At 38.8% G+C, this 576,716-nt stretch overlaps 5 protein-coding genes, 5 long non-coding RNA genes and 1 pseudogene across 42 annotated transcripts; 6 read left to right on the plus strand and 5 right to left on the minus strand.

Annotated features, from left to right (window-relative positions):
- Positions 1–368: 368 nt before the first annotated feature.
- Positions 369–30,274, minus strand: PCF11 (PCF11 cleavage and polyadenylation factor subunit). Its single transcript, XM_072610705.1, has 16 exons — positions 30,083–30,274; positions 26,051–26,176; positions 23,784–23,972; positions 22,896–23,090; positions 17,179–18,305; positions 16,360–16,552; positions 15,765–16,248; positions 13,981–15,554; positions 9,431–9,530; positions 7,460–7,579; positions 6,919–7,027; positions 5,435–5,618; positions 3,617–3,772; positions 3,191–3,283; positions 2,797–2,832; positions 369–976 (listed from the first exon to the last, which is right to left on the minus strand). Exons 1-16 carry the CDS (start codon positions 30,272–30,274, stop codon positions 761–763), a joined length of 5,094 nt encoding a protein of 1,697 aa, XP_072466806.1. The 3' UTR covers positions 369–760.
- A 22,275-nt stretch (positions 30,275–52,549) lies between these two features.
- Positions 52,550–62,143, plus strand: LOC140505087 (uncharacterized). Its single transcript, XR_011967347.1, has 3 exons — positions 52,550–57,321; positions 57,669–57,907; positions 59,405–62,143. It is a non-coding gene; the product is annotated as an uncharacterized lncRNA (long non-coding RNA).
- A 26,553-nt stretch (positions 62,144–88,696) lies between these two features.
- LOC140505090 (uncharacterized) lies at positions 88,697–112,739 on the minus strand. 24 transcript variants are annotated; one of them, XR_011967371.1, is made up of 4 exons: positions 104,214–112,003; positions 102,646–102,726; positions 89,617–101,772; positions 88,697–88,928 (listed from the first exon to the last, which is right to left on the minus strand). It is a non-coding gene; the product is annotated as an uncharacterized lncRNA (long non-coding RNA). The 24 variants fall into 24 exon arrangements; XR_011967368.1 differs by having other exon boundaries at positions 89,617–101,549; positions 101,665–101,763; positions 102,646–112,003; XR_011967364.1 differs by having other exon boundaries at positions 89,617–101,549; positions 101,665–101,772; positions 102,646–112,003.
- A 32-nt stretch (positions 112,740–112,771) lies between these two features.
- On the plus strand, positions 112,772–229,513 carry RAB30 (RAB30, member RAS oncogene family). Of its 2 annotated transcripts, XM_072610711.1 has the most exons (5): positions 112,772–113,076; positions 208,192–208,292; positions 215,086–215,169; positions 224,843–225,026; positions 227,528–229,513. In XM_072610711.1, exons 2-5 carry the CDS (start codon positions 208,200–208,202, stop codon positions 227,776–227,778), a joined length of 612 nt encoding a protein of 203 aa, XP_072466812.1. In that variant the 5' UTR covers positions 112,772–113,076; positions 208,192–208,199; the 3' UTR covers positions 227,779–229,513. The 2 variants fall into 2 exon arrangements, with proteins under 2 accessions (XP_072466812.1, XP_072466811.1); XM_072610710.1 differs by lacking the exon at positions 112,772–113,076 and having other exon boundaries at positions 206,985–208,292.
- On the plus strand, positions 215,176–224,836 carry LOC140505088 (fructose-bisphosphate aldolase A pseudogene; annotated as a pseudogene).
- Positions 229,514–247,394: 17,881 nt separating the features above from the next.
- Positions 247,395–277,554, minus strand: DDIAS (DNA damage induced apoptosis suppressor). 3 transcript variants are annotated; one of them, XM_072610713.1, is made up of 6 exons: positions 277,079–277,478; positions 262,299–262,396; positions 262,083–262,209; positions 254,796–254,957; positions 252,407–252,524; positions 247,395–250,370 (listed from the first exon to the last, which is right to left on the minus strand). In XM_072610713.1, exons 3-6 carry the CDS (start codon positions 262,193–262,195, stop codon positions 247,701–247,703), a joined length of 3,063 nt encoding a protein of 1,020 aa, XP_072466814.1. In that variant the 5' UTR covers positions 262,196–262,209; positions 262,299–262,396; positions 277,079–277,478; the 3' UTR covers positions 247,395–247,700. The 3 variants fall into 3 exon arrangements, with proteins under 3 accessions (XP_072466814.1, XP_072466815.1, XP_072466813.1); XM_072610714.1 differs by lacking the exon at positions 262,299–262,396 and having other exon boundaries at positions 252,446–252,524; positions 277,079–277,554; XM_072610712.1 differs by lacking the exon at positions 262,299–262,396 and having other exon boundaries at positions 277,079–277,491.
- Positions 277,555–285,898: 8,344 nt separating this feature from the next.
- PRCP (prolylcarboxypeptidase) lies at positions 285,899–360,398 on the plus strand. Of its 2 annotated transcripts, none has more exons than XM_072610716.1 (9): positions 285,899–286,215; positions 321,853–321,993; positions 325,784–325,885; positions 329,457–329,638; positions 329,897–330,054; positions 335,744–335,916; positions 343,767–343,931; positions 344,151–344,338; positions 359,570–360,398. In XM_072610716.1, the coding sequence occupies exons 1-9, from the start codon at positions 286,018–286,020 to the stop codon at positions 359,772–359,774; spliced, it is 1,512 nt and encodes a 503-aa protein (XP_072466817.1). In that variant the 5' UTR covers positions 285,899–286,017; the 3' UTR covers positions 359,775–360,398. The 2 variants fall into 2 exon arrangements, with proteins under 2 accessions (XP_072466817.1, XP_072466816.1); XM_072610715.1 differs by lacking the exon at positions 285,899–286,215 and adding an exon at positions 293,827–294,005.
- A 77,874-nt stretch (positions 360,399–438,272) lies between these two features.
- FAM181B (family with sequence similarity 181 member B) lies at positions 438,273–443,041 on the plus strand. The gene has a single exon (XM_072610717.1). It carries the CDS (start codon positions 438,582–438,584, stop codon positions 439,878–439,880), a length of 1,299 nt encoding a protein of 432 aa, XP_072466818.1. The 5' UTR covers positions 438,273–438,581; the 3' UTR covers positions 439,881–443,041.
- A 33,158-nt stretch (positions 443,042–476,199) lies between these two features.
- LOC140508886 (uncharacterized) lies at positions 476,200–482,338 on the minus strand. The gene is made up of 3 exons (XR_011968515.1): positions 482,264–482,338; positions 482,052–482,163; positions 476,200–478,670 (listed from the first exon to the last, which is right to left on the minus strand). It is a non-coding gene; the product is annotated as an uncharacterized lncRNA (long non-coding RNA).
- A 17,146-nt stretch (positions 482,339–499,484) lies between these two features.
- LOC140505095 (uncharacterized) lies at positions 499,485–517,848 on the plus strand. The gene is made up of 4 exons (XR_011967378.1): positions 499,485–499,920; positions 502,103–502,222; positions 503,923–504,088; positions 517,510–517,848. It is a non-coding gene; the product is annotated as an uncharacterized lncRNA (long non-coding RNA).
- Positions 517,849–521,247: 3,399 nt separating this feature from the next.
- Positions 521,248–546,035, minus strand: LOC140505094 (uncharacterized). 6 transcript variants are annotated; one of them, XR_011967377.1, is made up of 5 exons: positions 545,739–546,035; positions 534,279–534,324; positions 527,052–527,080; positions 525,903–526,024; positions 521,248–525,789 (listed from the first exon to the last, which is right to left on the minus strand). It is a non-coding gene; the product is annotated as an uncharacterized lncRNA (long non-coding RNA). The 6 variants fall into 6 exon arrangements; XR_011967373.1 differs by having other exon boundaries at positions 521,248–525,794; XR_011967374.1 differs by having other exon boundaries at positions 521,248–525,794; positions 525,895–526,024.
- Between the last annotated feature and the right edge of the window lie 30,681 nt (positions 546,036–576,716).

Below are 576,716 nucleotides of genomic sequence, written 5' to 3' on the forward strand. Positions count from 1 at the left end.
GACAGTTTGAAAAATGTCATTAAAAATCACCTTCAGCTACTAAATATAACTTGTTTCTTAATCAAATGTTTGATGGCACTGGTGTCCGCTTTTAAGAATAAAAGTTGCTTCATTTGTTTCTGTCAAACTGACATTTAGTTTTGTTTTAAAATAATCTGGATATGTATGCAAGTTTGTCCTGTTGAGTTTAAAACTTTTTTTTTTAAATCTAGACTTTAGTATTTGAGAAGGGTCCTGCAATGCTGATATCCCCTTTTGAAGGATGAAAATTAACTTCAGGTTCGTTTGGTTTTTGTTCTTTTTAATCATGGGAGGCTACTCATAAAAGGTCTATTTTGAGGTCGCTGTTTAATTCCACCCAATGAAAAGTACAGAAACACTGTCTTTATTTGATGGTGTGCATAAACATTACACTCCATGGATAGCAAAAATATTTTTATTTATAATTTACAGTTCCACAAGTGAAAATTGTACATATTTTACACATACAATTTCATTTTGTTAAATTTGCACGCATCTACAGAACTTTCACACAACGAGCACCTGAAACTGTGCAGGCAGTAGGAAATGCAAATACTAAAATGTATTTATTAACCAAATGATAGCTAAGGACCCTGCCTCAGCTAATTTATATATATATATACTTACATATACATATATGTATATATATATACACATATATAAAAATTCTTCACCTAGATTCAACTAACACAGCAGCTCCTTTTTTTTTTTTTAAAGAAAAACATACCTCTCATTTTATTTAAACTGACTCAACTGTATCAGGTTCTGTTTTAATTTCAGTAGATGTAGTTATGCTCTCATCTGTAGAAGCTGATGGGACATCAACTGGTTCTTCTTTAACTTTGGAACTGTCACAAGGTTCCTGCAATTCTTTTTTGACAATGTTCAACATAACATTCAAAGGATTTTCAACAGGTGTCTTGCTGGGAGATGGTGTACAATCAAATGAAGATGTCTACAAAAGTAAGAGTATAACCCAACTATTAATAAAGTTTATAAACTATACAATGCTATCAAATCTTCTACATATCTAATTTATAGTGATAGAAAAAAAGTAACAGAATGTTACAAAAATAAAATGTAGCAAGGAATGCCTTGCCCAGGTCCTCACAAAAGTGTGATCAATAAGTACAGTAAGAACTACAGCAGGGTAGCTAGGTAGCACAGAGGATACAGCCTGAAGCCAGGAAGAGCCATCTTTCTGAGTTCAAATCTGGCCTCAGACATTACACAGCTAATAAAAGCTGTGAAACCCTGGGCAAGTCACTTAATCCTGTTTGTCCCAGTTTCCTCATCTTTGAAAAATGAGTAAGCTGAAGCTGGAAGTAAACTGGAACCATTCCAATATCTCTATCAGGAAAACCCCAAATGGAATCATTAAGAATCAGACAGAACTGAATAACAAGAATTACAGCAAGGGTTACAGAGTGAACAACAACAGCAAAAAAAAACACAAAACAACAAAAAACCCAAGCTGGTTAAGAATATCCTCAAGATTTTCATTTACTAGGGAAGATAAATATTCCTTAACCTAGACATACTCATTTTAAGCTTTGTGGATAAAGTTGCATTTGAGTTGGACCTAGGAAAAAGGGGTAAAATTTCATCAAATTTCAGTGTACAAGAGTACATTCCAAACACCAGAAAGCTGGGACATAGGATATTAGGGCAGGGGAAGTAAAGACTGAAAATGCAGATTTATTACCAGACTTAAGGAAACTGAGGCCTAAAAAAGTAAAGTGACAGGCTCCAGGTTCACAGAAGTGGCAGAGGCAGGATTTGAACCCAAGTCACAGGCCTCTCCAAAGCCAATATTCTTTCCATCACTTCCTGTGACCTGAAGTGCTAAAGGGAGTTGAGACTTAGGGTGATGGGGAACATCTACCAATAGTAATGTGTAGGATGGAGGGAAAGAGAAACAGACTAGAGAGTAGAAGGATCAGTTAAAAAGCTATCATAAGTCTCAAACTTTTAAGAACTGGAAAAGACTCTACATTTTAAATATGAGGAAACCAAAACCCAGATACGTTCTAAGTTGGCTCCAAATCACACAAAAATAAGAATGAAAAACCAAGATCTCCTGAAACCTCAACCTATTATTCTTGATCTACACTAGCTCTTTAATTACCATTAAAGTGACAGAAGGTAAGAAGAGAAATCAATAGAATTTAAGGACTTAATGGGTGTAGAGAATGAGAAAAATGACTCAGGTTTCAAACTTAATGACTAAGAAAAAATGCCATCAGAAACAGGAAGAGATGGGGAAAGAAAAATGGTGACCTTCAGTAGAAATAATTAGCTACGGGATGCTTCATTTATGTTTGTCTCTTCAACACCTTTTTTTAAAACCACATATGGCAAATTAGGACTTTCACTCTCAAGTGAAAGTGATCAATCTCATGTTTCATACTCTACATGATTATTTGAACAAAATCGAAAAATTAAAAAAAGAAAACTCTAAATAACAACCTGTTCCCTATCAATCTCTCAACTCCACCCTTGTTTCTCTCTTCTTTCATAATATGGCATCAGCATTTAAGTCAACAAAATGCTAAAGATAAAGACTAGGGGGAGAAAATCTTTACTAGTATCCAAATCTCCAAATCTAATTTACCACTGAACTTTCTTATCCAGTTCTACCAATCATTCTCATAAATAGTCTTGGGGGAAAATATCATTAGGGAAAAAACTCTTTAAGAGAAAAATTTTAACATGCATCTGACTTATGATAAGTTAATATATAAGCACAACCAAATCAAATACAAAAAAACTTACATTTTGATAATCTTCATAACATGATGGATGGTAAATCTGAAGCAAGAAAAAAGACAAGTTAATCTACAATGTTTATTTTCTTCACAAGAACATTTATTTCAGTTGAAAACAATCTGGGCCAGAAATTATGCCTACAATTTTTTTTTAAGTCTTTCAATTACCAAGTAACTAAAAAACTGAATTATTTTTCTTCTCATTCATAATATAAACTCTTACAGTTACCAGCACTTTAAACCTAAGATGAGTTACATGATAATGAAATCTAAAAATTGAAGCTGATTTTTGCCAGTCTGATTTTTAAAATATTAATTACAAGCCTTACATTTCCAAAAACCAAAAAATAACAACTCCAAACATTTTCGGTGTATGTAATATGAAAAGAATCCAAAATTACCTTTCCATCTACTCGGATAGCATTTTTAAGATGCCATTCCTCTTCCTCTTCATCCCAGTATTGTTCAAATTGTTCCTGACATATTTCACAACTCTGGAAAACAGGACAAATCAAATAAAGATAATATGCTAGTTGCTAAATATCACTGTCAAAATTTCACTAAGTGTAAGAAGGAAGGAATTTAACAGTTCTATAAATATCATTAAGAAAATTTATATTTTAAATTTTAATTTTTACAAAACTATTGTTTCTTTTTTTCACAAAAATATACCAGATAAGAATCTTCTTTGAAGTTAAAAAAAATTCCTAATAATTACAAAGTAAAAGTAGATTTGCATTAGAATTAATCAGAGATTACATTACTCCTACTTTTACTAAATGCAATGTAAATTCAAAAGTAAAAATTTTCATATACACTTCCCTTACCTCTACTAACCCTGCTGGTCCAGCAGGGACACTCTGGAACTCCTTTTCTTTAGCTGCTTCTTGGGTTTTCAATACAACCTCTTCATGTACCTTTTCAAAGAACTGGCTCTTCGCACGTTCCTCCAAATCAGCTATTTCCTCAAATTCTATCCAGTCCTTAAAAGAAGAATATTACCATAAACTCTTCATTACAATATTTTTTTTTCCATTTAGTGCTAAACATTTTATGTATGTTTTGTCTGCACCCTTTAAAAAATAGAATATTAGCCAAAAAGAAGTTCAAAAGGAAGAATGGGGGTAGGGGAGGATGTGTATGAAACTCAAGTAGTAGAAGCATATCTAAGGGGAAGAAGAATTTAGTCTTGATGTCTTACAGAAGAACCAGAGTAAAATGTAACTGGGAAACATTTAACAAAATGAATAAAGAAACATAGATATTTTAAACCTATGTCACTATATGGCCTGCAGGGATCCATAGGTACAGGTTAGTGTTTCTATTCAAGTTTGACACAACTGCCTTACAGCATCAGATCAAGGTAATAAGCCAGGGTTCCTAAAGCTTTCCTCTAGGAGGTTCAAACCAGTGGGATAAGCTTTGGGAACATGTCTAGCAAAATTCAAAGAGTTTCATCTCCTGAAGGTTGTCCACATTTGCTGAGAAATCTTTGACCCTAGCACAAAAAAATTTTTGACCAAAAGAGAACAATTGTTTTTTTCACCAAGTATATAAACTTAGCTAGTAAAACTATTCTAAAATCATGTCAATCCTTGAGCTCTCAAAATGGCTGCATACCAGAAAGGCTGAACAAAAAATTCTTTGAATATCAGTAATTTTATTCTAGTTCTAGAAAAATACCCATTTAATGTAAAAAAAAAATGTCATGTTATATTATGCAGTTTTGAAAGTATAGAATCACAGTATAGTTCACAGAACAGAACTGAGACCATCTCATTTACAGTCTCCTTAAAGATGATGAAACTCAGGCCTAGATAGATTATGTACCTAGCCAGGTGGCAATAGAACTAAAACCAGAACCCAAGTCTCTTGGCTCCAATCCGACACTGTTGTTTTCACTATGCCATGCTTCTTTCTTCAGCCCAGTGTCCAAAGGAGAGGATAAAAAGATTCAGAATTCCAGTCTCAGCTCTGCCACTAACTCAACCTATTAGTTTTGGGCAAGTTGTTGCATTTCTCTAAATTATATTTTCCTATCTGGGACATAAGGGAGTTATAAATTAGGGGTTCTTAACCCAGTCTTGAACTTTTCAAAGTAATCTGACAGAGGTATTTCAATATGATTGGTTTCCTTTGTAATTTTATGTGTTTCAGGATACCAGTTTAGTGTTTCTATTAGTTATACTTATAAAACTTCACCAGATTTCCAAAGGGTTGCTTGACACAAAAAAAGTTAAAAAACTCTTGGCCTATATGATCTCACAGTTACCTTTTCAGCTCCAATTTTTAAAAAATCTATTTCAAAATACAAGAATTAAGGTCTGTTTGTCTAAATGTTTATACATAGGATCATAAATCCTATTCAGAATATTAACAAATGATATATAGGTAACTTCAAAAAACAATAGTATGCACTTTAATAAACTCTGATTAAGCAACTCTGTGCTAAGTAAGCAATAGAATCATAAAGACAAAAATCAAAAATATTTCCCATTCCCACCTTTAAGGAGCTTACTTATTCATCTTTTTATATATATATATAGCCACATTCATTCCCAAAGAAGAAAACAAAAAATAAAGCCATTCATTTGAATGCTACAGCAAAAATAAAAAATATACTATAGCATATATAGATTACTTACTGTCAGACTGTAGTACCACCTCCTATGAGTAACTTTTCTGCTAACATCCTTTTCAGTTCTATTTTGTCGGTAGTGCCAGTCCAAATGGTCTGCATAGACATCAGTCTGTGATGTTGTAAACCTCATTCCACAAGAATAACACTGGATACCAGTATACAGTCGATTTATAACACTATCATAACGCCTATTGAAAAAAAGGTACTTTATAGTTTTTGTAAGGTGCTTAAATAATTACAATAATTTGATTTTCATATTTAAAATGTAATAAATTATAAAATAGTCAGCTTCTTCAACATTATAATAATGATGGCAACAGAAAGATGAATGGTGAGAAAAGGCCACCACATATTGCCAGTGATGACTTATGTAAGAAATGGCAACAGAAGTCCAAAAGAGGTTAACCAGTCATAGATTAGTGGAGAGAAATGAAAAGCCCTGATGTGTACCCTGCATTGGTACACACAAAATGTTAAGCTTCAGAGGAAGGCCTCCAGTAGGATGAGTGGATTTCTAGAATGGCATGGATGGCTTTCATTCTGGAATAGTCCACATAAATAACTCAAATTCATACAATGCTTTAAAATTTGCTAACCCTGTGCAGTAGGGAATTTTATAGATGAGGAAGCTCCTCTGGGAAATGCTAGAAAGTATCTGAGAATGATTTGAACCCAAGTTGACTGAATTAAATCTGCCATCTCTACTATGGGACCCTCAGAGCATGTTTCCCAAATAGTCTCTATATAGTCTCACTATAGTCTCCTGATAGTTTTAATACATCACTCTGACAGTACATGTTGGATTAAAAACAAACTTAGGCAAATGTTCTACTGTAGGGTCTCCTCTCCTTTGGCTGTGAGCCTGTTCTAAAACTCCAGATTAAAAATAGTTCACCACCTGCCAGCTAATAAGACAACAGTTAGGCTATTCTTAGACTGAGAGCAAAGTCAAGCCAACAGACAACAGAGTGGGTCCCAATGGCTATGACTTAATTACAGGGAACTTCTGAAGATTTCAGTAATCAAGCTACAACCTGAAAGAGGTCTACTATAATGAAAATATCCTGATTTCAAGTCAGTGGTGCTGATAGGATTCATACTTACATAGGTTTGAGGACTGCTGATACTACTACCTAACATTTATCATTAATACCAGCAGTCCCCAACCCATTTATAAGCATGAATCCTATCAGCACCACTGACTTGAAACCAGGAAGGGACAAAATAGCAATACAAAGGGGAAACCTTGGTCTAAAAGCCAGTACATATAAACAGTACATATAATCCTATCATGCCATCTATAGTAGGGAACATTATCAACTGAATTTTCAAACAGGGTAACAATAATCATTAATAAAAAAGAGAATAGATTTAAGATGACTTAAAAATGCAATTGTTTCTGGAATACAATAAAAGTGGTGCCTTTGACATAACTTTTTTCAAGCCAAGAGTTCAAACTAATATGGGCTGTATCATTAGCATACATACTGTTTCAATTCTTCAACTGTGAAATTAGTGAGGTCAGGAACATCTTGATCTTCACTTTGATCTTCTTCTTCTTCCTCAGGGGGAGGCTGTGTAGCGACTTCATTTACTTCTTTAATTTAAAAATAACATAACACATTTCTTAATGCATTCTGAAAACATTTCAATGGATTCCTTACAGGGAGAACTCAAATGTCAAAGGTATAAAGAAGACCACTACAAGCCTACAACTTTGTATATCATCAGTATGCAAATGTTAATAAAAGTATGAACTGGTATGTCATAATTTAAAGTGCTATTTTTTTCTAATGATAACAATGGTCAACAAATCAAGTTTTGAAAAAAATCTAGTTTGAAAAATACTCAAACGAATTGCATTAATTTTTGAAAATCATAATAAATTCATATAGCATGAAAAATTACATATAAAGTTTAATATCCTCTGCTCCTAAACGCTAAGATTTTATCTAAGAACTAAGAGACATAAATCTTAATTCGCAATTCAAGGAAGCTTTGTGTTATCAGAATACCAAAGTGTACTTACGAGTTGTTGCTGAATCAGGCTGGGATAATTTAAGTATTCCTGTTTTTAGCAGTTTAGAGAAGAGTTCATTCACATCGACCTGGCTGAGATGATTATCAGGATATGCTCTTGGAAGAGCACCTTTAAAATTGAAAAAAAAAAAAGTGCACTTTAAAGTAACTTCCAAAGGTAAAATCTATTAAATTCTTATTAAAATGCTTTCTTTTTGTTTGATAAAACATCCAAGGAGGAGCAGAGTAGATAGACCACCTCTCCTTGGGGGTATGTTATGGTTACTACTATCAATCAGCCTTTCCACTCCCGTTCCAAACAATTAATAACAATGAGGTGAGAAGTTAATGAATCCGTGAGACATACTATTCAACAGTCCACAAGAAGAGATCTACATTTACTTCTCCCTCCAAAAGAAACATGCTTCCAACTACTAACTTAAATACTAAAAACAATGAAGTCAGATTTACTATCTATCCTTCTATAAAAACGCTTGATTGCATTACTTTGCCAGAAATGAACAGGAGATAGAGAAAGCCTTAAAAATGAAAAAGCTAACTATGATTGGTTGAGAACCCCTGTCCTATGTTTTTAGATAGTAGGTACAGCCTCTATTGCCATATCTCACCACCATTAATCCTTTCCAAGGAAATTCATTAGTAACACAATTCTCTTCATTCCTAAAACTTCAAGAGGAAAGAATCGACATGGACAACTATTCTCCTTGTTTATACTGTATCTGATCAAATGTTTAGAACTCATTTCTATATATTATAAACATAGGACTAAAAGTCAGAAGACTTGTGATATTTGTACTGTGTAACCTTGGGCAAGTCATTTAACCTCTGTGAACTCCAATTTCCTGAACATAATTCCCCAGAGTATCGCACCAAGTTGTTGTGAGATAATTTGTGAGAATGGCAAAATGCTTTTGAACTTTATGTAATTCCAATGACTGCTTCAGAGAGTACATTTAATGAACCAGAAACACAAAATAGAGTTTGGTTAAAATTGCTCAAAGTCACTTCAGAGACTTCAGACGTTCCCACAATATGTAATTAATTCAAATATCTTACTACAGTGTGATGTACTTCTGACGATGTTCTTTTATGGATAATTCAGAACCAAAACAACTGCTTTGTTAACTAACTGGCTATGTTGGCCAATTCTTAGTTCTGGAAATTTTTATTTGCTCCCTTTTGTTACATACCAAAATTTTAAATTATAGGAATCCTCCTCATTCAATTCTAAAACAAGTTATGGATCTTTCTGATCAGTCCATACTAGGATAAATGTATTATTAGATCAACTAGACAGGGATACCAATTATATAGTCTATTTAGTACCTACCACAAAAGGCACTCATATTATGAATTTTATTTTATCGCTGTTAAAAATTATATATCTCCTACAAGCTATAGTATAACATACAAATACAACCAATATATCTGTTACAAACTATACATAAAACCTATAGCTTCTTTGTACATTATTTGTTTGCTTGTTGTTGTCCCCATTAGATTGTGAACTCATGAGGGCAGGGATTATCTTTTGCCTCTTTTTGTATCCCCAGTACTTAGCAAAGTGCCTGGAACATAGTAAATGCTTAACAAATGTTTACTGATTGACTATTAGAGATTATAATGTGATTTATTATTTATGTAATTCTACCTCAAATATACTCACTCTTCTCAACATCCCTCCCCTCTTCTTGGAGCATACCACAGAAGAGAATTAATTACTAATCATCTCTGTCTATAAAGTATAAATGAATGGCCATGAATAAGGCAAGCTGAGTGTTCAAACAAAAAAGCAAATGTTTATATATGACTTGGATATGTATTAGATAAGAATTCCCTAAAACAAAATATGCTCCATTAAAAACACCATCATTTTCAGAAATCTAAAAAAATTCACTAATCAACAAGGCAAATACTACAATTTGAAAAATACCAGGACTCAATTTTTCGAAGTACATACCTGCTGGATTCTGAACAAAAGTACCAGGATTTTGTGGATGAACTGGTAAAAATTGTTGTCCTTGTCCAAAAGCTACAGGTTGATTAACACCAGAGAGAACCTTTAAAAGAATATATTTTGTAAACATGTGTACCAATTCTACATGTAAAAATTTCAATATTTAATTCACATAAATTTTTAAAATATGCTTGCTCCATGACAATTTCATCTCAACACATCTCAACTTACTTGGGGGCAAATGACAGCATATAACCATGAAATAAATGCAAATGAGAAAAGAAACAGCATTATAGATATAACAGAACAGTTTTGATGGAAATCAAGAAAATATATTTTTCAAATTTAATTAACGTTTTCAAATACGATTAAAATTAAGTTGCAATAACAACATTTAATTCTTTTTCTACTCTTATGCAGAAATCTAATTACAAAGTAACTCACAAAAGAAAACAATTCAGTATTAGAACAATCCATTTTGGAGACCATCTAAGGAAAGTTTTAAGACTGAAAGTAACCAAAGATCTCCTAGTAAGACTGCCACTAAACCAGTCTTTATAGGTCTGACCTCTGGACATAAATAAATATAGTTGGTTCTTAAGTATATGAATAAAATTAACACTGAACTACATTAAACTTAATCATATATACATACATACATACACATACCATCATTCAAAGTTAAAGCAAGTGAAAAGTATAAAGAAACATGTAAGAAAATTTTAGATAACATCTCATCTAAACAATACCTGTCAAGTGGCATGGACATCACTTCTGAGAATTAAAACAACTTATTAAAATGAAAAGATCTTTCTCTTTTATAAGGAATCAGAAATAGCAAAACAGTCTTCAAAATTATTTTAAAATAATTTAAATATGGCTTAGCTGTCAAGACAACTTCACTTCTTTCAAGTGGTCAACAAAAATTATTAAGTATCTTCTATGAGCCAGGCACTTTGGTAAGGGTTGGGGAGAAAAGAAAAACTAAAACTTGCCCCTACTTTCAAGTGCATATGCTACAAGAGGAAGAGAACATGGAAACAACTATGTTTAAGTAGAAAATATACACGAAAACTTGTAAATAATCAAAAAATGGAAGACACTAGTCTTGGGAAAGACTTCTTGTAGAAGGTGGAATTTTAGATGGGACATGAAGCCAGGAAATGGACATGAGGAAGGCAGGCATTCCAGGCATGGGAACAAGCCAGTGAAATCTGGGAAGGTAGAGTGTCTTGCAGCAGTAGCAGCATAGAGACCAGTATCACTAGATCACAGGGTATGTTCAAGGGAATGAGGAATAGAAATGAGGAAAGGTAGGAAGAGGTATTTGATCACAGAGATAATAGGGAGCAACTGGAATTTACTGAATGGGGGAAGGGGTAGAGAGAGAGAGAAGCTGATACTCAAGTCCAACGTAAGTCTGATGTGAACTTTATGAAGATAAACTGAACAGCTGAATGAAGAATGCACTGGAGTAAGAAGATCTGAGGGAGAGAGATGAAACAGAAAACTACTATGATCACAAGGGATTAGGTAAAAAAAGCATCAGTCTACACCAAGGTGGTAGCAGGGTTAAGAGAGACAGGGGACATGTAACAGAGGTTATGAATGTAGAAACTATAGGACTTAGCAAGTGATTAAATATGGAGATGAGAGACAGAGTACTTAGTAACACCTAGGTTTTAAGCCTGGGTGATTGGAAGAATACTGGTACCCAGGAGAGAAACAGGGAAAGTTTGGAGTGAAAGACAAATTCAGATTTGTCAGCATGTTTAGTTTAAGATATCTACAGGATATCCAACTTGAGGTGTCTACTAGGAGATATTAATCTTGAGGTCAGGGTGGATAAATTTGTCTGAGAATCACTTTCACAAAGATATGTGAATCCATAGTAGCAGGAGATTAAGTAACAAGAGCACCCAGGTAAGAGCCTTGGGAGACACTAAATTACCAGACATGACCCTGATAAAGATGAAGGTTTATTAACAATTTCTTCCCATTACAGCATGCTTTTTGAGCATACAGAGGAGAGGGTGATCATAAAATTCTCTTCAATGTCAAAGGAAGGAAATGTGTCTTTTCAACTTACCCTCCCCACCAGTGACTAAGCATAGGAACAGACAAAGAAGAATTTCTGAATGTACCTTAAAATGGGTCCTTACAAAGAAGTCTACAAGAATTAAATCTTGAGATTATTGATAAAATCCTAATTTAACTAATTCACTGAAATGTCCAAATCCTGTTGTTTACATTTTGTTAATGAGTAAACAACAAAAAGAAATCACATCCCTATTTTGAATGGTCCAGAGAAAGGAAATAAGATTAACCAACTTCTCTATGGTGAGTTAGGAATAAAAATAAAAAATTAAGGGAAAGTAAGAGCTGACATGATCGATATTGGCAAATGATTTGGGATTTAGATTTAGGTAGAATTTTTGTGAGCTTGAATTGGAAGACTTCTGTTTTCAAGAAAGCTGAACAATTAAAAAAAAAAATCAGCTCAGTTTTTCCTATTGTAAAACTTGAGGTATCACTTTCAACTGGTTCATTTCCTATAGGGAATTCATTAAAATTAGACTAACAAAATAAACTGCTTTGTTGTACGGAGGACATTCATGAATATTTTTAAAAAAATTTTCTTGTACTGGAATTAAATGCTACCTGTTTTAACAGTTCCCTAAGAAAAAATTATCTTAGAAATGGTTAGGACATAGGCATAGACACCATCATTTCAATTAAAATTATACAATAATTAATTATTGCCATGCTGTAATGAGAAACAGGAGTTCAACCAGATTAAACGTTCTCTAAAAAATGAAATATACTGCAAATAATTAAAATACCATCCAGATCAATTGCACATGGAGAGAGAGAGATCAGCAACCACGGAATAAATAGCACTGAAATATTAACATGAAGTCTGAGAGAACCAGAGTAGTTCCCCCCCTCCATTTTATACGATCATTGGACTAAGAGCTAGAAAAACTTTAGAGATTATCTATACCAACTACCTCCATTTACAGATGAGGCCAGGAAGAATGAAATGCTCAAAGTTATGCAGGTGATGAGAACCAGAATTCATACCTAGGTCCTTTTGTCTCCACATGCAGTGCTTTCCATCATGCTACCCTACCTTACTTATTATGTCTTCTTTCTAGAAACTAAAACATGAGGTTCTCTCTCCATTTAAATCTATAGACAGGTAGGAAAATTATGGGACTGAGAATAAAAATAAAATTGAAAGGAAGGCACTTAATTAAACAAAATGCTAACAAAAAAGGAAGCAGGGCAATTCAGAAAAATACCTGATTGCTCTTATGTCAAATATGAATATATACAAACTATGTATGGATGCATCAAGCCTATGATTATGTTCTTATTCAGCATATTAAAAAAACCCTCAAGATTTTCAGATTAAAGCAGAATAAAACAGCTCAATTTCAAATTCTAGCATTTTCACAAAGAACTGTTAAGTTGTATTTTAAAGAACTTGTAAGAGCAAACAAAATTCCTTCATTCAAATCACAAATAGCAAATTAGGGTTTTTAATGAACAGAAAAGACTGCTTTGTACTTTAATATGTATTTGTATTATGCAAATAAAAGCTATGTCTAAAGTATTTGAAAACTCTTGATTATTTTAAATATTTTTCCATAATAACAGGCCTCTATCCTCTGATGAAAGGGTTTTTAGAAATTATTAACCAGAGCATAGCAGAATAATCACTCTGATTAACAATAGGCCCCTTAGTAAGTTCTTATTATTTAGAGAATTTTGAGAATATGACAAATTCTACTGAGTTTAAAAGAAATTACTTCAACTAATTAGACTGAAATCCCTAAGTACATATGCTGGAGTATCTATGATGTAGGAGATAATAGAAAACTGGGGATGATTAAAAACAGGGCTGTCTTTGGTAGGTAGACACAAAATTTGATGGGTTAACTTTATCTAGAGTGGATTGTTAGGATTAACAAGAACAAAAATAAGAGTACTGAAAATTATTACTGTCCTAATTTTTAAAAATTAACAAGCTAATGAGTTCCTTGGAAGATAAAGATTCTAAAAATCATACAAGGATTATTTGTTTGTCAGAACTTTACTGTATATTAGGAGGTTTATTTGAAGTTCCCACAAAATAGTAAGGAATTTTATCTGAACACCCAACAAAATAGGAGTACCAACTTCCTAGCTTCTGGTAGTGTAAAAGCAATACCTTGTCTTCAGGTCAGGGTAAAAGTTATCAGCCTCAGAAAACATTATTCCCACTTCACTACCACAGAAACCATCCCTTCCCAAAATATAGGCAACTAGGGAAATTCAAAGTCAAAATGAAATAGCCCAGCCACAATGACTCTCCTGAAAGTTTCCTCAAACCTTAGCCTTAATTTGGGATCCATAAATTCAAGACAACACCAAAGTTTTAGATTATTTTTTTTTTTTACTTTGGTCTCTTCCTTCATCTTCCCTAGTATTTTGTGAGAGGAAGTATAAATCTTTTTAACTCATTTGTATGCCATATAACTGAAAAACAATTAAAATTAAATACTTACCTGTTGAGATGGCTGAATATTTCCTACTGCAATGGGTGTTGGCAGATTACTAAAGTTTCCAAACTGAGGACCCTGAAGATTCTTTTCATCAAAATAATGTCCAGATGCTCTATTAAGTGGATTCGAGAAACCTTGAGCTCCAGGGCCATGTGGTCCATTAAAATTTGGTCCCTGAGGTGTATCAAACATTTGCTCATGTCTTTGGAACTGTATTCCTTGCGATGGTGCATTAAATGCACTGTTAGGAGGGTCATTATATGGGCCAGTCTGACTAAAAGAGACTGCATCAAGCCTCTGTGAGGGATGATTGTCAAACCTTGCACCCTGAAGACCAAGAGGAATATCAAATCTCGATGCTTGCTGGTGCTGCGGACCATCAAATCTTTGAGGCCCTGTATCAAATCTTGGTTGTACCTGTTGACCAGGTGGCCCATCAAACCTTTGTGGGCCTTGTTGACCAGGAGTTCTTTCAAATCTAGGGCCAGGCTGACCATGCAAGCCATCAAATCTTGGCAAGAGAGATGGCTGCCCTGGTTGACCATCAAATCTTGAAGCATGACACCCCTCAAATCTTGGACCACCTTGGCCTAGAGGTCCTTCAAATCTCATACTACCTCCTTGTACAGAAGGACCCTCAAATCTCATTCCACTTCCCTGTTGGACTAAAGGTCCTTCAAATCTGACCCCAACCCCTGGCTGACCATGTGGTCCTTCAAATCGAAGGCTTCCACCAAGCTGATTATGTTGTCCTTCAAATCTCAGACCTGCCACTGACTGGCCATGTGGACCCTCAAATCTCATACCACCACCCTGCTGGAGCAAAGGGCCCTCAAATCTGATTCCACCACCTGGCTGACCATGGGGTCCCTCAAATCTAATTCCACTTCCTGATGCACCATGGCTCCCTTCAAATCTGAGTCCACCCACAGGCTGACCACGGGGATTCTCAAACCTTAGAGCACCTACAGGCTGACCATGAGGTCCTTCAAACCTAAGACCACCCACAGGTTGACCACGGGGACCTTCATACCTAAGACCACCCACTGACTGGCCACCTGGGCCCTCAAACCTTAAACTACCTGTGGGACCTTCAAACCTCAAACCAGTAGCTCCTTCAAACCTTAAGCCGCCTCCTCCTGCCTGTCCAAGTGGCCCTTCAAACCTCAAAGGAGTCCCTCCTGGTCCTTGGGGGCCTTCAAATCTCAAAGGACACCCACCTCCTAGCTGACCTTGTGGTCCTTCAAACCTCATGGGTCCCCCTCCCCCTATTTGTCCTGGTGACCCTTCAAAACGAAGAGAAGCTGGTGTTGGAGGTCCATCAATTCTAGGGTTTGGCTTATTAGGTCCTTCAAAAATCATTTTAGTTGGACCATCTCCCCTTGCCACAGATGGCCTAGACGGTCCATCAAATAATGGTCTGTCTTCAGCTAATGCTGTAAGTCTCTGATTTGTTGTATCGAGGCTTGAATATCTCGATGCTGGGCTGTCTGCAAATGTTTTATCTGAATCTTCATATCTAGGCCTCTTAAGTGCAAAACGCTCACTGAATGGAGACCTTTGCTCCTCTCGGACACCTGCAGAGAGAAAAGAAAATTTACATTTCCTCAAATCTGCCTACACATCGAATCACCTGAGAAACCCCTTTATTGTTGACACTAAAATTAAGTAAATATTTATCAACAATAAACGTCTCAATTTATTAATGCGCAAACTATTATTTCTTCACTAAAATTCATCACCATCTAAGCAATTTCAAGAGTCATAATTTATTTTACACTTTGTACCTTTAGCAGAGACTTGCTCTTCATGCCTTCTTCGGCCATCATGGGGGGAAAGATTCTCCGCATAAGTACGGCTTCCAGATATGGGAGAAAGACGCCTTGATCTTTCGCTAAATTGTTCTTTTCTGTCAAACTGTGCTCCACTACTCCTCCCTGTATGTTTACTTTTGGATGGTTCACACTCTATTCCAGACAACAAAGCATCAGTCAAATGGTAATCAAAAATATCAGGATCTAAGAGATCAAGTCTCGGAAACGAATGCTGAACCTGTGTCCTTTTGAGTTTAGCTTTATGCTCATAATATGTTAATTCAGCATCAGATAAGAGAGGTTTCTTTTTTAATCCACCTTTATTTTCTTCTGTAGGACTATCCCACACACTGCATCTATGTTTTCCTTCTTGATACTGAAAGAGCTGACGAATCTGATGAACAACAACAAGGAATTCATCCTGTGTAATTTCACCAGATGTTAAACTATCATTTGCCTGCAGAAAAATTTAAAAAAAGGAAAATGAAGTAGTTTCAATGAAAAAGATTTACAAAATTCAAAACAAAAGATCAAAAATAATAACTATGGAATGAATCATCATAGCTACCTTTTTAAGTAATTCTCTTTTGCTTGCAGAAGTTAATTCTTTAGGAATCTGAAGATTGGCGTCTACACTTAATCGATGTTGCTGTTTGGGGGTCCGGGATGATAAAATTCCTTTAGCACTTCCCCAACTCTCTCTACTATGCCTTAGATGAGGTGATTTACCAAGTCCTTGATGCTCTTCACCCTGTTGTAAGCTGAAACAAATATAGCATGTTAACACTAAAATTTAAATAAATAAAATCCTACGTTTAGGGATCCTTTGATCTAGGTATAAAAATAAGCTCATCTGTTTGACATTTAAAAGCCCTTCATAACCTTGCCCCATCCTACCTGCCCAATCTTATTGAACATTAGACATACACTGAGCCAAACAGTTTTCCTTGCTCTTGTTCTTCATACACGATACTCTCCACACCTCCATTTTCCATGCCTTTGCTCTAGCTGTCCTCTATTCCCAGAATGCATAAGTCTCCTCTTCAACTCTTCCCTCCTACATTTTACTGGCTTCCTTCAAGACTCAGCTCAAGTATCTTCTGGAAGTGAGGTCTTTCTCACACCTTATCCCCTCCCTGCAATGTCTTACTGCCAAAATTATCTTAAAACTATTTTATATATGCCTATATATGTCCATGATGTTTCCAACCTCCTCAAAGACAGGGACTACTTGACTTTCATCTTTGCATCCCCAACATATAGTACAGTGCCTATAACACATTAAGGAATGCCTTCTGATTGTGTAAAAGTATATAAAAGTAAAAACATCACTCTAGAAACATATACATTATGTACATTTCTTTCTAATCAAAGCATAACAACTTACCTTTTATTTTCCTCCCAACCAGATTTCCATCTTTTTGTAGACTTAGAGCTTTGCCAATTTTCTACATTCTCCTTTGGTTCAGATCCTGATTTTGTAGAATGCTGATTTATAGTTTCTTGTGGTCTCTCCTCTTGAGTCTTTTTTACTCTCCTAGGATCTCTTGTGTCCTGCTTAGCACTTCTTTTATTAGAATTTCTTTCATCACGAGAAGCTTGTGTAAATTCTTCTCCATGTGACTGCTTAGCTCCGGATTGGCGTAGCTTTCCAGTTTTAGGTGTAGAAGTAGAAGGAGAAATGCTCCTCTGCCTTCGTTTGGGTGAGCGCCGATCTCTCCTTTTTGGAGAATGAGTGATTGGTGACCGAGACTTAGGAGATCGTGATCGAGATCGTTTTCTAGTACTTGATCTTCCTGTTTTTGTCCCTTGTTTTTCTGATTCTTCAGTACCAGCATCCTGTTTTTGTACAATGCCATTTATAATTTTGTTTCGACCTCCAGTAAGCCTATGTTCAGATGACTTCACATGCTCTTCTTTATCTTTCTTTTCTGAAGATTTTCTCTTGTCTTTTGAGTCATCGTCTTTGCCATCAGGCTTATCCTGGAGGTGTTTTTTTAGTCGGGGATCTCTTTTGCTCATGTCAGGGACTCCTCGACTACTTTCAGATTCCTGATTTTTTATATCTTTTGTATGAGAAAATTTGTTTTTCAAAGGTGAAGGAGATTTAGATTTGGATTTAGTATCTAACTGGTCAAGTTCTTTCTTTGCGATTTTTTCACTTGATTTACTTTTTTCTTGCTTTGATGAGTTTTGTTTATCAGCAGGTATAGATTTATTTGCCTTGATATCAGATTGATTCACTGTATTTACTAGAAAGTCTTTCCTATGACTTTGCTCTTTACTATGAGAAGAATGTTGGCTAATCCGATTAAGACGAGGATCTCTGTTTGTTACTTTCATATCCTGGAGCTGTGAGGATGAGGAGGAAGAGGGACGACTCTTTTCAGGTTGTACAGAAACCTGATGAGAAGCTTTAACTGCCATAGGCGGAATTTGTGAAACAAGTAATTTGGAAGGTGCCGATCCAGGAACTATGTTAGATACCCCTTGCTGAACACTAAGAGAAACTGCCTGAAAAAAAATAAATTTTACCATATAAACATTGCAAAAACTGCAAATTAACTGTCAAAAATTCTTAAGCTAGAAAAAACAAATATTCAATAATAAGCTCATTCCAAGTATTCATCCACTCAACAATCACTGAATACTAATGCCATGCTATATGCAACATTATGTTAAGTGAGGACGCAAAGAAAGTACTGTTTTACAACCTATTTTTTGAGCTATCCTGATTTCCTCAATCTAGAGTGCCCCCTGTGAATTAGTTGTCACTGAATATACTACAGACAACCTGAACAGAAAGAGAAAAAAGATAAGAATTTTGGGAAACATCACAAGCCTTGCAAAGGCATCTTGTAGATTTTCCAAACATCTGCTGCTGAGCTCTCTGATAAAAACAGAGTAGATATTAACTTCTTGATTTACCTACATGATAATCAAATCCTTCAAAAGATGGGAAGAGGAACCAACAAGGAGAAATTCTATTCTAGATCTGATTCTCACAAATAGGAAAGAAATGTTTTCCAGGGTGGAAGTTATGGGGACAATGGAAGGAAGAAAGTATTCCCCTCCAGAATTTGTGACAGAGAAAGAGGTAAAATCATTGTGATAGAGGATGGAGTGAAATCAACGTGGCATGTACCCTACAATTTGGAAAAGCAGATTTCAAAGGGTTCGGAGGGAAAATAGGTAGGATCCCATGTGGACAAATGATTTGAGTGGAAGTCAGCCCAGGAAGGATAGGAGATACTTAATAATCTCTCCATCTTCTCCACAAAACCAATGAGATATTTTATCAAAAACTTCGCCAAAATCTAGGTAAACTATATCCACAACATTCCCTTCAAGTCAACAAACATTTATTAAGCATCTACAATACCAGGTATTGTGCTAAGTGCTGGGGATACAAAGGAAGGCAAAAAAAATTGTCCTTGCTCTTAAGAAGCTCACAGTCTAATGAGGGAAACAACACGTAAACAAGATAAATACATAATAAATTGGCAAAAATCTCAGAAGAAAGGTACTAACATTAAGAAGGACAATAAAAGGGTTCTTGCAAGAGGTGTAACTTTAAGCTGAGACTTCAGGAAGCCATGTGACAGAAATAAAAAAGAAAAAGTTCCAGGAATGGAGTGAAAACACTCAAGACCAATGAGATGAGAGTGTCATGTATAGAGAGCTAAGGACAGCATGCTGGACTGCAGAGTATGTGGAGGAGAATAAAGTATAAGAAGACTGGAAAGACAGGAAGAAACCAAGTTATAAAGTTCTTGAAAAATGAAACAGGATTTTAACTTTTGATCCTGGAGGTATAATAAAGAGCCACTTAGAATTTATTATTTTGGAAGAATAGGGGTTTGATATGATCAGACCTTCACTACTTGTTTTGTAATTCTGGCCCCCCCCAAAAAAAAATTCTCAAGATAATACAGGTGAACAATTCCAGTAAGGAAAAAAAAAATGTGATTTGTCTGAAGAAACCAATGTGAACAAACAAGGAATTTACCAACCTAGATTTCAATAAAAGTGTGCAGAAAATAGAAGACAAGTTAGTAAGAGATGAATATGAGAGTGGCATCATCTCATAAAAATATTATCAGGAATGCTGTTCAGAGTAAACAAAAGCTAGTGAGAGAAGCAAAGGACAACAATAAAGGATTTTTTTTTGGTGTTGTTTCAAGCTTTAGTGGAAGAAAATGGAGGATCAAAGGGACAGAACCTTTGCTTAGAGTGCCTAACATATAATTAAATGACAACAGAGAACGCAGAGATTCTCATTTTTGGAAAGACAAATGTCCTCATCTTAACAAAAAAAAAAAAGGAAAAGAGAATGGTCTATAAACCAGAGACCAATACGCTTTACTTCCATTAGTAGGAAAACTCTGAGATTAGATAAAAAAATAGTTGGGAAAGGAAAGCTGTGACAAAAAGCCAACATGTCTTCATCAAGAAGATGTTATGCTAATCTCATTTCCTTTTTTCTTTTTTTAACAGGATTACAATACTATAGATGAAGAAAATGTATTAGCTACATAGTTTACCTAAATCTTAGCAAAACTTTTGATAAAGACTCATATTATTTTTGTGGACAAATTCAAGAGATGTGGAGTAGATAATAATAGTCAAAAACTGGTTGACTGACTGGATTCAAAGAACAGTTATTAAAGGCTCAATAACAATGTGGTACTTAAACAGAAGTATCCCCTGGGACTTCTGGTCTATTTAGCATTTTAACCAACAGCTTGGATAAAGGTACAGAAACAGGCTCATCAAATGTAAATGATATAAAGCTGGGAAGAATAGCTAACACACTGCACGACAGGATCCAACAAGATCCAGATAGGCAGAACACTAGGCTAAATTTCATAAAAGGAAATTCAAGAGGAATATGTGGAAACTCTTGAAATTAGATTCAAAAAAATAATCAACTTCCCAAGAATAAGAAAGACATGGAATGAGTACAGTTACTCTGAAAAAGATGGGGGTTTTAGTAAGCTGCAAACTCAATATGAGGCAGATGATGTGACAGCCAAAAAGGTGAATTATAATCATGGGCAGCACAGAGGCATGTATACCTTGTAAGGATAGGAAGATCCCACTATACTCTTCCATCCTTAGATTTCGTCTGGAGTATTACTTTCAGTTGTGGGCATCATGATTTAATGAGACTACTGATAAGGTAGAGAATAGCAATAAGGGTGATAAAGAGCCTTTAGGTACTTGCCTTTTAAGAAATGTATGAAGGAACCCCAATCCTACATAACTCAGGGACATGATGGCTATCTTCAAGTATTTGAAGGGCTATCACACAGAGGAAGGATTATACTTGTTCTATGTGGCCCTGGATGTGTGGAACTAGGAATAATGGGTACAAGTCGCAAAAAAAGACAATTTAGGTTTGATGTCTGGAAAAACTTCCTAATGATTAAAGAGGTCCAAAAGATGAAGGCTGATTAGAATTGGTAAAGTGGTAGATTTCCCCTCCTTGGAGGTCTTCGAGCAGAAGCTGGATAACCCTTGTCTAATATTATAGCAAAGGTTCATTTCCTGTATGGGACTAGATATGTTTCCTTCCAATTGTCAGTTTCTAGGATTCTGTGAAACACCCTCCATCACTAAAAGTCAACAATTGTTTTGCAATTTTTAGTCTTAGAAATTTGCTTGAGGCAGTATGAAATTAGGAAACTTGCTCAGGGTTACACAGTCAAATGTGTCAGAAAGAGAACTTGAATCAAGATTATCCTGATTCCAAGATCAACTCCAAATACTATGCTAGGATACAGCTACCATTATTGTGTCCAGTTCTCCCTTTTGGTCCCATTGCCTCACCAAGTAATCCGACACAGAAAATGTTTCCTCTATTACTCTTAACATTTTTTAACCTGATTATACCAAGAATGTTTTCTGTGACTAGTGTCTAGGTTCTAAAATTCAGTGCTCAAACAAGTCAACACTAAATAAGGCATATAAATAATTACCCACATATATGCATAGCCCCATACTGCTGGCCCTATCCTTAAGTCTTCATCCCTGAAAATATCATGTAGCAGTAAAGAACTATTTCTCTCATAGGTGAGTAAAAAGATACTCACAGAATCATAGATCTAGCACCAGAAAGGCCCATAGAGGTCCTATAGAGGTCCAACCCTCACATTTTTACTGATGAAGTAAAAGGTCAAGAGATATTAAGTAACTTGTCTGAGGTCCTCTCCTTGTTCCTCTAAACTTAAGAGCTTCCTTTGTAAAGGGTTTCTAAGAATTAATTTCTTAAAAAACAGAATTAGGCTTATAAGACAACACTGACAAAATGCCAACATTTTCCACAACATGCAAGGAAATTGTGATTTACATGTCTTTCTAGAGTATCAAAATTTAACCTATTTAAAGGTCAACCAAAGCAATCATTTTAAAGATCACTCTCAAATATTTTGTGAATTAAAGGAGACAGCTAGGTGGCAGAGTGAATGGAGCCAGAGTCGAGCCTGGAGTCAGGAAGACCTGTGTTCAATTCTAGCCTCAGACACTAGCTGTATGACTGTGGGCAAGTCACGTAACCTATTTAATGCCTTTGTAACTGTAAAATGGGGATGGTAACAGCATCTCCCAGCGATGTGAAGATCAGATGAGACATTTGTAGAGAGCACAGTGTCTGGTACAAAGTTAGTGCTATAAGCAGGAATCTTCTCAACAAGATATTAGAATAAGTCAACATTTGAGCTCACTTTCGACTTTTAGCTTAACAATGGCAAGAATACTAAGAGTATAATAGAAGTCACTTTGGAAGCAGATATTCTGTAAATATAATTATTAAGCATAATCAGGTATGCCCTTACCGGAATTAAGTTTAACTATCTCTGGGGGGAAGAAAACAAAATGATGTAAACTAAAACTAGCTTTTAGATGACACTTATAAATAGCAGAATTCAATTTGCAAACCATTATGTAAGACAAGAAAACATTCTGAAATCACATGCAAATAATTAGGGTATATTGATTAAAAACCACCATCACCACCACACATAAAAGGGATTCCCCTTTGAGGAAGTATTAGGCTGAGAATAAGATACTTTGGGGCACATAGGTGACATCTGTCCCACTTACCAGTTGTGCCTTAGTTTGTTCCAGTTCCAGTTCCAATTTTTTCTGCTGAAGTTCTAACAACTGTTTTTGCTTTGCCAGCAGCTGTTGCCTTATCAGTTGCTCTTGAGTCAAATTCTTTTGGATATCAGGGACAATTGGAGGAGTGGAGATACCAGGGGAACTGACCACCGTGCTAGGCGTAGGAGGTTCTTCGGGCTATAAAAGAATAGTGTGAAAAGAAAAAATGCATATTATAGCTACCCTAGAATTTAAAAGGTGGCTCAAAAATATGCTAAATCATTAAAATTCTTATTTAACACCTTTTGAATTGAATGGCCAGCTTTCAGCTTTAAAATGAAATCTACTTAATTTAACATCTACAACATTTTCAAGGATATTATAAACATCTAACCATATTAAACTGATATTGTCAAAACTGCAAAAGGTAAAAAGTCTTATAATTTATACATTGGTGATATTGTAAAGAGAAACAAGGTTGAAAGACTTAGGAACTCTAATCATTAATTACCAACCACAATTCCAAAGGACTTAATATGAAACATGCTCCCTTCTCCTGATGAGAGGTGACAGACTCAGGTGATCAAGACAGTTTTTGTAAATAGCCAATGTGGGAATTTGTTTTGCTTGACTACATATAAGTTTTGCTTTTCTTGTTTTCTCAATAGGTGGTGACAGGAAGAGAAGGAAGGTGGAAGGGAAAAATCTTAGTGAAAATAAAATTTAAAAAAATAAAAATATTATGCCAACTTAAAAACAAACTGTGAAGTGATTCCCTTTTCAATTGAACAGAGTACCACATTCTGGTTTTTATTTCAGTAATTTTACAGCAGAAAAATGAAACTAGTGACAAGAATATGTTAACTATGTAGCATTCATATGAAAACTTACCGATTTATTTAAAAATTTAGGATTCACATGGATGCTAGAAGTATTCACATTGGGGGGTAGAGGCTTAATTGGCCAAGCAGGATCTAATGAATTAACTCTGACATCCAAAGCATAGAGTTTCTTCAAAGGGAAAATGTCATCCCATGTGGAGCGTAATTTAAATAAACTTTTCCTAGTATTTTCATCCACCTAGAACAACAGAACAATTCTATTGCGTGTTAAGTTACTATAAAAAGTTTTATACATAAAAAGCAGTTAATCCTTTTGAATTGCTTCTCCATCTTATGTATGGAGCTATGCCTTTTTTCTATAAATATACAGAATTATCATTAGTATTTAATTTACTGTGAGTTTCAAAAAAATAGTTTTTTCTCTTCCAAGAAAAGTAAACTGGCAAAGCTGTAGCTGTTACTACTACTGGCTCTCACTCTAGAAAATCAACTTGTTTTCATAACTCTGCAATACAAAATGGCAACTATAAACAGGTTTCTTATTCATAGTACAATGAAGTTTCCCATATATTGAATGTCATACTCTGAAAGCAGTTTACTATGGTCCTAAAATGACATTCATTCGGAGAAATCCAAAATCACAAAAGAAAGTTTTATTAGAATGAGGTATATCAAAATGCAAACGTCAGGATATGGTTAGAATTAAGCCTATTTCAGCCCCTAGTCCAGGGTACCTTCTACATCAATTTTAATTTTTCTTTCAGAGAGAACAGTCCCTATTACAAAGTTTCTTAGAAAAGGATGGTGAAATAAAAATTAAGACAATAATTATCTCAACCAACTCTCCATTACTTGTATAAAAAGGTTAGCATAATGGATAGAGAAAATCCATAATATAAATCTAAAACCTTTCAAGTCAATTTCTCAAATTGTGCTAACAGCCAAATTAGTTAGCTTTTAATTTAATTAATTTATTTTCACATTTTATTTTACTTGCCTCTCCTTGGAAATGCTAGTAAGTAGTTAAAAGTCAAAATTATCTAGTAGCTAGAAGAGGCATCATAGGTCCAGGCATTTCCACAACTCAGACTATCAGCCTCTGAATAGTCAAAAAGTCAGTGGTAATTTGAGTCTTCTGACATCAAATATTTATGAGTATTTATTTAAATGTATTTGACAACCTACTTACTGGAATCAACTATGAACAACACATGGGAATTTAGCCTAAGATCTAAATGAATTTAAACTGACAGTTGATGTCACATGAAAATGGAGATAAAAAACCTTATCTAAAAAGTAATATGGAATCTCCAAAGCTGTCTCTCTTCCCTTCATCAGAACCTCCTAGAAATGAGCCCCTTGGACAAGGGTCTGAGCTAGAAACTACTACTAATGATCAGAAATGCCATTTCGTACATACTACAGTTGGGTACTTCTTTCCTCTAAGTCTCTAAGATGTATTTTCTATTAACACCTAAGTGTTAACTTCTAATATGCATGTAAAATCTAACAAGACTCTTTAAAAAAACTATTTCATTCTACAACCCAATCCCAAATTGGTATTTCTCCAGATAAAAACCACTCCTATAAAAACATAAAAAGCAACCATTGTTCCTTTTGCAAGAAACAGAACACAAAGTATGTCCAAAAGTCAAATATTCCCACAATTGTGATATAGACTTAAATTCAAACATTTACTCATTCCTCAATATTTTAAATACTGTATAAATTATACCTGATACAAAATACTATTTCAGATGACTTCATATTCACAGGGCACAAGAACACCCCCAAAAACTTTATCTCTAATAGTAAGAGTAAAGGACTCTATAGTATAGTAGGGTAAACTAACATTTCAAACTCAAGCATAACTCAGCTGGGATACCTTTACTTGCAGACAGTAACAGAGACAAGTCATTTCTGGCTACCAAAAAAAACCCTCAGAAAAACTCTGGATCTACACTTACAATGGACAGGGGTATTCAACAAACTACCACCACCACTAACAAATATGATTTAACTTATTTTTGTCTCTTTCAAATCATTCCTGTGAATACTCTAAGTGGCAAAACAGATTTCAAATTAATGATCAATATAAAACAAGGACTTGAAAATAACTGTGAAAGCAAACTGTCTTTACTGTTAACTCCTAGACATTAACTAATAGAACCACTTCCTCTTAAATAGTAAATGATACATGAAAAATTTTTAAAGAAACATTTATCCACCCAAGAAAACCCAACACAAAAACAAGTATTTATTTAATCTGGAACACTTTTTTATGAAAACTCAGAATGTTTCTAAATGCATATATACCTTTTCAAACACACAAATAAATGTTGCAACTAGGTTTTTAGTAAATGCAGTAAGATACTCTCTTCCAACGTTCTTCACAATGGAATCCATAAGATACATAACAGGGAGCTTCTCTGTAGAAGGAGCCTGAAGTAATAAAAAGAAACTGAGAAGTTTAGTGTAAGGAAATCTCATTATAAAATTGTTTGCAAATGAATTTCCAAACCCACAAATACAGACCTATTTTTTGGTTGCGACTAAATACCACTGGGTTGACATTAATCTATACGAAGCTCAAATGTTCAATTAATTTCTCTTACATTGACACTTGTAGAGCAAGCAAAACAAGCTCAACTACTGGGAAGGGGAAAAAAGTGCAATACTGGACACAATGTTGTTTCAGGTTCATGTGGTAGCAAATTGTGTTTTAAAAGTGGAAGAAAATGAGGTTGAGGGTAGCAAAAAAAATATTTCTCCTCTGCTGGAACCCAAGTGTTGTTTCATGACCCACACAAACTCAAAACAGTGTGCCTAGGCTTCATGAAATAACAGAGTTCAGATTTCTGGCAGAAAGCCCAAGGTAATTTCAGTAGGCATTTGTTATATGTTGAATCCTATGTAGCCTTTGTTTTCTATTAAGTCACGCTGGGAAAGGTCTAAGATTATTTTACAGTTCTAACGAACAAGAAGACTCAGGAAGGTTTCACAGCTGAGGCTAATGACAAACCACTTTTTAAACTGCATGTGAAACGTGCAGCAAGTTGGGGGTTTGTTACTGATACAAGAAAAACTGGATCAAGCAGCAGGTTGAGTCATGTAAGTCAGGTTGAACGTGACACTGGCAACCACGATTTGATTTGCACCGAAGATGCTCTTCATGGGATGGACATTCCGTCGAGCTGCTTTTTTTCTTTGACATGCACAAACCACTGAATCTAAATTTGTGCAGTCAGTGTGGTGATGTTGATACTGTTAGGGCTTCCAATGCAAAAGAATTGCTGTTGCCCAAGTTCAATGCAATGCCTATCCATTCATTCACTGGCTTTCTTAGTAGCAGAAGGCACAGCAAACTTCCAGAAAGCATCAGCAGGTACACAGACTTGTTGAGGAGCATTAGAGGAAGGCAAACCATACAAATTGTGTGTTGATTATACTCCTCACTTCCATAGGATTCCCCCATGGTTAAAAACCTTAAGTCATTCCCATTCACCACCATCTTACCCCACCTCCAAAGTGTCCAAGTTTTCTCAAACCCCCAGCAACCTTTCCCCTAGCTAAGCATAGCTAGGGTAGGGGTCACAACTCTTGAACACAATGCCACTTTATTTCACAAAACCAACTGCCCATACAAGTGTGTGGAAGTGCTCTTGCTTTTTTTTTTTTTATATATATTTATATATAATAAATATATTTAATGCCCGTACAACTAAATTTGGCTAAAGAAACTGAACAATCTTGCATGGAATGTTTCCTTACAGTCCTAAGTGGATACTTTATTAAGGTCCACAAGGCCACTTTTGGTAAACCACAGCTAAGTATCAAATATGTCAAATACTTTATGGAGGTTTTTACCCTTAAAAGGTATTGCTATACCACTTTAATCCATTTTCATAAGGTGGTGGAGAGGCACTGAGATCATTTTTTTAAAACCAAAATCTGCCTAGAATGCTACTACTATTATTGTGTATGTAAGTTGTATATAAAGTAGGTGGAGTCTTTATGTAACAAACACAGTCAGTCATTTGTAGTTAAGGCTGTCTCATGGTAGGGGTCAAAGTATATGTGAAAACTGAATTTCAAAGTTTAGTAGTTCTGTGATTCTACAAAATAAGGACACAAAACTCCCTGAAGGCAAAACCAAGCCACTTTTGATTTCAAAATGGAACATCACCCATCCCCACTCCCCTCACCCTCAACAGTTCCAACCCTCGCTAAGACGGGTTCCAAAATTGTGGCAGAATGAAGACCTTACATCTTTTCCTCAAACTGACTTTAATTGGGAAAAGTGTAGCAAACTCAGAGCTCTCAATATCAGCACAGAGCCCCAGGAGCTCTCTGTTCATCTATTTTACTATCACTGTGTATTTGTCCACAAACTAGATGTTTTTAATGTGGTTACTAATTGGGGGATTAATTTTCCAGTTCTTGAAGGTCTTCCGGATCCATCGAAACTGTTCGTTAAGTGTCAATTTGAGCTACAAAATCAGGCTATTTGGAAGTAAAATTGACAGATCACTTGGAAAAAAAAACACAAAGCAAGCTAAGGTTTCAGTAATTAAAAAGAGCATTCAAATTCGAATTACGAGCTAAGCCTTCAACAAGGCTAAAATATTTTAGTTTTCAAGTCCCACGGTGTCTGTGATATAAAGAAAGGAATTCCATTAACTCTAAGGAAATTTTAACCTATCTGCAATGTTTTTTGTAATTTCAAACCTTCCTGTTTTAATTTTGTGCTTTAAAAAGGTCAAAGAAAAACAAACAGTTGTTGCTCAAAGGCTATCCACATGAAAACAAAATTTCTGAACCTGTCAAATTGTTAGCATGTTGGGCCTTCGTTTAAAAAAAAATGCTCACTGCTTTCTTGTCCCCACTAAATTAAGGGCTGAAAAGGACCATCTGAAAAAGTGTAGCACCAAACACTTAGTTGCTGTAAAGATTGGAACCTAAAGGAAGAACGAACCCCAAGTCATGGAATTTAAAGAACTTTGTTTTAAACACACAACCACACATTTAAAAATAAGTCTTGAAAACAGATTCTACACCTTACAATGGTAAATAAAAAAGACAAATACATATTTTATATGTTTTATTCACAAATTTTATAATACCAGTCACACATTTCAAAACCATTTATTTAAAAAAAGTCAGACCACTCATTTTACACTAGACAGAAACCGTCTCTAGACAATATTTTGGTGGTGGTTGTTGTTAAAGTGGCCTTTTAAAGGATTTCTCTCTACTGAGAGGAGAGCTCATCCTGTATAACGGTACTCGCTAACATTAACTAGGAAAAACTAAACCATAAATACAGGGTTGAAAATTACTTTTTAAAACTCACACTGGGAGGCTATGTTATCGCTCACTTTCGCAATATCTAAACTTAACAGTAACTACTTAAATGACATCACTCAGACTTCCCACTCCCAATAAGGTCCACAGAATAGGAAGACTATAGCCAAATGAAGTGGCACAAAGGATCACCTCAGGAGACAGGTGAATAAAATGTAAACCTTCGATTAAGGAGGAAAAAGAACCAGGAACTACACTTTTTAGGAACACTATATAACAAGGCATCTATTAAGTTCTGTTCTTTCCCCTCCCCCCTACAATTAGGATCCCAAAAACTTGGGGAAGGACTGTTTTCCCATTTCTCATCCTCTGTGGACATCCTGAACTCTCCAACAGGAGAGAGGAGTGCCAAAGGTACACTCCAGCCACCCCCACCCCTATCTGGGGTTGACGGGTGTGAGCAGCTGCCTGGCTGGCAGGGAGTGGATCCTCCTCTCTTCCCCTTCGCATCATGTGCCTTTCAGGCGCCATGTTGGGCTCTTCCAAGCGGCTGCTCCACTCGGGGGCCAATTGCCCTAAGACCCCCCTCCCCCCACCAGCTCACTCCCAAGTCCCTTTTCACCTCCTCCCAGGTCCCAAAACACCATTACCAGAAAGGGGGGATCGTGTGGCGGGACGGGACATGAACCCACTCCCGCTGCATAAGGCTAAATGTGGCATTTTAGCTCTTAGCTTCCCAGAGTGAAGTGGAATTTGCCCACCCCCACCCCACCCCGACCAAGGTCCATCCGAGAGATAGATGTATAGAATAGGAGAGGTCTGAATGGGGTGCTGGTAAGCGGAAGTGGGGCTCCACCCTCCCCCGCCCGCCGCCCCCCTCCCTTCCCCGGGGACAGGCCCCGCCATGCTGCGTGTATGAGCCTGAGCGGAGGTGGGGGGGAGGGGGAAGAGACTGTCCCCCTTGGATCAGAGTGGGACCTGGGATGAGGCAGACACTAGTATTAGGGTATTAGAAGAATAGGAGGCTGCGGGGTGTATAAAAACCTTGGCGGTTTGGGCCTCGATGAGGGAGACGATCTCCTTGGCGAAAGGCAGGTTCTCCTCGGCCAGAATGGTCAGCATATTGATGTGCGGTTTACTGTTGAAGGTCAGGTCTTCCAGGGACGACTGATAATCCCGACAGGCATCCTCCCGGGCCCCCACGGTACCGGCCTCGGCCGGCGCCGGCTCCGACATCGCGCCGCGGCCCCCCTCCGAGATCCGCCGCAGCTGTCGCCGCCGCCGCCGCCGCCCGCTACCCCGCCTCCCTCGCGACTCCTCTTCCTCCTCTCGACGGGTCACTCGCGGCTCCGGCTTTACCACATGCTGACCACGGAGGGGGGGGTTGGGGACGACACCGGGAGGGAGCCTCGGGTGGGAACCGCCGCCGTCGCACGGGGTGGGGGAGGGGGTTTCCGCCTAGTTCACTCGCCGCCGCTGCTCCTTCTTTCTCCAGACACAAAATGGCGGCGGCTGTGGCGGCTCCAGCTCCGAAAATGTCTCTGCTTCCAACCGCTGCGTCGTGCGAAATGAGCGAGGGGGAGGGGAGACGCTCAGAAAGGGGGCGGACTCCAGCTCGATGCCTACTTCTGATTGGCTCTTCCACGAGAACGACAGAAAGTACCCCTCCCCCCCACCAGACGTCGTCGCCCCGCCTTCTTCCTCGGCCGGGCCAGCCTCTAGCACGGGCTTTCGCAACTCCGACCATCGAGGTGGAGTGTAAAAGAAGCCTCTTCTTATTGGTCCGTTTGTACGAGACTGTGCGGTCATTTGTTACCATAACAACCCATTCAGAGAGGCCCATCCGCCCCTCGAGGCGCCAGCCCAGCAGCCTCACCTAACCAGTCGGAGGAGCTGCGTGGCCTACTCCCGGCCTGCTTTCCCTCCTCTTCCCCTGGACTGCTCCGGCACCAACCGCGACTCCTCCACCAGCCCACCCCTTCAGCTCGGAGAGAGCCGTAGCTTGTTGCGGGGCGAGGGGAGGAGGAGGGCGTCTTCTCGGCCCGGGCAGCTGGCTCCGGCCACGCTCCTCGCGTCTCAGGTGCGCCGAGATCGCGGGTCCAAGTTGCAGTGACGGCTGCAGCGCTGTCGCCCCCGCGCCCTCCCGGGAGTACTCCCTTGTTGGAGGACGTTCTCACTCCCCTGTAGCCTCCACCGAAGAGGAAAAAGAAAAAGCAAAGAACCCGCCTAGCGTGGCCTGCGCGGCTGCGGCCAGGAGGCCGGTCGGCGGCGGAGGAGCACCCCTTAATCCGAGTGGGCTTCTGTCCAGCTCTAAGGGCAGCCTCGTGGTTGGCATGCAGCCCCCGGGGCCAGCGGCCTTGTCACAGCTTACCCCGCACCGAGGGAAGCAGTCCCAAGGGCTCTATCTGCGTAGAGCGAAAATGCGGGGGAGGAGGAGGAGGGCATGCTGTGCACCTTGGGGGCTCCTAGGCCGGGCCTCCACCTCTCTACGATTCCTTAATTACTGGGTGTCGGCTACAAAAGATAAAACAGAGCCCTCCAAACTCGCAGGCCCCTGGAATGCTGCCTAACAGGGGACCAGGAAGTATTTTTTTCCCTCCAAGACTGCTGTTACCCTGAGTTCGGTCCGGGAATCCCACTCCCCCGGTTCCTTCCCTCTCCAGGGTTCATTGCCTGCAGCGCGCTTCATTGTTTCCCTTCTTAAACTACAATTCTGGGTGGTAAAAGCTATTTTGTTGCTCCCCAGAGGGAACTGCTCGAGCAGGGAGAATGAAGTGTTTGATGACAGTCTCCTGTGCGTTTCCTATATTTTTATTTCCCCCTTCCTTGTCATAGCTCGGGAATGAGAAACTGAAACTAAAGGATGAGAAGGGCGGGGGGAGGCGACTTGTCACTCATGGAAGGTAAAAATACGATTGTGTAGTGAGGGAAGCTCTGATCCCTGGTGCACCATCTAGGTCACCATCGTTGGGAGATCAGACTGCACGACAGGAGTCAACAAGTCTACCGAAATTCCAGGTTTCCACTAAGTTCCTTACATTCATCTCCTTATTCTTTAAGGTGAATGTATTTTCTTAGTTTTGACATCTGTGGTTATCTTTTGTGGTCCTTAAAAGGAAAACAGCTTTCCAAGGCCTACGAGTATCATCTCTAGAAAGTTGGCCACCCAGCAAGAGATGGGCTGGTTTGTATTGTTTTATTTTGTTTTGTTTGGGCTACAGAAACTCTAGAGGATCTGCTATGGACCAGAAGGGCTTCCACCTGTAAGCAGCACAGTACCCCTTCCCCCCAAGTAAATGTAAGTAGAATGTAAACTCCTTAAGGGTAAGGACTACTAATATACGGGAGTTGCTTTGTCTTTGTATCTCCAGCACCTAGCAAAAGTACTTCACATTTAGGTGTGTAAAGCTGTATTAAAATCCTTAAATTTTTAAATGCAACTGAGATTGTATTCGCTCTTACTTCCTTTATTGTTGGAATGAGTAGCCCGTTCCTGCTTGGGGGAGAGGGGAATGAAAATCATTTTTATTAAGATTCAACCTACATGTATGTGAATCGTTGCATTTCAACAAGGAAATCACAAATTCACTTCATATAATTTATTTTAGTCTATTTAACTAAGGTAATTTCATATAGTTACATATATTCAACTCATTAAATAATATGGATTACTTATTTTCAGATTGTGAAAAGAGCTTTGATAAAAGTAAAATTTTTTTCAGCATAGCTATCTTTTTGTTTTCCCTCCACATTGCTGGCCTTTATTCACTTCCCTTCAACTCACTTTAACTCACTGACACAGTAATAGGCTTTTCTCCTAAATCACTTCCTAGTACAGGGCTGTATTAAAGTTAAATTGGCTGTTTAAGGAAGCTCAGGAAAAAAAGACATCGCTGTAAAGACTAGAGAAAAGTCAGATACATTATGTTGATTCCCAAAAGTTCTAACCATCCAGAAAATCTGGAAAATGGGTTCTGTGTAAGCGGATCCAAACATCCTGGTATTTACAAAGCAAGCTTTTAGCTTAGAGATCCCTGTGTCAAAACAACTTGCTATTTTGGTGGGTAGCTATGTTTTCCCCCAATGAAATTTATACCCTATCCCTAGAGGCAATTCAGTAACAATGTTTCTTTGATATGTTTAATGTATCTTAAAAAATCTTTTATGTAAATATTTGTTTTTGAAAATGTTTTTCTATGTCTTCCAGACAATGTTGTTTGTGAATTCACTTGGTAACTGTATCATAACATGTCATCTGCAAAAGTGATCTTATCCCTCCCAAACTCTTCATTTTATAGAGAAGTTCATTGTCTAGCCTAGAATTACACAGGCTATGATCCATCCAATGAACTCAACAAGCATTCACTTACTAAGCATTAGAGATACAAAAAAACAAAAACAAAACCCACAGTCGCTGCTTTTGGGGAGCTCATCAGTTCTAAGCAGTAGAATCGCCATAGGAGCCCCAGGTCCACAACTTCAAATACAAAGTCTTTCTGACTCCACATCCAGAGCCTCTACCCACTGCACCACCTCAATTCCTAGAAAAGTACTAGACTCAGGAAAAACCTTAGTCCATTTCTTAACCCCTCCCCAAATACTTACTGTTAGCTATATGAAATTAAGTCACTTAACCCCCTCTCCTCTGAGCTTTGCTTTTTCCATCTGTAATTTGGTAATAATAACATCTACCATACAGGGATGTTGTAACATTTCAAAAATGGGTTAAATGTAAAACTCTCAAGTACTATTATAAAGGATTACTACTATTATAAAGGAACTATTACTCTTAGGAGGAGAAACAAGTTGGAGAGGAGATGGTAATGTCAGTTTTAGACATGTTGAATTTTGAGTGGCTAGTATGACATCCAAGTGGATATATCCAAAGAAGAAGCTGGAACGTAGAACTAAAGCTCTGAGTAGAAATATATGGGGACACAGATTTGGAAGTCATCTTCATAATGGCGATAACAGATGGCATCCTTGTCATTAAAATCACTACCAAGTGTTAGGGAACAGAGAAATAAAGGAAAAGGACCTAGGACAAAACTTAATAGCAAAATTTAATGGGGCAAAGGGAGGTTAAGGACCCAGCATTAGAGAGAGGAATCAGGAGAGATATAAGAAGAGAATCATGAAGTTTCAACATCATGGAAACCAAAGGAAGAAAGAATATAAAAGATGTATATGTTTCACAGCGTTAATCATAATTATGATCTTCCCTTCCCAGTCTGATTTTTGTTTTTATTAAAGGAACCATTCTTGAATAACTACTTAAAGGGGCTATTCATTGAAAGGGCATATCTCACTCAAAGTAAGAATCTGAAAAGACCTTAGCCTAAAATGGCCAGGGTTTCTCATTGCATCCTGGGCCATCTCCAGACAGCTCTGGAGGAGAAAGTAAGGCTGGTGACCTTGCACAGCCCTTCCTCACTCAAATCAAAATCAGCTGCAAGTCATGTCATCATCTCCCTGATGTCATTCATGGTCCTCTTCAAGAATGAAGGACAAACGCAACAACAACACACACACAATTATGGTCATAGATATAAATCACAAAAGGACCTCAATAACCATCTAGTCTAATCTCACTTTGTATTCAAGAAATGCTTATTTTGACATGTTTAAGTCATATGCCCAATAAGCTCTTGGTTATAGGAGTCCCCATTAAAAAAAAAATTCTTAAATCCATCTACTTGTTCCATGCAAATGAGTACATAGGGATAAAGTACCAAATCAATCTTTGCCCGTTGGGTCAGGTTCATTTTCTTTGTTAGCCTTTTTATATGCAAAAAACTGCTCAAAATGTAGTTCACGTTTACAAGATGAGATGAATTTACTCAAAGTTTTGCATCCTTTTCCAAATTACAAAATGATCACCTCAAAAATAAATGGTACTCCTTTACCCACAGGTGTAAGTGTGATCTAAATGAGACACACATCTCATTGTCCCTGTTCCCTACCTATCAAATCCTGAAATTTTGCTAGAGTTTGAAAGGGTCACATTTTTACACTGTCATTCACTTTCTGTATCAAAATACATTGATTTCTAGCTATTTTATTAAATTCTTCCTAGTATTATCTCTAATTGTTTAAGTATACACTTGCCTCAGAAGTATGACTATAAGCTCCCAGAAGGCAGAGATTGAATTGTGGAGCTAAATTTGGAAGTAAGTGTTTAATAAAAGAGTTACTGCATTGAGGTAAGAGGTGGTATGTGTATGTGTGTATATACACACACATATGTATATGTATATAGGTATATGTGTGTATATATCCATCTTTGCAATGGTAACACTATTCTTTTTGTCCTTTTGCCAAAGGAGCCAACATATATAAATCATCATAAAACAACTCTCAGTTGAAATATTTATTTGCACCCACACTGGGCCTTCTTTGAAAAGAACCTAACCTATTTTTCTGAGGATCTGGCCAGACAGGGGGAAAAAAAAGAATGTATTGATACCACCTGTGCTTGACTTATAAATCTGTGAATTTTACTTCCATAAAGATTGATTATTTTTTATTTAATAAGACTACATAATGGCCCATACAAATTTTAAGAGACTCACTTAACAAGTAAAAAAAAAATCAAATCAGTTGATATTGCACTAATACTCAGTAGCTCTTAAATACTCATTTAAACTAAAATACTCATTTAAAATTTGTCAGTAGTATATTTAATATCAATCAATCAATAAACATTTATAAAGTGCCTATCATGTGCCAGACATGGTGCTAAATGTATATACAAAGTGCTATACAGAGGCAAAAGACAGTCCCTGCCTTCAAGGAGTTTACAATCTAAGGAGAGATTACATGCAAATGTTTGCAAAGCAAGCCAAATACGGGATAAGTAGGAAATAATTAATAGAGGGAAGGCACTGGGAGTAAAAGGGGTTGGGCAAGACTTTCAGTAAAAGGTAGGATTTTGGTTGGGATTTAGAAGTCAAGAAGGTTGGTAGAGTGGAGGAGGGAGAGCACTCCAGGTTTGGGAGACTGAGACAATGCTCCAAACTGAGAGACAGCCAGGAGGCCATGGTCACAATATCAAAGAGTACGTGTTGGGAAGTCAAGTATAAAAAAGCTAGAAAGGTGGGAGGGGGCTAGATTAGAAAGGGCTTTGAGAAGACACCGTAGTTTACTGGAGAGGGAGATAGGATCAGATCTACACTTTAGAAAAATCATGTTAGTGGCTGAATGGAGGATAGATTAAAGTAGGAAGAGACTAAGGCAGGTAGACCCATCTGTAGGCTCATAATACACTCCAGCTGTATTATGCCAAAAGAAAAACTGCCATACCTACCTTTAGTCTGCATTTTTAACTTGTTAATTCAATTTCAGAGTTGTATATGTTATATTATTTTAAGTAGTAATCTAGAAACATGTAGAATTGGAAGATAATCTTAATCCAACCCACTCTTCCTTTAATTGTGAGGAAACTAAGGCCCAGAGAAGGTAAACAGCTTGCCTTTGGTCATACAAGTAGTAACCAGCAGAGTCTAAAATCTAAATTAGATCATCTGACTCCAGATACAAATACAGGGGCTTTTCCCTTGCACAATACTGACTAGTGGAAAATTTGGTAATTATAGCAGTAGAGGGAAAGGGAGTAGATAGGCAGAATGTGTGACATTAGAATTAGCAAAACTTTGCCTTCTTCACTATTCATAGCCTTAGTGCCTGAGCTCCTGTTCTGGCCCTTTTTCAATTTTACAAGACAATGTATAGTATTTCCTTTGGACTACTCTCCAATTCCCATGCACAGGTTTGCATGTTGGGTTGTGGTTAAACTTTGGCTTACAAGCCCCACCAGTATGCTTCCCTTTGATAATCAATCACGGGACACAACTAGCTCTTAGTAAAGGCATTTATTAATGTAATATACAGTAAGAAAAATTGCTATAAAACATTCCTTCCATAAATTTGGGAATCACTCTCCCACAAATATGTACAATGTCCAAACTTAGAAACCAATGGTAGAAGCTGTGTGTATAAAGTAAATGAGTATGGTAAAGGCAACTCAACTTCTGGTTATTCAAGCCCTAGAAATCCTTTCTTCTTTCATGGAATCTTCATGCAATTACTGTTGTGTGCAATATCTCTACTGGGCAAGTTGCTCAGTTAGAGTCCCAACTCTTCTCCATAGCTGAACTCTCAACTTCTAGGGCTGGTAATCTGTTGCCACAGGTCATTTTCCTTGCAGCTGCTTTCTCAAGTGACTGGCTCTGAGTATCCATGTTCTTCTAGAGTATGTGTCTTTGCTCCAGGCTGATGACAGTGTCTCTTATTGATCCAGTAGCTCACCTTTCATAAATGTATACATACATACACACATACACATATACATATACATACACATATATTCATATGTGTGTATATGTACATATGTGGAAGGGGTGGGAATTCATGCAGTATTTAGTTATTTAAAACATTCAGTAGTATGGCTAATTTGTTTACTCAACTAATTTAATTATAATTCCCTTTTTGACTCTGAGAGGTGTTAGCACCTCACAAAGGGGATCACAGGATGTTCTACTTGTTAATATAGTAAAAGCTCATGATTTATATAAACTATGTAACTGAAGGAGGATGGACTCATATCTTCCTACATTATAGTTAAAACAAGTCCTTTAAAATTAGTACATATGAAGCATTCCTCACATTTTAAGGAAAAATTTGTATAATACCTAAATAATTTAGGCAAGTAATATTTTCCAATCCAATCTAACAAGCATTTATTAGATAATGCAAGGCAGTTTCAAAGGCTGTAGATAAAAAGACAAAATGAAAAATATCTCCTATCAAGGAACTTATATTCTACTGTATTTCTGTTTTCACTTTTGTATTCTTAATGCTTTTTCTATAACTAGAATTTGAAAATTAAAAGAGAACATCCACCAACAAGTGGTGGACTTCATCCTGAGTTACCATACATGTCTCTCAGTACGTATGTCTCCCAAAAATAAGACAGCACATCTCCAGCTCTAATAGAGAAGACCCATTCCAGCATATCACATCTTTCCCGTGACAGTGCATGGATCATAGGATCATAGATTTAGAGCTGAAAAAGATATTACAGACCTGATGATCTAATTCTCTCATTTTACAGATGAGAATACTAAGGGACAGAGTATAGGATTTGATAGTTTCAAACTGTCCTAAATGCAAGTCTAGTGCCCTATCCATTATGCCATGTCATCTCCAGTGGAATTGGAGGCATCATGGCATAATGGAAGTAATATGCTATGCCTTGGGATGCTGTTGCAGCTCCTAGCTGGTCACTGTTGTGTTTATATTGAATTTGTTGGGTGGTTATTTCCATAAAGTCCTGTTCCTCTGCTTCTTGTTGGCATAGATGTGACTCTGGGTTCTCAAAGCCTCTGCCAGTGAAATGCATATACACTCTACCAAGCTGGAAAGGCTTTTGAATACAGTCTTGACAACAGACTCTATCTACTTGGCAAAGACAAGCCTAGCTAAATTCAGAAACATTAATTACCAGCTCACTGACTACTTAATAATTAATCCCTTAGCCATGACAACATGTGAAACAAAGAAAAAATGCAAAATGTTCATCAAAAGTATTTGCAGCCCATCTGCTTCTATAGTACTGCTGGCATAGTGATGGAAAAAGTGGCAGAGGATTCTAAGAATGTCACAGTTTTTAAACCAGCTTTTAAAAAAATTTCCTTTGTTTTTACAAAACATTTAGTATCCCCATAGTGCCTAATAGAACACTAGAAATGGAGGAAAAAAGGAAACCTTCATAAAAAATATCCATAGTCCAGCAAAGCATATTTCCACATTTACCTTGTCCAAAGATTTAAGTCTTATTCTGTATCTCACTCCATCACCTTTCTGGCATGGGGTGGGTAGTATGTTTTATGTTGAGTCCTCTGATTCATGGCTTATCATGCACTGATCAAATTCTAAAGTCTTTGAAAGTTGTTTTTCTCTATGCTGTCATTGCATTTGAACCTCACCTCTGAAATGATCAAAGCAGGGAAAAATACACACACACACACATACACACACACACGGAGGTATAGATATATGGGGAGGGAGGTACAGAAATACTTTTCATTTCAGGAAATAAGAGGGAAAGAGGAGAAGCAAAGCGAAGGGGTGGAGGAGGGAGAGAAATAAAAGAGATGATAGATTAAGTGAGGGAGTAATAGTAACCAAAACTCTGATTAAGAATGTACAAAAAATATTTTAGCAGCATTTTTTGTGGTGTCAAAGATTAGAAAGTGAGGTGTTCAACAATTAGGGATTTGCTGAACAAGACATGGTATATGTTCCCCAATTGATAAATGGTCAAAGGATATGAACAGGCAATTTTCAGAGGAAGAAATTAAAGATATCTATAATCATATGAAAAAATGCTCTAAATCACTATTGATTAGAGAGATGCAAATCAAAACAACTCTGAGGTACCACATCACACCTATAAGATTGGCAAACATGACAGAACAAGAAAATGATAAATGCTGGAGAGGATGTGGGAGAGTTGGAACACTAATTCATTGTTGGTGGAGCTGCGAGCGCATCCAACCATTCTGGAGAGCAATTTGGAACTATGCCCAAAGGGCTACAAAAATGTGCATACCCTTTGACCCAGCAATATTGCTACTAGGACTATATCCCCAAGAGATCATAAAAATGGGAAAGGGTCCCACATGTACAAAAATATTTATAGCAGCACTCTATGTAGTTGCCAAAAACTGGAAGTCAAGGGGATGTCCATCAATTGGGGAATGGCTGAATAAATTATGGTATATGAATGTAATGGAGTACTATTGTGCCATAAGAAATGATGAACAAGAAGACTTCAGAGAGGCCTGGAAGGACTTATATGACCTGATGCTGAGTGAAAGGAGCAGAACCAGGAGAACTTTGTGCACAGCAACGACCACAGTGTGCGAGAGTTTTTTCTGGTAGACTTGGAATTTTGTAATAACGCAAAAACTTCTTATAAAAAAAAAAAATCCCAAAGGTGGTTCTCAAGGCAAAATGCCTTCCACACTCAGAGAAAGAAATATGGAAGTCATTCACAAAATGTAGCAGATCATATTTGTGTATGTGTATGTGTTTGTGTATCATGTTTTGATTTGTTATACGATTTCTTTCATTTATTTTAGTCTGACTACATAGCATGACTATAGTGAAAATATACTCAATAGGAAAGTATATGTAGAACCTATACAGAATTGTATGAAGTCGTGGGGAGGGAGGGGGGTAGTTAGGGGTAGGTATGGGGGGGATAAAATCTCAATTGTATGGCAGTGATCGTTAAACATTAAAAAATAATAAAAAAAAAGACATGGTATATGAATGTGATGGAATAATATTGTAAAAAATGATGAAGGGGATGGTTTAGAGAACTGGAATGCAGATTGAAGTGGGTAGAATCAAAAGAACAAGTTATACAATAACAGCTATATTGCAAAGACAAAAAAAACTTTAAAAGACTTAAGAACTCTGAACAGCAAAATGACCAACCACAATTCCTGAGGACTTGTGATAAAACTTTCTCCCACTCCTGAGAGGAGAATATAGATTAAGATTATTTTTATTTGAGGGGGAGGGGATGAGAAATATGACCACTGTAAGAATTTGTTTTGCTTGACTACGCATATTTGTAGCATGGGGTTTATTTTTCTTTCTCCTTTGGGACGAGGGTGAGGTAGGGAAAGAAGGCAGATTTGGATTGATTAAAAAAATTATTTTTAAAAAAGCTTTGGTCTGGTCATCCAAAAAAGAAAAAATATAATTATATAAATTATTTTCCTAATTTTGCTAACTTCATTCTGTATCAGTTCATTGAGGTCTTCCCAGTTTCTTCTGAAACAATCATCTTCATCTTATGACACAATACTATTCCTTTACATTCATAAACTATAATTTGTTTTGTCATTCTCCCATAGGAGGGTACTCCTTAGTTTCTAGTTTTGTGCTGCTATGATAAAGCTACTTTGATCTCTTTGGATAGCAGCATAATTAATAATGTTATCACTGGGTCAAAGGTCAAGTGCAGTGTTTAATTATTTTGGGGGGCAAAGTTCCAAACTGCTTTGCAGAATGACTGGACCAATTCATGGCTCCACCAAACAGTGCACCAGTGTTTTAAATAGTGCCTATTTCCTATAGGTCCTCCAACATTTTAGACCAGCTTTAAAAAGAAGGGGGAAATGTTTCCTTGAGAAATAGTTAATATTTCAGCCTCTTAAATTTTAATGTCATAATATCAAGAATGAAATGATTATTTCAGTAAATAACATTTGATGCTATATAATCTTTTCTCCCAGCATAGCTAACACAAGGTTAGATCCCAAGTCCTGCCTCTATGTAACTATACAATAGCTGAGATCAGCAAATGAGGGTATGACAGACTGGATAATTTTACTTCTTTATATGTTTCGTTGGTAATGACCAAACATGGCTTTTTATATTTATGAAAAAGGCTAGGCTGTCATTTACACTGAAAAAAAGGAAACCAGAGTATGCTACTTTACTCAATAGTAAGGGATCAGCTACTTCCCCCTACAGATGTACCATCCAATTAGGTACTGCTGAGAATAAGCTTAAGCTGTTCAGAAGAACACAATACCCTAAAGCCACTGGTCTTGCTTGTTTCCACATATAGCATTAAAGGCGAGATTGTAGGTGAAAGCATTTCACAAACTACAAAATATTCTTTAAATACTAGGTATTTTTATCACTATTAATACCGCTCTCCTAGTCTTCTAATTTACTGGCAGGCTAAACATAGACACCTCCTATGCCTCTGATATAGTTACTTAGTTTTTTACCCCAGAGTCTTTGCTTTCATGTATACTGTGGGACATAAATTTTTTTGGTCTTTTCATTTTGAAAGTGAGTGCTTGATCAACTGAGAAATATGGAAGTGTAGAAGTTGGAAATTAGGAAATTAATGGAAGATTTTCTGTTGTAATAGTTTTGAAAAGAGGTAAAAAATCATCAATGCAACAAGCATTTATTAAGTACATTCACTGAAAACCCAGGCACTACATTCAAAGTCACTAGGATGTTTTGGAGTTTATTGTGTAGACTCCAAAACCCTTGGACCCAGAACCAATGTCCTGTTTAACTTGAGTAAGGTCAGGTTATTCATAGACACTGCAACCTGTCCCTTTCATGAATTCATGTCAGAAAGCAAACTGCATAGCCCTCCTACAGAGGGATTCTCCTCACTGGAAATCTTCAAGCATAGGCTAGGTGACCACTTGTGTAGAGAACCTTGAGGGGTTTGAAACAGCCCCTTATCAAGAGTTCCCCTCCTCCAAGGGAGAGTAGCAGACTTGAGAAGTTAAGTGATATATTATTCTCAGGTGCATGTCCTTGAATTCGGGTGTTAAAGTTCCAGGAATCAGGGCTCCTGCTATACAGGATAACATTCCGATAAAGAGGCCTTGAGGCCTCCCTTTCTACTTACCACAATCTGTTCTGTTTCATGCCTCAATTGCTACCCCTATGGTTTTTTACTGTTTAAGCACCCCGATCCCCTAATTTATTGGCTCAGTATGTCCAGAATAAACTCAGCTTGTTCAGACTGCTGTGTCCTGCCTTTCTTTTCATCCTCGCTCTGTGAGCCTGTAACCTCCCCAGACCTGCTGGATGGTGCTGGCCGCAGCACACTTGTCAGGTCTGTTGCAGAGAAGAGTCTTTAGTGATCTCTGTTTGCTTTGTCAAATATTTGAAGAACTGTCATAAGGAAAAGGGATTCAACTTGTTCTACATGGCCAGGGAGTGTGAAATCAAGAACAATGACAGGAAATTGCAAAGTTAGAAATTTAGATTTAATGTCTAGAGTTGTCCAAAAAGTGCTATAGGCTGTCTGCAACATCTTGGGAAATATAGGCATGCACAAACCATGGGTAGAATGTGTCTATATACTCTTGGGCAAGCATTATCATTGATCCTTGAACTGAGGGGATGTCATTAGCATGAAAGAAAGGGGAAAAGCCAGTTGTCTAGCTTTCCCCAGAGTATGCCCAGGTATCCTGGCATACCTGTGAATGTGCATGCTCACGGAAGTGTTCTATCTTACCTCATTAGAACTCTTCAAGCAGAGGCCAGATGACCACTTTTCAAGGATACTAATAATTCCTTTGAATTCTGAGTTTCTGTAATCTGGGAGCAGGCAAGAGGCAGTGGTCACTAACAATGGAGAGCTGCCATTTCAGCCCATCTCAGGCAAGGTCATGAGAGTCACCCAAAGAAATCAACTTTGTATTGCTTTGACCAGCATCAAGTGTTCTCTGAGTTCAGACAAGTTCTGATCCTGCAGTCCTGCTATGAATCAAACTTGTCTCATTATTGTTGTTATCCCTCACTGTCAGGGTTACACCTCATTGTGCAACCATTGGTATAAGTATTGTACCTTGCTAAAACACTTATCACATTCTAAGAGTAAGTCTTAGAATAATGTAAAGATTATTGGACCTGAAGTCAGGAATAATCCGTATTTGAATCCCAACTCTGAGACTAGCTTTGTCGCTCCAAATAAGTCACTAAACGTGTTTTCTTATCTCTGAAATAGGGTGAATAATATTCTACTGCCTCACCTGGTTGCTGTAAGGAAAGCACTTATGCTCTTAAAATGTGAGTTTTTAATCATAATTTATGCGTGCATTTTCAACTGATTGAAGGTAAAGCATGAGCAGTACAATGGCAGTACATTGCTGGCTTGATGATTGGCTGTCTGAATTGATAGGCTACTATAAAAAGCCATAATCACTTTTACCGTAGAAGCACCAACAGCAGAATAAGAAATCCTTGACAGGGCACAAGATTCCCTAGGAGCAACATGGGTATCTGAATGTTGGAATGGTAAACATGACTTCAGCATTGCTAGACTAACTGCATTCCTAGATTTAATAACCCAGTCTTTGCATTTGATGTTAACTATGACCCCTAGGTGAAACTGACCAAAAAGAAAAGAACCTTGAGTGCTGAAGGCAGCCACTGGGAAGGTAGCTTTTTTAAGACTGTCCTTTATGTTAAAGTTCTATCTTTATGCTGCACCAGGTCTGTTTGAAGTACTTCATCAGCTAGCAACCTTGAAAACTTAACCCTCCTACAGAACCATGAAAGGAACTGAGATTTTATTTTAGTCTGAAAGAGAAAGCTTAGGTGAGGCTTAATGTTCTTCAAGTGGAAAAAATGCAAGGGGGGGGGGCAGCAAAGTTTATAGCTAAGGATGGGAGGGAATAGAGTTTAAAGTCCAGACTTAATATCACATCAAATTCTCTCTACTTGGAAATCTTCAGTGGTTCCCTTCTACTCATGAAGTAAAGTTTAAATTCCATTATCTGAAATTCAGTCTTTCAAAATAGAACAATGAGTAGATTGCAGGACTTGGAGTTGAAAAGAGCTCAAAGTCTGCCTCAGATTTATACTAGTTATATGACCTTGAGCCAAGTCACTTAACCTCTCTCAGCCTTGCCTCAGTTTCCTCATCTTAAAATCAGAGGATTGGTGTCGGTATCCTTTAAAGTCTCTTCCAAGTGTAAATCTATTATGCTATAACTGAAAATCTGGTACTGCTCAGCTTTTTAGCTTTGTCATACAACTTCCCTTCATATAATTATGCCAGTCAAACTGGAACATCCCATGTCCCTTGAAATTTCCCTGCATTTTCCTACCTCCCTAGCTTTCCTCACATTGTCTCCTGGGCTGGGACTCTTCTTCCTCTTCTTCTTTATGAGAAGTAGGTACAGGGACAAAGAAACACAATAGACATCATGAACCACAGACGTATGAAAGGTTCTACCCATATCTGGTAAAGGAAAGAAGTAAAAATTGAGCTTACACTGCCCATAATGCTGGTGTAACCGTGTCAGACCACCTACTTTTTTTTAGCAAGTCACATTTTTTTGGATGGATAAGGGGGGAAAGGAGGAATAAATTGAAAAAATAAATCGAGGAAATGAAAAACAGAACCTTTAATGGCTCAGATGTGATGGTACAGCTTTTTCCTGCCTATCTCTTTCAATTTTATTGTATATGGCCCTGTCTTCAGTACCAATTAAGAAGACAGTCAAGATCCCATGTGTATGTCTGCGTTCCCCCAGGCCTTTGAGGGATGTGCTGGAGCCAACTTATATATGTGGCAGAGCCTAATTGTTAAATTTTCAATGTAAGCATTTACACCTCAGAAATTGGCAAATGCTATAAATCAGGGTTTGATTTATTGTTTTGATTGTCTAAATAGGGAAGAAGCATTTATATAGCACCTACTGTGTTCCAGGAATTGTCCTAAGTACTTTTTATTAATATACAGCAACTGTGGGAGATAAATACTGTTATTATCCCCATTTTACAGATGAGGAAACTGAGGCAAAAGCTGAGTCACTTTCTAGGGTCACTTAGCTAATAAGTGTCTGAGGCCAGATTTGATCTCAAGTCTTTATGATTCTAGAGTCAGTTCTCTATTCACTTAAGTTTAGACTCTACACTTAAGAAAGTGATGGAGAAAATGGTAATAATGGAAATTAAACTTAGAAGTATATCATGTTTTTCAGATAGCTGGTTGTTAAACATTTACCAATGTCAAGATATTAGGAGGCACCCTGTTCTCCAGAACTAAGAACCAGCAATCAAGCTGTGCCCTGGGCTTGGCATAGCAATAGTCCTTTGCACTCATGCTTTGAATGATCTCACCCTCTGCCAAAATCACATAATTATTGTATTGCTTTGGCCAACATCATATATTCTCTGACCTCAGAGAAGCACCAGACAAACTTGGACAAGTTCCAGTCATGAAGTTCTGCTATGAATCAAACTTGTCTCATTTTTGCTGTTACCCCTCATTGTCAGGGCTACAGTTCACCGCACAACCATTGGTGTAAGTATTAAGAACTCCTCACACTGCCTTGGGTCCCTCCACTAGGGACAGGGCCCCAGTACTTGTGTCTAAATCCCTTCCTTGAAAGCCATTTCCCTCACTTTGAAATGAAACTTCTGTTTGATTCCTGACACTATTCAGCTCTGACCATCCATGGGTTAGATGTCAGTTCAGTCCAGTTGACACTAGCATACCTCTGCTTGTATAATCTCTGCTAAATATAAAGTATTTAACATTCTGCCCTCTCATTTTTCAGGTGAGAAAATAAGCCCCAAAGGTTTTAATGATGTGCCCTGGATCGCACAGATAGTGACAGCTAGGAATTCCTACATAGTACCACACTGCCTTCTTTCTTACACCATATTGCCTTTTCATTTAAGAAAGGATCTGAGTGATTACTGATTATGACTTAATTTGCCTACTTAGCCATTCCCAACTGAAGAATATACTTTTTGCTTTCTAGTTTTTTGCTGCTATGAAAATAGCTGATATATTTTTGTACCTATGGGTCTTTTATCACTTTGATTTCTTTGGGATCTCATAGAGAGTTAGAGCTAGAAAGGACCTAAAATTATCTAGTACAAAACCCTGATTTTCCAGATGATAAAACTGAGGCCCAGACTGGTGAAGCAAGTGAGTAAAAAGAGCCAGGGACTCCAACCAGGATGTCTTACTCCAAGGCTAATTCTCTTTCTGCTATACTCTAAGACAAGTAAGATTGGGTACTATGCTTAGCTTGTGTGTCTTATTCCCTTTACAAATTACAAAGCTACAAGAGGAACAGTACTATGACCTTATGTATCCTTCCCAGTATATATCATTGTACTTGGCACACTCTAGATACTTCATAAAGGTTTGTTGAAAGAAAAGAGGAAAAAAGAAAATCTCAGTAGAGATTTAGTGGGTACTAAGATTTAGAGGGAAAATGAAAGGAAATTCAAGAATGTGATTCTTGAAACAATCCTAATGTATGTAGATCCTCTGATAGTCCTAAATTTAGGGGATAATAGAATCTTCCTCTCTTGTCTCTTTTTTTCCTCTCTTCATGACATTTCTATTGGGACTCCCATTTTACCCCTCTCAATACGTCTACCTACCAGTTTTTCAGGTTCAGCAAGGCCAAGTGTCAAGCTTCTCCAATCTATCTGTGTCATCACCCAGTACAGAATGAAGGCAACATTTCCAGAGTTCTCCTCTCTCTAGTTGCCATCCTATTGGAAGGTTGGCCTTTCCTTTTCTTCCTCCATTCCTACCACTTAGCAGCCCCATCATTTTCTATACATGTCTTCATATAGTTGTTTATTTTTCCAAAAGATGGAAACAAGGGGGGGTGGGAATCTTAGTACCCCCTAAATCTCTACTGAGCTTCTCTGTATTCTCTACTGTTATCCAAACTGGACTACCTGCTTTGACCCCTCATCTCCTCACACTTCATCCAAAGTTATAAATGATCTCTTAGGAGCCAAATCCAATGGACTTTTCTCAATCCTCATTCTCCTAGACCTCTATGCAGTTTTTGACACTGTTGATCTTTCTCTCCTCCTTGATACTATCTTCTTTATAGGTTTTTGGGTCACCACTCTCTCCTGGTTCTCCTTCAGCCTATCTGATCACTTCTTTTCTCTCAGTTTTACTGCATCCTTTTCCAGATCAGGCCCTCTAATCATAGGTGTACCTCAAGTTTCTATCCAGAGCCCTATTCTCCCTCTATACTACAATTATCACCTCTGTACTGATGATTGCCTATCCTACCCCAATGTCTCTGATGATCTCCAATCTCACATCTCCTACTGCCTTTCACACATCTCAGACTGGATATCCAGTAGACTTTTTTTTTTCACATTTTAACCATTTATTTAAGTCAATTCATCTTTCAAAATTTTCTTCTAAACTCCTAAAAGTTTGGTGAAATGACAGATTAAAAGTAAAAACAAAGTTTATTAAAGATTCGCTAAACTGGGTTGCCTCTTAAGGAGCCTAAGCATTTGTAACGCTTGTATTCACAAGCGGGCCAGACACAATCCCAGCTAGACAGAGTCTGAGCTGGATTGAATCTGAGCGCCTTCATGGAGGCAAGATGGAACTTAAATACAGAAAAGAGTATAGGAGGGATCTGGGCGGGGTGGTCTGGTAGTCCAGGGTGATGGGAGGAGGGGTTTAGGAAGGGTCTTGAGGAGAAGTCCAAGGAGGGAATCCAAGGAGGGTCAAAGGCTGGAAACAGCTGGAGGCTATCAGGAGATATCAGACAATGGAGGGTTTTGGGTGGGAAGCGGGTGGGGCAATCAAGAGATAACAGACAATGGTCACAGATTTGAGTATGAAAAGCCAGGTTCTGTGAGGAGATATAAGGAGAGCTCAATTTGAGTATGAAAAGCCAGGTTAAGTGAGGAGACTCCAAGGGAGGTCTAGGAAGTTCCCAGAGTCTTGAACCCCATCAGGAGGAGGGTGTAAGGAGGATCTTGATGGGACTCGCGTAACCAGTTGTGTAATCCAGGGTGAGAAACAGCTGGAAGCATTTGGGAGGTATCAGACAATGCAGGGCTTCGGTGGGAAGTAGGTAGGGCAATCAAGCAACTGATTTGAGTATGAAAGGCCAGATTAAGTGGGAAGATTAAAGGGGAGTTCAAGGAGGTTCCCAGAGTCTGAACCCCATCAGTTAGAGTCAGAGGACCTGAGTTAAATGTGGCTTCTGACATTTTCTGTGTGACCCTGGGCTAGTCAGTTGACCCTATTTGTTTCAGTTTCCTCATCTGTAAAATGAGCTGGAGAAGGAAATGGCCAACCACTCCAGTGTCTCTGCTCAGGAAACCCCACATGAAGTCATGAAGAGTCAGACCAGATTGAACAAGAAGAAGTATCCCCAGCACTAAGCATAGTACCTGGCATGGAGTAGACAATAAAGATTGATTGAACATTCACTTTGCCTAGAGTATTCTTTCCTCAAGTCTTCCTGGTGAAATCCTTCCTTTTCTTCAAGACTCACCTAAATGCCTCCTATTCCATGAAGGTTTCCCTGATCCTCCTCAGATGGAAGTGATCTCTATATGTTGAACTCTCATGGTACTTTATTTCACTTTAATGGTATTTAAAACATTCTCTTTGGTATTTTAGATGTTTGTATACATATACCAGTTATTCTGCCAGACTTGGGGTATCTAGATAATACAGTGATGAGAGTGTGGAATTTGGATTCAAGAAGACCTGAGATTGAATCCTGCCTCAAACACTTAATTAGCTGTGTGATACTAAGCAAATCACTTAACCTGTCTTACCAGTTTCTTCATCTGTAAAACAGAGATATAATAATAGCACCTGCCTCAGAGTTACTGTGAGTATAAAGGAGGATAAGAAATGTGAAATGCTTTGCAAAATCTGAAAGTCTTCCATAAAGGCTAGTTATTTTTTATTATTATTGTAGTAAATTCCTTGAGGGAATGGACCATATTGAATACCTTTCAACTCCCCAAGTGCCTGGTATATTGTCTTGTTTGTGATATGTGTGCTCAATGAGACTGAATAAAACCATAGTGCTTTGACTTTAGTTAAGTATGAGGAAGAGGTGTCCAATGTTTGGAGTTATCAAATGCTAGAATGACTTAGTAAGGAAGGGAAGTTGTAGAATATTCTTCTCTGGAGGTATTCTAACATCTAAGAGCCTCATCTAAACTTAAGAATCGTCTTGCTGAGACAGGAGAATGAATGAGATGACCTTGACAGTTATTTTTCACGCTGGGCTTTTTATCTCCCTTTTTCAGCTTATCAAAGGAACTTGGTAAAGAGACATCGTGGTATAGAAAGGTATATTTAATCTATGGGTGTTAGTAGGGACCAGCTGATTTACAGCTAGAAGAGACCTTAGAAATCATCTGGTATAGCACCCTAACTTTATAGGTGAAAAAAACGAGACCCAGAGAAATGACATGACTCACCTAAGGAGAAACAGATAAAGTGGCAAGGAAGGATTTGAGCCAAGATTCTCTGACTCTATGTACTAGACAGCATTGTGTCATACTGAGAGCACTGGCTGAAAGTTCTGAAAGCTAATACTAGCTATACACATCCTAGATAAGTTAGTTTCCTCATATCTAGATAAGACTGCAAAGAATTTTTATGAGAGTAGATTGTAAAACTTAGAGCGCATGTGACTTGCTCAAAGTCACACTAGTAAGTGGAAGAAACAGAAATCTATCCCAGGTCCTGGAGTCAGAGGATCTGGATCCCAATAATGGCAAGTTACCTCATTTCTCCTAAGATGAGGGGTTTGAACTTGATGTTCTGTAAGGTCCTTCCTAATGCTAAATCTCTGATCTTACTACTCCAATTCCAGGGCTCTCACCACTTCACCAAAGGATAATTTTTGTCTTTTGTGCTGTGGTTATATTTTTGGACAGGCAGTTAATATGCAACTGAAACCAGTATTTTGCCAGGTTCATCAAACACTGCCTAATGATGACCACTGATAATATTTAATATAAAATTTTGGAATAATCTCTTTGTTCTCTCTGAAGCAAACTCAGAGAATGCCTCTTCCTATGTCAGCAAAAGCCAGCCAAAGCTGACTCTGCACTCCTTGGGAGACCTTTAACCTATGACATATCTTGAATAATGGGACTTTCCTTTGTATCTTATTATCTATAGACACATACTATGTTATGACATATCTTGAATAATGGACACATACTATGTTATGGGATATTAATGGTAAAGAAAAAATAGGCATCCTGGGTTTCTATTGAACATTGTTTGCCCTTTCCTGTGTCAGTTACCTGTTTGGGGCAGGAAGCCTGCCACTTACTAGTGGTGGGATTTCCTTACCACCTGGGACATATGTTTACCCAGCTTGGAATCTCAAGACTTGACTGACATTGCTTTGTTAATTGTCCTGTCTTACTGAATTTATGATTTGCTTAATTAGGAGAGTTTCTTTCTCACGGCAAAATGTACTTAAGACAGATAATTTCTGTACTAGGTAGTCAGAGTCACCTCTGACTCCATAGCGCTATGTGACTGTTTTCTTTATGGGGAATTGATCAATTAATTAATTAAATCATAAAATGTATGCATTTAGCCACTTTTCTTAACAAAGTTTTCAGGTCAACACCACTTATCAGGCCAGTAAACAAACACTGGGAACAAAATAATAGTCCACAAAGACACATTTAATTTTTCCTTCCTGATCCTTTGTGAAGATTAGTGAGTTGTGGGGAAGCTATACTTTCTAGAAAAAAATGGAGCAGCTAAGCAAAGACTGGATACCTAGGTCCAGATTAATGTGACTAATGAATCCCCAGAAGTGATCACATGTATTCAAATTCTCACTATTTGAAGTCATAATTATGTAAAATGTGTTCATTGGTTCCAGCCCAATGTAACTACACAATGCAAATTCAAATAATTCCAACAGTTTAGGGGATTCATTATTCAAACTAATCAGGACCTAGGTGTTTTTCAGTCCTTAACCTCAACTGTCAGTGTTCAAGGATGAAAAAGTTAGCTGTATACATCTAACAATCAATTAACAAATATTAAGCATTTACTCTGCCTGAGGTACAAGGCTAGTCATTGGAGCTATAAAGACAAAAATGAGCCCACTTTGGCCCTCAAAAACCATATACATTTTATTGGGCGAAACTATATATTCGTACAAGGTGTTCCAAAGGCTTGTGCAATTTTAAGCTTCTTTAACAGCTTAAAACTGTGCCAAGATTATTGGGACACCCTGTATAAAAGTATATAAAATAAAAGGATAGGGAATGAACCTATGATTTCAGTGGTATAGGGAACTGCTCTCTACAGATGCAGGTTGGCCCCTTCAATTTATCATCTTTTAAAGTTTTTTAGAATACTGAGAATTTGAATGATTTGCTCAGCGGTCACATAACCAATATGTGTCAATCAGAATTTGAACACAGGTCTTTTCTGACTTCAAAACAAATGAGGGGAATTTGGGGGTTAGAGAAGGGGAGAATCAAGAAAAGCCTCTTAAAGAAGGTGGTAATTAAACTGAGACATAAAGGAAACCAGGGATTTTAAGGTTGCACTATAGGAAAGAAATGATTTCTAAATTTAAGGAACAGTTTTATGCGAAAGCATAGAGATAGGCCTTGGAACCTCATATGTGAGGAACTGCAAGAAAGTGAGTTTGGATAGATGATTATGTTCTGCGGTTTCTGACTCATCAAGACGCCGTTTGGGATTTTCTTGGCAAGATACTGGAATGATTTGCCATTTCCTTCTCCAGCTCATTTTATAGATAAAAAACTGAGGCAAACAGGTTAAGAATCCAGGGTCACACAGCTAGTATTTGAGATCAGATTTGGACTCCGGTCTACCTGACTCCAGGCCTAACGTTCTATCCACTGTACCACCTAGCTACACCTAGACTATAGAGTACATAAAGGGGAGTAATATACAAGTGTATATTACTACATGTGTAATAATATAGTAATATGTAATATAATATGTGTAATAGTATCACTATATGTATAATAATATTATAATGTGTAATAAGATCAGAGAGGTAGTCTGGGGCCAGGTTATAAAAGGCTATCAATTCCAAACAGAGGCATTTACATTATATATTACAAATACAAACAGAGCATTTGTATTTGATCCTAAATGTAATAGGAACCATTGGGGTTTATTGAGAAGTTCATCTTTTATTCTGAAGTTGACTCATTGCCTAGATGGGTTTCCTGGTATAAATTCTCTCTCAGTTCTAGGAAGTTATGACAAAAGACTATATGTCTCTCCATCTTTTAATTCTGAGCCCTAAGACAAAGGCAGTGTTCTGTTTATCTCCCCATCTTCTTTGGGATGTTTCCCCTTTCCATTTCCTACTCTCTGCTTCAATCCCAAACTAGAAAATGTCTATGATAAAATGTTTAAAACAAAGAGTAAACGTTTAAAACAAAAAATGGTAAATAGACTTTCCCTCTACCCAGAAGAAAAGACTCAAGCCTCCATGAGGGCATCTAATAGGGGTTAGGGGAGTTCAACATTACGTCTATTGGAACATTCCTTCTGCTTATGTTCAAGCCTATACAATTCTGCTCCTGGAATCCTGGCCACTATTTAACCTACCTGATGTTTTTACCTTCCTTCTCCCATAGTTTTCTCAGGTTCTCTCCTTATCCAGTTCTGCATGACATCTAAGCACCTGAAGGGTATCTCTTGAAATCTGGCTTCTGTCTATATTCATTCAACTGACCTTTGAACCATTTCAATGTTTTTTAAGGGTCACCTGGGGCTGTGGTATATCATTGTTTGGCTAATAGTTGTTCACTTTCTAATTTACTCCAGGAACTTGTTGCACCTCTCTAAACAACCAAGGTGGACTACATTTTTACAGTTAAGTTTAACAATTCTTTATCCACTTTTTGTTGGTTAGGTCCTGCTCTTTCAAAGTCCAATTTCTCTATAATTTTAGACTGAAGGTTTTTCTGTTTAAAAGTGAAAGAAGCAGAGAAAGGGCTCCAGTATGTTAGGTATATCACCTGCAGAAAATGTATAGCTGAGGGGACTTTTGTAGCCTCTGAACTGTCCCCACGCTGAGGATATGGGGGATCCACCAAAGACCTCAGGTAATAAGCATTTCTATCTTCCTCCTTGAACTAGAGGGATATTTTTACCAAAAAGAAAAGAGGTCTTTTTTCTTCATTTATATGAGAGTGGTTAGAATGCAGGCCTTCAAGTCAGGAAGATCTGAGTTCCTTTCCTGCCTCTGACAGTAGGTGTGAGATTCTGGGCAAGGCACTTAACTTTCCTGGGTTTCAGGCAATCCTCTAAGACTATAAAAATTACAGAACAACTGTCAATCTTCCTTAATTGAGGAAGTTTCCTCATCTAGAGTTTCCTATAATTCCATCCCTGCTTCCATCAAACCCCCCAAATGTTTTCAATACAGTGTGATATTCTCCTTTCAAACTCCCTTCTCAGAACATAAGGGAAAACTGACCTACAGGCTTTCTAGAGTTTTTTCCTATCATGCTTCTGTGTCCAAATTCTTCTTAGTTAAGTTTGAAAACCAGGAGTTTCAACTCTATGTCATCTTAAGGCACTCACTTCAAAGTCTCCTAGCAGATTACAGTGTTAACAGTAAAGAATGATGATCCCATAATAACCAGGACTTTTTATAATTAGCCTTTACATAGCACTTTGGATCTTAAAGGTATTTTGTTATCAATATTTAGATGGATGGAGCTTCAGACAAACAGCTCTGCTCTCCTCTACTCTTTATCATGCTTCACATCAGAGATACTGCCTTCTTTGGGTACTGGAAGCTTCATCTAAATGTTCTTTTAGGAGGAGATGTTTGTTCCTGAATCACCCTTCCAGCATTGATTGGAGAACAGGCAGTACTTCCAAATATGATTCAAGAAGAGTTCATCCTCTGTAAAGTACACTCAGGTTCACAATAACAGCCTTTGCTCTGATAACATGTAAGATAGCTCTGCTAAACAATGCTAAAGAGAAGAAGTTAAAGATAGTTGCGACTACCACAGTTTCACAAATACATTTCTATTAAAATAACAAGATGAAGAGGGTGCAGGAGGGAAGAGGGGGATTTATTTATTCATATAACAAAGTACTTGTTACATACAATGCAAAATGTTACATACTATGCAAAATGCTGGGCAGACACAAGAACCAACAAAACATAGTTTCTATCCTCAAGAAATTTCTAGTCCAAGAGAAGAGAGGAGAGGAGACGGAAGGGGAAGGGAGGGGAGGGGAGAGGAGAAGAAAAGATGTGGACAAAAAAACAAAAGCCCCCAATATACATTAGACTGTGGTAAGTCTATAAGAATATGAAGTATTATGAGATTGGATAAAGGAACATTTTATTTCAAGGGAGATCAGGGAAAGCTCAACATTTCAGCTCAGCCTTAAATAATGGATAAATAGAAGTTAGTATGTGAAAAAGGCATTTTAGAGACAGGAAACAAATGTGAACAAAAGTGAGAGGTAGGAAAGCATGGGATGTGTAATGGGGACAGCACGTAGTTGAACCGATAGCATAAGAATATGGGAATGAAGTGAGACTGACCTGAAAAGGTAAGTTGAGGCCAGACTGGATTTTTTTTTTTTAACATTAAGTACAGGACTTTATCTTGATCCCTGTTAATTGAGTTGTATAGTAAAGTGAAAAGAGTGCAAACCCTGGAATTAAGAAGGATATAGGTTTGAATCCTGTCTCTTAGACTTATTAGTAGCTGTGTTTCCACGGGCAAGTCATTTAAGCTCTCTGAAAAAGAAATGTATAGTGGAAAGACGACAATCTAGAATTACAGGCTCACCTTGTGACTGTCATGCACTATGTGACTTTGGGCAAGTAACAACCTCTGTGGAAAAGTTTCCTCATGTCTAAAATGAAAGGGTTGCAAGAACTCTAGGGTTTTTTCCAGCTTGCATTTATAACCCTATGAACCTTTCTACCTCAGGCTTCTTATTTGTAAAATAGAGATAATAGCTGTGCTAGGACTCAAGAAGGTTGTTGAGAGGATTAAGTGAGAATGTATATAAAATGCTTTACAAACCATAAAGCGCTATGCAAATGTCAGCAGTTATTATTCATTGGATATCTGTAGATTGATTTTAATGTGTCCATTGTGAATTTAATTTACATGGCAGCTAGGCTGCATAGAGGATAGAGTGCTAGAAGACTTAAGTTCGAATCCTTGTCTCACATGCTTCCTAGCTACATGACCCTGGGCAAGCCACTCATCCTTTCAGCCTTCATTTTCCTCATCTGTAAAATGGGACCATAATAGCAACTGCCTCTTAGGGTTGTTAAGAGGATCAAATGAAATATTTGTACATATTATAAATCTTAAAGGCCTGTTTAAGTGTTGACTGCTATTATGTGTACTATTATGGGTCTCTAGACAGGCCTGAAGGTGACCAATGATGGATATATCACTCCCAGACTCCTCTTCAAAATTCACCTCCAGGAATCTTCTGGTTGACTCTAGGCGGTTCTTCTCAGCTAGGTATATTTCTTCTGAAACAACTGAATCATAATTTTTTTTATTGAATGAATGAATGTGAATGGAAGTGTGGGTGGCAGAATGATCATACATCAAGGATTAAATATCATTAATGTCTTGCCTCCAAATTTCCATCAAGCCTCTAGCATATGTTTAAGCTGATGCATTAAAAAAAAATACTATTAATATTAAGAGATAACCTTACAAAGCTTTCAAAAACAAACCCAAATTTATGCTCAATAAGTAGAAATAGATGTAAGTTTCATTTATTTTATTAGCATTTGCTCTTTTCTTTGACAAACATTTATTAAGGACCTACTGTATACAGAACTCTGTACCAGGTAAATGGGGAGACAGGAGTTTAGGTGAGACACTATTCCTATCTTCATGAAGCTTACATCCTAGCAGGTGATAAAATGCACCAATACGGATACCCATTATATCCAGAACTTTATAATAAGTGCATTAAAGACATACAAAATGCTATTTGAGGTCTAAGGGGAAGGTCATATCTGACTGGGAAAGGATGGGAGAGATCTGAGAAGGTTTTGAGGATTGGGTGATATATTTCACTTGTATTTCAAAGGACTGAGTAGAAATTCAATACACCAAAGGTCAAGCGAAGGCAGCCAAGGCATAAAGAACAGCTTGAGCAAAAGCAGGGAAGTAGAAACTTTCTCGTGGTGTATTTATGCTATTTATGTATGCATATGTATGTGGTGTAGATATACTATATATACTATAATACTTATAGTATATATATGTGTGTGTGGTATATATGTAGCATATAGATGTGGTATATATACCATATATCATATATACCATATATTTAGACATTTATACACACTGTATACGTGTGTGTGTCTGTACAGGCATAACTTGTCTTACTGCTCCTCACTTTATTGTGACCAGGTCTATCCAGTGTCATTTTTCTAATAGCATGTGTGCTCATATCATGTCTCTGTGTCACATTAATTCTCACAATATTTTGAACTTATTCATTTTTACTCTATCTGTTATGGTGATCTGTGATCATGATTTTTGATGTTAGTATTGTAATTGCTTTAGGGTTCCACAAATCATGCCCATATAAGACAGCAAACTTAATCAATAAATGTCATGTATGTTGTGATTATTCTACCAACTAGCCATTCACCGCCCCCCCTCCCCCATTCTCTCTCTCTCCTTGGGCTTCCCTATTTCCTGAAACACAACAATATTGAAATTAGGCCAATTAATAACCCTATAATCGCCTCTGTGTTCAGGTGAAAAGAAGAATCAATCAGTATGGTAAACTTCTGTTGACTTATTTTAAGGAATTTCCATAGCCACTCCAATCTTCGGCAACCACCACCCTGATCAGTCAGCAGTCAAGGCAAGACCCTCCATCAGCATACAACTTGCTGAAGGCTCAGAGGATGGTTAGTACTTTAAGCAATAAGCTATTTTTAAATTCAGGTACATTGGTTTTTTTTTAGATACATTGCTATGGCGACCTTCATAGTATAAACATAATTTTTGTGCACGATGGGAAATCAAAAAATTCATGACTCTCTTTATTCCAATATTCAGTTTATTGCAGTGGTCTGGAACTGGAACAGAGATATTTCCAATATCTCTGAGATTTCCTGTATATATACCCACAATATATGTAGCATGTTTTATATATCTGTATGTGCATAGGTATATTTGTTACATATCATATACATATATCCAATGAGAGAAGACTGAGGGCCATTCTGCTGACTAATACATTTTTTAACCTTAGTCACAAGGCTAATGACTCCTAAAGATGCAGGAAGCACCATGTGAAACCTAGAATTAGATGGTACCTGCTCCTAGGAGTAGAAGAAGATGCCAGACAAACCAGAAGAAATATACCTGGGCAAACAGAATCAGCTGGAGCCAATCAGAGTGTTCCTGGAGGTGGATTTTGAAGTTGAATACGTCCAGAAATTATGTCCTTCATTGATCACCTTCAGGCCCCATCTACTTCCAATCCTTCAGGTAAGGATGATAAAATAACTGACTTGAGGAGGTGAAATTTAGACAACATTTTCCCAGAGGAAGCATTTGAAATTGCTACAGGCAAATAGCATATTTTGAAATATAGAAAGACAAGGTGTGCTGGGATGAAATAAATGGGAGGAACATGACCACAATGGGTTGGGGTCAGGTGGAGAAGGACTCTAAGAGAACTTTTAAAGACAAGAGTAATGCAGTCAACACGATGCTCACACAGTAATGAAGCAGCAGTTCCAAGTAGCTAGTGTGAACTTATTATCTCCAGGATAAAATATAAAATACTCACTGTGCCAGATATTGAAAGTCCAATATAACATGGCTCCTACCTCCTTTCCTGTCCCATATCTCTTTCCACATACCCTCCCTTCATTTACTCTGCATTCCAATCTGGCTGGCTATTCCTCCACACACAAAGCTCTCCCTTCTAGGTTCATTCCTTGAACAAGCTGTTCCCTCTGAGGGGAACAGACTCCCACCTTTGCTCCTCCTCACAGAAGCCCTGACATCTCCTGAAGTGCAGATTCAGAGCCACCTTCTACATGAGACCTTTCCTCATTCCTTTCATTAGTAGCACTCTCCCTCTGGACAATGCTTCATATTATTTTGTATCGACTTATTTGCATACCTGTTATATTTTCCCATCCCTTAAGTAAAAATACAAGACCCTTGAGGATAGTCACTATTTAGTTTGTGTCTTGGTATCCTCTCAGACAGATCTCTGAACTTAGAGTCAGAATATCAAAGTTCAAATCCAGTCTCAGAAACTTATCAACTTTGTGTCTATAGGCAAGTCACTCTGCCTTAGTTTCCTCATCTGTAAAATGGGGATAGTAATAGCAGCTGCTTTCCAGGAGTGTTGTGAGGATTAAATGAGCTAATATTTATTTGTAAAATTTTTTCAAAGCATAAAGTGTTATATAATGCTAGCTCTTATTATTTTTAACATAGTAGGTACTTAATAAATATTAATTGAATAGAATTGAATAGAGGCACTATGGTAGAAAGGGCCTGATCAGAATTGTGCTTGGACCTGTGAGTGCTGGTGTATTTTCAGCCTAGATGAGATAAGGAGATGGAAGGAAGGAAGGAAGGAAGGAAGGAAGGAAGGAAGGAAGGAAGGAAGGAAGGAAGGAAGGAAGGAAGGAAGGAAGGAAGGAAAAGGTGAGGAGAGAAAAGAAGGGAAAAGAAGAGCTTCCAAGAATAAAGATGGTTAAAGAAATATAAATGTTGTGTAAAAAAATATTTATAGCCGCTCTTTTGGTGGTAGCCAAGAATTGGAAATTGAGGGGATGCCCATCAATTGGGGAATTACTGAACAAGTTGTATTATATGAATGTAATGGAATACTATTGTTCCACAAGAAATGTTGAGCAGGCAAATTTCAGAAAAACCTGGAAAGATTTAACATGAACTGATGCTGAGTGAAGTGAGCAGAACCAGAACATTGTACACAGTAACAGTAACATTGTGTGATTACAGATTTTGTTAGACAGCTCTTCTGAGCAACGCAATGATCTAAGACAATTCTAAAAGACTCATGATAAAAAATGCTGTCCACATCCAGAGAAAGATCTAGAGTCTGAATGCAGATCGAAGGACACCATTTTCTCCTTCTTTTGTTGCCTTTTGTTTTTTGTTTCACATTGTTTTTTCCTTTTGTTCTGATTCTTCATTCATAACATGACTAATTTGGAAATATGTTTAATATTAATATGTTTAATAGTCTATATCAGATTGTATGATATCTTGGGGAGAGGAAAGTGAAGGAGGGGAGGGAAATTTAGAACTCCAAATCTTATAAAAGCAAATATTGAAAGCTAAAATAAAATTTTTTTAAAAGAAACATGAATGTTGGAGGGATTGTGGAAAGGCAGACACATTAACACTATTGGTGCAACTATGAATTGATTCAACCCTTCTAGTGAAAAATTAGAAATTATTTGAGAAAAATCCCTAAATTATTCATATCCTGGAATCTCATTACTGGACATATATCCTTAGGAGGTCAAATACAGAAACTTTCCAAAATGTTTATAGCACCACTTTTTGTTGTAGTGAAAAAGAAAAAAGAAAGAAGGAAAGAATGAATGTATCTACGAATTAGAGTTTGGCTTAATAAATCACAATATATGAATTTTCGTAGAGTATTGCAGAGTTGTAAGAAGCTATAGAAATGAAGCATTCAGAAAAATATCAAAAAAATATGAACTAAAGTGAAGAAAATAAACACAATATAACAATATACACGATTACTACAGACATGAAAATGCCATTCAATAATAGCCAAACTCAGATGTAATGTAAGGACCCATCTAGTTCCCCAAGGAGAGATGATGAAATATTTTCACTACCAAGAGAAGAATTAGGGAATGGAATGTCACACATGCTGTCAGGCTGGTTGTTTTGTCATTTATGTTAACTGCTTTTCTTTGTTGCAGGGGAAGGTTCAGTCAGGGCAGAGTTATATTAGGAAATCACTATGGTGTAAAATAGAAACAACAAGAGACATCGATAAGACCTGGGTTTTTTTTAAAGACAGGAAGCTATCACAATAATAGCACAGACACATGAGGATGAAACCTTAGATAGGAGTTGATGTAGAGGAGGGAAGGAAGGTACAGATTGATGACTAATTAGGTATTGTGGGGATCCAAAGAAGAAAGGCCTCATGCCCCCACTCACCACTTAATTGTTAGACTTCTGAAATCAGTAAACAATTATTAAGTACTTGCTATGTGCTAGATACCCTACTAAATGCTAGGGGCTCAAAAGGAGGCAATGATGAGGTTGAGGGGTGCTGGGGGAGACAATCTCAGTTCTCAAGGATCTTACAGTCTAAAGGGGGAGATGACATGCAAACAAATATATACAAACAAAATTTATACAGGACAAGCAGGAGATAATTAACAGAGGGAAGACACTGGAATTAAGAATAGTTGAGTAAGGCTTCCAGTAAAAGATGGGAGTTTAGTTGGGCCTTAAAGGAAGCCAAGGAGGTCACTAGGTGGAGCAGAGGGAGAGTTCTCTAGGCATGAGGGACAGTCAGAGAAAATACAAGAAAAGAAATAAGGAAATGACTTTCTGCTTGTGGGAGTAGTGAGCTATGGTGGTAGCGCCAACTGACAACAAGGCAATTATGAAGGGTTGTCTGTTTCCCCAGGAATGTAGAGATGATGAGCTCATTATTTGATAAGGCAATTTTCAGTTTTTCTTATAAGCAAATGGAGATGTCAGCAACTAGATTACTGGACTAGAGGCAAGAAATTTTTTTCTGTTAAGGAGAAGGAACAGCAGAGTTTTTTAAGAACTACACTGGGAGTTAGGAGACCTGGATTTGAGGCCTGGTCAAGTTGCTCACCTCTGAACTAGTTTCCTCATTTGTAAAGGAGTTGGAATAACTAGATGATTTACTTCTAAAGTCACTTCTAGATACCTAACACTCCGTAGGTGTGTAAGAAAAACTGGTGGGGAAGCTCACAGAACCAAGCACCCTGGTCTCATTCCTAAATATGAACAAGTGCTATTATACTTACTAATGAGAGTGATTTAGCTTGCTGCCCCCTAGTAGAGTGGTGATATTTAACTAATTACTATTTGTAGGACACTTTAAAATGACAAAGAGTTATGTAAACATATGTAGATGTTCTTCCTTTGAGGTGGCTTTCCTTGAGGCCCTTTAAAGTGGAGCTTCCAGGAATGTGTCAGTGGAGAAGGATCAGATAGAAACTGAAGGTCAGCTCAGGGGGAAAAAAAATTCAAAGGATCATAAGACTTAGAGCTAAAAAGGATCCTAGAGAATATTTAGTCTAACCCTGTCATTTAACAGAGGAGGAAAGTAAAGCTCAGCATGAAATAAAGTGAAGGAATTCTTTTTTGGAGGGTGGGGAGGATCGTTTTGTGGAATTGAAAATAGAGCTGCAGATGCAGAGGAGAATGAGCCAGAAAGTTCTTTTTTTCTTTCCTGTACTTTATAAAGGAAGGCATTGGGAGGAGTTTGGTACTCCGCCCTCCTATTAGAAGGGAGAGGAGGCTGAAGGAAGTGGTGTCCATCCAGGTTTGAGTTAGCAGCTTGAGTTAGATTTGACGTGATAAATTTAACTTGGAAAGTTTGTCTTGTTCCATGGAACTAACACCAGGCAAAGCAGTAGCTTGAGGGTCTTTCATTCTAATGCTTGTACTCCTTCCACTAGACTATGCTTTCTCAGTTGTTAGCTCTCTCTCCATCTCTCTCTCTCTCTCTCTCTCTCTCTCTCTCTCTCTCTCTCTCTCTCTCCCTCCCTATCTCCATCTCTCTCTCTCTCTCTCTCCATCTCTCTCTCTCTCTCTCCATCTCTCTCTCTCTCTCTCTCCCTCCCTCTCTCCATCTCTCTCTCCCTCCCTCTCTCCATCTCTCTCTCTCTCCCTCCCTCCCTCTCTCTCTCTCTCCCTCCCTCCCTCTCTCTCTCTCTCCCTCCCTCTCTCCATCTCTCCCTCCCTCTCTCTCTCTCTCTCTCTCTCTCTCTCATTTTGTCTATGCTTTGTATTTATATCAGTGTACATTTTCTATTCTCTCCTTGGAAAGGAATTTCCTTGAGGGCAAGGACTATTTTGTTTATTTTGTGCTTGCATCTCGAGGGCTTAAGGCAATGCCTGGAACTAGTCAGTTTTTAACCTTATTTTTTCCCTCTTTAATTCTTACTAAAGCATGTAGAAAATTTGGGAAACCTTCAAAAAGAGAAAAATATAAAGGATTTGGGCATGTTCTATGTGAACCTCCAGGTGGCAAAGGCAATATGATGGCTCAGTGGATAGAGTGCATAGAGTGCTGGGCCTGGAGTTAGGAAGTCTTATCTTCCTGAGTTCAAATCTGGCCTCAGACATTTACTAGCTGTGTGATCCTGGGCAAGTCACTTAATCCTATTTATCTCAAGTTTCCTCATCTGTAAAATGAGCTGGAGAAGGAAATGGCAATCCACTTGCCAGTAACTTTGCTTAAAAAAACAAAAAACCCAAAGAGTTTGGTCATGACTGAAAAAGAACAAATACAGTATATGTCGTATTGAACTTGTATGTGTAAAGCAAGGAAGAAGGAACAGTGATAGTTGCAATAACTGTATTAATATCAATTATATTTCATTGGGCACTGAGTGTTATGGAAGACAAAAAAGGGTCAAATAAGACAAGATCTCTACTGTGAGGGGCTAAAGAGCAAGCCTAGAGGGCTTGATCTTAGTCTCTGCATTTACCTGAGAGCTGGAGTGCTCATCTAGTTCCAGTAAGTCTGGAGTTTCCCCATCACTCTAGTTACAAATATGTACTCTGTATCTGCATGCAAATCCTTCTCTCCTTCTTCATCATGACTTGGAGGTGAAACTGGCTTAGAAACTGTCACAAAGCCCAACCATCCCTAGGTCCTATAGAACTAGGAAAGCTTCAGATACATATCTGGCAAAGGTATTCATAGACTCAGTTAAATAGATGATCAAGTACTATCCAAGAGACAGACTATGAAATAACCGGAAGGCATATTTATTCATGTATCCAGCAAAAATTAATCAGAGATGACTCTGTTAGGTGCTGGAAGAGCTTCCAAGGTTTTGTTGTTTCTGTGTGTTGACAGGTACAGAAGATACTAATTACCACTGCCTTCTGAAGGCAAGGACTGTGTCTTCCATTCAGACAATCAGCTCATATAAATGCCTTCAGAATGCAGGGATCTGTGTCAGAAGCTGGGGGAGATACCAAGATAATTAAGAGGGGGTTCATACCCTATGAGTTTATAACCTAATTCAGCAGGGCCACAAACGAACAAAAAGTATTTCTAAAACACTTACAGTGTGCAAAGCACAGTGCCAAGTGCTAGGAATAGAAACAGAGAGGGAAACAAGTCTTGCTCTTAAGAAGCACATGTTTAAATAAGGGGAGAGAACATATTAAGAGGTTTAAGCTAAAAGATCGAAAGGACCAATGATACTTAGGGCATACCAGCAAAAGAAATAGTAAGGTATCTTCTTTAATACTGGCTTCATTAATAAAGTCATTTTGACTTCTAATATTGACCCATTTGACAGTGCCAAGAACTTTAGCAGCAGTCACTTCAATAGCCAAAACTGCAGTTGGGGGGGGCGGAGTGGCAGGAGGGCAGGGTGGTACTTACTGTAACACCTCTGGATGCTACAAATGTTGCTGGGACACACCACAATTATCACTCCTCTGTTTGATGCTTATGGAGCTAGGCTGGTAGCAGAGTTGACAGTAGAGGAAGAATTGTTGTTCCTGGGACTCTTAGGCTTACCTGACTATTAGTGGCAGTTGGTGAGCAGTTGGTGTTGATGGTGATGGGATCCTTTTCCACCAGAGTTTCTATCCTCAGTGATAGCTGTGAGGTCCTGACTAGAAATGGGACAAGTCGTCTGGCAGCAGGGCTCTTTAGTTCCCAGGGTTCCTTGACTCTGGGGCCTAAGCTGATTCTCCAGGAATCCTAGGGATGTTGTAGTTAAAGCAGTTAAACCCAGCCCATGCTTCCTCTGATAGCTCCCTCTGAGCTCCTTCAGTTGAGCTGGCTTGCTTTGCTTTGATGGTGCCTATCACCACAGTGTGAGATGTGAAGAAATTTTTTCCATTAGGGGATACTTGGGCTCCAAATAGAACTGTACTTCCCTACACATATGTACTCCAGTAAATCAAATTATTTTGTTCCCTATAACTGCATTTTTATTAGAGTACCCCCAAAATTCCTTTAAAAATATTTGTCTTCCACATTCCCAGGCCAAAAACCCCAGAATTTTCTCTCCCCATTCATATTTTTCTCTAGCTGAAACTTTCTTTTTATTAATTCCAGTGGGATGCAGAACAGATAGTGGCAATGACAAAGAAAAATCAGGGTAAATTAGAGACCCCACAGTGTTAAGAGACTTCTTTGCGACACAGGAAAAATCACTTAAACTTCAGTGTCAATTGCTTATGTCTCATTTTGAGGAAAGTCAGAAACTTTATCAGAAAATTTTTATCACTTTAATGGATCTGTGATCTCATCTCTGCAAATACTCCTCTTAACCCGGATTGAAACATAAGCTTATCTTCTCATCTGTGCAACTGCAGCCCTCATTCCTCCACAAATATTTAAAAGATACTCCACCCAGCTTCCTGGGGGATTTTCCCTTAAATCAGGGTTTCTTACCCTTTGTCATATCATGGACTTCTTTAACAATCTAGTGAAAGCATATGGGCTCCTCAGAAAAATATTTTAGCATGCATTAAACAAAATACATAGTATTACGATGGAAACATAAGACTAGTAAAATAAAGATATATATTTTTTTCTCATCCAAAATCATGGATCCCCAAAAGCTAATCTCCTCCTGCTCTAGATTTCTTGGTATTACATTGAATTGCTATCAATGGAGCTGAATGTCTTTGTGTTGTACCTCATTTTTGTAACATGATGGACCTAACTCCTCTTCCAGGAATATATCTCCTGGATAGTCATCACTGGTAATATGTTGTTGAGCAGTGGTGTCAAACTCAACTAGAGACTGATCTCTGTGGGACAAAATTGACTCTGAAAACCTCAAATTCATATCATCTGTGTTCTATTTATTTTTATTTATTTTGTTAAGCATTTCTCTATTACATTTTAATCTGGTTCCTTTGCACTTGGAGTTTTGTGGTTTTGCTGGCCACAAACAGGCTCCAAATTAGACACCTCTGTTGTAGACTGTTCCATGTACCCCCTCAGTTTCTCCACTAGCCTTTGGATGATTTGTAATGTTGACTCCTTAGTGATATGGTTTTCTATGATTTGCGGTCATATGGCATCACTGGAAGAACATGGATATCAAAAGTCAGAGACTTATAGTTTAAGAAGGAAAAAACCTCTCCTTCTAGGTCAAATCACACGGTGATCCATGTCACTTGAATTTTCACTGATGCTGCTTTTTTATGTGAGTTTATGATGAAAGTCCTTCTGAAATAAGAATGTGGTGACAAATAATTCTTCTGAGCAGTTCAGATCCTGCTGTGAATGTTGGAGGTAGCTATTAAAATGTTCCACAAGAAAGATCACTGTGTCATACTAGTCTCTTTCCCTGTCGACCATATTGAAAGCACACGTTCTGATATAACATTTTGAACTGTCAGCTTCTCTAGGGTACAATACTCAGCATGGCAAAAACCAAGAAGCCACCTGGGAAATGATGTGCTCTTTTGTTCTCAACTGCTGCTCTTACATTCCTATTTCATCTTCTTTTCTTTCTGTGTTGCTGAGCCCAATGAAAAAGATTCCCTTAAATAACATGAGGGTAGTCAAGCAAAACAAATTCCTATCATGTGTTCAAAAAAGCATTTTTCATCCTATGTATTAATCCATCATCACTTTGTTATGAGGTAAACAGTATTCTTTTTTACTCTGGAATCATAGTTGATCATTTAGTTGATCAGAATTCTTAAGTCTTTCAAAATTGTTCATTTTTATAATATTATTTGATTTCAACTGGATCCTTTCTGCTCCACATCAGTTCTTTTATGTTCTTGTGATTGCACCCCCCCATATATATATATATATATATATATATATATATATATATATATATATACACACATATATATATACATGCACACACCCCACATAGCACCTGTTACAAATTTCTCCCCTTAAACTACCTCCACCCCACCCCTCTGTAGGAGAAACTTGCCTCATATTTTACTGAGAAAATCGAGAACAACCATCATTAGCTCTGTCACTTACGACTTGTGTGGGCTTCAGTTTCCTCATCTATAAAGTAAGGTTATTGAGCCAGGTGACCTCTAAGGTACCTTCTGTCTCTCAAATGTATGATTCTATGATCCTCTCTGCATGTCTGTACCTCAAATCCCATCATCATTAATCCCCAAATTCTTCTTGTTTGAGCTATTCTCATCCCTGAGGAAGAAGTTGCTCTCTTCCTCACCAAGACCAGTGGCTTAGTCATGCCCTGGATTCTAATCCTACCTTTTCTCCTCTGAGAGTCTGTCCCTTCAATCATTCCTTCAATCTTTAATCTCATTGATTTTCTTCACTCATAGAACGGTTCCAGCCAATCTGGTATACTTGCTGTTCCCTATCTCCCATTTCTGTGCCTTTATACAGATTGTATTGCATGCCTGAAAATTACTCCATCTTCACCTCTATAACTCCCTTTAAGGCTCTGCTGAAGTGTCACCACCTGCTGCAGACCTTTCCAGTTCTTACTTCTTAGTTCTTACTTCCCACTGCCAAGTCATTTTAATGTGTACATGTTTGATATCTTTTATATGCATATATGGTTTCCCTAGTAGTTTGCCAGGTTCTTGAGGGCAGAAGCCATTTCGTTTTCATTTTTTTATCCCTTTTGTCTATCATGATACCTGTCACATGGTAAATATATCTTAATAAGTACATGTGGGAATGAATTGAGTTTGTCCATTGCTCCTTCCTTACTTTACATATACACATAGATCTTAACTGTCCTTTAAAAAAAAAAACAGCTTTCGTTTGACCTTGCCATGACTTCAAGCTAACATGCTATAGTACTCTTTTTTTTTTCAAAATCAGACTCCTAGAAAAGCTGTCTGCATGGTATTACAAACTTTAAAGCATTATGTAAATATTACCTATTTTATTACCATTATTTTTTATACTCATTGCCTTTACTTTCTCACTTCCCACTCCCTTCTCAGCCTCTTGCAATATGGCTTCCTTCCATGGGACTGAGACTACTCTTGAAAAGGTTATCAACCATCTTTTCATCACTAAAGCCAGTGATGATTTTTCAGTCCTCAAGCTTCTTGACCTCTCTGCAGCATATGAAATTGTTGATCGTTGTTTCATCTTGCATACTCTCTCTCATCCCTAGGTCTTTGTGACTTAGCTATCTCCCGATTTTCATCCTACCTGTCTGACCACTCCTTCTCAGTGTGCTTTGCTATATCAGCATCAAAGTCTTGCCTTCTTTGTCTTGCCATACCCAAGAGCTCTGTCCTGGGTCCTCTTCTTTTCTCTGTAATTGCTCTCTCTCTCTTTGCGAACTCTATTAGATCCCTTGAGTTCAACTATCATTTTCATGCATGTGATTCTTGTACCTACCTCTCTACCTCCCTCTCTCTTGAGTTCCAGTTCCATATCACCTGCTACACATCTCCATCTGGAGGTACCATAGTTACCTCAAACGCAACATGGCTGAAGCAGAAATGATTACTTTTCCTCCTGAAGCCTTTACTCTTCCTAACTTTCCTGTTTTTATCAAGGGACCACCATGCACCTAAGCTTACAATCTCAAAGACTTTCATATCCCATCAACTATTAATTCAACCACCACAGTATCTCTCCTATCCACTCCCTTCTTTCCATTCTTACGACCATTAGTCTAACTTGTGACCTCACCACCTCTTACTAGCACAATTATAGCAGCCTCCTAACCAATCTCCCTCCCTCCAGTCTTTCCTCTCTATAGCCCATCCTCCATGTATCTTCCAAATCCATATTCGTAAGGCAGAAGTATAATATGTCAATCAAAGCTTTGTTCAATATGTTTGCATCATTTCCTCTTGCCTAAAGGACAACATATAGACTCTTTGATTTGGCATTTAAAGTCCTTCATGACCTGCCTCCATCTCTCTTTTTAGACTTTTTTTACATTATTTTCCCTTATGTGCCTATATTCCAACCAAATTGGCATACTTGATATTTCATAAGTTAAAATTAAATTGCTACCATCAAAAATAATGATACACTATAATATGCCTTGCTGTTATATGATATATTGATATTCCATGGACCAAACCCCTTAAAACATGTGGTATAAATAAGTTAGCCTATCAGGCAATTATATTTTTCCAAAGTCCCAGCACTTTGGACAAGAATTTTGCTGTAAAGTTTTGTATATGTATAATTCCTATCAGGAAATACTCTTTGAGCTATCATATCTTCACCTTAGCTTATTTATTTTTTCTTTTTTTGGAGACAATTGGAATTAAGTGACTTGCCCAGGGCCACACAGCTATTAAGCATCTGATGGCAGATTTGAACTCAGGTCTTCTTTACTCCAGGCTTGGTATTCTATCCACTTCACCACCTAGCTGCCCCTCCTCATCTTAGCTTAAATGTAGCAATTCATTAAACAACTTAAAGGCTTCACAGTTTGTCTTCTGGAGCTTGAAGGAAATCTGAATTACTAGATTGTATCCACTTGTGGAGCTATCTAGTGACTGAATGGGCATCTATTGTGATGAGAGGCAGAAGGAGTGCATAGTATTGCATGTTGATTTTTGTTTATTTCATGAAGTACATATTTGACAGATATTACCTTTGCCAACAAAGAGGAGAGCAAAGTCCTCTGGCAAGCAGGAAAGAGTGACCAACATGGTAAGAGGACTGGGATGCAATAGAAAGTTCATTAGCTCTAGGGTTGGAGGACCAGGATTCAAAACCTCCTTACTATTTGTAGAATCTTGGGCAGATGATTTAAACTTTCTGGACCTTAGTTTTTTCATCTATAAAATGAAGGAGCTAGATGAAGTGACCTCTGAGGTACCTTCCAGCCCCTGATCTAAGGTCTTAGATTTTATTGGAGGAATTGGGAATATCTTCATAAGCTGCTCAGGGAAGCAGGATATTTTATTTCTCCTGGCTTTTCCATGAGGGTAACATAGGAATAATGGGTGCAAGTTGGGGACAGCTATCTTTATTTTGGTTTTTGTATTCTAATGCCTTCCTTATAGGAAGTACTTGATAAATGCTTTTTTATGAAGAAATATTCACTTCAAAGGTATGATAACAAATGAATATATATATTAAAAGTATGTACTCCTCTAACATGCAGGGCTTAATCCTCCCCCCCTCCCCCCCATATCACCTCAGTCTTTGGGAAGGGGAAGGGGAACAGTTTGGTTTGGTTTGGTTCCCCTTAGTTTGGAGCTCATTCCTAAATGCCAAGTCCTCAGACTAGATTTCAGAACCCCTGTTTTCTCCAGAGTGACTGACTGCAATATCCCTCCTGGAATTCTGGCCCCCATGGTCACCATGGCTCCAACTCATGGGTCCCGTGGGGATAGCCACCAGCACATGAAACAGACAGGGACAAATGACTTAGACTGAAACAAACACCCCAGTTCTCAGGGGAGATTGGGTAAAAGAGAGGGAGACAAAGATATCCCCCTTCTAGGTTCAATTTGTGGCACCTGAATTTCCTTCTTTCAAAGGAAAGAGAGACTGTCCAGTCTGGCCAGTTTGAAAGACAATGCCTGTTCCAGCTAGTAGATGATCAAAGGAAGCTCCTCCTACCTGCTAGGTAGGGAAACATAGAAGGCAGGGTGTGTCCATGTTTCCATTACTTGTTCTTGGGCTTGTTTTCCTCTTCTCAAGGCTGTAATTGTCCTCCCCTTTTTTAAAGATCACTATTTTAATAATAACTGCTCACATTTATTCACATTCTTTATAGTAGTTTGAATACTATTGCCCTTGTTTTATAGATGAGGAAACTGAATTTCAGAGCAATGGAAACTTGTCCAAGATCACATGGCTGGCAAAAGGCAGAGCCAAGACTCAACAAATGAAAGCATTAAACACTTATTATTAACAAAATGCAGTGCTAAATTCTGGGGGATATAGATGCAAAAGTAAGGCAATTCCTGCCCTCAAGGAGGTTACATTCTAATAGGGGAAGAAGACAGCACATATAAGGGAGTAGTAGACAGGCAAGGAAGGTCCTAGAGCTGCTGAGTGGGGGTATAGGGGAGTTAATTGGCATGCCCTTTTTAGAAACAATGAAAGGATTGATTTGATTGTTGTGCCTAGAACAAGAAGTACAAAGAGGGAGAGACTGTGCATGGCAAGACATATGGCAAAGAGATGACCAGGGTGAATATTTGGATGAGATGTGAAGCAAACTCTGGGTCTACAGTCAACTAGATATAGTGGGCCATGTACCTTTCAATCAGAACAGCAAGGTGGATGTTCCAAAACTGAGTGAATTAAATAGAGGTGGCTTCTCTATGAGAAAATTTCCTTTTTTTTCCCATTACCCTCATGCTACCTCTTTGTCTTTTTGTGAAGCACCAAAGCATAGTGGATAGAAATCAAGCTTCAACTAGGCAGACCTGGGCTGAGGCCCTGCCTCTGACTCAAAATCTTGTCTGTGTGACCCTGGGCCAAGTGCTCTAGGCAAGCTCACTCAGACAACCAGTGGTAAAGAAGGTGCCTACCAGAATTGGTAGAGGGAGTTTCTGCAACTGGGAGATTTCTCTAGTATTGAAATCACAGGTCCCTTCCCTCTGCACAAACCTTTGAAAACCCTAAATGAGGACAATTAAATAAACTGATCATTATTAGGGTGAGAATAAACAAATCAACAAACTCTGCTGACTTACTAATTGTTCATGCTTTATGCATGGTACACACGCGCGCACACACACACACACACACACACACACACACACACACACACACACACACACACATATATATCCCAATATGAGGTAATGAATACCAGCTCACCAGGAGATGTGATGAAGTCATGCTCAATAAATAAGCTGGGCACAAGCTTTGTCAGCCTACCCTTGTTAATCTGCTGCTTTCAGGACCACAAACTTAATGGGCCAGGGCTATGACTCTGAGTATTTAGAACAAGGTTAAAGGATGTGCTCAGATCCACCAAGAATAGTATCATCACCATCAAGGGCAAATGACATCATGCCAAAGTCAGCAATGAGCCAATCACACTGAGTGCCTTAGATAGCTCACAGACAATAACGTAGCATCCGGGATCAGTTGACTCACACTCAGAGTCTTTCTGACAAACTTCTCAATGATGTACGCATTGCTGGGGAGGTCTCCTCAGGAGTGGCCTTTCTCCTCTTGCTAAAAAATTAGACCAAGTTTAATTGTGTGTTGTGTGGCTCAGATTCAATGTGAAGATCATTTGTACTTTAAGGCAATCAGGGCCATCCCTAGGGGTCTGTGGAGTCTGGAGCCAATTACATTGTGCCTGGACACTCTGCCAAGTTCCATCCCTCAGCCTCCAGCCTTACTGACCCTCTCTCAGTTTTCCAAAGCACCACCTCTTTCTAGTGTCATGGAGCTATAGAGCTGGAAAGGCCACTTCTGTTCAAAGACATCTGTCTATCTCTGTAGCCCAGATCTCTTCTGGGGGAATCTGGCTGTACCTCCACATTACAGCTTCTTCTTTGAAGACTTCAGTCATAGCTGGTTCTTAGGGTATCAAAACTGGACGTCCCTTACTCATGGATGTCCAAAAGTTGATACTCTACATTTTCTGAGATATATCTTTTAGCCCATTAATGTGAAGAGTCCAATCTTCTTGCATTTTAGACTCAAAGACAATACTTCCCTTAGACATTTCAAACTCACCTATAGGCTATGGTATTTCATCTTCCATATGTTCAATCATACTCTTCCTTTTCCTGGGAATACCCTCCTCACTCCCTATCTCTCTGCCTTTTGATATCCTACTGACTTTTAAAGGTCCAGTTCGATTGTCACCTCTTTTATGAAATCTTTCCTGATTCTTCCTTATTAGAAATGATCTCTGCTTCCTCTGAATCACCATAGTACTTTATTTGTACCAATCTTGACTTAGTTATCATATTCTGTCTTGTGGCTACTTTTATGCTTACCTATCCCCTACTGGATTGTAAATTCCTTAGGGGCCAGAAGTATCTGGGATAGTGCCTTAAAATGTTAAATAAATTTAACGTAAGGGTCAGCAAATGGAATGGTACAGTGGGTAAAGTGCTGGCCTCAGAGCCAGGAACACCCAGGTTCTTTCCTCTGACATAAACTGACCACAGATGAATAATCCCTGTCATAGACTCACAGAGAAACAGTGTGATAATAGTAGTAGATGGAAAGCTGACCTTGAAGCCAGGAGTAACTGGGCTCAAGTTCTGCCTCTGACATATACTGGCTGTCTCTTGACTGCTCCATGTTCTAGATGATCAGTTGCAGGAAAAGTGCCAACCTGCATTTGTAGGAGCTCTTCTCCAGGAGCTCCCCACTCCAAAGAAGTTATGGGGTCCAGTCCCTATCCTTAATGGAAAACAGTTGAAGGACCTCCAAAAGGTCAGATCAAGTGGCAATAATGTTAGTTTATGATAGTACTCATTGGTTTAAAATGCACTGAGATGCCTGAACGTAGGAGAATTTGATGGTCCCCTGGTCAGCCACATTGCTTTAAACGTGAGTATAAAGGCACTGGAATTCAACTAACCCAATTTTTCATACAAAGAGAAAGAAATGTGATGGTGAAACAGAGAGACAAGTGAGTTTTCTTCATTATGTGTATGAAAAAGTCACAAACCTACTGTGGGCAAAGATCACTGAAATATAAAATATATAGGAGTATCTTTGAAATCAGAAGTTAAAGTCATGCAGTGACCAGATATTATCATAGACTCGTCATTTAAAATTGTAAGGGACCTCAAAGGACATTGAATCCAACCCCTTCATTTGACATATAAGAAAACTAAGGTCCAATGATATTTTTCCTTGGAAATCGGGTTTCCCCATCTCACCCAAGAAGGAAGTACAGCAGCCATGTCTCTATGACACTGCTGATTGGCCCAGAAGCCTCAACCTGCTCTACCTCTGACCTGGGCTGATTTACCCCTGTCTAGGTGCTCCCTACTGCCATCCTACAGAACTACCACATTAATGTCAAATTCAGTTTGGACACTCAATCGCTTTCACCCACTGAAGTTTAGCATTCCTGAGCTCAATAAAATCACCAGTCTCAGATTCCCCAGGAGCAGGGATTATTGGCATATACTACCATGCCCAGAGGAAAAGTATTAAGTGACTTGCCCAAATTCACACAGCCAGGATTCAAACCCTGTTCCTCTGACTCCAAATCTTGTTTTTGTTTGTTTGTTTTTTGAGGGATGGGGGGTTAGTTGTTTTTTTTATTTTCCCTATTATCCACTCTGTAAGTACTAAGAATTCAATTAATTTGAAACTTGGTTGGGTCTATGATCTCATTGATGTGGCTACTTCTCTCTCCATCAGTACAGAACTCAACTCCTCTACGTCCTCTCTTCGCTTGTGAACCCTTCTCCATGTCCTTCTATCAGTCCTCCATAGAATACCACTGGAAGTTTTCCTCTGTTTTTGGTTGGGTTTTTTTTGTTCTGTAATAATATCTCAGGGGTCTCCATGTAGCACTCACATTGGGCATCTGTTATCTTTCATTCTTATTATATTACTGGCTGACTTCCTTTTCTGGTTATAAAAGTCCTCAGTGATGTCTTTTTTAACCACTTCTTATGTGTAAATTTAGTTTTGGTAAGAATTTATATTTGGAAAGTAGGGTCGGGTCACCTGGATCTGTGATTTTTATCAGTAGGAAGAAATCCCAGTAATATAAATACAGCACTTTAAAGTAATGTTGTAACAAGTATGTTACTTGTTATTGTTCTCAATAAAAAACTCCCTCCACTGATGGGATTGGCAAATTCTTTGTTAATTTATAGTGTTAGAGAATTACCAGGGATTAAGTGACTTGTCTAAAGTCACCCCATTGGTATGTGACAGGAGCAGGACTTGAGCCCAGAGGTCTGTGTGGCTCCAGGCTCTCTCCACTTTATCAGGCTGCTCCTTTAATGATTTAATTACATAGTTTAAAATATCACTCAGACCAGATACTGCAAAGTCCTGCCCATAAAACTTTTTATCATGCAGAAGGAAACATTTCAGTCAAGAATTCTTCATATTAGGGCTAATCCAATTAAAATATGTCAAGTAAAAATTCTAAAAATTCAACAATTAAATATTAACAAGAAATAGTCTCCCCTAAAATGGAATAAGAATGAATAAGGGACCAAAGAGAACATAGTTCATTTTTCTAGAGGGCTTTGTAGTTTTCAATGCACATAAAAAAACTACTGATGCCTTTTGCAGCACAGTTGTTTCTGGATATCATGAGCCTTCCTGTGACAAAGAAAAACTCAGTTAAGCAAAAGCAATAGTTACGTTAACTGTCCTAAAATTCCAGACCCATAGCCTGGGTTTCTTTCTCCAAAGAAATAGAGGAGGTACACAATGCATTTTCTTAACTACAATTAAAGAGAAACTCTTTGAGGGTGAAGACTGTTCCATATTTTCCTTTATATCCCTAGGGCCTAGTATAGTGCCTGGCACATGGCAGGCTCTTATGTGATGAATGAATGGATGGGTGGATGGATGATATTCTATGAGGTAGTTAGCATAAGCCTTTATAGTCTCATTTGATGGATGCATAAGAAAATTGAAGCTCAGGGAAATTAAGTGATTTAGTCAAGGTTTACAGGCTAATGTCAGAGACAGTACTTAATCCTTGTTGTCTTCCAGTCCTTAGTCCTAGGTTCTTGTCCCTACTTTCATACTATCTCATTCACATCAGTCAATCCTTTTCTATAAATCACAAAACAATTTGTTGAATTGAAAATGTTGTTCCACTGGATGAATAGGGGCTGCGGACAATTTCAGAAAAACAAAATCGAAAGCCATCTAACTAGAAATTTTAGTGGAACTGAAGCACAAGAATCCAACAGTGAAAGATGGTGGGCAGCCAAAAGAGCTAAAGGGAACTTTGGCTCCAGTAAGAGAAGCAAGTCCTCTGAAGGTCACAGCCCTGCAGTGCTACCTGCTAGCCAGAGTGCATCTGCATTCAGGTCAGTGGTGTGTTCAGTTTGGTTGCCAATGTTCAGAAGGGACATCGATAAGCTTGAGAGCATTTGGAGAAGGGTAACCAGAATGGGAAAAGACCTCAAGATGAGTTCAAAGAAATTGGAGATATTTAGCCTGATGAAGAGATTCTGTGACGCTGAGGAAGTATTTCAGCTCACACTTCTCAGCCAAGATCCAATTCCATTCTTTCTGACCCTCAGACCTTGGGAGGGGAAGGAGATGGATAAAACAGCCTAAAGTTGTCTGTGATCTTTGTTGCAGTGGTGGATGTTGTTTTTAATAGATTTAATTACTGCCTACAGAAGCACTCCTTAGGTTGTCCTAAAGCAGTTTCCCTTTGATTTGCCAATACGATAGTTTAAAAAATAAAATGAAACAGAAACAAACACGACATCTCATCCTGTTCATAATATTCCTGACTCCCTTCTAGACAGCTAACTCACTATAATCTAATCTCAGTTTGAGACTTTCTTAAAAAAGTAAGTAATATGACTGAATTCTTCACCCATTGCAGAGATGATGTCCTTTCAGGCCAAGGCTATGAGTTATTGGCTTAGTGTTCTTTCTTAAAATATATTTAGGTTTTCATATTCATATCCATTTCAGTTGCCTCTCCCTGAAAAGGATAACCTTCATAGGATTTAGAGTTTGAAAAGACCTTAGAGGTCATCTGGTCCAATTCCCTCATTTTAGAAAGAGGAAAACTGGAGGGCAGAGCCAAGATGGCTGAGTAGAAAGATGTATATACCCTAATGCTTCCCCCACAGCCCACAAAATACCTGTAAAAAATGACTCTCAACTAATTCTATAGCAGCAGAAACCACAGAACAACAGAGTGAAAGAGATTTCCAGCCAAAGGTAACCTAGAAGGCCAACAGGAAAGGTCTATCCCATGGGACTTGAGCAGAGCAGAGCCCAGCCCTGGCCACATGGCATGGGGAGGAACAGGACCAGAACAGGCCTCCGGGGCAGAATCCCTAGCAGGGAGGGTCCCAGATCTCTCAACCCACAAGCAATAAAGAAAGCTTCAAATGTCAGTGTCCCAGCTGGGTGAGAGGGGAGTGGGGTCCCCTCAGCACTGGTCTCAGGCAGTGGCAGAGGCAGTGGCAGCAGCAGCAGCTGCTGCAGGCAGCTATGGTGGCTGTAGAAGCAGCCTGGGTCCATTCTCCCAGCCAGCTTAAAGCCTCTGGGGGAACTGAGCAGTGGATCAGTGGTGGCCCCACCCCCACCTAAAGCCCTGGGGGAATTGAGCAACTGATCTGAACCTCAGCCCTGAGCAGGGTCCTGGGGGGAGGACGAACACTAGGACCCTCCTCTTGACAAAGGATTCAGAAATCAAGTAACTGACTGGGAAAATGCCCAAAAAAAGGGGAAAAAAAAATAAGACCATAGAAGATTACTTTCTTGGTGAACAGGTATCTCCTTCCATCCTTTCTGATGAGGAAGAACAATGCATACTGTCAGAGGAAGTCAAGGCTTCTGCCTCTAGTACCTCCAAAATGAATAGGAAATGGGGTCAGCAGCTTGCTAAAGGACAACCAAAAAAATGCTGAGGAAAATAACACCTTTAAAAATAGACTAACTCTATTGGAAAAAAAGGTTCGAAAAGCCAATGAGGAGAAGAAATCTTTAAAAAGCAGAATTAGCCAAATGAAAAAGGACGTTCAAAAGCTCACTGAACAAAATAGTTCTTTAAAAATGAGAGTGGAGTTCAGGGAAGCTAATGACTATACGACAAACCAAGAAGTTACAAAACAAAACCAAAAGATTGAAAAAATAGAAGATAATGTGAAACATCTCATTGGAAAAACATCTGACCTGGAAAATAGATCCAGAAGAGACAATTTAAAAATTATGGGAGTACCTGAAAGCCATGATCAAAAAAAGAGCCTTGACATTATCTTTCATGAAATTATCAAGGAAAACTGCCCTGATATTCTAGAACCAGAGGGCAAAATAAATATTGAAAGAATTCATTCATCACCTCCTGAAAGAGACCCAAAAAGAGAAACTCCTAGGAATATTGTGGCCAAATTTCAGAGTACCCAGGTCAAGGAGAAAATATTATAAGCAGCTAGAAAGAAACAATTTGAGTATTGTGGAAATACAATCAGGATAACACAGAATCTGGCAGCTTCTACATTAAGGGATTGAAGGGCTTGGAATAGGATATTCCAGAAGTCAAAGGAACTGGGATTAAAACCAAGAACCACCTACCCAGCAAAAGTGAGTATAACACTTCAAAGGAAAAAATGGTAATTCAATGATATAGAGGACTTTCAAGCATTCATGGTGAAAACACTAGAACTTGTGTTTCAAACACAAGAATCAAAAAGAATCATGAAAAGGTAAACAGGAAAGAGAAATCATAAAGGACTTTCTAAAGCTCAACTGTTTACATTCCTACATGGAAAGATAATATTTATAACTCTTGAGACTTTTCTCAGTATTTGGGTAGGTAGAGAGATTATCCATACACACACACACACACACACACACACACACACACACACACAAACACATAGACAGAGAGTATAGGTTGAGTTGAATCAGAAGAGATGATATCCATAAAAAAATAAAATAAAATTAAGGGGTGAGAGAGGAAAATATTGGGAGGAGAAAGGGAGAAATGGAATGGGGCAATCACTCATAAAAGAGATAAGAAAAATGTTTTTCAATAGAGGAGAAAAAGGAGGAGGTGAGAGCAAAAAAAAGAAGCTTATTTTCTTCACATATGGCTTAAGGAGGGAATAACATGTTCACTAAATTTGGTATGAAAATCTATCTTATGCTACAGGAAAGTAGGGGAGAAGGAGACAAGCAGGGTGAGGGGGATGATAGAAGGGAGGGCAAATGGGATAAGAGAGCAACTAGAAGTAAACACTTTTGGGAAGGGACAAGGTCAAATAAGAGAATAGGAACAAAAAGGGGAGGACAGGGTAGGATGTAGAACAATATAGTTAGTCTTACACAACATGACTATTATGGAATCTTTTACAAAATAACACATACATAGTCTGTATTGAATAGCTTGCCTTGTCACTGGGGATGGGTGGGGAGGGAGGGAGGGAGAGAAGTTGGAATTCAAATGATTAGAAATGAATGTTGAGAATCATTATTGCATGTAACTGGGAAATAAGAAATACAGGTAATTGGGTATAGAAATTTATCTTGCCCTACAACAAAAGAGAGAAGATGAGGATAAAGGAAGGGTGGAATGTGATAGAAGGAAGGGCACATTGAGGGAAGGGGTAATCAGAATGCAAGGTATTATGGGGTGGGGGAAGTGGAGAGATGGGGAGAAAAATTGGAACTCAAAATTTTGTGGAAATGAATGTTGAAATCTAAAATAAATAAAACTATAAAAAAAAAAAAAAGAAAGAAGAAAACTGAAGCCCAAGGAAGGGAAGTGAGTTGCTCAAGGTGACATAGATATTAAGCAGCAGAGCCAGAATTTGAAACCCAGGTCCTATGTCTGTCTGAGTGTATATGTATATGAAACATAAGTGTGTAAATACACATATACATATATATGTATATGTGTGTATTTGTATGCTTAAGTGCATATATATGTACATATAGGTCTGTCTGTATGTGTGGCTATGCACTTTTATGTATGTATTAGTCTCTTGTCACTATAATATAACCACCTCAATTCCATTCAATTCAACATATAATTAATAAGTCCTTACTACATGTAGGACACAGGGCTAGCTATGGGAATACAAAGCTGAAAAAGTCTTGGTCTCTGCCCTCAAGGAGAATCTAATCAAATATAAACCATACTTCCTATATAGAGAGTTTCCTCCCAACCACAGAGGACCTAAGCATTCCCCCAGGCTTTGTAGTCCAGTCCAGTACACTGTTGTTCAGCCATGTCTGACTCTTGATGACCCCATGTACGATGCTATCCATGGAGTTTCCCTAGCAAAGATACTGGGATGGTTTGCCATTTTCTTCTTCAGTGGATTAAGGCAAACAGAGGTTAAGTTATTTGCCCAGGGTCACACAACTAGTAAGTGTTTGAGGCCAGATTTGAACTCAGATCTTCCTGACTCCAGGCTCTATCCATTGAGCCATCAAGCTATCTCTGCCGCCTAGTTTTCTAGAAATATTCTAACTTCTAGAGAAAGGAGCTCCACATAGAATATGCCCAAATTCTTTACATTTTGTTCTTTTTCTGAAGGTTCCCCAATTCTTCCACATGCTTTAGTAAGAATTAAAGGGGGAAAAGATAAGGTTTTTACTGATAGAAAACTCATGTTCAGGTAAAGAAACTGGCTTGCCCTAGACTGCACAGATAACTCAGACCTTTTCCTGGAACTTGCTGAGCCCATGGTGTTTGTTACTGTGACATTTTAGAGTTGTGTTAAAAATAAAAAAGAAAGAAAACAAGACAAAACAAAACCAGCATTCTTTTGCCAGGCACAGCCCCTTTTCTCTCTGAGAATTTGCTATATACATGCTTCCTCCCCATTGAGACTGAAAGTCTCATTTACTATAGAGATTCACGAGATTTTCTTGAGCATCTTGTCATTGATGGGAAATAGCTTATTTGTATAGGCAGCATGAGACATATAAATAATTACATTTATTTAAATATTTGATTTTTAACTCCTTGACAGCAAAGTATATGTCCTTTACCATCTCTATCAATTCCAGAAGGACAGGAACTCTATCTTGGTCACTTTTCAAACAATTAGCACAGGAATGGACATAAGAGTAAGATAGAATGTGAGCTTCCTGAAGGCAGGGAATGTTTCCTTTTTGTCTTTATATACCCAGTGCCTAGAACAATGCCCAGCACATACCAGGGGCTTGGAAATTGCTTGTTGATAGGTACATTAATAGTCAATGAGGGGTAAAAACAAGATAAAAATTGAGTTCTAAGGACTAGATATGTTCTTGTGGAGAAATAACACTGGAGTTTCCCAATGTAGTCTCTTTTGAATGAAATGTTACAAGGAAAACTGAATCCTGGTGGGATCTATAATATCTTAAGCTTGCTCTCTGTTATGGTGAAAGTAACACTCTGATAAATAGAGCATTGTCATGTATACTATACATATACAAGAGATGTAGGAGTTGATCAGGGAAGTTCCTTGATAAACTTGATGAGTTTGTAGGGTGGGGTAAACCTTTGGGACTTCATATCTTTCTATGGAGCATGTATAGAAATCCATTGAGAACACTGGGGGATGTTTACTGGGGCATGCTTATTAAGGCATCTAGAGTTTTTTTAAAATATATTTTTATTTAATATCTCTTGTGATATTTTATGTGACCTACATTTCCTCTTCTACCTCTTCTCCTCCTTTCCCTCTCAGAGAATTATCCCATATAGCAATCAATGCTTTTAAGAAAAAACAAAAGGAGAAAATTATAAGCAAAAGCAATCAACACTTGGGGAAAAAAAATCTGACAACATATGACATATTTACTTCTGTGGGATCCCCTACCTATGCAAAGGAGAGAGGGGAGGTGTCTTTCTCCTCTTTTCTGTGGTGTCATGCTTGTTCTTTGTAATTCTGTAACATTCATTTTGGGTTGGTTTGGTGGTTATTCTTTCCATTTACATTGTTATGGTCTTTGTATATGTTGTTTTCTTGGTTCCTCGTGTCATTTTGCATCAGTTCTATGTGTCTTTTCATGCTTCTCTGTATTTGTCATATTTATCATTTCTTATAGCACAGCCATGTTCCATTACATTCATGTACCACAATTTGTTTAATCATTCTTCAGGTGATGAGCATCTATTTTAGAGGATGAGGACATCTTAAGCTTTATATTTGGGGGTTGAATCAAGTGGCTCTAGGTACTTTGAGAATGAGCTGCTCCTTCATGCTGGGCCCATAAAAAGTAGGGGCAGTTGCAGAGTTGACACTTTTCCCTATTTGGAGCAAATCAGAGGGAACTGAGCACAGGTCAGACATCAGAAATATGAGGAGGAACTGGTCCCTAGGAAGTATCTGAGTTTTGGATTACCCTTAGCATCTAAGATAGAAGCCTGGAAGAATTCCTGGACCCAGCCATAGAGAAACAATTGCAAAAGTATGTTGATCCAGAGGTAGGAAGGAAGGGAGGGAGGGAGGGAGAGAGAGAGAGAGAGAGAGAGAGAGAGAGAGAGAGAGAGAGAGAGAGAGAGAGAGAGAGAGAGAGAGGAAGGAAGGAAGGAAGAAAGAAAAAAAGAAAGAATGAATGAAAGAAAAGAAAGAAAGAAAAATGTATTGCCCACTTGGAAGTTTGGTCCCTAGCGGGAAGCTCCTTCTCTACTCATAGAGGTTGCTCTTTGTCCTTTGTTCTCAAAGAGGACCATCACATCAGGGAGGTGATGCTATAACAAGCAAGTGAATTGGATTTAAGTGAGGGCTATGCAAAGTCACCAGGCTCACTTTCTCCTCTAGAGCCATCTGGATCCAGTGGCCACATATGTGGCAGGACAACTGGAGATGGGTTTTTTCTCTTAAAGACCAGTCTTAACCCCAAATCACTCTGATCCCAGACCAAGCCCTACTTGATCACTGTTTGGGTCCTGATTGGCTCAGAATGAATGTAAATAACAATTGTTTATGTTTTGGCCAGAAACTCTGAACATTTTTCCCTTCCCAGATCTATTTTTTTTTTTAAAGAGGCCATTCTTTGCCTCATTTTTTATTAAGCCTTAATCACTGAATGGGCACTGCCTCAGTCACACTGAAACCTGTTAAAGACTTTAGCTGGAAAAGGCAGGGTCCCCCACTGCCTCCATCTCCCATCACTTTAAGACCTAGACTTCTAGAGAGAAAGGGAGGAGTTCCTGGGCAGCATTAGCCTCTTAGGAAGGAGTAGTAGCAAGGGACTGATGCATGATACAAAGGTATGAAAGACCTGAACTTTGTCCTGTGCTACAAACCATAAGTTATATGTACAATGCAAGTCCGAGGGGAAGGAGCCATTCACTCTCGTAAACCCAAAATTATTTTCCTTCTGAGGGAGACCAAGAGTTTAGTATAGTATCTTAGTATAGTTCTGGAGACTAGTATAGATTCCTGGGTTGAAAATGACATTAGAATGTTAAACAAAAATTCACCTATTTACAATTTCCACTCATTACTCCTAGTTCTCCCTCTGTGATCAATTAAAACAAAGCTGATCTCTTTTCCATAGTACAATCCCTCAATTACTTGAAGACAGTTATCATATACTCTTAAATCTTCTCTGTTCCAGGCTAAATATCTCCAGTTCCTTCAACCTAGTTGTCATTTGGCACATTCTTTACTAGCATGATTACCCTCCTCTGAATCACATCTTATACAACTCACACAATTGGTTTTTTTTTATGACATTGATTATTGATTATGACATTTTTATGACATTGATTAATGAATATTTTTTGACTGACTGACTGAAAGCAATTTGCACAGCTTGTGTTCTGAATATAGGAGCTATTATTACTATTGGATATCTTTCTTTGCTTCTCTACCCCTAGCAGTACTTAACACAGTGAATGGGCAATGCTGTCTGTTGATTTGAATTAAAATTCAAATTATTTCTTTAAAATCCAGAAAACTTTTTTTTAATGGTATAACGATTAGTCACTGTCCATCTGAGTTATTTTTACTTTGGGGAATACAGCACACATTCCTGATTGGGAAAAGCCCAGGGGACAGGAGTGTGCATCAAGCAAGGAACAATCAAGCTTCTCTGAGACACGTCTTTCCTCCTGGGGCCAACTAAATTTAGTCATTTCCTCAGCATAGAAAACATGGCCTTTCTTAAATGGAGATATAGGCATAAGCCCTCCTAATGGAGGAAAAAAATCTTAATCTTCAGAATAATGAAACCTTCCACTTCACAAAGGAGGACATTTGGAAATAGAGAAGGAAAATAATAACTAATAACTTATTTTTAAATAAAAAATTTTTAAAATAACACCTTTTGTTTATACATCACCTACATTTTCCAATGTATTCCTCCTCCTTCCCCTTCCTAGAGAGAACCACACCTTATAATAGGGAGTAAAGAAGGGGAAAAAGGTCTGCAAAACTAATCAGCGTACTTTGTGATCCTACTGAAGAATTCCATCACCAAATCAGGGATGTAAGACAATCTAGGCTGTATGTGAAGCAGATAACCCCTCCTTAAATAATTAGTGTTATGGAGGAATAGGCCAATTCTTAGTCCTAGAAGGCAATCTTATTCTTTGCAGCTGTAACAACCCTACTGGCTAGTCACCCTAAAATAAGGGGAATATAGAGCGAGAGGGCCTGATTCTTCTGAGTGAAACCTGAGAATCCCCAAGAAAAAACAACTACCAATAACTCTTCCAATCCCTCTCCCTCAAGGGCCAAACAGCTATTAGAGTTTTTCCTAAAATTCAGTCACTTAATTTATTACTTTGATTTAAGGCTTGAGGTCCTGTACTTGTAAATAATTTGGATAACAGCATAGGTGATGTTATTTGTTAATCTAGGAGGGATACAGTAAGAGACAGAATTAAGATAAAAAGAGGACCTCAATTTCCTTATCTATAAAGGAGGACTTTCAAGCCTCAATGCTTCAGTTTCCTCATCTGTAAATGGAGGATATTAGACAAATTGATCTCTATGGCTTCTACTGTAAGTCTAAATCTTAAGATCCTAGTTTTCCAAAGTTCTAGTGCTCGACTTTTTCCATTATGGGATATAGCCTCCAGAAATCTCAGGGTCTCTGTTGCATTGCTAGACTTGGGATCAGGAAGAACTGGGCTTGAATCCTACCTCAGGTCCTGTGTGACCTTGGGCAGATTGCAAGAACTCTCTGGGCTTGTTTTTTTAATCTATAAAAAGAATGTACTGGTTGAATTCAGAGACCTCTGAGTTCCTCCCAACTCTAAAACTACTGTGATTATTGGAGTGAAAAAGAAGCTGGAGCCCTTGAAGGTTTGCAAAGTACTTTTCTCAGAAAACTCAGTGAGGTGGGGAGTGCAAATGTCATTATTCCCTTTGAAGTATGAGGTTTAGCGGGTTAAGTGAACTGTCCACAATTGGCCAGAGAAGGGAGCGGTGTTGTAGATAAACTCTGATACTTTCTAGCTGTGTGATTCTGGGCAAATCCCTGATCCTACTTCTCAGAGACTGTTTACTCAACTGTGAAATGAGGGGATTTAGACTGAATGATCTTAAACCTATCTCCCATCTCTAACAGCCTGGGATCCTGGGAAGGTACTAGAAATACATCACAGAAGACATGCAAGACTAGCACGTGGGGTATCTGTGGAGACTCTGCTGTTTTATTTTCTTCTTGTGAGAATTGTGGGTGGGTTTTGTCCTTTTGACCTTAGTGTATGTTCCTTTAGTGGTCAGTTGTGTCTCCTCCTACTGCTTTACAGCAAGAGTTCAATCTACGGGGTAAGGCCAAGGAAGACAACTGTGCCTCAGTGGCCCATACTCCTATCTAGAGGCTTCATGCCCTGAAGGAAGAGATCACCTTCCCAGGTCAAGAGAAACTCGGGCCAAGCCTTTCCCCCACACTAGCCTTGAAGGTCCCGATGCAGGGACCTTTTCGATGTTAAGTCTGCCGAAGCGGGGTCTCTTTAATTATCCCATTCCTTTTCTTGCTCAAGGCCACTGCTCCCATGAATGCCTTGCTTACCAACAGGTAATAATAAACCATTTACAATATTCTTCTAACAGACTTCCCTACCTCCAGTGTCTCCTTATTTCGCGTGTGTGTATATATATCGTGTGTATATGTACATATATCATATGTATATATACATATATATATATATACGCATTATACTTGCACACTTTATACATGTGCATGTATGTGTTTGTATTTTTGTTGTTGTTTAGTTATTTCAGTTGTAGCCTACTCTTTGCAACCCTCTTGGCAAAGATACTGGAGTGGTTTGCTATTTCTTTCTCTAGCTCATTTTACAGATGAGGAAACTGAAGCAAATAGAGTTAAGTTCCTTGCCCAGGGTCATATAGCTAGTTAGCATCTGAGGCTGTATTTGAACTTAGGTCCTCCTGACTACAGGACTGGTACTTTTTCCACTGTACCACCTCGCTGCCAGCTGCGTGTGTGTGTGTGCGTGTATGGTTGGTTGGTTATTGTCTTGTTCTCATACAGGACCAAAGTAATTTGACCCCTATATTGGGGTCAAGGTACAGTGTGTCTAACCATGACTGATCAGACCAATATGAATTCAGAAGGTTCTGTCACAGATTGGGCACAAACAGTCCATATGAACATTTGGAGTGAAAATGTCTCTAAATTTGTACATCTCACATTTCTTTTGAGCTACTGCAATTCTTCTTTACTCATAAAGCACAGTGCCTTCTTTGATGTGAGCAGGTCATGTTGGATGATCCCAAGCCAGTGTTTCCCATGTGTCACAAATGATTCCAAAGTTTTTCAGAGGGACCTTCAGACAGTCCTTGAATTGCTTCTTCTGACCTCTGTGTGAGCTCCTGCCTTGTGTGAGTTCTCTGTAAAATAGTTTTTTAGTCAAATGTACATTTGGCATTCAAACAGCATGTCTAACCCATTGGAGTTGCACTCTCTACCATAAAATTTGAATGCTTGGCAGTTTAGCTCAAGACAGGACCTCAGTGTCTAGGACCTTATCTTGCCAGGGGATCTTCAGAATCTTCCTAAGACAGTTCAAATGGAAGTGATTCAGCTTCCTGGCTTGGAGCTAGTACACTGTCCAGATCTCACAGCCATACAACAATGAGGTCAGCACAAGGACCCTGTAGACCTTTGGTTTGGCAGGCAGTCTAATATCTCTTCTCTCTCACACTTTGCTTTGGAGCTTACCAAACACTGAGATAGCTCTGGCAATGCATGCATCAACCTCATCATCTATGTGTACATCCCTGAAAAGTACACTACCACAGCATTCAAAATCTCTCCATTTGCTGTAATCGACGGTTCCATGTATGGATGATGAGATACTGTCTGGTAGAGAATCTTTGTTGTCTTGGTGTTAATTATCAGGTTCAAATTAGCACAAGTGGCAGAGAATTGATCTGTACTTTATTACATCTCAGCCTGAGAGACTGCTTTGAGTGCTAACAAAAAGTCATGCCCTCTACTTTGGTCTTAGTTTGGAGCCTTTTCAAGTTAAACTATTTACCATCAGTATGGTAGCTGACCTTGATGCCATTTTCATCCTCATTGAAGGTGTCCAACATCATGCGAAAAATCATGGGAGAAAGCATATAGCCCTGCTTTACTCCATTGGTGATTGGGAAAGCATGAGAGCATCATTCATTATCCAGAATCTGTGCAAGCATGCTGTCAAGAAACTGATGTGCAATACTGATGAACTTCCCTAGGCAACAAATTTTTCCATGATCTTTCACAAGTCCTCACAACTGATAGTATCAAAGGCCTTGGTCAGATCAGCCTTGTATACAGAACTCTGTTCTGCTCCTGGCATTTCTCTTGGAGTTCTTGGGCAGCAAACACCATATTGACTGTTCCTCAGCCCTTTCTGAAGTCACCCTGGCTCTCAGGTAGATGACTATCTGTAAACATATGCTAAGCAGGATTTTTTTTCTTTTTTTTCTGGAGTTCAGTTTCCAGGCTCAAGTTAAATTGTGAACATCTGAAGGATTGATCTCTTTTGAACTCTGATAATTCACAGCTGTGCTGAGTCACATAGGTTTTGTGTCTACTGGTTCTGAGCTAATCAGGGGCTGTCTTTGTTCTATATTCTGGGAGGTTGGCATTTTGCTTTGGGGGCTCACTCATGAGAAGGACTTTTTGATTTCCTGGATGGGACTCTGAGTAGCCATTTGTTAAGAACCCCCCCAACTACTCAGAAATTGGTGCTCTCCCAGTCTAGTACATAGGTGGTTGTATTACTTTGTTCAGACTGTTGGAGCCCTGTCTGTTGAATCTCTGTGCTAATTTCTCTGCTTGTATTTTCTATACTCACTTCTTTCTACTTATCTGTAATTAAAGTAAGATTGTTGACCCCTTTAAAGTTGTCTTTCCTTTAGAAAAGCAGATTAAAGAACCTATGCTAGTAGCCTGCCCTGTGTGCCCATGTGGTTGCTACTACACCATCTTCCAGGTGAAGGATCGGCCTATTAAGGAGGACTCTGGAAAGAATCTTGCCAACAATGATTAAGAGAGAAACCCCCACCACCACTACCACTATATGATTGTCACAGGACAACCTATTTCTTTTCCCTTTATAGAAATGGGCTATAGAGGCATCCTTGAATTCCTGAGAACAACTTCCTCTTGCCATATAACCTGAAAATTTTTAATCACCTTTTGAATATGCAGTGGACTCCCTTGCCTTGTAAATCTCAGCTGGAATAGAATCCGTACCAAGCACCTTGCCACATGACAGGAGCCTAATGGCATTCAAAACCTCTTCTTCAGGTGGAAATTCAGTTAAAGAGGAATTGACTTCAAACTGAGGTATAACAGTCAATGGCTTCAGCATTGATTGATGACAGTCTATTGAGAACACTATGGAAGTGTTTGGTCCATCTCTCCAGGATCATATCCTTATCAATGTGACTCCAATAGCACTGAGTAGTTGAGATGCACCAAAGGTCTTTGGCCCATAAATAGCCTTCGGGGCATCATAAAAGCACTTTGGATTGTTATTACTATCATAAAATTGAATTTCATCTGAACTTCTTGACATCCCCCACCAGAGGTACTGGTCTTCCCTGACAACCATATACCCTGCATTTATATATAGTAGCCAGATTCACCATAATGGAAAGAGAAAAGGGAGACACTAGAGCAGAGGTTCCCAAACTTAATTTGACCTACTGTCTCCCTTTTAAAATATTACTCCACATCCCCCTGGAAATCTACTTTCTTTAACCCTTTAAAAAAACTTGCATCATTTCAAAAGTACATGAAATATTTTCTAATGATGCATTTTAAAATAATTTATTATAAATTTGTGGGTTTTTTCCTGCATTGAAATTTCAATGATGCAATAGTATATCATATTATTGTATTTTATATTGTAAACAAGTCATTACATGCACATATTACCGTCAATGCATTCTAGACTTCCCAACAATGCACAACATACTTGCCTGCCAACATTTGCTTGTTAAGACCTGTCAGTGAACTTGACCACTGATCAGTAATAACTTGCATTTTGTGTGTTTATTTAGAAAGCACTATAATCACTATGACTTTAACTGTCATACAACAGATGAATCATATACAAACAATTTTTCAAAATTTTCACATCTCTTCTTTCCAGATGTTTCCACAGCCACTTTATTTTTATTCAATGCCTGCCAGTTGCACCCAAGGCTAGTACCACCACCTCCATGTTCCAGTACCCCCAGGGGCAGTATCACCCACTTTGGTAATCTATGTGAGGAGAAAGAGAGAAAGAGAGAGAGAGAGAGAGAGAGAATTTATGTAGTATAGTAATTTGATCAGGCCTCAAGATCAAGCAGGTTAATCTAGCTACTATATATTCATCTATCTGTATATGCATGGATAGATAGATAGAGATATCTCTCTATACTCAAAATCCTCCAGTAGTTTTCCTTCGCCTACATGAACTTGTAAGCAGTTTGAATATAATATAAACTCTACAGTAATATACAAGACTTTTAGAATTGGCCTCAGCTTGTTTTTCCAGACTTAGTCTATTCTACCCTTTCTCAGGTCCTCTGAAATCCAGTCAAGCCAATCTCTGGCATTTCTGGAACAAACCTGGGATTTTCTTGCCTCCTTGTCCTTTCAAAGTTCATAGAATCCCCAGTCTAAATGCTGTCTCCTTCATGTAGCTTTCTTCAGTTCCCAGAGCCAGAAGCGATTCTATTAACACTCATAAATCTTTGAATTTTTGGTTTCCTTTTTTTTTGAACTTCTCATGCCCATTCCTACACTACTTTGCTTTGCACATATTGGGTAAATGTTGTATTATTTTCTATTAGATTGCAAACTATTTCCAGCAAGGATCTACCTCCCTGGAGTGAAGCAGAGCAAGCCAAATCCTTCTTTTTTAGGTCAGTTTTTCATATGCTTTAAGACAGTTGGTAATGTATACCCTAAATCTTCTTTTCTCCATGTTGAACATCTTTCAGCTGATCCTCACAGGACAAGGTCTCCCCAGTCTCACTGTCGAAGTGTCTTCATTTACACAAAGATGTTCATAGCTCTAGTGTGAAGGAGGTCAGCAGGCCAGGTTCCTCTGAGGCCTAGGGAAGAGATCAGGACCTGGTAGAGCACTCTGTGAACTGGGGAGAGTAGTACAGCAAAAAAATGCACTAGTGCTTTGAAGTCAAACTTAATTGTCTTCACAATTTTGCTCAGGGCTGGCCCTGTGGCTGCTATTACAGAGAAGAACAGACTGTACATTTTCTTGGTTTGGAGCCAGAAGCTGCTGAGTATGTTTTATGCAAATACTTAATCCTGACTCTTCCTGGTCTTTACCTCTTGAGAATATCTCTGCATGTCAAAAAGAAAAGCTAACTTTGAAATAATAACAGGGACACCTGTTCTATTGGTGGAGTCACCCCTAGGGTGGGTTGAAAGGAAGAGGAGGGGTAAATGCCCAAGTGCAGGAATGGGTGGGATGGAAAGGGTACAGCTGGTACTAGGCAGCGATTTAGGGAAATAGCTCTCAAGAAAGAAGGTGGCTCTAGAACAGGTGGGATCAATAGCTTGATGCAATGGGAAAAGCTCTGGGCTTGTAGCAAAAGACCTGGGCTGGAGCTCCAACTTTACTGCTCACTATTGACTAGAATGGAGGTGAAAGAGCCCAAAACTTGGACTCAGGAAAGACCTGAGTTTGTATTTCAATAAAGGATTTCTGGAGAAAGTGATGCCTTAATTTCAAGAAAAAAAAAGTCTTGAAAAAAGAATACACAGGAGAGTACCAAGAAGTGAGAAGAGGATGGATACTGGGACTAGGCAACCAGAGATCTGTGTCACCTTGAACAAATTACTTCATCTCGACTGGCTTTTTTCCCCTCATCTATAGCATGAGGAGATTAGACCAGTTTAATAAGAGCCCAAATTCATCTAGCATTTAACAATTTAAAAATTCTGTGGTGTATTTTGGGGCGCTTTGTACTACCCCTATTTACAGAAGAGGAACCAGGCTCAGGAAGGTCAAGTAATCTGCCAATGATCCAACAGCTGGAAAATAGCAGGTAGAAGGCAGATCTTATGACCTCCAGCCCAACACTCTTGCCACTACCTATACTGTGGCATTGAAGTCTCTTTAATTGTCGATAGGGAAGGGAGGAAGCAAGCATTTGTTAAGTGCCTGCTATGTGCCATTCAGCAATGTGTGAACCAAGAATTACCAGAAGACCAAGCTAGTTTTCTAAGAGACAGAGGAACTAGAGACCAAAATTGCCAACATTCACTGTGTTATGGAGAAAGCAATGGAGTTCCAGAAAAACATCTACTTTTGCTATTAACCACACTAGAAGAGCCTTTGACTGTGGATCACAACAAAAAGTGACAAATCCTCAAAGAGATGGAAATACCAGATCATCTTATTTGTTTTCTGAGGAATCTGTATGGGGGCCAAGAAGCAATAGTTAGAACTGAACATGGAACAACTGATTAGTTTAAGATTAGAAAAAGAAATACAAAAATTATTATTTTATTTATATACAGACATATATATATATATATATATATATATATATATATATATATATATATATATTTATATATATTTCATGTGAAATGCCAGGCTGAATGAATCAAATGCTGGGAGAAATATCAACAGTCTCAGAGATGAGGAATTAAGAAGTCCCTTGATAAGGGTGAAAGAAGAGAGTGTAAAAATTGTCTTGAAACAACCTCAAAAGACCCCAAGATCTTGGCAACTGGTCCCATCACTTCCTGGCAAATGGAGAAGAAATGGAAGCAGTGTCAGATTTATATTCTTGGGCTCCCAGATCACTGTAAATAGTGACTGTAGCCATGAAATTAGAAGATACTTGTTTCTTGGAAGGAAAGCTATGGCAAATCTGGACAGCATACTAAAAAGCAGAGACATCACCCTACTGACAAAGGTCTGTATAGTTAAAGCTATGGTTTTTTCCAGTAGAAATGTATTACTGTGAGAGTTGAACTATAAGGAAAGCTAAGCACCACTTTCGAATTGTGATGCTGGAGAAGACTTCTGAGAGTCCCTTGGACAGTAAGGAGGTCAAATCAGACGATACTCAAATGAATTAATTCACACTGTTCACTGGAAGGTCAAACACTGAAGCCTAAGTACTCTGACCACAATATGAGAAGATAGAACTTTTTGGAAAAGACCTTGATGCTGAGAAAGATTGAAGGCAAAAGGAAAAAGGGATGGCAGAGGACAAGATGGAGAAATTGTATCATGGAAACAATGAACATGAACTTGAATAGACTTTAGGATATAGTGGAGGATAGAAGGCCTGGTATGCTATGACCCAGGGGGTCAGGAAGGGTTGGCCCTTACTCAACAACAACAGGCCAGGCTCTGTGGTAAGCACTTTATAAATATTCTCTTACTTGATCCTTACAACAACCCTTGGAGGTAGATGCTATTTCTATCCTCATTTTATAGTTGACTCTGTCTACCTATACTTGATCCTTCCTAAGAACTTTGAAGTTTGGGGTCCAGGCTCTAGATTGGAAGTTTAATGCAGGAGCTATTAAAGATTGATAATGTAGCCAGTAGGCAGTTGCTGAGGAGTGGGGGAAGCCAGAAATCCTTCAGTGCTTTCAAAGCATCTGAAAATGTATGTATGTGTGTGTGTGCATGTGTATGTGCATGCATGTGTATGTGTTATGTGTGTTTACACAATCTTCAGGCCAGGCAAATAGATCTTCTAGCTATTCTTCACACACAATTTCCATCTTGCATCTCCACACTTTTACACAGACTGTCCTCACATCTGGAACGCACTCCCTTCCCACCTCTGCCTCTTAGAAACCTTAGTTTCCTTCAGGGCTCTGCTCAAATAACACCTCCAATGTGAGGCCTATCTCATTCCTTCCAATTTCTAAAGCTTCCACCATACTTATATTTGCATAGTGCCCCCTCCTATGAAATGTAAGCTCCCTGAAAGCAGGAGATAATTTATTTTTGTCTTTTTGTCCACAGAACCTAGTGCACTGGTGAATATATGGTAGATACCTCATAAATGCTTGCTGATTATTTTTTTTTTAAATCACGACTATACATTATTGGCATGTAATACATATTTTCATGAAGACCAACTCAAGCCACAAAGAAGTTTTTTAAAAGAAACATTTAAAATGTGTATATTGTGGTGGCCTAAAATACGATACTTATAAAAATCCCAAAGCAAATTCTTCTGAATTTTGTGTGAATTCCAATGAATCTATATTTAAATTATTATGATATTATAATATGTAGCATGGCATAATAAAAAGTAGTCTTTAATGCCACAAAGCCCTGAATTCAAGTCCTATTTCTGCCTTTGCCATATACAGACCTGGGCAAATTATGTAACTTCTCAGGACTTTAGGCAGCTTTTCAAGGCTATCATTTAGAGAAGGTGCTGTCCTATACTACTAGAGGGCATTTATTTTGCCAGTGAAATCATAAGTCTAGTCCCTATCCTCTCTTAGACAATCACGTTACTCTTCACAAAGTCCCACTCCGGTGCCTCATCAGGGGCTAGGGTGTGGAGGTGATCCTGGGCATTCAAAAGCTGACAGCAGAGCACAAACGCTGACAGGTCCTCCTGTGTAGAAAGGCTTCATGTAGGGACCCACTGTTTTCCAAGGATTAACCTACCTAAGTATAGAACCTCCTATTACCAGTATTCTTGGGGATACATTCTTTGGGCATAGCAACCCATGAAACAAAAAGAAATGCAAAATGAACCTTCATCTTTCACAGTGGTAAAAAAAGAGAAAAGAGCATGCTAAAGATAACTTCAGACTGTCTATATACTTAACTTAGCTATTGCTTTCTAAATGTGAGTTCAACAAGTGAACTTACTACTGGAGGAACTAAATCATCTCACTCTTGACATTCTTGCCATAAACTATGCAGAAAAAAGAAGCAAGTGGCAGCTAAATGGAAAGATAACTCACTAGTTCTCCTTGGAAAGGCAAATGAAGGAACTGATGGGAGTTGTTTTTATCATGCCTTCAAAGGCAACAAGAAACCTTTCACAAATTAGGTGGGCATACATTCCAGTGCTCATGATAGGTGTTTGTAAAGAGAACACAATGAAAATGATTATAGTTTATCCATGAATATCTAGTTCAATAGATAAAGATGCAGACAAGGTCTACGAAGACCTCAAGAGGACTCTCTAGTACGATGATGCTCAGTGACATCAATGCAAAGTTGGACCTATTGGAGGGCTGCAAAAATATGTTGGAAAAGAATGGAGTAGGAATGAGGAATGAAAGAAGTCAAAGATCTGTAGACACCTTGTATGTCACATTATTAATATTTTCTTCAAGAAAAGAATTAGTAGGCACTATATATGGTGAGTGCTGAACATTATCACCAAAAAACTCCAGCCTTATCTATGGGCAGCTAGGTAGTGCAATGGATGTAGTGCTAGACCTGGAGTCTGGAAGACTCATCTTCATGAATTCAAATATGACCTCAGACACTTAGGGCAAGCCATTTAACCATGTTTGCCTCAGTTTCCTTATCTGTAAAATGAGTGGAGAAGGAAATGGCAAATCATTCCAGTATGTTTGCCAAGAAAACCCCAAATAGGGTCACAAAGAATGGGACACAATCAAAAAGACTAAACATCTCATCTATGAAACAAGTTTTTGATGACAAAAATGAGAAATGACAATTTCATATAGAAGCTAAATCAATGTAAATCAATTGCCATGAGAATAAAAAACTTAAACACACCTTACTAACTACTTGACTTACTTGTCAAGCAGAGAAATATGGCAGCCATTTTGTAATATTAATTTATTTGTAAAATCTTATGGAAAAGGATAAAGTGAACAAAAAGCATTTATTAAATACCTACTTTGTGCCAGGCATTGTGCTTTGTCTTAGGGATACAAATATAAGACAGTACCTGCCCACAAGAAATCATAGATTAAGATTAAAAGAGACATTTGAGATCCCCTAGTCCAACCCCTCATTTTATGGCTAAGGAAACTGAGACCCAGACAGATTGAGTGACTTGGTTAAGAATTTAAACTGACTTCCTTTGACTCCAAATGTTATGTTCTTTCTATTGGAGTCTATTCTATTAGATGGTAGACAATAAGTAGCATTAACATTGTATGGTGAAGAGAACTGTGAATTACTTAGCTATTCACAGCAATGCAGGGATTCAAAACAATCCCAAAGGACTCATGATGAAACATGCTGCCCACCTCCAGAGAGTGAACTGATGCTGTCTAAACGCAAACTGAAGCACACCATCTTTCCTCCTTTCTTTTCTCTCTTTCTTTTCTTCGAGTCTTCTTGTACAAAATGACTAATATGGAAATGTTTTACATGATCGCACATGTATAATCTATATCAACTTGCTTATTGTCTCAGGGAGAGGGGAGAGATGGGAGAATTTGGAACTCAGAACTTTAAAATAAAATGTAAAAAATAGTTTAAAAATGTAATTGGGGAAAAATAAAATATTATTAAAATAACAAGTAGCATTGACTTATAAAACCTAGAGAAAGCAGTGGATGATTATAGTTTATAGAAAGTCTGAGGAAAGGAAGTCAAAGACTGAAAGTAAGGTCACCTATACAACAAAATATTTGTAGCAGCAGTAGCAAATAATTGGAAATAAAATAGACATTCATTGATTGAGGAATGGCTAACCAAAATATGTTACATGAATATAATGGGATATTACTGTATTATAAAAAACCAATGAATTTACAGAATAGTTAGGATTCACATAGAGATTTAAAGTGTTCAAAGCATTTTACAAATATTAACTCATTATCTGATCCTTACAACAACCCTGGGAAGTAGGTACTACTATTATCCCAATTTTACTGATGAGGAAACTGAGGCAGGGAGCAGTTAAATTGACTTGTACAGGGTCACACAGAGAGCCTTGATACCTAGTCCCAAACAGATTAGGGCAAGGATTAAAGCCTATTACAAAACTAGGGGCTTTAATGAGATACAAGAATACTAATATTGAGTTAACAATAGCTCGGTTTCTATTTCTATCACTAGGCTTGCTAAAACCTGAAGAAAATGCCATCACTTGGGCATGATATAGGCAGGAGTTAAAAAAAAACTCATCCTGATTCCTACCCGATCACAAACTTCCCTCCTCCTACCTCACCTCCCACCCAAATTTCAAATATCCTTCTTCATTATTCTTATATGCCTTTCTTGATTTATCTATCACACAGCAAATTCCCTGGCAACCAAGAGGTTCCAACTGTGCCGGTAACCTCCTTAAAAATGGTGCCAACTTTCAGGAGCAATGAGTCCAGGGTGGGCCATTGTTAAAGAAAGGAGAGACAAATTTTATCTCCATCTCTATCTCCATGGGGCAAAGGAGTTAGAAGTAGATGATGCAGCTTGGTAGATCATTGCACAAATCTGCACGTATACGTATGTACATGTTTACGCATATACACACCATCTCCCCCTTTTGGCTGTGACTCTACAATGCTGAGTATCAAAACGAATAGGGCTGAATTCAGCCAATCACCCTGACACTTCCAAATATCCAGATGTTTGGCATTGAAATAGATAAAACATCCAGATAATTAGCTTAATTTTTCACTTTTTGTCAGGGCATTTTGGCATTCTGTTGACAAAGCCCGTATTCCTCACTCAAATCATACTAAATTTCAGGTTTTTCATGAAAAAGATGAAGTCTGAGGTCAGTTTAAATTCAGGTCTCCAGGTCTAGTGCTCTACTCATGGCATGACTTTGCCTTCTGGAAAACATGGGAAGACTTAGATAAACTTACATGGAGCTAAGTAAACAGAAATGGGAAAATAATGTATACAGTTGGAATACAACAATATAAATAGAACCCAAAAATGAAAGAATATATATGATGATCAAGATTGGCTTTGGAAAAGATATGAAAAAATGCATCTTCCTGCCTTCTGTGAAGAGGTGGGGACAAGGATATGAATCACCATATGTTCTGGACTGCCAGACTCAGTTGATTTATTGGTTAGTTTTGCTGAACCGATATTTTCCTCCCTTCACACAGTGTCTATCACGTAATGGCTGCTTAATTAATGCTTGTACCCTTCTTTGTTTTTTTAATCTTGGGCATAAGGGATAATTCTCTGGGAAGGAGAAGACATATTGCAAAATGAAGGTAATGCAAGAGAAAAAAATATCAATAACAATTAAAGAAAACAATTTTAAAGAAATTTTGTGAAAGACCCAGCTAAGCAAAATCATCTGAGAGCATTTAAGGATGAAGTACGGAGATCAACAAACAAATAAAAGACAGAAAAGATCTAATTTACAAAATATTTGCAAATAAACCAAAACCTCTTTACATCCTCAAGGAAAGTAGAGGCATTGTACTTAGAGACTTTAACTTCACAGTTCCAGATATGGTTAGAGAGAAGGCAGACAAAGATCACAAGGATACAAGGACAGGAAAAAGTAGTTGATAAGAACAGGTATCTACAGAGGAGATCCATCCTGAGAAACAATCATAATCATGAGGGCATTGAAGGCTCAATTCATAACTATGAATTCAAAAACAGGGAAAATATTTCAGACCTTATTAATACCCATTAATTAATGATAATTAATATCATTAATTACCAAATTATATACTTATCCTCCTACCTATACAAAAGTTTAATAAGAATAATATATAGCCCAACTGGAAGTATCTGATGAGGGTATTTGTAGGGAACAAGGAGGCTTTTGCAAATCATACTGCACAGTAGACCACATATTTTCATCACTCAATTGACTGAAAAATGTAGAAATATAAGATAACCATGGTGCTTATTGTTTGTTGACCATAAGGCCAAATGAGAACTAGGAATAAATTAAATCATAGGCATATAGACCTATGGTTAGAAGAGACTTCAGAGGCCATCTAATCTATTCCATCATTTGATCCATAAAACTGAAGCCTAGGGAGGCTGTGAACACAACATCACATAGGTAGTAAAGATCAGAGGCAAAATTTGAAGCCGGGTCCTCTGGTTCCAGAGCCAGTGTTCTTGACATTGTATTATACTTCCTTCCCTGGAAAACAAACAAAATTTTATTTGGCAGAGCAAAATGACTTTAAGGGGTCTCCTGGGCATATATATCAAAACAGTCAATTTCTCAAAAGGTACAGCAACGGAGACTACCTCGAATTAGGATGCTCTGTTAAATGAACAACCTATGGAGTTCATCCATCAATACATCAAATAAAATGCTTTATGTCACATGATATTGTTAAGGTATTGGTATTATTATTTCAGAGAGAAGCTTATGACCTTTAATGGAGATCTGTCATTTCCCATAAGCAATCTAGTCAATTCTCCTCTTCCTAATTTGGGGCCCAACTTACCATCAATTAGCACTATCTGCATCTTGGACATGAAAAACTACAATTTCTAAAAATTTTAAGTTGTGCACCACTCAAAGGGCAACGGAGAGGCATGTGGCATGTATGAAAAGGCCATAATATATAACATATGAGGAGCAACAGAACTGGAGTAGAAAGATGTAACTGAGAGGAGTTGCTCATGTGTCAAGGATCAGGGATAACTGTTGGGTTGCCTGTGGGCCCCATTGTCATCCTTGCGATCTCAAGAGGAAATCAAAGGCTCCCAGCATGATGGGTAAACTCTTAGGGAAGGACAGAATTGTTGCATAGTATTCCCCAAGTATGGAGTATTGCAATCTGTATCACTAGATAGCAATAGCCACATCAATGAGGTCACATCTAATTGAGTATTTGATAGCAACATTATGAAAATTGCTGTGGTATGATGGAGAGAACACTCAATTCCAAGTAAGATGTTGTTTAGCCATTCAGTCATGTCTGACTCCTCATGACCTGTGGACCATTGTCCATGGGATTTTCTTGGCAAAAATACTGGAGTGTTTTGCCTTCTCCTTCTGCCATGGATTAAGGTAAGCAGAGGTTGAGTGACCTACCCTGTGTGACATAGCAAGTCAGTGTCTGAGGCTGGATTTGAACTCAGGTCTTCCTGACTCCAGGCCTAGCACTCTATCCACTAAGCTAGAACTTGTTCCATATTCCAGTTCCAGTAAAATACTGTGACCAAGGGCAAACATTTGATTTCAGGGCCTATTTCTTCTACACTATCTACCTCATAGGAATGATAGGACAATGCTTTATAAATCTTAAAAGAAATCTTCCTATCCATTGAAAATAGATGATATATGTGAGCTATTACTTTGATAAATTTTTTAACTAGATATTTTTCCTTAATATAAATGAATTTTGAAATGGGGAGACTTGGGTTGCAAACTACTCAGCTAAGTATTAGGAGAAATACAATTACTGCATATTGAAGATTCCCACCCAAAAGTCTTTCCTTAAGGGCTATGTCAGAAACACATTTAAATGGTTTCCATGGAAGACAAAGCATCAAACAAGGTTTGAAATACGTAGCCAATTAAAATGTTCATGGTTTGTGCTGAGGGAAAACAGCCAACAGAGCAACTTTTTTTTTTTGAGAAATTCAGGAGGGGAATGATTCCAACTGACTGTACCCTACTTAGTAAATTCTTGAAGTGTTTATAGTGAGTATCATGCCTCTAGACACTAGTGTGACTGTTCTACTCACATTTTTTTATCCGCCCTTATAAGAAACATTTTAAAAATTGTACTCCAAGGGTGGGGATGCCGTTGGACGAAGGATTCCTCTTGACTGTTTTCCCAACATAGTTTCAACCACTTTTCAGGGATACTGTAAAGAGATGCCTGCATTTGGTAGGCAGTTGAACCAGTGTGTTATCAGGTCATATGACTGGGAGCTAGAAGTCTTAGAGATTTTCTATTCTAGCCCTGCCTACCCCACCCCCATTTCCCAGAAGAGGAAACCAAAAACCCAGATCAACTTGCCTGAAGTCACCCGGATAGTAAATAGTGAGGCTGGATTCAAATCCAAGTCCTCTGACTCCAAATCTAATGCCCCTTCTACTGCACTGCCTTTTTTAGTTCTAAAATTCTGTAATTCAGAGATGAAAGCAAGTCCCTCTAGGATGAGGCTACATTGAGCATATTTCGTTGTTCTGTCACTTTTCAGCTGTGTCTACCTTCACTTAACATCTTGGGGCCTGTTTTCTCATTTGTAAAATGATTGGGGGGCAGGTGAAGGAGATAACTAGAAATCTATGGTCCCTTCCGGCTCTAAATTCTATGTGTAACCCTAGTTGCCTCCCTAAACTGGTTCCTCTGATTTGTCTATTTTGTGTTAGCAGCAGCATCTTCCCAGGCCAATAAAACGGGAATCATGTTTGATTGTTCCTGTCACTTAAGTCTACAAACAACCGCCAAGTTCTGCCTCTGCCAGCTCTCTTCCATCTGGAGCCTAATCTACATTCCAAGTATGCTCACCCATGTTTGGCACTTCTCTCTCCCTACGTAACCTCTTCACTGATTATCTTCCTGCCTACCTATCCTCTATATTGCTGTGCAAATTATCTTCCTCATATAACGTTGTAATCATGTCATTCTTCTATTGAAAAACCTTCAGTAGCACTGTACCTCCTGCCCTGCCGTTGCCCACCAAATAAGGTTTAAACCCGATTTTGAAAGGCCTTTATAATCTGGCTCCAAGCAGTATGTCAAGACTTACTATAAAACTCCTCTTCACATTATGCTCATTCTGAGTTACCCTCTGTTCCCATTCTTGTTCTACTCATTTATGTTTATTAAAGTTTCTCTTTTTCCTCAAGTTCCATCTCAGCCACCTCCTCATCTATGAAGCCCTCCTTGAGTCTCCCAGATAAAAACCTCTCAATTCTCAAATTTTTCAGGGTGCTTAGTCTGAATGTTTTCTTTGCATTTACCTCACATATTTACATACTTGTTCTCCCTGACTCCCATTAGCTTATACCCTTTTGGGGCAAGTCTTTGTATCCCTAGTGTATCCCATAACCATACTAGTTGCCTGATGTGTCATGAATTAAATTGAAGAGTAAAATCGGTAAACTAGGAGTGAATCTAGAGGATAACCAACCAGGATAGAGAAGTTAAAAATAATAAAACACATGTAATATAAAGAATAATTTAAGGAATTTAGGATGTTTGGATTGGAGAAGATGGAGGTGACAGGATTAACTCTCTTAACAAAAGCAACCATGCTGTATTGGCAAGATCCCTAGATTTGGAATCAATATACTTAGCTTCAGATCCTTCCCCTCTAATTTAGTAGCTGTGTGACTTTGGGCAAGTTACTTTACCTCTTCAGTCCTCAAGTTTCTTCACCTGCAAAAGGATTAAATACAGCTCCGTTTGTGGGGTTTTTTTTTACCTGTTTATATGAGAGACTCCTCTTATTCCAGGGGTGAGCTAGGACTGATGTAAGTTCTAAAAAGAATGATTAAGTTCATAATAATTTTTTTAAAAAGTTACAAAGCAGATTTTGCCTTAATGTGAGAATCTTCCAATAATTAGAGCTAAGAATGAAAATGATTACTTCATGAGTTATTGATCCCTTTCAGCACTATAGAGACCATTTTCCTCAGGATGCAGAGATAAGTTGAATTTTACTCTTTGAACTAATCTTTTATAATTATACAGGGTGTTCCAAAAGCCTTAGTGCAGTTTTAATCTTCTAAAACTTAAAACTGCACTGAGACTTTTGTGACATCTCATAATTAATTCTTACCCATAAATGCATTATTTATGGTGAAATTTTCATTCTGGGATGATTGTTCTTCAGCTTCTAGGGCATATATTCCCATCCAGTTGTCAAATAATCCAAAAACAGGCTAAATTCAAATCTTAGTAAATCATCTAAAGTCAAGCCACAAGGCATTCCAGGTATAATGACCTTTAAATTGAAGTTATTAGCAGGTAGTTGGCGAGCCCCTCCTGAAATGTACAGAGGTGTTATATCAAATTAATATGGCTAATCCCAAGTGAATGGACTATTTTGAAGCAGTAAGTTATCCTTCATGAGGTCTTAAATCAAGCAAAGGTTGATTACCCATAAGAGTTCTTGTAGAAGGGATTCCTATTCTGGTGAATGTTGGACTAGACCTTTGAGGTTCCTTTTGTTGAGATTCTGTGATCTGGAGCAAATGATCTGTAAGCACTTAAAAGGATAGTGATGGTCACTATAAATCAACATGGGTTTACTTTGAACAAGTCATGCCAAACTAAGCTAATTTCCTTTTATAATAAATCAATTAACATTAAGCACCTACTATGTGGCAGATATTTAAAATGCTGGGGATACAAAAAGAGGCAAAATCCCAGGAGATGAGATGGAATATCTTGTTTGTGGAACAGCCAGGAGGTCAGTGTCACTATATGCCTGGAAGTAAGGTGTTAAGACTGAAAAAGTAGGAGTGGGTCTTTGTTATGAAGGGTTTTGATCTGATCCTGGAGGTGACAGGAAGATACAGGAGTTTGAGTAGGGGTGTGACATGATCAGATCTGGGCTTAGGAAAATCACTTTAATGGGTAAATAGAGGAAGAGACTTGCAGGCAGATCCACCAGCAAGCCATTACAATAATTCAGGCATGAGGTAATAAAGGCTACAACCAGAGTGGTGATGTCAGAAAGAAGAGGAAGTATTTAAGAGATATCATAAAAGTGAAATTGGCAGGCCTTGGCAACAGAGTAGATATGAGTGAAGGATAAGGTACAGTGAGCCTGAAGGACTGGATGTGTTGCCCTCTTACAGTAGGGAAAGTAGAGGGGCAACAATTTAGTGGGAAAAAGTAATGAGTTCTGCTTTGGACATGTTGAGTTCAAGATGTCATTGGACCTCTAGTTCAAGGTATCTGAAGGGCGTTTGGAGATGCAAGACTGGAGGTTAACAGAGACTTTGAGGCAGGGTAGGTAGATCTGACAATCATCAGCCTAAAGATAATTAAAATCCACAGGACTTGGTAAGGTCACCAAGTGCAACACTGCAGAGAGAGGAGGACCTAGGATCAAACCCCAAGCATCTCCTGTCACCTGTGATTAGATGGTGTGATTTAATGTGGATCCAGCATAGGAAACAGTAGGAGAACCACGAGAGATTGGCATCCCCAAAACCTAGAGAAAAGAGATGAAGAAGAGGGTGATCAATATTGTCAAAAACTGCAGAGGGGTCAGGGAGAATGAAGACTGAAAAAAGGCCATTGGATTTGGCAACTGAAAGATTATTATTAACTTTGCAGGGCAGCTAGATGGTAGAGTGGATAGAGTACTAGACCTGGAGTCAGATTCATCTTCCTGGCTTCAAATCTATCCTCAGTCACTTACTAGCTGTGTGGCTCTGAGCAAGTCACTTAACCCTGCTTGCCTCAGTTTCCTCATATGTGAAACAAGCTAGAGAAGGTACCTTTGCTTAGAAAACCCCAAATGGGGTCATGAAGTCAGACATGACTGACTTTGGAAAGAGCAGTTTCAATTATAGTCCAAAGCCAGATTGTAAAGGTTCATGAGGAGAGAAATCAGAGGCACCTATTGTAGATGGGTCTTGTCAAGTTTGGTCACAAAGGGAACAAGACATTTAGGACAATAAGTAGCAGAGATAAAAGGACCAAGGGAAGGCTTTTTCAGGATGGGGATGAGAGACTTAGGCATGTTTGTAGGCAGAAGGAAATCAGTCAGCAGAGTTCCATCATGTCAGATGAAAATACAGTAGACATGGATTTCAATGGAACACCTGTAAGGCTCATGGACAAAATGAGCCAAATTACAGTTATTAGGTAGATTTGAAACTAGTTAATAATATTCATGTATCAGTATCTAACTGAAGGTCCTATTAGGCATTTATCATTACTTCAAGTCACCAAAGGCAAAAGTTTGAAATTTATGGATGAAAGAAAGCTAGGAGGGATGCTGGATGACTGAAACAGAATTGTAGATATAAATTGACCTGAATAACAGGCTGAAACGTATACTCAAAATTCATAGCAATAAATGAAAAATACTTAAGAGGTAGCTAGGTAGTACAGTTGATGAGAGCTAGGCCTGGAGTCAGAATGCAAATATGGCCTCACTGTACAGCCCTGGACAATTCATTAATCTCAGCTTCTTCAACTGTAAAATGGGGATAATACATACCTCACAGGGTTATTTTGTTAATCAAGGCTTGTATCTTTTCTTAGTGAACATTCACTGTGACATAGGTATCATCCTGGCTAATACAAACTAACCAGTTAATAGCATATTGTGTCCAGAAAAAAAAGGAAATAATTCTCATATTCTGCTCTAGTCACATCACACCTACAAGTATATTCGATTCTAAGCATCATACTCTGGGAAGAATTGGAGGCGGGGGAAATAGAGTGGTCTTGAAACTGTGTCACAAAGGATAACTGGTTACTAAGAAAAAATATTTTGCCTGGAACCAACAATGAAAGGTACAGAGGCATATTTCAACTGAAACTTAAAAGCTGTTTCTAAATAGAATGGTCTCACTATGGAGTGCGTAAATAAATTGGCGGGCGGGGGAGGGAGTGGGGTATATCAGAGAGGAGTGGACCAGTCTTGACCTAGCTCTAAGGATTTATACGACAGCTCCATTTCCTCACCTCAGGTGCTGTTCTATTTAGTTGAACTCTGATTTGCCACCTTGTACTTTCTTCCACTGATTTAAGCAAATCCATTAAAAAAAAATTCACCCAATATTTTTCTCCACTACTATGCTTTTGACAGGCCATCATCTGCTTCTTTAAAACATACTGATAAAGACAACAATGATTTCCAAGTGAATTCAAAGTTTAAAGAATACATATCAAAGCATTGCAAACTGAATTACGGAGTTATACTGATGCGGTCCTCTTTATAGCTGGGTCTTTTCCCGTTTTCAGGTCATGGCATTATGGCACATACAGTAATTCCCAATATGTATTTTCATACTTTATATTGAGCTTTACTGTTGGGTGTATTCAGTAAATGGATTAGGATAAATATGTATTTTTAAGTGTGTACTTCTAAAAAATTTCTCTAAGATAATGTCACATACCTGGTGGAATTTTTTGTTAACTAAAACATTTTATAAAATAAAAAAGGACTTTTGACAGATATGCTCATCATCTAAAATCATCAGAATTTAAAAGAACATGTAAACAAAACTGAATAATTATATTAGAAGACAATGATGTTTTCAATGCTCAAATATAACAATTCTCTCATGTTGTAGCAAATAATTTTCAGTTCCACCTATAAATTGGCAAAAATCATATAGCTAATTTTTTAGGGCTTTATCAAGAAATGATGTGGTATATGAGATTTCAGCAAGATAGATCTGAGTTTAAATCTTTAATACGAGTTATAACCAGAGAACTCTAAGTCTGTTTCCTCACATGTAAAATGTGGATAATACCTCTAGTACTTACCTTGGAGTTGTGAAATTCAGATGATAAACATATGGGCTTTCCAAACTTTAAAAGAGATCTGTATATGACTTCATCTTAATTTAGGCCCAAAGACATTAGGGAATAATCAAAATGAGTAGCATGTATTCATTCAGGGTTTATGTAATTTATGTAATGGTGTGTACAATTTATCTAGATCTCCCTAAGAGAAATTCACTTGTTTAACAATTAACCCCTTAAATTTAGTACTACCAAGAACTCCGTTGGTATTAGTTTATCCAATTTCTTCCCTCAAAACTTGGGCCTCAGTGCCCTCTACAGCTGACAACACACTACTGACAGCAAGCAATCATTAAAGTGAACTTCTCAGGTTTCAAGAACTGGTTTGTATCCAGAGGTAACCTGTCCCAAAGCAAAAAACAAACAAAAAAACCTTTGGCAATCAGGGTACGTCACCCATTCAATAAACCAACCAGTGTAGCTAGTTTGAGATTAGTCTAAGTAAGGCTATCAGGCCGTGCGAGCAAACTTTCCTTCAGTCACAAAAATCAGGGGATAGTAGACGTTTAAAAGACTGTCCGAGGTCACTACAGAATCAAACGAACATGGAAATCCTAGAACCTATAACAATTCCCCTCAACATTCCTTTAAAAAATTATCACTTCCTTTCTCCCAATATACATACAGAAACCAATATATCCAAAGTAGCTAACATGGAGGCAAAGGGGACTTCAGCTAAAAGAAAAATGCCATTGCTTTGATGTTAGTGCGACATTTTGCTGCACTTGAACATCCTCTTCCCCAGCCCCACCCCTTCAATCCCCATTATGGATCAAAGGAACTTCTGGATAGACTCAGATGTCTCTCAAATCTCACCAAAAAATCCAACTCTGCCTCTACTTATATAAAGACCAGAGGTCTCCATTAAAATAGAAATTCCTTGAAGGCAGGAACTATTTGTGCCTTTCTTTACAGGGTTAATTATCTTTTCTAAGAATTACATTAGTTTTAGGTTTTGGGCTAGAGACAAAGCAGTAACTTATATAGCCCTACATGAAATTGAGGTTATAGATTTTTGAGGTGGGACTTCAGTAAACAAACTGGCATAAGTTGGGAAGTTTGTAACTTAGGCTAACATAAGGTATACTTAAAGTAAATGGAACCAAGATTTGAACCTATGTGCTTCTCCACTTCCAGCTTGAGACACACCCAACTTTTTTTTAATTAAGGAGCTAGTGAGGGTGAGTAGCTAGGCATGACTTGGAATATTTGGAAAGGGTGGAAAGGACTACCCTCATTTACTAACACTGCAATCTCAGTACTCTCCAAGTAGACATTGGAATAATTTTAGGACTAATGACCTTTTTGGAGGTTATAAAAACTTCAATTCTTAAGGATTTAAAAATTAAAAAGGAAAACTTCTTGAAGAACTGTTTAAGAAAGTGAAGAAAGGGAAGCAAGAACAAATGGACTTTTTTAAAAAATGGACTGAGGGAAAAATAATTTTGAAAAGCTCAGGTAGCCAGACACCATTATAAAAAATTGGCCATCATACTCTTCTCGACCAGAAACAGAAAATTACCAGATGCAGTATAAAAAAAGGCGAGATGTGAAGGAAAAAAAATCAGATCTAAGTCACTCAGGGAATTGTATGAATAGAAAAATGCTTATAAGCATCTCAATATAATCTTACAGAGGAATAAACGTTAGTAGGAACATACAGTGACTAGATAAGTCACTAAAACAGCATAGTGAAAGCAGAATACATGCATAGTTTAGAGGTCAAGCTGATTCATAAGGTGCCAAAGCTAGGCAGCAAAACAGGCTTTAAATAACTGGGTGAAAGCACAGCAGCAGTTCAACAAAACAGAACTTCGATTGTGCTGCTACAACACTGTCAAGATATTTTATAAATTTCGTGTTACACACAACTAACTTCTTTGGAAAGATGCTGTGTCTATTTTCTCTCAAACTAATTGTAAATGTGTAATGTAATCCTATAAAGTTATTTTGCAATGAGTAACGGGTTCCAAACACAATCTTTTCTCTTTAGTGTCTATTTTTCAGACATCTATCTGTATCATTCATATATCATCATTTGTTTTTGATTAAAATTTTTAGAAAGGTATTATCCTAAAGATTATGTTGATGCTGAGGTAAATCTTATTCATCAGATCAGGCCTGTAGTCCATTTAATGTCACTATAAGAAATCCTATTTGAGTTAGAACTGTAAATGTGTAAACTAAGGTCGAAAACATTTATGTAATTTGCAAAATCACATTATAGCAAAGCTGGAATTCAGGTAAACCCTAAATTCAGTTCTTTTCTCCCACACCATCTACCTTTGAGCAAGTGGGCAAATGAATGAGAAATGTATAAAACAAAACCCTAATTTAAAAATTCCAAATCCAATTGAAGCTAACTCAAGGAGAACTGTACCAGGTCCACCCTCAAATGTGCTAGTCAGAGACTGAAATTTATATGCATCTCTGCAATCTGGTTAGGTGTCAATATTATTGTAGTTTCCTTTAAAACTCCCATTTCCCTCAATAACTTTATTCAGAAAGATAATTTCGGTTGTCCATGTCACTCTTGCCTAGTAATATGTCAGCACCAGCACCTGTTAAAAAAAAAAAAAGTTTTGAAGACCAAGCATTAATTACTTGTTTCATTCTATTACAACTTTGTTGGTATTTGCTAAAGCCATTAGCATGCCTTAACCCAATGGAGATTTTCCAAAGTTAACCAGCACTATCCCTGAATTGAAAATATAGCACAAAAATCTTAAGGCTTTACCTTTTTTCTCTTAAACCCAACACCAAGTAAATACCATGGAAATATTTTTCATTTTCGTAAAAAAGTAGGACAATTATTGAACACTTAGCAAACTACTACCTAGAAGGAATAACTTTCATACCATTTCCTTATTAGATTCTAAATTTTGCTAACTTTTAAGGGGATATGTGGATTATTATAAGGTTGTTGTCAACTCTTCACTTCTCCACTCAGGAAGTTTGGTTTGAACATTGGAGCTGCTTTGTAAGGGTGACAACCCAAAGAGGGCTATCTGGACATAACTGATGTTTAAGAAATTTAACATTCATAATTGAACTCTTGAAAATCAATACTTGTTTGCCTCCCCCCCTTTAATACATGCTTTAATGAATTTATTAGACCCTCTGCTTGACATTAGCTAAGCATGAATTCATACTTTTCTTAAGACACTTTGAGTAGGCTAGCTATTCCAATTGAATGTATGTTTAAATTAGCATTCTGCACAAATTTCCATCACTTTGATTTTAATTTCAATCACTTTGATATTGACTTTTTAAAAATCCTAGTAAGCCATAGGATTCTGCACTAAAAGCTACCTTGGTGGGATTTAGTTCCAACCCCTTATTTTACAGAAAAGGTAATAGATTAGGTAACCTACCAAAGCTGATATAGGACTTGAAATCTGGCTCTTTGCTTTACACCATTAGGCATAGAAGCCATACAAAATAATTTGTTTTACAATTTGGGGCATAGGTGTGTGGGGTTATCCCTAGGGAAAATAGTCTAGTATGTGGGGTAGATCCAAAACTTTCCACATCCAATATTTAATTCAAAATGTTCAATATTCAAGATCACTGGATCAAACTAAAAATCAGCACACATTTAATTATTGACATTTTTAAAATTTTGGATTTTTCATTAGGGTCACAGTTCTGATGTATCTAACCAAGAGTAAGCAATACCACTTTTTGGAAATCAGGGCAGCTATAAAGTTAGCCAAACTACTTATAACTTTATATTCCTGTCATTTTGACAGACTATCTAATAACAACTTCATTTTGAAGTGGAAATTGAGGCCCAAAAAGGTTATTAAGTGAGTTCTCTGAGGTCACACAAATATAATTAAGAGAGCCAGGATTTGAATCCCCAAATTGAAATCCCGTGATTTCTGCTAATAAGTCACACACAGACTTAGATGATGAAGTGAAATTCTATAAATCTTAACATTTTCTCAAAAGGATATACAATCTAAAACAAAAACCTTTTTCATATATACAATTTTTAAAATACTTTTCTCATTTTAACTTTTGAAATAAAAATTCTATTAGGCTTGAACTCATTATACCTGAAAAACAAAACATTTCCATTGCCCATTAGATTTGCACAGTACTATCACTGAGAGATGGGTCTAACAGACCTAATACTGAGGTAGTAACTGAAAAGCTCTGTTCTATCTTAAAAGATTCTAATTTTAAAAAAGTCACTTACCTTAATATATAAAACGGTCATGATACACAGATGCTATGGGATACCTGTCAATGGGAACTACAAAAAGTTTTGCTTTGTACACAAAGAGGAATAATAGAAATGTCTCTGAACAGAGGACAAAATATTCAAGTTCTCAGAAAACTTCGAAATGATGCATTTTCTTCTTCCCTGACATTTCACTATTCAAGTGTATAAGATAAAGCATGACAGTATGGTACTTTCCATTTATCAAGGGTAATTTTTTTGTTGTGGCTATTAAGTGGAATCCAACCACCAGATGCCAAGAGGCCTGGCAACTGAGATTCCATATTCCCTTCATCCTACCCGGGCAACGACTAATTGTTCTGGCACCTTACATTCCCAAATGTATCATTCAGTCCAACCCATGCCTGAAACACAAATCTTCCTCCATAATACATATAGCCCCTGTTTGTAGAGCAATAACTTGGAATATACTGACAAGTTTCCTTTTAACGCCTTTGATTTTTAAAGAATCAAGAGTTCCTGAATTAAAGAATGTGTAGTATGGGCAACTGACTCGCTGAAATTACATGAGTTCCTGCTATATTTATCAGTAAGAAAACGTGTGATATCAAGATGGAACATGGTATACTTGGTCCTAACCTACTTTGTTTCTTGTTAGTAAATTTTCCCAGTGTAACAGGTGACGTTCTAAATTGTTATGGGTAAGGGACTTTTTGAATGTTACCAGTACTGTGATCCAATAAAATCTTAACTTCACACATGTACCAGCCTTCCTGAAACTTTTTCATCCAATGCAATTTGCGTAAAAATGCCAGGGAACAGAAGCTGTTTAGTGAATTTTGATTTTCTCTTCTATACAGTTTTCCTAATCAGTTACGCTAGGGCTTATAAGTAGCAAAGTTCTATTTCAACAACATGCCTTAAAACATCAAATCCATTCCATATAATGGAATGACATGGTGAAAACAATAGCAGTCCAGTCGACAAATTTCTTGCAAAATTTCACTGAAGCATTATGAATACAAAAATCAAAGAGTCTGAAGTTAACTTTTACAAAAAGCTGCAATTTCATCTAGGATGTTCCATGAGGCTCAAGGAGAAACGAGCTCCTAAAACGAGGAAAGATCAGGTATTCTCAACTACAGTCAATATACCCTAAATAAATTAGTAGGAAAAAACACAGTTTTGAAGCATTAACTCACACAGAACATAGCCACAAAATGAAGTTTTGCCAAGAAAACAGACCTTACCAGGGTTTTTCCCAGAAAGGCAGTCTCATGTCTCCTCAAATGCAACTAATATTAAACTACCAGAAGTATACCATAGTACACATTTTTCAATGGCAAACAACACTAGATCAAACAATCCATCATGGTTCTTTAACTGTGATATCAACAAAACACACGTGACTATAAAGAAATAAGACTGTTTCTACAAATACCATAAAAAAAAACAACCAGTTTCATTATTTTATAGTCACACCCCATATGTTCAGTAGTGAAGGCTGGAAAAATTTCAAAATGCTGTAAGTAAAATATATCAGATTATGTAATAGTTGAACTATATTCTCCTTTTTCCCACACACCAATGTGACAAACTTGTTTAATCCAGCTGGTGACACTCCTTTTCTTTCCACCAAATAGGACTTCCAAAGCAACTCAAATAGAAGTGAAGGTCTTTTCTGTAAAGGAATAAATCTTTTCTATTCAAGGAGAAGTTCCAGGTAAATCAAACCTGTTTGCATAAGGAAGAGTCATACCGATGTGCATAAACCAACTTAAAAAAAATACTTACTTTGAAGTAATTTTCAAATCTTTCCCATAACAAATAAACATGGAAAAAATAGGCAGAATTATTACTTCTCTGTAACTAAGGTGTGCAATCAAAGAGTCTTAGATGCAAGAGATATATAGTATTTTTTCTTGTACTTACCATTTTTACTTACAAGAATCATGTTAGAATGAAAATGTTTCCAGATGTATAGTGCAAATTTATTCCCATATGCCTTTTCTGTCATTGTATTCATTACCAATGACGCCAAGAGATCATCCCAACCTTAAACCAGAGAGAGCCCACTCATTTTGTTAAGCTGTTCCCAAAATCATGACATTTTTAAAGACAACCTGTTTTTATCACTTGAACACATCTGAAAGAAAGCTTTTAATTAGTTTTCAAATGTTTTCTTCTAGTTTTCCCTTTTTGTCCAAGGATGCCTTCATCTTTTATTTATTCGACTATTACCAAGACCGAAAATACATCCTTTTACTGATCCAAAGTGACTTTGTCCAGGAAGATAAAAACGGTAGAACACAGATCAGAGGGGTCTTCAGAAACCCTTAAGAGGAAAACAAATTTCATTCCACTTCCACTGGGTTGCCAGACTCTGAAAAAGAATAAAAACAGGATGGTTGTCATTGTGCTACAATATTTCACTTCAGATTCCATTATAAAGCAAAGTCAGGGTCCTCCAAGAGTCACCAAATCTGGGAGTCCCACAGTTTAACCCACAACAGCCTCCTAAAGAGGAAAATGAAACACTCCATCACTAACTACCCGCTGTCAAGCTTGCTCTCCAGCTCCAGGAAAAGCCTCTGCCCCAACAGTCGGTCGTCCTACCAAGGTCATTCCTGACACACTAAAAAAAACACCTTACCCAGTCTGCTCCCATCTGCTGAGGAGCGGGCCCGCGGGTGCTCGGTCACTCCCCTCCCCCCCGGCCCGTGGCTGGACCTTCCACCATCGGGCTGGCCCCCGTCCGAACCTGACCAAGCGGTTTAAAGCCCGCACGGAGTGTCTCTCCGTCTTCTTGGTTTCTTTTCCTTTTTTTTTTTTTTTGAGAAGACTGAGCACTGGAGGGATCCCAGATAAGGAAAAGAATCCAGGGAGAGGCCCAGAAGCCTCCCAAGGGGGAGGGAGGAGCAGGAGCCGCGGAGGTAAACATCTCACAAAGAGCCAAGGCCCAGAGGAGGCCGCAGGCGCGGCACGCCGGAGCGGAGGCGGCCCGAGGGCGGAAGGGGGACCTTGAGGGCCCCGCTTCTCTGCGGCTGGGGGAGGAGGCCTCCAGCCCCACAGCCGGCGCGAGCCCCGGAAGCAGCCAGGTCGCTCCGGACCCTCGGAGTGAAACGAGGCCTACCCAGACCGTGGATCCCCGGCCTCGAGTGAGAAGCTCATCTCACCGCGTCCCGGACCGGGCCCGATCGACAGGGCCGGACCTCCATCCCGCCCCAAGCCCGGGCCCTGAGGAGCTAGACCTCAGCGACGGGAAGCCCTAGGCAAGCCGTCTGGGCCTTCCCCTCAGTCCTCCATCTGCCCACGGTCTCTTCCCCCGACCCCCTGCGTCCCCTCGCTAGCTCACAAGGCCCCCTGGTCCTCCGGGTTCCGCGGCTGCCTCCGTGTGTGTGTCTATCTAACATGGCCGCCAAGGCCACCCGCTCCCTCAGTCAACTCAGGGTGCGCCCGGCTGCAGCGCATGCCGGATGTGGTAGTTCCACAGTCTGTCCCGGAGCTCTCTTGGGCTAGGACTGCGGAACTACCTTTCCCAGAATGCTTCGGTCCGGAGCATGGCTATTGGGGACTTTTGGCCAGAGGGATGATGTCATTGAAAAAAACCCCACTGCATTCATTGTGCTAAGGTCTATCCCCCTTCTGCTAGCTGCTGCTCCTGTATTGCTGCTTGCTCTTGCTGAGCTTAGAGCCCTGGCGGGGACTGACTCCAACTCTAGGACATAGGAGCTGGGGCATCGCAGCACCATCCCATGTGTGGGTGATTGGTTCATTCACACGTTGTTTCTGTTTATGCCTGGGGTGGGGGGACAAATCCCAAACCAGGTGAGTTGAAATGATTTCTTGAAATGGTTCCTACCAACTTGTGCCTTCTTCTGATCTCTCTCTTTGGGGGTAGGTGGAGTGAAGGGGTTGGGGAGTCACTGATGAGAAAAATAAAAGGCACTCTGCGAGGTGGTCATTGCGAACCACAACTCCAGTAACCCTCCTGGAGAGGACGGGGTTCTGCGCCTTCCCCAGGGTACCCCACTTCCCATCCCTCTTTGGGGATGGGGGAGGGGAATTGGGGAGGATGGAGAGAAGTGCTTTTGGAAAAGGAGGCGAAGCCCGAGTTAAGCTGCGCCTGCACCATCTTCAGCAGGCAGCGCTGGCCCCTGCATGCACAGTTATCCAAGTGGGAAGGGGATGATGCGAGGCAAGGAACCAAGAGCATTGATCAGGAGGACGGGGACTGCTTTAGCACGCTTTGGTTTCGAGGTTGAAAACGGCCAGCTGCTTTTCACAGATGCGATGACCTCCTGGGCGTGTGAAGTTTGGTGCGGCTTCTGTGCCTGTGTGCCAAGCGGCTCTGTCTCTCCCTCTCCGCACATTTGAGGTGACCGTGTCCTTAGAGGCGAACCCTGTGCCAGTCAGAAGGAGTTCACGTGTCTGTGGCACTGGTCCTTTACAGATGGTAGAAGCGGCATTTGTGTTCAGTATTTTCAGATCCTCCCGACTCTGCGATGTTCCAGAGGGTTTGGGAGACTAGCCCACAGACCTGAGTGTGCGTCTGTTAAATCACATTGTAATGGGTTTCACGCCACTGGCGAGAAGACGGGGATAACCAGCAGTTTCCAGGCAGTCACAAGTAACGGGTTTGGCGTGCGGATCGATGAGGGAAGCCCTGGCTCCGCTTAGCATGGTCGGGATCGGAATAGCTGCAAATGCTATTAACCTTAATTGGCCGTTACTTACTGGTGTCTAGGGACAGAGATGAGACAGTGAGCACAGTTTAGGTAAAAGGAGGAATGGGCCGAGTTGGGTCTTTTTTCCCGAGTTGACCCGTTTAACAGGGCAAAAGATCAGTTAAGTTCTGTGATATTGGCTTTTGTCTTGTAAGAATTATTATGGTGACTTATCTAATAAATATGTTACTTTAAAATAAACAGCTGGCTGATTCCAGAACAGATGTGGATGATCTCTCATAAATTGTAAACCCTAGGAGATGACTTTGAGTTGGTCCACCACACCCCTTTTTGGAATGTCAAGAGGACAAGAAATTTGTATATTTTAGAGTAGAATTAACTCTTAAAATTCCCCACAGTCTTAGAAAGGGATCAGTCTGGGGGGGAAAGTCAAGCATTGCTTTTCATTTTCTCCCAGCCGCTTTGGATTCATTTCACCAGATACCTCCAGGGCTGGAAGAGTTAGTTATATAATATTTGTGGCTCTGATGCAACAAATGGAAAATCTATTCAGATTTATGGATGTGTGTGTGTGTGTGTGTGTGTGTGTGTGTGTGTGTGTGTGTGTGTGTGTGTGTAGGGGTTATGATGGGCAGGAGTCAGTATCTTTTTAAATTTGGGGAAGTTTTACTATTTCTAGAGTGGTACTGTCCTATCCTAATCAACCCCTTTATCTTTTCCTTCTCTGTTTGTGGAGTTCTCTTTCAGCTTTTGTATCTAGCTTCTTACATTTGTCTCTCTTCACTTTCCACCCTCTTCATTTTCCCTTTTCCTCATTCACCTGTTTCACCCCCTTTTCTTCTCTTTCTTCCCATCCTTTCCTCTATCTGTGACTCTCTTTTCCTCTCTCTGTTCTCCCCTCTAATACTTTTCTCCTGTATTATAAAAATATAAAATCATCAGTGTCCCTTTTGATATTTGCTGCTCCCCAATCTCTTACTCAGCTATAAAGAAGTTGTGGGTGATTCTTCTGCTTCTGACCTGTTGTCTTGCGTGACAGTTTGGTCTCTTGACAGGTCCGTCTCTGACATTCCAGAGAACTACTATCCCAGAGAGCACTCTGTGGACAATGGCATTCTCCATCAGTCAGTGTGTTTATATTAGTCTAGACATCATGATTTTAAAACAATCGCTTCATAAGTACTTATGTAATTTTCAAAGAATAAATATTCTTCAGAGCAGTTTCTGTCTCACATTTTTTAAAAATCCCATTTCCCTTTTTTCTAGTGGGTGAGTAAGTAGTGAGAAGGTTTTCTCTTACCTTCCTTCCTGTTCCCTGTTGAGTTACTAAGGAATGATATATGTATCCAAACTGCCCTTTCTTTTCGAGTACAGTACAGGGTCCTGTAGCTGCATTTTTCCTTTTGTTTCTATTTTGAGGAAGGGGAGGACTGTGTAACTATATACAGCTATCTCATGTGAGCTATAAAAAGGAATTCTTTTACAGCACCGATTCTGTTAGCTTTGGAAACCAGACAGCAGTTATGGTCTGAGACCAGCTACTGCTGGTATTCCAGGTGAGTTTGGAAACTATCATCTGACCGGATAATCCTTACTGCTCCCCATGTTCTTCTTGTGTGGTTTTAGGCAAGTCACTTTAAGCACTGTGAGCTCAATGTCCTCCCCTATGAAATAAGGATGATACCTATATCACAGGATTGTTGTGAGAATCAAAGAACCAAAAGTAAAACACTTGGTGCACTCTTATCTTTGTAGTTGGCTAAACTTCTAAAAGTAGTTAGTGATAGCCAGTATTTAAGTACCCTAGGGTAACTAAAGCAGATCTGAAGTACTTGACTTGTTCTGTATGGGTGCTATCCTAGTGACCTTGAATAATTGCAAAATATTCCCTAACCCTGTTTTTCCATATGCAAAAGGGGTATAATGATATTTATGCCTGTTTCAGTTAATCTGACATACCAATGTAATCCCAATACCAATATAATCTGGTCTGATTTATCTCCTGTTACTGCCCTAGGCCCTAGAATTTGTTTTTCTTAAAGACTCCCTGTACTTTCTAACAGTCATAGCTTTGCTCATGGTGTTCTATGCATCTGGAAGTTCCTTCTTGCCCTCTCCCCCAATCATACCAATTATTTTTTTTGTAATGTTAATGCATTTTGTTTTTAGTCAGTAAGTCAATAAAGTATCTATTAAGTGCCTACTATGTGACAGGGGGCAGCTAGGTGGTGCAGTGGATAGAGTGCAGGAGACAGGAGGACCTGAGTTCAAATCTCACCTCAGACACTTGACACTCACTAGCTGTATGACCTTGGGCAAATCACTTAACCCCAATTGCCTCATCCTGGGTCACCTTCAGTCATCCTGATGAATATCTGGTCACTGGATTCAGATGGCTCTGGAGCAGAAGTGAGGCTGGTGACTTGCACAGCCCTCCCTCACTCAAAACAAAGTCAAGTACAAGTCATGTCATTATTTCTCTGATGGCATGGTCTTCTTTGGCAACAAGGGATGAACACACACATGCACACACACACACACAGACACACACACACACACACACACACTATGTGACAGACTCTATTCTAAACACTGGGAATACAAAGTAAGGCAAAGAAAATCCTTACTCTCAAGGATCTCGCTGTCTAATGAGTGAGACAATGTGCAAACAACTATGTACAGACAAGATATATACAGAATAAATTAGAAATAATCAACAAGGGAGAAGCATAAGAACTAAAGGGGAATTGGGAGTAGCTTCCTGAAGAAGGTGAGGTTTTAGCTGAGATTTGGAGAAAGGTAAAGAAGGTAGAAAGGAGGAGTTTCCAGGAATGAGGGTACCGATGGTGAATGAAAATGGCCAGAGTTGGGAGGTGGAGTGCCATATAAAACGAATAGCAAGGTGAAGCCAATGTCATTGGATCATAGGGTATGTGGGAGTGGGCATTAAGGTATAAGAAACCTGGAAATGTGAAGGGGGTCAGGTTATGAAGGCCTTTTAATGCCAAAGAGGATTTTATATTTGTTCTGGAGGTGACTGGAGGAGTGGCAGGATCAGTACCTCATAAGGACTGATCCTGCAGTCATTTTCAGTTACATTTTAGGAAGATCACTTTGGCAGCTGAGTTGGACTAGAATGGAAGAGAGACTTATGGCAAGTAGACCAACCAGCAAGCTATTGTAGTAGAATAGGTGTGAGGTGATGAGAGCCTCCACTAGAGTATCAAAGGAAAGAAGGGGGCATGCACAAGAGATGGAAAGTAAAATCAGTCAGATCAACAGGTTTTGGCAACAGATTAGACATGGTGGACAAGGGGGAATGAGCAGTCCAGGATGATATTTAGAGTTAAAGCCTGAGGTACTGGGAAGATGGTGATACCCCTGACAGTTACAGGGAAATGAGAAAGAAGGAAGGGTTTGGCAGGGAATAAACACATATTGTGTTTAATATGACTACTAGACATTCAGTTTGAGACATTCATTAGACAATTGGAAATAGGAGACTGCAGGTCGACAGTGAGGTTAGGGATGGATAAATAGATATGAACATCATCAGCTAAGAAATAATAATTGAATCCATAGGAGCTGATGAGATCATTGTATGGAATAGTATTGAAAGACAAGAGAGCCCAGGACAAAGCCCTGGGGGTATTCATCCTTAGAACGTAGGGCCTCAGTGAAAATCCAGGCTAAGAAAGAAGTCATATAAGTAAGAGAAGAATTAGGAAAGAGCAGTGTCCTGAAAGACCTAGAGAGGAGAGAGTGTCTAGGAAAAGAGGGTAGTCAACAGGGTCAAAGACTGCAGAGAGGTCAAAAGGCATTCGATTTGGCAATTAAGAGCTCGTTGGTAACTTTGAGAGATTTTACAGTTGAAGGATGAGGTCAGAAGTCAAACTGTAGAAAATTAAGTGAGTGAGAGGGGAAGTGGAAGTACCTAATTAAGGTAGCCTTCTCAAGGAGTTTAAGCACAAAAGAGTGGAGAGATAATAAGGTGATAACTACTGGGGATGAATGACTTAAGTGAGGATGAGTAAGACAAGGACATATTTGTAGGTAGTAGGGAAGCCACCTAGGGCAAATATGAAGATAAGTGAAAAAGTAGGGATGATAGGGGCAATCTGTTGAAGAAGATGGGATGCAGTAGGATTATTTGTGTATGTAGGGGAGTTTGCCTTGGCAAGCAGAAGGGTCACCTCAATATGTGTGACAGTGGTGAGGGCAGAGACAGTGGCAGGAAGTATCTGAGTGTCATTCCTGGATATATTACTAGGAGAGGGGGCAGGAGTATATGCCTATAGTTTCTATCACCAGATGGGCCTCTAGCTGTAACAAATAAAAATAGTTAAGTAAAATCATATGAAATATTAACTACGTCTGACTGAATGGGAAATTTTATACCTTTACCTCTATTGAATGGAGAAAGGTGTTCTTCATTGTTTCTCTGATTATTTAGCACTGGGCTTCATTTTATCATTCTTTTCATTTATGTTATATAATTCATATTTATTTCATTATATATTATATAATATACTATAATTTATATTGATTTCATTATCTATATTATCTATAATATATATTCATTTATGTAATTATAATTATTATAATCATAAAGCATATTATCCTGGTTCTGCTTACTTTACTTATGTGAATTCATACCAATCTTTCCAATTTTCTCTGAACTCATTCTTCATTTCTTATGGTACAATAATATTTCATTACATCCATATATCCCTGTTTATTCAGCAATTCTACAGTCAGTGGATACCCAGTTACTACTTTGTTCCCACCCACACACTTCTTTTTCTTTTCTGTCACAAAAATGCTTTTGTGAACATTTTATATCTATATCTATATCCCCTTTGTTTTTTGCTTTTGATTTCTCTGGGCTACATGCCCAGTAGTGGCATTTCTGAATCAAAAAGTATGAATAGTCTAATGACTTTTCTTTTCTAACTCCAAATAATTTTTTCCAAAATATATGGTCCAATTCCATAGTTCTACAACAGCGTATTAGTGTTCCAGTCTTTCTTTAGCCAAATTAACTGTTTCAATCTTTTGTCTTTTTTGATACCTTGGTATGAAGGAAAATCTCAAAATTATTTTAATTTTCATTTATTTATTTTATTAGTAAGTTGGAGGAGTATTTTATATGGTTGTTGTTTACAAGTCTTCTTGTGAAGACTAATTATTTTTTGACCTCTTATCCACTGAGGAATGGCTCTTGGTCTCAATTCCTTCTCTTTTTTCAAAGCAAAGCCCAAAGGCCACCTCTTCCAGGAATCCTTCCCTGATTCTCCTGCTGTCACCCAGGACATGTCACCCATGTTGAACTCATACATAACTTAATTTTGTACCACTCTATAGTATCCAACATGTACTGTTCTGTATTATTGTTACTTGGGTGCATGCATTATTTCGACCATTGGAGAATAAAGTCCTTTAGAGACATTAAACTATTTTGAGCTATGTAAAACTAGCTGAAAGGTCAGATAAATTTGAAAAAAAAAAGACTCATTTATTATTGCCTTTCCTCAGTCTCTTCATCTCTAAAATGAGGAGATCAAATTGGATAATCTCTAAGAGCCCTTTCAGTTCTAAATGCTACGATCCTGTTATATAAATACCAAGTAGCCTCTGATTGGTTAAGTAGAATAAGCTGAGCAACCAGCCCGCTAGAAACTACCCATGAAACCAGAAAGGCTGAGAAGTGCATTAAAACTCATTTCAAGGGTTAACTGCTCAAATCTCCACTAAAACCCTTTTCAGATGCTTCCTCATGGTGTCAAGATGCTATTGGGCTCTTGAAGGCAGTGTCAGGTACTTGAAAATACTACTGAGCCAGAAAGTTTCTGAGGATGAGGAGCCTCATTATAAGAAGACTGCCCACCAGGGGAATTTACTTTGAGTCATAGCACTTCATAAAAATCGTCTGAAGGACTGTCTGTAGAAGGGGCACTCATACTGTAAAAATCACTAGTACTTGAGAAACAGTTTTTCAAAGGTAATAATCCAAATGGTCTAGAATGGACATGAATGAGTCTCACATTGGCTGTATCAGAAAGGCTATCTCTGCATGAGAACTGACTACCAAACATGGGTTTAAGGGACATTTACTAGGACTAGTGATGACCTTATTCAGTCATATTTCCTGTATTTCTTGAGCCTAGAAGATGTCTGCCTGAGATATCACATGCCCATGAAAACTAAGAGGAAACAGACAAACCAAATGAGATTAATGTAAGGTAACTGTGGGTTAAGCTTATTCCAAGGACCACAGTTTCACAAATATGATGAAGATAAGTGAAAATAAAGTGAAAGATAGCAAAGAGTGGTTTGGACAGCTGTAAGTGATAGCTAGCTTTGTGGTACCCTGATCTCAGCAGCCTATGAAGTGAGCTCCTGGAAGGGGGAATGGGGAGTGATGAAGGTATTTAAATTGATACAAAGTAAAAGAAAGTATATTGTTATTTGGAGTTAGTCTATGGGGAGGGTTAAAAAATGAGAAAGTTTTTTTTTTTTAAATCTCCTCTAAATGTATCAGCATACTGACCTTTCATTAAATTTGTCTTCACATAGTGAAAGAGGATTCTGAGGGGTATTGAAAAAAATTGTCTTGGGAAATTTTTGCTTTATTTAGCAATTTTTTTCCTCATCAGTAGGCCATGTGATATAATAGGAATAGTACTGGATGGCAGATCAGAAAACTTGAGGTCTCTGCCAGGCTCTGTGACTAAGTACTTCTGTAACCATGGCAAGTTGCTTTACCTGGTCCAGATGCCAGCTTCCTGATCCATCAAGTGGAAAGGTTGGATTTACTTTGAGATATCCTTTTCACCTGGAGATTTAGATCTCCAAGATTCCTTCCAATTCTAAAATTCTAGTCAACATCTCTCTCTCTCTCCCGCTCCCCTCCCTCCATCTCTCTCTCTCTCTCTCTCTCTCTCTCTCTCTCTCTCTCTCTCTCCCCCCTCCCCCTGTCTCCCCCTGTCTCCCTCTGTCTCCCTCTGTCTCCCCCTGTCTCCCCTCTCCCTCTCCCTCTCTCTCTCCCTTTCCCTCTCCCTCTCCCTCTCCCTGTCCCCTGTCCCCTCTCCCTCTCCCTCTCTCTCTCCCTTTCCCTCTCCCTCTCCCTCTCCCTGTCCCCTGTCCCCTCTCCCTTCTCCCTTCTCTCCTCTCCTGTCTCCTCTCTCTGTCTGTCTCTCTGTCTCTCTCTCCTCTGGTGGAAAGTGGGGTGGGATATAGAGAAAGGTAGAATGATACAATAGATATAGCAAGATGGATTTGGCTTTAAGTCCCACCTTGGACACATACTGGCTGTGTTCCCTCTGTGGTCATCTCTTTACCTCTTAGTTTTCCAGGCAACTTTCTAAGGAAGAAAAGGTATTGCTAGTTTGTCTTGATAGAGGAAGTTGCTCTCTGTCCCAAAAGAAAATATATGATTGTGTGTATATGATATATATTTCGCTGAAATAGCTTTTGCTTGCTATTATCTCAATTTTAATTTCCTTCTTATTCTTTGCCAGCTCTCTCTATTTCTCTACGCTATAAGCCCATGTGATTCCTGAAAATAGCTGGTTGAAGGACCAGTGGTGTTGAGAAATGTGTATAACCACTTCATGGCTTTTTTTTTTTGCTTCTTATAATTTTTTCCTGTGGCTTTTGTGCAAATACAATGAGATTTAATGTGACCTTTCTTTATATCAACATTTTTCATCAGCAAAGTAGAAGGATAAAGAGATTGCCCTCAGGTGTACTGCATTATAGGATCATAGATTAAGAGCTGGAAAGACTTTGGAGGCCAGTCAAATCCCCTCATTTCACAAATGAAGAATTGAAACCCAGAGACATTAAGTAATTTCCACAGACTCACACAGGTAGGAGGTGGTAGAGTCAGCATTTGAAACCAGATCATTTAATTACAAATCTAATACTTTTGTTGCTCTACTACCTTGCCTCCCTACTTATAGAATCATCAGATTCAGAGCTATAATGAGAAATTTTTCTGCCTAGGGCAAGAACCACAGATCCCACTGGGGACAAGCAGTAGGAAGGGAGCCCTTCTTTGAGTCTTGATGGTGGAGGAGTGACCCAGCCATGGTTGGGAAGAGCTTACCAGTTTGCCTTAGCCCTCCCTCTATCTCATAACTTCTTACATAATTATTCTTGGCTAACTAGTTGCCAAGCTCTATAAAAAAATCAAAAATTGCTGTCAGAACCTTGTTAATTTGGCAACCTTGGCCAAAGCCCTGATTATTCTCTCCTCTTGACTCTGGAAGGACTTTAGAGATCATTTAGTCCAATCATCTTATCTCATGGGTCACAGAAATCAAGATTAGAATAGGTGGAATGATTTAGCCAAGATCGCACTACGAAGAAATAGGTGCCCAGATGTGTGCTAAAGTCAAACACTCCTTTAGATACTGTATTCTATTCAGACCCCAATAATGGAATAGAGCTGCCAGTTCCTGGAAGTTTTATCTGCCAATATGTTGTGGCCATCTCCTGCTGTCCAAATGGAGAGATGCCTTTCTGCTGAGGTCAGGGAATTAAAATGCAGCCCTTCACAGTAAACATTCTGAGGCTCTCCCCATTCAGTCCAGAGGGCACTGAGAAGCGGCAGAGGAAACAGTCACGAAAACACTTGTTTTTATCACTGGGGTACTGAAGCACCAAATATGAAACTTCCCCTATTGCCTCTAGGATAACACAGATACTCTTCTGTTTAGCTTTCAAAGCCCTTCACAACCTGCCCCCAACCTACCTTTCCAGGCTCATGGTCCATCACTCATTCTCCTGCACTCTGTGATCCAGCCACTCTGACCTTCTCTCTTTTCCTCCCATACTCCCATCTCCTGTCTTGGTGACTTTGCACTGACTGGTTGTCCCACATGCCCTCCTTACCTTCACCTCACTGAGTCCCTCTATTCCTTAAAGATGCAGCTTGGGCACCATTTTCTGCATGATGCCCTTAACTGCCATTGCCCTCTCTCCAAACTACCTTGTATTGAACTACCTCATATAGATTTGTATTTATTCACTTATATTTATGTCAGATATAGTATATACAAGTTTGTAGTTGTTGCTCAGTCATTTCAGCTGTGTCTGACTCTTCATGATTCTGTTTTGGAGTTTTCTTGGCAGAGATACTGGAGTAGTTTGCCATTTCCTTCTCCAGCTCATTTTACAGATGAAGAAACTGAGGTAAACAGGGTTAAGTGACTTGCCCAGGATTACACAGCTAATAAATATCTTTGACCAGATTTGAACTCAGGAAGATGAGTCTTCTTGTCTCCAGGACTGGCACTTTATTTATTTATTTTTATTTAACTTTTAACATTTATTTTCACAAAATTTTGGGTTACAAATTTTCTCCCCTTTTATCCCCTCCCCCCCCAAACACCAAGCATTCTAATTGCCCCTATGACCAATCTGCTCTCTCTTCTATCATCCCTCTCTGCCCTTGTCTCCATCTTCTCTTTTGTCCTGTAGGGCCAGATAGCTTTCTATACCCCTTTACCTGTATTTCTTATTTCCTAGTGGCAAGAACATTACTCGACAGTTGATCCTAACACTTTGAGTTCCACCTTCTTTACCTCCCTCTTTGGAAAGCAAGCAATTCAATATAGGCCAAATCTGTGTAGTTTTGCAAATGACTTCCATAATAGTTGTGTTGTATAGGACTAATTATATTTCCCTCCATCCTATCCTGTCCCCCATTACTTCTATTCTCTTTTGATCCTGTCTCTCCCCATGAGTGTCGACCTCAAATTGCACTCTCTTCCCCATGCCCTCCCTTCTATCATCCCCCCCACCCTGCTTATCCCCTTATCCCCCACTTTCCTGTATTGTAAGATAGGTTTTCATACCAAAATGAGTGTGCATTTTATTCTTTCCTTTAGTGGAATGTGATGAGAGTAGACTTCATGTTTTTCTCTCACCTCCCCTCTTTATCCCTCCACTAATGAGTCTTTTGCTTGCCTCTTTTATGAGAGATAATTTGCCCCATTCCATTTCTCCTTTTCTCCTCCCAATATCTTTCTCTCTCACTGCTTGATTTCATTTTTTTTTTAAGATATGATCCCATCCTCTTCAATTCACTCTGTGCACTCTGTCTCTATGTATGTGTGCGTGTGTGCATGTGTGTGTGTGTAATCCCACCCAGTACCCAGATACTGAAATGTTTCAAGAGTTACAAATATTGTCTTTCCATGTAGGAATATAAACAGTTCAACTTTAGTAAGTCCCTTATGACTTCTCCTTGCTGTTCACCTTTTCATGGTTCTCTTCATTCTTGTGTTAGAAAGTCAAATTTTCTTTTCAGCTCTGGTCTTTTCATCAAGAATGCTTGAAAATCCTCTATTTCATTGAAAGACCAATTTTTCCCCTGAAGTATTATACTCAGTTTTGCTGGGTAGGTGATCCTTGGTTTTAGTCCTAGTTCCTTTGACTTCTGGAATATCCTATTCCATTCCCTTCAATCCCTTAATGTAGAGGCTGCTAGATCTTGTGTTATCCTGATTGTATTTCCACAATACTTGAATTGTTTCTTTCTAGCTGCTTGCAATATTTTCTCCTTGACCTGGGAACTCTGGAATTTGGCCACAATGTTCCTAGAAGTTTCTCTTTTTGGATCTCTTTCAGGAGGTGTTCTGTGGATTCCTTGAATATTTATTTTGCCCTCTGGTTCTAGAATCTCAGGGCAGTTTTCCTTGATAATTTCATGGAAGATGATGTCTAGGCTCTTCTTTTGATCATGGCTTTCAGGTAGTCCCATAATTTTTAAATTGTCTCTCCTGGATCTATTTTCCAGGTCAGTTGTTTTTCCAATGAGATATTTCACATTATCTTTCATTTTTCCATTCTTCTGGCTTTGTTCTGTGATTTCTTGGTTTCTCATAAAGTCCTTAGCCTCCATCTGTGCCATTCTAATTTTGAAAGAACTATTTTCTTCAGTGGGCTTTTGAATCTCCTTTTCCATTTGGCTAATTCTGCTTTTGAAAGCATTCTTCTCCTCATTGGCTTTTTGAACCTCTTTTGCTAATTGAGTTAGGCTAGTTTTCAAGGTGTTATTTTCTTCAGCATTTTTTTGGGTCTCCTTTAGCAGGGAGCTGATTTGCTGTTCATGCTTTGACTTCATGTCTCTCATTTCTCTTCCCAGCTTTTCCTCCACCTCTCTAACTTGATTTTCAAAATTCTTTTTGAGCTCTTCCATGGCCTGAGCCCATTGGGTGGGCTAGGACACAGAAGTCTTGATTTCTCTGTGTTTGCCTGATGGTAAGCATTGTTCTTCCTCATCAGAAAGGAAGGGAGGAAATGCCTGTTCACCACGAAAGTAACCTTCTATAGTCTTATTTCTTTTCCCTTTTCTGGGCATTTTCCCAGCCAGTTACTTGACCTCTGAATATTCTCCTCACACCCACCTCGCCTCCTGATCCTCCCAGCCAGTGTTTGGGGTCTGAGATTCAAATGCTGTTTCCAGCCTTAGGGCTTTTGGCGGGGGCAGGGCTGCTATTCAGTGTGAGATTAAGTTCATATGCTCAGGTCAGGGCAGGGCCGCCTCTCAGGCTCAGTTCCCTCAGGGAGTTTATGCACAGACCTTCAACAATGGATCCAGGCTCCTGCCTGCTTGGGGAGCCCCAGTCTACCGCTGCCCCTCAGCTTCTGTCTCCCGAGGGGGCCCAAGCCATGGGGGCACCCCACTCCCCCCTCGACCTACCAAAGAGACTCTCTCATCGACCCCTGTCACCTGTGGGTGGAGGGACTTGTGCGGCCGCTGGAGATCCTGTCCCTGAAGCCCGCTGGTATCTGTTCCTCTCGGTGCCGCGGCAAGGTTGTACTCAGCTCCCAGTCCCGGCGCCCAGTCCGCAGCGCGAAGGACCTTTTGCAAGAGGTTTGCAGGTCTCTCCGGAACAGAAATCTCCCTCGCTCCAATGTTCTGTGGCCTCTGGGTGCAGAATTCGCCATGAGTTACTTATTTGTAGTTGTTCTATGGGTTGTGGGTTCGGAGCTATGTGTATGTGCGTCTTTCTACTCCGCCATCTTGGCTCTGCCCCTCAGGACTGGCACTTTATCCACTGCACCACCTAGCTGCCATTACATTTGTGTATAATGTCATATGTCCATATATTATAGATGTGTGTATACATATATATATGTGTGTGTGTGTATTTTTTTTTCTCCCCCACTAGACTATAATTAGTAGCAAATTGCATAGTGGAAAGGATGCTTGGAGTCAGGGAGACCTAGGTTCAACTTTTGTTTCAGACACTTACTAGCTATGTGTCCCTGGGTCAGTCACTTAATCTAGTTTGGTCTCAGTCTCCTCATCTGTAAAATCTTTGTCTTTAGATATAGAGAGTGCTGTCATAGAAAAGAAAAAGTGGATATATCCTGCATTGCTCCAGAAGGCAGAGTTAAGATTAATGACTAGATGTTACAGGGAGGTAGTTTAATATGAGAAAGAACTTCCACACTTGTGGGTGTCCCAAAATGCAATGGGCTGCCTTCAAAGATAGTAAATTTCCCATATAATATCATCTACCTTATAGGGTTGTTGCAAGGATACACACACATACACTCATATACGTATTTTGTATGCTCCTTGGGAGTTGGGACTGTTTCCTTCTTTGTACTTGTATCTCCAGTGAGTAGCACAGTGCTTGGTACATAAGAAGCATTAATAAAAGCTTGTCTATCAGTTAATCAATTGACATTGTCCCTGACCTTGGGAGAGGGACTTTGTGATACTTCTCTGTTCTCATTAGTGAAAATAATCCCTGATTGGCAGCATGGATCTTTTTTTACTCTTTGTAAGAGACAATGTCAACACCACCGTTTATGGGCTAGTAGCAGTATGGCAGCACTTTCTAAGCTGTGGGTCATGACCCCACACAGAGGCATGAAAAATTGGGCAGCAGTAAAAGGTTTCTGAATATGCAGTGACCAAAAAGTAATTAATTAATTAATTAAAAATAAAACACGTAATGAATCTGAGGTTTTTTCTGGCAGTGCTTGCCTGTGTTGTATCACACAACTTCTCTGCAGCCTTGGTTCTGAACACAAAGCATGCGTACTTTGCCCTGCACATGTCCTTAGGCCATGAAACAGCCACTAAAAAACTCAAAAAGGGTTTAGGAGTGGAAAAAAATTTAAGAAGCTCTAGTATAGAGGGAAGTACAATAGATGGAGCAGGAGCTAGGAGTTGGAGGTGCTGGACTTGGCCCTACTGTCTCTACCTGCGTAGCCTTGGGCAAGTCACAAGTCACTCTTGGGGTGTCCTGATGTAATGGGTTGAATGTGGAGTCAGTAAACCTTGGGTTCAGATCTGATCTCTGACACTTACTGACTGTGTGACTATAGGCCAAGCCACTACCTCTCTGAGGGTCTTTACTCATCTGTAAAATGGGAGCAGTAACACTTGTAGCAGGTATTTCACAGGGTTGTTGTGAGATTCAAATGAGATTATGGATTTAAAATTCTGGTTCAACCTTAAAGTGCTATAGAAGTCTCAGAGTGAAGGAGATCATGAATGTAAAAAGGGTCAAAAATCAGTTCTGCTAGGTTCAAGATGAGAGAGATATGGCTAAAAGATAGTGCACTTCACAAAAACCTGTCAGTGTGGTGGTCTCTTGGCCCCATATAAGTCAGTCAGTAAACATTTAGAGTCTGGGCACCATGTGGTGCTGGGGATACAAAGGAAGGTGAAAGCCCTTGAGGATCTAACAAGTCCAGTCTGGAGCTCAACAAGCCAACAACTACATACAAGCAAGATATAGACAGGATAAAATGGAATAATTAATAGAGGGAAGGCACTGGCAGTGTCTGTTATGGCAGCAAAGAAAGCTAAGGTGATCTCAGGTTACGTTAAGAACAATGTGCAAATTGAGGGGGATGAAGATTGCTTTGTACTCCACTCTAATTTGAGGACATCTGGAGTACAGTGCTCAGCTCTAGAGTGCTGACAGGCTGAAGTGTGTGCAGAGAAGGGTGACTAGGGCAGTGAAGGGCTTTGTGGTCATGCCGTCCTTTGAAAAAATGAAAAATATTTGGTCAGGAGATGACATGATCTTTGTCTTTAAATATTGAAAGGGCTACCATAGGAAAGAAGAATTGGATGTATCCTGTATTGCTTTGGAAGGCAGAGTTAGGATTAATGGCCAGAAGTTACAAGTAGGTAGTTTAACATGACAAAGAACTTCGACTCTTCCAAAAATACAATGAAGTACCTTCAAAGACAGTAAGTTTCCGGTCACAGAATGTCTTCAGGTGGGGATTGGATGTTCTAGAGGGTTTTTAGTATAATACAGGTCCTTTCTTACTCTTTAGATTTTAATTCTAAGTTGTGAAGCTAGAAATCCTAGGCAGTAGTTTTGTGACACTCTAGGATGGGAAAGGAAGGAAGGATACAAGAATTTATCAAGTGCCTACTGTGTTCCAGGAACTGTTAAGTGATTTAAAATTATTATGTCATTTGATCCACACAATGACCCTGAGAGGGAGGTGGCATTATTATCTCCATTAAACAGATGAAGAAACGGAGGCAAACAGTGATTGTCTCTTGTCCAAGGGTCATACAGCTAGTAAGTGTCTGAGGTCATGTTTGTACCTAGGCCTGGGGCTCTCTCCTCTGCTCTGCCTAGTCTCCTCAGGTGTCTGTAGAAAACTCCAAAGGTGTTGGTCTTCTTCAGGAAAAGTTCTTCAGAGAAAATTAATTTTAATTTATTTAAATGAAAAAACTAAATAAAACCCCAAATGACATTTTTTTCAGGATGAGGAGAGTGTGGATTACTCAAATCAAATGAAATGTCAGTTCATTTGAGGTAAGGTAATAAGACTACCTTAATGTTTCAGTATTATAGTTTTAGAAAACATATATGTCCTGTTAGCATTTAAACTAGTTCACCAGATGTCTTTTGAAAAAAACTTGTTCAGCTTGAAATCAGTTAAAGGAAATTAATCATGTAATAGTCCAGTAGTTAGGTTTCTGGTAATTTCAACCATCTGGAACACAGAAAAAAACCGAAAGGGCCTTTGGGCTGCAAAGAGTTGTCACAAAGCTCACGTGCTCTAGGACAAGAGGATGCTGCCATCAGGCTGTTGTTTTTTGTTGCCCAGACCATTGGGTAATAAAGTGGAGGATTTGAAGCAGCTGTAACCAGTGAAAAGTGACAGTTGATAGCAGATGGGAGGGGAAAGAAGTATAAAAGTAAAGGAGACAGGGACCATTTAATCTAGGAGCAACAGTCCTAGTACTGAAGAGCCCTTGGGGCCATCATCATCATTATCATCATCATCATCATCATCATCTTAGAGCGTAAGGCAGTAATTCATGTCTGAGGCTTTAAGATTAAATCATTTTCAGTATCACCTACTTGCCAGGGCAGGAAAGTGGGTAATATATTTTGCTTTACTTTAAAAAAACTATGTGAATTTACTTTTGAAATCAAATAAATGTAAATATAAAAAAATAAAGATATTATGAATATTATTACAAATATGTTATATATTATATAAATAATATATAGTATAGTATGGCTAAATATAGTGATATAATTATATATCATGCTATATATAATTATAATATATTATGAACATATAAATATTTATTGTAACAAATAATAAAAACAAAAAGACATAAGACTGGTGTCTGCTCTCTGAAAGCTCACAGTATACATGGGGAGACAACCTGCAAACAATATATATACCGTATAAACTGGAAATAACCAACAGATGAAAATCACTCACATTTAGGGGCAATGGAAAAGATTTCTTGTAGATGATGAGATTTTTTTTTTTTTTTAAAGCTGAGATGTGAAGGAAGCCAGGGAATCTGGAAGGTATGAATGAGGAGGCAGAGAATTCTAGCCATGGGTGACAGTGAACATGCCCAGAGTCTGGAGACAAGGTGTTTTGTTTAAGGAACACAAAGGCCAATGTGACTGGGTTGAGAATGTGTGGAAGGATAGGGTGGGGAGGACAGTAACATGTAAGAACATTGGGAAGATTGGAGCAGGCCAGGTCATGAAATGCTTTGAATGCCAAACAGAGAATTTTCTATTTGATTTTGGAGACACTAGAGAACCACTGGAGTTAAGAGTATTGTGGAGTATATGCTTGGGGAAGATGATTCTGACTGCTGAGTGGAGGATGGACTGGAATGGGGAGAGACTTGTGGCATATAGATCAACTATCAGGATGTTGCAGTAGTCTAGATGTGAGGTGATGGGGACTGCGCCATGGTGACGGCAAAGTGCTTAGCACAGTGACTGGTGTGTAGAAGGCACTCTAAAAATGCTTAAGTCCTTCCCCTTCCCTACAGTGGCCAGTGAGAGAAGGGGGAGTATATAGGAGATGTTCTTAGGACAATAATTCCTCTTTGATATGTGGAGTTGGGAGATAATATATTTCATAAATTTTTCCATGGGTGAAAAGATAAGTAGACTAGAAATCAGAAGACCTGGGTTTGAGTCCTGGTTCTGTCACTTACTAACTATGTGATCTTCAGTAAATGATTTTACTTTTCTGAGTTTAGGTTTCTCATCTGTAAAATTGGGATAATACTTTTATTGCTTTCCCCCACAGAGCTGTTGTAAGGATCTATGAAATCACAATATAGAGTACTTTGAAAATATTGATGCACTCTATGAACATAAGCTTTTGTTCCCATTATTATCATTATTAATAAGCTATTATTAGGTTGAGATAAATAAAAGTGTGATTGCTGACATTTATCAAGCACTTATTGTGTTCATTTTGCAAATAAGGAAACTGAGTCTTAGACTGGTTAAGCTATCTATTCATTTTGTAGGTAGAATTTGAACCCAGGACTCTCTAGATTTCAAGTCTGATCCAATAAATATTTATGAAGCACCTACTATTGCTGCATCCCATGCAGCAGAATTTGAACAGGGGTCACCTGTAAGGGTGCAAGAGTGTGTGCAGGAATATAGATGTGTTCGTCCTTTGTTGCCAAAGAAGACCATGCCATCGGAGAAATGATGATATGACTTGTGCTTGACTTTGTTTTGAGTAAGGGAGGGCTGTGCAGGTCACCAGCCTCACTTCTCCTCTAGAGCCATCTGAATCCAGTGACCAGATATTCATCAGGATGACAAGATGACCCAGGAGGAGGCAGTTGGGATTAAGTGACTTGCCCAAGGTCACACAGCTAGTGAGTGTCAAATGTCTGAGGTGAGATTTGAACTCAGGTCTTCCTGACTCCTGCACTGGTGCTCGATCCATTCCACCACCTAGCTGCTGCATGCAGGAATAGAAGAGAACACACACACCAAACTGTTCAAGGCATAGCCTGGGCAGGCTCGGGAACAAGCAACTGCCCCAAGCCACTTCAGGAGTCAACTTTTACTAAGAAATTGACGTCATGGCTACATCCCAAGATAAGGAGAGGCAAACATACATTCCTGGGATAGCACACAGATATACAATGTATAACTTTTACGACCCATTGTCCTGTCTTCATGATATAGAATTCTATACGATTTACTTAGGGGATATTCTGCCTAGCTAGATTCCCAAGGAGGCATGCTTGATCTCACGGTTATGTCCCTGCTGTTGCAGGAGACATGTACCTCATATACAACTTTTGCTGCTTATGAGGTTTATGAAATCTAGTTGCAGTAGGTTGGAGTCCCTCATACTCTGTTCCAGGTGCTGTGCTAAGTGCTAGGGATACAATTCATAGTAAAGATAAAAAGAAAAGCAACCCCTACCCTCATGGACCTTACAATCTGAAGGGGGAGATAGCCCACAAAAAGAGGCAGGAAAGCAAGGAGGGAAGGGATACCAGAGGGTAACCAAGGAGAGACAGCGTTTTCCTTGATGTTGAAACTAGGCAGGGTGGTAGATGCTAAGTGAAGAGAGCTGAGAGTTCAGTTTCTGCCCTCTATAACAGAAGGCATTAGGAGGAGATAGGTCCTCTGCCTTCTAGCCTCCCAGTCTGAGGGGAGAGGAGGCTGAGGGAGGTGTTGTCAGTGAAGGCTTGATTTAGCAGCATGGTGGTGAGATTAGAAGTGATGAGCTCCTAATCTCTAAGCATTTACTAAGTACAAACTGTGTGCTGAGCACTCAGGCATTCGATATATTAAAACCAAAAATGAAACTGTTCCTGTCCACAAGGGATTTATATTCTATCTGGGGAGATTTTATATACCTTTATACGTACATGGAAAATGTGTAAAAATACATACAGGGTAATTTTGTGGGGAAGGCATTAGCATCAGAGGAGATGAGGAAAGGCTTTATTTTATGAAGAAGGTGTTACTTAAGCTGCACGGAGTGGAACAAAGGATTCTGAGAAGTTGATTATGAGGTGGGGGTGCATTCCAGGCGTAAGGGACAATCAGTGCAAAGTCAAGGAGATAGGAAATGGGGAGTTGTGTGAGAGAAAGTGCAGGAAGGCCATTTTGATTGTAAGGAAGAGTAAGGATAAGGGAATAAGGCACTGTGAGGATGGAAAGGGAAGTTGGGGCCAGATTGTAAAGACTCCAGAAGTCTAACAGAGGAGATTATAGCTGGTTCTCAAGGCAGCAGAGGCCCAATAGAGTTTGATGAATAGGGAAATATCATGGTCAGATCTATGCTTTTGGAAAATAACAGATGTGTGAAGGATGAATTCTCATGGGATGAGACGGGGGTCAGAAAGACCAAATAGAAGGCTTTTGCAGTTGTCCAGGTGAGAGGTGATATGAGCATGAAGCAGGATGATGACCTTAAGAGTAAGGAGAAGGGTATGGCCGTGAAAGATATGGTGGAGATAGAGACAAAAAGACTTGGCAATTGATTTGATATGTGGGTTGAGCTAAAGAGTTGAGGACAATGACATGCTTGTCAACCTGAGACTTAAGAATGGTGGTCTTCTTCACAGAAACAGCAAAGTTTGCAAGAGGGGTGAGTTTGGGGAGAAAGACAATGAGTTCTATTTCAGACGTGTTCAGCTTGAGATACTTATGGGACATCCAGTTTGAGATGTCCAATAGACAACTGCAAATGTGTGACTAAAACCCAGAAGAGATACTAGGGCTGAATTTGTAGGTTTGGGAATCAGCTTCACAGAGATGATAATTTTACCCTTAGTTATCTAATGAGGTCAGCAACAGAAAATATAGAAAAAGAAATAGACCCAGAATAGATTCCATGATATTGATGTTGAACTAACGAAAAACAATGAGAGGGTATGGTCCGATAACAGGAGAATAAGCAGACCCATAGAGGAGAAAGTATTCTGGAGGAGAGGGTGGTCACCAAGTGTCAAATGGTAAGGAGAGGTTGAATAGAATGAGGACTGAGGAGAGGCCATCAGATTTGGTAATTAAGAGATTAGTGATAATTTTAGAAATTTTGATAATTTTAGAAAGAAAATCTCAGTTGAGTAAGTAGGCTGGAAAACAGATTGCCAAAAGTTGAGAAGAGTGAGAAGGGTAAGATTAGGTTAGAAGCCATATTGCAAAGGATGAAGGGAGGAAGTAGAGACAACCAATATGGACAACTTTTTCTAGGAGCTTGGCTATTAAAGGGAATAGCATTATAAGATGATAGCAGAAGTGTTGAGAGTAGTGGCTAGTGAATATTTGTTAAGGCTGGAGGAGACCTTGTGTTTGTAGGCAGCAGAGAAGGAACCAAGAGAAAGTGAGAGACTGGAGATGAAGGAGAGGTGGAGTATTTTCAGAGGTGATTTGCTAAAGAAGACAATGGGATAGAGTCCTGCACAGATAGAGGAGTTAGCCTCAGTGAGGCAAAGTAGTGGCTCTTCATCAAGAAACTGTAGCGAAGGAGGAAAGAATGAAGGATAATGGAGAAAAGGGGAGAAGAAGGAGGTGAAGATGTGTTTCTGTTTTGTCAGTAAAGTACAAGGTAAGATCCTCAACTCAGGAGGTAAGGGAAGGTATGGTGGAAGGACTGGAGGAGAGAAGAAGAATGTCCTTGAGGAGTTGGATAGCTAATCAGGGAGGAGTAAAAAAAAAAAAAAAAGCTTTCCTGAAAAGTGAACCCAGTTGAGATTAGATAACATAAATTTGTAGTGGGCTTAGTTGGCTCAGTTCTGTGACTTTCTTTTCCAGCTTTGTTCAACAGCATGTGCGTAGGAGTGGAGGAGGCAGATGATGGGAGTCATCCAGAGTTGGAGTTTGGAGAGGCCTGAGCATGGATAAGACAAGAGAGCAAGAGATTTAAGGATAGATAGTCGTATAGAATCTAATCGTTTGACTGGTGTAGATTGGAAAGGAAGAAAAGTGAAGATAGTACAGGGGTTTTGACCTGGGAGAGAACCTAGGGATGGAAAGAGAAGATGAGGAATATGTTTAGGAAGGGTAAGATATAGAAGAGATGGAATGGAAGAGATGGAGCTTTTTAATTGGAGCAGTAAAATACTTGTGGGTGACATCAAAATCAAGGGTGTTATCATTTTTATGTATAACTGTAGTTAATGAAAGTTGAGGATATTAAGAAATTGAGAAATTAGGGTTTTTGAGGGGACACTAATATGTATTTTGGAGTTCCTTACTATAAAAATGAGAATTAGAATGGAATGTGAGCCAGGAAGTTACTATATCCCTTAATAAATGAGAGAGAATGACCTGAGGGCTAATAGGTAGCTGCCAGTAAGATCTGAATTGTATGATAAATTTGGTAAGAGTGAACCACAAAGGGTGAGAGACTGATGAGCGATGGCAGCAAAGGAAGAGTCTAGAAGTGTCAGTCGAGAGCAAGGAGTATTCCTGTTTCTCCTAAAGAACTGGTGTTGGAGTGATGAATGAAGTCAGTGCTCAAAAGGATGTGAGGCAGTGTTATCTGGGTGCTGGAGGGTGGGGGCAATGACCAGGAGGAAATCAAGGTCTCTGTGAGTGTCAGAAGATGCAAGGAGAAGAAGAAGAGATACCAAGTGATGGAAAGTTTGTTAACTAATGAATGGAAATTCCAGAGGACACAAAGGAGAGGGTGGGCAGACCTGGAGTGGAACATGGGAAGGCTAGTGTTGAAGATAGCTGGGAAGTTTATTGAGTATAAGAGTGGCATTCAGCCCTGTGCTTAAGGAAAATCACTTTAGAAGCTCTATGGAGAACACTTGACATAGGCAACATTTCTCAAAAGAGGAGGGAGGAGAAGCTTAGAAAAGGGAAGAAAAAGGGATACTCAAATTCAGGGGAAGATCATAGGATCTATGGTCCCTGAAGCTGGGATCATTTTTCCTTCTCCTTTTCCAAATTCCCTTTCTATACTAGGAGATAGGTAGAAAGTGGGTACAAAAGTAAAATCTTAGTGAAAATTATCTTGGCACATAATATGTGGGTAGCAGTGGAGAGGAAAGAAGTGATCTCACTTATATGGTGAAGAGAGAGCCTCATGAAGATAATGGTTTTCCTTATTTCTTTTAAACTTTCTTAGCAGTAAGTTTTATGTTCCAGTTCTGGGGAATCATCTCTGAATTGCTTAATAGTATATTTCTGTTGTCAGGTGAATATATGACCAACCTCCCACTGGAGCACTTCAGGAATCTCTGTGTAATGTTATCAGTTTGTGTGCTCCTTCCACCAACATAAATAGCAACCTCTGTCCATTTCTGTGAGTCACTGTGGTTAGAAAATCCATCACCCTAAGGTGAAGAGCTTTGATGAACTTGGCTAGACTTGTCTCTTGATGACAGGAATACAATGCCAGAGAAGTCTACTGCTCCAGCTTGTTCCTTCCAACCCCAACTATAATTATATCATCCCTTTCCTTTCCCTTCTTTTCCTATCTCTTCCATTCCCTTTCCATAGTACTTTACAAATATTATCTCGTATGATTCTTATAACAACCCTGGAAGGAAGGTTCTATTATTATCCCTATTTTACACATGAAGGAACTGAGGCAGACAGAAGCTGAATTTGAACTTGGATCTTCCTGACTCCAGGTCCAGTACTATCCATTGCACCTTCTAGCTGTACTACATTGAGTTTCCAATCATTTGAAGTATTCCATTAGAAATCTGGCAAATCCTTATTAGAAGTATGCAGTCATAATTAAACTTTATGGGGTGTCCAATCCAACCCCTACCTGAAGTTGGGCCCATCTATAATGCCCCTGATAAGGGGTCATCTAATTTCTGTTTATTAAGAGTGTATTATAGAGGAGAAGATTTCAGTCCATTCATTCAGTAGTATACATACAACAGTATACAACATTCAACTGAATGGAATCTGAGGACCTTTCTAAGGCTGAAATTCTGTGATCTTTAGTTAACACCTGATGAGTTATCCCATGTGTTGAAATCCCATGAGATGATTCAAGCATCCGGGAGGGTGCAGGCCAGATGATCCTGAAGAAGTTTTCAACTCTGATTCTTTGATTTGTATTTCTCAACTTTTGGTGACCTAGAATTGTGTGTGTGTGTGTGTGTGTGTGTGTGTGTGTGTGTGTGTGTGTGCGTATAAAGCTTCTATCACCAAAGTTGGTTTCTGCAGCTTAAGTGATTCAGGACCTATTTTGTAGGTTAGCAGAAAAAAGCACTAATTTGGAAATATGGCATGTAGATTTAGACACCACCTCTGCCAGTAGCTGGATGTGTCACTTTCTGAGTCTTAGGCTCCTCATCTGAAAAAAAGAGGCTAGACTAGATCTTTTCAATCCTTTCTAGCTTTAAAATCCTATATCTTACAGTAGTTCTGTGGTGAAGAAGATAGAGCACTGCATCTGGAGTCAGAAAGACCTGAATTCAAATCTAGCCTTAGACATTTACTAGTTATGGGACCTTGGTCAAGTACTTAATCTCTGCCTCAGTTTCCTCATCTATCAAATAGAGATAATAATAACACCTACCTCACAGGGTAGTTGAGAGGCTCAAATGAAATAATATTTTAAAAAGCACTTGACATAGTAAGCATTAAGCAAATGTTAGCCATCATTACTATATTTTTTAAATGAAGGATGAAAGGAAAAAACCTTAAATGCCTCATTGTGTACTCATTATGCCAAAAATACTGTGCTAAACTTTGTGTATACAAATGGAAAAAGCAAGGCAATTTCTGCTTTGGAGGAGCTCTTTTCAAAAAAATCAGATATGATTTTATTGGTATGGAATTCCCAGTGAAGAAACACCCTGTACCAGGGCAGATTGGTACCTGCTCTGCAATTTAGAGCCAGAATGCATAAGAGGTGGGACTAGAACCCAGATATTCCTGAGTGCAAGGCCAGCTCTTTCTGCACTCTAATGCCTTGTGTGAGCTCTTTAATTAACTCTTTTAGATTTCCAGAAACAAGAGGTAAGGACACTGCAGGCAGGGGAAGAGTATGAATAAAAGTACAGTTAAGTCAAGGAACAGTACAATGTAAAGGCTGGAAAGGTCACTTGGAGTCACATAATGGAGGGCCTTGAATGCAAGGCCAAGGAGTTTGAATTTCTCTTAGATATTAGGGAGCCGTCGAAAGAAATGAAAGAAATTGAAATAAATGTATTTTCTCTTCCTCCAGAAAAGTGTCATGGTTTGGAAAAAAAAAGAAGTGAAATAATGAAAGTCTAGAATTCCCCTTCTCTCCAATCCCCAGGAAAATCCCATAGTTTATGAGAAAAAAAATTTTTTTTTGGTTAACATTAGAAAAATGCAAACACAACTAATATGGAAACTCAATAACCACCTTGGCTAATTTTTCTCTATGTTACACTTAATAGGCAAGAGATTGGAAGAAAAGGCCTCAGTTTCACTACTAAGACGTAGTAGAAGGTGTTTCATTGCAATTCTGGCTTAGTAAACTGGAATTTTTTTGGTTATATAGACATTTGTGATTCAACAGAAACTGTTTTTTGGACATCTTTCTAAAATGTGTGAATTCCAAGTATATAAGAATAAGATCTATTCCTCAATTGACTAATGATTGAGGGATATGAATAGACAATTTTCAGATAAAGAAATCCAAGCTATCAATAGCCATATGAAAAATATGCTCTAAATCACTAATATTCAGAGAAATACAAATTAAAACAACTCTGAGGTACTACCTCAAACCCATTAGATTGGCTGAACTGACAAAAAGGGAGAATGACAAATGCTACAGGGGATGTGGAAAAATAGGCATATTAATGCACTGTTGGTGAAGCTGTGAACTGGCCTAGTAGTTCTGGGAAGTGATTTGGAACAGTGCCCAAAAAGCTATTAAACCCTTTGACCTAGTGATGCTATTTTTAGATCTATAACCAAAGAGATCAAAGAGTAAAAAGGACCTATATGTACAAAAATAGAGCAACTCATTTTGTGGTGGCAAAGAATGGGAAACTGAGGGGATACCCATCAATTAGTGAATGACTGAACAAGTTATTTTAATATGTTATTTTTCTAGTCCAGGTTGACATAGGGAGACAGACAGAGGTCTGGGAACACCGAAAATGGGCCTGTTATGGAGCAGGTCATGCATGGAGCACCCTACCTCTAGGGCAAGGAGAAGTTCTAGACCTACACTGGGGCACCATGATGGGGACAGATGCAAACTGGCAACTTTTTTGCCAAATATTTAGTTCTAGGTCACAAACCAAGGACAGATGGAGGAGGGAATATTTATCCAAAGAGCAGAATAGAGTGTCACTTCTAGCTTCCAGTCCAGTTTGAACCCTTCAGAAGAATTAACAGGGCAGGAATCCCAGACCAAAGTTCTATCCCTCTGAAGCAACAGAACTTTCTAATTGTGGCTGAGCCCAGCAGCAGTCTACTGTTGCTCAGATCCAAATCCATGTCAGGAACTTGCAGAGCTCAAGAAAGATACAAGACTGACCTAGATCTTCCCTACAAAAGTGTACAAAGCTTGGCCCTAACAAGGATCCCAAAGCAGTAGAAGAATGAGCAAACGAAAGTAGAATCCCATCATGAAAAAACAAAACAAAACTGTTATAGTGATGGGCACTCAAGACATAAAACCTGGAAGAAGAGAATGATGCCAAAACATCTACAAGCAAAGCCTCAAAGAAAAACACAGTTTGGGCACAAATTCAACCAGAATTCTTGAAAGAGTGGAAGCAAGAGTTTAAAAGGAGTTAAACATGTTTTGTCAGTGAAATCAGAATGCTAGAGGAAAAATTTGGAAAACAAATGAGAACTATGGAAAAAAAAGAATTAGAAAGAGAATGAACAGCTTGACACAATAGGTACAAAACCTTGCCCAGGCAACACAACCCCTGAAAGTTAGAACTGACCAAAAGAGAAGCCAATGGCTCCATGAAAGAATAAGAAATATTAAAGTCAAAAGACTAAAAAACTAGAAGAAAGTTTTTGATATCTCATAGCAAAAGCAATGACTAATCACAATTCTTGAGAACTCCTGTTGAAACAGGCTACCCACCTCCAGATGGAGAGGTGATGGACTGAGAGGACATATCGAGACTTATGTCTCTTTTTTTGTTATTGCTCATAGCCAATTGGCCATGTATTTTTAAAATAGGTTTCGTTTTTCTTGTTTTCTCACTGTGGAGAAGGTGGGAGGTGGGAGGGAGAGAATTTGGACCTGAAAATAAAATAAAATTGAATTTAAAAAATAAAATGAAATACATGAATCCTTAGAGATAAGAGATTATGGGGGGGGCGGAATATTATATACTCTGCAAGACATAAATGACTTGTAAGTTTTGCTGAATCAATTTAAATAATATCTTTTAAAAAAGAGATTAGTAATTGCTGACTAGAAGAGAGGGAGGGATATTTTTTGGAAATGAATGTAATATTAAAAACAACAATAAAAAACAAGGTAGCATAATACAGGAATAATTTTTCCTACCCCAGTGAGGTCTTTTGAGTCTGAGCACTGAGGATCTTATAAGCAGTTATACCACCAGGTCAGCGTTGTGAAAATTTAATTCTGATTATGTAGTATTAAAGATGACATGAATATAATTTCTTTTCTCCAGTTGTTATTCCTTTCAGGTTTAGGTAGAACCTCAGAACCAAATTTTCAGAACTGAGTCTCATTACACCAGCCTGAGGCCACTTCTCCCCAGTGGACTGCAATTCCTGTAATTTTACTATGGACCCTCTTCCAAATTCCTGTTGCCTTGATGTAGACACACAAACCAGTGAGTTCCCATAAGCCCACCCAGGATCTATTGTCTCCTAAAGACACAAAGAATAAAATACATTTCCCTAGACCAGTGCCCAGGACAATATCCCAAAAGCCAACACACGCACACGCACACGTACACACACACACAGAGTGGGGGAAAGTAAGGCTGGACAGTGACCATTACAGAGGAGGAGTTCTTCATCTGAGACAATGTTATGTAAGCACTCAGCACAGCTGGAAGGCCTCCAGGTGAGCGATAACTGATGTGGCCTAATGGAAAGAGTGCTAACTACATTTGGAGTCAGGATATAGGTTCTTGTCATTTTTGCTTCTTTCTCCTTAAAAATGGGTGAATTTTGAAAATCTTGGTTAAATGGGGATTTTGATTAACGTCCATTGCCATTTTACATATATATATATATATATATATATATGTCTTTTGTGATGGGATTATTTTTTTGTTTGCTGATTTTTCCAGTCTACTGCGTTGGTTAATTCAATAATTCAATAAAGGCCTTTATTCAAACAAAAAGGTTCATGGCCTGTTTCTAGGTACTACTAGCTGTGTGAACCCTGCAGAAATTTCTTAGGAATAGTATGGATCTCATAAGGTCGTCATTATGAGGATCAAATGAGATAATATATGCAAAATGTTTTGCCAACCTTTAAGCACAAATAAGTGCTGATTATTATCCTTTAACCTGTGTGACCTGGAGTACAGGACTTGCTCTCTGGGTTCTAGTTGCCTTATTTGTAAAATTGGGTTAGACTCCATGATCTCAAAAGTCCCTTGTCTTCGTCTTCCTCCTCCACTACCTTCTTCTTCTTTTTCTCTTTCTTTTCCTTCTCCCTTCTTTTTTGGAGGCAAACAGGGTTAAGTGACTTGCCCAGGGTCACATTGCTAGTAGGCCAGAAGTGATCTCATGAAGATGAGTCTTCCTGCCTCCATGCCTGTCACTCTGTCCATTGTGCCAACCAGCTGCTCCTTTTTAAGGTCCCTTCTAACTCTTAATCCTATTATGCCATGAATCTGCATAGGAGGAACCTCTAGGCTAAGCTTGTGGCTATGCCAGTTTGACTACTTGGAGACAGTGACAATGGCAATAGCTTATATAGAGCTTTTGAGTTTATAAAACAGTTGACATAAAATAATAATCTCTGACATGTATAGAGTGATTAGTATGTGCCAGGCACTGTGCTATGTGCTTAACAAATAAACACCTTTTACTCTTACAACAACCCTGAGAAGGGAAGAAACCAAGGCAAACAGAGGTTACCAAGGGTCACATAGCTAAGAAGTGTCTACAGCTGCATTTGAACTCAGGTCTTCCTGTCTCCAGGTCTAGTGCTCTCTCCACTGTGCCTCATGATAGCCCTGTGAGATGCATAATGTAAACAGAATTATGTCTATTTTATAGTTGTGGAGACTGAGTCTTAGAAAGGTCAGACAGTCTGTTCAAGGTCTAGTTGCTAATAAGTAACAGGGTCAGGATCTGAACACAAGGCCTTTGACTCCCAATCCAGCACTTTTGTTATCTAATGTTATCTCTGGATGAGTGGGGCAGTGTTCCCATAGGTATGGGCAGCAATTCATAAGCCCAAGGGTAGGTATGTGACTTACTTTTCCCTTGTATAGCCCAGTAGCTAGGCTAGTCCAAAGTTGTCAGTAGAGGTTGATGCTAAATAAATACTACCCCTATGGAAACTTAGAAACTGATCCTACAGCTGATCCCATTGTCTTGAATATAATGTTTTTGGATCACTTAATAACAAATAACATTTCTATAGTACCTACTATGTGTCAGGCACTGTGCTCATTTGCTCCTCACAACAACCTTAGGAGGTAGGTGCTATTGCTAGACTCATTTGGGAAAACTGAAGCAAGTGGCAGTGATTAAGTGACTTGTCCCGGGTCACACAGCTAGTAAGAGCACCCCTAGTATGCTAGGAGTGGCAGTATGCTTAGTGGCATCCAGGTAGTAAGAGGCTGGATTTGAATTCAGGGCTTCCTGACTTCCTGCTCTGTCCACTGTACCACCTAGCTGCCCCGACTCCTAACTGTCTTGACTCTCCTTAAAAAAAAGTAAATTTTTAAAAGTTTGATTAAATGAGGGATTTGGTGAGTTCAATTTTGGTTCAATAAGGCTTATTGGAACAAAAAAAAAAATTGATGGCCTGATACTAGGTGTTTTGTGGACCAGTGACACAGTGGATAGAGTACTGACCTGGAGTCCAAAAGGCTCATCTTCCTCAGATGACCTCAGATTCTTGCTAGTTGCGTGACTTTGGGCAAATCACTTAATCCTGTTTGCCTCAGTTTTCTCATCTGTAAAAAGAACTGGAGAAGGAAATGGCCAACCATTTAAAGGGTTTGGATCCTCTCCTAGGTATCTGGGAAAGGCTAGATAGATGGAAAGTGGTACTGGATAAGAGGTGAGATAGTATAAGGCCCATGGTCTGGAAGTCTAGGGTAAAATGTCCACATTTGGTTTTGAAGATGAACAAATGGAACAGATGCTCTGAGCTTGCTAGTAAATGGAATGTGCCACCTCATAGGTAGTGAATTGGGCCCATTCACTACAGGAATTTGACTGAAGGCTCTCTGTGTGAGTTGTAGGAGTTTTAAAATGAGAAGGCTTAATCAATTTTTCCTACCTCTATTCCCACATTTGGCTATGTTCTGACTCCAAATGACTGATTATGTGGTAATTTAGCATCTGTTCTATGGAAGGGAAAAAGAAAAAAAACCCACACACAAGACTTAAGTTTCCAGATTAAATTTATTAAATATTATTGTATAGAGCAGCAGTTTTCAAAATATGACCTGAGGACCCCTGAGGGTTCCCAGGATCGTTTCAGAGTCCACAAGGTCAAAACTATTGTCATAGAAATACTAAAACATTATTTGGCTGTTAAAATACTCTTCCCTTTTCCAAATACATATCTGTGTGAGGCCAGATTTTCTTCATATACTTCAACCAAAACAACATATTGCAATGGATTGAGTGTAGATGCAGATATGAGAATCCAGCTGTCTTCTCTTAAGCTAGACATTAAAGAGATTTACAAAAATATATAAAAATAATACCGTTCTTTTCACTAAACTTGTTTTGTTTTGGAAAATATAGCTATTTTCATAAAATATTTATGTTGATATGTAAATGAGTTCATAATAGTTATTTTCAAATGAACATTTTAAAAATTATCCATTTTCATTTTTAGTATGGCAAATATTGATATGACAGATATAACATGCATAAATACCAACTCTTTGAGATCCTTAATCATATTTAAGGAAGTTATATGGTCCTAAGATCAAAAACTTTGCAAATAATAGCTGTGGAGCTGACTTTAGCCTTAGGAGGACCAGAGATGGGAACCTTCAGAGAGTAAGCTGTTAATGGAGCAGTTCCAAAGATAGCTCCCTAACTTTCCCCTTTCTTACAGGGAAAGTCTTTTTGAGGGGGATTGTGTACCTGCTTTTGGGGGGTTTCTGGGTAATGACTGGTAGGAAAGCAAGGTGTTACCTGTTTTCCCTTCCTCAGATCTATGCCTTGGTATTTCTGAGCGTCATAACTGCTTGATAGAGGCAAAGGAGAGACAGAGAGAATCTAACTCATCTCATGGCTGACTGGGGGCTTGTTCTCAGATACCGGAACCTGCTCTTCAAGGCTTTGGCTAGGCTTGTGAGATTCTCTCCCCTGCACAGGTGGTTTTGGGCTCATATAAAGAATAAAGATGCCAAAGTTTATCTGTGACCTGAATTTCTAATCTAACTCTTAATTCATCCATGCCATTCTCCACTCTTTGCAGAGATTCCTTATGTAACCTCGTTGTTAGAAGTGGTTATCATTTCAGGTTTATTGTATTAAGAAAAAGAAAGATTGGTGTTGTTTGTTTTTGTGTTATCATTATTTCTTCCCTTCCTAGACAGCCATCCCCTATAACAAAGAACATTTAAGGGAAGGTGAAAAGAGAGGGTAAATAATTTAGGAAAACCAACCCATACATCAATCCAACATGATTGAATTTACCTGCGCCTCAGTTTTTTCATCTGTCAAAATGAAGGGATTAAATTAAACCAACTCCAATGTCCCTTACAGCTTTAACAGTCTGAGACTCTGTGAACTTGGGTACAAGTCCTTACTACTTCTTAGCTGGCTGCCTCTGTCACCCCAGCTATAATTTGCATGCCTTCGTGGATTTGTTGGAAGAATAAAGTTAGATATGCATACCAAAGCAATGAAATGTCAGACTATTTTCACTTCCTTTTACTTCTAATGTCCCCTAGAGACCTGTTGCTTAATGTTATTGATAAAGGGCCTTAGGCAGAGCAACACATTTTAGCTGGACTGGTTTCTCGATCGGTGTAGCCAGCCATAGTAACTGCCAAGTTAGGCTTTGTAATAGGTATGCATATGGAAACTGAGTAGATCACATACACATATCACAGGGAATGTGCTCCTAGGGAAACATTTACATTGCTGAAGGTGGTAGTTCCTGTGCAATTTTCCTGTTTATTTCTTTTATCTCAATGTTTAGGATCTTGTAAATTCTCCCAGAAGACTCCTGGATTGATGGATATTTTGCACCTTGATCTATTAACATATCCTCCGATCAAGACTCTGTGCTCATGCTAGAAACCATTTATCCCTGAGTAATTACCTCAATATTTTGAACTACACTGGGATAAATTCCCCTATAAATCTTGTGAAGAGCAGAGCTTGCTTTTTATTGTAAATTGTACCATCGCTTACTTGGGTTTTGTACTGGAGAGTTCCAGCTCTTAAAGATGGTGATCATACATTATCAGCCCCTGAGGCTGTACTATCCCTGTTTAGAAAATAATCCTAGGAAGGAAAGAATATTGATAAGAACACTGAATAACAAAATGGTCTATGAAAATCACTCAGAAGAGATTGGTAGTTGGCTAGGGACCTTTGAATGTAGTCATGAATTTGTCTGGATGGTGATAATAATGATCATAATATTATCAGAGGTAATGATGCTGATGAGAGCGCACATTTTAAAACACTTTTTACAGAGAAGGAGTTTAGTGCAGTACAGGGGCTCTTAACTTTTTCTTTGCTGTGGATCCCTTTATCAATCTGGTGAAATCTATGGATTCTTTTTCAGAATATTTTTTTTTTTTTACAGATGAGTCCATTTAGACTACATTTTAAGTTTAAATTTTAAATTAATTTAAATTAAATTTTAAGTTTAAAATTACTAGATAAATCACAATGAAAAAAATAAGAAAGAGAACAGAGCAGCAAGCCTCGAACCTAGGGAGGAATTCGTCTCTGACATGTGACCTGCCTTAGCAGAAGAAGTGAGCATTCTGTATTCTACAAGTCACTGGATTCAAAAACAGACTTTCATTTTTATACAGATGGAAAAAAGTTTATTTAGTGCTCAGAACATTTTAAAATGCACAAAATAGGATACACAGAATTAAAATACTGAAATCAATTTTGAAATAAAGTTGTTAAAATAAATTAACACCTAGCTGCCTTCACTGCTACTTTTAGATTGCTGTAGCTACGTTACCTTGAACAAATCATTTTCCTTCCCTGGAACTCACTTTTCTCATCTAAAGAAAGAGCGGGTTAGATTAGATGATCTCTAAGAGCTTTTCTGGCTCTGGTATTCAGTGCTTTGTACTGTAATTTTATATGTATTTGTTTCTATATTACCTGTCCTATTTTTATATTCTATATGATATGTTCAGTTTAAGGAGGGCATTGATACGCTGGAGGGTATTCAGAGGAGGACAATGAAGTGGATAAGGGGTCTTGACCCCGTGTCATATTAGAATGAGTTGAAAGGACTTATTCTAATTGTCTATTTAGTTCAGACATGATAAGACTCAGGGTAGAGGAGGGGAAACGTGCTGGTCTGTTTAAATATTTGAAGAAGATCAGACTTGGTGTATTTGACTCCAGAGAGCAGAACCAGGAGCAGTGGATACAAGTTGACAAGAAGAAAATTTAGGCCTTAAGTCAGGAAAAACTTAACCATTAGAGCTGTTGGAAAGGGGTATTGATTTCCGGGGAAGGCCATTGGTTCAGCCTCTTTGGAGGCGGGACAACCACTTGTCAGGTATGAGGATTCCTTTGTTGTATGGGCTGGATTAGATGGATGCTGAGCTAGGTCTCTTCCAACTCTCACATTCTGTGATTCAGTTATACAATTTACCTAGGAGATTACTTGATCACAAGCAGTGACAGTAGAATTTTACTAAATTTATGTATCATTTTCCCCTTTCCTCTTTGCCCTCTTCCTTTCCCCTGCTGGATTTGCTTTCACAGAACCTCAGAGGTAGGAAGGTCCTTAGAGGCCACCATCTGCTCTAAGCTGACCTGAGTAAAACTTCCTTCTACAGTGTCCTTCCGTTATCTGAACTCAGAGTATTTGCATTCCTTTCCTACTCAGCTTATTCTAATTTGTATTCTGTTTATCTGTGTACATATCTCATCATCCCCACTAATTTGTTAGCTTTTAGTGAACAGTAAGTTATTTATCATTGTCCCTTCCTCCATGCTTAGCAAGTATTCTGCACATAATAAATAGTTAATAAATGTTTGTTAAATTAATTTTGGGTTCAGGAGACAGTTGTGGATCTTAGATACATATTTAATTACCCATTAAAGATAGACATCATGGTTTGAAAGGATAAATGATGACAGAAAGTATGGAATAGTAAAAACAGTACTGGACTTGGAGTTAGGAGACACCTGAATTTGAATCCTGGCTCCAAAAATAAGCACCTATGTGACTTTGAGCAAGTTACTTCCCTATGAGGCCTCAATTTTCTCATCTCCAAAAGCACCTTCAGGGGCATCGAGTGAGATAATGTATTCCAAAAGTCCAGATCCAATAGTCATCTAGATTTTGACTTTCAACATTCGAAAATAGAGGCTTAAAAAACCACTCTACTCTCCCTTCCTCTGTCTACCTTGTTTTGTTTCGCTATCTTTTTTTGTTCATGTGTCTGGGCAAGTAGCCCTTAAGAGGGCAGTGAGGTGGCACAATGGATAGCATCTGGGTCTGCAGTCTGGAAGACTCATTTTCCTGAGTTCAAATCTGGCCTCAGGCACTTACTAGTTGTGTGACTCTGAGCAAGTCACTTGACCTTGTTTGCCTCAGTTTTCTCATCTGTAAAATGAACTGGAGAAGGAAATGGAAAACCACTCCAGTATCTTTGCCAAGAAAACATCCCATGGGGTCATGAAGAGTCAAATACGACTGAAACGACTGAACAACAACAGCCCTGGAGGACTACTTTTTATCTCTGATAATTGTATATATGTGTATATATATATATGCATATATATATGTGAAGTATATATATATAGGAAGTATTAAATACATAGGACAGCATAGGATCATGGTGTAGTGGAAAGATTTTGGATTCAAGAATCTGGCTTCAAATATTAGCTCTACATACTGTCTACTTGAATGACCCCAGGCAAGTCACATCATCATTATCATCATCATCATCTTCATTGCTTAGCATTTGCATAATACTTTAAGGTTTGCAAAGAGTTTTACAATTATTGTTTCACTTTATCCTCACAACAACCCTGGGATGTAGGTGCTATTGTTATCCCCATTTTACAGTCAGGGAAACTGAGGCAGGCAGAGGTTAAGCTATTTACCTCTCTGGGTCTGTTTCTTCATCTGTTGAAGAGGTTTGGACTGGGTGACCCCTGAAGACCCTTCCAGCCCTAAATCTATCATCCTGTTATCACAAGAGTTAGAATTTGAAGTTACCTTACAGTCTGATTCCTCTTAATTTTACAGGAGGAAACTGAGGCCAAGAGTACCAAAGTGACTTGCCCAAGGACATACAGAGATTTAGTGACAAAGCTCATATTTGGAGTCAGACCCACTGACTTAATCCCAGTCTAGTGTTTTTTTCTATTATATTCTACTGTCCAAGGTCATACGGCCTATAGGTAAGAGGGCCCAGGCTAAAACCTAGATCCTAAGGTTCCTTTTCTAGGGCTCTTCCCACTACAGTTTGCTTTCTGATAGTGGAGTTCATCAAGTGCCTCTCTTGAAACCCATTCCTATAAGCGAGCCCAGGACTATGTAGCTTCTAGGACTTCTGACCTTCTGATTTCCTTATGTGCTTGGTTATCTGTGAATTCCAGCTTTACCCTAAGTTTCAGGACTCATACTTAGCATTGCCTAGTTAGCTTGGTTGCCTTTAGCAGGGCTGAGAGACCTTCAGGCAGCATAGGCCTCCAATTTTATTTCCCTGGGCACTGGAATAATATTACTTCAGAAGCCTCCTGCTGTAACTAAGGGAATAATTTCTCCAATGGTGGGCTTCTGTGGTTACCTAATCATAAGTGAGCTGGGGAAGGTTTAGGTGTGGAGCCTCACAGAATTCTTGTTTGGGAATATTAACTGGGAATTTAAATTAACTGTGTCCAATATTCAGATAAACTGAACCAGACAGAATCTGATCGATCAGAATTTATTAAGCACCTGCTGTGCGCTAGGCACTGTGTTAAATGTTGTTATTGTTGCTTGGTTCGTAGGCAAGTGTGGGGGTAGAAGTTGGGAGGAGGATTAGTTTTAGCAACCAAGCCATAAGCCCTGGGCCCAGGCAGACATCAGTACACACCACTATGACTATATCGGGTAAGGAGATACAGGGTAAGAATGTGTGAAACATACTCAACATAACTATTATTTCTCCTTCCATGCTGTGGTACTTAATCCATCCAGGCCAGCTTCCAACCTCCTCTTGCTGCCTATACCAGCATTCTCCTGATACCCCTAAATAATGAAATTGCAGTCACAGATGCTGAGTCAGAAGAGATCTGAGATTATTTCATCCAACCCACAGAGAATCAATCCTCTCTTAATACCTCACTAGTAAAGGAGAACCCACTACTTCCTAAGGCAGCTTATTCTATTTTTGGATTATCATTTCAAATGTTGAGAAGTTTTTTCTGACATCGTTTAGATCTGACAGTCTCTTCCCTTTTGGGGGTGGGGCACGTTTAATCCCCAGCATGGTGAGAGCAGAGGAGGTGGTAATCTTCATACCCAGGTGGCAGCCTTTCATCTTTCTCTTCCCCACAGTCCTGATCTCCTGCCCCTGGGGGGTAAAGAGAAGTTGACACTGTGATCTTTATTTACTCATCTAATGAGCTTTTCAAAGGGCAGTAATACCCTTGTGCTGAGGGATGATAACACTCTGGAACCTATTGCCCAAGAGTATAGTAAAATGTGACAAGAGAAGTTTATTAATACTTCAAGATCTATTAAATCTTCACCTTTTCACCAATTCCTGCCCCCTCCACACCCCATCCTGTTTTCTCCCTTCATCTTAACTTGGGTACGTCTCTCTCCCTCTCTTTGGCTGTGAGTTTCACCATTTCCTTGAAAAAAGAGACTATATGGCCAGCACAACGCTTTGTGCCTAGTAGGCATCTGATATTTGTTGAACTCAATTTCTCATGTAGTTCTCTCTCCTTCTCTTTGTTCCCTTCTTTCTTCCTTTTCTTCTTGTCAATGTCTTTCTCCTCTCCATTGGTTGTATCTTTTGAAGAACAGTCGAGCATCTTTTGAATTCCTCTCTTTCATTTAAGAATTGAATTATATTTAATATTGCTTGGGTTTTCCTCCTATTCCCCTTCCTCCTTGGGCAAAGTCCATAGATTAAGTTGATTTTTCTCTTTTATATGGTTCTCTCTTCTCATTCCTGGACTAGATCTTTATGCAAAGGGAGTACAAGGCAAATGCTTTGCTTTGTTCTGCTGTTTCTTGGCCACAGAGGCACACTTAACTCTGTCCTTGTGTCTTATGACCAGAGTAGAATTTGAGTCACAAGGTGGATAGAATGCTAAGAAGTACAGCTGAAAAAGAATCTATCCCCATTCTCTGCCCCACTCTTTACCCCCAATTGGAGAAATATTTGGGGGATATGGACAAACAGCTGATAGAAGGTATGCCAGATTTATCCCAATGGAGGTTCATAACACAGAATCTATCCTAGATGGCTGTAGGGGCAAATTACATTGTGTCTCCTCCAGCTATCATGTTCAAGAGGACTTCATAGGTAGCCCTGAGGTGAAGTAAGGAAAATGTATATGTATAAATGTGTGTGTGTGTGTAAAAATATCTATATCTGTATCTATATATGAAGGGTTAAAATGAACCTTGAAGTCTGGAAGAGGAAGATGAGGGGCCCATCTACCCTATGGCTCAGTAACAATAATGATTTACATTTGCATCTCACTTTTGCAGTTTTCAAAATACTTCCATACTTGTTATTTTTTTTTGGTTCTCACCAGACCCTGTTGAGGAAGACCAGGCAGGGCCCTGAATATTATTTTTAATTTATGGATGAGCAGTTACGGGCCTTGTCCAGAGTCTTGTAGCTATCTATGAAGTGAAGTAGCATTCTGTTAGCACAGTTATTGTCAGTTTTAAGTTGAGAAGGACCTTAGAGGCCATCTCCTTGAGAGGTGTCAAACATACAATACACCCCACTGTGGCCCAAGCCAGATTAAAATGCAGTTGGGAAATATTTAACAAAATAAGTAAAAGTACAATGAAATATAAATAATGTGGTTTTCTAAGTCAGTACTCACCCACAGGAATGCTTATGTATGGTCTAGTGACCTGTTTCTATTTAAGTTTATACCACTGACTCAGTCTAACCTTCTCTATCTTTCAAATGAGCTAACTGATATCCAGAGTTAAATGACTTACACAAGGTCGTACAGGTGAAAAGTTGTTGTTCAGTTGCTTCAGTCATGTCCACCTCTTTGTGACCTCATTTAGGGTTTTCTTGGCAAAGATGCTGGAGTAGTCTGCCATTTCTTTCTTCAGGTCATTTTACAGATGAGAAAACTGAGACAAACTGGGTTAAGTGACTTGCCCAGGGTCATACAGCTAGTAAGTGTCTGAGGTCAGATTTAAACTTGTGAAGACGAGTTTTCCTGACTCCAGGTCTGTTACTCTATCTACTGTACCACCTAGCTGCCCAGCTGGCAAATAGCAGAGCCAGAACTCAAACCCAGACCATGAATCCAAATAAATACACTACTCTTTCCCATACCCTCTATTGTCTCTTTCCATATGCCTCTCAAAACACACTGTAGGCAACTGCCTCCAAGTATAACTGGCCCTGGGTGTGCATTTTAAATCTGAATATTGTGTATACAAAGGTGTAAAGATGGGGACAGGGCTGTGTGGAAATGGGGGAGAAAGTCTTTGACTGGGTGAGTGGTGATAATGGTTTTAATGGTTTGATGATGATAATGGTTTTAACCCATAATTCACAGGATCATAGAACCCGAAGGGACCTTACAGACCTCATTTTTTTTGGAAGGGCATGTCACTTGCCTCCAAGAAATGCTGCTCAGACCCCATATTGCTAGTTCCTACAGTGGGGTAGACACCCCCCCACCAAAGTATAGAACAAGGGCAAAGATCTTGGTCACCTGTCCCCAAAGTGGGGCTTCTTAGAATGCCTAGGATGGGAAGAAATCTATTCTTCAAATATGAAGAGCAATACATTATTACTATTCCAAAAATTAACAAGTATACTTTATCCTTTCTCTTCTGGAGACAGTGTATTTAAATAAAAACAAAAACCTTAATCCAGGTTTAGCTTCTGTAATAACACCTGGCATTTACATGGAGCTTTAAGGTTTGCACAATACTTTATCTGCATTATCTTACTTGATCCAATAGAATCTAAGTTCCATGAGTGCAGGGACGATTTTGTTCCTTTGTATTCCTAGGAGTGTCTGATCCCATGCTTGACACATAGTAGGCACGTGACAAATGTTTGTGCCATTGGATTGCTCTCCATAAAATCCCTGTGAATTAGGTAAGGTAAGTATTATAATTTCCATTTTACAGATGAGAAAGGTGGAATGTTTTACCAGAAGTCACGGAGAAATTAAATGGCAGAGCTGGGACTGAAAACCAAGTGTTCTGGATCCCAGTGTCCTTCCCCCTAGGCTCCATTTGCCTGTATTTGGTTGGCTGGTTTGTTTAAATCTCACTGCCAGGGTTCTATTGAAAAAAGATGTAAATATGGAGTTCTTTTTGTGTTTTCCCTGGCCTTTGGTGCTAATTTGGATATTTTCATTTTTCTTTGTAATGTCACAAGAACATATGTGTATCGGGATGGAGGGTAGTGAACTGAAGATCCTGCCAAATTGAATATTGATTTCAGGGAATTCTCGACGTTAATGGATTGGGGAGTTTTTAATTTAGCCTGGTGGTTTGGCATCCACACCATAGGATTCCCTATTTCTTCTCTCGTGATATTGACTTGCTCTGTGAAGCTTCTAGTGAGAATAATGATCCTTTACTTTACAGTTTTCAAAGTGCTATCATGTACATCATTTCGTTTGTGACCTTTACAATGGCCCTGTGAAATAAGCAATGAAAGTCTTCTAAATCTTCATTTGACAGAGAAGGAAACTGAGTCTCAGAATGGTTGAATATCTTCTCACCAAGGTTATAAAACTGATAAATAGTACCAGCTGGAGTTTGAACCTAGGTCTTTTATTTTATTTTTTAAAATAATAGTTTACTTTTTTCCCATTATACGTGAAAACAATTTTTAACATTTATTTTTTAAATTGAGTTCTAAATTTTCTTCCTCCCTCTCTTCTTAAGATAATAAGCAATTTAATATAAGTTATACATATGTAATCATGTGAACCATATTTCCATATTAGTCATGTTGTGAAAAGAAGACAAAGACAAACTCCCCAGAAACCCTCCCTACAAACTAATCCATAGAAAAAAATAAAGGGTGAAAAGTAGTCTGCTTCAATCTGTATTCAAACTCTTATCAGTTCTTTCTCTGAATGTGGATAACATTTTTCATCACGAGCCTTTTGGAATTGTCTCAGATCATTGTATTTTTGAGGATAAGTCGTTGACAGTTAATCATTGCACAGCATCGCTGTCACTGTGTACAATGTTCTTCTGGTTCTGCTCACTTCATTTTGCATCAGTTTGTATAAGTCTTTCCAGTAAACCTAGGTCTTTTAAATAACACAAACATTTATTAAAGACTTCCTCTATATAGCGATCTGTGATAGATGTTGGGGGAGATTTAAAGCATGAATAAAATAGAATTTTTGCCCTTAGAGATCTTACATCCTGGTAGGAGTATAAGGCCAAACATAGATAACTGTAACATACAATATTATATCCAGGGTATTAGAGGTGTATAAAACAAAGTTATAGGGAAGGTTTAAAGGAAAAATTTTTATCACTGTGAGGATCTGATAAAGCTTATGAATGTAGTGGCATTTGATCTGGCCTTCAAAGGATGAATAAGAATTCAATAAACAAAGCAGGAGAGGGAAGACATTCTGATCCTAGGGTCATGGAGATGAGAAAGCATAGGATTTGTTCAGAGGACAGAGAGGAATTCATTTTGTCCAGAGGACAGAGTATATGAAGTGGAAGGGTAAGTCATAAAAGATAAAGCTGGAAAGGTAGAGTGGCAGCAGGTTGTGGAAGATTTTGAATGCCAGGCAGAAGAGATTTAATTTTATTCAGAAGAAAATAGGTAGTCACTGAAGATTTTTTAACAGAAATGACTTGACCAGATTCATCCATCCACCCAACTCTCCTTCCATCTATTTATCAACAAGCATTTAAGTTCCTACTCTGTGCCAGGCACTGTCCTGGGTGCTGAGGATGCAAAGATAAAAATGAAACACTCCCCAATTACATTCTGTAAAGGGAGACAGGATGCACCTATATAAGCATGCACAAAAATATGCATAAAAATATCCCTGTGTGTGTTTATCCTTTGTTGCTGAAGAAGACCATGCCATCAGAGAAATAATGACATGACTTGCACCAGAGAAATAATATGACTCGCACTTGACTTTGTTTTGAGTGAGGGAGGGCTGTGCAGGTCACCAGCCTCACTTTTCCTCCAGAGCCATCTGAATCCAGTGACCAGATATTCATCAGGATGACTGGAGATGACCCAGGATGAGGCAATTGGGGTTAAGTGACTTGCCCAAAGTCACACAGCTAGTGAGTGTCAAGTGTCTGAGGTGAAATTTGAACTCAGGTCTTCCTGATTCCTGCACTGGTGCTCTATCCACTGCACCACCTACCTGCCCCTTGCATAAAAATATATGATAATATGGGAAGCACTAGTTGCCAGTGTGCTCGGGAAAGGGTTTTGGCAGAAGGTTTTGCTGGAGTTTTGAAGGAAACAAGGGAACCTAAGAGGCAAAGATGAGGAAGTAGTAAATTCCAGGCATAGGAGTTACAGCCAGTGTAAAGGCATACTGATTATGAAGGATGGGTTGGGTGAGAGTGTGGGGAGAGTTGAGGTGTTAAGACTTGTTCAAAGGCTATTGCAGCAGTCTAGGTGAGTGGGAATGAGGGCCTGCAGAGTCATAACTAGTAATTCTTTCACTTGAGGCATTAGTTGCACAAAAGACACTTCAATCATAAGTATAGTCACCATGGGAGTTGCAAAATCATCTCACTTAGATCCAGTTCACATGCAAGTCAAGACATCACCAGTGAAGTCATTGCTCTCCTTCAAAAATGAAGGAGGAACGATATCACCATCCGACAAAGAGTCTGACTTATGTCCCTGAAGAGTTGTATGGGGAAGGCAGCCAAGGATTCTAGAGTAATGGGACCCTGGAGATGGGAAGGAAGGGAGCATGATTGTACTACACAGCACAAACTGGTGAAAGACTAAGGCCTTTGGATTGCTGTGAGAAATGAGTACATCTACATACTGGTACCTGAGGAAAAACCCTGTTTGCTCTTAGTTACATATATAAGAGTCTTCACTAGGATGGTGACAATAGGAACAGAGAGGAGGGGAAACTGATTTAAGAGATGTTGGGGAGCTGAAGTCAACAGAACTTGGTAACTAATCAAATATGAGCATTAAGTGAGAAGGAAATCACCAAAACCCACAAGATTTTGAAATCAGTTTGAAGTCCTAAGCTTTTTTTACTGCATCACAGATTCATCACTTCCCCTTTCCATAAAATGAGGAAGGCTCATTTTATTGCATCACTATCTGTTGTGATTGAGTAGAATTTATTAACCAGAATAAAGGGATGGTTTAATACCAACATAATAATTATGAAGAAGAAGAGAAAAATGGATGACGTGATTATATTACTAGATGTGGGAGCTTTCAACAAAGTATGACTTTCATTTATGTTTTTAAGAACTACAAAATATAGGCATTGAAGGATCTTTCTTTAATATGATAAAATAGATATGAAATATTGAAACTAGAATCAGTCTAGGCAGTAGAGAATCATTAGAACCATCTTCATTAAAATTAGCACAAATGCACCGTCTGTCTACTCTTGCCACTCTTGTTTAACTTGTCTTAGAAATAACAATAAGACATGAAAGAGAAATTAAAAGGTAAGCATAGCCAATAAAAATAATAGCATACTTCTTCTTACAAGTGACGGGACTATGTATTGGGACAATCTAAAACATTCAACAAGAACAAAAAAATTGAACCATTAATGACTTTAACCAAGTGAGGGGAAAATAAGAAAAAAAAAATCAAGGGAAAAAAACCCTTATCTGTCACCTATATTTCTGTATGCCACTTAACAAAAATCAGGAAAAATTGAAAGGAAGAAAAATAACATTTTGATTTAATGACTTGCTGTAGTAATGATAAACATAAAATAAGGAACTCCCCTTCCAGAATTGTGGCATGCTTATTTTGTGTCTTGTTTTCAAGTCAATGGATAAAATCGTGACCTTTGCAAATTACTCACCACAGGACACCAAAGTTGAATGAGAACAGTAGTGGATGACCAAATGGCACATCAAGCCAAGTGGCAAATGGACACAGGATCCTCTTTGAAAGATCACAGATCTTTCATGTCTGAAGTGAGCTTCCTTCTCACATCCACCTCTTAAAATTCCTGCCTTTTTTAGAGGTTAGAGGTTCACCCTTTCTCACAGAGTTGCCTGGAGGGACCATGAGACTCAGACCCTGTGAATGAATGACTCATAGGCCACTGGGGGCAAAGATGGTGTAGAACATTTGATTTTAATGGAATCCTTATTGTTACCTATAGTAGGAAAGGAATAAGAAATTTAAGAAATATTGTCGTAATCTGACAAGCACTTATTAAGGTACAATTTGGTTGGATGGGGCACTATACTAGATATATTAAACAGACACAGACCTCTACTCATCAGTATAGAGATTTAAAAAAAAAAGCTTTTAAGAAATTCCAGCAGAGCCTAAATGAACATTTATTAGTTGGGGGTATTTGTAGAGTGGATTTGTGTGTCAAGTATAGCTGTATCTGTGTAATGGTGAAGGCAAGTGCATAGGAAGTTAAGAGGCAGGATATTAAGAAATGTAGTTGTTTAGATGTGAGTGTTTTCTCTCCACGAGGGATTTCTCTCCAACCAGTATGCACACAGTGAATTGAAATTGGAAAGGCAAACTATGAATCAATCAATAAACATTTATTAAGTTTCTACTATGGGCAACTAGGTGGCATAGTGCTGGCCTGAAGTCAGGAAGACTCATCTTCATGAGTTCAGATCCAGTCTCAGACACTTACTAGCTGTGTCACCCTGGACAAGTCACCTAATCCTGTTTGTCTCAGTTTCATTATCTGTAAAATGATCCGGAGAAGGCAAAGGCAAATCACTCCAGCATCTCTGCCAAGAAAACCCCAAAATGAGGTCACAAAGAGTTGGATACAACTGAGAAATGGCTGAACAGTACTACTGGTGTATATGAAACTGGGATCTTCATGGTCTACTGACGGAAAGAAGAGCTATTGTGACTAGAAGGGAAAGGCACAAAATAAACATACTAATCCTGAGAAAGATTATTACATGGGAGAGAAGAAGCAGGTGGGATTTGTTATAGTGATTCCGTGTGGCTCTTAGTTTTGGGTCCTTGGATGTTTACCACCCTCTTCTCTACTTATATTATTATGATTTATTCTGCCTTCGGGAACCATAGTTAAGGCACAGCTATCATTAAGAAATACAGTCTGAAGTTGAATTCTAAGAAAGCTAATTGAATTGGGTTGAAAGGGGAGATATAGACAGAGGAAATCTGAGTTGTCCTAATAATAGCTGGCATTTATACAGCTATATTCAAAGTTTGCAAATAATTTTTTGGGTTATCTCATTTGAACCTCATGGTAACCTGGCAGATAGGTGTTATTATAATGTTCATTTTACAGATGAGGAAACTGCAGCTGAGAGAGGTGAAGTGATTTGCCTAGGTTCACACAGCTAGTAAGTGTTTGGGGTAAGATTCGAACTCAGGTCTTCTTTATTCCAAGTCCAGTGTATTATCTATTATGCCACGTAGACCTAGCCATCAAAACTAACAATTGGGTCCTGTTGTTCAACACAGCTATAGAACCTGTTTTGTACTGGGATGCATGACCATGTCCCCTTCTCAGTCTTTTCTATTTATCCTCTATGGCCGGACTAGGAGCCAGTCTAACCCCTTACTGAAACAGCTAACCTCTTGGGAAGATAATCAGAGCACTCTGCGTGTTCTCTGTAGTTCTATGTAAACCAGTAATAAGTGTGTTCTCTATCATATGTCTGTGGTACAGTTGATACACTGCTACCAGATTCATGCATTGAGTTAGGGTGTGGATTATATGAGCTTTAAGGTCTCTTATAACTCTGAAATGCTCTCACTTTTATCCTTTTTTTTTTCCTGTATCGAAGAAGCAAAGGGCAGGGTTCAGACATACATAGGCCTAGGTCTTTTTGATTCCATGGCAGACAGATATTCTTTAAGCTCTACTTTTGGCCCTTTGATCTCCATTCCTAGTAGAATCGTGATACTATTGACAAGGAGGATTTGTTCCAATGACATGCTTTGTTTTCCAAAACTTTCTTACTTGAGACAAGTAAGTCAATAAGCTTTTTAAAGCACCTACTGTGTGCTAGCATGGATGCTGCTGTCCTGAATTATGGAGCAGAGTACAGAGAGGATGCCTTTGAGGACACCAGAATAGGGGTGGGGCTGGGCTGGGCTATTGTAACAAAAACAACAACAAATTATTAAATTATCCTAAAGCTCAAGTCCGACTGTTATCAGTCCCCTACAGAATAAACTGTAGGGACCCTCTCTTACACAAAAATGTGAACTCCTTTCTTTGATATTTAAACACTTTACAGCACAGCTTCCTTTCCTGATTTATCATATGTGGCCTGTAATTTCTGCACACACTGTGTGTGGTCTAGCCAAACTAGTCTTTTTACTATACCTCATACACTGTGGTCCATCCTGCCACCATGCCTTTGCATTGTCTAACTCCCATCCTTAGAAGGCACTCTCTTTGCACCTCCATTTCTCAGAATCCTTCATTTACATTTAGGCTCAGTTCAACATCATGAGGCCTTTCCTGATCCCCATAGCTCCTAGTGTCTATTCCCCACTCAATCACTTTATCTCTTGTTTGTGTATACTTATAAATATAAGAGTTTTCTCCCCCAAGTATACTGTTTAAGTTCTTTTAGGGCAGAAACTTCCCTACTTCTGAATACTACCTTAAAATTCATCCTGGATCAATCAGTTTACAAGAATATACTGACATTCTGCAGGGGGGGAAGGGGAGGATAGAATGTAAGTTAGATTCTAGTTTTATGGATTTAATTTTTTTTTGGGGGGGGGGGGTTGGAACAAAGAGAGGAGACAGAAACCTTCCAGGAACCTGAAGTGCATAAACTCTCTTCTCAGTCTCAGCGTAGGCAGTTTGCCATGTACTTCTCCTGACTCTAGGACTGGCCAAGAAAAGCGTCCTTCCCCCTCTCCTTCCCACCTCCCTTTCCTTTCCCTGTCCAAATCCTAGGCAATTATTACAAAATGAAATAAATTAGTGTGGTAGTAGTTGGGGGAGCAGCCAGCATAGACCTAGTTTTCTCCTGTGGGTATTTGCTTACCAACCAGGGACAATCTGTCCCTTACCTCCTGGTGCCATGTACATGGCCTGTTTATGAATTTAGTGAGTAATGAGGTTACAGAAATCAGAGAGAAAATTATTTTGGAGGTTGGAAAGGATGAATTTTGTCAGGGCACAGTGGTTTGCTTGGAAGGACTGCTATTTGGAGCCACTATGTTTAGAAACTTTGATGGATCTGATCAGAAACAGTTACTCTCACCACTGGTACATGACTCATGAAATGATGATTCCTACGCAATGCCCTCCAGGCCTTCTTTTGGATATTTTAATATCTTGGTGCACTGCTGTAACACCCAAGCCATCCATCTGTTGTCTCTTGCTTTTCACAACCGTCTTTTCTCCTTTTTTAGTTATACATATCCTTGAGGGAGGAATATTAATATAGCAAGAAGAACTAGTCTAACCTTGTAAGATAGATAATGGAATCATAGAATTTTGGAACTGGAGGGAACCTTAGAAACTATCGAATGTTTGTATTACAGATGCGGCCCAGAATATACCTGTGAAGTGATTTCTCTAAGGTTATACAACAGAATTCATGGCAGAGCTGGGGCTGGAACTCTGGTCCTATGGGAAAATAGGATTTGGAGTTGGGAAGGACTTTTGAGATTGGTGTGGTGGAAAGAACAGTGGTTTTAAAATCAGAGGGCTTGAATTCAGATCCCACTTTTGATACTGAGTGACAGTAGGCAAGTCACAAGACCTACCTGGGCCTCTTTGCTCATCTGTAAACTGAGGATTAGCTAGACTGAGATTCCTTCAAGCTTTAGCTCTTTGATTCTCTTTCTAGCCAATCCTTTCATTTTCTTGGTATTTGGTCATTTTTTTTCAGTCATGTTCAATCTTTGTGACCCCATTTGGGGTTTTCTTGGCAAAGATACTGAAGTGGTTTGTCATTTCCTTCTCTAGCAAGGCTTCATTACCCACCTGAATTTGGTCTACACTTTAGAGTTGAGGAAAGTGAATCTCTACAGTCTAGGATAAGAATAGGGTCTTTCTTGATAAAGATATTGGAGTGGTTTGCCATTTTCTTCTCCAGCTTCTTTTACCGATGAGGAAACTGAGGCAAACAGGGTGGAGTGAATTGTCCAGGGTCACATTAGCAGAGGAAAAATTTGAACTCAAATCTTCTGACTTCAGATCTGCTTTTTCTAATGCATCTCTCCTGATGCCTTGTCCTATGCTCTTTCTAATATATGTCAGATTGACTCCCTTGTTCACTAGATTCAAAGTCTCTCACCTGTGCTATCTAAGTTGGACTTTTATAAAATTCATTGGGTTTCTCTATACTCCAACCAGTTGTTAATTCTTGTTTATTTTGCTTCCATAACATCTCTCACCTCTTCTCTCAATGGACACAAGCCATCACTGTGGTTCAAACCCTCATCACCTCTCCTGGACAACTGTTGTTTGGTTGTTGTCCTTCGTCTTCAAAGAGGACCAAAATGACATTACCATTGTAAAGTGAAATTTCAGTGTGTCTGACTGTGGCTGATCAGACCAATACAAGCTCGGAATGCTCTACCACAGGTTGGGCACAGATAGTCCATTTGAATATTTGGAGTGGATATCCCAAATTTGCACATCCTGCATTTATTTTGTGCTGTCTCAATTCTGCTTTGCTCAAAGAGCACAGCACTCTTTCTGATGTGGGCATACCATGCTGAGCGATCCTGTGCCAGTATCTCCCATGTTGCACAGTCAAATCCAAAATTCTTGAGAGAGACCTTGAGAGTGTCCTTGTATTGTTTCTTCTGGCCACCATGTGATCGCCTGCTCCATGCAAGTTCTCCATAAAATAGTCTTGTGGCAAGTGTACATTTTGCATTGGACAACTGTAATAGTGTCCTCCAAGGCCTCTTTGCCATTTTTCTCATCTCCAATCTACCATGTACCCACCTATCCAACTGATATTTTAAAAATATGAGCCTGTCAAGAATTGGAAATCAAAGGGATGCCCATAAATTGGGGAATGGCTGAACAAGTTGTGGTTTATGAATGTAATGGAGTAGTATTGTTCGAAATGATGAGCAGGAGGACTTCCTAAAAACCTGGAAAGACTTACATGAACTGATGCTGAGTGAAATGAGCAGAACCAGGAGAACATTGTACACAGTAACAGCCACACTGTGTGAGGACTGACTTTGATAGACTTATCTCTTCTCAGCCATGCAAGGATCTAAGACAACTCCATAAGACTCACAATGGAAAATATTGTCCACATCCAGCAAAAGAACTTTGGAGTCTGAATGCAGATGGAAGCATACTCTTTGCTCTTTCTCTCTCTTTTTTGTTTTATTTCTTCTTTGTTGTAGTTTCTCTCATTGGTTCTAATTCTTCTTTACAACATGACTAATATGAAAATGTTTAATATGAATAGCCGATATTAGATTGCATGCCATCCTGGGGAGGGGGGGAGAAAATTTAGATCTCAAAATCTTATGGAAGTGAATGTTAAAAAGCAAACATAAATAAAATAAAATAGAGGCTTGACCAGGTCACTTCCCTGCTCAAGAAGCTTCACTGACTCCCTATGGAATCTAGAATAAAATCAAAAGCTCTTCATAATCTAGCCTCACCTATCTATTATCTAGATATATCACGTTATTCTTCTTAACACACGCTATGGTCTAGCCAAACTGGTCTGCTTGCTTCTCATCATGCATACTTTTCCATCATTCACCTCTGTGTCTTTGTTCAGCTTGTTTCTCCATGCCTGTAAAATGAAGGGACTGATTCTCCCTCATGTATGTCTCTTAGAATCCCTATCTCCATTAAAGCAAAGTTTAGTTGAATTGTCACATACTACCAGAGACCTTTTCTGATCTCTCCAATTGCTAGCACTCTGTCCCACTCCCAATTTCCTTTGTGTTTACTTTGCGTGCATACATACACATACATATTTTTGACACAATTGGGGTTAAGTGACTTGCCCAGGATCACACAGCTAGTAAGTGTCTGAGGTCAGATTTGAACTCTGATCCTAATGATGTCAGGGCCAGTGCTTTATCCATGGCACCACCTAGCTGCCCTGTATATATTTTCCCCAGTAAAGTGTATTTAAAGGCAGGGACTTTCTTTTTATGTGTGTCTTTCTGTCCCTTCCTGGTGTGCATCTGTGTTTGAGAAATGCTTGCTTGATGAAATTGAAGGCTAGTTCTATATATACTGTTGGCAACTGTTTTTCTGTGTTTTCTGATATTCATCTTGATTTTTAAGGCAGTAGTTTTTAAATGCTGTTGTGAGTCAACCCAGGGTTTGTGGGTCAGGTGGCTTGGGGAATTTAGAAGAAAAACTGGAAACAGATAAATATTTGACTTCAAACCACTCTGTAGCTTGTTTCTACAATTGTTGCCTAATGGATATTGGTTTAATAAATGCAGAATAATAGCTAATATTCCATGCTTTGATGGATCTGAAATCTCATCACAATGGGCACTTGGTCCAATTGTGGTGATATTTAAACTGTACTTACTGTTTGCAAAACATTTTCACAGTATAATAATAGCTAGATTTTCTATAACATTTATATAATTTGTATTTACCTATATTCCGTAGCATTTAAATAATATAGCATGAACATTTATATGTGTATTATCTCCTTTGATTCTCATAGCAACCCTATAAGACACAGTAGAATCATAGGATCTCAGAGCTGGGAGGGACCCCCCCTAGAAACATGAATTCTATCCCTTAGGCATGGAATCCGTCCCTCTTTATACCCACTTCTAGCTTCCCTGGCTTCTTTCAAGTCTCAGCTAAAGTCCCCAGAAACCTTTCTTAGTCCTCCTTAATCTTAGCACTGTCCCTCAGAGATTACCCCCGATTGATCATGTCTGTATCTTGTTTGTACATAATTGCTGGGATATTGTCTTCCCTGTTTGACTGTGAGCTTTATGCTGATGATAGCTACCATTTACACACATTGACATACACCAGCCACTGCACTAAGCTTTATAATGATTGCTTTATTTGATCTTCACAGCAACCCTGGGAGGTAGGTGCTATTATTATCCACATTTTACAGATGAAGAAACAAAGGCAAACAGGGTTAAGTGACTCACCCAGGGTCACACAGCTAGTAAGTGTCTGAGGCTGGTGTTCTGGACTCCAGAATTTGCCCTCTATCTACTGCATCACTTCAGTGCCCTTGAGAATAGGGACTATTTTTTTGTTTTGTTTTGCTTTGTGGGTGTTGGATGTTTCTTTTTTCCCCCTCCTTTCTTTGTATCCTCAGTCAAGCATGGTACCTCAGTCACCTGGTAGGTAGTTAACAAAAACTAGTGACAGCTAGATGGTGAAGTGGATAGAGTGCCAGACTTGGAATCAGGAAAAACTGAGTTCAAATCTGGCCTCAGATGCTTACTAGCTGTGTGACTCTGGGCAACTCACTTAAACCTGTATTCCTTGGTTCCTCATCTGCAAAATGAGCTGGCGGAGAAAATGGGAAACCGTTCTAGCAGTATCTTTGCTGAGAAAAGCCCAAATAGGATCACGAAGAATTGGACTTGACTGAGAAGTGACTCAAAAGTAAGTTTGGGAAGAAAATTATGAGAAGTTGAGAGTCCTTAGGAAGGCTTTTTAAAGGAATATATCTAATGTCATTTCCACACAAGAACATTTCAGATATTTGAAGACAATTGTCATACTCCCCCTCCCCCTCCATAAATCTTTTCTTCTTTGTTCTGAACCAACTCACTAATGGCTTTTATTGATTAAAAAAACACCCCCAGATCACCCCCCACCCCAAAAAAACCCCCCCAACAATAACAACATTATGGTGCAATGGAAAGGACACTGGGTTTAGAATCAGAGGATCTTGGTTCAATTTTACCTGCTACTTGTGTGACCTTGGACAAATGACTCAACTTCTTTGAATCTCAGTTTCTTCATCTCTAAAATGGGAAGGTTGGGCTAGATAGCTTCTGGGATCTCTTGCAGTTCTAGGTCTAGGATCCTAAGATCACTATTAAGAAGGATGCCCTGCCCAGAGTCCAAGTGGAAGAGGGATTCCCTATCAGTGAGGAGGCCTGCTTTTCAGATTGCATTGTGCTGTTTGCATCAGACCCCCAACTACCACCAGGGCCTACCCAGGGACATCCATGATGACTCAAAATACATGAGCCTGATTATCGTTGCAGGAAAAAAACAAACAAACAAGTAAATGGCTTTTTAAAAATGCTCATTGTTCCAAAATATGGCATGCAGTTGAATGGTAGGGAATTTGGGGATGTGTGTGTGTGTGTGTGTGTGTGTGTGTGTGTGTGTGTGTGTGATAACATGGTTGCTATTAGCACTGGGCAATGATCAACTTTGATAGACTTAGCTCTCCCAGCAATGCAAGAATCTAAGACAATTCAAAAACTTGTGATGGAAAATGCTGTCCACATCCAGAGAAAGAACCATGGAGTCTGAATGCAGATCAAAGCAGACTATTTTCTCTCTCTTTCTTTTATTCTTTCTTGTGGTTTTTTCCCTTTTGTTCTGATTCTTCTTTCACAACATGACTAATATGGAAATATGCTTAATGTGACTGTACATTATAACCTATATCAGATTGCTTTTTCATTTGGGGAGGGGAGAAAGGAAGGAGGGGGAACAATTTGGAACTCAAAGTCTTTCAGAAATGAATGTTGAAAACTGTCTTTACATGTAATTGGGAAAAAACCCCACAAAATACTATTAAATAGGTTATTAAATGGCTGCTGTGGAAGAATCATAGAATTTTAATGTTGCAAATGATTACAGATCATTTAGTCTAATTCCTGCCCAAAACAGCTGAATCTTTACCACAACAAAGCTCACACATTTCTGTGATACTTCAAGGCTGACAAAAAAAGCTTTGGTCGAAACACCCCAGTGAAGTAGGCAGTTGAAAGTCTTCTCTCCATTTTACAGATGAAGAAAGACACTGAAACTCAGAGATGGGGTCTCAGAGGACATCTAGTCCAGTCTCTCATCACCAAGACCTCCTGTCCCATATTTCTGACAAGTGATCATCTACCTTTTTACAAGTGATCATCTACCTTTACTTGAAGATCTACATGCTGCTCATTCCACTTTTGGATATCTCGAATTGTTAGGATGTAGTTTCCTTACCTCAAAACCATATTTGCTTCTTTACAACAGATACATTTGTCCCTTGTCTTGAAACCAATCAGAAAATAATCTATTCCTTTTTCTGTGTGATAGTCCTTTAAAAACATGGGGATCCCTATTATGTCTTCACTAAGTCATCATCTCTCTCTGTTGCTTGGGAGTTTAGGGTGGAGAACAGGGAACAACCTGACCAGTTCTGGACACCTTCTTTGTGTACTCGCCCAGTAGTATCCTTCTTGCTATGATTTGGGGGGGAGGGTGTGGGTAGCTCTCCCAAAGCTATGGAGTTCCATCTGACCTCTGGGCTAGGGGTGTGACCAACAGCTAGACCACTTTACCTTACTGGGTCTAACATCTTCACTGTTATGATTTGCAAACCCCAGAGTCATTTTCTGAAATGTGAAATAGCATGCCATTGGCAAAGCAGCAAAGGTAAATTTGACTGCTCTGTCTAGACAGAGACTTTCTCCAGGGAAATAATTATTGTTAAGGGAATAGGCCCTTGTATGTCTCCTAAGAATATCAAGTGAGTCTGCAGTGGGCCAGAGGAGGCCACAGGCTTTGGCTCAGAGGCCTCTTCAGGCAAAAAGAGCTGTATAAAACCAGCTTCAGCAGGATCTGGTGTCTGGCAGCAACCACAACATTATTCTCATTGGCAGCTGCAGATTTAGAAAAGGAGGTCTCAGTGCTGCAGGAAGAGGAAGACGTGGTGCACAGAGAAACTCCTGGGCCTTTCCAAGCTCTGTGTTCAGAAGATAGGACATGGATATAAAACATGTTAATAGCAACAGCTCACATTTGTCTAGCATCATAGCATGATAGTTCAGAGCTGGAAGGGTCTCAAAGACCAGCTAGTCCAACCATCTCATTTTACTGATGAGTAAACTGAGGCCTGAGGACATGATGCGATTTGGTGAAGGAAGATACAGAGATGGGATTGAACTTGTTCTTCTGTCTCTAGAGAAATTGTTGTTTTCATGCTTCTGGGTACCATGTTGCCTTTGTAGGTTCTGAGGGTTTGCCAAATCCTATGAGGGTGTGGTACACGTGTGGCTGCCACCATTTTACTGAGGAGGAGATGTGATGTGATTGGCCAGGTATCCCCAAAAGGTAGAGCTCTGGATCTGAGTCTGGAGCCCTGCCATGACAGACCACACAGAGGGCTGGAAGAGAATCACGTTTCATCCCTGAAACTTGAGTTAAGAGTTTGAAGGTGAAGCCTTTTACTGACATTCCCCTCCCTTGTTCTCAGTGATTACTGCTTTTAGGTGTGGAGTGTCATACAGTGAGTCAGGGCCTATATGTGGTAGGGCAGATCCAGATTTTAACTTAGAATCATAAACCCTCGAAATGGCAAAGGACCCAAGAGATCATTCCAGGAGTTTAGGCCAATACCAGGCTAGATGATGCAGGGGCTTGAGTTCTAGACTTGGAGTTGGGAGGAGCCAAGTTCAGACACTAGCTATGTGAACCTTGACAAATCAGTTGACCTCTGTCTCCTTTAGTTTCCTCATCCGCAAAATGGGGATAATAATAGCACTTACTTTACAGGGTTGTTGTGAGGATAAAATGAGCTAATGTCTGTAAAGTGCTTAACACAGTGCATGGCACGTAGAAAAATGAATGCTTGTTAAAAAACCAAATTCCTTTGGCAACATTCCTGACAAGTGTTCTAAGCTCTTTTTGAATATATCCTGTGATGGGAAACTCCCTGGAGTAACTTATTCCATTTTGGGGGCAACTCCACTTATTGGAAAGCCCTTCTTATATTTGTATATTATGTTAAAGAACAGTGTGGAAATAGTGAAAACTGGAGTTGAAGTCAGAAGACTAGGTTCAAGGCCGGTATCTATCACTTACTGATCATGTGCCCTCTCCAAACCTTACTTTCTTTATCTGTAAAATGTGGCTAATAATTCTTGTACTAACTTCCTTGTAGCAGAGTTGATAGAATAAACTATAAAGTTTATAAATAAAACTATAAAATATTATTGAAGTGGGAGTTAGAACTATTATATTGATGGGGGAAGGGAGCTTCCTGACCTTTCTCAAAATAGAAACCCTGAAATATCCTTCATTGTCCTTTTTCCTATATTTTCCTTCCTGTTTCCTTTCTTTCTTTCTCCCTCTCTTGACTGCTTCTGCTCTGGAAGAGGCACAGATGTGTCTGCTTCCTAGAAACCCTGGTTTCCTTTAAAACTCAGCTCAAATGCTCTCTCTTATATCTAGGCCTTTCCTGGTCCCCTGAGCTGTCACCATCTCCCCACCTGAAACTACCTTGTGGTTATTCCATGTTTTCTTTTGTGAGCACACATCTTTCCCTTATAAAATAGAAGCCCCTTATGGGAGTGACCATTTTACTTAGGTCTTTTGGTCCTTAGGACTTATCTCAGTACCTGGCACACAGTCAGTGCTTAATAAATGTTTGTAGATGGATGCTCAACTGAAACCTTTATATGCTTTCTTTCTACTTCCAGAGATTTGCCAGAGGTCCTATACACTATACCATTTTATGTATTATATGGCCCTTCTGTCTCCCGCTCTGCATCTTCCATTCAATCCAGGGGCTCTACGCCTATTTTTGTTCCATGGACCCCCTTGGCATTCTGGTGAAGTCTATGATTCCCTTCTCAAAATAATGTTAAATAATTGAAGGAAATATTAAAATCCAATTAGAGAGGATAGTGAAAATAAAGATGTAAAATTTTCCCCATCCAAGTTCATAGCCCCCCTAAAATCTATGTTGGAAGGATCAAAGGAGATAATAATTAAAAGCCCTTAGCACATTGCCTGGCACATCATAAGCTTCATATAAATTAGTTATCCTCCTTCCTGCCTACACCATCTTCCTCCTCTTCCCTCCTTTCTCCTTTTTCTCTCTCCTCCCTTTTCTCTCCTCTTTCCTCCTTCCTCTCCTCATTCCTTCTCCTCTTCCTTCTTCCACATAACCCAGAACCCCTGTATTAGCCTATCCTGACTCTTCCTGACCAAGGGACAGAACCACCAAATTTCCCTCTACCCTCCTGGTCCCTGCCCACAAGCCTTGAAATCTGTTCCCTTTCCTTGTGCTAGAAATGCCCCCTTATACTCAGAGCGGCTGCATGTAGACAATTTTAGCTGAGTGACCTCCAGGAGCTTTCGGTTTGTTTGTTTTTCCCAAGCCTGGCATTTATGACCTCTTGGATTTTAGACTGCTGTTGCTCTACCTAACGCTCCTCAAGATCTCTGAGTACAGCCGGACTGACTTTACCTCTCTTCTATCTCCCTGGCCCTTGGCAAGCTGCAGCTTTCCCAGTCTTTGCTGAATGTAAAATAGATTTCACCCAGCTCCCTTTCTCTTGGATTGCCGCTGACTCAGCTGCCTAGGGATGCTGAGCTGAGAGGGGGTGGGGCAGCAGGCCTGGAATGAAATACTGAATAAGTTAGTGGCTGGGGGTTTATGGTTTTCATTAAAATACTCTGGATGGCTTTCAGAACTGTTCCATAACGGTTTCTGTGTTCCTGGTGGCTTAGCAGTATTTTTTTTCCCTTAATACTTTACACGCCCATAAAATTACAAGTGGGAATAAAATGTTCCTGAGAGAAAAAGGAAATGTTAAGACGATGAAGGGCTGTGAGGTCCTAAACAGTGATGTTAGCAATAAGAGAATTCCTATATTCATAGAACCTCAGTTTCCCTGCTTGTAAGATTTGAGGATTGGGCTGAAATGAGGTCTGAGATTCCTGACATTCTGTGACTTATTTTCCCTTGTTCTTAGGTCCTTCCCAGCTCTGACATTCTATGTTGTTAGGCCCGTTCCGTATTTAACCTTGTGGGCTAAGGATTTGTTAGTGCTCGAATCTTAGACTGAGAAGGGAGAAAATAGACATTAAAAGGAAGCTTTGATCAATCAAAGATGGGTCATTGCTGGGGACATAATTGGTTCTTGGTCCTCTGGAAGTACTGAGATTTCCTGGAAGCCATCAGACCTTGGTCAACTTTCTCTGAAGGGATGTGGAGAAACAGATCCTCTCAGGCCTCTCAAGGGGATCTCTATGAGGGTGGGGCAGAATGATTATCAGGAATATGGGATGTTTAAATAATTGAACTTCTGGCATATGCAAAGGGTCCATCTAGTGAAAAGAATATGAAACTTGGAAGTGGAAGACCTCCACATCTTCATCTGTAAAATGGGGATAATAATATCCACCTTACAGAGTTGTGAGGACAAAGCACTTTGTAAACTGTAAAGTATATATAAGTGGGAGCTTTTTTCAGTTTAGAATCTTTATTTTTTAAAATGAGGTGACTGGAATTTCTAAATCCCTTTTCACATTCTTTATTCCATGATTCTGTATCTGGACAACCAACTAAAGAAGCTGTGGAAAGGATTTGTACATCTTAAGCCTCATAGAAATGCTAGTGTTGATATAATTATGAATAATATTAATTGGAGGCTCTGAGTCTCCTGGTCTTGAATGAAGCAGGCCCTATTCTTTGGGACAACTTGTATCTTTTCTCCCTGGAACACTACAATAAAAGCATATTAATCATTTTTCCAAGTTAGAGGCTTGAGACTTACCATCTTTCACATATAGACAACTTGCTGGGATCAGCTGCTTTTCTTACTTCTCTTGAGGGACTGTGTGAAGGCAGTCTGTGTAGCAAACACAGATGTTTCATGATACTCATCCTAGAGAAGTCTCCTGAGTGTAACTTATCTCTGCCTCTGCATCTGGGGGAAAAAAATGCTCAGATTTATGGTCTGTACTGTAGACCACCTAGCATATTGCAGGTGCTGGGATAAATTCGGTTTCTCCACTGTCTTAAATATATCCCTTCCTTTCTACTATTCCTAATGCACTCACTCTAGTTCTGGCCCTCGTTACCTGTCACCTGGACTAATCTGATTGCCTTCTAAATTGTCTCCCCGCTGCTGTCCTCCACCTCTACCCCCACCCCATTCCCCCATTCCCCCACTTCTCTACTCCCCCACCCCAGCCTTGTAATCTATCTTTCATGCTTCTGTTATGGCAGCTAGGTGGTCTGATGGATGGAACACTAGACTTGGAGTCAGGTATTCTTGAGTTCAGATATGGCCCCAGATACTTACCAGCTGTGTGACTCAGAGCCAATCATTTAATCTCTATTTGCCTCAGTTTCCTCAATTGCAAAATGGAGATAATAATAGCATCTGCCTCTCAGGGTTGTTATAATGAGATAATATTTGTAAAAAATAAAAAGTGCCCATTCCAAGGCCTGGCATATAGCAGGAGCTACACAAACGTTTATTCTTTTCCTTTCCCAACCTTTCCCTTTGTCAGATTTAGCTTTCTAATGCACAGATCTATTCGTGTCTTTCCTATGGCCAAAAATCTTCATTGATAACTGAATCAGATCTAATTTCCTTTTTGGTACTCAAGTCCCTCAATCATCTGCTCCCAAACATTTTTCCAACCTTTTCTCATGTTTCCCTTTCACTGTATGATCCAGATAAATAGAACTCTTCACTATTCCCTGCTCTTGTCCTAAGATATCTATTCTTTTATGCCTGTCCTCCTACTATTTCCCAGGGTTCCTCCTGAACCCTACCAACAGCATCTGCCTATTGAAATCCTTCCCTTGCTCTAGTATAGGGTGTCAGGTATTGCCTCCAAAAGGATACTTTCTTTTCCTGGTCTCTCTACCCTGGTTAGAAGACATCTGTTCTGGGAGCCAAGATGGCGGAGTGAAAGCAACGACTCACCTAAGCTCCTGGAAAAACTCCTCTGGATATATCTGGGGGGAGAGTCTGACCAGACTTTGGAGGTGTAGAATCCAGTGGGAGACGGACTTTGACAGATTCGGAGCCCAGGCTGGACTGGAAGGTCCACGGGAGGGATCTGTTCCACGGGGGTAAGACCCCGGCGCACAGCGCAGCGCGGTCGGCGCGGCAGGGCGGAGGGGACCCGAGGGGCCCGAGAGTGGCGGGCGAGACCAGCGGAGCAGGAGATAAGCCAGGCCGAGCCAACGATATCAGCGCAACAGCCTTTGAAATCTTCAGCCTAAAGACGGGACTTCAGTGGGTCACTACTTGAACATCCAGGAGCTGGGATGCCGGAGTGATCAGTAAGTGCTCTCCCCTCCCCCCCGATGACCGTGAGGGAACCATAAAATTCTTCCCCAGATTGATCCTGGATCAGTGGGAACAGCAGAAGAGGGCGGGTGGTCTCATAACACCACAGGCTGGAAAAGTGGCAAAGGGGGATTCTTCCTACCGTGGTGGAGGCTATCTGGAGGGACAGACGACCCAGGGCAGAGAAAAATTCGCACTGAGACCCAGGCAAGCCTCAGCCCGGGAGACGAGCCCCAGGAGGGGCGGGAACACGCATTAGCTTCTAGGTGGGCCCCAGCCCTCCAGGGGAAAAGGGAAGACAATAGGGAAGCTGGGATCACCATCCCCTGACCTTGCCTTTGCCTCAGGCCAGCTGAGGAGATATCCTGAGACCAGACCACACCTCCCACACACCTATCAAGCTAACCCCAGGGTTGATCTGGGAAACAACAACAACAACAACAACAACAAAAAGCCTGCTTTTAGCCTAGACAAACATCAGCTCAACTTAAAAGATCTGTACCTTCTGACTGAAAGAACCAAAAGCTACAACACTCAGCCAACATCATGAATCGGAAAAAGCAGACGAAAAGTGAAAAAACCATAGAATCTTTCTATGGGGATAAGGACCAAAACACAAACACCAAAGAGGTCAGAGCTGAGACTGTACTTCCATCTGAAACCTCAGATGGGACTATGAACTTCTCGCAAGCACAACTAGATTACCTGGAACGTCTGAAGAAGGATATAAAAGAAAAACTGGCCAATGATTTTAAAACTATAAAAAAAGAATTCACTGATGAGAACATCAATCTGAAAAAGAAAATTGAAGAAATGGAAAAGGAAGTTCAAAAATTAACTGGAGAGAAGACATCTGTTCTTCAGATCTCTCATAGTACTTTGTTTGGATTTCTCCAACGACTTCATGCCCTGACTAGCCTCACCTATAAAATGAGCTGGAGAAGGAAATGGCATACCACCCCAATAAATTTGCCAAGAAAACCCCACATGGGATCATGAAGAGTCAGACACAGCTGAAATAACTGAACAATCACAACCACAAGAGTGGCATTCTGTCATTTGTGTGCAGCTGGTATCTTCCCTACCAGATTGGAAGCTTCTTGAGGGCAAGAATTATGTCTCTCACTCATATTTGTATCCAGAGTGTTACCGTAGGACATTGCGCATAATAAGTGTTTAATAAATGTTTGTGGCTGTGAAATAAAGAAAACTAGACTAATGAGTGCTTGATGTTAAAAAACAGTGATTCCCTCCTACTTTTAAATTCAGTAGTTGTTTACTGAATTAATCAATGAGAGAGTTGGAAGGGGGGATGTGAATAGATAGGTATAAACAGCTTCACAGAATCTCAGAATTGGAAGAGACCTCAGAGGTCATTGGTTCTAATGCAAACTTGAAGACAGGAAATTTTTCTTATATTAAGCCACTTTGAGGGTGGACTAAATTGGTTTGCTTTATAACTTATCAGTAAGTCCTCTATATGTGTGCCTTTTGTGGTATGTTGACAGCACACCAGAGAATGAGAAGCAAATGACCCACAAAACTTACTCATATGATAGTAAATTTGATGGAACAAAAATTTTGGGGGGGGGGGCGGTATTGCTTCTTGCTTCTCTGATAAAATAGAAAATGTTCCATTTGGCTTTTAAAGTCTTTACAACCTGATTTCAGCCTATCTGTCCATAATTACTTCCTGTTCCTCTTGACGTGCTTTATGTTCCAACCAAATAGGCCAGCTTTCTGTTCCTCATGAACAATATGCCATCTCCTGTCTCTGTGTCTTGGTGCCGCTTGGCCCCCCTCATTCTTCCTCTTAGAATCTCTAGCTTCCTCCATCAATTGCTAATTTTTGTAACTAATTTGATTCCTTTAGTTGGTTGTCTTAGAGAGCCAAAAAGCTATTACCAATCATTTTCTAAAGGATATTCGATCGAACAACTGAACGTTAAATTTAAAAAAGAGAAGAGAATCTTTGATAGGAGCTTTTTGAAGTAGGTGGGTCTGAATGACAGGAGAGGGAGTGATTTTGAGATCAGATCTCAGGGAATTTTTTTTAACTTAATAAATTACACAAAGCTTATTTTCACACTTCACATTTAGGGGTGTCCTCTCCTGAAATCAGTTGGTAAACAAGTTAAAAAACTAAGAAAAGGATATTCTGAGACACAAACCTAAATTTGCCTCTTTGTTGACAACCACTGTTCATAGTTCTACTTTCTGGAGTCAAACAGGAAGAAAAAACCCCAACAACTTAAAAAAATCTTATTTCTGTTGATATCTTTTGGTTTTATATAATTTTTGTTTCTAAATACAGTTATCCCTTCCACATTGGGGGGTTGGGGTAGCATCCTCATTTTATGGAAAATCCACGTAAAATTTTTTGACCCTCCCTTCGTACCAGAGAAGAAAGTCTGAATTATTACAATATTAAGAGATAAAATAAGTTGATATTATATAACAGTATACATATGCATTTCTTCATTTTCAACGTTTTCTGTGTTGTCTGTTGACTTTGTGTGTTGTCAGAGGCTTCCATAATATAGTGAAACCTTGGGAAAGTCGCGACATAAAGGAGATAACTATATCTCTCTTCTCCTTTTCTACCCAGTGTGCTATCCCTTGTATCAAAGAATAAAAAGACATGGGAGGCAGGGTGGTATGGCGGGGGAAGTAGTTTAGTGAAATCACTTAACACATCACCTATGTCTGACAGTACATAGTATTCTAAACATTCTATAGTATCCTATATGTAGATATTCTATATCTAGTATTCTCTACAGTAGAAGACAATCTCCTACTTCTTGGCAGGAGGGACACCTGTAGAAGTCAAGTTTGGGTCATTATAATTACATAACCTTAATGTTCAAATATTTGGTTCTTTTTCTTTATGTTGTACTCAGTAAGTACATTGTTATCCTTGTTTTTCTTACTTAAACATTGGTTCACTTAAGTTTTCTTATATTTCTTATAATTATATTATAGATGATCACATTTTATATATTTCCTATAATTCTTCATATCCTTTGTTTTTGAGGAGCAGTTTTCCATTATATTCATATGTCATTGGAAGCCCTTCACAAGCTAGCTTCAAACTACTTTTCTAGCCAGATTATAAATTCCCAAGAGGCAGCTAGCTAGTTAGGATGACCTGGGTTCAGATTTAGCCTCAGACACTTTACTAAGCTGTGTGATCCTGGGCAAGTCATTAATCTATGTCTAAGTTCCTCAACTATATAATTACCTTGTATTCATTATATATAATATAGACACACATGCATACACGTATATGTATATGTACACATACATGTGTGTATACATGTATGTGTACACACACATGTTTATGTATATATGTGTATATGTATGTGTACGTATGTATGTGTGTGTTGTTTCTCTTGACAGAAAGAAAACTCTTTGTGGTTAGTCTCTCTTTGTATCCCTATTACCTCACATAGTTCTTGATATATAGTAGATGTATATTACTTGTTATTTTGATCTCTACAATTTGTTTAACTATTCTCCCATCAATGGACACTCATTTGTGTTCTAGTTCTTTATTATTACAAAAAGTTCTGCTATATTTTGGTAGATATGGATCTTTTCTTTCTATCTTTGACCTTCTTAAATATATGCTTAGCAGTGGGATCCAAGAAGAAGAAATCAAATCCTTCTTCCACATAAGGGTTCTTCAGGTACTTGAAGACAAAGACTATATTCTCTTTAAATTTTTCCGAGGCTAAATATAGTCAGTCCAACAGAGATTCTTATATGACTCTTTATTAACTTGATCTATCTGTTTCTCTCTCTCTTTCTTTTTCTCTGTCTCTCTCTCATTGGTATCTTTAATAAAATTCGGTGACTAGAAATGAATCCAGTTTTCCAGCTGTGATCTGAATAGTACAAAGTACAATAGGATTAATCATTTCCTCTTTCTGAAAGCTATGCCTCTCAAGGCAGCTCAAGATAGAATTCCCTTTTTTGGCTACCTTGCAATCCACTAAAAACCCTAGATCCTTTCCATTTGAACTGTCGAGACTTACCCATCCTATTTTTGTACATGTGAAGTTGTGTTTTTGAACCCAAATATAAGGCTTTGAACTTATCCTTATTATAATTCATCTTATTAGATTAGGGTCAACATTGAATTAACAGCCTCTTGGTTGACTGTTACAACATATGTCATCTTTCTTGGTTTTGAAGCATCTGTAAATTTGACAAGAAGTCCACCTATGTCTTTATCCAAATCATTGATTAAAAAAAATTAGTATGGGGCCAAGCATAGATGCTTGGCATATTACTTTAGGCACAGTGGCACAGTAGATAGAGCACCAGACCTGGAGTCAGGAAGACTCTTCATTGTGAGTTCAAATCCATCCTCAGACACCTGTGTGCCTCAGTGCCTCCTTTGTAATGCCAAATGAGCTGGAGAAAGAAATGACAAACTATTCTAGTATCTTTGCCAAGGAAACCGCAAATGGGGCTACGAAGAGTCAGACACAATTGAAAAATGACTCAACAACAATACTCATTTCTTTAGAGAACTCCTTGCTGATTCATACTGAAACATTAATAACTACTTTTTGGATCGAGCCATTCAACCAGTTTTATACTATTTTAGCCCCCATCTTTCCAATTTATTCATAGTAATACCATTATCAAATCCTTTCCAAAGATCTAGGTAAGTTACATCTTTTTGTTTCGTTAAAGTTTTTTTAATGAACTGATATTTGATTTCTTTTTTTTCCATCTTCACTTTTATATCTCCATTATAGCATTCCTTTATCAAAAAAAGGAATAAAGTTAGTTTGATGTCACCTCTTCTTGATGAAACTCAACTGACTTTTGTGGTCCAGCACTCCTTCCTTTGCCAGATGTTTCCTAACTATCCCTTAATAAACTGATCCAGAATTCGACCAGATATAAAATTCAAAATCACTGGTCTCTAATTTTCCAACTCTATTCTATTTCCTTTATTGAAAATTGGGACAACATTTGCCCTTCTCCAATCCAACAGTACTTCTCTCATTCCCCAGAGAATGTTTGCTCATTGCAGAAATTCTAGACTGCATTATAACTTTCATATAATGATGAAACCATGAATTACAACACTTTAAAAGAGGGGCTAGTTGTTCATTAAACATACTTTTTTGGGAAGTCAGGGATATTTATTTGTCCTGAGAGCCACTTGATTCAGTATATCTTTGAATGCTCTGCCTTTTGGTCAGATTTACTGGGGTACATTTATTTAACTTTACTGCTTTCCAGATTGTAAAGTCTGGTATTTCCTTTTCCACGTCATCTCCATCGCAGCACTTGACAAAGACATAATCATTATTATGATGTTAACTGACAATAAATGTTGTTCTGAGAAATGATTAGATTTACTTTAAGAACAGGAATGTCTCCTCCATTTAGCTGGTATCTTAAGACTGCTAACCATGAATCACAGAATTTGAGCTCTGGAGGATCCATAGAAATCATTTGGTCCAGTCATGAACACATGAGTAAGCTACATCCCAGAGAAGTAAAATTACATAATTACTTGATGGAAGGTCTGGGATTTCAAGACTCAGATCTCCTAATACAAAAATATTTAGAAAACTAAGTTCATAAACCCTAGGCTAAGAACCCCTGATCTCATCCATGCCCCTTATTTTATGGATACTTAAGGAAACTAGAACTCAGACGTAGGAGTGACTTGCTCAAAGTCACAAGACAGAATTGGATTCAAGTCCAATTGGACTTCTCACACAGTGTCCTTTCCACCATACCAATGCTAGGTTCATAGTTGTCTCTCTTGGGGCCAGGATCCTAGGTTCTTCACCCTCTAAAGCATAAGCAGTCCTCTCCTCTGTGAACCTTACTGGTGGTGACCTATCTTTGCCTGTTCTAAGAAATTATATGTCTATTCTGCCTAACTGGGGCAGCACTCCTTATTGTGAGGATAAAGACTCATATCTGAAGTTCCAGGGTCTAACACTTTCTCTGTATCATTGCTTCTCACTTAATAGAAAAGATATGAGAAGAAAGACCTTTGGTTTTACTGGTAAAACAGTCAACAAGCACTTATTAAGCTCTTGCTATGTGCCTGCCTTGTGCTAAAAGCTGGGAATGTGAATACTAGTCAAAAAGATAGCTGTTACCCTCAAGGAGCATACATGCTAATGGAGAAGACAACACTTAAAAGCAAGATGAGAAGTGGCAGGGAGGGAAGGAGAAGAAAGTGAAGGATAGGGGTATGGTAGAGATATCTGGAGGAGTTCAGTGGATTTTTTTTTTTTTTTGGTAAATAGAATTTTTTTCTAAATACGTGTAAGCATGGTTTTCAACATCCATTTTTAAAATAAGATTTTGAGTTCCAAATTTTTCTCCCTTCTTCCCTCCTCTCCCCCTTTTCTAAGACACCAAGCAGTCCAATATAGGTCATACATGTGCAATCATGTTAAATATATTTCCACAACAGTCATGTTGTGAAAGAAGAGACAGAACAAAAGGCAAAAACCATGAAAAAAAAAACCCAACCCTCAAAAAATAACAACCAAAAAAGTGAAAATAGTATGGTTTGATTTGCATTCAGATTCTATAGTTCTTTCTCCAGAGGAGGGTAGCATTTTCTATCATAAGTCTTCTGGAATTACCTTGAATCATTGTATAGCAGAGAAGAGCTAAGTTAATCGTAGTTGATCCTCACACAATGTTACTGTTACTGTGTACAATGTTCTCCTGGTTCTACTCACCTCACTTGGCATCAGTTCATGTAAGTCTTTCCAGGTTTTTTCTGAAATGCTCCTGCTCATCACAATAGTATGATAGTATTCCACTTCCGTGGAGCCTGTCAATCAGAAGGCAGTGGCCCGGGGACATCAGTGCTGCCTTCACACGAGTGTGAGTTTTAAGGCTGAAAAAATCTTCCAGGATGAGATGAAGAGGTTCTGTGGAAAGAGTACTGCCCCTGGGTTCAAATCCTTCCTCCGATTCTTCGTATTAGTGTGACTGTGGGCAAGTCACATATTCTGTCCAAGCCTCAGTTGCTTCATTTATAAAATCAGGATGATGATAGCAATTGCCACTCACGGGATAGTTGTAAAAATCAAATGAGTTAATGTATATAAAACATTTTGTAAATCTTAGAGAAGCTTTTTTTTGGTTGTTGTTCAGTGATATCTGACTCTGCGACCCCATTTGGAGTTTTCTTGGCAAAGATCCTAGAGGGGTTTGCCATTTCCTTTTCCAGCTCATTTTACAGATGAGGAAACTGAGGCAAACAGGGCTAAGTGACTTGCCCCGGGTCATACAACTAGGAAGCCTCTGAGGCTGGATTTGAACTCAGGTTTTCTGGATTCCATGCCTGGTGCTTTATCAGCTGCATCACATAGCTGCCTTATAGAGAAGCTCTGTAAATGTCAGTGTTAAAATCAAGAAAGACCTTTGCTTGAAATTTTTTTCTGCCTCATAGAAAAGCCAAGGATCAGTAGTAGTAGTGCTTAACAGTTTTTAATAGTAGATACTTGTTTAATGCTTAATGACAGACTGATTAATTGATTGGTGGTAGGGGTGGTGGTGAAGCAAGGGGTTGCTATGTCAGTTAATTTGATGTCTGGAAATTTCCCAAGGTGGCTGTGATCTCTTAGAATTTGGAAGATTTGAAACCCGATAGCCAGCTTATTCAGAGATAATTAGGACCCAAGAAAATCTGACGCATGCCACCCAGTCTCGTATGATGCTAAATTATTCTGAGAAGTCAATCTCTTGGTTAATATTTCTTTTAAACAGAGAAGCTACTTTGGTAAACAAAATTAAGGTCAGGAGTGTGATAAGTGAGTACAGAGCAGGGACATCTGGGTTTTTTCAGTAATGAGCCATCTGACCAGAAATCCATGTGTGAAAGCCAGATAGAAGTTTTACAGTAACTAATTGAAGACATTCTAACTTTTCTTTCAATTCCCCTTCCTATTTTCCCATCCTTCTTTTTTCCTATTTTCTCTTATTCTTTCAGGGATTTCCATGGTACTAGGCAGACAGAATCTCTTTCACTTGTCTGGAAGACAGACCTTAAAGGGATCTCAATTCTGTTGCTAAGTCCCCATCTCCATGAAAATGCAATTCATATACTTTATCTGCATGAAAATTTCTTGGACCACAATTGTCTCCCTCAGCTTTCACTTTCTATTTTGTTTTGTGTACATCTGTTATACTTATTTAATCTTATAGTTATGTTGTCATTTTATCTTAATAGTTTGTGAACTTGATGAGGGCTAGGGATGTTGTTCTGGCTAAACTGTATTCTATACATTAGAAAAATGTCTGTTGAATTGGGTTGAATCCAAATCTGCTAAGGTGACACTTTCCAGAAGGCAGCTACATAACAATTTTAACAAGTAGGTAGTTAGACCCTGCTGGCCTTTTAGTTGACGTGTACTAACATAATGTGGTAACAATTTAAAAAAATTAGTGGACCTCAATCTCACTAGGAGTTTGGCAGGCTGCATTTGGGTCACAGGCCACATTTTAGACACTTGGGAGATGGGGATTGGTGCTGTACAGGGAACCCTGAACTAGAAGATACAAACCTTGGCCTCTAGTCCTGGCTGTGCAATCCATTAACTGTGTGACCTTGGGAAATGCAGCTGTCTTCACTGAACTTTGACTTTCTCATCTTTAAAGCTGGAGATAGCCAGGTCATTATTATCTCACATTCCTATTGTGAGAATCAGATGAGCAGTATGGACTTGTGGAAAGGTTAAGAATTAAAAGATTAGCCCTGACACTGGTCTGGGTCCTTGGACAAATCTCTTTTCCTTTCTAGAGCTCTGTCTTCATCTGCAATGTGATTCTCCAAGATAACTTGTGTAAAAGGCCTTTGTGAGCTTTAAAGTGCTCTATAAATATGAAGGGTTAAATAGATCTTCTTTAGTCAGCAAAGTGTTCCTCCCAGAGATAAACTGCCCCAACTTTTCTCCCAAACCCCATCATTTCTGAGATTAAGGATGTTCGTTTTGTTATTTTAGTCCTGTTGGGTTTTTTCTACATTGGGAAAAGATACTTGTTTGCTTCTGGTAGTATTATTCTTGGTCTTTTCCTAAGATCAAAGCACAGGGCAGCTAGGTGGCAGAGTGGATAGTGTTCTGGGCCTGGAGTCAGGAAAACTCATCTTCATGAGTTCAAATCTGGCCTCAGACACTTCCCAGCTGTGTGACTCTGGGCAAGGGTCAAACCCTTCACCCTATTTCTTCATCTATAAAATGAGCTAGAGAAGGGAATAGCAAACTATTGCAGTATCTTTACCAAGATACCACCACAGCAAAAGTCAAAACATTGTCTCCAGAAGGCCTCTACTAAAATGTAAATATGTTACCTGGGAGGCAGAGTCACTTGAGTTCTAGATGGGGAGATATGAACTGGACTATCATACAATTTGGTGGCTTTAGAAACTGACTTATTGATCAAATGCCAAAAACCAATGGATTGATGTCAGCCTGGAGGGAGATTCCTAGTGAAGTGTCCATAGGCTCTCTCCTTGGCCCTGTGCTGCTCAATATGTTTATCAATGACTGGGGTGAAGGCATAGATGACATGCAGCTAGAAGAGATCATTTAATACATTACATGACTGATCCAGGATCTGTAAGGACCTTATCCTTACGACTGGATGAGGAAGTAAGCTGAAGCTAAATTAAGTTGGTGGAATTCAATAGGTGCAATTGTCATGTCCTGCCCTTGGCTTTAGTTAATCAGCTGCATTAAAACAGAAGCCAGGAAGCAGTTATTAGGGAAAAGACCTAGGGGCTTTAGTGGCCCACAAACTCAAAATGAATGGTGGTAGTCAACTAATATTTATTAAATACTTATTTTAATTAATCAATAAACATTTATTAAGTGCTTGCTATGTGGTAGGCACTGTTGTTAGTCCCTATGCATATGGTAGCCAAACGAATGCATGTATTTTGAGACTACATTAAAGAAGAGTATTTGTCTAGGCCAAGGGAGACCTTGGTCTCACGGTAATTTTCCCTGGCCAGGTCACATCTGAAGTATTGTGTTCAGTTCAGAGTACCACATTTTCAAAAGATGGAGCTCATATAATGAAAGTTGACTGGCATAATGAGAAATTTTAAAGCTGTATGTTACAAGGTTTAATTAAAAGAAATGGAGCCATTTAGCCTAGACACATAAAGACTTTTAGGGTGAAATAATAAGAGTCTTCGAACTTGGAGGGCCTGTCATGAGGAAGAGGAGGAATTAGCATTGTTCTACTTGGCCCAGGAGGCAGAACTGAGAACAATAATTTTAAATTACAGGGAGGCAGATTTTGGCCCACCCTAAGGAAAACTTCCTAACCCTTAGAGCTGTCCAAAAATGGAATGTGCTGCTGAAGGGGTGGGGAATTCCTTGAAGGATTTTGCTGTAGCCTGGATAACCACTTGTCAAGAGTTCACTCTTTCCATCTGAGTTGGATTCTGTAATTTGGTGAGGATTAACAGTTTATGGAGGTTTAGTTGAATACATTAGTGATCACTTCTGAGAGCTGTTAGAAGAGTTTGGAGGGCAGAGCAATGAGTTAGCAGTGAAGCTACTAGGTGGTACAGTGGATAGAGTGCTGGGCCTGGAGTCAGGAAGACCTCACATAGGGCCTCGGACACTTGCTATGTGTCTGAGCTTAGCTATGTGACCTTGGGGCAAATCACTTAACCTCTGCTTGCCTCAGTTTCCTCTTCTGTAAAATGAGGATAATAACAGCATTTATCTGAAAAAGGTGAGGATGAAATGAGGTAGTATTTGTAAAGTACTTAGCACAGTGTCTGGCACATGGAGCTACATAAATGCGTATTTACCCATTCCCCCTAGCCCCAATGCTAAGAGAAGAATTCCCTTAGGTGGGGAAATATGGTTGGGGATGATGAGGTGACACTGATGGAGAGAAGATAGGCAAGCAGAGATAGGAGAGGAGGGGCAAAAACAGATGATATACTAGAATGTTGGACTGGAAGTCAGGAGACTTGTGTTCTAATTTGGGTATACTTGAAAGATAAAGTATAGTAGGATGATCACTTCTGTCATTCTGAACACTCTGCCTTTCTCACTGTGGCCTAAGAGAGTAATTGTTTTTAAGATGATTTACTTGTTGAGCTTGTAGTCCACTGGACCCACCAGATCTTTTCTGTAGGAATTATTTTTTTAGCTTTCTATGCCTCCTCCCTCCTATACTCATGAAGTTGATTTTTGGATAAGTGTAGAATCTTATATATATTCTTCATTATATTTATGTTAATGGAGAAAAGGGGGAGAGAATAAGCATTTATATAGCACCTACTATGTGCCAGGCACTGTACTAAGTATGTTTCACTTACATTATCTAATTTGGACCAAGAACTCTGTCATACAATGTGTTAACCACCCTCCTGAGTTTCATGTCTTCCACAAATCTGACAACCCTGCTGTATATCTAAATAATTAATAAACATGTTGAACTGTACAGAACCATGTACAGATCCCTGAAACATTTTATTAGAGACTTGCCTCCAAACTGATATCATTTAATGAATTAATGACTACTCTTTGAATCTAATTTAACTACCATAGCTTGAGGAACATTGCCAAATGTTTTATTGAAACCTAAGCATACAACGTCTACTGCTTTTTGCTAATCTACCCATCTCAGTGCTCTGTTGACAGAGAAATGAAGTTGGGATGATATTACCTAAGCCGTGCTGGTTTTCAGGGATTTCCCCTCATCCCTACTTTTCAGCTTCCTTTTCTGTGTTGTCTTTCCCAGTCAGATTGTAAGCTCCTTGAGGGAAGAAACTTTCTTTCTATTTGTATTTGTATCCCTAGTGCTAAGCACAATGTCCGACACTTAGTAGGTACTTCAATGTTTGTGATCTAGCTAACTGATCCTTGCTTCCCTTCCTAGGTGTCCATAAAACTTTCCTCAATTATCTCCCCTAAACTTTTGCCAGGAATAAAAGTCAAGACTTCTGTCCTATAGTTTCTTCTCTCTCCCCCTGCCCAAATTGGCCCAATTGTCCCTTTCTAATCTTATGGCACCCCTCTTGTTTCCCAAGACCTTTTAGAGACCACCTACGGCAGCTCAGCAATCTCTTCTGCCAATTCTTTCAATATTCCAGGATGTAATCCAACCTTTCCTAATGATTTGAACTGACAGCAAACAGCTAAAAGTTATCTGGCCTCTGCTCATCTTGTTTTCCACTTATCCTGGATTTTCATTCCTTGGTAAGTTTTTTTTGTCCCATGCTTCCCAGTCCCAAGGCAATTTTTCCTTGGAAGAGAGGACAGAAACGAAATAAGGATTAAATTGTTTGCCTTCGTGCTATCATCTGCCCTCCCATTGTTTAATGCTGACATAGCTGTGCTTCTGTCTCCCATATATGATTTTTAAAAATCTAAATCTGCTGATGTATCTTTTGTCTTCTTGCGCATGATTTGATCTGTTTTGTGAGCCCTCCTTTTTCTTCACTTGAATAATTTCTACTTGTGTCTTAAAGTTTTCATTCTTAAAAACTCATCTCCATTGGATCCTATCTAACTTTCCTCCAAACAAATTGAGATGTAATACAGTACAAATATACAATAATACGTCACAATCCTTTGAAATCTGTCTTTCCAAGTATAGAGTTCGCTGTTCATGCCTTTCATGGATGCTTGTTTCTTTTATACACATTCTAGCAGTCTTGTAAATTTAAATCCTTTAGCTTTGGTAATAATGCTCATTACACCCAACAATTCATTTTCTTACATCTGCCTTTCCTTGAAAATTGGAGGGTAGATTTACTAAGCACACAAAACTAAAATATTCATTGATCGTGCCAAAGAAAAACTATTAATATTATGCTCTGTATTTAGACACAAGACTTCCAGAAATAATTTTTAATATTTTGTCATTATTCAGCATTCAAGCATTTTGTAGGTGGCTTTCCTGGCTTTCTTTAAATCGCAGCTACAATCCCACCTTCTCTTAGTGGCAATTTCCCATAGTCAAAAGGTTTGTAAGCTTAATACCAGATCTATTAAATTATAGATTGTTGGTAGGGGAACATCCGAGGTTAAGTCTAAAATTTAACTATTAGGCTTAGGACTTTAGACCAACAACAATAAGTTAGGGTCCTTTAATTCTTAGTGATAGTGTGGAGACAATTAGGTCAAGGGCTTGTGAAGTTAGCATACATAGCTATTATTTGTGTCTCAGTTGGTTAATGTTAAAAAAAAATTTTTGTTTGTAGTCTATATTGTAAATGCTTTAAAAGAAATATCACCTGACCAAAAGCAAACAATAAAAGTCCACAGGCTTTGCAAACTGCATTCACTTGCCCTATCAGTGTTGGGTATCAAGAGTACTCTTTACTTTCCGAAGGTGAGGATCCAGTATCTACAAGTAGTCTTTGTTCTATCATATCTTTTTCTATTCCAGCCTGGCCTTGCAATCACTGTTTCTTTTCCACACAGGCAAGTTAGATAATGTTCTGAAAAAAGGTTGCAGATAGCTTAAGTGCCTTCAAGGACCACCCTAATTCAGTGAGAACAACTTTGGGGACGTATTGTAGATTATGTTCTGCCAAGTTTGGGTCTGGGAGTCTGAACATACATCGTTTTTCTTGGCCTGTTTTAATTCTGATTTAAATTCTGAGGAAAGTTTGGTTTCAGAATCAATAATCCAGGCAACATGTCTTCATGGCACTACCCGGGGTGTCATATATCCATGTCAACCAGATGGGAGCTATGCTTTCAAAGGAGGAAAACAAAGGATCATCAGAAAACCTGCTTCTTCGTTAGGAGTCCCTCTTTAATTCTTCCCCAATGTTGCCCTATATCCCCATGAAGGAATTCAATATTTATTTATGTGCCATATAGAAGCATTATTATGATTTCAGTATGTCTTTTATGGGGGCGGCTTGATAGCACAGTGGATAGAGTGCCAGGCCTGGAGTCAAGAACACTCATCTTCCAGAGTTCAATCTGGTCTCAGATACTTCCTAGTTATGTGATCCTGGGTAAGTCACTTCACCCTGTTTGCCTCAGTTTCCTTATCTGTAAAATGAACTGGAGAAGGAAATGGTAAACTGCTCCAGTACCATTGCCAAGAAAACCCCAAATGGAGTCATAAAGTACATGACTGAACAATAACATATGACTTGTAAATAAGTATGCTCATACATGACATACCCAGGGCATGTTAGTAAGTAACGCTTCCTTGTTGGTCGGAATCAGATCCAGAATGACACTTCTTGTGATTTTTCTCTGCCCTTGGAAAGATGCAATTATCTTTATGGCAAGTCAGAAATTGATCGGCTGTTCTGCTTTTGGCAGAGGGTATACCATCAGATAATACAGATCATAGAAGTCTCCCATCATTAAAATATTATGCTTCTGGGGCAGATTTCTGTGGCATCTATTTCCCAAACTCCTTATCTAGTCCTTTCTTCTGTCCTGGTGGTCTCTAGTATATTCCTGCAACAATATAATTTCTCTTTCTACTCACCCAAATCCCCTTAGCAGTGATTCCCCCTCAGGCTTCTAGATTTCTTCCTATGAATATAATATGTGATACTATTCTACAAGCTCTTTTATGGATTATATTCCTTATAAATCATGCATACCCTTTCAGAACCAAAGTCCGGTTATGAGTCTCACCTTATCAAGTCTTAGGGATCTCTAAATTTGGAATCACAAGTTCAATTCAATAAACATTTATTAAGCACCTATTGTTGAGTTCCTTGAAGGTAAGGATTATATTTTTGTCTTCATTTGTATTCCTAGTGCTATAATAATGATGATAATAATTAGCATTTATAATTCGATAATTAGCAAACTTTATAGTTTGCAAAGCATTTTACAAATACCTCAATTTGTTCTTATAGCAATCTTGGAAGGTATGTATTGTTATTATTATTTCCATTTTACAGATGGGGAAACTGAGGCATACAGTGGTCAAGTGCCTTGCCCAGGGTTACATAGCTAGTAAATTTCTGAGGCTAGATTTGAACTCAGGTCTTCCTGACTCTAAATCTGGAACTTTATCCATTGTGCTATCTAGCTGCCCCTTGTAGCAGGGGGTTAATAAATGCTTATTGAGTGAATGACTGACTGACTACTCGACCATGTAGTAAGTGTCTTATAAATACTTGCTGACTGACTGACCAACCTCTTATATTCAGGGTATTGTGCTAGGTGTAAGGGATAAGGAATCAAAATAGTAGAAACAGTTCCTGTTCTCAGTTTACCCAGCTGACTATGTTCATTACTTACACTTGTGCGTTTGAATGTAGACATCTAAGGCTATGGGTTTGATCGCTGGCTCTCTTAGATATGGGCCCTGTGAATTACTGGGCTTCTCTTACACTATTTGTCCTCCTATTTTATGCCTACTACTCCTCTTGGCACCAGGCTTGTCAGATCTGTGTGGGTACTTGTCTTCCTTGTCTTTCCCTTCAGTTTACAGCCCTCTTGATTATAGGCTCCAGGCAAAAAAAAAAAAAAAAAAAAGGTCCTTATTAGGTAGCTCTTGCTAAGAGCCCATCTTTTCTATGTTTTAAGTTGTTATGCAGAAGTTTAATCCCATATGAGTAACTATTTGTATGTGTCTGGGTGAAAATTAAAAAATGATGAATATTTATAACATTCATTCTTATGCAGTTCTATAAGCTGGTAAACCAATTTAATTCTTAGCTAGTATTCTGGGAACATGTGAAGATCTTTTGGTTTTGAAAGCCAAATTCTTTCCTTGTTTTAGCATGTTTGAATAATCTAGGCCAATAGTAGGTTACCAGACTGGAATACAGAAGAGATGGCTATTTATGCTGAACTTTTTGTCCTTGGTGTTGATAACATACCAGACTTAAGGTTAGTTAATCCTGTAGAAATGTGGAATGCCAGAGCTGAGAAGGACCCCAACTACCCTCTACTCCAAGGGTTCTTAACTTTTTTGGTGTCATGTGGCCCTTTGGTAGTCTGGTGAAACCTATGAACCTTTTCTCAGAATCATGTTTTACACGTAGAACAGATCAGAAAAGTAACCAATTATATTGAAATATAATTAATAATAACTAGCTAGCATTTGTATAGTGTTTTAAGGTCTGCCAAGCGTTTTACAAATATTTTATCCTGTAGCGATATTGGGAAAGCAGTACTATAATTATCCCCATTTTGCAGCTGAGGAAACCAAGGCAGGCCAAAATTAAGTGACATGCCTGAGGACACACAGCTAGTAAGTGTCTGAGACCAGATTTGAACTAAGATCTTCCTAACTCAAGGTGCAGTATTCTATCTACTGTACCCACCTTCCCCCGCCTCCATATTAAAAAACAAATAAAAAACCCCAGGTTTATGGACCCCAGATTAAGAAGCCCTACTCTAGTTAGTCAAACTTTACTATTTGATAGATGGGGAAATAGGGGCCTATAGAAATCAAGTGGTTTGGTTAATATGAACAGTTATTAAGTGTCAGAGGCAAGACTAGAATCTGGGTCTTCTGGCTGCTCATCCGGTAGAAGTTTTACTTGAAGAGGCAGTTGTCATGGGGTCACTTTATAAAGGCTCAATTGAAATAGTACTTCAAGGTTTGCAAAGTGCTTTCTTCACAACTCCAGGAGGTAGGCAACACAGATATTATTATCCTCATTTTACAAATGAGGAAACTGCGTCTCAAGAAGGGGAAGTGACCCAGGATCATACAGCTAGTAAGTTTAAGAGCCAGAATTTAAACCCAGGTTTCTCCTGACTTAAAGTTCAAGTACCGTTCCACAGGGCCATGGTGCCATGCTGACACATAGCTCAGAAACTCTCTTTAGTTAGCATGGAATGGGTGTGGATGGCTATGTCCTTATGCTGGCCCTGTTAGCATTCCTCTTTAGTACTCTTTGCTGCCACCTTGCTCTCAGAACTGGACTTTGACTCCCTTTTCTTAAATTAGAACACCAGAAAAGTGGGACAAGGGTCAACATTCTTTTTCTTCTCTTAGCTAGCTTGAAATTTCAGTGGTGGATGGGACTTAGCCAGGCTCTCTGACTGTAGGAAATGTTGGGAGAGGAGTGATACAATGATGTTTAGGAAACTCTCAGAAGAGGAGAGACTGGAGAAACTTTTGTGCTTTCTTATGACCAAATTCAACTTATGAAAATATGAATTTGTGTTGTTTTTGAAAAAAATGATTTACTTTTGGATTCCTTGGCACATAGGGCATTTTCAGTATGACTAACAAAGTTTTGATTTCCATGCCCTTTTTTGCCACTTTCCACCAAAGTCCTTCTCTTGTGGCATGGAGGTCAAACTGGGTTCATTATGCCAGCAGAATGGCATAGGTCCTACCAAGTTGGAAAGGCCTTGTATATAGGTATTGTGATACAAAAGTAAGGAGTGTGGGAGCTAGGGCTCAAACTGCTGTCTTCTGACTTTGAAACTAGCCCTGTTTTCCACTGTGTCATAGTTGCCTTTGCAAATTATAGGCAATTATGATTACTGCCTGTCAAATGCACGAGTGTCTACATTGAGGGGTATGCCAGCTGTGTATCACTGATATGATGAATGAATAAACAACCTGTCTGCTCGTGACTAGCCCCTGATAGGATTAGTGTTAACAGATTAGCACAGGGATCGAATTACCCATGACCCAGATCAGATTTATATAGTGGCCTTGGGTGATGTGGCATGGCTTGTGGCAGTTTGGAAAATGGTGGCACCAATTGACCACACTGATTTCCAGCAGTGGGAGAAGGAGTGTTTGGTAGCAAACAAACTCATTTAGCGGACTGTCAGGAAAAGTGGAAGATTTGCAAAAAAAAGTTAACCTTACTGAAGAGGGGGTAGTCACCACACAGAGAAGGGTGTAGGATGCATGGGAGAGAATGTGACTCACATTTTCATCTTGCTAGTCATGCCTGCATGTTTGTCTAATTAGCTGTCAGCAATGCTGTCTTTAAACACACAACCCTACAACGTATATTGATTTGGTGAGATGTGAGTCATTCCCTGATGAAAGACCATGGTGCCCTTTATCACTCTAGTACCATGGAGATAGTAGAGAGCCAGGGTCAACGAGAAGTGAAAGTTCAGTACCATCTATCCATCTGTTGCCCAATGAACTTCATGTGTGTCAAATCAACTAGACAAATAAATGAATCACAGAATTATGCGATGCAGCAAGGTCTACTAGAAAAAACCACTGGTTTTAGAGTTGAGAACCTGAGTTTAAACCCTGGTTTTGCTGCTTACCAACCTTGTGTCTCTGGGAAAGTTACTTAATGTATCTCAGCCACAATTATCCATAATCATCTATTAAATAATATTGGTACTAGCTACATCATGGCTGGTATTGTACAGATCAAATGAGAGATGAAGTGACTTATTTCACAAGTAATTTCTACCAGAGTACCCATAAGCGTCTAGTGCAGCTACCTGAATTAGTTCTTGCTTTAGTATTGACTGATGACCTCTTGCAACAAGGAGTACCACAGGTATTCCTTCCAGGCAGACATGGTAGACCTTGACCCAACATCTGCCTGCTCTCTCCTGATGCTTCCATCTACACTGGCATCACAGATACAGTGCTGGATTTGGAGTCAGGCATCTCGGGGTCCAAATCCCATTCTTCCGAGCCCCTGACAGCTGTGACCTTGGGAAAGTCATCCAACTTCTGTGAGTCTTAGTCTCCTTATCTATAAAATGGGGATAATACTATTTGAAGTACCATTTTTTAAAACCAGGGTTGATGTGAATCTCAAATTAGATTGTGTATGAAAAGCATTTTCTGAGAGTCAACATACAATGATGGATAGTGAATTGGACTTGAGAGAAAGGAAATCTTGATTCAAATCCTGTTTCTGATGCTTATTAGCTGTGTGACCCTGGACAAGTCACTTATCCTCTCTGAGCCTCAGTTTTCTCATCTGTGAAATGGGAAAATAATAACTCTCACCTTCCAGGGGTGTTGTGAACATCAAATGAAATAATATGACTATATATATGTGTGTGTGTGTATGTGTGTCTGTGTCTGTGTATACACATATACTTGGCTCTGCAAAATTTAAATTGTTTCATCAGATAAGTATTATTTTGAAATTGAGGAAATGAAAGCAACCTATGAAACATTTAATTTTGTAAGACATTTAATAGCTTAAAGCTGCCCTGAGTTTTGGCACACCCTGTCTATCCCTTTACAAAGTGCTTTATAGCTGCTGCCTCATCTCATGATGATGCTGATGGAGATGGTAATAAGCATTTCTGTAGCACCCTAAAGTTTGCTAGGTAGGTAGTACAAGTGTTGATCTGCCCATTTTATAGATGAGGTACCGGAGGTTTGGGGAGATAATGCAATGTGTCCAAGGCCACCCAATTAGAAAATGGTGAATCGGAGACTTGAACTCTAACACCCAATTCAGCGTGTGTGGCTTTGGTTTTGTTTTTGTTTCCATAATAGCCTGTAGCTTTTCAAGACCTTGGGCTCCCTGCCATCCTTCTGCTGCTTCCTGTCATTGCTCTCTGTCTGCTCCTACCCATACTTGGGAGTAAAGAGGACCGTTGAGGAACACTGTAAAACTGGGGTTGAATCTGATGGAGGGCCTCGTAGGCATTGGACTCTCTTTTGTCACAACTTCCTCCTTCTTCCCATCATGGGTCATGCAATATCAACCAACAAGCATTTATTAATGCCTTCTATTTTCCAAGCACTTAGGATACAAAAACAGGCAAAAACAATCCCTGTCCTCCAGGAGTGTATAATATAGAACCAGCCCTCTGCCTTTTCTGCAGTGGTTGGTTCTCAGTCTTCTAATGGCCCTTGGCAGTCACCGTACTATCTTCTTTCACACTTCGAGACATTGTGAAGGGTCTGATTTGTTCTTCTTCGAGAATCTGGAGTGATCTATTCACCCTCCTTACTCCTTAGTTTCCCAGATTCCCTTAAGAATTAGCTCAAAGCCTGCCTTCTGTGGGAGGTCTTTCCTGATCCTCCATGCCAAGGCCTTCTCTCTGAGATGACCTTCCATTTATGTGTGCGTACTTGTTTGCATGTCGTCTTCTTTAACAGAATGCGAACTCTTTGAGGCCCTTTCTTAAATACCCAGCACTTAGCATAGTGCCTGGCGCATAGAAAGTGCTTAATAAGTATTTGTTAAATTCTGACTAATGAGAAACAGAGCCAGGACTAGGGATGGAGACCTTCAGAAAAGATAGCGTGATGTAGTCAAAAGAACACTTGGGCTTCCAAAGCATCTTTCTGGTTCTTCTTCTGCTCCATAACCAAGTGACCATGAAAAAGTCAAAGTTTTAAAGTCTTAGTTTCCACATCTATAAAATGGGTCATTTCTAAGGGCCCATCTGGCTCTAATATGCTTTGTTCTACATCTCTTCCAAATCTCATGTTTTAGTGTTATAATGGCATAGGTTTTTAGTTCCCTTGAAGCTCTAATATTTTGGTTTCTAATATCTCTTCCAGTTCTTACATTGTGTTCTACAGTCCCTTGCCACTCTAGCCGTCTATTATGTTCTAAGGTCTATTTTGCTTTCCTAATTCTGGTATTTATACTGGTGAAGCCACCCTCTTCAGAGGTGGCATACTGGAGTAGTATGAGAGGGAGTTGTCTCTGCTGAAGTTTTTGCTTTAGTCCCAGGTCCCTCCAACATTAAGGGATGTAAAGCCTGGGTAAATTGTGACGTGGGCAGTTGCTGCACTGTTTCCTGACTGGATTCTATTTCATTGATAGCGTTGAATTTTGGCTGCTTGGGCAGCATGTCAAAAGGGCTCCATGCTGTGTGCTCAGTATATAGGAGGATGACAGAGATAAGGAGAAAATCTTTTCCGTTTCTGTCCAGAGGCAGGAAAATGTGCTGCAAGGAAAAAAAATAGAAACAATCCTCAGTTTATATAAAGTCTTGAGAGGAAGTCAAGGGGAAGGGAAGTGGTTCAAAACACAAAGCACTTTAGAGATGAGTTTGTTATTTTTGAAATGGCGGGGCTTGGGGAGCATAGTTTGCTTGTCAGCATGTAAACTAAGATGATTTAGGGGACCCTCATTGTAAAGTTACTAAAGAGGGGAAAAAAGTTTCTTGGAATCAAAGAATCTCAGCACGAAGGATCTCAAAGATCATATAATTCTGCCTCCTCTTCTCCTTTTCCTGATCTAGGAATGCCTTCTGTGGCTTAGAATCAGAATATGTTAGATCCCAAAGGGACCTTAGGAGTTATGTTGTTTGATTTCCACATTTTTTTAGATCAATCAACAAGCACAGATGAGGAAACTGAGACTCAGAGAAATTAAGTAACTTGTAGAAGAATGTTGTAGAAGGTCACGAGGTCCCATAACTAGTTGGACTAAAATGGAAAAAGTAACGCTCTGCCTCTATGTGGCATATGCCCACCTATCCCCTCACATTATGCTATACTCTCCTTGAGGTAAGGGACTGTCATTTCTAAGCTTTGTATCCCTGGGCCAAGAACAGGGTCTGGTGCAGAGAAGACAATACATGGATGGTAGAAAGAGGCTGATTGGAACCTAGCCCTTCCATTTGCCACCTTTGTGACCTTCATCAAGTGACTGAGGTCATCAAGTAGACAAGTATTCATGAGGTGATGACTATGTGTCAGGTACTATGCTAAGTGCTGGGGTACAAATACAAATTGAAAGAGAGATAGTTTCTGTCCTCAAAGAGCCTACCTTCTAATATGGCAAGATAACACATAAAAGAAATCTGAAAAGCGAGGGAAGAAACTAAGGCACCTGATGCTGGGGCATTGTAGAGAAAATCTGAGAGAGCCAGGAATGCAGCCTGGAGAGGAAAGAAGAAATGATTGGTCTGGGCCTTCTCCTTAGAAGGGAGTTTCTAAGAGAAACCAGCCAATCAGAGGGTGAGGCCACAGGTTTGGCGGGTACTTCCAATATGTGAAGTCCAGGAGTAGAGTGAGCTTCCAGGGAGAAGAGAGGCATTGTAGAGAGATTGGGAGGATCAGGAGTAGAGCCTAACATCTCTGAGGCTCTGACGCCTTCATCTACAAAATGAGGACATTGGACTCAATGATCTCTCAAGGTTCCTTCCAGCTCAAAATCTTTGATCCTATGATTCTGTGATGCTATGTCTCTTGAAACTAATTGGTTTCCTCATAGTTTTGATGGGAAACTTTAATGAGATCAGGGATGTGAGCACCCACAAAAATGTAAGGAATTATTTTTATGGAAATCTTTAAAATTCTGAATATCACTGAGGAATAGCTGAAAAAAGCTATGGCATATAAATGTAATGGGATATTATTTTGGTGGCAAGAATTAGTGAATGTGGTATACTCAAAGAAACACAGGAAGATGTGTGTGAATTGATATAGAGTGAAAAAGCAGAATCAAGAGAATAATGTGCACAAATAACATAAAATAAATGCATGAATTAAAAAGATCACCAAAAGGAAGTTGAACTTCCAAGTAATGGAAAAACCAAAGAAGAGAAAATGAAACATTCCTCTGCTCCCCTAACAGGTTGATGATCACTGGGACAGAATATAATATACATTGTCCATAAGGTTTTGGTACCTAATGCTTTAGCTTTATTTTGGAGGGGGAGGGGGGAAAGGGAGATTTCCATTTGGAGGGAGTTTGAAATGATTGTGATATAATACCAAAATGCATAAAATTCTTTAAAGGCATAGAACTGTCTACACAAATATCTGTGGCACATGGGTAGCCTAAAGTTCTTGAAGTTAACCTGACTAAATAATTTTAGCTGGAAAGCCTTTGCATATGGGCCAGGCAATGGACTGTGTTTCTGTTTTCCAAAGAATGGCCCAGCTAATTTTGGAGAGTCAGAAGTTTGGTCAATGAATGTGGGAATTATTTGGCTACAGCATCTCACAAAGTTTTGGAGAAGTTGTGAGCTGCTCTGGTAGAGGCAGGATCCTGAAAATATGAATAAGGTGAGCACAGACTTGGTTCCTGAACCCCCAATATTATTATGACTGCTGTTACTGCTCCCATTAGAGAGACGAATTTAGATTTTATGAAAGGGAAAACTCCATAAGTGTCCCAGCGGGAATGGGCCGCTTCTGGGGCAGTGGGATCTCTCTGCACTGGAGGTCCTCAAGCAAAGCTGGATGAGTGTTTGTTGGAGAAGGCATCCCTTATCAGGTAGAAATGCTGGCCTCTGAGGTCACTTCCAACTCTGAAATTGTGTAACTCTGCGGTTTGGGTTTGAGGATCAATTATTAGTAACAGGAAGATATAACTGAGGTTTCACTATTCTTACGTCCTATTTCTTGCTCCTTCTTTCATACAACCCCCTACCCTCTTCCTCCACATACTGGTCCTGAGCATGTAGGGAATAAACCAGAGTTTGTGCACACCTGCATAGCTGCCATACCCATCCAGGCTGTTTTTTGGTGCTGGGGAGATGAGGGTGGGGAGTTGGCCTTTCAAAGAGCACCTTCAAATGACAGGTACCCCACATAATGTGGGTACATCCTGGTCATTGTTAGCTATTTTGGTGAAGCCTATGGGCCCTTTATCAGAATCACACTTCTAAAGGCTTAAACTAAAATAAATGAGATTTACAAAGGAAACCAGGTATATTAAAATAGTTTTTTTTTTTAATTAGTAAAAAGAAAACAAGCACAAGGACCTAAGGTTAGGAATCTTTGCTCTAGGAGTGTTCCCCCAATTAATGTAAGTAGCATCCAAACCTTAGAACAGTCTCCATCATTTGTAAAAAAAGTTATCACCAACATGCCAGTGTGATGCTGATGAGCATCCTAGGGCTCAGACACTGTTATCTATTATCAGTGGTTACCCGGTCTCACACTCAAACCCTCTCTAATGTGTGAACCACTGACACCATCTTAACACCATGATGAGGTATCAGCGTAAGCCTTCAGTGGAATTTGCAACCTCATCAGGGTATTATTCAACAGCAACAAACAAGCATTTATTAGGCATTTAGCGTACCTGTGCTAGGTATGCTCCAACTTACAAAGGTGAGTAAGACAAAATGCCTGTCTGTAATGAACTCTGCACTTGGAAGGCAAAGCAAGTGCAAAGACAACTAACATTAAAATCTGAGTGTGAGGAATTGCTAGGAGAACCCCGTAGCTGCTATGAAAAACTTCATTGGAAGAGAAGACGCAAAAGAGTAGGAGTAGGGAAAACTTCACAGAGGAGGGTGGTCCTTAAGCAGAGTTTGTTTTGTTTTTTCTGAGAGGAAGGATGCAATCTGCTGAAGGTGGTAGTAACTCAGGTCAATGTTTGACTTTTATGCAAAGAGATGCTTACTCACAAAAAGATTTAGAAGTTGTTCATGGGAGGTAAAAGAGCTTGTTCCTTGTTGACTGTAGTAATAGTGATTGCAGCTTGCAGAAGCAGAGGCTAGTGAATTAGGGTTTAATAATGATAACTCATTTTTCCACAGCACTTGCAGGCTTCTGAAGCACTCTCTTCACAATAACCCTGTGAGGTAGGTAGTATAGGGACCATCATACCTGTTTCACGGATGAGGGGTGGTCTTGAAGTAGTGGAGAGGCTTGTCTAAGGTCATGACAGAGCCAGGTTCTGAGGCTGGGGCTCCAGTCCCCAAGTCAGGTATGCTTTCCTCTAGTCTGCACCCAGACCCTTGGATCACCATAGTCTCACCATGGACACTGAGCCATTAGAATGATAAAGACATTAGAGAGCAGAGGAAAGAGCATTCCTTAGTCATCTACTAGTCTTCAGGTCTGAAGATCTCAGTGTGCATATCACCTCTGGCACTTGCTAACTTACTAGTTTGACCCTGGGCAGACAAACTGTTTAGCTCATCTGAGCTTTGGTTTCCTTAAATCCTGGTTGAAATGAATTGACTGGTAGGATTGGAAGTTGCCATGGGCACCATCTTTACAAATCTCTTAACACCATGATGAGGTATCAGTGTAAGCCTTCAGTGGAATTTGCAACCTCATCAGGGTATGCTCCTGTTAGTGTTTGTGCCTTGCTCTGTGAAAGTATTTAGAAAGGAAGCAAAGGGGACTTCCTCTGTGTGTATACAGAGCAGGGCTAGTCAGTCAATCGACTCGAACGGATAAAACATTTACTATGTGCCAGGTACTCTGCTAAGTGCTAGCAAAAAACAGCCCTAGATCTCAAGGAGTGCAGAGTCTAGTGGGGGACACATTAGATAAATAATTATGTGTAAACTTGTGTAGGATTAATTGGGGGCAATTTCAGATGGAAGGCACTAGAATTAAGGGGAATTGGGAAAGGTTTCTTGCTGCCAGTGGGATTTGAGCTGAGATCAGAAGGAATCCAGAGAAGCCAGGAACCAGAGATGAGGAGGGAGAAGGTTCCAGGCAGTGCGGCAGCCAATGGAAATATAGAGGGTTGAGAAATTGAATAAGAAGAAGGGCAGTGTCCTTTGGTCCTGCAGTATGTGGAGAGGAATAAGCTATAAGGAGACTGAAAAAGTAGAAAGGGGGCAGGTTATGGAGGGCTTTGAAAGCCCAACAGGATTTTCTGTTTGATCCTGGAGGTAATGGAGGTCATGGAGAGCCACTGAGTTTACTGAATAAGGGTGGGGTGGGTGAGTTTTAGGAAGATCAATTTGGCAGATGAATGCAGGATGGATTGGAGTGGGGAGGGACTTGAGGCAGGGAGACCACCCAGCAGGCTAGTGCTAGGCACCAGAGTAAAGCCTGTGAAGTGTAGCTAATACCCCATCATTCATCACTTCAGATTTATTAAGTTCTTCCCATGTTCTAGGCCTAGGGCTGGGTGTTCAGAATACCATGACAAGAAATGAAAAATCAGAAAGCTTACAATCTAAGATAGGATAGTGGAAGGAATGAAGGAAACAAGCATTTATGAAACACCTACTATGTGCTAGGTCGTGTGGTAAGTACATTACAAATATTATTTCATTTGAATTTCACAACTCTAGGAAGTAAGTGCTATTTAACAGCTGAGGAAACTGATGCATACAGAGGTTGAAGTGACTTGACCAGCTAGTAAATATCTGAAGCTGAATTTGAATTCAGGTCTTCTTGACTCCAGGACCAGCTTTCTATTCCTTCCTTACACCACCTGGTTGCCTTCTGGTAGGTGGGACATGGAATGGGGGAGGAGGAGGAGGAGGAAAAGAGATAAGGATGGGATGTTAATATAACCTTTACACAGCAATAAGATAAAGGTATAGTGTGTGATAAGAACAAAGAAAAGGACAAAGCAAAGTTCTAGAGAATTTGAGAGAGGAGAAAACACTTAAAGCTAGGAAGAGCAGGGAATGTGGTACATGAGTTAGGCTGTGTCAGAAAAGTAAGAGGTAAGACCTTCTGACTTGAAAGTTCATGGAAGGTCATTGTTGACTGGTATAGCATTAGGTAAGTAATATTCATATTAATAACAATATTAGTAACAATATATATGGTGCATTATTAAGGTTTGCAAAGCACTTTACACAGATAGTCTTATTTGATCCTCCCAAAAAGTACTAGGAGGTAGGTGCTATTATTATCCTCATTTTACAGATCCATTCAGTAAACATTTATTAAGCACCTACTGTGTGCCAGGCACTGTGCTAAGCCCTAGGGATACAAGAAAAGGCAAAAGACAGTTCCTGCCCTCAAGGAGCTCACAATCCAATGAGCAAACTGGTCACAGAGAGGTGAATGACTTCCTCAGGGTTACACAGCTGGTGTCCAAGACAAGATTTGAACTCTCCATCTCCCATATTCCCAGTGTAGCTCTTTATCCCCTCTGCTCCCTAGCTACCTCACTACCATGAAGAGAGAGCATGTTCCTGCATGATGTGGGTATGTGGGTGTGTAATGCGGAGCTGGGAGAGGACAGGAAGGAGATGGATTTCCTAGAGGCAGAGGGGCCTCAGCCTTCCTAGAGTTCTGGCCTAGGAGTTGGCCAACATGGGTTCTGGGCAAGGCTCTGTTCCTAACTCACGGTCACCTCAGATATGCCATCTGGCCCCTCCAGGTTTTTGTTTTCTTCTCCGTGGAAATGAGGGGTTCAGAGCAGATAATCTCAAAGACCTGATATTCTATGTCTATGATTTCCCCTCCAGGCTCTCAACGCCCTTGAAGCAATCAGGATTCTCTGTTACAAATCCTTGCTTTTTCCTTATTCCAGACTAGGAGGTTCCTGACCTCCTACCTCCCCTTGAAAACCCATTTGTCCTGTGTTCTGTTTCTTCTGGTCATTGGTCTCTTCTAGATCATAATTGTGTTTATACAGAATTTTACAGTTTACGAAGGGCTTTAGAGATATTTATTTTCACCCTCTCAGCAACTCCTATTGGGCAAATACTGATTCCTATTGTACAGATAAGGAAACTGAGGCTTAGAAAGGATAATGACCTTCCCAAGCTCATACCAGTAAGTGGCAGAGCCATGACTCAAGCCCAGGCCCTCTGACCCATACTTCAGGGTTACCTCTCTACCCCCTTACCCTAATCCTTCCCATGCAAAGTCTAGCTCAAGTTCCATTTCCTCCATGAGGCTTTCCCTGGCCCATCTAACCCTTTCTCTTCCTCTGTTTTCTCTCAGTTCCTATAGCAGTTACTATCCCTATCACTCCTTTGGTCTCTTAACCATGTAGAATGATGTACTCTTACTTAACAGTGTCTTCTCAATAAGACTGTAAAGCTCTGGAGGGTGAGGTCCATAACTGTATGCCCCTCAAGACCTGTTTAGTAATGTGTGCACATAATAGGTACTCATTATATATTTCTGGAGGGAAGCCAGTCAGGAGAGAAGGGAGGGAAGGAAATGAGAGGGAAAGAGGAAAGAAAGCATAAAAGTCAGGAAGGAGAAAAGGAAGGGAAGGAGGGAAGAGAAGGGAGAGGAAAAAGGACAAAGAGAGGGATAGAAAACATCCAGAAAGGAACAAGGGAGGGATGAAAACAAGAAGGGAGAGAAAAAAGAAGCAAAGAGGGGGAGAGAAAGCAAGAAGGATAGACAGAAAAGACAGGAGAGGAAGGAATAAAGATAGGGAGGAAGGGAGAGAGAAGGGGTTTTTGAAGGGGTTGGATTTTCTCCAGTGTTAGAGAATCTCTAAGTAGGTGGTCACACATTAGTGTAAATTCTGTTTGAACAATGCAAAATCCACAAAGTATAATTTGTTTTTTTGCGCTCCAGCTCAGCAAGAGTCTCCATTTTATTTATCTCACTGTGCATGAACTGAATCAGTACAGAAGAGGGAGGGAGGGAGGGAGGGAAAAATGCACTTTCATGTAACCCTGAGTCTGCTGAAAAAGGTCATTTTGATAAATGGCTTGTTTGCCAAATCAGCATTGTTTAGAATCTCAACTGATGTTTGCAGCCCTTTACTTCAGGCCTCTTCCACTAAAATTTTCCCATACCCTTTCTTCATCATCTCTTTAAAATTCCCCAGCTTTTCTGCATCTCAGCTGGGTGTATGCACTTGTGGGAAGCTGTTCCTTGGTTTGTGTTATTTGGGACTTTGCCATGACCTCACTGCAGGGGAAGAGAGTTATTGCTTTGGGTCCAGTTTCTTTAAAAGGGCCTACCCTGAGCACTGGTAACTGTGGGCCAGATGTCTCTAGAGGAATATAGAATCCTAGAATACTGAGCTCAAAGGGAACTTAAGGCCACATCTAGTTCAATACCCTGTCTTCAGGGCAGCAGATACCAAAGTCATCACATACAGGACATTTCCTACTCTCACAATGGTATCATTTTTGAAGTTGCCAAATAGGTCTAGGTTTCTGTTCTGTTTATGGTGCAAAGATCTGGACTGGAGAGTCAAAAGGCTGGGTCCCAGTCCTAACTTGGCCACTTGCTGGCTACGTGACCATGGGGTGGTTACTTTAACTCTTTGAGTCTCAATTTCCTCACCTATAAAATGGGGGTTGTAAAAATGCTTGCACGTATATTTTTCCATTTTATTTTTCTTACTATTTTTTACAACATGGTTAATATGGAAATATATTTTACATAATTTCACATGTATGATGAGTGTTATTGCTTGCCTTATCAATGGGTGGTTGGGGTTGGAGGGGGGAGAGAATTTAGAACTCGAAATATAAACAATACTTTTACAACCTTCTTCATGGGGGTGTTGTAGAGCTCAAATGAGACGATGTATATTAAATACTTCATAGTAATTAGATGTGCGAATGTGAACAACAACTCTGCGGTTAGCCCTGTGACTTTGGGTAAAGTCTGGGTTCCAGTTTTCTCACTGATAAAATGAGAGCTGGGCTATGCCACTAAACCACTTTGGGCCTCTGTTTCTTTATTGGTAGAAGACTCATGGCAGAAGAAAGTTCTAGGCCTGGTTCTGCTATAGATTTCATCACATGAGCTAGGGAAAATCATTTGGCATCTTTGTCCCCTAATTTCCTATAAAATGGGGATATTTAAACCTGCATTGCTCCTACCTCTTAGTATTGTTGGAGAGATAAAGCACAGAAAACTGTTGTAAAGAGAGATCTAGATATCAGTCCTAGCTATGATCATTATTGTGAATGATTCCTATGGTGGGAGCAGAAAGGGTTTCTTAAGGTGTGGTTTGCTGAAAGGGAACTGAGCTTGCTTTTTCTCTCCAGAACAGAATTCTCCAAGGGCAGCAATTACATCCTGGACTCTGTTGCAGACAAGATCTCACTTAAAAAGACCCTTCTGTTTTCCTGGCTTGTACATTTTGAAAGGCATGTAGACAAATCAAAGTAGGTTTTAAGAGAAGCTGTGAGGTGATCTTAGTACTAACCTCTCTCTCTAGCCCAAATCATTGGACATTTTGAATTGGATATCTTGAATATTATACTTAATAGAGAACAACCAGGGAAAATGCCTAGAGTTAGGAGATGGGGTGTTATGTGAGAGACAAGAAGAATGTCACTGGATCATTGAATATGTGGAAGGGACTCAATTGGAAACAACTCTGAACAAACAAGGTATATTCCAGGTACACTGGAGATAATCTCAGAAGGAGGGCACTAGCATGAAGGAGGACCAAGAAAGGTCACTTGCAGAAGGTGGGATTTGAGTAAGTTTTGAAGGATGCCAGGGAAGCCAGGAGATCAAAGTAGGGAGGGAGAACATTTGAGGCATGGGAGATAGCCAGTGAAAAGACAGAGTCAGGAAATTGAATGTCAGATGAGGAACAGGGATTGTAGATTATGTGGAGGACAGTAAAATGTAAGAAGAGTGGAAATATAAGAAAGGTCAGATGTGAAGGGCAAAGATTTTCTATTTGGGTTCTGGAGGTAATTGGGAGCCACAGGAGTTTATTGAATAAGGAGGTGAAATCTGTTCTTGCCAAAGTTATGAATGATCTCTTAGCTGCCAAATCCAATGGACTTTTCTCAGTCCTCTCTTTCTCCCTGACCTCTCTGCAGCCTTTGACAATGCTGATCACCCCCTCCTTCCAGATTTTCTCTTCTCTCTGGGTTTTTGGGATGCCCCTTTCTTCTGCTCCTCTTTCTACCTATCTTTCTACTCCTTCTCTGTCTCCTTTGTTGGATTCTCATCCAGATCATGCTCTCTATGCCTAAGTGTTCCATGAATTCTGTCCTGGGTCCTCTTCTCTTCTCCTGTATTTCACTTGATGATCTCATCAGCTCCATGAATTTAGTTACCATCTCTATCTGATCTGTCCTAACTGCTCTGTTGATCTCCAGTCTCCCATCTCCAGCTGTCTTCCAGACATCTCAAATTGGATGTCCAGTAGAAATCTTAAACCAAACATGTCCAAAACAGAATTCATTCTCTTTTCCCCTAGACCCTCCCTACCTTCTACCTTTCCTATTACTATAAAGGACAATACCATCCTCCCAATCCCTCAAGCTCCCAACCTAGGAGTCATCCTGGATTCCTCACTATCTCTCATGCCTCTCATATTCCAGATGTTGCCAAGGTCTATTAATTTTACCTCTGAAACATCTCTTCTATGTGCCCCATTCTCTCCTCTGACACTGTAGGCTCTCATCACCTTACACCTAGATTATTGCAATAGTTTTAAGTGGGTCTTTCTGCCTCAGGTCTCTCCTCATTCCATTCCATTCTCTAGTGGTTTTTCTAAAGCACAGGCCTGACCATATCACTTCCTACTCAATAAATTCCAGTGGCTTCCTATTTTTTCTAGGATCAAACACAGAATATTTAAAGGCCTTCATCTCCTAGCCCTCTCCTATCCTTCCAGTCATCTTACCCCTAATTTTCTGTCCCCTAGTCTTTCATCAGTGACACTGGCCTCCTGACTATTTCTTGAGCAGGACACTCCAACTCTCAGCTTTGGGCATTTTCTCTGGCTGTCCGTTGTCCTGGATACTCTGCCTCTTGATGGCCACTTACTGCCTTTCCCAGCTTCCTTTAAGTCCCAGCTAAGATCTCCTCTTTTACAGCAAGTCTTTCCTAACCTTTTTTAATTCTAATGTCTTCCTTTTGTGGATTATTTCCAATTTATCTTATTTATAGCTTGTTGTATATATTTGCTTGCAAGTTTTCTCCCCTATTAGATTGTAAGCTCCTTGAGGTTAAAGGCTGTCTTTTGCCTTCAAGGAGCTTACAAAACATAAAAGGAAACTGGAAATTTTGAGTGCAGGGGAGAGAAGAAGGAAAAGGTATACAAGTTAGTCAGAAATGAAGAGAGGTCTGAGCTGAGTTTTCTCCTTAAATGGGGATGCAGATTTCATGGTCCCATTCTCCAATCAGAGGGGCAGAGGGTAGAGATGATATTAAGGAAATTTAATATCATAGGCAGTGTTTCACCCCATAGTATTCCACCTCAGCAAAGACAGCTGGGAGGTGTCTTCTTTTGGGCCAAGCTTGGTCCTTATCATTTCACAAGTGTTCTTTCTACTGACTCATATTAAGTGTTTATGAAACTACTCTTTTGGGACCATTTTGGGCCATTTTCAGCATTTAATATATATAGTAAGTGAATCTAGGTGATAAAATGTAAATTTAGTCCTAATAATTTCTTCAGCCAACTTACTAATAATAAGCTAAGAGACAGAAGGAGGTATGATGTGTGTGGGAGAAGAGAGATATGAGTACAGATTCAAGAAATAAGAATGCATCATGATAATAAATCAATCATTAAACATTTATTAAGTGCCTACTATATGCCAGGGTGGGGCAGCTAGGTGGTGAAGTGGAGAGAGTGCTGGGCCTGGAGTCAGGGGACTTGTCCTCCTGAGTTCAGATCTGGCCTCAGATACTTACTAGTTGAGTGACCCTGGGCAAGTCACTTCACCTTGTTTGTCTCATTTTCTTCATCTGTAAAATGAACTGGAGAAGGAAATGGTAACTGTTCCAGTGTCTTTGCCCAGAACACTCCAAATGGGGTCCTGAAGAGTTGGACTTGAATAAAACAACTCAACACCAGCAGCAACATGTGCCAGGCACTGTGCTAAGCTCTGGGAATGCCAAAACAGCCAACAAACTATCTCTGCCCTCAGGGAGCTTGCCATCTAATAATCTTATTGGTAGTATAGGAAAGTTTTCAAATCACTTTCCCATACATTATCCAGATCTATCTTCACAATAACCCTGGGAGGTGCAGTATTACTGTGCTCACACATGGTCCGCAATTTAGGATGCTTTCCTAGTGTTTATCTACCATCATAGTCATGACAGATAACCTGGTCTGAAAGAAACAACACTGGGCCTTGAGTTGAAGAAAATGAACTGAGGCTAGCAGTAGTGGTTAATAGAGCTGGGGACCTTAGGTGGGGCATGAGAGCTTTACTCAAGTTTTGAATGAAGAGATTAGAATTATTCTTCTTGGTACCAGAGGGTAGAGCTAGAATAAAGGGTGAAAGATGCAGAGAGGCAGATTTAGATTTGATGTAAAAAAACCTTCCTAACAATTAGAGATGAAGAGTAGGGGAAAGGAATAAGTATTTATATAATACCTGCTATGTGCCAGGCACTATGCTAAATGAATATTTTGCAAATATTATTAGAGGCAGCTAAGTGTTGCAGTGGATAGAGTGCCATGCTTGGAGTTCAGATCTGACCTCAGCAAGTTAATTAACCCCTGTTTGCCTCAAGTTTTCTCATCTGTAAAATGGGGATGACAACAGCACTTATCTCCCAGGATTGCTGTGAGGATCAAGTGAGGTAATATTTGTAAAGCAATTAGCACCGTTCCTGGCACACGGTAGGCACTATATGGATGGCAGCTACTATCATTATTATCTCATTTGTTGAGAGTAGAGTGGGATTTCTTGAGAGGTAATAGGTTCCCCCTCAGTGAAGTCTTTAAGGTGAGGCAAGATGATCACTAGAGAATGGGTTGGAATAGAGAGAAGTGGTCTCAAGTTCCCTCCAAAGTTGAGTTTCCCTGATTAAATGCCACTTCTATTACTTGATGTGTGACCTTGGGCAAGTTACTCAACCTTCTCTGAAACTAGGTCTCCTCATCTGTAAACTGAAGATAGTACCTCACAGGGCTGATGAGAATTCTTGGTGCTTTCTAAATTGCAAAGTATGGTATAAATGTAAGATAGCTTCATTATTAATTATCTTTCAAAGCATGGCTTAAATGCTACTTCCCCCTCTATGAAGACATCCTTGAATCTCCTAACTGGAAATTTCCTCTCTGTAATCTGAAATGATGAGCAGGACGACTCCTTCAGCCTTTCCTCAATTGATGGACCAGGGATGTTTCTTATTTATCTTTGCATCTCCCGCAGATCCTGGAACAGTGTATAGGATATAATATGTGCTTCATGAATGTTTGTGCATTTTTGAATGAGTGAAGGAATGTCCATTTGCTAGAGGAAAAAATTAAGTCCTAAAGTGGGTCTTGGAGGACAATGTGATCTAATGGAAATCTACCTAATGAGTATAGGATGAGTATAGTACTAATAGTGAAGAGACTAGTGGGTTCTGGGCTTGACTTTACCACTTGGCTATGTGACCTTAGACAAATGTCTTAATGTTGGTAAGTCTCAGTTACCTTATCTATAAAATAATAATAATTCAATTGCATGGATATTTATGAAGTGCCTGCTATATGCACGGCACCATGCTAGTTGCCAAGGTATAAAAAACAAAACAAAAAGTCTTCTCTGCCCTTAAGGAGATTATGTTCCTCGGGGGAAGGTGGAGATATAATAATGATAATTCATATTTATAGTGAGTTACAGTTAATGAGATACTTAGCTCACAACAACCTGGTGAGGAAGACAGCACAAGTATTATTATCCCCATTTCATACACAAAGATACTGAAGCTCAGGCTAAGTGACCCGCCTGAGGGTCACACTGATGATAAGTGTCAGTCAAGATGCAAACTTCTGATTGGAAAGTTTTTCTGATTTGAAGACAAGAGGTCTTTTCCTTAGAACTCTTTTGAATATACCATGCTGTTTCTAAATAATTATGAGTTAGAAGACTTCTAAGAGATGCCAAGCCCAAGGTGCAGCCCAATCAGATTAAATAATTAAGAAAATAAATCAAAATACCATATAATGTGGAAAATGTTAATTTGTGGTTTTCTAAATTAACATGGGGCCACAGGGATCCATTTCTATTTGAGTTTCACACTGTGGTACCATCTAGCTCTCCCATTCCTTATTCAGAATCCAACATTCTGTGACTTGGCCAAGGTCTTATGCAGCTGGTGTTAGAACTTGAATCAAACTTTTGGTTCCTGGTTTTGTATTATTTGCATTTTGTGGAAGAGGCCTCTTATTCTTTCTATAACTGGTTTTCTTCAGAACTCCAGGTGATTTTTCTAACTCAAGAGATGAGAAAGAGGGAGAGAGAAGGAAATAGTCTGGCCAGTTTTTCTTCTGGAATAAGCAGATGCTCCAAAGGAGAAATATTTAATGAAGTTGGCTCCAGTTGCTCTGTTTGCCCTCAGGCTGAGAAGGTGGCCCCTCTTGGTGGGGTTGTAACACCATCTGGACCTAGGCAAAGTTTTCTGTAGTCATTCCAAGGAGTCCTCCGGATCCATGTGGAATGATATTTTTACCCTTAAAGCTCTAGAATTGGATTCTTTGCAGCAGGCTTTGCTTTTAGCCCACGTTCCCCTGCTGACTTGGCCTGTCATCACTGCCACTTTTTATTGACAATCTCTAGTCTGAATCTATCACTTTTCTCAGGTGGCGGAGGGGATTTTCACCATGGGTCCACTAGAATTGTCTGATAAAGTATATGACTAGGGAGGCAAAGGGGCTTAAAATTGGGTCATAGGAGGATTGACTATTAGAACTGGGCATTTTTAAGTGGGGGGAAAAGACGTAGTGGAACGTGACAGAGGTCTTCAAATATCTAAAAAGCTGCCAAGTAAAGAGAATGTGATAGTCGGCATTTATTAAAGCTGAGCTTTACGATTGACAAGGTACTTTGCATGTGTTGCCTCATTTGATCTTCACAGCTGCCCTGTGAGTTTGGTGCTATTATTATCCCAATTCTACAGATAAGCAAACTGAGACTGAGAGAGGGGAAGGGACTGCCTGGTGCCACACAGCTAGTTAGGCATCAGAGGCAGGATTTGACCTTAGTTTGGTCTTCCTGACTCCAAGTCTAGCACCATCCTTGGTACCATCTAGTTGCAATAACAGGGAAGAGATATTCTGTTTGGCTCCAAAGAAGAGACCTAGGCTCAGTGGGTGGAAGCTAAAAGAAGACAGATATTGATAACATGTAAGGAAGAACTTTCTGACAGAGCTGTACCAAAATAATATGTGCTGCCTCAGAGAGCAATGAACTCTCCATTTCTAAGGGTATGCAAGCAGGGCTTTGGTGACAGGAATGTGTTGGAGCCAACTCCATTTAGGACTTGATTTATTATTTTATTACAGTGAAGGAAAATGAGGTTTGGAGAGGTTAAATGATGTTTGTTACGTAAACAATGGAATTCTGATAAAAATTATTTAACGTCTTCAAACCTTATTTTTTTTTAAATCACTTAAACAATGGAATTGGGTAGTGAGGTGACACGGTGGATAGAGTTCTGGGCTTGGAGTTAGGAAGACCTGAGTTCAAATCCAGACTCACACAGTTACTAGTTGTGTGACCCTGACCAAGTCACTTAACCCTGTTTGCCTCTGTCTCTTCATCTGTAAAATGAGCTAGAGAAGGATATGGCAAACTATTCTAGTATCTTTGACAAGAAAACCCCAAATGGAGTCATGAAGAGTCCAACACAACTGAAAAATGACTGAAAACAATAGAGCTGGCCAACTTGAGACCTGAATGCAGATCTCCTGACTCTTAACTCCAGGACTCTTCTGCTCTACTACATGACCCAGATAAAAGAGGGGGACATTTAACAACACTAGAATAGAGAATACGAGGAATGACAGACAAGAAGTCATTACATTCAGTAAGCTTTTATGAAGCATGTACGAGGTGTGGGGCAAGGTGTTTGGGATTTGAGTAGAGGGAGGGACCCAGATGTGTTATTTCATAGATGCAAAGAACTTTTGTCGAGGAAATTTCGTCTCTCAATGAGGACTGGCATCTGCTCTGGAATTCTTGTGTTAGAGAGAGTTGCCTGAGGGCAGGGAGGGTTTGGTGAATTGTCCAGGGTCACTTAGCCAGTGTGCTTTAGAGGTAAGAGTGAATCCAAGTCTTCCTGATTCCAACGCTGGCTCTATCTCACTAGGCCTCATTGCTTCCAGAACCAGGGATTACAGAGAAAAACAGAGGGTCTACTCTCAAAGAGCTGCCATTCTGCCAAAGTGTTATGGGGGATTCAAGGACACCTCTTAACTTTGGCCCATGATCCTCTTCCTCTAATCCTTATCTCACTATTCTTCTACCAAAAACAACCTTTCCAGTGATCCTCTGTCTTATCTCATACACAGCAACAGTGTTTTTGTATTTCCCTTTGGACCTTGAACCTATGCCTCCTTCTCACTCCAAAAGAAAATAGAACTTATCATCTGAAGACCTGTATTTTGACTGCCTGGAAGACTAAAGGTCACCAGTGACAGAACATATTTGTCACTCTCAGATCTGTGGTGTGACCTGAAGAGGAAAGTCATATTTTTCTTCAGATGAGTCAGGCCTGTGGTTACTGAGGAGACGGGAACAGAGTCGATAAACCTTTCCTGTCCCATCTGACTGAGCTGCTTCCTACAATTCCTCCTAATCATTGCATTTCTTTGCCTTGCAGCTGTGTCAATGAGTATGGAAGATTATGATTTCCTGTTCAAAATTGTTTTAATTGGAAACGCTGGTGTGGGGAAGACGTGCCTAGTCCGACGTTTTACTCAGGTAAGTTGCTCTTGGTGGGGACAGAGGAGGTTGTCCTGAGATGGAGAAGACGGAGGAGGGATGCAGTGTTAGTTTTAGTCATAGGTAAGGACAGTTGATGGGTGGGTTAGTTGGTTCCAAAATTTCAGCATTGGGGCCATACTTCTAATTTGGTTCTTCCCAATGTAGCAGGTTTATATGCTGATCGGTCATTCTCAGATGTTTCCAATATTTGTGACAATTCAAGCCAATGCAAGCCAAATAACATGCCCTTTCAGTTCAGGCTTGGACTATCATTTGTCACTTCTTAGAATGAATGAGAAAAACAGTTTTGTTTTTAATAACACATCGATGTGGGACTTTATTTAAAAAGCAACAACAAACATTTATTCATAACTGGAAGACTTGGATTGAATAGTAGAACCAAAAACTGTTTTGAAGACCAGAGCTGTAACTAGGTTGGGACTACCTCAGTTTTACTTAAGGACAACAAAATTTAGAGGGCACAAAATTTAACATGGGCTGACTTTGTGGTATAGAAGCACCTATTTACAAACTAGGAATTTAACACCTAGTTATCAAGAATAATTAGCTAAAATAGGAAGTTACCAGACCATGCTGTGGAATACTAGTCATCTGTGAGCCTCTGTAGTGGTGAATTCCCATCTGATCAAATGAATTTGTCTTAATTACTTCTTGGATTGTTTTCATATTTTGAATTACAAAGTTAATTTGTTAGCATATGTCATGTTCTTTGCCCTCCTGCCAGAATTGCTAGTTCCAACTGTGTTGAATACTAAACTCAGAGGAAGAACTGGATTTGGAATCTTGGAAGACCCAGGTTCAAATCCCACCTCAGATACAAGTGGGTGACTCTGGGCAAGTCACTTAACCTGGGTGCCTCAATGTGCTCATCTGTAAAATGAAGGAGCTGGACATCTTGATGGTCTCTATGATCCCTTCTAGCCTATGTACCTAAATATATAAGTAGATTTTTTAATATCTAAGTGGCAATCTAGTACTAAACATACATACATACATATGAACTCACAAAATACCCTGTGAACCGTTTTAAATTTAAATGGAAATATATATCTATGTATACATACATAGACATATTATATTCACACACATATGTCTGTATATATGAATAAATAGAAACATTTGTATTTGAGTTAGATATTATTTGGATAATATTGGGATCCATATGTGCGTGTGTGTATATATGTGTATGTATATATATACATATACATATATACACACACCTATATACACATGTATATATGTATGTATATATACACATATATTTATATTTACATATTTTTCTGAAAATTATTTGGCTGGAATGAAAACCCAGAAATATTCTCTGAACCAAACCTGAGCTGAAATGGCCTGTTATTTGGCTTGCATACCTACCCGATTTAAGCGTCAGTACTCTACTAAAAAGACCAATCCCTAGATCACTTAAGGAAGCCTTGTGCTGTGGGCTTTTGTGGAGCTTTGCTTATTGGTTTCAAACCTCTTTTGTTTAAAAGAAAGGAGGCTTCTGAATTTGACTGTCTTTCTGTATCTCTCCCAACTTTCTAGTTTACATTTATATTATGCTTGCAAAATTCATATACATAATCACTTTCATTTTGCCGATGAGGAAACAGACTTAATGAGGTGACTTGGCCAAAGTCCCATAGCTAGTTAGTGATGGAGTTAGGACTTGGATCCAGGTGATCCAACTCCCAGTGTCATGTCAAGTTCCCATTGCACCAAACTATCTCTGTGAGGCAAATAGAACGATGGTCTGCTGATATAAGTCCGTATGCTCCATGTGTTTCTTCTGCTTTTATGAGAACTGGTTTGGGAAAAGATCAAGCCTGGCTTCTAAACTGGGGCAAAGGAAAATTCATGTGGCAGTCAGGTAACCAGGAGGTAATCTTGGAGCAGGAATATCTGGGAGAGTCACTGGGAAAATGTCATCGTTTTCCCTGTTAAGTTAATTGGAAACTGAATACTAGGATCTTCCCTCCCCTTCTTGGTGTGTGAGGTTGTAAAAGCAAGTAATGAACAGCAGGCATTTGAGCCTAATCAGTCCCAGAATTCAACTGGAAACTTGACTGAAACAAGAAAGGGTTTCAGTTCATGGGAACCTCAGCAATCTCCTCTTGTTGCTCAAAGGTGAATGAAACTACAAAAAGATTGCATTGATTCTATGTGTCTTAATCATAGAGGTGGTTAAGGAATGGTGCCTAGGTGAAGATCCACAATCCAACAAGGAAAAGCCTATTAGGAGCAAAGCGTTATGTTAGGTGTTGGGAATAAAAAAGACAAAAACTATAAAAGAAAAGAAATATTCTCTGCTCATAAAATTGCTTACATTCTATTGGATTAAATTCAATTTTTAGTATTGAAAAGGATGTTAGCCATCACTTTGTCCATTTTGTAGAAGAGGAAATTGAAACCCAGAAAAAGCAAATGAGTTGCCTAAGATGAAATGGTGTGTTGGTGAACCAGAACCTGAGCTGGAATTCAGGTCTTTTGACTGCCAGTCCAGTAATTAGAATATTGTGAATAGTTCTCAGCCTTTGTAATTCTATAGGACTCATGATAATATCTTTAAAAGTCTCAATTATATAATGAAAATTTAAAAGGATCTTCTATTTTCATGATTCATTCTGCACTCCTTTCTCCCACCCCGTGTCTATTCTCTTCTGGTTATCTGTTCACTCTTAAAGTGAAAAAAAAAAGGCATTTTGCTTCAGTACTTTCTGCTCACTAGAAAGTCTGAACAAATTTGATTCAGCTGTTTTTTTAGTTGTGTGAATTTTGGAAAAAAAAACAGAAGAACACTGAGAAGTTTTTTAATTTTTTTGGCATTTGTTAAGTTACAAAACAGCTGGGGCTATAAACTTGAAGCTTGGCAGGCCTTTGATTCAGTTGAGCCAAATGAGAATGAAATTGCTTCAATATTTGTGTGTAAAGTTATGAATGTTTACATTTACATATTTTACAGACATGCAGGGGAATATTCTGTTGGTTTCAGGCTCCATCTGGGAGGGGCAAACTTTAATTAAAGAGTTCTCTTGTTAGGGACAAGCTTAACTAAGGATGACCCAGTTACAGCTGCCAGTTAAAGAGTCTCCAACGTAGTCTATGTTAGTTTTGTTGGTAGGAATCTAGGAATACTTGGGGATGGGGTGGTTGTAGGGTGATTTACTGACATCTTTTTTATTATGTTATTTTTAAGTCGTTTTTGCCAGTGTTAGATTAATTAATTGTGCTGTACCAGGTTTGAAGAACACCAAGTCCTCCATTTACAAGAAATAGCCACCCACCATTAAATTAGAATGGGCATCCTCATTAAGCATCAAGCCCCTAGTTCCTTGGAGGTACTTCTAGGTGGGCTGTCGAGGACTCACGCTTCATCCAGATAGGGCTGATCAGTGGTTGCAAACTCAAATAGAAACATTTTCACTAAACCATATACAAAGATCCCTGTGGGTTACATACTGACTTAGAAAATAACATTTTAACATTACTGTATTTTTACTTATTTTGTTAAATATTTTCCAAATACATCTTAATCTGCTTTGGAGAACTCCATTGGGCAACACTGGGCCACGTGTTTTATATCTGTGGTCTAGAAGACTACTAAGATGCCTTCAAAATCTAAGATGCTACAAGATAAAACTCCCTTTGCTTGGAAATTCCTGTCATTTCATGATCATGAAATCACAGGTGATAGATATAGAGCTAGAGGGTAGCACAGAGACCATCTAATCTAATTTATTTTACAAATGAGGAAACAGAGACCCAGGAAGTTCAATGATTTGCCCAAGATCCTACAGATTCAAATCCCAACTAGGTTTTGAAACTAGGTCCTTGGATTCCAGAGATAGCATACTTTCCACTCTACCATCTCACCTGCTAAATATTTAGGTGTAGAAGTGACTTCACTTCCTCTCCTCTCCTCTTCCCACGCTTGACCTCTCTAGATACACATCCCTAACTGACCCATCAACTTTGCACTTAGGACCTTGGCCTCAGTCATATCTTGCTGGGGCAAATCATAAAGAAAAGTTGGAAGATTCATAGGACCACAGCTTTAGAGTTAAAAGGGACTTTGGAGATTATTGAGTTCAGCCCTCACCCCTCTCCACCGTTTGGCAGATGAGAAGCCTGGAACCCAAAGAGTTTGGGGATTTGTCCAAGGGAGCAACAGAGTCAGAATTCAAACCTGGGTTCAAATACAGCAGCCTTTCTGCTCTATTACTGAGCCAGACAGTCTAGCACTTGATATTGATCATTTAATTATTTACATGTTATTCCTTACTGCCCCTGGACCCCTTAGAATGTAAGTGCCTTGAGGGCAGGGACCATTTCATTTTGTGATTGTATCTTCAACGCCCAGCACAATGCCTTGTTCGAGGTAGAACACCTAATCAATGCTAGTTGAATTGAAAAATAAAAAAGAAGGGACTCTAAAACCAGCTCATTTTTAGATAATACTTTAGGATTTACAAAGTATTGTCCTCACAATGACTGTGTTTAGATATCTACCTCACCTCACAGCTTTGTCACTGGTCAAATGCTATTTACATATGAGCTATGAGTACTGTCTTATTTCTGCAGGTTGTACAAACAGGATCATTAGCCCTATTCTTGAGATGAGGAAGTTGAGATAAAAGGTGAAATGAACTGCCCACAGGTCACATGATTAGTGTTATTATAGTTGGTTCTATGGCAGAATAAAAGCAAAAGCCTAGGTCTCCTTGCTCCCAGTCCTGTGCTCTTTTCATTACCCCAAGATGCCTCCATAAAACATTTTCCCCATTCTTCCTCCACCTCCAATTTCCCATCCAAAGGTTACACACTGATACTTTTCTATTTGGAAATGTTTTTGAGGAGTAAGGTCATACTCTAACTTCATCATGGTGCGGAGGGCATCTCTCAGTTCTAAAAGGCTTTGCCACTGGAGCCTAAGCTTTGGCCAGTCATACCAGGATGAAAAAGCTTTGAGAACAGTCCCAGAAGCAGGATGTGTCTGCTTGCCCAGGACCAACCTATCAGCGGAAGAGGCTCTTTACTATGCTGCTTGGTGATGCATTCTTTGGCTATGGCAACCCATGGAACAACAACAACAACAACAAAACAGTACAAAATTGTCCTCAGTCCTGGGTGAGCCCTTTTTCTTTCTGCAGTGACTGTGGCAGTGTGGCAAAAAAAAAAGGGCAGAGGGGCTAAAAATCAGTAACACGTGATAGGCTGGTATAGATGGGTTTGGACCTGCTTCACTGGAAGAGGTATCCACATAGATGGGAAGAAAAGTGTTGTTTTATGGTCAAGTGTGTAGGAGGGTTTTGTTTTTGTTTCTGGTTTTGCTTGGGAAAACTGAAGTTTTCAGGGAAGAATGAGGATGCTAATAGTCAGGGGAGCTGGATCTTTCCTGAATGCCTCAACTTGAGTACAGTGCGTGGTGATGATGGTGCATGTTTCTTGGAACTTGGTTATCATATTTTGGTTCAGTCAGGTTATGATAGGAATCTTCAGGAAGCTATTCCTTCAACTTAACCCCCTATCCCTTTTCTGCCTCCTTCTACTTCTTCCCTTTCTAGTTATGCCTTTGATGAGAGGTATACTTTTTTAAAATCAAGTTTCATCCAGTCTTTCATTCATCAGACATTTATAAGGTACCAGCTGGATGCAGAATACTGTGCTAAAGAGATAAAAAGTTTAGATGTGACAGTGCCTGCCTCCACTGAATTTAGAGATGACATACAAAAAATGCAATAAAAATTTTATACAAGTACATTAGAGATGTACAAAACAAAGTGCCATGTGAGGGAGATGTCAGGAAGTTATAAAAATAGGGGAAACTCCAATTTTGATCGTCATCATTGTGCATGATTATAATTCCATGACCACATCCCTCATCCTGAATTCTTGGTTAATATCTCTTGTCTACAACATCCTGTGGAGTGTATTTCATGCTATCTTATCCACACATCCTGATTTTCATTTTTAGACTTCCATTGTCTTATCTCAATAGCAATCCTTTCCTGCCTTTTCTAGCTTCAGTCCTACCTCTTCTTTTCCTCAAATCTTCTCTCTTTTTATTTTGACGGTTTTTTAATTGCTTGGCCTTTCTCCCCTTTACTCAGAATTAGTAGATGTTTTAGGGTCAGGGTGAAGATGAGACAACCCTCATAGAAACAGGAATGTCTCTCTACAGAAGACACATCAACCATTTATCAAGCACTTACTGTGTGCCCGATACTGTGCTAAGCCCTGGGGACACAAAGACAGTTCCTGTCCTCAAATGGTCTTCCATCGGAAGAAAAAATCATGAACATATATAAGCAAATTGAAAATATATATGAAGTAATTTAATTTAGGGGCAAAGAGAACTAGCACTTGGAGGGAATCAAGATTGGCCTCAAGAAGGTGGCAGCACTTGAGCTGAGCCCTAGGGACTCTGTGATGCTGAGTGGAGGAAGGAATGCATTCCTTCCAGGCATGAAGACATAGGCCTGGCATAGAATGTTGTACATGAGGAGCAGCCAACAGGCTAGTTCGGCTGGACTGTAGGGTCTATGAAGGAGAGTAGGGTGCAGTGAGGACATTGGGGTAGGCTGGAATCAGACTATGAAGGACTTTCTTTACATGTCAAACAAAAGAGTTTTGGTTTTAAGCGGGGGAGTGACGAGGTTGAACTTGACATTTAGGAATATCAGCATATCCGCTCAGTTCAGACAAAAGATCTACCTGTCTGGTATGGCTCCATTTTACTGCAGTTTATTTAACTCCACTGTTTTCTTTTTAGGGTCTTTTCCCACCAGGTCAAGGAGCCACGATTGGAGTTGACTTTATGATTAAAACAGTGGAGATTAATGGCGAGAAAGTCAAGGTAAGTTTCTAGAATTTTAATGAGACACTCATTGGGTTGTTTGTGAATTTAGAGGAATAGTGGAATTTATTGATGATGATGATGATGACAATGAGAAAAGGACTAGCATTTATATCTATTGCCAAGTATGTGCCTGGGCTACATGCTTTATGATTATTATCTCATTTGGTCCTCATGATAACTCTGGAAGGTAGGTGTCATTATCCCCAATTTATACCTGAAGAAACTGAGCAAACAGATTAAGTGATTTGCCCAGGGGCACACAGGTAGTGTTTGAGGTTGGATTAGAACTCAGATCTTCCTGGCTCCAGGCAAAATACTCTATCCACTGTGCCAGCAGCTGCCTATAATATGTTATATGTGTATCTATGTGCACACATAAATGTATATCATAGGATAGGTATACCATATGCAATGTATATCATAGTACACTTATTTCATATTGTATGTATATATAGCATGTGTGTATGTCTCTCTTTGTGTATATACACAGGTATTTGTATGTGTATATGAATATGTATGGGCCCTTTACAAATATCTCATTTGATCCTCACAACAATCCTGAGAGATCGGTGCTATTGTTGTCTCCATTTTACAGATGAGGAAAGCAGAGGTTAAGTGATATGTATATCATACATGATATATCATAGAAATTATACATGTAATACATTATTAATGTTATATATTACATGTATAATATAACATAATATATTCTATTAAGTCATTTGATTTAAATTTACCTTTTCAAGTAAAACTATAACCATTAGCCCATGAGGAAGGTATTTTTTTTTTAAAAACAAGCAAGAAAAGTTCTTCCAACATGATGGGATGCTCTTAACATACAGTGACTGGGATGGATTGAGGATTTAAAACTGTTCCATCAGAGGATCAGTTGAAGAACCTGGGGATGTTTTGCTGGGGAAAAAAGGTGGGGCTTGACTCTTCTTTTTAGATCTTTAAAGAACTGTGATGCTGAGGGAGAGCTAGACATCATTTGGTTGGTCCCAAAGGGCAGAAGTAGATTCAGCAGATTGAAATGATAGTGAGGCAGATTTTGACTGAGTATTTGGAAAACTTCATGACAATTAGAGGCATTTAAAAATGAAATAGGTTGCCTTTTCCCACTATCTAACATCAGAATATGTTGATAATAATATGTTTATAATAATCAGAATACAGATCGCCATTGCTTTGAGCTAGGTTGTTGAGGGCATTCATACTTTGGGTGAGCCTTCTCCAGTTTTCTGATTCCATGATTCTAAGTAAGTCATTATGGATCACAATTGTTTGTAGTAGGGAAAGGGAAAATTTTGCATTTTAGAATGGGGGTGGTTATAAAATAGCCCAGCATTTCCCATCTTCGAGACAACTGTGATTTGGTGAAAAGACTGCTGGTTTGAACCCTGGTTCTGTGACACATGAGCTAAGTAGCTTTGGGAAGAACACTTTCCTACTCTGGTTTTTATTTTCCTCATTTGTAAAATGAAAGGACTGGACTGGATGGTCTTCAGAATCCCTTTCAGTCCTAAAACTGAATTATCCCATTTCAGACATGAAACACTAGGGACAATTTAGGAATTCCTAGATTCAGTCTACTAAACAGTGCTGTCTCCTATGAACTTTATAAAAAGAGCCCACTGAAGATTATGTTCTATCAATAACTGCAGGTCATATATAGATGTCTTTTTTTTGTCCCTCTACACCCTACTCCTAACTACGAAGTCTTTGCATGTCTTTTGATTTCAAAACAATAACTTTCCAATTAGCTTTTAGAAATCTACAGGACTTACCTTTTAAGTAAACTGAGTCATTTAGTAGTATTGATAAGGGCCCCTTACTTGAAAATCCCAGAAATTCTATCATTATAGAACTATTCCTCTGGCAATGCTCTTTGCCCCACTTCATGGAGGTCTTGAAATGAAGGTGGTTGGATTTTACAATGAAGTTGAGTCCCTTAAAGGAAAAGCATTAATAAGAAAGACAGCAGCTCCAAGGTTCCAACTGAAAACAATGTAAGTATTAAGATACTGATTGAAGCATTGAAGATTTAACACTAAACATTTTAGATTTCTAAGACAAAATCCTGCCTTCACATTAAGTGCTTTAGAGACGTTGTGTTGAGAGACACAGAAAAATTCAGAGGCAGAGAGGGAGGGAAGGAAGGAGAAAGAGAGGCAGAAATGGAGAGAGAAAGGGAGGGAGAGAGAGAGTTAGTTTTTAAGTTATTGGTTTCCTGAGTTAGGAATTGAAACAGTGGATGGGCTGGTCCTTTTGGAGGGCTGTCCTGGGAGCCCCTGCAGTCAGCTGGCTCTAGTTAGTCCCTCATAGCAATGAAATCCATACCAAATACAATAATGAATGGTGTGCTGAGTGTACTAGAAAACAAAAGCAGGATGTGAAAGCCATGTGAATGGCAAATAGAAAATTCAAAAGCTCAGCATACTGGGGTGACAGTGAGGAGGGAGGAGGGAGGAAGAGAATGGGGAGAGGAAGGCCTTTGCAAGTCTGACTCTTGCAGAGGAGGGGAAGGGATTGCTAACCCAGGAAACCTTAGGAATAGGCTCTTAAAAAGAAAGAAGTTGAATACAAAGGGTTTTTGTACATATGCTTTCTTTCATTCCACATTTTACTTCTCCTTAATCACCTTTGAAAATAAGAGAAGCTTGTTTAGAGGAAGCCGATGGTCCTCCTTTGAACATTTTTTTGTTGAGATCTCTTGAGAGTTGTAAGGTCTGACATTTATACGGTGTTTTAAAGTTTTTAAAGTACTTCTGTATTTTATGTCATTTGAACCTCACAATCATCCCATGCAGTGTAACTACGACAGGTACTGTTGTCCTCATTTTACAGATAAGGAAACTGAGACTTAGAGAGGTTAAGTAACTTATCTAGAGTCACTGTAACAGCTACTTCCTATAAAAATAAAATTAATGAATTCATATATGTGTAAATGGGATGAGGTAGAATGCCATTTATTCACTTTTCTTTTGAGGACACCAACCATACTTACATAAATGTGTCATACAGTGGGAAAGTATTTAGGATTTAGAGTTAGAAGTCCTGGTTTTATATCCCAGCTCTTCTATTTATTACCTGGATGACCTTGGACAAGTCACCTAACCTCTAGGCCTTAGCTCCTTAACCATAAAATAAGGGGGTTAGGAGTCTTTAACCTGAGGTCCATGGACCCCAGATATCAAGAGCCCATAGATTTTAACTTGGATGAGAAAATAATTACATTTTTGTTTCAGCACAAATGTTTTACCCTGTTGCCCTATTTATTTTATGCACTTAAAAATATTATTCCAAGATGGGTCCATTAGGCTTCATTGGAATACCAAAGGGGTCCATAACACAAAACAAGAATCCTTATAATACTATAATCGGGGAAATAATTTATTTGACATACTGCTGAGACATTTGAGTATAATATAAATTCCTTGAAAGCAAGGGTCATTTTCAGATAAGAAAAGGGGAATAAGCATTTATGTAGCACCTACTATGTGCTGGGCAGCTAGGTGGTACAGTGGATAGAGCACCAGGCCTGGAGAAGACTCATCTTCATGAATTCAAATCCAGCTTTAGACACTTACTAGCTGTGTAACCCTGGGTAAGTCACTTTACCCTGTTGGCCTCAGTTTCCTCATCTGTCAGATGAGCTGGAGAAGGAAATGGTGAATCCCTCCAGTATCTTTGCCAAGAAAACCCCAAATGGAGGTGACATTTGGATTTGGAAAGTGCAGAAGTTTGGTTCTCAACCATAAGAGGTCTGCTTTCTGCTGGAAACTACCAGCACAGCCAAGGAAAACATGCCTCACCAATTCTCAGCATTGACACCAGAGCAGAAGAAAGAGCTGTCTGATATAGCTCACCGAATTGTTGCTCCCAGCAAGGGAATCTTGGCAGCAGATGAGTCCACCATTGCAAAGCGGCTGCAGTCCATTGGAACTGAGAACACAGAGGAAAATTGGTGCCTCTGTAGGCAGTTGCTTCTGACAGCACATGATCGAGTGAACTCCTGTATTGGAGGTGTTATCCTGTTCTATGAGACACTCTACCAGAAAAGCCAATAATAGTTGTCCCTTCTCCAAAGTCATAAAGGATAAGGGTGGCATTGTGGGCATTAAGGTGGACAAAGGTGTAGTGCCTCTGGCAGGGACCAATGGCTAGGCTACCACCCAAGGTCTGGATGGGCCGAGTGAGCGCTGTACCAGTATAAGAAGGATGGAGCTGACTTTGCCAAGTGGCGTTGTGTACTGAAGATTCGGGATAATACACCTACCCCACTTGGGAGTGTATCCCAATGTGGATCATGGAGAATGCCAATGTGCTGGCCCGATATGTTAGCATTTGCCAGCAGAATGGCACTGTCCACATCGTGGAGCCAGAGATCCTCCCTGATGGAGAACATGATCTGAAGTGTTGTCGGTATGTCAGTGAGAAGGTCCTGGCTGTTGTCTACAAAGCTCTGAGTGACCACCATGTCTATCTGGAAGGGACCTTGCTGAAGCCTAACATGGTCACCCCTGGCCATGCTTGTACCCAGAAATATTCACATGAGGAGGTTGCAGTGGCAACTGTAACTGCCCTTTGGCAGACTGTGCCTCCTGCAGTCACTGGCATCACCTTCCTCTCTGGGGGTCAGAGTTTAGAGGATGCCTCCATCAACCTCAATGCCATCAATATCTGCCCCTTGCACAAGCCATGGGCCCTGACCTTCTCTTATGGCCAAGCCCTGCAGGCATCTGCCCTGAAGACTTGGGATGGAAAGAAGGAAAATGTCCAGGCTGCCAAAGAGGAATATATTAAGCAGGCCACAGCCAACTGCCAAGCAGCTCAAGGCAAGTATACTCCAAGTGGAAAATCAGGAGCTGCAGCCAGCAAATCTCTCTTTGTCTCTAACCATGCCTACTAACTTAAGTCAAGGCCTTCCACCTGGGTATGCCCTAACTCTCCAGGCCATCCCTCACAGTCCAGGAAGAGGCTGAGATCTCAGAGCTTTGTGCTGACCTCTCCAATCACTCCTAATTGGTGCGGTATTGTTGTTCTCTGGTGAATCTAGTGACCCCTCCTCAGCTCACTTTTTCCAATAAACAACTATTTAACAAGGAAAAAAACCAAGAAAATCCCAGATGGGTTTTCCCGATGAAGAGTTGGACATGGCTGAAAATGACTGAACAACAATAGTAACGATAAAACTATGTGCCAGCACTTCGCTAAAATAATTATTTTCTCATCTGATCTTTACAATGATCCTGGGAAGTAGGTGTGGTTATTATCCCCTGTTTACAGTTGAAGAAACTGAGACAAACAAAGGGTAAATAGCCTGCCCAGAGTCACATAGCTAGTGAGTATCTGAGGCCAGATTTGAACTCAGGTCTTCCTCACTCCAGGGGCTACTTAACTGCCTCTTCGTATTTTTATTCTCAGTGCCCATCCCGGTATCTTGTACACAGTTAGTGCTTAACGTGTATGCTTTTTAAATTAGAGAAGGATATAGTAGCTTATGAGTTACCATAGTAATAAGTCAAATTGGATTGGATTATTATAATTGTTTTTTTCTGCCTTTCTTTGTATCCTCGGTGCTTAGCACTGTGGGTGGTACAACATTTAATAGATGTTGATTTATTAATTAGTTTATAAATAGCATTAGTTGGGCATAAATCAAGGGACCTACCGTTCAAAGCAGCTCTAAGCTATTAGCACATCAATTTCAGGGCCTGTGGAGGAAATAAAAAGAAGTAAGAGAACTTTGTTGATTCAATAAATATTTATTAAGCATTCAGAACATGCAAGGCACTTTACTAGGATCTATATATCTGGGGATATATAAAGACCAAAAACAACCTCAAAACAAAATAACCCTCAAACTGAAATGATGTCTGCCCACAAGGAGTTTACATTCTGTTTGGGTAAGTTGTGAAAAAAAAATTTTTTTATTTGGTCATCTTTGGCAATTTGCCAGATGTGAAGTGAAACCTCAGGATTATTTTAATTTGCATATCTTTTATAGCTTGTGATTTATAGCATTTAAGTGACTAGTCTTAAATATTTCCATTCTTGCATATGAGAAAACTGAGTTACAAAAAAGTTAAAAGCTTGGTCTGAGGTCATATAGCTTGTAAGCAGCTGAGGTAGGACTCAAACTCAGGGTCTTCTGAATAAAAAGGGCTGTTTCTTAGAAGACTGAATGGTGGTTCAGTTGCAACTTAGCCTAATAGGGGCTCAGAAGACCTGAGTTTGAAGCCTCACTGCCATTTCCTACCTATATGTCCTTGATTGAGTTAATTTCTGAGGCTGTTTCCTCATCTGCAGAATGAGATAGTTGGGCTAGAGGATATACAAGATCTCTTCCGTCTCTAAATCTACAGTAGCGTTGCATGGAACATGCCAAAGATTCCAAGGCTAAGAACCATTTCCTCTGGAAGAACACCAAATATCTATCATACTTTTTGTGACTATTCCAAGAACTGAGAACATAGGAGTTAAGATATTCCCTGTCTCTTTGATATTATAATTATAAACCATTTGATCCAGGTCTCTGCCTTTAAGCAATTAAAGTATTATTACTTTCCACAGAAGCTTAGAGAACTCCAATGAATGATTTGACTAAGGCCACAAAGAATTAGTGGAAACATAAAGTGTTTTTAAAAATTTTCAGACCCAAGGCAGAAAAAGAACTCAGCAAACCTATTTCCTAAAACTCTGCTTGATTTCTCTTGGCCTACATCACAGAGTTCTTGGGGTAGAGGCCTTTTCTGTGTCTCCTGTTGCCATTGGCCCTTGCCTAGTCACTGGGGAATCTTGATTCCCTCTCTACCCATATTTTGCCTGGCCTTACCTTTCTTTTTTTATAATAATAATAACTCATATCTTTAGCACCTTAAAATTTACAAAGTGCTTTCCCCACAACAACCTTGTGAGATAGGTATTACAAGTGATATTATCCCCATTCTACAGATGGAGAAACTAAACTGAGAGTTAGATAGGTAAAATAGCTTATCCAAGATCATGTAGCAGTTAGTGTTGGAATGGAATTTGATGCCAGGTCTCCTGACTCCAAGTCCATTCAGTATACTATACGGCCTTTTAAAGATAGCCAAGAAAGAGGTTGGGGTTAAAAAAAAAAAAACAACTTTTCAACTGACTAAAAGGATACAAGTTAAAAAGAAGAAAAAACAAAGGTTTTAGCATACTGAGTCTAGAAGAGCCTTAAGGAATCCCTGGAAGTCAGCAAAACTTCTTGGGTTAAATGACTTTTAGCAGGATCATTCATCTGATGGACCACAGCAATCAGTGAAATCTTGGGACCTTACTGTAAGTGACCATATAAGAGACTGTCAGTGATAGAATAAAGCCAAGTTTATAGTAGGTTTAAACAGCTCATCAACTAAGAATACAGATGATTGCCGGCTTTGAACCATCAGATGAAAACCTCAGGGCATGTCATTGTTGCTTCCATGTTGTCTCTCCCATTAGATTGTGAGACCCAAAAGAGGAGGGACTGTCTTTGGCCTTTCTTTGTATCCCCAGGGCTTAGCATAGTGCCTGACTCATAGCCAGACCTAAATAAATGCTCACTGAATGAAAGTCAGGCTTCCATGACCTTGGAGAGATGTAAATTCAGGGCAAGCAATACTTGCCTTATTTTAGGGGTCACAAATCAGGCACTATTTGGTTAAACCCAGGAAAGAGAAACTTAGGAAGAACTTAAATCATGTACTAACTACATGCCTACCACATTGAAGGTAGAGTTGGTAGAAGATCTGGAACTGCTGAGACAATTTATAGACTAATAATGCTTGTGTGTGCCATGGGAGACCTGGGTGATAAGTGACCCGTCGTCAAGTTGTCTAGAAGAGACAGTGCCAGAGCAAGTATCTTTCCTGGATCAAGCCTAATCCACTTCCAAGTCCTTTGTGCTCAAAATTCCTGGCCATCACCATTTACAAGGTTTATAGATAGATAAAACTCAGCTGAACATTTCTCATCTCTCACAGTTCCAATGCTGGCTGCATTGATTTCCATATGTTTAGATGGATGAGTCATTGTTCCTCACTTCTTTCTCCAAAAAACCAGGGAAAACCAGATCTGACTATGATACTTTGAAAGATCCCTGGTTTCTTTAGTATGGGTAGTCTTTTTCACTTTCTCATCTATAAAATGAGGTCAATACCTAGCTGATCTTTGAGGTGTCTGCTAGTTCAAAATCGATGATCTTATGGTTCTTCATTTTTTATTCTCATTTAATTCAACAAACAATTATTAAGTGCCTCTTGATTGTAGAGTAGTATTACTATCCACTCAGATAATAAATTTAGAAGAGATGATTAGACATGATCCCTGTCATCTGGGAATTTACAATACAGTAAAGGAATAAGACATATTAATACACAACATTATATTAATTTGCTGTAGTATATGGGAGTTTCCATTCCCCCCCCCGTTATCATGGGACTGGACAGACAAAATTACATAGAGAGATTCATTATGTCTTCCTTTTGTCTTTGCCTATTATCATAATGCTAGTAAATGTTTAGAAAAGAGCTTATTATCAAGTTATTTGCCAAATCTTGTTTCTACCTCTCCAAGGTTTGTTACATACATCCCCCTCAAAGAGCCAGTACCCTAGAGCCAAACCCTCCTAACCACCTGCCTCAACTATTGCAGTAGCCTGGCTCTCCAGTTGGTTTCCCTACCTTAAGTCTCTGTTTCTCCTCCAGTCTACCCAGCTGCCAATGTGACTTTTGCTAAAGTGATTGTGTCACTCCTGAGTAAATTCTCGTAGCTCCTGATTACTTCTAGGATTCAATTTCAACTCTTCTGTTCAGCATTTAAAGTCCTTCAGCTCCTCCTTGCCTTTCTAGCCTTATTACACATTACTCTCCTTCAGGAACATTGTGGCCCTGCCAGATTGGCCTTTTTTACTAGTCTTTAATCATGCACTTGACCTGCACTACCTCCTCACCTAAGCCTCTTAGAATCCCTGGCTTCCTTCAAGGCTCAGCTCAAGAATCACCTACACAGAACTTTTCCTGACCCAGACAATGATGTCTCCCCTTTCCTCCCCAAATTCTCTTGTATATATTTTGTATAGACCTCTATTTGTACACCTCCCCTTGCTAAACTGCAAATTCCCAGAGGTCAGGGACTGTTTGACTTTTGTCTTTGTACAGTGATGCTTGTGGGTTGTTTGATCTTATCCCAGTTTGCTCCTGTAGTTATCAGCAGAGGAAATATGTTAATAACTGCCTTTTCAAAGGAAAATTGGAAAGGGCTGTAGGTTTTCTGTTTTGCTTATCCGATGGCTGACTGAAATGCTAAAAGTCACATGAAAGAGCATGGCCCTTGAGCTTCCAAGAAAATAAGCTGGAGTCTCTGCCTTGAATTTAAAAATCTTTGAGGACTAAAGCTGAAAAGGGATTTTTAAAAAAGCATGCTGAGAAAAAAAGTCTACCAAAAAACCACAAATTTAAAAAAAAGAATCTTTATCCCTCTTTTCACTCTCTGGTTCCCATCTTAAAACACTCGTAAGATAAAAGAAGTGTTATGTGCCTTTCTAGGATAGAAAATGACTGTGGAAGCATTTGGTTAGAAGCCCCACCATTTCCAAAGGAAGGCATAGTAACCAGTACTTTCTTTCTGTCCCAACTCTTTTCTTATGTCCCCAAAGCTGCAGATTTGGGACACAGCAGGACAGGAACGATTCCGATCAATTACCCAGAGTTACTACCGCAGTGCCAATGCCTTGATACTCACCTATGATATCACCTGTGAGGAATCCTTTCGGTGTCTTCCAGAATGGCTAAGAGAAATAGAGCAGTATGCCAGCAACAAGGTCATCACTGTGTTAGTGGGTAAGTGAGACTCAAAAATAACTCATGATAATAAAGAGTTTACATTTACATTGGACTTCGTGGTTTCTAAGGTACTATACAAGTGTTTATATAACCTGTGTTATCTTATTATTAGTGTTATTGTATATATCCATCTTATATCTATATATCAATAAAATCTCATTTGAACCTCCCAATTCTGTAAGGTAGGAGCTTTGCAAGTGTTATCATTCCTGTTTTACAGATGAAGAAATAAGTTTGGAGAAAGGATGACCCTTATTCATACACCATGTAAGTGGCTGAGTTAGCAGTCAAACCCAAATCCACTGCTTCTATCATACCAAGAAACTGACTTTGTCTTTATTCTCAAAAAAGATACTGATCTTTGGGTATCATTGATGTACTAAAACCATGCCTTGGAATCCATTTTAATAACAAGAATAATAGTAGTTCCCATATACCAATCTCTTTACGAGAGCTTTCCTCACAATCACTCTGTGAGATAGACTGTGAATATTACCTCCATTTTACAATGAAGAAAACTGAGGTTCAGTGAAGTGAAATAATTTGCTCAAAGTTTGTTCAGTCATTTTTCAGTCTTGACTAACTCTTTGTGTTTGTTGGTAAAGATATTGGAGTGCTTTGCCATTTTCTTCTCCAGCTCATTTTACAGATGAGAAAACTGAGGCAAATAGGGTTAAGTGATTTGCCCAGAGTCACACAGCTAGTGTCTGAAGTCAAATTTGAACTCAGATCTCCCTGACTCCAGGCTTGGTGCTCTATTCACTTCTCCACCTAGCCCTGCTCAAGACTACTAATAATAGAGCCTGCCCTCAAGTGGCTTTTCTCTCATTTATTGCTTTCATAATACATAAAAATGACTCCAAATTTCTATGAAACACAGACTGTGCTTCCAAGTAACTAAACATATCTCTTGAGATAACTTACAAGTTATTTCATTGTCAAGACTTGGGATCAGGAAAGGTGGGTTCTAATCCTCAGTCTGTTCTTATAACTTGTGTGACCTTGGGCAGTCACTTCATCTCTGGTCATCTCCTCGACTAGGAGATAAGGACCTTGGCCTGTGTTATTTCTATGGCCCTTGTGGTGCTAACTCTGCATTCCTACAAATCATAAATATGACATGTATTAACTCTGTGAATCACTTCACTTTCAAACCTCAGTGTCTTCATTTGTAAAATGGAGATAGCACTACTCTAACTACCTACCTCATAGTGATATCCTGAGGAGAGGGAGGACATTGTGAATTTTAAAGGAATATCAGGTTGAGGAGGTAAGGTCGAGAAAATATGGGAAAAAGGAGTTCTGGTCAGTAGTTAAACACAGTTGACCCTTCACCCCAGCAGCTCTGGGATTTAGGCCAGTAGAGATCAAGCATTGTACTAAAAAGAAGTCCACCCCAGGGCTGTGGCTATATACAGGCAGCTTGATTGGTTTTCTTTCTACCTTAAGCCTTTTCTTTATATAACACCAATGAAGATTAAAAAACAGATGTTTTTAGCTAATAAGTTATATGACCTGGAGCAAGTCATTGTATGCCAGAGCACTAAAGAAATGTGAGGTTTTTTTTTTAAATCATTAAAACATCTACGTGGCTTCAATTATTTTTCCTTCTTACATTTAATCTTGATCGTATACAATTTGAAATTACTGGAGGAGCCCACTTGGGAAATTGCCCTGTTTTGGTTTATTTTGATCTTTTGGAACAGTCAGAATTTCATTCTGATGTAAAAGAGTGAGGCATCCTGAAGTGGTAGATGCTCTAAGCAGTAATGAGATTTTCAGTGAATATGCCAAGACCATTTTTGACTTCTAAGTTTGTCTCTCAGCGCTACCTTTCTAGTAGCCATGTAAAACTGCTAGTAGTCGATTTTCAGTAATGAAAGCAAGCCCAGCTGTTAAGAATGCTTGCTGCAATCTTTTCAAGTGAGAAATAAGAACCCAACTTTTGGAAATCCAGTCATCAGAATTATTGGTGCTGTTACAGTATAAATCTTAATGCTGGGTTTTCCTTTAGTGGCTGCTGATTGCCTTAGTAGCTCATGGTTCCAGGCTGCAAGACATTCACTGTTATAAACCTCCATTAGCACAGGCCATATGCTTAACTGAAAAACTTGCAAATAACTAGATTATCTTTTTATAAGGAAACTCTGGAACCCCTTTATTTTGGGTCATTGTGGATAGAAGCTTGAAACACTTTACCCGGTAAAAATGTAAGTTACAGTATCTGGAAAATGAGGGTTTTGTGAGTCAAAACACTGCTTTCTGGGATTTCATCCAAAGACATTAAATGAAGATGTAGAGACTGGAGGGGCAAGAGCCAGTTAGTTCCGTGTGAAAGACTACATTAAGCGGCAGTGGCATTCTAAAATATAAATGGCGGTAACTATAAGCTTCTCTTTTCTCACCAATTGGAGCCGACTTCAATTGGGATGTTTCTGAGCTCACCAAGTCCCAAATGGTGACTCCTCTGTTGTTTTCTTTTTTTTCTCTTGCTGCAGGCAACAAGATTGATCTAGCTGAAAGGAGAGAAGTCTCACAGCAAAGAGCTGAAGAATTTTCTGAGGCTCAGGACATGTATTACTTGGAAACCTCAGCCAAGGAATCTGATAATGTGGAGAAACTATTCCTGGACTTGGCATGCCGACTGATCAGTGAGGCCAGGCAGAACACTCTTGTGAACAATGTGGCCTCCCCTTTACCAGGAGAAGGGAAAAGCATCAGCTATTTGACTTGTTGTAATTTCAATTAAAAGCTGGTAAAAGGCAGAGAAGGCGAAAAGAATCCAGGCCTGCTCTGATAAGCCAGGAGTTCCTGGGAGGTGGAGCAAAGATGGTGGTTCTTGCTCTTTGGACCTTCTGACTTCTCCAGGTTCCTGAGCTTTGAAAAGCATGGCAGGCCGAGGACATTGTCCACAGGCCAACACTAGCAGAACATTCATATGGTTTCACCTTTTTGCAGGCTTGGGCTGGAGTGAGAAGATGATTGCACTAGGAACTCCCTGAGATGCTGAGCATGTGCTGTGATAGTTGCTTTTTGTTTTTAAAAAAGCAAAAAAATAACCCCCCAAACCAGCCTTTCTGGACTGAGTGGAGGGAAATCTTCCCTCCTTCGCCCCCCGAAGGAGTGATCCTGCCCAATACTTGGTGAATGGGCAGGATCTCCTCTGGGATCCTTCGAGCACCTCGATTTTCTAGCCTGCCAGCCAAAAGAACACTGGGAAGGCTGACTACAAGATCTATGGTGGGTCTGCCACATCCTGAGGGATTTTCAGCACCAGCTCCATAATGAGTTTGAAAAGTATTACATCTCTTGTCCATAGGCCCTTTCAAGAACTTTGGAACTGAGAAATTCAAAAGACCTTTGATCCACAACCAAGTAACAATCATGGCTAACAAAGGTTATTAGGCCTGGTGACTCCTTTTGGTGCTAATGGTTCAGCTGACAATTCCTTAGACCAAACATTTTACTACATTAGTATCCTCTGAATGTGTTATGTAGAAATAAATAGGGGAAGTATGATAAAAAGTGCTGTTTCTCAACGTCTCATTACCTCCTTTTCTAGAATAGAACTGAGTTGTTCAGAAGGAGCTATACTTCTCTTTTGATGTGTTGGAAAGGGGAACCATTTCTTCTTCCTTACTGTCCACCATTTTGTCCTACCTTCTTCAGTCCTCTCCCTTGCTCCCTAATCCCAGCTCTATGTAGAGGAAAACATTTGAAAATGATTTTTAAAAAAAAGTTCAGTAAATAGTAATATTGCTCTAAGGTATCAAAATAGCTCCAAGAAATTAATAGTGTTAAATGTATAGAGCACAGCCGACCAAAATACTGTGGATACTGATGACAATGCAGGGTTCAAAGCAGAGCACAGTCTTGATGGCAGCCCACCAAGCCTTTGAATAATTAATGCCTATTGAGATAATTCTTGCCATACCCACCAAGAACCGGATGTGATTTGTAGAGTTTTTTTTTGTGTGTTGTTAAGTGAGTGAGGAAATAGGTGAGATATATCCAGGGCCATTTTTTGTGTGTCTCAATCGCCTTAGAAAACTTTAGTTCATAGAAGCAAGTTCAGTTATGATTTGGGTACCTCTTCCATGGGATAGAATAACTTTCTGATTCATCACCTTTCATGTTATTTCTTGTTGCTTTTGTGTTTTAAGTCTCCAACTCCTATGTATGTAAAACATGGCTAAGCCAACGAAAAATGGAAGCACTTCCTTATTTTTGCTATGCCCTCTTTAGTGCCATATATCTTACATGTCTCATTTTACTCATTGACGTAAATGCAAACTGGAAACAAATTTACCATTGTATGTTGTCAATCCTTGTAAACCTTCTTACAGCGTGTTATTTAGGATGTGACACGGGATGGACAATGAAATAAGGGGATCATGTGAATCTGTGGTTATGGAAGAGGACCTCAGTCCCAATGTGATTACATTTGAATTGAATTATATCACAACAACATGGTGTTGAAAAGATATTTCTGGCATTTCTTCATTGGACTTGAGGGTTGCCCATTTTCCTTTTCTTCTAAGACTTCTTCATCTGAGGGGCTATACACATGGCCAAAGGGTCTGGGTCAGATGTTGTTTCAGGATTAGATCCTGTTTGTTTGAATCCCACACCTCTTAAGGTAGCCCATTCCACTAGGATACAACTTATTATTAGGAAATTAGAAGCTCTGAACTTTAATTTGCTTCTCTGCAGTTTCCATCTGTGGCTCCTAGGTCTAGCTTCTGGCAAGATGGTGAGGGGGACTGAGAAAAACAAGTCTAATTCTTTATGACAGCTCCTAAATCTTGAAGAAAGCTATCATGCCAACCTCCCAAAGCCTTCTCTTCTCCGCTAACAACTGGTTCCTTCGGCCACTCTTCATATGGCATCAATCATTTCTAGTCCCTGCCTCTAGGTTTGCTCCCTCTTTTCAGTGTCCCTCCAAATGCCCCAAGAATTGTAAGACCCAGACTCTTGCTGTTACTTTGCACCCTATCCACAGGTAAGTTTTTTGAAACAAAAGATAAAGAGATTTTTATGACTTGCTGAAGAAGTGGTGCGGTCAAAGTCAGGCTCTTTCCAACATTTATTTTCCAGTCCACTATGACACACTGCTCTCTCCCCTCCATACTTCTCTAATCTCTCCATTCACACAAATGTCACTGCCAATATGCTGGATACAATGGCCTATAAAACAGTATCTTATTTTTGTCTTGAGTAGAAGTGAGGTGCAGATGCTTTTGAGGTGTTGTGACTTCAAAAACATTTCCACCAACTTGTAAGCCAAGGTGTAACAGTAAGCACACCGACAAACACAGGGGGGCTGCCATCACAGATCTTTGATCTGCTTTTCTAAAAGGAAAGCAACTTTTGAGAGGTTAACAATCTCCTTTAATCAAGCACATATATCATTTACTTAGTTCAGGAAATCAACAGACAGCACTTCCAAACTGTCTGACATAACCAATACATATATCACAAGTCAACAGACAGGTCCAACTGTCTGACCATAGTTGCCAGAGAGGGAAGCACCAACATCTGAGTTTTCAAAGCCGGAAGGTTGCTTAGTGGCTTCCCAGAGTCTCATCTGGCACACAAACCTTCTAAAAACTAAGCCCCAAAGTAAAACCTTACCCTCAGAGTATTTATACCTTTTTTAGAGCCAGAGGGCATCCCAAATCTTGAGAACCAGTTCCTCATTAACAAAAGGTGTGGGTCTTCCTACAAATCTTCCCTAATCAAATTCCCTTTAATGGGCAGGCCCATTAATGGGTGGGGAAGATCTTTAATCACATTAACAATACAAATACATACACTGGTTCTAGTTAAAGAAACTGATGTTTCTGTACTTTACTCCTAGTAAAGACTCTAGGTTGATAAAGGCAAGATTCAATCAGAGGCACTTGATTATACTGAAACAAAAACATCAAAAAGATACTACTTTGCTTACTCTTACACAAAGTTAGCTTAGCTAAGGGAACTGAATGAAAGGAGCACTTAGAAAATGAAAGGATGATCTCCTCTACTTTTGAATGGACTCCTAGACTATCAATGAATCTACAAGTATTTATTAAGTAACTATTATGTGCTAGGCACTAGTAGGTCAGGGGAATACTGCACATATAGGTACCCTAAATTTCAGCAAAAAAGCTGACAGTTTCTCATAATATTTTTGTGGATAAGATGGAGATATGTGGGTTAGGTCATATTGCAATTAGGTGGATTTGGAACAGATTGAGTGACTGGGTCAATGTGAAGGAAGATCTCTGGAGTGCCTCATGAACTTGTCCTGTGCTCTGTACTATTCAATATTTTTATCAGTGACTTAGCTGAAGGTATAGACAGCATGCTCTTGGGATTCCATGAAGCTGGGAGGGATACTTTATATGGATGACCAAAAGGTCTCAACAGGACAGGACTATAAGGCTACATATGATAGGAGAAAATTCTATGAGTTTTAAGTGTAAAGTGCTACACTTGGGTTAAAAAAAATCAAATGTAGAAACAGAGGATGTGTTGGCTTTGAATAGACAACAGATCATGTGGAAAAGATCTGTGGATTTTAGTGCATCACAAACCTAATATGTATCACCAGTTTCACATGGCAGCTAACAAAATTAATGAAATCCTAGGTTGCATTGGTAGAGACATAGTGTCTAGAATAAGAGATGTGACCATTCCACTGTTCTCTGGAACACTGTATTTGGGCCTGAGAACTACAAGGACAAGAGAGAACAATAAGTTGGAGAATATTCAGAGTAAGGTAACTAGAAGGGTGAGGAGCCAAGAAGCTACTCCACATGAGGATCACTGAAAGGATATGGGGCTATTTAGCTTGGAAAAGGACCATATGTTTAATGACTAAAAGGCCTGTCATGAAGAAGAATGGGAAAAATTTGTTTCAGCCCCAAGGAGAAAAACTAAAAGCAAAATGAGAAGTTGTAGAGTCCGTATGAGGAAGATTTCCTAACAGAGCTGCTGAAAAATAGAATGGGTTAACATGTGACGAAGTGGGTTGTCCTTAGTTCAGACTTTTTTTCGGGGACAGGGGCAATTGGGTTAAGTGACTTGTCTGAAGCCAGATTTGAACTCAGGTCCTCTTCATTCCAGGGCAGTGCTCTATCTAGTGTACTACCCAGCTATTAGTTCAGATTTAAGTGGAGGTTGGATGACCATTGCTAGTGATTCCTCTTCAGGTCCACATTGGATGATATGACCTCCTCAGACTCTGAGGTTTTGTAATTGTAAGTTCTCATTCAAGATGTTGTGATCTTTGCATCTGTTGATGAGAAAAACTACATTGAAAATGTGGTAATTTTTTTCCCTACATCTAGAACCCTGTGATTTTAAGTATGGATATTAAGAATTTATTATCCAGTAATAATTACTTAGTAATGGGGCTATGATTAAGAAAAAAACCCAAATAGCTCAAATTTCTGTGGTGCTTACAAAATGTTTTCTCTATCACAAGGCTGAGACAGGGGCAACACAAGTATATCACCTTCATTTTACAGATGAGGAAACTTAACCTCTGAAAGGCTGAGTGATTTGTCCATTTTTGCATAAGAAATGTGGAAACTAGGATCTGAACCCAGGTGTCTCCTGACTCTAAGTCCAATGTTCTTTCTACTACACCAAGTTTCACATGTTGCATACACATTCTTAGGGGAATATTTCTGGAACAACTTAACTAGTCTTTATATTTAATTTTGTAATGAATCAAGTTTAATTTCCAGTCCAATTCCCTGTAGATATATTTGTGTTTTATAAATCTGTAAAAGATTGGAAAGGTTGGAAACTAGAAAATTAAAAGCAATGAAAACTTTGCATTTCACCTCTCAAATGAAATATAGTTTACATATACAACAAAGTTGCTCTCCTAAGCTAAGGGAATTTTGTGCCTACTTTCTCATGACGTTTAACTTTTTTGATGAGGGACCGGTTTTTGTCACCTGTCAAGTGCGGCTAGGAAAGCTATATTGGCCCTGGCTCTTTAAGTAGGAACTAACAGTGTAAGTAGAAAATTTAATCTAATGTCAAGACCATCCATCAAAGGCCATTTCTGGCATAGGAGTCTAGAGCTTATATTCAAGGCTGAAAAGAGCTTGTAGATCTAGAATTTTCCAGCTCAGTTTCTTTTTCTTTTGGAAGTGAGATCACAGGATCATAATATTTGGAGAAGGAAGGTGTCTTATCAACCACTTAGTCCCACCTGCCCAATTTGTAGAGGGAAATAAGTCCTACAGTGCAGAAGTGACTTGTCCAAGGTCACACACAAGTAAATAAAAGATTTGGGATTCTAAGCTAGGTCTTCTGACTTTCAAATTCAGTGCTCTCTCCATTATATCACATTGTCTCTTTGTGTTAAGTACACTTATGACATGACAAATACTGCCATATAAGCAAGGTTCTCATGGTCTGAAAGTAAACATGTGTACAGGTTGTCCACTGCATTATATTATCATCCCTTCTTATATCTAATATAGCGCACAGTGTTCTGGATCTTGCATAATGTTCACTAAGTAATTGTTGACTGCAATATTTTCTCAAAAGTTTCTCATTTGCAAAAAGTTACTTCCCATCCCACTTGGGTACTTACTGTGACTCTGAGCAAGTAACTTGGCTTTTCTGTGTGACAGCTACAAAATGAAGCAGGCTTGTTCTCAATTGCTAAGGTCTTCTCTAATTCTAGAGCTATTTATATCCTATTAGTGATTTCCTCATCTTGGAGAACAGGGCAAGGTTGCCATGACAGGATTCTTATGGTGTGGTCCTTTCAGCATAGTCACAATGGCTATGGCTAAACAAATTAGTCCAGACATAAAGACCCAACATAAAGAAAAAAGAACACATTTAAAAACCACTTAGCCCCAGCCTTGGGAAATGTCATAGTGGATGCCATTTGGAGATTTCAGAAAAAGTCTTTTCTGAAGAGTAGAATTTGAACATATATTTACACAAAAATGCCCAAATAAAGTGATTGTGCTCTGCAGCATTTACACAGCATTTTAATGGATTATCTCACCTTATCCTCACAAGGACCATGGAGTGAGTAATAAAAGTATTATCCCCATTTTACCATGAGAAAACTCTGACTTAGAAGAGAGAGGTGAGTTATCTAAGGTCACGTAGTTAACTGTGATAGATCAAATATCTGAACCCCAGTCTTCTGACCAAGTACAATCTCTTCCTCCCAACCAGTGTTCTGAAATGCAGGGCGTAAGACATGGTTGTAACTTTCAGTAAGCTTTGGGTAGCCACTGAGTTTCTATTCTCATATAAAACTAAACCAGGTGAGTTGGTTTTTATTCACTTGAGCAAACTTGATTTGAAAATGAGGAAATGAGTAAATAAAAGAGAACTTCAACACAGACAGGAACGGAAAGAAAAGCCCTCATTTTGAAAAAGGCAGCTATGAGTAACTTCTGCTAGTAAAGTCAATCTCATCAAATATAACCGGAGCTATAGACCAAGGCTTCCTTATGCTTATTACATCTCCATGGGACTCTCAAAGTTGGAAGGAACCTCTAGTCCTGTCTACACCCCAACAGAAATCTGTGTGGCACTTGGCTGTGGAGTCAGAGCACCTGGATTCAAATCCTGTCACCGATACTTACTAAGTCACTTAACCTCTCTCTCAGTATCCTCATCTCTAAGATTTAGGGGTTGGATTTGATGGTTTCTGAGATTTTTCCAGCTCTGAATCTATGATTTCTCAATACCAGGGGTTCTCAATTTTTTTTTGTGCTATGGATGCCTTTAGGAGTCTGGTGAAACTCAGAATAAGGTTCTTAAATTTATAAAGTAAAAAAGATTATTAGAATACTGAATTAGAATATTGAAATACAATTGTTTATGTATACATGTATATAAAACATATATACATATATATTTAAAAGTTCATAGCTCTCCTGAAATCAGTTTATGGTCCCCAGGTTAAGATCCCTTGGTCTCTAAAGCATCTCTGACAAGTGGTCTTCCAGCCCCTAATAGGAGACCTCCAGAGAAGAGGAATCCATTGTCTCCTGAGGCAGCCCATTCTAATTTTTGCTAAGTAATTCAGAAGGGCAGAATCTTAGAGTTGAGAGGGACCTTAGAGGTAATGATCCAGGCTAACACCTGAATAGGAATTTCCTCTAAATCGAATAAGTACAATCATTATGGAGTTTCTTTATTTTGAGCAAAAGTCTACCTGTATAAATTCTATTTTCCTAAGTTCTGCTTTCTGGGATAAAGCAGATGAACTTATTCCCTTTTCATATGTCCCTTCTAAAAGAAATCTCCAGAATTCCCAATTCTCCAGAACATGGTATTACCTACCTTGTGCAACGGTTGTGAGGAAATGGATTTTTAAATGCTAAAGTACTAAATAGTTGAGAACTGTTATTGTTTGAAACACTCATGTTTTTCTTCTTTTTTTTTTTAGTGCTGATACCCATGAGACCTTATTTCCCATACAAAATTTAGGATTATAGATTCAGAGTTGGAAAAGACTATGGATGCATAAAGTTCAATTCCCTTATTTTACAGATGAGGAAACTGAGAATAGAAAGGTTAAGTAAATTGCCTATGGGTCAAGTAGCATAGTATCTGAGACGGGATTTGAATCCAAGACTTCCTTGACTCTAAGTTCAGGGTTCAATTGATTATAACAGACTGCCTCTTATTTATTTGACATGTTATCCTATTCCCATAATCCTTTGCCAGTTTTCTTGATTGAAAACTGAAATATCTCATTCCACTGTCTCAATTCTTTACTTTCAGGAAATTTAACTTTTTAACCTAAGTATGTCACAGTACAATTTAAATCTCTTCTCTCTTGTTTTGTCCCTCTGGGGAGACAGAGTTGATTACATTGCTCCCATTAGTAAATTCTTACTCATCATTTCTATCAAATAGTTGCATTTTTTGTCTATATGTGCTCATATCTGTGGGAAAACAAAACACAACATGGATGTTAAAAAAGCAACACAAAACAATACATCATCCTCATAATGAATCTTAGGATAAGTAATAACCTCTAATTTTCCATAGGTTCCCTTTTTGTATCAATATTGTGTGATTAATGACCTGTGATCACAAATATGTAATTTCATATCTTTTTCACTCTAAATTTATTTGCTCATAAATGGTTATTTTTGGTTTTGTGAATTTCTCTTTTTACTAAAAATAGTTAGGCTTCTCATTTTTAAGATCTGCCAATAGAATTTAATTCTTAGTGATATCTTGTTATGGGGGTAACTGTGGATCTCTATGAACATGAGAACTAACCATCTTGGGCTTACTATTTTCTTCTGTTTTTCAGTAGCTGGATTCTTGGCTCTTCCCACTAAGTTTTCAGCTTCCTAGTCTGTCCTTGTTGGTTTTATGGGATCCATTTGGTCCCTTATTCTCACTACCCAAATCACCTGCCTTTTCTCCTGATAGCATACAACATTCTACTTTGCCTTACCTGTCTACTCTTACTTTCAGAAGAGTTCCTCATTCGTTATATGCTCCTGCCAATCCTTTGCATTGGACCCTTGGGAACCACTAGTTTCTGCTTGTTGAACTTTGTTACAGACCCTCTGCCTTGATCTTTTGGGAACCTTGCCATTGATAAATAAGAAATTCAATTTCATACATAAATTCCACATGTTGGATGTTTAATTTACACATTAATTTAATTTACACATGTTTAATTTACAACATGAGATTATTGCTACTTTCTACTGCCTATACATGCACTAAGCTCTAGTCATAAATACATTCAAAATTCAAGTTTCTTACAGAATAACAAAAGATAAAGTAAAATAGAAAAGTTTAATTTATTAGGATTATCTGTCACTAGCTTACTGAAACAATGAATGAATTTAGCTTAACTGAGTTACACAGATAGAATTAGATTAAACAAGAACTGCTGAATTTATGTAACACTGGAACAAAACTAAAAGGCCACTTTCCAAGGAGTAGTGATGGATCCTATTGTTTTCTGAATGTCGTTAGTGGCAAATGCATTCTTCCCCATCGTCTACAACTGCAGAATGCTTGTAGAAGTTTTCAGTGGCTATCTGATAAAAATGAAGGCCAACAAGTACATACCAAGAAAATTTAAATCTTTTAAGGTATGGTAGGTGGAATGTTCGTACATTCACCAATACTTTTAATTAGGGAATCAAAAGCAGAAAAGTAGACCTAATGCAAAAACCTAATCTACATAATTGACCGATGCGTGGCTCTTGGCATAATTATGATGTAAACTTAGGACACCAGTACTGTGCTTTTACTATCTGGGAAAATTCTTCAGAAAAATAGCTTGATAAAGATTGATGACATTTAGGATTTTTATCTCTGTACCTTCCTTTTTAGTGAAAACACATTCCTTGAACAAAAACCTAGCATGACTTTGCTGAGAAGATTTTGCATGGCATACTGTGAATTTATTTTTCAATCTTCAATTCATCAAGTACTTAACAGTCTCTTATTCTGTGTAAGGCATGCTCCTAGGGGCTACAGATACCAAGATGACAAATAACATATTCATTCTCCCTTGAGCATCTCTGATTTCTGAAGTTCAGCAAAGGCTCCATGGGGATTGATTTTAAGTGGTACTGACAAGTGTTAATAGTTAATCAAATCCTTCTGTTTTTATAAATTATGATCATAAATGGATTTTGTAACTCTTTAAAAACCAGAATGGCTCTTATACAACTGAGGAGTGGTACTTCAAAAGCAATTATCAGGAAACATTTTGTAGAAAGGTAACTAGCAAAAGACTGGACCATTATGAAAAAAATAGAAAAATCATGCTTTCAGCCAGAACAAAATAATTCTCATAGAAATTATATATATATATATATATATATATATATATATATATATATATATATATATATATATATATATATATATATAGGCTTTGAGGCAATTGCCTAATTAAGTTGTTTTACTGTTTGTTGTACTTTGAAGACACTTACCTGAAGTCCTTTAGGTGGACACAAAGAATGTTGGAGCTCGAAGAGAATTTAGACATCCCTGAGTACAACACACTCATCTTGCTACAAACAATTCACATTTACATTGCATTGAAAATTTATGAAATGCTTTCCTCATAACAACCCTGTAAAGTAGGCAGTGTGCATTTTATTATTATCTCCATTTTACATATGGGAAAATAGTGGCTTAGTGACATGAGTTGCCCATTTTCACACAGTTACTGAATGTCAGAGATACAACTCACACCCAAGTTTCTTGGTTTCAGATACAGTCCTTTTTCCATTCCACCATGCGGCCAAGTGGGACAAGTAAAAATTTTAAAAAAGTAAAACAATTCAAATACTCCAATCAGTAATAGGTAACCCATTGGTACATCCAAAGTCCCTTATCAGACTGTGTTTTAGAGATGGGAATTGAGGAGAAAGTTTAGTCTCATAGAGACTAAGTTGTCACTCTGAATGGAATTTCAGGAAGGAGTCCTCTTTATTCATCAAATTTATAGCTAACCTATCAGAAGTAGCATTGTCATGTGAAAAGAAAGCTGGATTTGGAGTCAGAGGACATGAATTCTTAAATCCTGGCTTTAATATTTAGTAGCTATAAATATTAGGCAAGTTGCCTCATCCCTTTGGGCCTCACTTTTCTCACCTTCCAGCTCTAAATCCTATGACCCTAGGAATGTGTGAGACAAGGTTTCTTTCTCATCCTTGTCCTTCGAAGGAGATTTTTTGAACATAGAATGCATTCCATACATTGACTTCATCCTTAAAAGTACTGTGTTACCATCTTTAATTCAATTCAATTCAATTCAACACATACTGAGTGCCTACTATACATGAGTTCTATGCTAGGAGCAAAGAGAGAACACTTACAAAAAAATTAGTTCTCTACTTGAAGAGAATAGTAGAAGTGTTAAACCATCAGACTATTTGTTATATTCCAAGTTTCCATTAAGGAAGATAATCATGATGAGTAAAAATGGAGCAAACATGTATTTTGTGAAAAGGATGAATGTGCAAAGATTTATTTTGTCGTAGCTGTCATTTTCAGTTGTATCCAAGTGTTCGTGACCCCGCTTGGGGTTTTCTTAGCAAAGATACTGGAGTGGCTTGCCATTTTCTTCTCCACCTCATTTATAGATGAGGAAACCTGAAGTAAACAGAAGTGACTTGCTCAGGGTCACACAGCTATTAAGTGTCTGAGGCTAGATTTGAACTCAGGAAAATGAGTCTTCCCAACTCCAGGCCTAGCACTTAACCCACTGTGCCACCTAGCTGCCCATGACTTGTTTACTTGTAATTAAGTTTTTAAAAAACAAAACTGGATGAAAATTGCTTATACCTGTACCTTTATGTAAATTCACATTTAATGCTTCCCTTGCTTGAGGTTCATACAACTATTAATATTTGCAAGAGCAAAGGAGTTTTATACACAGGGATTTCTTATGAACATAAGACAACTAAGATACAAACACATGATATATACATTTTGGAAATGTTGTAGAGGGACTTCATGCTTCAAGTAAGAGTCTCTGGGACTCAGTTTTCTCATTTGTAAAATTAGTAAATTGAATTAAATAATCTCTAAGATCTCTTCCAGTTTTAATGTTCTATGATGCTATAGATTAGATGTTCTCTAGGGTATCTTTTAACTTTGAGATTCTATAAACTACAGGATAACATTACTGATTATCAGGGAGGGGGCATGAGCTTTTGTGTATTCTTATAGTGGTGACAGATCTATAATCTCTACATTTTTTCCTAATTAAATTAAACAAATATAAATTAAACAAATATTCAGAATGGAAAACACTGGATTTGGAGCCAAAGGATCTTTCTACCAGAAGCATGAATCTTTTATCATCTGTCTTATAAGGAGTCATCCAGCCTCCATGTGAAGTCTCCAATGACAGGAAGTCTACTCTCCCAAGGCAACCCAATTTACTTTTGAAAGATTTAATATTTAGGAAGCTGTTCTCTATTTTCAGCTGAAATCTGCTTCCTTGTGACTTCCACTATTAGTCCATTGAGTCAAGGAGAATAAACCTGATTCCTATTCTACATGAAAACCCTTTAAGTATTTGAAGACATCTTTATGTTCCCCTCATCTCCTCTTCTCCAGGCTAAAAATCCCCAGTTCTTTCAAATGATTTTTATATACTAGCCATTTGCCTGTATCTCATAGTTGAAGGGCCTCAAGTAGAATCATTGTACTCAATTAAGAAGGGTTTTAAATTTGGTCAACAATGGCTCTTAAATAAATGGAAAACCTTGATCTCACTAGTATCCCCTAACATTTCTTACTCTAAGGAAGCTTATCATTTTTTGGAAGTACATTAGACATACATACAAATAGTGCAAAACAGCATTATGATAGCCAAGATGTTAACTTGTAGGGAAAACAGAAGAAGCCAGGAGTACCCCTAAAATTATGTGTGGGTAGCAGCTAAACCTGACTCAAGGTTGGGCTTCTACATTTTAAGAAAAAAAAACCCAAAAAACCTTGGTAGCTTCAGTTTATCATTTGGATTATTTTGCCTTATCATTTACAAGCATTTTGTCTCAAGAAATGCAGGTGCTGATAATAAAAAGAATCCTGGGAATGAAGTTTCATATTGGATTTAATGTACACAAGGAAATGACAAGTGGTCTTTTAGAATGCCAAAAGAATGCTAAATTAGCAGGACCGTGGTCAGGAAAACCAGGGGGGGGTGAACTGAGACACAGATAATAAAGCACATTCAAACTGATACCAGGATGACACTCTACTCTCCTAAGCTTGGACAGGACTTTGACAGGAGAATTAGACTGCTAATGTATGTGAATGACAGAGCAACATGAACTATTGTTTGGGGAGAAAAAATAATGGAACAATGTCCATGAGCCTCATGAAGATGAGAGGAAAGATGGAAAGGAATATGAAATCACATATTTCTTGAAGAAAGGGAAATGTTTGCTATATTATGCGCTGCAAACTTGCTTCCCATTGCTGCTAACCAGTGAAATGGGTCAAAACAGTGCCTAAAGTTCTGCCTATATTACTCCTACCCCTAGAATAAGGCAGAGGGAGGGACAAAGAGGAAATAACAAAGGCATGAGAGGTTCAAAATACCATATGCCATCAAAGCTCTGAGAAAGATAACTTCTGACTAGATAATTTGAGGCTTTATGGAATACGCAGCATTAAAGATGGCTCTTAAAGAATGCGTAGGATTCTAACATGTGGAGAAGAGGAAAGGAGAGTATTTTAGACCCAGGGAACAGCATGAACCAAGGCCCTGAGGCAGGAAAGAGCCAGATGTGCTCCACAGAGTCCAAGAAGTCCAGTTTTCTCAAGATCTAGAGTTTAAGGTGAGAAGTAGCAGGAGATGACTGCAAAAGGAGAAGCACCCACATTACAGAAAGTCTAGAATGCTAATCTATGGAATGTGGACTTTTTCTTTTGTCAGGGTTTAACATTCCATAAACTAACAAAGATCATTAGAAAAACATGACTGGCTCTGCACTGGTGTAGATTGCAGCCCTTCTCATACCATGAGAATTCTAATTATTGAATTTTTATACCTCAAAGACACAATATTGTCACTTTCATTTGGGCAATAACAAGAAAACACTGCAGAAACTTGGCAAATATGGAAATTGACTTCTTTGCATTTTATGGGCCACCAACACCCATCAGTAGGTGGTGGATGATTCCAAATGTCCACTGTTCTTGAATATACCAGGCATATTGTAATTGCATGCTCCAAAGAGCTAGAGAAGCCAGGAGGCAAATAATAGGCCTGCATGTAGTACTTTTGGCCATTATTATTAACATTTCTATAGTGAACTGCATGGGCAGAACTATCCCTTTTCTAGCTGTTGGGAAGCCATATGCAGCTAACTTAAGTTTTTAGGATACTGAATATAGTATTTATTAAATCTAAACCCAGGAAGCAGTTTCAGTAAATGGGGAATAAAGACCCAGACTTGGTGAAGATTAATCCAGGATTGGTGGAAGTAACCAGAAAAGACTTGGCGAAGGGGAAGAGGAAGGAAAGTTGCCTTGAAATATTTGAATGGCTGTTTATTGAATATGAAATATCAGATTTTGATTCCATATCAAAATTTGAAATACCAAATATGAAATATTTAAAAGGAAGAGTAAATGTGATCTCTCTGGTTTCAGAGGGCAGAATCAGGATCAACGGATAGAAGTTGCATTGAAGAAGATTTTTAACTCAGTATAGAAAACATGGAGCACCACAATCTCCAGAGAAGCAAAGCTGCAGGTCACCCAAAGAGCAAAGGAGAGACAAATATGTAGTGGGTATAAACTGTAGCTTACCAGTATGAATTTGCGTATGGAGCTGTCCTGGTTGATAACTGAGTAAATCAGCTGTCTTGTTGTTCTTAATCAGCAAGGAACCAGACACCAGGCCTGTTATTATCTGGTTACTTGTACTGGCCCTTTGCCACCAGGCTTCCTAGACATCAGGACCAGTCCAGGCCTAGCACCATACCTCCTGTCCTCCCCCTTTCTTCTACAGAGAGAAAATCATGCTATTATACTAGCTGGGACCTAGGACACCACTTTCTCTGCTACAGGAAAAGTGGTAAACATTCTAGAGACAGTGAATTCTCTTGCCCTCAGCAATTCCTATAATTCAGAATAGAAGGATGTTTAGGAGAAAACTTCCTTCCCCTTCTACCACTTCCAAAGTCCATTAACTAGAGTTTCTCTTTTTTCTCTCCTTCCATTATCCCCTCTGGAATCCTCATTCTATAGTTAAGAAACTGATTTGTGTATTAGAACTCTACCAGTGAAACTCCTCCCATGTTTTTTCAATCAAAGAAATGACTTCCCTCAGAAATTAAGGGAAGAGCCTTAGGATTGTCACCTGAAAAATGAAGAAGTCTTGGTCCTAGATCGCAAAGGTTCTTTCCAGCTCTAATGCCTATGAATATTACTTAGGAATGTTCAGAATATAATCCTAATTTAAGTATTACGTATGTAAGCACCTTTACAGAAAGTAAGGACTCAGTGAACATTAAACTTTTCTCATATTTCATTGGATCCATATTTTTACCAAAGTGGTTATTTTGTTCCACTGATAACCGCCACCTATGCGTATGTACCTTCCCATTCTGTATGATTCTCATCGAGATTCCAGATTGTCACCCAGAGCATCTGTCCAACATGCAAGAGACTTTCATTTAGATCTTATTACATATTTTATGGGTACCAGTGAGGCATTCAGACCATTCTGCTTCTTTCATTCCTGTCACCATGATGGCCCATCTACTTTTCTGACCATTCATTTGTTTTTTATCACATCCCTTTTTGAGTACTGAAGCAATAGGTTGGCAGCTTACGTGTCCTAATCAGGCATCTCTCCATTACTTGTAGAATCATTTACAGCTTTGATTCATTGGTGTTCTAAGATTCATAACCATCCAAGTTACTGGGAGAGCATTTATAATGGGGAAAAAAAGATTTATATGCAGGGAAGTACCTTGGGATAAAGAAAACACTGCATTATTTTCCAATTGTAGATCAGCCTATTTTCTTCCTCCTATTTAGTTCAAGGCCCATCTTATCTGAGATTCTTGTCCAATATACACACATGTATACATATATGATGTGCTAACATAACGGACTGGACATTCAACTTCATGTCATAGTCTGGAAAATGGTAATTTTTCATATATTTAGTTTTTCCCATGTGAAATCTTGGGCCAACCTTTTTTGAATACTCCAGTAACACACTGAGGTCCTCACTTCCTAGAGGAAATTCCTTTTGCAGTTAGAAGAATACTGACAAGGAAGTCAAAGAACTTCAGGTTGAATATTGGCTTTTCCACCTGTGACTTTGAGCAAATCATTTAGCCTCCCTAGACCTCTGCTTTCTCATCTACAAAGTGAGGGAGCTGGGATTAGGTGAGTTTTAAGGCACTTCCAACTCTAAATTTATAATTTAATTAACTTTCAGAACTTCCACTCTTGCAAACATTCATCTCACTATACTATGAGGCATCTGGTATTAATAGGCTGTGAAAACAGTAATTTTTATAAATTTTCCATTTATCAAGGTATGTTGTGTAATTTTAACAAACACATGAGATTCCTTGTTGCAAGAAAGCATCTAAGGTTATATTTTGTTATTACAAATTCTTTCTCAGTATTGGTTTACAGAAATACAATTATATATAGCTATAATCGGTATATACATAATATTTTATTTGACATAATTTAAGATATTCTATTTACTGACATCATACTTGTCAGTTTACAGCTACATATTATTCCAACATGCTAATATACAAGCCTATCAGTCTATTGCTGAGTATTTGCCCTTTCTACATTTATGATAGTATAAATATTACTATTTTTTTTGAAAAACAAACTGATTATTTTTTTAGGGTATAGTCCCCCCCAAAAATTACTGGGTCAAAGGATATGAACAGTTTTGTAGTGATTGTTACATACTGCCAGACTCCTTTTCAGAAAAATTAAATCAATTCATTGTGCTAGCAACATATAATACTCATTTCTTTGTACCCCGAGTTTTATTTTTGCTAGTTAAAAAGATGTGCTAAAACAGCTTTAAAGTTGTTCTAGTTGCATTCCTTCTCATGCCATGTAAGGCTATGCAATGTAGAGAATTACCTATATAATGATTTTTCTGTAGTTGGTATGTAGAGTCTATCTCTAGACTACAGACTGACTGAATTTGGGTATTGACCATAGATATAGCTTGTATCAGTTGGTTTTTTTCTAATACCTAACTTTTTTTGGAGGGATATAACATTGTACAGCAGAAATAATACTGGCTCTAGAGTCAAAGTTTGAATCTCACCTCAGACACTTTGTACCTGTGTGACCACGCACAAGTCATTTAACTTTCTTGAGTCTCAGTTTCCTCAGCTGTAAATGAGGAAGCTGGATCAGATAGGCTCTTCGGTCCTTTTTTGTTGTAGATCTGTTATCTTACAAGGGGAACCACTGCTTTCTATTAACATGTTCCTTGGTGCTATCATCAGAACCAGAATACTGCTGGATGGATTATGTACTGATGTAATGTGACAAAACATAATAAATGTTTTGCTAAAATCTGAAACTTGATGAAACTCTGGTAATATAAAAAATGTATACCAACTTTTTATTCAGCAATATATTTGTTAACTTCTCAATATGCTACAGCATACTTGTGACTAAACACATTCACAGACCAAAATAGTATTGGGGAAAGTTCTCCAAGAGATTCAATGTGCAAGGAAGTTGAACAAAAATGAGAGTTAAGATCTTAGGATTACATTTATGACTGAAAGGGATATTTTTGATCATCTAGTTAAAACCCCTCATTTACAGAGGAGGAAATTGAGGCTTGGAGAGACAGAGGTCGTACAGGTAGTAAGTGGGAGAATCCGTATTCAACTCAGATCTTGTGATGCGAATCCAGGGCTCTTTCCACTGTACCATATTTCTGTCACTCATTGTCAAGAGAGAGGTAAGGTGATGGAGAAATAGGAAAGAGCAACCCTGGCTGCTTGACTGCCAAGCAAGAACTTAAAATTTTGTGGGTCACCCGTCTTCAAGACAAGCCTTGAGGGGACTTTAGGATTGAAGAGGAAAGGAAGTATTTCTCTCATGTCTATGCAATGAAAGAACTGAAGCTAGAGAACAGGAAAAGTTCATCCTGTGATACCACTCAAGTCTGTGCAACATAGAAGTTAGGAAATGTTAACAATATGAAGTTTCAAAGCAATTTAAAGTTTCAAACCAGCATACTATATTATGTGAAATTATTTTGCTATCATATTAATAACCAGTGATTAAATCGGGATCCATTTATTTCTTCATTTGGGGCCCAGCCACTGTAGCAGGTCCATCTCTGAGACTCCTGCCCTAACCCCTTGAGGAACATACTTCATGATCTTGGGCTGGACCCCACCAAACTGGGAGAGCTTACTTATGTTTCGAGTGTCAAGAGAATTCAGTCTAGACAAGTTCTTGACCTGAAGAAATGAGCCCCTGTCCTTGTAACCCTCCGTTAGAATTTAGGGGTGACCCAGCTCATGAAGGAGAAAATCAACTAGAGTGGTCTGAATGGAGATGGATTCCCCTGTCCAGATTGCTGGAGGCAGCTGAGTCTCATGACCAAGCCACGTTTGCAGCAGGAGGAACTGGAGACTTCTAAGTCCACCTCCTCATTAAATGCCCAGCAATCAGGGTTGCTTTTAACTTGTTGGGGGCATTTTCTTATACAAAGTATTTAAAGCACTCAGTGTCTACACTGGAAGTCTGATTTTCTGAGAGAAACCACTGCCCACCAATTTGATTATCAGCTCACCTGATAAATGATTAATTACCCAGAAACTCTCAGGTTTTCATTTGTCACATATGGAATAATTATAAGCTGCAAAAATATTTTTGTTTTTGGAATTTTATCAGTGAGCCTTTTGAGAGAAGAGGAAGCTCTTAGTGAGTTCCAAGATTTGGAAAGTATTGAAGACAGTCTACTTTCCATTGCAGTTTGGTGTAGTGGAGAAAGTACTGGACTAGGAAGTCAAGAAGACTTGAGTATGAATTTTGCCTTACTTTGCTAGCTTTGTGATCCTAGGGAGGTCACTTAATTTTTCTAAGTTTTTGTTTCCTCATCTGCAAAAAAAGATAGCGCCTACCTAATACAGTAATTGAGGATCAAATAAGAAAATATATGTGAAGTGTTTTAAAACATTAAAGTGCTATATAAAAGCTAGCTTTATCATTATATTGTGTCAGGTCCAGTAGACATATGAAACTACCAATGCAGACTACTGTCTTCTCTGCGATTTGCAGTCTTAGACAGTTGCCCAGAGCACTAAAATAAGTGACTTGCCACACAGCCAGCATGTATTGGAGGCAAGTTTGTAATTCAGGTCTTCCTGGCTCCTGGGCCAGCTCTCTGTCCACTATGCCATGCTACCTCTGTTACTACTTAGTTTACAAAATAATTGTCCTGAGTACTTAGCAATCTGGTAATCAACAGAAAAGAATAATCTGGAAAGGGAGAAAAATTTTGTTGGTCAGTCACATCTGATGCTTTGAGACCCCATTTGGGGTCTTCTTGGCAGAGACACTGTAGTGGTTTGCCATTTTCTTCTCCAGTTCATTTTACAGATGTGGAAACCGAGGCAAACAAGGTAAAGTGACTTGTCCAGAGTCACACAGCTACTAAGTGTGTAAGGCCAGATTTGAACTCAGGAAGATGAGTTTTCCTCATTCCAGGCCTAGCACTCTATCCACTGTGCTACCAAGCTGCCCTGGGAGAAAAACAGCAGTTGGTAAAGTATAGGTCTTTTTTTTTTTTTTAATGAACAAGAATAATCATCATGAAAATAAGAAGATTGCACCTCCTCATAAACATAGTTTGTTTTCCCATTTTGCATTTTATTTATATATAAATCTGACAATCTGTACATAATGAAGCAATAGCTTTATCTTTGAACAAAGTATTGTTATGTTCTAAGAAACAAAATTAGTATCACCATAGTGCAATTTGTAATACAAAATAAAGTGCCAGAAAATCTCTACCAGAGTTCACTTACAAAATAACATTACAACATTTTAATCATGCTGAAAGATAATAAAATTGCATCAAGTTCACATGAAGGTCACCTCTCAAATGTTTTTCTGGAAGTCTAAAAATGATTAGACTCCAATATCAATAAAACACTAAAGTTTCCAAACAGGAATCTTTAGTAAGTGTTTAGAAATTGAGTTTGGCTTACTTTGTGTGAACAGTTCAGGAGACCAGTCACTTGCAACTTCAGCAGCTAGAGGGGACTCATTTTCAGAAAATGAAAGTCGACATTTGACATGTGAAAGGGAATCAGTCCTAAGAGCTGCATTTTTGGAACTACAGCCTCTGCTATCTGTACAATTTTTAAGTTCAGGAGTAATTTCTTTCATAGCTGTCACTCTGTCCTTGTTGTCTAGATGAAATTCTTTTCCAATTAAATTTTTATCAGTCCTTTGTTCCATCTGCCTCTTTTTGTTCTTGGGTCCCTCAGCTTGATTAGGGGTACTGCAAACAGCAGGCCATTTACCTGGGACCCTGAAACTTAATCCAAGCATTTCTGAGGCAGGAAGTATAGGTGAAGGAAATGCCTTTTTTGTAGCAGAGAGAACCCAATCATCAAAATTAGTTCCAAAGAACTCGATAGTAGGACTTCTATTGATTAACATTTGTTGTGAATCATCAGCTATGAAAGTGTTCCTGGATCTTAGGCTAGCTGTGTTTTCACTTTTTAGGCAGTTTGGGGTAGGCTGTTGTCTGCCATCTTCAAAGGTCATTGCTGATTTTTTATAACTGGAGTACAGATTAGTAGAAAGCCTGGGGTGTTTTTGATAAGATTCTTTCACTCTATGAACTCTTAGTCTACAATGAAGTGGTGCAATAGGAGTTGACTGTGAATATGGAACAAATTCTTGGCTATCTCCCAGATTGTAGTCTGAATCTAATTGAAAATAAGGTGAAGAATGTGTTCTTGGATGTGTAAATATGTTGTGCAAGGATGACCTTCTTTGAAAATGGCTGCAATTATCATTTACAGGACTAAGGGGAAAATTAGATTCAGGATGATTTTCTGTCAAAACAGTTTCGCATGTGGACAAAATGTCCTGTGATTTATCAATACATTCTGCCACCGTTTCCATTTCTTTGGCACTAACATCAAAGAGATCAGCAGAAGCATTGTAACTGCTGTCATGAGGGGGAGAATAGTTCTGAAGTAAGTTTTCTTTTCCAACTGTGGAAGTTATCCCTTGAGATTCTGGCATTAATGCAAACACATTTGTACTCACATTTTTATTACTGTAATGAGCTTTTAAGTTCTGCACAAGTTCCCTGCATGTTGTAAAACTTCCTTCTTGCTTCTGTAGCCAAATAGAATGTCCTTTATTTCTTGCACAAGCATCAGAAAACACAACATGTTTTTCAGAACACAAAGAAGTAACTGTTCCATCCGTTTCTGAAGATTGCCTTTCTCCACATTTCACAGAATACTTTGTGTTGGCACAAGAAAGGACATCTCCCAAAGTATTAGGACTTGGAATGATTTCAACTTTGTATTGTGGAAAACTGTCATTTTTTTTAAAAGAAAGGTATGTTCTAAAGTCTTCTGGAGCCTGAGATATGACTGACACACTGGAATTAGGTACAGCACAGTCAGAAATTTCTTTTCCATTAACACTTATTGAAAAGTGATTGGCTATGCTATCTTGTTGGATTTCCTTTTGTGAAGTAGAGATCATTTTTGGGCCACAGCTGGAAAAAACATTACTTTTGCCACAGTTTTTGTGTTTTACCTCTGACTTCACATGTGGCACACGAATACTCCCAGTAGCTTTCTGTGGATTTGCTAACGATCTGTCACAGTGACTATTCCCTGGACTGATGTCTTTACTTTTATGACATTTTGTGGCCTGGGCTGTACTATTCTCATTTTCAATGACTGCTATAAAAGCATTAAGGCTTTCAGAGAATGGCAGGTCATCCCAAATTGCAGAGTTTCCCTCCTGAGTATCACCAGCATTTGCTTCATGGCTAGGAGATGATGTGTTTAATGGTGGTCTTTTCTGAAAGCCTGAAGAGAGGTCTGACTTGTGATCCTGGTGCTGAATTAATTTAGGTTGGGAACACTTCTCTTCTGTCTCCGGAGTACCAGAGAGAAAATTTGTGTTGCTTTCCTCAAATGACTGCTTCATGTTTAAAGGGCAAAAACTATTCCAGTTACTGGCAGCTCCAATCTCATGAAAACTGTTAAAAATGGCAGTCAGGTAACTGGCTGGTAAACCAGATTCTGTATCCAGCTTTCCCATTTTGCTCTCCTCACCCAGAGACAAGTGTGTGCTGTGAGAGTTCTGAATAGGTTCATGATAGTTATCAACATAGGTGAGAGAGGAGGCCCTTTCTCTCTGCTGTAGAACAACACCATTATCCTTACTTTGCTCAGAAATAGAGAAATCTTCAGCATCAGCTAGTTGTGTAACAACTGGAGTGAGTCCAAGGAACTGCTGCCAAAGCCTTGAAAGACGATCTCTGCCACTTGACGGAACAAAACAAGAGCTGCTGCCAGAGCTACCTAAGCTGCTGAGCTCACTGCTAGGGTGATCACCTTCCAGTAAATGGCTATCAGAGAGCTGTGGCCCATAGTGGACATTCTTGAAATTAGAAGACTGCAAAAGCTGATCAAAGTAGTTGATAACTGTGTACCCAGTGATATTTGAGTTTGGCAGCGAAATCTGGCAGGCTACTAACTCTTTAATGTGCCTGTCATTGTAAGGGTATTTTTGTAAAAAATTATTAGAAGCTAAAGCTTGTTCACCTTCGTTTTCAAAATTCTGCAGGAAAAAGGAAAGAGCTGACATTAGTAATGTGATTTCCCAGCAAAATTTTAGCATGTTAAACGAAGATGCGATTTCTCATACAAGAATGAGTCATATGAATTGTCAAATTTTTCATCTTCTTTTATGAGTGGGAACTTCTCTCTTGGAAGTAGTTTTTTCCTTAAGTGTTATTCTTTATGTATAGAGGGCAATAAAGTGTAAGAGGTCTGGAAGGGTAGAACAGAGCCAAGTTATGAAGAACTTTAAATGTCAAAGAAAGGAGTTTATATTTGACCTTAGAGGTAATAGGAAGTCAGTGAGGTTTACTAACAGAGGAGTATGGGGGAGGGCAGGAGGGGTTACATGGCTAGTTATAAACTTTAGAAAAATCAGCAGAGTGGAAGATACTTTGGAGTGGAGAGGAATTTGAGGAAAGCAGACCAGTAATTAGAGGATTACTGCAACATTTTAGGTGACAGGTAATTAACTAGGGTAATAGCTATGTGAGTGGAGAGGAGACATTTATGAGATACAGAAGATGCTCACTGAATGTTAACTGAATTTTTAGAACACCTTTTCTTGAAAGAACTTGAAATGAGACTAAACAACCACCTTTCTCAAATAGCTTCATCTGTGTCAATATTCACTACTGGGAAAAATACATGAGGAAAAGAGGGAAAAACCTAATGCTTTTCCTTTACTTACACGATAGCAGTATTTTCCAACTATGATTTTAAAATCACTTGAAAATGTAAACATTTTTCATTGCAAAATCAAAATTAGGATAGTTTGAAACTCACAACTCAGTAGTCTGCAAGGAGTAATAATAATAAATATTTATACTTTTATATATAATTGACATTTTATAATAAATATAAATATCACATACAATTTATATTTTATAATAAATATAATTATCATTATAGTAACTTGAGAGGCCTAGAAGATAAAAGTGCTGGTCTCAGATTCTAAAGACTTGACATGCTGCTTGGAGAACACTTAGCCTAACCCGCTAGCTACGGGAAGGTCCTTTGTCCTTTAAGAGCTATTCTGTAGGGCTACAAAGTTGTCAAAAAGTTGCAGATCAGCCCCGGAGGAAGTAGCTTGTGCACTGGGAATTCCCTATGCCAAGGGAATCACTGCTACAGTTAAAAAAAATACTACTTTACATTTTCAGAGCACTTTATAATTTATAAAGCACTTTCATAGGCATTATCTCATTCGAGTCCCACAACAACCCTATGCCATAGGTAGGATGGGAACTGTATTGTTAACTTTGAGATGAACAAAGATGAACAAAGCTAGCAGTTCACCCAAGTCTGTGCAACTAGTAAACTAAGAGTCAGGAATAGTACTAGGTTGTCTTGACTTCAAATTAATGTTCTTTCCCTATACCACATTAATGAAATCCGATACATATTCATGGATAGGGACTACAGTCAAATCACTCCAGAACAACAGCTAACAACTATGTTATAGAAAAGACTCAATTTGTTGGTAATAGATTTTGTTCCTTATAACCGAAGAGTTCTTTCAAACTAATATTTTTTTCTCCTGTCTTCAGTGAGGAGTCCTCATCAACAATTCATAATATGGCTACATAACCTTTGCCTTGTTTTTCTTTAATTATTTTTATATACTGTAGGAGGGCATATTCAGATCAAAAGGTGAGCAGAGAAGTAGACTGAAGTTTCAGTTTATAGAATAGTTTGAACAAAATCTGGAATGTAAAAAGTACCAAGTATCAGAACAGACGAATCAACACTTTTGAGATCATATTATCATAATACTAAATTTAGGTCTTTGGAGTTGTGAAAACCCTAACTAGAACAGGGGCCCCCTCCTGAACACATAAAGAGGAAGTTGCCACAGGTGTTAAATTTCATCAGCTTAATGGCTTAAACTACTGATCTCACTATTTTAATACATGTGAGCATTACAGCATGTACTACCCTTCTAAGGCAAACCCTCAAAACTATCTGGTGAAATGAAATAATTTGAATACTACAAAAATATAATAGAATATTTAAGAAAGTGTTAGTCTTAATTACCGTCACTCCAAAAATAAAGGTTCTCCCAACAAAGCACACCTGGACTGCTTGAGTTAATAAATCCTCAATTGAATTACTATCCAATGTTCCTTCAACTTGATTGGCATCTTTTATATACCTTGAATGGAAGAGAAATTAAAATATGAACATAAAAAACTTTAAATACTATCATGTAATAAAATGAGAGACAACAAAATGCAATAAATTGAGAGCATCAGAAACAGTTTTTTGAGGTGTACATGGAAACATGGTCTCATACTAGAGCAGGCCCTCACAATTTCCGAAATAGTTTACTGAAACAAAAACTGCCTTTTGCAAATCCACCTGCAACATATTCTTTGTGGACCAAAAGTACATAGGATGGGAAGTTAATGTTACATAATTAACGGTTTTTTTTTTTTTTAAAGAAACACAATAATCAAGTATAACATGTTGGGGGAAGTAATGTAGGGAGTATGTTGTTTTCTATATAGATGTTATCTATACCTATAAGCTAGTGTGTAATGAAATATGTGGTTTTAGAATGGTCCTGATTTTTCAGGGAGCTACAGTAATGACAGTACCAGTTTCCCTGCAGCTGAGGGTGGTACTGTTTTATCAGTGGCTTTGTAGCCTAAAGCCCTTCCCTTGAAAGCCAAGGGCAGTCTCGTTCTTCCTTAGCAACCCTGGAATCCCCTACTGTTTCTTTTATCAAACTGAGCTGTAACCACTTGGAAATCCTAGGTCAGCACACACTGACTTGTATCCTAGCAATTGATAGCTCTACGGAAAATAATTATAAGTTCAAAGGCTTCAGAGCTGGAAGGGACCTTAGAGATCAAATCTAACCCCATCTTACCTCCATTTTAAAGATGAGGGGTGGAAGGTAGAGAAATAAGGGAATGAGAAAGTTTGCAATTATGGACAAGAGGCAATAAACCAGAAAATGAACTGGATATGGAATTAGGTGTGTTGGCTTTGAATCTTGGCTGACACTTTTTGGTCATGTGACTCTGGGTAAGTCAACTTTTCTGAACCTCAGTTTTCTCATCTGTAAAATGAAGATTAAAAATATCTGTATTATCTATCTCCCAGGACTGTTTCAAAGAAAGTAATTTATAAAATGTAAAGTGCTATATCTAATTATGAACTATTATTTCAAGGGCTGTAGTATAAAAATTACTGGAGAAAACCAGGATATGAGTCTTATTGTTGATACCTGTAACATGACCATGTTCAAGTGTCACATGTATAAAATGGGGTGAAGAATACCTGCAACACATTTAATATGGGCCTATGCCTTAGAACAGCTAAGAGCTACAGAGTTTACAAAAAAATGGACAGAGTCCTGAAGGAATTTACACTCTAAGATAACTACAAAAGACCATCATGAGGAGTAATTGATAAATGCAGCAGAGAGTTATAAAGCAAAGTACACTGTGAAGCCTAAAGAGGGAGGTGCACAGAAGCAAGGTTTCTGGAGAAGGTGGCATTGGGAAAGGCCTTTAAAAGATGGAGAAGAATTCAGTAGGGGCGACATGGGCACTCCAGGCACAGGGCATGGTGAGAAGTCCTGCTTTCTGTGGAGGCAGAACTGACAGGGCCCAATGAGAATTTCTGGAGTGACATACCCAGATGTATATTCTGGCATCAGCATCAAGGACTGACTGGTGGTAGAAAACTTTATAAGGAGAAGATATAATAATCTAGGTGGGTGGAAATGAAGGCCTTTATTAGGATGGTGGCAGTGGGATTGAGGAAGAAGGGATAAGTAAGAGAGATGCTGCAGAGAGAACCAGAAGGAATTAGTGACAGGATTTTGCATTATTCACCTCAAATGACTATTCAGAGGAAAATGCTTTGTAAACCATGTAGGCTACTAGTACTGTGATACTCCTGGAATTCTTAGCACCTTAATACACGGTAAAAGTTTTAACAGGTCAAACCATGCCACAATGGAAAAGCAATTAAATAATGTGGTCTGGAATTTGGCAGACAGTTTTCCTAATAGCTTATTCCTCAAGAGCATGTGGCCATTTGAATTCTGACCCCAATTTAGGTAATCCTTCAACTGGATAGGATCATTACTATATTTTTCTATTCTCTTTATATGCAAGTTTTATAACTGAACTTCTTATCCTAATTTCAGGACAATTTGACTTAATGGCACCTGGATACCAATAACCATATTTATACGTATCCAGAAAATAATAATCCTTTGTCTTTCTATGACTTACCTTTATCATTTTGTGAAAATTTATGGCAAAAGGATTTTTAAAAAGTTTTAAATTCTATGAATATTATAACCTTCCTCTAAGTTCAGGATTTAAAATATACTCATATCTATATTAGGGTGACATATTAAGAGAATGTTAAGAAAGAAATGAGGTTATACATTAAATATTTCTACCTGTTTAGGCAAGTGGCAGTGATGCCAAAAAATGCATCCAAGCAGCTTCCAAACACAGTAATTGCAAACAATCTGTTTGCATCAGAAACTTTTAAGGACAGTTTATATCTATAAGTGACATTCTTGGCTTCACCAGTATAGCCACATTTGGAGCAATCAAACCTGGAAAAGAAGAAAAAGAAAATGGCAGAATAAAATGGTGTTCACTTGTGCATGGTTAAGAATCATCATTATCTTCTTTCTCCAGTAAAAAGCAGCTCTCTAGTAAATAAAAGAAGCTGAAATGACAATTTTTTTTTTACTTGTGTTTAGTGCAGAATATTAAGATTCAGGTTAGTTTCCTCTCAGACTCTCTCAAACCTAACTGCTCTTTTCAGAAATACTGACCTTACTAATAATCAGGACCTACTTCATGAAGTAAAGGCACATATGGAATTAATGAAAGTTGAAGAAAAATTATATGTATCATGTATTTACTAGGTGCCCAAATCACAATTTGTAAATTTAGTGATATTTTACTGTTTTAGGGGCAGCATAATGAAGCCAGCACCAACTAACAGAAGACCAAAGTTCTAACCTTTTCTGCCAAGAATTTAATGACTAATATTGTATCATTCTTTTACACACACTGTCCCTCATTTTACTTATCTACAGAGAGGAATAACTTAATTTTCCTTTATCAACTTTACTGACAATTAGGTTAAAAAAACTATATAATAAAGCACTTTTTAAACTAAATTATTAATAACTTTAAACTAAATACATATCATAATTATTACTGATGGGGTGCTTGGGTGCATGTGCTTGGGCCCCAATTCTAAAATCAGATTTCTCTTTAAAAATCACATTTCTCCCTAGCTTCAAAACTCTATCCCAGGTAGTTTCTCCCCAACCCAAGGACACAGCCTGCCCCAGCAACAACCGTTATCTCCCTTCCTGCTATAGTAGCCAGATGTGCCTATAGAACTCATTGGGCTTAACCAGCTGTGTACTGGGTCATAATGACATTTACTACTCACTGACCAGTCATATGTATCCTAGACTTAGACATACGTATACCCCTGTACATTTATCTTGTCTAACAAGACATTGATGAGAACAATCTGATATTACTGAGCCAGCCCTGAACGTTGGTTGACTTAGTGGTTTCAGGCCTAAAACCACACCTCCAGGTAGCTCCCCCTTGGGCTATTTCCCAAGGAATTTTGGGTAGAATATCTGGGCAGTGGATGTTCCTTTAAGAACTGACCACTCCCTAATACCAACCCAAAACACCTAGTTAGCATATTTGCCACATACTTTACTGTGGAATATCCTATATGAATTTCACCTGGCACTCCTTTAAGGTTGCATGTTCCCTAAGAACTCTTGCCCGCTGAAAAGCATAATAAATCTTTCCCTTGACCTCAACAATGCTTGAGTCTGTGAATTCTTCTCCAGATGACCAGCCCCTGGTACCGGGGTCTTTGGGGAGGTCTCACAGCCCCCTCCCAGCCCTCATCATCACTATTCAAAATATAATGCTTTCCTTCTAATGATCAATTGTTTGCAAAAACCTCATCAAAGTTTAGTATTCTTTCAAAAAATTTTTTCTCAGCCACACTGTGGGATGACTGACTTTGACAGACTTGGCTCTTCTCAGTAATGCAAGGACCTAAGACAATTCCAAAAGACTCATGATGGAAAATGCTATACACATCCAGAGCAAGAACTATGGAGTCAGAATGCAAATCGAAGCAGACTATTCGATCTCTTTTTTAAATTTTTTTTTCTTGTGGCTCTTCCCATTCATTCTAATTTCTCTATACAACACGACTGCTGTGAAAATATGTTTGATAAGAATGTATACACAGAACTTATATCAGATTGCATGCCATCTTGAGGAGGGGAGGAAGGTGGAGAAAATTTAAAATTCAAAAGCTTATGGAAGTGAATGTTGAAATCTAAAAATATAAATTAAATTAAATTTTTTCTTTATTACAAACATCAACAAATATTTCCTTGTACAAAGAACATAAAAGGAGGATTATATGAAACTGAATCTATTCCAGCATTTATATAGTACTATTATATACAGTTTGCTTTGATATTCATTTTTCAGTCACGATTTTTAATTGGTCAAAAATTATTTCTCTCTCATCATGTGTCCCTGACACATTTACTGAACGATAAGGTCTTTTTTTTTTTTTTTTTAGCATTTCCCCCCATAGGAATATACTGAAATCTTTCTTTTCCTCCTATCTCCCAAAATCTTCCCTTCTTCCTCACCTGAAGATTGTCATTCCTGAGCAACACCCCAGGAATCCAACTTTTCTGACTTATTCCTAGACTTCTTCCCCTTAAGGGAGAAAAGGCACAAAAAAAATCAAGTTGATTTCCTCTCAATACCAACCACTAGTCTTACTGGCAATAACGGTAGTTGGCATCTTACAGTTCAATAATCCCATTCCATTCTTATTGATTCCTTGACATCTCTGCCCCCTCACACAAAGCAAAAACAGTCTCTATCCTCTGGGAGCTTACAGTCTAATGAAGGCGAGAACATGCAAACAACATGCAAACAAGACACATGATAGAACTGAAAAGGAAGGCACCAGCATTAAGGAAGACTGGGAAAGACTTCTTGTAGAAGGTGGACTTGAGTTGAGACTTGAAGGGAACCAGGAAGCCAGGGGGTAGGGGTGAAGAGAATGCCAGGCACGGGGAGTGCCAGGGAAAGTGCAGCAGAGAGAGGAGGGCTTTGTTCAAAAAACAGCAAGAGGAGCAGAGTCATTGGATCGTAGAGTATGAGGGAGTAGATGACAGCTTCCTACTTCACTGAGAATACTAAGGCTGTCCTGGTGAAGTCTCCCAACTTCTCTTTTCCTTAAGACTGTTTTTAACTGTCATCCATTCTTTTTTTCCTCTGGTCATAAAGAAAACGAAGGTATGCATACTGCTCACTAGGGCTAATCCCTCTATTTCGGTCCTTAATCCCATACCCTCTGACTTCTTCAACTACCTTGTTCTAGTCATTGCCTCGAATGCACCTTCAATCATCCCCTCTCCATGGGCCCTCTCTTATTTACATACACATTGAGGTTTTCTAAACCTTAAAAAATCCATCTTGGCTCATTGCAATGCATGGACTTAAAAAATTCCCAATGGTCTTTTAAGGCAAAATGCCTTCCACATCCAGAGAAAGAACTATGGAATTCAATCGCAGAATGTAGCAGATCATTTTCTTTTGTATTATGCTTTGGTTTGTTTTATGATTTCTTCCATTCATTTTAATTCTTCTATGCAACATGACTAAGGTGAAGGTCTATTTAGTAGGAATGTATATGTAGAACCTATATAGAATCATATGCCGTCTTGGGGAGGGAGGGGAGAGGTAGGGGGAAACGAGGGGAAAAAAATCTAGACTTTATGGAAACACTGAAAATAAATTTTAAAAAATCCATCTTGGGAGAAAGGGAGAAATGGAATGGGGCAAATTATTTCTCATAAAAGAGGCAAGAAAAAGCTTTTTCAATGGAGGGGAAAAGGGGGGAGGTGAGGGAAAAAGTGAAACTTACTCTCATCACATTTGGTTTAAGGAGGGAATAACAAGAACACTCAATTTGGTATAAAAATCTATTTTATACTACAGGAAAGTAGGGAGGAGGGAAAAAGTGGGGATGATGGAAGGGAGGGCAAATGGGACAAGGGAGTACTTAGAAGTAAACACTTTTGGGGATGGACAAGGTCAAAAGAGAGAAAAGAATAAATGGGGGGCAGGATAGGATGGAGGGAAATATAGTTAGTATTTCACAACGTGACTATTATGGAAGTCTTTAGCAAAACTACACATATATAGCCTATACTGAATTGCTTGCTTTGTTAGTGGGGATGGGTGAGGAGGGAGGAAGGGAAAGAAGTTGGAACTCAAAGTTTAAGGAATGAATGTTGACAATTATTTTTGCATGCAACTGGGAAATAAGAAATACAGGCAATGGGGTATAGAAATCTACCTTGCCCTACAAGAAAAGAGAGAAGATGGGGATAAGGGAAGGGAGGGGCATGATAAAAGGGATGGCAGAGATGGGGAGAAATTTGGAACTCAAAATCTTGTGGAAATGAATGTTGAAAACTAAAAATAAATAAATTTAAAAAAAATCCATCTTGGATGTATATCAGGTCTTTTTTTCTTTTCATTGTTAAACTTCTTGAAAAAATTGTCTACACACGATGCCTTTATTTTCTCATTAACTACTGTCTCCTCAATCTACTGCAATAGCTTCTACCCCCACCATCCTAGTGAACCTGCTCACTCAAAATTCGACCATGATTTCTTAATTGTCAAAGGTAATATTGTTCCTTCCCTCCCCCCCCCCACCTGCCTGCCCATCGCCCCCCTCATCTTCCTTGATGTCTCTCTGTAGCAATTAAAACAGCTGAATACCCCTTCCAGGTAGTTTCTTTTGATAACAGGTATTTTATATGTTCTAATTTTATAGTCTTTTGACTTTGTTCAAAGATTTCTTGTTCTTTCACTGAATTTGATTTCAGTTCTTCTCCCATTCTTTTTTTCAGTGTCCATGACTTTGATAAAGTTGCCCAGTTTCTGTTCTGAGCTGTTTAATTCTCTCTCCTAATACTTCATCAAGAGCTCCAATTTCATTCTTTATCTTCTTTAATGCCTTATTTCTTTTAATAGGCCATCAAACCATTCGTGGAGTTCTTGCTGACAATCTATTTTTTTCCCCTGGATTTTTACTTAAAAATATTGCATTGCCAGGATTTAATTACCATGTTTATGTAAATAGCTCCCAAGTCTCTAGCTCCAGTCTTCCCATCTCTTTGAGTTCCAGAACATACCTCTAAAACATTTCCACACTGGATACTCAAACTCAAAAATGTAAAAACAAAAAAATCAACCCAACCTTTTCCTCCTATGCTCCCAGATCAATTTAATGATTCTTTCAGTCTCCTATGCTTGGGGTTATCTTTGAAGGGTTCTATCTTGTTAATTCCATTACCACAGTATCTCTCACATATATTATTTATTCTTTATTCCCACTGCAAAATTTTGTTCAAGTACAGGTACTCCTAACCACCTACCTGTACAATACTCATCTGACAGGTCTTCCTATTATAATCTATCATTCACACTGGCACTACGTTAATTTTCTTTAAGCACAGATCTGGTCAAGTCATTCTGCTGAAAAATCTTCTGTAGTTCCTTATTACTTACCAAGTAAAATCCAATCTTTTCTCTGGCATTTAAGGTCCTCCACAATCTGGTACTTTGCAGACAACTCATATACTACCCTCCACATACTAAGCTCCAGCCAGACTGAATTACTTTAAACCTCCATTCCTTTGCTCACCCTTGCCCCTATTCTGGGAACGTCTGAGCTCTTCTCTTTTTGTCAAATGAATTTCTAATCATTCTTTAAAGTCCAGATGAAATTTATCTCCTCCATGAAGCCTGTCCTGTTCTTTTCCATTAGTAATAACCTCTCCTTCTGAACACCAAATACCACTTTGTTTTATACCTAGTGCACTTATAATGTAATATTATCATAGTTATCTATGTCTTATCCCTGTACTACACTAGAAATTTAGTGTGGCTAAGTGCAGTATTGTATGTAAACATAAGAACAGCACCTAGTAGAATGCACTGTAAACAGGTGCTTAATAATAAGTTTGTTTAAAGAATACTACAATTGATGGTAAAATGCAAATGGCTAAGCCCTTGTAAATATGGGCTTTAAGGCAATGATATGTAAAGGATACGTAAGAGATCTGTCTTTCAGCCTGGGATGGTCACCAATTATTGTCCAGTGAAGTATGACCAGAAGGGTAAAGGATCTAGAGTCCATACTGAAGGAATAATTGAAAAAAACTGGGGATGTTTAGATTGGAGAAAAGTCTCCTTTTAGATTCAAACTCTATCATTCTAAGTGAAATTATCTCAACTAGCATGGCACCAGGAAAAGAGTTTTGAATCTGGGTTCAAATCTTGCCCCTGACATTTTCTACCTGTGTGACTTTGGGCAAGTCACAATTTACCTAGGTCTCAGTTTTTTCATCTGCAAAATGAGAGAGGTTCACTAGGCAGTATCTGAGGTCTCTTCCACATCTAAATCTATGATCCTAAAAGAGGAAATAAACTTACTGTAAATGAGTCCAGAGGACAGAATTAGGACTGACGGATGGAAATTACAGGGAAGTAGATATTGGCTCAAAATCAGAAATAACTTCCGAGTAATCATAGTTGTTAATAATGAGACATTCATAAGGTAGTAATGTTGCTGGAGATGTTCAAGTACAAGCTAGATAGCTATTAGTCAGGGATGTTATAGTACAGAATTCTGTACAAGAGATGCAGTTAACTCATGTACCCCCTTCAACACCAAGACCTAAGTGATATTATCTAAGTGGTACAAAAAGTTACCCTGGAAACAGTAGTTTGTGTTGACTGATGCTTACAGAATGAGGGCAAGGGGAAAGAAAGAGGGAGGAGAGACAAGGAAAAATCTGAAAACCCTGAAAGTGCTGGTTTAAGAAAGAGCTTACTAAACAATCAGTTCTATTTTTAAGTACTCATGACTGATTTGCAGTGCTTCATTCACACTTTCCTTGATGAACGAGACCATTCATCTCCAAATTGGTTGGCTAAAGTCTGGCCTGCTCAGAGAACAAAATAAAGCTATTTGGTTCATACAGGAATTGAACTTGCAAACTGATTAGCACAGTTTTTTTTACAAAGTTAAAAACTGAAGCAATAAAGAAAAAAAATAGCTCATATGTTTATGGCTGCTATCACTAAAATTTAAGGACTTAAGAGAAAATCCTTAGAGAAGTAGTGATCTTTAACATTTTGAGTCTTGTTATGTACTTCTGTAGAGGCTAGAATGTGGAACTCCCCAACAAGAATGAGTGGGCTAGGGAGGAGTGGAAGTAAAAGTGAGAAATTGTTTTTCCCTCACTTTCCACAATTAATCTACCAAGTAAGAAAAACAGAAAGCAAAAGATCATAAGGAGTGTAGTACCTTACAATGCTTCAAGGAGTATCATATCTTAAAAAGCTATGTTCCAAACATTCTGTGTTTTATGTACTTAAGTGGTCCAAGTCCTTGTCTTACAGTAGGAAAAATACCTTAACATTTGAAGAGAACACATATGGAATGTGAATGCTTTGTAGCACATGAACATGAAAATTTGTATTCTATTCTTAGGGTTCGTTCACTATTAAACTATTTTAAACTGCCCTCATCTCCCAACTCACCCTCCAAAGTCAGAGAATTTACCCCAAGTTACCTTTTAGAAACTAGGATCACTCTAGAGAAGCACTTCTGACATGACGGATAGATGAAACTGGAGTTCTGAACGGCAATGATAGAAGCAATGAGAAACTTTCTTCTTCTATTCATCTGCTCACTTTGTTCTATGAGAAAAAAGATCCAGTTTCTGTAAGTGAATGACAGATTATCCCCTAATTATGCAAACTTTAAAATTTTGCACATCCAAACTTACAGAAATGAACGGATATCAGGTCCGAGATTTGAATTATGACCTGGGAGATACGGAACACCTCTTAAGTTTTCAGTGTTCTTGCTTTTCAAATGAAGAGGCTGGAACAAGGGATCTTTTTTAAATTATTTTTTTCTCAATTAGATGTGAAAACAACTTTTAATCTTAGTTTTTTTTAAAAATGAGTTCCAAATTCTTTTACTTCCCCCTCGCCATTGAGAAGGCAAGCAATTTTATGTAGATTTACAGGTGCAGTCATGAAAAACAGATTTCCATATTAACCATGTTGCAAAAGAAAATTTAGACAAGAAAACAAAATAAGAAAAACAAAGTTTTTTTTTTAAAGCGTGCTTCAATTTGCATTTCAGATTCCATCAGTTCTTTCTCTGGAGGCAGATAGCATTTTTCATTCTAAGTCCTTTGGAACTGTCTTGGATCACTGTATTGCTGATAATAGTAAGTCATTCTCAGCTACTCATTATATAATATTGCTATTACTGTGTATGAGGTTCTGGTTTTGCATTAGCTGGTGGTGGTGACAGTAAAGAGTCAAAGATGACAGCTGAGTTACAAGCCTGGAGGGCTGGGAGAATGAATGGTGGTATTCTTAACTGTAATGGAGGACTTAGGAAGAGAGAATATTGGGAGAAAAGAAATTGCATTCAATTTTGGACATGCTGAGTTTAAGATGCTATGGGGCAGTCTGAGATATTCAGCAGGTAGCTGGAGGACAATATTAGAGGTCAGCAGAGAAATTAGGCTAGAAAAGTAGATTTGAGAACCATCTACTCAGAGATGATCATTCAATCCATGGGTGTTGGTGAGATCACTTAGTGAAACAGTATAGAGGGATAAGAGGGCCTAGGGCAGAGCCTCGAGTTAGCAGATGTGACCAGGGTTAAAATCTAGGAAAAAGAACACTGAGAAAAAGTGATCAAGAAGGTAGGAGCACCAAGAAAAGGCAGTAGAAAACCAAGAGAGAAGAGCATGTCAAGGAGAAGAGGGTGACTGACAGTATCAAAGACTACAGAGAGGTCAAGAAGGATGAGGACTGAGAAAAGTCCGTTAGATTTGACATTTAAGAGTAATTTTGGAGACAGCAGTTTCAGATGATGTTGGAAGTCAGAGCACAGTAGAGTTAAGAAGAGAGTGAGAGGAAAAGAAGTAGAGAAAACTAACTGCAAATGGCCTTCTCAAGTTCAGCCACAAAAGGGAGGGGATATTGGATAATAGTTAACAAGTATGGGAGGATCAAGTGATGGTTCTTTGAGGATGACTTAAGACATGGGCCTGTTTCTAGGCAGCACGGAAGCATATAGTAGACAGATCAAAGATTACTGAGAGAGAAGGAATGATAGAGGGGAAAAATCTATTGGAGAAGAAAGGAAAGAATGAGGGTATGCAGAATTAGAAGAAATTTGTGCATACTTCATGTGAGATAGAGGGGAAGGAGGAGATAGCAGCAGAAGGCATCTGAGTGATGTGAGATGAAGAGGAGGGAAGAAGAGAGACCTCTTCAAATGGCCTCATTTTTTTCAGTGAAATATGAGGCAAAGTTCTCAGCTGTGAGGATGAGAGAAGGGGGAGTTATGGTAGGTCTGAGAAGAGATAAAAAGGTCTGGAAAAGCTGCTGTGGTGAACGGGATTGTGAATGAATTAGGGAGGTGTAAAAGGACTGCCTTTGATGCAGTGAAGTTCCAGTTGAAATAAGAAAACATAAATATACAGTAGATTCAGCACAATTTTGTGATTTTCTTTAGCTTCATTCAGTGTGACGTGAATAGGAGCAAAGGCAGTAGAGGGGGAAAGGAATAAGCATTTATTAAGCACCTACTATGTGCCAGGCTAAGCACTTTACAAATATTATCTACTATGCTATTCATAAATAACCCTGGGAGGTAGGTGCCATTATTATCTTCAAAGTAGAGGAAACTGAGGCATATAGCAGTTAAGTGACTTGCCCAAGATCACTCAAATAGTAAATATCTGAGGATAGATTTGAATTCAGGTTTCCTGATGTAGGACCTTCATTCTATCTGGTTAGTCGTCCTTCAAGCTCAAACAGGACCAAAATTACATTACTGTGTTGGGATGTGTGTCCATCTTTGAGTGATCAGACCAAGATGAGTTCAGAAGGCTCTACCATAGGTCGGGCACAAACAGCCCAAAGGAACATTTGGAGTGGAGACTTCTTTAAATTTGCACATTTCACATTTCTTTTACTACAGGATTTTTTTGTTGCTCATAAGCATGTGCACATTCCATGTATCAATGGTGAGTAGGAATCACCTGAAAGTTCTGTCACCTCGCTACTTCTAGGCAGCTATCCCACAGTAGGTAGTGGATGATGAGACTAATGCAAGACTGAATTTAAGTAGTACATTCAAGGTCACACAGATAGCTAGAGACAGATGCAGGATTTGAACCCTCTGATTGCAAATATAGTGCTTTTTCCGTTGTACCACTCTGTCTCCTATGTAATGCTTTCTCTCACTTCCTCTTCTTGGAACCTCTAGATTCCTTCAAGACTCAAATCATGTGCTAATTCCTTCAAGAGGTCTCTACCTGCTCCTCCAGTTAGTCAGTCAATAGTATTTATTAAGTGTAAGTATCTACTATGTACTAGGCATTGTGTTAAGTGCTGGGGACAGAAAGAAAGGTAAAAAACAGTTCCTGCTATTAAGGAGCTCTGTCTAATGGGGGAGACAACAGGCAAACAATTATGTACAAACAAGATATTTGCAGTATAAATCTGAGATAATTAACAGAGGGAAAACATTAGCATTAAGAGGGACCCAGAAAGGCTTCTTGTAGAAGGTGAGATTTTAGTTGGGACTTGAAGGAAACCAGGGAAGCCAGGAAGTAGGGATGAGAAGAGAGAATCCCAGGCATGGGGGACAGTCAGTGAAAATGCCCCGAATTGGTAGATGGAGTGTTTTGTGTGTGAGAAATAACAAAGAGGCTAGTATCAATGGATCAAAGAGTAAGAAAGATAAAAGCAACAGTAAGGTGTAAGAGTGTAAGAAGACTGGAAAAGTAGGAGAGGATCAGATCAGGGAGGGCTTTGAATGACAAGATTTTATATTTGATCCAAGAGGTGACTGACTGGGAGCCACTGGAGTTTACTGATTTGGGGGTGTGTGTGAGGGGGCAGACTACTTTAGGAAGAGCAATTTGACTACTAAGTGGGGGATACACTTCAGTGGGGAGAGATGAGACAGGGAGATCAACTGGAAGGCTACTGCAATAGTGAGGAGGTCCTTCACCAGGATGGTAGCAGTTTCAAGAGGAGAGAAGAGGGAGGTAGAATTGACAGGACTTGGTAATCACTTGGTGGTCCTGTCATCCCCTTTTCTCCTTATAGGTTTAAAGCTGACTGTCTAATAAAACCACTTCATTTTATAGATTAGAAATCTGAGGCCTAGAGAGATTAAGGGATTTATCTAATACAATACAGGCATATAAGCAGGGGAAGCATTTGAACTTAGTTCCTCTGATTTCACCTCTAGTGCTTCTGCCCAAATGATTTTGTATATACTTAATGTGAGTAGAAGTCTGTCCCCAAGAGAATGTAAGGTCCTTGAAGGTAGGGAATGCTTTGCTTTTGTCTTTGTACCATAAGCACCTAGCTTGCAGCCGAGGTGATTAATAAATGCTTACTGATTTAACAGTTAGAAGAATTTAACCAGTCTTGTTTCTGATTCTCCATACTCTATAGAATGCATCCTTTTAAAAAACATTCATTTAGGATATTCCACTTCCCCTTCTCTTTGTAGTCCTTCCTCAATCTCTCCTTATACCTTTCCTTCTTCCTCAGGCAAATATCCTGACTCCTTTTCAAAAACTTTCCTCCTATTCACTAAGTTTTGTCATGAAACAAACAAACATAAAACTTCAGCAAACTGTTCCCTTCATTCAGATGAACAGCTTATATCTATTTAACTTTTCTTGGCATATTTTCTTTGGCTTATATTTTCTCTACATGTGGGCAGGGACTCTTGATTTAATATCATCATAAATCTCCTCATACTGTTATTACAAAGAGTGGACAGAATGATAACAGAATGTATAAAATCCTTGGCCACTAATTAAACAGCAGGACGTTTTTAAAATATGTGTAGGGATAGCAAGGTAGTGTACTAGAAAGAGCTCTGGGCCTGGCTGGAGTTAGACCCAAGTTCAAATCTGACTTCAGACACTGGCTGTGTGATACTGCAAATCACTTAATCTCTGTTTGCCTCAGCTTCTTCATCTGCAAAATGGGTATAATAATAGCTCCTTACCTCTCAGGATTGTTGTGAGGAACAAGTGAGATAATAACTGTAAAGTGCTTAGCACAGTACCTGGCACATAGCAAGCACTGCACAAATGTTGGTTATATGATGATGACGTGTTTCAACAGCTACTATGACTACTAATGTTTATATCGGGCTACCCTACACTCTGTGAAGCAATAATGCCACAGTTTTATTTCGATTTTAGTCACAAAGGAAACTTATGAGTTTTTCATCTAAGATCACAATACGCATGTTTTTATCAACAAATATTTATCTGCCTACTTAGGTTATGCAAACATCACTCTCTCTGGTGCCACTTGGGTACAAAGGATGAAAAAAGGGGTTTATAATCCACTTAGGGGTACAAAAGAAAATATGGAAAGGGCTAAGTAATATCAAAATGAGAATATCCAACAATTTGATCCCAATAACAGTGCTAAGCACCAGAAGAGCCCTCCTGGTCTGTACAGAGCATACAGAGACAGCCCCAACAGTTGAAAACAGGCGTGGAGAGAGACTTGGCTGCCCTCTAGTGGACAAAGTAAGTCATGGGATTTAGAGATGGAAGGAACATTAATCAACCCTCTTCATTTTGGATAAGGAATCTAAGGTGGAGGTGAAGTGACTTGCCTAGAGTCACATGGTTATTTAGTATTTGAAGAGAGATTTGAATTCAGGTCTGTCCTACTCCAAGTTTCCAGCACTGTCCACTACTCCATGTTGCTTCTCCAAGTCCTCGGATAAAGATGATTCTTAGAATGTTCAAGTTCACTTTTAGAAAATTAAATAAAGGATAATGGGACCAGAACTATAGAGCTGGAAGACTTCTGAGACCACTTCATATCACTTTTTTTATTTTACAGATGAGGAAACTGAGGCTCAGGGAGACTGGAACTTGCTCAAAGTCACATAAGCAGTAAAGTAAGCAGAGGCTGAACCTGAACCCAGGTCGGCCTGCAGCCTGTGCGCTTTCCACTATCCCCACCCCCTCCAATGCTGGAGGCAAAGCCAAGGTTCAAACCCAAGTCCTCGGACTTCAAATCTTGGGTTGTTCCCATTGTCAAACCCAGACTCCACTATCGAGTCCTTGAGTTGTTGGCTGAGATGCTGTTTTTTTAAAGCAGAATTTCTGAGGCCAGAAATATCAGATTATAGAGGTAGAGCACGATATAACCTTAAAGGCATGTGTGATTAACCACTGTTTGAGGAGATGGGCAGATTTCAGTCCCCACAGAGCTAATCATGGTTTGTTTCTATACAACCACACCCACCCTTCACCATTAGTCACACCACCTCTTCCACTCCAAGTATCCAACCTTCTGCTTTTAAGTTTGAAATCAGCCCTCAGTCCAGTTTTAATTAATTTAACCCCTAATGGGACAACCTATAGCTAGGGCTCTGAAGGTACCATTGGGAAATTCCATCTCTTTTCCCCAGCATACCCACTAAGGGAAAAAAATACTGATGGGGCACTTAATTGGAAAGTGAAGCACTTTCTAAACATGATTAAAAACCAGTTCAGATTTGTTTAACGTAAGAGCTATCCTCAGCACAAGTTTAGATCTATTAACATGTGAAATAGAGAATATGATTCAGTGGAGAATCACCACGACAGGTTTCACAGCAGGAGCATAAGTATAATACATATCTTGTTCCTTTAAGAAACTTATTCTAAAGTTTGAAAGATAAGTTTAGTACACATGAAACTGTTAGCAAAAAATGTAAGGCAATGATCAAGGGCTAACACCTGTTGGTACAGACTGAAATTTTCCATTCTGTATACTGTACAAGTGGATGAAACAAAAGAAAAAGTACTGGTCTTCAAGAAACCTGACTTCTAGTCCTGCCTCTGCTAATTCATTATGTGTAGCTCTCTTAAGTCCATTTTATGTCTCTGAACCTCAGTTTCCTCATCTGTTCCAAGGGGGGACTAGGCTAGCTTATCACTGTGTCCCTAACAGTCAACACAGCCATGATCTCTGAGATGTGAGGGAAGGGTAGGTTACCAATGCCTTCCTATCTGGTGTAGTTCATACCTTTCCATAAATCTTCCATAAATGATGAAGAGAAGCCTGGTTCCAATATCCTCTGCCCTAGTCAGACTACATTTGGTCTCCAGTCACGTCTGCAGTGATGCATTTTATAGCATTTTTGCCTATATTTATACAAAGTAGCCTATTTACAACCACTAAGCATTTCTCCATTGCCCTGTGGGTCACTGGTAATTTTGCTTTTTCAGAGACAGTAATGCTCCTTCTGTGTTTTGAAATTGTATAGAAGTACTGAGAGAAGACTGATGTTGAAAAGATGGGCTTTTGTTCAAGATAGCAGCTTGTGATTATCCAAAGTGTCATGTAATTCCTGAAATGCAATCAAACCCATCCTCCTATTTAGTTCTGGGTCCAGATCACTGTCCATATGTGCTTGTTTGCACAATATGTGCACTAATCTCTTTTAGATCTGAAATTCTATGATTCTGGTGCTCATGGATTGCAAAGACCATTTTCTTTAGTTGCCATGGACTGCTTCTGCTGTGAAACCTCTCCACTGAATCATATTCTCATTTCACATGTTAATAGATCTAAACTTGTGCTGAGGATAGCTCTTACATTAAATAAATCTGAACTGTTTTTTAATCATGTTTAGAGATTAGCTCCAAGGGCATGCACTGCCAACTAATTCCAGTTTTTGCAAAAAGTAGTCATAATAGAGCTGTTGACTCAAAAGAAAGTCCTTCTTAACTGACCTTGGGAGGCATCATCAAAAACAACACAGTAAATAGCACTACTAATTAAGTAAGATAATCTCCAAAGTCCCCTCCAGCCCTAAATCCTGTGATCCTATGATCCTACCCACGAAGCTCTGCCTACGTGCTCAATGCTAGTGTCAAGGCAACATGGCATAGCAGGCAGAATGCTGGATGGACATTAGGAAAATGTCCATTAGGGTTTGAATTCCCTCCAGCATTCATTAACTTTGTAACCACAGGTTGTTTGGGCCTCAGTTTTCTCAGAAAAATGGGTTTAATGAAGTTCAAGTGAATTAAGTAAAGAACTTCACAGATCTTACAAAAATATTTAAATATCAGCTAGTTTTATGTGGGTTTTGCCAACAGATACAGAGAAGACACCAAAGGAGGGTTAGTCTGTAAAACTTGGAAAATAATCCTTGTTCTACCAATTTCACATTGCTGAGAAGCTCAAATTAATCAACTAATAATTTATAGTCAACTACGTGCCAGGAAGAGGCAGCCAATTGGCACAGTGGGTAGGCCATTAGGCCTGGATTTAGAAGACTCATCTTCTCAAGTTTAATTCTGGCCTCTGACATTTAATAGCTGTGACCCTGAGCAAGTCACTTAACCATATTTGTCTCAGTTCCCTCACCTGTAAAATGAGCTGAAGAAGGAAATGACAAACTACTTCAGTATCTTTGCCAAGAAAACCCAAAATGGGGTCAACAAAGAGTTGGATGTGACTGAACAACAATAAATGTGCCAGGCACTGTGCTAAGTGCTGGGGATTCAAAAAGGGGTAAAAGGCAAGTACATGCCCTCAAGGACCTTACAATGTAATGGGAAAGAAATAGGAGATAATTAAGGAAGAGAAAGGCACTGGAATTAGGAGGGGCTGGAAAAGGCTTCCTGTAGCTGTTGGGTTTTTACTTGGTACCTAAAGGATGCCAAGAAAGTCAGTAATCAGAAGGGAGGAAGGCGAGCATTTCAGGAATGGAAGACAGAGAGTGCTTACAGTGGAGAGATGGCTATCTTGCTTGCAAAACAACCAGGAAGCCAGTGTCACTAAATCAAATAGTATGTGTTGGGGAGTAAAGTGGAAAAGCTGAAAAGGTAGGAGGGAGTTAGGGTGTACAGGTATTAAGGAAAGATTAATACTTCTGGTATGAGGGCTGATTTCTACCTTCAGTGCCCACTTGATTTACTCAACTCTCACCAGTTGCTAAAAGAAGCTGTAGCATATGCAGTGGCCACACCATGATAAACTATTTTGGCAGTTGGGATAAACCAGACTGAGGTTCTCAGACCTGTTGGTGAGTTAAGGGGGTGTATACACCAAGTATATGAAGACTTCTCCTTGTTGAATGGGTAGATGACAACAATTTGTTCCATGAAGGCAGCTAAAGAAGGTGCTGAGGAATGCTTAGAGCTTGGTTAGACATTGAAGATGCCAAGGTAACTGACTGCATCCAGACCCATCGCTAGTTGTCTTGACTTCTGTCTTGCCACTGGACTCTGATGAAGAGAATAAGGCTGATGACTTCAAGCAATTGCCTCACTAAAATCCAATTTATTTGTGAGTTGAAAGACCTCACCCATACCATTTTACTATTTTTCCCTCAAAGTCCTATGGCAACAGGCAAGTGATAAAGAAGCATGGGTGGATACACTAGGAGCAGTAGTTATAAACCTGCATACAGGCGGCTTAGGCCATAGTGTCATCTTCTCACTAGAGTGAAGCAGCAGAGATTCAGTAGCCTCCTGGGTTCCTGAGCAGCCTTTTTAAAGGACAGTACTGCTTACCTCCTGGTGTGAAGAAGGGGCTAGAAAAGGTGCCCTAAAGATTGTCTATTTCACCTAAATTAAGTGTGGCTGGGTTACCATGGCAGGCGGGGAGAATCTTACTTGTAGTAGAAAAACAAAAAAAATACACATATAAAGACTTCTGCAAAGATGCTTTCACTCACCATTAGTACCCATACTTATAGACAATATGGAATCCAGTAGACCAGAAAGACAACAGCTTTTGTTCTCTTGAGAAAACAAAGCAGGTATCACATTTAAATAACAACCCCGAGTGAAACAAGGCTGGCAAATGAAGGCCAGCTTACTAAAGTCAGAGCTAGATACATATTTTTCTGGAGTGGTTGCAGAAATGAGGAATGCTATGAAGCTAGCATAGGTTTCATGCTCAAAACTAATCTAATCAGCAAGCTTATTTGCCTCCCAAAAGGAGCGACAAGTTCAGGATAATGTGATTGCCACTTGCAGGAAAACACCATGCCTCAATTATCCGTGTATATGCTCCCACCACAACAAACCTTGATGAGGTCAAAGGAAAATTTTATAAAGATCTGAAGAATCCTCATCATCCAATATCCAGAAGGCAAGCTTGTAATTCTAGGTGAATTTTATGCCAGATTAGGGACAGATTATCAGACATGGAGAGTCCTTGGGCAGAATGGAGTCAAAAACAAAAACAGCAACAGTCACAATACTGAAGACTTGTGTATCTCATGATCATCTTATTGTCAACACTGCCTTCTGGTTACCTAAATGCAATAAAGCTTCTTGGAGGCACCCTCACAGCGAACACTGGCGTTTAACAGACTGTCACTGTAAGAAGAGACAGGATGTGAGAATGACAAAGACAATGCCTGGCACATGGTGCTTTGACTGATCATAGATTTATCCTCTCCAAGCTAAACATTCACATTCCACAAAAGCAGTTGCCTCAAGGCAAAAAGTCTAACAGAAGACAAAGTCAACAGATTAGAGCACTTCTCCCTCTTGAATAGTTTGTGGCTAACTTGGGGCCAACACATGGTTGGCAACAGTGGAGAGGAAACTGATTAGGCAGCTTTCAGAGATTTGGTGTACAGTACCACACTTACTCATCTGGACCAGACATCAAGACTAGTTTGATGAAAATGATGGGGAAATTCAGAAGCTGCTAAACAAAATAATGAGAAGTCCATAGGGTTTACAAGCAGGATAGTTCATCTGTCTCTAAGAAGGTTTTTACTCCATCAAAAGTAAAGTGCGAATAATAGATTTGCAGCTCTGTGTATGATCATCTTTTTTATTTTCTATTCAATTTTGTTATGGAAATGCTTGTTTTATTTCTTAAGTTCAGAATAAAATAAATACGAATTTAAAAACTTTTTTTTCAAAAAAAGTAAAACACAAGCAAAGTTTAGAGAGACGCAGGCTTCTATGCTCAGTAAGAAGGTAGATGAAATTCAGTTTTACTCTGATAGTAACAATCCAAAGTGCTTTTATGATGCCCTGAAGGCTATTTTTGAGCCACAGACTTCAACTATTCAGTGCTGATGGAGCCACATTGATCAGTGATAAGGAAATGATCCTGAGAGACAGACTGAACACTTCCATAGTGTTCTCAACATACAGGGATCAATCAGTGCTGAAGCGTTGACTGTTATACCTCAGGTTGAAGTCAATCCCTCTCTAGTTGAACTTCCAACTGAAGAAGAGGTTTTAAATGCCATGATGGCAAAGCACCTAATGCTAATTCTATTCCAGCTGAGATTTACAAGGCAGGAAGTCCACTGCTCATACAAAAGCCAACTAAAATTTTTCAGGTTATGTGGCAAGAGGAGGTTGTCCCTCAGGAGTTCAAGGATGCTTTCACTGTCCATTTTTATAAAGGAAAAGAAAATAGATTGTCCTGTGACAATCACAGGAGGCTCTCTCTTAGTTATGGCTGGCAAGATTCTTGCCAGAGTCTGCCTTCATAGGCTGATCCTTCACGTAGAAAATGGTCACCCATCCATGAGCCAGTGTGGCTTCAGAAAGGACCAAGGAATTGTCAATATGGTGTTTGCTGCCTGACAAATCCAGGAGAAATTCCAGGGACAGAAAAGAGGTCTGTGTACAGTGTTCACTGATTTGATGAAGGTCTTTGATACTGTCAATCATGAAGGCTTTGCGGAAGATATGGCAAAATATGACATCAGCAGTTGCCCAGAGAAGTTCATCAGTACTGTACTGGTCCATGACAACATGGCTCAGGGTTGTAGATAATGGACAGTGCTCTCATGCTTTCCCCATCTCCAACAGAGTAAAGTAGAGTGTGCTTGCTCCCAGGCTTTTTAGCATGATGTTTTTAGCAGTGTTGTCAGGCACCTCCAGTGTGGATGAGTGAATTATTTTAACTTGAAAACATTAGAAGTCAAGACTAAAGTGGAGGGAGAATTGGTGTGCAACTTTTTGTTCACAAATGATTGTGCATTCAATGCAGCCTCTGAAGTTGAGCTGCAACAGAGCATGGATCAATTCTTTGCCACTTGTGCTAATTTTGGCCTGACAATTAATACCAAGAAAACAGAGATTGTCCATCAGCCAGCACTACACCATCTATATGTAGAATCAATGTTTACAGTAAATAGAGAGATTTTGAATGCTGTGGATACCTCGGCATCAGGGATGCCTACATAGATGAGGTTGACACATACATTACCAGAGCTAGCTCAGTGTTTAGGAGGCTCTGAAGTAAAGTGTGGGAGAGAAGAGTAATTTAGACTGACTCTCAAACTGAAGGTCTATAGAGCCATTGTGCTGATCGCATTGTTGTACACCTATAAAACCTGAACAGTATACCAGCAACATGACAGGAAACTGAATTGCTTCCACTTGAATTGTATTAGGATAATTCTTCTGAGGATATGACTTGCAGTTGACTTTGAGTGAGGGAGGGCTGTGCAAGGTCACCAACCTCACTTTCTTCTCCTGAGCCATCTGGGTCCAGTGCTGATATTCATCAGGACGACTGGAAATGGCCCAAAAGTGAAGCAGTATAGAGGGAGAAGAGGCGAGGCCTAGGACAGAACCCTCAGAGACACCTATGATAAAATATCATGATGTGAAAGAGGATTCAGCAAAGAAGACAAAGAAGGAGCAGTCAGAGAGTAGGAAGAGAACCAGGAAGTAGTAGTATTCTGAGCTAATAGATGTGAATGTGCTTTAATATTATATACGTATGAGATAGTATCACTTCAGGACTGTTGAGACCAATGACATGACAGGTGATGTCTTGACTTGTGTGTGTAAAATGGATTTAAGTGAGACAGAGTTGCACAAAGTCATCAGCCTTACTTTCTCTTTCTGAGTCACTGAAGTCCAGTGGTAGGATAAAAGTCAACATGACTGATGATGGCCCAGCAGGGCGTGGATGATCTCAGCATCTTCAACGTCTAACCAAGCTCTAAGTGCTCCACAGCACCTGCTTCTGCCATCTTCATGGTGGCTGGAACAAATTGTTCTCACTCATCCATTCCACCAGGGGAAGTCTTCACATGCTTGGGGTAGACACCCCCCTAATTCATTAATGGGTTTGAAGCCTGTCACTTACCCTCAATCTGGAAAGAAGAGGCATGGGGTTATGAATAGATGAGGTAAATGTACCACATGCAGGAAGCAGCATTGAGGGCAATGGGAGAAAATAAGAGAGAAAGAAAGAATGGAGACTCAGGGGCTAGAGAAGAGAATCTCTTATGAATGAATGAACATCTATTAAGGGCTTCATATTTCTTAAGGGAAAACACTCTCCTAAGCCCTGGGGCTACAAAATATCCAAGACAGTCCTGCTCTCTAAAAGCCCACATTCTCATGTGTTGTTGGGTTTCAGCTCCAAGTCAGATGCAAAAATCCCTTAGGGTGCAGCAACAAAAACAGTTGAAGCCTCTTCTCTGATTTCATTTACACTGATAATTATGACTTGTAATAATGATGATGATAGCATTTATATGTTTCTTTAACATTTGAAAAATGCCTTTTACATTGTTATCCGATATTACATATACTGATAGCTGGCTTATAAAGTGTTTTACATCTGGTACATCATCTGATCTTTGACACAACCTTGAGATTATTATCCTCATTTTACAGATGAGGAAACAGGCTGAATGACTTGCACAGGATCACAAGGCTAATGAATATCTGATGTAGGATTTGAACTCAGGGCTTCTTCACTCTAGGTTCCACATATACCACTGAGCTAAACCTTGAAGCAAGTGTAGGAAGATTAAAGAAAAAAGAGAAGTGGATAGTGTTATGGAAAAGTGACTGCAATGGCATCATAGAAAGGGTGGGATTTAGGAGTGAAGTGGGTAAAAGGGCAGTTTGGGGGATGATGAAGGAGGGGCATGTAGAGATGATCTAAGTTAAAAAACAGGTTAAGAGAATGACAGGATCATGCTTGGGGTAGACACCCACCTAACTATTAATGGGTTTGAAGCCTGTCCCTTACCCTCAATCTGGTTTAGTCCATCTGCCAATATAGTTTACTGGGGGGTGGCTGCTGGGCATACTACAGCTTCTCGGAGCCACAGGTGAGAGCTGAGTGAATCAGGTGTGAACCAAAGGTGGATTAGTAACCCTGAAAAAGGCTTGGCAAGTCCTTGCATCAAAGGAGCTAGTTCTCCTGAACACTCTCTATACCTGGAAGTGGCCTCAGAAATAATCAGATTTTGAGTTAAGAACCCCAAGAGGTCTGTGGATAGATTTCAGGGTGTCCATGAATTTGGATGGGAAAAAATTACATCTTGATTTCAATATAATTTTTCTCTATTTCTATGCATGTAGATATTTTGAGAACAGGTGTTTCAGTAGACTCCCACACGCATCCATGACACAAAAATGGTTAAGAACCTCTGATCTAGTGCAACTTCCTAATTTTACATGAGAAAACTGAGTTCTAGAAAGTTTAAATGAGTTTTCTAATGTCACACTGGTGGTTGGTAGCAGAGGTGGATCCGAACTCTCAGCTAGCACACTAAACTCCTTTCTATCCTAGTTCTCATCGTGATGCATCCCACCATCATCTCCTACTGTTGGAAGTCGCTATTTTCTGTTAAAGTCCAATAGAGAATCTATCTCTTTCTCCTGCAGCTTTTCCTCATACTCACCCCTGGAAAAGCAACTGCCCCCTCTTCAAACTTCTCATAACACTATGCCTGAACCACTAGTGTTTCTTCTTCAAGGTATTTATATTAAATGTCTTTTCTTCCTTTTCCCAAACTGACAGCAGGGCTTTTCTAATACCGGAGTTAGGAAAGACCTTAAAAACAATTCCTTTACAAGTGAAAAACCTAAAACAAAGAGGAAAGTAACTTGTTCAACATCCTACACTTAGTAGGTCCTAATTCAATACTTTGAACTAAGTAGGCAATTGGCATTTTTGTCGAATTGCATTCAAAACTATTATAATAATCACGGCCCACATTTCTGTAAGCCTCAGCCACAGATTCTTCTTTTGTATGTTTTTTAAAAAATAACTTTTATATGTCTTATTTTTTACATCACCCTAGTTTTCCCCAGTATCTTTTCTCCTTCCGCCTGCAGAAAGCCACCTTATATCACACATAATTTATTTTCAAAGACAAAAAAAGAGGGGAAAATCAGCCCAAATGAGTTATACATCGGAAAAGGTGCTGTGTCTACCATCTGTGGACCTGCCACCTCCGCAAGAGGGTGTGTTGGGAGTGTTTTCTCAGATCTCCTCTTTTGAGACATAAGGCACCTTTTCTTAACCCGGGGTCCGTGAACTTTTTTTTGTTTTGCTGTTTTAATATGTTGATAACTAATTCAACCTAACTGATTTCCTTCGCGGCCCTATGGCTTTTCTGAGAAGAGGCCTATTGTTTTGATCAGACTCTCCAGGGGGTCTACGACACAAAACGCCCTCCAACAACGAAGCGGGGTAGCTGGCCAGGGCAAACATGACCCCCCTTTTACAGGACAACATAACTCACCTCGGCTCCACGGCTTGCTCAGAAGAAGGGCGTTTCAGGGTCGAGAGCGGGTCTCGCCTCTTCCCCCGGTAGCGTGAGGAATTTGGAGTTCAAACCCCAGCGCCGCAACTTACAGTCAATCAATCAATCTCTCCCGGGTCTGTTTTCCCCACTGTAAAATGAGGAGGCGGAGCTAGATGGCCCCTGAGGTCACTTCCGGCGGTCTCCTCTTAAAGAAGGGGAAACTGAGGCAGACAAAGGCCCAGGAAGACCATCGGCTCCTACGACTGAAGGGGAACCAACCGTCCGGGGCGGGGGCTTCAGCCCCTCCGGCCCTTCCAGCCAAGACGGCCAAGGGTGGATAAGGCCCAGGGCAAAAGCCAGGAACGTAACCCAACGAACCCAAACAAACACTCGCTTCGACTTCGGTTACCTTACTTCCTTAGTTCCTACCAATAGAATCTCCCGCCTGCCGCTTCTCCGGAAGTGACGAAAAAGGCTCCAGTTCCGCGGAACCAATCACAGCAAGGGGCAGCGGAAAGGTTTAGCAACGGAGCCTCGAGACCGGGGAGAACGAACCACTTCTGCCCACTCCAGAGGGGTGCCAGAATGGAATCTTCCTTCCCCCTCTCCCCTGGGGAAGCAGTGGTAGAACCCGTCTCCGTTCTGGAGCTGCGGGATTCGGACCCTGAAGGCTTACGGTAGACAGCGATTGAGACCTCTGTGGGGACTGCAGAGGGAGAGCATGGAAGGGGAAATGAGAGCAGGAATGAGAAAGGGGAGTACCTTGGAGCCCAGGAAAATGGAAAGAGGAGGCAGGAGGTTGTGAATACATATGTGCTATGCGGAGGAGGCAGCCTTGGGGGAAAGGGGAGAATAGAAGAGGGAAAGAGGACAGAGAGGAGAATCTCTTATGAAGGAATGAACGAACGAACGACCATCTGTTAAGGGAAAACACTCTCCTAGCCCTGGGGCTACAAAGTATCCAACACAGTCCTGCTGTCAGAGCCCCGGTTCTCACGAGTGCTGGGTTTCAGCTCCAAGTCAGACGCAGAAGTCCCTTAGGGGGCAGCAGCAAAAGGGGTTGAAACCTCCTCTCTGACGTCATTTACACTGATAATTAGGACTTGTAGTAATAATGATGGTGACGGCAGCGTTTGCATGTTTCCTTAAGGTTGGAAAATGCCTTTTACAACGTTATCTGATGTTACATACACTGATAGCTGGCTTGTAAAGTCTTCTACATCTGCTGTATCATCTGGTCTTTGGTGAGGTAGATGTGTTGTCCCCATTTTACAGAGGAGGATACAGGCTGAATGACTTGCGCAGGATCCCATGGCTAATGAGTATCTAACGTAGGATTGGAACTCAGGGCTTCTTCATTCACTCCAGGTTCAGCATATACCTTGTAGCAAGTGTAGGAAGATGAACGAAAAAAGAGAAGTGGATAGTGTCATGGAAAAGTGACTGCAGTGGCACCCTAGAAAGGGTGGGATTTAGAAGTGAGTTGGGCAAAAGGGCAGTTTTGGGGATCATGGAGGAGGGGAGGTGTAGAGATGATCTAAGTTAAAAACGGGTTAAGAGAACGACAGGATCAGTCAATCAATCCATACATTTGTAACTCTAGCGCCTAACATAAAACCTTCGCTGCTGTGCTAGGAAATGTAATAAATAGAAAATTTGTAAGAATAACAAATATAAAAGATATATAAAAATAATAGCATATATGAATGTTATTATAAATATATAAATAACAAATGTAAACTATAAAAATCAATATAAAATAGAAAAATGAAACTGACTGCTCTTGAGGTGCTTATATTTTGTGGTGACACATGTTAACAGATAAGTACCAGTTATGTACAAAATGAGTATATAATGATTTGAAGGAGAGTAATTGACAACTTGGGGGATCAAGAAAATCCTCCTGAAGGAGGTAGCATTTTGGGGCTGAACCTTTAAGGTAGCCAGGGGTTCAGTTGAAGTTGAGGTGTGATGGGACAGCATTCCTAGCATTCAGGGCAGCTTGTGCAAAGGTATGGAGGTGGAAATGGAATGCTGTGTTAGGAATAGCAAATTGGTCTATTGGATTGCAGTATAAAGAGTAATCATCCTGGAAAGAGGGTGGAGCCAGATTGTGATTTTACATGCCAAGTATTAGTTAGTATGTTATCCTAAAGCAAGGGCTCTGAAACAGGTATTCCTTGATTCATGAACTTGGATAGGGAAGAAATTACATCTTCCTTTTCAGTAACTGAAATTTAGCATTTCAGTTATTTAAAAACATTCTAAGTAGGGGTCCATGACACAAAAAAAGTTAAGAATTCCTGTCCTAAAGACTGGAGAGACACCAAACTTTTTGAGTAGGAAAGTGACTTGGTCAAAGCTGTGCCTTTAAAATATAGATTTGGCAGCTCTATGGAGGATATATTGGAGAGAGAATAGACTGGAGTAGATGAATTAAGAGGCTATTGCAATAGTCTGGGTAAGAGGTCTTTGACAGTCTGAACTAAGATGGTTTCGGTGTGAGTAGAGGAATAAGGGATAAGGAAATTAGGAGCAGGATGGGTATGGATTGTGTTTTTTTGAGCATAGTTCCAAATTGATTTCTCAAATAGTTGAATCAATGCATAGTTCCACCAACTGTACGTTAATGTGCCTATTTTCCCATAACTCTCCATCATTTATCATTTTCTTCTTTTGTCATCTTTGAAAAAAATGATGGGAATGAGGTGGAATCTCAGAGTAGCTTTAATTTGTATTTCTCTTATTTGGATTTGGAGCATTTTTTTCATATGGCCATTGATAGCTTGGATTTTTTTCTTTTGAAAACTGTCCATATCCTTCAACCATAAATCTATTAAGCAATGGCTCTTGTTCTTAGAAATATGAATCAGTTTCTTGTAGATCTTGGAAAGGAAGCTTTTATTAGAGAAATATCTTAAGCAAATTTAATAAAGGTAGAGTAAGGTAATACTTTGTATCAGTGAGCACCCCAACATATATAGGGGTGCCTGCTACCACAGATTCTTTCATCTACTTTTCTAAAAGGAAAGGCAACGTTTGAGGAGCTAACAATCACTTTAATCAAGCACAGGTATCAGAGAAAATAAAAATTTCAGAGAAATCAAAAATCAACAGACAGCGCTTCCAAACTGCCTGACAATTAACATACATATATCTTTACCAGAGAGGGAAGCACCAACATCTGGGTTGTCAAAGCTGGGGTTGGGGTGCTCTTTAGGGGCTTCCCAGAGTTTAGTCTGGCACACAAAGCTTCTTCCAAAAACTGAGCCCCAAAGTAAAACCTCACTTTTAGAGTATTTATACACTTTTCAGAGCCAGAGGGCATGACCCTCTAACCCAGTGCCTCAATAGAAAAAAACTTAAAAGGTACTTGGGACCCTCCCACAAAACAACTCCTCTAATCAAGCTTCCCTCAATGGGCAAGCCCAACAATGAGTGGGAAAGATCCTCCTTAATCATATTATTCAGAGGCATTATACTTCTTGGTATAAACAAAAACAGAAAAAAAGATCCTACTTTCCTTGCCCTTACATACTCCCAGCAAAATCAGTTTATGAAAAGTGACTCAAAAAACTGTTAACAAAGTGGGTCAGATTGGCCACCTTGGTGAAGCCAGTGACTCCAATGAGAAGGGAGGGGAGTGGGGGACTCTACTGATACACAAGAAAGGAGTCTTGGTAGTCAAGTGGCACGTTATAGTTGGCTACGCTAAGAAAAATGGGCTGGCATTCAGGTGAGATTAATCACTCCCCTCTGTGACAATTAAGGAATGTTAATTGTTTTATGGGACCCATCTGTATCTTGTAATCTTTACTAGGCAATCAAAACTATCATAGTTGATGTATTCTTGGAAGAGATAAGATGCCCCTTAATTTTACTGAGGGCTAAAACAAATAGATTTTCTGGAAATATTTCAGGGATTACAGGTATGAGAGATAACAACTCTTCTTTAAATAATAGTTTTAAAATAACTCAGAGGGAAAGCTAAATTCTTCAGCCCAACTCAGGAGTATAGCAAGGTGGCTTTAGGCAGATGCAGACTCAGTTATAAAATTAATACAGCATAAAATCAATTACATTGGAGAATCTATACAGTAGAAATCAATGCAATAGAAACTCAAGGTAATATTAATTTTTTGATCTTTTCAGAAACTTGCTGCAAAGATTTTTTCCAGTTATCTTTCATTTATAATTTTAACTATATTTATTTTGTTTATATAAAAATTTGTAAATTTTATATCATTAAAATTGTCCATTTTCTTTTCTGTGATCTTCTCTATCCCTTGTTTAGTTATGACTTTCCTTCTTAACCATCAGTCTGGAAGTTAATTTCTTTACTGCTCCTACAGTTTGCTTATGATGTCACTTTTTATACAGACATACCTCATTTTATTGTGCTTTGATTTATTGCACTTCTCAGATATTGCATTTTATTTATTTATTTTTACAAATTGAAGGTTTGTGGCAACCCTGCTTTAAACAAGTCTGTCAGTAACATTTTTCCAACAGCGTGTGCTCACTTTGTGTCTCTGTGTCACATTTAGGTAATTCTTGCAATATTTCAAACTTTTTCATTGTTGTTGTACCTGTCATGGTAATCTGTGATCTTTGATTTTATACCATTGTATTGTTTTGGGGTTCTTTGAACCTCATTCATATAAGAAAACAAACTTAATTGATAAACGTTGTGTATGTTTGTGTATGACTGATCCAGTGATCATTGTTCCCTGTCTCCCTCCTTCTCAGGCCGCCTTATTCCCTGAGACATAACAATACTGAAGAATATTACATAGATGTAGTTGATAAAGCAGCTTCTGAATCTGAAAGGATTGAATTAAGAAATTGCCATAGCCACTCCGGCCTTCAGTAACTACCACCTTGATCAGTTAACAGTCATCAACAATGAGGCAAAACCATCCACCGGCAAAAAGATTTTGATTTGCTGAAGGCTCGGATGATGTTTGGCATTTTTAGCAATAAAATATTTTAAAATTAAGGTATATACCTTGTTTTTTTTTTAAGACAATACTATTGCATACTCAGTAGACTACAATATAGTATAAATATGCCTTTTATATGCACTGGGCAGCCAAAAAATTTGTGTGAGTTACTTTTTTGAGATATTTGCTTTCTTGTAGTGGCCTGGAACTGAGCCTGCAATATCTCTGAGGTATTTAAGTCATGTCGCCATGTGGAGTTTGTCTTGACAAAGTGAGATTGTGACTATATATACGTGTAAAATTTCTGACTGGCAGCTTTCCTGTTTTCTTGACAGTTTTCCCCTCAATACTGAGTCCTTATTCTAATACCTGGCAGCTTTGGGTTTATCAAATACTGTGCTACTGTGTTCATTTGCTTTGGTATGTTGTATACTTAGTCTGGTTTACTGATTAATTTCTCTATTAGTTTTTAATCAGTACCAAATAATTTAATGATTACTGTTTTATATAGCATCAGATCTGGTAGTGATAGACCACTTTCTTTGCTACTTTTTTCCATCACTTCCCTTGAGATTTCCTGACTTTTTGTTACTCTGTAAGAATTTTGTTATTTTTATTTTTTTAGCTCCATAAAATAATCTCTTGGTAATTTAGTTTGTATGCCATTGAAAAAGTTAATTTACACAGTACTGTATTGTCATTTTTATTATATTGACTTTACCTACCTATGAGAAATTAATATTTCTCTAGTCATTTAGATCTGTCTTTATTTCTGCAGTGTTTTGTAGTTAGATTTATTTAGTTCCTGGCTGTGTCTTGATAGATTGCCTCCCAAAGGCATTTGGATTTAGCAATAAAGTGATCATTGGTGGCCTTAGAGAGAGCAGTTGTAGTTAAATGATAAAATTGGAAACCAGATTAGATGTGAATGGGAGATGAGATAGTACAGGCAACAAGCATAGAGAGCTTTTGTCAGAGTTTGGTTGTGAAATGGGAAAAAACGTTATAGAATATAGTTTGATGGTCAAATGAAGGTTATTTTTTAGGATGGGGGAGATCTAGGCATGTGAGGACCCAGTAGAGTTTGGCTAACAAATTTGTAGTAGACCTAGTTAGTTTTTGTGATATTTGGAGAAGTGGATGGTGGGAGCAATCCAGGCTTTGAGTTTAAAACTGGAGTAGCAGTGATAGGACAATTGGACAAGAGAATCAAGGGTCCAGGGTGGAGTAAAGTTGAACTGGTTAATTAAAAGGATGAGAGATTTTGAAGGAAGGAACATGAGACCAAGGCAGAAATTAATGCCTGAGAAAACAAGGAGGGCTGATAGTAAAAAATAGGCTATAGGTTGACGTGGAGGGGTGGAGTTTTGGGTGACATTAAAGACAAGGATGTAGGAGTGGTGTGAAGAAGTCATTCAGTCATTCAACAAGCATTTATTAATCATATTTTGTCAGTCAGGCACTGTGCTAGACACTGGGGATTCAGGTACAAAAAAATGAAAATTTCCATTTGAACTTAGATTCTAACTGGGGAGACAAGGATATAAGGATATACAATATAAATACAGTGAAATACAGTACAAGCATAAACAAAGTGAATAATAGGAAGAGTGAGGCTTGGGAATAATAGTAAAGAATAGTCTTTGGAGTGACGGAAAGTGATGGGAATAAGGATAAGAGAGAAGATGTGGGGCAGGGGTTCACATAAAGGAGGGGTGAGTGAAAATAGGATATGGTATGACAGTAAAGACCAGCATATGGAGGTGACATAAAATAGAGGTAAAGTTTGGGATGTGACATGGAGGGGTGGGGTTGGAGATGGCAATAAGGAAATGCATATGGGATAACAATAGAGAATAAATTATTGTTATTGTTATTCAGTCATATCCAACTCTTCATTGGACCATAGCAGGCCAGGGTCTTTTATCCTTCACTATCTCTTGAAATCTGTCTGAGCTTGTGTCTGTTGCTTCCATGACACCATCCATCTCATCCTCATCCATCTCCTTTTCCTTTTGCCTTCAATCTTTCTCAAAGTCAGGGTCTTTTTCGATGAGACCTATCTTCTCATCATGTGGCTGAAGTATATAAGCTTCAGCTTCTGTATTTGACCTTCTGGTGAATAGTCTGAATTAATTTCTTTAATTAATTTCTTGTCCCAGGGACTCTCAAAAGTCTTTTCTAGCATCACAGTTTGAAAGTGTCAATTCTATGGTGCTCAGCTTTTCTTATATTCCAACTCTCAAAGCCATATGTTGCTACTGGAAAAACCATAGCTTTGACTATACAGACCTTTGTCATTGAGATGACATCTCTGTTTTTTAGTATGCTGTCCAGATTTGCCGTAGCTTTCCTTCCAAGGAGCAAGTATCTTGATTTCATGGCTGAGATAACTGTTTGCAATGATCTTTGAGCCCAAGAATATAAAATCTGAAACTGCTTCCATTTCTTCTCCCTCTATTTGAGAGGAATTGATAGGACCAGTTGTCAAGATTTTAGTTAGTTTTTTTGAGATTAAGCTTCAAGCCAGCTTTTACACTTTCATCTTTTACCCTCATCAAGAGGCTTCTTAATTCTTCTTCACTTTCTGCTATCAGAATAGTATCATCTGCATATCTGAGATTGTTGATATTTCTCCTAGCAACCTTAATTCTATTTTTTGATTCATCCATCCTGGCATTTTGCATGACTTACTCTGCATATAAATTAAATAAATAGTGATAATATACAGCCTTATCATACTCCTTTTCCAAACAAACCAATCAATTGTTCCATGTTCTGTTTTATCTCTTGCTTCTTGGCCACAGATAGGTTCTTTAGGAGACAAGTAAGATGATCTGGTACTCCCATCTCTCTGAGGACTTGCCACATGTTGTTGTTGTCCACACAGTGAATTCAGGCTTTAGTGTGGTCAATGAAGCACAAGTAAATGTTTTTCGATTGTTTTCTTCATAATCCATTGAGTATTGGCAATTTGGTTTCTAGTTCCTCTGTCTCTCTGGCAACTGGCTTGTTCTTCTGGTAATTCTCAGTTCACATATTGCTGAAGCCTAGCTTGCAGATTTATAAACTTAACCTTGTGGATGTGTGAAATGAGCACAGTTGTTCAGTAATTTGCACATTCTTTGGCACTGCTATTCTCTAGAATTGGGACATAAACTGATCTTTTCCAATCCAATGGCCACTGTTGAGTTTTCCAAATTTGCTGGCATAATGAGTACAGGAGTTTAATAGTCAAATCTTTTAGGATTTTAAATAACTCAGCTGGAATTTCATCACTGCCACTAGCCTTATTGTAATAGGGGTAAGTTATGGGGGGGAATGGTGACACATAGGAAACAGGTATGTGTGGGCAGGTAACAGAAGGGGAAGGATGGTGTGTGGGGGAAGCCGAGAAGTGGTTGGGCATTCTCTCTCAATGGGGACCTGGTGGGTAGGGCTAAATCCTCTTTTCTGGCCTGATAAATAGGCCTTTTCCCTCCTCAGGAGTCCGGTGGATAGGGCTAAGCTATTTTTTGGTGCCTGGTGGGTAAGGCCCCTCTTTTATTTGGGGGCTCCATAGGCGGGGCTGTATCATCCTTGGGAGGCTGGTGGATAAGGCTAAGCTATTTTTTGGTGTCTGGTGGGTAGGGTCCCTCTCTTATTTGGGGGCTCCACAGGCGGGGCTGTATCATCCTTGGGAGGCTGGTGGATAGGGCTAAGCCATCTGTGAGTGCCTGGTGGGTAAGGCCCCTCTCTTATTTGGGGGCTCCATAGGCGGGGCTGTATCATCCTTGGGAGGCTGGTGGTTGGGGCTAAGTCTGCTCTTGCTGCCTGGTGGGCGGGGTTACTCCCTTCCTTAGGGCCTGGTGGGCGGTGAATGGGCGGGGATACTCCTTCCCTCTGGCGAGGATTGGTTCCTGGCTGGGCCGGGGCGGAGCGACAGGAAGTGCTGCTCTGTATCCCTGCTGTGGCTCTGGCTCTCGGTGCCGATCCCCTCTCGTGTCGGGAGCCATGGGCCGCCGGGCCTCCTTCTCCGCTGCCGCTGCTTCAGCTTTGCTCCTCCTCGCGGTGGGCCCGATCCTGCCGGGCCCCGTGGCCGCTGCCCCCCACCTGCCTCGGGCCGCGCGCACCCTCCGGCTGTCCAGCTTGCCCAGCCGTGCCCCGGACCCCGAGGGGCTCAGTTACAAGACCTACTACCTGGTCCAGCAGGTGAGTGCTGATGGGAGGGAGAGCGGTCCTCCGAGGAAGCCTCCTCCGGCGACCCTCCCCTGTGACCCCAGATCCTAGCTTGGAAGCTCGCTGGCTCTGCGTGCCCACCCCTCGGAGGGTACCCCAAACCAGTGCTCCATCGGGAAGGGGTTCCAGTCCTCCTGAATATCTGGTCACTGCACCCGATGGCTCTGGAGGAGCAGTGAGGCTGGTGACCTGCACAGCCCTCCCTCCTCAAAACAAAGTCAAGTGCAAGTCATGTCATTATATCTCTGATGTCCTGGTCCTCTTCCAGAATGAAGGACCACACACAACAAAGGGGACTGCCCCACTGCGCCCCAAAGCCAGCCCACAACCCTGGCGCGAACCGGGGGTGTGGAACCTCATTCTTAGTCCAAGGCACCCCTCTCCCTGCATCCCCCCTAGATTTCTTTTCTTTTTTCCTCTGGTCAACCTTTAACACTTGCATCTTCCCCTCTAACAGCCTCCTAGCCCATCTCCCTACCCCTCATTCTGGGGGTTTGAAATTTCTTCCTTAGTCGTACCTTTTTCTTCCATTATTCCTCCGTCCCCTGTTTCCTATCCTTTTATACCATCTTTAAATGCCTTAACCTCCTCAGCCTAACTTAATAGCATTTCCAGGCAGATGTGAGGTCTAAAACTCTTCCTTAGTCTTAGAGAGCCCTCTGACTTCCTTCTTCTCTCCCCTCACCAAAGTTTTTAGTAGTCTCAAAGAGATCTTTCTCATCCTTCTGAATTTCCTCCCCCCCTGTAATTGGCTTATAACACTTGAACTTCCCTCTTCTAGCTTAACTCCTTTCCTTCGTGAGGTCCACTAGTTTGAAATATGTACCTTAGTTGAATAAATCCTTTTTCTTCCATTATCTCCCCAATTCCTTTCCTTTTTACATGCTTAAAATGACTGCAGAACTCTCCGAGCCTAACTACCTAACATTTCCAAGAAGATATGTCTGAAACTCCTTTCTTAATACAAGAAATACTTGGAACACCATCCTCTCCAAGGTTATCCTGCCAGATTTCTTTTCTTTCCTTTTTTTCTTCCTCCAATCAGTTTATAACAGTGCACCTCCATCTTCCAGAATTCATTTCCCTAACTGTAGCACCAGAGGTCTGAAATTCCTTATCCTGTTGTGTTTCATTTGTTTTGGTCATGTCCAACTCTTTGTGGGCTCATTACTTGGCAAAGATACTAGGGTGGTTTGCCATTTCCTTCTCCAGCTCATTGTGCAGATGAGTAACTGAGGCAAACAGAGTTATGTGACTTGCCCAGGGTCACAAGAATCTGAGGCCAGATTTGAATTTAGGAGTCTTCAGGCCTAGCACTCTATCCTCTGTACCACCCAGCTAATCTCCTTATCCCCCTTTCCTTTTTCAGTCCTTTCCTTTTTAGTAGCTAAAAATGCCCCAAACTCTCCCAGCTTAATTCTTCTTCCCACACAGGCATTTTCAGACATATGTAAGTCTGAAACTCTTTCCTCAATCTGAGGGATCTAATTCCATCTTCCCCATCAAATTTGAAACTTCTTTTGTTAGTTAAAGAGATCCCTCTAATTTCCCTCTTTTCTGTTCCTCTCCTTTAAAATATCAGCACCACCCTGCCAGTGGTATCAAACTCAAGTAGAAATGGATCCCTGGAGGTGACATACTGACATAGAAAACCACAACTTAACATTATCCATTACAAATTCAAATGCAGTAATGTCTTTTAATTTATTTTGTTAAACATTTCCCATCACATTTTAATCTGATTTTGACTAACAAGTTTTGTAGAAGGCTTGTGCCTTGGGGCTTTGAGTCTGACATATCTCTCTGTTGTAATCTAACTCATTTTTTTCTACCTGTAGCTCAAGGGGTTCACCACCCTTTCCTTAGTCCAAGAGCCCTCTTTTCCTCCATCTCCAAACTTCATTACAAATTCTTTCCAAATAGCTAAAGAAATCCAGTGTGGAGTTTGTTAGGGTTGTTTATGGATGTAAGAGGCTTTGAATACAGATTTCTCCTATGAAATTTGAACTTCGAGTTTTAAGATAGACTTGAATGCATTTTATGTTTAGCTTAGCTACAGAGTGAGGCATTTCTTGGCAGATTTTGGCTTTGAAGATATTGTGTGGAAACATGTAAGATTTCTCCCTTGGAGGAACGATAGGGATAAAAAAAGGCAAAGCTTCATGGTTTTTGTTTAGTCATGTCCAACTCTTAGCTGTCAGCCCCACTTGGGGTTTTCTTAACAAAGACTGGAGTGGTTTGCCATTTCCATCTCCAGTAAAGCTTCATTACTCACCTGAATTTGGCCTACTATTCTGTAGTTTAGAGTTGAAGGGAGTGACTTTCTAGTCTAGGGGTTTTTCTTGAATCATTTTAGCATATTGGAAAGAACTAGGAATTAGGAGATCTGAGTTTGAGTTCCAGACTTAACACTAATTTGTGTCTTTGGTTAAATTATTTCCCTTCTCCTGGCTTTCATTTGTGAATTGTTGGATTTGGACTAGATCATTTTTGAGGGAGCACACAGTTCTAACAATCTGTGATTTCAGTTGGAGGCATGTTTTTGAGGAAATAAGAGAGAAAGTAGGGAAACTAGATTCTTCCACTAATTCACTCTGTGACCTTAGGCAAGTAGCATAACTTCTCTAGGCCTTAACTTTTTCATCTTTAAATTGAGCAGCAGCCAGGACCAGATAATGTCTACAGTCCCTTCCAGGTCTATTGTCTGATGAGTTAATGTGATTTAAATGTCAGAAAATGGTTATTTCTGATGAAGAGAAATGGCTAAGACAAGAAAAGAAGGTAAAAGGGGAAGTACAAAGCAAGTCAAAGAATTGTGAAGTTTTGCTTTTTTATTTTTATTTTTTGACTGGTCTTGTGATTTCACACATGTGGATGTGGTTAACTGTCCAAAAAGTCCCTACAATGATCTAGGTTAGTAACTTCTGTAAATTAGAGAGTTGTCCAAAGCAACTTTTGTATTAGCCTCTCTCATACTAGTTATAAATGGCCAATGGGTGAAGTAGCCAAGACATGTATCAGATAAGTCCTTATTCAATTTGTGTTTTGCTCATGGGTTTATATTGGCAAGATATTAAATCTTTCAGAACACAAAACAATAACTAATGACATTAGTAACAAATTAAAATTGTTGTAAGCAATCTTTCCTCACCTGCCAGACCATTTTGATTTTTACAAGTGGTTGTTTTTTGGAGAAAATAATCCATACATTTCTTGTATTTGTTACAGTATTAGTATCTGAATCACAGATTTTCTTCTTGTTGTTATTCAGTGTGCAGATTTTCAAACAAATGTTACTTATATCATTTTTTTCTTTAAAACATTATGCCTTCTAGAAAGAAACATAAAACTAAGTACATCATGAGGGTATTAATATCAGTGATTTTAAATTTTTATATAAGTGATCCCTATATGTTATTTCAAAATGTTTAAGAATCAATAGCTAAAAGGGAATTGTCACTTTTTTTTTTAGGCAATCAGGGTTAAATGACTTGCCTAGGGTCGTACAGCTAGTGTCACATTAAGTGCCTACTGTGTGCCAAGGCACTGAGCTAGAGGAGGGAGGACGAGCATTTTTGATCTGGGTGGAGGCAGCCTATGCAAAGGCTTGGGGATGTATAGGCAACAGCAAGTTGGTCAGTTTGACTGGAATGTAGAATATGTGAGGAGAAATAATATACGTGAGAGATCACAGTAAACTGTGTACTTGGTTTAGAAAGGTAAGTTGAAGCAAGATTGTGAATGGTTTTAAATGCTAACATGTGGTTTTGTGATTTATCTTCAGGGTGATAGGGAACTACTGAAGTTCTTTGAGCAGAGGAATGATTTAATAATACCAGTCTTTTAATAATTTCAATTTGACAGCTATCTGATGAATGAATTGGAGCAGGGAGAGGAAGTACTACAGTTTATAAAACTATAGATTGTTTGTCATACATTTTCCAGTAAATGGGAACTATGCCTCGGACCCCAGCTAGGATGTTAACTTGATTTTCTGAGGTCAGGATGGATCTTTGAATCTGGTTGGTCTGTGTGGCCAAGGGCCAGTGCAGGTGAGAGATCTGTTGTCTGAGCCTTCTCTGTTTATAAAATGGTTGATTCACTCGCCTTCCTTTTTGGTTTGTATTTGTATCTCTTTTACTACTGACAAGTATTTGCAAAAAAGAATAACATATGTGTGCAAAGGTGAGAAAGGGTGAGGATGGAGAGAAATATATGGGAAAATATGCTTCAGGAAAAAGAAGTGAGAGAGACCAATGACTTTTAAGTTTTACGTGAACACTTTCTTTGAAAAAAAAAAGTGATAGGCCCACCACTACTAAATGACATCACACAGAATGAAATGGATTGTATTTTAGCAGACAGGAAATGACATTATTATTGATATAGGAGATACTCCTGATTTGACTTTCTGTGCACAGTCAGACCATTGACTCCTCAGAGTCAAGATCAGAATTTGTAATAAACAAGAAGAATGTAATGAGAAAAAGATGTGCAACATCATAAATAAGATTTAACTCAATTATTTAAATAAACTATTGATCTCAGATATAGAAAGTGGACAAAAGAAATGAAAAAGATACCAATACTGATTATAATAATTTCATACAAAGTTAAATGGAAATTTTTGTTCCTCTACAACAAAGAGACCAAAAGAGCCCAGAAAGTGCCTTAGTCAGCTGACATTTGACTTACTTGCCAAAAGGAAAGAGATGATTGCCAAGGCCATTCTGGGTTGAGGAAATTGAGGGGATTAGGCAGTAATTGGTTAATTGTGGGAATGAAGTGAACCACACTAGCTCTATCTTGTGACTCAACTCTGGAGCTAGCTCAGTTCCCTTTCTGTTCAGTTATGGGCCTAGTCCAAATTCTGTCTTGTGAGAAAATTTTATTCAATTGTGGGACTTGGGAGAAAACCTTATTGCACTGTTTGAACCTAGCCCCTCTTGTCTGGGAAACTCAACAACTTTTCCCTGCTGTTGAGAGACGCTTAACCAAGGACCAAGGTTATGTTAATCAGAAACTCAGATTCAAAGATTGATGCAAGGAGTTTTTTCACAATCATATACATCTCAAGCAACTCATATTTCTTATCTGAAAACTGGCCCATATTGATCAATCAGTCTTTGTTTCCATGTTCCTTTTGATTGTTCATAGACACTTGGGGGAATGATTTCAAGGAGTTGTACCTATTCACTTTTCCCTCTCCCAACTTGGAAAGTCCCTAATTTTTCTTCCAATTAGAAACCAGATTACCTAATGTTATGCTGTTTCCTTTTAATTAATTGATCTTATTTGACTGATTATTTTTAGTGTATAAAAGGAATTGGTCCCAATTTGTTGGGCAATTGGCCATGCATTGCTTAATAAATCAATATATTGAGAAGATCAAACCTTTATTCTCCTCAGTCATTTCATTTTTTGCCTGTCACAGGGTTAGAAAATAGACTTGCCTGTAAAGTCCTTCAAAGATGATTGATGGATGTTTATGAGTAGAATTGTCTCATCAAGCAGAGAGAAGCCTTGGAGGGTACATGTTTATTTAAAGAAAGCTTGATAAGCTAAATATACCTATTTGCCACATGCTCCTGTTTGTGGTCCTCTTTCCATTTTCATCCTTGAAATGGGTGTGGATTATCTTAAAAGAGCTTTGCAGATTGTGTTTTAAGATGATCATAAAAATGTCAAGGTATTTGCCATAACTTTTTTTATGATGTTGGGGGAAATGGTGGAAGGCTTTGAACCTTGCATGGATCCTTGCAGCAAATTTTGGGGAGGATGTGGACAAGTGTTGCACAGGATGGTAAGGTTTTGATAGGTTGTGATCTGCTTTATTGTAGGGAACTCTCAAACTGATATTACAGATCCATTTGAGTATTTAAATATTGTGCTAAAAGTTTTTCCTGAGTATTTAAGTACTTGTGATTTTTGTTGTTTTGTTATTAATATGGCCTGTATCTCTGGTATATATTCAGCCCAGTTGTAGGGTATGATCTTTTTAATGTGTTTCTATAGCCTCTTTAAAAATATTTTATTCAGTATTTTTGCACTTTGATATTCTTTAGATATATAGTTTTCTTTCTCTGCTTTGGCTCTCCTTGGTACAAATATCAAGACCATATTTGTATTATGAAAAGAATTGGGTAGGATCCCTTCTTTTTCTGTTTTTACCAAGTTTTATATTATTTTTGGATATGTTTGATAGAATTTACTTGTAAATCCATCTGGTCTTGGGTTGTTTTCTCCCCTTTGAAAGTTCATTTTGGTCTTGTTCTATTTCTTTTTCTTAGATTGGACTATTAAAATTTTTTTATTTCTTGCTGTGTTCTGAGTATTTTATATTTTTATTCCAGTTCTGATTCATTCTGACTGTGTGACCCTGGGCAAATCATTAAATTTTTCACCATATTAGGCAAATATCTAAAACTTTAAATTGCAAGGAAGGTGCTAACTTGCAGTGGTAGAAAATGTTTTTCATTGGGAGCTTCCTACACCAATGAAATCACAGATCCAGTCCCTGTCTCTGTGTTTGTCTCTATCCCTTTATATTTTTGTAAACATTCATCCATATTTCTGTTTTGTTGGCATAGAACTGGGCAAAATAATTTATTTTTAAAAAAAAATTATTTATTTTTACTTTTCAGCATTCACTTCCATAAGTTTTAAATTTTCTTCCCCTTCCTTCCCCCTCCCTTCTCAAGGTAGCATACAGTATGATATGGCTCTACAAATACATTCTTATTAAACAGATTTTCACATTATTCATGTTGCTTAGAAGAATTATAATGAATTGGAGAGACCATGTGAAAGAAAGAAAACAAAACAAAACAAAAAAAGAAAATAGTCTCCTTCACTCTGCGTTCTGACTCCATAGTTCTTTCTCTGGATGTGGATGGCATTCACCATCCTTTGGAATGAGTCCTTTGGAATTGTTTTAGGACCTTGCATTTCTGAGAAGGGCTAAGTCTATCAAAATTAATCATCTCAAACTGTGGCTATTTCTGTGAACAATGTTCTCCTGGTTCTGTTCACTTAACTCAGTATCAGTTCACATAAGTCTTTCCAGGATTTTCTGAAGTCCACCTGTTCATCATTTCTTATAGCACAATAGTATTCCATTACATTCATATACCACAACATGTTCAACCATTCCCCAGCTGATGGGCATCTCCTTAATTTCTAGTTCTTGGCCACCACAAAAAGAGCTGCTATAAATATTTTTGTACATATGGGTCCTTTTTCCATTTTTATGATCTCTTTGGGATACAGCTGGGCAAAAATAATTTCTGCTAATTGTTTTTATTCCCTCTTTTTTTCATTTTTGATACTGGGAGTTCCTCAGAGAGTACATTGGCTACTGAGAGGAGGGAATCCAAACATATGGTTCAAATAACAGTGTTGATAAGAATAGGATACAATAAGAACATGGCAGATCTGTTTCATTCTTTAGGATTATCTGATTTATCTGATCTCATTCTAAGCTCTTTAAGATTTTTTTCCTAACTACTCTTTACTATTTTGTGACTATTTTGTGATAAATCCTATTTATAATACTTCATTATTCTTCTTTATTATTATTTGCAGATGAGTTGTATTCTACACTGGTATTGCATTTGACTGTTGTGGTGGGTGAGAGATGAAATGACTGAGGAAACAAAGGTTCAAGCTTCCAGGCATATAGATTTATTAAGCAGTGAATGCTAATTGCATAAGAAATTGGGACCAGACCTCCTCACCTTTGGCACTGGACTCCCAAATACAGGGTGAGACAGATTTTTATGCATTAAAAACAATCAAATAAGACCAGTTAATTAAAAGAAGACAATTGCCATGACACAAAATTAAGTAATCTGATTTCTAATTGGAGGAAAGATTAGAGACTTTCCAAGTTGGGGGGCGGGGTGGAGAGTGAATAGATGTAATTTGCTGAAATCAGAAAAAGAGGTGTTCAATTCCCCACAATTATCTGTATTCAGTCTAAGGAACATGTAAATAATAACTGATTAACCAGTACAGGGCCAGTTTTCAGATATGTCGTATAGACTTCTTGAGATGTATAATAGTGAGAAAGCTCTTTACATCAGTTTTCAGGTATGACTGAGTTTCTGATCAGCATAACCCAGGTCCTTAGTTAAGGGTCTCTAAATAGCCAGGAGAGATGTTCCAGCTTCCCAGACACTCATGCCTAGATTCAAACAATAAAATAAAACTTTCTCAAAATTCCCATAATTGAATTATATATATGTTATGTATAATTGAAGATAGAATTCAGCTGAATTGAATTATATCTTTTTGCAAGACATAAATTGGACTAGACCCATAATTGAACAGAAAGGGAACTGAGCTAGTTCCAGAATTGAGTCACAAAGTATAGTCAGAATGGTTCACTCACTTCCCACTACCATTTGCTGTTTTAATTTCCTCACTGCCCTGACTCTTTGCTTGGCAAGTGTTTGCTAAATGCAATAGTTTTGGCCTTTTTTGATCTTCCAATTGTGGCTATTGTTGTACAACAATTAAAATTCTCTGTGAAATGGTAGTCAAATCAGTGTCTTTATTTTTGCCATTTTGCCCTATTGGTTTGATTTGACCACACAGCAGATTCTGAAGTGATGTCTACATCTGTGAGTAGTCATTTCCTGTCCTTTGAGAATTAAAAAGTTTCATTTTTGATTCTGATTTTTGGTATTCCTCATGTCTAGGGCCTTCTGACTGTTCTTGAAACCAAAGTCTGCATGATATACAGCTATTAGGTACCTGAAAACTCTATGTCTTTGATTTTTTTCATTTTCTGAACTTGGATTATATTTTCCAGCAGTTTTCTCATTCTTCCCCTATACCTACCTTCATGATGAAGAATCAAGGTTCACAGAATCTTATCAAGTTTTTTCATTGCCTTTTTCTTCATATTCCTCTGCAACAGATGTTGGCATGAAGGCTGCAATCACCTTCTTGGTCATCTCTTCATTTATGATAACTATTACCAGTGCAAAGAAGAGGAGATAATGTGCTCTTGATACCTTTGGTTACACAATGAAACCAGTTTCTCAGATCCTTGAAAAAAGATTTATTACGCCTTTGTTCAAAGCATTCTCCTAAGTGCTGAAGATGAAGTGTGGACCGTTATCCAGGCTTGTTATTTATTTTTGTTTGACTCCTAGTTTTGATGTACTTAATCCCAATTTAAGACATTTATAGGTGTATATCTCTATATATGACTATATGCACATACATAGTTCTTATAACCACCTGACATTAATATGTAAATGATTCACAGCTATTTTGCATCACAATTTGATTGTCATTTTAGAATCTAAAACAAATGAGTCTATGCAACCTCTTTGTTCCCTGCCTACATTATGTTGATTTTCTAGTCTAGATTGGTTGGGAAAAGGACAATTCTATTAAGGTCCCATAGAACTATTATCTTAGCAGGAATGCATATATGAATATAACTCAGTGTGTTGAAGTTATAGGTTATTGTTTACTCTTAGGCACAATTTCACTTAACCGTTCTTTCCTTATATCTTATACTCTTATATCTTATACACTCTGAGCTCTGTTATTTTCTTTGGCTCCCACTCCATTCCCTTTGGATCTTGAGAAAGTCATTGGGCAGATAAAGTTCATGGGAAAGAATGCAGACATTTTGCCTCCCTATGGGGAGGCATAGTTGAGAAGCACTGCTCCGGGGGATGTGCTGGTTTTAACTGCTGTAGTGCTGATGTCTTCTCTTGTTTACCTCATTTTGTAGAGCATGAAGCAAAAAATATCATGTGCCTATGAGTATTTTAATGATGACCTAGTATGGAATCATAGGATTGGGATATCAAGAAGAACTGGATTTAGGATTTCATTGTTGTAGGGAACTCTTGGATGATGAAATGCCCTTGACCAATCTAAGTCAGTACCTTCTCTGCTACTTGTGGCCTGAAACAATTGACTTAAGCCCTAAGAGGATGAATGAAACATGCCCAGGATCACATATTTGGTGTATGTCAGGAGTAAGATATGAACCCAGATCTTCCTGGCTGCAAGGCCAGCTCTCTAATACACCATTCTCTTATCATGGTCTCTTAAATTCTGTGGTATGAGAATGACTCTGGGTCATTCACTTATCAGATATTGATTGAGCATGATCTATGTGCAATACATTGTGGGAGACACAAAGATCAAGAAGATGGAATCCTTTCCTTCAATAAGTTTATAACATTAGATGAGATAAGATATACAGATGACTACCATATAAAGCAGAACGCCATAGCAAAGTTATTTAAACACCCAGACTTAAAGTGTGGTACTAATGGAGCAAAGGTCAAAATTACATCCCCAGTTGAATTAATGAATGACAGAATGAGTTTTGCAGAATGTTAATGTTGGATTAGTTTCATAACAGTTAAGGATTAGAGCAGAGTTTAGCAATCCATGGCATGTGGACCTAATTACCTTCTGAAAGAATGACTTATTCTCTTTTGCTGAATGTCCAGTTGTTTTCTGTTAGACTCAGTTTTGCAAGCTATGTTTTTTAGGGTACCAGCTGATCTTTGCTTTTTAAGAATATCATATTCCAATTTTTTACTTTTTTGCATACCTGTGTTATTAATCTTTGAATAATTCTCCTTGGAATATGAAAAGTTTTTTCTTCCTCTTGATTCCTGTAGAGTTTAATTGAAGATGTAATTTTGAAATCTGACTACAATGTTTCTTGGTGAACTAAGAATGGAATTTCATTCTACTGGCATTCTGTGAATTTTCTACCTATACTTTGTCATCTGTTTCTTATATTTCTGGGAAATTTTTTTCTATATGATTTCTAGAAGTTTAGTATTATAGGTTTATGTAATTCATAGTGCTTTCCCTCTGTTGATTGTTTTCAAGTTAGCCTGTAAATATAGCTTGTTTATGTATAGTTATATTGTCTTTGTTTGTATCCCTAAGGCTTACCACAATGCCTGGCACATGGTAGACACTTAAATGTTTATTGTCTGACCTCTGCTGTGTTCCCTCCTCCTACTTTTCAATCACTGTACCTCTCAGATTGCCAGAAAAACAGAAATATTTGTCGTCTGCCTGCATTTGAAAGGTTTGTGAGAAAATATTTAATTGTACCTATGGGCATTTTTTTTAAACTTGCATTTAAGTTGCATATTCTTTGGATAAAAAATGTTTAGCAATACTACTAGTTTTAAAGCACTGAGCGATTTCTCAAGTGCTAAAATGCATTCATTCTGCCCTTCTTCTTCGTATTTAATCCTGCGACCTACTTACTGTCCATCTGTAGTACCTTTCCCAAATATATGTACTGATAACTAACTCAGTGGACAAGTTCTTTTAATGATCCTGAATTATCCAGTGCACACACTTGACTTTATAATGTTTTATGGATGTTCTTTTTTAAAAATATCACTGCTCCTTTCCACTAATAACTCCCTTCCCCTCCATGTAACAGGTGATGATGGTTAAGCAAAACAAATAAACACAGTGATTATGCACCAGACCTAACTTTTCAATACAAATTTCTCTGGGGAGAGTTTGCTCCGTGTTGTTGTGTTTGTCCTTCAAACAGTGTCTGCCACATAAAAAGTGTTTAATAAGTACTTATCAACTAATATCCCAATCTTCAAGGTAGTAAAGTTTCTTGTGACCCCAAGGGCTATGGAGAAGCACATGGTGGGCACAAGTAATCTATAGGTTATTTCAGATGATGACCTATGCTCAAGAAGGAAGCATAGAATGACGGGAAAAGCAGTGGCCTTAGTGTCAGAAAACTTAGGTTCATATCCAGCTCCTCTACTTGCTACTTGTGTGACCTGGAGTAAGTCATTTCACCTCTTTGTATCTCAGTTTCCGCATTTAGAAAATGAGGGGGTTGAATTCAGTGACTTGTATGGTTCCTTCTATATGAAGTTGCAGAAGGATTATCACTGAAGAAATATATTGGAAAAGAAGTGAAACCATCATGTAATATGAGTGTAGATAACAAAAGGACCAGTGAAGACCTTTAGCAGGTGGGGATCATTTTTGGAAGATCTATGAATAAATAAGAGTTAGAATTACCTGGGCTCAGAAAGCATGAATAGATTGCCTTTTATACCGATGGAGGGAATATTCACCTTGATGAGATCATGAATGAGATCAAGGAATATTATTATTTATGTCCAGTTATACAATGGGTGGTTCTTTTTTTGTCAGAAAAAGAAAAGCACTATTAAATGCAAAAGTTATACTAATTTCTTTCAGCTAACCACTTCTATGAGAAACTTGGCTCTTTGGACTTATAAACTTCGTTCCCTAAATAGTATAAAGTAATAATAATAATGTCATAGGTTCCTTTAACTTTTATTTATAAACAAAATATTCAAAGAAGTCTTAGTTAATTATAGAAATTTACTTTTAATAAATTCTTAATTTGTATTATTCTGAATATTTGACATTGTGCTGCCCCAAAGACTTCTCTGTGCATATTAATGTCAGATGTCTGTGGTGCCTGATGAAGATGAAAGGCAAAAACTGAAGATTATATAATTAATAAGCAGAAGATGATCTACAACCTCCAGGGAGAAACACATTTCGAAGTGTAGAAAGCTATTGTCTCTTTCCAGCACTTGGAGTTATAGAAGCTTAGCAATAACTAGGATTGAAAGATTTAGTTAGAAACCACTTTGAAATCATCTGTCATTAAAAAAAATTACAACCATATGTATTTTTTTCCTCATGTCCCCCTTTCCATTGAAAAAAACCCACAAAACTCCTGGAAGAAGTACACATGGTTAAGCAAAACAAATGATTGCATTGGTCACGTACAACATATGTATCATTCTACTTCTTGAGACCATTACTTCTCTGTCAGGAGGGGCAGGTAGAGGTAGCATGCTTTGTCATTAGTCTAATGGAATCATGATGGGTTGTTGCCTTAATCAGATTTCTCTGAAATTGTCCCTTTCATTGTTTCTTATGATGCAGTGATATTCTATTACATTCATATACCACACTCCTTCCCCAGTTGATGGACACTCCTTAGTTTCTAGTTTTTTGAATGCATGATGCATTTAATAAGCACTTACTCTATGCAAAGCACCGTACTAAGCATACAAATATAAAAGTAATACAGCCCTTGCTTTTCAAGAGTTCACATTTTAATGGGGGAAACAACACTTTTAAGGTTTAAGACAACACTCTTTAAAGTTTTCAGGTTTTAGCTTCCAGTCAGATGGAAAAGTCCCATGGTCCTTTAGGGAGCATCAGCAAAGCTGATAGTAATGTTTTTCATTTAATGGCATTATTTAGGGTCTTTATTCCCAAGGTTCTTGGACTTAGGGTCTGGACTGTCTCCCTTGTGGTCTGAAGGGAAATGGGGGTCAAGGTGGTGGTGGTGATGGTTGGATTTGTCTGGTACATGTTTCCTTGTCTCTCCCAATGTGCCTTGTTCCTTTAGTTTCTTTGTCAATACAAAAAGAGCTACCATAAATATTTTTGCACATCTAGGCACTTTTCTTCTTTCTTTGATCTCTTTGGGTTATGGACCTATTAGTGTGATTTCTCTAATTACATATTGGACTTACTAGTGTTATGCACAGTTTTCATCTGTCATTTTATAAATTAGTCGAGACAGACCCGGAGAGGTGTAAGTGATTTGTTGAAGGTCACATCGGTAATAATAGAGCCAGGATTTTTTTGAGGAGGAAGGGGGATAGAAATGGAAAGAGGGGCACTGGGTTTGTAATGTCCAGAAGGAAAAAACAAAGTACTTAAAGTTGCCCTTGGTGCTAATTAAGTAACTGTTAAATCACAATCTTAAGAAACTTTTTTTTAATACTATGGTATTTGTCATGGAGTTGGCTTACTTTGATATGTTTTCCCAATAGTATACAACTGGAGTATTTGGCAAAGATCACTGTGATTTAATAACCTAATTTAAACAAGGAATGACAATCAAGACAATGGTTCTTACTCAGCAGATGGGAAAGTGAGGAAGTACTTGTTTATTAGTGAATTTTTATTTTTATGCATTGTATACTATGGGTCACACTGCAGACACTCCCTTTTAAAACTCTAGGAAATGGTTACTTCCTTTACAATGAGGGCTTCTTCCTTTCTTTGAGAAGTTAGTACAGCATCTACAGAAAGTAATGAAAATTATTCTTCTTCCTTTGGCAACAAGCATTTCCTTTTTCATGAACAATTAACTTAAAGTATTAGTGATCTTTATAGAAATAGCCAAGGTTCGTGGTGGATTTAAATTGTGTCTTTTGGTTTTAAATATAATTAAAAATTTTTTTAATTTTAAAAAATTTTATCTTAAAATAATTTTAACTTTTATAAATGACTTTTTTTAACCTATTAGGTGTTCAATAAATAGCCATTAATTCATATATTTTTTTTAAAAACATGCCCTTTGTTTTGCCTTATTTCAAACCCTATCTTATGTGTCAGGGATTTTAATCAGCATGGTGATATTTCTAATGCATAGCCTCTCTTCTGGTAGAGGCTTGAGAAATTATGTCCATATTTGTAGAACACACACTATTTTTGCCAGGGTTGTGTGAGGTAAGGCTATTGCTCAACTATCACAGAAGAAATTTTCCTAGTGTTCATTAACTTTGTTGCCACAGAACCTCTTTCCTTTTGCTTATTTGGTCTTTTACTTAACCCATTAGGTCCTCTGATTCAAATTTACTTAGAAGATTCTTTGGCTTTCAGCTAGCTGCCAACTCAATTCCTTTATGTTCAAAAAGCCCCAAATCACTCCTCTAGTGATTCTTTTCTGATTAGCTGAAAATAATAATAGTTTATTAATTTTGGACTTATATATATATTCATAGCAGTAGGCTGTTGGTTATCTACACAGGGATTACCTGTGCCCAGTTTTTAATTTTAAGTTTCTTCCAGTCTTAGGCTACCTTGCCTGATGTCAGAGAGATTGTTTAGAGGCTTCAAAATAATTTTAATTATTTGCCTAGTAAAAACATTATTAGGAAAGTAAATCTTCTGTGGGGAGAGATCATATAAATTAATCAAAAAACCAAATACAATTTGGAGATGGGTGTGTGTGTGTGTGTGTGTGTGTGTGTGTGTGTGTGTGTGTGATTTCACCTTTCTCAGTCTTAGTTTTCTTAAATATGCATATTTTGCATATATTTTGCAATAAAAATGCATATTTTGCATTAACTATAGGACTGTTGTGAGAAAAGCTTTTTAAATACTGTATAAATGTCTTTTTATTATTAGGAAAGTTAATTTTAAATTGAACTACCAATCCTTTTGTGTATTATCTTTCCACCTTTGAATTATAAACTCCTTGAGAGCAGGGATTGCCTCTCTTTTTCGAATCTATATCCCTAGCACTTAGCACAGTGCCTGGCACATAGTGGGCACTTAATAAATGTTTATTGACGAAATGATTGATAATGAATAGCATTTATGTATGACCTTTAGGTTTTGCAAAATGCTGTACATTTTTTGTTTGCAAAAATGCTGTACAAATATTATCTCATTTGATCTTCACAACAACCGGAGATAGATGCTATTATTATCCCCATTCTATAGATGAGAAAACGGGTTAAATGACTTGCCTAAGGTCACACAGCTAGAAACTTTTTGAAGCTGGATTTGAACATAAGTCTTCCTGACTCCACTTCTACCACTTTATTGATTGCTCTACTTGCTGCTTCCCATTAATGACATACTAGAATGTCTAACATCACTGTCATTATCTCCAGGAGGTAAGCTTCAGGAAGGATCATGTCTTTAATTTGTTTTGTACAGCATCTAAAATAACATGTTACTTAATAGTTTTAATGATGAGGATACATTGTGTTCAACTTACTCAATGATTTCCAAATTTTTGCAATATAAGCACTTCTTTTTAATATTAAATTTATGTCCAGTTGTGCTCTTAGTACTTTTAGAGTAAAGGGATATTGGCAAAGCACATCTATTAACTTAGTGAAACTTTTGAATGTATTTTATTTTATTAATTATAACAGTATCTGTGTACATTTGAAAAATAGTAATATGTGTGTTTATATTGGGGGACAGAAGCTATGTTTATTCAAAGCTATCAGATTGACCACCTTATGGATTTGTGGAATGCTTCCGTGGCTCCAGGGTCCTTCTGGAGTCCATCTCGCACAAGTTGATGCAGCTGATCAAAGTTTTCATACTAAACTTGGGCCTAGGCACAGGTTACTGAACAAGCTTAGTTTAAAATCTGATGGCTGCTTGCTTATCATGTCATGTTGGATTGTGTCGGAATCAAGGGTATTTTGTCTTTTCTGTTACCCATTGCTAGGCACGTGAAGTAGGGTGATATAATGGATCATTTTATTGTCAGTTTTACAGTTATATAAAAAGGGCCTACAAAAGCAGGAGTTTGATTATGCTTCAGGCCTTTGAGCACTCAGTGGAATTGAGTATAATTAAAAATATCATCAAAGTATCACTTAAGAATGGTTCTGTAAAATGCTTAGGCAAATATGCAAGAGATTATACTTTTGTAGTCAGTCTAGTGCTGTAACCTGATGATTGTTTGGAAAGCAGAGTGTGTAAACTTCACATAGCCAAAGGTTTTCATCACTATTAAGTAAATAGAAGCTTCATTTTGGGCAGTTGTGGAGAAGTAGAAAGTTTGGAATCTGGACTAGGGACAAGCAGCTTCAAAGCCTGCTATTTCCTAGTTATGGAAATGTCTTGGGCAAGGCATTTACCGTCTCCAGTCCTTCTTGACCTCTGCAGTTTTTGACCCTGACTTCAGTCAATGAATAGTCACCAAGCATTTATTAAGCATCTTCTATGTGCCAGGCTTTGTGCTAAGTCCTGGGGAACTCAAAAATAATTCCAGTCCACGAGGAACTCTCAGTCTAATGGGGAAAATTATGTAAACATACCTATATGCAAATGATATATAAAGGGTAGATTAGAGGGACTCTCCAAAGGAAGAGACTTGCATTAAGAAGCATTGGAAAGACTTCTTGTGGAAGGTAGGATTTGAGTGGAGACTTGGGAGAAGCCAGGGAATATCACCTCAGCTCACATGGGTTCATTTATTATCTCTATGCATATGATTCCTAGATCTATGTATCCAGCTTTAATCTCTTTTCTTGGCTCTAGTCTCTTAGACATTTAGAACTATATATCCCATAGGAATCTCAAGCTGAATATATACCTCCCTCATCCCCTCCTCTCTTCCACACTTCCCTTGTAATGTGTAGGACAGCACCATCCTCCCTGTGACTCAGCCTTACAACCTTAGTTTCATTATGGACTCTTCATTCTTACCTCACATATACAATCCCTTGCCAAATCTTACTGTTTCTTAAGAGCATTTTTTTGGATGTGGCTTCTTTTTTTTTTTTTTTTCCTCTCTTCATATGTCTTTTTATTTTGTGTATTTATAGCAGTCAAAATGACTTAGTTGCTCTAAAGTTGTTCTTATAAGAATATTGTTATTATTGTATACAGCGTTCTCTTGGTTCTGCCCACTTTGTATCATGTCATATAAGTTTTTCCATGCTTTTTTAGATCAGTGAGCTCATCATTTCTTATAGTACAGTAGTATTCCATCACAAGCATACACCACCACTTTCAGCCATTCCCCAGTTGATGGGGATCCTTAGTATTTCCAATTCTTTGCCACCACAAAGAGCCATTATAAAAATCTCATTCACGTTCAATGTTATAATTACTATTCGTGAATTTCCCTCCTTCTTATTTTTCCATTTGTATTCCACCATTTCATTTCTCAGCCTCTCTTTTTACCCTGTCCCTGTTACGTTATTTTCTCCCTCCATCTCACCCTCCACTTAAACCACCCCTCCAAGAGTCCCCCCTCATCCTCTTCATCACCCTCCCCACTCTCAATCTATGCACCCCCCTAAAATTCCCTTTCCCACCTTGTCCCCTTTTTATGATGTACAAAAACGGTCAAGAACCCCTGCTTTGTGGCAACATGTTGAAGTGAAATTTTATTTATTCAGTCTGGATTTCTACCAGAGGCTACTATAATCAGAAAAATAGCAAAAAGAAATGGAACAGATCATTTTGAACGGATACCAGCAGCCTACAAGGCAGAACTGTATATATAGTTAACCCTGTCTAGTGACTATAACCACAAATTGTCTACATTAAGAATCTAGCATTTTATTTACTATTTCTAATTGGTTTACCTACTTTTATCTACAAAGTCTAAACCCAAACTTTTTCTTCCCCCTTGTAATGAAACTCTTTCACTTTGAGGTGATAGAGTACCAGAAAAGAGAACTTAATATGCTGTTTAGTAATTCTTCATTTGTTGACAGAATAGTTATTTGGTTTCTTGAGCATATTTTTCTTTACAAGAGCATTTTACTCAGTTTGAATGCTGGATGGTAATCATAATCTTAAGACTTTTGAGTTTCAGAACCCAGCAATATTCTGGCAGGATTCATAGGATTAAGAACTGGAATGATCTTAGAAATCAGGTTTGGTTCCTGCATTTTGTAGGTGAGAAAACTGAAGCTCAGAGAAGGTAAGGGACTTGGCCAAGGTCCCACAAGTAGTAATTACCAAAATCAAGATGGAAACCCTGGTCCTTGGATTTGAACTGCATTGCTCTTCCCACTGTATTGTGGTTGCTGATTGTAAGATGATTAAAAAAATGTTTTTGTAAAATAATTTTAAAAAGTGATTGAATCTGTGCCAGAAATTATGAAGAAATTTTCTCTCCTCAAATCAGCAATTATTTATTGAGTTTCTGGAATGTACAGAATACAGGTACTAGGTGTTATAGGGGATATCTGGAAGTATTAAAGACAGTCCAATCTCTCAGCGGAAAAAGCCTAAGAACCTAGACAAACATGAAAAATTAAATAACCATTGGTTACAGCTGAGTAAGAGAATATGTCATGAGGTAATGCATTGATTGCCAGATGAATAGGGCTACGTAGGTGGGAGAAATTTAGCTTCAGGTGTTTAGGGAAGATCTTAAGAAAGAAGGGCAATTGGGTGGGTCTTGAGGAATTGCTAAGATTTCTATAGGTAAAGAGGCAGGGAGAGGGCATTATACAGGGTATATTTGAAGGAAGAGCTACTGGATGAAGGGTGAATAGTTAGGAGATATTGAAATTTATGCCTGAACTTAGATAGTAGCAGTAGGAATGAAAAGGAATGGAGCAAAAAAAAAAAAAAAAGGTGGTCCCATTAGTGAGGAAGCAAGATACAAGTGGATAGCAGCTGATGTCTTTTAAGCAGTCAGAGAAAAGAACAGAAAGGAAGAGGTAAAAAGTGTCTGGAAATTGGATTTCTTCAGTCTGTAAGGTAATGTGAAGGAAGATTTTGAAGACTGCAGATCAAAACCACTTACATAAAAAATGCCAGTGAGCCTGAGAAAAGGAAGGAATGCGTGCTATATAAAAGCTGTCTGGTGTCTGTTGACAGGTGTGGCAAACTGGTTTTTACTGCAGTTAATAGTAAGCCAGAGCAATAGTTAAAAGGGTTTTGCTTTATTTTGTTTAATTTTGGGATGGGGAGGTGGAGGCAAGGAGGTGGGAAAGATAGAAAATAGATTGTTTTTGTTCATTGAAAAGAAAAGATAAAACTGAGTTAAAAAATTCAAAAAACAAAATGCAGTTCATCTCCCCTGGAGGGGACTAGGTGAATGGAATGGAAGACTACCTATCTTTTCTTATCGAGGAGAATTATGTCCCTTGAACGAACTGAAAGAATATAAGAGGAAAGGAAAAAATATCATGGAGAGGGCTAAAGTAAATGTAACTGTGGGTCAGAAAGCTGAAGAGTAGAAGAGTACGATGCCATAAAAGAAAGGAAGAAAAAGAAGCTGTAGAGCTGGGGTTTTAACCTTGGGTTCATGGGCCCTCTGGGAGAAGATGCATAAATTTTAGGGTGTCTCTCAACTTGCAAGGGGAAAAATTACATTTTTATTTTCTCTTATTTCTAACTTAATTTTAGCATTTCTTTGAATTATGAATAAAGGTAATTTATTGTGAGAAGAGGTCCATAAGATCCACCAGAGAGCCAAAAGGAACTACGACACCAAAAAAGTCTAAGAAACTCTGTCATAAAACTTAAAACTGGAACTTCTGGGGGAGAAGCACATTCTCATCTTTCATAATTAGGTGATGAAGATCCATAGATTCTGGAGAAAGGTCATCTAGTACTGATTCCTAGAGGAAGAGATGAGGTCTGGTAGTTGATATCTCACTGCTGATTGTTAGCAAGTTGACCTCATATAAACAGTAGGATGATACATCTCAACAGGAGGACAATACATACTCTTTCTCTGATGTGTGTGTTAGGAAAGGTCCCTTGGCAGTTTTGGTTCAGTATTGGAATGAATGAAATGAAACGTTTACACAAGGTCTGACAGTTAACAGAAGATTGACTCAGCTATATTGGGGGAAGTATTCAAGGATACTTCATTGATTCAGCTGAGCACAGCTCTTCTGTGTAGAGAACCTTGAGGGGTTTGAAAGAGCCCCTTATCAAGAGTTCCCCTCCTCTAAGGGAGAGTAGCTGACTTGAGAAGTTAAGTGATATATTATTCTCTGGTGCATGTCCTTGAATTTGGGTGTTGAAGTTCCAGGAATCAGGGCTCCTGCTATACAGGATAACATTCCGATAAAGAGGCCTTGAGGCCTCCCTTTCTGCTTATCACAATCTGTTCTGTTTCATGCCTCAATTGCTACCTCTACGGTTTTTTACTATTTAAACACCGCAACCCCCTAATTTATTGGCTCAGTATGTCTAGAATAAACTCAGCTTGTTCAGACTGCTGTGTCCTGCCTGTCTTTTCATCCTCGCTCTGTGAGCCCGTAACTGCCCTGGACCTGCTGGACTGTGCTGGCCGCAGCACTTCTGCCACTCCATTGCTTGTGGTGGTCTACTGGATATGCGTCAGATGGAGCTGGAACTCTTTGTGGTTTTTTTCTACTTAGAAATGGACTGAACTTGTAATTCTCCAAGCTGAGGTCTCTAAGATGGTTTTAGTATTTTTTTCCTTTTTTAAAAGGAAAAGAACTAGGCCAGCTTGTTGCTCAATAGGTCTCTGGTAGCTGTGTCTCTGACCACATCCTAACTCTTGGTGACAAGGCTGTAAAGCTCCTTCAGAGTACCTTATGCTGCTTATATGGTTTTAGGACTCTTATTGTACAACCCCAACCTTGGGGATGCAAGAAGTTTGACCTAGGCAGAAGTGGAGAAGGAAAAACTAAATCTCACATACAGCAAAAACAAAAGAAACAGACTGCACAATTACCTCCTGAAAGAGTGACTGAATACAGGAAGACAAAGACCAGAAGCCCCTGGCTTCATCTCCACGTGCTGGAAGGACTGAATCCTATATTCAAATGATTTTGTCCGTGGTGGTTGATACCACATCTTTGCCATTTATAGTGGGCCTCTAGATAAAAGGGGTGACTATGGGCAAGAGCAGCAGTAGGAAAAGCATGATGCTTCCTGTCCATTCCCCAGTCCTCATCACAGGATAGTTTTCTGTAGTCATGTAACTAAAAGGTCATTACTTTCTTCCATACAGCATGTCCCAGTGTCAGGGTCAATGCCCAGAATTACCCTTTTAAGAATTTTCCAATGGTCAACCTTTGGTACTGTTGGTAGTACCAACTGGGTACTGTTGGTAGTAATGTGGATGGGATTTATTGATTCCAGATTACAGTAATAAAACGGTAATAGCAGCACTGGGCCTCTCTTTGCTACTGGGGCCTGCTTCTTTGTTGTCTGGGTAGCCCATTTCATCTACTTTCTATTGCTAGAAACAAGCTGCTTCCCAATACCACCCATATTCTTCTAAACCATGGGTGTTAAACACAGACTGTTGCCCGTGGGCCCACTAGATAAAAATGTAATTGGGAAGTATTTAAGAAAATAAATCAAAATACAAAAGAACATAAGTAATGTTAATATGTGGTTTTCTAAGTCAGTATGTGGTGGCAGTTAGTGGCCCTCCTTTCTCTTGGAGTTTGATACCACTGCTCTAAGCCTTCCCTGGGAAGGAGCTGATCAGCGATCACCTGCAGCTGTGCTGGCAGCAATGTAGAAAGGCCAGTAAATTCTAGATTTTCGTAAGCAATAAGGCTCTGTTGGGCCATCCTTTACTTTTACCTCTTGTCCACTTTCCAGGGTCCCATGTATCTGACCACTTTGCTTACACTTGTGGCCTGTTAACATGTATCTGGGACCTGATAGAAAAACTTGTTTGACTTGATGACCACACCCGCTTCTAGTGATTCATGTGGGCAAAATAATGTCACCAGAAGGGAGCTAGCAAACCTCTTGAGAGAGATGAAGTCCTGGGCAGGAAACAGAACACCTTTAAGCATGTAAGTGGTGGCTTTCTAATCACTGCTACTAAATGGAAGAGACTCTAGAAGAGAAAGGAAGATATGGTTTTGAACATGGTATCAAAGAATGTGATTTGAATTTCTGGCCTAAGACAGAGGACTGATGGAATGCATCCAGTGAGCCTCAGGAAAAATATATTTTTCTGATCAAGAGAGCTTTAAATGGGAAAGAGGAGTAAATTGTCTTAATACATCTACAAATTTCTGTCCAGAAAGCATATCATTGGGAAATCCCATTAGGTTTCATGGTTAAATCTGCCTGGTACTCATGTCACCAGTACCCCCTTTTCTCTCTGACTGGAGGGCAGGGCCATGGGTTCTATTTAAAGAGGAAGCTCAGCATTCTTTTCCCCCCATTTCTCACAGCTGTACTACTTTTGGACTTCTTTGGAACTTTCCTGCATGCCCCGACTCTGGGTACTTGCTCTCTCCCTTCCCTTTTCAGCTTCCTTGTGTGTTGTCTTCCCCCATTAAAAGTAAGCACTCTGTAGACTGGGACTGTCTCTGTATCCACAGAGGTCCAGAACATAGTAGGTGCTTAATAAATATTTACGGATTTGACTGACTCTAAGCAACATAAAGAAAATGATAGGTCTGATGTGGAAGGAAAACTTAAAAATCTTTCTTAAGTTCCCCTGATGTTTCCCATTACAGTAGAAGCTTAGTTCAATATGGGATCATTTTAGATTCTCCCCAGCCCTGGGCCGCTTTTGTTTACACACTAATTATCTTTCTATTAGATTGTGTTTCATTGTGATTTAAACAGTGACAGCCATGAATAGTACTGACAGCTTTCTTTTTCCTTGCTTCCCTTGGGCTTTTTCATTGTTTTCCAACTGTGCTCATATGTTTACATTGTGGTGCAGGGTTCCTTGCAGAGATTTTCCTTTTGGGTGGTTATTTTAATCAAGTGAGGGGAAACTAGGACTTTGGAAAGGGATCATTAGTCCTGTTTTCTTAAACAGTCTTTATTAATTTAAAACAGTTGAAAAAGAATATTCTAAAATAGAAAACCTTGGGGATTTCAGGTTGTGGAATAAAATCATCACATGCAAGTAGCTTTAGCTGCCATGTAGTTTCAGGCTACAAAATTGATCATTGTAAAGGGAGGGAAGATAGTTATAGCAACCAGAAACTATAATTATGATAATTGAGGAATTTACTTTAGAAGGTGCTGTTTTTAGTTGGTATTTATTAGAGTTAGCTAGGTTTTCCCTCTTTCCCCCTACTCTTCATTCCTTTACCCCCCTCCGTGCATATAGTTTCACGTTGATTCCTCAGACAACAAAACAGTCTGTCGGTTTACCTCTCATGCCATAACTCTGCCAAATTAGATTTCTTCAGATATTCTTGCCTACTCTTCAAGATAACCTGTATATCCCCATGCTAGGGAACTGGTTCTCTAAGGGACAGAAATAAGACAACTCTGTCCTGATAATGACGAAAATTCTGGAACCTGGATGAACTGTATAAAATTCACATGCCAAGGGGTGAGATGGGGCTTGATGTGGGTCACTAACAACCACAAGAAGAGTCAGTATGCTAAATCACCCCAGCAAGTGAAGATTTTAACCAGCAGAAGGTTGGAAGACATCTGCCGGTTCTTACCAAGCTTGTTTCTAGGTGAATGAGGGGGAGGAGGGGTTGGTATTGTTTGTGGGACTGGAGGACTGCCCTCCAGCCAGTTTGCCTCTATCCCTTACCAAAAATAGCTCTGGTTTTGTAGGTGGTCTGTGGGTGCCCTTATGCATAACCTGCTTAGGTGGGTGAGAGAGTACTATGTGGCAACACCTACCTTACTCTATTCAAGACTCTAACCTTAAAGTTACCGACAGATATTTTAAAAGAAATGACTGAATTAGAAGCTTGACTTGGTGATAATTTTTGAAGTGTTTTTCTTTTTCTTTTAAAATGTGCTTTATTGAAAAGGTCCCTTAAATCAAGGAAATATTGATCATTGTTTCCCAGATAATGGCAGAATTGTGTGATAAAAGGTTATTAGTAGAATATTAGAATTTTTAATAGGATAGGGAACCATTGTATGTGGTTCAGTATCAAAAAATGTCATGAAGATACCTACATAGTTTTAGTTTTTTTTGTGGTGAAAAATTAAGTAGTGTGGAAATAATCCTTTGATTAGATTTCTAAGGAAAATCAATCTTTTAAATTAATTTTTGCCCCCACCTCTCTGAGTTTTTGAATACAAATTTGAGTTATACCATGATGGTTTCAGGGTTGGTTTGTAGTTTTCAGTGATAAATTTCTAATAAAAAATAAGATGATAGTCACAAATGTGATTTTTTTTTTAAGGAAGCAGAGTTGAATTAACTAATTTAGAACAAGTTGTAGGTCCTCCATGTTGTCTTTGTTGAATTGGATTCTATCCGGTCTAATTCATGTTGGCTTGCCAGGGTCACGCATGGGGAGTCACCTGTGACTCTCTTTGACCTTAAGACATCCTGAATAAGATGGCTAGTGGGAATTAAGGAGCAATCCATAACCATTAAAAGAAATTCTCCATTTATCTTCAGGAACAGCGAACAGTTGTTCGAAAAGATAGTAATCCTGTAGCAAAGGATCCAGAAGCTAATCACAGGAAGCTGCTTTCTAATGCTTTACCTTGTGGCCATTGTGCTGGACTTTTTGGTTTCATGTAAGGATATCCTCCTTTCTTCCTGTATCTTTTCACAGTGACCTTATCAGGCAGGCAGGATGAAGATTTAAAACAATAACGTTGGTGTTTTTGTGGTGCAGAGTATAGTTTTAACAGTATAAGCAAACCTCCTGAGACTGTTTGACAATGGACTCAGAATTGTACTTTTAACTGTGGAATTCCCCGTAGACATTTGCTTTCTTTCTTACTGTATCAGAGCTCTGTAAAGGGTTTATTATTCAGAGTACTGAAAGCCTTTCTGGTGGCATGTATATGTTTTATTTTATCAAACAATTTATCTTAAAACAAGAAAGAGTTATGTATTAGCTAAGCGATACAAAGTAATCTAGGCCCTGATTGTATTTTGAGACTTCAAAGTGTTTGTAATAATCCATCAGCAGACATATATTAAATGCATATGGTGTGCCAGCAGCTAGGGATAGTAAGAAAAAACAAAACAGCCCCTAAGAGAGGCACTAGCAGCTGGAGGGTATGGGTATACTAAGGACAGATGTGTAAAAGATGGCACTTTGAAACTTTGCAGGAAGCTAGAGAGTTTAAGTGGTACAAATAAGGAGGGATTACATTGTAGGAACTGAAGACAATTCGTGCAAAGTCATGGAGATGGGAGATGGAATGTGGTCTGTGAGGGACAGTAGTTAGCCGATTTGGTCAGATGGTGACCAGCCTGAGAGCTGTAGTCAGGTTGTGAAGGACCCAAAGTAGAACTTCTTAACTGGGTGCCTGGGGACTTGTTTCTGAAAAAAATTTTGATACCCATATTTCAGTATAACTGGTTTCTTCTTTAAGCCATGTATTTTGTTTTATGAATTAAAAAACCTTATTCTGAGAAAGGGTCCCTAGGCTTCTCAAGAGGGGAACATGACAAAGTCCTGTTGCTAGAGGGATGAGGGAGTCACTGGAGTTTCAGTGTATGAGAGAATCTTCAAGTTGGAAGGAACGTCAGAAGCAATCATCCAACCTGAGCATGAAAATATTCCCTCTGCTTAATGTACCTAATAAACCTTTAGGGAGGGGGAGCCTCCTGAGCTAACTCATTTTATTTTTTAATAACTCTGTAATCTGTGGTTTGATTTGGAGGATCTGATAAAGTTCTGTATAGAATTTATTTACTTCTTCATCCTTTGTAACATGTCACTTAAAATGTATTTTTCTTCGTTGAAGGTGTTTTTACTTTACCCCTCAGGTCTACTGAAAGGTAAAATGACAAAGTGTCTCTAAAATGACCCTGGTTGAATTCCTACTCATTCTTGGAAGCCAATGCAAATTCTACCTTCTCTAGGAAATTTTCACTGATCCCTTTGTTAAATTGATAGTGACCTTTCTTCTCCTTTGTACCTTATATCATATGATGTTTGCACCTCTATTGTCTACTCATAATACACATTGTTTTTTGATTTTCAGAATTATTGCATGACACTTATGGAATCACACTACTACTTGGTTTTAATTTAGGTGGCTGATATTTAACTGGAGCTGCCATTCAGTGCTTTTGTTGCCAACATTACTGGACAGAAACTATAAATCAAATATCAAAGTATTTAATTGGGACCAGATAGCAAAACAAATAAGAGAAAATCAAGTAATGTTACAATTCCAAGACTCCCCATACAGGAAAGGTACAATCTTCTGCAGCCTCACTCACCCAGGAAAGGGGAAGGGGAAAACTCGCTGGTTCTAAGGGAGAAAGGCTTGCCTGGCAATTGGCGTGTCTTTCCTGTTGGAGTTTTTGCAGCCTGAGGTGCAGCACATTCATTGTTTGTTTCAATCATTTTTCAGTCATGTATGACTCTTCATTACCCCATTTGGGGTTTTCTTGGCAAAGATACTGGAGTAGTTTGCCATTTCCTTCTCCAGATCATTTTATAGATGAGGAAACTCAAGCAAAAGGTTAAGTAGCTTGGTCCCCAGGGTCACCCAGCTAGTAAGTGTTTGAAGCCAGATTTTAACCAGAGAAGATGAGTCTTCCTGATTTTAGTGCCAGCACTCTAACCACTGAGCTGCCTAGTTGCCCCAAGTTCAGCACAATGCCTTGCTATTCCTTGTGACTTCTCAGATCCACCCCTTGAAGATCTCCCTGGATCTCGAGTTGCCTTGATGGTAATAGATGCTTTTGCTGCATCTGACTAGAGCCCCATATACAAAGAGTACAGTGAAAGATAAGTTTTCATTTTCCTTTTTCGTAATAGCATATTTTTAGCGTCAGAAAATTTCTACTTTGGCATATAGCTATTTATAAAAAGAAGTTTCCAAGTTCCTGGAGATGGTAACACATGATAGGAATTTAGTGGAGGATTGATTTTTAAAGTTTCCTAGAGCAAACAAATGCCCTATCTCAATCAGATCAGCCCTAGGGGATCTTAGAGGTCTAATTATACACCACCCATCCCACCCTGTGGAGTATTCTTTTCTACATTGTTCATAGCTAACAAATTATCATACCGCATGCTGTCACCTAAGTGCTTCTAGTGACAAGGAATGAATGCATTCTGTGAGGAGGCAGCCAGTTCTCGTTCTATATAGTACTTTCTTGATTTGGGCTGAAATTGTCTTCTCTGTCTCATATTGGTCCTGTCTTACTTAGCCTGGTAAGATCTACAGAGGCCTTCTGCAGACATTCTGTCTCCCCTTTATGTCTCCAGTGTAGTTTCTCTTACCCTCTGTTCTTTGGGTTGAATATACATACACACCCATACTGTTTTAGGGGCACACATATCCTACTGATGCTTTAATGTGGCTAGGCTTTCCTAAAGTGCTTTTTTCTGCTTTATTGTTAATTTTCTCTTGACACTATCCTGTCTATTCCTCTGAGTCCTACTGTTTCTTTTGAGCCTTTTAAAAGATGTTCTGGCAATGACACTTCTCAATTCTTAATTCTACCTGCTTATTATCTACCTGCATTTCCTTTAGGCATGTGATTCTGTGGGTAAAAAAACATTCTTCTTTCCCTTCCCCAACCTTATGAGATCTGTGTTAGCTCCCCAGACACCATTTAAACATAGACATAGATCACTGAAACAACCCGACCTGCCAATCTACCTCACCACCAACTCAGAATCACATAATAAACATTCATTTGTGAAAATGATTTTTCTAGGAACTTTTTGTGTCCATCACAAAGTAAGTGAGTAAGCATCGCAGCACCAACAGGCACCTGTTATTAAAGCACCTTTGTTGGGTGCTGGGAATACAATGACAAAATGAAATAGTTTCTGTCCTGGAGGAGCTTACCACTGAGTGAGGGGAGGTACCATATGAAATATTGAGGGCGAGATACTAGCAGCTGGGAGGAGGAACAAAGGCTTCATGTAGGAGGTGACGTTTAAGCTGAGGTGAGAAGGGAATGTATTCCTGGCCTGGAGGATGATCAGGGCAAAGTCACAGAGATGGGAGATGGCCATGTGTGAGAAACGGTAGAAAGACAAGTTTGCTTGGACTCTAATGTGCAATGAACTTCTAATATTCTAAAATCCTCCATGAAAGTGTTCCTGTTGGGGCAGTGAGGTGGTGCAGTGGAGAGAGCCTCGCCTTGGAGTGAAGAGGAACAGAGTTCAGATGCAGCCTCAATTAGCTGTATGACCCTGGGAAAGTCACCTAACCCCTACTGCTTCAAAAAAAAAAAGTTCTCCTGTGGTACCGTGTCATATTGTGAAATTACGCCTGAATTCTTAAGTGCTGTGTAGCAGAATGCAAATTTCAGCAGGTCCTACTACGCTAGCAAGTCTGAGTGTAGGCCTAGTGACTTAATTCCTATTTATTGTCTATAGATCAGCCTAGCCAAGTCAACAGGTTGACTGTGGGTTAAGAATTCTTCCCACATGGCCCCTCTTGTACACTAAGTCAAGAATGGCTCTGTTCTGTTTTGGTGGAGGAAGTGTGTGTTTGTCCTTCATTGCGGAAGAAGACCATGCCTTCAGAGAAATGATGACATGACTCACACTTGACTTTGTTTTGAGTGAGGGAGGGCTGTGCAGGTCACCAGCCTCACTTCTCCTCCAGAGCCATCTGAATCCAGTGACCAGATATTCATCAGGATGACTGGAGATGACCCAGAATGAGACAATTGGGGTTAAGTGACTTGCCCAAGGTCACACAGCTAGTGAGTGTCTGAGGTGAAATTTGAACTCAAGTCCTCCTGAATCCTGCACTGGTGCTCTCTCCACTGCACCACCTAGCTGCCCTGGTGGAGGAAGTATCCACATAAACAAGATCACAGTTCCGTTATGTATTGTTATGTATTAGAAATGAAATATGTTGAAAGGTAAATAATATCCAAACACGTTATACTTAAATATATCTATATGCAAAATTCCATCATAGTATACAGACATTGTAATCCAACTTCCTAAATATACTAAAATATTTCAAGGATATTATGAAACATGTTATAGGACATATCATGACCCTTGTATAACTTAGGAAATGGTTTTTAGGAGTTACTGTGGCTGAAAAATTAATCACTTTACAGTTAAGCAGATGAGGAGCCTCTGATTTGGCCAAAGCTGTTCCTTGGACAATAGACATGTTATGGCTGTACTGGAAGATTTTCCAGCTGGATATGTAATTATAACTAGATAGAAACTTATTTAGTTATTAAAGTCTCCATTCAGTCATGTTGAGTCAAATTTGAATTACATGACTACATGTCATTTAAAAAAATTTTGGCTTAAAATAATAAAAAATAAAGTTTTTCTAAGGCTCCCTCCCTACTCAAGTCCCCAAACCCTATCCAAAAAAGCCCCACCACAAACCAAAACATCCCACATAAACCCAAAACACCCCACAAAACCCCAAATCAACGAGCTTTAACTTTTTTGCTTCACTAGTTATCTGAGAACTGGATTGTACAACAGCACCCCCTCGTGGTTTTTCTCATTTTGGCTTTGCTCTTAATTTTGTCACAAGGGATATATGTGTTAGTGATATATGTTCAAAGCTTCTTGAGGTCATCGGAAGTTGTTTGTATATTCTTGTTACTACATATGAAGATTTAGGATTATCACAGATTTAGACTCTTATTTCTTTGGATGAAAAATGATGCTTCTAAAAGATTTTTTTTTTTTGGGGGGGAATAAGGGTTAACTCTCTAATTTTATTGGTATAGGGAATTTCTGGTGAGAAAACTCCGTCTTCCAGGGCAGATTGGCTTCTGATCTGCAGCTTAGGGTCTTAGAGAGCTGCCTGGAAAACTGAGAGGTTAATTGACTGGCCAACATTACATAGTATTTATTAGAAGCAAGACTTGAACCCAGACTCTGAGGTCCATCCTTCTTCCTTTACACTCACTTCTTCTCTTTCAAAATATTTATCATGACATTATTTAGTAATAGCCTTTGGGAGGGGCCATGGATGTTAGGTCTGGTCTTAGTGTATGTAGGGCATTATTTTTCTAATTTAATTTTTAAAGTTTCAGCTTTTAGTTATAACTCATATATTTCCTACTACTGGTCAAGGTCTCTAGTGAAAAACATGTTTTTTTCTCCCTCCTTGGAAATGACTGTATAGTTAGACTATGATGGCTGGGTTCATTTGTTGAAATACTTAGCTGCTATTTGGCTCCATTTGCAACTTCCTGGTTTCTAGAATTGTATACTTTGTATCCAGAAGACTATAGACATAGGATGTTCCTATTTTAGAACACTGCAACTATTAAAATTTTCAAATTTATGTTAAAATTTACATGATACTTATTGAATGCTTACTTAGCATAAGACCAGTTGTGCTATGTTGACTGTTTTTTGCCTGTTAAAGAATTCATATCAGGAAAAAAAATACGTCTGTATTGTAGAAAGGCCTCTTGTAGACTGAAATTTCCACCACCACCTATGTCATTACTTTTCTTTCCTTGAAACTCTAATCCTCTGGTTTTATTACTTTTAAAAAGGACTTTAATTCCTTTACTTGCAATTTAAATCTCCTTTCTTGCAGGAAGGAGATGTTGCTAGTTTTAGAAGTAGGTAAGACAAGAGAGTAGAAGGTAAAAGCATAAAATTCTACCTCTAAATTTATTTGGATAACAAGAAAGTCTCCAGAGAATCTTAAGAGGCAAGGACCTCAGAGGTCATTTAGTTCCACCCCTATCTGAAACTTGATTCCCCTCAATGATATCTCACCAATAAGTCATCCAGGTTCCTTTTGAAGACCTCCAGTAATCTATTAATACTAATTTTGGAGAGTTGCAATTATTAAAAAGTGTTTACTTGCATTGATGACTGAGGCCTCTCTAATTTTCTAAGTCACAGGAATTAGAGCTATGAGGAACCATTTTCGCCTTCTGGGGCTTTTTAAAACAAATCTGATTTTTTGCTTTCACATGATAGCCCTTCAGGCACTTCAAGCCAGCTTCTGTTTGTCAGGAAAGATTATCAAAACCTGACTGGCACGTGAAGAATTGTGTGTGTTGAGATCTTCCAATCAGCTGGAGAAGAGTATATCCAATTTAGCTAGCGTTTATCAAGCTTCTTTCTGCTGTTTGGTTGTTGGTTATATGATCACATACTGTGTAACCATGGGATTATAGATGTAGAGAAACCTGGGAGGCCATCTTGTCCAACTGCCTCATTTTACAGATGAGGAAATGGAAGCTCTGATGTTTCCAAATGGGAACAAGAGAGAAGCACTTTAGTAGAGAGCCTCTGTAGAAGCAGGCCCAATTTCCTTCTCTGTGAAATGATGAAGTTGGATTAGATGGCCTCCCAGGCCCCTTCTAGATCTAGCAGCCAATGATTACTGGTCTCATCCTATTAACAACAATCACAGATATCTCAAAGAAGTTGTATGTAATTAGACATACAACTAGTTAGACTAGTTAGAACACCCCTAGTTAGACACAAATTCACATTCTAGAAGTTCAGAGTTTGGAGGGACCTAAAGAGCTATCTAACACAGTACCAAGCAGCTACCCACCAAATGGTTATCTAGCCTTTGCTTGAAGGGCCCTAATGAGGGGAAACTCACTGATCCCAGGGTAGGTCTCCTTCATCTTTGGATAGCTCTGATCATTAGGAATTTTTTCCTTATGTCAAACAAAGCCTAAATTTGCCTGTTTGCAGTTTCCACCCATTGTTCCTAGTTCTGCCCTCTGGGACCAAACAGAGCTAATCTGTCTTCCACATGATAACTCTGCACATCCTTGAAGACAGCTGTCATGTCACCCCTGAATTTTCTCTCATAGAGACTACTTATTCTATTCTCAGTTTTTTCAATCAGTCCCCATATTGTATGATGCCAAGGTCTGTCACATTTTTGGTTGCCATCCTTCTGGATAGTCTCCGGCATATCATGTCCTTCCTAAAAAGTCATTTTCAGGGGTGAGCACAGTACCCCAGATGTGGTCTAACCAGGGCATAATATAGCCCTGTATTTTCACTTGTGCATTTATGACTGTTTTCCATTCTCATTGTTGCTCTAGATCCCATTAGCTTTCTAGGTTGTCTTGTCACACTGTTGAATCTTACTGAACTTTCAGTTTACTCAAGCAGATCTTCATGTAAACTGCTTCCCAACCCATCTTATACTTGTGAATGCAAAGTTTTGGACTCAGGTGTAAGACCTTATATCACTTAAACATCTCATATTAAATTTCACATTATTCTATTTGGTCCAGTTTTTTAACCTCTTAGTATCTTTTTGAATCTTGACTTTGTCATCAAATATATAAGCCATCCCTCCCAATTTTGTTTCTTGTGCAAATGTAATAAGAATGCCATCTATGCCTTTATCTGAGTCACTGATGAAAATGTTAAATAGTATAGATCCAAGGACAGATCCCTGGGTACCCAGCTGCAAACCTCCTTCCATGTTGTTCACTGAGCCATTAATTGCTAGGCCTTGTTTCTGGCCATTGAATCACTTCTGAGACAGTTTAGTTATACTATCATTCAATCCACATCACTGCATCTGTTCCATATATTTTGTATTATTCAGCAAAACTGTATACAAATTAATTTTTTAAAAAATGAACCAATGGCTTGATTAATTAATTTGGCACTGATGACTAGCCGTATATTGTTGTCTTTTTAGGTGAATGTGCCTTCTGATTAAAAACTCCAGTTGAGGCCAGGGATATATATCCTTCTCAGGGCTAGCACAAAACTCATTATATATTTGGCACTCAATAAATATCCAGATATTTCTTTCTTCAGAGTAAGAATTACTTGAGAATTATATGAGAGAAGCAGATAGAGAGATTAGCTAAAGATTCAGGCAACCCTGGATGAAGTTCCTACCCCTGCCACATACTGGCCATGTCACCCTGAGCAAGTCATTTAACTTTGAAGTGCCTCATACATCTCTTAAAACTGTGGGCTTCAGAGAAGTTACACTCATAGAGGAGTTTCTCAATAAGAGATGAAATCACAGATCCAGTTTAAAATAATGATGTGATCTTACAACTAAGTGAGGTATTTGGAATTTCATTTTTGATTCATAGAAGTTGTAGAATAATTTTATGACTTGGTGAGGACTGTAATGTAAAGATCTTCCCCACCCATTAATTGGCCTCCCATGGAACCCAGTAAGGGAAGCTTGATTAGGGGAGGCTTGTTTTGTAGGAAGGCCCACACCTTTTGTTAGTTGCTAATGAGGCACTGGGTCAAGACTCTATAAGTCATGCCTTCCCACTCTGAAAAGTGTATATGTACTCTGAGGTAAGGTTTTGCTTTGGGGGCTTACTCTTTGGAAGAAGGTTCCTGTGCCAGATAAGACTCTGGGCAACTGTTAAGAAGCCCCCTGGCTTTGAAACCCAGATGTTGGTGCTTCTCTCTCTGGTAACTATGTATGTATGTAGTGGTCAGACAGTTGATCTGTCTGTTGATCTGTATGTATTGCTTATGGTCAGACAGAAGCCCTGTCTGTTGGGTCTTTCTTTCTTGGCTTGTATTTTCGCTGTTGGTGTATGTAATTAAAGAAGATTGCTGACCCCTCAGAAGTTCCTTTCCTTTTAGAAAAGCAGATCTAAGGACCTGTGCTAGCCAGCCATCCTGGGTGTGTCAGGGTGCTTGCTGCTACACGGACAGGAGTAAAATAATGGAAAATGGGATTGACTAATTTACTAGATCCTTACATAGTTTATTAGAAGTTTTCAGATCATGTAGAGGTATGTCTGTCCACACAAGTTAGTGATGGCACCCTCAGTACTATAATTGGGTTGCAGGGATAGTAACTGTCCCCCAAAATATAGATAACACTTTGCATAGAATGTGGTGACATATACTGTGAAATTTGTTCTCTAGCAGTTTTATAATTAAAATTCTTATTATGACTTTAGTGTTTAAAAAATTGTGGTTTGTTTGGTATAGATGAAACGCCCTTCGTGTCACATTGCAGATTGCAAGCCTTCTATGTTGTAGGAGCTCTGTGTGAGATACTTTGGCTGAAATAGTAATTACCAAAATGTAGCCATCTTGGTGATGAACTTTTCCAAAGTTAGCTGGGCTGGACACCAGGCCCATATATGAAGGTGTTTCAGCATGGAAGGAAATACAACAGCTTAGGTTGGTTTGCATTGCCTTCAAGAACTTGGGTTTAATTCTGTGTTCTAATGAGAGACCTCAGAACAGAACTAGAATGGTGTTACATTGGTACTTCATGTTTATTGAATTTTCTCTTTTTTATTTCTTTTCACCAAGTCTTCTTAATGATTAATTTTTGTAGCATTAAGGTTAACATTTGAACATTTTCAGTGTCATTATTTGGGAAGAACTCTGTTGGAACTGAACTATATTTTGTTCTTTTGATGCTGCTTTTATATCACTTATATGTAAGTGAGGTAGGTTTCTGTTTGGAATTAAACCAAATTGTTTTTCAAAATCGAGAAAAGATTTATAAATGTTTATTCTGTTTTCAAAGAGTTAAAGGTATAGGCTTGAGTCGATCTGCCAGCAGAGGGCAGCCTCTCCCCACCCAGCCCTGGCTCTTTTCTGTCTCTTGGAGAATGGGAACAGGTCATTAACTGGTCTTGGTAGTTTGAGGTACATATCTTTGGTAATGAGAAATTCAAGCAAATTTGGTGTTTGGTATGCATAAGAGCTTGTTCTCTCTGCTTCTTGATGTTTAGTGTTCTGGAAGAGTCACTTAGAAAATAGAATCTTTTTAAGTCTTTTTAACTCAACTCTTACATTTTCAGTTAATGTTCTGTTATGTGTTTTGTACAGTCAAGGGGGTCAGTATTGTGTGTGTGTGTGTGTGTGTGTGTGTGTGTGTGTGTGTGTGTGTGTGTGTAGAGATCTTTATTGTGTATAGGCCATACAAATGGCAATTATTGGGTGTGCAAAGTGTAATTTAAAGCACTAGTACCATGCTGCCCTCAATGAAATAGAGACATTTGGAGGAGAGATGGTGTCAGATAGAAGATGGTGACTTCAGTTTCGAATGTGTTGAATTTCTTATCCTGATGGGACAACTAAACTTAAAAGAACATCTAAAAATCTCATTTTGGAAAATTAAGAAAAAAATGGACTTGTCACAGTTGTGTGTATGTGTCTTTTTCTGTAAGCCTTAATTTTATGAAAGTTGCTATTTAACAACTTTAACTACATTTGACTCTAATTTACTTTTTTGAAATATTATTTATTTTGGTTACAGGTTGATCATTTTGGATTTGACGTTAATTTAACATTTAAACAACGGTACCTAATAGCAGATCAGTACTGGAAGAATGATAATGGTGCAATACTTTTCTACACTGGAAATGAAGGGGACATTACCTGGTTTTGCAAAAATACGGTATGCATAAGTGTTTGAAACTTATCATGTTTATAGAATTTGTCTTTCCAATGGGACTGGATGAAGGCAAGAATGTACGTATTTCATTTTTACTTGAGATGTTCTGTTTTATAATTTTCTTTTTGTGCTTAATTTATAACAATAAGATAGAAGCTTACTTCCATAGGATTACAGTTTTAGAACTAGAATGGTACTTAGAGATCAACTGATCCAAACTTCTCATTTTACATGTATTGGGTTGGGGGTTGCACTTCAGGAAACACGTGTGGGGAAGGGCATGTAGGGGCCAGAGCTCCCATGGCAGTTTCTGTGATAGCTATGACAGTGCTAAATTAGTTTGAAATGATAAAGCAATCCCTTTACTGGCCACTGCTGACTCAGTGGTCCTTGAAAAGCAGTAACTCTGACCTCCACCGTCAGCACTACCCCTGCACGGCACCCCCCTTGTCCACCAACATGTCAGGCCCCTTTCAGCCTTTCCCTGAGCAAATAGAAGTGAAATGTGTATTTCTTCTGGTAAGCCAGGGCAGTGCTTAGAGCTCCTCTTCCTGTCTGCAATTATCTCCAAGACAGGAATTGTTGAAGAAATTCTACAATTATTAAATGACATCTCTAAGATCATAGAATTTTGAGCTAGAAGGGATTGACCAGTCTACTCTGTCTGAGGGATCCGAGCCTTATAGATCACTCACAAAGATGCCTGTAAGGCTAGAAATGTTCACCTTGGGCACTACTCAGCTATCCACACTCAGAAAAGAAGCAAAGCAGAAGAGGCAGCTACATATACACACATATAGCTTGTTGTTCAGTCATTTTAGTTGTGTACGATTCTTTGTGACCCCATTTGAAGTTTTCTTGGCAAAGATACTCTGGTAGTTTGCCATTTTCTTCTCCAGCGTGTTTTACAGATGAGAAAACTGAGGCAAACAGGGTTAAGTGACTTGCTCAGGTTCACACAGCTAGTAAGTATCTGAAGCCTCATTTGAACTCAGGAAGTATTCTTTGACTCCAGACCTGGTACTCTATCAACTGCGATACCTACCTGCCCCATGTATGTATGTATGCACATACATATACACATATGGACTAGACTTCTGACATTGAGAACGGGTCATATTTTAGTTTAAGGCTGGTAAATTTTGTTTTCAGCCTTATTGATTGCACTTGACAGTACAACCAGCCCTGGATTTCAGGCATCCCTCTGACAGATGATTGTACATTGTAAGGGTGTGCTTTGCCTTACCGCACTCCACCTCTGTGATACTGAAACCCTCTGCTACTGCCAAGGAGCAGTTGTGAACTGTGACACTACCTTCCATTTGTAAAGTGCTTTATAGTTTTCCAAGTACTTCCACAAGCATTTACTCTTTATTAGGTAAGAAGGACATTATTTCCATGTGAAAAAAACTTTAATGTTTTAGAGAATATTGTTGGTTAGAGCACAGTGAAAAGAAGAATGACCTATAAAAAGCTGGGACAGTATACACTCTTAGACTGGACTGATTTGTTTATTTTGTGGTGTCCTGTCCTCAGATCATTTCCAACATCCTTTCCCCCTCCATTACATGGCTCCTGAAATTTTACCAATTAATGATTCATTTAGGTTAACAGTCATCATTTTAAAGAAATACAACCACTTTTCTGAGGCATAAGGGTCTACCAGAACTAATGTGAATCAGTTTAGACTTTGGATCATATTTTTAGTGTCTTAATTACATCTTCTTTGAATACAGAGAAACTTACTCTATTTCCCAAACCTAACTACCTATTTTATTGTAAGGAAGGCAGATCAGGCAAATACATACTTTTAAGGATCTGTGACTTTTTAGAAGTATGAGTATTCTTTTTACCAATATGGATTGCAATTCCTTACTACTTTTAGAAGGTGGTTTTTGTGAGTTGTTGTGTTTTCCGCCCCCAGTGGCTAAGCTTCTGATGATGAATTGCATGGAATTTTAGCCAGTCTGGTCATCTGGTCCAAAAGATGACAGTCTTTTGCCAAGTCCATATTTGAAGCCTTTCTTGCTTGGAAGAATCTGCCAGAGCTTGCATTCTGCTATAATAACATTCTAGAACCCAGGGTCATCTCTGTGTCATGATGAGGCAATGGAAGAGGCAGCCATGAAAGGGAATACAATTTATTTATTTATTCTCTGCATGGGGCCTGCACAGGGAAATTGGATGCTTTCCCAGCTCCTCAGTCAGATCTCCTCAGTCTAAGTCATCACTATTGTTTTAGACCCAAATCCCAGAATGCTATACACACATATTCAAATGTTAAGTACAAAAGCACATTATAAAAGCTAATTACATTATGTTTTTTGAACTTTCTAAGCCTTACAATTAGTATGAATAATTGGGAATTGACTGTGTTTCTAATTCAATCAGAGGCATATTGAAGTGCTGGTATTCCTATGTAGGACCAACTATTTTCACGTGGCCAATCACTCCTAACCTTCTTGACTCTGTTTTTGGTTTTGGAAGGAAGAAAACATTGTCTCTGGTTTTCTTATGTACAGTGAATAGAAATGTTTGAACTTATTTATAAAGGTTTCTTTTCAAGGGGTAATGAGAAAAGGCAGAAAATACCTGATACATCTTAAAAAGTATGCCTTGTTCTATAGTTTTAAAAAAAAAAATGAACTTGCCCTTATTCTGAGCTGTTGATATAGATTGAGTTTCCTCCTTCCCTCTAATGAGAGACAAGCATTAGTATATGACAGTATTATGTACCCCAATGTAGAAAAATGCATAGATGTGCTTCCATACACACTTCTACGTGTGTGCATATTTATAACTGTGTACATATCCCTTCTGTACTATTTACTCTCTCTGTGACATTGGACAAGTCATTTTCCCTCCTTGGCCCTCACTTTCTTCCCAAAAATGTTGGACTAGATGATTTCTGAGTTCACTTTCAGTTCTTAATTCCCATGTATATACACACATGGGTATGTATACAGCATACGCATACACACACTTAATAGGTTAAATGGACAATAGGGTGAGAATGTGGCTCCATGGGTCAAGGAGAAAGTATGTGGGTAAAGAATTAATCAAGGAAGAATTGTTTAGTAGTTGAATACTTGTAATTAGGTAGATGGCCAACAGGGTAAGGGATCATTGAAGTAATAATAGAATACATTTGTAGATATTGGGTCAAACTCAACCAGATGGGTTGAACCACTCTAATGGTTTTTTTCAGTAAAAAAGGTAGGGGTCTTAGACTTCAGAAAGGCACATGAAAGTATTAAAGGATAAATTATATTTACCTTTTCTCTTTTAATTTGGAATCCCCAAAGTGAATATTTTAAAATTTTCCAATTTAATAGGCCTACATTCCTGACTTAAAATCCTTCATGCTCATTTATTAAGATTTCTATAATGCTTCAAATATAGCTTAATATCTATACTCCCTCCACCTTTGATTTATAAATATAATGAGAGTGCTAGTTATCTTCAGCATTCTCAGTGATTCCCTGAAGCAACTAGTAATATTTTTGACTGGATCTTTTACTTACACTGATCATTCTGTTGTGGGTTAAAATCAGAGGTTAAGATAATTGGCAGGTTGTAGTCATTTTAAGTGGTCACATTATAATATGAATTTAGTGATCAAAAGTGAGGCACAGAAGTTTCGTTCATTTGTAGAACAGGCACAAAGCAAGCAACTTCTCAGAGTGCTTAAGGAATTACATTTTCAAAGTAGATCTTCTTAGATCTGTCGTACATGCATTAGCATTTTTCTTAGAACCAGTTATGATCTTGTGTATTTATAAACTGTTTCTAGGGATTCATGTGGGATGTGGCCGAGGAGCTGAGAGCCATGCTGGTGTTTGCTGAGCATCGCTACTATGGAGAGTCCTTACCCTTTGGTAACCTGTCATTCAGTGTAAGTCTGTTTGTTAACTTGGAGAAACTGTTTAATGCAGCTCAGGAGACCTGGTTTCTTGTCCCAGTTTACCAGTAACTAGTGCTTGGGGGGTGGGGGAGACTTTTTCCCCACTCCTTATGTTGCAAGATATTTCCTTCCTGTCTTCCTTCCAGAAGAGGTGGATTAATCCCTCATCAATCCAGAGGCTTCAGTTGGCTGTAACTCAAATGATGCATTCCTGACCCTCAGCAACAGGGCCACTCTGTGTTCAGACTTCCCCATCACTGGTCCAGGCTAGCTTCATTCAGTTTGCAAAAAGAGCTTTATACCCTGAAGATTAGTTAGTTGAGGCATCTTTCTATTATAACACCAAAAAAATCATCATTTACTGATCCGAAATAACATCCACACTATTATTTGTTGACTTACAAAACCATTTGATTGATAGGAAGTTGATGGGCCTTAAAAACAGTTTAGGAAACTATGTGATCATTTTGGATAAAAAAGCTTTATGCATCATATACTCAGAGAATATGTGCTCTGTTACCAAAATTACATGATTTTATAAAATGCTGTGTATGTTGTCATTAAGAGGTGGTCCTCCTCTATCATTCATGTAGTAACAAAATTTGTGTTCTCAGCAAAATGAGGGAAGTTGTATAACATTCTGTAAGAATTAGGAAATATGTTTTAATCAGTTGTATCTCTCCATGAAATGGTGAACAGTAGTATTTGGAGGTCAAAAGTCAGGCCACAAGGAGTTCAGAAGAGAAGACAGAAGGGAACTAAATGAATGGATAGGTGGTTTAAAAGGGATCGGCAACACTGAAGTCAGGAATATACCTCCTGATTCAGAAAGGTGGCACAAAGGACAAATATCCTGGAGAAATGATGAGAATGAGATGAAAACTAGAAGGAAGATAATATAAAAGTTGTGAAGGAAGCGCCATACAATAATGGGAATCAAGCAAGAAGGTGGGAATGAAATTGTCCCTTAGATTGGTAAATATATGATCATGAAGTTATAAAGCAGGGGTTCTTTTTTTTAAAAATTAGTTTATTCAGTTTTAGTTTTCAACATTCACTCCCATAAGTTTTAAATTTTCTCCACCTCCCTCCCTTCCCCTCTTCCCAAGAGGGCATGCAAATCTGATATAGGCTCTACATATACGTTACTGTTAAACACATTTTCACATTAGTCATGTTGTATAGAAGAATTAGAATGAATGGGAGGAACCATGAGAAAGAAACAACAAAACCAAGAAAAGCAAATAGTATGCCTTGATTGGTAATCCAGATGCCCTAGTTGTTTCTCTGGATGTGGATAGCATTTTCCATCATTAGCCTTTTGGACAATCTTAGATCCTTGCATTGCTGAGAAGAGCTAAGTCTGTCAAAGTTAGTCATCACACGCTGTGGCTGTTACTGTGTACAGTGTTCTCCTGATTCTAAAGCAGGAGTTCTTAACCTGAGGTCTATGAACTTGATTAATATTTTGATAGCTATTTCACCTTAATCGGCTTTCTTTATTATCCTATATGCTTTATTTTATGCATTTCAAAACATAATTCTGAGAAAAGGTCCATTGGCTTCACCAGGTTGCCAGAGGGGTTCATGACACAAAAAAGGTTAAGAAGCTTTATTCTAGTTTATCTCCCTGCTCTCTCAGATACTCAAGCTCTGCAGGAGGTACTTACATGTACCTCCCCCAGAGGTCTTCTTGGCCTCTCCCTCTATTTGGAGTTATCCTCTCCTTTATGTGATTACTAAGGAAATTTAGCTGCCCTTAGAAATTGACCAGGATCCTGAGCTTGTTCCATGATGATATGGTTGGTCCTATGAAAATGAAAAGTTCTCTTTCTCATGTTGATCGATTGATCTGTACTGTAAAGCAGGGTTTAATAAATAATAGGTTTGGTTTTACTAACATTATTTTGCACAACCATTTTAAAGGATGTGTGGTATGGTGAAATACCTTTAGGAATAAAAAAAAGCTTAATAAGGAGTAATATCTTATCATTAAGACATTTATTCAAGAGCCTATTATATTGCTGATTGTGCTCTTGAAGGAAATGTGATAACACCAATATTTAATGAATTTGTAGTCTCATTGATGTGAGTATTCCTAACATGGTGTAGATTGCAAATTGACCAAATTGACCCCTTTTTGTCCCCTTCACTTTTTTTTTTTCACTTTCTCTGGTAGAGATCCATAGAGGATCTACCCCGTCTGTTAGAAACTTTCTTTTGGTCTTTTTAAAGATGAGCTATTTTACAGATGCAGGATTAGAAAGCTGTAGTAATCTCTTAGTCATAGTTTACACTCCGTAATCCCTAGGGCCCTAGCACAGAGTCTTTGGTGAGACAACAAGCATTTAAGTGCTTTGCTTTGTGCTAAGCACTGGAAAAACACAAGCAGAAAAGAAGGACCCTTTATACTTTCTACAGGCTTCCATTCTAATGGGAGAAAACAGAGAAAAGGGAGATGGGGAGAACTGAAGGTATCCAGTTTGGGCATAGTAGAGAAAGCTCAGAGGAGAATCATCAGGGCAGCCTGAGAAAGAGTGAAGGCTGGGGGTTGGGGGATGGTCAGGGCGGTGGGGGAGAGGAACTGAGGTGTCCTAACTAAAATGGGGGGGGGGTTCTAGGAGGAACCAGCTCACAAAGGGAGAGGCAACTCCTCAGTAGCTATTTGATACTTAATTACTTAATTAAACTAACTGACAAGTTCAACTATTTTTGTCTAATATTCTGGAGTGTTCTAGATGAAACTTCCTTCATCTTTATGAAAAATTCAGTGTATTTAGTCCTTGTGAAATTTTAAACTTGATTTTAGGTATGATGAATGTGATCTGTAATCTTATTGGTAAAATTTATTTTCCCAGCTTAAATCAGTTTCAGTCCTCAATCAGTAAATAAACTTTGTTAAGCACCTACTGTGTGCCAGACACTGTACTAAGCAAGGGGGATACAAAGAAAAGCAAAGAAAATTCCTGTCCTCCGGGAGCTCACCATCTAATAGTGGAGACGGGATGCAAATTACTATGAACAGATGAGCTATGCGCAAAATAAATTGGAGCTAATTGACAGAGGGAAAGTGCCAGAGTTTGGGGGATGGGGGGAAGGCTTCTTGACTTCATCATCCAAATATCTTATTTTTTTCACTTGTCAGAGTCTAATAAGAGTATGTTTTGACCACTTGTGTAATGAAAGCTCTGTGTAATGAAGGCACTCTCAACTTTTTTATAAATCAGCTTTTGCCATTTGTACATTTTTTTCCTTTCTGAACACTACCAAAGCTGCACAGGATAAAGGTATCCTAGAACTTTTTTTTAAGACTTAGTAACAGTGATGTGTAACTAAAGCTTCATCAGTAACAAAGATATTAAGTCTGAGCATCACGTACATTGTGCTGTTTCATTACGCTAAAGTGCTTTTGCAATAGCAATTGTTTAATTAAGGATATTAATTGCATTGATCAACTACCCTGACTTGATTGCACAAAATTCTCAGTGATCCTTTGTTTCTTATTTAGATTAAATTTTATTTTTATTTGCCATTTATAGTTCTGTTTGTAATTTTTCTTTAGGATTCCAAGCACTTGAATTATCTGACATCAGAGCAGGCTCTGGCTGACTTTGCAATTTTAATTGAATACCTGAAAAAAACAATGCCGGATGCTAAAAATAGTCCTGTCATTGCTATAGGAGGCTCATATGGAGGGATGCTTGCTGCCTGGTTCAGGATGAAATATCCTCACGTAGTGATTGGGTGAGTACAAGTACATTGAATAGTACTACATCTCAAAGATTTTAAATGTAAATCTGCAGATATATTTTATATTAGAATTGTTCATTCTAATCTGAATTGTAAATCTCAGTTTAGATTCCTTCAGTGAATAATTTTCCTTATTTCATCATCTGCACAATCTCATCTAACATTTTAAAGTTAGAATTCAATTAGCTAATCTTTTTCTTTTTTTCCCTCTTCCTTTTTTCTACTTTTCCTCTTTTTCCTTTAATTGTTAAGAGCTCTTGCAGCCTCTGCTCCCATCTGGCAATTTACAGATTTGGTCTCTTGTGGAAAATTTTTTGAAATTGTAACCAATGATTTCAAGAAAAGTGGTTCTCAGTGTTCAGAAACCATCCAGAGTTCCTGGAAAGCAATTGATAGGCTTGCATCCAAAGGTAAGTAGGTGAAATTGATTTTCCATGTCAAATAGAAGTTTTTTTAAAAAGTGCCCAAATCAGTTTTCACTGGTTTTTATTAAGAATCTGGGGTTTAGTCTGAAAAAAAGATTTTGAATTATAGAATGATGTTGCAGGTATTTGTTTATTACTGGATCTTTAATGGACACTTTTCTAGTTCCCTGGAATCCCCTGCTTACATCAAACATGGCTGTCTGATTAACAGTTATGGCGAAGAACCCCATATAAAGCAGGTTCAATTTCATTTCAACAGATTTTGTTAATTTCTTTCTATATTTAAGATATTGTGGTTTAACAATAAACAAGAACCAGTTCCTGCTGTCAAGAAGATTTTTAATTTAGTAGGGGAGTTGTCATACTTTTTCTCAAAACTTCAAATGTGTGATTTCAACAATTTGGGTATTTTCATTACCAATGTAGATCAAAATTTCCTTTCTTTCTCCACCTCCTCTCTCTTCCCCAATCTCCCATCTCTTTACTTACCTTAGTAGATGGCCTCTATAAGTTGCAGTGGCCCAAAAAATTTTATCTAATGGCTTACTTTCTGGTGATGACATTTTCAAAACAGTGCTAAGCTGGACCTTGGAAACAGACTTGAGGCCTGGTATTGCACTTGTGTTTGGAACCTTTCTAGACTGACCTACTGGTTATGCCCTCCTGGCGTAGTTTCCAACAACTTAGGGTCACCTTTATTTCACAGTGAGGCACTGGGGTAAGATGTACACAAGACATACACAGAAGGAGGAAATTATGAATAGTAGAGGGGGGAAGAGGAGAGGGATTTGGAGAAAACTCTAAGGAATAGGTGACATTTGAATTGGTCCATGAATGACAGTAGAATTTTTAAAATTAGGGATACCAGAAGACATTCCAGGTAGAGTAACATGAAGAAAGGCATTTAGGTAGGAGACTGTAGGGCATGTTTGGGGAACAACAGAGTGTTCAAAACAGCCACAACATAGGATGTGTGAAGGTAGATACGAGGCAATGTGACTTCCAAGTTGGGGCTGGAGTATGTAGGACCTAGAATATCATGCAAAGGAGGTTGGACTTCATTCTGCAGATGATAGGGAGTCTGCATCATGAGGATGACATGTTAATAGCTTTTCTTTAAATTAATTTGGCGGAAGTGCATAGAATGTATTGGAACAAGGACTAACTGGAGTCAAGAATATTGATTAGAAGGTTAATGCATTAGTTTAAGTGAGAGCTAATGAGGGCCTGAATTAAGCAGTGGGAATGAAAGGGAAAAGATAGATGCACGAAAGATTTGGAAATTAAATTGATTATACTTAATGACTGATTGAATATATTGTAGGGGCAAGGGAGAGGCGAGAGAAGAAAGGTAACTGATCTATCTTTAGGTGACTAGAATGGTAATGCCTATAACAAAGATAAGAAAGAAGAGCAAGCTTAGTATGGAAGAAGATGGTTTGACTTTTTTGAATTTGAGGTACTTATAGTAGAGATGTCAAATGGGCAGTTGGAAATAGGGATCTGGAGCTCATGTGAGTACTGGATATGATAGGAGAATCATTTAATAGAGATGATAGGGAGGCTCTGGCAGTTGGTGAAGTTGTCCAGGGCAAGAATGTAAAGGTAGTTGAGGAAAGAGAGCCAACAATTGAAGCTTTGAAAGGGGAGGAAGAGAAAAACAGATTAGTGAAAGGAGGCAGCAAGAAAAGTTAGAGGGGTAGGAGGAAAAACAAAACATTGCCACAGAATCTAGGGGAGGAGTATATTTCAAGGAAGTGGTGGTCGGGAAAATTCTAGAGAAAAGTCAAGGATGAGAACCAGCCCCCTCAAAAAACCCCCAATAAATTTGGCAATTAGATCATTGGAGATCTTAGGGTAATTTTTGGAGACTGGTAAATGTTAGAACATAATTACAAGGGATTAAAAAAGTGATTTGAGAAGCAAAGACGGGTAGAGGTAGCTAAGTATAGATGATTTTAAGAAGTTTTTTTTTGCTTTTTTTTTTTTAGTGAAAGGGAGGTGAGAGGGGACAGTAGCTTAACAGGATAGAGAGAAGGATTATTTTTTTTAATGATAGGGAAAATAAATGTGTCTTTATATGGCCGAAGGATAAAAAGTCAGTGGAGAAGAGTTATTGTAATAGCCTGCTGGTAGATCTGCCTGCCTCAAGTCTATCCCCACTCTTGTCCATCTTCTACTCAACCACTAGAGTGGTTTTCCTAAAATCTCAAGTGAGATCATGTCACCCCAGTAAACTCCAGTGGCTTCCTGTTGCCTCCAGGAGCAAATATAAAATGATCTGATTGGCATTCAGAGCCCTTTATAACCCAGCTCCTTCCTCCACCAGTCTTCTTACATCTTACTCCCTGACTCATACCTTTCAATCCAGTGACATTGGCCTTCTGGCTGTTCCGTGAACAAGATACTCCATTTCTTGGCTCTGGCCATTCCCTCTGACTGTCCCTCATGCCTGGAATGCTCCTCTGCTGCAACAACTGACTCTCTGGCTTCTTGAAATCCCAGCTAAAATCCCACCTTCTTTCTTCAAGGAAGCTTCCTAATCCCTCATCATTCCTTCTTCTAATTTTCAAATTTAGTGCCTTCCTTCTTTTAATTTTTTCGTATTTATCCTGTATATTGTGTGTGTGTTTGTCCTTCGTTCTGAAGAGGACCATGACATCATGATGATGACATGACTTGCAGTTGACTTTGATTTGAGTGAGGGCGGGCTGTGCAAGGTCACCAATGTCATTTCTCCTCCTGAGTCATCTGGGTCCAGTGGCCTGATATTCATCAGGATGGCTGGAGATGGCCCAGAATGCAGTCTGAGACTCTGGTCCTTTCAGGCTAAGGTCTTATCACAATCTCACTTTGATTGATTTATCCTGTAGATATCTTGCTTTGTATGTATTTATTTGCATGTTATCTCGTCCATTAGTGAGCTCCTTGAGGTCAGGGACTGTCTTTTACCTCTTTTTGTGTCCTCAGTGCTTAACACAATGACATTAAACATTAAGGAAACAGGAGATATGCTTATTATTTATTGACTCACTGACTAACGTATTGAAAATGTCAGAAAGAAGGGATTCTTCATGGTACAAGATCACTGGGGGATGAGATAACAATGTCATGAGAGCAGGGAAATGGACAGAGGTATTACTATTGGAAATGGACAACAGGGAGGTGAGGGGAGAAGAGATGTCATGCAAAAACTTTCTTTGGGAATGAGGACTGCATGGTGGTGGGTTGAAAGAAAGGAAGATTAAGGAGCTTATACTTGATAGACTTTATCTGAAGAAGGGCAGCTAGGTGGTACAGTGGAGAGAGCACCAGTGCAGGAGTTAGGAGGACCTGAGTTCAAATCTCACCTCAGACCCTTGACACTCACCAGCTGTGTCTTGGGCAAGTCACTTAGCCCCACTTGCCTCATCCTGGGTTATCTCCAGTCATCCTGATGAATATCTGATCACTGGATTCATATGGCTCTGGAGGAAGTGAGGCTGGTGACCTGCATAGCCCTCCCTCACTCAAAACAAAGTCAAGTGCAAGTCATATCATTATTTCTCTGATGGCATGGTCTTTTCAGGCAACGAAGGACGAACACACACACACATATCTGAAGCAGCTGGGCAGCACAGTAGATAGAGGGCTAAGCCTGGAGTCAGAAGGACCTGAACGCAATTCTGGCCTCAGATGCTTACTAGCTCTGTGACCCTGGGCAACTCAGTTAACCTCTATCTGCCTCAGTTTCTTCAAATGTACCCCACCTGCTAGGGTTGCTGTGAAGATCAAATGAGATAATATTTGTAAAGTGCTTAGCACAATCTCTGGTGCATAGCAGGGACTATGTGCTCTTGTTCCCACCTTCTCCTCTAAAGTAGGAAGACAGTGATGGAGGAAGGGGTGTCATTGGTGCTTTGAGGATAGTGAAAAATGTTTGAACAGTTATTCATCAATGAGTAAAGTTAGCTCCTTGGAGCTCATGGTAGGTATTTTATGTACACTAACATAAATGTGAATAAATGAATAATAGGTGCACTGAAAATAGCTGCTTAGGTAGCAGGAATGTGTAGTGACATTAATCAGAATTGTAGCTTTGCTCCCATGTGCTTGAGCATTGTTGGAGAAAGAACTGGGGGTGTAGTGTACTCAAGGTCAGAATTTAGAATGAATTTACATTCTAATGAGGGAGACAAGCTCATATTGTATGTTTTACACACATATCCATACAACATAAAAATAATGTTAACATATACAAATGTGTACAAAATAGTTAAATACAGTGTATTTTGGGAGGGAGAGTTCTAGTGGTTGAAGGAATCTGACAACAAGGACCCCAGCATACACAGGAGGGCCTGCTGTATAGGTTCTTACATCTGCTTTTCTAAAAGGAGGTCAACAATCACTTTAATCAAGATATCATTCACTTAGTTCAGAGGAAAGAATTAGCACCCTGAACTTCAGGGAAAATACAGAAAAATAAAAGCCAACAGACAGGGCTTCCAACTGTCTGACCATACATCACAGATCAAAAGACAAATCCAGTGTCTGACCCATACATACATACATATACATATACATATATACATACACACACACACACACACACACATACATACTTACCAGAGAGAGAAGCACCAACATCTGAGTCTTCAAAGGGGGAGGAGGGAGGAGAGGCTCCTTACTGGTTGTCTAGAGTCTCATCTGGCCAAACAAATACTTCCAGTGAGTAAGCCCCAAAACAAAACCTCACCTCAGAGTATATATACACCTTTCTGAGCTGGATGGCAAGACCCTTTTGACCCAGTGCCTCAAGAGAAATTAACAAAAGGTACTGAGGCCTGTTAATGGGTTAACCCGCCAAATTTCAAGGAGAGAATGTTGACTGAGCTGCATCTTAAAGGAAGAATAATGATCTATGAGGTATAAATTAGGGACTGGGAGAGTGTGTCCCAGGCCTGGCAGAGAGCTAGTTCAAAGGCACAGAGAAAAGAGATGGGAGGGCTTTATGCAAGGAGCAGAGAGAACACCAGTTTGGCTGGATCAGAAAATTACAGAGAGGGAGAAATGTCCAGTGAGACTGGGAAGATAGGTTGGAACCAAGTTGTGTAGGCCTTTAAAAGTCAAATGGAAGTGTTTATATTTTGCTCTAGAGACAATGGGAAGCCCCTGGAGTTGGGAGTAGGGGAATTGTGTGATCAGAACTGCACTTAGGGAAAATGACTGGTAGAATGAATGTAGGATGGACTAGAGAGGGGAGGAAAAATTCAACTGAAACCAATGCAGGAGGCTGATGGAGCAAGTGAGGAAGGATAAAATAGTAGAGACAAGGGGAAAGATGGGAGAGATGTTGAGGAATTAAAAATGATGACATTTGGCAACTTATTTGATATGTTGGAAGAGGAAAAGTGAGGAGTTCAGGATAATGGCAAGTTTATGAATCTCAAATATACAAAACAGAGAAGAGAAGTGGTTAGGATTAAGCTATTAGAGAATAAAACCAAACCAAGACTTCTGGGACACTCCGCAGAACCTCAGAGGTCCTTTGTAGCTCTGAGGTTGTAATTCTCTATTATCTGAGGCAGCAATTGACATGAAGTATTGTGAAATAAATGGCTATTTTTCAAATATTTCTGTTGACTTGTAGTTACCAAGTGAAATAAATGATAAATGATTCTCTTTTTTCCTGCAGGTGAAGGTTTGCAGTGGATTTCTGAAACATTTCACCTGTGCAATCCATTAAGAAGCCAGACTGATGTAATCATGTTGAAATCATGGCTAGCTGAAACTTGGGTGAATCTGGCAATGGTGGATTACCCATACAGTTCAGACTTTTTAATGCCTTTGCCTGCTTGGCCCATTAAGGTAACAGAAATGTGTTCTTGAGTCATTCTTAATGATACTTTTGTGTTTAATATGCATCTCACTGTCACCATTAGCTTGGGAGACATTTTGCTGAAGAAGATTAAAATGGTGTTTTACTCTATAAAATCTAATGCTTTTGTAAAGTCAACAAGCAAAAAGCATAGCGAGATCTTGTACTCTGTATCCTTTGAGTCGATTGTGTGATGGTAAATATGTCCTATACTATGGGAATATCACTTGCAAAAACCCGCCTTTTGCTTTTTAATGTTCTCATTAAGGATTCCCCATATGAGAGAGTATAGCTTGTTCTCATCAACACTTTCTATAGATGAATTAGTTATTGATGTTCTTTCAATTGCCTTTATTTTGTAATAAGGTCTGAGATCTTTTTTTCATGACTTTGCCATCTTACTGCTTGCTATTGGTATACTTGGAGAATCAATCTATGAACACCCTCAGAATTGTGTAGCCTCCAACTCAGATCTCTTCTGTGTATACATTGTAGAGTCCTGCTGGGGTTTTTTTTCAGCTTTATTTTTTTCAGTACTGTTTCTGCTTCCTGTATAGTGTCCAGGGCAAGGGAAATGGTAATCATGCTGCAGTCTGTCCTGGTCTAACCATGTCTGGAGTATTCTGTTCAGTTCTCTCAGCTCATTTCAGAAGGAGTACAGGCAGTTTTGAACATGTCTAGAAGAAACTTACCAGGAAGAGGGCAGAGGAGACCTTGGAATGCAAGGATTGATTGGTGGAACTGGGAATGTGTAATGTGGAGAAGAAAAAACCTTGGGGTTCAGGAGGGGCTTAGAAGCGGGGTAGAGAATATGATAGTAATCTTCAGAAATTTGAAGGGTTATCATTCCTGGAAGAAGGATTAGACTTTTTTCTGCTTATTCACTGAGGGCAAAAATAGAAGCAGTAGACATAAATTGCAGAGAGGTAGGTGGGGGCTTAATGTAAAGAAAACCTTCCCCACAAATGGAACTGTTTCAGAGTGTAATGGATTGCATCAAGGGTTAATGGATTTCCTTCCTCATCAAGACTGTTCAGGCAAAAGCTGTATAACCTGCTTTTTCCTAGTGATGTATCTTTTGGACCACATGGTCGGTCATGAGGCTGATTGGTGAAAGGAACAGCTATTCAACTTACCATAGAGTCAATGTTTCTTAAATCTCAGAAGCAGAATCACTAGTGAGTTTTGATTGTAAAAAGTTTTTCTTTTGGGAGATCTGGTATCAAAATGATGAAGGGAAAGTATCCAAACTAGCTAGCTTTTTTCATAAGAGTATTCCTCTGTACAAAATAGTCCAGTGGATAGACCTTTGGAATTGAGAGTTAGGTCAGTCTCTAGTAACCATTGCATTACAACACACCATAGTGGGATGGCCATTTTAAATTCTTTCCCTTAGTTTTCACATCTATAAAATGAGAGTAATGCTTGAACCTCTGTCCTCATGGGAATGATATAATAAGACAGCAATCACAAAAGTGTCTTCGGTGCTTAGGCACTGTTATAATGTACACCCAAGGTACTGTTTTAAAAGTACAAACTTACTGAACTCTTCTTGTTGATGTTATTTTTTTCAAGATCATAAATTTTTGCGTCCTGTTTTTCTATATGTTTCTACTTTTTTCTTCTTTTGATGAGATGTATTTTTCATCATCTCATTTCAATTCATGTTTACTAGCTTTGTCCTAACTTTTCAAAGTTGAAAGAATTCTTGAGTGATTGAACTATACTTCTCTTTGATGTAATTAAAAAAAAAAACCCTTGATATACTCTGTTCTTGTATTCATGTATGGAAATATTTGTTGCTCCTATTTTCAGTTTTGTTTCAGTATTTCTTTCCTGAATTTCAGAAAATTTCAAATGCCTGCTTTTTTCAGTTTTCTGGTTTTGGATCACTTTATCTCAACTCTTCATTCCATTTGTCCATTCCTGACCTTCTTTCTGTTGTTTGCTAGCCAGTTGGTGACCATTCTTTCAGTTGGATGGTTCCATTTATTCAGAACTTCCCCCCACCCCACCCCCGATCCATTTCCTCCTTTTTAAAGGGTTGACAAACAGCTATCCTTTTCCGATTTGTGACTTGAACTAGGAATTTCAAGGTAGCATCTTATAGATGACATATTTAAATATCTCTAAACTACAGAGGAATTCAAATACTCGATATCACATACTTGGAATCATCATTGGTTAGTATCCAAATTTCATTTTCTATCTCATTTCAAGTAATCTCCTTTTGATTGTTTTTGTACATTTCTGTTTGTATAGATGGGTTCAATTTCCTTTTGTTTATTGTTAACAAAAGCTGCACCATTCATGCAAAAATAATCATGCATTGGGTTGATGGATTAAAAATAAAATGAGAGGAGAATAGAAATACCCCTGTCATTTGATTGTTCAATCAAAATAAACCCTTCCAATATTGGCTCTCTTGTCAGGCTAAATAGCAGCCTAAGGGACACTGTACAGATTTTATTCCCCCTGCATTTTTTCTTAGGGAATAGCTCATGAAACCTTTTAGCTTAGTCTTCTGAGCATATAGACAAGATACAGTGAAATAATAAGACAAAAAATGGAAAATCCCTTCCACTTGTCCTGGTGTTTTATAACATACATGACCTCTCTGGGTGCTTTAAGCGGTTTAGGTGCATTCTATGAAAAGGGAGCTTTTAATGACAAAACTAATGTGATTATCTGAGTGAGAGTGAGGGGTATTGAGGACTGAGGGAAGGAAAATCTGTTAGAATAGTTGAATGTATCTGCTTAATCTTTTCTGTAATATGGATGGACCATAATTTCTGAAGGGAAGAAATTAGCCTTTAAAAAAAAACTATTTTCTTTCCTTGTCTTCTTTCCAGACCTCTACTCCCTTCCCCCCCAATATATCTCATTCTCAGATGTAGGACCACTGGAAGTTTTAAAAAGAATTATGATTTTTGCTTTCCATGGCATGTATAGGAATAATAGGATAGAACCCTATATATTTGTGGACAAGGGAATATGCATTTATTAAATGCCTAATATATGCAAGACACTGTGCTTAAACTCTGCACCAGTACTGTCTCTTAATATTTGGGTGTAAAGTTGACTAGATTGTCTCAAGGTTAGAATTTTCCTTTCCTTTAACCTTTTTGGTTCCTCGTGATCAGGAGGTTATTAATGAAGTAAGCTCTTGAATGTTCTTCTTACATCTGTCTTCATAGCTGTGGAAGGAAGGAGAACCCCCAAAATTCACCCCTGTAAAGTACTTTGCAAGCCATAAAGTGCTCTAGAAATGCTGAGCGGCATGATAGTTATTTGTGAAAGGAAGGTAGTATCGACTTAAGTGCAGCCATTTCAGGTGCTGATGCCTGAAGCACTAGTTACTCCCTTCACTACCTTGTACTAGCCGAAGAGTTCTCCTCTCCCCACTATTGTAGCCACAGGGATAGTCTTTTCATTTTGAGTGTTTGCCTAGGCTCTTCTGATACTTGGAACCTGCATCCTCATTGGGTACGGGTACTCCCTCCACCAGGAGCTACACCCTCCACCAACAGATTGCTACAATTTTATTATACTGTTTGATTCTTGCCCCTAGCTTTCTATACATCATTCATAAAGGGTCCAACTAACACATTCTGGAGGCCTAAGTTTATTTTATATTTTTATGTTTGAGGCTAAATGATCAATTTCTCTTTATTATCCATTGAGGTATATTGGCATGAAAATATCTTCACTTAAAAATATTGCCCCCAGTATTCCTTTCAGATATTATTTTTTAAGTTGATGCTTTAAAAAAAAAACAAAACCATACATTCCAGTAAGCACACAACTTGTAAAATATACGTGTTAAACACAGTTTTCCAAAACGACCTTTAAAAATGGCTTTGATGGATAGTATGTGTTACTTTCCACATTTCATTTACTAATGGTTAATGGAAAAGAAGGATGTAGACTTTAATTTGAATTATTTGATATCTAGATTGTCCATTATGTTTGATCTCAGTATTGTTCTATGTAACATTGTCTTCATTTGTATTTCTGTGGTTAGGTTGTGTATTTTCCTAGTCTTTTTTCCTTTACATAGTATCACTTCATGTAATTCTTGCCAAAATTCTCTGCATTCTTCATATCTGTTGTTTCTTTTAGCTTGATATCGTATCACAATTTGATTAAACAGCTGTTTTCCAATTATTGGACACAAAATTGATTTTGCTTTACACATATTGTTATTTTATTTTTTTTTTGCACATAGATCTTCCTTACTCTGTTACTTTCATTAACTTACTTGAGGCATAAACCCACTAGTGGGATTTCTAGGTCAATAAATAGATCTAAACAGTTCATTTTTTTTTTAATAATTTCAAATTGTTTTCGAGAATGATAGGACAAATCAACAGCTCTACATTCATGGTGCCTGTCTTCCCACAATTTCTCCAATATTGATTTTTTTTCTTCTTCTTTTACCATCTCTGCCAATTTGAATCCAAAGTGATGCCTTTGGCTTATTTTAATTTGCGTTTCTCAGATTATTAATGATTTTGAATGGTTTTTCAGATGTTTGCTAATATAAAAGCTGTTCATAGTTGCTGGCCATTTACTGTCTATTTGGTAATGACCCCAAATAGCAAAGACTTGTGTAATTTCTCTATAGGTCTTAGAAATTAAATTTTTATCATATATACTTAATGCAGATATTTTCCCTATTTATAATTTTTCTTTTTCTTGACACAATGGTTTTGTTTGGAAAAAAGCTCTTAAATTTTACGTAATCAACATCGTCTCTTATTTTCTCCATTCTGCAACTTGAATATGAATTCGTTCGTATTCAAAGTTGTGAATGATACAACTTCCCATTTTCCTTTAATTTTTTTAATGGTACAGTGGTTTATATTCTCTCTTCATTTAGAATTTGTTGTGGAATATAGTGTAAGATCCTTGGGTTCTGGCAATATTACTTCTTCATTCTCATTCTCACTATACAACTAATTGATCTGCCTCATTTTCTAGTAACACATAACTTTAATGTCTTTTATATTATTTCTCAACATACTGTCCCTTTCACTTAGCATACCTAGAATATACTAGGTATACTGAGGAAAGTAACCAAACAATCTAAGAAATGGAAAAGCTTTCAAAATTAGTTAAGTAGCTGAAGGGACACTTGAATTATTCATGGGGTTATATATTACTATAGAGAGACTTCAGCATAAGAGATATGTATAACAACTCACATTTGTATAGCACTTTATTGCTTCAAATCACCTAAATACCTTATTTCATTTGATTCTTACAACAGCTCTGTGAGAAAGGTCGTGCAGATATCATCATCATCTCTGTTTTGTGAATAAGGAAAGTCTAATGGGAGGAACTTGACTAAGATTACACAGCTAAGAAAGTGAAAGGGTCAGGATTTAAACCCAGGTCAGCAAATTCAGGGTGAAGGACCCTGCCAGCTGTATCCTTTTCCCTTTCCTTAGATGAACACTATCCAAGGAGCCATTTTATTACAAGAGATTTCAAATTTAGTCCTTTCTTGCACTTTCTCATGGGAAATGGAAGATTTAAATATTCTATAAAGTATATGTATATATCACCAAGGCTGTCTTCTCTTACAACACACAGTTTCTTTCTGTCTAGGTTCTGCTTGAACACGCACCATTATAGGGAGCTTTTTCAGGCAAATTATCTCATTGTTGGATAGCTTTATCTTATATGGAACTGTCATCTCCCCAACCATTACTATGTACCTTCCCTCCCTCCCCCCCATTCCTATTATTCTTCATTCTAGTTGTACTCCGGACTCTCCAGTTTTCTGTCTTGAATGGGACATCTGGTACTGGTCACAGTATTCCAAATGTAGGTTTATGATCATAGAGTACTGTGGTATTATCTATCATCTGCTTCATCGTAGACATCATACTTTTTTTAATGGAGCCTAAGATTTTGGAATTGTTTGAAATTGTTGATTGATTGGCTAGGTGAGTGTTTTTTTAGTGACTCCATTTTGAGATGACTGAGCTAAGTGTTAGTGTTCAGATTCAAAAAGTATATAGCTTAATTAGTAGTTGAATATTTGATAACTTTAGCGAGTAGTTCCTAACTTTCAGATGCTATTGAAAAGCTCTGGTTGGCATTTTTCATGCTAAGGCTAAAGATACTTGTCTTTATATAAGGAGTTAGTATTATTACTCCAAATAGAGGAGATTTGCCAGAAAAACTTTTCCATTTCCTTGTAGGATCAATTCTTATTTTCTTATTGCATTCTTATTTTCATTCCAGAGCTGAATGGCTTGTACTAGTCAACTCTGTTTAATAGAATTTTACTGTTGTTGTGTAGTCCTGACTCTTCGTGACCCCATTTGGAGTTTTCTTGGCAAAGATACTGGAGTGGTTTGCTATTTCCTTCTCTAACTCATTTTACAGATGAGGAAACTGAGGCAAACAGGGTAAATGAGTTGCCCAGAGTCAGACAGCTGGTAAGTGTCTGAGACAATATTTGAACTCAGGAAGATGAGTCTTCCTGACTTCAGGGCCAGCACTGTATTGACTGTGCCACCCCGCTGCCTTCTACTTTAGCGTTGTACAGCACTTAAACGTTTAATAACTCTACCCTGAGAAGAACACAGAAACAAATGGGATACAGCCCCAGTCCTCAAGGGTTGGTGGAACCTTCCTATAATTTCCCTTAGCTTGTTGGATTTTCTTAATTTTTCTGCTTTTGCTTTTCTTTTTTAATTTCTTAAGACTTTAAGCATGAGCAGGGGGAATTCAGGCTAAGTGTTAATGATACCTCATTTGAGAAGGTTAGCAGTTTGTGTTTTTTTTTTAAGAAAAGTTTTGAAACGTGCAAATGTGTCTTCTGTGCTTTTCCACGTCTCCCTTGCAGCAATTTTTTTTGTCTTCTCTTATTATATATCCCTAATTCAGACTTGCCCTTCTCCTTTTTCAAACTTCCCTATTACTTATTTCATTTTTCAAGAAGCTGTTCCCAGTCAGCTGCCATATTGGGAAAGAGCAGAGAAACAAATCCATGCGGAGGTCTTCCTAACTTACAAAAGCTTCATGTATTGCCCTCCCCTCCCCCTATGATTCTGTGACCTTTATGTCTTTTGTTTTTGCTTCACATGCATTTCTAAATATATTCTTCCTTTGGAGCCATTTTCTAGCTATAACCCTCTTCTATCCCCTTTCCAAAGAGTTCTCTCTCATAACAGGGACTAAAAAAAGAGAGGAAAAACTGCATTGTAGGTGAGCTAATCAATACATCAACTCCATCGGAAAGAACATTTAGTATTCCATACTCATTTTCTTCCACCAAAAATACGAGGGAGATGGGTCTTCTCTTCTTTGTGGGGATGAACTCGACTATTTTAATCACATAGCATTTTATAGCAATACGCAATTTTTTCGTTGTATCTTTTATATTGTCATAGTAATTTTGTTTGTCCTTTTCCTGGTTCTATTTACTTTGTTTTTCATCAGTTTATATAAATCTTTCCATGCTTCTCTGCATTCTTCATGTATATTCTGTGACTTTTAATGAGAGAATTCCAGGCATTTGTTATAGTTGGGGGCAAGGGATTCTTTCAGCATTCTTCAAGTCACATCTAGTAGGCAGTGCCTCAAATGTAAAGTTAGCTTTGGGATTACTTAGTGAAAGTGGGAAGCTGAACTTTATTTTGGTAGTCTTAGCACCATAGAGAGTTCTAGAAAATAATAATAATAAAAATAATAACATTTTATCATCATCAAAAGACACCATAGAATTAATGGCAGGCTTTCTGTATAGTTTAGACAAAATTCAATTTTATATTCATTTTTTTCTTTCCTAATATTCTATGTTTTAATCTTTTTAAAATGATAGGAGGTATGCAGATATTTGACAGATCCCAGTGCATCAGATAAAGTATTGGTACAGAATATTTCCCAAGCAGTTAATGTCTATTACAATTATTCTGGAGAAGCAAGCTGCCTGAATACCTCACAAACAGCAACAAGCAATCTTGGGATCCAGGGCTGGAGCTATCAGGTAAAGAGATATAATTTTCCTGTGAAAGGGCCTTCTTTAAATATCATCTGCTATTAATTTTCAGTTAAAGATATTCCAAGCTATAACTTCACTTAATTTTTATCATTTCACTGCTTCTAACTTTTACTTGATGGCCCGTTTTCAAAGTTTATCTAAGACAAAACCAAAGATAGTGATTTGGGTAAAGCAGGTCTAATTTCTTTCATCCTTGCTTTTCAGGCCTGCACAGAAATGGTAATGCCCGTTTGTACCACTGGTATCAGTGATATGTTTGAACCTCAGACATGGGACTTTGCTGCATATTCTGACCAGTGTTTCCAAGAATGGGGTGTGAGACCTAGACCTTCATGGATTCCAACAGTGTTTGGCGGTAAAAACATCAGCTCACACAGTAATATCATCTTCAGGTGAATATCTTCATGAATTGCAGAGGCATTTTGGTCTCAGTAAAACAACTGAGAAAATATGACTTGGAAAACACTAGTGAGCTGTGTGGTTTGAATTAGAAATCTTAGGTATTTTATTCCTTGAAAGATAAAAGAGGCAGAAAAGAAATATATTTTGTACTTATTACCCATTTGCTTAGATGGCTTCACCAGGGCAAATTGAAGCATCAGGTATTCCTCCCATTTCATCTTAAGAAGCTAAGTATTTGGGGTGTGTTTATATTAAAGTCAATTGAGTGAAATGTATATGTGAGTAAATATGCTGTGAATTTGGAATTTCTTTAGTATAGCCTAGATCACTAGATTTCCCATTATAAAGGTAAGAGTTAACCATATTTTCCCCACACACTTAGAGCCAGTGGCTTCCAGCGAACTTGCTTGTCTTTGTAAAGAATGCGCTATGAGGGACACACACAGACCCTCCAGTTCAGGGTCTTTGTTTAAATTGCAGATTCATTTCTTTTTGAAACTTCTTTCAACAAAAGTCAAAATTAGCTGTTGGGTCATAGCAAATAGGTGCAGTCTTTTAAAAGTGAGAAGTAGTGGCTTAAACTAGAGGATTACTCTGGGGCTTTCAGAGGCAGGCATTGGCTGGCTTTGCTAAAGAGTTGCTGTCTTCCTTTGCTCTTGCTTTTACTAGCTCAGCAGGGTATCAGCCCCAAACTAAAAACTGTGTCACTTTGATGGAAAACTTACAGCTCCATTTTGTTGAATTTCTTTAAATTGAGTTACTTGTCTTCATTATAATTCTGTAAAACTGTACTGTACTACCCAGCTTTATAAAGTGACAGTTGAGCAAATAAACCTATTTTAGAGTATTCAAGGGGGTCTATGCCAGATTAGGGTGCTTGCAACTAGAAAAGTCTGAAGCAGTCAAATGAATGAGAAAAGAAATAAGTGCTTAAACACAACACTGAGACTCAAAGCTCATCTTTGTTCTTTCAGAGGCAGATACTTTAGAAACCTACCTTCACTTACCTCATCTGTCTGGTGGTTGTTTTTTCCATTAGCTTCTCTTAAAGTGGTTGTACAGCATTTTAATATCAATTGAATAATACATACATTCAATCAAAGTTCTTTTAAGTATCTACTATATACAAAGATGTAAAGTGTATGGCCCTGCCTTCAGGAAGCTGACAGTCTAGCAGGTTAACACTTCAAGTTCCTTCTCATGGGTCTTTGTGGTGAATTTAAGTTTTATATTTGATTTGGTCCTACCAAAAGGAAATCATGGTTGGATTGAAATGGAATCCTAGGACTTTGTATGATAGTTTCACATAGGAAGTGCTGCAAACCGTCTCAGTCGTTTTTAGCAGTACTGGTGATACTTATAATCAGCAAATATTCACTGCATGCCTAGAATGTCTTACTTACCATGCTGAGTGCTGGGACTACAAAGGCAAACATGAAACAGATCTTGCCTTTAAGGAGCTAGTATTCTATCAGAGGAAATGACATTTACACAGAGGCCTTATAAAATATATTCAGAGGAAATAAATGGGGTTAGGGAGAGGCCAGAAGGGGGATCAGGGAAGGGCAGAACTTTAGTAAAAGTTTTGAAGTTTTGAAGGAAGTTAGAGATTCTCAGAGGTGGAATTAAAAGGGAACTGCCTTCTTGTTGTGAGGAATGACCTCTTGTTAAAGGCATAGAGGCAGTAAATAGGATGTTATGTGTTAGGAATGGCAAGGAGGCTATTTTGAATACTGCATGGTACATGTAGGGGATGAATACCTGATGAGCCTGAAAATGTAAATTGGATCTAGATTGTTAAGAATTTGACATTCCAGACAGAGGAGAAGGCAGGAGTAGACATCTGACAAGCAGTAGGGAGCCACTAGAGCTCTTTAAGCTGTGGAGTGATGTGGCTAGACATGTTCAAGAATATAACTTTGTCAGCTTGTATGGAATGAATGAGATATGGGAGAGACTTGAAGCAGGGATACCAGTTAGGAGGCCATTCTAAGAGTTCAGGAGAGAGGTGATAAGGACCTGAACTAGAGTGATGGCTGTGGGAACAAGGAGGATGGATGTGAGAGGTGTTATGGAAGTAGAGTTGACAAAATTTGGTAAATGACTGGACATAAGGGGTGAGGGAGAATTGGAATAATAGCTAGCTTACAAACTTGATTAATTAAAAGGATGACAGTACCTTCAGCAGAAATAGGGAAGTTTGGAAGAAGAGTAGGATTTGGGGGTAAGGAAAGCCAATGAGTTCTGTTTTGTGCCTGATGAATTTGAGGTTCTTTGGGTACATCTGATTTGAAATATTGAGTTGGAAGTTGGTAATGAAGATCTGGAACTCAGGAGAGAGACTAGGACTGGATATATGGATCTGAGTTATCTGTGTAGAGATGATAACTGAGCCCATGGGAGCTCATGGGATCACCAAGAAAGAAAATACAGAGAAAAGAGACCAAAGATGGAGCTTTTGGGCACATCTACATTTAAGGAACTAGACATAGATGATGCTCAGCAAGGAAGCCTGAAAGGCAAAGGGAGAACCAAAATAGAGTGGGTTTATAAAAGCTAAGAAAAGAGAGGATCTAGAACTAGAGGATACTCAACAGTCTCTGTCTCTGTCTCTGAGGAAAGATCAATAAGGATGAGAACTGAGAAAAACCCATTAGATACAGTAATTATGAGATCATTGGTAACTTCAATTACCTCCTGTAGTTTTCTCCAGGAAGTTTTTCCCAACACTTCTTAATTCTAGTGCATTCCCTCTTTCAATTATTTCCTGTTTATCCTGTATACATCTTGTTTGTATATGTCTATTTGCTTTCTTGTCTCCCCTCTTAGATTGTGATTCCTTGGGGGCAGGGACTCTCTTACCTATTTTTGTATTCCCAGCACTTAGTGAAATACCTTGTATATAATAAACCCTTAATAAATGCTTATTGACTGACTGGAAAGAGCAATTTCAGTTAAATGATGAAATCAAGTCATAAGACAGATTGTAAGGGTTGGAGAAGTGAGTAAGAGGATAGAGGCAATGAGTGTAGATAGCTTTATCTCAGAGTTTAAGGTGAGATATAGGAGGATAGCTTGAGGAAATGGTCAGGGCACTCAAGAGTTTTTTAAGGGTGGGGAAGACTAGCATATTTGTAGATAGTAGCAAGAAGGCAGAAAGCTGGGACAAAATGAAGATTAAAGAGAGGGAATGGTTATGGGGACAATTTGTTGGAGAAAAGATAAAGAATACAAGTTAGAGGAGTTGACGTTGGCAAGGTGGAGGGTCACCTCATCATCATTGAATGCAGTAGAGAAATAGTGGAGCATAACATCATGTAGAATCGAGGAGAAGAGAGAGCAAATGGTTAATGTTGAGAAAGTGAAACTTCTCCATTTGATAACACAGAAAAAAGAGAATGTTTGGAAAGAGAATGTGTGTAATGTAGTAGAGGATCAATTAAGTAGGAGTCAAAGATTACCTTGTTGCAATGAGGGCCCAGTTGAAATCATATAGCATAGATTTGTAGTAGATTTAGTCAAAAGAGTTGTGTCTTCCTCCAGAACCATTCAGCAAAATGTGAGGAGGAGTAGAAAAGGTAGATAGTGAGATACAGGATACAATAAATAATAAAAAAAATTTAAACTATTTGAAGAAGACAAGTTACTGTATAACAAGCAGAATGGCTCTACAAAGGCCCGAGACGTATCAGAATAATCTAATTTCCTTTTGTGATAAAGTGGCAGCCTAGGTAGAATGGCAGGATGTAATCTAACTTCAACCTTTTTAAATTCTATCCACAATGATATGCTACCTAGAGCACAACATTTATATAAATATATGATTGACAAGAGGGTTAGACTCAGAGAATTGTTTTTAGTGGATCAATCCACTGTTGGGATTTGACAGTGTATGAAAAGATATAGAAAAAGAGTGCAACAGGTTTGAGAGAAGAGGACAGTATGTAGTTGAATTGGTTAACTGTGTGGTCAGAATCAAGAAAGGAGAAAAGTAAAACCAGATGAGGGGTGATGGATGGTCTGTAAGAGTATTGAGGGGTAGAGGGACTGAAGGTCATGGTGAGAATGAATAACTTAAGGAGGGAGACATAGAGGGAGTTTTTCTTTTTTATTAAATTTATTTATTTTCAGTTTTCAACATTCACTTCCACAAAAATTTTGAATTTCAAATTTTCTACCCATCCTCTCTCCCCACTCCCCCCCCCCACCTCAGGACAGCATGTATTCTGATTACCCTTTCCTCTAATCTTCCCTCCCTTCCATTACCCCTCCCCCACCATCCCTTCCCTTCTATTTTCCTTTAGGGCAAGATAGATTTCTATACCCCATTGCCTATGTATCTTATTTCCTAGTTGCTTGTAAAAACAATTTTTAACATTCATTTTTAAAGTTTTGAGTTCCACATTTTCTCCCTTCCCCCCTCCCCACTCACCCTCATTGAGAAGGCAAGCAATTCAATATAGGTTATGCATATGTAGTCATGCAAAACACTTCAATAACAGTCATGTTGTGAAAGACTAACTATGTTTCCCTCTGTCCTGACCCACCTTCCTGACCCTTCTGTTTTCTCCTTTGAACTGTCACTCTCCAAAAGTGTTTGCTTCTGACTACTGCTTTCCCCAATCTGCTATATCTTCAATTATTCTCCCTCTCTTATCCTCTTCCCCCCTGCCTTCTTGTAGGGTAAGATAAATTTCCACATCCAATTGAGTGTGTGTGTTATTCCCTCTTGAAGCCAAGTGCAATGGAAGTAAGGCTCACTTATTTCCTCTTATTTGCCCCTTCTTCTCATCCTTTGTAAAAGCTCTTTCTTGCCTCTTTTACGTGAGTTGATTTACTACATTCTACCTCTTCTTTTCTCGTTCTCCCAGTACATTCCTCATGGCAGCTAGGTGGTGCAGTGGATAGAGCACCAATGCAGGAGACAGGAGGACCTGAGTTCAAATCTCACCTCAGACACTTGATACTCACTAGCTGTGTGACCTTGGGCAAGTCACTTAACCCCAACTGCCTCATCCTGGGTCATCTCCAGTCATCCTGATGAATATCTGGTCACTGGATTCAGATGGCTCTGGAGAAGAAGTGAGGCTGGTGACCTGCACAGCCCTACTTCACTCAAAACAAAGTCAAATGCAGGTCATGTCATCATTTCTCTGATGGCATGGTGTTCTTTGGCAATGGATAAACACACACAGTACATTCCTTTCAACACTTAATTTTATTTTTTAGATATCATCCCTTGTGTTCAGCTCACCCTGTGCATTTGTGTGTGCTGTCTCCCTCTCTCTCTCCATATATGTGTGTGTGTGTGTATGTGTGTGTGTGTAGTAGATTTAGTACACATACATAGATATACATATACATATATATGCACATATATATTCCTTTCAGTTACCCTAATACTCAGAAAGGTCTGATGAGTTACAAATATCATTTTTCCATGTAGGAATGTAAACAGTTCAACTTTAATAAATCCCTTATGGTTTCCCTTTCTTGTTTACCTTTTCATGCTTCTCTTGATTTTTGTATTTGAAAGTCAGATTTTCTATTTAGCTCTAGTCTTTTCAACAAGAATGCTTGGAAGTCCTCTATTTCATTGAAATCCCATGTTTTCCTCTGAAGTATTATGCTCAGTTTTGCTGGGTAGGTGATTCTTGGTTTTAATCCTGTCTCCTTTGACTTCTGGAATATCATATTCTAAGCCCTCTGATACCTTAGTGTAGAAGCTATATCTTGTATTATCCGGATTGTGTTTCCACAATACTTGAATTGTTTCTTTCTGGATGCTTGTAATATTTTCTCCTTGACCTGGGACCTCTGAAATTTGACTACAATATTCCTAGGAGTTTTCCTTTTGGGATCTCTTTCCCGAGGTGATTGGAGAATTCTTTCCATTTCTGTTTTACCCTCTGGTTCTAGAATATCAGGGCAGTTTTCCATGATAATTTCTTGAAAGATGATGTCTAGGCTCTTTTTTGATCTTGGCTTTCAGGTAGTCCCATAATTTTTAAATTATCTCTCCTAGATCCATTTCCCATGTCAGTTGTTTTTCCAATGAAATATTTCACATTGTCTTCTATTTTTTCCATTCTTTTGGTTTTGTTTTATGATTTCTTGATTTCTCATAAAGTCATTAGCTTCCATTTGCTCTATTCTAACTTTTAAAGAATTATTTTCTTCAGTAAGCTTTTGGCCCTGTTTTTTCATTTGGCCCATTCTTCTTTTTAAGGCATTTTTCTCCTCATTAACTTTTTCGACTTCTTTTACCATTTGGATTACTCTAATTTTAAAGCTGTTATTTTCTTCAGGATTTTTTTAGGTCTCCATTAGCAAGCTGTTGACTCATTTTTCATGATTTTCTTGCATCGCTTCTCTTCCCAATTTTTCCTCTCTTTCTCTTACTTACTTTTTGAGCTGTTCTATGGCCTGAGACCAATTCATATTTTTTTGGAGGCTTTGGATGCAGGAGACTTGATTTTTGTTGTCTTCTTCTGGTTGCATGCCCTGATCTTCCTTGTCACCAAATGGTGTAAGAAAATGTCTTTTCATTGAGAAAGTATGAAATCTATAGTCCGTTTTTTTCTCCCCCATTTACTTATCCTCCCAGCCAATCATTTGACCTTTGAGCTCTTTGTTAAGTGGAGGGCTCCAGAAGCAGCTGCTACTTTGGCAATGGTTGTGGCCAGACCACGCTCCCCTCTCAGGTAGGTGAGAGACCCTTCCCATTGACCTTTGATGCTGTCTTTGGTGTTTTTGGGTTGAGAAGTCTGGAAACCACAGCAACCACCAGCAATTCAGTCCCCTAATGCCAGCTCCAGCTTTGTCTGCTCCAGCATAGCCCATGCTGAACTGCACTCTGCTCTCAGCCCAGTGTGATAGACCCTTCCTGTGTATCTTCCTGATTGTTTTGGGCTGGAAATTTGCTTCAGTCTGTCATTTTGTGGCTTCAACTGCTCTAGAATTTGTTTAGAGTCATTTTTTTTTTACAGGCTTTTTGAGGGGGTTAAGAGGAGAGCAAAAGTAGGTCCCTGCTTCTATTCTGCCATCTTGGCTCCACCTTCAGGAAGTCTAGAAGAATACTGTTTTTAGGGAAGAATTTCAGAATTGTTGATTATTTAAATGGAATACTTTAGGTGGCGATAAAATCAAAGTTGTGACTATTTCTTTGTTTAGCTAAACTGAATTGATGATGTACATCATGAGAGATGAATATATTGATGAGCTAAGAGGCCTGAGTGATTGAGGGAACATCAACACATATGTCCAAGTTCCCTAGTGTAAGGGTTTTGGTTGGAGAGGAGAGAAAGACTGTAGCAGGTACTAAATTCTTAGGGAAAGGAGAAAGAAAGATCTGGAGGATAATAGATAATTTCCACAGGGCTCTAGATAGGGTATTCTATCTGGACAGAATCTCACTAAGCTCCCAAACTTTACTGTGTTTTCCATAGACTTCGATATTTTTAGTGTCTGTATAATAGTCCAGGTTAAAAAAAACACAGAAAGTGTATTTTATGAAAACTTACAGTAACAAAGCTTCTTGTAATACCTATTCTTGGTGTGGATGTTGCTCTGGGAGGGCAGCTAGGTGGTACAGTGGATAGAGCACCAGTGCAGGAGTCAGAAGGACCTGAGTTCAAATCTCACCTCAGACACTGGACACTCACTATTTGTGTGACCTTGGGCAAGTCACTTAACCCCAGTTGCCTCATCCTGGGTCATCTTCAGTCATCCTGATGAATATCTGGTCACTGGATTCAGATGACTCTGGAGGAGAAGTGAGGGTGGTGACCTGCACAGCCCTCCCTCACTCAAAACAAAGTCAAGTGCAAGTCATGTCATCATTTCTCTGATGGCGTGGTCTTCTTTGGCAACAAAGGATGAACACACATTGCTTTGGGATCTTGAACAATATTTCTATGCTTTTAAAGTCCAAGTTTTGTCAGGCCCTACTAAGCTAGAAAGTGTTTAAGCATGATCTTTGTGATTAAATGGGTATATGTGTGTATAATACATATTTGTATATCTAGATACATAAATCTATTTAGATATATAAATATATATCTATATAAACATATATAGATATCTAAAGATAATGTATATCTATTTCTATCATATCTGTACCTACACACGCTTTGTCACAAGGAAAGCCTTTCTAACTTAGGTGATCTATCTTATCTATCTATCTGTTTGTCTACCTTTCTCTCTCTCTCTCTCTGGTTGGTTGTGGTCCTTTGTTCTTGAAGAGGACCAAAATGACATCACTATTTGTGTCCAACTATGGCTGATCAGACCAATATGAGCTTGTAATGCTCTACCACAGGTCAGGCACAAATAGTTCATGTGAATATTTGTGGTGGATTCTCTAAATTTGTGCATCTGACAGATTTCTTTTGAGCTACTTCAGTTTTGCTTTGCTTAAAGAACACAATGCCTTCTTTGATGTAGGTATGCCATACTGGGTGGTCCTTTGCCAGTATCTCCCATGTCATGCAATTAATTCCACAGTTCTTCAGAGAGACCTTTTGAGTGTTATCTACCACCTAAGATCAGCCTTGCTACAATCAGAGTGGTTGGGCCCAAGAAATTGGGCCCAAGGTTGGTTTACATTTTTTGGGGTGGGGCTGGTAGTGATGAAGGCATAGCTATTCTCAAAAACAAGTATTAGAATTGTTTTGATCTTCATGGATGGAGAGGAGATCCTCACTGATGATATCATGCGATCCTTGAACTATGTAAGTGCAGTGATAAGATAGGTACCAACGTGAGTGTCACCTTTTGGATCGTCAATATGGTCTCATTTCAAATGACAAAGTTCTGTCTACCCCTGTGTAAGCATAAGAGCTAATGAATTTGGCCTCTTATATTTCCCCATTGTTTTTGTCTACGTTTTGATAGCTTGTGTATTGAATGCAAAGCATTAGTTGAAAAGGATAAAGAAAAAACAAAAATCATTATTGACCTTAGAAAGTTTATCATTTAATGGGAACAGGATGAACACAAATATATATCTACTATAACTTTAGAATCATACGATTAAGAACTTTCCCATTTTACAGATAATGAAACTGAGGCTCTCAAAGAATTGAAATGACTTGCTAATGTTTATGTAGGTGAGAAATTTGAATCAAAATCCTTGAAATCCATATTCCATGATCATTCTACTAGAGTGTTAACTTGATAGTATAATACTGATTTTAGAATAGAAATTGGTTATGGAGCAGGCTCATCTTAGACTCCAATTCAAAGTATCTCATTATTGCAGGGTTCCCTTGCTGCTTGAAACACTAACGTTGCATTCTAGCAGCATTTACTAAGGGACATAAACAAGTACACATAAACGACCATGGAGAGATTCACATGTTTTATAAGGTTTCTTCATTTGAACAATGGCGTTTCTGTTACTACACCATTAGTATTTCAAATGAAACCATCCCGGAAAAACAGTATTGTTTAATATAAAGAAAGGTAGGATGGAAAGAAGACAGGTTTACCGCAAGAAAATTGGTACCTTTTTCTTGGGTGTCAAAAAATTATCTTTCAATTGGATGTCAAGTATAAAAAATCCAATGTAGATAGTTTAGTAGATCAATTAAAGTCAACATCCATAATCGTAGAACGTGGTTTTTAATCAACTCAAGTGCTCTTCTCTTTGTGCTAAGGAATACACATTCCCCAAAAGCAGAAGGGAGACAACCTCGGGAATGCTTTTCTGGAGCTCACAGTTTTCTCTTTTCATTTTATGTGGGCCACCAGCCCTAGGATATTTTTTTTAAAGGCATCTCTAAGAAAGGAGTATGAAAAGGTCCAATAGGATCTGCTCATCATCATCATCATTTTGCCTCTCTGTTTGGGGAGCCAGATGGCCTCCTCCCAGGGGATCCTAGTACTAAAACAGCATGTGGAGAATGTATCTCTGTATTTACTCTCACTTAGTTCCTGTGTTTGGCTGCTACCTATTAGTTTTGCAGCCCATTCTGTGACTCGGCTTTAAGAATAATACAGAATATTTTTATTTATTTATTTTCCTTTCCCATTGCATAACTTAATAAGATGCCAAACATTTTTTCACACAACTTAAAAGGAATGCTTCACTCATGTCTGTGTAGAGTCTCTAAATATAAATGAGAGAGGGTTTCCTTTTTGAGCTGCCTCATTTACCATCATTTTTCAGGTCCAGTAACTGCTGCCAGCGATTTCATTTGGCCTGATGATAGCAATCTTTACACAGGGCAACCAGATTCCCCCATGAAAGCAAATGCATTTGTATATTTCTCAGTGATTGGCTTAATTTTCACATGACTAGGACCAAGAAATCAAGTCTATGAACATCTTAGGTCTCTCAGCAACTCAGAACAGTGTTGCTAAGCCACTCGGTTGATTCAAATGACCTTTTAAATCAAATGCAGTTGGCTGATTATGTTGCTTGTGGGATGGCCTTTTTGTTTTGCAAATAACATAGTGTTTCCTATCTATGTTAGGCCTGTGAAATTAGAATGATGATAAAGGTTGCTTGTCAATGAAAAGAATCCAACCCTGGGGATGTATAGTTTACTTTTCCATTTTTAAAAAATAATTGAAAACCAGAGCCCCTCTTTGTTTTAGAACTCTCTTTGGATAATTGAAGGGGGCAGTTCGCTCTTTGTTTTAGTCTGTTTTTGTGTGTAAAAAAAGCAGAACAGTGCTCTTTTTGGAATGAATCTTTCTAGGATACTGTTGAATTAGTAGTGAAAAGTCCTTAGGGAACTTCATAATAATTTAACAGGGAATTTGAAAATAACACTTCGAACACCTGTTATTGGTAAGAGTTACTTAGATACTTACATTTGCAAAGAGAAAGTATAATGATTCCACATGGAAGTTCACAAGCTATATTTTTAATGTTAAGAACTTAGTGTTTATCCAAAATAATTTTCAGAAAGTGCTGGGGATATGACTCAAATAACATGATTTGTATTGATTTTTGCTTTTTACCCCTGAGTAATGTTAGTTTTGTCTGTCACCAGTACATAGCAAGTAGCTATAATGAAGTTAAATGAATTGTTTGAGACAACAGTGAGTCAGTGATTAAATTGTCTTTAAAAAGAATGTAGGTCTGTGTTCTATAGGGATAGGCAGTATGACTTCATACATATAATTATTTTGCACAATGGTAGTACATACAAACTTAGGTACTTAAAACATGATTTTGGTCATGGGATGTATATATATTATGGAAATTACTCGTCTGACAATTTGACTTTGAAAATTTCATTTCAGTTTTGTAACACTGTCCATAAAAGAGGCATAATCTTTTTTTAATAGAATTTCATTTTTTTCCAATTACATGTAAAGATAGCTTTCAGCATTCATTTTTTAAAAGATTTTGAGTTCCAAATTTTTCTCCTTCCTTCCTTTCCTCCCTTTCCAAGACAGTAAGTAGTCTGATGTGATGTAGGTTATATATGTGCAATCATGTTAAACATATTTCTCTGTCAGTCATGTTGTAAAAAGAAGAAATAGAACAAAAATTTTAAAAAATCCACGAAGAAAAGATTTCTCCCCGTCCCCCCCAACTGAAAATAGTGTGCTTTGATCTGCATTCAGACTCCATAGTTCTTTCTCTGGATGTGGATGGCATTTTCCATCATGAGTGTTTTGAAATTGTCTTGGATCACTGTATTGGTTAGAAGAGTTAGGTCTGTCATAATTGATCATTAAATAATATTGCTATTATTGTGTGCAACGTTCTCCTGGGTCTGCTCACTTCACTCAGCATCAGTTCATGTAATTCCAGGTTTTCTTTGAAATATGCCTGCTCATCATTTCTTAAAGTACAGTAAGATACTGTCACAATCATATACTATAGCTTGTCCAGCCATTTCCCAACTGATGGGCATCCCCTCAATGTCCATTTCTTTACCACCACAAAGAGAGCTGCCATAAATATTTTTGTACATGTAGGTCCTTTTCAAAGGGTCATAATCTTATACATATTTGAGAACACAATAGAAAAGGTGCCATTCTCTCTTTACAAAGATTCTGTCATCCAACAAGCATTTATTAAATACCTTTGTGTAAAGGCGTTGTGTTAGGTGTAATTCAGGAGGAGAGGCATTTTTTAATTCTTCCAGTAGTGATTTTGGTTGTGTTGTACAATTTGTGGCTGTATGGTAGACACTTTTGCTATGTTAAACTGTCTAATGTTGACATTGAACTAATTTTTAGTTTGTACCGTGCTTTATTCAGTAAATAACCAATCCAGAGAAACAATTTGACTACATTTTATAAACTTTATTTTAAGATTGATTGTAGCATTTTCCCATAGAAGTTTAGGTATTAGTCAGTTGACTTAATGAGGAGACTAAAAAGAACCTAGAAGCTTTCTCACCGAGCAAATACTGGATCTTCTTGCCATGTGAAAAGAGAGTAAGCTAAGAGTACCAATGGTCTAGAATATAAACTTTTATATAAAATCTTATGGTGAAGGATGGTTAAAGATGGGCTTCAGTTTTCTCATATGTAAAATTATGATATTGTACTAGGTGGCCTCTAGGATTCTTTCCAGCTCTAATTTGGTGATCCTAAGATTATGTAGGGAGGAAAATAGGTTTAAATAGGTTTAAAGTTGAAAAGTCAACCAAGCAAAGAGATGTAGGAGAATGCCTACATTAAAGGGACAGAATAAGAAAGAGGAACAAGTGATAGTAGTTAGGAAAATTATGAATAAATGAACATGCAAACGTGAAAACATTTATGAAGCCTCTGTGCCAAACTCTGGGGGTATAAGAGCAGAAGGAAGACGGCTCCTGCCTTCAAGGGGCTTATATTCTAATGGGGAAGACCACATGTACAGGGCATTCCATGAAGCTTAAGTGCAGTTTTAAGCTATTAAAACAAATATTCAGGATTCTTTTAAGCCATTAAAGTTTAAAAATGCACTAAGACTCATGGGACACGCTGTATGTGGAAAGGGTGTTTGGCATAGTGAGAGGAGCCATAGGGGAACTGGTTGACATTCTCTTTGTAGGAAATGGCAGTGTTGATTTGATAGCAGTTTAAGAGCTAGGCAGTGGAGATGGGATGAGAGGAGGGGGAGGTTCTCTTAAAGGTGTCAGGGGTAGAGGTGGATGGCAAGAAGATAGCTTTGGTGCACTGTGAAGCATGGCAGAGGCTGAGTGAACTCTGAATTGTACCCATTAATTCACCAAACTGAATGGCTCAGTCCTCAGGAAAGGAGATAAAAAACTGAGGGGATTCATTTGCCAAGCATGGTCTCTGGAGATCCTGGCATGTTTGTCCAGCCAAAGAAGGAGAGAGTCCTAAGAAGAAAGGGAATGGTCAAAAGAAAAATCTAGGGGGAATAAGGTCTGAGAAAAACACATTGAACCTGGCAATTAGAAGGTCTTTAGTGATTTTAGAGTGACTTCAATAGAGTCGCCAGGGGGTAGATGTTAGAGTACAAGGGCTTGAGGATTGAGTAGGTAGTGAGGAAATACAGGCAGTGAGTAGAGACTTTGCCTCAAGAAGTTTAACAGTTAATAGGAAAAGAAATGAGTTGGGACAGCTGTTTGAGGGGATAGTGGTGTCAAGAGAGTTAAAAAAAATTATGATAGAGGTAACTTTTTTTCAGGCATAGAAGAAGCAATTTATAAGAAGAGATTGAAGATACAACAATAGAAATAGAAAATATTCACTTTTCTGTTTGGCTTTTAAAACCCTTGACAACCTGCCCCAACCTACATTTTTGTCTTATTACATATTACTCCCTTTCACACCTACTGTGATCCAGTTAAACTGGCCTCTTACTTTCCTCATACGTGGCACTCCATTTCCTGCCTCCATGACTTTGCCCTGGACTATCCCTCATGTCTCCCAGAGATATAATTCAGTGTCTGCCAATGGGAATGGTAGATGAGGGAGCAAAGGAGAAATATTTTTGTTTTCTAGCGGTCTTACTGTCACACAGGTGGTACCAGGGTTTTTTCTCATGGACAACGCTGGCAGGATTTTTCAAGAGGCACCCTGAGTCCTTGGTTCCTCCAATATTACCCTTCAGAGCACTTCTGTACTTTCTGGGCTGTCCTTGCCATTCAATTCTTATCTTTTACATCAACTTCCTTTCCCATCCCTCCCTGAGGCATGCCCAGTGGTGCCACACTTGATGTAGTAACACATTGTCTTCCTACCTATGATGTAGCAAAGTGATTTTTATTTTAAGTAAAAACAAAGCTTGGAGGCCAGAGTATTCAGGCAGACCTAATTTTTTCATTTGTTATTATGAAACTGCCCCTTCTAGGGCTTGCTCTTGACCTAAGCTTAAGGTTAAATGGAAGAGCCCTCAGTTGGTGACATTTAACCTTAATAGAATTTGTTGTTCACGTTTCATATCCGCCTCTTAATAAGTCTGATGCTACACTTAAAAGCTGCCTGGTGCTGCGTGGGTGATATGGTGGGGAACACAGAAAACATGCTGATTTGAAAGGATGAAATTTCTGTTGTCTTGTTACTGAAAATGAGAGAACCACAGGAAAGTTTAACATAGAGAATGGAGGAAGAAATAGCTAAAGTAATAAAAGTTGTTAAAGCTGTGAAAATATTTTGGGGCACTCTTTGAAATAAAGACTTAACTTTCCTATAGCTTCATTAAATTAAAAAAAAAAACCCTATCTAATGATAGACCTCTCCATGCACTCTCTTTTCTTTGTTTCTTAGAGTCCCTTGTTTCCTTCAAGATTCAGCTGAAAGGCTGTCTTCTATGTGAAGCCTTTCCTAATCTCTCCTCACCGGCAGCAAGTGCCTTCCCTCCATATTCTCGCTGTGCTCTTTTGTATATACTTTCATATGGAATGGAATGTAAGCTTCTTGAGGACAAGGACTATTTCACTTTTATCTCCCTAGCACCTAGCACAGTGTTTGGTACATGATAGGTGCTTAATAAATGCTTGTTAACTGACTGAAGAAGATGGGAGGGGATGGAATCTGGGGTCTAAGTGGAGGAATTAACCTTGACTCTTCCTCAGAAATAGGGGAAACTAAGCAGAAGATGGATGAAAACAGCTCTTTTGAGGTGAGGAGTAAATGAATTTCTGAGCAACATGGAAGACCCAGATGAAATTGTGATTTTAATGTAGTTTCTCTCTTTTTTTTTTTTTTTTTTTACCACAATGAAAGTTTCCTAATAGGTTCTTAATGCCACTTGTTGGGATGTTAACCTAATCCTCTTTTCCCCTTTCTTCTTGCAGCAATGGTGCCCTGGATCCTTGGTATGCAGGTGGAGTGAATGAGAACATCACAGATACTCTCATCTCAATAGTCATCCCAGATGGGGCTCATCACTTAGATCTACGTGCCAGGAATGCTGATGACCCTGAGTCAGTGCTGTTTGCCCGAACCATGGAAGTTTACTACATGAAGAAATGGATCACACAGTTTCAGGGTCATCACTGAAAAGTGACATGGATGCAACATAATGTCATGATTTTTTTCCCAAACATTGCCCCATGTATTTTTTCTGCATATTTTTTATTTTCATTACTAGATGGAGGACAAGAGGGGAAAAGTACCTGGAATAAAATTCCCTCAGTGGGATTTTTATTTTGCCAGTGCTGGACTTCCATATCCATGTCCATAAAGAGGTCTTTTTCAGTTTTACAAATGGCCAAAAATCTAACCTGGTGTGTCCTCCCTGAATTGGGTTCCTTATTATCTTAGGAAAAAGGAATGACCCTCCTGAGGGACAGCTTGTTCCTCACTGGTTAAGTTTTACAAGTCATTTGAGGCTACTTGTCACTTCTCACTGAAGAATTTTGTGAAAACAAACCAACAAACAAACCAGAAATGTTATTAAGGGCAGAGGGGTGATGGAAAAAATGATGCCTGTTGTTGTGAAAAGCTTCTTAACAGGCCTTTATGAGGCCACATCTAGAACATGGAAAACATTTCTCTTGTTCTGAAGTTGTTAATCAAGGATGTAAGTGGAGTTGTGCTATTGTAAATAAGGAATAGGGCTGGCCCTTATACCTGTTTGTTTATATTAAAGGACATGCTAGCTGTCTTGTAACATGGCACATATTTAGTTTGGTTGGCTGTGTGATTTTTTTTTTTTTTTTGCTTTTATGTGTTTCTTTCTCCTTGGCATCTTCTCTTAATTCTGGGATATTTGCCACAGTGGTTCTGCCAGAGAGAAATTTGGCTATTTTCTGCTCTGTTTCTCTTTGTTTCTTAGCTCAGTTTTGGGATACTTTTGATAGGCTCTACTAGTTTAAAAAAAAAAAAAGCTTCAACTTTGCTCATTATTTGAGATGCTTGCTTATATATAATGTGACTCCTGTAGAAGTTTCAGTATAGACCTTAAAATTATAGATTAACTATTCAAAATTGGTTACATTTACCTTTCCTTTTTTGTTTTTGGTTGGGGTGGTGTCATGAAAGCCCAGGGTGTTGGAGCACACAGGGGCAGGTGCACAAGTTTCCTATTTGGTATCCACAAAGGCCAACTGACCAATTCAGAGAGACAGCAATTTTGACATTAATAAATGGCTGAGCTGTTCCTGTTTCCAAGCTTTTGACTTCTTTCACGCAGCACTTACACTGAAACCTTTCTTTCCAAAAGCTTTTTTAGGATAACAAATAGGGCCGGATCAAAACCTTTCAGGGGCAGAGAGGGACTCTCTAAACAGCTTCTACTTTGGTGAAAGCCCTTTTCTCTTATTTCTGCTGTTCTCTTTCTTCAGGATTCTTCCCATTGCCCTGCCTTGGGAACAATGTCTGTTTTTTAAAAAATGTACCTCAAGCCTAATCACTTAAAAAAAAAATGCCAATTCATGGTTTATCTCAGATATAAGGACAATTTCTGTGCGTGTGTGATCTAGGAAATATAGGAAGATAATTGTCCTTTTTTAGAAGCATTCAATTTCTTATTATATTGAATCATTTAATTGCTGCTTTCATTTTAAATTCAGCACAATTCCATGACATGGGAATCTTATGACCAAAGCGTAACGAGTACTTTTTTTGTCACTCATGAGTAGTTATGTAATTCAGAGTTTATAAATTAAAGTTTTATCATCCACACACTCATATACACATCCATTCCTATGATTTTTAATAAAAATTAGACCCAAGAAAGTTTTCATTAAAAATCCTATACATGCTTACATACACACAATACAAGGATGTGTGCACATATGCATACACACACACATATATCAAGCACAGCTTAAAGCTATCCTTAGAACATTGTTGTTTCAGGTGATATTATTTGAATGTAGTGGCCTTTGGTAATGGTGGTGGAGCCTTTAAATAACATTTCCCACAATATGGTATTTTGTAAAGGCTGCTAGACCTCATGGATAGTGTGGGGCTTAAGAGACAGAAGATCCTGGTTGTAAATCCTGCTCAGATGATACTTAATAACTGTGTCACCCTGACTGAACCTCTCCATTTCCTTACCTAGATAAAATGGGGCTATTAATATCTGTAAAATTTATTTCACAGAATTTTTATGAGAAGCATGTGAAATATGTGTATAAAGAATTTTGAAAATCTTAAAATACTCTAATATCTAGTAAATATTTTTTAATCCCCAATAGTTTGTTAAATTCGTAGATTGCTAGGCTAGGAAGAGACCTCATGATATAGAATATCAGAACACAGAATATAGAACATTAGAGCAAGGAGGAACTTTAGATCTATCAATATGCAGAATATTAGAACATGGAACATGTACTATAACAGTGCAGTGGGAACTTAGTGATCATTTCATTGGACCCCACTGCATTTTATGTAAGGGGAAAGCAGGCCAAAAGATGTAAAGGACTTGCCCAAGTTACTAATTAGTCTGTATTTTTCTGTCTATTTTGTAACAGATGAAAACATTGACTGAAATCTGGTTTGAATATACTGTATTTAATGTCATTTTTACATTTAGCAGTAGCTAAGATTTTCACAGTTATTTAGTTTTGCTGTCATTAAAAGATTTGTGTTGATTTAATGTAGTAACTACTTCTACTTGACATATGTGATGCTGGAGCTTTCAATGGGGAGAAGTCTTTGAAGAAAAACTGTGTACTTTACAGAAGAATGGAAAAGAGAACTTTAAATCAGATTTGGCTTATCCATTATCTTTTAAAGATTAAGACCATTGGGCAGCCTTTTTTTTGGCTTGGAAGTAAAATTTAATAAGAACTTTACATGCAATATTTTAATAATTCAATGGGTCTGTGATCTTACTGCCATGAATACTTTGTTGAGCAGTGCAAATTGTGACCCATGCGTGCTTTTCCATCCTGTCAGATTCTTGTCTGTGTCCTTCCACAAATCTTGCATACAGAAGGCACTTAATGTTTGTTGAATGAATGAATATCACTGCTTCAAATTAGATGCTATTTTATATAAAGTGATAGTTTAATTTGATATTAGTGTAAATTTTGGTTTTTGTTCAATTGTATTGTTCCATTTGACAAGTGTTTAATATGTGCTTATGTCTCTTGCACTGTGGTCAGCATTTGCAGGGAAATCAAAAATTAATGTGTAGCATAGTCCCTTTTATAAGAAGCTTATATTTTTTTGGATACATGAGATTAGCATGAAAAGAGGAAGACATGGAAAAAAAATCAGAAAACAATATGATTATAAATGATTAATAAAGAGACAATGTTTATAAATTAATAAAGAGACAATTATTTTCTGATGACAAAAACAAATTGGATAGTATAAGATTAATTTGAGCCAAGGCCAATTTTCTTGGTCCTTTGCATTCCAAATGGAAGCAGATATTTTTAGCTAAATCTACTTTCTAGACAATTCTGTTGGAGGGACATTCTGCTAATCAGCCAAATTTTCTTAGTAAAGGTTTTAGATCCTAAATTATTATAAAAATACCTTCACCTTCACCAAACTTTTATTAAGCACTGGGTTAGTTGTTAGAGGAGATATAAAGATCAAAGGATGACAATCTATTTCTATAGTCTATTTATCATTAGAAGGGATCTTAGAGATCAGCTGGGTCTTTCCCTGGAAGAGCTCTTGGTGGAGAAAATAGCATAATTCAGTCTTCTTTCCATTTTCCATTATCATCTGGCAAAATGAAATACTGTATACTATGATAATTTATTTTTGACATCTATTATTGAGTCATACCTCTGTCTTCTGTCTCCTAGGCCAAAAGAAAAAAAAATCCCAATTTCTAATTGTATGGGTGTTAAGTGTTCCTTAGTGTGATTCTTTCTACACCTTCCTTCCCCTGCTGTTTTCCACTTTTATCTTGTGTGTTCCATCCAGTCCCATTCTTGACAAGAGTTCTCAGTGCATTGCTGTTCAGCCTTGGAGTAGGGGTAGTTGGAGGAGGGGACAAGAGAGAACTGCTTTCCCTTTACTGGTGATTTGCAAAATCTTTTAACTTGGTTTCCTGAATTTAGCAAGTAGGAATAGGGAAAACTGAAATAAGGAACAGAAAATCCCTTCCGTTTGTCTTGGTGTTTGATAATATATGCAACCTCTCTGGGTGGTTTAAGCGGTTTAGGTACTTTCTATAAAAGGGATCTTTTAATGACAAAACTAATGTGATTATCCGAGTGACTGTGAGAGGGGTATTGAAGGCTTAAAGAAAATCTGTTAGAATAGCTGAATGTATCTGCTTAATCCTTTCTCTAATGTGGGTGAACAATGCTCTGGGAAGCTATCGGTCTTTCTTTCTTGCAGTAAATGCTTGGTCTCCAGAGGTAGGGACTGTTTGGAGCACTTTATACCCTTAGCTTTACCTTCTAAAGAGCACAAAAGCACAGGGAAAACCCAAAGGGACCCAAGAGCTTACAGAAAGCCAGCTTCTCCTGTGATAGCCAAAGGCAAAACTTACTCTGGAGCAAATGCTTTCTCTGCCTCATCATCAGCTACTAGGAGATGAAACATCTCAGAAGCAATTGCCACAGACAGTTATTTAAAAAAAGCACCAGGTCTAGCTCCTGCAAGTGTTAGGTGCTGGATGGATGGACGCATCATTCTTTGAAATTCAAAGGCTTAATTGCTAAGGAATGGTCATTTATTCATCTTTTGTGAAGATTTTTTTTTTGTTCATCTTGTCCTACTGTGACCTGTGGCCTTCTATATTTCTCTTTTGCCAGAAGTGAGTAAATCTAAATTCTCAATCTCACCAACTGCAAAAATTGCCGGCATGGCTGTTAGAATTTTACAATGTTAACTAAGTCTCTTATCCTTAGGTTTTAAATATATTCCTTGAATTCTTAGTGGGCTATTACTAAGAATATATATTTTTATCATGATTATAGAATGCTAAATTTGGAAGGAATTATGAAGGACATTACTTAGTACTAATTCAAACTGTGAATTTCTTCTGATCTCTACCCTTTCTCTTACAGATAGTCATGTGGCTTCTACTGGAGCAGCTACTCACTGTCTCCTGAGGCAGCCTATTAAGTAGCTCTTATTATTTCTTCTTGATTTTGAGAAGAAATGAACTTTTGTGTGCACTCTGGAGTAACAGAATAATAAGTTTACTCCCTCTTCCATGTGACAGCATTTCCAATAACCACGGATAGCTCTCATGTCCTCCTCCCAAGTCTCCATACATCTATAAAGGAAAGACTTGGATTGCATTGTCCAAGTCTGCGGTCTGTAGGGTTCCACTCTTTCATCTTTCAGTAATAATGATAGTAGTAGTTGGTTTATATAACGTTTTATGGCTTACAAAGTTCTTTCCCACAGTAGCCCATGAAGGCCCCATAGAGCATGTTTTTTGTTCAACATGCCTTTCTGGTAATGCTCTGGTTTCTTAGTGTACCTCTTAAAAATCTAGTTTGAAATTGACTACAGAGTTCTGGATTCAGTTCGATTAGCGAAGAGTACAGTAGGGCTAGCACCTTATCTGGATGCTGTGTTCCTGGGATATAAGTTGAAGTTGGATTAGCTTTTTTGGTAGTCATGTGACCCTGTTGTTTTCAGCCCCCTCTATCTCTCAGGTTTTGTTTTGTTGTTTTTTTTTTGTATGAACTGCTGTCTAGTCTGACAGCATCTTCTTCGTATACTTTGCTATTGACTCATTTAACCTAAAGCAGGGTTTAGCTTTTATCCTTATTAAATTGTAGCTGAGCCTGTAGAGGAGATAGCTTCAGATTCAAAGACAGTACTACTTCTGTTTATTCTTTCACTTCCTCTGCCAGATTTATTCCCATCTGTCAGGTTAATGTGTTCATTAATTTAAATTGGAGTGGCTACCAGCTTGGATATGTTTATTGTGATAAAATATATTTGAGGTTTGAATAGTTTGTTTTGTAACACTATATGAGCTTAGCGTAGGTAATAAGACTTATTTGGTCTGGCCTTATGATTTTATGACAGTAGTAAACGATGTGCAAATTCCCTTCTCCAATGAAGAGCAATTTGTCTGTAACTTATAGTCTTGGAAAGATGTCTGGGGAGCACTGAGAGGTTAAGTGATTTGACCATAGTGACATGGCTATGTGTTATAGGCAAATCTGGAACTTAGGTCTTCCTGATTCCAAGGCCAGTCTTATAAACATTTTGCCTCACTTGCCCTTTGGCACCTAAAGGAATGGGCTATTACTTACCAGACTATAAGCTCCATGACGATAGTGATTGTACACTCTACATATAGTAGATAGCTAATAGTTTCTTGGGGCAGCTAAGTGGCAGGGGTAGCTAGGTGGTGAAGTAGAGTGCCAGGTCTGAGTCAGGAAGACTCCTCTTCATGAGTTCAAATCTAGTCTCAGATACTTCCTGTGTATTTCTGGGCAAGTCACTTAACCCTGTTTGCCTCAGTTTTCTCATCTCTAAAATGGGTGGGAGAAAGACAGGCCAAACCACTCTAGTATCTTTACCAAGAAAACCCCAAATGGGATCACGAAGAATCAGATACAACTGAAAATAATCAACAACAACAAATAATGGCTTAGTGAATGGCTTAATAATGTAAGTGTATTACATATGTGTTTAGTAGATACACAGATTTATGTGTGTGTATATGTAAAAATAGTGATTGATTGAACCTCACCAAATGAGAAGGTGTGAAGAGACTAGTCTGCACTGTTTGAGAGAATATCCATATTGATGAGATTATAGGTCCATCTAAATATTATAACTATGTGATTATTATTATGCAAAGAAATCATACATCTACGCAAAGGAAAATCTCAAGGCGAGTGTCTGCCCACCTGCTTTGCCAAAGTCATCAAAAAGCATTGCCCTGTGTACCAGCCAACCCCAAGAAGAGTCCACGGCTTTCTCTCTACTGGACAAGGAAAAATGAAGTCAGCACTCTGTATGTAAAATAGACTAATAAATGTTGGTACAGCAGGAGGTGGGAGCAATCAAGTGAGCGGCCTGAGTTATCGTGGTAACCTGCTGAATTCCTAGGTCACAAAGTAATTTACAGACTGGTCCTAATGCCATTCAGTAATTATTCAGACAGCCCAGACTCCGGGGTACAGAGTGTCCTGCTGATTATGTTATTAATACTATCAACAAACAGCAGGATGTTGGTGTGAAGCAAAGAAATACAAAACAGGCAACCAAGCTGATGAACAAAACCAAGAGCGATATTAACTGGATGTTTGTGTGGGTAACCAAAAAAACCCCCCCAAAACCAAAAAAAAAAACCCTAACAAAAAAATCCCCAGCCTGCGCAAGTCAGCCCTTATCAATAGTTGCCCCTTATGGTACCAGTGCAGACAGCTTAGGAGGATGACTTTGGGGGATGGGCTGGTGGAGAGGAAACAGAGCCATCCATGTCAACTAATTTATATCAAAGACTATGCAATAGGCCCCATGGAGACAGATGGAAAATGGTTTCTAGGCCCCCCTCAGAATAATTTAAATTAACATCCAAGGAACAATGTCAAACCTTCTTTGACATAGTGTGGGAATAAGTGGCCTTAGCATTTTAACTGGATCAGAGAAATTGGTCGTGTCCACTAAGAGATTTAGTCAGCTGAGATCACAACCTTTGTTAACCCAGATGTACTTTTGAGGAGTTTACTGATGGGGAAGGGTGTTATATTCAATCCTTACCTTCTTTTTGCTCAAACAAATATACAAAGAAGACCTAGGAAATTTTAAAGTTGTTTTGGAAAATGGTAATTGAGTTCTTTCTAGCAGTAAAGAGTATTACAAAAAATGAAATTGATTGTATTTTAGACAACAAAAATTGATGTTACTAATGTGAGTTATTCTGAATCAGCTTTAGTGCTTAGTCAAACTTATGTTCAAGCAAAGGTGAAAATACAAAATATGAGTAAAATGAGAACATATGGTACGTAATTGTGGAAACTCCAATTTGACTTCTGAGGGGAAAAAATAGGAAATAAGTAGAAGAATAGACATTAATACAGATTAACCTTGTCACTTGCCACAAAGACGAAAAGAGCCTAGAAGTCATTCCAGCTAGGAAACATTTGATCCTCTTCACCAAGCACAGAGATTATAGCAACTAAGGACAACACTTTTAGAATATAAACTCTGGAAAATCTTATGAATGGGGATGAGCCTCATAAACTAATAAGAAGCAATAGAAGGAGAAATTTATAGAAATGTTTAGCGAGAGATCCAATGAAGGCAGATCATTTTGAGGGCATGTAAGGATGAGACTGGAAGGAGGAGAATAGATGATCTAGCATCTGTTCATCATAGAGTACACCTTCACTTAGGGAGTGGGACATAGATGAAGAATCTAACAAGATTACTGAGAAGGATTGATCAGAGAGGTAGCATGAGAACCAGAAGAATGCATATTCCTATACCCAAAACAAAAGAGTATTCCAGAGGAAGGGTGACAGCCTCAGATGCTGCTTAAAGGTTAAGAAGAGTGAGGACTGAGAAGTTTGATTTAACCATTAAGATCATTAGTAATCTTGGAGAGAGCAGTTTTAGTCAAGTGGTGCAGTTGGAAGACAGATGGAAAAAGGTAGTAGGTAAGTAAGGGAGGGGAAGCTATGAATATAGATGGTTTTTTCTAGGAGTTTGGGTTTGAAAGTCAATAGATAGTCAATACACATTTAAGTACTCCATACCCTCAAGGGGCTTACATTTTATTGGGGGAGCTAACAAGTATGTACAGGATAAATAGAAAGTAAGAGAGGGAAAGAACTAGAATTAAGAGGAGTTGGAAAAGACTTCCTATAGAAGAAAATAGTTTAATTGGGACTTAAAGGAAGCCAGTAGATAGAGATGATGAGGGAGATTGTTCCAGGTAGCGGAGACAGCTAGAGAAACTACCTGCTGAGAGATGAAGTGTCTTATTTGTGGAATGGCTGGGTAGCCAGTGTTACTGGGTCAAAGAATATATGTAGAGGAGTAAGGGATAAGGAGACAGGAAAGGTAGGAGGGGGCTAGACTATGAAGAGATTTGAATTTCAAATGCAGTATTTTGTATTTGATCCTGGAGGCAATAGGGAGCCATTGAAGTTTATTGAGTAGGCAGGTGACATAGCTGGACCTGCACTTAAAAGAAAATCACTCTAGGAAGGACAGAACCAAGATGGCAGCAAAAAGGCAGAAATCCAATTGAGCTCTCTCAAATTCCCCTCCAGACAACTTTAAATAATGCCTCGAAATGAATTCTGGAGAGGCCACACCCACAAAAGGACAGGGTGAAACAATATTCTAGCCCAAGACAAGTTAGGAGGGTGGCAGGAAAGGTCTGTCTCACTGGCGTGAGAGTGGAACGCAGTCTGGTGTAGGCAATGCCCAAGCAGGACAGTAGCCAGCTGCACTTCAGCAAGACAGCATTAGGCCTTAAGGGCAACTGAATCGTCCTCATCAGCTTCCAGAGTTCTCAGCCCACAGGTGGTAAATGGAGTTGGATAACTGGTCAGAGGGAGATTACGGGCATCCCTTTGCTGACACTGGCTGTAGGATTCTGCATTGCCCACACACAAATCTAGGTTACAGTCCCAGGGCAAGGACTAGTACTCCAGAGCTTATGACCACAGAGGAGCAGAGACCCTAGTCACAGTTCTAGGCCATCACATCACCGGAGTATAGACCAGGAGAGTGGTGACCATCCTTAGGTCATACCACCTTGGAAGAACTAAAAACTTACAAGGCCCTAGAACCAACTCTGAACACAGCTGCACAAAAACTCTGAAGCTTGGGACAATGCCCACTCTACCTCAGGAGCAGATCCCAACTCTAACATCAAATTAAAAGTCAAGAAAGTGATGGAAAAAAATGAGCAAATAAACAAAGGGAACCTGACCACATAAAGGTACAATAGTGTGATGTCAAGCAAAGTAGGATCTTTTATTTTTTTGTTTTAGTATAATCAAGTGCCTCTGATTGAATCTTGCCTTGTCTTTACTAGGAATAAAGTACAGAAACAAGAGTTTTTTTTTAACTAGAAATAGTATATGTATTTATATTGTTAATTATTTTAATTTGATTAAAGATCTTCCCTACCCATTAATGTGCCTGGGAAGATTTGTAGGAAGGCCCACACCTTTTGTTAATGAGGCACTGGTTCTCAAGGGTTGTGATGCCCTCTGACTCTAAACATGTATAAATATTCTGAGAGTGAGATTTTACTTTGGGGCTTACTGACTAGAAATGTTTTGTTTAGCCAGAGGAGACTCTGGGAAGCCTCTAAGGAGCTCCCTGGCTTTGAAAACCTAGATGTTGGTGCTTCCCTCTCTGGTAACTATGTATGTATGTATGTATAGCTTACTATCAGTTTGGAAGCTCTGTCCTTTGATTTAGATTTCTCTGTGTTTTCTCTGAAGTTTACGGTGCTGACTTTTTCCCCTGAACTAAGTAGATGATACATGTACTTGATTAAAATGACTGTTAACCCCTCAAAAGTTGTCTTTCCTTTTAGAAATGCAGATCTAAGAACCTATGATAGCAGGCCTGCTGTGTATGTTGGGGTGCTTACTGTTACAAATAGTGACAGGGAGGATCAAAACACAAAATCAAAAGAAGACAACAAAGTCAAAACTACTACATCAAAGCCTCAGAGAAAAATATTAATTGGTCTCAGGGCCAAAAAGAATTCCTAGAAGAACTCAAAAAACTTTAAAAAATCAAGTAACAGAGGTAGAGGAAAAAATGGGGGAAAATGAGAGTGATGAAAGAAAATCAGGAAAAAAGAACCAACATCTTGGTAAAGCATGAACAAAAAAATACTGAAGAAAATAATATCTTAAAAAGCAGAATAGGCCAAATGGTAAAAGAGTCACAAAAATCCACCGAAGAGAGCTCTCCAAAAAGAATGACCAAATGGAAAAAGATATACAAAAATTCACTGAAGAGAGGAACTCCTTAAAAAGTAGATTTGGTCAAATGGAAGAGGAGGCACAAAAGCTCACTGAGGAAAATAATTCCTTAAAAATTTGAATCAGGTATGTAGAAGCTAATGACTCCATGAGACATCAAGAAAAAAAATCAAAAGAATGAAAAATAAAAGAAATATGAAATATCTCATTGGAAAAGCAAGTGACCTGGAAACTAGACTGAGGAGAGATAATTTAAGAATTATTGGACTTCCTGAAAGCCATTATCCAAAAAAAGAGCCTAGACATTTTCTTTCAAGTTATCAAGGAAAACTTCCCTGATATTCTAGACCAGTGGGTAAAATAGAAGTTTCAAGGATCTACCCATCACCTTCTGAAAGAGATCCAAAAATAAAATTTGGGACACTAAAGCACTAATGGTGGAGTCTGAACTGACCCAACCATTCTGGAGATCAGTTTATAGCCCAAAGGGCTATAAAGTCATGCATACCTTTTGATCCAGCACTATCACTACTAGGTCTGTATCCTAAAGGGATAGTAAAAAAAGAAAAAAAAGGAAAAGGACTATATTTACAAGAATATTTATAGCAACTCTTTTTGTGGTGGCCAAAAATTGGAAATTGAGGGGATACCCATCAATTGGAGAATGATTGATACCACTATCAGGTCTGTATCCCAAAGAGATAGTAAAAAAAAGGAAAAGAACTATATGGACAAGAATATTTAAAATAACTCTTTTTATGATGGCCAAGAATTGGAAACTGAGGGGATGCCCATCAATTGGGGAATGATTGAACAACTTGTGGTATATGATTATAATGGAATACTATTCTGAAACACAGGCTGCCATTAAAGCTCCATTCTCTGTCTCCTACTTCCCCTATTCCCATTCCCTTCAACTCCAACCTTGAAATGTCTGATTCTAAAGCTACCCACATCTTCCAGTTTGCTCTGTGGAATGCCTGCTCCATTGGTAAAAAACTTACATTGATCTTAAATCCTTTTCTTCCATCTTCTGACTTTCACCAACATCTGACTCCCTCCCAGTGAAATGACTGTAGTCTCCCTAGCTTCTTTTTCCAGCAATGGTTGCACTTTCACTCATTCCTGCCTTTCACTGGTCATGGTGGGGGAGCTGGAATACTCTTTGTTCTCTATTTCCATGTCCAAACTCTCTACCACCACCACTCGGTGACCTTTCTTTTTTTTTTGAGGTTCATTCAATTGATTTCTTATACACCCAATCAAAATCTGGTGGGATGCTCCCTCAGGATACTCCCTGTATTTGCTCAATGAGTGCAATACCTGGCTTACAATCTTTCCTCCTCAGCTCCTGCTCTAGAAGACTTTAACACTCATATCAATACTCCCTCAAGCATCTAATCTCATAATTTATCAATTTACCCATTTCACACAAACTACTCTTCTATACCCCCTCAGCTACACACAAAGATGGTCTTGATCTCCCCACCACCCACAAATGTTCTACTTTCATGTATTTAAACTTTGAAATTCCCTTCTTTGATCACAATTCTACCTCTCCTGCCTTGCAACTATAAACCCCTCTTGGCAACCTCACATCTCTTGACCATTCAGTTCTTTCTCAGGATGCACTATTTCCACTCACTTCCTTTGCCCGTCTTGACTCCTTTGTGAACCAGTTCAACTCTACATTGTCCTTTTTTCTCAAGTCCCTTGCTCTTTTATGGTATTACCAGTTTTGTCCTAGTTAACCTTAGCCCTTGATTACTTCTACTAGGGGCTCAATGAAGTTAAAGAAAATCACAAAACTATGTTGAGTGGATCCACTACAAATTTATGTTACATAGACTCAACTTTACTCTCAGTATGGCAAGGCAATCCTCTTACACCTACCTCAATTAACTCATTATCACACTCATCACAGTGACTTCTTTCCTCCTCAAATCTCCTATGGTTCCTCCTCCCCCACCCTTTCAGCTGTCATATTTCTCTGAAAAAATTTAGTCAATTAATATGAACTCCATCTTCTTCTCTCCTTTGCTCAAGTGATCCAGATGCATTCTTCCACTTTCTTCTTTTTCACTCCTGTTTTGCATGAAGATGTAACCTCCTTTCAAAGGCAAACCTCTTTACATGCACAAATGATAAGGATAAATGTAAAGTCTTATATTTGGGTATAAAAAAATCTACTTCATAAATACAAGATACAGGAGGTCTGTTTAGACTGAAGTTTTGAAAAAAAAAAAAAGATCTAGAGATTTTAGTGGGCATGCAAGGTCAATATGAGTCAACATTGTGCTGTAACAGCCAAAAAAGAGGGACAATGCTTCTAGAAATATGGAGATGAGAGTTCCAGTGTAATCTCTCCTCATCCTACCTTTTCTGTAACATTTCAGTACTGGGTACCAGAGCTTAAGAAAGACATTGATAAGCTGCGTTGCCCAAGGAAGGGCATCAGGCGTAGTAAAGGGCTTAGAGTCCATGTCAAATAAGGATCATCTGAAGGAACAAGGTGCATTTAGTCTGAAGAAGAGAAGACTTGGGGGAGAATATGAGAGCTTATGTATATGAAGGGCTGTAATGTGGAAGGTGGATAAGGCTTGTTCTATTTGACTCCAAAGGGAAAAACCAGAAATAGTTATGGGAGGTTGCAAAGAGGCCAATTTGGGCTTGTCAGGAAAAGCTTGCTAATAATTAGAGCTCCCTCAAAATAGAAAGTAGACAGCACAGTGGAGAGAGTGGTGGGCTATGAGTCAGGAAGATCTGAATTCAAATCTGGTTTCTAAATTTCCTAGCTATGGGATCCTGGGCAAGTCACTCACTCTCTTTACCACAGTTTCCTCATATGTAAAATGAGCTGGAGAAGGAAATAGCAAACCACTCCAGTGTCTCTGCCAAGACAACCTTACTTGGGGCAATGAGTCAGACAAAACTGAGCTGTCCACCACAACAAAACAGAATGTGCTGCATTGGGAGACGGGATGACCATCTGTAAGGTATGTTATGATAGAGATTCCTTTTGTGTATGAATTGGACAATATACAAATAGTGGCATTTACAGAGTGATTTAAGGTTTGAAAAGCCTTTTGTGAATCTCATGTTTTCTTCACAACAACCCTGGGAGATAGGTGTTATAATCATCCCCATTCATAAGGTGAAGAAAATTAGGCAGACAGAGGTTAAGTGACTTTCGCAGGGTCACACAGCTAGTAAATATCTGAAGCGGAATTTGAACTCAGGTCTTGCTAACTCCAGGTCCAGTGCTCTGTCTAGTACATCACCTAGCTGCCTCTAGTTTCTCATCCCTGAAGTTACAGTCAGGGAGACATCAATTAAGTAGGAGAATGAGTGTGTAGCTACCCAATAAAAGATTTCAGATATAGTGAATGCTCTGAGATCTTCACACTGGTAGGTTGGGGCCCCAGAGCGGGGCTCCTAGTTCCTAATTTAGAATGCTAAGGGTTAGTTCTGAAGGGTTGGGGAAGGGTTTTCTCTAATGCTATAGTTCATGAGCCCCCACTGATTTGCTTCCTTCAATGACTGTCCATTTATATTGTCCATTAAGCAGTCTGACTTAATTAGTTTTTGGAAACAAGTATTCATTAAAATGGTACAGCAAAAATAGTTGGTGGAAATATCATTCTCCAAATATGAAACTCACTGTCTCAAAGCACATATAGAATAGGGGGAAAATGGGAACGAACTTGGAGAGCTTATGTGGCAATGGAGTATAATTCACAATTCCTAGTCATTGGAGGTCCTTTTTCTCCCTTTGTGGAGCTCTGTATGAAGTTTCCCTTAGGCATGGTATAGCTTTCTTCTGGATTCCTTGAAGAATCCTAAAGCTGCCTTTCTTTAATGTTGCAAAGGCAGATAACTGCTCTCATACGTTTTAGAATTATGATGCACATGGAATTCCAAGTGTTCTAGACTTTTTGAAGGTCTTCTTCTGGTTGGAGTTGGGGAGAGAGCATTGGAGACTGAGGCTCTTCTTTATCTATCTCTGAGTGACTCCCTCTAAGGTGAAACAATGGATAGAATGCTGGATCGGGAGTCATGAAGACCTTAGTTCAAATCCAGACTCAGACACTTACTATTGGTGTGAACTAGGACGTGGGAACAACTGTCTTCAACCTCAGTTTCTTCATCTGTAAAGTGGGGATTATTTACTGTGTTTCACCTTCATTTATGAAATGAATTCATAATTTCATCATTTACTTCACAGGGTAGGGGTGAGGATAAAATAAGATATTTGTAAAGCACTTAGCAAACCTTAAAGCACTGGTATGTGCTTATTATTATTAAGGATGGAATCTAAACTGACTTACTTTTTCATATAAGTGTCATAAGACACTGATTGACTGAATCTCTCTAGCCAGTTCCCATATACATTTTGTTCCTAGAGTCATTTTGTTCCATCCAGTGACTGGAAGCATTTTACTCCTTACTACTTTGATTAAGCAGATTGTTCACTCTTAAATTTCCCTTGATTTATTCCTAGAAGTGTTCTCATCTGACAATGGTATCCTCAGGGCTTGATCATTTTGTTAGTTATGTTAAGTGGAGTGGGGTGATTGATTGAACCCATCCCTATCCTTACACAGTTATGACTGGCTCTGTAGAAGATGCAGGGCAGAAAGGAAGTAGGCATCAAGGGAATGGACAACCTGTTGATTAAAGGAAGAAGAGGTCAGAAAACATTTTTTCCCCTCTGAACTATATAACTATTTCTCAGGGTTATTCTGGGGAAAGTCCTTTGTAAAACTTAAGGAACTATACAAATGTAAGTAATTGTGATTTTATTATACCTTTGTTGTCTTTTGTCTATTAGGATTCATTGATTTCACAGAATCATTTCTATTAGATCTGGAAGAGATCTCAAAAAATCATCATCCTAATCATTATCATTACCTCTTATATCATTTACCTTTTTTCAAAGAAAAGAAAATGCTTTGTAACATTAAGCACCATCAAGCAAAACAAATTACTATATTGACTTATAAAGAGCTTTAAATGCCAAACAATTAACTTTATGTTTGATCCTAGAGGTAAAAGGGAGCTGCTGGATGAGAGAGAGACAAAGAGAGAGACAGAGACAGAGACAGACAGAGAGAGACAGAGAGAGAGACAGAGACAGAGAGAGATAGAGACAGAGAGACAGAGAAAGACACACACACACACACACACACGCACAGAAATAGAGATCAACCTATGATTTAGGAAAATCACTTTATTAGCTAAGTGGAAGATAGACTCCAGTAAGGAGGGACTTGATGTAAGGAGACCAATTAGAAAACTATCGTAGTAGTTTAAGAAATCAATGATGAAACTCTGAGCTAAAGTGGTGGTTGTGTGAGTGAAAAGATGAAGTACAGGAGAGATTGTCAAGATACTTATTCTACTTTTAGGCAGGTCTGATTTAATTGCTATTTTGTAGATGAAGCAATAATAGTAGAGATAAATTGTGATTTGTGCTGCACCATATGAGATAATTAAATATTTGTTGATTTGGATTAACCAAGGTCCCATATGCTTAGTGAGTGGCAGGAGGAGAAGATTCATGCTCAAGTCTCCTGCCCCCTGATGCTCTTACCTCCTCTGCTAACTCCTGTTTCAGTTTTGTGCCACTTAACTTTGCCTCGTGGCTTTAGCTGAGTACATGAACATATCACTGTTTATAAAGGTCTTCTTTCTCAACAGACTACTTTTCCTTACTCATAGAGCTGATTACTTCACTTTCCTGCGAAAGAAGCTTGAACAGTCTTCACTGCTTCAAGTTCAATCTCCTTTGACGGGCATTCAAGCCCCTCCAGAATATGGGGCTACTCTCCCTTTTCAACCTTATTTCAGATTATTTCCCCTCCATGTTCTCTGCACTTCATCCAAACCAGGGTACTCTGTCCCCCAAATACTCTCTGAGCTTTCCTGCCTTTGTGCCTTGCCCTCATGGTTTCTTATGCTTGCAATAACCTCTAACCAATCTCCATCCATTAATTCCTACCTATCTTTTCAAGCTCACTTCTATTGTTACCTCACCACTTTTGGTTTTTTCTTAATTTTTAAAAAGCATTTAATTTTTTGTTTAGTATTTTATTTTTCTTCAATTACATGTAAAAACAATTTTTAACATTTGTTTTTAAAATTTTGAGTTCCAAATTCTCTCCCTTCCTCTTCCCCTCCCTCATATCCTCATTGAGAAGGCAAGCAATTGGATATAGGTCATACATGTATATGTAGTCATGCAAAACATTTCCATAACAGTAACATTGTGAGAGAACATAGACCAAAAAAAGCCTTAAGAAAAATAAAGAAAGCAAAAAAAAATATGCTTCAATCTGTATTCAGACACCATCAGTTCTTTCTCTGGGGATGGATAGCATTTTTCATTGTAAGTCCTTTAGAGTTGTCTTGGATCAGTGTATTGCTGAGAATAACTAAGCCAGGGGTGAGCAACCTGTCACCTCAAGGCCACATGTGGCCCCTTAGGTCCTCAAGTGTAGCCACATTTGAGGACCTAGAGGGCCACATGTGGTCTCAAGATCACAGGTTTCCCACCCCTGAGCTAAGCCATTTACAGTTGATTATCTTACAATATTGCTGTTACTTTGTACACAGTACATTTCACTTTATCATCAGCTCATGTAAGTTCAGGTTTTTCTGAGAGAATCCTGCTCATCTTTTATGGTATTTCATCACAATCACATAGCACAATTTGTTCAGTCATTCCCCAATTGATGGGCATCCCTTCAGTTTCCAATTCTGTGCAACCAGAAAAGAGCTGCTATAAACATTTTTGTATGTATAAGAACTTTTCCTTTTTGCTTTTTATCTTTTTTGGGGATAGAGACCTAGTAGTGGTATTTCTAGGTCAAAGATCATGCATGGTTTTATAGCTCTTTGAGCATAGTTCCAAATTGCTTTAAAGAATGGTGGAATCAGTTCACAACTTCACCAATAGTACATTAATATTTCATTTTCCCCACATCCCCTCCAACATTTGTCATTTACCTTTTCTATCCCATTAGTCAGTCTAATAGATATGAGGTAGAACCTCAGAATTTTTTATGTTTGACTCAATTCTCTATATGTTTGAGAAACGAGACCTTTATCAGAGAAACTTGCTTCAAATTTTTCTTCAGTTACTATTGCTAACTGTATTTTTCTCCACCATATTTCCCACCCCTGTTTATTCTCTCTTTCCTTTCACCCTTTCCTTCCTCAGAAGTGTTTTGCTTCTTACTACCTCCTCCCCCAATCTGCCCTCCCTTCTATCATCCCTCTCCCTTTCTCTTATCCCCTTCCCCTCCTACTTTCCTGTAGGGAAAGATAGATTTCTGTACCTGAGTGTGTATGTTATTACCCTGTTGAGTCAATTCTGATGAAAGTAAGATTCACTCACTCTCCTTCTTCCCCTCCATCTAAAAACTTTTTCTTGCCTTTTTTTATCTCACCACTTTATTTTGCACCTCTCTAATGTAGTTATATCATATATTGAAGCTTCCTGTATATGTATCTTATGCTAGCTCCTTAAGCATAACATTTGACTTATTTAAATTTTGCATTTTGCCTCATCTGATGATTACACATACAATAGAGTTTTAATAAATTTTCATTGGATGGAATTAATGTCCACAAAAAGAAAGACGGGATTTGTCTGTTCTCCCCAGCTAGGTGAAAGTTGACTCTTGGCTTCTCTCCTTGAATGAAGCCATGGGTCTTTGACCCTCACAAGTTCCTCAGGATGTGGAAACTTCCAATGAATTCTAAAATACAGATTCCCAACAAGAGTGATTAAGTAGGTTATGGAGACCACACTGGCTCCTGTGGAAAGAAGAGGAATTGAATAAGCTGAAGATTTTGGGATAGACAGGAACTCACTTTTTGTCATACCTTTGTGGTTTCCAGGGATTGCTTATGGTGGTGAAGGAGTGGAAAGGAGAACCAGTCATGAAAAGATGCAATTGTTGAATCTGAGATTTAGAAGAAGCATCATCGAGTTAGCCTGGAGAGGTGGAAAGAGTGTTAGACTGAAACAGTTAGAGGGTCTGGATTCAAATCCTAGTTCTACTAGATACTATCTGTGTAGTAGAAATGAATGAATGAATGGAAAAGCATTTATTAAGTTTTTAGTGTGTGTCATATGCTGTGCTAAGTGCTAGTTGTACAAAAATAAAAAAGTTCTCCTTTCAAAGAGCTTATATTCTAAGAAGGAAGGACACCTAATATGAGAAGAGACTGATGGCTACGGGACCGTGTGAATGTCACCACCTCTCTTGGCCTTGGCTTCCTTATCTTTACAATGAGGAAGGTTAGCTTAGATCACCCCCTAAAGTCCCTTCCAGCTCTAAATCTATGATCTTATGATCTAGCAAAAAGCTTAACCTAATGCTCATCTCTCACCTACAAAAACCCCCATTTCACACATGAATGGATCCAGTGATAAATGACTCATACACTCTTGTGCAGTCGCTCAGTCTACATTTGAACCATTGTGATTGATAGGGAAGTCTTTATACTGAGCCATATAAATGATAAATCACTGTTCTGTAGTGCTTTAAGGTTTGCAAAGCACTCTTCACAGTAAACCTGTGAGATAGATAGCCTGTGACTTCAAAACTAAGTCCTAGGGACTTATCTGAGTCAGCCAGTGACTCATTCAGAATCACAAAGCTAGAGAGTGTCAGGGGTCATAGCTGAAGCCAAGTATTCTGGACTCCAAGTTCAACATTCTATCTGTTATGTCAGCCTGCTTTTGGTACAAATATTATCTACATTCTACAGGTGATAAACTTGACCATTTAATAAACATCTATTAAGAGTCTACTGTATATGACCATTGTGCTAGAAATATTATAGAAAATACAAAGTTAAAAGAAGATACTTGCTGCCTTCTAGTAGCTTACAATCCAGTAAGGGGAAAAGACACATATTAAGGAGGCTGTGATAGACATTATGAAGTAAGAAATGTCAATCAAGGTTCTTTAACTTCAAATTTTAATTTTTTCCCACTAAACCATGTTCTTTTCTGAGCTTTCATTTATTGCTCTTATTTTATTTTTTGGGGCCAAACAGAATAAGTTTAACCCTTTTTCCATAGGACAATCCTTAAATTATTTCAAGACAGAAACAATTTCCTTAGAGTTTTCTCTTATTCAGTCTAAATGTTCCTATTTCCTTTAAACAATATATGTCTGACCAAGTTTAATTTTGACACACTTATTTGATAATTTTAATTTGTTTGATTTCAAAGAACTTTACAAACTTTATAGATGTTATTTAATAGAGCAGCAGATGACTTCCCATTTGTTAAAAAATTCTTTCCAATTTTTTGTTGTTTTGTTAAAAAACGTTTTTGGCTGCTTTCTTGGAAGAAGACTTGGGATGATGGCTGAGTTTATAGACTGTCTGCTGGATTCTACGTTTATAAGAACAGAAGTGTGGCATAGTTTATAGCTCCTTCACAGTTCTGGTCATCTGTCTCTGGACAAATTCCAGCTTGTCAATGTTCTTCCTGAAATGTAATTTAAGAAGAACTAAGCACAATACTCCAGATGGGTCTGACCAAGCAGAATACATACAGACTTCCTGCTCTGGATGTCCTCCAATACTCCAAGGGTTCTGTGAGCTATTATGGGTACCCCTTGCAGCCATGCTTGCCCATCCTGAAAGACTCTACCTAGTTCATGTGTTCCTATAAGTACACCATACGGAGTCCACCCAGTATAGGGAATTCACTCAATAGGATTTCAGTGAACCGGGTGGATTCAATGTAATACATACATGGTAAATGATGGTAATAAAACATGGTAAATGTGACCAGTTTATATTATTTTTACATCATGTTTTTCTTTTATGACATCTTTTATCACTCCTTTTTCATATATTTATTTGTTTATTCTATCAATAAGCATTTATTAAATGCCTACTATGTGCCAAGCATGGTGCTAGATGCAATTAATACATAAGAAAAGATCTTCAGAAACTATTTTAGGAAGCAGATTGATATTAAAAATCATGGGCTTTTGTAATGTAACCCATGTTTGTGTTGTTGCATCATTTTCAGTCATGTTCAACTCTTTGTGACACCATTTGGGATTTTCTTGGCGAAGATAAAGTGGTTTGCCTTTTCCTTCTTCAGCTTATTTTACAGATTATGAAACTGAGGCAAACAGGGTTAAGTGACTTGCCCAGGGTCACATACCTAGTAAGTGTCTGAGTCTAAATCTGAACTCAGAAATATATCTTTCTAACTCCAAACCTGTTACTCTATCCATTGTGACATTTAACAGCTTTTTGAATTGTAGAATGCAAAGTTAAGTTGTATTAAGCTAGCAGTCCATTAAAGCCCTTAGTTTATGAATTAATTAACCAATTGAATTAATTGGTTGATTGCATGAATTCCCAGAATGTCAGAGCTGGAATGAGTCTTAGAAGTAATCTTTGCCTCTCTCCACCTTCATCTTCTAAATGAGAAAACCCAGACCCTATTTGTCTCTATTTGTCTAATATCACATAGCATATTAGTGGCAGAGCTAGGACTCAGACTCTGGTCTCCTGATTCCCTGTCACTGGAAAAGTCACTCTCTTTCCATGGTATGATGTTGCTTCACTTTAGTTAGATAATTGAAAGGCTCATGTCCAATTCTCTCCTCTCCCATCATGACAGCCAGTTAGGCTGCCTCTTCTCTCACAAGGAATTCCAAATTTGTATAGAGACAATTGGCCTGATAGACAAGGTAGCTTTAAGAAAAGTTTAGCTTGTATTGAGTACAGTTGTGTGACTGACTTGATGCAGAAAAAAGAAATTTAACCCAGCTGAAAAAATTTTATTTTCTAGGATAATTTATGTTTCTTCTTCTTGGTAGCATGCAGAGTTGAGAGTTGGTACTTTCTCCCCTCCTCACTGCCTTATTTTACCTTGCAGGGAGCCAAGAGCGGAAGGGGGTGGTCATAACTAGATCCCACAAAGATAACTTGGGAAGGGAGACAGACAGAGGAGCTGCCCTTAAAAACTCTGAAAGTACCACCTGCCTTCCTGCCTTTATTTTTTTCTTCAAAGGATTTGGATCACTAGAGGCCCCCTTTTGGCTCTGCCAATGTCTGGCCTGAATGGTAGTGACTCATTGTCCTGGCTCAGGGTGCAGGCACACACACAAGGTTTCTTTAAGCAGTGCCAATGGAGGGAGGCATTTTTAAAATGTTTGGTAGGCAGGCAGAAAGACCACTAAAGAAGAAGCCAGTTTCTCTGTTATAGCTTTGATGGCTACAATATCTCCAAAGCCCCCCTTACCCATACCCCTTCCCCTTCACTGCTGATTAAGTTTACATTTTCTTGGACTTCTTCCACCAGCTTTAGAGAATTAGAGTTGAATCCTACTGGACAAGTCACTTAATGTCTCAGAGCATCAACTTTCTCACCTACTAAGTGATTTGCAAAGAATAAATATACTCTATATCCCACAGGATTGCCAGAAGGAAAGCATCTTAAAAATCTTGAAGAGTTACAGACATGCCAGTGGTTAGATTATCATTGGAAGTAGTCTCTCAGATTTCTTCCATGGACCATCAAAGTAATTATATGTGAGATTTTCTTTGGGGGTTCTGAAGCCGGATGAAAGAATAAGACAGAGAAAGTGTTACGTGTGTGTGTGTGTGTATATATAAATACATATGTATATATTATTCTGTTCTGAATATAGATTTTGTTTTCCTTCTGCAAATCTGACTTGTATAAACCCTGTGTGGCTTACAATTGCTGCTATTTTTCAGCATATGCCTACATATATTTAGCCTTTCAAAATGATCTGGGGGAGAGGAGGGAGGAGGAAATAGTACATTTGGAGCAATTGTAGTATTCCTCAAATGCAGTTGTACTGCAAAAGGATTGCATCATTGAAATATTTTCCCTTACTCCCTTTTGTATTTCTGCACAGATGTGGGAGATGATATTCCATCTGTCCAGGAAAAATTTTAAAAGCCAGTTTTATCAGTATTCTCCAAGTGTCCAATACAAATGCAAATTACCCTGGGACAACAACCAGCTTGGGTTGTTTTTTTTTTTTTTTTAAACTGGCCAGAATGTTAACAGATCATTCTTTTGAGCTCTTGTTTCATCTCCATTTCTTCCATCTTTTCCCTTTGCCAAAGTCTGAAGGGAGGTTACCTTAGAGGCTTAGAAGTACTCTATATTTTCCTTAGATCAAAAGTTTTTAACATGGACTCTGCAAACTTGTTTTCATAATATTTTGATAACAATATCAATATAATTGATTTTCTTTTTAATCCTATGTATTTTATTTTGTATGTTTAAAAACATTATTACAGAGAATTTGTAGGCTTTCCTCGACTTCCAAAAATTCTATTAAAAAAAAAAGATCAGTGGCTCCTATCTTAGAGATTAGATCCATTGACTTGATTTAAATTGTTCATTAATGCTTCAAATGTTTTTTTTTCTCATTCAGAACAGAAAAGATAGTTTGGTTAGGAATACTCAGTCAAAGGCTCAGCATACATGTCTTTGAATCTGCTTCAAGGATGGCACAGAGCACATCTCAGCTGTCATCTCCCAAGTGAGATCTTTCCTTCTCTCATTTGTTATTGCTTTCTCCCAACTTTGCATATACTTTGTCTTTTCTTATCTGAGGACATGTATCACTCTAGTGGAATGTAAGCTCCTTGAGAGCAGGGATGATTTTGGCTTTGCTTTTGTATCTCTAGTGCCTAGAACAATGCCATGCACATAGCAGACATTTAATTAATCTTGGTCGGCTTGAACCAGCCAGTCACCTTTCTTTTGTACAAGACTGAGCTCTTAGGTAAATGGAATAAAGTTCTGTACCAGACAAGATCTGGACTACAAAATTATAGGCCATGCTTAGAGGGACCTTGATGACTAGCTTAGCAGTCTTTTTTTTTTTTTTTGATTTTATTTATTTTCATGTTCTACAATCACTACCATGTAACTTAGATTTTTTTCCCCCCTTCCTCCCCCATCCCTCCCCTCTCTCTCCCTGAGATGGCATACAGTTCTATATAGGTTCTACACATACATTCCTATCAAATACATTTTCACTATAGTCATGCTGTGTAGAAGAATTAAAATGAATGGGAGAAATCATATAACAAACCAAAATGAAATACAAAAGAAAATAATCTGCTACATTCTGTGATTGAATTCCATAGTTCATTCTTTGGATGTGGAAGGTATTTTGCCTTAAAAGACCATTGGAAATTTTTTTAAGTCCTTTCATTGCAATGAAGTTCTAAGTCTACCAGAAGAAACTCTTGCACACTGTGGTCGTTGCTGTGCACAAAGTTCTCCTGGTTCTGCTCCTTTCACTCAGCATCAGATCATATAAGTCTTTCCAGGCCTCTCTGAAGTCTTTTTGTTCATCATTCTTATGGCACAATAGTATTCCATTACATTCATATGCCATAATTTATTCAGCCATTCCCCAATTGATGGGCATCCCCTTGATTTCCAGTTTTTGGCCACCACAAAGAGTGCTGCTATAAATATTTTTGTACATGTGGGACCCTTTTCCATTTTTATGATCTCTTGGGGATATGGTCCCAGAAGTGATATTGCTGGGTCAAAGAGTGTGCATATTTCTGTAGCCCTTTGGCCGTAGTTTCAAATTGCTCTCCAGAATGGTATCAGCTCACAGCTCCACCAACAATTAATCAGTGTTCCAACTGTCCCACATCCTCTCCAACATTTATCATCTTTCCGTTTTGTCATGTTAGCCAATCTGTCAGGTGTGATATGGTACTTCAGAGTTGTTTTGATTTGCATCTCTCTAATCAATAGTGATTTAGAGCATTTTTTCAGGTGACTATAGCTATCTTTAATTTCTTCTTCTGAAAACTGCCTGTTCATATCCTTTGACCATTTATCAATTGGGGAATGACTTGTATTCTTGTACATTTGACTCAATTCTCTATACATTTTAGAAGTGAGGCCTTAGCTTAGCTGTCTTGATACTTTTGTATCAAATAAGTCTGGCTTCAGGTTTAGCAATAGCTTGAAATAGTACAAATTTCTGTCAAAGCCAATTTTTAATTGGCTTATAATTATTATAATATTATTATATCATTATTATGTTCAGGGAAGGAATATGCTAGAAAGAACACTGAATTTAGAATCAGTTGATTTGGATTCTAGATTTCATAAACTCATAAATAGCTAAGTGACCTTTGGGAAAATTGCTTAACCTTTCTAGGTCTCAGTGCCCTCATCTATAAAAAGATGGATTCAGTGATCTCTAAATTTTATTCATTCATTGATCAATGCACCAAATATTAATCCAGTCCCTACTCTGTGTAATACACTGAACTAGAGGGAGAGAATATTAATATACTGTCGTGGTATATGAGTTTTCTGCCCTATTAGAATGTAAGCTCTTAAGAGCAGAGATTAATTTGCTTTTCTATTTTTAATCCCCAGTGCTAGAGTATTTTGCACATTGTAAATTCTTAATACATGCTTTTTCATTCACTTGCTTATTTATTCATCTATCCATCCATCTCCCCATTTATCCATCCATTCATTCACGGTTTTTACATTCAAGTAAAATAACCAGGATTGTAAGGGTACTAAAGTTATGTGGTAGTGATAGTTATCACAGAAAACAGAAGATTTACGGGGCCTTACAGGGATCTGAAGGATTGTCAAAGAGTAAGAGAAGTTACACTCCAAAATACATCTCTCATCCATTCCCATTTATCTACTCATGGTGATCCATGAACATGGCTGCCATCCCAGTTCATGCTCTCATCACATACCCTCTTATCTGGTCTATACCAGTAGTTTCCTAATGGCTCTCCCTTCCTCAAATGTCTCTTCCTTCCAGCCCCTCCTCTACACAGGTACCCAAATGATATTCCTAAAGCACAGGGATGTTCATGTTGCTCCCCTAAGCAGTATACACCAATGCCTTTATTACTTCTAGGATCAAATACTAACTCCTCTGCTTGGTTTTTAAATCCTTTTCTAACGACTCCAAACTACCCTCCCAGGCATTATTTCCCTTCTGGCTACGTATTTCCTGTGTTTGATACGTTGCAATAGTTTCTAAAATTGCCTCTAACATCAGTCATAAGCTCCTCTGTTTAGTTTTTAAAGCCCTTTACAACTTGTCCCCCATCGACCTTTTCAACCTAAACATTACTCCCCTTCCAGCATTCTAAATCCATTCAAACTGAAAGCTTGATCCTGTAGTGACCAGAGTGCTGGACCTGGGATCTGGAAGACCTGAGTTCAAATTCAGCCTCAGATGCTTACTACCTGTGTGACTAGGGTCAAGTCACTCAATCTCTATTTGTCTCATTTCCCTCAACTGTAAAATGGGGATAATAATAGCACCTACTTGCCAGGGTTGTGGTGAGGATCAAATGATTTGTAAATCCTTGGCAAACCTTAGAGCTCTCTGTGTAAATGCCAGTGATTATTATTCCCCATACATGACATTCCCCTTACCATTACTGCACCTTTGCAGTGGCTGCCTCCAAGCCTAGCATATGCAGCCACTTTACCTCCATCTTTCAGAATCCCCTGTTTCCTTCAAAACTCTGCTCCAGCCAAGTGACACCTTCTGTTTTAAACCTTTCCTGTCCCGTCAGCTGCCGGTGTCTTTGCCCTAAATATTTTGTCTTATATTTGTTTTTAATATATTTCATATATGTTGTCTCCCTGATAGAATGCAAGCTTCTTGGAAGTGGGGGTTGTTTTATTTTTGTCTTTGTTTCCCTAGCATCAAATGATGCCTGCCACATACGAAACACTTAATCCATGCTTATTAGTTGATCGATTCATGCATTCTGTGGTCCAGCCAGAATGTTTGTTCTTGGTCACTCACAACACTCCATCTCCCACTTTCATGCCTTTGTACATGGTGTCCCCTGTGCTCGGGATGCATTCCCTCCTCACCTCTGCCTCTTAGGAGTCGTTTCCTCCAAAGCTTAGCTCAGGTGCCACCTTTGACATGAGGCCTTTTTTGAGCCCCCACCCCACCCCAGTTACTAGTGGCTCCCCTCAAAAATGACCTTGTTTTTATTTTGTGTACTTATTTATGAACCAATGGAACGTCAGCTCCCTGATGTCAGAATCTGTTTCATTTTTGTCTTGTCCCCTGGGGCCTATCACAGTGCCTGACACATGGTGAATGCTTGCTAGGTGGTTGGCTGATGGATGTTCCCTGGAGGAGCAAAAGGTGGAAGTAGCAGAATGGGAAGATTTTAGTCTGAAAAACTTCTGAACAGTTAGAGATGTCTCATAGAGGAATAGGCTACTTTGGGAGTTTCCCTTCAGTAGAGGCTGAATGACCCTTGTCAGCAATGTCATAAATTCCTCTTCTATTATGGATTGAATTAGAAATACATTCCAACTGTGAGATTCTAGAGTTCTAGGGGAGATCACACACATACCCGAATAACTCTTTCTTAGACAAATGACCATTTCAAGTTATAAAATTCTATCATTCAGTTCTTTGACTTGTATCTAGGCAACAGCAATTCAATTCAATAAACATTTTTTAGGTGCCTACTAGGTGCCAGTTAAAGTGCTAAGTGCTAGGGATACAAATAAGAAAAGGAAAGACAGTATAATCTAATGAGGGGCAGCAATGCCAAAGGAACTGGAAAGGGGTGAGGAGAGGGAAGACACCAGGAGGCATTTTGTTCTATGGGGTTGAAACCAAGCAGAGCTACAGATGGAGAGTGGAGTGAGCTAGGAGTCCAATTTCTGGCCACAGTCTTTGGAAGTTGTAAAGATTGTGGTGTGATATAAGGAAAATCTTTTAAATTGCTGTAGCTTAGAATAGGTTGCCTTGGAAGATAGGAGGTTCCCTATCATTGAAATTCTTCAAGTTGAGGCTAGATGATTATTTTTCAGGGATGTTACGGAGAGAAGTCCTCGGAGTTCCTTCTGATTTTGAGATTCTGTCATTTTCTAAGGTCAAAACCTGGATTTGTATTTGAGAAAAATCCAGGTCAATCTCTTTAAATAGAATAGGTCTGTCCAGTGGTCCATAGTCTATTTCCTGAATATAAGGGACAGCATATGGTAATGTAATGATCCATACCGCTGTGGGTCTTTGCAAAGATTTCTCCATGGGCCAGACACACTATTTGAACTACCTCCTGGCCCTGTGCCCTGCAACTAGCCAGAGCTGAAGCAGTTACTGTGCCTCTTTGGGGAGGAAGAAATTTCTTGTAAAATCCCAGATTCCCCAGGAACAATGTCCTCTTTTATTTTCCAGCTTTGGAATCAAGCCTGGCTGCCCAAGTCAACAAAGGGAGGAAAGAATCATTGAACCAGCCTAACACACAAGAAAAACAAAACAAAACAAAACAAAAACCTGACCATGTCTGTCTTTGAAGTCTCCTCTAAGTTCTTTGGAAAACTTGGGATTATTGGTAGAGTTTTTCTCTCTTTCTCCTTTCCTCCCTATCCCCGCTTTTTCTTCCTCCCCCAAAAATGAGGGATGGGTAAAGAGGAAAGTTTCTTTTAAACACAGCAGAAGTCATTAATTAAGTGTCCCATTCATTTTTCCAGACACTTGCTCATCAATCAGATTTCTTATTAGCATTCTGATGACCTGGCTGACCCTGAGTCTCTGTACTGTCTGCCTGATGAAATGGAGAATCAGACCACACACCAGAAAAAAAGAGGGGGGAGGGAAGGTATGGGGATAGTAAGAGAGAGAGAGAGATCTGGAGAAGGCAAACCCAGTTCCTAATTTTATGTGTGTGTGTGTGTGTGTGTGTGTGTGTGTGTGTGTGTGTGACTATAAGAGAAGGAGGAAGCAAAAGGAGGAGGAGGAGGAGAAGGGGACTAAAGATGAGGAAAGAATGGGAGAAGGAAGAAGATGAGAGGAGAACCAGGGGGAGAAAGAAGAGGAGGAAAAGGAAAAGAAAACAAGTTTGTTTGTGCATGGTACATCCTCCTAGCAAGTCGGTTTAGAGATCCCCAGAGCCAATAAAACTTCAGAAGGACATTGCCATTAATGCTATTTACATAGTGGAGCAGGCTTTATCCATGCTCATGATCTATAGTCACCCCTCCTCCCCCAAACTCTGGGCTAGAACAGCAGCTAGGACACCTGCCAACAGTCTGAGCCAAGACAAGAGTTAGTCACTCCCCTCTGCCCATGCCAGTGATTGGCCATGAATGAAGCAATTTGGATGAAATAGGAAATAGCCCCCAACCTTCCCATAGAAAGAGAAAAAAAGAGGTGGTATGTGTATGTGAGGGGGAAGGGGAATTTTTGTTAGGGTGGTTGGGGGCAGGCAGAAGGAAGGGGTTGGGATTAGGTTTTTGGGTCTTCGGTTTGACACATACCCTATTAACTCATTCGATTCTTCTGCTGCCCTATATGGATTTCTTGCTACCTGGTATGGTTCTCCAAGAAGCATATGACATTCTGGGGACCTTATTATAAACCATTTTTTATTTACAGAATCATAGATATTAAGTTGAAAGGGAGCTTAGAGATCATCTAGTTCAATTCCCTCATTTTTCAGATGAAGGAACTAAGGCTCAAAGAGGTTAAGTGACCTGGTCAAGGGTACATGGCAGTGTGACAGGAAATGGTAAAGTGAAGATTTGAACTCCAGTCCTTTGATTCCAAAGCAAGTATACTTTTCACAGTCCTACATTGCTTCATGCCACCTCTCTAGTCATATGCTATTCTGAAGGTGTTTATTTTCAAAACATACCCAGGAGGAGAGTGAGTGGAAACTGTGTTCCCATTTTACAGATGGAGAAACTGAAGCATAATGAGACTGTGGAAGGAAATATAGCAGTGGAATGAGCACAAAAATTGGAGTTAGAGTGCTTGGGTTCAAGTTCCAGTTCTGCCACTATACTGGTAGAGTGATCTTGAATAAGTAGAGGAGATAGTATGGTATGGTGGAACCGCTGACTCTGGATACAAAGGATCTGAGTTCAAATCTTAACTCATATGCTTACTACCTGTGTGAAGGGAGGAGTCCAAACCCATGAGACTATGATTAAAAAACAACAACTTCATAAAAAGAATTAAATATGGAACTAGACAACTCTAGTCTCTCTTTCCCTTCAACCTCCTCCAAGGGAGACTTTGATTCCTACCAGGAGGTGTTTAGTTTCGGAGGCTGGCCACTCTGCTCTCTTCAGAGACATGGGGTACCATGTTGGAACCATATTTATCTGCTCCCTTAAATGTTATTAATCTTGGAGATATAATTTTAGGTTCAAGATACACTTCTGTTCACCATCCCTTAATGGGGAAGGAGTGCCCCAAGCTATTAACCAAAGGCCTAATTTCTTCCCACCAAATGTAAGCTCTGCAATGAACACACATAATAGATAGTGAATAAACCCATTTATTCAAGTCAGTATTAAAATAAGAATCATATTAAGTATACACATATGAATACATACCACTTAGTACACAAGAGGAATGAACTTTCCCACTGAGAGTGAGATTATCTCAGGTGAACCAAGAGAGAATTCCAGTGCTTACTTAAGGGGAAAATTCCTCAAAGTCTCTAGTAAACTAGGGATAGAGACAAGATGGAGTCATAGGCTCTTTTACAATCAGCTTCTTGCCAGAGTCTTTCTCTTTCTTCTCTCTCTGAAGAAAGTCTGAAAGCCAGAAGATCAGGTTTTCTCTTCTCCCAAGCTCTCACCAACTCCACTTCTCATGTAGGTGTGGAACATTGAGTACAATCTCCACCAATCAGGAGAGTCTTATGCAAATGAACTTTGAGTTACAGCTTACATCTATAATATTTTTGTCATCGCATGAATTATTTTCCCAGTTCTGTTTACTTTGCTCTATTTTAGCTCATAGAAGTCTTCCCAGCTTCCTCTGGATTTGTTCATTTTATCATTTTTTATGGCTGCTGAGGAGCTCCTGGTACAGCTGCTAGGTGACCTAGAGGGAAAGAGGTGGATAAGCTAGGGGGAGGTGAATTTCATTCATTCATTCATTCATTGTGGAATTTCATTCCACAATAATATTCCGTTACATTCCTATCACATTTAAAAATTTTTTAAAAAATTCATTTTATTTTTAATTTATGGAATAAAACAAGCATTTCTATGACATAAATAAATAAAATGAATAGAAAAATGATTGCACATGAAACTGCAAATCTATTATATGCAACTTGCTATGCCTTTTAAATAGATAATAAAGCTTTCATGTAAATTGTTTTCCCTTTTTTTCTTCCCTCTCCCTACCCTGCCCTAGAGATGGCTAGCATAAGACACCACAGGTATGTGTGTGTAAAATTATTCTATACATGTTTCTATTTATCAGTTCTTTCTCTGTATGTAGACAGCACCTTCATTTGTCCTTATAGTTTTTAATTTGTGTATTTATAATAGTCAAAATTACTGTCATTTAAAGTTATTCTTAAAACTATATTGCTGTTACTGTATACAACATTCTCCCATTACCTCACTCTTCACCATTTCATGTAAATCTTTCCATGCCTTTCTAAGATCATGGAACTCATCATTTCTTATAGCACAGCAGTATTCCATCATAACCATATACCAAACTTGCTCAGCCATTCCCCAATTGATGGGCATCCCTGTAATTTCCAGTTCTTTGCTACCACAAAAAGAGATACTATAAACATCTCATTCACATTCAATGTTAGAATTACTATTTATGAATTTCCCTCCATCCTATTTTTATTCACTATTTTCTTTCTCAACCTTCTCATCCTATCCCTCCTACCTTATCTTCTCCCCTCACTTTCTCACTCCCCATCCTACCCACCCCTCTAAAAATCCCACCCACTCTCTCACCTCACCCTCCCCAATCCCAATCTCCACTCCTCTCTAAAAATCCCTTTTCTACTCTGTTCCCCAGTTTTCTCACCTTTCTACACGTTCAGAAGACTTCTAAACTCTTCCAGATGTACATGTTGTTTCCTCTTCAATTCAGCTGAGAGTAAGGTTCCAACATTACCGGCCCTCCACCCCCACCTGCTCCCTCTGTATTTGTTCTTCCTTTCATGGCCCATGTTGCTCCCTTTTACATTTTCCTATCCAATTTTAATTTTTAGAATCACTACATCTTACCCAACTGAGCCCCAGGCATTCTTACAAACTACCTTAGTAATGATGACAATTTTAAGAATATTGATAACATTTTCATATATGTGTGTGTGTGTGTGTGTGTGTATGTATATACGTACATATCCACATATATATGTAATAAATGAACAACATGACCTTAATGAGTGCCTTATAATTATCTTTAACGTTTTCCTTATATTTCTTCTGTATCTTTTATATCGAATTTTCCATTGAGTTATCATCTCTTTTTACAAGAACTTGAAAGTCTTTCAGTTCATCAAATATCCGTTTTTTTTCCATTCAGGATTATACTCAACTTTGCTGGTTAAGTTATTCTTAGATGAAACTCTAGCTCTTCTGTTCTTTGAAATATAATGTTGCAAGACTCATGGTCTTTTAGAGTAGAAGAAAACACTGAATTGCCTTTAATGAATTCATTAGCAGATCCAGATAACCTATTTCCCTCTACAGCTGTCTCCAAAGTAGGGGCTATGGCCCCCTCAGGTATGGAATGATCCCAAAGTTGTATGATCAGTCAATAGGAGAGTGGGAAGGTAAAGATTATCCCACCCTCCCCTGATGTCCAACATAACCACCCCTACTCTTATTGCTCAACACGCCCCCACTCTTCCTCCTTCCCTGCCTTCCTCTGCTATTCATGCTCTCAGTTTTCCCTCATTCTTGGCTCTTCAGGGAAGTTACAACTTAACTGCTATTCCTACAGTGACAGTAGTACAGATGTCTTCAAGAAGATTCACATCCTCCTAGCTTATCTATTTCCACCCTGTGCCAGGAGCTCCTCAGCAGGCAGACTCTTAAAGTGCATTGTCCCATATCCCTTTGTAATTTTTGGTGAGACAGACACATAGGATGAGTTCCTGACTCATTTACTGACAAAACTGAATTTCAGTGAAATAAGCAATATGTCGAAAGGGCTTATATAACTGCATTTAGTTCTGACATGACTTGATATCTGTCAGTGCAAAGGACAATGCGATTCTCCTAGGCTACATAATTTTAAAGAAAACATTTGTCAATTATTATTGAAAATATCTCTTGATGTGCCATTATCATTAATAGGTTTGCAAAATAACAAACCTTCCCCAACATTAGTTTCTACAATAAATGACACACATGTAAAGATATGAGCATCTGTACCTATATCTGTTGCTTTATTAACTTGCATTACAAAAATCAGGATTTTAGTTTCTTAATTAGTAAGTAGAGGCAATTTTAAAAGAGCTCTCTTTTATCTCATATTCTTTACTTCAAAACTCCTTGACATAACCTTCCATTCTTCTCTCCTCCTTGACTTAATCTTCACTGAGAAAATAGACACCACATGGAGACATCTGTTCCTTTTTCTCCATGGCTCTTCATTTCAAAAGCCCTGGACATCCTCTCCACTGTCTTTCCTTTTATCTATCATTGAATATATGTATATGTATGTATGCATGTATGTATATAGATCTATGCACATATATTGATACCTATGATATATATTTTTCTATATCCATATAAATCTAGATATCTCTCTACCTATCTATTTGTATATAGAGAAAATGGCAGAGTGTATATTTTGAAGTTCCATAAGTGACATTTCACTTAGTGTAATGAAAAAAATATTGGACGTGGAGTTCTACGTGAAGACATGTAGTTCAAATCTCACCTCTAACACTAGCTGGCTAACTGTGGGAAAGTCACCCTTTCTGAGTCTTAGTTTCCTCATCTGTAAAATGGAGGTTGTGATATCTGTAGTATTTATGTCATAGGACTGTTATAAGCAACAAATGAGATAATGTATGCTGTGGTTTCCAAATTAAGCAATCTAAAGAAAGGTCTTCAGTTACATGAACAGTTCTCCTTCCCACTGTATTATTTGCAAATGGAACAACATGCTTTGCATATTATTTGTGAGCATTATTTTTACCATATTAATGTCTGTTTATGTATTCTTTTGGGAGGCAGTTGGGGTCAAGTGACTTGCCCAGGGTCACACAGCTAGTAAGTGTCTGAGGCCAGATTTGAACTCAGATCCTCCTGACTCCAGGGCTAGTGTTCTATCCATTACACCTCATAGTTAGTTGCCCCTTATCTGGTTATGTAAAAAAAATTTAAAAACCCTCAATACGTGGAGGTAGCACATTTTTCCTGTCAAATGAGACATTTTTTCTTATTCAGGCAATCCTTTTGTTACCATAGACATCAGTTTTGAAAATGTTTATTTCTATTTATTAAAAGCGGCTCACTTCCCATCAAAAAGCTTTCATTTTGCTGAAAAATTCTACTTGTGCACTTTCAAGATGTCATAATTGATCAGGCTTTGTTATCTGTAGCTAATGTATCTATACAAAACAAATAAAGGTTTTTTTTTTTTTCACAAATACAGAGGTTATTTCCTTTCCAGGAGCTATAGTACTTGTGAATCCCTATCACAGATATAGTTGATGGTATTTGTGTTTGTGTGTGTTTTTAACTTTGTACTTCTCTATTTTTGCTATTTAAACTGTCTCTTTTCTTGGCTTATACTAGTTTTATATACTTCAGTGAATTTTCTCTTCAAACCACCTATGTATTTATCCAACACAAAAGAATATTGTTTTACTTAAAAGTCAGAGATAATAACAAATTTAAGACATTTAATTTTTAAAAATTTTGAACAATAATCTATAATTTTTCCAAATTATTTTCCCCTCAATGAATCAGTTTATTATACCTTACATATCAAAATGAATGACATTGAGAAATATAATACAGATTATAGTACTTTTAACGTCCACAGGCGATTGTTTAACTTTGAGTTTATATGTTTCCTATTCACATTTAGCAAGCAACATAATACTGTTGGTGTCATAAGTCTACTCTGACTGATGGGAATGATGACAGATTGTGCCTCCCCTGAGTTCCCACACCTGACAACTCACACATGACCTTATTTATGCATATTATGTTAACTAACCGCTGTGATTGGATTCACCATGTTGTCTTTCTTTTGTTGACTCTGATCCGAATGTTGTTTTCGCTGAAATTGAATTTTTGTGGGAACTATAGTTTAAAATATTCAATAATTTTAGTTATATTATTTTGTTCCTTCACCCCTTGAGGATTTTGTCCCATGTTTGAGAAACTGATATACAGAAATCACTTTGCAGACTTTGAAGTACTATACGAATCTCATCATCATCTGTCTCATTGGCATGCCTACATTTTAGACTTCAAGAACTCTGACAAACAAGGTGTTACAGCTGCATGAGTGAAGCCTACATTTCCAAAAAACTGCTTATAAGTCACTTGTGGAAAGATAAAAAGGAAATATTTGTTTCAGGTTCCATGTTTTCCATTTTTCCATTTTTTTCAGAGCCACATGAATAACCTTCCACAAGTGAATAACTCGTCTTCAGTCAAGAAAGGACAATAAATCTTCCACTCTTAGAAATCATGAGGGAATTAATTGTTTCGAATGGCTAAGAGAGGATCAAATGAAATGATGAATTTAAAACGTGTTATAATCATGAACTATTATTAAATACAAACTACTATTATTATTTTTTCAATACTGCAATTCTCTTGAAGGCCATCCTTCAGGGTTCTGCTAACACTTTTGCGAAGACTTTTCCTGAGAAGCTGGTGATGAGGATCTAGACTTGGAGTCAGAAAACATAGGTTTGAATCCCAGCCGAGCGGCTTACAAGTGTGATCCATGGTTCAGGGGAGGACTCTTCCTAAGTTCCTCTTGGTTCATTCTAGGTGTGACCTGACCCCAAAGAGCCCTAGGACATCAGGATTTTTTCACTCTCTGGCTTGTTACAGAGCAGAACTTGGAACTCCAAGGAAATCTCTAAGAAGACCTGTGTAACTTATGTTTAGGGTCTCTGCAAGAGGGATTAAGCAGGTTCCATCCTTAAAAACTTACATAGGATACTAAATAGATATCAGGTATAGGACAGCTATTTATTTCCCTAAACACAAAAGAAATGCTTAAAACACAAGACTCAGAAATATACATTGACATTGTCACCTAAAATATAAAACAATAACCCATTATAAGGTAAAGGCATTTTCTGGGATGTTGAATAAATATTTCAGTTTTACCTCTGACTCTCCAAATACCTCAGAAGATCCAGATTTTCTAGCTAGTCAGGCATCATTCTTTAGTTCTTTCAGGTCCAAGAATAAATGCAATTAAAAGAATTACCTCTTGTTGGGAAATTGGCACCAGTTCAAGAAGTTGGGGGTCTCTTGAACTTACAGATTAACTACCAGGGATGGAAACAGCCATCTCTCAAGGACTGTTGGTTCCTGATGGCAGACTTATGTTCCAGGAAGAGTGCAAAGGCAGAAGGGGACATCTAAGGCTTCTGGGTGACCTAGGCAAGCACATTAACCTCTCTGGACCTCAGTTTCCTCATCTGTAAATTGAAGGGGTTGGATTGGAAGACCTCTGAGGTTCCTTCCAACTCTAGATGTATAATCCTATTATTTTATGATAATTGCTGTGTGGGAGATGGAGAACAGGGGAGAGAAATCTCTTCACTGGAAGTTCTATGCCTGTGAGAACTGATGGAATGCTAAAGCCGCATGCCCCAAATAAAATGATACCTCCCTACATCTTTCCTTATAACCTACAGAAGACAATTGGCCAGGTGGGGAGAGGATTGAGGGAGATGAAAGATTCTTCAGTGGTCAATCACCTGATGAAATCCAAGTCATAGACATCAATCAGGAATTGTTTGATCATATATATGCTTTAGCAAGTGTCAAGAGCAACTTCCAGAAAGGGGTCAGAATGTATGCCTAGATTTAAGGGAAGTACCCCTGTTTGGTTTTGTTAGTTTTATGACTTTGGACAAATCACTTAAGCCTCAGTTTCTTCATTTGAAAAATGAGGATAATTCTGAGTTGAGAATTATTGTAGTTGGGTCAAATTCAGTTGGTGGCACCAGTGCATGGTTGACATGGAGGACAATCCAATTCTGAGCATAGTCATGCAGTAGCCCATTCCCTCCTCTCCCATCCCTACTTCCCCAAAAGAGCCTTTCTCGTGCCCCTAAGAAGGTTTTTGGAGATGGGTGCCACAGTTATAGGACCCTGGGGTTGGTGGCCCAGGGGTGGGCATGCTCTGTGGCAGTCTGGCCCTCCCTGTGTAAGGCTGTAAGGCAGGGTCTTAAGATGATGATCAACATGGGGAGGAAGTGTACCTCTCTGATGTTGGTGCCTTGGGATGAAGTCCTGTTTGCTCCAAGAAATAAACATTTTTAAGATAATGACATCTACATGCCCTGACTCATAAGGGTATTGTGAGGACAATATTTGAAAATGATGCAATAACCATAAAATTAAGTGTAAACTCTTATTTTTACAATCCATTCATTGAATAATGAAAACTAATCGAACACTTAACTGTGCACAGAGTAATGTGGTCTGCGTGAGTGAAGATTATAATTATAACAATGGTGGCAAAATAGTTTTTATATAGAACTTTACAAATATCTTATTTTATTCTCATAGCAACCCTGGGAGGTAGGTGCTATTATTATCCACATTTTATAGATGAGAAAACTGAGGTAGATAGAGTTTATGTGACTTGTCTGGGGCTTCATAGCTAGTATGTGACTGAGGCTAGATTTGAATTCCATTTATCCAGTATTCTATACTTACCACCTAGTTACCTCAAAGATTAAATATAAAGGTTTGATACTACAGGCCACTTTCTGGGTCCTGTCCAAGAAGGGAAGGCTCAGGAGCTAGGTTTATTGTGAGTGAATTCATCAGGGTAAATACTCTGGCGAATTGTACATGGAGAGAGAGGCAGACAGACAGACACAGAGAGACAGACATAGAGAGACAGAGACAGACACAGAGAGACAGAGACAGAGAGTCAGAGAGACAGAGATAGCAGACAGATGGAGAAAAAGACAGAGAGAGACAGAGTGACAGACAGAAAGACAGAGAGAGTACTCTTGGTTCTTTAGAGTCAGTTACTTTCTATCTCCTTTTCTGAGATCTAGCAGTATGGACTTGTTAGCAATGTATATGTGTGGGTTTATCTAATCAGAAAGTAGCTTTTGAGTGCCCCCTCCAAACCCCAATTAGGGGGTCATGAGGAGAACTAGGAGGTAGGGAAGGAGTGATTAGAGAAGCAAGAAAGTGAGGTCTCCAAAGAAAAGGGAGGAAAGAGTATTCAGTAGAAGGGGGATAGTCAGCAGTTCAGGAGGAGAACTGGTGGAAGGCTATTGGATTGGGTGAGGAGGTGCTCACTGGGAAATTTTTGATAGAGCATCTTTGGGAGAGTACAGGAAGTCCAAGTTTCATCTGATTTCTTCCTCTGGCTAGACGTCTGCTGCTCTACACTAATTCTCTTTAGTAATCCAAGGGCTCCTTGAAACCCCTCTTGGTGTTCAATAATTCGTAGTTATCTTTGTGCTTCTCTCAGCGTTTCTATTCATCCCCAAGTAGACTCTGAATGTCAACCAGGGAAAATGTCAGCTATTTCTCTCATGTTGTCATTTTGGTGGTCATTATAGATGGAAAGCAGCTGCCCAGTGCCATATTGGTGGGGGACATGAATGGGAGGCACAGGTCATCAATGGAGGCTGCTTCCTTCATTGCCTACCCCTGGAAATGATGCTTTTATTGGACTTAATGCTCTTGTTTCTTGTCACATACGACTGGAAATTACTGGAAGAGTCTCATGCCCTTTCTCCCCCCAGGTGGGGAAGGTGGGAGGAAACTGCTAGAATTGAGGGCCCATTGGAAATGGAGATTAGATGCCTGCTTTCAAAGCCTGCATAAATTAAATTCCCCATATATGCAAAAAATGTAAACAGAAGGGTTGGTCCAGCAGTATCTCTTATCTTCCTGCTGCCTGTTTACATTGGCTGGGAGATAATCACCATGGCTAACAGTGATCAGCGGCAGCCAATTTTTCATCTCAGACCATTCTCACCAGCAATTGTTTTGTCAAATTAAAAACCCTTAGAGAATATCAAATTGTCCTAGGTTCTGTCAGTTGGAGGGTATTTCTTTGTTAGCCACAGCCCCCTTGTTGCCTTCAGCACCAACACTCCCTCTCCCCTAATCTTTTCAGCTATTCCCTCCATGCCTTACAGAACTCCACAGATGAGTCCAGGGAACTGTTTGTTTAAGGCAGTGTTGGCAACCGATGGTGGAAAGGCCAGTTGGTAAATTCTGCTTCATTTAGGTCTTGGGAGAGCTACTCATGGCAACTCAGACATTATACCCTGGAGAATACCCAGTGTAAGTTCAGCACCATATATCTTCCTTGTGCCATTGAGAGTCAGAATCCATCAATCAATTCAATTGGATATTTCCTAAGTGACTGCTTTGTATAGAGGATTGTGGTAGGTAGGTAATATGTATAGATCACTGGGGGAGAAATGACATTTAGATAAGGTTGATCACCCAGTATGTTGGCATGTATCTGTCATCCTGGCTACTGAAGGAGGTGAGGCTGTATCAAATGAGTTCAACAGTTCTGAGTTGGAATAGGGCTAAAGCCAAATGGGTGTTCACATGAAGTCTGGCACAAATGTGCTGATTCCCCAGGAGCAGAGAACTACCAGACTGCCTAAGGAAGGACAGACCAGCTCAGCTTGAGAAAATAGGGCAAATTAAAGATTCCCGGCTGATTATTATGGGAATTGGGCCTGTGAGGAGCCACTATGCTTCTGGCCTTGCAAGGTAGGGAGATTCAATCTCAAAAAAACCCCAGCAAAAATGAAAATATGGTACTGCTCTTATATAAAGTATGCTCTGGTAGCAGGAAAGGCATCAATACAAATAGGTATAAGACAAAATTTTTCATGATAGATTCATTACAGAGAAAAAGAAAAATGCTCTGTGAATCCTGAGGGGGAAGATTCTTGTTAATGGGAGTTCTTCCCATTCAAATGCCAGAAAAACTAGGCATTTGAATTAGGGTTTAAAGTAAGCTTTCTTAGCATTTTTTGCATCATGGGCCCTTTTGACAGGTCGGTGACACCTATGGGCCACTTCTCAGAATAATGTTATTAAATACATAAAATAAAATACATAGAATTCCAAAAACAATCAGTTCCTTTGAAATAGTTATCAAAATATTCATAGACCCCAGGTTAAGAATTCGTGGTTTCAAGAATAGGTAGGAATTTAACAGTTGAAGAGAAGGCAGAACATTCTCAGAATAGGTAGCAATAGAATTAGAAAACATAAAGCAGGATATTTTGGGAAAGGTGAAAAGTAGTTCATTTCATTTGCAGCATAGCATAGAATCTGCTTTGGGTAGCTTATTTTAATAAGGTGGGAAATGAAGGGTGGTGCTAGTTTGTGGAGAATTGTTTTCCCTCTCCGTGCTTAATAGAGGTGGTATCTTTGTGGAGAGTTTGTGGAGAATTGTTTTCCCTCTCCGTGCTTAATAGAGGTGGTATCTTTAGGAAATCTACAACTTGCCTGTTCTAGTTGTGGTGGGAGGCAATCTAGAGCAATTTGAATAATTCTACCCAGTTGGCCGCAGGAAGATTCTAGGCTATTGAGAGAGAGATGGGAAGAAATGGAGGTTCTTTGTCAAGTACTTACACTAGTTAGGAGAAAGAGAAAAACACATGCTGAGGCAGGTGTCACATAGACAGAGGACACCAGGCTTTGAAGACACCACATCTAAATGTGGTAAAGATGGCTGAGCACTACTTGGAGGTGAAAGAGTTCCTGATTCTTATGTAAATTTTTTGAAGGCAGAAGTTTGAATCTCAGCTCTTCTACATGTTATTTCCACCTATGTGATCTTGGACAATCACTTACTCTCTCTGGGTCCATTTCTAGAAATGAGGGAATTGAGACCTCTGAAGTCCATTCCAGGTTGAAATTTATGATCCTCGATTGAGGGAGACCAAGGCAAGAGGAAGAAATAAAAAAAAAAATTTGATATTTTTAGGACTGTGACAAAGGAGAACTGTGTCTCTTACCAAGACAAGGAAGCTTTTTAATATTTCTTTCTGCAGGACTGGGTAGCTCCCATGACACAGAAGTGTTTTTTGTTCAAAAGAAGCCACATCTGAGAGGCTACACTGAACAGAGCAGTCAGTAAAGCAAGGTAGAATAATGCTGATGTAATCTTCTCCATCTTTGAAAAACCACAGGAGGACCCCCCCCCCATGAGAGCTTGACATATATTAAAAACAATAAATTCTTTTCATTTATTCATTTATTCATAGCTTGATGTCATCTGATGGGAACTGCACAGAATGACAACAGGAGCCACCCTTAGAAACCAAAAAGAGATGTGTGCTGAGAATTTGACTTTCTCCATTATTAGAAATAATTGTTATACAGGTCTCTGGGAAGAGATTACTTATCAAGATATCTTTATTTCCCGTGAGCTGTGTTGTGGGTTCTATTTTTTCTACCTGTCAATAAAACTTATATTCTTTGATCTTTGTGAAACGTGTACTTCTGAGGGGGTGTTGGTGACAAAACATCAGGTAGTGTCATTGTCAGTTTCTTAGATTTTCTGAATGGGAGCTATAAGCTAGTTTTCCCCAAAGTGTACTTGGGCTTTTTGCATTATGGAAGAGTGCTAGGCCTGAAGTTAAGAAGACCTGAATTCAAATCTGGTTTTCAGACCCTTCCTACCTGTGTGACCCTTGGTAAGACACTTCACCTTTGTCTGAATCAGCTTCCTTAGCTGTAAAGCAGGAATAATAATAGTGCCTATATTCTGAAGTTGTTGTAAGGATCAAATAAGATACTATTTGTAAAGCATTTTGCAGACTTTAAATTGCTGTACAAATATTAGTGATGATGATGATGATGATGATGATGATGTGTGTGTGTGTGTGTGTGTGTGTGTGTGTGTTCGTCCTTCGTTGCCAAAGAAGACCATGCCATCAGAGAAATAATGACAGGACTTGCGCTTGACTTTGCTTTGAGTGAGGGAGGGCTGTGCAGGTCACCAGCCTCATGTCTCCTCCAGAGCCATCTGGATCCAGAACCAGATATTCATCAGGATGACTGGAGATGACCCAGGATAAGGCAATTGGGGTTAAGTGACTTGCCCAAGGTCACCCAGCTAGTGAGTGTCCAGTGTCTGAGGTGAGATTTGAACTCAGGTCCTTCTGACTCCTGCACTGGTGCTCTATCCACTGCACCACCTGGCTACTCCCTTAGTGATGATGATGATGATGATGATGATGATGATGATGATGATGATGTAAGAGCCTTAGATGCAAGAGTTATATAGGTAGAGAACTTCAAACTTTATATGATAGAACACATTACTCCCTATTGCTTAACTGCCCATCTATCCCATCCCCATGTCCCACTTTCCTTTTTAGGGACAGCGTCCCTATATTAGCTGACATTCCCATTCCCCATGATTATTCCCTCACACTATTGACCTACCTGCCACTACATGTAATGTTAGAGTTGAGAGGGACTTTAGAGGGTGTCTGTTCCACTTTTATGATTGGTCTCTAATCGTTCAGTCCATAGTAAAAACTTAACTTCTATATCTCACAGCTACACTTTGAGGTCCAGGTATTGAAATAAATAATTAATTTGCATTTCACCTTCATTCCTAGAATGGATGAAAAGAATTTACTGAAGTTGCAGGCAGCAAAGTATGATTGAGTTCCATTGGGAACCTGTTTTACTTTTGATGGTAGCAATTGGGTTATCAGGTAAGGGGACCCATGGTTGTTGTTGTGCTTGTCCTTCATTTTTGAAGAGGACCATGACATCAGAGAAATGATGACATGACTTACACTTGACTTTGTTTTGAGTGAGGGAGGGCTGTGCAGGTCACCAGCCTCACTTTCTCTTCCTGAACCGTCTGGATCCAGTGACCCAGATATTCATTAGGATAACTGGAGATGCTCCAGGATGCAAAAGGAATACTCACAGTAAAAATGCTGTCAAAACATATTGAGCCTCTGGGCTATGTGCAGGAATTCTGGCGCATTGGCAGAGGAGCGGGGAGAGACCACAAAGTCAGACTTGGGAGGGGAATTGGGGTGGAGTTAAGACAGGGAGAGACTTACCTGGAGTGGGATTTGGATCCTATTTTCTTTATCTTTGAATTTCACCCACCTAGAATGTGGTAGACACCTAATAATTGTTTGTTGAATTGAACTGAATTAGAGTTTTTATTATTATTAATAATTATTATTTTACCTATAAGCTCATGGAGAGAGACAGTAAGGTAATCTGACTGCCTGGGTACAGTCACTAACTATAGCTGTGCTCTTCTCTTACTAAAAGAGAGAATCAATCAATGACACATAAAGTACTTATCATGTGCAAGATATTGTGTTCTTATTATTGAGTGGTTTTTCAGTCATGTCTGACTCTTTGTGATCCTTTTAGAGTTTTCTTGGCAAAGACACTGGAGAGATTTGCCATTTATTTCCCCAGCTCATTTCATAGGTGAGGAAACCGAGGCAAACAGGGTTAAGTGACTTGCCTAGGATCACACAGCTAGCAAGATTTGAACTTGAGTCTTCTTAACTCTAGGCCCAGTACTCTGCCTTATTGTGTTCTTGACAAGCATGCAATAAATGAAAGTTTTTGAAGATTATCTTGTAGTAAAAAAATTAATTGTAGAATCACAGAATTCCTTATTTGAAAAGGAGCTCAACCACCTGGCCAAAGAGAGTTGACATCCTAGACCTGTGGTTCGACTCCTGAGTACTCACTGTCCCCTATGCCTGGAATGCACTCCCTCCTAAGTGCTACCTCTCCACATCTCTGGTCTCTTTCAACCCTCAGCTCAGGAATCACCTTCTACATGAAACCCTTCTTTATTCCTGGAGCTGCTTGTGCCCTCCTCAAAACTACCTTGTATTCATTTTGCCACCGTCACACAACTATCATTCTTCTCTTTGAAGATTCCAGCAATGCAGTTCTTTGTTGTTGCCAACTATGGATCTACAAATGATTTTTACAGCTCTAAAATAAGTTCAGAACCTGAAGAGTGTAGTCTCTCTTTTGCCTCAGTCCCTGCCTTCTTTAAATTCCCTTGCCCCTCACTTCCTCAAGCTCCCTAACTCCCATGACCCCTGGTCCCTGATCTCTTAGCCTTGCAAAGAGTGATCACACCTAAGGTCTTCTGCTCCTTCTCTTCTCACCTCCAGTTCAACTGAATTTTCTGCAGCTGAGGACACACCTCTTTACATTTCTGCCAGGTAGTGATGCCACGTGGTGGGGCTAACAATTGACTGTGATGCCTCTGCCCTTCCGGTGCCTCCCTGTTGACACTAGTATAAAAACTTGTGAAATTATCTTGAAGTACACAAATCTTGGAGTACACAAATTGGGAAACCTTTTTTTGTCAGACAACAAGACTCCTGGCAAGTCATTTTATCTCTCTGGGACTCAGTTTACTCATCTATAAAATTACAAGTTTGGACTCTAAAGTTCCTTCCAGCTCTATATCTTTCAATTTACGATTCTTCACATCCTAGTTTTGGTTCTGAAAATATTGCCCTGTAGGCATACCATGCCTGTTTCAAAACTATTCCTTGAAATGATATGGGTGGATAGATCTCTTAGAAAACAAAGAAAGGGAGCTGGAGTGGGATGGAAGATTTTGGGGAAGAAGGGAAACAAGACATGTATTTTAAAATGTGGTAATGTAAATAACATTTTTTTTGAGGAGGAGCAGGGAGTCTAATTGCAGGCAAGAAGAAATGCTCATAAAATAGTTCTTTCTGCATTGAGAAGAGTCGGCTTGTACACTGTTGCTAAGTTCCGGATTGTTTTGGGGCCGTTTTTTGTGTTTCTGTGTCAGTCTTTTCTGTGGGTCCCTTTCAGTAACTGGGTGATATTGGCCGGCAGATAATTAGATCAGTGCCATCCCTTTCCCTGTCCTTTCTTCCTCCAGGGACCATTTACATGAGAATGGCAGTCTGGGCTCCTCTTTTTTTCCCCTTTATCAAACCCCAACTTCCCCCCTCAAGGCGGTCACTTGGGGAATCACCCACAAACGGGGCAGGCCCTCCCCTCCATTTGTGGGTGGTTTGCATCCGCTGCAGTCATGATCAGGGGGGTTGTTATTGAACGTGCGTTTCATGTATTGAGGGAAACCGAATGGGCAGCCGAGCTTCTCTGTTTCCATTCAGGCTTTTCAGAGATGGCTCGTCATGATCCGGAGGATGTGGGTTTGCATTCTTTGGGGTTAATCAGGATGCAAAGTTGGCTCAAAACATACTTCTGGGAGGCCTGTTGGGGATACACATCAGAAAACAATCCTTTGTCAAGCCTTGGGTCCTGGTATTTTGGTTTGGGAAATCTGGACATTGAATGCGTTCTATGTTTTAAACGACGGCAGCAAGTATGATGATAATTGTGGTGGTGGTGATGATGAATGATAATAATAGCTAACATTTATACAGGTCATTAGAGTTTTAAAAATGCTTTATATTTATTATCTCATTTGATCCTTACTGCAGACCTGTGAGGTAGGTGCTATTATCACCTCCATTTTGAAGATGAAGAAGCTGAGGGTGCGGTTGATTTGCCCAGGGTCATATAGTTATTAAGACACTAAGCCTGGATTCCAACTAGGTTTGCCCTTTATTCACTATGCCAACTAAGTGTCATATGTCTTCAAAGACTTCTTCCTGAATTTGAGGTTCTGGTTATAGTGGGAAGAGGACTACAGGAGGAATCTGGAGGTTTGGATGAATCCCACTAGCCAAGGACTGTGGACAAGTGACTTCACCTTTTAATCCTCTGTCCTTTCATTTGTAAAATGGGCATAAGGATACATGTACTATCAACCTCATGGGGTTGGAATTAAAGTCCTTTGCAAACCTTAAAATACTATAGAAACGTGGGTTGCTATCATCCTTATCATCCTCATCAGAGAAGCTCAAACAAGAGAGTAAGGAAAATCCATTGTGATACAGTGGAAATAGCTTTGGGTCTGGAGTCAGGGCATCTGGGTTCAGATCCTTCCTCTGACATTCACTATGTGTGTGACCTGGACGAGTCAAGTCATATACCTAACCTCAGTTTCCTCAATTGTAAAATGAGGGGTTGGATAAGATGACCTCTCAGACCTCTTACAGCACTTTATGATCTTGTAATTCTCAAAGCACTGCATATGATACACTGAAAAGAACATAGGCACTAGAATGAAAGGATCTGAGTTCAAATCCCATATTTGATGTTTGATGCTACTTGTGTGTGATCTTTAACATGTCACTTGACTTAGAGGAGCTTCAGGTTCTGTATTTCTAAAATAGGGAAAATAATAGCATTGATCTCAAGGTTGTTGTGAGGATCAAATTAGAAAAATGCATGTAATCAATTAATCAATCAACAAACATTGATTAAGAGACTGATATATATCAGGTACTGGGCTAAGCTCTGGTAATACAACACCCTTGCAAAAAAGCAAACAAAATAGTCCTTGTCTTCAAAAAGCTTACATTCTAGTTGTGGGGTGGGAAGGGGAGACAACATTTAAATAAATAGTACATACAAGATGGCATACAGATCCAGTAGAGAACTGGCCAATAAGCCCAGTCTTTATGACTTTGTGTAGAATGCTTGGTTGATGGAATCTCTACATGGACTTTGGAGAATACACAGATATTCTGCAGCTAGTTCTGTTCTGAAAACCACAAGGTGAAGAGGAGCCTCTTTGAATGGCTGTGTAGCCAGAACTGGGGGTACATTCAAGAGACACCAGTTAAGCATAACTTGTGCCTTCTCTTAGTTTGACTTCTTGACTGATAGCACTCTGGATGAAGAAGGAGAAGTAATGAAGTGAGTAAAGAAACCTTAAGCCCTGACCATCCAAGACTGGGATATGGCACATGAATATAGGCTTAGGCTCTTTTCTTGGTAGTTATTATTATTATTTTTTGGGTAAGGGAGAACGGGGAACAATTAAGTGACTCAGTGGATAGAGCACCAAACCTGGAGTCTTCAGGAACACCTGAATTCAAATATGACCTTAGACCCTTAGTAGATGTGTGACTCTGGGCAAGTCACTTAATCCTGATGGCTTCTATTTCTTCATTTGTAAAATGAGCTGGAGAAGAAAAAGGCAAACCACTTCCTTCTCTTTGCCAAGAAAACCCAAAAAAGGGTCACAAAGAGTCAGTGATGACTGAAATCATTGAACACAAAGAGAAATGGATGTTACAACTTTGTGAGTTTTGAAAAGTCAGTAAAGGGAGCCTATTGGAGTTCTAGGTCTGGAAGTCCAAAGCGCTATTTGCAGATAGCCAGTCTAGTTTGTGTCCATAAGAAATGAGGAGCAACCTTAGGAATTCAGAGCAGTAGGAGCTGAGACAGATGCTCCTCCACTAGTGATGCCATGTTTGGATGTGAACTTAGTGAGACTGATGCTATGTAGAAACTTCATTAAATATGAGCCCACTGTTCCCAGGGACTAGTGGTAAAGGAGAAAGTGTGCCTCCCAAATGTGGAGCAAGGAAATGTTTGTACTTCTGTTCTTGCTATATCTTAAAATATCACTTTGTAAAAACTAATTGATGCCAGTTGGATAAATGGAGCTGGGTGCTAGTCACTGGTGGCTAGTAGTGAGAGTGAAACACCAGCATGGAGGTTTGAGCAAATATCATTCATCCTTAATCCCTCAGAGGCACTCTTAGAACTCCGAGGAGGTGATGTAGGCAGCTTGATGCTAGGAGAACGAGAGGAGAGAGTACTTGCTACACATATCAGATGGAGTGGGAAAGACCTCCTGTAGGAGGTAAGATTTAAGCAAAAACCTTAAGGAAACCTGGGAAACTAAAAGGCTGAGATGAGAAGGGAGCACAAAGTGTTGGCAAGTACTGGGCAAGGTAAACCACCTCCAACCACTGCCTTGAAAACCATCTCTACTTGAGCCCTCATGGAGATGGCCCAAGACTCTGAACCCAAAAACAATTGAACTAGCAGCCTACTGTCTACAACTGTCATCCTGGGAAGTAATCCCTGTAGAGATGCAGCTTGGCAACTGCTCCTGCAGGTGCTACAAACACGGCTACAGAAGACTCCAAAAAGGAAACGTCTTTTCACCATAATCCTTGGTACCATCAGATGGTTCAGCACCAGAAATGGATGTGATTTTATTCGTGGAAATAACATCAAAGAAGAAACATTGTCATCTTCCTTGCTGCTACTTCCTAAGGACCATGGGATCTTTCCATCTGACTTAACACTTGAAACCTTCCATTTGTGTTGCCTTCGCCATTAGAATGTGAGCACCTTGAGAGCAGCCCCTTTTGCTTTTCCATTTGTGTCTTCCAGGCTTAACATCTTGTAAATGCTTAATAAATGCTTTCTTTATTTAATTATTCATTAGAGGAATGAGGCATGGGGCAGTTTCAGTAGCTACAAAAGCACAGAGAGAGTAGGTGGAGTATAGTGTGTAGAAACAGCAAATAGGCCAGTATGCCAACCATAAAGCTGTATCTAAAGATTATCTATTATTATTATTGCTCATGCTTCAAGATTCATATATAGCTTCCTTCTGGTTTTCTTACTTGGAAGTGCTCTCTCCCTTATCTGATGTCAACATGATTCTCTTTGGTTCTTATTTTCTATCTTGCTTCATAGTTATTTGTCCACATTTCTGTTTGCCAGATTAGATGGTAAACCTCTTGAGGGTAGGGACCCTGTCTTTATCTTTTTATTTTTTTACCATATAATAGTGCATTGGAAACGGAGGATTCTTAATAAATGTTTGTTGAATGAATGACAGCCTTTACTTAAAGTGTGCTTTGAAGGCATCCCTTATTGGCCAAGGCAAGACTGATCTTAAATAGTTTCCTTGAGTCAGAAAAATGCATATTTTGGTAAAGAACACCCACGAGTTAGGTTGGAAGGAAACTGAATAACCAAGGCCAGACAGGAAGAGAAGCTTGGGAGAGCAGAAGAAGGAAAGGGCTTGAAAGAAGAATCCAAAGAAGAATGGATCTTATGCTGAGGGGCCTGGGATTTTAAGGACTTCTAGTCATGGAATTAAGGGAGGACTGGAAAGGAGGCTTCATTTCATGACCATATGCGGGTATCTGCTGCCTGGTTTTAGGCTTCAGAGCATGCACAGATTCTCGACTTGCTTCCAGTACAATCATGTGATAACTTTGGGAAGCCAGTTTCCAGCCATGAGAGATTCAAGGGTTGGCATGTGAAGAGGACATGTCTTTTAACTGGCTGCAAAGCAGGAAGAGTTGATGACTCAGCAACTGCTGAGCCTGACCTAAGAGTGTATGCAAAAGGGACCACCAGCCCATTTCCCCATCCCTATTGAAAAACTCATAACAAATATGCATAGTCAAACAAAATAAATTCCCCCATTGGCCATAAAATACACACACACACACACATACATATATGTATGTATATATGTCTTTATGTATATGTATATGTACATATACATATATATATTAAAAGTACTCACTTAAGGCCTATTCACTCAATGGGTGTTACCTCACTCTAAGTGAGTACCTGAAAAGGCCTGAGCCTAAAAGAGCCAGGGTCTCCCATTGCATCCTGTGCCATATCCAGTCGTCCTGATGAATATCTTGTCACTGGACCCAGATGGCTCTGGAGGAGAAAGTGAGGCTGGTGACCTTACATAGCCCTCCCTCACTCAAATCAAAGTCAACTGCAAGTCATGTCATCATTCCTTGATGTCATGGTCCTCTTTGAGAATGAAGGACAAACAACCAGTATATGTGTGTGTGTGTGTGTGTGTGTGTGTGTGTGTGTGTGTGTGTGTATATATATATATATATATATATATATATATATATACACACATATATGTAATTTTGAATGCTGACTTGCATTGCATTGTATTCTGCTTGTGAAGTGGCATAAGTATTATCCATTGGCAAAGGTCTGGAGTCACTCTTTGTCAATGCCAGTTGAAATTCTTCTATTCCTTTGAGGCCCAGCTCAGATACCAACTCTTCCACGTAGTCCTTCCCTCATTCCCCAGGCTGAAAACCATCTCTTCCATTTCAAATTTTCCTAGAGCACTTTGTCTGTTCCCTTCTTTGCCCCATCAGACTCTAGAATCTAACTTACTTATTTATGTAGGTGCCATATCCCCCTCTTAGATTATAAGCTCCTTGAGGGAAGAGCCTACATTTTTTAAAATCTTTGCATTCCCAGCACTAAGCACAGTGCTTGGCACATAGTAGGCACTTAATAAATGCTTGATAAATTGAATTGATGGGAAAAAATCCGAAAGTAGGCCAGTATTAATGTTCTATCTCTGGTGACTCCTACTGTCTTCCAGATGGCCTATATGCTAATTTACAGTTAGACTTAAACTGAATATTGAACTGATCTAGTTGGAGTTTTAAGAAGGTAGAATTTGAAGTTTGTTTTGGTAGAAATAAATATTCTCAAGGAATTGTACAAATAATAGATGATAGTATACCGCAGGTATATAATGTTGTGTTACTCCATTACAATGCAAGCTCTTTGAGGGCATGAACTATCTTTCTTACTTTGGAAACCCTAGTGCTTAGCACATAACAAGTGCTTAATAAATGCTCTATCATTCATATATCTATGTTCAGATCTATGCTATACTGCTGCTTCTCTTAAAAAATTGTCCCTGTAATGATAACACAGAGTGTAAACAGTAGCTTTTCATCTGTACAACAAAGTATTTTGACAATAGCTTGAAACTGTATACTGAAGCTTCATTAAAAATGAAGTTGATCAGTTTGAATTCCAGATTTTAAAAAAGTAGTTAATGGAGGGGAAACTAAATTGTCTGGAAAGGAAGTCATGTTCTTTACTTAAGTGTTGCCGTAAAAAAAAATCAGAGCTTGGAGAAAAATAGGACTGAAAGATGTTATTCCATTTCTCTTTCCTCCTTTAAAAGAAGGCACATTAGCTTTGACTTACATTTTTCTAGTATTTTAACATTTGTGAAGTATTTTGCACACATCAAACTTGTGAGGAATGCAGTGTGAACATTAGAAAGACTTTTTCCACATCAGGAAACAGAAGCACAGGGAGGTTTAGATGTGCTTAGTATCACTGTTGCAACTGAAATATGGAATAAAGAGAAACTGAGGTAACAAAGGTCTGAGCACATTCTATTTATTAGCAATGCTAGCGATTGCCAATAAGTGGGGTCCAAGGCCCCTCAGTAACCAAGGACCCCATGGAGAGTTTAGATAGCTTTTTTTTATAGTCAATAAAGAGGATGTGAGACAAATGACAAAATTTTGAATAACATAGGTGTTATTGATTCCTGACTGGTTGAAGTAGAGGGTACTAACCACAAGTGGTATCAATTTGCCACAAGGTGAGCTAACACATCCTGAGATACCCAGAATGAGGACAACAATGGGGAAGTCATGATTGTACATAGGTTAGAAATGGAAAACCTATTTCTGGGAATGGGGAACTGAAAAATTGTACAGTCTCTGAGTACTAAATACTCCTTTTCTCTGATTAGCTAGACATTACAAAAGCTTATTGATCAATAAGCTGTTAACAGTATCAGTATCTGAATTTAGTATCATGTGGAAAGTCTGTTATTTTCTATAAGTTCAAATGAGGAATTAACCCACATAAGAAAGATGAACCTTGACTCACACAGAAAAGATGAAGTATTAGAAAAAACAAGGACTTAGGCTTATGGGAGTGAGGAAGTTAAACTCTAACAAATTGCTAATACAAACTCATTTAATAAAGTTTAATAATTCACAGCAATTCTCAGCTAAAAGTCAAGTCTGATATCGTTGATTAAACACGATTCCCCACGTCCATTTCTTATCGCACAGCTAGTAAATGTTAGAGCAAGGAATCAAACCCAAATTTTCTGTTTCTTAGTCACTGGACTTTCATTGTGCTGTTTTCCATGTCCCCCAAAGATGTGACTACAGCATTCTTGACTGACTTTCTTTAAGATTCAGCTCAAGCACTGTCTCCTTGTGGAGGCTTTTGTGTCTCCTCTTCCCACCCCAGCTGCTAGTGCCCTCCTCTCTTAGATCACCTTTAATCTACTCTGTATTTATCTACTTCTGTGCTTTGATTTATTTATCCTGTCTTCTCTATTAGAAGGTAAGCTCAGGACCTAGATGGTACCTGGCACACAGTAAACCCTTAATAAATGCTTGCTTGTTGGTTCATTGGTTGATTTGTGTAAATTTCACAGGGATGAAAATAAACAAGGTCTTGACCATGGCAGGAAAAATGATACAGGTAGAATAAATAATTTAGGTGTGTTGAATGAAATGAACCATCACCATGGAAGAGCCTTGGTTAAGAACAACTAAACCCTTGTCAAACATTTTCAGTTTAAAGAATCATTAATTCTATCAATGATTTGGTTCAGTCAGCAAACACTTAATAAGTGAATTTGTGGTACAGTGGATAGAGCACTGGGTGTAGAACTGGGAAGGCATGATTTCATATCAGATACCAATTGTGTGACCCTGAGCAAATCACTTAACCTCTTTTTGCTTCAGTTTCCTTATATATAAAATGGGGATAATAATAGCACCTTCTTCCCAGGGTTTTTGTGAGGATCAAATGAGATAGCAATTACATAGGGCCTGGCACATAGTGAGCATTATGGGGAAGCTAGGTGGCACAGTAGATAAAGTGCCAGGACTCATCTTTCTGAGTTCAAATATGGCCCCAGACACTTACTAGCTGTGTGACCTTGGGCAAGTCACTCAACTCTGTTTGCCTCAACTTCATCATCTACAAAATGAGCTGGAGAAGGAAAAGGTAAACCACTCCAGTATCTCTGCCAAGAAAACCCCAAAATGCGGTCACAAAGAGTTGGATATGACCGAACAACTCTCTCTTTTCATTCCTTCACTCCTGCTGTGTAAATTGTGCCTTCCAGAGACAAAGATTTACTTTAGCTTTATGAACAAGTAGAGCCTTCTGATAGGAGTTAAAGTTCATTCACTTAATCAGTGAGCCAGTGTTCTTGGTCAAGTGTCTAGTCTAGTTATGCACTTCACCCAACACCAGAGGGAGCTCCTGGAAAATGCCAAACTGATTTTCAGAGAGCAACTGCCTTCATCCTCTTGCTATGCCTTTTTGTGGGAGGCAAAGTTTGTCCCATTAGTCTAAGGCAGAGGTGTCAAAAGTGGGGCCAGCTGGCAGCATGTGGCCCACAACACTCTTCAATGCAGTCCAAACCAGATTAAAATGTGATTGTCATCTGATTTTAATGTGTTGGTGTATCATTAAATAAAGGAATATGTAAATATGTGTGGTCTTTTAAGTTAGTAGGAATCCTTATGTATGGCTAAGTGGCCCCATTCCTATTTGAGTTTGACTCCACTGTTCTAAGGCATCAGTTCTCAAACTGTCTTTCTAAGGACCCTTCAAAATTCCAAGACTTTTTTAGGAAGGCTATGAAGTCAATTTTTTTTTAGGTTGAAAAATATGTATTCCCATCTTTTTTTTTCTTTAAAATTTTTTTCTTTTATTGTTATTATTTTTAAAAATTTATTTATTTTTAGTTTTCAACATTCACTTCTATAAGTTTTAAATTATTTCCCCTTCTCTTCCTCTTTCCTCCCTAAGACAGCATGCAATATGATATGACTCTACACATACATTCCTATTAAACACATTTTCACATTATTTGTGCTGCATAGAAGAATTATGATGAATTGGAGAAACCATGAGAAAGACAAACAAAACAAAACAAAAAAGAAAATAGTCTGCTTCACTCTGCATTCTGACTCCATAGTTCTTTCTCTGGATGTGGATGGCATTTACATTATGAATCCTTTGGAAATGTTTTAGGTCCTTGCATTTCTGAGAAGGGCTAAATCTTTCAAAATTAGTCATTGCATGCTGTGACTGTTTCTACCAACAATGTTCTCCTGGTTCTGCTCACTTCAATCAGCAGCAGTTCATGTAAGTCTTTCCAGGATTTTCTGAAGTCTGCCTGTTCATCAATTCTTATAGTATTCCATTACATTCTTATACCACAACTTGCTCAGCTATTCCCCCGTTGATGGGCATCCCCTCAAGTGACCACCACAAAAAGAGCTGCTATAGATATTTTTGTACACTCTGGTCTTTTTCCCATTTTTATGATCACTTTAGGATAAATCTCTATAAGCGGAAATATTGGGTCAAAGGGTATGCACATTTTTATAACCCTTTGGACAAAGTTCCAAAGTGCTCTCCAGAATGGTTGGATCAGTTCGTCGTAGCTCCACCAACAAAGAATCAGCGTTCCAACTTTCCCACATCGTCTCCAACATTTATCATTTTCCTGTTTTGTCATGGATAGTCAACTTGATAAGTGTGATGTGGTACCTCAGTTGTTTGGTCAATACTATTTTCATAATAGTACTAACATGCCTCAATTTCTAATATGGTACATTGATAGATATAACCCATGTAAATAAATTGAAAGCACTACAAGTTAGGGCTTGATTTTTTTTTCTCAATTTCCTAGCCTTAAGAGATGATGGAGAAAATGTCAATAATGCAGATTAAACTTAAGTGTAATGATTTAAAAAAAACAAAACAAAACTACTTGTTAAATGTTTATCAATGCACCTCTGCCCTGAACCAAGGTGGTGGCTATATGAAAAGAGAGAATGAGTTAGTTAGAGGTAGAAACAGCAAGGTCAGATATATGGACTGAGAGAGAGCATAGGATTAAGGCTGACAATGAGGTTATAAACCCAGGGGACTAGAAGAACTGTGGTGTCCTTGACAGAAATATGAACGTTTGGTAGAGGGCAGGGTTTGGGGGAAAAGATAAAAAGAGCTGTTTTGTGCAGCAGAGGCAGTAGAGAATAGGATAGAGTGATGGACTTGAAGTTAGGAAGATATTTGTTCAAATCCTGCCTCAGACTAGCTGTATGTTGTTGGGCAAGTCACTTCACTTATTTATGCCTAGATTTCTTCATCTGTAAAATGAAAGAGTTAGACTCAATGACCTAAAAACGCCTTTCAGCTCTATGATCTTATGTTAAATTTGCTATATCTCAGGGATATCCAGTTTGAAGTGTCCATTAGGCAGTAGGTAATATGGAGCTGGTACTCATGGGAGAGACTTAGACTGGATGTATAGATCTGTGAGTCAGTAAAGAAACGATCAGAAGCCCATGAGCTGATGAGGTCCCCGAGAGAGTACAGAGAGAACAGAAGGCTCATGACAGAATCTTGGGGAACACTCACATTGGGGGGATTGTGTGTCTAATACCGATGATGATGCAACAAAGAAGAGTGAGATGTCTTAATAAATTAGTCAATTAGCATTTATTATGTCTCTATTATGTGTTGGCACTATGCCAGAGACTTGAGATACACCGAATATGAAACAGTCTCTGCTCAATTAGGGGAAGTAGATGAGTCTATAGAACATTTCTATAAAGTAAATACAGATTAATTTTTTTGGTGGAGGAAGCAGTAGCATCCGATGGTGGTAAGGTCATGAAGAAAGGTTTCATGTAAATGGTAGGGCTTGAGCTGAGCCCTGACAAGACCAAGGGGATCCAAGAAGGAGAGGTGAAAATGGCATGTAAAGATATGGGGATGGGAAATGTAATGTTGCTTAGGAGTAAATGGCAAGAAGGTCACTTTGGCTGGTCTGTAGAGTGTATGACAGATCATTATAAGGGATTAATGTGTAATAAACCAGGAAAGGAAAATTGAAGCTTGCTTGTGAAGTATTTTAGATGCCATTGGAATCTGTTTTCAATTCTAGAGGCAATAGGGAGCCACAGAAGCTTATTAGCTATATTTGGGGTGAAGGATGGGTTATGAGGTGATGTTAAGTAATGATGACTTCTCGTAATAATTGAGGCAATAATTTGCCCAAGTAGATGGTAGTCAGCAAGCATTTATCAAATACCTACAATGTGCTTGGCAATGTGTTAAGTAACAGATACAAGTAATAAAGCTGGAACACAGGGAGTTTACATTCTATGGGAAAGGCAAGAAGTATATATCTGTATCTTTATTTACACATAGATATAGATATCAATACCAATATAGATATGTACATATATATGTCTGTATATATACACATATATGTATAATATAAAGAGAATAAATCCAATTATCTGCGGAGTGGTTAAGTAAGAATAGCTAGCATTTATACAGTACTTGAAGGTTTGCAAACAACAGGTGTGTGAGGTAGACCATTATTATCCCTGTTTTATAGATGGGGAAACCAAGGCTGAGAAGTTAAAGTGACTTCCTTGCCCAGGTTCACATAGCTAGTAAGTGTCCAAGGTAAGCCTTGAACTCAGATCTTCCTGACTCCACAGCTTACCCACTGTACTGGTAGGAGAAGCACTAGCATTTGAGTGAATCAGGGAGGGCTTCATATAGAAAGGATGTGTGTCAGTAAGTGTCTCAAAAGAAGAAAGGGGTTTTATGAGAGCATTCCTAGCATGAAAGTCAGGGCAAAAGCAGGGAGACAGGAGACAGATGTGTCATTCATGAGGAACAGAGAGAAAACTAGTTTTGCTGGATAGCAGAATGCTAGAAGGGGAGTAATGTCCAGTTCATCTGGAAAGATAGGTTGGGCTCAGGTTGTTCAGCATTTTCGAAGCTAAACAGATGAACTTACATAGGATCCTATCAGGAGTAGGGAACAGCTGGAGGTAATTAAGTTAGATATGTTCAGATCTGAACACAAAAAAATCCCTTTGGCAGTTGTGTGGAATATGGACTGATTTGGGGAGACACAGGAAGTGTGGCCAGTTAGGAGGTTGTTGCAATAATCTAGATAAGAGATGGGAAGACCCTGAACTACGGTGGTTGCTATATGAGTAGAAAGAAGGGATCAGATGCTACGGTTGTTCTGGAGGTAGAACCAGCAAGATAAAGCTCCTTAAAAAGCAGGCCTGTTTCATTTTTCCTCTGTGTCTCCCCAGGACAAGCAAGCAGTCTTGAATATTTTAGGTAGATGAATATTTGTGGGATTGTTGCATTTGAATTTAGAGCAAACTATTTTTATTTTTTTTCGATTTTATTGAGTTCAATAAGTTTTAATTTTTTTTGAATTAACAAGCATTTATTTACTCTCCTTCCCAAATCCTATAGGCCTACTCTCTGCCAGGGTTCCCTTCTCCTTTGGTAATGAAGATTAGCTCTCCCTGAAAGGGAAATTGACATGATTGACTTCTTCCTTCCTTGTTGCAGCTTTCTGGTGGCCTGTGGACATAAAAAGCCTCATGCACATGGAGTTGGGGTTCCTCCTACTATGGTGACACAAGTCAGCGGGCTGCTGACCAGATATGTTTCAATATGGAAAAAAAGGGGAAGGGGCCCGTCTCAATGCCACTGTATTCTTGTTGCATATCTTTACCATATTAGGACAAAGTAAACCAGCTTTTATTAACTGTTCAATGATTTATGAGTGTCTAATTTCACCCCAAAATTGAACCTGAATTAACAGCGTGCCAGTATGAAGTTCTAATACTACCCCTTATCCCAATTTAAAAAGAAAAAGAAATTGTAACAAATAAACACAGTCAAGAAAAAAAAAGTCCATTCTCCATATATAAAAAAGTATGCTTCATTTGGTACCCTGAGTCTATTACCTCTCTATCAGGAGATGCTTCATGTTTCATCATCAGTCCCCTGGAATCATGCTTAGTCATCGCATTGATCAGAATTCTTAAGTCTTTCAAAGTAGTTTGCTTTTACAATGATGTTCTTATATATAAAAAATATGTTCTGGTTCTGCTCATACTACTCTGAATCAGTTCATACAAGTCTTCTTTGAAAAGACCACCCCTTTTGTCATTTCTTACAGCACAATAGCATTCCATTTCATCCATATACCATAATTTGTCCTGTCATTCCCTAATGGATGGGCACTTCCTTAGTTTCCAGTTCTTTGTTATCACAAAAAGAAAAGTTACAAACATTTTGTACAAATGAGTCCTTTTCTTCTTTCATAGATTAAAGAATTTTTTGAACTTTAAATCAGCACTATATAGATATCCAGTATGACTATTCCTCCTGCTTTTGACATTTCTTCTGGTTACACGACACTGTAGAAGGATATATCTAAGAGAAGAATAGTCTCTGGAAACTTCCAAAGTGGTACTGCATGAAAGAGTGTGACTGACCATGACTAGTTATATTTAAAAAGAAAAAAAAGGGAAGGGAAAGTCTCACATATTTCTTCTAGTTGCATTTCAGAGTCAGATTTTTGGAGAATGCCTTTTCTCCCTCTCTTTTAAGCCAGACAAACTGTCTCCTAGCCTGCAGGATAAATTTATGCCTTCCAATCCTGAAGTAGATTTCTTTTGGATGTCTTTAGTTTAAAAAAAAAGACAACAAACACAAAAACATCACCCACCATCCCCACACAACTCATCTTGTTGAGAAGCCTGGAAATCTCACGTACCGTCATGAGGGACCTTCCTGTACATTTGAGACTTTTTTTTAAAACTGAGCTTCAATAAAAATGAAGATTTTTTTTTTTCTTTTAGGTCAACATTTCTTCTGGCAGACTGAGCCTGAAGTGCACTTTATTTCCTTTCGATTTAACGGCTCCAACAGCTTTTCCAGTTAAATCGACTGTTCATTATTGAGCTCCATTTATGAAGGGCTGTGCAGTGCAGTTTAATGAATCCCTGGCACAAAGCTCCCTTTCAGGGGAGGAAAAGAATAGCGGCCTATTTAGGTCCCATAGGGCTGTATGTCAAAGGCGGTCTATAATGCTTGTCAGGGAAGGGCAGAAATTCCCACTGATATAAGAATGTGCAAGAAATCAACTTTCACAACCAATGAGCAGATTAAGACACGATCAGGAAATGAGACTGTAGGTTTAGAACAGTGACACCTGTTTGAGCAGAGCAGTTTTCCCATAACTCGATCATGGTTAGACTTGGGAGCAAAGGAGGGACTGGGCGGGGGGATGGGCAAGAGGAGAAAAACAGAAACCCAACAACTGGACAATCCACTAGAGTACTCAGGAGGTTTTCCTTCTTTTGGTACTGTGCTACACAGGGAAGAAATAAGTGAATTCACTTTTTAGCCAACTAGACCAGAGGCAGTCTGGTCTAGGGAGAGAACCTAGAATTCTGAATCAGAGTCTTGTCACTTATGAATTGTAGGACCAGGGGAAACAAATTTCACTTTTCTGATCTGTGGTTTCCTCTTTTGTAAAATGAGAGGATTAAACTAGATCAGAGATTCTTAACCTGGTTTCTGTGAACTTGTTTCTTTAAAAAAATATTTTTGATAACTATGTTTTAGAATAATCAGTTTCCTTTGTAGTTCCATGCATTTTATTTTATGCATCTAAACACATTACTTTAACCCCCAGATTGTCAGAGAGATCCATGATATACACACAAAAAAATAAGAATCTGGGAATTAGTTGATTTCTGAGTTTCTTTCTAGCTCAGACATTCTACAGTCTTTTCCAGCTCTGATACCATGTTCAATCAATCAATCAATCAATAAACAAGTATTATTAAGTGCCTACTGTGTGCCAAGTAGTGTGCTAGTCCTTGGGAATGAATGAAACAATCTCTACTCATGAGTACCTTATGGATTCTAACATTCCATGTTCTATGTCCCCTTCCAGCTCCCCTTCCCATTCTGTGTTTCAAAGTCCCTTGTAGCCAGAACATTCCAAGTTCTGTGATTAAGCATTGTGTTCTAGTTTTACTTCCAATTGCAACAGACTCATGTCTATGGTACTCTTTACTGCTTGCCTTCCCTTCATTTTAGCTTGTCTAGGGCTAGCCATAATCCACCCAGGCTGCAAAACTGCTCATATGGCTTCAATGAGGTGTCACCAACTGTCTTCTTTCTGGTGAGATGGAAGATCACCATACCTTAGCATCTGTCCTGCTATTGTGACCTAAGATCCTTTAGGCCTTACCTTCTGTTTTGCTTCTACACCCTCCAGAATTTTTGCCCTGTCATCTGACCTACTGACCCTTCCATGTGACCGGCAGCTGAACTTTCTCTTAGATGTTGTCTCCCCCAATTAGAGGGTGAGCTCCTTGACAGCAGGGGCTGTCTTACTTTTTTCTTTTGTAACTTGTTGCTTAGTGCAGTGTTTGGCACATAACGATCACTTTAAAATGCTTTCCCATTCATTCTCCCAGCTCTAAAATTCCACAACTGTGTGTAATCTATGCTAAAGAAACCTATTGGCCTTTTGTGCATGAAGACATTGATTCCAATCTGCTAACATACAAGTAGATATAAATAATGCAAGTAGACTTGATGGTCCTTCTTCACTAGAAGCTTCCTTTTATTATCTGACTTAGAAGCATGCTTTGTGTTATTATGTATGCCAGCCAAATTGAATTACTCCTTAGTTCCAATTGTCATCGCATAGGAACAGTGTGGAAAAAGGGACTTCTATGGGCCTCAGTTTCCTCATCTGTAGAATGAGAGGATAGGATTAAATAACTTCTGTGGTCCCTTCTAGATTTATATCTGTAGAGCAGGAGTTTGGTTGGGATACAGGAGAGGTGGTGCAGACCTTTTCATAGAAATAAGTCAATCAGAAGCATTTACCAAGCACCTACTATATATACACAAGGCACTGCCTCGGGTTCTATACCTATGAAGAAAAAAAACCCAACAACCACCTCTCAACCCTTACATACTAATAGAAATGAGAAATCAAGCATTATAATTTTTGGCACCGGGAAAAGCAAACATGAAAAATGTAAATTTCTCAGACAGTGTATGATATAGTTAGAAGGACAACCTATTAATCTGTTCATCCACTTGATATTTCTTGGGCAAATACTACACATGATCAATGACCTGGGCCCAGAACCAGGAAGGAAAAGGAGATTCAGCTAGATCATAACTGGGAAGCTGCAGTGCTTTCAGAGATATGGGTCATCACTACAAAATGAGGAGCCTTGAACAGCAATATTTTCCAATGATGGCCATGATATGACCATGAATCATGGAATAACTGCAGTCTCAGAACAACCCAGGCCTGAGACAGGGACTGGAACTGTGATTTCCCTGATACAGAGAACTTCTTAGTGAAGAAACTCCTTCAGGGGTGGTCAGCACCATCTCTCTGAAAAATCAGTCTTTGACAATTGTCGGGGCACTAAGAATTTAAATGACTTGCCCAGGATCACTGAGTCAGTAGGTGTTGAAAGTAGAATTTGAACCCAGGACCTTTTTACTTTGAAGCTAGCACTTTCTACACTAAGTTACACTATCTCTTGGAAGAATCATGATGGATAATAACACCATGTAACAAGGTGAATGATGAACAAAAGTTGTAGCATGTTAGCTCAATGATTTGTGTGCATGAAACCCAAAGGATTTCCTTAGAAACTGGAGAAGAGAAAACTTGGGAAAGTTGACTGTATTGAAATATGTGAAAAACTGTCATGTGGAAGAGGAATTGCACTTGTTGTATGTGACCCTAGAGGTCAGAACTGGGAGCAACAATGATAGGATCAATCAATCAATCAATCAACAAGCATCGAGTAATGATTTCATTCATATCTTTGTGTCCACAGTACTTGGCATAGTACCTGACACATAGTAGGTGATTCATAAATACTTTTTGAAAAAAGTGCTTACTAATGGTAGGGACTGTGATAAGCAGTGAAGATTCAAAACCCAAAATGAAGCAAACATTTCTCTCCAGGAGTTTACATTCTATTAGGGGAGACTATGCATATACATAATTATATATAGCTTATATAACATATATCATATGATATACTATGGTTATCCCTTCCACATCACAACTTTCCTCATCATGGTTTTGATATATCATGAATACACATGCGAAATTAGATGGGAATTTTGGGAGAGTTTTGTGGAAACCAGAGATGACATGTAAAGGCCTGCAGATGACACAGAAAAAGTCTAGAAACTCAGAAATGCATAATATATATATAGTATTGCATAATATCAATATATTTTATCTTTTAATACCGTAATGATTTAGACTCCTTCTCTGGTAGGAAGGGAGGGCCAAAAATTTTTACATGGATTTTCCTGATTACGGGAATGTCATGCCCCTGTGATGTGGACATAAAATAATTGTATGTCCATAATTATATATAGTTATGTGCATAATTACATATAAACTAAATACAGTATAATTTGCTGGGGAGTGGGGAGAAGCACTAGTAGCTGGAATGGGGTGACCAGGAAAGGATTTTTTATGAAGTAACCCTTGAGCTCAGCTTTCAGAGAAGCTAGGTGTTCTAAGAGGTGAAGGGAGGAGGAAGTATATTCTAGGCATGAGAGAGACAGACTGAAAAAAAGCACCAGAACTGGGATAATAATAATAGCTAGCATTTGTAGTTTATTTTAAAGTCTGCAAAGTGTTTTTACATATATCACCTCACAATCACCTAGAGGTAGGTCATATTATTCTCTCAATTTTACAGACAAGGAAACTGAGACCAAGATAAATTAAATAACAGGGTCTAAGTGTTGATGCATCTCACATCTTTCTGACTTTAGGTCTAGCACTCTCCCTACTGTACCACCTAGTTAGTTGCTTTATAATATGGAATCTCATGTTTGAGTCACAGCTAGAAAATGAATTTGACTGGATCATGGGCTGTATAAAGGGGAGTAATGTGCAATAAGCCTGGAAATGGCAATGGAAAGCAAGGAGTATGCCTACTGAACTCATTGTTGTACACGTAGTAGACATTTAATAAAAGTTAATTAAACTGCATTGAAAGATAGTTCTATTTGTCAGGGAGTTGTTATATTGAGCTATAATCTTCTTCTGTATAATTTTCACTCATAGAGACAGCTAGGCGGGCAGTGGGATCTGAGTTCAAATTTTGCCTCAGATACTTCCCAATCCTGTGACCCTGGACACCTCATTTAAACTCAGTTAAAGCTGGAATGTGCATATTTAATTAATCTAGCGAGTTTAAATTATTAGGGGTAAATGCAGAATCTTATGCTTGGTTTTAAAAAATTCAGTGATGTTGGAAATATGATTAAGCAAGTGGTTTTTCTGAACAAGATCTGGAGTTTTTAATGATCTGCAAAGCACAATGGAAGTCAGTACTGTGAGGCAGCAAAGAAAGGTAATGCAATGGAATGAATTTTCTTCCATTTATATTAGACCTCATCCTCCCTTATTCCTTCCACTTACAGATCTGTTCCTTCCTGTTCTTGTCCTCAAATACTATATCCCTAATCATATTCTCTAGTTCTGGATATACTTTCTTTCACACACAGAATCAATCAATTAATAAACGTATATGCCTCCTCTGTTCCAGATGCTGTGCTAAGTACTGAAATCAGGAGGAGTAAGCATACTTCTTGCTCCCCATTGCCAATTCAAGGCGCTTCTGCCATCATCATGCAGCAACCTCTCTTCCTTTAAGAATCATCTCATCTAGATATGTCACTGTATGCAGATCCTGGTGGCAGTTATATAATGATATCCAGATTGTTCTTCCTTTTTCATGGAGTGTAGTACTTGACTTACAGTTTTCTTTCTCACCTCAAGTTCTATTCTTTTACTTAAGAATATCAGCACATACACTGAGTATTTTCTCAGGCAACTACATCATCAACCTCCTGAACTCTCAAGATCTTTCCTTTTACTCTACCTCATTCAAACACAAGGATGTTCATATCCTCGATCTTATTATCACATATAAGCATCACAAACTCCTTTTTCAGAGAAATTCCTCTCTCTCACCACATTCTACTAATTTTTCTCTCTTTCTCTGTATTAGCAAGGACCCTGGCACACACAGGAGGGCCTGTTGTACAGGTTCTTTGATCTGCTTTTCTGAAAGGAAAACACCTTTTGAGGGGGTCAACAAGCTATTTTAATCAAGCACATATATCACTCACTTAGTTCAGGGAAAAAAGTCAGCACCTTGAACTTCAGAGAAAATACAAACAGAGAAATAAAGACCAACAGATAGGGCTTCCAGCTGTCTGACCATTAGTAATATATACATCACAGATCAACAGACAGATGCAACTGTCTGACCATTATGTATATACATAGTTACCAGGGAGAGAAGCACCAACATCCGGGTTTTTAAAGCTGGAAGGTATCCAGAGTCTCATCTGGTCAAACAAACACTTTCAATGAGTAAGCTCCAAAACAAAATTCTCATCTCAGAGTATATATGCACTTTTCAGAGCCAGAGGGCATCACAACCCTTGGGAACCAGTATCTCATTAGAAATTCACAAAAGGTATGGGCTTTCCCAAAAAATAAATATCCTCTAATCAAGCTTCCCTTAATGGGCAGGCCCATTAATGGGTGGGGAAGATCTTTAACTCTCATTAACATAATTAACATTATACTCTTTCTCCCTCCTTCCTTCCTTCTCTCTGTCTCTGTCTCTCTCTCCTCCTTATGGAGACTCCAGTGTGTCTTTCTTTTTGTGTTTTCCCAGATCATCATTTTCTTTTTGACTTCATTTTCCTCCTTTCTCATATTTGACCCCACAGGTAGGTGGTGAGTAGGGCTAATTTAATTTTTTTGTATTTGTATCCCTAGTTCATAGCACATTGCTTGGTACATAGTAGGAGATTAATAAATGCTTATTGATTGATTGGTTTAAGTATACATTGTCATCTAATCTTGAATCTTCTTTCTCCTTCTTTTACTACAGCAGCTCATGCCTTGCCAAACTCTGACTCTGTACTACCCTCACCATCCTCTTTCTTCTTTCCTACTCATATGCTATTGAATAGTGCTGGAGGAAGTCAAATAGTCACCCTGACTGGGTCCATTACAAATTTATTTAATTCCCATCTCAGCCAAACCCTCATGGCCACTATATTGCTATATGTTAGCTTCTTAAGACTTTTCCAGTGTTATTGCAATATATAGAGACATTTCTTCTGTGTAGATTATGAGTTCCTTAGGAACAGAAGACCATGTTTTAATTATTGTTGATCTCTTCTAGTGCTTAACACAATAGTTGCTTAATAAATTTTTGTTGAAGGATACTTTGGATCTGTCCTAGGTCCCTGTCATATAATATTAATAATACCAGCAACAATTAGTATTTATATAAGTGTTTTAAGGTTTACAAAACATTGTACATAGTTGTATTGATAATGCATTTTTGCTTATTGTTAATATAATTTTTCTTCTTAATGAGATCTTTCCCACTCATTAATGGGCCTGCCCTTTAGAGGGAGTTTGATTAGGGAAGATTTGTATGAAGGCCCATACCTTTTGTTAATTTTCTAATGAGGCACTGCTTCTCAAGGGTTGTGATGCCTTCTGGTTCTGAAAAATATATAAGTCCTCTGAGGTGAGATTTTACTTTGAGGCTCACTCATTGGAAGTGTTTGACCCAATGAGACTCTGGGTAGCCTCTAAGGAGTGCCCCAACCCCACACCCCCCAGCTTTGAAAACCCAGATGTTGGTGCTTCTCTCTCTGGTAACTATGTATGTGTGTATGTAATGGTCAGACAGTTGGATCTGTCTGTTAATCTGCGGTGTATGTGTTGCTTATGTCAGTCAGCTGGAAGCCCTGTCTGTTGGTCTGTTGATCTTTATTTCTCTGTATTTTCTCTGAAGTTCAGGGTGCTGACTTTTTCCTGTGAACTAAGTGAATGATACATGTGCTTGATTACAGTGATTGTTGACCCTTGGAAAGTTGGCTTTCCTTTTAGAAAAGCAGATCTGAGAACCAATGATAGCAGGCCCTCTTGTGTATGTTGGGGTCCTTGCTGATACAGTAGTTTATTTCATGTGGCCCTCACAACAGGTAGGGGAGGTAGTTACTATTATCACACCCATTTTATAGATTAGAGAACTGAGGCTGAGAGAGGATAAGTGACTTGCCCAGGATCATAGGGCTAATTTAGTTTCTGACGTAGGATTTGAACTCAGATCTTCCTGACTCTAGGTCTATTGCTCCATCTATACTTAGCTATGCATATTCATTGAAACCTTCCACCCCCTTAGATTATAAATTCCTTGAGAACATGATCTGTATCCGTCTTTGGAGAAGGAGCCATTAAAATGTAAGCTCCTTGAGTGCAGGGACCATCTGACTCTTCTATTTGTATCCCCAGTGCCCATCACAATGCTTTGTACATAGTATGTCATTTCATTCAGTTGTTTTCAGTTGTGTCCAACCCTTTGTGGCTCCATCTTGGGTTTTCTTGGCAAAGATACTGGAGTGGTTTGTCATTTCCTTCTCCAGTTCATTTTATAGAAGAGGAAACTGAGGCAAACAGGGTTAAGTGACTTGCATAATGTCTGAGGCCACATTTGAACTCATGAAAATGAGTCTTTCTGACTCCAGGCCCTGAACTGTAGCTATGGTGTGGTAAACGCTTCATTCTCTCATTCATCTTATTTAAAACTTTTTTGTGCATTGCTGAACACATTGGTGCGCACATAGTAAATATTCAAGAAATTTGTGGTGAATTGAATTGAAATATAGGTCTGTTTGTAAAGGAATTTTTACATTGAGACAGCATTTGCCTGAGTCTAACTGTCTCTCATAGGTCTCAGCTTATGTAGTCCAGTGGTGGAATGTTGGACTTGGAGTCAGAAAGAACTAAGCTTGAATCCTGCCTGTGTGACCCCAGGCAAGCCACTTAATCTTTCTCAGCCTGTTTCCTCATTTGTAAAGTGAGAATATGAATATCACCTACGCCATAGGGTTGCTGTGAAAGTCAAATGAGACTTTCATGTAAAGTGCTATATAAATGCTGTTACTGTTGTTGGCCCTAGTTCACAGAATTATATAGGAACACGGATCTACAGCTAGAAGGAATCAATCTCCTTGGTTTACAGATGAGGAAACTGAGGTCCAGTGACGTGATGTGACTTGCCCAGGTAGTAAAATGTGTAAGGTGGTATTCAAACACATTCTATGACTCCAAGTTAGTAATTTCTATACTGGGCCAAGCTACCTTCCATTTCTGTCTCCTTAGGCCATCTAGAATATTTACGTAAAGAGACTGTGAGTAATCAGGTATTCTTTGGGATAGAGAATAAAAATTTATTTTCTCCCAGCCAAAATCTTAATTGAAAAAAAGAGTGAAAATACTATGATTTTAAATGTCTAATTTAGTTGTTTTCAAGAGTCACCAAAGAATACCAAGCACAGTTGCAGAAAGCTATCTGGTACTTTCAAAGACAAGATATTCTAAGGCTTTATTTATTTATTTTTTCACTCTAAGATACTTTGCAGGGTGGAGTGAGGCTAAGGTTTGACATCCCATGATCTTGAAAATGTGCCTGCATTCATTTCTCCTTTTGAGGTGATCAGCTGGGTTAGCTGGAGAAAGAACATGCAATGCTTAATGCAATTATGTTGGAGTCTTAATCTCCAAATCTTGTCTATGGTATGTAAATCCAGCTGCTGAGCTCAAATGAATGCATACTTTTGATGTCATGCTGGGCCATTGTTTTAATCCTAGACAATTTTTAGGGTACATGAAAATTTTCCAGCAAACCTTAGTAGAGCTCCTTAAGCTGGAAGGAATCCAACTTCATATAATAGGATCTTAGGATCTAAGTGGTTTTCTCTGATACACCGGATATTCAGGCACTTGGGATGCAATGTTACCCTGACTCATTAAACCCTTCATTGTCTTGGGAGGTTGAGTCCTGTACATTTGGGCTAAAGCAGTTCCTAGATTCAGAGCTGCTTGAATTCCAGCATGGGAGGTGAAATTGCTTCACACTGATCTGTGAATTTTTAAAGTTTAGCCTTGAGGCTTAAGCCATATAAGCATCTTGGTGGTGCAATCAACAGAGTGCTGGACCTGATTTTAGGGAGATCATGTTATAGTCCTGTTGTAGTCCTCAGACATTTACTAGTTGTGTGACCCTGAGCAAGTCACTTGACCTCCGTCTGGCTCAGTTTCCTCATCTGTAAAATGTGGATAATAATAATAATAGCAACTACCTTCAGGATTATTGTGAGGATAAAGCGAGGTAATATTTGTGTTTTGCAAATATGCTTTGTAAATGTTAGTGATAGTATGCTAGCTATCTAAGTTATCTGTATGAACAGTTATCTGTATGAACAGAAATTAAGATGACTTTACACAGACCTACCTCACTTAAATCCAATTCACTTGCAAGTCAAGGTGTCACCCTCCTGATATCTTTGAGACTGAAGGACAAACAGTAACAACATCTCTATGAGATTGTCTGAACAAAATCCTTTTAAAATCGAAGGAGTTAGGCTAAGCACTTTGCTTTTCAGAAAAGATGATATAATGAAAGCTGTACCTCTCATACAGTAAAATATGATAATAATAACTCATGTCTATGTAGAGTTTTAAGGTTACCCTGAAAATCAGTGTGGTGTAGTGGTTAGGGAACTGACATTTCTGGGTTCAAATTTTACCTCTGACCCTAAGAATGTAAGAGTAGTAAGGCAACTCCTTATGATTTATCTATTTATGCTACCTTCCTGGGTGGGGAAAATAGTCCTGGTAAGTAGGTGGTAACAGAGCTGGATTCAAACCTAGGTCCTTTCACTCTAAATTTTCTTCTTTCTTTGGAGGGGATCACTGCACACAGGACTTCACAGATCCATGAATGTCAAGATAGGTAATAGGTAGGACATTGATGTAGTGAGAGGAGTCCTCTAGCCCATTGCATAGATCATGTGGAGTGAATCAGTTAGTAAACATTTATTAAATACCTACTATGTGCCAGGCACTGTGCTAAGCAATGAGGATGCAAAAAAAAAAAAATGAATAAAAATCATTTCCTGTTCTCCAGAGGTCACAGTCTGAAGGGAGAGACAACAGGTAAACAACTATGTACAAACAAGATACATTCAGGATAAACAGAGATAGTCTTCGAGGGAAGGCACCTTACAGATGTGCTCCATAAGTTACTGTGATCAAAACAAACACTTCTTTTTGCAGACAGCATTATGGATGAGTTTCTCTGAACCAAGCTAGACTGGTTCTTGGATAACAGACACAGATCCTTTCATTTTTTCAGCTTTGAAATGTTTTCAACGTAATGGGCTGTGACAGAGCTTGTGTGCCCCTGAGAGCCCGAGGTCACCTCCAGCGATGATGTGGTATTGGGGGAGGAAGTTACATGAAAAACCACACTAGACAGGCTATGTTTGTTTTTTTTCGCTAGGTTCTCATAAATCATTCTTTCTGGCTTTTTTCTTGTCTTTTGTCATAAGATCATAGAATTGGAGAGTTGGAGACCTTAGGAGTCATCTAGACTGATGCCTACCCAATGCATGGTCTTCATTTAGATTAAAAGAATATAAACAAATCTACCAGTAGAGTCTTAGTAGTAGCAGTAGTAATAACTAATAATACCTGACTGAAAAAGTACTTTAAGATTTTCAAAGAACTTTCATTTTTACATCATGAAAAATATTTACTATACATTATATCTTCCTTTCACTGTAATCACTTGGTTTTTGTTATCTGGCATTGAGTTCACAAATTTTTTGACACAAATTATTTAATTATTCATCCTGAAACCACTAATCACATTGACTATTAAATGTGCCTTTCTCCCTCCCCCCCCCACCCCCATTTGAGCTTTGATTATAATGTAGGTTTACTTTTTAAAAAGAAACCAGTGGTAGGCAGTGGTAGAGAATTGGATAAGGCAGGGGAGATAATGGAAAGAGTGTTAGCAACAGAAATGTAGAGGACAGTGGTGGGGAGAGTCACAGCACAGAGGATGGTCCTATAGGAGGAAGTTAGGGTGGTTTCAGCAGTTAGACAGAAGACAGTCCAACTACTTTTGAACTCATTTTGAAAAAAGGTGAAAGGATGCAGTTTTCCCCCCAGAGAGACCTCTGCATTGCTGGAATAGTTGGGAGGGCAGGAAGGCAGGTCTGGGTGAAGGGGACAAAGGGGAAGTAGGGATAGGGAGCCAGGTCCTTCTGCAGGACATACAGTGGTGGATGACCATAAAGTGCCAAGACAGCTGTCTCCTTGAGGCATAGAGTCTCTGGAATGCATCAAGAAGAAAAGATGCTGTCCTGGGAGGAAGTTTGACCTCCACTAGATGGTGGTACCCAATGACTCCTTGCTAGTTCCAGTTTTGAGTCAATTGTCTTCTGGCAGGACTCTTAGAGCAAGCATCCAATTGATTTGTTGATCAAAAGTAGGGAGGGAAGGATTTGAAAGGAGGGAGGAGACCAGAGAAAGTCTAGGTCACTAAATAAGGAAGGCATGCCTGTTTTATTGAGAGAGCTGTATCATGGAACTCTGAGCAGCAGAGGGTACCCATAAAGTCACAGGTTACTTGGAAAATTGAAAAGGAAAAATATAAATGCCCATAAAGGAGACTCAGAAACAACCAATGCTGACCAATTGTTAAAAGTAATTTATAACAGATTCATCTGAGTTACAAGCATAAAATAATATGTAGATATGTAGATATGTAGATAATACATTAGACTTTCTTTAAATTATATTTGTTATTGTGTTTACATCACTTTCATTTCTGGATGTATTCCTTTCTCTCCCCTACACAACAAGCATGTGATGTGGCTAGGGAACTGAACTTGGAGTCAGGAAAACCAGGATTCAAATCCTGCCTCTGATACTTATTATATGACCCTGGGCAAGTCACTTAACTTCTCTAGGCCTTAACTCCTTGTCTGCAAAATACAGGGATTCTACTTGATGGCCTCTAAGTTATCACCAAGCTCTAAATCAGGAGATGCTATGATCCCTTGTGCTATCATCCCTTGTAACAAAGAATTTAAAAATGAAGAGTAAAAAAAGTTCGACAAAACAAAACAAAGTATCAGCTGAGAGGAGACACAGTTGTATCTACTTGCTAATGATATTATAGTATCATATTAATATCATCAGATATTACCAGAGAATCATCAAAAAAAGGATTGATACAATTAACAGTATAATAGGGAATTTGGATTGGCCAAAAAGAGAGAGTCCAGTCCTTATAAGGCTGTGCAGAATGCTCTGCTGATACAGTCCCTCTGTGCATTTCAGAGCATGTGCAGGTATTATTTAGAATTTGTATAACACATTAAGAAGAGGAGACTTTATTTACACTCCTAAATGGCACTAATTGGATGATTTGGTTCCTTGCATTTGAGTGAGGAAAGGACTACTATAAGGAGGGAAGGGAGAGAGAGAGAGAGAGAGAGAGAGAGAGAGAGAGAGAGAGAGAGAGAGAGAGAGAGAGAGAGAGAGAGAGAGAGAGAGAGAGAGAGAGAGAGAGAAGGGATGGAGGAGGGGAGGAGAAAAGGAGGGAGAAGGAGACAGTACAAGTGGGTCACCACAAATACATGATTTCTTTTATAACTAGTTTTTCCTTTCTGGGTGAAGTGGTATTGGTGACACAACAGACTAGCCTGAGACCTTGTGAATTTCAGAAAGTTGGGAAAGTGAGCAGGCACAGGTCCAGGAGCTGTGTCCATGACGGATTTTATGGATAACTGAGTCTGGTGAGGAGAAAAGCCTGAAGTGACTTGCTTGATGCAGAAGAGAAGTGGACATGAAGTTGGTGACATGATTGACAGGTAGAAAATGCTTTCAGTTTGAGTCTATACTTCCTAGGGACCAAGGTGGCATAGAGGAAAGTGTGCCCCTGGATGCTGAGGAAGGAGGAAATTCTTGTATTTCTGTCTTGCTGAAACTTCTCAATAACATCCCACTGAAAAACTGGTTGAATGATACTGGGGAATTAATTACTGGAAGGTGTCAATGATAAGGGGCATACTAACTATAGCTATTGAGTAATATTGAGGAGAACACACTGGAATGGGGGCTTGAGCTCATAGCAATAGAAAGATACAATCAAACCCATTAGGATACCCCTAGGATCCTGAAGGGAAGATGTAGTTAGACCTTCTTTGGGAGGTCTAACTCGTTAGTATGAATAGGGGTTGGGATGAAGATTTCCAGAGTTTACAAGAGCTACAATAATTTTAGGAAAGTAGTAGGATACAAAATTAACCCACAACAATAATAATAAAATTTTTTTTTACATAGCATTAACAAAATCCAGGAGGAAATAACAGAAAAGAAATTCCACTCAAAATGATCAGGAAATGAATAAAATATCTGTCTGTCTCCAAAGGTATATTTAAACTTTATATAAATATTATTATAAAATGCTCATTAAATAAGTGAATAATGCATCATAATTGGACTGTATCATTTTAAAACATGATAATAACATTTAAATTAATTTACAGATTAATACTCTACTATCAAATATTTGAGGGAATACTTTTTAGAGCTTGAAAAATAATAAAATTTCATTTGGAGGAATAAAATGCCTAGAAATTTATTGTAAATAATAAAGAGAGTAGAAATGAAGACAGTACAACATTTCTAGACCTCACATCATGCTACAAAACGGTAATTATCAAAACCATTTGTTATTGGTTAAAAATAGAAAAGTAATTTGGTGGAATAAACTAGATAAATAAGACAGAAATAATTGAACTCAATAATTCAGTGTTTCATAAACCCAAGAACATAAACTAATTAGAGGAAAAGCTTTCTATTTGACAAAAACTACTGAGACAACTAGAGAACAGTTGGGCAGAAATTAAGTTTAGATGATCATTTTACAAGACATATAGTAAATTAGTCTGATATGTAACCTGTCTTTTAAAAGTCACTCTTTAAAAAAAAATTGAAGGGAATCAGGTCAAGTGTTTTTTACCACAATGATTGCTGTAAGGATGCTTAACAAATAAGCAAAAAGAAGATAAAATAGGTAATTTTGATTGCGTGAAATTGGAAAGCTGTTACATTAATAAAATTAATGTGACTAGCATGAGACAAAAAAATCCTGAAAATTAATGTGACTAAGATAAGACAATAACCCTTCGTATCAAATATCTCTGATAATTTGTTATTCAAGATGTGAAGGGTGTTAAAACACAAGTAATATCAAGATCCATTATCTAATGGACAACTGGTCAATGAATATGAAGAAATAGCTCTGGAAAGAAAAAAGAAAATTGTTAGCAACCATATGAAAGCTTGTTTCAAATAATTTTTAATTACAAAAATACAATAAAAATAATTGATATTTTACCTAATATTCAGCAAATTGGCAAAGATGATGAAAGATAGAAATAGTCAATGTTAGAGGGGCTGCAGAAATATAGGCATACTAATACATTGTTGGTGAAATTGTGAATTGGTCCATTTTGGAAATTAATTTGGAGTTAGGCTAAACATTTTCAATAAAGTATCCATTTCCTTTGACCCAGACATCCCATTTTTAGGTACAAATCTCAAGGAAGTTAGACAGAAATGTCCCATGGATACTAAAAAATGTATAGCATTTATATTCTTTGTAGTAACAAAGAATTGGAAACAAAGTAGATTCCTGTATATTGGGAATGGGCAAACAAACTAAAGTATATAAGACTAATGATATAAAAGTATATTATAAGAAACAGTGAATATGAAAAATTCCGAGAAGCATGGAAAGAAATGAACTGTTGCAAACTAAAGAAAGCAGCTAGGTTGTGCACTGAATAGAGTCTGGGGCCTGGACTCAGGAAGCCCTGAGTTCAAATATGACCTCAGATACTTACTGGATGGATGAGTGGCTCTGGGCAAGTCACTTAACCATGTCTGCCTCAGTTCCTCATCTGTAAAATGATCTGGAGAAGAAATGGGCAAAACACTCCATTATCTTTGCCAAGAAAACCCCAAATGGAATCAGGAAGAACTGACTGAAATGACTGAACAACAAAAAGTAAGCAGAGTCAAGAAAACAACATACACAATTAATACAATACTGTGGATGGGAAGAAAAAAAAATGAAGCTAATTATATTTAATTATGATGTCCAAGCTTGACCAAAGGGAAGAAATTATGAAATTCACTTGTATCCCTTCTTTGCAAAGGGAAGATATAGAAGATCAGATACAGTTTTGATTTTTCAAAGTACTTAAAGATTAGTGACTTTATTCAATAACCTGACGATGACCTTGTGGAAAAAGATGCTCTTAGATATGAAATGACTTGCACAAAGTCACCCAGTTCCTTTCTGGCAAAGGACTGATACCCTTGTCTCCTGATTCCCTGGCCTAGGGTCTTCTACCCTGGGACAGACAATCCTTTCCAATAGACCAGGAGTTTTTAACCTGGGGTTCATGAACTTGTTTAATATTTTGATAATAGAATTTCAATATAATAGGTTCATTTTGTAATTGCATTTTATGCCTTTAAAAATTTTTCTTAGAAGTCCCTAGGATTGAGCAGACTGCCAAAGAGGCCCCTGACAAAAAGTTAAGAAATATTAGATACCTTAGAGAAAACCAATTCACACAATCTTCTTGCCTGATGGTGCCACTGAAGTACATAAGTTCTAGAAACAAACCTTCAAGCAATATATTGGTGCATGGAATGAATATCCGACTTCAAATCGGTCAGCCAGGGTTTCAGTCTTGGCTTTTTAATTGCCCTGTGACCTAGGGCAAGTGACTATGTTTCTAAGATTCAGATTCTTTTATTGTGAAGTGGAGTAACAAATAGGGTTATTTTGAGAAAAGTGATTTTTAAACCTGTAAAAGTGCTTTATATTATTCTGGTTTTTTAGGGGGAGGGGGAGGGGATGAACAAAGACTGGAATCTCAGGCTTTGGAAGAGTTAATGAGGTTTTAAAAGACCTGAGTTAGAATCCTTAGTCTGCCATATGCTAGTTATTGCCCTTCTCTGGGCCTCAGTTTCTTCATTTATAAAATGAGGGAGATCTAAGCTCTTTAAAGTCACTCCCAACTCTAAATCCTATGATACTAAGATTCCCAGTCGATTGTTTTCTCATGGAATTCATCTCACTTTTTTTGAGGAAGTCAATAACTTTGTATTTTTTCTCGAAGGTTTATCATAAAAGTACACTTGTAATGATGAGCTGATGTAGTTTTTTCAGAAATAACTATTTGAAAGTCTGTTAAAAGGGCTCATATGGTGACTCCTCTCCCACAACTCAAGTCACAATTCACTGTCTTTTTGGGACACAGTCTTTTAGGTTTCAAAGGGGAAAATCAAATTGATGAGCTACAATTTGCTGCTGCCGCCCTATTGAGCTGCAAGAAAGAAGGCAGATTCCAGGTGGACATTTGGAAAATCCAAGTGTGAAAGAACAATGTGAAATCTCAATTCTCCAAAATGGTTTTGGGAGGTGAATGCAGTCTCTTGGGCCCCTGTGGGGCTTGGTTCCTAAGGAAACTAATCCTCACTCTGCTCAGTGTTATGCATCACTGGTGTTGAAGAGCTCCGACTTGAAGGCTCTGTAAACAGCCCCCTGAGCAGGCTGGATCGGAAAGTCACTCTCTTCCCAATAGGAAGTGAAACATATTAATGTCACATTCACTCAACTGAGCATGCTCACTCAATGAGCAGAGGAATGAGCTAATGGCAGTCTCTTTATCGAAATTCAGGCAACCCTGGTATGATGTTACTGTGCAAAAGTAAGAAGCATAGAGGTAGCTCAGGAAGGGCAAATTTTGTAATAAGACCACTGGAAACTGAGGCTGGATTTATACAATCAAACTATCTACATAATTACAACTAATAGGTATTTTGACTTATTATTCCTATCAATATTAATATGAAAAGCAGTATGGTATAAATAGATAGCAGTCCTCTCCAAGACTCAGATTTTTCACTTGTCAAATGAAGTACTTAATAGAGTTATTTTGAAGATTACTTGTCTTCTTCTAGAGTTTGGAAGACTTGGGTCCAAGACTTGCCTTTGACACATACTGGTTTGGTAATGCTGGGTAAATCACTTGTTCTCTCAGTGCTCCTAGGCAGCTCACTAAGACTGTAAGTTGCAAAATGGGAATCTGCATTAGAAAAAGGAATTTTCTAACCAAGACTTCCCTAAATCAGTGAAATCATAAGTCTGCATCCTGTAAAAAATATTACTAATAATAATTCCTTAAATGTGTCTTCAGGTTAATTTAAAAAGTTCTTCGCAATAGCTATGATAGAATAAAAAAATTTTAGTCCCATAGTATTTGACCTATTAAGCTCATCCCTCAGAACAACCTTGTGAGGCATGTGGTTTAAATATTGTTGACCACATTTCACATGAGAGTTGGATGTGTGCGTTTGTGTGTGTATGGTGCAGTGCATGGTATAGTGCAGTGGTTCTCAAAGGGAGGTTAGAAGACCACTGGGGGTCCCTGAGACCCTTGCAAAGGATCCTCAAGATAAAAACTACTTTCATAATAATACTAAGACATTTTTACTTTCTAATACTATGTGTATTGATAGAGATACCTCACATTGAAAAGAAAGAAAAGCTTTTTGGAGATATTCTCAGTTTTTACAAGTGTAAAGAGGGGTCTTGAGATCAGAAAGTTTGAGAATCCTGGGTGTATCAGATTAAGGGAGCTGGCCATGGAATTAAACCAGGTCAAAGTTTACATCCTCCCTCAGACACACGTTAATTGAACATGGGCAAGTCATAACCTCTCAATGCCTCAGACAGATAAGATTCTAAGTTGTATGACAGTGGCTGATCTGCATTGGAAGAGGAACCTTCTCCAAACCATAGTTTCCTATATCAAAGAAATCACAGATTCTCTCTCTCTGTCTCTGTCTTTCTCCCCTCCCCCCTCTCAATTTGTACATATATATATATGCATAAATTTCATTGGTGTAGGGAACACTAGATGAAGAACTCCCTTTGCCAGTGTAGATCAGTATGTTCTCTGCCATTTATAGTTCATGAGTGGCCTAGGAGGTTAAGTGATTGGTGCACCTGAATCCAGCCAATATGAGTCAACAGGCAGGACTTGAACTCAAATCATTCTGACTCTACTGCTAACTCTTTCTTCTACACTGTGCTCCCCACACCACAACTTGTCAGCTGTTTTTGTTTAATTCTTCCATTTTATGATATAATTAGGACTCAAGGACTATCAAGCTATAATCATAGCTCCCCCAACCCTTCTCCTTTACAGACTTGCTTCTCTCATCCTTTTTTGCTCTTGGAGACAGGTGTGTTTGTTCTTCATTGCCGAAGAAGACTATGCCATCAGAGTAGTGATGATATGACTTGCACCTGACTTTGCTTTGAGTGAGGGAGGGCTGTGCAGGTCACCAGCCTCACTTCTCCTCCAGAGCCATCTGAATCCACTGACCAGATATTCATCAGGATGACTGGAGATGACCCAGGATGAGGCAATTGGGGTTAAGTGACTTGCCCAAGGTCACCCAGCTAGTGAGTGTCAAGTGTCTGAGGTGAGATTTGAACTCAGGTACTCCTTATTCCTACACTGGTGCTCTATCCACTGCACCACCTAGCTGCCTCTGGAGACAGGCAAGCAAAGGTTGGGCATGATAGGGGTGGTGGGTAGCAGTCAGTAGTACAGTTTAGAGGAATTATAGAATCCTTAGAGTGGAGAAGTGGGAGATAAGATTAGAAAATTAGTGGTGCTGGATCATGGATTTTCACGAATATCAACTGAGTGAGTTTGGATTTGACAGTGTTAGGAATAGGGGGCCATTGAAAGATCCTGAGAAGATGAATGACATGACCAGATCCATGCATATGGAAGTGTGAAAGAAGAATTGGAGAGGGAAGAGAATAGAGGTAGGGAGGGGGCTGTTGGAACAGTCCAATCAAGTGGCGATAAGGGCAGAGTGGATAGAGATCTAGTATTGAGGTCAGGACGCTCTGAGTTCAAATTCCCACTCTTACACTTCTCAGTATAATAGAGTTGATGAGTGGAACCCCTGATTTACTGGACTGTGCAGACCCTCCTCGACTTCCCTCTAACAGAACATGTATACTTTGGCTGTGTGTGGAAGGACAGAAGATCCCATAGTTTGCCCAGTTACCCTTGTTACACTACATGCTACACTGTGATTAACAAGTAACATAACTTTTCTATGTGCTTCAAATAACTTTCTAGGAATAAACTCCTCATTGAGGGGTTGTTTGTGACCTCTATGTGTACAGGAAGCTCCTTTTCCTGTAGTTATTGACAGTCACAGATACTTCAAAACGTTATTGCTTACAGGAGGTGTGAATGAGAAAGAGTAAAAACTATTAAGAATTAATGCTGACTGCCAGAAAAATCTTTCCAACTAACCTAAAAACGATCGAATAGGATTCTATCCTGTTGGTTTCCGAGCTGTAGCGGAGACTATACGACCAGGTACGGACGCGTGTAGCAATGGGGCTAAAGGCAGAGTTATGGCCCAAGTGTTGGGGCCAGTTGTGCTGCTGATACTGATACTGGGGCCAGTATCTTTCCATTCCAGGGCCAGCTGTGCTGCTCTGGAGCTAGCCTCTCTGCTGCTGATCCTCTTCTTGGTTGGGGCCCTGGGCTGGGTGGAGCACAGGGCCAGGCACAGTTGCTCTGCTTTGGGGGAAAGGATCGGGGGAGAGTTGGAGAATTTCTTGTTCAAAAATTAGAATTTTGAAGATGCTCTTTGACGGAAGTGAAGTAGCACAAGGGATACTGAAGTAGGGGTAGGATAAGGTAAACGGTAGGGGGTTGGGGGTAGGAGAAGAGGAGGATATAAGAAGATTCCATCTCCTTTCCTTCCCGTTGGGAGCTAAGTGGGGAGAAATTCCAGAGGAGCGGGAAACCAAAGGGTTAAGACAAGGAGTACGAGAGACAGAATAAAAGGGGGGGGGCGCAATCAAACTAAACTAAAAGAAACTCTTGGCTCCTCCCCTTCTCCACAGTGTCAGCAAGCATCTCCCTCTCACCCGCCCCCCTCGCTCGTTCCCTCCCTCCCCTCCCGTTTACAAGATCTAATGAGCTCCCCTGGGAGCTAGAGAAAAGATCGCGGCTTCGGAGCGCACGGAGGGCTCCAGTCTGCAGCGCTAGGCAGTCTCGGGAGCGGGAGCAAGGATCCGGCTGCGGTGAAGCCCACCCCGGACGGGGCGTGAGCCGAACTGAGGCCTGGGGAGGGGGAGAGTGGCTGTGGACGCCCAAGGGAGCAACCACCTGGGGTCCGAGAAGCTCCCATTGGAAAGCGAAGTTAGGCGCCCACTAGGCTACTGAAATCCAGGCAGAGAGAGTCGAAGCAGGGGCTGGGCGGCCGCGAAGATGGCTGTACAGGCGGCTATACTTAGTCCCCATCACTTCATCCCTTTTTGCTTCCCTGGGTCTCCCGGGGCGCTAGGGATGGACTTTGGGGACCTGGAGAAGGGCTGCTGCTACGAGGAGGACGAGGCCGGGGGGACTGGGGTGGCCCTGCTTGGTGAAGCTGCGGCCGCCGAGGGAGCCGGCGGAGGGGGAGGCGGCGGGGACTTCAGGGAGGCTACGCGGGACCTGCTGAGCTTCATTGACTCGGCGTCCAGCAACATCAAGCTGGCTCTGGACAAGCCCGTCAAGTCCAAGCGGAAGGTGAATCACCGCAAATATCTCCAGAAGCAGATCAAGCGCTGCACTGGCATGATGACCTCCTCTTCGGCCTCCTCCTCGGGCCCTGCACCTCCCGTCTCTCCGTCCCCTGGCTCCGTAGCTGCTGTCCCGGCTGGGGCTCCCGAGGCGCCCACGAAGCGACTGCCTGCTGCTTCCCCCGCAGCCCCAGGTGCTCAGGGCAAGGCGCCCCCGAGGCGGGAGGGCTCCCAAGCGGCCGCCAGTCTGCAGAGCAAGAGCCTCGCTGCCCTCTTCGACTCTTTGCACCAGGTTCGAGGCAACGGTGGTGAGAAAGTAGGAGCCGGAACCCTAACCACGGCGGCAGGAGGAGGAGGTGGAGGGGGCGGCATGGGAGCCGAAGGAGGCGGTCCAGCTACGGCAGTGGCTGGGGCCGGTGGGGCCAAGAAAGTCCCGCTGCGGAATCGCAATCTGCCCCCGTCTTTCTTTACTGAACCTTCTAGGGCAGGTGGCTGCGGCCCGTCGGGGGTCGGTGTGACCCTCCGCGAGCTGGAGAAAGGCAACGAGGCGGTAGAGTTTTTCGAGTTATTGAGTCCCGATTACTGTGCGGGTGGAGAGGTTGGGGGATTACTGCCCTCCGAGCCTCTCGACTTGTTCCCAGCTGCCGTGCGGGCCCCCCAGGAGCTGGAACCCATCCTGTACGATCCGCACCCCACTGTGGTCGCAGGCTTGCTATACTCAGAGCCTTGGAGCACCCCGTGCCCCCCAGCCAAGAAGCCTGCCCCTGCTTCCAACCGCGGGGGCGGCAGCTTGACCTTGAACGAAACTTTGCGTCCCTTGTACCCTGGCACCTCAGACTCGGCTGCTTCCACTCTGGGTTCCCCTGGGGGAGAGGACACCGCGGGCCACCTGACGCCTTTCGCCCAGTTCTTCCCAGACTGTGCCCTGCCCACCCCACCTCCTTCCCACCAGATGCCTTACGATTACGGGGTGGGGTACAGCCGGGTAGCTTATTCTGGACTTTAGAGATTGGACTCCGGGGAGAGGGGACATCCTTGAGGGAGGAATCGTGTAACATGAACTCCCTTGTATGTACTCGTAACTCTGCAGTGAGTGAAACGGCGCCCGCTCCTCCCTTCCAAGCGAAAAGATCCATTAAAAAGTAGACATGACAATGAAATTGACTTTTTTTGGGGGTGGGGGTGGGGGTGGGTAGGGAGAAACTTTGGAAAGGAAATGTGAAAAGTGTGATGATCATCCACACTCACCCATTCCAAAGGGGAAAAGCAAAGCATAAAAAATAGATTAGATATTTCTTGTAAAACAAATTGCAAATACATACAGTTAGGGTTTATAGGCAGAAAGGAAGAGAGCCTTAAATTTCTACCTACCCCCTCCAGATTTTCAGAAATCCAGGGTCAGTTCGGTTGTATTTAATACTCTTTTCCTTTCCCAGTTTAGTGCACTGGTGTATGTATGTGTGTGGTGGTGATTTTTACCTCAAATGGATTATGAATTTCAACATATTAGAACAATAATAAAAAGAAATATTTTATTTCTTTGAGTGTTTTCCTAGATGGTAGTTTTACATGTTATTCCTAGTGATTAGAGCAGAAATGTTTTACTAGATCAAGTCCTGTGGTCACAGAGTTCCTTCTGCTTTGGATCTCGCTGTTTTCTGTCACCGTATTTTATCTATTACTGGTTTCCCTTTTTTTGTCTTCTCTTTCACTCTTCCCTCTATTTTACCTGTAACAGTTTGTATTTTCACTCCTTTATTTCTCTTGTCCCTTCCTTCCTTCCTTCCTTCCTTCCTTCCTTCCTTCCTTCCTTCCTTCCTTCCTTCCTTCCTTTTCCTTCATTTCTCCTTTCTATTCTCTATTTTCTGTAATGACAGCTTTCTTATACATCTTTCCTTATACATTTCTGCCCATTTCCCCCCCTCTTCCTTCTATCCTGCTTTTCTTGTGGATCCCTTTCTGTGACGACTATGTCCTTTATTAATTTTTTCTTTTATACTCCTCTCTTTTCTTATGTGTCTTCCTCCTAGCTCTGCTTTGGGCTCAGACCACCTTTGGAAAGTTCTCTGAACCACAGCCACCCAAACCCCTACACTGGTAGGTAGATAGGTAGTGGGAGATGGTCTTGTGTTTAGCTACAAAAATGTGGCTCCATATTGATCCTGCAGTTTTAGTAGTTAGAAGATCTAGGGTAGTTCCAAGTTCCAAGAAGAGGCTAGAGTACAGATGCCTGCCTTCTGATGGAAGATTTTGGGAGCGTTGTTATTTGCCATGGAAGTATTATGCTGGGCAGCATTCAGTTTTCCCAAATTGGGCACCAGCAGGGCTTTTCAGTTGGCAGAAGAAGAGCAGAGTTACGGTTTCAAAGTTAGCAGTGGAACAATAGTGATGCCTAGCTGGCTACCTGGTAAGCTTGGTAATTCCCAAAAGCAAGTAATCGGTGATGGTTCCCTAAAAGACAGAAGGTCATTAAGTAAAGATAATATAGATGTTATTGCGTTATAGGTTATATGACATGCAAACAGGGCCTGTCTTTAAAGTTGGGCTAGACCAATGGTAATAAAACCCAGATGAGATGAAGTTAAAGCAATTTGTTGAAGTGGCAAATGTAAAAATTCTCTATTGGTATTTGCATTGATTAAAATCATGGGAATATTTTTGAGAAGAGACATGTTAAGTCAAGTCAACAAGTATTTGTTAAGCATCTACTGTATGCCAGGCACTGTGCTAAGTGTTAGGAAATACAAAGAAAGGCAACTCCCTCCAAACCTCCCTAAACTGTTCCTGTTCCCTCCAAATTCACAGTTTAATTGGGTAGACAATACGCAAACAGCTACGCAGGAACATACTACATACAAGATAATGGGAGATAGTAAAAAAGGAAAGGCACTAACAATTAGCCAGTGAAAATGTAGTCAGGATGGAGTGTCTTGTGTGAGCACCATCGGATCCCAATATATGTGACAGGGTATAACGTAACAGAACTGGAAAAGTATGAAGGGGCCAGATTATGAAGGGCTTTAAAAGCCAAACAGAAGATTTTACATTTGATCCTGGAGGTAACAGGGATCCACTGGAATTTATTGAAAAGGAGAGAGGTGACATGGTCAGATCTGTTCTTTAGACCTAGATCTAATTTAATGGCTGAGTGGAAGATAAAGTGGTGAGAAACTTGAGGCAAGGTGACCAGTTCAAAGGTCACTGCAAAAGTCCAGGTTTGAGAGGATGAGGGACTGTACCAGGGTGGTGGAAACAAACTGGGCACATACAATTAAAAGAAACAGCAAAAGTAATTTTAAATTTTATTCCCAAATCCATGCATGTTCATAATGTTGGATAAGGGTTGCTGCATGGAATTCCTTAATCAGAGGAATATAGATATCCCCTCTGTAGTACTGCAGCAGTCCATTCAAGCAGAGTGATTTTCACTGGATTTCTTTCAGGAAGATCTTGGAAAGCTGAGGGGATGCAGATGGATTCCATGATATTATTCAATAATCATTTGACTAATGCAAAAAGTTCATCATGAATAAAGCTGCACATAAGAAGCCCAAGAGTCTAGAGGGTGATTCTGGAGGCTCTGGGGCAACATGATGTTGTGGCTTTTTTATTTCCCTCTCATTCTCTCTTTGAAAGCTTGCATCAGGGCAAAAGACAGAACAGTGTCTCTCCTCCTATGACTTTCAAGTTTTTGGCATTGATTTTGAACCAGGCAATTGGGATACGAATTCTGGCTGTGCCAATAACGAGCTTTATATCCTTGAGCTAGTCATTTCTCACATCTGGGATTGCTTCCTCATCTGTAAATAAGGTAGCACACTAGATAATCCTTCAGATTCCTTCCAGCTCTAATTCCAAGATTGTTCTTGATATATATGCAAGTTTTCCCCTTTTCTTCTTCATTAAATTGTTATCACCATGATTGTGACAGACTCAGTGGCTGACCTTGAACATATCATTTTTCCCATCCCATGCTTTGGTTTTCTCTTTGAAAATGACAGTTAAATTCAATAAACATTTATTAAGTGTTTTGATAAATGAGCACAATGCTACACCCTGGGGATATAGATAATATAATAGCTGGCATTTACATAGGGTTTTAATGTTTGCAAAAGGTGTTACAAATACTATTTTGTTTGATTTAATAATAAATCTGAGAAATAGGTACTATTATTATCTCCATTTTATGACTGAAGAAACAGACGACAGAGATTAAATGACTAGTCCACAGATTTAAAAGACTGAGGCTAGATTTGAACTCAGGACTTCCTGACTCTAGGTCTACCACTCTGCTTTCCACCTAGCTGCCTTCCTTTCAAGGAGTCTGTAAGAAGGGAGTGGTGGTGGTGGTGGGGAGGGTAGATGCAAATATGAAAATAGTCATGTTGTAAGAGAAAGAGATCAGGAGAGCCCTATAAAAGTTCTGGGAGGCATTTGAGGAGAGAGACATCATTTTCATCTGGAACATCCAGGGAAGGCTTCATTAAATGGGTAGGACCCAAGTTAGACTTGGAAAAAGGGAGGAACTTCAATAGATGGAAATGGGGAAAAATAAACTCCAGGCATTGGACTGGGGACAATACAAAAAAAGCCATAGCCATAGCAAAGAGCAGGATGAACACAGGATGAACAGGAGTCCAGTTAAACTGGAAGAGAATATGTAAAGGGCAATAGTATGAAATAAGGCTGGGCAGTTAGGATGGAAACAGTTTGTGGAGGTCCTTGAATGCCAGGGCTAGGGGTGCAGAATTTGTTCAGAAACAATGAGAAGCTAAGTGGAGCAATGAACTTTGATGGTTTCTAAAGTTTCTTTCAGCAATGACATTCTATGACTTTGAGATTTAATTCAGCAGAGAAGGAAATGTATATATATATATATTTTAATTTTTCTCCTAGTAGAATTTGAATGACCTAGCTAGTTTTCTGGGGGTATGGTGGTGGGGAGGTTGATAGTTTAACCATTTTGGCTATCAGTACAAGTTAATTGTATCATAGGGATTACTGATCCAGAACTGAAAAGAACGTCAGACAACATCCAGTTCAAATTCTTCATTTTTCAGATGAGGAAACTGAGGCACATAGGTGATAAATACCAGAGACAGGATATGAAACTAGGTCCTTTGGCTTCAAAGCCAGCATTTTTCCATTCTGCCAGATTGCCTCCCTCAAACACAAGTCTAGATCTGGAAAAATCTTTAAAGATCACCAAGTCCAACCTTTTCATTTTGAGATGAGGAAACAGTTTCAGAAAGGCTAAGTGACTTGCCAGTGATTGCACAGGTAGTCAGAGATGCCTCAATCATTAAGAAATAAAAAAGCTTTCCCTTGACCTTTGCATGTCACCCAGACTTGTCTCTGTAATCTCCATTACCAAGCCACGGGAAAAAGTTTTCAACATCTGATAATTCCACTTCTTACTACCTACTCTCTTTTCAGTTCCTTATAATTTGGCACCCATCCTCACCACTCTACAGAAACTTCTCTGGCATAGTTGACTAATGACTTAATCATGAAATTAATAGCTTTTTACAGTCTTCTCTCTCCTTGACCTGTATATAACATTTGGTGCTTTTGACTTTTTCTGTCTTTTCTATCTTCTCCCTTTGTATTAGAGTCTTTAGATACTTCCCTGGTTTTCATCTTTTTAAACTATTTCTTCTCAGATTCCTTGTCTTTTTGTGTGTGTGCCAAGGTTCTGTCCTTGCTCCTCTTATATTCTCTCTGTATGCTATCTCTCCTGCCAGCCTGCCTTATTTATAAACAAGACTTTAGCTATCACAGCTATTCAGAAAACTTCCAGCCTTGATCTCTACCCTGAAAAATAGACTTCCAGTTATCCACTGGATATCTGTATCTAGATAGCATGTTAAAAATAAAGCAAATTTTTTCCCTCATAAAATTTGCTCTTCCTTCTGGATTGAACTTGATTAAATTGATCAGATCGTACTTGATTGAATTGATCAGATTGAACTAAACTGGTTTATGGATAGAATCAGTTTGAAGCAGATTGAGCTGGTTTGCACAGGATTGAACCAGTTTGGACCATATTAGATCACATTGAATTTGATTGAACTGGTTTAGACTGGCCGAACTAGCAGATTAAGGACATGATACAGCTGACAATGAACTCACCATTACACTGTGGTCCCCTCCTCCTTTTTCAATAGCCACTGAGATTCCTAAAGAGAAGAGGGTACCAAGGTTAAGAGGGTGATCATCAGGCTTCAGAGAGGTCAAAGGAGAATGAAGATTGAGAAAAGGCTATTGGATTTGTCAACTAAGAGATCACTGGTAATTTTGGAGAGAGCAGTTTTGATGGAATGATGAACTGTGGACAATGAGCTATATATGAATCAGCAGTGAAAGACCTAATTTAGTCTGAGGCTGTATTAATAGACAGATAGAATACTGAACCTGAAGTCAGGAAGACTTGAGTTAGTCTGGCCTCAGATATTTGCTAGATACCTTGCTTTCTGCTTCAGTAAAGTAGAATAGTATCTACTTCCTATGGTTTTTTTTTTGAGGGTCAATTAAGATAATATTTATAAAGTCCTTTGCAGACTTCAAGTGATATATTAATACTAATAGTAATACAATTTACAAAATGAAGCAGGTGGTAGTCCTATTTTATTCAGCTCTCATTAACTATCTTCTGGAGTATTGGGTCTAGTTCTGAGTGTCATATTTATAACGAATATTTATAAGCAGCAGAGTATCTAGAAGAGGGTATAGTAGCAAACATACTAGCCAAGTTCTTTGATTTGCTTTTCTTAAGGAAAGACAACTTTAAAGGGTCAACAATCTTACTGTAATTATGTGTAAGTATAAAGAAGTGAGTATAGAAAATACAAGCAGAGAAATTAGCACAGGGATTCAACAGAGAGGGCTCCAAATGTCTGAACAAAGTAATACAACCACCTACATATACCACCAGACCGGGAGAGAACCTACATCTGAGTAGCTGCGGAGCTCTTGACAAACAACTACTCAGAGTCCCATTCAGGGAATCCAAAGGTCCTTCTCATGAGTGAGCCCCCAAAGCAAAATGCCAACCTCTCAGAATATATAACAAAGACCTGTCCTGATTAATTCAGAACCAGAAGGCAGAAAGCCTATATGACTCATCACAGCTGTAAATTATCAGGGTTCAAAGGAAATTAATCCTTCAGATGTTTACAATTCAACCTGAGCCTAGGGAAACAGAACTCCAGAAGAAAAAAAAACATCAAAAAAATCCCACTTTGCTTACACTTACAGAAGGTGATTAGAGTGGAGACGAGCTTCCAAATAATTTCATATAAGAATTAGTCATAGGAACTGAGGGTGTTTTTCTTGGAAAAGAATAGACTTAATATCCCACTCATGTGGGACATAAGTATATTAGTTTTCACATTCCTGGAAGCTTGTTACATAGGAGAAGGATTAGACTTGTTTATAAAGAATAGGGGAGTTTTGGGGGTGGAATGGTGCACCAAAGTTACCTAATCTGACTTTTTTTTTGTAGTTGTTGAGTTGTTTCAGTCATGTCCAACTCTCCTGACTCCATTTTTGTATTTTTCTTAGCAGAGATACTGAAGTGATTTGCCATTTCCTTCTCCAGCTCATTTTACAGGTGAGGATATTGAGGCAAACAAGGTAAAGTGACTTGCCCAGGGTCATGCAGTTAGTAAATGTCTGAGGCCAGATTTGAATTCAGGTACTCTAATTCCAGAGCTGGCACTCTATCCACTATATCACCTAGCTGCCTCTAATCTGACATACCTTAATAGGCATCTCCTCTTCTACATCTCTGACAAAGCCATCCAGCTTTTGCATGATGACGATGATGATGATGATGATGATGATGATGATGATGATGTCATCTAAGTCTTATCTCCTCTACTAGTTTAGATGATCTTTGTAGGCAGAGATATATCTCAGACGTCATTCTTTCTATGACCTGACCCATTAGAGTTGATCAGCAAACATTTGTTACATAAATTCCTTGAGATTAAGGACTGTTTCTTGTTTTGTTTTTGTATCCTTGATGCCTGGAATAGTGCCTTACAATCAGTCAACAAGCATTTATTTCATGCTCACTCTGTGTCTAGCCATATGCTATGTGCCAGGGAGGCAAAGAAACAAGTGAAACAATCCCTGTCCTGAATCCCTTCTTTAGAAGAGAGACATCAGATAGAATAATATACAAAATAAGTATATTCAAAATGTTTAGAATAAAAGTAAAATGTAATTTTGATAGGGTAATAATAGTTAACATTTATGTAAAAGCTACTGTATGCCAGGCATTTTATTATCTAATTTTATCCTCATGACAACTCTAGAAAGTAGGTAGTATTATTATGTCCATTTTATAGAAGAGGAAACTGACAGAGATTTAATCACTTGCCAAGGGTCACACAGCTCATTATTGTCTGAGGCAGGATTTGAAGTCAGGTCTTCCTGACTCCAGCCCCAGAATTCTAGCTACCATGCCACCTACCTCTCCTTCTAGCAGCTCTAGAAATCAGGGAAGACATGCAGAAGGTACCACCTGAGCTAAATGCTGAGGGAAGCTAGGGATCTTGAGAATGTAGAGAGAATAAATCCTGAGCTTGAAGGTCAGCCTGTACAAAGATGTCGAGGCCAGAGATGGAAGACTGTGTGAAGAATTACCAAAAAAAAAAAAGTCCAAGGGCCTTCTCAATCTTTATTTTCTGCAGCCTTGATCATAGTTGATCACTCTTTCCTCATTTATATATTCTTTCTACATTTTTAGACTCTCTCCTGGTTTTCCTCCTATATATCTGATTGTTCCTTTGTTCAATCCTTCTCCAGATCATTCCTGCTAGCCGTGGGTGTCCCTCAGGGTTCTGTCCTATGCTCTCTTTTCTTCTCCCTTTAGACCACTTCAGTTGGTGATCTCATCAACTCCCATGGTTGTAATTACCAGCTCTATGCTGATGATTCTCAAATCTAACCTTTCCTGCCCTAAACTCTCTGCTGACTCCCAATCTTGAATCCCCAACTGCCTTTCAGACATCTCAAACTGGATGTTCAGTAGACATCTTAAGCTCATTATGTACAAAACTGAACTAATTATCTTTCTCCCTAAACTATCCCTCCCACTTACCTTCCCTATTAATGTAAGAAGGCAACGCCATCCTCAGTCCCTCAGTCTCACAACCTAGGAATCATCCTGGATTCCTAGCTATGTCTCAACCTCACCCGCACTCCCCAACCCATACAATTTGTTGACAAGGTCTATCAATTTAACTTCTTTAACATCTCTTGAATATGCCCCCTTCTGTCCTCTGACACTGCCACCTCTCTGGTACAGGCTTTTATCACCTCATACCTGGATTGTTGCTATAGCCTGCTGGTGGGTCTGATTGCCTGAAGTCTCTCCCTACTTTAGTTCACTAAATCCATCCTCTATTCAGCCACTAAAGTGATTTTCCTAGAACACAGGTTGGATCATGTCAACCCCCTCCCCATTCCCTCAGTAAACTCCAGGAGATTCTCTTTTTCATATCTTTTTGAAAAGGAAAAAAAAGTAGGTTTATATATGTATGCACATAACTATATATACATATAAATAGTGTACATACACACATAAAATAAAGTTTTCATGTGTATATGTATGTGTAATAAATATACACATGCGCACACATACATCTATGTATATATAAAATGACTTGTGAATTTCAAATAAATCTGGAATAAAAATGTAACCTTGTCTTGAAACGATACTAATACACAAAGTTGTGCAGTGAGCCTCAAAGATGGGAGCAGAAAATGAGCCATGGATCTCCTCGTCTCTTTTTTGTATAGTGTCCAACGAGACAGAACTCATTATGAATTAGTGATGAAGTGGATGTTTTCTTCTCAATATTTTAAAGGTTTATGGAAAGTGTTGGCCAAAACAATGTTCTTCCTCCAACAATAACTTGGAATATATGACTAAAAGTTCTCTTTAGATTACTTGGATTGTAAAGAAAGAGTACATAATTTGTCTTTTACCGCAGAAGACAAAAACAAATAAAGAAAAAAAATCAGATCTGGAACTTTCGGATTGTATATGTTGGCAAAAGTTACCTGAGTTTTATGTTTTCTTCTCTGGGAATGGACTAGGGGGAGGCCTCCAGACAGATCTGAGAGGAGAGGATGAGGGTAAGGTTGGTAGGCAGGTAATCTTTGCTTTCTTTTAGTCAGGGGATGGTCACAGAGGGCTTGGAGTGAAGAAATTTGCCCAGAGATAGATCTCTTAATCAATTCATCTCACAGCAACAGGGTTTCTAAAGCACGACCGGGTTTGAACTGGCCTGGAGAAATGCAGAACAAACTTGAACAGCTTCCCAGAACTCAGACAGAACCTGAATCACCTTGGCTCAGTTCCTGGGTCATGTGGAGCTGCCAGAACATTGTAAGAAAAGGCATTGTGGGCACTTACAATGGAGACAGGAAACAGGAAGTACTGGGACACCAATAATGGCCCCTTTGCTGAAGGTTGCCAAGTCTTTACATTCACAACTATTTTTTTTTTTTGCATAAGAATTGTATGCAAGGGACAAGTAACCCAAATGATGTCTCTATATTTACAGGCTTCAAAGATTTAATCAGCGTGAGTGTTGTCTCTGCTGAAGCAGTTCACACCCCATCCATGCCTTAGTAGTCCCTCTTCATGTATTGCTCTGGTACAAAAAAACTCACTGCCTACAGGCCAACCTTGCGTTGAGAGGTCCTTTCTGAAGAACTTGTACAAATTATGGCGCAAGTTATTGCCAGGATAATACTCAAAATTTTTCTAGTTTGGTGGGATTTATCAGAGTGTGGGTTCCCCTGGCAGGGCCTTTGAGAATCTGGTCACTTTCCCACCTCAATGAACCATTAGAGGAAGGATTTGCCCAGGGTTACACATTCAGGATGTCTCCGAGGCAGAATTTGAACTTGTGTTCCTGATTCCCAGGCCAATATAATCTATACATTATGCTAGGCTGCCTCTTTGTGAGTACCTAAAATTTATATATAAGCTCCCTGCGTACAATTTATGTGATTGGGGATGTTGAGCTTGGAAGAGAAGACATGCTCACTATCCTCAAATATTTGGAGACCTGTTGTGGGAAAGAGAGAGAAGATGCATTTTGTGACTTTTTAGCAAGACTTTTTTTCTGGACAAATGCTTATTTTAAATATATTTCTGGAGCCTTATGAAACGGAGTCTTTAAGCTTTGGGCCATAGTGCTTCTTGGAAGATTGTATTTCACTTGAACAAATCTACTTTTGAAAATGATTACTCTTTCAATTTGACTTTATGGTCATTTGTTGCTTCTTTCCGTGTATATAGCTACTCAAAAGTTCATTCAGCATCTTCTTCAAGGACCAGCCTAATTTATAATGGAACACTTGTGGTTGCCTGCTAGAGGCTCTGTGTTCTCTCAAGTTGGTGGGGGTGCAGTGGGGAGACAGAGAGGCACAGACAGAGAGATAGAGTGACAGAGAGACAGAGAGTGATATAGAAAGACAGACAGACAAATACGGGTAGAGAAAGAAAGACAGAGAAATAGAGAGAGAGAAAGGGAGAGACAGAGACAGAGAGAGACAGAGATAGATAGAGAGAGAGGAGACAGAGGAGGCAGTCAGAGAGGGACAGAGAGAGAGAGAGAGAGAGAGAGAGAGAGAGAGAGAGAGAGAGAGAGAGAGAGAGAGAGAGAGAGGATAAATCCTAATCAAAATTGCCTCTACTTTTCAGTATGTGGGCTTTTTTCTAGTATGTGTGCACACATACCCAGAGTCAGAATGGTGTAGTAGAGTGAGTATTACTTGACTTAACAATCAAAAAATAAGTTCACCTCTTGACTCAGACACTTATTAACTCTTTGAGCCTGGGCAAGTCACATGACCTTCCTGTGCATCAGTTTCCTCATCTGTAAAATAAAAAGGCTGGACTTGGTAGCCTCTAAATTCCCTTCTAACTCTATGATTCATATATACACACATGTATATCTGTATGTGTGTATGTGTTAATATATGCATATAAACACATACACACATATATAAATATGTACACACACATTCATCCATACATATTGTATATTTATGCTGCAGAACTGGCAAAGCAGGTGCTCCTTACTCTGCTGCAGTAGAAATGTATGTAAATATAGTCCTTGTTCTAATATGTCTCTTTCTCCTTCAGCTTGACTTTATGGGCATTTGTTTCTTCTTTCCAAGTTTAGTTGGCTGCTCAAAGGATCATTCAGTTTTTTCTTTAAGCACCAATCTAATTGATGATGGAATACTTGTGGCTGCCTGCTAGACTGTGCTTCACCAAGTTTGTCTCTGGGCATTAAAGAATGATGTTACATAAATTATTCCGGGTCTAGTTTCTTTTAATGCTATTTAAATTTTTTGTAAAGCTCAATTCCAGAATTGTTAGTATACCTGATGTATTTTTATACTAACCAAGGGTTATGGTGGTCAGTTCCATAGCCAATCAGGGGAATGCTGTCCCTTCTAAGAAACTCTGTGTGTGTGTGTGTGTGTGAATACCTACTCACCCACCCCTATATATACACATGTGAGTGGGAGAATATTGCACAAATATGAAAAAAATTACTGACTAGTTGAAGTTATAAAATAGATCTGAGGCTCTTATTAATGAGGAAGAAATTGGTTTTCTTTCAAGTAATGATGATTGAAGTCCCAGGAGTGGTCAAATGATGAAAGAGTCAGAGAAAAAAGAGCCAAATGGAGGTGACTGGTGACCCTTTGCTGAGGAGGACTCAGACAGCTGTTTGGTGACCCTAGAAACCTCTCATGTTATCATTGAGGATACTGAGGCTCAGGTCTCCTGATTTTCATTCTAGGACCTTTTCTACCACACCACACTCCTCTTTTCATTTACAGATTGACTGTAGAATCAGCCAAATTTGTCATTCCTTTCTTTTCCTTTTATTTGACTTAATATTGAATTTAATACCCTCTAAGTATAGACCAGATTTTCTTGACATTATCCCTAGACTCATGTAAAGTTCTAAAATGACACACACACACACACATGCATCCCCCCCTACACCTCTTCTGATTGCTGTTCCAAGAGGGAAAGCAATTGGAAGAATTAAAAAATGCACATAAGAACACTTTTTAGGGAAAAGAACATTAGACTTATGGGTCAGAAAAACCTGGGTTCAAGTCTAGATTCCAACTGTCACTACCCGTATGACTTTGAGTTGTTACTTTATGTTTCTGAATCTCAATAGTCTCATTTCTAAATTGGGTGAGGATGGGGTGGTAGACAAGATGATCTCTAAAGTGCCTCCCAGCTCTAAGGTCTCCCAACCATACCTATGCTGTCCAGTCACACCCATAAGTGTCATCTGGTTCATGTTCTCACTGTTCTTTTCCAGTTTCTCTCTGCATACTGCCAAGTTGTATCTGTCAGTTGCTTCAAAAGAAGTAGCAGCCCTGTTTGCAGTGTATCCTATCCTCAAATACCCCATTACCACATTTCCAGGGGGAAGGGTTAGTCTGGTTGGTTCTCAGTACTCCTGGCATGGACAAGGGACATAGCCTCCACAGGGGACTGGGCATAGTGTCCAACGTGACAACAGCTCTGCCCCTGTTTCACGCCTCATTACACTTGTTTCTTCCAACCATATCACAGGAATAAAGGCAGTAAATGTTGGTCCGAGTAATCAAAGTCCAGTTGACAAATGCTTTTTTTTTTCACCTCAACATTTCTGCCTGTCCTGTCTCTTCCATATTTGTTGACATCCTAGTTTTTAACCACATATTTCAACCTTGATTTCCCATTTGAACTTGGGGTCTTCTGCCCCACAATTAGAGATCTGTTCATCTGACTCAGACTTAATACTGACTTAACCTATGTTCTTAACGACATATACTAACCTCTCCATGACCGGCTTCATTCTCAACAATTCTGTTTAGTTCAACAAGCATTTATTAAGCTTCTACTATGTGGTAAGCACTGTGTTACGCACAGGAAAGTGTATGGAATTTGGAGTCAGAGAACCTGTGTTCAAATTTCCAGCTGTCTTACCCACCTGTGTGGGTAAGTTCCTTAACCTCTTAGAGATTCAGTTTCTTCATCTCTAAAATTAGGAGGCTGAACTAGGTGACCTTTAAGGTCCCTTACAGTTTTAAATTTGTGCTACTTGTTGACATGATCAAATTGTTTCCCTGGTGCCGGAGAGCCATGACACCTCTCATCTAGCTTCCACCTTAAGACCTTTAGTAATGGGGAAATCAGCACTTTCAGGTGGCTCATTCAACTTTTGAAGAAATTAACTGTTAAAAAGTTTTTCCTCACATTGTGTTAAGGTCTTTCTGAAATTTCCACTCATTGTTTCCAGTTCGCCCTTGGGGACCAAACAGAACAAGTCCAATGCCTTTTCCAGATCATAGTCCTGAGAAAGCTTGACTATAGGATTATGTCATCACTAATTCTTCTCTAGGCAAAACATCTCTGTTTCCTTTAACTGAGCCTACTTTCTAGTAAGGGCTGTGCTGGAGCCAGTCTATACCAGCTCCTGAAAGCTGATTGTTAAATTTCTAGTGGGAAATCATCAAATGCTGTACAAATCAGGCATTGATTTATTGTTTTGTTGATTATCTAGACTTGAGAAAGTGATGGAGAAAATGTTAATGAAACAGATTAAACTGAAAAAATGTGGCCAGTGTCCCCAAAGATCTGCCTGTTAAATATTTACCAGCACACTCCTGTCTCTTGTCCTTCAATCACACTGGCTGTTTTTCTCTGGACACATTGAAATTTATCAATGCCCTTCTTAAAATGTAGTGCCCCAAGTGTTACAAAATACACAGGATTAGGAGTCAGAAATCCTTGATTTTAATTCCCAAGTCCACTGTTTACTGGGCATATGATATTGGTCATCAGCAAACTGCGGTATGCCTCAATTTCCTCATCTGTAAAACAAGTGTAATAAAGTCTGCATTGCTTACTCTGCAGGACTGTTAAGAGGACCAAATGAGAAAGTATAAATTAAGGCAGTTTACAAAGCATGATTCTAAATCATTATTGTTGTCGCTGTTTAATATATGAAGCAATGAAGGCACGGTGAGGTCAGCTAACTTGTCTAAAGTGTTCTTCACAGCGTCAGTGGCAAGACTCCGGGGGTGAAACCACTTTAGATTCTCAGCCCAGTGACCCTGGGCTGGGAGGGCTAGGCTTTCAGTTAACTGACTGAGCATCCCTTTTCACAGAGCTGACTTTCCTTTTCTTTTTGGGCTGTTCTGGCATAGGCTGAAGCGAGACCAAGCCTTTTCTTTGGAGGAGGCCTCGGAGGGAAAAGGCCATTAATAGTCCTGCTCAAATGACTGGAAAATCCTATTCTATTGCTTCAATGAAACCACCTCACCTTCCCAGAACACTTTGGTGACCCAGGCCAAAGACCCACAGAGCCTCCTAGTGGCAAAATGATGAAATAACACAAAGTTTTGTTCCCTAGGCTTGTATCCTGATGGGAAAGGTCAAATCTGTTAATTTGGAATCACTTGGCAAATCAGGATCCATGTAGACAGACAACCTGGATCTTTCCCCTCCAGGCTAGATTTTCTTTTGCAATGGGGCAAAAGCATCTGTCGGTGATACGTAATAACAGGAACTGGAAAAAAACTCAACAACCGGTCATGGATCACATAAAATTTAGGGAGAATATCATTGATTGACTTCATTTTTCTACAAGGAAAAAAAATGAGAGTGTTGATCTTCTTAAAGTCCCCTTCAACTCTGAGTAATATGATTTATTCAAAGAGGGAAAGGAAAGGATGCGGGGCGGGGGAGAGGGAAGATTATTCATATAATCCTGTAGTTCCTATGTGGGCAAAACAAGGTAACAAATGATTATTATGTACTTCCAAGGTGCCAGGAACTGTGAGAAGAGCTGAATGTACAAATATAAATGAAAGAAAAGACAGTTCTTGCCCTCAAGGAGCTTATACTCTAATGGGAGAAGATAATATGTAAAAGGTAGCTGAAAAGGTGATGAAAGAGAGAAGTATTTATGAGGAGCATGGTTTTGAAGTTCAAAAAGCCACCCTGGGTTTCTGAACAAAATGAAAGTCCCTAGAGTAACTCATCAGTGAGAGAAGAGGGCCAGCCTGGCAGACATTCAAGAATAAGAAAGACTTCTGTGGGTATTCTAGGGCCAGCAAGCCCAAGGTGCTGGAGGAAATTCCAGAGTGAGAAAAGCTGAGGCATAACATTGAAATGAGAACCTCTGGGGTAGAAGAAATGGGCAGGATAGTATAATAGGAAGAGTTTTCTGATTTTCTCCTTTTCTTCTATTTCACTTGGTGATCTCATCAGCTTCCATGGATTTACCGATCATCTTATGTTAATGATTCTAGCTTCTACTTATCCAGCCCTAACCTCTTTGCCTGACCTCCAGTCTCACACCTCCAGCTGCCTATTGAACAGCTCGATTAGGATGGCCAGTATCTTAAACTGAACAGGTTCAAAACTGAACTCATTGAGGCTGAACTCCTTGAAAAGGCTATCTTCAGAAATGGATGCTTTTGCTTTCTTTTCTTTCACTCTTTTCTTAATTCTCTAAAAACTGGCTTCTTGACCCCATCATTCAGACAAAACTGCCCTTTCCGGAGTTACCAATGATCTCCTAACTACCAAATACAATGGCATTTTCTCAATCCTCATTCTTCTTGATTTCTCTGTAGCCTTTGATAACCTCAATCACTTTCTTCTCCTTGATATTCTCTTTTTTTCTTGGTTTTCCTGCTGTTTAACTGCTCCTTCTCAGTCTCCTTTGCTGGATCCTCATCCAGATCATGCCCAGTCACTGTTTTTTCTTTACACTACTTCACTTGGTGATCTTATCAACTCCCACATATTTAATGACCCCATAAGTTTAATAATCATCTATGCTGATGATTCTCAAATCTATCTGTCCAGACTTAACCTTGCTGCTGATCTCTAGTGTATCTGCAACTGTATTTCAGATATCTTGAACTGGATATCCAGTAGTAGAGTTTTCCTGCCCCTCAGGATCTCAACCTAGGTATCATCTTTGATCCCTCATTTCCTCTCAGCTTTTATATCCAGTCTATTGCCAAGACCTGCTGATTTTACCTTTATTGAATCTCTTGTATATGCCTTCTTATCTCCTCCGAGACTGGTACCACTTTGATACAGGGCCTTATTCTTGGACAACTGTAAGAGTCTGCTATTTGGTCTCACTGCCATAAGTCTCTCCCCATTGCAGTCCACCCTTTACTCAGCTGTCAAAGTGATCTTCTTAAAGCACAGGTCTGACCATGTTATCCCTCCCTCTCCCTCATTCGGTAAATTACAGTGACTTTCTTTCACCTCCAGGATCAAACATAAAATCCTCTGAAAAAAGTAAGATGGGAATCCTCTGGCCTTCATAGTCTCCTCTCCCTGACAACTTTCCAGTTTTTATACATCTTATAGTACCCCATGTACCCTTTGATCCAGTGACAGTGGCCTCTTTGCCATTCCTCAAACAAGAAACTCTTACCTCTCAAATGGGCATTTTCACCCATTGACCCCCATGCCCAAAATATTCAAACTCCTTATTTCAGTTGCATGGCTTCAGTGGCTTCCTTTACTTTCTGGCTGCAATCCTACCATCTATAGGAAGCCTTCTTGATCCCCCTTAATTCTAGGGTATTCTCTGTTGATTATTTCCAATTTATCTTGTATGTAGCTCTTTCGTTTGTATTTGTTTGCATGTATTTTCTCCTATTAGAATATGATCTCCTTGAGAACAGGGATTGTCTTTTGTTTTTCTTTGTCTCCCTAGTGGCTGGTACGTAGTAGGTGCTTAATAAATATTAATTGTCTGACTCACTGACCAGTAGGTGACTATTCTTGGATGCTATACTGTGCTGGTTGATGATGGTTGAGAAACCAGTTAGCCACTGAAAATAAATCTAGATGATGCCGGACTTTTTTTTTCCCTCGCTTCTGTAGTATTGCAGCACAAGATATGAAAAATGATTTGCCCATAGTCATGCTGCTAGTTGGCGGCAAAATTTGGACAAAAATGCAAGACTCCTGATATTCATTTCACTGTTGTTTTTTTTTTAAAATACAGCCTGCTTTCTTGTCCTTTTACAAACAAGTGAAGGCTTGACCAGATTTCCTATCCATGAAGGTCATGGTGGTGTGGTTAAGACTGGTAGACCTAGAGTCAGGGCAAGTTGGGTTGAGACCTTACTTTTGGCACTTACTAGTTGTGTGGCCATGGACAAATCACATAGCCTCGCTAAGGCTCAGTTTCATTGAAAGTAAGATCAGGGCTGTGAGGATCAAATGCAGTTTTATGTACACATATGTACTATACATATATATATTCATATATACACATACACATGTCTATGTATACAGGTACCAATAGTTTTAGTACATATACATACATACATACATATGTGTATGTGGTACTGTTGTTGCTATTCAGTCATTTCAGTTGTGTCCAACTCTTCATGACTCCATTTGGGGTTTTCTTGGCATAGATAATGGATCGGTTTGCCATTTCCTTCTCCAGTTCATTTTATATATGAGGAACTGAGGCAAATGGGCTTAAGTGACTTGTCCAGGGTCACACAGATAGCCGGTATCTGAGGCCAGATTTGAACTCATGAAGATTAGTCTTCCTGACTCCAGGCCTAGCGTTCTATCCACTGTGCCACCTAGCTGCCATATTAGTAGAAGTAGGAGACTTTTAAAGAGTCAAAGAAATATGAGTCCAGTGTGGAAAGAAGGGGAACCAACTCTGGGCAATAAACTCAGCAAAGTGTGAATGAAGAGTGATCATTTAGAGGCCACCATGATCTAAATAAAGGTGGGAGAAAAGAGAAAGGAAGAGGAGACAAAAGAAAATAATCTAAGGGTGTTGGTCGATACAGTGGATAAAGCTCCTGGCCTGGAGTCAGGGAGACCTGAGTTCAAATCCAGTCTCAGACAATTACTAACTATGTGACCCTGAGCAAGTCACTGAACCCTGTTTGTCTTCATTTCCTTATCTGTAAAATGAGTTGGAAAAGGAAATGGAAAAACCCCTCCAGTATCTTTGCAAAAACCTCAAATGGGGTCATGAAGAGTTGGCCATGACTGAAAAATGATTGAACAGAAACAATGTGCAAGATGAGTCAAAATAATGATATGGTAGCAAACACAAACACATTTACATACATATAAACTGATGGAAACTTAAGTTGCACGAAGGGAGACATAGCATTCAGGAAATGGATAATGACCAATGGGAGAACTTCCAGAGGGAAGCAACTGCAATGGAAATGATTTATGTTCATGCCATATGAAGATTAGTTGAAAGAACTGGGGACACTTAGCTAGAAGAGGTACAGATTCCTATTCTATGGGAATCTAGCACCCATTCTTTGAGTCAGAAGGGAAAAAGACATGAAACTTTTTGGTCACTGTATCTGAACCTAAAACTTGTGATGGGAGAAATCATTATATTTGGGACGCTGAATTTGGGATTTACATCAGAGATCATTGGGATTGATGATTTCAAGCATTTCTGTTTTGCTTTTTTCCCCTTTTCTCGGTATCCCCAGTACAATTCTTGGCACATAGTTGATGCTTAATAAATACTTGTTGAATAATACTTGGATAAATCTTTCTTCTAAAAAACTGTGAATTGTGTGCCAGCCAAGTGGGAACTTGGTTTCAGTATATTGTATCAGATCATTCATTTTCTCAGTTTCCCTGGGTGGGAACATTCAAGCTAACAGGAAAAAGAAAATCCATACTTCCTCTACTGTTGTCTTCAATGCACCATGTTGCTGTGGGAATCTCTGACTCAAGGGATACGTATTTATTTGTGTACATTTTCATTCATTCTTCAAGAATGTATTAAATCTACATGTAAAGAACTGGAAATAAAAAGACAAAACAAAAAGCAATTTAAGCTTACATGGAAATATCTGAAGGCAGTAACTGTCTTATATTTCTTTTTATCCTTCTAAGTGTCTAAAATAGGATCTCACATGTAGGTGGTTTTCAATACATGCTGGTTGAATGTATGAATGAATGAATAAATGAATGAATGAGAATGCCTCATTTGATGTCCTTTGGACGTTGGAAGATTGTTCACATCAGGTGTGGGCAGTGAGAATAAAAATAGGAGTTGTTTTTAGTTTTAGTTTTATGGATCTCTTAAGTTGGGAGGGAAGGGATGGAGGTGAAAATGAGACTGTGGATCCCTTGTGGTAAGATGCAATTGAGGCAGATCATCCCAACAGTATTTCTAAGTGAAACTGGAAGGATGACAAAGGGGTGAGAAATGGAAACAAACGTGCCATCATTTCTGCAGTCATCTAATCTTCTCAACCACAACAGTGGCACCATGCACATTTGAAGTCTAATGTGCGTGTGTGTGTGTGTGTGTGTGTATGTGTGTTTGTCCTTCATTGCCAAAGAAGACCATGCCATCAGAGAAATGACGCCATGACTTGCACTTGACTTTGCTTTGAGTGAGGGAGGGCTGTGCAGGTCACCAGCCTCACTTCTCCTCCAGAGCCATCTGAATCCAATGACCAGATATTCATCAGGATGACTGGAGATGACCCAGGATGAGGCAATTGGGGTTAAGTGATTTGCCCAAGGTCATACAACTAGTGAGTGTAATACATGTTAGAGGAAGAAATGGCAATGGCAATTCAGAAAATAAAGGTGAGTTGAGCAGTTGGATGAGAGCCAGTCAGTACAGACTGAGGAAATCTGTACAAGAGGCATCTCCTCCCTGATGTCATGGTCTTCTTTGGGAACAGACAAGGAATAACAACAACCAGCAAGAGATGAGTTCTCTCTGTAGGCATTGAGGTATCTATTTAAAGATACCTGAAAGAAGGAAAGATATCTCATTAGAAAGAATTGTTTATGGCATTAATTATTTTAAAGAGTCAGTTTTCAGTAATCTAGCAACACATATCCAGATTTTCTCATCTGAATAATCTGTCTGTGTATCTATATCTATAATGATCTGTACATACATTCATGTCATCTTTGTTGAAAGGAAAAGAAATAATCAGGAGGTTTTTTGAAAACATTTTTTAAGTAGTCCAAATTGTTGTAGTTAACTCAGTTAACTAAAAGGCACGGTCATATACCATGATACATTCCAAATATATAAATAACTTAAACATAGAGGAGCATATAATAAAAAATTGGAGGAAAATGGGTAGAAGTACCTTTAGCAACTATGGCTGGTGAGGTGGAGGACAAATTCTTAACCACACAAGGGATAAAGATGATTGTAAAATACATAATGTTAATTATATGAAGATGAAAAGCTTCTATTAAAAATAAAATCAATGCAGCTGGGATAACAAGGAAAATTGTCATCTGGGAAAAAAATCATTGCACCAAATGCATGTTGGATGAAAGTCTGAAACTAAACATATGAAGGGAATAAGCACAAATATACAAAACCTAGAACCATTACAAAATAGTCAAAGCGTTCTTAAAGAAACTGACAATTATTAACAACTAAATACAATATTGTTCCAAATTACTAATAATAAGTGAATTAAAACTGAAAAGAACTCTGAATTTCCACCTCCCATCCAGCAATTTGGCAAGGGTGACAAAAGATGGAAATAGGTTATGTTGGAGTGACTGTGAGAATATGGGCATATTAATACACAGTTGTTGAAGGTGCAAATTAATCTATACATTTTGGAAAACAATGTGGAATTATGTAAAAAAAATCACTTCGTTACTATCCTTTGCTCTAGAGATCTTGTTGTAGGATATATTGTTGAGGAAATTAAAGAAAGAAGAAAAGATCCCATATTTCCAAAATATTTATACAAAGGAAAGAAGGAAGGCTGCTGAGTAGCATGGTGAAGAGTGTGCTGGACGTGGAGTAAGGAAGACCTGAGGTCAAATCTAGCCTCAGCCACTTAACCTTTGAGTTTGCTCAACTGGAAAATGATGATATTAACTGCACCTACTTCCCAAGGCTGTTGTGAGGATCTAATGAAATAATATTTGTAAAGTGTTTAGTACAGTGCCTGGAACGTGGTAGGTGCCCAATAAATGATTGTTTCCTTCCTTCCTTCCTCCTCCCTCCCTCTCTTCCTCCTCCCTCCTCCCCCTCCTCCCTTCTTCCTTCCCTTTCTCTCTTCTCTTTCTCCTTCCCTCCTTCCTTCCTATCTTCCTTCCCTCCTTCCTTCCTATCTTCTCTCCTTCCTTCCCTCCCTTCCTTCATTCTTTCTTTCCTCCCTTCTTTCCTCCCTCCTTTCCATCCATCCCTCCCTTTCTTCCTTCTTTCCTTCCTTCCTCCCTCCCTCCTCTTACTTTCTATCTCTCCTTTCCTTCCTCCTGCCTTTCCTCCATTTCTTTCTTCCCTTTTTCCTTCTTCCTTCCCTCTCTTCCTTCCTTCCTTCCTTCCTTCCTTCCTTCCTTCCTTCCTTCCTTCCTTCCTTCCTTCCTTCCTTCCTTCCTTCCTTCCTTCCTTCTTTTTTTCTTTCTCTCCCTGGGAATGGGATTTGAGCACCAGGATGCCTGAGGAGGGGAGAGCTGATTCAGGTCAGAAGTATAGCAGATTATAAATTCTTATGCCTTTCAGTCATGAAGTTGGACTAGTGAGTGACTACTGCACTTCCCGCATGGATGAGATAGAAAGATCCAGTCTTCCACCCCCCTGCCCTCCTTCTGCCCCCTCCAAAGTTTAATCCCATGTAATTATAGTGCCTAGTCTTGGTCCCAGAGAAGAAATAAGAAAATGTATCACCCTCCTCTTCTTGGAAGGGTGGGGGACCCTACGTGTGGAGTGTTGCATATTTGGGCAGATAGTTAATATGCCAGTTGGATTTGCTTAACAAAATTTCCCCTTGTTATTAGGGAAGGCTCACTGGAAGAGGGTAAGAAGGGGAGGACTATATCTGGAAATGACTATGATTTAAAGACAAAAGATATCAATAATTTTTTTAAAGGGAAAGGTGTAAATAATGTTAGACTCCACTGTGTTTAATATTTGGGATTATAAAGATGAAAAATTTTCTTTGTAGAGTGAAATACAGTCTGAAATGCTTTTTCCTGATAAAGGGTCTCCTAAGCATATGTGAGAATCATATTATATTCCTTGATAAAGTCAACCACAGAGCTAACTTTGTTCAATGGTCCTCTAATGATCACTATCAGGTGAGTCATAAATCAAGGAGATGCCTCTGCTGAATATGCTTGTTTATGTTCTGCAGGACACCCTTTAGAAAGTCCAACTAGAAGCAGGTTTCTTGATCAATGACAATGTGCTCCAAGTGCCCCTCTTTGAATAAACACAAATAAATATAAGATAGTTAAGTTAAAGGTAGTTAGAGAGAGAGGGCACTAGCTGTTGTAGAAAACAGAAAAGGCTCACTGCCTAGGATACTGCTTAAACTATGACTTAAGGGAAGTAGATACAATATGAAGTAGAGGTAAGGAGGGATGGCATTCCAGGTATGTGGGATGACCAGTGCAAAGGGATGGAAGTGGGAGTTCGAATATCAAGAAAGAGGCATAGCTCTTTGGACATGATAGTCTTTATTTCTCATGAAGATTGTTGGTGTCAGGGGCAGCTAGGTAGCTCAGTGGTTAGAATGCTGGGCATGAATTCAGGACCCTGGAGGCTAGGTTCTCTGAGCCAAGGGTAGACATCTACAACAACAAAAGCTTTTGCTCTATCCTGGAACTGAGATAATGAGCACTTTCTTGGTGTGACCACTGTTGGGATGGTTGCTACCAGCAGCTAATAGGGCTAATAGTATAATGAGGGTTAGAGAGACAGAGATATTCCCTGGGGACTTGGAATGGAGACCAACGTTGCTGATGTGGCCAGTCTTCTCTGCTTGCTGTTCCACCTATTCAAACTCCAGAGAAGGTGTGTGGTTGGAATTGGCTGACATTTGGCTGTTACTGCTCCTTGGAGCATTGAAAGGACTATACTGCTTAACTCACTTCTCCTGTATCTATAGTAAGAAGACACTTTACATAAGATTTTCTCTATTACAATAATTTCTATTTCCTATTTTTTGAATCCTATAAATTGTGACCTGTCATAATTAAATGTATGCTAGCTGGCACAGTGAATAGAATGCTGGGACTATAGTCAGGAAGATTTGAGTTCAAATCCAACCTCAGACACTTACTAGCTGTGTGACCCTGGACAAGTCACTTCACTCTGTTTGTCTCCATTTCCTCATCTGTAAAATGAACTGGAGAAGGAAATAACAAACCACTCCAGTTTCTTTGCCAAGAAAACTCCAAATGGAGTCATGAAATTATCATATATCTCCCAGGGAGAGAAAGAAAAAAAGGAGGGAAAGAAGGAAGGAAGGGAGGAAGGAGGGAGGGAAGATAGGAAGGAAGGAAAGAAACAATCATTTATTGGGCATGTATATATATATGTATATGCAATCAAATTAGGTCATGAAAAGTTAGATGTGACTGAAACAACTGAATAACAACATAATTAAATTGTGACACATAGTTATTAATTTAGTTGCATTCAGGAGAAGCAAAATGGAGGATGTCAGTAACTAGTCTGACATACACAGAACTAAACACGTCATATGTTTATATCTCTGTTCAGAATATTGGATTTTTCATTCCCTGGTTGAGGGTTGAGCCAATTGATGTGAGAATTTTATGCTTTTGATTTCATTAATAACTATAATGAATTCCTAAATAGTAGAGATAGATGAACCCTGTGATTTAGGGTTATGTACTCATAGGCAAAGGGAATCATTGGTAAACCAGATTATGGGTTAGACTGGCAGGTGTCTCAGGGAAGCTTCTGGAGCAGGGTCAGAGATCAAGGGAAGATTTTACATTTCCAAGATGGGGGCTGGGCATATGAAAGAGGTCTTGCTTATTTTTTCATTTTCCATAAATCTCCAAATCTTGTAAAAAGAGTAGCTTCTACTATTTACATCAGTATATCTTTGCTTAGTTTTTGCATTCAGTAAAAGTTTTTTAAAAATTTATTTGCCTTATTGATTTTTGGGACCCAGCAGACAACTAGTTTAAGACAGTTACTAGTCTAATAGAAGACCTTCTTCCCCAAATCTTGAATTAGGTATATACAGGACTTTGTAAAAGTAAGCCAATGAGAAAAATGTAAATAATAAAGGTGTGGCGTTCTGGAACTTAGTTTGAGGCATTTTGACAGAGACGAGGAAGGAGTGATGACTGTCATCATCATAGGGATGCAAGAAGGGAAAAAGTACCTCATAAATAAGAAATCCTAGCTTTTTGGGAGGTGAGGACAATTTTAATTATACTTTACTTTTAGAGCTTGTCCCTTATTAATAATTCTTGGTAAAAATATTGGAGTGATATGCTATTTTCTTCTCCAGTTCATTTTACAGATGAGGAAACTGAGGCAATTAAATTACTTGCTTAGGGTTACATAGCTAGTAAATATCTGAGCCAGATTTGAAGTCAAGAAGGTGAGTCTTCCTGACTTTAGGCCTGGCACTTTCTCCACTGCATCACCTAGCTGCCCTGTGTTCATTATAACCTGTCTGTTATTCTTTCCCTGGAAATTAAAGACAACTCTGGGACTCCTGAATAGATATTTTATATTCACTTTGGATCTGCACTGACTGAGCAACTCATAATATCTGAGTCTCATGGCCAGCCAAGGTATGACTTTTCTTTCTTTTTCATGATTAATATTCATACTTTAATTTTCCCAATTATTTGTAAAAACACTTTTTTTATTGCCACAAAGGATAAAATGCCACATTTACTTAATTTATTTTTTTGTTGTTAAGTAGAATTTTATTTTATTTTTTACAAATTTTACTTATTTTATTCTGAACTTAAGAAATAAAATGAGCATTTCCATAATAGAATACAAAAAAGATGGTTAAACACAAAATTGCAAATCTATTATGTACATTTACTTTTTAAATAAAGTACCTTTTGTATATAAATATACATAAATATAATAAATTAAATATGAATTATACATATAAGTATAAATATATTTACAATATATTATACTTACTTAGATTTGTATTATTTATATAAATATGTTATTTAATTTTCTAATATATATTTTGTTTTGTAATGTATTTATGTCATTTAAATAAATATATTCATTATGATGTATTTATATCACATATATAACATATAAATGCAAATAAAATATCTTTTAAGTACATAATAAAGTTATCATGTAGTTTCTTTTTTCCTCCCACCCTACAGATGTATCATTAAACACAAATTTGTGTATGTATATATACAAATATATACATAAATATGAAATCACATTTGTTTTTAAAAAATTTTGAGTTCCAAATAATCTCCTTTCCTCTCTCCCCTCTCCCTTCCCCATGACAGAAAGGAATTTGCTATAGGTTATTCATGTACAGTCATGCAAAAAATATTTTCATATTACTTATATTGTGAAAGAAAATACAGACAGTTCTTATAGAATAACAGTTTTCCATTATGTTCATATTCCACAGCTTGTTTAGCCATTATCCAATTGATGGGTGTCCCCTCAGATTTCCAGTTCTTGGTCTGCACAAAAAGAGCTGCTATAAATATTTTTGTACATGTGAATCCTTTTCTCATTTTTATGATCTCTTTGGAATACAGACCTAGTCATGGTATTGCTGGATCAAAGGGTATGCACAGTTTTATAGCTTTTTGTGTATAGTTCCAAATTCCTCTCCATATTGTTTGAGTCAATCCACAACTCCACCAACAAAAGTTTGGTGTCAATCAATGTATGGCTTTTCTTTTTCTTAGTTTTTTTTTTTTGATTAGTTTATTTATTTTAGTGTTCAACGTTCACATAAGATTTTGAGTTCCAAATTTTCTCCCCATCTCTCCCCTCCCCCATCCCAAGACTGCATGCATTCTGATTATCCCTTCCCCCAGTCTGCTCTGCTCTCTATTATCCCACCTTCTCCTATCCCCCTCCCCCTCACTTTCTTGTAGGACAAGATAGATTTTTATACCCATTGCCTATACATTTTTTTCACAGTTGCATGTAAAAACAATTTTTAACATTTGTTTTTAAAACTTTGAGTTTCAAATTCTCTCCCTTCTTCCCTCCCTACCCACCCTCATTGAGAAGGCAAGAAATTCAATATAGGTTATACATCTGTAGTTATGCAAAACACTTCCATAATAGTCATGTTATGAAAGACTAACGATGTTACCCTCAATCCTATCCTGCCCCCCATTATTCTGTTCTCTCCTTTGACCATGTCTCTTTTCAAAAGTATTTACTTTTGACTCCCCCTCCCTCAATCTGTCCTCCCTTCTATCATCATTACTTCTACTTTCCTGTAGGGTAAGCTACCCAGTTGAGTGTGTATATTATTCCCTCCTTAAGCCAAATCTGATGAGAGTAAGGTCCACACAAATACCAAAGTAAGATTATATAGTCTGTATTTTTTTACACTGTTTGCTCATTTCCCCAGCCAAATATTTGAGTTTCTAACTCTTTATTAAGGTAGGACTCTGCTGCCAGTGTGTAGGGGTCCTGTCCCAAACTTCAGGAATTTTGTGTAGCTGTTTTCAAAGATATTTCTAGAGGCCTGTAAATTTTCAGTTCTTACAGGGTGGTATGATCAAAACAGAGGTGTTTACTTCTTTCCTGCTCTGTGCTCTGGTCTGTGAGTGACCACAAGCACTCTTCTTCCTTGGAATTGTGAGAATTCCCTCTCCATTGCAGCCACCAAACTCTGCCACACCAGTGCTCCTCCTCACCCTAGGACCACCCAGGACTGAGACCCAGATTTAAGCATGGGCAAATCAAGAGAGTCCTGCTTCAGTGCTAGCAAAGAGATCCCTGAAATTCCTCTCTAATTAGCTGCTCTATTCCCACACTGTTGGTGAGGTAGGAGCTCCAGAAGCAACCAATGCTGCCACCACTGCCCTGGGGATGGGGCCAGACTGTACTCCTCTTTCACATGGGTCTGACAGAGTTTTCCCACTGACCTTCTATGCTGTCTTTGGCTTTTGTGAGCCAAAAAGTCTAGAAATCACCACAGGTTCCAGTGATTTAGTCCTCTGAGGCCTGCTCAGGCCCAGTCTTTGCAGGTATGGCACAGCAGCCCATGCTGGACTGCTCTACACTACTAGGCTGGTGCGATAGACCCTTCTTGTTGACCTTCCAGGCTGACTTGGTCTGGAGATTTGTTTCACTCCATATTTTTGTAGGTTTTGCAGCTCTAGAATTTGTTTAGAGTCATTTTTTACAGATATTGTTGGGGATGGGAGAGAGGAGAAAAATTTCATCCTTGTCCCCTAATTGGGAATTTAAGGGAAAGAAAGCATAGGCAATGAGAAGAGGGGGGTCGAGTTTCCTTTTTCTCCTCAACTCTTCCTATATACTATGGATTAGAGGTAGACAGAGAAAGAAGGTTCCTTGACAAAAGCTGATTTTCCCTGACTTTTAGTCACTAATCATGGAGGCAGCTATGTGGTATAGTAGTTAGAGTCCTGTACTTGAAGACAAAAAGGCTGGAGTTTGAATCCTACCTCACATGGTTCCTAGCTGTGTGAGCCTGGGCTGCCCTTTCCTCATCTGTAAAATGGAAATAATAACAGTACTTGTTTGATATGGTTGTTCTGAAAATCAAATAAGATAATGTCTGTAAAGCACTTTGCTAATATTAAAGTACTTTATAAATTTTAAATTGTAAATATTGTTATATTCTAATTATTAATCATAATTATTACTTGTCTGCTTGGAGAAGGGAGGGAAGGGAGAAGGCAGTACCTTCTGATACAAAAGACATTTAGAGGAGGAGTTTCTTAAAATTAATTTGACATATCAATTAAAATATAATTTTAGCACTGGATTTTGTTAGCAATAGACGCACAATTGAACTCTATGAGATAAAATAGTCGTGACTTTTAAAATGAAGTAGGATTCAAAATTACCATGGGATTCTAAGAAATGACTTGACTGTCAGATAAAATGGGCTAGAGAAATTAAATCCAGATTCTATTAATACTCCTCAAATATAAATATTCATAGTCATTGCCCTGCTCTAGAACTACCACTCTTTCATTACCCCTCATCTCAAGACAAATCCATTCCTTAAAAAAAGTTTTTAAAAAGTTTTAGAGACATTCCTAAAATATTATTTTATATCCTTTTGTTGAATGGGATTTGAAGTTCTATATTTCCTTCCTTTAATAGCAGGAAAAATATTAAGTGCTTATATCAATAATCAGTGAGCTTCTAAGAGGCTGATGAGGTTGGAGATTCTTTTTGCATCTTGGATGTCAAATTCTTGGGATGTAACTCTCAGGGCAGAAGGACTATGGTACAATTAATCATCCACCTCTGTGAATCTCTTCTCTTTCTTTTCTAAATATGAATAAAATCACAATCATTGATAAGGAAGGGATTTTTAAAATTTTCACTTTTGTGTTGATGCCTCTGATTCCTTTTTCAAAACAATAAGGAGAGTGGAAGGATCCTCACTCCACCCCTCAACATTCCGTAGATGTAAACATATGACTCTCAGCTGCATCTATTTCAGACTTATAGTCTGGATAAGGTATGATTTTTCTTTCACCACATCACAGCAGTTAGGTTACTGAAAAAGAGGATTGCATATCTTCTTAAAAGAACTCTGAAATTTCATTTGGTATAATAACAATAGCCAGCATTTATAACAGTGTTTTAAGATTTGTAGAGCAATTTATTAACATCTTATTTGATCCTCACTAGATATTAAGATTTCACTGTAAAGATGAGGAAACTGAGGCAGATTGAGGTTAAGTGACTTGCCAAGAGTTACACAGATAGAAAATATCTGTGGCAATTAGAACTTAGGTTTTCCTGACTCCAGGGGCAGGGCTCTGTGCACCATGGTGCCTCCTAGCTGTGCTGGTGAAAAGCTGCAATTTGCTAAATGGCTAATAAAAGAAACTTTAAGAAAAAGTATTTTGAGAATTTCTGTCAATTCATTTTCACATTTCCAAAATACCTAGTCACTCAACAGGGTATTGAGGAAAAAGATAATAGGTATATTCCAAAGAGAAATACAAGATATTTAATTATTTTTCTCAAAGATAGCAGGTGGTACCATGAATAGGGTGTTGCTCCTAGAGTCAGGAAGACCTGACACTTACTAGCTATGTGACCCTGGGCAAATCACTTCACCTCTGTCTGCTTCAGTTTCCTCAACTGTAAAATGAAGCTACTTCCCAGGATCACCTGCCTCTCAGGGCCAAATGAGATAATATTTGTAAAGAGCTTAGCATTGGACCTGGCACATAGTAGGTACTTAATCAATGTTGGATTCCTCCTCCCTCCCCCTTTCTTTTTCTTTCTTCCTTCCTTCCTTCCTTCCTTCCTTCCTTCCTTCCTTCCTTCCTTCCTTCCTTCCTTCCTTCCTTCCTTCCTTCCTTCCTTTCCTTCCTTCCTTCCTTCCTTCCTTCCTTCCTTCCTTCCTTCCTTCCTTCCTTCCTTTCTTTTCTCTCTCTCTTTTCTTCCCTCCCTTCCTCTCTCCCTCCTTCCTTCCTTCCTTTTTTTCTCTCCATTTTAAGTGGAAAGAGTGCTGGATTTAAAGGTAGAGAACTTGTATTTTAATTCCATCTCTATTACTTTCAGCCCATGTGACATTTGGCAAGTCTTAGTAAAACAAGGATTTTGGATTATATGGCCACTGAGGTCTTTTCCAAGTTTTCATCTATGATCCTTCCATGAAGAAATTTTGGGGCTATTGTGATGGAATGGATCCCAAGTACATAGAGATTTTTAATTTATGAAGAGCTTTAATAAGTCTATATTCCTGCAAGATATGGAGCATAATTATTTTTATTCCCACTTTACAGATTAGGGAATTGAATATCAAGGAGGGGAAGAACTTTACCCAGTGTCATGCATCTAAAGGCAGGGCAGGTAATTGAACCCAGAACTTTGGACATGGAATCCAGAGTACTTTTCTTTCATGCTAAGCTTGAAAGAGTCCATAATGTGATTTGTAATGTCAGCTGCGAGAAGGAGGTGGAGGAATGAAAGTATCCTCGTCCTATGAAAGGTTTCAGGGTTTTGGGTAAGAGGGTCAGAAACTTCTAGTGTTGTCATAACTGGAGAGTCAACAACAGTACAAGTGTCTCCCCAGGCTGGTCAGTAGGCTGCTCTCGATGATAATGGATGGAGCACTGTGGGGAGAGTGCTCAGGTCAGTTCTGCAGGAGAGCTAGCCAAGTGGGACGTCAGAAGGTTCCAGTTACAGAAAGCCTGATGGGAGCACAGAGAAGGGAACATGTAAAGCATAGCTGAAAGGCTTGAAGCCAGGGCAGGCAACTAGTACACAAGCCTTTATGAAGTACCTACTATGCTTTGGAGATACAAAGAAAGGAAAAAAATAGTCAGTGCTCTTACAGGGATTTAGAGTCTAATGTTAACATGTTCTCAGTGTGTGGTCTCCAAGACCCTTTCAGGGGGTCTGTGATATCAAAAAGATTTCCACAATAATACGAATGCATTTTAATTTCTCAATATGGTAAATATCTCTAGATATAACCCATAGAAACAAAAACTTTATTGGAAGGGTCTTCAATAATTTTAAAGAGTTTTCAGGGATCAGAGATAAAAAAAATTTGAGAACTGCTGAGCTAGTGGATAGAGAGCTAGCTTCAGATTCAGAAAAACCTGAGTTCAGGTCTCAGTCCTGACATCTCCTGGTTGTGTGACACTGGACAAATTACCTTAGCTGATCCACAAATCACTTAGCCTCTCAGGCTTCTTAGGTAGACAGGAAACGGTAGCCAGAGAGAGTGGATAAAGAAGAATCCTGATTTGTTTAGAAACTTCTTAAGGATATGATCTGCCTTTGTCCTAAACTTCTCATCTCCCCATCCCTGGTTTGGCACTTTGGATGTTTTAAGTACTCAAGAAATGATCCTTCCTAGGATCTAAGAGGCCTCTAAAGACCCTTCTCTGAAGTAGATTCTGAGATCTCTTTGGAGGTGTGACAAACTCAAACTTTGTCCAATTAATAATTTTGCCCAGGGCAGTCTATTTACTCCTACCAAAGAGAGGACCTGTTTAAGAGACAGCTCTATGCAGAAAAGTCCCCATTTACCCTTATGGACTCTGCTCAACACAGGACAAAGATTTAAAGAAGTTACTTTCCTGGGCATGGACGTCAATGGCTGGGAAATGGCTATTGCTTCAGCCATCAGTTCATTAAAGGAAAAAAAAAAGAGAGGAGGCCCGGGCACTGGAAAGTCTTGGCCCTTCTCTATGTATCTGTCTCTGAAGCAGAAGCCTTGGGACAGCCATTTCCATGTAGCTTTGATGGAAACAATTCCATTATGGACTGCATTTCAATTGGCTTTTTATCCCTTAATTAAAACATTCTACTTGATAATCAAAATACATGTGCTGGAATGAAATGTTTTACAAGGTTTTCCTTTAATAAATTCCATTGGGATTCCACTGAAGCTTAATTAGTCCTCTTAATTGGAGTGTAGTGCACCAGGAGGCCCAAGCCAACTGCTGATGGTGAATTGTCCTCACTTCGTTAATGGCTACTTTCTCTGGTTTTTTGGCAGGTTTTACTCATGCAGCCAGATGGTGGCTGGGCCATCTTCCGAGTGGCATGTGTAACTCTCATAGAATAAAAACATGCATCTATAAGAAGTTTAACTACTTTCTCGGAAGGTGGCTACCTGGCTCAAAGGGAAGCAGAGTGTGAATATATTTCCTATTTTCAATTTTGTTGCTTCTGTGTTCATGTCCTACCTCTGCTTCTTACTTGCTGTGTGACAGTGTTCAAGTCTCCTAACCTCCTAGTGCCCCCAGACATCTCTCTAAGACTATAGGCCATGATTCAATTCAGTTCAACAAATCTATTATGCTTCCTGCCATGAGCCAGACACTGTACTAAGTTCTTGCAGTATTAACACAATAGACAAACAAAGCCCTCAGTCTTTGCTCTCAACAGCTAGTGTATTCCTTTCCTCCCCTTCCCCCTTATTCTCCCAGGACTATTTACTCTTTACTATTTACTATTTACTCTTTAGCTTGGACAGAGAACTGGCTTCCCAGAAGAGATTATGATGGAAAGATTCTGTGTGATCATCTGTGGTAAAGCAGATAAAATCAGAGAGATGTAGCAGAAAAGAGCTCTGGATTTGGAGACAGGAGAGAATGTTCAAATCCTGGCTCTGCTATTTACTCAATATGTGGCAAGTCATTTTCCTTCTTTGGAATTTGGTGTCCTCATCTGTAAAATAAGGGGGCTGGAGTAGATGTCCTTTATGTTCCCTTTTCAGCTCTAAACCTATGATCCTATGAAATGCCCCAGACTATTTTGAAACCTTTAGTAGCATGACTGCCTACTGCTGGAGAAGCAATCAGATAATTCTTGGACTAACTCACTCCCAAACAATCTCTTCTATCAGTAACCATAACTGCTAACCAATGGACAACACATTTTTTCATCTCAGAAAGTCATGTTTGAGTCTTTGGCAGTCCAGCTCAGCTACTTACTAGCTCTGGGACCCTGAGTTGACAAAACAACAAACATTTATTTAATGCCTACATACTAGGCATACCAGGTACTATACTAGGCATTAGGGGGTATAATGATTCAAGATGAGAGAGGAATATTTAGTAGGGAGGATACAAAACATCCACGGAGATTCAAAGTACTCTTGAAAATTGTGAGAATGGTGAGATTACTCTCAAGTGATGGAGATTAAGTAAGTAAAGGATCATGGAGGGGGTGGCACCTGAGATAGACCATGGAGGAAGAGGAAGATTTTTACAGGTGGAGATTAGGAAGGAAGGAATTCTAGGCAGAGTCTACAGGCAGGAGCATACTGACAAATATTTTTTTAATCACTTTCTTAAATCTAGACAATTAATGAAACAACAAATCAAACTCTGATTTATAGTATTTGCCAATATCTAAGGTATAAATTTTCCTGCTGAAAATTTAACAGTCAACTTTCCTGAGCTGAACAGGGGCCAGAAAACATCTGCCTATAGGCAAGGATAGGACAAGATCAGGTAATAATTAATTGTTCAGTTTGGCTGCAACTTAGGAGTGCATGGAGAGTTGGGGTAAAATGAATAATTTCTGGGAGAGTAGATGGATCCCAACTGTGGAGGGCCTTTAATGTCAGGATGATTTTTTATTTCATCCTAGAGGCAACAGGGAGCCACTACAGGGTTTTGAGCAGAGGAATGTCATGGTTGAATTTGTGCATGAGGGAGATTATTTTCACATCCATCTGAAGGATGGAACAGAGCAGAGGCTCTTAATCATTTTTTGTCTGCCATGGCCTCCTTTGGCCCTCAGTCTGGTGAAGTCTCAGAATGATGTTTTTAAACTCATGAAATAAAATTTCAAACATTACAAAGGAAACTTTGTAATCATATTGAAAAATAGCAAAATATTTTTCTAGAAAAATTAAGAGACTCCAAGTTAAGAATCTCTGCGAGATGTGAAATAAACAAACAAGCAAAAATTCTGGCTCTGCTATTAACTTACTATTTGACTTTGGGCAAATTTTTCCCTCTTTGGGACTCAGTGTCCTCATCTTCTAAGTTCCTTTTCAGTTCTAAGACCTGCAAAATACTCTCAGGATGTTCTGCAGTCTTTGTCAGCCTGGCTGTTGAACACTTGGAGGAACAAATGAATTCTAGTAGGGATGGCGGAGCCCTACCTGAAGCCCAGGTCTCAGGTTCTACAATATCCCTAACAAGTGGCCTTGGCCATCCTGCCTCTGCTCACATTTGTTTGTCACCATTTCCAATGGTTTTCACTTTCATTTTCTTATTAAACATTATAATAACCCTGGACAGTAGGCAGGGCTCATATTTTCTCCATTTTGGGGGACAGCTGGGTGCCACAGTGAATGGATTGCTGGGATTACAGTGAGGAAGACCAAAATTCAAATCTTGCCTCAGATCCTTACTGTCTATGTGATCTTGGGTAAGTCACTTAATCTCTGTTTGCCTCAGTTTCCTCATCTGCAAATTGGGGATAATGATAGCACCCACCTCCCAGGGTTATTGTGAGGATCAGATGAGATAAACAGCTTAGCATAAGACCTGCCACCAAGAAGGTGCTATATAAAGGCAAATTATTATGATTATAATCACTGTTATTACTCTAAAGTGCTTAGCACAGCACCTGGGTGCAACAGCAAGGACTCCGCATACACAGGAGGACCTGTTGTACAGGTTCTCGGATCTGCTTTTCTAAAAGGAAAGTAACTTTTGAGGGGTCAACAATCCACTTTAATCAAGCACATATATCATTCCCTTAGTTCAGGGGAAAAAGTCAACCCTCTGAACTGCAGAGAAAATACAAGCAGAGAAATAAAGACCAACAGACATGGCTTCCAACTGTCCGACTATAAGCAATACATACATCACAGATTAATAGACAGATGCAACTGTCTGTCCATACATACATAGTCAGTTACCAGGGAGAGAAGCACCAGCATCTGAGTTTTCAAAGCCGGGGGTCTCCTTAGCAGCGACCCAGAGTCTTTTCTGGCCAAACAAACACTTCCAATGAGTAAGCTCCAAAACAAAACCTCACCTAGATATACACTTTTCAGAACCAGAGGGCATCACAACCCTCATTAGAAATTAACAAAAGATGTGGGCCTTCCTACAAAACAAATCTCCCCTAATCTAGCTTCCCTTAATGAGCAGGCCCATTAATGGATGGGGAAGATCTTTAACTCTCATTAACATAATTAACATTACACTAGCACATAGTAATAATATAAATGTTAGTTATTATTATTATATGAGGAAATTTAACTTCAGAGAAATTAAGTGCTTACTGAACCCCATATAAGAAAAAGCAATGGAATCTGGACCTTCTGGGTTCCAGTGTTCTTTCCACTGCTCTGGGCCAATTTTATGCTTTCCTGGGTCAGAGAAAGGACACCTCCAATACCTCAGTCTAAGCAAGTCCAGCAAACTACAGCCATTGGCTCAGGTCTTACTATACCATTATAACTTTGGGAAAGAAGATGGCAGGCAGGAAGCCCGGTGGTGACTCATTAACTTTCAGGATGTCACCATAACTAAATCATTAGGACCATCCAAATAGTGACAGAGGAATAGATCACTTATGCCAACATAGATCAATAACAGGAGCTGAAGGGTATGAGGAAAATGGGCTAATATCTAAAAGCCCCCTGACTAAAGCAAAGAGAGAAGGATCAATTAGCAGAAGAGTCAGGATGACAAGGAAACATTTCACAGGGTGTGAGTGAAGCAGGACAACAGATTCTGGAACAAATTCCTTCCTGAGAGATGACCTGGGAACCAGATGAGGATGGGCACCATGTGTATTGCATATTCATTGAGTGTCAATGGTCTTTACTGGTGGATTTGAATTCATCACTGGGAGATGTGCTGTTCATTTCCTAGGAACAGGATTTATTTGGCATCTTCTCTGTGTCCAGTCCTGGACTGAGCTGGGCACAGAGTATCACCAAAAGTGGCAATATTGTTGCCTCAGAAAAGGGGTGTAAAAGATGAGAGTGACAGGAAAGGAAGTATGCCAGTCATCACTAAACAAGCATTTATTTAATGCGTTGTGCCAGGAACTGTTAACTAGACAAGTGGTAGCAATACAAAGAAAGGCAAAAACACTGCTCTGCCTCAAGGAGATTTCATTTTAGTAGGGGAGACATAAATAAATAGTTACGATATGCAAAATACAAACCGTGTACATGGATGATAATTTTAGAGTGCAGTTCTTTAGGGGAAGGCAGAGGGGATGTTACTGGGAAAATTCTGCAGAAGACGGTGTTTGAATTGAGTCTTAAAGTAAACTAAAGAATAATTAATTCTAAGAGGTGGAAGTGCATGGAGGAATGAGGAACAGCCTGAGGGATAAAAGATGGCCAGCTTGAGGGAGTACATTGGTACCCCCAAGATATCAAAAAGAACCAGGGAATTACTCTTTGGTGGATTTACAGAATGGCAAGGATGCATATTTTGCAATGTCAGAAGGCATGTGTGAAATGTGCATAGCAATAGGTGAGATCATAGATCATGTAAATCTCCGAGTAAATAAAAGAGATGGCCCCAAGACTCAAGAACAGTCCATAAATCTTTTTCAGAAGACAAGACATGTAAATAGGAAGTTGTGAAATGGCAATTCAAGACAGTATGGGATAAAGTTTCAAGATGAGTAATGTAGATGATAAATCCCTTCATGAAGCAGGGACTAAGATGTGACCTTTGTCTTGATACCATCTTGTCCTGAGTGGTGGCAGGCTCTTGTTTTCCTGCTGTGGTCTACATCATAATTGCTACTATTAACAGTTGCTGTGATTGATGCCAAGTGGAGCCATCAGGGCTTAAGGAGTAGATGAGGTGAAGACTTGAATAATAGTTAATACTGTTAGAATGCATGATAATTTCATGGGAACTTCCTCTACTAACCTTTTTATGATGGAGTGAAAGTTAATAGGGAATCACAACTTCATGAAAATTAGATGAAAACTAGGTTTATTGAGAGAGGTTTATTGCATGTGGAAGCCAAAATATTCACAATATATTCAGAAGTTTGCAGGACAAAGGGAAGAAGGAGGAAATAGAAATCTATACTTCAAAGGGGCATGGCAAGAGAGGGGGAAAAGTGCAGTAAAGGTAGGGAAAGGACAAAACCCCTCCAAGAGGGAAGGAGCAAGCTGACAGCAAAAGCACATTCTTTTCCCTTGGGAATTGCCAGTCTATGAAGCTAGGATGGTCTGATAATCCACAAGGTTCCCAGGTAACCAAGCAGTTTCTCAGACTAGTGCAGACTGATTGACACCTGTCTTGACTTTTAAGGACACACAGGGAGTCCAACTTGGGATGCAAAAAACAAATTATGTCAGCTGAGGTGGGGCAGGTCTGCATCCTTGACACATTCAGGGCCTCCTGCATGCTCTGCATCCAGTGTTTCTGGAAAATAAGACAACTCCCAGAAGCTGGAGTCCTTGAGTTTATCAAACTGCTATATTCATTGACTACTGTGTCTTGAGTACCTAACCTATTCCACTGGTCTACCCCTCTATTTCTTAGCCAGTGCCAAGTGGTTTTTAATGATTGCTGCTTTATGATACAATTTGAGATCTCATAGGTCTAGGCCATCTTCCTAGCATTTCTTTTCATTAGTTCCTTGATGTTCTGGATCTTTTGTTCTTCTAGATGAATTTTGATGTTATTTTTTTCTAGCTCTAGAAAATAATTATTTAGTAGTTTGATTGGTATGGCACTGAATAAGTAAATTAATTTAGGTAGAATTTTCATTTTTATTATATTAGCTTGGCCTACCCGAGAGAAACTGATACTTTTCCCCTTGCTAAGAGCTGAATTTATTTGTGCAGAAAATGTTTTATAATTGTGTTCATATAGTCCCTAGGTTTGTTTTGGCAAGTAGACTTCCAGATCTTTTATAGTGTCTACTGTAGCTTTAAGTGGGATTTCTCTTTCTATCTCTTGCTGTTGGGCTTTGTTAGTAATATATAGAAATGCCAATGATTTATGCGGGTTTATTTTGTAACCTACAACTTTGCCAAAATTGTTTATTATTTCAAGCAGTTTTTTTACTTGATTCTCTAAATATATCATCATATCATCTGCAAAGAGTGGTAACTTAGTTTCTTCTTTGCCTATTCTAATTCCTTCAGTTTCTTTTTCTTCTCATATTGCTAAAGCTAACATTTCCAGTACCTTATTGAATAACAGTGGTGATAATGGACTTCCTTGTTTCACCCTTATCTTATTGGGAATGCATCTAGCTTAGCCCCTTTACATATAATGCTTGCTGATGGTTTTAGGTAGATACTGCTCATTATTTTGTGGAAGGCTCCATTTATTCCTGTGCTCTCCAGTGTTTTCAATAGGAATGGGTGTTGTATTTTGTTGAAAGCATGCTGTCTCCGGGATGGAGGGGGAGAAAATCTAAGACTTATGGAAGTGACTGTAGAAAACTGAAAACAAACAAATCAATAACCAAAAAAATATGACAACTCAAAAAGACAAGTTTAGGGGACCCCTTAACATTCCTTAACAGTTTGAAGGGGTTTCCTGGGGCACCCAGATGCTGAGTAGTTTGCCCACTTGGATGGAACTACACTTTGTAACGAATAACTCTTCACTGTGAAGTTCATGCCACATCTGGAATTCACACATTGGAAGTAATCTCTGCTCCCTCAGCCTCTCCCTCTCAGAATCTCCAATTAAGGAGGCATCCAGGTCATCCACGTCTCACTCCTTTCTAAGCTATACTCCAGACTTTCTCCACCACCCCCACCTCCCCTACCAGCTACCTTTCCTTTTCCTCTCAACAGCCCTCTTTTATGTGTGATCCATCCCCATGGGTGTAAGATCATTGAGGGCAGGGGCTGTCTTTCTACTTGTGTTTATATTCTCAATGTTTAGTACAGTACTAGGCAATAGTAGGCACTTAATAAATGATTGTTGACTGATTGCTTAGAGTAACACACAACTATTAATCATCAGAAGTAGAATTTTAACCTAACTTTTTTTCAATTCTGAACCTAGTATTGTATCTATAGTGCTATGCTGCCCCTATAACATTGTATTTAATGGGAAATAAAGCTTTGAAATTCATAGCTGTTATTAAAACTCATCTTCCAAGTTACTAAGCAACTAAAACTGCCTCCTCTTTTTCTTTTACTCTTATTTAACTCAGTTTCCTTCTTTTGTTCTGTCTCTTTCTCCTGGGTCTATTTCTTTCTTCCATTTCTCACTGTCCTCTTCATCAAAGGCCATTTTGTTGTCTTTCTCCATCTTTTTCTTGGCTGCCTGTATGGAGAGGAAGTTGGTGATTTTCATGAAATATTAAAAGAATCAAAGGAAGGTATTTAGAAGTGTCAAAGATGCTCTGTGGAGGGGATTCACAGAAAGGTGTGGACAAAAGACACTTAGATTTGTTGTTTGCTCCAGAAGTGAGAGGGCCCACTCTTGTGAAATCCAGCGAGGAATTCAAGTTTTTGTGCTTCCTGCTTGTAATTTTAAAGTAGATAAATTGAATGTTTTCTAATTCTCTCTGTAAGGAAAAAACCCAACCCTATACCCAAATTAACTTGCTTTTTATCTACACCTCTTTCTTGATTACTTTTGTTTGGATCAATGGCTTCAAGAGAAAAATGTTTTTACTTGTCAGAAACTATCAGTCATCACCATTATCATTATTATCACGTGGTACAATAATAGATTTAATATAACTGCTAAGTGTTGTATTGTTGGGGAAGTGAGGTGACATAGTGGATGGAGTGCTGGGCCTGGACTCAGGAAGATTCATCTTTCTGAGTTCAAATCTGGCCTCAGGCACTTCCTAGCTGTGGGATCCTGGATAAGTCACTTAATCCAGTTTGCCTCAGTTTTTCATCTGTAAAATGAATTGGAGAAAGAAAGGGCAAACCAAAACTCCAAATGGGGCCATGGAGATTTGGACATGACTGAAAAGTTTTCCAAGTGTTTCACAAATACTTTCTTATTTGATTTTCACAACAACTGAGGGAGGTAGGTGCTATTATTATCCTCAGATAAAGAAACTGACGCATACAGAGATTGACTGACTTGCCCAGGGTCACACAGCTAGCAAGTATGTGAGTCTGGCTTTGAATTCAAGTCTTCATAACTCTAGGTTTAGTGCTGTATCCACTGCATCACCTAACTGTGGAGGAAAGAAACTGTTTCTAGATTCAGGGGACCTGGGTTCAAGTTCTAACTCCAGTGTCACTTCCCTTTTCTGAACCTTAGTCTCCTTATCCGTAAAATGAGCATAATGATGCTTGTATTGCCTATCTCACAAGGTTACCATGAGGAAAATCCTTTGTAAGCCTTAAATTGTTTGAGAAATATCATTTATTCTTGTAATTTGTGGGATACATGAACAGTTCTTATCAGTATAGGGAGCTTCTGGATTAGGAAATATACCTATATATCTATATATTCTACAACTATCTATATTCCTATATATGTATGTATAAGTATGTGTATATATATATATATATATATATATATATATATATATATATATATATATATATATATATGTTATATAACCTATTATATAGGTTAGTTTTTTCTTCAACTTCGAGTTTTCAAGAATTTCCTAGCATATTTGCACAGGGTCATAAAGTCAATATGGATTAGAAATAGGATGTGAATTTCCTGGCATTTACACTAAATCTTCATGCAACATAGCATGTCATTCTTTTGTTTATGCACAAAATCTTGAATGTGCATGGCATGACTGTGGGTGCTGTGGGGTATAGCTTTGTCCCAAGGCATGGGAGATGACTTTTTGGCACATGTTTGCTTATCTATCAAAATGTTCTGGTTGCCCAGAGTAAGTACCTTTTGCTTCTCCTCTGAAATATACTCCTTCCCCTCACACTTAGAATTCTTCTTTCCTTCCTTTCCTCTGTTAGAACTTGCCTTAAGTTCTAGCCCTTTGGGGACTCCTGGAAAGGTGTTAGCTAGAACCTCATCTCTTCCTTTTTCCCCTTCTTTCTACCTTGTGAGGTACCAAGGGAGAGACATTAAGAGCAGTCTGGTGTATACTATTCAGCATGGCACTTCTAGAGTCTAAAGAATTAGGGTAGGTGAGGGCCTCCAAATGATAGCTCATCCGCTAATTGCACGTCTTAATTGTGTAACAGCAGATAACAGGTGATAAAACTTTGAAGCCCCAAAGTCTCCATTAACATCTGCTTCCAAATCCTCACTATCTGTCTTGTCTTTCTCAGTTTGCTTTCTTAGCATGCTAAGAAAAAACAATCCTTCTGGTGCTGAACCAAAGAAGAGGAAGGAGGTGGGATGAGTGAAAGCACATTTCAGAATTCTTGTGTCTTTTGTCCCTGGCTGGCTAGGCTTGATGCTGATTGAACTATGGATGCTGGTAGAAAGAGGGAGAGGCAATTGCCTCTTCCCACTGTGATAAATTCCAGTTTGTTAATTTATTTTTATAGTTTGCATTTCTATAGCACTCAGTGGTTTATAGCATATCTGTTTCACCACAACCCTATGAATGGGGGTAGGTAGTGCAATGATCACTATTCATTTTACAGATGAGAAAATTCAGGTTGTGAATTGATAATTCTGTATAAAGCCCTATAATGGCAGCAACATCAAAGAAGAATATTCTGCCACAATTATGCTGCAATGATACTGCCTGTGGTGGCAAGCTGTCATCCACCAGCTCCTTTGACTGTTTTCCTCACTGTGTTCTCTGGTGCTCATTCCTTCCCCTCTACCTTCTTCCTCCCTTTCCCAATGTGATTACTCCTGTCTGGCTCTTAGGATTTGCCAGATGCCAGCAAATTTTTGAGAAGACCTCAGAATTTTGTCTATTCTCTTTTCTCACAGGTTGGACTTCTTCTAGTAGAATCTCTTCCATTGGATCTGTTAATGACTTTCCATCACCAGTCTGTGTTGGCTCTATCACCATAGCAAGAGGGGACCTGGCCCTGAGTCACAAGGACAGAGCTAGGTCTTCTGACTACACTGTTCTGGTTCCTCACAATTATTTCTGGGGTCTTTCATGTCCAAAATTCCTGCATAAGTCCTACCCCAACATCCTGAAAACCTCTTTGTTGTGTTTTTGGTTATGTTGGAGATGAATGTAAATTTGACTCCTAATTTAAAGGAGTGTGAGATCTAAAAGGATCGAGGGAGAGGGGACAAACACACAGGAGGAAGATATAAAAGCACATCTCTCTCCTAACCATGAAATGGTATACTACTTTGAAAAATTATATGATATAGTGTATAGATGTAGTGTCAGAAGACTTGTTTTCAAACTCCAACTGCTCTGCCTTCAAAGCCTTAATCCCAAGATTAAGATGAGAAGGGCCCCCAAAGTTTTTGCTTTCAGTGCCTCAGTTTCCACATCTGTAAAATGGGGCTGCTCTGATGATGCTTGCTCTAACTTCTTTCCAGAGTGGTCATGAGAACAGGGTTTTTGTTTTTTTGCTTTGCTTTGTTTTTTTAGATTGCAATGCAATGCATAAAAACTTCTATCCTTCTCACTGTTTCATATACTTATCCAGGAGCATGGGCTCCTCTGAAACATTTCTTCAGAATTCTTCAGCCCAATTCTTCAGAAAGAAGCCGCCTGTTCCTGTCAGAACTTTCAGTGGCAATAGAGAAGACTGACTAATTGGTACTTTCACTCACCATGGTGACTAACTGTAAAATCCTTTCCTTGCTGTTCTTCTAGTTCGATTTCATTTTGTTGGGATAATTTAGTCTTGGTCAGACAGAGCTGTCATCCATAATAGTTCTGTCCCTGGAAGAGAGATGAAAACCTTTAATTCCAGTTTTCCCTGGGACTCCCGGAGAAGTACTTGATCTCAGGTCGAAGTCCCAGAGTTAAGTGTTCTTCTCACCTCCAAAGATGGAACTGACCAGAGAGGAATCCAAGGAAATATAAAAACCCCAAAGACTAAACAAACAGGTCAAAGGAGGGATGAGCTGACAGGCTGGTGTCCAGCTTAGATCTAATAATGAGATTTTGTGATGCAGTGATGATAAAAGGGTGACAGGCTTAGAAACTGTAAAAGAGGACAACTGCCTAAGTCTTGTCTAACTCATAGGGCTGTAGGGATAATCAAAAGAGGTAATGGATGTGAAATTTCTTTGGAAAGCACAATGTGCTATAAATATGAAGGTATTGTTTTTTATTCCGTTTGACAAATATTTTTGCTGAGCATTGGGCTAGGTGGTGGAGATATATATTATATGTATATAATATATATATTTACATATACACACACTCATACACATACACACACACATATATATGCATATATAATACACACAATATATACATACACATGCACATGCACACACATATATGTATACATATACACACATATCTCAGGAAAGGTCACAACCTCTCTGGGCTTCTGTAAAATATGAGTTGACTTCTAAGGTCTCTCCCAGTGCCACATCTACAGTTATGTAAGACAAATACTCATGGACTTTAACTGCAAGGACCTTACACTCCAGAAGAGGGGGAGTATGATGTGGATAAAAGTCATGACATTAGCTTTCATTTCCAGAGTGTAAGAATTACTATCCCCATTTAAAAAAATGCACTAGAAGTGCCATAAGACAGGCAGAAATAGTGTTATGAGAATTAGTAGGAGTGAATCCTCCAGTTGGGGGTAAGTGGAGCAGCCTTCATGGAGGAGGAGGCATTTGGACCAAAATCAGATCAGTAAATATTCACGATTGGAGCAGGGGAAGGGACATTGGCTATTTATTTGGTCTTTCTATTAAGGTTAAAAGAATCAACCTTGAAATGAAATCTAAGGGGAAAGGCAGAGAGTAAAAACTTTAAGGTTTGCTAAGAGCTGAACACAGGACACCTCATTTGATCTTCACAACAACTTTGTGAGACAGGGGCTGTTATAATTCCCATTTTCCAGATGAGGAAACATGTTGAGAGAAGTTACATTTTTTGCCCAGAATCACACGGCTAAGTAAGTGTGTGGAGATAACATCTGAATTCTGGACTTCGCGATTTTAAATTCAGCATTCTAACTACCATGCACCTGTTTGTCCAGGGGTTTGAAGCCCTAGATTTGAATTTGAGCTCTGCTACTTGCTATGTGGGTGATCCTGTGGGCAAATATCCTACACATCATTTTTGCACTGAGAAGCATTAATTGAAGAGGCAGCTTGGCCAGTGATTCTGAAAGCAATAGACCTTTGCTATAGGAGTGTTTTTGTTACACACAAGGGAGGGCATGAAGACCCAAATAACACATGGGGCAGAGGGTGGGGAGCCTGTGGCCCCATTTGAAGACCTAGAAGGTCACATGCAACTTTGAGGCCACAGGTTCCCCACCCCTGACCCAGGGTCATGTGTAAGGGAGCTGAGGAAAGGAAGATGGATTCAGGTCAATGGATACATAACCGGATCTTGGTCATGGAGGAGATGAGGATAATTCTGCCACTCAGCTTTTGGAAGGTTTTATAGGCCTTGAAGGCGATGATCATAGGACCATAGGAGTTAGGGAAAGGAGGCCAGTGAGCCTGCAAGAAGCTGTCCTCTGGAGCTGGTTTGTAAGTCATGCTAGGCTTTCATTGTGCTCCCTGGCTCCAGGTGGGGATGCTTGGGATCTGTCCTCTACACATTTGTGGAGCTTAGCTACCCTTAAATGGGTTTAGGTTTTATAGGGAAGTGGTGGAGACTTTAGCACATGCCTCTGATTACCCACTTTTGATGTTACAGGAGATGCTAGACTATGGCATGAGCTTGGAATTTTCTAGTATAGAATATTCCTTCTCGGAAAATTCCAAGAAAAGGAGATAGGATGTCAGGCTAGAGGAGGGAGCTTGTAGAGCTCAGACAACTAGATTGTCACACAGGAGCCTTATGAATCTGAGGCTCCCCTAAACCGTAGTTTTTTTTCCCCTGACCTCTACAGCAACTTCTTGTCCTCTTTGCCTTAGTTTCTTCATATGTAAAATTAAGAGGTTGGGATAGAAGATGCATAAGTTCCAACATTCTGTGATTCAGTAATGCTTGATCAACTCACTTCATTTTTTGACATGTTACCTCATTTGTAAAATGATCTGTAAGGTTTCTCCTGGTTCTAAAGTTCTAGGAATCTCTTTTCCACAGTGTACAGGAACCTCAGCCTTCTCTCTGACTTCTCAGGATTATCCCAAAGGAATCCTTCACATAATGTTCCATACTCTAAGCTTTTTTTTTTCTTTTCTACTGTCAAAACTTATTCATTCACCTGCTAGACAATAAGTATCATGAGGGTTGGGCCTTTATCTTTAAAACAATGTTTGTGTTTATCCCAGCACTAAGCACAGATAGTGCCTTGAACACAGTAGGTCTTTATAAATATTGATTAGATGTTGAATGAATCATTCATTCCATTCCCATATGCTTTCATTTTCTATTAAATAACCATGGTTAATAGATAAGTTCGTTCCCTCCTAATGTGATAGATCTCTTACGGCAAAGGATCTTTCTTTCATATCCAATTGCTTCTTACCTATATATGAATAATTTGGGTTTACCAGGGGCCCAACCCATATTGACCCAGAGGCCCTGTTGTCATGCAGAGACCATTGCTCTACTGGGATTGGAAACTATTTGAAGGCGGGATCATCTTGGATGCTTCCCTCTGTGAAGGGGGTTGGGGGATAAGTTACTTTCTGTGATACAGTTTTCTCTCAAACTGTAATTTCTGCTATTTATTTATTTTTGCAAAACATTAACTGAATAAATAACATCTGCACTGAGTGTCACCAACCTTCATGGGCAGAAAATTGCTCAATAGAAATCAATACTATTTTATAAAATCAGTATATGTATCTGATTCTCTTGCTTATAGGATTCTATTTCATTAAGTCCATATTCATCAGTCATTTCTTAAAGATCGTCCACCATTCATTTGTTCATTGAATAAAAACTTTTTAAACATTTGCTATTTTTAAGTTGACAGACACCTTGGCTTAGTGGATAGTGACCCAGGCTTGGAGAAGAGAGGATCTGGGTTTGAATACTGCCTTTGATCCATACTAACTATGTGATTCTGACAGCAAGGTGGTGGTGTGGATAGAATGTAGGACCTACAGTGAAGAAGACCTAAATTCAACCTTGGCCTCAGACACTAAGCTGTGTGTCCCTGGACCAGTCACTTGACATTGTTTGCCTCAGTTTCCCCATCTGTAAAATGAGCTGGAGAAGGGAATGGTAAACCCCTCCAGTATCTTTGCCAAGAAAACCCCAAATGGGGTCATAAATGAACATGATTGAACAATTAAAAAAATGTGATTCTAGGTAAGTCATTTAACTTTTAAGTATTCTAGGCAACTCTCTAAGACAATATATTATAATATATATGTATATATGTAAAGAGACTTTTATACATATTTATATTACACACACATGTATATGTGAAGAGACTTTTCACAATGGGAGTTTTCTATAGTGACAAAATCACAGGTCTAGGTCTATATGTGCATATATTTATATTATATGTGTATATATTCATATATTCATATTCATATATTTATATTATATGTGTATATATTCATATATTCATATATATACACATACGTGTTTACATGAATACAAATAAAGCATAGATGTAGAAATATTTAGGGCCCTGTTTTGGGAGAACTCTAAAATCTTTGAACTGACTTAAAGACCTGCTGGGTGTGGAGATCCTGTTTTCTCATCTGTAAAGTGGAGATAATAACCACTTATTTCACAGGGTAATTAGCATGAATGAATGAAAAAGCATTTAGTAAGTGTCATTTATGTATGAACCACCCTGATATAGGCTGAGAATACAAATAGAAAATGAAGACAATCTCTACTCTCAAGGATCTCGTGTTAGACAACATACACAGAGCGTTTCAGCTGCAAGTCACATGGAAGAGTCCCCTGGTCTTTAGAGCATATCAGCAAAGCAGATGTTAATGTGATTCTTCGGTGTCATTTCCACTGATTACCCTTTATCAGTTTCTGGTGTTGAACTATTTGACAGAACCAAGGATTTTGGTGGTGAGGACTTTCTCTTCAGGGTCTTCAGTAGCTCTAGCCGTTGCCAGGCTGCATCTCTGCAGGGGTTGCTTCCCAGGGTGACAGCTGCATTGGTGACACTTTACTATTCCCAAGGCCCTGGGCTCGGAGTCCAGTGCTGCTTCCATTGGGGTCGGAGGGGAGATGATTGTCAAGATGGTGGAGGTGGTGGTGGTTTAACTTGCTTGGTACATGCTTCCTTCTGTGTCTCCTTCAGGGTGTCGGGTTGCTCCAGCAAGGCTGGCTTGCCTGCCTTCTTGGTAGTGTGGTTGGTGGGGATGGCTGCTTCTCCATGGGAATTGCTTCCCCCAGTGATAAAGTTAAACTCTGGTCAGAAAGCAGGACTAGTGGTCTGGAGGGTACCAGCACTCCCAGGATTCTTGTTTTATAACAGAACTGATATGGTATATAAAAACATTTTAACCCTAAACCACTATATAAATTTATTATTTATTTGCCCCCTAAACAATGGTTTATATTGTAAATGCGGACACGACTGACCAACAAAAAAGGCAACACTGTATAAGTACTTCATGACCAGCAGATGGCACTGTAGCCTAAGTGCTAAATATCATAGCCTGGCATAGGGAATCCGGGGGCTCATTTATTCTGAAAGAGGTGGAGAAACTAGGGCGTTTCTTTTTCAGAAAGGGAAATTCTCGGAAAGAGAAAAAGAGAACTAGATAAGAAAATCAGTGAAAAAGAAACTGTTTTTGAGGGTATTTTCAGTGGGAACTGCAAGACTCAACAGTGACAGTGAAGGAAGGGCAGGCTCTCTTTCTTTACAGAGCTATTATGAGGATAAAGTGAGATAATGTATGTGAAAGCACGTTGTAACCTATAAAGCTTCAGACAAATGTAAGGCATCGTCGTTATTTATTCAGCAAACATCTGGATGTGGATTGTCCGCTATGTGGAAGCCTCTGTGTTTCACAATAGAGAAGATAATTCAACAGCCTGTTAAGGGATAAATGGGTGTGGGTTTTCCCTTTATCAGTGCAGATTGAAACCCATCTAATAATAATAAAGACCAGAGAACTTCGAATTCAAAGTGACCTTAGAAATCATCCAATACAACTCCCTTATTGTACAGAGGAGAGAGAAAACTGAGCTCCTATGCCTGGAATGCTGTCCTTCCTCATTTCTACTTCCTGGGTCCTGTCAAGGCCCAGCTAAAATCCCAGCTAAAACTCCCCTAAAACAGGGAGTCTTTCCTGAGCTCCCTTAATCTTAGGGCCTTCCCTCTGCTAATTATTTCCTCCTGAATGTAGCTTGTTTGTACATAATTGTTTGCATATTTTATCCCCTATGAGACTTTGAGCTCTTTTGTTATAACAGTCAAAGAATCTCAGATTTAGGAAAGATATTATCCATTTCAACCTCTTCCTAAAGCGTGAATCTCCTGGACAACACACCTGACAAGAGATCATCCAAGCTAAACAATTTTAGTGATAGGGGATTTCTTTCTTTAGAAAACAGCCCATTTCATTCTTGAACAGTTCTGTCTCTAAGAGATTGTGCTTTGTGTGAAGACCAGAGCTGTCATTAGAAATTTTTTCACTTTGAGAATACATAAAGAATGGCGTGTGTGTGTGTGTGTGTGTGTGTGTGTGTGTGTGTGTGTATGGAGGAGTGACAGTCCACAGTAACAGCTTTCAAGTATAGTTATGATTGCTATGGATTGGTCCAGCTCTTACCCCACAGGAGGCAGGAAAGATAGTCTTTGGAAAAGGATTTCATGAAAGGGCTATGGAGGGGTGTGTGTGTGTGTGTGTGTGTGTGTGTGTGTGTGTGTGTGTGTGTGTGTGTGTGTGTGAAGTGGCCTGACAGTGTTTGTTTTGCATGGCAGTATAAAACAACAGGGCACTGTGGGATTAAGTGTGGGATGGTCATCTATTACTGCTAGGAGGAAGTGTACTCCCCCCTCTCCCCAGATATGGGCACCTTGAGACAAAGTACTCTTCATTCTGTGCTAATTATGACTGTTTGAGCCTAAATCCGTTTACCTTAAACCATTTTTAGTTAAAATTTGTGGATGGGGATGGGGAAGAAGGTTAAAGGGACATAGCCTAGGCCCCTTTTCACACCTAAATTGTACCTATGAAATAAACTCTGGTCATCGAGCCTTGAATTAAAAAAAAATGAGGCAACTATCTAGTGGGAAACGGGCAGAAAGGGTGAAAAGAAGCTTAAATGCAGAATTAATATGTGTTCTGGAAGGGAAACATCACAAGTGTCAAGAGAGGAATGAATCAATGAATGAATAAATAGAAAAAAATTAATAAATGCTTACTATGTATCAGACCCTTTGTAAATGCTAGGGATACAAATTCAAAATTGAGATAGTTTCTGCTCTTGGGGAATAATAATATATTTTAAGAAGGGAACACAATGCATGTAAGGGTGGGATAGCTAGAGAAAGGTGCTTTGTTCTGGCCAGTAACAGGAATGGTGAGTTGGAACAACTGAGCACTGACTACGCTATCCAGAAGCGATGGGGGCATTGATTTGATTAAGTTACCAGAATAAGAGGTAGGGCCTGTGGTGGTGGGAGGTTGGGTAAGGACCTGGGGTTGAAATGAAAATATGAATGAGCATTTGTAACGGGGATCTGGCAAGCATGAGGACCCCATTAGCTTGCTAAGCTAGTGTCTTCACATGGAGGATACTGGGAGAATTGTGATGATGTATGAGGAAAGAAAAGCAGTAAGCAGCAAAGGAAGGCCAGGTGTTGGGAGAATTACTTGACCACTTGGATTAGGACTGTTGTACTGTGGCAAGATGGACACCAGATGGAAGCATTGATTGCTCTGCCGGCCACCAGGGAATGCAACATGGAGTCAGTCACCAGGTGATGGGGGGCAGGTTTAACATACTCAAGCAGCTGGAGTGTCCCTTTAAGTATTAATTAGAACTTTGCCAGTTAAGACATCGTGAAGTTGATTTTTCTTTGCTTAAGGGGCTATCTGAACTGAAATCTTGGTTCTCGCTTGGTTCTTTCTGTTTTACTGTTTGCTTCAGTTTGGGGAGAATGAAGATTTTAGTGTCTAGGAAAAAAGAGTCTTCCCCCTTCCAGGTGCGACCTCCTTCCTGGGCATATGTGTGGCAAAAATCCTCTTGCTTTCAATGGCTCCCTCTAGGTGTCACATCTCTCTATTAGTTTTATTAGTGATTATCTCTGGAGGGAGCAGTTTCCTTAGCAGACTGACTATAAACTATACTTTCTATACTTAAACAGTTTATACATGTTAAGAGACAGGTTGTTTTTTGCTAATCAAAATAAAGCAAAAATATCAAAACCCAAACCCAATAATACCACCTTAGTGTTCCTCTGTACAAAACCTGAATGTGACCAATAAAGTTATTTTCAGTGTATATGTTTACTTCTGCTGTTCTCCTCCTCAGCCTCTCCTGGCACTGCCCTTATGTTGGTTAAGGCATGGCTTGAAGCTCTCATAGCCAGCTGGTGCAAGACTGAGTATGTATATCTATGTGCACATGCATATGTTGTCCTTCATTGTTGGAGGACCAAAATGACATCACTGTGTTAGAGTCAAGTTACAGTGTGTCCAACTGTGGCTGATCAGACCAATATGAGCTCAGCATGCCCTACCACAGGCAGGGCATAAATAGTACGAGTGAATATTTGGGGTGGATTCTCTAAATTTGCACATTTTGTGTTTCTTTTGGTTTACTTCAATTCCACTTTGCTTATAGAGCACAGCACCTTTTTTGATGAGGGCATGCCATGCTGGGCAGTCCTGTGCCAGTGTCTCCCATGTCACACAAACAAACCTTGAGAGTGTCCTTGTATTGCTTCTTCTGAGTGCTTGCCTTGTGTAAGCTCTCCACAAAATAGTCTTTTTAGGCAAGTGTGTGTTTGACTTTCAAACAACGTGACCAGCCCATTGTAGTTGCATTCTCTGTGATAGAGATATGCATGTGTTTATTTATGTATGTGTATATGTATATGTATACACATCCACCCATGTGTATACACACATACCACATAATATATAGATAAATAGTTGACTTTCAGAGAAGTTTCATTTTGGGGTGTAGTCAATACTTAGACCAGTCTAGGACTTTGTTAGTAAAGAGTATAGTTGAAAGTCCCTGGTGAATTTGGATGAGAAAGTTATTATGATAAAGTTATAATGGGAGAAAAAAGCAGTTAACTTTGTATTTTTTCTGTCCAAAGTAATTCACTTCATTTCCATTTTATTCAATTTATTTCCACAGATGCTTGTTGAATCAAGGAATTTGAGATATTTAACCTAGAGAGGAGAAGATTCACTGACGGGACTGGTGTGTGCATGGTTGTTTTCTTGAAGTAATTGAAAGACTATCATGTGGTAGAGAGATTCTTTTTGTTCTTTTTAGACCCCAGGAGTAGAACTAAGACTATATAGATGGAAATTAAAGTTATTGACTTAACATAAAGGAAAAAACAGTCTCCTAACAGCTCGGTGGTACAATGGAGAACACTGGTCCTGGAGTAAGGGAGACCTAAATTTGAATCCTAATTCAGACATTTACTAGCTTATGTAACTGAGGAAGTCACTTGATCTTTGCCTGACAGTTTCTTTATCTATAAAGTGAGGATGATAAAATCTCAGGGTTGTTGTAAGGATAATATTTATAAAGATCTTTGAAAACTTTAAGGACCCATAGAAATATTAACTTTTATTAAGTTATCTGTCCCACGATGGAAATGGCTAACTTGGTCATGGTGATTTCCAGAGGAGGCTAGATAACTATGTATCAGGGATGTTGTAGAGAATTTATGAGTAGACATGAGCAAGAATCACACAGGATGACAAGGTGGGGATGGGTTGGAATCTGTAGTGTTTGTTTTTGTATCTCTAGAGCTTAACATAGTGCCTGGCACATAATTAATGCTTAATTAATGCTTGTTAATCTTCCAGCTGAGAATACTCCTTGATGTGCATAGAAATAATTTTCATAAAAATCTACATAGATAGCAGGGAATGATATTCTCCATGTTTCCTATTTGCAATATTAATAAAGCCCAAGTTCTCCTCCTCCACCTTTGATATCCTCCCTTTCTTCAGCTACCTTGTAAATTAACTCCTCAACAGCTTCATGAATACCTCACTTCAATCCAGAATGGATCTTATCTGTGTACACTTGATTGTATCTGGCTGCCTTTTCCATCTTTGTTACATAATGTTACTTCCTTCTTCTCTGTCAACACATCTGATATTGTGATGCCAAAGTCCAAGTGTGGTGAATCTACTGTCTTTGATGGTAAAAATGGATTGTTAGATCCTTGCAGATCTTTTCCATTTTTCTTCAGTTCTCTTTCTCCTTTTTCATCCTTAAATGCCTTTGGGATGACTTTGCTTAGTCAGACCTCTTGCCAAGCTTTATTTAAGTTGGTTTCATTCCTCATTACTTTTCTCTGGTAAGGCTTTACTGGTCATAATCTTCCATCATTCTACTCTATAAGGTTTTTAAAAGTTCATATTTTTAAAATTATTTTATTTGTTTTCAGTGTTCTACAATCACTTGCATATATCTTAGATTTTTTCCCTTTCCCTTCCCCTCCTTCCCCCCTCCCTCTCTACTCCCTTCACTAGATGGCTTGCCATCTTATATAGGTTGTACACGTACATTCCTATTAAATACATTTTCACCTTAGTCATGTTGAATAGAAGAATTAAAATGAATGGGAGAAACCATAAAACAAAACAAAACAATACAAAAGAAAGTGGTCTGTTTCATTCTGTGATCCAGTTCCATAGTTGTTTCTCTGGATGTGGAAGACATTTTGCCACAAGAGTTCATTGGGAATTTTTTAAGTCCTTGCATTGCTATGAAGGACTAAGTCTTAGAATAATTCCTCTCACACTGTGGTTGTTGCTGTGTACAAAGTTCTCTTGGTTCCACACCTATCAGATTGACTAACATAACAAAACAGGAAGATGATAGATGTTGGAGAAGTTGTGGGAGAGTTGAAACACTAATTCATTGTTGGTGGAGCTGTGAGCTGATCCAACCATTCTGGAGAGCAATTTGGAATTATGCCCAAAGGGCTACAAAAATGTACATACCCTTTGACCTAGCAATATTGCTTCTAGGACTGTATCCCAAAGAAATCATAAAAATGGGAAAGGGCCCCACATGTTCAAAAATATTTATAGAAGCTCTCTTTGTGGTGACCAAAAACTGGAAGTCAAGGGGATGCCCATCAGTTGGGGAATGGCTGAACAAGTTGTGGTATATGAATGTAATGGAATACTACTGCGCTATAAGAAATAATGAACAGAAAGACTTCAGAGAGGCCTGGAAAGACTTATATGAACTGCTGCTGAGTACAAATTCATATTTTAAACCAGCATTACTTCTGGCTGCCATATATCCTCACTTGGCAAGTGGGTTAGTTGCTGACTAAGGTACTTTTAAGTCTGTCTTAGTATTCTTATGACAATTGTTTTACATCAGCTGAATTCCTATATATAATCTGTGATTTGTCCATATGACATCACAGTGTGGAATATAATTTTTACTTAATATGGTACAAAAAGTAAATAACAAGGAATTAAAATGAACAGCAGGTGTTTCATCCCCCATTTCCTAAAACTCCCTTCTTCCATGCCTCTAGTCCTCAGCAGGTGAGAGTCTACTCATCTCTGTTCTCCATTCTACATTATCAGTACAGTTCTTAAAGCTAGGGGATAAAGCTATAATGACTTGACTAGCTAATGAATGCTGAACTCTTGATGCCTGGGGCACTGCTGTCTCTTGGTATATATACTTTAATTCTTCATTATTTTGCATTTGCTATTTTCTGTACCAAAGCCCCAGTGTCCAACAGGTGCTATTGTTTCAGTACCTGAAAATACTAGCATCATATGGGTAAGGCAAAGCTGAGGTCAGAGTGAGATGCAGCCCAGGGAAAGCCCTCCAAATATACATCTATGTTTCTATACTCATGGCTCCAGCTTTGATACTCTGAACCTTGCACAGTGTGCAAGTGTGCTTGCACATTGCCTGGTACATAATAAATGCTAAATTAATCCTTATCAATTATTTGATTGGCTTGATTAGGACACCTGATTTTTAGGGTCCTGCTTTTTGGTCAGATCTGTTGCATGATTTAGTAAACTTGGTGCCAGATGACTAGTAGGTTAAACTCTAAGAGAACAGCTCATTTAGCCACTTTGCCTCACTTAAATCCAATTCATGTGCAAGTTAGACATCAACCTGTGATGTCACTGGTCCTCTTTGAAAAAGTGTGTACAACAACCACAGCAACTATATGCCAAGCACTGTACTAAGCCTTGGAGATACAAATACAAAATTAAGGCAATTCCTGCCCTCAAAGATCTTATGTTTTAATAGAGGATAGCATCCAGAAGAGAAAATGATGGCCAGGGAGGAATGTTTTGGTTAGGAAAGTCATGGGAATGATGAGCGGAATCATGGGGAAATTTATTGATGCACCATTTTCAGGAACGGTTGAATTGATTTAATTATTGCTCCTAGAGTAAGAGGTGAATAATCACTTCAGGGATAGGGATGATATGTGTTCAGTGTAGGAGCTGGAGGACTGGTTTGGAGGTTGAGAGTGGAGTGCATCATCATGGAAGGAAGATGGCTACAGTGCAGCATGGTGGACATAGGTCTGTCCAGATGTGGTGAATTTCACCAATCAGAAGACTGTAACTAGAGTTGGAGGGCCAGGCCAGAAGTGGCTGGAATGGACTGCATAATTATTAAATGTTTGTTGAATTAAATTTCAGAGAAGAATCTCTACTGTGGGGTAGTGATAAGAACAAGACTTCAGGACTACAGGCTGGTTAGTGGCAGTCTGGGGTAGAATCCAAGTCTATCAATTCAGAGTTTAGCACTATTTCCAATACAGTACAATTTGTGATAAAAAGTTGAAAAGAGGGTAAATTAAAAGAAGAAAGAAAAGAATTATTTCTAAAATCTTTCTTCAGGTCCCTAGGTTCAGATTTATACTATTGAAGGTAGGGCTTTCTTTGTGATTGAAAGTTGGCACTCAATGTATGGCATTAAATGGATGGATCCCCGTAACTTGGACTTTCTTGTTTGTGTCCTTTTCTCTGCTTCTCTGCCTCAACCGTGTCATCCAATGACAGCTGTGCTCTGTTCTTTCCCTATACCCTGGCATGGAGAGTTGGTTGGCAGTCACACTTGGGGGCTCTTTGCCCAAGTGCATACATGCCAGCTTCATTCCAGTATGCTCTCAAACCTTGACCTCCCTTCCCTCTTAGATGTGGCCATCTGGCAGCCTCTTAAATCAGTGTGGCCAGAACCAGGCCTTATAAGTCAGCCTGAGACTTTCCATGCCATCCTGACAGGCCTTAAGTGGCCTTTTGATAAATCGATCCCAGGATTCCCAAGGTTGGTGAGGAAAATAAGGTCATACTGTAGTTACCAGCCAGAATTTGGAGCAGAATTTTACCTAGAATTCATTTTATTTCAGTGCCTATGTGCCTTTGGTTAGGGGCCAACTTTAGAGGAACAGGATTGGATCTACTGAAGGTTTGTGTGCCATTTGGCAGAACTTGTGTGTGAAATGGCAAACTTGGATGATTTACTTAAACAGTGAACAAATACTGGGGATACTCACAACTCAACTGCCAAGCCATATTTACCTTTCTGATCCTCTTTTCTAGTGACAGCTTGGTATTATAGAAAGAGTGCTTCACCCAGGGGTACAAGACTTGGGAAATTCTTTTATGTATGTGTCCTGTCCCCTAACCTTGATCTTATTGGGATATGTGCCTAATAATAGTCAAACGGTACATAAATTTTAGATGTTTTTAGTATAGTTCTAAACTGTTTTCCAGAATTCTTGAACCAACTTGCAATCCATTGGTCATTTACTAGTATGACTGTTCTTGTACAACCCTCCAATTGCTATTTTCCCTTCTTTTCTTTTCTTTTTCTTTCTTTCTTTCTCCTCCTCCTCCCTCTTCTCTTTCTTCTTGTTCTTCTTCTTCTTGTTCTTCTTCTTCTTCTTCTTCTTCTTCTTCTTCTTCTTCTTCTTGTTCTTGTTCTTGTTCTTCTTCTTCTTCTTCTTGTTCTTGTTCTTGTTCTTGTTCTTGTTCTTGTTCTTCTTCTTCTTCTTCTCCTCTTCCTCCTCCTCCTCTTTCTTCTTCTTCTTTTTCTTCTTCTATCGACAATCTGATGAGGGTGAGGAGGATCCTCAGATCTATTTCAATGTGTATTTCTCTTCTGGAGAATTTTGTGTGACAGCTAGTAGTTTGTACTTCAGTTGAGAGCTGCCTATTCTTGGTCTTTGACTATTTCTTTTTGGGAGAATGGCTTTTATTCTTGTACTGCATGTGGAATCAGGAAGATCTGGAAGATCAGGAAGTTCAGATCTAGCCTCTGATACTTACTAGCTCCCTGGCCTGGGCAAGTCACTTAACCTCTGTTCACCTCAATTTCCTTATCTGTAAAGTGGGAAAAGTAATAGCACCTCACTCCCAGGGGTGCTGTGAGGATTAAATCAGACTATTTTAAAAGGACTTATTTTAGTGGCTGGCACATAGTAAGAACTGTATAAATTTTAGCTTTTACATATATTTGTATTAATTTTATCCACATTTTGGATAGAAGACTTTTATTAGAGAGATTTGCTATGAAGATTTTCCCTAATTAGTTGTTTCCCTTCTAATTATAACTGAACCTATGTTTTTGCAACAGCTTTTAAATTTTTTGTAGTTGAAAACGACTGTTTCTGATGATCACTTATATCCCTTGTTTGGGTAAGAATTTTCACCTTATCCATATTGTGAAAGATATTTCCTTTCCTTCTCCTCTATAATTTGTTAAATGATATGACCTGCTATATTTAGGTAATATGTTTACTTGGAGTTTATTGTAGAAAATAAGGTAAAATGTAGGTCCAAACCTGAATTTAGCTTGACTGCTTTCTAGTTTTCAAAGCAGTTTTTGTCAAATGGGGGTCTTTAGTCCACTAATTATTATTCTTGGGTTTATCTAACACAGTGTTATTGTATTTGATTATCTATGGCTTTTAATGACCCAATCCATTCCCTGTATCGACTTTATTATTTTTTAACCATTACCAAAATAGTTTTTGATAACTACTTAGTAGTACAATTTGAGATCTGGTACTATTAAAGCCCTTCAACTCTCCTCCCCCCTTTTAATTATTTTTCTATGCATTATGGACCTTTTCCTCCTCCAACTGAATTTTGTTATTCTTTTGTTTGTTTCTATAAAGTAACCCTTTGACATTTTGATTGTTCTAGCCCTAAGTCTGTAAATCAACTTATGTAATATCATCATTTAAAATTTTATTTTCATGGCCCAACCATGTTCATCCAGTAGTAAGGATTGGGTAGGCATTTGGAGACACCTCAGTCTCTACTTTCTTGCCTAACTGCTCTACCTGTTGTTTCCTGTCCGTGAAATTGTGCTTCCCACCTCCTTGACCTTGCACAGGCCAACCCTATGCCTAAATGCTCGCCCTTATCACCTCTGTCTTTTGGAATGCCTGGCTCCATTCATACCTTAGCTTAGGTGCTACCCCTTAAAAAGGACTTTTGTGATTCTCCCAGTTGTTAGGAATTCCCTCTTCCCTGAAGTTACTTAGCATTTATTGTTTGTGTCTATGTACATATATATATATGTAATTGTATAATATAAATATATGTGTGTACATATATATATATATATATATATATATATATGTCTATATACATAATCTTTTCAGTCTGCAGATAGGTTACTTGTGCCCAGTAGAAGACAAATACCTTGAATATAGAGATTATTTTAATTTTTATCTTTGCATTCCCGGTTTCTAGCATAGTGTCTGATACATAGTAGGTACTTAAAATGCTTATTGAATTTATTAATTTTTTGGTAAATTCCATTGCTATTTCTTTCTAATGAAATGCATTTCTTGTTCTTTTTTTTAAATGAATAGTTCCTTTCTCATCTATTGGTAGAGAAAATGCTGGATTGAGGGCTTGAGTGTTGGACACATAATTATGATTTACTCATCTCCCCTTTCCCCCAAACACTCACTGAATCTGGGGTGGGAAAGGGTTCCAGAGTTAAGATATATGTTACAGTTTGAGAAAGGGGCATCTGGGATGGTTATGTCTATAGATTATACCGAAACAATCTAAAATTTTTCTTCACTCGAAGTCTAGGATATAATTTGGCAGTAGATTTTTTTTTCCAGAGTGGATCTTACCAGTATTCCAGAGACAGTGATTCAAGGAACCAGTACATAATTGTGGTAAGGTGACTTGCTTGTGGTAAGGTGTGCTTGCTTTACTGACGTGTCCTTGCATGTCAGGGTTTGTTTTTTGTTGAAATGACAGTATGTACCTTGCTGAAATATCACTGTATACTTGGTGGCAGCAATTTTGTTGAAGTCAAATGTAACTTAGTTTAAATATACTGCATAATAATGGTGGAGTGACATAATTCAGCTATTGTTGTGCATTGCATGGGTCTTGACACTTTTTATAATTAAAATGTAGACTGGAGTGAATTTGGTGATTACAGATGTGGGGTTCAGAAACAACTCTTGGTCCTCAATGAAGAACTGGTTTTGGTAGGACTTCTGGACTACGACGATCATGATGTCATTTAAAGGATGCTACACCATGATATGGACACTTTGGAGGGATGTCAGATACTCACTGGGACATTTAGGATGATGGTGCAGTAGATGACTGAAACCAGAATCATTCCTTGATACTCAAAGAGATTAATATCACAGAGGATACCTGCTTGTAAGAGGCAGCCAGGTGGCATAGTGGATAGACCAGTGGGTCTGGAATCAGAAAGACCTGAGTTCCAATCCAGTCTCAGATACTTGCTAGCTGTATGATCCTAGGCAAGCCACTTAACCTCTATTGGTCTGTTTTCTCAACCTCAAAATGGGATAAAAGTCACATCTACCTCCTAAGGAATAAGAATCCATATACAATATAATGATTCCCCAGTCTTTGTTTAGAGGTCTCTAGTGAAGGAGAACACACTATTTTCAAGGCAGTCCATTAATTTAACTTTTGGATTGCTTTGAAAATTAGGAATTTTTTCCTCATATTAAGCTGATATTGCTTTTTTCTCATCTTCTTTCTCTCTCTCCCCATTGCTCCTAGCTCTACATGCTGGAAGAGGCCAAGTAGCAACAAAAAATCGTTGAAGGTCTACTATGTGCCAGGCACCATTCCTAGTGTTGGGGATTCAAAGTTAAAAACAAAACAACTCTTGTTTTTAAGGAGATGACATTCACTCAGTGGCTGCTGGGTGATACACTGGATTGATCACTGAGTGAGAGTTAAGAAATCCTGAATTCAAATGTGATCCCAGACACTTACTAGCTGTGTGACCCTGTACAAGTCATATAACTTTTCTCAGCCTCAGTTTCCACAACTATAAAATGTGGTTAATAGTAGTATCTACCACTCAGAATTGTTATGAGTATAAAATAAGGTAATATTTGTAAAACCCTTTGCAAAATTTAAATGTCTATAAATATCAGCTGCCATCATCATCGTTGTCATCATCATCATCATTATAATAAATAAATTATACCTTATCTACTTGATGGTCCTTCAAATGCTTAAAGATAGTGCTCAGTTCAATTCAACAAACATTTATTAAGGGTTTATTATGGGAAAACCAGTTTCATGTGACTTATGTCAGTCACCTCTTTATTTCCCATTATGCTACCTTTTTCTGGACTTTTCCATCATGCCTTCATGCTGGGTAAATTCCCTCCAACCCTATTCCATCCCCCTACTCCACCTTCTTCTACCTTTCATCTGTTGTCTTCCTCATTACTATGTAAGCAATCTGAGGCCAGAGACCACTTTTTCTTTTGCTTGCAATTGTATTCTTAGTAACTAGAACAGAGTCTGGCACATAGTATTTCAGAAATGCTTGTTGACTGACTGAGAGCTTGGCATAGTAGATATAGAACTGACCTCAGGATCCATATTGTCTATGAGACTTAAGAGACTTAACCTCCAAGTGACTCAGGTAAGTCTTCAGAACTAAGTTTGCTTTGGTGATGTTGTTGCTGTTTGTTTTTGAAGAGGACCAGTGACATAATGGGTGATGTGCTGTCTCATGAATGTGTAAATTGGATTTAAGTGAGGCAGAGTTACCCAAAATTGTCTTACTCTCTCTTCCAGAGTCATTGAAGTGGAGCAGCAAGCCAAAAGTTAAGATGATGGCCCAGGATGCAATGGATGACTTTGGTATCTTCAATGTTCAACCAAGCTTTAAGAGCTCCACAGTCATCTTCATGAATGCTGGAATAAATTATTCTTATCCTCCCATTCTTCCAAGAAAACGTCTTCACATGCTTGAGGCAAGCATCTTCCTAACTCACCAATAGGTCTGAGGTCCATCAGTTACCCTCAATCTTGTTTGGCCCATTTGCTGAGACGATTTGACTTGAGTGTGGCCACTACCAGCTTCTTAGAGCCACAGGTGAGAGTTGAGTGACAAGTTAGCAACAAAAGAGTTGCTTGGTAAGCCTTCACACTATTCCTCTATGCACCCATAGGTTTATTAGGGGTCTGCTTTGGTAGGAGTTCCCTAACCAGAAAGTCTCCCACATCAATGAAATCATTGTCTGACCCAGTGTGTAAGACACTCTGTTCAGTGATGGAGATGCAAAGACAACCTTACATTCTACTTGTGAAGATAGCATATGAATAAGGTCCCTAAATACTACTCCCAGTTCCTTCAAATGATTCTCCTATTGTGCCATCTAGGTAGTCTGGAGAAAGAATTCTGTATTTAGACCAGGATTCAGATCTTGACTGTTGCTATTTACAATTTTTGAGACTTTGGGCAAGAGTTTAACCTCTTTGGGACTTTGTTCCTCCTCTCTGAAATGAAAGAGGTGAATTATATGGCTTTTAAGGTCCCTTCCAACTCTAAATCTAGGATTCTATGAACTGTCCTTCTCTGGCTGCTCTCCTGCAATCATTGATCTTTCTACATCTCCTTTACTTGGTGATATGAAAGTGAAGGACATTCCTTATAAGATAACATTGACAATCCCTTTTGGGAAACAGCAGTTTTTTCCCAACCTGACAAGTCCTCACGGTGTCAGACTTCTTGTCATTAATCCTTGTCGGTGAAGTCAATAACATCCACGTATACAGATCTCCTTTGTTTCAGGTTAATGTAGATAAATGAGTTTCCCATCCAACTATTGACTCTCCCCTTGCACCTCTGTACCTCAGCACTTTGGGTGTTTGATTAACATATGATCAAGACTTTAAAAAAAATGAAAGAAATCAGGACAAGGGTCCATCTTTTCTTCTCCCTAAATTCCTAGCATTCATCTACGAGGCAGAAGATCTGCATTTCAGTCCTGTTCGGCTAACTAGTTATGTTATTCTCTTAAAATATCCAAGCCTTAACCTCTTTATCAAAACGAGAATAAATGGTGATAATCCCTTCCACTTACTTCTATAATTGGTGGAGGTGAAATGGTTTGTGGGGGCTGTCTTTGGAGTATGTGCACTTAATTCCTATCTAGTTCTAAGCCAAATGATCATGTGAAAGCTTGGGTTTAGCCTCCTTCTGATCAAGATGACTCAGAGGTTTGCAGTGAGAGATATGAATACTTCTCTAATTGGCTGAAGCCAAAAATACTAATGACTTAGGGGTGGTTTAGCCAAACCTCAGTGGGTATACAAAAGGGACAGCTTGCCCCTGATTGCTCCCTTTTCTTTGTTACTTCACATAGAAGAAGATTACTTTCCAATGCTAATCTAAGAGCCAGTGAGAGAAGGCAGCAATGACTGTCTCCCTCCTGGATGTGATCACAAGGTTGCCTCTGTCTTTTTGTGTTTTTCCTTCCTTCCTTCCTTCCTTTCTCAAGCTTAGTTGAATGAGTATTCTGAGATCAAATTAGATAAAATTTATAAAGCAATTAACGCAGCGTTTGGGACATAGTAGATATTACATAAATACTATTATTATTGGTAAGTTTCTAGGGGACTTGTTGAATTCTGTAGAATCAGTGATCTGTCTCATCAGTGGTCTCAGTAGAGGTCAGAGTATCTCTAATGTGTACTGGAACAACAATGGCCAATGGCAGTGGAAATGCATAAGAAGCAGAAGGACACATTGAGGACAAATGGTTATTGACTGATAGTCAACAGACTTCCTTTCCAATTTTGAGATGACTAAAGCTCTGGACCTGAGACCTGAATTAAAATCCAGCTTCAGAAACTTACTAGCTGTGTGATCCTGGGCAAGTCACTTATCTCAGTTTGCTTCAGCTTCCTCATCTGTAAAATGGGAATCATAATAGCACCTACCTCCCAGGGTTGCTGTGAGGTTCAAATGGGATAATATTTGTAAAGTGCTTTGCAAACCTTAAAGCACTATCTATATGATAACTATCATTGTTATTATTATTTGAATAAAAGTTAGAAAGTTTTATCAAATTCTTGAAAGTTCATAAGAAAACAGTAAATAAATGGATATGACCGTAAGGGAAATGTTTGTAGTCATGGAAGGGTACCATGTTGAGCAAGGATCATTCATCTAGACCTTAGTATAGGTTCATTGGATAAAGGAGCAGATGGCATTCTACTTTGGTCAAACCATATCTAGAATATTGCTCTCACTTCTGGGATTGACATTTCAGACAACCTTATGGATAACGTGGACTCATCCAAAAGAGGATGACAAGGATGGTGAAGTCACTGGGGACCATGTAGTGGAAGCAGCTATTTACAAAAAAGGGAAGAATATAAGCTCACTAAAGGTAAGAACCACATCTTTTTCTTTCTTTGTATCCTTATCATTTAGTACAGTACCAGCTACGTAGTAAGCACTTAATAAATATTTGTTGACTGACTGAAAAGGGTTCTGGGGCTGGAGGAACAATGAAGCATCTTCAGGTTTTTGAAGGATCATATGGAAATGGGTTTAGACATGCTTGTGGGGCCCAGAAGGCTAAACTAGGAACAATGGACAGAATTTACAAGGACACAGTTTTAAACTCTTCATGAGGAAAACCTTGCCAATGATGAGAGCTCTCCAAAAGAAAAATGACATTTGTATGTATATACATGTATATATGTACATAGGTATATATATATATATCTATATATGTGTATATATACATACATATATGTCTATATGTATGTACATATCTAGATCTATCTATCTATACATGAACAGTAGTATTTTTTTTTAATGGGATGACCTCTTGTTGGGGACATTGTGGACAGGTATTACTAGTTGGCTTAAATGGTCACTCTGGGCCTTTCTAAGGCTGAGACTTCATGATTTTTCTGAAGATAGAATGTAGAACGCAGAATAGTTTGTTAGAGTTAAAACCAATCTTAGAACATAGAGTCTTAGAACAGATCTTGGAATAGGAAGACATTTTGAGATTACCCACTTATTCATTCATTGATTTAGAGCTAGAAGGTGCCTCAGAGGCTGTCTAATCTCCCTTTTCAAAGATGACAAAACTGGGGCCCAGAGAGCTTAAATGATTGTCCCAAGTCATTCTCTAAGTTATTCAGATCTCATTCTCAGAGCCTGAGACATTCTTATTCTATTATACCAGCAAAAAGCTAAAATTTATCTCACAGATGGAGACTCTTTGAGGAGAAAAAGGGACTAGTGAAGTGATTGGTCTGAGCTTAGCCATCTGTCAAAACCTTTGGTCATAGATTTGGTGATCAGGATCCTTAACAGGTCAGCTTTTGTTAATGAATACAGTCCACACCTGACTCTGTTGCAATATGTTTTGCTCCCTGGAACTTAGTATCAGTAGGAATGGGAAGTGAAATGAAACTGAAAACTTATTTTCTCTTCCTAGAGGGATGAACTCCTATCTGTCATACTCCCCATTGGTTCTTGGGCTCTCTGACAGTGTTTTGCATAGAATAAATGTTTAATAAACGCATTTGAATGACTGTATATTCTGGTCTTTTGTTTTTAAAGACAGGGTTGAACTGTAAGTTATTTCTAGCAGTTAGAATTTATATAGTCCTTTAAGTTTTGCAAAGCACTTTACAAATATCAACATAACCATGGGTGACAGGTGCTATTACTGACTTTGTTTTATGGGTGATGAAACTGAGGTAGATAGAGGTTAAGTGACTCACCTAGGTTCGTACAGCCAGTTAGTGTCAGAAGCTAGCACTGAATTCATGTCTTGTTGACTACAGGCCACTGAACCATTTAGCTTCCCCATTTTTGGAATGTATTTCCTAATGCATTTCCCAAAATCCACCATTTCGCTATGTGGTTATCACTGGGTACTGATACAGTTGGCAACCCCTCCTTGTACTAGTAGAAGGTTGTCTTGAGTTTCTGTGGATAAGAAAAAAAATTCCCAACCTATTGGTCAACTTTTTGGTAATGGCATCTGTCTTCATTTAGGTAGGCTGTTCCTTCAATAAAGGCAATTTGTCATTGGGCTTATAAGTAAACACTTTCTCTTCCTAGGGGTAGTATAGATCATTAGATGGCCTGGATCTGTGATTCTTCAGTAGAGGGAACTCCATGATGAAGAAACTTCATCTGGGGCACAATTGATAGTTTACTAGATCAAGGCCTGCAATCAGGAAGATCCTCATTCCAATGTGACCACAGACACTTGCTAGCTCTCTGGGTAAGTCCCTTAACTTTAAAAAAAAAATTAATTTATTTTATTCTGAACTTAAGAAATAAAACAAGTATTTCCATAACAGTAGAATAGAAAAAAGATGATTGCACATGAAACTACAAATCTATCATATGCAACTTGCTATTTCTTTTAAATATACAATAAAGTTATCATATAGCTTTTCTCCTTTATTCTTTCCTCTCCCCCACTCTAGAGACAGCTACCATTAGACACAAGTATGTATATATATGTACATATAACATATATATGTACATATGTACACACACTTCTATTTATCAGTCCTTTCTCTGAATGCAGATAGCATCTTTCTTCATAGGTCCTTTGTAGGTAATTTGGGTTTTATAATAGTCAAAATAATTTAGTCACTTAAGGTCATTCTTAAAACAATATTGGTGTTACTGTATACGACCTTCTCTTGGTTCTCTCATTTTGCTTTGCATCATTTTATGCAAGTCTATCCATGTTTTTCTAAGATCATCAAGCTCATAATTTCTTATGGCACAGAAGTATTCCATCACAGTCATATACCACAACTTGTTCAGCCATTCTCCAATTGAGGGGCATCTTCACAATTTCCAGTTCTTTGCCACCACAAAGAGAGCTGCTCTAACTTTGTCTGCCTCATTTTCCTCATCTATAAAGTAGGAATGATAATAACAGCTACTTCCTGGAGTTGTGAGGATAAAAAGAGGTATGAATTTGAAAGTGTTCTATAAATACTGTTATTAGTTATTAACTAGCCAATGTAGGTTGTAACCTTCTTTGCAACTTTTAGTTTTAGAGAGTTAGAGTTCTGAGATTAAATGATTTGCCCAGGGTTATGCAGCTGGCATATATCACAGGTGGGATTTGGACCCATGGTTCTTGGTTCTGAGGTCAGTTTTTTATCCATTATGTCTCACTGCCTCTATTAAATAGGCACTTAACAATTATTTTTTGAATGTTGATAATGCATTTTACTAGCCTTGGCCTCTGTGAACCCAGGGTTACCTCTGTGCCTCTAAGAGGCATCGAGGAAGACTTCAGTCCAAGTATGTTTTTTATCAGGATCATTCCTATCATCACTGAGATAGCATTTTTAATTGGTTGTGAATTATTTGGACACTTTATTTTTTATGAATTCTGGATTCTCAAAACTTAGTGCTTTTAAGAAATAGAAGGGAGCTAAGCCAGCATGTGTCTACAGTAGTAGTAAGAGACAGTCGGAAGGACACTACATGAGGATTCATATGAAATATGGCAAATTATCATTCAGTTGCAACTTGCTGAGTTGTTTTCATTCTAATTCCCTATCTTGAATATCTGATATTCAGGGTCCTCTCCCTATCTTTCTCTCTCTGTCTCTGTCTCTCTTATTTGACCTTTGGCTCAGATTCTAACCACTACATGACTTCTCTCTGCTTTGGGTTCATACCCCCTCCATATGTATGATAACCTCCTATCTTCTGGCATCTAGATGTTTAATTCTTTAAGCCAATGCTAGCTGGCCAAATGTGCCATATCTATACTAGTCATGTTATCGTGTCATTCTATACTTAGCTGAAGCAATGTAAATTTGGTGGAAATTCCATCATTTGGAGGAAGGAGATAAGCTATAGGAAACTTTTCTGCATCTGGTTTTCAGTTTATCATTCATTCATTCCTTCAGTAAACATTTATTAAGTGCCAATTATGTGCCAGGCATGGTACTAAGCACTAGGGATATAAAAAGGGACAAAAGACAATTGCTGACCTTAAGGAGCTCACAATCTAGTGGAGGAGATAACAAGCAAACAAATATGTACAAACAAGCTAGATTCAAGACAAATAGGAAATAATTAAAAGAAGACGGGGACAGGAATTATGAGGGATAGAAGATGGGATTTTAGCTGGGACTTGAAGGAAGCCAGAGAGAGCGGTAGGCAGAGATGAAGAGAGGAGCTAGGAGCAGGAGGATTATGGGCAATTTAATCTCAAGGTGATATATCTGGAGACAAAAGGGACCTCAGACGCTACCTTGTCCAATTGCCTTTTGCAGATGAGAGAACTAAGGCCTAGGGAGAATTAGTGATTTGCCCAGAGTCAAACAAATTGCAAGCTCTAGACATTGGAATTCAGGACCCGTGACTACAGAGCCAGTGCTTTACCCATTTTATTATCCTACTTCCCTTAAACTAATGTTTTTTCTCCATGAGATAATCAGGTTTACTATAAATGGTTCTGCTATTAAAGACTACTGAGTCAGTTGAAACAAGCAGCATGTTTTTTTTTTTTTTTTTTACCAGTTTGACGTTATTGTGTGGGGCCAAACCCATCTGAATTATTTGGCTAAATTAATTATTATAAAACCATCTGAATTAATTGTCATAGAACTGTTGAACATTAGAATTGGAAGAGACCCCAGAGCCATAGAACTGGGAAACGCAGAGCTCAGAAGAGCAGTTCTGGAAGGAATCTCAGAATGTGCAGTGTTAGAACATGGAATGTAGAATGTTAGAATTGGAGGGGATCTTAGAACATGAATACTAGTGACACAAAAGGAGCTGGAAATTGTGTTGGCCAACCTCCTAGTTTTATAGAATAGAAAACTATACTCCATAATTCTACTTTATCAGTCAACACCATTTGTCAGTGTTATATTTGCTTAGGAAAATCTGAAAGATTTGCCCTTTAAAAGGTGTCCCCACTGAAAAGTCATAGGGTATTCAAGCCTGCATCTGCCTTCATCTCCTAGTCCTAAGAAATTGGTATTCTCACAATTTGTTTCAGAAACTCCAAGGGAGCAAGATTATACAGTACCATAAATGCATTTTACTTTTGCTTTGATCGAATATGTAGCAATATTTCAAGCAGAGAGTTTTATTTTATTTTTTAAATTCAAGGACATCTTGAATTATTTTTAGAGATTGGCTAGCTCAGTAGGCTGTAGTCAACAAATGACTGCTGACACTTAAGCGATTTATTTTTGTATATTTGGCTGGGTTCTGTGTCTTTCCTTTTACTTCAGTTAGAGTGGATTTATTTTCAAGTTAAGGCTAGAATTTATGTTCCGGCTCTATAGTCTGGACAAAGAAGTGCATGAAATGGTAGCTGATAAGCATAAATCCTAGGCCAACTTGACAGTAATTATTTCTGTCATTCTTTTCAATTTCTTTCATGTAGGAAGTTTAATCAATAGAAACCTACTTGGTCTGCATGTTGATATGCCTTTAAGGATGTGGTTACATGGGATTGGGTGTGTTCATCCTTTGTTGCCAAAGAAGACCATGCCATCAGAGAAATAATGATGTGACTTGCACTTGACTTTGTTTTGAGTGAGGGAGATCTATGCAGGTCACCAGCCTCACTTCTCCTCCAGAGCCATCTGAATCCAGTGACCAGATATTCATCAGGATGACTGAAGATGACCCAGGATGCGGCAATTAGGGTTAAGTGACTTGCCCAAGGTCTCATAGATAGTGAGTGTCAAGTGGCTGAGGTGAGATTTGAACTCAGGTCCTCCTGACTCCTGCACTGGTGCTCTATCCACTGTACCATCAAGCTGGATTGGGACTCATTGGCTGAATGACTCTGGGGTAGTACTTTAGTTCCTCTGGGTTTCTTCATCTCTAAAATGAGGAAATTGGATTACATGACATTTGAGATTCCTTTTAGAACTAAGATTTCATGTTCTATTTTCTGACATTCTATTTTTCAAGGTCTTTTCTCATTCTTGTATTCTATATTATAAGATTCCTTCTGGTTCTAACATGTTATGGGTCCCTCAATCTAAATGTTTTAAGCCATTAACTTGTACATCTGATTTTACCTGTTCACCTGGATTTCTGAGGCTGGTTCTACCAATTTCCAGTCTCATCCTCAAGAATGTTAGGGTTTGTAATCTCTGTCTAAATGGCTTCAGGTGTAAACCAGATCAAATGGGAACTTTTGGATTTGGTCAGATCTGGTCAACCTATTTAAAACAAAACTTTAGAATTCTTCCCTGAACACTCATTTTCTTTCTTGAAGGTCAAAGGGAAAGGGGAATTGAAGGGAGTCATGACCTATTTCTGTTTCTTATTACATCTAGTGCAGGGGTTCTTAACTTGGGATTCATGAATAGGATTCATTTTAAAATATTTTAATAACTGTCATTTCAGTGTAACTGTTTCCCCTTGTGATTCAATGAATTTTATTTTAAACATTTGAAAACATGATGGTGAGAATGGATTGATAGGCTGCAGCAGACTACCAGATGGGTCTATGACACAAACAAGATAAAGAACCCTTGACCTAGTATCTGATTCTCACTAGGGCTGTCTTTCTTTTCAGACTTTGGGTTCTTGTAGCAACACTTGGTTCTGCTAGAACCAAGCAGAACAACCAACCTTGGTTCTAGACGATCCCATCTAGACTAGATCATAGGCAGAACAATGAGGTAATCTAATGGAATGACAGTTGCACAAACACAAGTCTAATTCTGAGAATGAAAGTGATGATAATTCCATTGTATTCTGCTGTATTTAGGCCACACTAGGACCAGTGCGATCTGCAGAATCACATAGAATCTCAGAAGAAGGTCATCTAGTCCAGTCTGTAGCTAATCAATGAATTTCTACAATGTCTCTGAAAAGTGGTCATTCAGTATCCTCTATGAATATTGTTTCTCCCATTAGATTCTAAGTTTCCTGAGGGCAGGGGTGTTGCTACCTTTTCCTTTGCATTTGTGTCTCTGGTACTAAGCACAGTGTTTGGCACATTGTAGGTGCTGAATACTTTTTTCATTATCATCCTCTGTCTGAAGACCTCTAATCTCTAATGATGGGGGAACTTACTACCTATTGAAGCAGGTTTCTCTTCCTCGTGTGTGTGTGTGTGTGTGTGTGTATGTAATAAATTAGAAAATGTCTCAGAGGTGGGTGGCCAAGATGATGAGATGTCTTCAATAGCTGTGTTATATAAACAATGGAAATGAAATTTAGGCACAAATACAGGGCCATAATATCTGCCTTTAGATATCTGAAGCGCTGTCATGTGTAAGGGGAAGCATAAATTGTTCTGGGAGCTTTAAAGAGCAGACCTAGGACCAAAGGGAAGAGAAGTCCATAAGGTGATAGATAGCATTAATAACAAATAGAATTTATATAGAGCTTTAAGGTTAGCAAGTTGCTTTACCTATGCTGTCTCACTTGATCCTCACAATAACCCTGAAAAGTAGGTACTATTATCATTCCTATTTTACAGATGAGGAAACAAACAGAGCACTGTTAAGGGACTTGACCAGGGTCACACAGCTAGGGAATGTCTGAGACAGAATTCAAACTCAAGTCTTTCTGACTCCAAGTCACACTATCTACTACTCCATCTAGTTGCACATCATTCATTTTCTGACTCCAAGTCCCATGCTCTATCTGCTGTGTCACTTAGTTACCTATTATAAATGTGGAGCCCTCAGGGGCCACATAGTCCTACCTTATTATTTTATAGAGGAGAAAGATGAGGCCTACAGGGCTGTAGTGATTTAGCAATGTCAAGGAGAATGTCTCAGAGGTGAGTGGCCAAGATGATGATAAGCCTGCTGGATTATACAAGAAACAAAACGAGAGAAGTTAAAATTTAGGACTGAGTACAAGGCATGTGGAAGGGACAGCTTCAGGCCTCAGACCAGGGGTTTCTGTTTTCAAGTCCAGACCTCTTTCCATTATACTATGTTGCATCTCTAGGGAGGCAGATTATTGGTTCCGTATAAAACAGAACTTGTGTTTTTTTGTTTTTTTTTTTAACAATCATAGCTGTTTCACAAACAATATGGCTAAGATGGCTAACGCAGGGAGCTTCTTGTCACTGAAAATATTAAAGGATGACTACTTTTTAGGGATGCAAGGGAGTGAATGCCTGCACCAGGTGGGAAATAAAACTCAGTGAAGTTTAAAATTCTTCTAACTCTAAGATTTGGTGGCAGCAAATGCTTACTCACTTCTTGGATGCTACACTTTGGCTCCCCAAGGTCCTTCACACAACATTATCCCTCCTGCTCCTTCCTTTTGGCTTCTTCTATTCATAGGCATCTCCCTTTCTCCCTCCTTCCCTCTCTTCTTTCCTCCCTCCTTCCCTTCCTTCTTCCCTCCCTTTCTCCCTCCCTCCATCCAGTCCATCCTTCCTTCCTTCCTTCCTTCCTTCCTTCCTTCCTTCCTTCCTTCCTTCCTTCCTTCCTTCCTTCTTTCCATAAGCATTTAGATTATACCAGACACTGTGCTAAAATTCCCAGTTTCTTCCTGCAAATCAGCCAGTCAGTCAGATAAATATTGATTAATTGTTTAGTAGGTCCCAGACACTGCATTAAGCAACAGGGGTACAAAGAAAGGTAAAAACATAGTCCTTGTTGTAAAGGAGCTCTAATAGAACATTCTAATAGAGGAGACATTATACAATGAACTAAGTATGTGTAAAATATGTGTATAATGTATGTAATACATATATAAAATGTATATATGTATAATGTATGTAATACATATATGTATAGTATCTGTAATATATGTATAAAATATATGTATGAATGTAAATGCAAATGGAAGGTTCAAGGGAAGTTACTTGGTAGTGGTCTGGGTGCTGGAGTTTCATGGTCAAGGAGTAGCAGGTAGGTCAATATGGCTATATCAAAGAGTGCACAGAAGGTTGGAAAATACATGAAAACTGGACAAGTAGGATGGGGCCAAGTTGTAAAAGACTTGAAATGCCAAACAGAGGATTTTATATTGGATCCTAGAGCTATTAAGGAGCCACTGGAGTTTACCATGTAGGGAAGGATGACATGATCAGATGAGTTTTAGAAGCCAGCTCCTCAGTTTCTTAATAATAGGGTTTTTCCCTTTCTTCTTTTCCCATTGTCAAGTCCCTCACCTTTATGTTATTTGTATTCTGTTCTCACTCATATATTTTTTTCTGTGAATAAGGCACAGAACAGAATTCTGTGGACAAGACCCAGCAGATTGTCCACATTGGGAATGGTATTGCATGTCTGTGTGATTGCCTGGCTCACCTCTCTTTCAGGAAATTTTACTCTCATTTCTTATGATGGAGTTGCCCCTAGAAACCTTGGGAAATCTCCCCTTTCAGCAAAGCCTGGAGATAGTAGATGATTTTGATTTTCCTTGCATAGACATAGAAACAGCCACACCAAACTGACACTCTCACAAAAGCCCAAATGTGTTGGAACAATGGAGAAAGTTTTTCCAGAACCTTTACGAGTATAAAACTTTTAATGAATCCAGGAGAGTTGTTTACCAAGTCAAGACTCTTTCAGATGTCAGGAAATAGATACCTAGATGTCAGTTCATAAAATACAATACTGATGTGATAACAGAAAGAAGAGAGGACTGGAATCCCTACATGATAATAGATAATGAAGGAAGCCAAAGATAAGTTGGAAGAAACACTGTTAACCAAGAGGGATAGCAATTGTTTTCTGTTAAATCAAATATTTATGAGAATAGGATTTGATTACAAGTGGTTTAGTAATTCAAGCGAGAGATAATTTTCAGGAGATGCCTGAAGTGTTAGAGCAATTCAGATAACTGTTCCTTGTATGAAAATAATTAATCATGAGAAGCTTGGCACGAAAATTATGATGGAAATAGAAGATAGGTAGAACTTATAACTCAGAGAATTTAAATAGTGACATATGTATCTGAGAGGCAGCATGAAAGACAACATTCAGTAGAATGAATGGGAGATTTTCATCTAAGAATCTGAGTTTGAATTCCCACCATACAATTGTGTACCTTTGGGCAAATCACTTTTGTCTCTGGGCCTCAGTTTCCTCATCTACAAAATTAGAGGGTTGGATTAGTTGACCTCTAAGGTCTGTACCAGCCCAGGATTTATTATTCTATGATATTTTGAAATCATTTTTCATGATTTTGGACAAGCCCCTTAAGTTGTCTGAGTTTTATTTCCTCATCTGTGAAATGGGAACAAAAATAGCCTTCATCTTCCTAAAGAACGTTGGATAAGACAAGTTAGAGCACAAAATGAGGCAATGAATACATAACACTTTTTATATGTAAAGTGATATTTTGTCAGTGTGAAAAACAACAGATCAATGATCTATAATTTAATAGACAAGTTTTATGGAATGGTCTGAGGTTCAAAGAGTCTCTCAGATCTATTACTTTAACCCTTGTCTTTCTCCCAAATTTCAACTGTATTGCATCACCAGCTGCCATCTTGAATTGGATGTCCTGTAGACATCTTAAACTCAACATATCCTATATTGAACTCATTATCTTTCCTCCCAGACCTTGTCCTCTTCTTAACTTCCCTATTACTGTCAGGAGCACCATGTGTTAAGGGCTTTCTGAATGCTGAGATCTGTGCCTTATAGGTTCCAGACATACACATGCAAAAACAAAGATAGTCCCTGCCCTGTTTTCCTGAACAACATAGGTGAGTGGTGGCCAGGGAGGGGCATTTGGTTTGCATATTTACGAGAACGGTGAGTGGGACCATTTTGACACATACCATCCAGGAACAATCGCAGGGTTGATTTGATTATGGTTCAAAGTTCTGGAACAGGTATTGGAGAGAAGAAGAAAGAGGATGCACAGGGGCTTGGAAAGGAGTTTATGGAGGACAGAGCCAGAGAGGAAGAAGTGAAATGAAGCATAGCTGGGGCTTCCCTGGTAAAGGGAAATAAGACAATTCTCCACAGTGATCCACTACAGGAAAGTTGCTCATTTCCTTTGGTGGGAAATTACATTTTAGCAAAACCTCATCTAATCTCTCTGCCATGTGATGGCCTTCAACTATTTGAAGGCAGCTTTCTTTCCTCTTTTCCAGACTTCCTGTCTTCATTACTTTCAACTATCTCTTGTAAGGAATGGTTTCCATACCTCTTACCATCCTTGTTATAATCATAGCTAGCATTTGCATAGCATTTTAAGGTTTACGAAGCACTTCACAAATATTTTCTCAGGCTTTCTTGGTATTCCTCTTCTGTGATACTCCATTTTTGTAAAGTTCTTTGCAAACCTTAGAGTACAACATAAACAGTAGTTGTTATTGCCGTTTTTATTGTTATCGTGCTTCCATGCCTTTTCAGTGGCTGTCTCCATGCCTGGAATCTTTTCCCTCTCTTCTCCCCTCTGTTTCCCTGGCTTCCTTCAAGACTTGACTTAAATCCCATCATCTGCCCTCATGAAGTTTACCAGAGAGTAGGGGGAAATGATATTTACAAAGACAACTAAAACATGAAATATTACATGCTAAGTACATTAGAGAGGTTCCATGTTTGTTGTGAAAAGTAACCATCATTAACTTTGGGGAGGGAGAAAGGGATAATTAATCACCTGTCCTCTCTCTTACCTTTTAAATGGGACAAGGATTTGGGATCTGGGGAGCTATGCATTGTTATCGTTCTACTCTCTTGGATCCTGGGGTTGAAATTTTACCAGTTGTATGATGTAGCATGCTAACCTCTCAGAGCCTCATTTTCTTCATGTCAAAGGGGGATATTAATATTTCACAACTCCTCCTGTTCTTCTTGCTTGGGTTCTCTGAACTGTGGGCAGTATAAATGTTCTTGTAAGGCTTATAAGCTGATATAAATGGAAGCTATGGTGATAATGATGGCTCCCAAAGTATTCAGATTTTGAATTGATGATCTAATGATGAAGATGAGGAAGAGGAAGAAATAGCAGCAGCAGCAGCAGCAGTGTGTTATTCTGGAAAGAGTGACTGGAGTTTGAAGCAGAGGACCTTGCTTTGAATCCTAACTCAATACCTGTGTGACCCTTAGAGGCAGCTAGGTAGCATGCTGGGTCTGGAGTCAGGAAGACATGAGTTCAAATTTGACTCCAGACACGCACTAGCTCTATGACCCTGGGCAAGTCTCTTAACCTCTGTCTGCCTCAGTTTCCTCAACTGTAGCACTTTACTCACTGTTGTGAGGATTAAATGAGATAATATCTATAAAACACTTAGCACAGTGTCTGGCATATAGTAGTTAAGAATGCTTTTTCCCTTCCCTTCCTCCTCCTTAGGTAAATTACTTCAGTTTCTTCATCTGTAAAATAAGTGGATTGGGTCAGATGACCTCTAAATCTCCTTCTAGCTTCATATCTGTGATATATTGAAGCAGATAAAAATGATGATGATAGTTTCAGCTGGTCTAGCAAGAAGTAGCCAAGATATTGTTGCTTGGATACTGACTTCTGCAATGTTTCCTTTGTAAATTTTAATGATTGTTACAAAAAAGACAGGCTTCCATTGCCAACAGCAAACAGAACTGAAGTGATTATCTGTTTCTGTCTGGTCCTCAACACATTTGAACTAAATTAAAGTAAAAGTAGATTTTTTTTTTTTTGCTTTTTACTTTGGGCATGAACACTTGGTCTTTAAGGTGGATTTTTTTGGACATGTTTCCTTTCCTCCCGTTTTATGAATAGGCCACATGGACAACCTTGAAAATCTTCCCTCAAGTGAAAAAAAATAGAAAAGAAATGGTCACATTTGCTTTAGCAAGGAAGCAATTAACTCTTCAGCAGTGTGGAAAACAGCTTTTGAGCTGCATTTATCGATGCATGGATTTCACTGTTGTGTGTGATACTTGAAGACAAATGGCTGTGTCTGTAATTAAGACTGCTGAGGAATTGGCAAGTTTGATATGATGATGAAGAACCCATGGAAAGGGCAAGTGAGTTAGATTGGTCAGGATGATACAGTCTGTGTGACCTTAGTGCCCCATTCCTGCTCATTGATTTACCAATTAAATATAACTTTCCATTCAATCAGTTCGAATATGCTCTAAGTTATTGAGCAGAGCTAGCAGGAAAAAGCTGATGAGACAGTGGGTGAGCACAATGACACTCTTACATTTTATTAAGTTGATTTGGGTGATGAAGACGGGGATACTAAATTTATTTTTCTCTTTGTCCTGGTATAGAGACAGCTTGGTGCATTGCTTAGAGCATTTGACTTGGAGTTAGAAGTACTGGGGCTCCAATTTTACCTTCCACTTATCAGCTGTATGACCCTGGGTAAATCCCTTCACCTCATTGAAACCCCTCTTTATATAGTCTTCGTGGGAGCTTCATGTAGATAGATGTAAGACAAATGATCCCAAATCCTTTTTTGATTTTCCCTCCTATTTGGGGTCCAATCCTTTATAGCAAACAATTGCTTGGAAGGCAACAAAACAAGTTTAACTATCTGGAGACAAAATTCCTTATGAAAGTAAAAATAGTAAGTGTGTGTGTGTGTGCGTGTGTGCGTGCGTGTGTATACACTCACATATACCTATATATCACGAAACTACAGTTGGCTGGGTAATTTTCAAGCAGGGGATAGTGAAAAGGGGATAACTTCACCATGTTCCACAGTGTAGGAAACAGGTACACATAAATAAAAAACAAATTTTTAAAGACAGGCCACTATTTAAATGAGCCAGACAAGGGTCTACTCATGCTTATATTCAGTTCAAGGTACCACGCTTAATACTGTTATGTCTGCCCTGTCTTTTTTTCCCCCTTCAGTGATAACTAAACTTCTCCTGCTCCTTCTCGTGGACCTCTAATCCCTTCCAGATGGGAGAACTACACTTTTTAATTGTGAACTTGCTAATAAATGGTGACTACAGAGTAGTGTATGGGAGTTAGCTCAAAATGACTCATGAGAGTTTTGTTAAATTTTCAGTGTGAGTATACACCTCAAAAATTGGCAAATGCTACAAATCAGGGCTTGACTTACTGTTTTGTTGAGTACATAAACTTAAGAAAGTGACAGAAATGTTAATGCGTATTAATTACAAAAGTATATTGTGAATGCTGTTTTTTGGGAGAGTTGTTAAACACTCATCTATAAGACTACATTTCTGTGACTTTTATGCCAAGTTAGAGACAAGTTGTTTAGTATGTATTTTTTTTTCTGGTTAGACTTCTTGAGAAAGTCATAGATCTCTCATTTACTGAAACTCTAGCCACACCTAAACATCACCTGCTAATCACCACACCATCCCCCTCCCCCGACTTTGATCAGTATCCAGGCTTTAAGTAAGCACATAGGATTTCTTCAGCCTGGGGATGGTGATACATAGGATCATAAATTTGAGTGAGAACGGATCTTTAATATCATCTGGTCTAGCTCTATGGTTTGGCATATGAGGAAAAAGAGATCCAGAGAAGTTAAGCAACTTGCTAATTGATGTACAAGTTATTTAGGAAGTAGTAGAGCCAAATGACAAACTTAGGTGTTCTGTTTCAAATCCAATGTTCTTTTCAGTAGACTATACTGTGTTGCTGGAGAGGCATTAAAGATTGGTACTTGTATGCATGGACAGAACAGGGAAGCTCATACTGCACCGAGAAACTGTTATTGTAATTTTTAGTGTATGCCAGATACAATCCTGTCATTGCATCATTAATGCTTGTGTCCTGTTTCTGCATTTAGAACAGTTTAGAACCAGTGTTCTTGAGAGAATAAGGATCCTTGGTGAGGTCCTATTTGTCTATGTCTGTGGTTGGAAAAAGGGAGATGAGAGAATGGTCCATGTCTTTCAGGTTATCAGGAAGGAGTTGTATGATCACTAAAGAGAACTGACCCTACACTATTATGAGCAGATACATATTGGAGAATGTAGGTCTGAGGTCCCACTTAAGGACCATGGATAGTGACTTTAAAGGAGTTCTTGAAATGTATTGGGCCATTAGAATAAATGTGTCATCTCCCAAGGTTACTATTTTGCAGTAGAGAACACTCATTTGTATATATAAGTTCTCAGATGGTTTGATTATACTTTTTCTAATACATATATCTTAATATCTATAAATCCTCATTTTTATAGCAATTTAAGTTAAATTTTATTGATGAGAAGTTAAGCTATAGCAATTTTTTTTGTTTTCCCAGTCTAATATAGTCTATAGAACAACTATGGCTTTTATCCAGTTCAATCTAGTGGAAAGAGCCCTATACTTAGAGTCAGGAGACACCAATCCAGCCCTTTACATTCAGAATATATGTGATCCCTGCTAAGTCATTTTACTTCTCTGTTACTCAGTTTCCTCCTGTGTAAAGTGGGAATAAAAATCATTCCTACTTCAGAGAGCATTATCACATAAGATCAAAGGAGAGAATGTATGTAAAACATTTTGCAAATCTTTAAAATGATCCTATAAATTCCAACTATTACTATTTTATGAATAAAACACTGTATAAAGCACTACTATTACTACCTTTGCATTTTGAATAGCAAAGATAGTTCTTAAAACTGATATGATGCAATATTCGTATTCATTAGTATAACTATTGATGCACATTAGAAAATTTTTAAAAAATGGTGATGAAAATGAACTCAATTAGTTGTTCTCATGAATTTGTGATGTATGCACTTCAATTTTGTTTGATTTTCTGATATGGAAACTGCCTCTTCCTCTCTTCTTTTTCGTTGTCTACAGGGTCATGACCTCTTTCCGAGGACTCACAGAAGTCCTTCAATGGGTGGGCTTTGAGCAGACTGCGGTAATTTCTTCTATCTGTTTTGTTTTGCCAATGGGGATTTGATTAGATGATCTTCCTCCAGCACATAAGCCTTCCCACTGCTTTTTATGCAGAGCCTGGACACTCCTGTGATATATTGCCCTACAGATGCTTGAGAAGATTGCCTCGTGACTTTGCCCTCGGCAAACTGACCTTCACAAACCTGAAGCTTCACCTTTGAGAAGGCTGCTTTAGTATTTTCTTTGGGAAAGTAATTTTCTTTCATGAATAACATGCTGTATCATTGTTTATAACAACACAAGGGACTGAAAGCTATCAAATTCAGGAGGCAAGAGCTGCTTTTAGTTTGGTATGTAATAAGGACTGATTTTATTCTCTGTAATAAGATGATGAAAAGGAAAGTTGTAAAAGCTTTTTTTAACAGCTTCACTTTTCTTCTAATCATGTTTCAGAATGCACTTGATAAAAGTACATTTTTTAAATGAAAAAGGAAAATCATTTTTTAAGAGGAATTGCTTTAGCCATAAAAGATTTTTCTTCCTCTAGAAAAAAGTTATTATTTTTTCTGATGAGGTACATGAGAAACTTTATTTGGTACATTTGTTGGGTACAAAAATTGGTTTTTCTCTATAGCTGATTATTAAAGGTAAACTCACTAGTAGGGGCTCCTGAGCTCTAGTTTTAGGAGTGTGGACAAATGGAGTAACTTTGAATCTGGGAGTAGTCACTTCTCTGGGAACCTAACTTACAAACTTTTGAGCACCAAGTTGGGAAGGTACTCTAGAGAGGGGGCTACAATATCTTTCTTCAAAGAGTAGTAGAAAGTAAGCTTGGAAAGTTAAATTGGAAACATCACAGAGGGCTTTAAATGGTTGAATCAGAGATTTGCTCCTCTTTGGAAAACAGTGGGGAACCACTGTAGGTTTTGGAATTGGGGAATGTTACAGCAATGAAAAGAAGATTACTCAAGAAAGATATTGTAGCCCCTCTCTAGAGTACCTTCCCAACTTGGTGTTCACAAGTTTGCAAGTTAGGTTCCCATCATTAGTGAACTTTCTGTAGGTTTTATACTATTGGTTGCCCTTTTCTTTTAGAAAATCTCCTTGTAGTAATTGGTGACACTGACTTTTCTGGGTTTGCCTCCAACTTTTTTGACCACTCCTCAGTCTCCTTTGCAGAATCTTCACTGAAGTCATGTTCACTATTTGTGGAAGTCCCTCAAGGCTCTGTCCTGTCTCTTCTTTTCTCCCTGTATATTTTCTCATTTGGTGACCTCATCATCTTCCATGGGTTCAATTACCTTTTTCTGCACATAGTTATAACATTTATATACATCTAATGCTAATCTCTCTCCTAAGCTCCTGTTCTGAATCAACAAGTAATCTTCAGACTTCTTGAATATATTGCCAAGGCAATATTCACAGCACTGGTGGTGACTATGAATATGCTGGTGTAGTTCTCAATTGCAAAATGTAATAGACTCTCCATATACAAGGCCAAAGAAAAACATTTATTCAGGCACAGAAAGTCAAGTCCCTAAACCAGAAAACCAAACCAGTCATAATAGCCAAGAAGTCAATATACATTATCACTTCAGGGGCCAAAGTCATTCCCAAGCCTCCCCTCACTGCTGGGGCCTTGCCACAAGCAAACACACATGAACCTAGCTGTCTACTTGCCTGTGTCCTCTCTCTCTCTGCCACTAACTGCTCTTACCAACTTCCTCTTAGTTCTGCTCTAACTCTACCTCTTCCTGTTCCACCCTTTCAGCAAGCTCCTTCCACCACGTTAGTTAGGTTTCCACGTGATTTAAGCAGGTTACATGGGCCTATTAATGAATGGGAAAGATCTTCCCATTTAAGTTACCATTACATTGGACTAGTTAGGTGTCTTGTAGATATCTCCAACTCAATGTCTTCGGGACAAAATTCTTTATCTTTTCCCTCCAAACTCTATCCTCTTCTAAAATTCTTTATTACTTTCAAGGGCAACATTAATTTTCTAGTCTCCAATGCCTGCAACCTCAAGATCATGCTCTACTCCTCACTTGTGCTCTCTTCACAGCACAATCTTATTTCTACATTCACAAAATCTTTTAGATAGCTCTCTCTCCACAAGTAGTGAAAGTAAAGACCCACTGTAGTAAGACCTACATTTCTTTTGTAATTGGTCTGAATGCCTCATCTCTCCCCATTCAGTTGCCAAAGCAATTTTTCCTAAGGTGTATGTCATACTGTACCCAATAAATTCCATTGATTCCTTATTGCCTCCAGGATCAAATATAAAGTCTTCTGGTACTTAAAACACTTCAAAAAACGGGATCTCTTCCTACCTCTCCAATGTTACACTTTCATCCCCTCCACACACTCTACATTCCAGTTACACTGGTCTATTTGCCATTCCTTGCAAATGACAATCCATTTCTCTTGACTCTGTTTTTTTTTTTCTCTCTGTCTCGCATTTTTGGAATACTCTCCCTCATCTCTACTTCTTCTTCTTCTTTTTTTTTTTGCTTTCTTTAAGATTTAGATCAAATATTATCTTTTACAGGAAGTCTTTCTCAGACAACTCCACCCCCCTCTTTTCTTTCAGATTTCTTGCACTATCTTAGTAACCCCCCCCCATTCTGTGAAAGCACTTGTATCAAAGTAAAATGAACCACATGGAGAACTCATCTGGGAATCCAGGTAACATTCTATATCTGTGGCAATGTCAATCGCCTCTATTTAAAAAAAAATCACTCTGTAAATATCTTGTATGTCCATTGTTGTTTGCAGACTGTTTCCTGGGAGCTCCTTTAGGGCAGAGACTCTTTTTGTCTTTCTTTTTGCATCCACAGCACTTAGCACAGTGCCTGCCATGTAGTAAGCGCTAAATAAATGTTGACTGACTGACTGAACAGGGCCCATGCCATTTCTCTTCCATCCAGTACTATGCTCTGTGCTCAATGACTGCCTGGTAAATGTTGGTTCAATTGATTTGAATAGATTCACTTGTGTTTTTTTGGTGCTTTGCTTTGCTCCTCTCTTCCTTTCTTCTTGTTTGGTCTGTGTCTTTGCTCTTGCTGTCCTGCTGAGTAAGCCCCCCTCGCCCTCTCAGCTCAGGTTAGCAATTCAAGAACACATTCCAGCTCTTACATTCCTGACATTTTCTTCCAAAGGCTGGTTATTGTTGTGAAAGCAGCTGCCACAAAGAATATGTCCTGCAATTCTGTGAAGGACAGATCCAATATAAGAGAAAACATTTCAGAATTGCAGAAGTCAAAATCCAAGGCTCTACCCGTTCCAAGTTCTGTCTTTACTGGTAATTCAGTACAATTCAGCTAGTGTTTGTTAAAGTACCTACTGTGTGCAGGGCACTATGCTTAATTTCAATGAGGGTGTAATAATAACAGTATATGCTTTGTATTCCATTATCCCTTAGGTTCATCTTCTGATTTTTGCTTAAACCAGCAGCTTCTGCTGCACAGTTCAGATATGTTCCAGGGAAAATTGTCTTTTAGGCTAAGAAAGATAAAAAAAAGTCTTGTCTTCAGTACAAAAAGTCTTTTATTTTTCATTTGATTTTGTTTTCAGTTCCAGATTTTCTTATTCCCCTCATCTCCCTGAGAATACAAGAAATAGAAAACTATTCCAAATATGAAGTCATGTAAAACATTTCTACATCTGCCATGTTCTGAAAAAAAAAACAAGAAGAAAGAAAAAAATTATGCTTTAATATGCACTCTGAGGGAAGAAAAAGGCAAGATGGTGGAGAATAGGCAGAGATTCACCTGAACTCTCTCAAATTGCCCTCCAAACAACTTTAAACAACACCTCAAAGTGAATTCTGGAGCAGCAGAACCCACAAAAAGATGGGGCAAAATAATTTTCCAGCCTAAGACACCTTAGAAAGTTGGCAGGAAAGGTATGTCATATCAGAGTAAGAGTAGAATGTAGCCCAAAACAGGCTGCACCAGCAAATCAGCAGCAGGATTGGGAAGTGACTGAAGCAGCTGCAGCAGTGGCAACTTCCAGTGTTCTCAGTCCATAGCTGGTAAGGGGGTCAGACCACTGGTAAGAAGGAGATGACTGGAGATTTGCTGACACTGGGTATAGGACTTTGTTGCATTACTCATACTCTAATCCAGGTTGAAGTCCTGGATCACAGTCCCAAGATAAGGAAGACCACTAGCACACCAGAACTTGAGGGCAGAGGGAAGCAGGGATTCTGGTCACAATTCCAGGCCTGAAAAGAGTGTTTATAGTCATTCATAGACCAAACCACAAACTCAGAAGAAGATGACAAAGTTAAAAATGCTATTTCCAAATCCTCAAAGAAAAGTGTGAATTGACCTTAGATCCAAAACAGAATTCCTGGAAGAACTCAAAAAAGATTTTTAAAATTAAATAAGAGAAGTAGAGGAAAAATTGGGAAAAGAAATGACACATGCAAGAAAAGCGTTAAAAATTATTAGTGTATAAGTGCAGTCTGAGTTATTGGTATGAAGTTCCAGTTCCATGGCACTTGTATTGTGGAGGCCAGCCATGCCTAAATTGCTAGAAAATAGAAAATCATGGCATTCTGATTTGGACTGGCAAAGTAACCTTGCTCTATAGGGTTAGCCTAGGCAGCTTCCAGTTCTGGATGTGAGAAGCTGGTCTGTGTAGAGAAGGGCTGTAAAGAAGACTGTGCTTCAGGGAAAAGAGCTGCAATGGGGAGGTTAGAATTGGGGGTGAGGGGAAGGTACAGACTGGGGAGAATGAACTTGATTGATAAGTAATGAAGGGATGTGCTATCCCTAGGCAAGCATGTTGAAATGTTTACTCAAATGTTATATTATTAAAGATTTCAGGATCACAGTATCTCAGCTAGAAGAGGCCTCAGAGGCCATATAGCCCAGCTCTTACCTGAACAAGAATTTCCTCTAGTCTCCCAAATACTTGATGAATAACCATCCAGTCTTTGCTGGAAGACCCCCAAATATGTGAAACCCACTATCTCCTGAGGAGTCCCCTTCAACTTTTATTACTATTAGGGAGTTTCTCTCTTACATCAAGACTAAATCTGCCTGTCTCTTTTACTGGTTTTTCCTTCTGCTGCCCTTTGAGCTAAGCAGAACAAGTTTAATCCTCCTTCCAAGCAACAATTCCTCAAGAACATGAAGTAAACTATCAGGTTCTCCTTGAGTGTTCTCTTCTCCAGGCTAAACATACTCCTTTCCAGGGGTGTCCTATAGGCAGTTGGAACTAGATTGGGACAACTGATTGTTAAATTTTCAGTGTGAGCATTTACAGCTCAGAAATCAGCAAATGCTACAAATCAGGGCTTGAATTATTGGTTTTTTTAAAAAAATTATTTATTTAACTTTTAACATTCATTTCCACAAAATTTTAGGTTCCAAATTTTCTGCCCGTATCTCCCCTCTCCCCACCCCAAAACCGCCGAGTATTCTAATTGCTACTATCACCAATCTGCCCTCTCTTCTAACATCCCTCCCTTCCCTTATCCCCATCTTCTCTTTTGTCCTGTAGGGCCAGATAACTTTCTATACCCCATTACCTGTATTTCTTATTTCCTAGTAGCAAGAGCAGTATTCGACAGTTGTTCCTAAAACTCTGAGTTCCAACTTCTCTTCATCCCTCCCCCCGACCCTTCCCTTTGGAAGACAAGCAATTCAATATAGGCCATATCTGTGTAGTTTTGCAAATGACTTCCATGATAGTTGTGTTGTGTAAGACTATATTTCCCTCCATTCTATCCTGCCCCCTATTGCTTCTATTCTCTCTTTTGATCCTGTCCCTCCCCAAGAGGCCTCCACAGTACAAGTGCCATGGAACTGGAACTTCATACCAATAACTCATACCGCACTAAACATACACTAACAATTTTTAACACTTTTCTTCCATGTGTTATTTCTTTTCCCAAGAGATCAGATTGCTCCCTTTTCCCATTGCCCTCCCTTCCATCATCCCCCCCACCCTGCTTATCCCCTTATCCCCCACTTTCCTGTATTATAAGATAGGTTTTCATACCAAAATGAGTGTGCATTTTATTCCTTCCTTTAGTGGAATGTGATGAGAGTAAACTTCATGTTTTTCTCTCACCTCTCCTCTTTTTCCCTCCACTAAAAAATCTTTTGCCTGCCTCTTTTATGAGAGATAATTTGCCCCATTCCATTTCTCCCTTTCTCCTTCCAATATATTTCTCTCTCATCCCTTAATTTCATTTTTTAAAGATATGATCCCATCCTATTTCATTTACTCTGTGCTTTCTGTCTCTGTGAGTGTGCGTGCGTGTGTGTGTATGTATGTATGTAATCCCACCAGCTACCCAGATACTGAAAAGTTTCAAGAGTTACAAATATTGTCTTTCCATGTAGGAATATAAACAGTTCAACTTCAGTAAAGTCCCTTATGACTTCTCTTTGCTGTTTACCTTTTCATGCTTCTCTTCATTCTTGTGTTAGAAAGTCAAATTTTCTTTTCAGCTCTGGTCTTTTCATCAAGAATGCTTGAAAGTCCTTGATTTCATTGAAAGACCATTTTTCCCCCCTGAAGTATTATACTCAGTTTTGCTGGGTAGGTGATTCTTGGTTTTAGTCCTAGTTTCTTTGACTTCTGGAATATCCTGTTCCACACCCTTCGATCCCTTAATGTAGAAGCTGTTAGATCTTGTGTTATCCTGATTGTATTTCCACAGTACTTGAATTGTTTCTTTCTAGCTGCTTGCAATATTTTCTCCTTGACCAGGGAACTCTGGAATTTGGCTAGTGTTCCTAGGAGTTTCTCTTTTTGGATCTCTTTCAGGCAGTGATCAGTGGATTCCTTGAATACTTATTTTGCCCTCTGGTTGTAGAATATCAGGGCAGTTTTCCTTGATATTGCATGAAAGATAATGCCTAGGCTCTTTTTTTGATCATGGCTTTCAGGTAGTCCCATAATTTTTAAATTGCTTCTCCTGGATCTATTTTCCAGGTCAGTTGTTTTTCCAATGAGATATTTCACATGATCTTCCATTTTTTCATTCTTTTGGTTTTGTTTTGTGATTTTTTGGTTTCTCATAAAGTCATTAGCCTCCATCTGTTCCATTCTAATTTTGAAAGAACTATTTTCTTCAGTGAGCTTTTGAATCTCCTTTTCCATTTGGCTAATTTTGCTTTTGAAAGCATTCTTCTCCTCATTGGCTTTTTGACCCTCTTTTGCCAATTGAGTTAGCCTATTTTTCAAGGTGTTATTTTCTTCAGCATTTTTTTGGGTCTCCTTTAGCAGGGTGCTGACCTGTTTTTCATGCTTTTCTTGCATCTGTCTCATTTCTCTTCCCAGTTTTTCCTCCACCTCTCTAACTTGATTTTCAAAATCCTTTTCAAAATCCTCAGGCTCTTCCATGGCCTGAGCCCATTGAGTATTTATTTTGGATGTTTGGGATACAGAAGCCTTGAATTCTATGTCTTTCCCTGATGGTAAGCATTGTTCTTCCTCATCAGAAAGGATGGGAGGAGATATCTGTTCACCAAGAAAGTAACCTTCTATGGTCTCATTTCCCCCCCTTTTCTGGGCATTTTCCCAGCTAGTGACTTGACTTCTGAGTATCCTCTCCACACCCACCTCACCTCCAGATCTGCCCAGCTAGCACTTGGGGTCTGAGATTCAAATGCTGCTTCCCAGCCTCAGGACTTTTGGCAGGGGCAGGGCTGCTATTCAGTGTGAGATTAAGTTCAGGTGCTCAGGTTGGGGCAGGGCTGCCACATGGGGCTCAGTTCCCTCAGGGGTTTTATGTGGAGACCTTCAACAATGGATCCAGGCTCCTGCCTACTTTGGGAGCCCCTGTCTGCTGCCACCTTCGCTGCTCCTTCCCGAGGGGGCCTGAGTTATGGGGACACCCCACTCCCCTCTTGACGAGCTGAAAAGACCCTCTCACTGACCTTTGGCACCTGTGGGTGGAAGGAACTGCATGGCTGCTGGAGATTTTGTCCCTGAAGCATGCTTGGATCTGCTCCTCTCGGTGCCTCTTGGCCAAGGCAGGGCTGGGCTCTGCTCTGGGTCCGGTGAGCAACAGACCTTTTGGGTCAGTTTTTCAGGTCTCTCTGGAACAGAAATCTCCTCTACTCCATTGTTCTGTGGCTTCTGCTGTTCCAGAATTTGTTGGGAGTTCTTCTTTACAGGTATTTTATAGGCTGTGGGTTCGGAGTTAGCATATGTATACCTTTCTACTCCACCATCTTGGCTCCTCCCCTGAATTATTGTTTTGTTCCTTGTCTAGACTTAAGAAAGTGATGGAGAAAATGTTAATGCAGATTAAACTTAAAGGTGTGCTATGCTACACTGCCCCTCCCCTTTGAGAATAAGTTGTTAAACATTTACCAGCACACCTTTGCCAAGTTCCTTCACCTATGTCTCCTATGATATTATCCAGAGGCTCTTCTTTATCCTGGTTGCATTCTTCTGGATGTTTTCCATATTATCAATGTCTTTCCTCAGACCAAGCACATAACTGCAGAGCAGAATACAGAGGGATATGTAGAAGGAGAACAAAACATGAAATGTATGACTGTTTTGTATTATTCAGAGGGAAAAACTGTTCAAAGCAACTAGCTCCAATTGTTTTTAATCCTTCCTTCCTTCCTTCCTTCCTTCCTTCCTTCCTTCCTTCCTTCCTTCCTTCCTTCCTTCCTTCCTTCCTTCCTTCCTTCCTTCCTCCCTCCCTCCCTCCATCCCTCCCTCCCTTCCTTCCTTCTTTCCTTCCTTTCCTTCTCTTTCCTTTTTTCTTTTTGGCAAGAACACCCTGATTGCTTGTCCCGTAAGAAACAAACAAACAAACCCAAAACCAAACCTCTTCCTTTGTACAGCTCACTTGAAATCATTAGGGTTTATGGTCATTTACGGCACCAAATAAGACCAACAAATCTGGTGTCAGATAACCTGGCTCTATGACTTCCTACATGTGTGAGCTTGGGCACATCTATTAGCATCTCTGTGTCTTTATATTAGCTTCCTTTTCTGTAATATGGGAATATAAAAATGACTCTACTATCTACCTCTCCTGTTTGTTAGGAAGATTAAATGAAATTAAAGCTAGCATTTATATTGTGGTGTCTCAAGGTTTTCTAAACACTTAATAAATATTATTTCATTTGTTCTTCACAACAAACATGGAAGTTTACAGATAAGGAAGCTGATGCAGACAGAGAACGGATCCCAGGCCATCACTCTAGCAGTTTGGTGGGTTCTTGTGGTAGGGTTACAGGAATCATGGACAAGAATTGCACAAGATGGGCAGTCTAGGATGGGTCGTGATCACCAGCATTGGAGGGAACTTTCAAATCAAGATCACATTTCTGTATCTGAGCTTTGAAAGACATTCATTTTCACTTGAAAGTGTGTAAAAGTTTGTTGAATTTTGAAATTTTATATTTTATATTTTGGTTCTGCAATTTTGCTTTGGGAATACACATATGAAACTATGATGCCAGTGAGGAGGAAAATAAGGTATTTAATTTGCATAAATTCGATTTACATACCTTTCCTGCTCTCCTGGAATGTAGTTATGCTGTGAAGCAAAGAAATTAAAGAAAATTAAAACACAGCATTAAAATGCATTTTTTTTTCCAGAGGATGAACATGCAGGGCCTTTTTTGTTTTACTGAATTTTTGCAGGAAAAGAGATGTACCAGATGATTTGAGCAAACTGATCAATAAAAATTTTGGCCACTGCAGAATGAGATTCATTCCACCTGTTTCTCTCACAGTGGCATGGAAGATATTAAATGCTTGAATATTCCCACCCATTTTTGAAAAAAAAAAAGTTCTTGAGTTATCTGCTTCTGCTTTGGAATGACTCTCTACTTAGCCGTCCTGAAATGGTTGCTGCTGTGGGAGACCATGAGTTCCCTTTCACTGGATGTTTCTTTGTTGGGGATATTGTACAGGGGACTAATGCTTCAGATGGGGGTGGAGTAAATAGCCTCCAACTTCCCTTAAAACTCTGAGATGCTGTAATTTTATTCAAATTTAATAGACTTTCATTGAATCACAGCTCAGTATTTGATCCAGTGTACACCGAATTTTGATAGCACATTTTTTAGAGAAGTACAATTATAATTTGTTTATCCATATTATTGACAGAGAACTGGGACATGGATAAATGCCTGGAACATAGTAGGCTTCTAAGAAGTGTTTGCTGAGCTGGATTTAATTTCTAACCCAAATAGCAGATGATCCAAAAAAATCATTCATGCTACAGTTTGGAATGCATTATGCAATTTGGGGTAGGAATCTATTTGCCTTCCTAATTGCATTTTGCCTTGGCTAAGATTAAATTTAATTTGTCTTTCCTGAGCACATACTTGTTGGCAATCCAAGTGAGATCCAGCTGAGGTGGGTGTTTGGTGGTGGAAGGATGTCTTCTCAGAGTAAAATGTTTACTACAGATAATTTATAAAGTGAAAAAGGAAGAGTTGTCTACATTTCTATTATGGACTTACTCATTTGGTTCACATTTACCAAATTCCTATTCTGTGTAAAGAACGAGGCTAAGCAGTGAGTAGACAAAGATAAAAAAACCAGCATAGTTCTTGTCTGAGGTCATGGCCCCTCATTGGTTACTGGAGAAGGATCTTACAATTAGAAAGTTGCATAGTGTATTGATTATTAATGATATTTAACATTTTTATAATGATCTAGAGCATCATTGTACTATTAATGTAACAGTATTTGTTGTTGTTGAGATTTTTAGTCATGTCTGAGTCTTCATGACCCCATTTGATATTTTCTTGATGAAGATACTGGAGTGGTTTGTCATTTCTTTTTCCAGATCATATTACAGTTGAGGAAACTGAGGCAGACAGCATTAAGTGATTTTTCCAGGGTCATGCAGCTAGCAAGTGTCTGAGGACAGATTTGAACTCATATCTTCCTGACTCTGTTCTGCCACTTGGCTGTCCCACAACAGTACTATCATGCTATTAATATAATAATAATCATTAATAGTATTATTATAGTTGTACTACTATTAATAATACTATACTAGTCATACAGGTACTAATTAATAGCAAAACTATGCTAATACTATTAATACTACTATTATTCATACAGTTAATATTATTACTATTAATCATTGGTAATACTATGAGCAGAAACTGAATGGCAGAGTAAATAGAATTCTGGTCTTGGAATTAGGAAAACCTGGGTTCAAGTTTGGTTTCTGAAACCATGCTGACTGGACAAGTCACTGAATTTCTTAATTACTCAGGTAACTTTCTATCACTATTGGTCAGTTGTCCATCTGCCCTGGTGGAGAGAGTTCCCACACTGGGACTCCCTATATCAATTGAATCATAGATCTTCTCCCAATAAAAATTGAAATGAGATGAATTTCTAAATGAGAGAAAGTTGGTGTTGTGCAGTGGATCTAGAGATGGCCTTGGATTCAGGAATTGTTGAGTTCAAGTCTTGCCTTATACTTATCCTGCCTGTGTGATTCTAGGCAAGTAACAACCTTTCAGATACCCAGACAACTCTACAAATTGTCAAGTAGGTGCTACTCAGCTCTAGTAGAGAGAATTTTCTTTCTGGGGGTTCCCTATATAAACAAAAACACCAATCAGCTCCCCAAACAAAACTGAATTTTGTGAGCATTGTTCCTGAAGGAAATGTATTGAGCTATATCTTGCAATGTTAAGCATACGTTACTCCTTCACACAGCAATGAGGAAAGTGAGGAATAAGTAGAGGGAAGAAAATGTCTTTTACCTTCTTTGACTCTCTAGGGTCAGTTAGTAGGGGTTGTGTGTGTGTGTGTGTGTGTGTGTGTGTGTGTGTGTGTGTATGTATTTGCATGTGCATGTGAGAAAGCATATGTCTGGGATAAATCAGAGAAAAAGGGAAGTTCTGGGAGCAAGAGGATAGGAGAACAGATCTAGAACTAGAAGGAATTTCAGAAGCTTCTAACCCAACTCCTTCATCTCACAATTCAGGGAACAGGTCCAGGGAGGTAAGTTACTTACCCAAGGTCACACACACAACTGTCAGAGGGATGATTTGAACTAAATTCTTCTGATTCCAAAGCTCCTGCTCTGTCCTCTGTACCATGCAGCTGCATTTGTCTACATTTTGGGAGTCAGGTGTTTATAAGTTGGTGATTTCCTGCCATTTAGAAATTTGATTTGATGGATTAGGGAGGAAGACCCTGTTCTCTATCACGCATCTTTCTCTTGGATGATAATGGGAGACACACTGTTTTGAAACACTGTTCTGTTTTTAGCCTCTGGGTGCAGGAGAGAATAGTATTTCAGCTGTTGGTACTTCCTGAATTTGTTGGAAGAAGGTTCTAGAGATTCAGAATAGAGATATTTACCACAATCACAGCCTTGCCTAAGCTTAATGAAATCAAAAAAGGGGAGCTAGTGAACAGATGTTAGGGTATCCAGTAAACACAGGAGGCAGTGATGAGTGGTTAGAATGAATACAGGCCTTGATCATCTCTCTCCCATAGCAACCACCCACATTCCTTATACGAAACTATATTCCTTGCAAACACCATCTGCATTTCTTTACTTCCTGTTTCAGTCCTTCACATTTTCTTTTGTAAAATTATAGAATAGAAAGGACTAACCATCTAAGAGCACATCAACCAATTCCTATCCAGGATATAAATCTCACTTATTATTTTCTTAACTAGTGGCCCATCTACTCCATTTGAAAATTTAGAGAAGGGAAAACTGGGGATGAAGGGGAGTATGACAATTGTATCAAAATATTTGAAGCATTAGAAAAGCAAATACACTTTTTTCTTCTTGGCCTCAAAGGGATCAATGGATGGAAGTTGTCAAGAGGCAAATTTTGGATATATTTAAGGATTAAAATTACAGCTATACCAAAGGGGAATGGACTGCCTCAGGGGATCCATTTCCAGCACCTCCTACTCAAAGACTTTCCTGATTCCTACCCACCCCATGCCTTCTTTCCTTCTCTCTGTCTCTGTCTCTATCTCCCTGTCTCTCTCTCTCTCTTTGATGTCCCAGCCCCTCACTGCTTTTTAGGGAGGTTTGTAGGCTTAGTTGGGGAGCTATTGTTATGAAATGAAAACATTTGGGAAGTTGGAAAAGAAATTCAAGTGAGGCTCCTAAGTGGTCCAGGTTGAAGGATGGAGGAAATCAGGATTTTGAGAACCCTCAGATTTTACATCTGAGGAAACCGATGCCTACAGAGGGGGAACAATTGACCCTACTAACAGCTGGTAAGTGATAAAGCTTGGATTTGATCCCAGTTCTTCTAAATCCAGGTCCAGGACTCTTGCTACTACTCCAACTATGCTGTTATGGTCATATACCCAGGTTGGGGCCATGCTATCTGGCCTGGAACCATTCATCATCTTGAGTACTTCAGGGACATGAATAGCCCACCTAACATAGCTCTTTGGCACAGATGGGCAATCTCACATCACTGGTGCTTCTGAGAGCTGAATTTCATCAGGATTGAAATCCTGGAGGAAGAATCTTACATGGGAAACCCAAAGTTAGGTATCCCACTAGGGAATTTTACTTTCATTTTTTATTAATTTAGAAACTAGACTCTACATCCAGTGAGGGAAGGATGAGAATGAAGCACAGTTGAATGTTCATATGATGGAAGCAGAGAGAAAATTAATGTGGAGTAACAAGGGTGGAGGCAGCTAGGTGGCTTAGCGGATAGAGTACAAGGCTGGAAGTCGGGAAGACTCATCTTCCTGTAATGGTGTTATACCTTAATACGTCTCCTTCTCTGGATGTGGGACTCAATTCTTAAGGTAAAAATAAAATTCCTTAATTGGATGCCTACCTTTAACCAATCACCAATCGTTGTTAAGTGCCTATTATGCACTAAACTAGGCTCTGAGAATACAAAGACAAGATCAAAATAGTCCCTGCTGTTGAGGTGCTGGCCTCAAACACTTACTAGCTGTGTGACCCTGGGCAAGTCACTTAATCCTGTTTGCAATCAGTTTCCTGACCTATAAAACCAGCTGGAGAAGGAAATGGTAAACCATTCCACTATCTCTGCAAGAAGACCCTCGATGGGGTCATGAAGAGTTGGATGCAACTGAAATGACTAAACAACAATAACAAGAAATAGAAAGGGTGTTGAATTTAGACTCAGAGGACATGGGCCTTCAAATTTCAGCTCTGGTCTTTACTGTTGGGGGAATGCTGAGAAAATCATTTCACCTTTATGGACACATTATGTCAACTACAAAATGAAGGGCTTGGATCAGATGACCTTCAAGGTTCCTTCCAATGCTACATCTAGGATCCCATGAAATACTTTCCTATGCAAGCCCCCAGAAGGCTCCCACTTGTCATGACCCACTATTAGGTGGCCAGAAGTCAGTGGTTAACGGCCAGCAGTGGCTCACTCTCCTAAATGCTGTTCAGAGCCTGAAGGACAGAGGCAAAATAGCAAAGGGGAGCACTGAGGCAAAATAGTGGTCACAACTGAGTTCTGTATGGGGAGTTGTGGAGGAGAAGGTTGAGCCAAGATGGAATGGCATCCCAGCTCCTGTCTCTCTGCCTTTGTCTAGACTATCATCTGCATGCCTTTTGTATTTACATAAACACATATAAATGTACACACATGCACACATACATACACACATATACATACGTTGTTTCTTTGGATAGAATGTAAGCACCCCCAGGGAAGGACTACTTTGCTCTTGATTTTGTATTCTCAGAACCTAGCTTAGTGTTGGAACATAGTAGGCACTTAACAACGATTGGTGATTGGTTGAAGGTAGGTATCTTATTAAGGAATTTTATTTTTACTTTAAGAATTGAATCTCACATCCAGAGAAGGAGAGGGGTAAAGGTATAACATTGTTGCGTAAATATTCTAAATCATGCGGCTATAGAAAACAGAACAGAGTGGTAGTAAGAGTGTTAAATTTAGATTCAGAAGCCGTATGATAATCGGTGGCACTTCGGACAAGTCAGTTTATCTCTCTGGGCCTCAATGACTTCAACTACCAAATTAAGGACTTAGGTGAGACAACCTTTAAGGTCCTTTCCTGCTCTAAATCTATGAACCTATGAAGTATTCCCATAAAAGGGAGCAGAAGGCTCCCACCTATCATGTCTTTCCTGTAGGTGGCAAGAAGTCAATGGTTAGCAGCCAGAAGATGTTCACTCAGGGGGCTGTTGACAGCTGTTCAGAACACAAGACAGGAACAAGATAGTTGAACTAGGATTGGAGATGAAAAGTTCCAACTGTTAACTGAGGAGTTATAGAAAAGATACTTAACGTAGAATGTCATCTAGAATGGAAGTACTGGAAAAACCCAAAGTAAGTTAGAAAAACTGAGTAGGCAGGCCAAGATTGAAAACTAAATACCTATGTGCCAGGGAGTTGCTGAGTCAGAGGGAGCTTTGGAGGAAGCAGTGCTATGCTGGTAAATATTTAACTATTAGCTCTCTGGGGAAAAAATGTATGCGTAGCACTTAAAAAAATTCTTTTTGGAGGCAAATGGTATTAAGTGACTTACCCAGTGTCTGAGGCTGGATTTGAACTCAAGACCTCCCAATTCCAGGGCCAGTGCTCTATCCAATGTGCATCTAGTTGCCCTATACAACATACTTTCAAGCTTGATCTGCCTTATTAATATTTTTCATCACTTCCTTTAATCTAGAAATCCCCCAAATAATAAATGAAACCCTGATTTGTAGCATTTGCTGATTTCTGAGGTGTAAATGCTCATATTAAAAGTTTATACCCCATCCCTAGATTATTCCCACTATGCTCCTACTGATGTGCTACTGAATGTGGCATGAGGAATTCCAGCAACCATGTTAAATGAGCCCATCATGTTATTTATGTTTACCTTTTCATCTGAGTCCTCACTGCATTAAGGCAATAATTCCTTATACTCTTATCTGATTCTCTATTGCATTCCCTTCATAACAGGCATTCTCTCCTGTCTTTAGGCCTCTCAGACCACCTTTTCTCTACACTCTCCTAGCCAAGTCTCCCCATCTACTTTACTGAGAAAATGAGATGCCATTTGCCATGTACTTCCTCTTTTACTTTTTTATACATCTCAAAACCCTATATCTTTCCCCAATGCCATCTAGAAGTGGGGACTCTACTTTGCCAAAGTGAGGGGAAAAATGGAAGCTTTGCAAAATCAGGTTAAATGAAACCACTGGCAACCTTCCTGGAACTCCCTGTATTTTGACTTCCCAAATCTTTTATGAATTTCTGTTGTCTCAGTCTTCACTCTGGCTAGTTCTCACCTGTCTCAGTCCGTGGAACTTGAAACTTGATGGTCTGAGTTTTTAGCTTAGCTTTCTCTTTTTCCATTTCTGAGTTTACCTTTCCAGCTCTAGAGAGGGATTGTGTTTCCTCTCCATGTTTTTTCAAGGACTTTCATTTGTGTCTTTGCATTCCTAGAACCTAGTATAGTACCTGACACAGAGTAGGTGCTTAATGAATTATTGTAAATTGATTTTTTAATTAATGGCACATTGGAAAATAGATTTAGAGCTGAAGACATCTCAGAGTCTCTCCAACCCCACTCCCTCATTTTATGTGTATGGTGTAGACTTGTTTTTGCTTGTTCTTCAAGTACTGTCCTTTCATATGAAGCAGTTTGTTGCTGAGTGATTTAGAGCTCTGAGACAGTTGCTTATTTTGAGAGGGACCCCAAATATCATTGAGTGTAGGATAAGTGTAATTTATCTGATTATAAACAGAAGATGAGAATTTGGTGCTACTAACCTTAAACTAAGGTTAGCTTGTTCCTGAGCTTGTTCCCAGAGAGGACCTAGAAAGATAAGAGAGAGGAGAGGCGGACAGATTTCAGAACTGTATCAGCTAAACTTGAACCAGAAAGTAATGGATAATACAGTCACTTTTGGGCATTAAGCCCAGCAGTGGTTAGATGCAGAGAATCAGAGAAGTCACTCAGTGGATTATCTAGTTTGTCTGAGACATGCTCAGTAAGGTATTAGTCAAGAACACTGTGGATTAATTCAGCATATCTGGGGAAGTTTCTCTTCAACATAGGACCTTATATCATCAAGGGACTTTTATGGATAGTACCTGAGTGGGGAGTGGCATAGTGGATATAGTACTGGGGACTGGAGTCAGAAAGACCTGAATTCAAATCCTGCCTCAGACACTTATTAGCTGTGTAACCCTTGACAAGTCACACTTAATCTCTGTCTGCCTCAGTTTCCTCAACTGTAAAACAGAGATAATAAAGCCTACTTTATAGGTCATAGTGAGGATCAAATGAGATGGTAGTTGTAAAGTGCTTAGAACAGTGCCTGGCACATAGTAGGTACATGATAAATATTGGTTTCCTTTCCTTGTCTCAGGTCACAGAATTAGTAAATATCTGAGGGGAGATTTGAGCTCAGGTGTTCTAGACTCCAAGTTTTGCTCTCTATCTACCATGTCATGTTGCCTCTGACATGTTTTTCTTATTTCTCTTACATTTAATGCAACTCATGAAATATATTTTTGGTTAATAATAATAACTATTACTTACGTGGTGCTTTTAATTACAAGTATATGACATAGTATAGTATAGCAGAAAGCATGCTACCATTAGGAGGCCATGTTTAAAATGTTGACCTTAGAAGTGACTCTACATGTAACCCTGGGCAAGTCACTCATATTCTTGAGATTGAGTTTTTATTTGTATATGTATATTTTATTTGTATGAATAATACATTTATATAAATAATACAAGCATTATATATTATATATAACAATATGTTATATATAATAAATATTATAAATATTACAAATATAATAAATATTTTATATATATATATATATATATATATATATATATATATATATATATATATATATATAAAATGCTTGTATCATCTACCTCAAAGGGATGTAGTGAGGCTCATTTGAAAGTATACAAATGAAAGGGCTCTTCTAACCACAAAATGAGCTGTGATTAAGGATAATAGCTAATATTCTTATAGTTCTTTAAGGTTTGTGAAGTATATTTACATATATTATCCATTATAATTGATCCAACAGCCCTCCCCCATGATGTAGATATTATTCTTCTCCCCATTTCACAGATGAGGAAACTGAGGTTCGGAGAGGTTAAATGAGGTGCTTGAGGTCATGGACATAGAAAAAAGTCTCAGTCAGGATCTGAATTCAAATCTTCCCAACTCCAAGTCTGGCGCTCTATCTATTGCACTCTTAGTTGCTGTGCCCTGGAGATATGACATATAATTTATGCATATAATAATAGCCAGCACTTACATAGTGTTTTAAGGTTTGCAAGGCATTTTCCAAGTTATTGCATTTGCTACTCACAACCTCTCCATGAAGTAGATGCTCTTATTATCCCTATTTTCAAGATGAGGAAACTGATTGACTTGCTTAGGATCACACTGCTAGTACGTGAGGCCAGATTTGAATTGAAATTTTCCTGACTCCAGGTCTAGCACTCTATCCATTGTAACATATAGCTTTTCTTGCTGCTGTTCAGTTGTTTTCAGTTATATCCAACTCTTCGTGACCCCATTTGGGCTTTTCTTGGTAAAGATTCTGGAGTGCTTTGCCATTTCCTTCTCCAGCTCATTTCACAGAAGAGAAAACTGAGGCAAACAGTGATTTGCCCAGGGTCACACCACTAGTAAATGTTTAAGGCTGGATTTGAACTCAGGAAGATGAGTCTTTCTGATTCCAGACCCAGCACTCTAACTATTGTACCACCTAATTGCTGCAGTATACTATCATTTCTCTGTCTCTCTTATCTATGCTTTGCAGATTTGCAAAACGTTTCAAGTGCTATCTCATTGATTCCACTTGACAAATATATAATCATCCAAAATAACAATGATGACATAAGAATAACACTTGTGGTATTGGAGGAATAAGCTATGTGAATGTGCTGCCTAAAGATTTTCCTTTGGTCCTATACATGGGGGGAAATTACAACAGAAGGCTAACAGGAAGCAGAGAAAGATGTGAATGGAAAAAGGAATTGTGAGGGTATGATCTTTGGGAAGAATAACAGAACATAGATTATTTAAACTCACATTCATTTTGTTGAGGAAGTACCAGTGAAAACTGCCCTGAATGCATGTCAAATGTTCAGTCCTTCAGTGCTGAATGCAAATTAATCGCTAAAACCATCTGGGATTCATTTGACTCTGGCAATAAAAGTGATGAGTGAGCCATTTATCATCAATCGGAAGGCAAATATTTTTGATGGATGTTTTATTTAAGTTTTATGTTTTTTTTGCTGTGGACTTTAGGATTTTTTAATTTTTCTATTTCTAGATTGTATTCTGCCATGCTCTATTTGCAATTTGGTTGATTCTAATGACATAATAGCACTATGAAAGGGAAAGCTTAAAATAGACTTTTATGGAGCAATGTAGCATACACCTCCTGACCCCCACAGAATCATGTGCACTTTTGATCAAATTTGAAAATAAAAAAACCACATGTCATAGTTTCAGAAGAAAGTCAGTAATAGGTATTAGAAAAGCTACCAAATTGTTTATGGTTTCTTTTCACTTGGCAGGTGTAAGTTTACATTTGCATTGTGTGCCAATCCAGAAATATTTGTCTAACCTAGACAACTGAGTGCTTCGGTTTGATCATCTTTTCCTTGGCTATAATAAGACCCAGCTCAGGAAACAGGGGATGAATGTCCTGGGAAGGCGGCTGGCTGGAAGGTATATGGTCCTCTAAGCTTCTCAGGTCCTTCTGCCAGGGAGGAGGTATGACATCTGGGACACCAAGGATGGTAGGAAAAGTGGGGATTGGACCTCTGGCTCCAGAGGAATTGTTTTCCTTTCTAATTCATTGAATTTTAGAGCTACCTGAGAGGTAGAGTTCAATCTTCCCCAAAACTCTTTGGGTCACCTGTATCCTCTCCACTATGTCACCAACAAATGGTTATCCGATATCTGTTTAAAAAATCTCTGGTGATGAGCACCTCACTACCCATGAAGCAGCACATAGGACAATGGGTAAAGGTAGATAAAAGGATGGGTTGTTGTCCATCTTTTGTTTTCAAAGAGGACCAGTGATATCACGGGGTGATACTTTGACTCATGCATCAGTTAGATTTAAGGGAAGCAGAGTTGCACAAAGCCATCAGCCTCACTCTCTCTTCCAGGGTCATTGAAGTCCAAGGGCAAGACAAAGGCAAGGTGACTGGTGATGGCTTGGGATGCAGTGGATGACATTAGTGTTGTTGATTTTTGACCAAGCACTGCCATTGGAACAATTTGTTCTCCTCTACCCATTCCACAAGAGAAAGTCTTTACATGCTTGGGGAAGACACCTCTCTAGCTCATCCATGGGTTTGAGACCTGCTGGTTACCCTCAATCTGGTTTATCTCATCTGCTAAGATGGTTTATTGGACTGTGGACACTGTGCATGCTCCAGCTTCTTGGAACCACAGGTGAGAGTTGAGTGCCACTTAATGGTGGATGAGCAACCCTGAAAAGCTCTTGGCAAAACCTCCCACCAAAGGTGATAGTCCTCCTTGAACACATCATATACCTCAAAAATGGAGGGGAAATTTAATGATCTAAGGAAGGGGATGCTGGAAAGCATCTAGATGAAGAGTATAATCAGAGATTTTGAGCCTAAAGGGATAGAGATCATTTAGTGCAATCCCTTCATTTTACAGATGAGAAAAGCTTAAAGGTGACCTAAGGTCACAAAAAAGAGAAATGGCCAAGTCAGGATTTGAATCCAGATTCACTCTATATCCAATAATTTTCCCATTTTGTCACTGAAAAAACAGACGAGTTACTGTAATCAGGGTATGTGGTATACCACATGGGCAGAAAATAGGAGAGGAAACAGATCACAAGCCTGGCATGTGATTATAATTACATCAAAGGCACCATCACACTTTTAGTCTTTCAGATTTGTCACCTCAGAGTTATACCCAAACGCTTCATGACCTCATTCCACAAATCCACTCAGTTGTCATTTTGACATTTCTACCTCCACAAAATCTCTCTTATCTGACCCCCTTTCTCCACCCACCCAGCTACTATCATAGTTCAGGCAGCACCTCTAACTACCCTGTCTCACCATTGCACTTCTCTGCCACACTATTGATAAAGTATTTTTCCTTAAGGGCAGATATGACCATGTGAATTCCCTACTCAGTTAACTCCTCTGGTATCTTATTGGCTTTAGTATAAAATATAAACCCCTAAACTCCTCTGCTTATCTTTGAAAGTCCTTTCCAGTCTGCCCCCAACCTCCCTTTCTAGTCTCATTGGACATTCTTCCTCCTCTTGCTCTGTAGACCCTGTTCTCTGTCTTTCTCTCTCTTTTGCTCAGACATAATACTATACCTCCCTTCTCAATGCTGTCTTTCATGCCTACAAAATGCTCTCTTCTTACCCTCCACTTCCTGTAGTCCCTCTCCTCATATAAGATGCAGCTCTGCCACTGTCTTCTTCATGAAGCCCTTTCTAATCACCCTGACTGGTAGAGCTCTCCCAGCAAGCTACCTTGCATTTGCTTACTCTGAATATTTGTATTTATTGGCTTTGTTTTTAGGCTATACATATATATTTGCAAGTGTATATATATGTATACGTGTATGTATATGTATGTATTTCTATTTATATCTCTCTCTTTATCTATCTATCTGTCTGTCGTCTGTCTGTCTGTCTACCTACCTACCTATCTATCTACTTGATTACTTCATCATTAGAGTGTAAGCTTGTTGCAGGTCAAAATGGTTTCATTCTTTGTACTTGCACTTTCAGTGCCTAGCACAGTGCCTGGTACATAGTAAGCACTAAATAAATGCTTGTTGATTAATTGATTAATAGTAGTAATGGCATATGTCAATTATACAGATGTCTGCTGAAGCTCATTTTTTGGGGGAAAAAGTAGCAATAAATGATATCTTAGCTTATTTTTTATCTTAAAAACAAAACAAAAGAACCCCAAGCTTCTTTCAAGTCCCAGCTAAAATTCCCCTTCTATAGTCTTTCTTACTTCTAGTCCCCTCCCTGTGTTGAATATTCCTAGTATATCCTGTCTATACCTTGTTTATATATAATTGTTTGCAGTCTGATGGAGAAGACAAAGTTGTCTCCTTCATTTGAATGAGTTCCTTGAGATCAGGGACATTCTTTTGTCTTTCTTTGTATCCCCACTGCTTGGGGCAACTAGGTGATGCAGTGGATAGAGCACCAGTGCAGGAGTCAGGAGGATCTGAGTTCAAATCTCACCTCAGACACTTGATACTCACTAGCTATGTGACCTTGGGCAAGTCACTTAACCCTAATTGCCTCATCTTGGGTCATCTCCAGGCATCCTGATGAATATCTGGTCACTGGATTCAGATGGCTCTAGAGGAGAAGTGAGGCTGATGACCTGTGCAGCCCTCCCTCACTCAAAACAAAGTCAAGTGCAAGTCATGTCATTATTTCTCTGATGGCATGGTGTTCTTCAGCAACAAAGGATGAACACACACATCCCCACTGCTTAACACAGTGCCTGTTATATAGTAGGTGCTTAATAAATTTTTATTGACTGGCTGATTGACTAACCAATAAGGGAAACTACTATTCTAGATCTCATTTTAACCAATAAGGAGAAATTGATTGTGGAAGTAGCCGTAATAAAAACTTTAGTGAGAAGTGGTCACTACATATTACATTTAATAAAATATAAGGAGAAGAAATTTAGGTAACCTGAAGGCAGCTAGACGGCATAGTTGCTGGAGGACTAGACTTGATGTTAGGAAGGTATGAGTTCAAATCTGGACTCAAATACTTACCAACCGTAATTTTGTCACTTAATCTCTCTCAAGTCTCAACTTCTTCATCTGTAAAATGGGGACAATAATAACACCTCCTTCGCAGGGCAATTTTAAGATTAATTATAATAACTAGTATTTATATGGTACTTTAAAATTGCATATATTATCTCACAATAACCCTGAGGTAAGAACAATTATTATCCTCACTTTACTAATGAGCAAATTGAAGACAAACAGAAGTTAAGTGACTTGTTCAGGGTCATACAACTACTAAGTGGCTGAGGCAAGATTTGAACTCAGGTCTTCTTGACTCCAAGTCTATCATTTTATCCAGTATGCCACTAGATGCCCCAATGAAATACCATCTATAAAGTGCTTTGCATATCTTAAGTTACTCTATAGATGCATATGTATTACTTATCATCATTATCTTTTTTTTTTAAGATTCTAGGTGAGCAAGATTTCATAGAGTTCCAAGAAAATGTAGGCAGGATTCCAAGGATTGAATATTTATAGGAGAAGTCATCTCAGGAGGAATGGGAAGCTCTTAAGAAAGACAAAGCCAATGCAACCAAGATTAGGAGGGAAGCAGAAAACTGGGAAAGAATCTTACAACTTGTGTCCACCAGAAAGTTCTCATTTCTAAAATATATAGAGAACTGAGTGAAGTTTACAAGAATACAAGTCATTCCCGAATTGATAAATGATCAAAGGATATGAGCAGGCAGGCAGTTTTCAGAGGAAGAAATGAAAGTTATCTATAGTCGTATGAAAAAAATGCTCTAAATCACTATTGATCAGAGAAATGCAAATCAAAACAACTCTGAGGTACCACATCACACCTATCAGATTAAGTAACATGAAAAAACAGGAAAATGATACATGTTGGAGAAGAGTTGGAACACTAACTCATTGTTGATGGTGCTGTGAGCTGATCCAACCATTGGAGCAATTTGGAACTATACCCAAAGGTTTATAAAAATGTGCATACCCTGTGACTCAGTAATACTGCTTCTATGGCTGTATCCCAAACAGATGATATAAATTGGAAAAGATTCCACATGTACAAAAATATTTATAGCAGCTCTTTTTTCTGTGGTGGCCAAAAACTGGAAATCAAATGGATGCCCATCAATTGGGGAAGGGCTAAACAAGTTGTGGTATATGAATGTAATGGAATACTACTGTGCTATAAAAAAATGCTGAACAGGAGGACTTCAGAGAAACCTTGAAAGATTTATATGAACTGATGCTGAGTGAAATGAGCAGAACCAGGAGAATATTATACACAGTAAGAGCCACAGTGTGGTAGGATTGTATCTGATAAACTTAGCCCTTCACAGCAATGCAAGGACTTAAAACATTTCCAAAGGAGTCATAATGCAAAATACCACCCACATCCAGAGAAAGAACTATAGAGTCAGAATGAAGAATGAAGCAGACTATTTTTTCTTTTGTTAGGTTTTGTTTTTTCTCATGGTTTCTCCCATTCATTTTAATTCTTCTATGCAACATGACTAATGTGAAAATGTGTTTAATAAGAATGTATGTGTAGAACCCACATAAGAGTGCATGCCATCTTGGGGAGGGAGGTGGAAGGGAGGGGGAGAAAATTTAAAATTTATGGAAGTGATTGTTGAAAGCTGAAAACAAATAAATTAATTATATAAAAAAAGAAATTCTAGAGAGGAGAAGAGAAATAATAATAAGGGTGTGGAAAGTGTTAAGTGTGTCTCAAGGGACTGATGAAGACATGCACTAGGAATTTACTAATCTACTTAGATTTTATAAAAAACTGGATGGAAGAAGTAGGAAAGGAGAGGTAATGGGGCGAATACTAAAGCATGGTCTGGTCCTGTAATAATAGTGAGGAAAACAAAAAATGAAATTTTTTTTTGTTAAATAGAGAATTTTGTAGATGCTCTCCAGGTCATCAATGTCCTTCCTAAAATATGGTGCCCAGAATGAATGACAATATTCCAAATGAGATCTGGTGAGAACAAAAAAAGGGATCAACTCTCACCTCCAAGATCATAGAAACCATATTTTTCCTAAGATAGAAATAATTTCAGTCTGCTAGATCATACTATTAATTCATATTGAGCTTGCCAGTTATTAACACCATCTTTTTCAGAAAATTTGTTGTCTAGCCATGCCTCCCCCAACTTGCACTTGTGAAGTTGATTTTCTCAATCAACAATCAATCTATAGGCGTTTATTAAACAGTGCCAGGCACTGTGCTGAGAGCTAGAAAAACAGATATAATAATTAATAATAGGTAACATTTATATATTGCTCACTATGCATCAGGTACTGTGCCAAGTGCTTTACAACTATTATCTCATTAGATCATCATAACAACCCTGGAGGTAGTTGCTATTATGATCCCCATTTTGCAGATATGGAAACAAGCAAGCAGCGATTACATGACTTGCCTAGGGTCCCACAACTAGTAAGTGTCTGAGACCAGTTTTGAGCTCATGTCTTCCCAATTCCAAACCTGGAGCTCTATCCATTGTGCCACCCAGATACCTGTCACATAAACGAAATAGTCTTACCCCTTAAGAAACTTATATTGTCTGGAGAGAAGACTACATATGTGTGTAGCTGTGTGTGTTAATGTAGACATATACACATATGCATGTACATATGCATATGTATTATATATTTGTGTATCTGTATATATATATATGTATATATTATATATGACTATATAAAATGTAAGGTAATTAGAGTGTGTTCATCCTTCATTGCTGAAGAAGACCATGCCATCAAAGAAATAATGATATGACTTGCACTTGACTTTGTTTTGAGTGAGGGAAGGCCATGCAGGTCACTAGCCTCACTTCTCCTCCAGAGTCATCTGAATCTACTGACCAGATATTCATCAGGATGACTGGAGATGACCCAGGATGAAGCAACTGGGATTAAGTGACTTGCCCAAGGTCACATAGCTAGTAAGTGTCAAGTGTCTGAGGCGAGATTTGAACTCAGGTCATCCTGACTCCTGCACTGGTGCTCTATCCACTGCACTATCTAGCTGCCCCTACCCTTCTTCATTAAATATATTATCAAAACATGTGGTAATTGGAGTAAGTAAGCACTAGAAACTGGAAGGAAATCAGAACAGACCTCAGGTACAAAGTAGTGTTTACTGAGCTTTGCAGGAAATTGGGAATTCAAAGAGGAGAAGTTGAGGATGGAATGTTCCAGGCCTGAGGCAAAGCCTATATGTAAAAGTACAAAGGTGGGAACTGAGATATCATTTGTGAGGAACAGCAAAAAATTTTGTCTGGATTGTAAAATGTCTGAAAGGGAGGCTGAAGTCAGGCCATAAAGCACTTTGGATGCCAAACACAGGAGTCTGTATTTGGTCCTAAAGGTAATAAGGTAGGATTGGCCTTTACTGAGCAGAAGGGCAACACATTCAGATCTGTGCTTTAGAAATACAGATCAGGATGAATTGGAAAGGGGAGAGACTCGAGGCAGGGAGATCAAATAGGAGGGTATCACAAAAAAAGGCCAAAGGTGATCTGTGCTGTGGTGGTGTCCAAGAGAGAGGGAAAGGTGTGAAAGATAGCATGAAGCTACACCTCACTAAGACTTGACAAGTGATTCAATATGAGGGGGAGGAAGAAAGAGGAAGTGAGAAAGCCGCCCAGTGGGAACCAGGAGGACTGAAAAGATGATGGCACTGGCCTCAACAGAAATGGGGAAGCTTAGAAGGCTGGCAAGAGAGGGGTGGTGAGGGGAATGAGGAAGGGGAGCAAGATAACCAACCCCCTAAGGGACATATGGAGTTTGAGATGCCTGAGGGAAACGTGTTTTGAACCCAAATGTGAAAATGTTCACTTATTCCAGTTACATTTTGTCTTATTAGATTCAGACCTGCCAAGCTCATCTGGATCCTGATTTTGCCATTCGGCATATTCAGTTTTGTGTCATCTGCAAATCTGATAAGCATATTATCTCTGCCTTTACCCCAAGTCACTGACAAAAATGTCACGTAGCACAGGGACAAACCTTGATCCCTGCTATATTCCACTAGAAACAGCCTCACATTTCTCCATCTTTTCCACAAGAATAAAATGAGATACTTTGCCAAATGATTTAATTATGTTATGATATTTGTATGATACTTTAAATACTGCAAAATTTGTATACATTACCTCATTTGCTAAAACCTAGACAAACTATATCTACAGTATTCCCCTGATCCACCTAATGACCCCAACAAAAATGAAATAAAGTTATTCAGTTAAGATTGTAAACTCTTCAAGGACAGACTGTCTTTTGCCTCTTTTTGTATCCCTGGCTCTTAGCGCAGTGCCTGGCATATAGTAGGTGTTAATAAATGTTTCTTGACTGATTGATTTGAGAGTAAACTGTCCTTGAAAAAAGCCCTGCTTTTTGGGACCATCACTTCCTTTTCTAGATGTTCATAAACCACCCCTTTAATAATAATTACTACACATTTTCCAGGAATCAGACAAGATCATTGGCCACCCAGGGAAGTGAAGAGACATGAGATCTTGACATCTGAGAAATCACTTGAGGAAAATGAGAACGTTGCCTGGATAAGAGATTTCAGAGAACAGGACTACTGTTTTCAAGTATGTAAAGGTCACTGCATATAAGAGAGATTTGACTTTTTCTTCTTTCCTAGACCATAGCACTAAGAACATAGGGCAGAGCTGGACGTGGTAGTGGGATCTTGGGTGGCCTCTTGGATTTTTAGCTATTGGTTTTGCTGTTGGAGCTGTTTTAACTATAATAGTCATAGTCTAGCTTCCAGCCTGCCCCTTAAGCAGGCTGATCTAATTAGGTGATTTATCCACCTGGTGTTATGAACTACAAAATGATTATTAGCTTGGGAACAGGAAATGTCATTGGACTTTTTTTTTAAACCCTGAACTCTAACTCTAACCACTTGTATGTTGCTTTTTATGATTCCTGATTTGGTGACTACAGAATGGGAGTTGCATTTCATATCCTCTTTTATTCTTGCATTACATGCATTTAATCTTCAGTTTTTAACATTTTATTGGATTTTATGATTCATGAGTTCCTGTTGAATTTTTTTCCCTCAAGGCAAAAATCTTGAACCTTCTGGATTACACCAAATCTATGCAAAGCTCACAATAATCTTAATGAGTGGAAAAACTTACTCAAGATTAAAATTCACCCCAAATGGAGTAGGCTGTGCTAGGGCTTAGCAGATTCTTCCTAACTGAAGATTTTCAAGGAAAAATTGAGTGAATTCTTATCAGGTAACTTGTAGAAGTATAGGTTGGACAATCGGTTAGGCCCTGATGTGTCTTCTCACAAGAAAATTCTGGTGGGAAGTTCAAATCACTTCTGTAACTGAGTCCCAATGCTTTCCCTCCCCATACCACTATCTCTCTAGTTAGGTAGCATGAGGTTAGAAAAAACTCCTTACCTCAGGGCCTGGGACTGGACAGAAGCCACCAAGTCAGTCATACTTCATAGCGAATTTCCACTGCCTTCCTGAAATCGCTCCTAATTGTTGTGTTTGGCAATGATTCAGTTAAAAGATCATCAAGCCTGGCTGTCTATGTTCATCAGGTACAGTCTCTCCCTCCTGAAGGCAGAAGAATCAATTAGGGGAAGATGTTCTTCTCAATCTGTTCCCATTCTCAGAAAGGAAGTAGCAGAATGTCCAAAGGTGAGCAGGGTCCGTAATAAAAAGAACCCAGAGACATTAGTGCAGAGACAAAGATGCAGCTAGAAGGAAAAAAAAATAACCCCTGGCAAAGGTGTCCATGAGATGCGATGTGCTAAAAAAAGAATGTGTTGATAAGCATGTGGAAGGACTAGTGCTTGGTTAAATGAAGAAGGTGACTTAGTAACTGGTCCCAAGTTTGCAAAAGGCTGTTAAAAGGATGACTTTGACTACTCTGTCTCTGCAGAACACTGGTCTAATGAGAATTCTTTTTAATGATCACAGAAAAGAATGTGACATAAAGGATGATTTTCTTCACTAAAGTCCATGGAAGCCTCTTGAAATATGAGAGACATAAGTATATTTCAGCGTCTCTTGCTTAGAGAGAGGTGTCTGGACCAAATGATCTAGTGAGATGGAGCCTAATTAACTCCACAATTCTATTTCCACTTCCACCCTTCCCCACCCCCCAAGCTTTTACAGCAAGAATGGAGAGTTTTTTTCAGCTTACCTCATTTTTTACAATCATAAAAATTATAGCATGCTGTAGTGTAGAGGTATCAAACTCATGGCTCTGCAGGCTACAAAACTCATATTATGTTCAGCATCAGACTAAATGGTAACTGGCAAATGGTTAACAAAATTAATAAAACTATAATTCAGCATAGATAATGTTAGTTTGTGATTTGCTAAGTCAACATGGGACCTGTAGGGATCTGTTTCTATTTGACGTAGTAGAGAAAAAGCTAGCCTTATGTTTAGGAAGGCTTGGGTTCAAGTTTTGCCTTTGATACATACTGGTTGGGTGACTCTGGGCAAGGCACGCAACCTCAATGGCCCAGGTAAATCTCTTAAGTGTCAGAGGAGGTACTGATTTACACTGTCAGAGGAATTTTATATACACATATGTATATACATATGTGTATGTACACATATACGTATATATATATACGTGTGTGTGTGTATATATATATCTATATCTATATATCTATATCTCCTAGCTCTAGAAAGGATAATAGTGATCATTTTGTTAATATACTTCATTTTATAGATGAGAAAGTAAGGTCTAAGAAAAGGAAGGCTATAGGATTTAGAGCTGAAGGAAAAATACAGTTCGTCTTGTTCAAACTCCCCGTTTTACAGATGAAGAAACTAAGGGTGGCAAAGGTGAAGCGACTTGTCTAAAGTTACCCAGTAAGTTAGTGACAAAGACACTAGTAAAACCTGAGTCTCAGCTCTCACTCCATAAGTCTTTTCTAATGATAACCTATGGAAGCCCATTCTAAGGAGTTATTTTTTCATCAGAGGCAGCTTAGGTGAATAGAGTGCTGAGCCTGGAGTTAGGAAGACCTGAGTTTGAATCTGGCCTCAGACACTGTATGATTCTGGGCATGTCACTTAATTGCTGTTTGCCTCAGTTTCCTAACCTATAAAATGGTATTAATAATAGCACCCACCTCCCAGGATTGTTGTGAGAATAAAACAAGATATTTATACTTTGGAAACTTTAAAGTGCTTTGTAAGTGCTAGTTGTTATTATTAGCTATAGTTACAAGGACAAATTTAGGAAAGTTGCTTTAGGTGTGTGGCAGATTTTTTTGTTTAAAATATAAAACCTCCTATCTAATCATCCTTTTTCTACAGCTATTTCTCTCCTCACTTGTGGATGTTTTCTCTTCATACATGTCCAGAACACTTGTCAATAACCAAGTAATTAGTTAGGGGTTTATTTTATGGTTGGCACTCATTAACCTATTTCAATTTTTGGAAAAATAAAAATGTAAGTAAGGGCCAGTGACAAAAAGGAACAAGACTGGATTTGTCACTTAATTCGTGTAGAAAATTCCCAGGTGAGGAAACTTCCTCCATCAATTCAGGTTGCCACCTTCAACTTTATTCTTAGAGCAGAGATTCTTAACTTTTTTTTTTTTTGTACCATGGATCCCATTAGGCATTTGGTGAAACCAATAGAGCCACTATTACAGTAATATTTTTAATGTAAAAATAAGATATTTAAGATTACAAAGGAGATCAATAATAGAAATTATTATTATAATTGCCTAATAACATTTCTATAATGCTTTAAAGTTTGCAAAATACCTTACAAATATTATCTCATTTGATCGTCATAGCAACCCTGGGAGGTAGCTGCATTATTATCTCTATTTTTCAGATAAGAAAATGCATCCAAGCAGTGATTTGAGTTATTTACATATATATGTACCTAACGTGTCTGAGGATGAATTCGAACTTTGGGTTTTCCAATTTCATGTCCAGCATTCTATCTGCTGTGTCATCTGTCTGTATGGAAATAGAGTTGAAATTTTTTTCTTCATGCATGTTCATGGATCTCATGAAATTTACACATGGACCTCCTGAGGGTCAGTGGACATCAGGTTAAGAACTTCTATTTTAAAGAGTTGCTGATAGTATTGAGAGGAAGTGACTTTTGAAGGTTATACTACTGGTAGTAGGAAGGATTTAAATGCAGGTTTTCCTGTTCCAGAGACTGGTTCTCTATTATGCCACATTACCTTTAGCAACAGAGAATGAATATGAAAGTTGGGCATATTCCTGCAGGAAAAGTGTCAGCGGTATACATGCAGAAGTAGTTGAGGCTAGTGTTCTTAAAAGAGTTTTAAAATTATGCTCAGGAGAAAAGGAGAATCAAAGGGACAGGTCAGTTGCACAGGTAAATGTAAATCATAATAGATAAAGAAGAGAAGGTAGGAATGCTCAAGTCTTATTTTTCTTCTGTTTTCTCTACTTAGGAGAATGAGGTGTCAACTTGAAAGTTTGATTAAAAGAGGCAAACAGGCTAATTTCCTATTGATTATTCCCTTAAAACTAGCAGTTACACGATCATGGAGCCAGAAGGAAACTTCTGACTGACTAATATAAAGATGATCAGACTTAAATTTGTTTTAGGATTATCCAAGGATGTCTGTGTCCCTCAGATTTATGGCCTCTATATGTGTTTAACTATACCATAAGAAAGGAATTTGCTTAATTGAATAAGTTGTAAATACAATAAGATAAGAGAATTGACAAAGTGTCAGTTGAAATTATGACCCAGGATATCTGTGTTTTCTTTACCATTAATATGCCATAACATAGTATATGTCCATAAAATATTAAGATAAGGAAAAAGTTCCATTGTTCAAGATGGCATCTCTGGTTAAGGGTGTCATAAAGAATGCTAAGTCAGCCCTGTCTGGCCTTGTTGACATAAGAAGAGGTACTCTCTGAGTTTACTTCAGAGAACAAAGAGGCTGTTAGGTCCAGGTTCTTCTTCTGATTGATTAATTCAGGCTCTGGCACTTATTAAAGTCCAAAAATGATATTAAATGACCATCAAAGGTTAGAGCAAAAGCAGCTTAAAGGCAGTTGCCCAGGATGTGCTGCTGCCACTCATACTATCAAAGGTTAAATTTTTCACGGTGAAGATTTGTACCTTGGAAATCAGTAAATGGTGCAAATCAGCTCTAGATTTATCATTTTGTTGATTTTCTAAACTTAAGAAAATGATGGAGAAAACAGCTGATTGAATTTAAAATCTGTTATATGTTTTCAGACAACCGACTATTAAACGTTTGCTGGCACATCTCTGATTGTAATTCAACATATGAGAGGGATGATATGTCTTCCATGAGTTCAAGTCACTAGACTCTGATGAACCACATCCCAGGGCAATCAAAGACTGGTGGATGTTAGTCACTTGTGGAACTTCTGTCAAGACTCCTTGAATTTGTGGAGAACCGAGGAAATGCAACAGGAATGAAGGTAGGAAAACATTTTTGTTATTTTTAAAAAGGCTGTAAAGCTTGACTCTTTTTTTCAGCCACACTTGAGATCATATTGTTAAAGGGATGGGTTGTAAGCATTTTGATAAGGAAGCGGTAATCATTCACAACTAGCATGAGTTTATAACTAACTTCATCTCTTTTTTTTTAAACAAGCTACCCAAATAGATATCCTAGGAATATCCTAGACACAGCATTCCTATATCTCCTCAAAGTATTTAAGAGAGTCTTTTATATTTGTACACACTGATAGAAAGATATAGATGAAGTAATAGTATATTTATGTGAATTCAGAATTAGGTGAGGGAGGGGACGCTAAGACTAGACAGCTAGACAGCTTTTGAGCAGAGCCTGGCTGACACTAGCAGAGACGTTGTGGAGAGGATTTCTGTTTAAAAAAATGCATTGGAATACATGATTTGAGGTCCCTTCCAGCACTGAAATTCTGTGATTTTACTTAAAAGAAGGTGTTCAGAATGGCATACATTACTCTGGTTGTGACTAAAATAGATAGAAATGCATCCTAATGTGTTTGAAGGCATACACACAGCCCCAGCTCAGTTATAACTGAGGAGAGATAATATACAGCAAACATGTGACAGGAAGCTCTGTCTCCTAAGTGCTCAGTTGCTTATAAAACCCTAATGTAATTGATACAGTTTTATTTCGAGTCTTTGACTTGTTCAGCAAGTGTGATAAAACACCTTTATGGAACTGAAGAGACACACATCCTGAATGGAAAAAGAGACAAATGAAAAACCTAATTGTTTTACTATGGGAGATTCTGTTAGGGAATCACTAGTAAAATAGAGCGTTTGCTCTGACAGAAGCAAAATTAAACATTGGAAAGTGACCATAACTCAAACCGCCAGCAGCTGAGTTAGGAAATATGGGCTGGCCATGCAGGAGCAAGGAGCGGCCTCAGTAGATTCTCTATAGGCAATTCAGTCTGTGCCTTCTTTCAGGGGGAAGTTTTCACTGCTTCCCCTCCCCAGTGCCAAAATACTTTATTATGATTTTTTTTGTGGCTTCTTTCCTTACTGGTAGTTGCAAACTAGAAGGGTTTTCACGAAAGACTTAGGCCAGTTAATTGTTGCTTAGTAGTTTTCTAGTCACATCCAACTCTTTGGGATCCCTTTTTGGGGTCTTCTTGGCAAAGATCCTGGAGTGGTTTTCCATTTCCTTTTCCAGTTCATTTTACAGATGAGAAAACTAAGGCAAACAGCGTTAACCCTGTGGCTTGCTCAGGGTCACACAGCTATAAAACGTCTGAGGTCAAATTTGAACTTAGGTCTTTCAGACCTGAGTCCAGACTCCAGACCTGGTACTTTATCCACTGGGTCACCTAGCTACCCCAGACCAGTTAATATATAAATACAAAGGCCTTTATTATAGTTCTTTAAACTTGCACAAAAGGAAATTTAAGGCTTAAAATGCATCACCCTGGGGCAAGGAATTTAGGGACAAATCAAGAATTATTCAACAAAACTGGTTGCCAGGGCCTTTGGTGGCCTTGTTTACTGTAAATGCTCTGCCCAAAAGAGTGTAAATTTTGATCATTGAAATCTTGCAAGATATTTTGGGGTTGTTTAAGAGCTAAATATTTTTTTTCTTAAGGATCATGCCTTAAATCCAAATCACTCTAGGTCTCATTGATTGGTGAAAAATAGGTTCCAGGAAAAGCTCCATTTGGTTGTTGTTGGGTCCCTAACTGGTTCAGAGTGAATGTAAATAGCCATTGTTTCTGTTTTGGTCAGAAATTTTGAGGGTCTTCCCCTCCCAGACTGATTTTTTTGTTTTTTTTTTGACTAGGTAAAAGAGGTCAAGATCCCCCACTGAATCCTGGACCATCTCCAGTCATCCTGATCTCTATCTTGCAACTGGATCCAGATGACTCTGGAAGAGAAAGTGAGACTGGTGACTGCACAGCCCTACCTCACTTAAATCCAGTTCACTTGCATATCATGGCATCATCTCCATAAGTCATGGTCCTCTATGAGAATGAAAGACAAACAACAACAATGGTAACAACTTCACTCCATATCTAAAGAAGTCAGGATGGGTCAATGATGGTCCTTTCAAAGGGCTAGCCTAAGACTTGCTGCCACACAGGAGGCTTGGGTTGTAATCATTTACTGTATCTATTCCATGCAGCTGTCTCATAGGTGTAGAGATACTAGGTATCTCACTAAACCAACCACAGAGACGAAGCATGGAGAATAGAAAAGTAAAGAAATGGGAGATATTAGACAAGATGGAGGAGTATGCAGAATGTCCAGGGTAAGGGTAATTTTCCATGAACATTGTGGGTCTTAGGCCAATAGGTTCTATTTTTTTTTTTTGTATAACTACATTGTTATTGTTAGTTTTTCACATAAGTGAGAGAGTTTACTTAGTAACCATATAAGCAACTATACCCTATGCTAGAGCTTAAAGGAATCTCAGGTTTGATGTAACCAAAGCAGTCACATTTGTGAAGATTTGGCAGCCATTCCTAGGAAAATTTGTCATGGCGGCAAGGTTGTTTTCAAAACTCCTCCTTCTCTCTTTCATGACCACCTCTTATTCCTTATGGAGAAATTCTAAGCCATGCCTCCCTAAGACTGTATTTGGTCAACTGACTTTTTGAAACCAAGTATAGGAATTTCAATTTATTCTTGTTAAATATGTTTATTAGATTCCGTCCATTATTCTAGCCTGTTAAGATGAACTTTGGATTCTACTATCTAGTATGTTAGCTAACCCCTCCTGGGAATGGGGTATAGGCTCTGGGAATCCCCTTAAACTCTCCTTGAATCTTCCCACTTGATCTGACTTTTCATGCCCAAATTTGTTACCCTTAAACTAGCCTAGCCCCTGCTTTGTCAGTTACCTCCAGATTACCTCCAGTTACCTCCTACACTTGATCTTATCAAAACCCCATTCTCTTGGTTCTTACCTCTAGACACCGTAATTCCATCAAGATCCTCCTGAGACTCCTCCTCAAGACCCCCCTCAAACCCCTTATCTAATTACCCCAGACTACTTGGCCAACCCTAGATCCCTCCCACAATCTTTCTGTATATAAGATCCATCTTGCCTCCATGAAGGTGCTCTGGTTCAATCTAGCTCAGATTCTATCTGTCCTGTCTGTCAATACAAGAGTCACAAAAGCTCAGATTCCTTAAGAGTCTACCCAGTATGGTAGATCTTAAATAAACTTTGTTTTTCTTTGGCTGAAAGAAAGCTTGAGCCAAATTCATTCAGGCAGGACCTGGCATGTTGATATTTGGGGTCCCAAGCACACCTAAATCTCAACACTGGCATTGCATCATCTGCAAATATGATAAACATACTATTTATACTTTCATCTAAGACACTGAGAAAAAACATTGAAATGTATTGGGCCATGGACAGATAGATTCCTGGGGTACTCCATTAGAGACATCCTTCCAAGATGTTAATGATTCACTAACTACTCTTTGGATGCAGTCATTCAACCAGCTCTGAATCCAGCTTATGTCATTCCATGTCCACCAGCATGTCATGAGAAGTTATATACTTCATTAAAGGTTACTGCAACATGTGCAGAGGAGGGTCTTCTGATAACAAAGTTCTTTTATATGAGAAACTGGTGAAGGAATTGAGCATGCTATTACAGAAAGGTGTCCCAGGCACAAAAAAAATGGTGATGCAGGGGTAGAAAAAAAAAGTAGATTTCAAGTCAGACTTTTGTCCCATAGATGGAATATGCTTTTTGCTTATTAAACAATGATATTCCAATAGCCAAAGTGCTCCAATGGATCTCTGATTGCATCAATGTGGATATTCTTTTTAATGATGCAGATTGAAGCCCATCCTATGTTTGCCCATCCAATGTGTTTCTACAGGAAGAAAACAAACATTTATTAAGTACCTGCTAGATGCCAGGCACTGTTTTACAAATGCAAGTTTTACAAATATTATCTCATTTAATCTTTATAATAACCTTGAGAAGTAGAGATATAGTTCCTCTTATAAATTCACCCCAAGAGTTACACCAAAGTGCTCCCTTCCTCTTAACATTGTAAGGGCACCAGAGACAACACAAAATATATGAAGATCTCTAAAATAACAACATTAATTAAACATTAAACATTACTTCAAGAGATCTCTGACTTCATTTGTAGGGGCATCATTCTTTTCACTATTGCAGATCACAGCCCTCCATACCCGGGTCTTCATGAATTACTCTGGCAAAGAACAAAATGAAACAAGTCACCCAATCAATTTCAATCAACCAAAACATCATCACTTGGTGATCCACCCTCTGGTGATGAGCTTTTCCATATTTAGCTACAGTGATCCTCAGAGCAGAGATATCAAGCCATCCCTGAATCCATTTTGGAAGGCCTTTCTAACTTTGTCATACCTTGTAGTTGTTGTGCAGGGCAGAACATGGTGATTTCTAACATGGAGGAGCTTCTAGGAAGGGAATGTCACCTCTGCACCATGATGAAACACCAAAGTAGGACTTGAGTAGCGTATTAATAACAGGAAGAATAATGTTTATTTACAATATTTATAATGCCTTGCAATAGCAAATTGCTTTGTATGTAGGGCTGATTATTACTATTCAGTAGTTAGTTGGCCAGCTAAATAAATCCTAAATATAGTGTTTCACTGAGACTATATTAAGTGCTTTGGTCCTTCTCCAAAATAAGTTTTGCTCCTTTTTTCTGAGTCACTTAAATTCTTCCTGGCATTGAACTGCTTAGGGATGTGTAGTGTGCTCTAACATTGGTCTCAGTAGTTCTATTGAAGGAGGTATTTTCATTTGTTGACCTCTTGATGTGATGTTTCTAGCCCTCTGTAGTCCCTCCCAAAAGATAATCTTCTTTGTGGCTAGATGACATTCAATGTTCAGATAGAATTTGCTATATGTTGTCCCCTCATGTCCTTTTGGTTTTCTAAGGTTATTCTTTCTCTGAGAACCTGTACTAGGTATGGGTTTGCACAGATGGAGTCATTGAGAATACTCCTGTTTCTTCTTGGGGAGTTCAGAAAGTAAAGGGAAAAGAGAGGTAGCATGCTATAGCTGGTTGGAGAGTCTAAGAGAGAAAACAACTCAAGAGGGATCAGGGACTCTCAGAAAGGCAGTTCAGATGATGCAATCACTAATGATGCTAATGAAAAGATATAGAAACTAAGTGAGGAGAGCCTTCAAGCACCATCTAGTCCAAGTTGTATTTGAATAGGAGCCTTCTTCCCTGCCTCATCCAAAAACCTTGACTTCCTAGATCAGGGGTGGGGAACCCATGAACTCATGTGTCCTAGGTTCTTGGCTGCAGCCTTTTGACTGAGTCCAAGTTTTACAGAACAAATCCTTTTATTAAGAGGATTTTTTCTGTGAAGTTTGGATTCAAAGGGCTGTACTTGAGGACCTAGAAGGCTACATGTGACCTTGAGGCTACAGATTTCCCACCCCTGTCCTAGACAAAACAACAGATCCCAATAACTTTGATCAGTTTTCATTTATCATGAATCATCCTATTTGTCTCCTTTGGATGCTCTCCTGATTATTTTCTTTCTTAAAATACAACAAAAAGAACTGAATACAATTCTTCAGATCTGACTCTGACTGGAACAAAATTCTGTGGGATGACTGTCTTTTAAATTCTGGACATTATTCCTCTTTATTGCTGCCTAAACAGAATTGTAATCTTTGTCAGCTGCCAATAGGAGCTCACTGTTGACTTATTGAGCTTATAGTCTCCTAAAACTCCAGATATTTTTCAATTTGCTCTCTAGTACTGTGTCTCCCATTTGGTATTTGTGAAGTAGATTTTTGTCTGAATCCAAGTGTAAAATTCTATGTATATATGTATGTTCTTTGCCCTATATTCCAGCTTGTCAAATGAAATCTTTTTGAAAACTAACCCTTTGTTCTATTGTATTTCCCAGTTTTATGTAATCTCCAGATTGGATAAGCATGCCATCTATGACTTTATCTAAGTCATTGATAAAATTGTTTAACAGAGCAGGGCCAAGCAAACACAAACCCCTAGGGAATGCCACTGGAGACTTCCTCCAGTTGATTGGCATTAACGACAACTCTTTGTGTTCAGCCTTTCAATGAGTTCTGAATACACTCAAATGTGCTGTTATCTAATGCGCAAATCTTGCTGTCTTGTCCATAAGAAGAGATCATTTTTTCAAATGCTTTGCTAAAATCTAGGCAAAATATATATACACTATTCTCTGATCTTCTAGTCTTATAACCCCACCAAGAGAGAAAATGTGGTTTATCTGGGATGGTCTTTTCTTGAAGTTATGCTAGCTTACTGTGATTATGGCTTCCATTTCTGAGTGTTTGTTAACCATCTCCTTACTAATAGATTCTTGAAAAATAAAAAAAAATAAAAAACTTGCTTCTTGAACTTTTCTAGGAATAAAGATTTATGGAACTCCTACTGTGTTTAAACACTGTGCTATGTGTCAGGTAGACAAAGACAAAAATGAAAGTCTCTACCCTCAAGGAGTATATCTCTTTCTGGTAAATTCAATGTGTGTTCAGTGAAGAAAATACAACGTGATGCAGAATAATTTTATGAGAGGGCCCTGATGTCTTTGTTGGGGTGGATCAGGAAACACCTCCTGTAGTCCATGGCACGCCAGCTGTGCTTTGAAGGAACCTTGTGATTCTAAGAGATGAAGGTGAGGAGGGAATGAATTTAAAATAGATGTACTTGGGAATTCGTACCATTCATAGTGACTTCCTATCAAAACATCTTCTACTCCCCCACAATTGAACCTCCCCTTTTAACGAAGTCAAAACATTTAAGTAAAACCAAGTCACATTGACCATGTTTGACCATATATGCTCCATTCCTCATCTGTAGTTCCTCACCTACCTACTTAGAGGATGGACTTGCATTTTATCATCACTTCTCCAAGACTGAGACTGGTCACAGACTGAGACAATCACAGTGTGAATGCCTTTTAGCGTTTTAAAAAATGTATGCTATTATAGTCATAAATTGTCCTCCTCATCCTCCTTACTTTAAGCAGCATCTCTTTATATAAATTTTCCAAAGTTTCTCTGAATTCTTCTTCTTTATTGTTTCTTAGTGATGGAATTGTTTTCTATTTCATTCAAATACCGTAATTTGTATGGTCACCGTGCAATCTAAGGATAACCATTTTGTTTCTTATTTTTTTGCTACCTCCAAGTGACTCCTTGAATATTTTGGTTACCACAGGGTCTTTGTTTCTGTCTTTGACCTCCTTGGGCTATATGTCCCATAAAAGGATACTTACAATCCACATTTAAAACAAATAAAAATCTCCTGAACAAAAAAATTGTTCAGCCAGACTTCTGCTTCAGTTTAGGTGGCTTTCCCATCTGACCTCTATAAACTAATGACTATTTCTTTTCCTTTTTTTAAATTCGAGGTCAGAATAATTTTTTAGGGATTCAGTAATGTTTACTTGTGAAATGGTAGAGGTGAGAAAGGAAGTTATTTGTTAAATTCACAATGGTTTTTGAATAACAACTCCATTGAGCATCTTTAGTTTTCTGTTTATGAAACTAACAACACCAGCTGCAGCATTATAAAAAACCCACACAAAATCAACAACAAAGAAAGATTAAAAAAACACCACAAACACCTATTTGAAGATTTAACTTTCCTTCTAAAAGGACACTACTCTTTTCAGGAAGGATCACCTTTGGACATTGCAACTATATGGTAAAAAAATTCGCCTGTTCCTGCTGTTCATTTGCAAACATGGGTATATACATGTTGGCATACCCACCACCATTGTCTGGAGTGTCAATGAAATCTACATTTGAAGTCTTCTTGTTGAAAGCTATCACTCTCCCTGTCAATTACCTCTTATGTCCCCTGATCTGATTTCATACTGTTTTTCCTCCTGGATCCAATGAGGCAGCAGGAATCATGAAGACCATTAACTAGACTGTCTGTGGTGCTCCTCTGGAGACACTGCTTTCTCAAGTACTGCTTCTCTTCAGTTAAGCTGCCTAGATCATACTGCATTGATCAAGCAATTAATGGATTGCTGAAGACTGACCTGAAACTGCAAGTCAGCTGTTTTTCTTTGATATCGATTTCTAGTCCTGAGGTACTTTTCTCCCTTCCCTTTTCTTACTTCAATCTATGGAAATAAATTGTATCTCCGTATAAGTAGTTATCCTTTAGTGTATATCTTAGGGTCTAACTTTTTTGCTTGTAAAAGAAAATACAAGTTAGAGATAACAGAAAACAAGTGATGGGGTGTGTATTGAATACTTAATTTGTTGTTTATTTTAAAATAAATCTAAAACCTATGGCCCAGGAGGTACAGTTCCTTCTTCACACCAAACAGTTCCAGCTCTGAGATCCCTTAGATGGGGTTCAGTCCTGGGACAGTCTGACAAAGAGGAAAGATCAAGTTTTTCTTGTACTCTGTCTCAGTAAGCCACTATCCCAGAGCCCCACAGAAAAAAGGTCTTAAAGCCTAGGTTTGGCTCATATGTAGGGCTTTCACGAAAGGAATTGTCAGGTCCCTTCTAGGAAGGAACTGTGTGTATAAAGTAAATCGAGGATAGCCCACAGTTCCATAGCTTAGTAGGGGTCACATATGAAATTTTAACACAGGTCTTCCTAATTCCAAATCCAACTCTACTACATAGTATTGTCAAGAAGGCACAGACATGAGTCTGCTTCCTCCTTTGGTAGATCATTAACCCATTTCACAATCAGTTTTCCTTAGCAACAATCTTTCATTAGGTACTCATTTACTTTATTTCTAAAATTTTCATTCTTATTTCCTTTCCCAGACAAAAAGAGAGCTAAACCTCATTCCTTTTGTTCTAATTTCCTTCCTACTATTCCCACATAAACTGCTCCTTTGAACAATCCAGAAACTTCCAAACTCCTGGTCTGTCCTCAGAATGATGTTAATGTTGAATGGTGGTGATAATGGGTATCCAAGTGTGGTCCATAGGAGCAATATGTGACCAACTGTCTACTTACTTGAAGCTATTTACCATTTGGAAGTTACAGATACATTTTAAGAGTTTATTATTGTTTGTGATCCCTTTGATTAAAGATTGTCCCAAAGTTTATGCTCAGAAAAACCAGTTGTGTGATAGAGGGGAAAGAGCATTCATTCTTTAGCTGCCTTGAAGAGGAAATTGAAAGGATCTGAATTCTGCCCTGGGTAGCCTAAGCTTGATCTCTTTAGCTAATGTACATGTAGTGGCCAAGAGCACCACCATTTTAAAGTATAAACTGTATAAAGTTGTAAAACATTATAAAGGAACATGATAAAAGATTATAAATAGGATTGCCTTATGAGGCAATGAAAAACATTTAAGGGAAAATGAACTTACAGAAAGTTAAGCTAGATTATTCAAGAACAATTGTAAAGGAAACTGGAAGATGATATGTAGATTGGAAATGGAAAAGATACACTCATGTATCTATAACAATCATGTTCCATCAGCAACGATAGCAGAAATACTGCATTTGGATTTTTAGGACTCTTTAAGATGAGATGGGAAGCGTGGCTTGACGTGACCAAATATATTCATTTAAAACAAATCCATCCACCATGGAGAAATCCATCTGATGTGTTGAATGAAAAAAATTGTACCTGGTCTACATCAATAGAGGAAATTCACATTATAGACATAACAATTGTGAGATTGTTGAAGGAGAGATTCTCATGATAGCATAAAGAAGAGAAAATTATTAATGATGGAGGAAAAAATCCAGGATGGTATTGTTTCTGTAAAAAGGTAATAGGATTTCTTAACTTTTTTTTTTTGTCTTATGGACTCCTTTGGTTGTGTGGTAGAACCCAATAAACCTTTCTTAGAACCATGTTTTTAAATGCATAAAATAAAATATACAGGATTAAAAAGAAAACCAATTACATCAAAATATAATTATCAAAATATTTAAAATAAAGCTCCTAGACTTAAGTTTAAGAATTGAATCTTTGGAATGGAGAGAAAATCACTAACTATTGACTCCTTTCCTGCTTTCTTATCCCTATAAAATCTTTATGAGGATTATTTATACAAATAACAATAATAACCTTGATGAAAATATGTTAGGGAAACAGGCAGCCTTTTGAAAAAAATTTTTTATGAAAGATCACATATTTGTGTTCATGTAATTGACCAAAAGATGCTAAGAAGACAAGATCCCACTAAATTGATTGTTTATTGATGTTTAAAAAACAAATAATACATTCAGTAAAGCAAAATTCACTGATGGTCATTCAGTTTTTTTTTATAACAGATATTTCTTGGAAATTTGTTGTTTTTGACTTCCTTGTTTTGATTCAAGGCTGTCCCAAAGCTTGTGGCCATAAATCCAATTGTGTGGTGAGGAAGTTGTCTACAATATGTATGTTAAGATCACAATTTTTTGACAGATGTAACAATGGAGACAACTCTTTCAGCAGTTTATGATTGACAAGATTAAACAGGCATGAAGCAAGGAGACATTTGTTCATCAAAATTGCTTGTCACTGTCATAGAAGATATCCAGGGTAAAATCCAAAGGCAAGCATGATTCCCTATAGATGGTGAGATCTTTGAGATGTTTCCTTTGTATATATGACATTTTAATGGTTGCATTAAGCCCCTGGACATTAAATAGATGAGATTCACAAGACTAAAAAGTTTGACAAGAATCCTTGGAAAAAGCAAATGGATGAAAGATGCCTAATGTCCAGCTTGCAATGTGAAATTCATCAGTACATGTATCCTGTACAGGTGAGATATAGATGGACAATGAGTTATGCCCATAATTGAACAGAAGAAAGAGATCAGGCTGAATTTCATTTATGACACTGTGCACTACTTCCAATGATCCTGAACTGTTCCCTGAAACAAAAACCCAGCCTTTTAACATTAACATCTGTTTCTGCTTCACAATCTCCAAAGAATTAGACTTGCTGATGACATAAAGGGGAAAAGAGAGCTGTATTTTGAATAGTCTGAAACATGTTAGAGTCATAAATAGCACAAAGAAAGTGGCTTATATGTATGTTTTCTGAGATGTCTACGATTAGAAAAGAAGATGGGACAGTCATATAGCCAGTAGCAAGGGATATTATTTGAACAGTCCTGGTAGAGACAGCTAATGTAGCACAGTGGATAGAGCAACTGATCTGGAGACAAGAAGGATTGAGTTCAGATCCAGCCTCAGAACCTTACTGACTGTGTGACCTTGGGCAAGTCACTAACTCTGTGCTTTAATTCCTAATCTGTAAAATGGGGATAATAATTACAGTTACCTTTTATATGTTTTTTTCTTCCATTAGAACTTAAACTCCCTGAGGGTGGGGACTATCTTTTTGTTTGCATCTGTATTCACAGTGCTTATCACAGTGCTTAGCACATAGTAAATCCTTATTAAGTGCTTATTTACTGACTGACTTACCTTCCAGGCTTGTTGTGAGGATAAAATGAGTTAATATTTGTAAAGTACTTTCTGAAACTTAAAGCTCTTCTTAAATACTAGTTTTAAATCTATTATCAGTAATACAATGTTTAGAGAATTAGAGGAAGGACTGTGTCACTTTGAGTAGCCCTCATGTTGGTTTTAGGGAGGGCATGGGTAAGAATCATACAAAACAAGAGACTTGGATTGGAATAGATTGAGGGACTCGATGGGAATTGCAGAGTGTATTGTAAGTTTTGTTTATGACAATTAGACTTGGAACTGGGAAATCAGGGAATTTATCAGTATGTGTTTTGAAGACCCTTATTATGAGGGTAGGAGTTATGGTGGAGAGAAAGGCTGACTTGAGGCACTGAACTCATTGAGAAAAGGGATAAAGTACATTGGAAATGGGAGTGGTTGTGAATAGGTAACTGCTACCAGGACCAGGTGATATAATTTGTATAGTGTGAACCTTAGAGGAGAAGAGATTCCTGATCAATAGTGGTAGACAGAGTCTAGAAGTGGCAATGGGGAGCCAGGAATATTCCAGTTCCCCCTTGACAACCGGTGAAATGAGGGTGGAAGATTTAGTGAAAGTGTAACCAACATTGGAAAATGTGGCTAGGAATGAGGTATAATCAGAAAGAAGTCATATCCTAGTAAGTGCCAGAAGATGTACAGAACGAGAAAAGCAAAGGTTTAGGGTAAAATGAGGTTTGTGAATTACAGAGATGCATTCCAGAGAGTACAATGGAAGGGGTTGGCAGGTTTGGAGCATGACATTTGGATGGGGTAAATTTGAGGAGCAGGCAGTCAGAGATGGGGAATAGAGGTTGCACACCAGTCACCAGGGGCACAGAATCACTGAGAAAGGGAGAGAATGAGGAGTGGACATATGCTAGTCATTGAGGAATAAGTCCAGGAATAAGAGTAAAAGTGGTCAGAACAAGGTCTCTTGAGGGAGACAATTAAACCATTCAAAATTTTATTTCAAATTCCATCTTTATAGATTATGAAAGTGAGGCACAGAGTAACGTACAGAGTCACTCACCTAGTAATACGCTGAGCAAGGACTGAAATTCAGAAAGACTAGGTTGATTTGCTCAAACAGTAGCTCAGTGATAGAGCCATGACTGGAAGTTAGATCTCTTCACTGGCAGTCTAGGGTCTCTTGCATTATCTACTTCAGTATTTGAAAGATCTGTGATTTCATTATCTCTACTGAGGCAGATAGGGGCCCTTCTAAAACTTGGTAGTCTTCCAGAGTTACTATCATTGAATATTCCATCAGATTGCTTTAATGATCAGCCTTTCTGAACTTAGAGTGCTCTTTAGACATCAGACATTCAGTCCTTCACTAGGACCATGAGCAAAACATTTAATAAAAATCTCTCAATTACATAGCTTGGCAATGCACTTTACAAATGTCATTTCCTTTGTCATTTCTCAACAACCTTAGGAGATAGATGCTATTATTATCCCCATTTTATGGATGAAGAAATGGGCAAATAGAGGTTGAAGAAAGGAGGAAGGAAACAGGCATTTATTAAGCATCTACCATATATATATGGAGCACTTTACAAATATTAGCTCATTTGATCCTCACAATAACCCTGGGTGGTAGGCATTGTTATTATCCCTGTTTTACAGCTGAGGGAACTGAGGCAGACAGAAGTTAAGCAACTTCAGGGTCACATAACTAGTAAGTATCTGAGGTCACATGTGAACTCGAGTCTTCTTGAGTCCATGTCTGGCACTCTATCCGCTTCTCCCTGCCTTGCCTCAAATTTATAGTTTACTAGGATCTATCAGGGTTTGTATTCTCTTGGCATAACTTTTAAGAACCACAATGAAGAATTCTTCCACCACATCATAAAATTATATTAATAATTCATACTTATATAACTCTAAGGTTCATGAAGCTTTCCTCCTAATGAGCCTATGAGTTAAATAGTTTTGTTGTTTTCTTGGCCTGAATCTGTGATTTTACTCGTATTGGCAATTCGTAATTAGGAAACCTCTTCCACCAATTCAGACTGACAACCCTTTTGCAATTGTAGAATCTTAAGAAGGTTGCCTACAGCACCAAGAGGTGAAGTAATTTTCAGAGCAGTAGAGAGACAGTATTTGTCAGGATGGGACTAAATCCCAGGTCTTCTGAACTCCAAGACTGACTCTCTATCCACCATGCCCCAATGCCCTCTCAATTCCAGTATTATTATTCCCATTTTACAGGTAGAGAAACAGAGGTAATGCAACTTGCTCAAGGTCAGGAAACTTGTAAGGATGGAAATCAGGATTTGAATTCAGGTCTTCTGACTGTAAGCCCAGCATTCTTTGCGCTATACTGCAGCACCACAGAAATATCCAGTCCCTCATCAGCCTTTTGTCATATCCATGCCACATACTTGTCTAGCTCTGTGAATGAGTTCAGTGTTGCTAGCAGACAGAACTTATGCAGAACCAATAAAACTTTTCTGAGGAAAACTGAAAAGTTGGTTGACATTCCTGACTTGGACTCTTTGGATGAGTGTGAGATTATAAAGTGGATACCATATACCCTCCTCTTTACTCTACTATATGCTCAAATCATATACACAAGTACTGCTCTGTTCCTGCATTTTAAAATGGCCAGTGCATTATGCATGGAGGAATGTTAATAATACATGTGGTAAAGTATTTCTTTTAAAGCCATCACCTATAAAAATATAACACAAAGTATTTGAGAGTTTCATTTTGCCTTTCACTTTTCTTAGGACTTTTTATTCCTGAAGAGACTCTATATAGGCACATGGTTCTTGGAATGGGAAGAGACATAGCTCAGGGTCTCAGGGATGGAAATATTTGAGTTTTCCAGTGATCTAATTTGAACCTATTGATTCAGGGTTGAGGAAATGGGTTCTCATTCATCTTCTGTCTTTGCATAATCATTGTTGGAAATATTCTACAATCTACATATGATCCTCAGGTGTTTCTTCATTGTCCCTTGGATCACCTGCAACTTTGGTTCTTTAGATATTATGGTGTTTCAAGATATTCATATAATATCACCTCCTTTCTACCTCTAAACTCTACAATTCTATGATGTCATGACCCCTACAATTTTCACCTTGGCTCTCAGTTTCTAACATTCAACATATGCCACTTTGTCTCATGTTTTAGTCAAACAGGTGTACTCCCTGTTCCCTAAACTCAAAATTCTGTTCAGAGAAGTTCAGAGAGATGGCAGCAAAAACTTTTTCCAGGAACTAACACTTAGGGGTTACTACTTCCTTTCTGATGTGATCCAGAGACCTTTGCCTCAGTGACTTTTGGTTCCTCAATGGTCTGTGCCTCTAAGAAGATTGACGGGGAAGGTAGTCAGGAGAAGGTAAGGGTTTGGGGTTCTTGATGGAGGAAGAAGGGCAGAGGATAGGACACTCCTTAACCTACTGCTATTGTACCTGTATATGCTCCCCAGTGGAGGCATGGGGGAAGGTAGCCAACAGGAGCAGAGACGTTCAAGATAAAGGTTGGAAGAAAGAGAAGAAAGGAATGGGAATGGTGTGTATTTTAGTGTCCTAGGGTCTACAAGGATTACAGGCTGGTTTCTGAGGGAAGGTAAAAGCTATTCCTTCAACCAGGTGCCCCCAGAAAAAAAAGAACAGTTTGGTGACTGGTGGCAGACTAGAAGGGAGTAAGTCAGGGGCTTCTGTGCATTCTTCTGCAGAGAATGGTCATCCCTGATATTTTCCATGGAATGTTTTATAATGACAGTCCAAAACCCATGATGAAGAGAATGAAAAATGCGGATAAATGCCTTGTGAGGGGAAATGGGGAACCTCAGGGGGATGACCACCAGGTATTTAAGGCAACATTAGTATCTCTATTAATACTCTCAAGACTGATCTTCCTTCTGAACTCCTTGAGAAAGTAGAAGACTTAGAGCCATGAAGATGTCAGATACTTATTAAGTACATGATCATGGACAAGTCCCTTAAATTTGCTCATCCTCCATTTTCTCACCTGTAAAAGGGGGACAAAAGTAACTGTAACCCTTAATGTGTAGGAAGTATAAGATTATGGATTTAAAGTGCTTGGCAAACATTAAATCTATATAAATATCAACTGGTATTATTACCTAGATAGGGTGATATAGTTTGATAAAATGAAGTTCAAAGAAAGGTTGCTGAATGATGGCAATGGAGGAAGAGTTTGGAAAGGACAGGAGGGAGAAATATGCTTTCTACCCTTCCTACTGGCTCATTGTATCAAGAGTAATGTCTTTTGCCTCTTTTTGTATCTCCAGATTTTAGCACAGTGCCTGGCACATAGTAGGAACTTAATAAATGTTTAATGATTGATGAGAGAAAGGGTAGCTAGCACTGTAGAGGATGATCCAGGCTAAAGTGTCATCTGGGAAAGACACAAGCTTCAGGGAGTGCAAGAAGAGGAAATGACTATGAGACAAGGAAGTTTAATGCAAGAGTAGGGTTTTAGAGGGCACAATGAGGAGGAAGGGCAGAGCAGGAGAGGGATTTTGGAGGTACCAAGGCTTAAATGAATGGAGAAGGGATGAGGGTTTGAGAGGTAGGAACAGTGGGAGGGAAATTTTGCCTATATAAATTTTTGTTAAGAAATTTTTGCTTTTGTAGCGTCCAACGCTGAAATTCAAGGATTCAGAGAAGAAAGTTTGCTAGCCATAGGACAGTGAATTGAATCACCTTCTCCCGGCTCCCAATGAGTTTGCCTCAGGTGTGAGAATTCCTCATTTGGGTTTCTTATTCCCTCTCCTGTCATCACGTCTTTCCACAGACAATGTCCTATGATTGAAATTCACTTCTTCCTCACATCTACCTCTTAGATTCCTTAGCATCCTTCAAAATTCATTTAAGGGACTTAGCTTCTTCTCAAAGCCTTTCCTTTTCTTTTTTAGATATTTATACTCTCTTATCCCTGAAATTATTTTGTGTTTACTTTTCTGAATGTATGCTACATTTCCCCTAAGCAATATAAAGACATGGATTGTTTTGTTTTGTGTGTGCGTGTGTGTGTGTGTGTGTGTGTGTGTGTGTGTGTTATTCCCAGAATCAACCACAGTGCTGTGCACCTATTAGGTGCTTAATAAACTTTGGTGGAATTTAATCAATTGTGGCCCATGTGAGGTAATGCAGCGAATGATCACCGGAGGGCAGCGAAGAACCAAGGACAGGTGTGAGGCTAGCATTCTTTATGACTTCTTTCCCTTCATTACTAGTTGAGGGAAAGAGCCAAACTGGATGTTTAGGAGAGGTTGGATGAAACCTAGGGCAAAGCATGGTCAATATTAATGGAGAAAGAGAAAGAAGGGCCTCTCTGGGGCAAACTCATAATCATAGGCTTGAGTTCAATTGATGATAATTCTAGCTCATATTCATGTAATGATTTGCCAGGCCTAGAGGCCTGAGGGCTACCCGAGTCTTACCTTACCTCTATCGCAGGTCTTCAGCTGGCCAAACCGGATAAACGTATGAGAGAAGAGACTTTCCGGAGTCGAACAAGGGTTAAGCTTTATTCAGGGTTCTGGTTACATGTGCAGGGGGAGCTCTTCCTTAGGAGGGAGAGAGAAATCTCCCAAGGAGGCAAAGATCTTATGGTAAGAGATTGGAAGTAGAAGTGTAAGTGGGGAGAGAGGGGGAGGGGAGAGCGAAGAGAGGGAAAGGGAGGAGAGGCCTTCTGTCTGTCAGGGCCCCTCCGAGCTAAGAGAGCCTTCAGGCTTTCCTGATCCTAATTAAGCTCTCTGGCCGCATAGTTTGCACCTGAATACTGTGCCTGTTAGTTAACACTAGGTGTGCCCAGATCCGGGACAGTCTCGAGGGGGATGCTCCTCCCATCACGTTTCTCATGGGAAGAGGCGGAAATACACGAGATTGCTCGGTCTCACTCCTCGATTCCCTGCTGTTTTCTGGGGGGCCTCATGAGAACTCTAAGATTTAGAAGTTCCCACCTTTACCCGCCCGAGACTGTCCACATGGAATTGAGCTTCCACCCCCAACAATGATTGAAAGTTTTGTTAAGAGTTTCACTCACACCACCCTTTTGAATTGGTCGTGCAAGTGTAACAGGGCTTTCACCCAAACCAGGACATTTTGTGTGCTGCCATATATGAGATATGTCCTTGGATCAGTGGAGAGAAGGCTGAATGCCCCAGTTAAACAAACATTACTCTTCACATTTTAAAGTTGGAGAAATCAAGGCTTGTGGAAACAAAATGACTTGCTGCAGGTCATACAGTGGCTGGGTGTAGTGGTTGTTGTTCAGTCACTTTCAGTGGTGTCTAACTTTTCATGACCCTATTGGGTGTTAAAGATATTGGAATGATTTGCCATTTCCTTCTCCAATTCATTTTACAGATAAAGAAACTGAGGCAAATAGGGTTAGATGATTGGCCCAGGGTAACATAGCTACTGTCTGAGGCCAAATTTGAAGTCAGAAAGACACATTTTTCTGACTCCAGTCCAGCAACTATCCACTGTGCCACCCACCTAGCTGCCCTGGTGCAGGCTTGTACACAATCTCTGCTGGAAGGGAGGCTGAGGCTGGCACATTGTTTGAACTGTAGTCTGGCCAAAGATACTTATAGAGATCATCCACAATAAGTCTGATGAACTTCTGGGAGATGGATGGAGTTTTTTGAGGAGGAGGCTAGGTTAAGTAAAAAGGGGCAAAGCAGCCCAAAGGAAAAAACAGAGCAAGTCAAAGCTTTTGTGCTAATCAGAGAGGGAGACTCAGCCTTTCCCCTCTCCCCCCACCCAAAATAAGACCACATAGTGAATTGCTTACCTGAACTCAAGTAACTTACAATTTGAGGTGGGGGATGGGAGGGGAGAGACATCTTTCAACCATAGCATGAGCCTCTAAAGTCAGTAATTAGAGATTCTTTTGTATCTGGTAGGGTAGGGGAGTGAAGTAAAAAGTCTTTCCTCTTTCTCTTTTTCCAGTTCCTCTTCCCTCATTTTGAATGTCTTCTAATGTTCTTTTCACTCCTTTCTTGATGCCTCCTTCCAGGACAATCTCATGCACTCCCACTTCACTCTTCAGTGGAGTGGTCTCCCAAATATGTATCTGCAGCCCTGACCTCTCTTCTGAGCTCCAGGCTCATATTTTAAACTGCCTCCAGGACACAAGTATCTCACTTGCCTCTTACACTCAACATGTCCAAAGCTGAGCTAATTATCTTCCTCTGGTTCTGCAAACTGATGACTGCTTGTGAATGTCCCATTTCTGTTGGTGGTTACCACCATTGACTTAGTGTTTGTAATGTTAGTTATGAGAGTTAAAGCTCTTTTCCACTCATTAATGGGTACGCTCATTAAGGGAAGTTTGATTAGGGGAGATTTGTTTTGTAGAAAGACCCATACCTTTTGTTAATTTCTAATGAGGAACTGGTTCTCAAGGCTCCTGATGCCCTCTGGTTCAGAAAAGTGTATATATACTCTGAGGTGAGGTTTTGTTTTAGGGCTTACTCACTGGAAGTGTTTGGCCAGATAAGACCCTGGGTAGCCACAAAGGAGCCCCCTGGCTTTGAAAACCCAGATATTGGTGCTTCTCTGTCTGGTAACCATGTATGCATGGTCAGACAGTTGGATCTCTCTCCGTTGCTCTGTGATGTATATATTGCTTATGGTCAGACAGTTAGAAGCCCTTGTCTGTTGGCTATTATTTTATTTTATTTGAAGTTCAGGGTGCTGACTTTTTCCCCTGAACTAAGTGAATGATATATGTGCTTGATTAAAGTAGATTGTTGACCCCTCAAAAGTTGCTTTCCTTTTAGAAAAAGCAGATTTAAGAACCAGTACAGCAGGCCGTCCTGTGTATGCCATGGTGCTTCCTGATATAGTGTTCTATGTGGAACTACTAATGTTACCTAATGCTTTCCTTTCCCTCTTCTCCCTCATCCTATCACTAAACAAGGTCTGTTAACTTTATCTTTTTTTTTCATTTGACATCCTTCTTCTTCATTCTTTAGGTGGCTAGATAGCATAGTGAATAGAAGGTTGGACTTAGAGTCAGGATGATCTGAGTTCAAGTCGGCTCTCAGATGTATATTAGCTTTGTGACCCTGGACAGATCAATAATCTCTCTGCCTCAGTTTCCTCATCTGTAAAATGCTGATAATAATAGCCTCTACCACCCAGGGCTGTTGCAAGGGGGAGAAAATGAGTTAATATTTGTACAGTGCCAACTCTATAGTACTATATGAATGCTAGCTTTTATTATCATTCTTTGTAAATGTTTACTGATTTTATATCTGTTGCTCCTGCCATATTCTGAGGGATCATTTCTACCTGGCTGGACTATCGAGACAGCCTTCTACTAATCTCCTTGCCTCTAGCTGTTTTATTCCCTCCTCAATTTGTCTTTCACAGTGCTGCCAGTTCAGGATCATAGGGTCGTGTGTCTAGAGCAGGAAGGGACCCTCAAAGGGCATTTAGCCCACCCTACTCATTTATCAGAGTTGGGAATTGAAGTCTAGGGAGTTTAAGTGCCTTACCTTTGCCCAAGGTCACACTGGTAGTTATCATTATTAATTCTCCTCTCATGGACAGATCTGACTATTTGTGGGAGAGGGAAGTGTCAAACAATATACCAAACTTTCCAGTCTAGTAGATTAAGTCCAGCTTTCAGGGAATGCTGTCCTCATGACAGTCTTGGTAAGCTCCTTGGACAAGGTCAGCATTGGCTTCACCTCCAATGGAGGGGCAGCTCCAGTAAAGTGGGGGTGGGAGTGGGATGGTGGATTTTATTTGTCCTTTTCCCTGAAGTCCTGATATTCTTTAATTAAACTGTTCAGTAGAGGTAGCTTCATTTCACTGATGATGGCAATTGGATCCCTTCTCATCTCCCCCACCCATGGTTCAGCAGCTGGGAATGTAAAGGGATAACGGGAAGACCCATAGCAGGCTGTGGTTGGTTTGAGCTGTTTTTTAACATCTCATCCAAGTTAATGGGGTTTTGATTCCAAATCGATATGACCCACCAGGCAAATTCTCAATAGAAAGGAGAGAATTTTAGAGAGGGTTTATTAGAGAGGCACTACAATTCATCTCTCCTCCAGCAGAAAGAATTGACAATGCATGTATCTTAAGGTTACATAAGTCTGGGTTAACAAGCCTAGACTTGATGTGCTTTTTCTTCATTATTATTAATTATTTGCAAATTCCACATCACCTGATTATAGGGGGAATTGGATTGCCTTAAAAATAATTGTGTGACCTGGTTTCCAGCACTCTCAGCATCCTGTTTGCTATCCTCTGGGTATCTGCCCTTGTCAATGTCTCTCTCTAAATATGACAGTCAGATTTGAACACAATACTCTGATGGAATGTGACCATGATAGAAGAGAATGAGGCTATCACTCTCTTTGCTCAGGAGACTGCACTTTACATGAATTTTTTTTGGCTGCCATGTCACAATGATGATTTATACAGGGCTTGCAGTCTACTAAAACCCTTATCATATTTTGTAACCTACAGTTTTCTTACAGTATTTCCTTGTTTCATACTTGTATAGCAAATAGGATTCATACGGCAGAAAGACCACGGGCTTTGGAGTCAGTGGGAGTTGGGTTCAATCCTACATCTGACATTAGTTATCCAGGACTATAAAGTCATTGAATTTAGAGTTAGGAGGGACCTCAGCTGCCCTCTGAGGAACCAGTCACATACCTGACAAGTGGTCATTGTCCAACATCTGCTTGAAGACCTCTGATGGGGGGGATCCTCTACGTTTTCAAGACAGCCCATTTTACTATTAACTTCTCTGTGTCTCAGTTTCTTTATATGTAAAACAGTCAGAATAGCAGCACCTACTTTATAGGCTTGTGAGGAAGATCAAATGAGATAATATGTGTAAAATGTTTTGTGCTATAGAAATATTATCTATCTTGGGAGGGGCAGGATAGTGCAATGGATAGAGCATTAGTCCTTGGAGTCAGGTAGACTTGGATTCAAATCCTTTCTCTTAGAGCTACTAGCTGTGTAATCAAACATAAGTTATATCACTTCCCTGTGCCTCAGTTTCATTCTCTATAAAATGGGTATCATTTTACAGGGTAGTAGTGAAGCTGAAGTGAGAGAAAGAATTTAAGTGTTTTGGAAACTTTACTGTAGTGCTAATTGTTATTACTTCAAAGAGTCATGATGTTTTAAAAGTTAAATTTCACTTAACAAGTATTTATTTTTCCTACTTTCTACCTTCCTCTCCCCGTGTATGGTTAAGCAAAATAAATAACTACCCTCCCCTATAGACTATCTCCAAAAATATATGCTTCATACTGTATATTTTCAAGACAGCCCATTTTTTGAGATAATATGTACAAAGTCTTTTGTATTATCAAAAGTTTACCTATTTTGGGAGGGGCAGCATGGTGTAATGGATAGAGCATTATCTCTCTGGTAGGAGATGGAGGATATGTCTCATCATTGGTCCAGAGAGCCACAGTTTAACCAGTGTGGACACTCCCTTCACTGATACTGACTCAGTCTTTGTATATTCTCTTTATATGCTTTGCTCTAGGAGACTGTCCTTTGGAGTTTCTGCAACCATAAAAGTCATTCAAGTGGTGACTTACAGCCAACCTTCAAGTGACAAGGCTCTTTGGATTTAACTGGGTGTGTCCTTTAGTGACAGACATAGTCCACTGCTGGGCTCCTAACCAAAGCTGTCACAGCTGGATTGGGTCCACTAGTGCTTACACTGTGCTACTCAGGGTCACCTCTGATGACACAATGAGGCATCTGCTGAGCCCTTCCACTGATATTAAAAAAAAAAATTACTTTATCAAAGATTTTGACAAGTCAAGCGTGTTAAGTACAATTGCCAGTCCTCAAAGCTTGGAAAGTCATAAAGACCAATTTCAAGCTGTGGAGCAGAGTCCCATGGCGAACAGGCTGTAAAATGAATTTGAGCAAAGCAGAATATTGAAGTAGGCATCTTAATGTGTGTGTTTTAAAGTGACCTAGGTAAAGCTCTCACTGATCATTTGTTAGAAAAAACTGGAGTTCAGGTACATTTTGATTTACAACAGAGACAAATTACAATTCCATTTTACATCTGATGGGCAGAAGATGAGCTCTGCCTCATTAAATCATGAGATTAGTTCCCTAGTTTGGTCCCCATTCATGTGAACAGAGGAAAATGTTACAGTCTGAGTTATTGGAATTTATTTCCAGTGTTAACTGACTTTCTATTTGAACAGAGTACCATGTTGATCTTCCTTTAAGGCCCCTTATGAAGCAGCATGGGGTTGGTAGTGAAATGAGCACAGAGTTTGGAAACAAAAGACCGAGATTTGAACACTATCTCTCTTGCTTCCTAGTTGCGTGGTCTTGGGCAAGTATTGGGAAGAATCCTGGACTTGGGATCAGGAGACCTGGTCTAGAGTTCCACTTCTGAAACCCATCTCCTGGGCAATGGTTAACAATCCACTTAACCTCTCAGTTTATTCATCTGTAAAATAGGAATAATGACTTTTCCAGCATTATTGTGAGGATAAATGAGACTATTGTAAATAATGTTGGGTCTTACAAATGTTTAATGACCTGTGAGAGCTAACAACCTGAATAGCAACCTAGTTACCCTTGAGAAGCTCATATTTGAAAAGGAGAGGTAAGACTGATAGAATGTTTAATCAAGGATGTGCAGATAAATATTTAGCTAGTGGTTCTCAAAAAATGTATGCACAGAACACTTTTAAGTTTAATCTTCATTATTAACATTCCTCTCCCACCCCTCCCATCCCATCACTTTCTTAAGTCTAAGCAATCAACAAAAACAATCGAGCCTGATTTGTTTGTGGATATCCAAGGTGTAAATGCTCATACTGAAAAATTTAAGTCACCTTTTTTGAGCTGACTCCACACTCTTGCTTTTAATACACCCCAACCCCAAACACCACCAAAACAATTATATTATCAGTGTAAGAGAAGATAAAGAAAGAATGCCTATAGTACTTAAAAGTATTGAGAGACTACTGGAGCAGTCAAGGGAATGCTTTATTAAAGATGTGACCTTTGTCTGGAGGTTATTTCCAACTGAAGATCAAATGAGATAATGCAAACATTAAGTGTGTTTTAATTATCATCACCATTATCATTGTAAGGTATTGTTTGAGCAACCCCAGTGGAGACTCATCTATAACACTGACTTTCCTTCCTCTTGATTTTCCATGTCTATCCCTTATTTGTCTCCTTTGTTGAATCTTCATCTACTAATGGTGGGCATCTCCCAAGGTATATTTCCATTTCCACTGCTCTTTGTTTCAGGATTGTTTTCTCTCATGATTTTTTGAGATATTGTATACAGGCTTTTTTGTCATGCCTTTCTCTATCACATTTCTTGGGCCATCTTCTCTCTTTTATCTTGCCTCGTGAGCTCAATAGCTAGAATGGATTCAATTGTCATCTCTATGTGGATGATTCTCAAATTTATGTATGTACACCTAATTTCTCTCTTGGCCTTTACTCTTTCATTGCTAACTGATTTTTGGAAATCTCTAACTGGATATCTTCCCAGGTGTCTCAACCAAAACACATCTATAGGGATAAAATTTATCGAACCTGCAATAAGAGAAACTGAGGCAGACCTCTGAGACAGTGGAACATAAAGTGGACTTCAGATCTTTCTCATGATCTGAGATGCGCCCTTCTTCCAGGGCCCAGTTTTTATAGGGTTAGATAGCTAAACATTCAAGAATAGCTATACCAGATACAGAATAATTTCATGGGTTGATATATGACACATAGACTAAAAAAAGAAAAAATGATCTATCAACAAGGTCACAAGTTGAATGAAGCAAGGAATATCTCCACTGAGTGATCATAAGGTGGTAATAAAATGGGAAAAGCATAGGGCATCTCCACTGACTAGGTGATCATAAGATGAACACCTGCTCATGATTCGGATGTACAAAAACAATTTTGGGGAATTTTCCATGTTGTTGAGTCACCTCTACAACACTGAGCTTGGTCACCATGACAAGGAAGAGCAAGGGTGGAGGATCACTGATTAATTTCCTATAATTATGCAAGTGATCTTACCATCTGCAGCTCACAGTTCTAGGGTCAAATATTCAGAACTTATAATCATATCAAAGTAATTCATACCTATTGAAATAGAGTAGGGGTCCTCAACTTCCTCACATCCCAAACAGAATTTCATTATCTTTCCCCACCAATTCTCTCCTTATTGCAATTTTCCTATTACTGTCAAGGGCACTACCACTCTCTAAGTGACATAGGCTACCAACCTCGGTGTCATCTTCAATTCCTCATTCAAATACCCTGCACCCATCTGATAAATTTCCAAGTTTTCATTTCTACCTCCAGACTATCTCTTCATTATCTTTCCATTAACACAACCACCCCCCCAACTCAAGCTCTCATCATTTCTCAATTGGATGATTGTAATGTTCTTCTGTCTGATCTCTATGTACTCCAGTACATCCTCCACTCAACTGCAAAAGTGATTTTCCTAATCTTTAATTTTGTCTGTGTTACCTGCTAAATTCCAGTATTTTCTTATCACCTCCAGGAACAAATAGAAGATCCTATTTGCCATTGAAAACCCTTTGCAACTTGTCTTTGTCTCAATGTTCTAGTCTTTTTATACTTTGCTCTCTTCTACACATTCTGAGATCCACCTACTCTGGTCTACTCACATTTACTGCCTCCCATCTCCATGCCTTTTCACTTGCCATCTCCCATGCCTGAGGTGCTCTCCTGCCTCATATCAGTCTCCTGGTTTCCTTTGTTTCCCTCCAGACTCAAATATTGCTTGCTATGCATATGTGCATGTTTGCATGCATTTCCTCCATTAGAATGTAAACTCCTGTGTGTAATGTTAATTAGAATTAAAGCTCTTCCCCTGCCTATTAATAGGCCCCAGGTGGATACCATTAAGGGAAGCTTGATTAGGGGAGGCTTATTTTGTAGGAAGGCCCACACCTTTTGTTAATTGTTAATGAGGCACTGGGGCACAAGGGTCATGATGCCTGATGCTCTGAAAAGTGTGTATATACTCTGAGGGAGGTTTTATTTGTCTTTGGAAGAAGGTTCCTGTGCCAGAGTCTCATGTAGGATGGAGTTTTGGGGGATACTTAAAACCAGGGGACATGATCTAGATGAACTTGCAAAAAGGACTGAGGAGTGGTTGGATAGGGGAGAGGAGAAGAAAGGGAGAATAATTTCTTGACAGACTGGAAAGGAGGAAATGGTGGTCACTAGTTTTGAATAAAGCAAAGGATAGAGCAGGACGGAGACTGGAAAAGAACATCAGATTTGTTGATTAGAAGATAATTGGTTACTTTGGAAAAATTGTCTCATCAAATGATGAAACTTGTCTTTTCAGTATGGTTGAAATCCATAACACAAATGGTTCAGGAGTGAGTGAAAAGAGAAATAAAGACAACACATAGAGACATCTATTTCTAAGAATTTGGTTGAAAAAAAAAAGCATGGAGAAATGTACAATGAAGGTTTGAGGAGATGATAGGGCCTAGCAAAGTATTTTTTTAAGGATAGGGGAGACTTTGTCACGTTTGAAGACAGTATAGAAGGAAACAGTAAATAGGAAAAGGTTGGATATTAGGATATTAGAGAGAGACAGAGGATAATTGATGTTGCAATTTTCAGGAGATGATGGGAGAGGACTAAATGAAGGGTGGATGTAGAAAAGTTAGCAAGAAGAAAGGACACTTCATTGTCAGAGACTGAATGATAGGATGAGAGACTAAGGGGATGAAGTCAAGGAATTTTGAGATGGAGAAGGGGAGAAGAGAAGCTGATGTCAAAGGGTTTCAGTGTTCCTAGTAATTTGAGGTGAAATCCTCAGCTGAAAGAAAGGAGCAAGGAGAGGTGTGAGAGGCTTGAGGAAGGAAGAGAAGGTTTGAAAAAACTTTTATGAAGAATGACATAGGGAATCCATTTGGGAAGAATAAAAGAATGGCTTTGTTACAATGAGGGCCTATTTATCTATCTTAAATTTCACTTTTTCAATTAATGAGAATCTGTTTTCTACTCCCTCTTATTGAGAAAGAAAAACAAAAGTTCTATTATAAACATATATAGCCAATTCCTATATTCTCCATGTCAAAAACAAAACTTTTAATTTGTCCTCTGAGTCTATCACCTCTGTCAGGAAAAGGGTAGCAGACAGCATGAATTTTTAATATACTCAATCAACATAGCTGTGGGACTTCCAGTGTTGTTCAACAGTATACCAGTAGGTTAATAGTGAGAAAACCCAGAGATGAGGATAGATAAGAAATAGTTGTCAGATCAACAAGAGGTCAAGGGATTCAAGAGAAGGAGACAGTATAGAGTTGGATTTAATAAACATAGAATGAAGATTAGAGAGGGTGAGAGGAGAAATCAAAACAGCAGTGTTGTTCAGTTGTTTCAGACTCTTCATGACCTCATTTGGGGTTTTCTTTGACAAAGATAGTGGAGTAGTTTCCCATTTCCTTCTCTAGTTCATTTACAGATAAGGAC

This window comes from Notamacropus eugenii, chromosome 5 (assembly GCF_028372415.1).
Source record: "Notamacropus eugenii isolate mMacEug1 chromosome 5, mMacEug1.pri_v2, whole genome shotgun sequence".
Taxonomy (NCBI): Eukaryota; Metazoa; Chordata; class Mammalia; order Diprotodontia; family Macropodidae; genus Notamacropus; species Notamacropus eugenii.

Coding starts and splice junctions, on each gene's coding strand:
- PCF11 (XM_072610705.1), bottom strand. CDS start 30,274: ATGTCGGAGCCGGCGCCGGCCGAGGCCGGTACCGTGGGGGCCCGGGAG. Junction 15,555..15,764: donor AGAGCAAGTCTCTGCTAAAG/GTACAAAGTGTA, acceptor TTCTCTCTGCAG/GTGTCCGAGAGGAGCAAAGG. Junction 5,619..6,918: donor ACAGTTGAAGAATTGAAACA/GTATGTATGCTA, acceptor TTTTTTCAATAG/GCGTTATGATAGTGTTATAA.
- FAM181B (XM_072610717.1), top strand. CDS start 438,582: ATGGCTGTACAGGCGGCTATACTTAGTCCCCATCACTTCATCCCTTTT.
- DDIAS (XM_072610712.1), bottom strand. CDS start 262,195: ATGAATAGAAGAAGAAAGTTTCTCATTGCTTCTATCATTGCCGTTCAG. Junction 254,958..262,082: donor GTGATCCTAGTTTCTAAAAG/GTAACTTGGGGT, acceptor CTTCTTTTCCAG/GTTTGATTGCTCCAAATGTG. Junction 252,525..254,795: donor ACTGCCACTTGCCTAAACAG/GTAGAAATATTT, acceptor CTTCCATTCAAG/GTATATAAAAGATGCCAATC.
- RAB30 (XM_072610711.1), top strand. CDS start 208,200: ATGAGTATGGAAGATTATGATTTCCTGTTCAAAATTGTTTTAATTGGA. Junction 208,293..215,085: donor TAGTCCGACGTTTTACTCAG/GTAAGTTGCTCT, acceptor TTTTCTTTTTAG/GGTCTTTTCCCACCAGGTCA. Junction 225,027..227,527: donor GGTCATCACTGTGTTAGTGG/GTAAGTGAGACT, acceptor CTCTTGCTGCAG/GCAACAAGATTGATCTAGCT.
- PRCP (XM_072610716.1), top strand. CDS start 286,018: ATGGGCCGCCGGGCCTCCTTCTCCGCTGCCGCTGCTTCAGCTTTGCTC. Junction 321,994..325,783: donor CCTGGTTTTGCAAAAATACG/GTATGCATAAGT, acceptor AACTGTTTCTAG/GGATTCATGTGGGATGTGGC. Junction 335,917..343,766: donor TGCCTGCTTGGCCCATTAAG/GTAACAGAAATG, acceptor TTAAAATGATAG/GAGGTATGCAGATATTTGAC.